The following is a 484,350-nucleotide window of genomic DNA, read 5'->3' on the forward strand; positions in this document are numbered from 1 at the left end:
ACTCACCTAGAGCCAGACATCTTGGAACGCAAAGTTAAGTGGGCCTTAGAAAGCATCACTACAAACAAAGCTAGTGGAGGTGATGGAATTCCAGTTAAGCTATTTCAAATCCTGAAAGATGATGCTGTGAAAGTGCTGCACTCAATATGCCAGCAAATTTGGAAAACTCAGCAGTGACCACAGGACTGGAAAAGGTCAGTTTTCATTCCAATCCCAAAGAAAGGCAATGCCAAAGAATGCTCAAACTACTGCACAATTGCACTCATCTCACATGCTAGTAAAGTATTGCTCAAAATTCTCTAAGCCAGGCTTCAGCAATACGTGAACCATGAACTTCCAGATGTTCAAGCTGATTTTAGAAAAGGCAGAGGAACCAGAGATCAAATTGCCAACATCCGCTGGATCATGGAAAAAGCAAGAGAGTTCCAGAAAAACATCTATTTCTGCTTTATTGACTATGCCAAAGCCTTTGACTGTGTGGATCACGAGAAACTGTGGAAAATTCTGAAAGAGATGGGAATACCAGACCACCTGACCTGCCTCCTGAGAAATCTATATGCAGGTCAAGAAGCAACAGTTAGAACTGGACATGGAGCAACAGACTGGTTTCAAATAGGAAAAGGAGTATGTCAAGGCTGCATATTGTCACCCTGCTTATTTAACTTATATGCAGAGTACATCATGAGAACTGGAAGAAGCACAAGCTGGAATGAAGATTGCCAGGAGAAATATCAATAACCTCAGATATGCAGATGACACCACCCTTATGGCAGAAAGTGAAAGTGAGTGAAGTCGCTTAGTCGTGTCCGACTTTGCGACCCGTAGACTGTAGCCCACCAAGCTCCTCCGTCCATGGGATTCTCCAGGCAAGAATACTGGAGTGGGTTGCCATTTCCTTCTCAAAGTGAAGAGAAACTAAAAAGCCTCTTGATGAGAATGAAAGTGGAGAGTGAAAAAGTTGTCTTAAAGCTCAACATTGAGAAAACGAAGATCATGGCATCTGGTCCCATAACTTCATGGGAAATAGATGGGGAAACAGTGTCAGACTTTATTTGGGGGGGGGGGGCTCCAAAATCACTACAAACAGTGATTGCAGCCATGAAATTAAAAGACTCTTACTCCTTGGAAGGAAAGTTATGACCAACGTAGATAGCATATTAAAAAGCAGAGACATTACTTTGTCAACAAAGGTCCGTCTAGTCAAGGCTGTGGTTTTTCCAGTGGTCATGTATGGATGTGAGAGTTGGACTATAAAGAAAGCTGAGTGCCAAAGAATTGATGCTTTTGAACTGTGGTGTTGGAGAAGACTCTTGAAAGTCCCTTGGACTGCAAGGAGATCCAACCAGTCCATCCTAAAGGAGATCAGTCCTGGGTGTTCATTGGAAGGACGATGCTAAAGCTGAAACTCCAATACTTTGGCCACCTCATGTGAAGAGTTGACTCATTGGAAAAGACTCTGATGCTGGGAGGGATTGGGGGCAGGAGGAGAAGGGGATGACAGAGGATGAGATGGCTGGATGGCATCACCGACTTGATGGACATGAGTTTGGGTAAACTCTGGGAGTTGGTGATGGACAGGGAGGCCTGGTGTGCTGCAATTCATGGGGGTCACAAAGAGTTGGACATAATGAGCGGCTCAACTGAACATTTTAGTCTTCCTTTTTACAGGGCGAGGAATAGGACAGATTATGACACAAATTAAGGGCGACCTGTATTTCTGTTTATGTAAACTGAAAGCATTTCAGACCACCATGAGTAATTAGTGGTGTGTTTCTAAACTGACCAAAATGGTTCCAAATGCCATGTGTCTTACCTTTATACGGAGTCAGAGGGTAAGTAGACCCCAAACAGCACAAGTTCCTGGGAAGAGTTTACAAGCACCTTGCCCATTGTAACAACCCCTATCCGTTACATAATTCAGCCCCCAGTCACAAAACAGCAAAATAAGAGGGCTGTAAGAGTGGTCTCTGGCTGCTTTTACTTAAATGACATTATGGTGTATGGGATTTAAAATAAGTGGTTCACAGCCCAGCAAGGATGCGAATCAGCCTGCTGTCACTTTTCCTGAGAGTCAAGGGAGCAAGGAGTATTCCGACCAAATCAAATAATAAGATGTAAAGTATAACCAATGAATAGTAATGTAGTGAAATAAATATTCTTACTTTTTCATGTTCAGAACAGGAAAATACCAGTATGGAATCCCAAAGACCAAACAGAGCTTATTTTAGAAAATTAACAGTTTAAGTATTTGTTCAAAATAGACCAGCCTAATATCTAGTCTATTTTAAAGCGTTTTCATCCTGGAAGTGTTAAATGTGCTTTTCTCTCTCTGCCAACTCTTCCCTCTTGGAATCTTTACTGGTTTCCTTCTTTTCTTGTTAACCAGTTAAATTGATCATATGACACGCATTAATAAGTTGATAAAAAGATTTTAGGAAAAAATATAGCCACAGCACAAGTTACACTGTGGTTGACTTTGTAAAGTAAGCTAACTCAAGAAAAAGCCAACTGGGATGCTAAGACTCTTAATAGCGCAACCTTGCATTTTACGTCAAGCCCAGTATATTGATAATGACTTTCCATACATTTGATTGTATTTATCTCACCTAGGAGTTTTATACTTATGAAAGTGAAGTTGCTCAGTCATGTCTGACTCTGCGACCCCATGGACTGTAGCCTGCCATGCTCCTCCGTCCATGGATTTTCCAGGAAAGAGTACTGGAGTGGGTTGCCATTTTCTTCTTCAGAGGATCTTCCCAACCCAGGAATCGAACCCAGGTCGCCCTCATTGTAGGCAGACGCTTTACCGTCTGAGCCACCAGGGAAGCTACCTAAGAGGACATCATGTAATATTTAAATAGGCATTTATTCTCAATACCAGAGGTTAGTTATAATAGTTTTGAATTTTATTTGCCTTTAAAATGGAAATGGATGTTAAGAAGTGATCTAGCCCAGGGGTTTTCCTTTCTTCCTCCATCCGTTCCTGCAGTTTGACAAATCGTCTGTTCTTACCGTGCACGTATAACCTATAACAGGAGCTAAGTACCCGAGATGAAGTAATAGAGCTAGGCTGAAAGTCTTGTCTATAGTCTTCCTGTAGTCTTCCCTGCCCCCTACCTTTGCAGGAGCTCTAGAGAAACTCATCAAAACCTTTGGAGTACTACTGAGCACAATTAATCAAATTAACCTAATCCCCATATTTGATAAGAAGAAATGAGACCAGCACTAAATAAGTAACTCATCCAAGATTTCAGAGAAAGTTAAGAAAGAAGCAAAACTATAACCCATGTAATACTAGATGAATTTCTATATATTAAACACTCTCCTATACATCCATTACCTCATTAAAAACACTGTGAATTTATAACATTATCATGTCACTAGGACTACTTCAAGGCCCTTAAATTAAGTTTGCCAATGGTCTCTAAATATTTTTGTTCATGCATCCTTTTCAGTGCAAGATTTTTGAGCATGTACTTCCAATATGTAGTTATTACTGTATAACTTACCTATGTAGTAGCGTGTTATGTAACATACTCAAAAATAGAAATTACAAGAGGATAAGATACCAAATAAATAGGAAAGTTTTCATGCTTTCTTTCACACCAGTGGATCATCTTCTGCATCCCTAGATGTTTAAGTTAGTAGTCACACCGTACTTGGGAAAACACTGTGTCATGCATGTGTCTGTCATGTTTAGAAAATATGCACATCTCCAAATATGCCAGTCATTTTGCACATATGTAGGCTTATCTTCCCATTTGTTCAGAAACATTTAGGAGTTTTCAAAAATAGTAGACTTTTTATTCCAACCATAAGTAAGATAAATAAATCCTTGTTCCAGAAATGTAGTAATTTTGCTGTTCACCTACTACTCTTTTACTATGGATGCATTTGTGGCTGCTTTATAGTCAGCAAAAATGTATAATATTTGGAGAATAACTTTATCAGCTAGAGTAACACCATCTGCTCTCATGGACACCAAAGCACATAAAGGTTCAAATACAATTTTTGTTTCCCATTCAAATAATGGCCTAATGCTTTCCTCCACATGGCCATCCAGAGACTTATTCTGTTATTCCACCATCCCCTAAAGTTATCTATGTCACACTTAAGAAAGTGGAGGAAAAGTAGAGAAGGTTGCATACTCACTTTTCAAAAGTCTTGGACCCATACAGCATATATCACTCAGTTATATACCATCTCCTAAAAGTCAGCCACATGTAACTTGAAGGGAGGAAAAATGCAGCTTAGTTGGGTGCCCAAGAAGAAAAGTGTATCAGCTAGTGTCCACTTAGGAAAACACAGAACATGCTAAATACTCAAACAAGGAATTTAATGAATGTAGTCAATTGTTTGCAAAAGTTTTCAAAGGGATACAGAAGCAAGATGAGATTAGAAAATACTGTAGAACACTATCCCTCAGGACTAGAAGAGAAAAGAATGTTACCAAGGACCCATGACCACTGTGCCATTGAAGCTAATGGTGTTGAAACAACGCTATTTTGCAGGAAATCAGGGGCCCACACTCACTGAAGCTGCAGGAGACCAGGAGCCCAAAGTCGCCCCCTGTTGTCACTGCCACTGCCAAAGTCAGAGCTCCATGAGTGCAAGGCACACTCTGCTGTTGCAACCCCTGAAACCGCCCTGCTTGAGGAGGAACCCAGAGCTGCTGTAAGCTCCATCTCAGAAGCAGGAAACCAAAATGACTTCTCTCATTAGTGATCTCCCACGAATAATGGGAATAGTCTTCCCTCTGGGGTACTCAGCACCATTCTCGCTCTGCTGTACTTAAATACTTACAGGTAACAAAGAAGTAACATCAAGCATCTGCCTAACAGCATGCAACTATTCTATTGAACACGAAGATACCTGCACCATCTCGCTCTCTCCGCCAAGAAGAGAAGACACAAATTCCCATCTATTGGCATATTTTTATCTGAGAGATATTAATTCCAGTTCAGCCAGTTCCTCCTAGATAGCCTGTAACCTACATTTTAATGTAAACAACCACCAATGAAATTCACATTTTCCTAGACAGACCAAGAGAAAAGAGAGAAGATTCAGACAACCACCAACACTTCCCAGGTAGCGCTAGTGATAAAGAATCCACCTGCCAAGACAGGAGACAGAAGACACTTGGGTTTGATCCCTGGGTTGGGAAGATCCCCTGGGGAAGGAAATGGCAACCTACTCCAGTATTCTTACCTGGAGAATTCCATAAACAGAGGAGCCTGATAGGGTCACAAAGAGTTGGACATAGAACATAGCACATAGACCCAACAATACATGTGCTGTGCTTAGTCACTGAGTCGTGTCTGTGCAGTTGTACAATACAACACAGCACAAGGTCAATTAATGGAGGAATGGATAAAGAAAATGTGATGTGTGTATACACACGCACAATGGTATAGTATTCAACCATAAAAAGAATAAAATCTTGCCATTTGCAACAAGAAGGATGGACCTTGAGAACATTATGCTAAATTAAATAAACAGAAAGACAAATAATATGTGATCTCACTTATATATGGAATTTTAAAAAAAAGAAAAACAAGTTCTCATAGTTACAGAAAATAAATTGGAGGTTGCCAGAAACAGTGATTGGAGGGTGGGTATATTGGGTAAAGGAGGTCAAAGGTACATACTTCCGGTTATACAATAAATGTCATGGGGATGTAATGTAGAGCTTAACACAACTATGGTTTAATACCATATTGCAGGCTTCACTGGTGGTCCAGTGGTTAGGAGTGCACCTGCCAGTGCAGAGGACATGAGTTTGATTGCTGGCCTGGGAGACTTCCACATGTCTCAGGGCAACTGGGCCCTTGAGCCACAACTGCTGAAGCGCTCATGCGTCCTAGGTCCCGTGCTCCTCAGCAAGAGGAGCCACCTCAATGAAAAGCCCTCAGACCACAACAGGAGAAAGCCCACATGCAGCAACAAAGACCCAGCGCAGCCAAAAATAACAAGATGCATTTTAAAAACTTTTTAAATATCGTGTTGCTTATTTGAAATTGCTAGGAGAATAGATCTCAAAAGTGCTCATCACAGGAAAACTGTAACTGGGTGGTGACGGATGTTAACTTACTTTGATGATCATTTTGCACCATATGGGCTTTCCAGGTGGTGCTAGTAGTAAAGAACCCGCCTGCCAATACAGGAGAATCAAGAGACCTAGGTTCCATCCCTGGGTCGAGAAGATCCTCTGGAGGAGGGCATGGCAACCCACTCCAGTATTCTTGCCTGGAGAATCCCATGGACAGAGGAGGCTGGAGGACTACAGTCCATAGGGTCACAGAGTCGGACATGACTGAAGCAACTTAGCACACATTACACCATCTACAAATATCAAATCGCTAGGTTATCCATCTGAAACTAATATAATGTTACATGGCAACTAGACTTCAATTTAAAAAATTAGTCTGGGAAATGAGAAGGAGGAAAATAATTGGTTTCATACGTAAGTGTTGCAGACTGAACTATGTCCTCCAAAAAGGTAACCCCTGATACCTGTGAAACAATCTTATTTGAAAAAAAAGAGTGTCCATAGATGTAATCAAGTTAAGATTAGGTCATGCTGGAATAGAGTTGGCCCTGAATCCAATGACTGGTGTCCTTACAAAAGGAAAGAAAAGATGTGGACACATAGATGTATGGGGGAGAAGACCTTGTGTCAAATGCAGAGGGTGAATGCAGTGATGCCCCTGTAAGACAAGAAGGTCAAACGCTGCCAGCCACCAGGAAGAAGCCAGCAAAGATTCTTCCCTACTGCCTTCAAAGAGAGAGCAGAGCCCTGCCAACACCTTGATTTTGGACTTCTAGCCTCCAGAACTGTGAAAGAATAAATTCCTGTTGTTTTAATCTACCAAATGTGTGATACTTTCTTATGGCGTCTCTTGGAAATGAATGCAACAAGCAAGAATGAAAATAAGCATAGCTGTTACTGTCCTCATTTCTGTTACTGGTCACAAGACCATAGTTGATGTTTATAACTCCCCTCTTTCCATTACACAGCTCATATTTCCTTTTCCCTCTGCCAACACGTCAGCTGACTGTAGTCCCATACCTGGCAGGTGCTTCAAGTATTCATTTTTGAGGGACTTTACTCTCAGTCCTTAGTGGGTCATTTTACTGTGATAATTAATTTCATGTGTCAACTTGACTGTTGACAGGGGACCAAGACATCTGATCAAACATTATTATGACTGTCTCTGTGAGGTGTGTCCAGATAAGGCTAACATTTGAATCAGTAGACTGAGTTAAGCAGACTTCCCTCCCTAATGTGAGTGGTTCTCTTTTAAACAATTGAAGACCTAAATAGAACAAGAAGTCTGAATAAGAGGAAACTCCTTTTGCTTTACTACTTTCAGCTGCGACATTGCTTTTTTTCTTCCTGGTCCTTGGACTTAGCTTAAAACATCAACTTCTCTTGGGTTTTGAGTCCGTGGACTTTTAAACTAGACCTGACACATATCATCAGCTTTCCTAGTTCTCAAGCCTTTGGACTCAGACTGAATGCATTAACTGTCCTGAATCTCCAGCTTGCTGACTGAAGATCTCTGGGCTGCTCAGCCTCCATAATCCATGAGCCAATTCCTCATAACCGGTCTCTTTATTATAAATATGTGTATTTTTATTACACATTGTCATATATTAATAATATACTTTATATTTTTGTATATGTTATCTATATGAAGACAAATGTGTGTGTGTGTGTGCGTGTGTGTGTATTCAGTCTCTCAGTCGTGTCAAACTTTGCAATCTCATGGACTGTAGCCCACCAGACTCCCCTGTCCATGGGATTTTCCAGGCAGGAATACTGGAGTGGGTTGCCATTTCCTTCTCCAGGGGATTTTCCCAATCCAGGGATCAAACCTGCGTCTCCTGCATTGACAGGCAGATTCTTTGACCCACCACACCCCTGAGAACTGTGCCATGTGTGTGTATGTGCATGTGTGTGAGTGTTTACATATATATACATCCTATTGGCTCTGTTTCTCTGGAGAGCCCTAATGCCTGTGGTCTACCATTAAATTTTACTAGAATCTATGTGTACTGTTTTGAAATATGCCTCAAAGAATCTCTTGATTCCAAATGCAGTTCTTTCTTAACCGTTTCTGTGGCAAGAATCCCATTTCCACTTGGTAATCAGAACCCATGACTCAGTCAACACAGTAACCCTCTTCTGTGCTTGTCAATTTGTCGTTGTGGTTCAGTGGCTAAGTTGTGTCCGACTCCTTGTAACCCCATGAACTGCAGCACACCAGGTTTCCCTGTCCTTTGCTATCTCTAGGAGTTTGCTCAAACTCATGTCTGTTGAGTTGGTGATGCCATCCAACCATCTCATCCTCTGTCATCCCCTTCTTTTTGTCTTCAGTCTTGAAAAACCCCAAGTGTTCAAGTGTCTGTCTCAACCTTCAGTTCAGTGGAGATATTGTGGTATTCTCTGGTGGAAACATTCCTCACTTGAAAAATAAGTTCTTTCAACCAATAAAACACACAGGTGTAGAAATGGGAATCAAAACAGTTTTTCCAGGATGGTTATGTAATAGTATAAAAATGAGTAAAGCCATGTTGACACCTTGGTTCTTGAACCTATTCAGTATGGGAGTACCATATGCTGGTCACATGTTCAAAGCATATACCTCAGTTTGTATTCTATGGTTAAGCATTTCAATTCAACCATAACTCAGGAGAAAGCAGAAGCTATTTCTCAAAAGGAAAAATATTTATCAACAGAAGAGGACTTAATTTTGAACTAAACCCTCAGAGTTTCGCACTGGGATCCTACCATTAACATTTGACAGAGGATCCATGTTGTATGACAGTCTGTGACAGACACATGACAACACAGGCTTTGCTGGGTCATATGGCCCACATGACAGAGAAGCTTGCCCTGCAGAGTTTTCTCTTGTTTTAGGAACTACTCAAGACTGGCTTATACAAAGCAATATAAAAGTGATATATCTTGTCTAAAAGACAAAAAGGCTCCAGTGTTTCTCCCTCTTTTTTTAGCAGCTAAAGGTACAATTTGCCTTATATTTCAGACAGGATATTCTGATGTGCCCCAGACTACTAGACTCCTGGCAACTTCATTAAAGTGATAAGACGTAAATTTTCCTAGAGATTATCTGCTATCCACTGGTAAGCATGTGTCTTACTAAGGCATCTAGTGTTTTTATCACTTCTGGCCCTCCAAATCAAGTCAATGTAATGACATTATTGGAGTGGACCAGCATGTAAGATGGTGAGACAATCAAGGTCTCTATAAACTAGATTATGGCAGAGAGCAGTAGACATTACGTAGCCTTGAAGAAAGACGTGAAAGGAGTGCAGCTGCTCCTGCTGGATATGAGCAACGTGTGTGCAATGATGCTTGTCAAGTGGTACCAAAAAAAAAGCTGTTTGTAGATCAGCAATAGCTGGAGTTACACAATGGTATGCTCCACTAGAGACTATATCTAAAACAGTAGCTACAATTCAGTCACTACCTGGTTAATTTTGTAATACACAAGAGGCATCTTTCTTTGCAGGCTAAAGAGCAAGTTCAATAGAGGGGTGACAGGAATCACTGTCTCCACCTTTTTTAAGTCTGATGGTGGCACTAATCTCTGCAGTTCCCTTAGGGATGTGATTTGCTTTGAGTTTATCGTTTTGACAAGGAAGGGCAGTTATAGGACTTCTGTTTGGACTTCCTTACTGTTATGTTTCACTCCATAGAGCAGGCGGCCAATATGCATGTTATTCTAGTTGCCAAGCATGTCTGTTCCAACTATGTATTCAGGAACTAGGGAATGAGCTATATAAATGGTTCGCTGACATATTTGTACAATGCACTCTAGACAAGAGTTGATTAACCACATGACCTTCACAAGCTACCGCTCTGATCAGTGGGTCCCAGCATCTTCTTGGGTGCCCACGAGGATGGGCTTACTCATAGCCAGTATATAGGAGTTCGTTAAGGGAACTTTCCCCTTCCTAGTGCCCACTTGATTGGGAAAATGGCTGCTGGTTTTGGGAGAGGGAATGGGAGAGAAAATAGTGGGGAGAATTACAAGATAAATTTTTGGCTGTTCCAGGGCTTTCTCAAGAAGATCCAACTTCCTCTTTATTCAAGAACCTGCAAAATGGCATATATCTGCACACTGGATGCAAAGCCATGGCTTTTCACTGTGATGACTCGTATCTGTGACTAGTAGAGCTAGAGACTCTGATTGTATAAATCTAGAAGTACTTAAGTGAGATTCCCAATCTATGCCTGTAGAAAGGATTCTGGGCCCTCAGTTATGTGGTGTGAAAACCAACCCTTCCTTGCTTTTCTGCTTACAGACATCTTTTTCTGTGAAGACACAAATATCTTTCTTGTTTAAGTTGTTTTTGTAACTTGAAGCTGAAAGCAGCCCTAATTCAAGCTCTTGACTCATAATTAGATACGATACTTTAAAATGTTACTCTTTAGTGACTTTCATTCTCTTCCTTCCTAAAATTATTTTTAAACAATCAAAACAATGTTATATTAGTTGGGATCTTTTCATCTCAAAAGACAGAAAATTCAACTCAAATTGGTTTAACCAAAAGAGGAAATCTCTTAGATCATATTACTGGGAAACACACACACACACACACACACACAAGTTCTAGATTAATATGTGTTTTGACTAAGGAGCTCAAACTACATCTTCAGAATTCAGTTTTTTCTCCAGCTCTCATTTTCTTTCTTCAGTTTTTCTCCAGCTCTCATTTTTCTCCTTTTCTTGACTTCGTCTGTAGTGAAAGTGGCCTCAAGCTCCTGGCTCCATTCATCCTTGCTGCTAGAAGTTCAGCCAGAAAAGAGTTTCCCCACCCCCTGCCAACAGTCTCAGCAAAAGTCTCCTTGTGGGACAATGACTTTATCCTTAAATCAAACGCTGAGGTCATGATCCATCTGGGTGTCACATCACTCATAAGTTAGATGTGGTGTCAGCCCTACCCAAAGCAGTAGAAGCAAGGATGCCAGTGCCAAAGAAAAATGGGATAAATGCTCGAGAAAAAATGTTTTGGAAAATGAATACTAATGACTCTGTTGGAACGTATCATGCCAGTGCTCAAGCTGAAATTGTTTGAATTCTGAAACAGATTTAGGGGAAATCATCTGACATGTTAGATAGGGCCAGCCCTTTGAAGAGAAACAATGTGATAGAATGAAATGAGCACTGAACTCAAGGCACTGATTCAAGCTTACACTGAGGCTATCCACTCTGCGAGCTTCAGCGAATCACCTAACTTCTCTGATTCAGTTACTTCACATGTAAGACAAAAGGGTTAATAATCTTTGTATATAATAGTGCTTTTGATTCTTTTTTAAAAAATATATCCCAACATGCTTAGGTTTGAGAAGCACCTAAGGCTAGTGTCTGAGGAGTCAGCTCAAGCATTTCTGTGGCCAAACTTGGAAACGCATACATATTAGGGACCATAATCCTTGTATAAAGGTTTTATTTATTTATTTACCTTCTGCAGTGCTGTCTTCATTGCTGAATGCAGGCTTTCGGTAGTTGCAGTGAGCGGGCTTCTCATTGATGTGGATTCTCTTGTTGCAGAGCATGGGCTCTAGATTTGCGGGCTTTGGCAGTTGAGGTGTGCGGGCTCAGTACCACAATTGTGGTGCACGGGCTTATTTTTTCCACAGTATGTAGTATCTTCCCGGATCAGGGATTGAACTCATGTCCCCTGTACTGGCAGGTGGATTCTCAGCCACTGGACTACCAGGGAAGATCTAGGGAGCCAAAATCTTTGACCTGTGTGTCAGGACGGGTTGAAGGCACTCTACTTGTGAGTCCCTACACTCACAAGTAGGGACAATATCAGCCCCCACACATCTGTTGCCAGTCAGAATCTGTCTTTGGGGGCGTCTGACATGGTCCAGAGGTTAGGAATCTGCCTTGCAATGCATGGGACACAGGTTTGATCCCTGGTCTTGGAAGATCCCACATGCCTTGGAGCAACTAAATCTGTGAGCAACAGCAAAGACCTAGTGCAGCCAAAAATAATTTAAAATAAATAAATTTAAAAAAGAAAGAATCTGTCTTGGAGAGTTGAGGCACACTTGCATCATTCCCACGTCCCCTCCAATCCCGGTCAACAAATACTACTGCTTTTCCTTTGTCCTCCCAAATTAGGTTCACCAACCATGAGAACCTGAGTAAAGTAACAAGACTCTTGTGAAATCTTAAGATGTGTTTTGTTTTCCCAGAAAGATGAGAGAGCAATCCTTACCTTCCTGTTGGCTTGGGAACATATAAATTTCCGCAGTGTTTTGTGTTCCCATGAACCCTTTGAGTCCTCTCAAGCATTCCATCACAGAAAAAGTTGCCAATCAACAGTGAGTCCAATTATAATTCCAAGTGCTAAACTGTACAAACTTCGTCTTATCTGTTACTTCTCTACCTCCATGATCTGCAATACTTACACGATTTCACTGGAAATATTCTAATAGGGAGATGAAAATTCTAGAGGTGGGTGATGGTGATGGTTGAATAACAATCCAAATGAAGTTAATGCCACCAAAGTGTACAGTTAAAAATGGTTAGAATGAAAAAAATAATTAAAATGATAAATTTTATGCTATGTGCATTTTGACACAATAAAAAGATAATGAAACAAGAATTATAATATGATCAGAAATTCCATGTGTGCATGCTAAGTCACTTCAGTTGTGTCCGACTCTTTGCAACCCAACTGATTCTAGCCTGTCAGGCTCCTCTGTCCATGGGATTCTCTAGGCAAGAATACTGGAGTGGGTTGCCATGCCCTTCTCCATGGGCTCTTCTGACCCAAGTGTGAAATCCACATCTCCCAACGCTCCTGCATTGGCAGGCACATTCTTTACCACTAGCACCAGTTGGGAAGCCACCCAGCTATTTCACCTCTAGATATATACCCAAAGAAATTGAAAGCCTTTACTCAAACAAATATTTGTATAATGTAATTTACAATAGTGAAAATGTGGAAACACTCCAGGTGTTCATCAACAGGTGAATGGACAAACAAGATGTGGTATATACATACAATGAACTATTATTTAGCTGCAAAAACAAGTGATGTTCTGATGCCATAACATGGATGAACCTTGAAGACATTATAATGAGTAAAGTATGCCAGACAGAAAAGGATAAACATTGTATGATCCCATTTATACGAGGCACCTATAATATTCAAGTTAACAGAGATAGCAAGTAGATTAGAAGTCACCAGAGAGGCTGGTGGAAAAGCACTGAGGAGTTACTGCTCAGTGGTTATAGAGTATCTACTCGGGGCAATGAAAACATTTTGGAAATGGAAATGGTGATGATTTCATAATACACGAAATGTGTTTGGTTACATGAAAATGTAATTAATGTCACTGAATTTTACACTTAAAAATGGTTAATTTTTAAGTGACAAGTTAATTTTTAAGTGACGTTTGTTTTATGTATAATACATATATTGGTAACAACACAGCATATGTTCTTACTACATGAATCTATAATTTTTTCAAATTTATGATGTAATAGACTAAAAACTATTGAGTTATACACTCTAAGTTGGTGAATTGTATGGTACATGAATTATACTTCAGTAAAACTGTTTTTGGCTCTCTAGGTAGCTCAGTGGTAAAGAATCTGCCTGTCAATGCAGGAAACTTGAGTTCAGTCCCTGGGTCGGGAAGATTCCCTGGAGAAGGAAATGGCAACCCACTCCAGTGTTCTTGCCTGGAGAATCCCGGGGCTAGGGGGGCCTGGTGGGCTACAGTCCCTGGGGCCACACAGAGTCAGACACGACTGAAGCGACTTAGCCACAGCAGCAACAGTATAAGCCAAATGGACCGAACAGACATCTATAGAATACACCACCCAACAACAAGAGTGCATATTCTTCTCAGCTAAATGTGAAAAGATTCTCCCAAAGAGGTCTACATTAGGCCACAAAACAATCTTGATAAATTTAAAAGATTGAATATCATACAAAGTATTCTATATGACCATGGAATGAAACTAATGGCAGAAGAAAACTTGGAAATTTTGCAAATGTGTGGAAACGGATCACACTCTTAAACAATCTTTGAGTCAAAGAAGAAATCCAAAGAAAGAGTAGAAAATAATTTAAGATGGATGAAAATGAAAATGTGTCAGAATTCACGGGAATGCAGCACAAGCAGTGCTCAGAGAGGAATTTATAGCCGAAAAATGCTCACATCAAAGAAGAAGAAAGATCCCAAATCAATGGCTTCCCTGGTGGCTCAGTCAGAGGATCCTCCTGCAATGCAGGAGACCACCTGCAGCACAGGAGACCTGGTTGGATCCCTAGGTCTGGGAGATCTGGAGAAGGAAATGGCAACCCGCTCCAGTATCCTTGCCTGGAAAATCCCATGGACAGAGGAGTCTGGTGGGCTACAGTCCATGGGGTCGCAAGAGCCTGACACAACTTAGCAACTAAACCATAACCACAACAATACCCCAATTAACTAAGAGAAAGGAGCAAGTTATACCCAAAGCTAGCAGAAGGAAGATAATAAAGATTAGAGCAGAGATAAATGAAATAAAGAATAGAAAAACAAAAGAACCAATAAAACCAGAAGTTAATTTTTTGAAAACAACCAAAGGAACAAACATTTAGCTAGATTAAGAAAAACAAAGAAGATGTAAATTAACTAAAATCAAATTGAAAGTGGGGACCGAACAGAGGCAAAAAGCATTATTGAAATATACTATGACTAACTATGGGCTCCCCTGGTGGCTCAGCTGGTAAAGAATCCACCTGCAATTCGAAAAACCTGGGTTGGATCCTTGGTTTGGGAAGATCCCCTGGAGAAGGGAACGGCTAACGACTCCAGTATTCTGGCCTGGAGAATTCCATGGACTATATAGTCCATGAGGTCTCAAAGAGTCAGACACGACTCAGTGACTTTCACTTTCATGATCAATTATATGCTAACAAATTAGATAGTTAAACAAACTGGACAAACTCCTAGGAAAATACATACTACCAAAACTGACTCAAGAAGAGAAAAATTGGGGGGAGTTCCTGGTGTTCTAATAGTTAGAATTTTGCACTTTCACTGCTGTGGCTAGGGTTTACTCCCTGGTTGGGTAATTGAGATCCCACAAGCCGCCTGGAGCAGCCAAAAAAAAGGAAGAAGAAACAGAAAAATGTGAACTGACTTATAACAAGTAAAAATTGAAACATAAATCAAAAACTTTCTCCCCAAAAGAGCCTAGGGCCAGAAGGCTTCACTGGTGAACTCTACCAAACATTCAAAGAATTAACACCAAACACTTCTCAAACTCCTACAAAAAGTAAAAAAGGAAGAAGCATTCCTAAATTACTCTGTGACCCCTGTTTTACCCTGATACTAAAACTATCACAACAAAGGGCAAGTGAAGACTAATATCCCGTATGAATATGGATGAAAAAAATCTTCAACAAAATAGTAACAAACGTAACCCAGCAGCAGGCTAAGAGGAGTATACATCATGAACAAGTGGAATTTATCCCAGAAGACAAGAGTCGTTTAACTTATGAAAACTATACCACATTACCAGAATGAAGGGGGGAAAAAACACATGAACACATGATCATCTCATTTGATGCTGAAAAAGCATTTGAAAATATCCAGCACCTTTTCATGATGAAAACCTTCAACAAACTAGGAGTAGAAGGGAATTTTCTCACCATGATAAACGTCACTTATGAAAAACTCACTACTAACATTCTACTCAAAGGTCAAGGCTATACTTTTATCTGAGCCTTAAAGTCCTCCTCCAAGTTCACAAGGTTATTCAGAGAATTCCTTTCCTTGCCTCTTTAGAACTCATGAAGACTTGATTCTTACAGGCCACCAGAGGGACTTTCCTGGTGGTCCAGTGCTGAGACTCCATGCTCCCAGTATAGGGGTCTGGGTTCCTTCCCTGGTCTGGGAACTAGATCTCACATGCCTTGACTAAGAGTTTGCATGTCACAACTATGACCTGAAATGGCCAAATAAATAATTTTTTTTTTTTAAGCCAGCAGAGATTCTTCTGACCCTCTTTTAAAAGACTCATCTGATTTACTGTTGTTTTTCAGTTGCTCAGTCGTGTAGGACTCTTTGCGACCCCATGGACTCCAGCATGCCAGGCTTTCCTGTCCTTCACCATGTCCTAGAGCTTGCTCAAACTCATATCTGTCCAACCAGGATAATCTCCGCTTCAATTAACTCAAAGTCAACTGATTACAGACCTTGATTACATCTGCAAAATCACTTCACCTTTGCCATAGAAGGCAACATAATCACAGAAATTACGGGCCATCATATTTACACATGAAGGGAGTTATACAAATCTGTGCATAGGCATACGTCATTTTATCGCACTTTGTTTTATTGAAACTTGCAGATCCTGAGTTCTTACACATTGATGTTTTGTGGCAACCCTGCTTTTTCAGGTGATGGTTAACTGTTTTTTTAGCAATGAAGTATTTCTCAGTTAAAGTATGTACGTTATTTTCTTTAGACATAATGCTATCATTGCACTCAATAAACGACACTATGGTGTAAACAATAACTTTCATATGTACTAGGAAATCAAAAAATTTGTATGACTTGCTTTATTTTGATATTTGTTTTATTGCAGTGATCTATAACCAAATGGGGAGAAGGCAATGGCAACTCACCCCAGTACTCTTGCCTGGAAAATCCCATGGACAGAGGAGCCTGGTAAGCTGCAGTCCATGGGGTCGCACAGAGCCGGATATGACTGAAGCGACTTAGCAGCAGCAGCAGCAGAACCAAATGCAGTGTATCCAAAGTAAACTTGAACATCACGGGGAGGAATCTTGAGAAGAGGGCATCTTAGAATTCTGGCTACCATAGGTTATGATCTTTGATGAAGTAGGAAAAATATCATTACCTTCACTTGTGTTTGGCTATCATTGTCCCCCCTCCTAAGCCCTCAAAGACCATCAATCATACACATGTGAATGTGTATACAGGTAAGTTTGGAGATTTCAACAAAGAAGGTAAGAATATACTATTCTCTTTTCTGTTTTTTAAATTTAACTTAAATGAGTTGCCTTGCTTAAGGACTGATTTTAGCACATCCTTGCAGTGTTTCTCATGACCACACCACACTTGCCTACCATGGGCACATTAACTTGTAAACAATCTATTTGGGAATTAACAGGGCAGGGTGTTTTCACAGATGTCAAAGTGGCCAAAAATATTTCTCTTTCCAACCACATGTGATCAGAAAGCTGCATCTCTGCATAAAGGGTAATTATATTGACATTCTATTAAGATGATTTTGATTTCAACCATTTCTCTTGGAGTCCATACGATAACTTCTCTTTCTTTCTGTTTCTATCTGTCTGTTAGTTGTTCTGTCTTACACAGAATGTATCTTTGGCCTTCCCCTGGGGAAGGAGGAAGAAGAAGCATCAACTCTATGTTCCTCCAGTTGGGTTAGAGCCTGCAAATTAATCTGCTCCATAGGAAGGTATTCTCAAATGATTCTAGTTACCTTGGAGGAAGCAGGCTAATTCATCTCCCTATTGTGGATACTACTTGGCTGCCATATTCTGAATCTAATAAACACAAATTAACCCTGAGGAAGCTTTAACCATCACAATGATAAACAGTACAGGCTGGGCTGTGGACCAGAGACTCATCTGCCCCCTTGACCACTCCCCGAGCTTTCGAAAAGTTCAACTTGCTTCTTGCCTAGGCCTCCACAGGGGGTCCCACAGGGGGATTCCTCCTTTTCAACACAACTTTTTGCCTGTTACTTGAGCCCTTCCTTATTTTAACTCCTTTTCTCATCCTCAAGTCTCTTGCTTCAGTTCCTAGGGTACAGCACATCTCCCAAAAAACTCGATCACTTGGAAGTCAGATTGTTAGTGTTAAGGTTGGACTTGGTTAGTTTTGGGGATTGTTAGTGCTAAAGTTAGTGCTGCAGTCAGTGCAATAAAAATTAAAACTGAGGGATTTAGGGCCAGAGTAGTTTATTAATAATAATTTGGCAACCATCTGCAATTTTTAATAACAATCCATATAGAGTGATATTTTTTTAAAATTGAATGTAACCTAAAATTTTGTGTTTCATTAAATGTGTGTCTTATGATTTGCAGTTCTTGCATTCTCTGTCAACGTAAACCATTTTGTTCTCTGATTTCTGTGGCTGAAATGCCATATAACTGAGGAGGTTAAGGATTTATGTCATTTCTGATTATAGGTAGGATTTTTGCTTTAACCAAAAATTAAAGGGGAAAAAAAAACAAACAAACCAGAAACATCGCTAAGAGATACAAGTTCTCCTAAAACTGCCAGGGAGTCCACATAGAAGAGTTATATTCTGAATTCACCTTTATCTTAATGTAAATACAGAGGGATAGATACAGAAACAACTGTATCTATCTATCTACCTACCTATCTACCTATTACTATAAAACAAGGACCCAGATCTTGGTTTCTAAATACTGTTCCTTAAAAAATAAATAAATAAATACTGTTCCTTAATAAAAAGTACATGGGCACATTATACAAAATTTGTGAAGATGCTTTCCTATTTAAAACTTGTCTTCATTTATGTCTCAATGTTTTAGCCTATCTTACTTTTAGCTATATACCTTTTCCTGTGACTTACTCCTTTACAATTAGCTTCAAATTTAAATACATGTGTATATATATATATATGTATAATACATACATGCTGCTGCTGCTGCTAAGTCACTTCAGTCGTGTCCGACTCTGTGCAACCCCATAGACGGCAGCCCACCAGGCTCCCCTGAACCTGGGATTCTCCAGGCAAGAACGCTGGAGTGGGTTGCCATTTCCTTCTCCAAATCATGAAAATGAAAAGTGAAAGTGAAGTTGCTCAGTTGTGTCTGACTCTTCTCGACCCCACGGACTGCAGCCTACCAGGCTCCTCCGTCCATAGGATTTTCCAGGCAAGAGTACTGGAGTGGGGTGCCATCACCTTTTTTAATGTTTTTTTTTTTTATATTTGGAATTTTTAAGATCAATTTATTAAGTTCAATGATGAAAGCCATCAGAAGAATATTCTCCTGAAAATTATTTTTTTCTTAGAAAAAAGAAAGGAAAATCAACACCCTCTCAGCATAGCCACAGATGCTGTGGCAGTCAAGCCTCTCTGCAGACGGTATGAGTCCATCAGTCGGTCAAGTCACTCTCCGGGTCAGCAGGATTTTAGTCTGGATCATCGTCATCGTCCTCCAGCTCCAAGTCATCCATTTCCTGGAACAAAGACTCATCTACCTCCACGTTGTTTCCAGCATCTTCCAAGAACTGGATATCAGATGTGTCGAGATTATGATCTGTTTCAAATAGTTGTCTCCCGCTTAATTTATTTTTTCCTGCTTGCTCTTCTTCCTTCATCCGTTTCTTTTTAATTTCCAAGAGTTCTGCATCAAACTTGGCCTTCCAATTTAAGAAATTCTCAATTGTAACAGGAGTACCATGGAATAATTGCTTTTCAGCTTCTTCTGCTTCTTTTTCTTTTTGTTTCTTTTCTTCTTCTCTTCTAGTTTTTATTTGATCTACTATTTCATTTAATTTTTCTTGCACAGCTGTCACTAAGGTGAAGATCATCACCATACCAAGGTTTTCTTCTGCCTGTAATGCTAATAATTTTTAAATGTCTGCTACATCATTATCTTCTAGATTTAACTGGGCAAATATTTCATAAAGGGGAGCATCATCTGGGTATTTTTCACTGTATGTAAACTTGAGGGTTATCTGGACAGTTTCATCATTTTCTCCAGCCTCAGATGTCACAGTAATGGTGAAGCTGGGTGGATTTTCTGATAATACTGTGAAGGAGTCAGGGTAGATGGACTCCAGAGCCTCCAGCTCGTTGCGCTGCTCCTCGCAGTAATCTGTCATTGCGGCCCTCACTGCAGCCCATGGATCGCCCAGATACCCAGGCGGCGTGCTGCAGCCTGGACCTTGGCCGCACCGGGAGAGCAGTTTTTTAATGTTTAAAAAGGAAATGTTCAGGGCTTCCCTGGTGGCTCAGTAGTGAAAAATCTGCCTGCCAATGCAGGAGACATAAATTCAATCCCTGGTCCGTGAAGATACCACATGTCCCAGGGAAACTAAGCCAGTGGGCCACAGCTACTGAGCCTGTGCTCTATAGCCCCTCAGCTCCAGCTACTAAAACCTGCATGCCCCAGGGCTGGTGCTCTGCAGCAAGAGAAGCCGCTGCAATAAGAAGCCTGCCCACTTCAACTAGAGAGTAGCCCCATTTGCCATAGCTAGAGAAAAGCCACCCAAGCAATGGAGACCCAGCACAGCCAAAAAAAACTTTTTAAAAAGTAAATATTAATTGTGACAATTTTAAAAAGAGAAGTATAAAGAAAAAAAAATCTCTCTGTGGGTTGCTTAGTTTTAACTATTAATTGAAGTAGCTGAAATCTTTATTTTAAATATTTCTGCAATAAATAATGAGCCACTGATATTTATTAATCTTTGAATGATTTTTAAGACCATTTTATATTCTCTACTTGTGTTCTATTGCCACATAACAAATCACTACAAAATGAGCAGCTTAAAATATGTTTATTTTCTAACGGTTTCCTTGGTCCAAGGGTCCAAGCACAACTTAGCTGAACCCTCTGCTGGGGGTTCTCACAAGGTCGCAGTGAAGATGTTGGTCAGCTGTGTTTTCATATGGAGGTTTAACTGGGGAAGAATCTGCTTTCAAGCTCATTCAGGGTGTTGGTGGAATTCATTTCTCTGGAGGTGTAGCTGATTGTCAGCTAGAGGCTACCCATAAACCCTAGAGACCATCACTAGTTCCCTGTCATGTGGCTCTATGGGTAGTTTATATGGCTGTTGGCTTCCTCAAGGTCATCAGGAGAGCTTTTAGCTCCAGTATGCTAAGCTAGAGGCTTCCCTGGTAGCTCGGCTGGTAAAGAATCCACCTGCAATGCAGGAAACCCTGGTTGGATTCCTGGGTCAGGAAGATCCCCTGGAGAAGAGATAGGCTACCCACTCCAGTATTCTTGGGTTTCCCTGGTGGCTCAGATGGGAAAGAATCCACCTGCAATGTGGGAAACCTAGGTTCAATCCCTGGGTTGGGAAGATCCCCTGAAGGGCATGGCAACCCACCCTAGTATTCTTGCCTGGAGAATCCCCATGGACAGAGGAGCCTGATGGGTTACAGTCCACGAGATCTCAAAGAGTGGGACATGACTGAGCGACTAAGCACAGCACAGTATGCTAAGTTCAGTTCAGTTCAATTGCTCAGTCATGTCCCACTCTTTGCAACCCCATGGACTGCAGCACACCAGGCCTCCCTGTCCATCACCATCTCCTGGATTTTACTCAAACTCATGTCCATCGAGTCAGTGATGCCATCCAACCATCTCATCCTCTGTCGTCCCCTTTTCCTTCTGCCCCCAATCTCTCCCAGCGTCAGAGTCTTTTCCAATGAGTCAGCTCTTTGCATCAGGTGGCCAAAGTATTGGAGTTTCAGCTTCAACATCAGTCCTTCCAATGAAAATTCAGGGCTGATTTCCTTTAGGATGGACTGGTTGGATCTCCTTGCTGTCCAAGGGGCTCTCAAGAGTCTTCTCCAACACCACAGTTCAAAAGTATCAATTCTTCAGTGCTCAGCTTTCTTTATAGTCCAACTCTCACATCCATACATGACTACTGGAAAAACCATAGCCTTGACTAGACGGACCTTTGTTGGCAAAGTAATGTCTCTGCTTTTTAACAGGCTGTCTAGGTTGGTCATAACTTTCCTTCCAAAGAGTAAGCGTCTTTTAATTTCATGGCTGCAGTCACCATCTGAAGTGATTTTGGAGCCCTCCAAATTAAAGTTTGCCACTGTTTCCACTGTTTCTCCATCTATTTGCCATGAAGTGACAGGACCAGATTCCATGATATTTGTTTTCTGAATGTTGAGCTTTAAGCCAACTTTTTCACTCTCCTCTTTCACTTTCATAAAAGAGGCTCTTTAGTTCTTTTTCACTTTCTGCCATAAGGGTGGTGTTATCTGCATATCTGAGGTTATTGATATTTCTCCCTGCAATCTTGATTCAAGCTTGTGCTTCATCCAGCCCAGTGTTTCTCATGATGTACTCTGCATATAAGTTAAATAAGGAGGGTGACAATATGCAGCCTTGACATACTCCTTTTCCTATTTGGAACCAGTCTGTTGTTCCATGTCCAGTTCTAATTGTTGCTTCCTGACCCGCATACAGATTTCTCAAGAGGCAGGTCAGGTGGTCTGGTATTCCCATCTCTTTCAGAATTTTCCACAGTTTATTGTAATCCACACAGTCAAAGGCTTTGGCATAGTCAATAAAGCAGAAGTAGATGTTTTTCTGAAACTCTCTTGCTTTTTCGATGATCCAGTGGATGTTGGCAATTTGATCTCTGGTTCCTCTGCCTTTTCTAAAACCAGCTTGAACATCTGGAAGTTCACGATTCACGTATTGTTGAAGCCTGGCTTGGAGAATTTTGCACATTACTTTGCTAGCATGTGAGATGAGTACAATTGTGCGGTAGTTTGAGCATTCTTTGGCATTACCTTTCTTAGGGAATGCAAAGCTAGAATCATATCATATAATGTAATCACAGGAGTGGTGACATTGCATCACTTTTTTCCTATTCTATCAGATAGAAGTCAGTCACAGGTTGTATCTGCACTCAAGGAGAAAGGACTATACAAAGGCATGGGCACCAGGAAGAAGAGATCACCGGGATTGTGTTGGGGTCTGAGCTCTCATTTCCTTATCTAAATTGGAAAAGAAAGAAAGAAAGTGAAGTCGTTCAGTCATGTCTGATTCTTTGCGACCCCATGGACTATAGCCTACCAGGTTCCTCCATCCGTTGGATTTTCCAGGCAAGAATACTGGAGTGGGTTGCCATTTCCTTCTCCAGATCTAAATTGGAAGTAATAGGGAATTTCCTGGCAGTCCAGAGGTTAGGACTCTCACGCTTTCATCACTGAGGGTCTGGGTTCAATCCATGGTCAGGGAACTAAGATACCACAAACTGGGTGGTGGAGCCACAACGGAAAAAAAAAAAAGGAAGTAATGGTTCTTCTTTTTTTTTTTTTAATTGGAGTATAGTTGCTTTACAATGTTGTGTTAGTCTCAGCAAAGTGAATCAGCTATACATATACATATATCCCATCTTTTTTGGGTTTCCTTCGCATTTAGGTCACCAGAGTTCCCTATACTACACAGTAGGTTCTCATTGTGTGTGTTAGTTGCCATTTCATCCAACCATTTCATCCTCCGTTGCCCCCTTCTCTTTTTGCCTTCACACAGTATCGGTCTTTTCCAATCGGTGGGCTCTTCGTATCAGACAGCCAAAGTATGGGAGTTTCAGTTTCAGCTTCAGCATCAGTCCTTGCGATGAATAGTCAGGGTTGATTTCTTTTAGAATTGACTGGTTTGATCTCCTTGCTGTCCAAGGGACTCTCAAAAGTCTTCGTGCTCGTATGACTATCCCAGTCTCCCAACTCATCCGACTGCCTCCCCTCCCCTCTTGGTGTACATAAATTTGGTCTCTATGCCTGTGCTTCTATTTCTGCTTGGAAGTAATGGCTCTTTTCTTAAGGAAGATTCTGAATGTGCTTCTTACAGGAAATGTTGCAGGGAGGAAGCCAATTTTGACTCCACGTTGGAACTTTCTTTGACTTGCTTTTTGTTGCTTTTGTTTTATAATGATACAGAGTGGTTTGCCTCAGAGAATCCAGACCCTCTGCCTGACTGTTAAGCTAAAGTGCTTTTGTTCAGAACCCTGTTCACCAGTGGATGGCAAGAAAGAAGAAATTAACACACCCCCTACCTGAGGGTTGCCATTCTAGGAGATATTTGCAAGATTAATGGCCTTTTTACTTTGCTTCCTCACCTCCCCTCATCTCTAATATGTAAAAGAACCTGGCATCCAGACCCCAATAAAATGGTTCTTTTGTGGCGCTAGCCTGCCATCTTGTTGGTCTACCGGCACTCCAATTAAAGTCTCTTCCTTGCCTCATGACCTCCTCTTTCGGATTCATCAGCCTATCATGCAAGGAGTGGAGAGTGAGCCTGGACTTAGTGACAGAAACTTGGGCCTCTTCCATTTCAACCATTTTATTTTAGAGGCAAGACACTGGAGGCTCTGAAAGAGTACATGATCTAAGCTTGGTGGATGAGTTCAGAATTGCTTACTTGCAGGAAGCACCTTTTCTGCACACTGGGATGCCAATGAAGAATTTCATATTTTTCACTTCAAACTTAAGCAAAATGACATATACATGTACCTGTTAGTGGGGCAGGGTACAAAGCAGAAACAGGCATTGCAAAGAATGTGGCAAGTAAATTGTCAAGGATGGCAACCATCATGGCAACCACCATATGCCTTTGAGTTTCTGAGTGTGTTCAAGTACAAAAGTCAGTGACTGAAAGAGAATTACTTACGTTCAGGTGGAGGCCAACACATACATCATTCAATTTAGTCATCTTAATAACTCTATAAAAGCAAAAATTACTGTTCTACAGACTGAAAAACACAGGCTCAGTGAAGATAACAATTATTCTGAGTAACGGCAACCATCACGTTCATAGCCAAACAACATAAACTGCTCACTCTTGCCCATTTCCCTATCACTTATTTATACCATTAATTTACAGTTCTGTAAAGTCTGTCATATCTGCACAGCCCTTGCCTTTTTCCCTTTGCACTCTTGGTACATTTTGACGCAAGGAGCTCATAACAACGGATTGTTAAATCTTCTAATCCCTTCAGATGCATGTGAGCAGCTCCTGGCTTTAGTCATGTTGCCATAAATAAGCCTAGCAGGGGCTACTTCACAAATGGTTTCTCCTCTGGACATTAGGTAACTCTCAATTTCCATGTATCAATAAGTTGAAAACGTTAAAGAACCACAAATAAGCTTTTAAAAATGTTGAATCCCAGTTCCTACTTTTGATCTCATTTATCTTCAGGAACCACTTCTCATTTAAGGCATACTCAGCTACTTAAAGGATTCAGGGAGATTTTCAGTACGAGTGCCCTCACCGTTGACTGTTTATAGACTATTGTTTCTCTTTTGATAGTTTTCTTGAGGCAACACAGCTTCCTTGGGGGATGTAGGATTTTTTTCACTACTTAGGGCATTCTCCCAACATGCATGAACTCTCCAAATCTTGTAAGTCCAAGGTATCGTTCCCCGGCACCCTAAACCGGCTAGTTCATTACATATAGGATTAACCAAGACCCTGGCAGAATCGGTCAAGGTCACCGGGGCAGGTGCCAGTCCCCCAGAACCTGAAAGCGTGCTTCCAGGCCCATTTCCATCTTCGCGCTCCCACCCCCACTCCCACCCCTACTCCGGGGGTTCGCTCGGGCTGACTGCGACTTGGTCCGGAGACGCCTCCTCCGCCCTCACGGCGGCCCGGCTTGGCACTCTGGAAGCTCCTCTGGAAGCTTCCTGAGTGGCAGGCGGTGGGGGCGGCCCGGGGGAAACCGGGGCGGAGCCGGCGGCGGCCGAGGGGCCGGGCTACGCCTCCGGGGGCTGATCGACCGCGCCCGCTAGCGGAAGCCGCGCTTAGCCCGGCTGGAGCCGCTCGCGTAGAAGGTCCGAGGCAGCGCCGCGCCCGCTGTCGCCGGCTAGCCGGCCTCCCGCCCCAAGACCCGCTCCCCCGCGGTCCCCGCGCCATGCAGCGCCTAGCCATGGACTTGCGGATGCTCTCCCGGGAGCTCTCGCACTACCTGGAGCATCAAGTCCGGGTGGGTTTCTTCGGTTCAGGCGTGGGCTTCTCCCTGATCCTGGGCTTCAGCGTCGCTTACGCCTGCTACTACCTGAGCAGCATCGCCAAGGTGAGCCGGGGGATGGCGCGGGCGCCTTGGCGCAGGGCCGCGGGCAGCTTTGCCTGGAGTGGTAACGGCAGGCGAAGCCGGAGGTGCCGCTGGCAAGCCAAGCGCGAGTGGCCAGGGCCGTCCGGGGGGCCCCTTTCCCCGGCATCTGATGGATGCCCTCCGAGAGCGCGGGACCCTGCTGACCTCGGCGCGGGTGGCGCTACCCGGTCACCTTTCGCTAACCCGGCGGAGCTGCCCCCGAGATGCTCTCTTAACATTTTTCAGGGTGACTCCCGGGCGTCAACTCTCGCCTTTCCCTAGAGAGGTTTAATAAACCGCTCTTAGGTTGGTTGTGTTTGAAGAACTTGCATTAGGCTTCCAAGAAGGATATTAATCAGACGGGTCTCGCGCGCTGGGGGACTAGTCTGCGCTTGTTACTGGTTTTCGGTCGGCAGAAACTTTGCTCTGTTCTGGGCCCTTCACTGATACTGGCTCTCCCCACAGAAGCCCCAGTTAGTGACGGGGGGTGAGAGTTTCAGCCGCTTTCTTCAGGACCACTGTCCCGTGGTGACAGAAACCTACTACCCGACCGTCTGGTGCTGGGAGAGTCGAGGACAGACGCTGCTGAGACCTTTCATCACTTCCAAGCCCCTGGTGCAGTACAGGAAGTATGTAAATTTCCATTTTTCAGTCATTTCTTCAAAGTCACAGTGTTTTGCATACTTTCAGTGTTTGGTTCATAGAACCTCTGGCTTAGAAAGTGTACAGAAGAGCTAGGAGGGATGAAGGTGGAAGGTACGTGTGCCACACACGCGCAACCGCAGGAAGATATTCACGTGTCACCTTTCATCACTGTGCGGGGGGAGGTGCTCTGGTGTAAACGGTTTATTTCTAAGATGACAGAGGTGCTTGGGACTTATCTTTTCCCAATTTGCCCTGCATCTGGCTCTGAGAACCTAGATTTTTTGATGATGTACATTGAGCTGGTGGTGGGGGTGAGATGGATGCCAGTTAATTTGGACTTTCTGTGATGGACCCCAGTAAAATGCTTATCATATTGATAAGCAAATGGGTTTCAATGATAATGTCCTTAAGGTGTTAAAAGATGTGGTCCAGAATATATCAGTAAGCAGGAGATTTAAATGATGCCTATTATTAATTTTCCTGAGTCATCTATTCCTTTCTGGAATTTCTTTTGTTGCCTGGAACTTGCACTATTTATTTGGGAAAATTCTTCAAGATTGTAGATACTGTGTGAGAAGTACTTGAAACCTTCAAGAAGCCAGTTTTGTAATAGGCGCTATAAGGAGACTGCATTATAGAATGAAGACAGCAAGAGCAGTGACCAGATCAGCAGTTTACTTATTCATCATTTCCCTGTTGAATTATTTGGGTGACCTCAATCAAATAGGGGTTAAATGCTGGGTATTTCAGAGTAATGAGGAAATGATTAAAATAAGTATGTGAAGTAGTTTGAAGTTCATTTTTATATACTACCTTTTACTGATCTTGCTGAAAATACTTATTGTACTAATTTCGTGACATCCATGCAATGGAAGAAAGTGATGTGTGTGTTAGCAGATGCAGAAAAAAGTTAAGATGACTAAATAATGTCAGGTATATATACGGAATTAAGAACTAACACTAAGACATGACTTGCGGGACTTCCTTGGTTGTCCAGAATTTAAGACTCTTGCCCTTCCAATGCAGGGGTTGTGAGTTTGATCGATCCCTGCTCAGGGAACTAAGATCCCACATGTCATGTGGTGTGGCCAAAAAAAAAAAAAAAGTGACTTGAAACACTAAAGGAGTATATCTTTTGTATTATTTCTTTCAGCGAACTTATTAAAACTGCAGATGGAGGACAGATCTCCCTGGACTGGTTTGATAATGATAACAGTAAGCGTTATATGGATGCCAGCACCCGGCCTACTGTCTTATTATTGCCTGGCCTCACTGGAACAAGCAAGGAATCCTATATCCTTCATATGATCCACCTCAGTGAAGAACTAGGATACAGGTACCCATGAATGATTTCTTTTATTTTTCCCTTAATTCATTTTAAATGAGGCTTCACTGTGTCTACGTTTGTTTCTGAAATACTTGTTATTTCTTTCATGGATTAAGTAATCCCCTAAATTATTATTTTTCCCTGCTTCCTCCTTTCCCTCTTTTCAGGAAAATGCATAACTGAATCATTTCACAGAAAATAGCACTTCATCACTGAGTAACAGATTTTGGCCAAACAAATGAATGAAATTAGAATCACCTAGGAATTATAGGATCTAGGCCTGAGAAGCAGTAGGTCACAGTGAAGGGATTGCTGGGAGAACAGTGATTACAAACCCCTAAGAGACCACACAGGGGCCCTCATGTCAGACTTCATATTTGAACCCTGGATCCACTAATCTTCTCTCATCAGATCAGATACCAAGTGGTACAAAATATTCAGAATCAGCTTGTAGGTCATCCTTATTTTTCCAAAGGTGATCTGTGCCATTTCTGTCCACCTGAGTTTGCAGGTGCACAAGGCCAGGGCCTAGTTAATGATGGTGCAGCATTTTTAAGTAATTATTATTCAACTCAGTCACCAGATACTATTTAATTTTTCTGAGCAACTTAGCAACTTTAAGTTTCTGGTTCAGCTCTAAAATTTTAAAGCAGAGTCATGTGAAAGGTACTGCTTTTTTGAGCCTTTGTCTTTTTTCACCAATGGTAATTATGGTTGTGGAATGCTGTGAGTTGCAGTTAAAGTAGAGTTGTTATCTTTTCTTAAACTTCGAAGACTTGTTTGTGTAAAAAACTGATGTTGACTTTATATTAATAAAAACATTTTCATATAAAGAAAAAATGCAAAAAAAGAAGAAAATACCATAATAGCTGATTCAATTTTAATAAGTTGACTCTAATTTTTTTTATATATAAAGCTGATTTTGTTCATGAGGTGACAGTCTCTTGGAAGCTTTAAGATGGTATTCCAGAATTATGGTTCCAGTTAAATTTGTACTCAGAAATAGCAGGAATTTTATTATTATCCCATGTTTAAGCACCATTTAGTTAGTTCTGATTGATTCCAGTTATCTTGCTGAAACTTAGTCATGCTGAAAAAGTACAGGTCATAAAGCCTTTTGTACATATTTAAATTGCTAATTCTATACTTTGCCTGAACTGTCTCCCAAGATTTAGAAAGTGCTTTTAAAAACAGTGACTTTTTAAAAACGGTTTACATCAAAAAAATCTTTGAAGAAAAAAAAAGCTGGGGGGACTTCTCTGGCACCTTAGTGGTTAAAACTTTGCCTTCCAATGCAGGGAGTGGGGTTTGATCCCTAATTGTGATGCTAAGATCCAACATGCCTTTTGGTCAAAAAACCAAAACATAAAAAGAAGTAATATTGTAACAAACTCAATAAAGACATTTTAAAAATGGGCCACATCAAAAAATAATCTTTAAAAAATGAAAACAATGTAATTGTAGGGAGATGGGGAGGAAGAGGAATGGACTGGGAGTTTGGGGTTAATAGATACAAACTATTGCATTTAGAATGGATAAACAACAAGGTCCTACTGTGTAGCACAGGGAACTATATCCAGTCTCCTAAGACTGAGTGACTTCACTTTCACTTTTCACTTTCATGCATTGGAGAAGGAAATGGCAACCCACTCCAGTGTTCTTGCCTGGAGAATCCCAGGGACGGGGGAGCCTGGTGCGCTGCCGTCTATGGGGTCGCACAGAGTCAGACACCACTGAAGTGACTTAGCAACAGCAGCAAGGTAAACCATAATGGGAAGAAAATAAGAATGTATACATGTATGTATAACTATATACATAAATAAACAAAACACAATGTAGTAAAAACTCAAAGACTGAATCTCATCAGCTGTAGAGTTGCCTGTAGGTGTGGCTTTTTCTATCACTTGTGAAAGTTTACAAATTTTATTACCATGGCTACCATTACACTGTGCTTCAAAGCTGTGAAAGTGAAAAAGTGAAGTTGCTCAGTTGTGTCTGACTCTTTGCCACCCCATGGACTGTAGCCTACCAGGCTCTTCCATCCATGGAATTTTCAAGAGTACTGGAGTGGGCTGCCATTTCCTTCTCCAGGGGATCTTCCCAACCCAGGGATCAAACCCGGGTCTCCTGCACTACAGACAGACACTTTAGGAAGGTTCTAGTTTCCTTAAGGGCTAAAATCTCTTCTACTGATTCAGAAATTTTATTTAGACTGTACAATAAAGAAGGCTTTACATTGTGAGGGGAAACAAAGAGTTATGGCCAATTGCCCTTATCACAAGGAGCCTAGAGAGCGACAGGCTAGACCAGTTCACTGTTGGCTGCTTGAAGACACAGCTTATTTGGGTTTCAGGAACTCTAATGCTGATCACACTGGATTGAAGGTAGCAGAATGTATGAATAAGCAATGACCAGTAAACTTTTCAATAGCCTTTGAGCCCAACCTCATTTGTTTTTAACTGCAAGGAATCTCTGACCCTACATTGAAAGGGCTAGCTTTCGTTGTATAACAAATTATCCCCAAACATAGTAGCTAAAAACAGCAGCATTTCTACTCACAATTCTGTGCATCAACAGTTTGGGCTGAGCTCAGTTGGGTGGTTCTTCTGGCCTTGGGTGGAATGATTCATGCATTTGTGGTCAGCAGCCAGGGCAACTCTGGGCTTGGGGATCGGCTGTAGCAATGGTTCATGTCAGTTCCATGTGATCTTTCACCCTCCATCAGGCTCACCAGTGTTCACTGGGTGGCAGAGGGTCCCGAGAGTCCAAAAGTCAGACCTTCCTGGTGGTCCAGTGGTTAAGAATCTGCATGCCAGTGTAGGGGACATGGGTTTAAAGAAGATCCCACGTGCTGTAGGGCAACTAAGCCTGTGCACCACAGCTACTGAGCCCTTGCTCTAGAGCCTGTGCTCTGCAACAAGAGAAGCCACAGCAATGAAAAGCCTGCAAACCACAATGAAGAGTAGCCCCCACTCGCCACAACTAGAGAAAGCCCATGCACAGTAATGAAGACCCACCACAGCCAAAATAAATAAATAAATAAAATTTAAAAAAAATTTTTTAAAGAATCTAAAGTGACAGCTGCAGGTCTTCTTCAGGCCCATTCCCTGGTGGTGGCTCAGACAGTGAGGAATCTGCCTGCAGTGCAGGAGACCCAGGTTCAATCCCTGAATGAGAAAGATCCTCTGCAGAAGGGAATGGTAACCCACTGCAGTATTCTTGTCTGAAGAATTCTATGGACAGAGGAGCCTGGCGGGTGATAGTCCATGGGGTCACAAAGAGTCAGATATGACTGAGCAACCAACACTGTGGTTTAAGCACTCTCACAATATTGTTTCTGCCAGATTGTATTCAAAGCAAGTCATGTGGTCAGCCTTAAGTCAGCAGGTAAGAATTTAGACTCCACCTCCTATTAAGTATGTTTGCAATCTATTGGAGACAGTCAAGTAGTTTCAGTGCTGCTGACATTTAAAAAAAAATGGATCCTGTGCTTTGGTACAAGTCTAAACTGAGTTCTTAGGTTGCAAAACAGATCTAAGTCACTGATGATCCCTTGCATGGGATGAAGCAGATAACAGAGCTTGGGGAAAGGTGTGTGATGTGCGGGAAGTGCATGGGCTTTAAAGCCAGGTCTGGGTTCAAATGTTGGATCTGCCACTTGCTGAGGGACCCTGGGCAACTAATTTTTAGCTTCCCCAATATAGCTTCTCACTTATTACAGAGCTGAAACGAATTAGGTTGTAGCAGGTGGTTTCATGCCTTGAACAAAGTAGATCTGTAGCTATGTTTGTCTTCCTTCGTGAGCTTTCTATTCCCTGAGCAGAGTAGAACAGTTTTTTTTTTAAATAGTTTAAAAAGCAAGTACGAGCAAACCTGCTTCTTGGGAAACATCTAGTTTCCTCATAGGAATGCTTGTACATTATGATAATGTTTCTTATACAGTAGAGTTGCATGAGCACCCCAATATCATCAGGAGGGTGCATGTGCCTTCAAGCCTCAATTACTATCTTACAAAAAGTTCAAGTTTATAGGGAGGGTTGTGCATTCTGTCAGGTCACCAGGGAATCATTGGTGTTTCACTGGTGAGATATGATTTAGAGACAACTTAACTCCTCTCATGTAGACAACTGGGAAACCTAAAAATTTACTGTTACTCTTAAGTAGATGTCTTTTCCTGTACCCCAAAACTAACAAAGAGGCAGAACTTTGCTGTTAAAGTCCAGTAATTCAAAATTAATAATGAAAGGAAACTAAGCTGAGGGTCGTTTAAGGTAATGGTGAGCAAAGGAGGGCAAAGGTAAATGAAACTGAATGGGGAATACTTGGCCTGCCTTCACTGGCAGAGTGCACCATGTACTCGCTGAGTTAACTTGCCTCTGGGAGGAGAAGAGAATTTGCTGAGCCGGACAACTCTAGTCATTCTTCCAAATTGTATCAATTAGAAAAGTCCTTCATCTCCCAGAGAGCAAATAAGGTAAGAAGACCAGGAGGCCAAGAGTGTATTTAGAGAGAAGCCCTCACAGAAACCAGAGTACTGGAGAAAAAATTATTCCCTGTAATAAGTTATACTCATATAATTGATAAAGTAGCTGGAAATCTCATTCATTTCTCTAAGATTTCTTTAAAAAGAAATTCTATTCAATAACACAGCCTAAGAGGTATTATTTTATATACAAGGATAATATCCTGTTTCCTTAAATCTTGTTCCCATTCTCTGAATTAAGTTCTAACACTTTCCCAGTGGCTCAGTGGTAAAGAATCTGCCTGCCAATGCAGGAGACGTAGGACACTCGGGTTCGATCCCTGGGTTGGGAAGAGCCCCAGGAGGAGAAAAGGGCAACCTACTCTAGTATTCTTGCCAGGAAAATCCCATGGACAGAGGAGCCTGGTGGGTTATAGTCCATGGGGTCTCAAAGAGTCAGACATGATTGAAACCAACACTATACTGTATACTACTTCAAGTAAGGTCAGAGAGAAAAATGGTAACTGTAAGAGCATCTTAATCATCTTCTATTGAGACCATTCGTCTATTTTATGCCACCCCCAACTAATATTTAAAAAGAGTGACCTGTCTAGAATTGTGTAATAATCAGTTCATTGACATCTAGGTCAGTTATTAAGTATTTTGGCACAATCAAGTACAGTATCAGAACCTCTGTTCCCAAAGAGCATAAACACAGTCTAGTGGAACTGACAGAGAATATTCAGTAATAAGGAAGAAATTCATTAGAGAGGACCAGGATTGGCTTCAAGTGACAGAAAACTCAAAATGACAGTGACTTAAACAAGATACAGGTTTATTTCTCTCTCATGTGAAAATCTAAGAAGGTGGACTGAGATTCTGTAGCATCAGAAGAGCAAGTTTTAGGACTTCCCTGGTGGGCCAGTGGCTAAGACTCTTCACTCCCAAGGAGGGGGCCCAGGTTCAATCTCTGGCCAGGGAACTAGATCCCATATGCTGCAACCGAGACCTGGCTCAGTCGAATAAATAAATACTTTAAATAAATAAATAAATACTTTTTGAAAAAAAGTAAGTTTCTTTTCTCATGTCGCTTCATAACTCATGGCTGCTTCAGCTCCAGCTGTCACATCTGCATTCCAACCCCCAAAAAGAAGAAAAAAGGGAGACTAGAGAAAGCACCATCTTTTTTTTTAAGGATGCTTTGCAACAAATGTGCTTGTCAGTTTTGCTTTCCTCACATGGGTCTGCTCTTTCTTAGCTGGAAAGGATGTTTGAGAGTAAAATTTTTATTTGGAGCAGCTATGTACCCAGAGGAAACTGGGGGACTCTGTTACTGAGGAAGAAGGGGAGGGTGGATATTGAGAGATCCCTGACAGCCTCCAGCACTGACTGATCAGAGCGTTGCAAGTGCCAGGATTCTGTCCTACCAGGAAGCAAGCGAGACATTTTATGGAGGAAAGAAATAGGTCAGCATGGTTGGATGCAACTGAAAGGGCCAGGAGAATGAGGGTGGATAAAGCACAATTTGAGAAGATGTAGCAGGGACGGAGGAGCCTGGTAGGCTGCCATCTATGGGGTCGCACAGAGTCGGACACGATTGAAGTGACTTAGCAGCAGAAGCAGGGCAGGAGGAAGGAAGCCCAGCTGCTGGGCAAAAAAGGCCTCAGGAGACAAGAGCAAGAGTGAGTCACACATTTGTTTGTTTGGCCAAACGGCTTACAGGAGCCTAGTTCCCTGACAAAGGGATTTAACCTGGGTCCCCTGCAATGGAAGTGTGGAGTCCTAACCCCCACACTGCCAGGGAATTCCTGGGTCACACAGTTAAATTTTGACAGAGAAATGAGGGAAACAGCAGAAGAGGACAAAAGGATCAATTGAGGAATTAGTCAAGATTGCAGGCGTATGTTTCAAAAAATTTCCTTCTTGCCACGCTTAAACAAATACTCCCAGGGGCTTCCCTGGTATCTTAGTTGTGAAGAATCCTCCTGCCAATGCAGGAGACCCAGGTTCGATCCCTGACCCAGGAAGGTCCCACATACTGTGGAACAGCTAAGCCCTTGCACTGCAGCTACTGAAGGCAGTGTGCCCTAGAGCCTGTGTTCAGCAACAAGTGAAACCAGAGCAAGGCAAAGCCCTCACAGTGCAAACAGAGAGTAGCTCCAGCTTACTGCTTCCATGGTGGTAAAGAATCTGACTGAAATGCAGGTGACCTGAGCTCAAAAGCCTGGATCTGGAAGGTCCCCTGGAGAAGGTAATGGCTACCCACTCCAACATTCTTGCCTGGAGAATTTCATGGACAGAGGAGACAGGTGGACCATAGTCCATGGGGTTGCAAAGAGTTGAACACAACTGAACACCTAACACACCAGCTCACTGCAACTTGAGAAAAGCCCCCACAGCAACGAAGACCCAGCACAGCCAAAAAGAAAGAAATTTTTTAAAAAATCAAAAAAGAACATTAAAACAATACAGAAAGCACTGATTTTCGTCTGTGGTTTGACAGGACTGATATCTCCTGTCCTTCATGGCAGAGCCCACTATTGAGAGCAAGGATGTCAGTGTCCATCATTTATCTTTCTGAGATATTTAAAGCGGGCGATGATTTATTTTTTAAATTTTAGGATGATTAATAGATGTATGAAGTTGACAAAGAAGTAAAGGTCAAGTGTATCAAAATGCTTCAGCAAATGTCTTTTCAACATGAAAGTAATGCAGAAATACAAACAATTCCAGTGTCAACCTTTGACCATCAATAACTCTTTTACCTATTGGAAAGAAGAAAATTAGAGATATTTATGCTTCCTAGTTTAAAACTTACATTATTGTAACTCTTAGAGCTATAAATGTTTCAGGAGGAATAAATACACGTCACATGCAGAGAACTCAAAATTTCTTGATAACGCCACACAGTTGCTAATACAGATACATCAACCTAATATCTATGTTGTCTCCTTTTATCACTTTTTGTATTTTCTCTGTCTTTTTAATTTTCTCTCTTTGCTACTGTAGATTATTTTAGCCTAAGAGCTACTCCTTTATTCTCCTTTCCGTTAAAGTGGGAGATGATTTTCAAGAGGTTAAAATTTGACTAATTGTAAATGTTCCTTCACTTTCCAGTTTGGAGTTTGGGCTTGCGCATTTTTCTATGTAGAGGAAGTAGCACCAGTGGAGGCTAGATGGTTAGCTTTCCCTGAAGCATTAAGAGCACAGTGGAGGGCTGTCCGAAGACTCTTCCTGAGGGAGGAAGGAAGAGGAGAATGAACTATCGAAAATCAGGCACAAAAACGAAAGGATGAGCTTTGACTACTAGTCAAAGCTCTGGTTTTTCCAGTAGTCATGTACGAATGTGAGAATTGGACCATAAAGAAGGCTGAATGCCAAAGAACTGATGCTTTCGAACTGTGGTGCTGGCGAAGACTTGAGAGTCCCTTGGACTACAAGGAAATCAAACCAGTCAATCCTAAAGGGAATCAACCCTGATTATTCATTGGAAGAACTGATGCTGAAGCTGAAGCTCCGGTACTTTGGCCACCTGCTGCAGAGAGCCAACTCATTGGAAAATACCCTGATACTGGGAAGGATTTCGGGCAGGAGAAGAGAGTGACGGAGGATGAGATGATTGGATGGCATTACCAACTCAGTGAACCTGAGTTTGCACAAATTCATGGTTTTGAGCTTTTGAGTTTTGAGCAAATTCAAGGAGATGGTGAAGGACAGGGAAGCCTGGCATGCTGCAGTCCATGGGGTCGTAAGAGTTGGACACAGCTTAGTGACTGAACAACAGTCTAAAAGCAGTATCTTAGATAAGACATCATTTTAAATTAACATCAGAATGTTTTTTATCTGAAAGTATGTTTATGATTTGTTGTTAAAATAATTTCATTTTTGAAGTTTTGAGAATGAGTCAGTTAACTTGATTATTCATGAGACTGGCTAGGTGAGATAATGCTAAATGTTAGAAAGCACTGAATGAGGTACTTAGCTTATTTAATGGCATTTCTGGGAAGGGGTATGGTGGATGCCAACAAGTGATCCTGTTCTCTAGGGAACTCGCTGTTAGATGTTCCACTATAAAACGATACCTTAATTAACAACTTTCAGGGACAAAGCTCTTTTTATCAGAGCTGACATGCACTCAAAGGGTACTCTGTGTTCAGAGCACCCATCTTTTTGGAAAAAGAGACTTTAATGTTACTAGCTTAGATAGCATGGGGCAGCATAGTGAGCTGTTTAATTGGATCACCAAGTCAAATCTGCCTGCATTCAGATTCCAGCCTTGTCACATACTACCCGTGTTTCCATGGACGAATTATTCAGTTACTCTGTGCCTCAATTTTCTCATCTGTAAAGACACCTATACTTCATAGGGTTATAAGGATTACATGTAATGTATATGAAGAACCTTGGCCCATGATGAACATTTGTTAAAGCACTAAGCTAGGAAAGTTAAAGAAGTGAATCAGGCCATGGTCTGGTTTAGAAAAGACCCTTGGACTTCCCTGGTGATCAAGTGGTTAAGACTCTGAGCTTCCAATGCAAAGGGCATTGGGGTGGGTTCCATCACTGGTCAGGGAATTAAGATCCCACATGCCTCACATTCTTTTAGTCTGGCCAAGGAGCATCATTCTTTTAGTCTGTTCAGATGGAAATGAGGTACTTACTGCCTTGGCCCTGTTATCAGCTGAGAAACCATCCTAGGAGGGCCCAGAGATAGCAGGGCCAGGCAGTGGGCAGAACAGGGAGAAGGAAGGTGAGACCTGGCTAAGGTGGAGCAGCCATTGGAATCTACGTTGTAGAACACATACATGTCTGACTCAGTTTGGGGAAATAAAGTTGCCAGCAGTGAGCTGTGACGTAGAGTAATTCCTGTTAGTTCATTATTATTATTTATTTTATTTTTTAATAAAATATTATTATTATTATTGATGTAGAACTCTTTTGCTCTTAAATAGGATTTTCTGTAGGTTAGTTCAACTGGGTCTTAAGTTAACAGAAATACCAAAGAGACTCAGCTAGAATTCAAATTAGTAAGATAAAATATGAGAATGTCAGAAAACAACAGAGTAAATGTTAGGGAAAATGGGAGCACTAATGGGGAAAAAAGATTCTGATAAGACATTTTCAGAGATTGTTGAAAGAGAACTCTTGACACTGATGGTATAGTAAGGTTTTCAGCTTCCTCACATCAAAGATAACTGACGTTTTCCCCTTGTGGCACTGGTTTTGAAATATTTAGCCTAATAAATTGCATTTAGTTAAATGTTAACTTGTTGGTCTCTTTTTGTTTTAAATTCATGAGGGCACTTAGAGCTTGTGATCAGCAAGAAATAATTAGAATTGCTATTTTTGTTTACCATAATTCAATTTAGCTTTGTTGAGTGCCTGCCACATAATAGGTGCTCACTCACTCATTCATTTCAGTTGCTCAGTCATGTCCGACTCTTTGCGACCCCATGAATCACAGCACGCCAAGCCTCCCTGTCCATCACCAACTCCCGGAATTCACTCAAACTCATGTCCATCGAGTCGGTGATGCCATCCAACCATCTCATCCTCGGTTGTCCCCTTCTCCTCCTGCTCCCAATCCCTCCCAGCATCAGAGTCTTTTCCAATGAGTCAACTCTTCGTATGAAGTGGCCAAAGTACTGGAGTTTCAGCTTTAGCATCATTCTTTCCAAAGAACACCCAAGGCTGATCTCCTTTAGAATGGACTGGTTGGATCTCCTTGCAGTCCAAGGGACTCTCAAGACTCTTCTCCAACACCACAGTTCAAAAGCATCAATTCTTTGGTGCTCAGCTTTCTTCACAGTCCAACTCTCACATCCATACATGACTACTGGAAAAACCATAGCCTTGAGTAGATGGACCCTTGTTGGCAAAGTAATGTCTCTGCTTTTTAATAGGTGCTATACACAAGTTATTTTATTTAATATGAACTCAACTCCAAGATATATATTACTAACCCCATTTTACCAACCAAAAACACAACTATGGTATTAGTAATTTCACCAGAATTAAACAGTGTGACAGGGTTAAGTTTCCACTGTGCAGCCTTGCTGCAGAAAGATACATGACTTCTGTTCAGTTCAGTTCAGTCACTCAGTGTGTCTGATTCTTTGCGACCCCATGGACTGCAGCTTGCCAGGCTTCCCAGTCCATCACCAGCTGACTTCTGTCAGGCTCTTTGAAATCTTGGTCATTTTTGAAAACTCTCCTTTACTACATTTTCACATCCTTGGATATCTCAGGCTCCCAACTTGGGAACAATTAGCTCCTCAACTCCCATGATTTTTGCTTATAGATTAGATAATATAGACCTGTAATATCACAGGACTCAATTTTATCAGGAAACTGAAGACACAACAGGCAAATAAGTCATGTTTCCTACTCAGAGAATAGATTTTATAGGGAAAGAGTTGAAACAAGAGAATGAGAGAATGAGGCTCATGATTTATGAATTAACTTTCACTGTTCTCCATTACCATGTGATAATCAGGAGCTGGGCATTAATGTGGTCATTAATATATTCTTGTTAATTATGTGTTTGATTTCTGATGCTTCATATTTTAGACGAAAGTATATGAATTATATTTATCCGTCTTGATGTCTTTCTGATCTTAGTGATGTTGGAAATATTCAGGTATTATCATTTTTTAATAAGAATGTATGATGCTATTGGATGTTGTGTTATACAAATGTAAATTGGGTTAAGATAGTTGATTAGGTTATACAAATGTGAATTAGGCTATGGTAGTTGTTAATGTTATTCATATATTTTATATATCTTTACTAATTTTTCTGTCTTGCTGATGTGAGGATGTTAAAATCAACTATGATTATGGATTTTCTATTTCTCCATTTAATTCCATCAATTTTTATGTCATGTATCTGGAACCTCTGTTATCAGTCACATGTACATTTATGATTGTTAATCTTCCTGTGAATGAACTCTTACATCATTATGATATGTCTTTCTTTGTCTCTGGTTATAACATCCATCTGATATTACTGTATCCACTCTGTCCTACTTAGGCTTATCATTTATGTGATATATCTTTTTTTATACTTTAACTTTCAAAGTATCTGTGTTTATTTTCAGTGCATTGCTTGTAGATAGCATATAGTTGGGTCTTGAAGGTATTTATCCAGTCTGACAACATCTACCTTTTAATTAAAGCTTTCAAGTCCAATCACATTTAATGTCTTTATTGATATGCTAGATAATGAGTTTACTGTTTTACTGTTTAATATTTTACTATTTTATGATTTTTGATTCCCTCCTTCCCATGTCACTTTTCTCTCTCTTTTTGAGTCTATGAATTGTGTCTTTTAAAATCAAATTTGTAAAAATTTTGGCCATTATTTCTTTAAATTTTCTGTCCTATTCTCTCCTCTCCTTCTGGCTCCAAAATCACAGGCATGTTTGATCTTTTGATAATGTCCCCCAAATCAATGAAATTTTATTCATTTTTTTCCAATCTTTTTTTTCCCTCTCTCATCTTGAGATTGGAACTGCAATTTGCAAATCCAGTGAATATTTTTTATTTCAGTATTGTATTTTTTTAACCTAGGCTTTCCATTTTTGATAGGTTTTATTGTCCTTCTGATATTTCCTTTAAAAGAAAATTCATTACAAGCTGATTTTCATCTATGTCCTTGAGGATAGTTATAAAAACGGCTTGAAATCCACACCTATTGATTCTAACACCTTGGGCTGTCTCAGCTTCAGTTAACATTGATTATCTTATCTCTTGAGTTGGGCCACATTTTTCTGTTTCTTCACAGTATAGTAATTGTGGATTTTGTTCCCATTGTAGAGACTCTGGATTCTGTTATTTCTAAAGAGTTTCTATACATTTTCTAATGACTGATTTTTGTTCTTCAGGCAGATAATTTGGGTAAATTCTAACTTCAAACTCTGCCCCATCTGCAGCAGACAGCAGCTGAGGTCTCTGTCCAGGTTTTCATCCTTACCTGGACTGCTTGGGGCCCATGTCACAGAAAACTCAGTCAGAGCTGTGCACCCAGTGTTTTTATCGAGAATTTAGGCCTTTGCCTCTGTATCTCTCTCTTTTCTGAGGTTTCCTCCCTCATTTTCTCTTATAGTTGCAGCAGATTCTGTTTTCTGATTTTCAAGCCCATGAGACTGAACATTTTTATTTGACCTTTATCTATTACTGGATAATACCAGCTGGTGCCTCCCCTCGGGCAAAAAGCTGTGAACGAGACTTACCCAATGCCATTTTTTTTCTTCCAAGTGTCAAGTCCCATTTAGTTTCTGCCTGCTTTGGGTGTTCTCCATTGCCTTTATAATTTAGCAAGCATTTAGTTATTATTCTATGGAAGGGCTGGCCTTGCAGGATCTACCATGACATTTCTGGAAGCAGAACTTCCTTGTCATTTTTCCTTAGCCTGGCAATCTGCACCCTAAGCCTATTTTGATCCTAACTTATTTTTTTTTTAATTTTCTTTAGTTTCTGTCATTAGCCTAGTATCATGTTTCAACTAACATGATCTATTTTCTCATCCCTTAGAAACTTTTATACATTCCTACTTAGTGGCTCAGATGGTTAAGAATCTGCCTGTGATGCGGGAGACTTGGTCTTCCTGATCCCTAGGTCGGGAAGATCCCCTAGAGAAGGGAATGGTAACCCACTCCAGTATTCTTGCCTGGAGAATACCATGGACAGAGGAGCCTGGAGGGCTGCAGTCCTTGGGGTCACAAAGAGTTTGACACGACTGAGCAGCTAATACTTTTACTTTTTCTTCCTGAGGCCAGGAACCTTATATTTTTATTTTGTTTTTCTCCTACAAGCACTAACTGAATCTTTAATTCAGTAACTAGTCTGTTCAATAAATTTTTGAATGAATGAGTCATTCCAATATTAATATTCATGTAAAATGCCTAGAAGATGATCTAGCACATAGTAAACACTGATAAATATTATCTGCTGTTATTATCTGAAATCAAAATAGTGATCCCTTAATATTCTTCTCACTCCAGCCTTTGCTGATTATTCTTTTCATTCATAGACTCAAAGACTCGTGGAATCTTAGAACTGAAAAATAAAGTTGTATGATAAAAATTCCTTTGTTCTTGTGGATCACTGGGCTTGAGCAGATTCAAGGCTATCTGACCCATTTCTTTGTAACAGTGGTTCTCAACCAAGTGGTTCTCAATAGCCCTTCTACAAGGAAGTACTTGATCCAAAATGCCCATAGTGCCCAACGTTGAGAAATCCTGCCTTATGGGTAGCTCTCTGCCTCTTAACCTTCTTTAAGAGCTTTCCTAGTTAATGTGGTCTGTTGTCATAGAAAATTCTCAATTCCAGATTTTATTTAGTGTCTCCTCTATTTGTATTTTACCTGTTTTAAGAAGAAAATTTAAATAGTTAAAATGCATAGGAAAAATAAGTTTTACAGAAAAATTTCCCTCATATACATACCCTTTAAAATTACTTGGAGGAAAAAAAAAAATTACTTGGAGGGAACTTCTCTGGTGATCCAGTGGCTAAGATTCCATACTCCCAGTGCAGGGGGCTCGGGTTTGAACCCTGGTCAGGGAACTTGATCCCAGATGCCACATCTAAGGGTTTGAATGGATCTTGCATGTTGCAACTAAGACCTGGTGAAGTCAAATAAATAAAACTTAAAAAATAAATAGATAAATAGTTTGGGAGAAATTGTGAAAATAATTTGGATAGAGCAGTTATAAAGTTAACAGGGGCCTATCAAATGTCTTAGGAAGAGTAGTTGTGTTTCAACTAGTTCTTTTCATTTTGCTAAAGTGTCCCCTGATGATGATGAAGGCAGAAAAGGGGTTAAATGAGAGCAGCTAACTGATTGTCACCAATTGGATGGGAGAAGGGAGCCATGTGGAAGCCTTCAGGCTTCCTGCCTCCAAAGCTGCTCTGTCTTATCCTCCTGTATCTCTTTGCCTCATTCCCAAGGCTAGAGGTAGATCCTGTGGTGAACGCATAGCTTAATCCATAGAAGTACATACAGATGATTGAACAGGGTCAAGAACAAAGGCCTGTGGAGGGGTCAGTACACTTTCTCCTCTAGCAAGAGATATAGGAGCTGTGAGCCGCTGTTCAGAGTTGCCTAAAAGAAAGTGCAGACATCTCTGTTTGCAGTTTGGAAGAAAATCCCAGGTGCGTAGGCTGCTCTCTCCTGAGTGTGCAGATCATCGCTTTCTTTCTCCTCACTAGCTCTGTCCCCTTCTCTCAGGGGATACCTTACCCCGGAAGCCATTTTTTATCCTGAAGTGGTGTTTGCATGCTGAAAGTGGTTCTTTTCTCAATGACAGAAAGCTTCAAGGTCATAATTAAATTTAGCTCCAATTCCTGTGTTACTTAGGTGCTTATGCAATAAATACAAGTGGCTGTCTTGCCATTCTTTTTTAGCAAAGATTAACTGACCGTGCAGCACTTTAACTTTCCTGCTTGTTTTTGTAGTATATTTAAAGTCTTTCTCTGATTAATCAATAAAATTTAATATTTCTAGCCTTTTCTCAAATCAGAGTTCTGAGATTTTAAATAACGTGTTTTCTTTAAGTTCAGTTCAGTTCAGTCACTCAGTCATGTCTGACTCTTTGAGACCCCGTGGACTGCAGCACGCCAGGCTTCCCTTCCATCACCAACTCCTGGAGTTGACTCAAACTCATGTCCATCGAGTCAGTGATGCCATCCAACCTTCTCATCCTCAGTCGTGCCCTTCTCCTCCCACCTTTGATCTTTCCCAGGATCAGAATATTTTCAAATGAGTCAGTTCTTCGCATCATATGGCCAAAGAATTGGAGTTTCAGCTTCAGCATCAGCCCTTCTAATGAATATTCAGGACTAATTTCCTTTAGAATGGACTAGTTGGATCTCCTTGCTGTCCAAGGGACTCTCAAGAGTCTTCTCCAACAACACAGTTCAAAAGCATCAGTTCTTCAGCGCTCAGCCTTCTTCACAGTCCAACTCTCACATCCATACATGACTACTGGAAAAACCATAGCCTTGACTAGACGGACCTTAGTCGGCAAAGTAATGTCTCTGCTTTTCAATATGCTATCTAGGTTGATCATAACTTTTCTTCCAAGGAGTAAGCATCTTTTAATTTCATGGCTGCAGTCACCATCTGCAGTGATTTGGGAGCCCTAAAAAATAGTCTGACACTGTTTCCATTATTTCCCCATCTACTTGCCATGAAGTGATGGGACCAGATGCCATGATCTTCGTTTTCTGAATGTTGAGTTTTAAGCCAACTTTTTCACTCTCCTCTTTCACTTTCATCAAGAGGCAAATCTGAGGTTATTAATATTTCTCCCAGCAATCTTGATTCCAGCTTGTGCTTCATCCAGTCTGGCATTTCTCATGATGTACTCTGCATATAAGTTAAATAAGCAGGGTGACAATATACATCCTTGACGTACTCCTTTTCCGATTTGGAACCAGTGTTGCTTCCTGACCTGCATACAGATTTCTCAAGAGGCAGGTCAGGTGGTCTGATATTCCCATCTCTTTCAGAATTTTCCACAGTTTGTTGTGATCCACACAGTCAAAGGCTTTGGCAGAGTCGATAAAGCAAAAGTAGATATTTTTCTGAAACTGTCTTGCTTTTTTGATGATCCAGCAGATGTTGGCAATTTGATTTCTGGTTCTTCTGCCTTTTCTAAAACCAGCTTGAACATCTAGAAGTTCACGGTTCACACATTGTTGAAGCCTGGCTTGGAGAATTTTGCGCATTACTTTGCTAGCATGTGAGATGAGTGCAATTGTGTGATAGTTTGAGCATTCTTCGGGATTGCCTTTCTTAGGAATTGGAATGAAAACTGACCTTTTCTAGTCCTTTGGCCACTGCTGAGTTTTCCAAATTTGCTGGCATATTGAATGCAGCACTTTCACAGCATCGTCTTTTAGGATTTGAAATAGCTCAACTGAAATTCCATCACCTCCACTAGCTTTGTTTGTAGTGATGCTTCCTAAGGCCCACTTAACTTCGCATTCCAGGATGTCTGGCTCTAGGTGAGTGATCACACTATCGTGATTATCTGGGTCGTGAACATCTTTTTTGTGTAGTTCTTCTATGTATTCTTGCCATCTCTTCTTAATAACTTCTGCTTGTGTTAGGTCCATACCATTTCTGTCCTTTATTGTACCTATCTTTGCATGAAATGTTCCCTTGGTATCTCTAATTTTCTTGAAGAGATCTCTGCTGCTGCTAAGTCTCTTCAGTCACGTCCGACTCTATGCGACCCCATAGACGGCAGCCCATGAGGCTCCCCGGTCCCTGAGATTCTCCAGGCAAGAACACTGGAGTGGGTTGCCATTTCCTTCTTCAATGCATGAAAGTGAAAAGTGAAAGTGAAGTCGCTCAGTCTTGTCCAACTCTTAGCGACCCCATGGACTGCGGCCCACCAGGCTCCTCCATCCATGGGATTGTCCAGGCAAGTGTGCTGTAGTAGGGTGCCATTGCCTTCTTCAAGGAGGTCACTAGAAGCTGTTATAACCCGTCTTTCTCAGTCATCATAGCCAGGGAGCTATTGGTTATAAATAAGTAGTTTGGTAGGTCCATACCATTTCTGTCCTTTATTGAGCCCATCTTTGCATGAAATGTTCCCTTGGTATCTCTAATTTTCTTGAAGAGATCTCTAGTCTTTCCCATTCTGTTGTTTTCCACTATTTCTTTGCAATGTTCACTGAGGAAAGCTTTCTTATCTCTACTTCCTATTCTTTGGAAGTCTGCATTCAAATGGGTATATCTTTCCTTTTCTCCTCTGCCTTTTGCTTCTCTTCGTTTCATAGCTGTTTGTAAGGCCTCCTCAGACAACCATTTTGCCTTTTTGCATTTCTTTTTCTTGGGGATGGTCTTAATCACTGTTTCCTGTACAGTGTCACGAACCTACGTCCATAGTGCTTCAGGTACTCTATCAGATAGAATCCCCTGAATCTATTTGTCAGTTCCTCTGTATAATCATAAGGGATTTGATTTAGGTCATATCTGAATAGTCTAGTGGTTTTCCCTACTGTCTTCAATTTAGGTCTGAATTTGGCAATAAGGAGTTCATGATCTGAGCCACAGTCAGCTTCTGCTCTTGCTTTTGCTGACTGTATAGAGCTTCTCCATCTTTGACTGCAAAGAATATAATCAGTCTGATTTCGATATTGACCATCTGGTGATGTCTGTATGTAGAGTCTTCTCTTGTGTTGTTGGAGGAGGGTATTTGCTATGACCAGTGGATTTTCTTGGCAAAACTCTGTTAGTAGGGCCTTTTAGTAGGGGCTCTTCTTTCAGTAGGGCATAATAAAGCTGTCTATATGACCTTTCAGATGCGAGAAAGAATTCCTTTGCAAAAACATCCTGAAGTAAAATCTAACCCCCTACCCAGTCCATCCAAGTCATGAATATTTATTAGTGAATATTCAGTTCACTGGTGCTAGAACCCATACGGTGATCAACAGTACCTTGAAAGAAGGCAATTAGAGTATATACACAGTTGTTCTGTATATTCTTAATTATAGGCTTTTTGTATTTGTTTCTTCTGTGTTAAATACATCATGAAAACAAAGACAGTAAATGCTTTAAACAGACAAAAGGGATGTAGGGTTAAATTAGAACCTTAAATAATCTTGATTGATTAGTTAAGTAGATAGACAAAAAGAAAATGAATTTTAATTGACATGAATATAGATTCACTAAGCCAAAGAGAACCCATGGAGATACAAGTCAGGATTTTGTGTGAGGATGGCAAAAATACCTATCTGGGGATATGGTTGATGGAAAGTTTTGTCAGTGCAGAATGACTGTGTAAAGGTAGCGTGGTGTTGCAACTACCACTGCTGCTAATTAGCTAATGGTCTTTGTATAGTTACTGTCAGCCGGTGCTACTCTGAAGCCCTTCACTTATGACCACTGACCCAGGACAGGCAAACAGGATTGTAGGACGCAGAGCTATTCTTTCCTCCCCTAGGTCAGCCGAACACCAAGCAGTAGCATAGTGGGGTCCCAGCCTTCCAGCTCAGGCGCCATGTCCCTCGCAGTTCTACCTGCCATGATGTTTTCATTGCAGGTAAAATTCCAGTCTCTCTATTTGCTGAGCTTTGAGGGAACAAGAGCTATTTCTCAGGATAGGAATAGATGCTCATTCCCTAGTGGATCAGATGGTAAAGAATCTGCCTTCAGTGCAGGAGATGTGGGTTCAATCCCTGGGTCAGGAAGATCCCCTGGAAGAGGAACTGGCCTCCTACTCCAGTATTCTTGCCTGGAGAATCCCATGGACAGAGGAGCCTGGTGGGCTACAGTCCATGTGGTCACAAAGAATCAGACACGACTGAGTGACTAACACTTTCATGTTACAAATAGAATAGTTAGAAGACATTTTTTAATTTGAAGCAAAAACATTTAAGTTTGACTTATATTCAGAATTGTTTTACTTATTGGAGGCCTACACATCTACATAGGAAGAAGTTGTAAAGATTTTGCTTTTGGTAGGAAAATTTAATACCACTTTGATATATAGTTTTCTGGTTTGAATCCATATGTTGACTTTAGAGAACTAGAAATGTATTTTAGTGCACTTAATGACATTATCAAGCGTCCTTGTTTCTTTGGAATAGATTACTAAGAACCTTTTAGTGCTCTAATACAGGCCCAAGAAGAGGATTTTAATATTATATTGTTAAGATCATGCATAAAAATAACAAAAATTATTTTCTTGGTTTTTAGATATGTGGTTTTTAACAACAGAGGAGTAGCTGGGGAGAATCTCTTGGTAAGTAAATTTAAAATGACAGCAGCTTAATTTTTAAAGAAATCCAGTTTTATAACAAAAGATACTCTTTTTGATTTAAGATAACTTATTATATCAATAATACAAGTTCATTGTGGAAAAATACGGGTAAGGGGAGAAAAAGGAAACTTGTAAAACCCATAATTATACAACCAGGGGAATCCTCTTAGCCTGTGTCCATCCAGATCTTATATTTAAATTTTTAAATGTTATATATTTCTATTTTTTAAAGTAAGGCTTTATTTTGTAACTTAACTTTTTATACTTACTGTAGGTTAGCATCAACAAATATTTATCAACATCATTTTTAATGAAAAACACATTTTCTTTACAAACTAACTAGTGCCAAAAAAAAATTAACCAACAGAGTAATACTTGATTTACGTAAGAAATTTACTGTTATTGTAAAACAGACTGACTGCATGTTATATGCTTATTTGCCTGCCAAAGTTTACATAGAAGAGATATTATTTTAAATCAGTTTTTTCCCTCTTTTCTAACCCCTAAGCTTTTGCTAGGGTAGAATTTCTTGCATCTCTTGGAAAATCATCACTATCTGGTGTTTTACCTGTGAGTTGGAATGAGAAATATTACACTCACTGAAATTTTCTTGAAGCTTTTCAACTGTTAGTCCCTCACCACTTCAACAGGGCAAAGGCAATTCTATCAGAATAGAGAGAACCATTTTTTTTGAGTCATTGATAGAGAATGATATTAAGACTATAAATAATTGTCATGCTTTAAATAAACATTTATGATGATGTCACTATGTTGGTACATTATGAGAATTTGTGAGGAGAAAAGAGCTCTTGCACTTTGCTTGATAAATCCTGGAGGGGATCAAGATCAACCTGATTGCAAAAGCTAAAGTTATAAAGTGTTTACAGTCTTACTCCAATTCCTTGTGAAGGTGAAGATTCTGCTTTCCTTATTTGGTCCAGCCCTGTAGGAATCTCATAGGTAAGTTTGTAGGTACTCTAAAAGGAAAGATTTTAATGTGTCACTGGCTCTGGACCAAGCAAGTCATTTCTGAACAGCTGTGTGTCCTTCCAGATGCTTAGAGGACACAAAGCTGGGAAAGGCATGGTCTTAGGCTCTCAAGAAAATAACGCGTTGAAAAGTAAAGGCCATTTGGTCCCATAAAATGAGAACAAAGGATCTGTTTGTTCATCAAAGCTGTGTTGTATGCCTATTAAATCAGGTACCTGTACAAGGCCATAGTGAGGAGTGCACACATTATTACACACAGCCCTAGCCCTTTCTTAGGAAACTTGAGTTGCAACAGAGGGTACATATGTTGCAAGAGATATATAAAAATACACATAGTACAGTGCTAATTGTGACCGGAAAAAAGGTGTATTAAGGCTACAGAGATTAGAGGAAAGGAGTAACTAACTCCTGGGGGAGGTGGGAGAACATAACATTGGAGGTGGGTTTGAGCTGGATCTTAAAGGTTATGGTATTGAACCAGCAGAGGGGAGAGAGAAGTTTTCTCAGCATAAAGAACGAGATGGTAAAGAGCGTGGACAGCAAGTCCTTATTCGTGGAGGGATAACGATGGTGATCATTTTCTCTAATGTTTATTGAGTCCTTAGAGTATATCAGTTATGTCTTTTCCTATTGATGTTCAGCAATAGAAACAACCCTGTGATTTAGGTGAGCATAGCCACATGATCCCCATTTTCTAGATGAAGAAAATGAGGCACAAGCAGGCTAAGAATGTGCCCTCACCAAGAAATTCAGAGCCAGGATTCAGACCAGGTAGGCTGACTGTGTGCTTGCGTTCTTGACATTTGTGCTGTACTCCTTCTTATTGCTCAAGAAGTGCTAGGAATTCTCCCAGAAAGGGAGGGCCAGATTTTGAAGAATCATGTGGAGAACCCCAAGGAACCTAGTGTTGAACCGTTGACTCTTTCTGAAGTTTCTTTATTTATGTATAATTGACATATAAAATAACTTAATTATGTTTTAGAAAGAAAACCACAGCAGAAAAGTGATGGAGGGGAAGGAGGCTTGAAGGCTTGGCAATTACTAAAAATCTATTCAGAGTGTGAGGGGCTTCCCTGGTGGCTCAGTGGTAAAGAATCTGCCTGCCAGTGCCAGGAGATGCACGTTCGATCCTTGGGTCGGAAAGATCCCCTGGAGAAGGGAATGGCAACCCACTCCAGTATTCTTGCCTGGGAAATCTCATGGACAGAGGAGCCTGCTGCTGGGCTACAGTCCATAGGGCTGCAAAAGAGTTGGACAGCAAACAGCAAATGTCAAGAACATAAGCAAATAGTCAGCCTACCTGGTCTGAGCAACCAAACAACAACAATCCAGAATGTAAATGTAGAGGTAGGGGGAGAGAACAGAAATGAGGGGTTTTTCTGGGGCAGAAAGAATAGTATTCATTGTACTGTGGGAAGTGGAGAGAAGGGAGTCAACGTCATGTCTAGTTTTGCTGAATTGTAAAAGGCTAATATGGTGAAGGGTAATATTTGCCGAAATAGGAAATGTAGGACAGTTTACAACATTTTGGTGTTATCGAAATACCAAGTTCAGTTTTAGATGTTGGGGATGCTTTGATGTCATCCGGGTGGAAATTTCTCGTAAACACTCAGATGTACTAGACTGGCTGTCAGAAGAGACATACAGGCTGGAGAAAGGCATTATGGATTATGGGTATACAGTGGAACCAGGAGGTCAGGAGTAGATGAGATTGCTTAGGAACTGTTGGTCTAGCAAAGGATAGACTCTTCAAATACAACAAACAGGAAGGAGGAGAGAAAAAGATGAAGAGGAGGGAGCCTGGGAAGACTTCTGCCCTGAGCATTTACATTTAATTGGAAATTTACTTTGAAAGAAGGCAGCAACCCAGTAACTTTGAGCCATAAATTTGCACCTACATGCTCAGTCATGTTTGACTCTGCCTGCCAGGTTCCTCTGTCCCTGGGATTTTCCTGGCAAGAATGCTGGAGTGGGTTGCCATTTCCTCCAGGGGATCTGCCCAACCCAGGGACCAAACCTGAGTCTCCTGCATTGCAGACAGATTCTTTACCTCTGAACCACTGGGAAAGCCCCATAAACTTGCATAGATTTTTTTTTAAGTCTCCACAAGAATACTTCGGGAGATTTTACAAAGGGAGAGTAATTAGACAATTTTTTTTTTTTTACTTGTAAATAACTCACTGAGTTCTAAGCAGGACAACAACAGGATAAGAGAAGCTTGGTCTCTGGCGTCTTTTACAGTGCCTTGGTTAATTCTGATGAACTGATACCCCCAGCAAATATCTGTATCCTAAACACTAATTCGATCTAACTTTAAAAAGAATAGGATATCAAATGACTTAAACATAATGACTAAGATCATGGCATCTGGTCCCATCATTTCATGGCAAATAGAAAGGGAAAAAGTGGAAGCAGTGACAGATTTTATTTTCTTGGGTTCCAAAATCACTGGGGATGGTGACTGCAGGCATGAAATTAAAAGATGCTTGTTCCTTGGAAGAAAAGCTATAACAAGCCTAGACAGCATATTAAAAAGCAGATACATCACTTTGCCGATGAAGTTCATATAGTCAAAGCTATGGTTTTTCCAGTAGTCATGTATGGATGTGAGAGTTGGACCATAAAGAAGGCTGAGCACTGAAGAATTGATGCTTTCAAACTGTGATGCTAAAGAAGACTCTTGAGAGTCCCTTGGACAGTAAGGAGATCAAACCAGTCAATCCTAAAGGAAATCAACCCTGAATTGGAAAGGCTGATGCTGAAACTGAAGCTCCAATACTTTGGCCACCTGATGAGAAGAGCCGACTTATTGGAAAATACCCTGATGCTGGGACAAATTGAAGGCAAGAGGAGAAGGGGGCAACAAAGGATGAGATCATTGGATGGCATCACTGACTCAGTGGACGTGAGTTTGAGCAAATTCTGAGAGATAGTGAAGGACAGGGAAGCCTGCTACAGTCCATGGGATCAAAAAGAGTGGGACATGACTTAGTGACTGAAAAAGAACAAAAAATGAAATATAATTTAATATACATTTGTACTCAAATGGATCAAAAAAAATGAATTGCCAATATTGATTGTTAGAGCTGGCTTTGATACTGAGAGCTCTTGAGAGCCTTTCTTCTTTCTGCCTTAGAGCTATGAACAATGACTGTTTCAGACTAGAGGAACTCTATGAGTATTTATACCTTCCCGGTTCCAGAAAGAACTGAATATAGCCCAGACCAAAGTAAGTAAGACTTTAGGGTAGTCATAGTAAAGAACAAGAGATGAGTTAGCAAAGACCAAACAGGGAGAGGAACTGACTCACTGAAATTAATCCAAGAGAGTTAGTGAAGGTGACATGGAATTTAGGGTAAGCCATTCTCTTAGGGGTGGAAGAAAAGCAAGAGGAAAAGATTTGCTGAAATAAGTCAGTGATATACTTAGAATTTACAGGGGTGGTTATGGCCCCTGCAAAGCAGAATAAGAAAGTAGGAATCTTCCAGCACCATATTGTCCTTATTTCTAATTAGTCTTTGCAGGATTAAGAGAAAGCCAGAAGCCTTGCTTGCTGGGAAATGAGAAGCCTGTACTTTTCCCTCTCTGGGCCTCTGAGCTGTGGAAGACAGAGAATCCCAGTCTTAGTAGACTAATCCTCAGATATCCCTGCAGGCACCCTCAAGGTGGACAGTGCCTTTTCTCGATTTTCTGCAGGTTGGTTTTCAAGGTCAGGAATCCAGGAAGCCAAGTTATACACAAACTTCCTCAGATTAGTGATTACTTTGGGAACTGTCATGTTTCCAGCTTAGTTTTGGAATGATGATTTACCAAGAACTCAGTGAAACCTGAGTCTGTTAAAGGTTACACTCCCTCTCCTTTTATTTATAGGGTTATGCAGATTTCCATGTCTCTAAACCCAACCAGAAAACCCTCTCAGCCACTTTGGAACATATTCTGGGAGTTTCTCAAAAACTGAAAAATTGAGTTGCTGTATGATCCAGCAGTGCCGCTCCTAGGTATATATACAAGAAATGAAAATATTTATTCATACAATAACTTGTACACACATTTATAGCAGCATTATTCATAATAACCAGGCTTCCCAGGTGGCACTAGTAGTAAAGGATCCGTCTGCCAATGCAGGAGATGTCAGAGATGAGGGTTTGATCCCTGGGTCGGGAAGATCTCTTGGAGGAGGAAAGGGCAACCCACTCAGTATTCTTGCCTGGAGAATCCCATGGAGAGAGGCGCCTGGTGGGCTACAGTCCATGGGGTCTCAAAGAGTCAGACACGACTAAGCACACACACACATTCATAATAACCAAAAGAAGGAAGGAAACAGATGTCCATCAACAGACAAATGGATAAATAAAATGTGGTACAGCTAGGTCATGGATTGCTATTCAGCATTAAAAAATGAATAAAGTACTGATACATGCCACAATATGAGAGAGACTTGAGAACATTATGCTAAATGAAAGAAGCCAGATAAAAGATCACATACTATATGATTTCATTTATACAAAATTTTCCAAATAGACAAATCTGTAGGATGGAAAGTAGATTAGTGGCTGCCTTGGGCTGAGGAAGCGGAAGCGACTGCTAATGGTGGAGGGTTTCTTTGGGGAGTGATGAAAATGTTCTAAAATTGTGATGATAGTTGTACAATTCTAAATATACTTAAAAAAGGCGCATCTTAAATGGGTGAAGTGTATGCTAAGTGAACCACACCTCATAAAGTTCTTAAAAAGAAAAGCCTTAGGACTTCCCTGGTGGTCCAGTGGTTAAGACTCTGTTTTCCTATTACAGGGAGCCTGGGTTCCATCTCTGGTCAGGGAACTAGATCCTACGTGCTGCAATTAAGACCTGACATGGCCAAATAAACAAATAAAAATAAATAAATATTTTTTAAAAAGAGAGAAAAGCCTCCTTCAAGTGCTTTCCAGTTCAAGTTAGAGCTGGTTCAGTGGGTTTGGGGGAGGGTCAACAGTGGAGCAGAAGCCAGAAAATACTTTTAAATACTTTGAGTGAAAGTCGTTCAGTCATGTCTGACTCTTTGCAATCTCATGGACTGCAACCTGCCAGGCTCCTCTGTCCATGGGGATTTTCCAGGCAAGAATAGTGGAATGGGTTGCCATGCCCTCCTCCAGGAGATCTTCCCAACCCAGGGATCCAACCCAGGTCTTCCGGGTTGCAGGCTGATTCTATACAGTCTGAGCCACCAGGGAAGCCCAGAAAATGCTTTAAAATCATGCTACTCCAAATGTGGTCTCTGGGCCAACTTCCAGTTTTCAAACTATCAGACACCATCGCTGACAGGATGAGAGAATGTGAGTCAACTTCAGCTCTGAGGTGAGCTGATTGTTTTTTCTCATAGAAACACTCTCTGGGTGAGAGAAGCAGCGCACTGATTTACATTCTGACATCAGCCCCTTATCTCACCCTGGCCTGGCACTTTAAGTAGCTCTGCTTCAGGGATCCTCTAATCAAAAAAAAAAAAAAAAAAAAAAAACACGAAAAAACCCTCATTTAATAAATGAGGACACCTCTGGAGAAGTGGCCTGACAGGCCTGAGGTTGTAAAGCTGATTAATGGTCTTAGGGCAGGAACTCCAACTGTCCAGTGTCTTAACATTTCAGCTCTGGCTTTTGGTCAAGTCAGGCTGAAAAGCTAGAGGTTGAGATAAAGAAGGTTTTCAAAGAGAGGGGATCTTGCCTCAATCTCCGATACTTTGGGTGGTTAATTAAGGCCTCAGATCTAGAGAAATCTGCTCTTGTTCCCTGCTGAGCTTTTCCACCTTGGAAGTTCATGGGGTAGGGCAGGATTTAGGAAATTCACAAGGGATAAAGGACTTGCTAGTCTGAGGGAGGAGGAACATACAGTGCAGGGCTGGCCGGGGCACAGTTCAGACTCTCACCTTCAGGCACCCCCTTTCCCATACCCAGCCATCGTGTGCCACCCACGTTTGCTCTTTCCTAAATGCTTGCCCAGATAGCCTCTTCTGCTACCTATCACAACAACCCCGGAAGGTCATCAGTCAGCTGTGGATATGAGTGTGTTGAATCCTTTAGAATTTTCTTCTAGCACTGATAGGTGCAGTTCAGTAATATCTTATAATATCTCAGTACTATCAATGTTATGAGGTGATATCACTCACTAATATCAACTCTTGGTGGGTGTGCAAAAGATTTTACACTTCTCTATATTTAAACAATTTTCAGTGAACTATCTAGAGGAAAGTTGCTCTATAACACAGGGCGCTCAGCCTGCTGCTCTGTGACAATCTGTTGTTCAGTCTTTTAAGTAGTGCCCTACTCTTTGTGACCCCATGGACTCTAGCATGCCATGGACTGCAGGACTGTGACAACCTAGAGGGGTGGGAAATCCTAAGGACAGAGGAACCCGACACGCTGCAGTCCATGGGGCTGCAAAGAGTCAGGTACGACTTAGCTACTGAACAGCAACTAAGGGGAGTGGGATGTGGGGGTGGGGTGGGAGGAAGGTTCCAGAGGGAGGGGATATATGTACACTCATGGCTGATTCATGTTGTTGTACGGCAGAAACCAGCACAATGTTGTAAAGCAGTTATCATCCAGTTAAAAATAAGTTTAAAAAAGAATTTTAGGAATGATATATCTTTAAGGAATAACAGTTATAATTTTAGAAGTAACAGTGATGTGCTAACCAGCTACCATTTATTGAAGTGTTTCTCTGTGCCGTGTTAGTCAGTCATGTTTGACTCTTTGTGACCCCATGGACTGTAGCTGGCCAGGCTCCTCTGTCCATGGGATTCTCCAGGCAAGAATACTGAAGTGGGTTGCCATTTCCTTCTTCAGGGGTTCTTTCTGATAGAACCCGGGTCTCTTGCATTGCAGGCGAATTCTTGACCGTCTGAGCCGCCAGGGGTTTGCTGTGAGCTGTTTAGCAGTACTTCTCCGTGCGCTGCAGGCAATCCCTGTAGAACTAGATGTTCCTCTTCCCCAGTCACTCTAGGTAGGCTTTGTCATTCTTGTCACTGCAGCCTCCTCCTCTCTTGGCTCAGCTCTCACCCTAGTTCTTTATTCCCTTTGAGCAGTTGCTTCTCAGCCCTGGCTGCACAGTGGGATCCTCTGGAGAACTTCAAAAAATCTCTGATCTCTGAATGCCATCCTCCAAAGATTCTGATTCGTTTGAACTGGGGTGGAGTCCCTGGGTCTGTTTTTGTCCTAATGCCCTCTTTCTGTAGGCCGGGCTGAAAGTCACTGTGAGGTGGTGGGGAGTCCCAGGTTTCTTAAGATCCTGATCTGAGAACTCCTGTCTGTATGGCTGACCTGCTCTAAGCCACTAACAAACTGTGCTCATTTATCGGAGTTGCTTTGCAGCGTGACTACATAAGCATGTGTGATAGCCATCCAGAATGTTAGCAGGAACAGGGCGTACGGGCTATCTTGGCCTCAGAGTTGGCCAGGATATTTCCTGGGGCCCTTTGTTTTGTGGTTGGTTATTTTAAATAATTAACGAATTCTCAGGCATATTTAACTATCTGGTGGTTTTGTATGTCTATCCATGGAGGTGAAATGATTATTCATTACAGAGCTGGTTTTGCTTAGAGATGCACATACATTTGTTTTCTCTGACTCCTTATTTAACAAACTCAGCTTCCAGAAATAGGGTCAGTTTTCCTAAGAATGATTTGGGCAGCTCACTAAGTACTGGACTGGGAGCAGGTTGAGTGAAAAGAAAACAACACAACAAAAACGTGGAGAGCAGTTCAGAAGTGTCAACTAAAAATGATGTACAACTTTAGAGTTATGAGTTAAGTTTTATTTGTGGCAAAATGAGGACTGCAGCCCGGGAAGCTGCATCCCAGATAGCTCTGAGAGACTGCTCCAAAGCGGCTAGTGGGGGAAAGTCAATATATAAGGTTTTGGTGAAGGGGGAGTTCAGTACCATGAAGCACGCGTTTTACAAAAGGTTTTTTGTTAGTCATGAGAGTCTGATGTCACCATGAGGGATTTAGTGCTTCTCTAGATATGAGCAGATGCAAGGACGGAGATCATAAAATCTGTTCCTAAAAACATCCAACTATCTAAAGTCCACCAGATTCCCTGGAGCCCAGAGTGCCTCACTCCCCTGAACTCCCGCAGGGGTTGTTGCAGGTCAACAGCTATAGCAACATGGGGCTCAATCTCCGTAGAGGCAGTTGACAAATGCCTTTGTTGTTCAGTTGTTGGCAATGCCCTTGGTAAGTGCCAATTTGTAGTTGACAGAAGCATAGTTAGTCCTATTATAAATGGATTATCCCTTTTAGGGTAGCCTACATCCACACAAGATTTCACAGAGTTTATTTAAGCATCATCTTATCAAATATTTAAGTACAGACCTTTAAATACTAGTAAGAAGAAGACTGTAAAATGAAATATCTTAAGCTCTTGGTGTTTACCAAGACATTAGAGTAAATGTGAAATGTGAGTGATTTTAAAAAAGATATTTGTGTACCTTTTCCAGTTTTATTTTTTTCTGGATAGAAAACTGAACTCTTTTTATGATCTGGCCTGGTTAAGTGTAGGAAATGCGGCAGGCATTGAAAGGTCCCGGGTTATGGCTTTTTCTTCAGATTAACAAATTAATCTGCTCCCAGAATAGCTAGGGAGAGTCAGGCTATCCGATTAACAGGGTGAATTTTAATTTTTTCTATACTCCCCACATTTTTTAAATGAAATTTGCATTTTATAAAACAAATGACTTTTAAATCAGGACAAGAATATTCTCTTTCAGGATGAGGGGAAATCACTGTGTCTACTTTTTGGAAGTTATGGGTAAATTAGATATCATTCATAGATAAATATAAAATCTATGCTTTATTCTTTTCTGATCTATTATGTATAATTTATAATTAATTTTACTACATTATTCTCATCAAGGCTTTTTTTAAAAACTAACTTCTGACAGTCATGTACACACTGCTTAATTTGAAATGGATAACTAACAAAATCCTATCGTATAACATATGGAACTCTGCTCAGTGTTATGTGCTGGCAAGGATGGGAGGGGGTTTGAAGGAGAATGGTTACCTGTTTATGTATGGCTGAGTCCCTTCCCTGTTCACCTGAAACTATCACAACATTTTTAATCAGCTATATCCCAATATGAAATGTTTTGGTGTTAAAAAAAAATTAACTCTAATAGCCATTTAAGAAATTACTATTGTTTCTCTCTGATCATAGTTGCAGTTGAACAATATGAATAATCTTGGTTTGTAATTATCATCAAATTATTCTGTCTAACTTGTAAAAATACTTGTGTCCAATGTCTGCTTGAAGGTTATCCTTCCTTTAGATTTTTCTGCATTTTTTAAGAATACCTTTCTCATCCTCTTTTTACTATAAAAGGAGTTCATCACTCAATTGAATCCTGCTAGGTCATTCTTCCTTCCTTTAGTGATTAGATGTGGCTTACTTTACCTCTTTTCTGGAAGCATGAAATAAGGCAAGGATGACTGCAATATGATAGTTGCTAGTGGGATTCCCTGGTAGCTCAGATGGTAAAGTGTCTGCCTGCAATGTGGGAGACCCAGGTTCGATCCCCGGGTCGGGAAGATCCCCTGAAGAAGGAAATGGCAACACACTCCAGTACTCTTGCCTAGAAAATTCCATGGATGGAGGAGCCTGGTGGGCTACAGTCCATGGGGTCGCAAGGAGTCAAACACGACTGCGTGACTTCACTCAGCAACTGGGGCTTCCCTGGTGGTTCAGACGGTTAAGAGCCTGCCTGTAATGCAGGAGACCTGGGTTCAATCCCTGGGTTGGGAAGAAGAGAATTAACTAACATGTTTTATCTAAAAAGACATTAATATCATTTATTAACACATATATGTGTAATCTAGAAAGATGGTACTGATGAACCTGTTTGCAGGGCAGTGAAAGAGACAGAGACATAAAGAGCTGACTTGCAGACACAGCAGAGAAAGGAGAGTGAGGCAGATTGAGAGAGTAGCACTGAAAGGCATGCATCATCATATGTAAAATAGATAGCCTGAGGAAATTTGCTGCGTGAAGCTTGGAGCTCAAATCGGATGCTCTGTGGCAACCTAAAGGGTTGGTATGGGGTGGGAGGTGGGAGGGAGGTTCAAAAGGGAGGGGACAAGTGTATATTCATGTTGCTGTATGGCAGAAACCAATATAATATTGTAAAGTAATCATCCTCCAGTTAATTTAAAAGATGCTATAAAATTATATCTTCAAATCTGAATAAAATTTCTGCCAGACCTACCAACTTGATGTATTACCCCCCAAAAATGTCTTCGCTGTGTGTCCTAGATGAATTCTTTCTTTAGTGGGAGTGAAGTCCTATGAAGAAAGCATATGATGTTTCCTGTTGGAGCCCCGTCAAGTAGCGAGAGGTTGTGTGATATCACTACATAGTTTTGCATGTCTGAAGTTACTAGATCATCTCACTTTCCATCCTGTGTATTTCCGTGTAATCTGACAAGTGTTTAATGACTGTTCGAGACGGAGAAGAGCAAGATAGTAAGAGAGAGAACCTCACATACATCACAAGGGCTGGGAGCAGGCTGGCCAGGACAAGTCGGGATAGAATTGGGAAAGGCTGTGAGTTCCTTGGGATAATAGGGGCCAAGTCTGACCTTTGGTCTGACGTTTTTTGAATTAGTTCAAGGCATGATTTCAACAGGCAGAGCTGACCTTGCAGGGCATGTGGCAGAAGTTTACACAGGTTGCAAGGGTACTGAGAGACTTAGCAGACAAGAGAGGGGCAGGGTCCATAGACCAGAATCCATACAGATGGAGGAATAGTGAAACACAGGGCTGGAAAAGTGACTGGGCATATTATGAAGGGCCTTAACAGGGGACTTTGTATTTAATTCAGTCAGCAATGGAAAGCTAATGGAGCATTTTAATCAGAAACTCTGTCCTGATTAGAGCTGGAAATGTTCTCTAGGAAGATTAATCTTGCAGTGAGTGGGATGTGTGATTATGGATGGTTATTAGGAAAGGCTGGGAGTTAACTGTGTCAGAGGGTATCACCTCATGGTCCAAGTGAAAGATACAGAGGCCTGGGAGCTGAGAAGGCTGGTGTCACACCCCTCCCACGACTTTTTCCTCTTGATACGTACCATTCCCACCTAGCCTTCCTGATGGCTTCCCACTGCAGGCACTCGCATCTCCAACGGAGGCGTTGGGGAGGGCCTCCTCTAGCCACAGAAGGCTACTGAGGGCAGACCAGGTGCCAGGGGGTTAATCTCTAGGATGCCTTCCACCAATGGTGAAGTTAACTGGGCGTGCTTAGTCGCTAAATCGTGTCCACCTCTTTGTGACCCCATGGACTGTAGCCCGCCAGGCTCCTCTGCCCATGAGATTTCCCAGGCAAGAATACTGGAGTGGGTTGCCATTTCCTGGTGGATCAATAACCCAGCTCCCTTGCCACTCGGTTGAGATGACTTTCAGCTTTGTTCAACAGTCTCTCTCCCAAAGTGCCCCAATGGGATTGAGTCCCAGTCAGGCACCGCCACAAACTGCTGGCTAACATTCCTGATTGCTTCCTACCCTTCCTGACTCACTCACCACTCCCTTGGTCCCACTTGCTGCTGTATCTTCATATGAACCACTCACCTTTGTCCCAGGGGCCTTCTGAGAGAATCTAACATACCAGGTCTTTACTCGAGTGGAAAGAAGGGCTTGCCTGTGTGTTCTGCAAAGATTCTGGAGAGGAAGAAGCTGGGAAGTGTATTGACTGGGTTAAGGGGAAGGAAGAAGGCAAGGTCACCTACAGTTTTAACTAAGAAAATGCAGACGTCATTCACAGGAAAACGGGAAGTTAGGGGAAGCATTCGGAATTTTCATGAAGAGATAAAAGGGTTTGCTTTGGGGCAGTCTGAGTTTGAAGTACAGATAGTACTTTACTTCTAGAACTTTAGAATTTGCATCTGGAGCTCAGGAAGAAGGAAGAGCCTGGAGATTCAGGTTTAGTTGCAGCCGAAGGCAACAGGAGAAGGGGCGGCAGAGGATGAGATGGTTAGATAGCTTCACCGACTCAGGGCACGTGAGTCTGAGCAAACTCCAGGAGGTGGTGAAAGACAGGGAAGCGTGGCATGCTGCAGTCCATGGAGTCGGAAAGAGCTGGACACTACTGAGTGACTGAACAGCAAGAGGTAGTTGGTGAAGCTGTGAGGGTAAACGGGACCTCCAGGAACTGGGTGTGGACCAGAGAATGAGCAGATGCAGGCCTATGACAGAACTTCCGGAACTGAATTCTCCCTTTTGGGGTGGTAGGAAGAATGACAGGAACTGGCAGGAAATGGAAAGCCCTCAGCCGGAGGAAGACGGGACACAGTCATCACGGGAGCCTAGGGAAGGGCTGGAACCAGGCAGGTGATGCCAGAAAGGCTCTGGGTGTGCTGAGTTTCAGAATGCAGGGAGCTTTGATCTGTTAGGGGAGTGTAATTTCCTCGGTTTTGTCTCATCACAACAAAAATTTGAAGCGATGGACGTTAAAGCCCTTGGCGCATCACATATCTCGGATAGTGTTACAGCACAGTCTTATTTAGATAAAGGAAAATACGTCCTCGAGGCGTGAGGGCATGCGGGCCCAAAAGACGCAAAGAGAAGAGAGCGAGTGAGCATGCACGCGTGGGAGAGAGACCCCCGGCCCTTTGGCTCCTCTTTTTATATGCTTTTTCCTCCCCCCGGGCCTGCCCTATGTAATTGGGCCAGCCAGGAGCGCTGTTTGTTCTACCTGAGGTCCTCGCTCCGGTCCTTGGACCTTGCTTTCTTCTATTTTCACGGGCTTTTCCCTTCCTTGTCTTTCAGCCACCGCCATTCTGGACTCCTTTGTCCTATTCTAACTACCTAACATTCCCCCTCAAGAGATGGGAGGCCCAGTTCTTTGGGAATAGGGGCGTCGAGGTCTTTCTGGCTACTTCCTGCTGAACTGGGATGGCGAGGGGCATTGGGCCTCCCCCCTTTTCTAGTCTCAGGCCTCAGAATCCTTATAGTAGTGTCCAGCTACCGGTCAGTGATATTTTCCGTGGTCAGCGGTAGTTTTATATCTCCTTGTTGAACTGGCACTGCATGTTGTAGCTTGTTGACCTGGGCCGAGACAAAACAGGTTAGACAATTGATAATACATGGAACAATCATAAGCAGCATCAATATGGCATAACAAGGACTAGTAGGGGCATTAGTCAACTCCAAATTCCCATTGCCAGGATGGCTCAAGTGCCTTCTCATTCAGGGATCAGAAGATCTATCTCCTGTCTGTTTTGGAGTACAACCCCTGCCAAGCTGTTGGCTCTTTAGAGCAGTCCTGAGAAATCTTATCCCCAGAAACCAGATGTTGGGGGTGTTCATTAGACTGGCACTCATTTGTAGTCCTGAATAGGCATCTGAGATCCCCCAGGGGCTCACAGGTGTATTTAGTGTCCTCTTCTGTTTTCTTCCATGGCTTGACTCGTGAGTAGTGAATCCAGGAGTCATGTCCTGGTACCTTGACTGCTGTGGGGTAGAAAGTATTACAGGGTAGGGGCCCTTCCATTTGGGCTGGAGTTGAGGCCATCTTTCCAGACTTTAGTTAGGACTTGAGTCCCTGGAGCAATAGTGGTGACTGGTTAGAATCCTTTGGGTCCTGGTTCACATCCCACAAGTGTATATCCTGTTGGAATTGACCAATGGCCATGGTATAAGACTGGAGAGTCTGAGCCTCTGGATCTAGGAAGAGGTCATTGACATAAACAAAAGATCTCCCATATAGCATCTCAAAAAGACCAAGACCAACCTATTCCTTAGGGGCAGTACGGGTGTGGAGGAAAGCTATTGGTATGGAAGCTCCCTTCCATCCCAGGGAAGTCTCCTGGGTTATCTTTTTTATCACTGATTTTAAGAATTGGTTGGCTCTTTCTACTTTTCCTGAAGACTGAGGCCTCTAGGTACAATGGAGATAATAAGTAATGCCCAATGCTTTAGAGACCCCTTGGGTGACTTAGAAGTAAATGATGTCCTATTGTCACTTTGTAATGACCTGGGAAGACCAAATCTCGGAATGATTTCATGGAGCAGATTTTTTTACCACCTCCTCAGCCCTCAGTCTGAGTGGGAAAGCCTTCAATCCATCCTGTGAATGTATCTATCATGACTAATAGGTATTTATACCCTGGAGAAACTGGCATCTGGGTGAAGTCCATCTGCCAGTCCTCTCCTGGGTAGGTCCCACGTCGTCGGACGGGATGGACCAGCTGGGGTCTTTGAGCTCCTTGGGTGTTGTTAAATTGGCAAGTGGGCTAAGAGAAGACCACTTGCCTCATAGTCATTTGGAGGCCTGTTCCTCTGAAGGACCTTTCTAGTAATCTTTGGAGGGTCTTTTCCCCTAAATGCGTAGTGGCATGTAAGTAGTTAACCAACTTCCATTGGAGGTTCCCAGGCAGAAAAAGGAGTCCCTCCTTTTGGAACCACCCCATATGATCTCGAAAGCCCTTACTCTTAGCTTTAAGAGTCTCACCTTCAATATATGAAGGAGTTTCTGGCAAATTAGTCTGTGGAACTAAGGTGGCAACCCCTATTGGTCATTGTTCTGTAATGCTGCTCTCTTAGCTGCCTGATCAGCTGCTTGGTTTCCCCGTGCGACTTCCATGCTCCCTTTTTGGTGTCCATTACGGTGGGAGACTGAAACCTCAGGGGGCAGATGGACTACCTCCAAGTCTAAGGATTTGATCACCATATTTGATTGGGGACTCTCGGGTGGTCAAGTGGCCTCTTTCTTTCCAAATAGCAGCATGTGCATGTAGCACCAGAAAAGGATACTTGGAGCCAGTGTAAATGGCTACTCTTTCTTTCTCCCAGCTCTAAAGCTAGAGTCAGGGCTATGAGCTTAGCTAATTGGGCTGAAGTACCTGGTAGCAAAGTACCTGGTTTAGCCTCTATGGTCTCAAAATTGGAGACTACTGCATATCCGGCTCTTCTTTTTCCATCCAAAACAAAACTGCTTCCATCAGTGTACCAGATTTTCTCAGGATTGGTCAGAGGATCTTCTGACAATCCCTCTTGGGGTTTTGTCCATTGGTCCAAGGTTTCTAGGCAAGAGTGAAAGGGGAGAGAGCCCTCGGAGGTAGGTAGGAGGGTGGCTGGGTTAAGAACCTCACAGGTGGATATAGTGAGGCCTGGATTTTCCATCAGCACTACTTGATATCTGAGGATTCTTTGATCAGTTCAGTGCAGTTCAGTCGCTCAGTTGTGTCCGACTCCTTGAGACCCCATGAATCACAGCACTCCAGGCCTCCCTGTCCATCACCAACTCCCGGAATTCACTCAAAGTCATGTCTATCGAGTCGGTGATGCCATCCAGCCATCTCACCCTCTGTTGTCCCCTTCTCCTCCTGCCCCTAGTCCCTCCCAGCACTGGGTCTTTTCCAATGAGTCAACTCTTCGCATGAGGTGGCCAAAGTATTGGAGTTTCAGCTTCAGCATCAGCCCTTCCAATGAACACTCAGGACTGATCTCCTTTAGGATGGACTGGTTGGATCTCCTTGCAGTCCAAGGGACTCTCAAGAGTCTTCTCCAACACCACACTTCAAAAGCATCAATTCTTCAGCGCTCAGCTTTCTTCACAGTCCAACTCTCACATCCATACATGACCACTGTAAAAAACATAGCCTTGACTAGATGAACTGTTGTTGGCAAAGTGATATCTCTGCTTTTCAATATGCTGTCTAGGTTGGTCATAACTTTCTTTCCAAGGAGTAAGCGTCTTTTAATTTCATGGCTGCAATCACCATCTGCAGTGATTTTGGAGCCCCCCAAAATAAAGTCTGACACTGTTTCCACTGTTTCCCCATCTATCTGTCATAAAGTGATGGGACCAGATGCCAAGATCTTCGTTTTCTGAATGTTGAGCTTTAAGCCAACTTTTTCACTCTCCTCTTTCACTTTCACCAAGAGGCTTTTTAGTTCCTCTTCACTTTCTGCCATAAGGGTGGTGTCATCTGCATATCTGAGGTTATTGATATTTCTCCTGGCAATCTTGATTCCACCTTGTGCTTCTTCCAGCCCAGCGTTTCTCATGATGTACTCTGCATATTAAGTTAAATAAGCAGGGTGACAATACAGCCTTGATGTACTCCTTTTCCTATTTGGAACCAGTCTGTTGTTCCATGTCCAGCTCTAACTGTTGCTTCCTGACCTGCATATAGGTTTCTCAAGAGGTAGGTCAGGTGGTCTGGTATTCCCATCTCTTTCAGAATTTTCCACAGTTTCTTGTGATCCACACAGTCAAAGGCTTTGGCATAATCAATAAAGCAGAAATAGATGTTTTTCTGGAACTCTCTTGCTTTTTTGATGATCCAGCGGATGTCGGCAATTTGATCTCTGGTTCCTCTGCCTTTTCTAAAACCAGCTTGAACATCTGGAAGTTCACGGTTCATGTACTGCTGAAGCCTGGCTTGCAAATGGCCTCTCCCATTTAGGAGTTGTTTCACTTGGTGGCTGATAAAAATAGTTAGTTTGCCCTCAAAAGAGAGTTTTAAAGCATCTTCTATCAGGACTGCAACAGCTGCAAGGTTTCAAAGGCAGGGAGAGATTTCTTCCCAATAAGGGAGGAGGACAGTCAGGGACCACTAGAAACTGGTGGGAAAATATTTGTTCATCCCAGCAACAAATTGCTTAGCTGAATCTTTTTGTAACTGTTTTTTCTGTAGCTCCCAAAATGGTATAGGTTTAGGAGGAGAAGGCTCCAGAGTAGCAGGTTAGGACAGAGTAAGTAGCCCGTGTCAACCAAGAAATTCTCAGGCCTACCTGCCGTATCCAGTTGCACCCTTTGCTCCAGCTCCATGATGGTTATCTGTGACAGACATGCTGGTTGGAGCAGGCCGCTTCAGTCCTGTTGAACCATCCTGAGGGAAGGCTTGGCACTTGACCTTGAGGCTCTTGGGTCCCGAGGGCACAGTGCCGCCAAATGTCCCAGTTGATAGTATTTATAGCAAGCTGTTTTAGGAGACTTGTCATGGTTTGGACACTCTTTGGCCCAGTGCCATCTGTCTACAGATTAGGCATTTGCCTCATGCCTTGTCCTTCAAGGACTTGGGGTTTGCCTTAGGGCTTCCCTAGAAGGCGGCCAGCATCTGGGCATGCCTCGTCTCTTTCCTTTTCCCCTTCTCCTGGGCCTTAGCCCCCTTCTCCTGTTCTCTGTTATAAAAGGTATTGATGGCTGTCTGGACCACCTCATCTAAAGAGGCAGCAGAGGCCTGCTGCTGTAGCTGCTATAACTTTATTCTGATATCTGATGCACATGGGACAGGAATTTGTCCTTTAAAATGACCTGTCCCTCGTAAGAGTCCAAGTCCAGATTGGTAAACTTTTGGAGGGCCTCTTTTAGCCTTTCCAGAAAGGCAATGGTGTTCTTGTTGGGGTCCTGAGTTATTGCTGAGACTGGGCACAGCCCCACAAGTATTTCCATGGGTGGACTTCCTTAGGAGTGAGTCTTTCTGAAGCTTATCCTACCCAGTACTGTTGCAGCCTGAGAGCCAGGCTTCCCCGGGTCAGGGTGCAGATCCCGAGGCAGACCGAGATGTGACGGCCTCCTGGAGATTGAACCCCTAGGCAGGTTGAGGCAGGTCGGCCTCCAGAGAACTGGGTTCCTGGGCAGGTTGAGCCGTGAAGACCTCCTGTGACCCCTGAACTGGCGGATCCCCAAGCAGGTTGAGGCGTGACAACGTTTCGAGGTCCAGATCCCTAAACAGGTCAAGGCAGGTTGACTTCCTGGGACCCCCAGACCGGAGTTGGGCATCCCCAAGGTCTCCAGTGTGACCAGTGCTGGGTAAGATTAAAGGGTTGTAATTTTAACTCATTACCAGTTTGTTCACCACAGGTGGGAATAGATATCATGACGTAAAGCAATCCAAGCCTGTGCCCTGAGACCGGGAACCTGGTGAAGTGGTCATAAGCCTTATCCTCTTACTGCTCTAAGGGATTGTAAGTGACTGATTTCCTCCCCTAGTCCTCCGTAAGAGCAGGTTAGGGTGTCTCCAATGGTAAACATTTCGTTGTCATAGACCCACTTTAGGTAATAACAAAAGTAATGACAAAGGAGTGGGTTGTCTGGCCCTGTTAGGGGCATTAAAATATTTTAATAATTAGGCTGGGTGGAGCGATGTTGCCTACATGGGGCCAGGGTCCTGGTTGTAGGAGTTAATAATTGGCTTAAGAACAAATTGGTAAGAGGCAAAAGACCAGATGTTCCATAAAAGTGGAGTGGAGATTTGATCCGGAGGTATGATTATAACTTTAGGAGAAGGGTGGTAAGGGTTTGGGCCCAAATGGCCTGCAGGGCTAACTCCCAAAGTGGCAAACATTATCCCTGGGAGCCCAGTTGCCTTTGAAGGGATGTCAACTGATGGACTTCTAGCAGGCATGGTGTGCCTGTCGCCCACCCTAGTGGGTTCACTGAGAGATGCTGGTGTTGCACATGTTGTAGGAAACATGGAAGATGAGGCCTGAATATCTAGAGGGACTGGATATTACACAGTATTTCCCTCCCAAGGGCCAGCTATTTTCTGGTTGTCCCTCTAGAAGATTGTAGAGGCAACACTGTGGGCCTGGATGGGGCTCTGGAAAAGAGCATGAAACAGGAGGGAAGGGGGCTGGGCACAACTTTTGAAAGAATGATATAGCACAAGGGCATAACATAAACCAGTTAAACTCAGTTGGGTCCAAGATGACATGTCAAATTAATCTTGTAAGGAAATGGCAATCCACTCTAGCACTCTTGCCTGGAAAATCCCATGGACGGAGGAGCCTGATAGGCTACAGTCCATGGGGTCACAAAGAGTCGAACACGACTGAGCTACTTCACTTTCATTTTCACTTTCAAGCTAAATGTAACCCAATCTGTAAGCTAAATGACACACCCAGAGGTGGCAGAACAGCTCCAAGGCACTGTCAAAAGACAGAAGAGTGAGTGGTTCCCCAGTGGTTGGGATAATCCTTCCACTTATTAGCATATGAGTTCACCCAGCTTGCAAAACCTAGCCAGACTGAATTCCATGGTGGAGGCACTTGCCCTCTGCAATGGCCCACACTCTGCAGACTGTGCTTCTCTCTGAATCCTATCAAATCCACCTCTTACCTATCGGTGTGTCTCTCACTGAATGTTTCAAATGAGACATCAGAGCCTGAGCTTCATTAGGTCCTGAATCCAGGCAACATGGGTTTTGGCCAGGCTCAAGTCCCAGGAGAGAGGAGCTGAAGGACAAGAGGAAAAAGGAGTGGAAAAAAACGTGCCTTCATAGCCTGCCAGAAAATCTGCTGAGTACCTGACCTGTGCTCACAGTTTTCATTGGCTTGATCCTTGACACAAAGAAGATTAAGGACAAAAGAACTCCCATCAGCTTGGGTAACAGCTACTGGGGCTCAGCAGAGAGTGGAGCCTTTAGGACATACTGAGATGTAGCCTCTCCAGAGTCCCTCACTTGTGCCCACTGCCGCTCACCTGTTCGTGGCGGGGTTCAAGAAGACAAGAAACGAGAGATTTTAAAGGAATTAAGATTTCGTTAGGCATATGTCCCTCCAGCCATAGCAGCGAGGACCTCCTACCTTAACCGGAGGTCTTCTGGAATCTGAGACAGCCATGTGCGCTTTCTGCTGAGTTAGTTTTTCGCTGTCCAGGTTTCCAGCACGCTGGGCTTCTTGTCACTTCCCCTGCGCTGGGTTTTCTTCGCGTTCCGCTTCCACCATGGGCGCTTTCGCTGAGTTGGGCTCCTGCTTTGCTTGGCCTCCTCCTCGCGGGGGGCCGCATTGAGGTTGTTTCAGCCAGGTTAAATCCGAGTCATGGCACCATAGATGTTAGGGGAGTGTGTCATTTCCTCGGTTCTGTCTCGTCACAACAAAAATCTGAAGTGATGGACATTAAAGCCCTCGGCGCGTCACAGCTCTCAGACAGTGTTGCAGCTCAGTTTTATTTAGAAAATAAAGGAAAATACATCCTCGAGGTGTGAGGGCATGCCAACCGAAAAGATGCGAAGTGAAGAGAGAGAGCGCGCGCACGGGAAAGAGAGCGTGTGCTCTCGGGAGAGAGACCCCTGGCCCTTTGGCTCCTCTTCTTGTATCTTTCTTCCTCCCCCGGGCCTGCCCTATGTAAACTGGGCTGGCCAGGAGCGCTGTTTGTTCTACCTGAGGTCCTCACTCCGGTCCTCGGACCTTCCTTTGTTCTATTTTCGCAGCCTTTGCCCCTCCTTGTCTTTCAGCCACCGCCATTCTGGACTCCTCTTTCCTATTCTACCTACCTAACATTTCCACACCAGCGTTATTGGTTTCCAACTCAGTGTAATCCATTGGGAGAAAAACATTAAGGGAAAAAGAAGCTCCTATCTCTGAGGGCCCCAGATAATCGATTTGCTTATTAAATATCTCATGGAATCTTAGAGCTTTATGAGAACTAGTTTACTTACTACAGACATAAACCCTGAGCTTTGCTACTTTGTGACTTTTGGCAAATTACTCATTTCAGTATGCTTGCCTGGAGAATTCCATGGACAGAGGAGTTTGGTGGGCTACAGTACAGACCATGGGGTTGCAAAGAGTCAGGCATGAGATTAAACCACCACCACCACCAACTCTGCGTGTATGTTCATGTATCTGTGTGTGTGTGTGCAAGTGTGTATACACTTAACTTCACTTGAAGCCTGCATAACAAGAATATGTGTTGGTAACTGTTGATATTAAGTAATACAGAAATTTTAAAGCTATGCAATGTGAATAAACACAAATACAGTAAAAATGCTAAAGAAGGATATTTTTTTCACCTGAATTCTTGTGACAAATTCTGCAGTCACTATGAATAAGCATGGTAGTAGACATTGGTCTGTTTAGATTTTACATTGAATTTGTGCCCCTCAAGTGCATTTAATCACAAAGTATTTTTGGAAGTATCTCAGCTTCATTGTCTATTAGCTGTTCATGAGTTTACAGGAATTATTTAATCTCTCTAAACTCAATTTTCTATTAATAACTCAGTTTCCTAAATAGGATCTTCCTTGGGGTTTTGTGGACACAAATTTAATTATTCAATAAATGTTAGCCATTGTAAATACTGTGAGGTTAACATTTGTCTTTTGGAGAGTTTTATATTTGCAGATCTCTAAAAGATGGTAGTAGGCAATAGGAGTGTTCTAACCTTGAGTTTAGTTGGAGGGATCAGTGAAAATTGCAGTTTTCTAAGACTACACATTAGTGATTGAATGGTGGGTGACATATAACCTTCCAGTCATATTTTATTGGTATATTACCACCCGGGTTGTACAGATAACTGGTTTTGGCATTTTTTATTACGGCAGTGTTACCAGATTTATCTCTTTGTTGTTAAATTTCTAGTTATTTTATCTCATGCATACTTTATTCACGCACACACTCTCACATGCATTGTACAGACAGGATTGCCCTCTGCTCCCAGATCTCAAATAAAGCATCTGTGAAGCTGTTCTGCTGAAAACAGAGCCCTTATTGATGGGGTTCACATGAAAATCATTAGTTTTAATGCATTATGTATTGAGGCATAATCAGCTTTACATATTTTAACATTTTAAGTGTCTGTTTTCAGTGTAGCGCAGCTGGGGTCATATGGAAGTATTATTGAAAAAGAAAATATCTCATTAATAAAGCAGACTGCATGTTGCTTGATCTAGAGTGAAGGCAATGTCAGAAAAAAAAATCACACTCCTTCACTGGTGGACAGCACTCAGGTTATACCTGAGCAGGAAGGAGTTACGGTTTAGATTTTTTTGTGGATTATTGAAAACCTTTTTTGTTTGCTTGTGTGTTTTTTAAAATAAGAATTACTTTGGGGCTTTCCTAGTGGCTCAGCGGTAAAGAATATGCCTGCCAGTGCAGGAGATAAGGGTTTGATCTGTGGTCCAGGAAGATCCCACATGCCATGAAACAGCTGTGTCCCCACCCCCTCCACCCCCCTACCCCCACCGCCGCGTATGCTCCAACTACTGAAGCCTGCACGCACCTAGAGCCTAGCTAGAGTAGCCCCTGCTCGCCACAACTAGGAAAAAGCCTGCGCAGCAACGAAGACCCAGCACAGCCAAAAATAAAAATAAATAAATAAAATTATGTATTAAAAAAACAATTGCTTTGGCTTTGTCAGGCCTAAGTTGTTGTTGGTTTCCTATAAAAAAGTATCATTCTCCACTTTTTCTTCCTAAATTGACTCATTTGAATAGAGTACTGCATATCTATCTAGTTTAAGGTATTTATATTGGTCTTGTCCCATTTCCCTCCAGGCTTCCTTGCGTGATCAGAGTCTTTTGTTAGTGCCAACTCGGGTAGTACTGACTCTAAATGGCATCAATTTGAACTGCAAGACAGAAAATTGAAAATTATCCTGACTCATATAGTATGTGCAAACAAAGGTCATTTTCTCCTAGTTATGACTTTTTGCTCTTTTTTACATCTCTGTGTTATACAAATGATTCCCCTCCCAATTTTAATTTTTGTGTTTTACCTGTTGTTGCTTGCAGACGCCAAGGACTTACTGTTGTTCTAACACTGAAGACTTGGAGACAGTCATTCACCACGTTCACAGTCTGTACCCTTCTGCTCCATTTCTGGCTGCAGGAGTGTCAATGGGAGGGTAAGATTTTTCCTTTCTAAAATGTCCTTGAGGCAAGTGGTCCTAATGCCTGCCTCTTTCTGATGACCATAAGCTACATGGGCATTTAAAAGCAAATGTTTGGGTTTCTCATATTTCATTGCATGTGGTTGGATGAAAATGTTAGTTGCTCAGTCGTGTCTGACTCTCTGTGACCCCATGGACTGTATGTAGCTCACCAGACTCCTCTGTCCATGGTATTCTCCAGGCAACAATACTGGAGTGGGTTGCCATTCCCTTCTCTAGGGGGATCTTCCCCAGCCAGGGATTGAACCCGGGTCGCCCTCATTACAGGTAGATTCTTTACCATCTGAGCCACCAGGGAAGCCTAGCCTCATTTGTGCTAATTTTTTTTATGTTTGTTTTTTCATGTTTTTGTTGTTGTTGTTGTTGTTGTCGTAGTAAAAGTGAGCTTTAATAAGAAACAAAATTTTTATTATATGGCATTTTGCTATGCTTAGAGGACCTACACCATTGTCCAAAATCAGCAAACACATGGAAACAGAAAATATGTTTTCTTAATTTTATAGTCAATTTATCTGTCAATTTTCAAAATGTCTTGGGAGCATGCTTACTTGAAAATGAACAGCTTTACAAATGATAGGCTCTGAAAGATTGGCTCCAACCGTAGTTTTTTAGATTCTGATAAACATAAAACTAAGAAGGAAAGAATACGTTTCTTACATTAGCATGGAAGGTCGGACTTGACCTACTAAAAAGGAAGAAATCTGAATCAGTACAGAAAACCCAGACAAAATCTGTGAATCATGCTTAAAGGAAAGTATTTTACTTTTTCCTTTGCCCCATAATGAGAACCTTAAAGGACAGGGCGGCAGCTGAACTTTCTTTCCTTAATCATATAAATTCTTGAATTTTTAAAAAGCCAGACTTTATGTAAACAGGCCCTGATTCTTTATTCACAGGCTCCAGGGAAATGCCTATTCTTGTCGAGTTGAAGTCTCAGTGCCTGAAGGCAGAACTTGACCATTAGCCTTTGCAGCTGGTTGAATAATAATGCCTTGTAAATTGTTGAAAGGGAAGTCCCCTTTCTAGTTGCCTAGCACTGTGACATGTTCCCAAGAGGGTTTACCACTCTGGGATGTGGTTTATAGCTTGACACATTTTTTTCCTTATGGAGATGCAGTAGACAAAAGCATCTAAGACCCTTATGCCCAGACTGGGTAATCCCCACGCCTGTTATGCCTGGGGCCAAGCAGCAGTTTGAGCCAGAACTAAGTCTCATCAAGGAATCAACGCTGCTCGAGACCTGGTCACAATTCCAGTCTCCCAATGGGTTCCTAGACTAGCTTTAAAAATGTACAGAAATTTTCAAGTATATATGAGTAGAAAGAGTATAATGATTCCTCATATATATTCATCACCCTAGCTTCAGTGACTGTCAATTCAAGGATAATCTACCCTCCATTCCTTCTTAACTCTGATTACATTAAAATAATTTTCAGACATCATTTATAGAGATTTATGTGTCTCTGCAAGTAGATCGAACCAGTCCATTCTGAAGATCAGCCCTGGGATTTCTTTGGAAGGAATGATGCTAAAGCTGAAACTCCAGTACTTTGGCCACCTCATGTGAACAGCTGACTCATTGGAAAAGACTCTGATGCTGGGAGGGATTGGGGGCAGGAGGAGAAGGGGATGACAGGATGAGATGGCTGGATGGCATCACTGACTCGATGGACGTGAGTCTGAGTGAACTCCGGGAGTTGGTGATGGACAGGGAGGCCTGGCGTGCTGCTATTCATGGGATCACAAAGAGTCGGACATGACTGAGTGACTGAACTGAACTGATGTGTCTCTGACAGGTAGAGTCTCTTAAGAAACAATAACAGCAACCCACCACAGTATATTATTACACCTGAACAAAACTAACAGTAATTCCTAAATGTCATCAAATATTCAATGTCAGTATTTCATTTCACTGTCAATCTGTTGGCTGGTTTTTACAGTTTGTTTGAGGCATGCATGAGCCAGATAAAGTCCACATATGGGACAGATTATGTCTCATAAATCTCTTAATCTGTGAGTTCTTTATCTTTTCTATCTGCTTTTTTTTTTTCTTGGTGAAAAAAGGGAGTCTTTTTCTTATCAAAGAGACACGGCCTTTTTATGGGGTAATATCTTGATGTTATTTTACTCCTGAGTAATAACCAAAAGTGTCCCCACCTACTTGGTCACAGCTATTCTTGGTGCTTCCTGCTCCTACGAGGTTCGTTTCTAGCTCTTTCAATTTGCCCATTACACTGGCCTCACAGAAACCTCTTGACTGCCAGCCAAAGAACTGGGCCACCACAACTAGACACTAGAATGACCCCTTTGCAGGAGAGAAGCATTATCCTTTAACTAGCTTAGGGAGCCATGTAGTATAAAAAAAGGAATGCAGTCATTATGAAGAGTTGTTCTCAAAAGGGAAATCTCCAGCCTGAGGTCTCTGCCCTGGATCAGGAAATCACTGAAGGAGATTCTGACATGATGGAAATGCTGAAGCTCTTGGGTTTTGGCATCTGTCCAGCCTGCAGGTCACTCAGTCTACAGCTGGGATGAATTTCAAAACACAGTGTGGAGCCATTTGTGTCTTTCTGCTGTTAACATTTCCAATAAACCTCATCCAACAACAGCAAAAATACCCCAAAAAACAGCAAACCCTGAAATCTCCATTTTTCATCTAATATCTTATCTCATTCACTCTGTAGTCCATCTGGGTTGGAAAAAAAAAAGTATGAGAGAGAATTTTTACTCATTTCAGAACCTGAGAAATTAGAGAAATAAAGGATGCAAAATAGGAGAAACAGAACTTATACTATTATCCTTTCTCTTAGTTGTCAATGTCAAACTTGGATTTCTGGTGTACTGTGTTAAATTCCATCCTTGTCCCTTTTACCAAAGTAAAACTAGAGTAGAATCTGGAAAAATGATAGAACAAAAGGAAAAGAGGAAAATATGTGAAAGGAGATAGGGACAAACAGCCGGAGGGAGTAGGAAAAGAAAACTAGTGACTTTGGGTTGACTGCTCTACCACAGTTGAGGAAGTCTAACTCCAGACAAGGAAGTCAAGAAACACCTGGAGTAACAGGCAAATTTGGCCTTGGAATACGGAATGAAGCAGGGCAAAGGCTCATAGAGTTTTGCAAGAGAACGCACTGATCATAGCAAACACCCTCTTCCAACAACACAAGACAAGACTCTACACATGGACATCATCAGATGGTCAACACCGAAATCAGATTGATTATATTCTTTGCAGCCAAAGATGGAGAAGTTCTATACAGACAACAAAAACAAGAACAGGAGCTGACTATAGCTCAGATCATGAACTCCTTATTACCAAATTCAGACTCAAATTGAAGAAAGTAGGGAAAACCACTAGACCATTTAGGTATGACCTAAATCAAATCCCTTATGATTATACAGTGGAAGTGAGAAATAGATTTAAGGGACTAGATCTGATAGATAGAGTGCCTGATGAATTATGGATGGAGGTTCACAAAAAAGCAAAATGACTGTCTGGGGAGGCCTTACAAATAACTGTGAAAAGAAGAGAAGCGAAAAGCAAAGGAGAAACGGAAAGACATAGCATCTGAATGCAGAATTCCAAAGAATAGCAAGGAGAGATAAGAAAGCCTTCCTCAGCAATCAATACAAAGAAATAGAGGAAAACAACAGAATGGGAAAGACTAGAGATCTCTTCAAGAAAATCAGAGATACCAAGGGAACATTTCATGCAACGATGGGCTCATTAAAGGACAGAAATGGTATGGACCTAACAGAAGTAGAAGATATTAAGAAGAGGTGGCAAGAATACACAGAAGAACTGTACAAAAAACATCTTCATGACCAAGATAATCACGATGGTGTGATCACTCACCTAGAGCCAGACATCCTGGAATGTGAAGTCAAGTGGGCCTTAGAAAGCATCACTATGAACAAAGCTAGTGGAGGTGATGGAATTCCAGTTGAGCTATTTCAAATCCTGAAAGATGATGCTGTGAAAGTGCTGCACTCAGTATGCCAGCAAATTTGGAAAACTCAGCAGTGGCCACAGGACTGCAAAAGGTCAGTTTTCATTCCAATCCCAAAGAAAGGCAATGCCAAAGAATGCTCAAACTACCACACAATTGTACTCATCTCACATGCTAGCAAAGTAATGCTCAAAATTCTCCAAGCCAGGCTTCAGCAATATGTGAACCATGAACTTCTAGATGTTCAAGCTGGTTTAGAAAAGGCAGAGGAACCAGAGATCAAATTGCCAACATCCACTGGATCATCAAAAAAGCAAGAGAGTTCCAGAAAAACATCTATTTCTGCTTTATTGACTATGCCAAAGCCTTTGACTGTGTGGATCACAAGAAACTGTGGAAAATTCTGAAAGAGATGGGAATACCAGACCACCTGACCTGCCTCTTGAGAAACCTATATGCAGGTCAGGAAGCAACAGTTAGAACTGGACATGAAACAACAGACTGGTTCCAAATAGGAAAAGGAGTACATCAAGGCTGTATATTGTCACCCTGCTCATTTGACTTATATGCAAAGTACATCATGAGGAACGCTGGGCTGGAAGCACAAGGTGGAATCAAGATTGCCGGGAGAAATATCAATAACCTCAGATATGCAGATAACACCATCCTTATGGCAGTAAGTGAAGAGGAACTAAAAAGCCTCTTGAGAGTGAAAGAGGAGAGTGAAAAAGTTGGCTTACAGCTCAACATTCAGAAAACGAATTCATGGCATCTGGTCCCATCACTTCATGGCAGATAAATGGGGAAAGAGTGGAAACAGTGTCAGATTTATTTTGGGGGGCTCCAAAATCACTGCAGATGGTGATTGCAGCCATGAAATTAAAAGACGCTTACTCCTCGGAAGGACTGTTATGACCAACCTAGATAGCATATTGAATAGCAGAGACATTACTTTCAACAAAGGTCCATCTAGTCAAGGCTATGGTTTTCCCAGTGGTCATGTATGGATGTGAGAGTTGGACTATAAAGAAAGCTGAGTGCTGAAGAATTGATGCTTTTGAAGTGTGGTGTTGGAGAAGACTCTTGAGAGTCCCTTGGACTGCAAGGAGATCCAACCAGTCCATCCTAAAGGAGATCAGTCCTGAGTGTTCATTGGAAGGGCTGATGCTGAAGCTGAAACTCCAATACTTTGGCCACCTCATGCGACAAGTTGACTCATTGGAAAAGACCCAGTGCTGGGAGGGATTGGGGGCAGGAGGAGAAGGGGATGACAGAGGATGAGATGGCTGGATGGCTTCACCGTCTCGATGGACATGAGTTTGAATGAACTCTGGGAGTTGGTGATGGATAGGGAGGCCTGGCGTGCTACAATTCATGGGGTCTCAAAGAGTCGGACACGACTGAGCAACTGAACTCAACTCAACTCAACTCAACTGAACTCTAGACAAGGAGCCCTGAGACACTGCTGTAGAGAGCAAGGTGTGCATGTGTGCCAAGTTGCTTCAGTCATGTCCAGCCCTTTGTGACTCCATGGACTGGAGCCTGCCAGGGATTTTTCAGGCAAGAATACTGGAGTGGGTTACCATGCCCTCCTCCAGGGGATCTTCCTGAACCAGGGATCAAATCTGCATCTCTTATGTCTCCTGCATTGGCAGAGCAGTTCTTTATCATTAGTACCTGGGAAGCCCAGGGAGAAGGACGCATAGACAATTGGAATGACCACCCAGACCAATTACTCCGAATCTCCAGGTGAGACCCAGAAATCAGTCAGAGTTTTTAGAACTCCTCAGGTGACTTCAGTGTGCAAACACATTTGAAAACCACTTGTCATCTTTCACCTGTGCCAAGCCGGAAGCCAAATCTGACTGTTTTTGTGCAAGAGCTAAGAATGGTTATGATATTTTTCAATGGTTGGAAAAGAAGGATTATTTCACAACATGTGAAAAGTATATGAAACTCAAATTTCAATGTCTATGTATATTTTATTGAAACACAGCCATGTCCATTCCTTCACGCATGTCTATAGCTGTTTTAAAATACAGTCACAAGGTTAAGTATTGATGGTTGTGACTGAGATTTTAGGGCCACCAGAACCCATTTGCTTTGTGCCCCTTTATAGAAAAAGTTTGCCTGAAACACCCCTCCCATAGTAAATTAAATACTCAGCTAGGGGGCGGGGGGCCAGGGAATTGCAAATTTTTAATAGACCCCAATATAATTTTCAAAAAAGAAAAAGAAAACCACTCTTATGATGGATTTTCCTGATGTTTTACCTCCAAGAAAGATGCACATTTAACTAACAATAGTATGCTTTGTCCCATTCTCAAATTCTCTGTCCATATTTATCCATTCTCAAGATAAGTATGTGAACAGAAGGAAAGAAAGAAGATATTTTCATGGTTTTCCAAGATAAAGGGGTTAGACACACTGGTTTATATGTTTCTTCTCCATAGTTAAAAGTCCACAATTAGAAATAGGATGTCTTGTGATATAGTCAGTTTTGTTTTTCCTCATTTTAGAATGCTGCTTTTAAATTATTTGGGCAAAATTGGACCAAAAACTCCTTTGAAGGCAGCTGCAACTTTTTCAGTTGGTTGGAATACCTTTGCTTGCTCGGAGTCATTGGAGAAACCACTGAACTGGCTGCTTTTTAATTATTATTTGACAACTTGTCTCCAGTCTTCCGTGAATAAGTAAGTCATTTTAAACACCTAGTGTCTCCAGATTTTTTGGAGTGCCACAGTAAAATGTTTTAAAGGACAACACTGCTAATGTGTATATATATTTATTATATGCACTATTATGTTATATACTGTAACAAATTAATCTTTCTATTGTCAATATGTACAAAAATAAAAAGGGTTTATGTATAAGCTAAAAATATAGATAAGAGCTCTGATGTTTTCTTTCTGTACCACGATGTACCTTGTACAACCTCTAGTCTCTCTGCCCCATTTTGAAGATCACCATTTCATCACTGTTCTAAATTATTCTAAAAGAATAAAAACAATAGTACTGAATGTGTTGAATAACTGTGGGCTATTTCCCTGGATTTTCTACTTGTCGCTGATCTTATTAGTACCCAATTCTCCCCTGGGTAGTAACTAATGTGTTAAGTGTTTTCAGAGCTAAATAATGTTTTTTAAAGCTTGTGTTATGAACATAGTTTGTTTTAGAGGCTTAGGAGCATGCCCCTAAAATAAGGATATTCTCAGCCCCCACAATTCTTAACATTACCAAAATATTATCTGTGAATTAGTTTTTTTCTGAAATTGTTTCAGTTCAGTTCAATCGCTGAGTCGTGTCCAACTCTTTGCAACCCCATGAATCCCAGCACTCCAGGCCTCCCTGTCCATCACCAACCCCCGGAGTTCACTCAGACTCTTGTCCATCGAGTCAGTGATGGCATCTAGCAATCTCATCCTCTGTTGTCCCCCTCTGAAATTGTTTAGTTTTCTTCTAACAGGTAAACAGTATGATAACAAAGGACATGGAATGTTTCTGTTTGTTTTTTGATGACTGTTGCTGTGCATTTTAAAGTGGATTGACAACTTTAAATAAAAAGTAAATTTGCACATAACTTAATTGAAAACCATTGTTACCCTGAAAGTTGACATGAGACACTGTCAACTTTTTGGGGAGTTCCCAGGCAGTCTAGTGGTTAAGATTCTGTCTAGTGGCACAGCCCAATTTTTTTTTTTTAAATGAAAGAACAACGTACATACCTTAATTAAAAATTACTTTATTTAAAAAATACTTAACCTATTCTTTTTTTAAATTAAAAAAATATTTAAAGAACAACCTCTTTGTTACATCATGGATGTTGACTATAAAATATTGCTAGAAATACTACAGAATCATATTTTTATTCATGGTCACTGAAATGGAGGACAGTAGCAAGAAAAGTGAAGAGAAAGATTTGGATTAAAATGTGGGTTATACAAGAAAAATGACCAACATTTAAAAATAGGTACACAAAAATATAAATCCTAATTTTCAGTACACCAATTTAAAGAATACAGTAGATCTTCAGTTGATTTACCCAGTTGAAAGCTTCTGGCTTCAGTGGGGGCCTTTTTGGCCAAATTGGCTTCACAGCATCAGTGTGTAGGTACAGTTTGTTATGAAACAACACTTTTGTTTATTATTGCACACTGGTCGCTTCTTCCGTAATTAAGAAAAAAGCACCTTTAAAAAAATGTCTTCAGGTGCTTCATATACTGTATGGTATCACTTATGTGTGGAATCTAAAAAATACAACAAATAGAACAAAAAAGAAGCAGACTTACAGACAGAGAACAAACTAATGGTTACCAGTGGAGAGAGGGATAGAGGGAGGGGCAATACAGGGGTAGGGGATTTTTTAAAAGATGCAGGAGACACAGGAGATGTGGGTTCAATCCCTGGGTCCAGAAGATCCCCTGGAGAGGGAAATGGCAATCCACTCCAGTACTTTTTCCTCAAAAAATCTCATAGGCAGAGGAGCCTGCAGGCTATAGTCCAAAGGGTTGCAAAGAGTTGGGACATAACTGAGCACACACAGTATTATATATAATGAAATCATATGTATGAAACTTGTCAAAATGGTAAAGCCCTAGAGAATTTATAAAGATTCATTCAATAAAAGAAATAATCTTTAAAAAGAGTCTTCAGAACAATTACCAATATATTCCTGCTATGTCTGATTAAGTAAAGATTAATATTTTGTTGTTGTTTATCGTTATTTAGTTGCTAAGCTGTGTCCAATTCTTTGCAACCCCCTGGATTCCTCTGTCCATGGGATTTCCCAGGCAAGAATACTGGAGTGGGTTGCCATGCCCTCCTCCAGGGCATCTTCCCGACCCAGGGATCAAACCCACGTCTCCTGCACTGGCAGGCAGATTGTTTACCACTGAGCCACCAGGGAAGGTCAATAAATATTTTATTGAGTAATAACTTTATGTGCTGTGCTAAATTACTTATTATTAGGTGTGTTTGAGATGGGAATGACCTTAATTTTTTTATTTTTGAAATTTTGTTTGCAGGCACCGGCATATGTTTGTAAAACAAATTGACATGGACCATGTCATGAAGGTAGGAGAGAAACTTTATGTAATATTTTTATTTCCTCTTTTGATTCCAGGAACATATATAGTAGTTTTCTGTTTTTCAGGCTAAATCCATAAGAGAATTTGATAAGCGATTCACTTCTGTCATGTTTGGCTACCGGACAATTGATGACTATTACACTGATGCCAGTCCAAATCGGAGACTGAAGTCAGTAGGGATTCCAGTGTTGTGTCTGAATTCTGTGGATGATGTTTTTTCACCCAGTCATGGTAAATTAACATCTTTGTATACCTTTTGACATGAATCAACTGTTTACAAATAATGTTCTTTGTGGGAAAATACAATAATAAGAACCAAAATGTCACTCATATACTGTTTTCCACTGTGATAAACAGAAAAAAAAATAGCTTGATACTCATAATTTAGTATCTAAATGCTTCAGATCACTTTAAACATTTTCATATATTCTTCTCTAGTCTACTGTGAGAGCCTCAGAACAAATTATGGCTCTCAGTATTTTGCTTGTATTCATTCTTACAACCTCTCTTTCTTATCAAATATGTGTTCTTTGTATAGGCTATGTTACAGTACCTTTACCTCAAGAGTACATTGACATAGTTGGCCTTTTCTTCCTGAGGTTCTTATATAGAAAGCTTTGTAAAGGGGAATATTACTCCCCTTTTAAACTTAGAAGAGAGCTTGAGACTTTATTAATAAGATGTCCTTGGATAACTCAATGAATGTAGCACATTCAGACAATAAAGTCATATCCGAAGGGAAAGAGTTTGTTTTACCCCTGGATACTATATAGAAGAAAATTATGCCCAAGTTAACTTCCTCACTCTCTTAATTCAAGATATATATAATTTTGTAACAAAAATATACATGCCTGTGTTCATACATTAAAGCAATGTAAGATGCCTATCAGTAATCATACCTATCTTAAGGATAGATTTGACCTCTAATTTATTTCTAATGAAACTTCACAAAGCTTCTTATAAAACTTTTTTCTTATTTCTCCCCTAAATAATTTAAAAACATTTCCCCCAAGTCCTTTATTAAAATAAACTATTCTGAGTACAAACACAGCACATATGTATTGCCAAAATTTCATAAAATCCCCCAAATTTTTAAAAAATGTCACTTTACCATCTCTCTACGGGATATCATTGTGTGATTTATGATTAAATCAAAGTAGTTTTAGACAGCTGGAACTCTTGGCCTTTGACCACAAATCAGAAAATTAAACCATGAACTTTTTTTTGGCCACGTTGTGCAGCCTTGTGGGAATTTAGGTCCCCAAACAGCAATTGAACCGGGGCGCTTGGCAGTGAGCACGTGGAGTCTTAACCACTGGACTACCAGGAAATTCCCTGAACTGTGAACTTTAATATCAGTTAAAAATCATGGAGACTGTTTAGCCTGTTTTCATTGGATTAAGGAAGTCTAGTATTTCTCCATCTGTTTTTATATTTCACAGGCTCTTCTTCCACCAACAAAAATTTCCCAGCATTTAACTTGTTTTGACCTTGGTTGAAGTTTAGACTCATTATTTCTTACTCTTTCCCAGGCCACGCTGAATATAGTGGACAATTGTCTGCATTCTGAGAGCACAGGCAGCCAACATCTTTCACATGCCTCCCATGGCCCAGCCTTTTGTTCTGCTGACATGACTGTAACTATCAGTGTGTTAGAAATTCCTGAGTGCATCCAGAATGTGAAAGTGGGGCTCTTAATAATTCCATCAGAGGCAAATGAAGCACTTTAAATCTAAGCCCTTAATGTAAGATGAAAAAGGAAAAGCAAAAATAGTATCAAGTCATTTCATCTGCCCCTCCCCTTAAGTTCTCACATTTGATCCCAAGATAGATGTTCTGTTTTAGGTGTAGCTGGCCGGATAAGGATCTGAGTTCAGGATCCATTTAGGACAAGGACTTGGCTTCCTAGGCCTTGATCTAGGGTCTCTAGGTTTATTCTTCAAAGAATGTAGTGAAAGGTCAGGTTAGAGTATCACCTAAACAGGCAGTTGGGGTCCTGTGGCAGCCCTTTCTTGAACTGGTCTCAGTTGTTCTACAGTAAAATTACCTTCCATTCCATTGAAGGGTGTGGAGTAGGGAGAGCCTAACTATAAATAAAAATTCAGAGAAGAAAACATATAATCACCAATGTTTTACCACCCAAAGATAAACTCTGTTACCGCTGGGGAGTATTTTATGCCATTGTTTTTTTGCTATCTATATATGTTTTTATAAATCGTATCTATAATTTTGGATTCTTAACACAGCCACCAATTGGCCTCAGGAATCTTACTTCATGTAAAGTTAACCAAGTCATACATAGTGAATTTATAACTCTCACAAAGGTAATAAGATTTGTTTTTTTTTCCCTTGGTATAACACCTAAGTGGGAATCTTATAGCATAGTGGAAGTATTTACCATTTCTTGAATTATTTAATTTCTCAAAAGAAGACTAGGCCTGTACTTTTGTTATAACCAATCGATTGATTCTTCCAAAAATGATGATCCAGTATATGAACGTGAACATGAACTGTTAGAAGAATATGGGTGGTTGATATAAATTAGACTTATTTGATTAGCCATACTCATTATGAATATTTAACAGTATTTTGGTTTAAAATGATTAGAAATGATAAAGTTGCACACTTTTCCTAACAACTGTTGATATATATTTTTCTCTCTCCTTCCCCTCTCTTATCCACCCTCCTGCCCAACCATCCCCCATTTTTCATCAAGCTATTCCAATAGAAACTGCTAAGCAAAACCCTAATGTTGCTTTGGTCCTTACTTCTTACGGAGGCCATATTGGTTTTCTGGAGGGAATCTGGCCAAGGCAGTCCACCTACATGGACCGAGTCTTCAAGCAGTTTGTGCAGGCCATGATTGAACACGGACATGAACTCTCAAGCATGTAGTTCTTCAGATGCACTTTGTCTGAACTACCGTATATAAAGGCAGCTCAGCTTAGTGCACAACTCTTGACTACTGTATATAAAGCAAATAAGCCAGCAGGTGGTGAAGAGGTCCAGAATGACGTGCAAAAACTACTTTTTTGGAGAAACAAACAACTTTGTTGCAAGAAATAAAATATAGATTTAGATGGTAATTTAGGTAGATTTTATTTTTACTATGCCTTACCAAGTATGACCTTAAATAAAGTAGTACAAACATGGAATTGCACTTAACCAAATCTATGATGTATGTAAAAAGATTTTAATTCCTCAGGGTTTTAATTTAGGCTAGTATTTTTTTAGATTACTTATTTTAGGTGATTTATCCTACTTCAATAATTGTAATAGGACTTTGGTTATTTGAATGTAAGTTATAAGTTGGCACATTCCTAAGGGTATTTATACCTAATGATAGTAACATGAAAACTGAACATAAAATAGAACGTGCTAAATCTTTTATGTATCTTAACTTTGAAAAGCAAACGCAACAATATTTGACTTTACGTGCTCTTTTACTCTGATAATATTAAATTAAGGCTGACTTATGTTTTATAATGATTATAGTTCACATGATTATTTTTAAATAGTATATGTGCATACATATTTATCATTATATGAAATAAATTCTACCATTTTAAATTGTTTCTTTGTGAGTTTTTATCCACTGAAAAGTAATCCTGAGAATGTAATTTATAATCATTTCATAAGTGTGCTAGTAACAAATATTAAAACTGTTTTGTTTCACTGATTCCAGAATATTGAGCTCCCACCATTTCCATCTGACACTGATTTGGGAATAATGATATTTAATTATCTTCCATCACAAGAAGTCTCCAGGTAAGCAGGGCAGGGCTGATACAGATGTTCATCAGTGTCATCAAAAAAAACAGGCTCTTTCTGATGCCATATCCCTGGCAGTCAGGATAGCTAGTTATCTCCTAGACACAAGATACAAAATGAACTCTAAAATTCATATGTAGGCAAATGACTGTGATACTCAAGCTACCAGACCTTAATGTTGGGCTTCCCAGGTGGCACTAGTGGTAAAGAACCTGCCTGCCAATGCAGGAGACGTAAGAGACACGGGTTCAATCCCTGGGTCAGGAAGTTCTTCTCCTGGAGGAGGGCATGGCAACCCACTCCACTGTTCTTGCCTGGAGAATCCTATGGACAGAGGAGCCTGGTAGGCTTTAGTCCATAGGGTCGCAAAGAGTTGGACACGACTGAAGCGACTTAGCACGCAGACACAGGATGGCAGCTCACACATTACGTTTGTATTCTGAGAAGAAAAAGGCAGAAGGAGTGGGGCCAGACACATTAAAATACAAGAGAGACCATGTTGAGGAATCTATCCTATAGAAAAACCAGCACAGGTATGTAAAGACTGGCTGCAGCTTTGGACATTCAGGATAACCTATTTCGTAAGGGAATGGGCAAATTATGACACATCCACATGGTAGAGCCATCAAAAATAATGAGGTGGCCCTATATGTAATAATTTATAAAGATATTTCTGATAGGTTATTTAATCTAAAACAATTTGATTCATATATATAGGGTCACATTATGAAAAAATGCAAACAAACTTTGTGGCCAGTCCAATATAAACAAAAATAAAATATAGCTCTACATGCATGCGATAGTGTGTTTTTGTGTGTTAATCATAATGAAATGAGCATTTTTAAGTGCTGATGTGGAGGGTCACATTCTCCCCAGTATCTCCACACACTAATATGCTCTGAGAAAGAAAGGCTGTAGTTTATTTCTACATCCCAAGCACTTACCATATTGCCTGGAACAGAGCAGGTCAACAATAGCTGAATAACAGAGGTCTGTATAAGAATGAAAATACTACCGTGTAAGCTAGATCTCTGATTTGAAAAGTTAATTTGAAGTATACTCTGAAATTCTTTCTAGCCATCTTCTCAGTTTCTGCTGGTTATTATCATCATTAAACATTTCTTCAAAGCCTCACAGAACATTGTTTTAGAAATAGGGATACGGAGGATACACTGGCTTTTTCTTTCATTTTTGACACTGTCCTACACTACACATTTTGTTACATCTTGAACCCAGTACTAACACATATATTTTGTTACAGATCCTCCCCAGCTGGTCCCCCAAAAGGCACCTTCTGCCTGGTGTCTTTTGAGCCAGTAGATCAAGACCAAGCATGGTTCAGTCTGCTTCCAAAGAAAAGTTTTAGTCTTTGATCAGAGAGCCAAGAGATGCAGGTTCTGCTCTGATGGAAGGGTACATCTTACATACAGAACAGGAGCTGGGGAGAGGAGAGGTTTTTGCAACCTCATTCCAAATCAGAACATCTGTTAAAGCAGTGTCTGTTTCCCCTGCAGACTTCAGTGCCAAAATGGCAATAAAAAATCTCACTGTTGCTCTGAACCTAAGAAAGTGCTGGTCATGAGGTAAGCACCTGGCTTCTTGGAACTTAATTTGGAGTCCAAATTAAGTTCAATTAAGTCCAAATTTGAGGCCAAACTGCAAGGTCAGGTGATAAAGAATACTTAGGAAATATGCTATTTTAACTACAGTTCTCACTTAAAAGAGTCTTTCAGTCCTAACCTTTTCTACAAACAGGCCAACGTATACAACAGAAGCTGGTGTTTCTTGTCCTAAAATATGTCATATAATCTTGTCCTAACGATATATTGTTGATATCAATATTGATACCTAAAGAGGTAAAAATTGTTGTGTATTTGATTTTATTCTTTTATTTCTAAATATTTATATATGTAGAATATATAGTATTTATATATTTTATTTCTTGAATATTTATATATTCAAGGCCTTGTGATAAAAAAGTTTTCACTTTGTCACATGCATTATCAAGCTGTGAATTCTTCAACCGTGCTGTTTATCTCTACCCTAAAATTAAGAGAAGCTTCTTCCAGTTCTATCCTTCATCCACTTAAATGTGGGAATTACTTTGAAAAATGTAAATGGTGAGAATTTGACAAGACTAATTTACCTCACTGAGTATCTCTTTTAAATAAAGACAGTAATTTGGACCAAGTAAGAAAGACTTCACTGTCAGTTAAGACCATGACTCAGTATTAACTTATTACAGGACAACTGTTTATCTGTGCCCTCTATAGAGGGTTGTCTTCCCCCGGAGTTAGATACTGGTACCCAAATTTTGCAAGCAGTACAATGATCATATCTACACCATCTGTACTTTCAGTTTATTGTGAATTATATTATCAAGCATTCAGTACCAGCTGCATATGAATAGACAGGCTGTCAGAATATTAATAGAGCAGAATGATCACAAAAGAGCATTACTCTTTTAAACTGTCAACTTACTAATTGGTTTCTGCAAATTTTAAACATCTTATCTGCTTTACTCTACCTATGGGCAGATAGCTTCAGATTTTTCCCCTATCTTTCCAGCCTCAAAATGGAACATGCATAGTGCTTAATTCCTGGAATCTGATGGTGGTTTTTTTTCCTTTTAATGCCATATAGAAGTGATCCAGTATGGCCTTTGAAACCTCTAGGTTTTCTTACTAGAATTAAAGGGACTCTGAAAAATATGACAAACAATAAACTATCATATATATTTTCATGATATGTATTCTAGAATATATGAATAGATATTATAGATATATAAATATCAACATACGAAGTAAAAATGCCTAATATTTTCTATATTTACCTAGAGCTCTTTATAATCATTAACCATAGTTCCTACTATTTTGTGTGTGTGTGTAATAAAGTTTTATTAAAGCATAAAGGAGATAGAGAAAGCTTCTGACATAGGCATTAGAAGGGGGCAGAAAGAGTGCCCCCCTGCTAGTCTTCAGCTTGATGTTATATAGTCACTAGCAGTCTGTTAATGAAAGAAAGGAATGTCTTAAAACTCAGAATGGCACCAGGCCCCTCACCCATAAGATGTATTTGGGGATAATCTTGGCACTAAATGGTTCATCTTGGGCCATAAAATGATTAACTTGAATCTTGAAGAAGGGCAGATCACCATACAAATAGTTTCATTTCGTGTCCAACTCTTTGCGACCCCATGGACTATAGCCTATCAGGCTCCTCAGTCCATGAGATTTTCCAGGCAAGAGTATTGGAGTGGGTTGCCGTTTCCTTCTCCACCGACTATTTTTAAGATCATTTCTTGGGAAAAAAGTTTGGGCTTGAATTCAGAGCACATGAGGTTGATTCTTGGCTCTGCTATTAATTCACCATTTGACCTGAAGGAAATCATTTGTCCTGTCCAGACTTTGATTTCATCTAGAAAATGCAGATGGTTAAAAAAATATATATAGATGGAAATATCAATGTTACAGAGTTATTATGAGGATTAAGGAAATATTAATAACATGTGAAAATACCTTATGAACTGTGACAGTGCTATATATAAAGTACTATGTTGCTTTGAAAAGGTGTTTACTATTAGAAACCAAAACCAAATAACATTTTATTACTAATACAGCTTTCTGTATCTAAAACGCATTGGGTTTAGGGTAGGGGAAAAAGTACATGTTGATCTCTGTGGTGATATTAACCTTGATCCCTTGGCTGAGGTGGTGTCAGTCAGGATTCACCACAGAGAAGTTACTAATTTTTCCTTTGTAATTGATTCAAGAGTGGGGTGGGGAAGGGAGGAGGGCCTATTTTGAGACTATGCAAATATCCTATTTGTTTAAATTTCTTTCTACTCATTGGTGGATCTTATCTCGCCTGTAGCAAGGTACGGTTGTGTTCTGGTGGTCTTTTTCTATTTCCCGCATTCCTTCTGTGTTTGTAACTGAAATCCTTACGAAAGAAAATGCTGTCACTTTTCTCCCCCACTGGCCCCGTTTCTTTGTTTAGGTGTTGACATCAGTATAGATTCATGAGTATTGTTCTTTGGCCTGTAATTAAATATCAATACTATCCTCATTTTATTGTTCAATTTGTTTCAGTTTGGGCATTCTGGATGGCTTCTGTGTCCCTTTGATATGCCTTTTTTTTTTTTTTTAAGTGGGTTGGCACCACCAGATGCTCTAGTCTCATCTTTTATTTTCTCTACTCCAGTCCTGGAATCAGTACAGTTCTTCAAGGAGTCCTGATTTCTCTTATTAAAGAATGATACTTAAAAACCAAGATACTGGGACTTCCCTGGCAGTCCAGTGGTTAAGACTTTGCCTTCCAGTGCAGGGGTTGTGGGTTCTATCCCTGGTCAGCAAGCTAAGACCCCACATGCCTCAAACTGCCCCACCGCCAAAAAAAAAAACAACAAAAAAACAAAAAACCCCAAACATAAAACAGAAACAATATTGTAACAAATTCAATAAAGACTTTAAAAATGGTCCATACCAAAAAAAAAAAAAAATCTTAAATGAAAAATAAAAGTCAAGATCTGGATGTAGATATGCTCATTGCTACAGGGATCCCAGTGCTTATAGCCCTTTTCAATGGAGGTAGGAAAAAATTATATGCAAATATAATGCATGCACATGTCTATATTTATCTATCATCTATAAGTAAAGGAGTCCATCCATACTGACACCTCTGACTCCAATTCAGCAACAGAATGAATTCCCATTTCTCATTTGTAATTTCTTTCTCTAAGTTAGAAACCTGGCTCTGATGGTCTATAATATATTTATTTACTGAACAGTACAAATAAAAGTAGACAAAGTCGTTTCAGAATTTCTAACCTACACTCCAGTGAAAAATTTACTTAACTTCACTCAGTGTGGTTATGTGACTCACTTGTAATACACTTAGATTCATTTGTCATGATTTGTATTCTGTCTTTCTTACCACATCCTGATGGATTTTTAAAAATATATGTAATACTCTCTATGATGAACAAGTCCATGAGTTTTAACAAATGCACAGAATTGTATGTCCACTACCCTAGTTCCCTATTCAAACTTCGTATCACCTGCCTAATTCCCCCATGATACGTATTAATAGAAACCCATTCTCTTCATCCCCACAGACTCTGGCAACCACCAACCAGCTAATATTTATTAGCTGTGCTTTCTGAAGGCCAAAGAAAGGAATTAATTTATAGTGACTTTTCTTTTTTTTTGCCACGACACATGGCTTATGGGATCTTAGTTTCTTGACCAGGGTCAAGGCAGTGAAATGCCAAGTCCTAATCATTGGGCCACCTGGGAATTCCCTAAGACTTCACCTTTCAATCACTGAGTCATACTGTTTAAGAAGCTGTGAAAAACATAGCAATGAAAAAGAACAGCATCCATGAAAAATTACTGAGAAAAAATTAAACTTGAAGTAGGTGAACTTCAAACTTCTAGTTTATATGAAGTTCAGGGGTCAAAGGAACATGTTAAGAGACCAAATGGGGGTGCAATTAGTAAAATGAAGAAGTCAGGAAACTTTACAAGTTGCACAGAAAAAAAAAACAAAACAAAATAGGGTAAGAAAACAAATCAACTGCAAAAATGTCATCTATAAAACTTTATATTTTTTTTTGCCACACCATGTAGCTTGTGGGACCTTAGAAACCTGACCAGAGATTGAACCTGTGTCCTTGGCAGTCAAAGTGTGGAGTCCAACCCTAACAGTGATCCTGTGGTTATATTTTTTAAAACTGCCCTTATGTTTCAGGAATATACACTGAAACATTTGTAGATGAAATATCTCACATCTGCTTCAAAATAATCCAGTGGGTCATGGCAGGGGGCAAGGGTGGGGAGATGGGTGGCAGTACAGATGAAACAAGTTTGACCAGAGCTGACAGTTGTTGAAGGTGGGTAGTGACTATAAGGGAGCTCAGTGTACCAGTCTATTCTGCGTACGTTTCAAAGGTCAAACAGAATCAAAGTGGAATACAATTCCACTAGGAAATACTTACTCTACGATGAATATAATCAATTACTATCTACCAAACCACTTCAAAATCCTGCTGAGAGCAGTCAGTACAGCAATACATTGCAAACTGTTAATCAAGTAGAACATTCCTGGTTTTTACAGGTGACTCATTCCTTAAAGCAATGGAGGATACACTGTGACAACCAACTTGCCCAGCTATAAATTCATAGGCTCCTTGTCACAAATATAGACTGGCCAAATTCCATTTTAAACCTCTAATAATGTGTAGAATTGTTACCTTTACAATTCATCCTATCCTTACCAAGTCAACTGAACTAAGCAGGAATAATATTGTAGCACAGGGGCTAAGCGGTCTCTTTCATTAGAAACTGTATCCCACAGGAATGGCATTTGGCAACAGATAATACAAGAAGCAATTTACTATAGTTTGTTCTAAAGTAGTATTTTTTTCTTGCAGAACAGTAAATTCAGGGGAAGACAGTTGCTGGCGCTGGTTAAACAACCTAAGAATGTGAAGGTCTAGGTCTTTAATTCTCTTGGACTTTTCCTCATTGTAAAAAATAGCTGCCTTAGCTCCAGTTATCCCATCTGTGTTCCAGGGAAGAAAGTGGAAGGGATATAGAGTAAAAGACCCAGGACAGATGATTCTGTTTTTTTATCTGAAAGGAACAGCTTTTCCAGAATCCCTGTAAGAGATTTCTATTTACATGTCATTAATCAGAACCAGGCCAAATGGATCCTGATAAGCCCAAATCGAGTGGGAAAATAAAGCTTTTAGAGCTCGACGTATTTCTATTCCCCTGAAAACTGGGCTCTTGTAAGAGTAGAGCATGAATATTGAGTTGGTGACTAACCATGTATGCTACCAAACCCATTTAACCCAAGGTCTTCAAAATTTCAGATTTTTAAAATTTCAAAGATGACCATACCTCATCTCTGGGTTTTGAATAAAACTGAGAAGACAGGTAGGTTCAGATTACCTACTTTATTAGTGGTTAAGACAGATTAAAGAACATAACTTGGGTTGGAAGATAAAAATTAATGCTTTTCTTCCCCCGAAGCACACTTGGAACAAGCTTATGGGAATAAAGAGCACTCTTACTCAGTCCATGGATCACAAATAGAAGAGGAAGTCATAGGCTGGAGGACCTCTTAGAAGATTCCTCTAAGGAATGTCAACAGAACAGTCTTCCTTGGGGAGATAAAACGGCCAGGCCTCTTCTACCCTCAATATCTGATGAAAAGTGTTTGTTGCTCAGTCCTGTCTGGCATTTTATGACCCAATGGACTGTAGCCCACCAGGCTCCTCTGTCTATGGGATCTCCCAGTCAAGAATACTGGAGTGGATTGCCATTTCCTTCTCCAGTGGATCTTTCCAACCCAGGGATCGAACTCTTGCATTGCAAGTGGATTCTTTACTATCTGAGCCACCAGGGAATCCCAGTAGCTAATATTTTATGGACCTAAGCAGGAATATGGAGAGAGGAAGAGATACCCTACCCCTATATGAGAGAGAATATTTAGGTTTTCATTTTCAGGGATACTCCCTGAGAGTTATCATTTTATGAGAACACTGAGTAAAGGTTGGCAGCCTATTATAAAAATATGATTAGGAAATTTAAGCACATTATTTCTTACTGAAAGATAAATCTGAAGTAAATCACAGTATAAGATCCTGGTTTAAATAAATCTGCTTCTCACTGAAGCACAGTATGTTCTAAGCAGAGTATTTGGTTTTTCTAAGTTGGGTGCCAACAAGAACATCTACACATGGACTTTATCAATGTTACCCAAAAGAAGTATAAATAGACACAGAAGATAACTCCCAAAGGGAAAACTACAGCTTAATGAATGGGAGAAACTGGATTAGAGGTGAGGCTGACCAGCAGTAAGGAGTAAATACAAAAGTGAGAAGATGATTAAGACAGTTGTAAAGCCCTGTTCTCATGAGGTTGATTTTATGTGTGAAACTGACTGGGTTATACAGGTGTGGGTATTTGCCTTAACATTGCTCCTGGGTGTGTCTGTGAAGATGTTTCAAATGAGATTAACATTTGAGTTGGTGGACTGAGTAAGGCAGATTGCCCTGTCCAGTTTGGGTGGGCACCGTCCAATCTGTCGAGGGTCTGAACAGAAAAAAGTAGATAAAGACAAGAGTTTGCTCTGTGAACTGGACTGATTGATACGCACTGATCTTCTGCCCTCAGACTGGAACTTCCAACCATCAGTTCCCTCAGTTCTCTGGACTTGGACTTCCACTGTTGATTCCTGGGCTTTGGGCTCAGTTGAGAACTTTCTTGGGTCTCTATCTTGCAGAAGGTTGATCATTTCTGGCTATCTGTCTTTATAATTGTGTGAGCAAATTCATTATAATACATCTCTTTGTATATGTAAATATCTTTTAGTGGTTCTGTTTCTTTAGGGAACACTGATACAGTTTCCCAAGAAAGATGAGTGGTTTTCTTTTACCTACAAATGCATTAAGATTCATATCAGCCAAATCCCTCAGGTGACATTTGCTATTTCCGGTTAGGAAAACCAAAAAGCAACTGTCATAAGCTTTATCTGTGTACAGTTAAGGGGAAAATACCCAATAAAAACAAATGTGAGACCCTGGCTCAAATCTTAAAACTGTAGAATGAAATACACATTCAGATTGTACAAGCTGTAGATCAGTCTGTGATGCAGAGGCTCGTACTGGGCAAAAGCAGCAGCCGAGGGAACATTAACCGGCCCATGGGTCGACACAAAACCGAGGCCACTGTCTTGGAAGTTCTTGTCACTTGCCTTTGTATATTTTATTTTGGCTTCTTTGTTGTTTAGTCACCAAGTTGCGTCTGACTCTTTTCCGACCCCATGGACTCTAGGTAGCCCGTCAGGCTCCTCTGTCCATGGAATTTCCCAGTCAAGAATGCTGAAGTAGGTTGCTGTTTCCTTCTCCAGGGATCGAACCTGGGTCTCCGGCACTGCAGACAGATTCTATACTGTCTGAGCCACCAGTGAAGCTCTTTGTAAACTAAATTTCATATTATATACTAACTTTACTCAAAATACAGGAAATACACAGAACTTTAAAACTTTACTTAGGGGAAAGACTGATTCAGATAAATGGAACACTACCATGGTCCTGCACAGAAAATTTTAAAAAAAATGCAAAATTTCTCTTCCTTCTCAAAAGTACACCTCTTGTTTTATGAATCCACCAAGAACTTTCACATTAAATAAAGGCCAATATTAGACATATTCTTTTGTTGTTTTAATTGGCATGCCTCCAGAAATGTCTGTTGTTGAAGATAGAAAATTCTTCCTCAACATAATAAGCAAAGTCCATTTTAGGTTTTCAGGAATAACATGTTATTAAAGGTTATTCTGATACATTGGCCACCTGATGCAAAGAGCTGACTCATTGGAAAAAGACCCTGATGCTGGGAAAGATTGAGGGCAGGAGAAGGGGATGGCAGAGGATGAGATGGCTGGATGACATCACTGACTCAATGGACATGGGTTTGGGTGGACTCCGGGAGTTGGTGATGGACAGGGAGGCCTGGAGTGCTGTGGTTCATGGGGTCACAAAGAGTTGGACATGACTGAGCAACTGAACTGAACTGATTCTGATATTATGGAAGACCATGTGAATTTTGACTACTGAACACATTATTACATTTCACAATACTAAACCATCCTTGCTTGACCAATCTAGTTGTTGTAAAACAAAACATACTGTAAAATATAATTTCTCTATTAGCTCACTTACAGTTTCCTATATAAACTCATTAATTTCTTTAAACAAACCCCCAAATTTCACAAAATCTTAAGCTTTAAAAGATATCAAATTGGGAATTCCCCAGCAGTCCAGTGGTTAGCGTTCTGTGCTTTCACTGTTGATGGCTTGGGTTTGATCCCTGGTTGGGACATTAAGAGCTCACAAACCAAGTAGTGTGGCCAAAAGGGAAAAAAACCCACCCCAAAACGTAAAAACAGAAGGCAATCCTTTTTGTAATACCGCATGCCTGGTAAAGCCTGCCCTTGAAAACCAAAGGGGACAGGACAAGGAGGAAAGTTCTACAGTCCAACTGGCCAGCTTCACTTCGAACCCAGTTACTTCTAACATCTGGAGATGAGGGTGATGCCTATTGGCTATCCAATAGGAAGAAAACCATCTGTTGTCCCCTTGGTAGCCCAGCCAATCAGAAACTGTAGTTACCCAACCAATGAGAGGCCTCTTTCTGCAAAAGACTGCTTATTACAGCCCCTCCCCAGGCCTCCCTGCCTCCCTCCCCCACGCGGTATCAAAAAAGGCCTGCTTCCTGATTCTCTGGAGTTGCCTGTGCTTGGCCAGTTTGCTGCCAAATTGCAATTCTGGGTATTCTCAAAGTCACTGTGCTGATACAATAACTGGCTATTATTAAAGTTGACAAATTCAATCCAGTACCCACTAGGTTTAGCCTTATATTTAAACTGTGTCCCCAGACTGGTTTCACACTACAAACCTTTAAACACTAAAATTCACAAAATAAGACACAGTTAAGGGACTTCTGAAACTCCAATACTTTGGCCACGTCATGCGAAGAGTTGACTCATTGGAAAAGACTCTGATGCTGGGAGGGACTGGGGGCAGGAGGAGAAGGGGACGACAGAGGATGAGATGGCTGGATGGCATCACCAACTCAATGGACGTGAATTTGAGTGAACTCCGGGAGTTGGTGATGGACAGGGAGGCCTGGCGTGCTGCGATTCATGGGGTCGCAAAGAGTTGGACACGACTGAGAGACTGAACTGAACTGAAGGGACTTCTCAGGTGGTCCAGTGGTTAGGACTCCCCGCTTCCACTGCAGAGGGCACAGTTTTGACTCCCTGGTCGGGAAACTAAGACCCTGCATGTCATGTGGCTCAGCCAAAAAAATTAAAAAATAAAAAGGCACAGTTAAAACATTTTTTTTGTTATTGGCATTTGACTTAAAATGAGCTTCCAGTTTCCAAAACAGACAAGATAATACAAAGTATTATCAGAGTGTTCACAGTTTGCAATTGTGTGTGTGTTTCCCTTTCAGCCTGTTAGTGCGGTGAGGTCAGGAGGCGCATGTTTATTCACAACTTGAGCTTTACTGTTCGTCCCCTCCTTGATGAACACTGGGTCCCTTTGCCTTCTGCTTGCATTCAACTAATAGGCTCAAAAACAGAGGATGGAAAAGCATGAGATGCACACACACACACACACACACACGCCACCCACAAATGCTGTTGCTCTCTCAATTTACCTAACTTCCCAGAAGCAGTAAACTAGCTTTATAAGAAACTATGCACTCAGACGTTGTTCTTTAGGGTTTCCCTGACGGCTCAGTGGTAAAGAACCTGCCTGCCAATGCAGAAGACATGGGTTTGATCCCTGTGTCAGAAAGATTCCCTAGAGAAGGAAATGGCAACCTGGTCCAGTATTCTTGCAGGGAGATCCCAGGGACAGAGAAGCCTGGTGGGCTACAGTCCATGGGGCTGGCACAGGAGGCATATACAACTTGGTGACTAAAACATTTTTCTCTAAATCTAATCTATTAAAACAATTCAATAAATCCTTATTAATGATCAGAAAGAATCCAGTTTTGCTGGCAAATAAGACAGTTACCTTTTTTTCATTCTTAAAGAACTACTTGTAAAAGTATTTGGAACAGGAGCCAATGATAGGTATATTACACATTTACAAGTCTCAACACTGCTTATAACAGATAATCTAGTGAACACTGTTTACAGTTTCAATGCAGAGAATGTAAAACAGAGACTTCCCTGGTGGTCCAGTGGTTAAGACTCTGTGCTTCAAATGCAATGGATATGGGTTTGATCCCTAGTTGGGGAACTAGGATCCCACAAATTGTCTGGCAACCCCCCCCCCAAAAAAAACCCATTAACAATGATGACAAAATCAACAACTCCTGAATTAGAAGATGAGCATCACCTTTTACTAAGAAACATCTCCATGGACCAAAACTCAGGAAAAGGAGAATCAATTTTAGACCTCATTCCACAGGACCTCAGTTTCTGAAGTATCAAAAAGGACTTATTTTACGTGTAGGAAGATTCCACAGAAAGGAATCAAGGTAAAACAAAACACGCCAGTGCATGTGAAATAAAAAGGTATATATTCTACATACATTCATAAAAGAAATATTTTAGTTCAAAAAATTAAAAGCCTGATCTAAGATTGGAATTACTGTAGGACGACCTAGTAGTAATGCTTAGCTCTTACTGTGTTGATATCAAGTATATACACATGAACTTTAAAAACTTAATATGATATAATCAACAGACAAGTGTGTTACATTTACGTTTATTAAAAACTGCTACAAACAAACAAAGCCTGTACAAAAAACTTGCAACATCTACCCCTGTGGAACTTGTAAGCTCCAGCAACATTATCGCTTAGGACTTCACATTCCCCTGCCTTGGCCTCATAGTCTTCCTCTGTCACGTATCCGTCTTCCTGCCCCACCTGCCATAAACAAAACCAGGACAAAAAACATCCCATAATTCTTATCACGCTGAAACAGTAATCGCAAAAGACATTATCACTCAGGGACTCCCTCTTTCTCTGCCTTGGCCACGCCCTCTTCCTTGGCTGCCATAAACGAAACTTGTACGAAAAAACATACCGTAATCCTTACTACTTTCTTGGGAGACATTATCGCCTAGGACCCCCTCTTCCTCTGCCTCTGCCTCGGCCTCGTCCTCTTCCTCGGCCTCGGCCTCTTCCTGCAACTGAGGGAAGAGAAAAACAAAGTAAGGTAAATTCTCTTCTGTGCTGATGTGACCTGGCCACTGCCAACAGCACCTACAGTAAAGAAAACTTTAACTCAGCTTCTCTCAAATGTAACCTCAGAGTCACCTCTTCTGATACTTTATCATACAGAACCAAGAACTGCTGGCCTAATACCTTAATATTTGTTTCATTTGACTTTATTTATTGAGAAATTCATCAAGGTTTAAAATATTTTTTCTTTGTATCATGCCTCAAATTCACCACAAAATGAAACACAAATGATCTGAACTTCACATAAGATGAAAGAGATTTCATACTAATGGAACAGAAACACTATGTGCCAGTTTTGCTACTGAAGAGAATCCAAGTAAGTTAATTCACGTTAAGAAAGTTTAAGATACACTGCATCAAATAACAACCTCATGATTTTTCTGAATCTTAAGTCGTCTGACCCAATCATAATTTAGTACTTTAATACAGTAACAATATCCCTGTTACCTGGTCATCCTAGCTCTGAGCTTCCTATTTTCAGGTATCTATGAATGTTCTTAAAACCCTGACATTTCTACTCATCGTTCAGAGTCTTATCATTCAAAGCAATAGAGTAAATCTAGCACTTCTCTTGAAACAAGGCAGATTAACCACACTTATCTCCCATTCGCTCTGAGGTTCTATTCACGATAGAAAAGAAAGAAAAGTGGCAAATATCCATGGAGCGAGGGCACAGAAAAAATGCAGCAGTTTAAACATCTCAACAAATTTCTAAGTCAGAAAACAGACTGAGAACAACAAATTTTTAGTAAAGGAAGAATAGCCTCAAAAAGACCTAGGACCTTAGAAGCCAAGGGTAAGGTGAGGCAGGAGGCTGAAGACATGGGGGAGAGGCTGACAACCCTTGTTTGGGGCAGCAGACTGGCTAGCCCTCTTCCTATCCTGCAACGCTGATGCCTATTTCCCTGACAGGTAGGCAGGAAAGGAAAGAGAAAATTAACCTAAAGACTTTGAAGCAGAAAGGGTTTGGATTTGAAAACAGTTGCAAAGTGGATGGCAGCAAAAGTCACCAAGCCAGAGGGACGAAGAGAGGGATCAAGTCAGTGTTTTTCGAGCTATGTGGTACAGCCTGAACGGTTTTTGTTTTTTTTTTAACTGAAAGAGAATAGGACAGGAAACTTAAGGGCATCTGCATGTATAAAGACTAAACAGTTCTTTGTGAAACTTTGAATGAATAGGTCATGATGCAAAAAGTGGACTTCTTAGTGTGGGTGGGAGGAAATGTCTCAAAATCATTGTGCTAAGTTCAGTATTAGTCCCTTTCTCCTGTCCTGCTCCTGCGATGCTGGTTGCCAGACATGTCTCCCATGTGACTACAATCTTTTTCTGAGAAAACCAGTTCCAGAAAAGATTTCCACATCCTAAAATTTGAGGTTGCCTCGGTGGAGAAGCAAATTTACTTTGAATCCACCAGCGAAGGAGTCCAGCCTCCCTTCCCAGAAGTTCTCTTTCCAGGGTCCTTCTTAAACCATGGATGGCCAAAGTGCAAGATACTACAGTAACACCTTCAACATAAAGAGCATATTAAGAGGTTAAATAAAAGAGAAACCAGAGAAAACAACACCAAGTTTAGAATAAAAGACAGAGAGAAAAGTAAGAGAAGAGACTCAGTCAGTCAGAAAACTTAATTATTAAGAATTCCAGAAAGAAACAACAGAATAAGCAAAACAGAAGAAATTTATCAAAGGTACACAAGTAAATTTCTTAGCTCTAAAATACAAGAATATCCATACTGAAAGGGCCCACCAAGTACCCAGAACAATGAAATGGACAAAAAGCTAAGTCATTAAGGAATTTCAGAATAGCAGGAATAAAGGGTTCATCCCCAAACGTTCCCAAGTGTGCAGGGAATGGGAACCAGGCCATGCACAAAGGACCAGCAGGTAAGAACAAACAACACTGGTCTTTTGAGTAGCAATACCAGGAACCATAAGAAACAGCAGGTGTATTCATATGACAAGTATAGGCAATTAAAAGCAACCAACCAATCTGTGTTGTTGGCAGATATAAACATATTTTGAATAGTGCATTAGGTTATAAATATGCCATACACAAAAATGTTTATAATCCTTCAAACTTACCAGCTTCCCTTTTCTTAGATTTCACCTTTGGTTCCACATCCACGAGCAGTGTATCCAGAGGTAAGCTGTCTGGCAGAATAAAATACCGAATGTTATTTCCTCGAATACTCAGTGTTTCCAGCTGTACAGGTTCTCTGTTCTTCAGGGTCATTTTCACTGCTTTAAGATGTGTATTCATACTGACGTCTACACCTGGAGGGAAAAAAGAGGGCAATTATTAGCATAAAAAGGAAGGCAACCGATTTATCTATCAGGCCACAGTTGGTACTATATTAGCTCTATGAGCTAATTTATGAGCTCTATGAGCTCATGAGCTCTATGTTTTTATGAGCTCTATGTTCCAGGAATGGTACGCTAAGGCATTCTAGTTTAATCCTCAATGTCCCTATGGTAGATGGTATGATTATCCCTATTGTGAAGACTAAAATATACAGCCAGGATATAAGAAACATAACAGTGGTTGTCAGTGAGGGGAGAGAACTGGATTTTTACTAGATTTTGCTCCCCCAATTTACTAAATTTTTCTTAAGTGCCTACTGTCTGTGAGGCAGATCTTGCACTGTACTACTTTTGTCTTCTTCCACCACTGTATTTTGAATTCGTAAAAAGCAGGAAAAACACTCAGCCTCCTCCACAACATGTAACACAAAGCTCAGAAGTGAAAGTGAAAGTCGCTCAGTCCTGTCTGACTCCGAAACCCCAGGGACTATCCAGTTCATGGAATTCTCCAGGCCAGAATACTGGACTAGGTAGCCTTTCCCTTCTCCAGCAGATCTTCCCAACCCAGGAATCAAACCAGGGTCTCCTGCATCACAGGCGGATTATTTATTAACTGAGCTAGAGCAGACTAAATCATTGTTTAAAATCACAGAATTTTAACAGCAAAATTATACTTCCTTAGATACGATCAGTATGTATCAAAACCTTATACTACATGGACTTCCTTTCACAGCAATTGGTGTTGCAAAGTTCTAGCAAACTCACAAAAATCACCAATTATGTAAATATTTCAGAGAGTAGAATGGGGCCATCTGCTAAGACAGCATTTTCTTTCATCAATTCTTTTAAAAAATCTGCCCTTTGGCGGGTGTGTGTGTGTGCAACATCTACTATCAGTAAAGAATCATAGTGGCTTTAAATATAAAACTACATATCAAACATCTAACATCACTAAAGCAGAGACATCTAAGAAAAAAAGACAAAGAAAATACTCAAAACTGTTATGCTTAGGTAAAATTATGGTTCCTCATCACCCCCTCCCCATTTCCTATGTATGTTTTACCCAAGATAATCAGATATGGAAACCGTATCCTCTATCTTCAAAGACTTTACCATTGAACAGGGGACACAAAATTCTAATAAAAGTACTATGTGTTTTGGAAGATGTAACACTCCAGGGGGCACATACAGGCAAAAGTGGAAAAGGCATAAATCAAGAAAACAGTGGTTACACATAGGATAACCTGAATCCAGTCTGGTATTAGCACAAGAGCTTAAGGGGAGACACATGTAAGAAGGTGCATGTAGTACTCCAGACAAAAGGCATGAGATTTGTACTAAATAAATGTTATTAACCAAACAAAGAATTCTGGCCTTGCAGGTCAAAGAGACAGGGGGGAAAAAAGTGTTATAAACTCAGTCCAACCTCCATACCTGTGATTGTTCCATGGACCTGTGTTCCATTCTTTAATTCAATGGTTACAGTTTCGTGACTCAATTTCATCAAAAATCTATAAAGACATATAAGAATAAACAGCAAGTTTTTACTTTTACTACTCCAAAAACGCGTTTACGAAGTCAAAGTGAAATTTCTAGATGTAGAAAACGTGCTCTGGATGCTGTCTGCACCCATTCCCGTTAACAGTGTGCATTATAATTCCCCTAGTTGTATAGAAAGGGGCCTCAATAACAAGTCACTGAAGAGTCATCCATTCCTCACTTCACCTATTCTGCTCTCCAACTTATGAAACAATGCAGAGGAAATTGAAGAGTTCACAGATTCACAACCACATCTAGGAAAGTGAACAATAATCCTACAGTATGATCTAATATGCAACTCATATTCAAGATTTCTGGCCTATAGTATAGTATGTACTCTGTATACTCTACCACAGCATCCAGCACAACTGTAGGATTCCCACAACTGGAGGATTCCCCATGTCCCCACAGGGAGAATCCACTTGAGGGGTGGGATTAGGAGCTTTATATCTAATCCTGGATTGTAACAAGCACTAAGAGTTGGCAAAAATGTTTCCATGATTAAAGGGAAGTCAGCCTTAAAAATGTAACTTTTTAAGAGGTATAGACAGCCATCAAAAAAGGGGAAACTACTTGATCTTGTATAAAAGCAAGTCTCAAACCTGCTCTCATATAAAGAAAAACCCAAGTGTTAAATCCTTTCCCTTTCCATATTTGCTGTCAAGGAAAAAAGTCTCTCTTAATGAATTGAATCCAAATACATTTTATCCAGTCCAAGGATATTTCTTTGATAAATAATACATGCCATTCTATATTACCTGGTACTGCCTATGCTTGGTAATGAGTATTAACAGTGAGCAAGACTAAGCCCCCAAGGAGTTCAAACTCTAGGAGAAGAAGAGACACATAAAATAATTTTTTAAGGTAACTACATAAATTTCAAGCACTATGGAGATACGCACAGGTTTTTGTTGTTGTTGTTTTTTTATCATGAATATAATGTAGCATGAGTAGGAAGGCATCAGATCTTAGTGGACTTCTAACAAGTCTGAAAGGCTGCTAATATATGCAGCAAGAGAGATAAAAGCAAAGACACAGTAAGAAATAGCACAATGTACACAGAAACTATATGTATTAGTACTGAAATATTAAGTCCAAGAAAATGAGTAGAGAAGAGTTGCCTTTCAGGGGATGCCCCAGCTCTGTTAAAGAGTTCTCCTACGAGAACAACAGAAGGGTTTTCATCAGTGGAGTGAAGCATCACATTAGATGACAAAGTAGGTGTCTTCTGGGGTTGGACACGACTGAAGTGACTTAGCAGCAGCAGCAGCATACACTTTTCAAAATTGGGAAATGATGCTAAATTTCACTGTATGAGACATTTACCTTTTAAGAAGTGAGATTTAAAAACCTGGGTGGGGAAAAAAGGAAGTCTGAACAGCTTAGTGGTGTCATGGAAGTGGCAGGGAGGGTTCATGGAGGGCAGGAGAAAGAAACACTACCATCCAAGCCAGGAACCAAACAAATTAAAATTATTTTCTGATAAATCTTTCACTATCTGAATTCCCTCTGCTTACTGAATTTCAGATACTCAGATAATACTTAAATATTCAGGTAAAATGGGATCCTTCAGTATACCACTGAAATGGCATCCAAAGCCACACTATTAAATTAAAAAAATCAAAGAAAACAGAATAGTGAAAGATACTTATTAGGTACTTAAATCTGCCAAAACCTGGCAATTTATCAAATTATTAGGATCATCAAGAGGAATAAGTCATGGATGACTCCCAGGTTTTTGATCAGGGTGACAGTAAAATAATAATGTCACCAACTGAGATACTGAAAGAAGTCAACCAAATCTGCAAGCCACTTACACAAATAACCATTTTTTCTGGTGCAAAATACATTCTTCAGGTATTAGAAATTTTGTTTCTATAGTCTAAGACACGGAATAGGATTCAGTACATTCATTAAAATTTATAGAAATACTCTGTCACTGTCACACAGACTGTCTTTAAATGAGACAAACTGATTTCAAAGAGTAATACATAAAACTTAACTATAGATTCAGGTTGGCAGGTATTGACTACACACCAGTTATATCTCAATAAAACTGGAAGGAAAACAATGTACAAAAAGTTGACCTTAAATGCACTCTCTAAAATGCCACCCTGAATGAGCATTTTTATATGTTATTTCAAATGTACTAGAAACTATCTACTTGTCTGCCTTCACCACAAAACATAAAACTCCAGGAAGGCAGGGACCCTGCCTGGAAAAAAAAATAAAAAAGAAAATAATCCATTATGAACGTACAGTGTAACAGGTGCCCAAAAACTAGTCGACACTGACAATCCTTGACTGAACAGACAGTAAACTAGCTAAGTTAGTTTATAACTGCCTGCTAAGATAGAAACTTAGTTATCAGAAACCTCTGCTTCTATGTTCCACCTCTCAGTCTCAAGCAAAACCACCAAACCCAATCTATTTGCAGGGAGTACAGAATGAATTACTTCAATCAATAAGCACGTCTTCAGTATGCAAAACTAACCGGCCAAATTTAAACACAGATACAAACCAGAAGAAATCTCGAGTATCTGTGTAATTAGTCAAAAAATACAGCAAACAGATTCTTCCTAAATCAAAAGCTTACTCTACAGGGAATTAATGCAGACTGTATAACTTAGAGTCTAGGGAGTAACAACAAGAGGGGAAAAACACTAAGAAAACAACTTACGAAATCAAAAAAGTCTGACTTTTTTGATTGAAACATTTGGGAATTGGGTTACATTATTTCTTAATAAACCTCTGCTGCATGCTGAGACGAAGCAGAAAAGTAACCCAGACTAGAGCACAAGTTCGACGCCAATCAAAGTCTACCGACTTTCACCCAGAGTTAAGAGCTTGGGAGCCTGGCGCTGCACCTCTAAGGCCTCTATGACTCTAGGTGGGAACACCCGGTCTGGCCTTTATTTCCACCTCTAGGAAGACAGGCAGGACCCCGGCACGAGCCAGTCTGAAGCCCAGGCCCGAGCGCCTGCGGGGGCGCGGGCCAGGCCGGGCTGCAGTGGCGGGCGCCGGAGGCCGTTGGCAGGCCGCGCGCGCACGCGGCTTTCGCGCCTCCTGCATCGGTAGCAGCCCGGCCTCCCGCTCCGGGCCCCGATCGGCCCTCCCGAGGCCCCACTCCGCTCAGTCACCTCCTCACCTCACGAGCTTCATCCTAAAGGCGCCGTCACCCTTTCCGCCCGATAGTACACGAAATCCGACCACCGAGAGCCGAGGTTGGGCGTATGAATGGCCGGAAACACTTACTCTCGGGGATCCGACGTAGAGACCGCGCCGAGCGCAGGGACGCACGGCGGAAACGCTGCGGCCGTGCTTGGGCTTTTCCCTTCCGGCTGCGCGAAGCGCCACGGCGGCCCCTGGCGGTTGGAGGTGTGCCTCGCAACTGCTGAGGGTGTTTAGGGCAGGTTTAGGAGATTTTCAGTATGGAGATTTGAGGAGATTACATCCCCTTAACGGGCAGGGCAGGGCTCCGTGTATTATGCAGCACCAGATTTACTCGTTAATGAAAGTTAGTTCTGGGAGAAGTCCAGAGGATTATGCTAATTCTGTTCCAACAGCAGGAACTTCAACATTGCTTTATGTGCCTGAAGAAAATCACACAATTTAACTGATTATAATATAACTAATGGATACTTTCTCCTTTAGTCCAGGTGATCTCCAAAACTAGAGCTTTAATTTGTATCTCCAGCTTGGACTTCATCCCTGGTCATCAGAATTCCTGAATATTGTGAGGCATTGCTCATCAAACATCAATGTCATCTGGAGGAAATGTTAGAATGAAATTCTGTCAGCATGGGGTCTGAAATTCTGCACTTCTAACAAGCCTTTTTATTTTTTATTTTTATTTATTTTTACTAACAAGCCTTCAGTTGATGAAAATGCCCCTAGTCCATGGATCTCAATTTGAGTAGCAAGACTGTAATGGACTTATGTGTGCTACCTTCTCAACATCTATCCCCCTGTCTTCCCAACAGCTCCTAATAATCTCCTGGTGATCCAATGTGGACCAAATGGCCATCATTTTTGTTTTTATTTTCTAGCTTGAAAATTTTTAAGAATTTTTACTCTCTCATAGTATAAAACCGTCAAGAGTCCTGAAATAAAGTCAGCAAGAATGGAGGAACAAAGAAAAAGCCTTTATTTGCTGCTAGCTAGAGGGTCAGTCTGAAAATGAGACTCCGCTGTCTTCTTGGAGTTAGCTGAGGTTTTTTATGTTACAAATGGCTTCCCTGGTGCTGCAGAGGTTAAAGCATCTGCCTGCAATTCGGGAGACCTGGGTTCGATCCCTGGGACAGGAAGATCCCCTGGAGAAGGAAATGGCAACCCACTCCAGTATTCTTGCCTGGAGAATCCCATGGACAGAGGAGTCTGGTGGCCTACAGTCTATGGGGTCGCAAAGAGTCGGACACGACTTAGCGACTTCACTTTCACTTTGTATGTTACAAGTATTTAGATTGGCCATGAGAAAGAAAAGAATAAGGAAATGAGAATGCAACCAGCGGGGCAATACAGCTGTTCCATTAATTTTTAGAGGCGGATGTCTTAATGATAAGGGCTTCCCTGGTGGCTCAGTGGTAAAAAAGAATTCATCTGTCAATGCAGGAGGCTCTGGTTCCATCCCTGGGTGGGGAAGATCCCCTGGAGAAGGAAATGGCAACCCACTTCAGTATTCTTGCCTGGGAAACCCCATGAACAGTGGAGCCTGGAAGGCTACAGTCTTTGGTTGCAAAAGAGTCAGACATGACTTAGCAACTGAACATTAGCAGCATGCAAACCCCCACCAAATTCACTTATGCAAATCTTCACCAACACTAATTGTCACCAATCTTTTTATGGACAATTTGATAGGGGTAAAATTAGACCAACAGGCTACAGTCCATGGGGTTGCAAAAGAGGTAGACATGACTTAGCAACTAAATAACAATTAATTTGTTATGTATCAAAAATAAATACATATGGTTTTATATGGTGTAACCTTTGTAAGGATTCCCATGTTCCTGATTGTGGCCAACACAAATACAGTGAATAGACAACTGAGAAGCAGAGGCTCTGGAACTTCCCTGGTGATCCAGTCGTTAAGACTCCATGCTCCCATAGCAAGGGTCAGGGAACTAGACCTCCCATGCAGCAGCAAAAAGATCCCACATGCTGTAACGAAGACCCAGCATGGCCAAATAAATATCTTTTTCAAAAAACAAAAGCCAATTTTGGGGGAATGGAAACTTGTAAATATGGTTTGTGTAGGTGTGTATGTCAGAACTTAATTTATTACAGATAAAGTGGTTTACACACAAAAAAAATTCCACCAATTGTCTTGACAATCTAAAGGTGAAGGTAAATGTATTAATGTCAGATATTTTATCAGTAGTAGATAACCAGCTTTAACCAGGTTGGCAGTCTACTCCCTGGCATTAAGGGCACAGACCCTCTGCTTAGTGGAAAATCCATGCCTAAATTAGAGCTCCCCATCCATATCTTGGGTCCTACAACCTCCCAACAATCAGTTGATTATGACTGTTTACTCTTGTATTTACTACTGGGAAAAAAAAATTCCCCGTATAAATGGGTGTGTTTAAACTTGTGTTGACCAAGGGACAAATGACTGTGTCAAGGATTGGGGATGTGGGGGTGAGGGGCGGCAGACAGGTTTTTGCCAATTATCAGAAGATATGGTGGTGGGCCAATGGCTTCACCCACCAAGAGCTCTCATTTTGGTTTTTAAACCATAGCACCTCTCCAGACTAAACTGACAGGCAGCTCTATAAAGTTTTATGGAAGATGATGAAAAAAAAAATCAGGTTTCACCAACTTAAGAGGGCATATTGGGGTGGACTTGGCTTCAAAAATGGAGGGCAGTAAGAACCATGGGGAGAATCCACTTTTGATCACCTCTTCAGATTCTCAAAGGCAAGAGGACTCATTTACCTATCCTCACAGTCCTACAAATAAGCAAAGAGAAGCAGAGAGGGCGTGTTCAAAAGCAGTGTAGAATCAAGAATCCTAGGATCCTGGATTCAATCTTTGGAGGCCTTTGTCTCAACACACGCCGTGACTAAATTTGGTGGAACTTCCTACAATTTCTTGTCAACTCTTGTGCTCTGATGCCCAAGGAGGAAAGTGTGCAAAGAGACGCTGAAGCCCTGCATTTTGGGGAGACGCTGGAGAGCAATGCCGGGAAGGAGGGAGAACGGATCAGTCGCCTCCCCTTTTTTGTACACTGGCTCGTGTGGAAGATGAGAGGTATCTGAACTGGAAGTCGCAGAGAGCAGTACCTGCAACCAACAGAAGAACCGCTGGCGACGGATCTTCAAGACAAACCTCCACCGCTGGGGGCGTGGGTGGCTTTATTCCGAGACGACCGGGGGGAAACAAGGGAAGCGGCTGCCGGTCGGGTACAAGGCGCCCACCCGTGGAGGCGCGCACGCGAGGCCTCCCACCGCGCCTGCGCTGCGGCCGGACGCGGGCTCGCCTCTCCCCGACGCCCCGCCGTCCCGGCCGGGGTGAAAAACGGCGTGACACGCAGCGAGCGTGGCGGCCATCTTCAGCCTCTGGGCACGTCAACGGAGCGGGTTCGGGCAGAAGAAGAGCGTTGCGCAAGCGCGCCCAAGACGGTCCCAGGTAACTCCCATCTGACGGGCGAGGCGTCGCCGTCGTCGCCGGAAGTTTGGCGTTTCTGTGCCGCGGGAGAGGAGGCGGCGGCGGCAGCGGCAGCAGCAGAAGCAGCTGAGTGTCTCCCGATACCCGGATGTGAGGCGGTCTGCTGGCTCGCGTCGGACCCTCGGCCGGGAGCGAAGAAGGTAGGCGAGCGTCCCGCCCGCCCCGCCGCCTCTGTCGTCCTCGTCTGCCTGTGGCCAGCCCCTCCGGAGAGCCGGACGCCTCTGTCCTTTCCCGTCCCACCCTCTGGGTCGCGTCGCCTCACACGCCTTTCCTCCTCCTAGGGTCTCGGCTTCGGGCGCCCCCGGGAGGGAGTGGGCGGTTCCGGGACGCGGTCGCCGGAGGCGGGCAACCAACCTGCGCGGCTCGGCTGCCTGGCCGCCGCATCACCTGCCGCGGCCCGCTGGGAGGTCGGAGGTATTGAGCAGTCGTGGCCAGGGTCTCGCCGGGGCTTCTGGAGCTCCGTGGCGGCGTGCAGCCATTGCGGCGGCCGGGGCGGTGTCGGCCCGCAGGTAGCCGGGCCTCGTCCCGATCTTCTCCCCCGAAGCCGCTGCTCCAGCCCCGGCGGAGCTGCTGTCCTGCGGCTCGCTCTGCTGCCCGCCGCCCACCCGCTGACCCGGCGTGAACCCCGAGGCCTCTGCAGTCTGCGGGCTGGGCTGTGGGGATCCCGGCTTCACGATCCTTAGCCTGGGAGGGGAGCGGTGGCCTGGGTCCAAGGTCAGAGAGGGATTCTGGTTGGACCCGAGGATCTGGGCGCAGGCCAGGCTGCTCTGGAGTAGAAATTGGGTTTGTTGAGGGCCATCGCGAAGTTTGTAGAGAGAGATGCGAGCAGAAGAGAGTTGAGTCCTCGATTTTGATCTCTGTTCACAAGATTATTTTACAACGGGGGTGGTTTTCCTCGGGCAGAATGGGAGAGATAGCTACTCCAAAAACTGGAGAACACTCCCTCTCCCACACCCTCAAGGTTCCCCTCCCCCATCCCCAATTTTTTTTTTTAATTGAAAACCCACCTCATACAGTAAGGCTTCTCTAGTGGCTTAGATGCTAAAGAATGCCTGCAGTGCAGGAGACCCAGGTTCGATACCCGGGTTGGGAAGATCCCCTGGAGAAGGGAATGGCTACCCACTCCAGTATTCTTGCCTGGAGAATCCCATGGACAGAGGAGCCTGGCAGGCTGCAGCCCATGGGGTCGCAGAGTCGGACACGACTGAGTGAGTAACACACGCACAGTATTTTACAGGAGACGGGGCGGGGGAGGAGGGAGTAAGCTTTGAGGTTTGAAAAGTACTGTGAACCTTGTTTTCCGGTAGCCTTTGGATGGCTGAAAAGGGATTCTTTCTGCAGGAAGTAATTGCAGTACAGAGTATTTAGATAGTATTATCAAATGCCGTTTCAGTAAATAGCCTTTGCAGGAACCAACAAAAGAATGCTACTTAGAACAGTAGGATGTGGGTGTACTTTGTTTTTTTCCCACCTCAACATTTTTTTTAAAAGCTGGGTAAAGCACGAGTTCAGTTTAAAATATTTTGAATGCCGTGAATTATGCTATATTCAGCGACTTCTGGTCAGGTCTTTAGTACGCCCGGCACCAGCGGCAGTGGAACTGGGTCTAATTTGAAAAACTTAACCCCCATGGACAGAGGAGCCTGGCGGGCCACGTCCATGGCGTTGCAAAGAGTTGGACACGACTTAGCGACTAATACACTAAAAAATCTCACCGTGGAATTAGATATGAGAGTAGGATGAAAAGTGCTTAATTTGGAAGCTGCAAATTGAGGCCTAGAGCTTGTGCGGAAGTGAGAAAGCTGTAACACAGACACTTCCCCTTTTTAGGCAGAATGCAGTATATGCCCCTAGGTCAGATGTGTTGACTTTGGAAGTACCCGACTTAGAAGAAAACTTGTCCTACTTTATGCACATCTGCTCATCTTACTATTTCTTGGGTAAAGAAAATTCATTGATTACTATTATGATTTTGTAGTGAAAAAGTAATTGTTTTAACATCAGCTTTAAGCAAGATTTTGTGGTAGCCCTTTAAATCAATACATTATGCTTCCAGAAGAACTGGGAAAAGGCCCTAATTAATGAATGTCATTAACCCCTTTTGCTGGGTGGCCCTTTTTAGCTTGGTCATTCATTACAGCACAAAGCTGACTGTAATTATTCTAATAATGAAGGAGACTGGCATTGCACAATGGATTTTTTTTAATAGTTAAAATGTTTATCATGAGATTTGTTACCTGATTTATATTATACTTTGTGAGTAAGTTGAATAACCTCAACTGAAGGTGATCAGAAGTTGAGACGGTAGTTAGAAACTAACTCCAGTGAGATTTTAACCATACTTAATTTGCTTAAGGACTCGTTTACACGCCCCGCCCCCCCCCCGCCCAAGCCCAGACTTTAATGTTTTCCTGTGCATCCTTTTTCCTTGGCACAGTAAAAGTTCTTTGGCTCACTCTCTGCCTAAGTTCTTTCTATCAACTACTGTGGTTACTTTTGACGAATAACATCATTCTGTTGATCTGACCACCCTGTCTTCTTTTTTGCGAGAGCTACATTTTATGCTTAGTTGCATTATAGTACACCTGAAGAAGTCAAGATTTATGTCATCTGCTCTCTTCAGCTTACTTTAAAGATTTATGGCTGTGTATGTGAAATTCACAAGAGATAAAGCTCAGTATATAAATTAAAATGGGGTTTAAGATGTTACTTTTTAAATTTTTATTTTATCAGCCACACCTCATAGTTCGCAGGATCTTCATTGCCTGACCAGGGATTGAACCCTGGTCCTGGCTTTGAAAAGGTAGAATCCTAACTCCTGGACTGCCAAGGAATTCTCTTAAGTGTTACTTTAATATAGTGGTCTCAAGCTTTTTGGTCAGGATCCCTTTACATTTTTCTTTTTTTTCCCCTTTACATTCTTAAAATTATATAGGACTCCAAATAGCTTTTATGTCTGTTATATCTATTGGCAGTTACTATATATTAATTTAAATATATTTAATATATAATAAATAGCTAATAAATAATTACAGGTTAATATAAATAACTTTTTAGAAGTTCTCCCGTACATGTTGTATATGACAACCTTAAGCATAGTCTCTTTTTTTTTTCAAACTTCAAACTTTTTATTTTGTTTTGGGGTATAGCCAATTAACTGTGTTGTGGTAGTTTCAGGTGAACAGCTAAGGGACTCAGCCGTAAATATACATGTATCATCTTTCCCAAACTCCCTCCCATAAATAACTTTAAATGAAAAACTACTATTTCCTCCCTCCCCCCAAAAAAAGATTAGGGAAAAAATAGCAACTGTTTTACATTTTTGTAAATCTCCTTATTGTTTGACCTAATAGAAGACAGCTGGATTCTCCTATCAGTTTCTGCATTCAGTCTTTATGTTGTTCTGTTTGAAGCATAGGGCCAGCTGCACAGGAATGTGTTGGGAGGAGTAATTGAATAACATTTTGAATTAATTGTGATATTCTTTGACTTTACAACAAAACTCAACAAGTGGTAGTTTCTTAACAGTTAGTTGTGGTGTGGAGTCTGAAACAATACCTATATCCTTCTCATACGGTGTTGCATTAATTTCATTGGTCTGTTTGCAGTTTGAATTGATCTTTTACTGGTATATAATTTTAATCTCATGAGCCTTTGAAAGGGTCTCTGGAATCTGCAGGATCCCTGTACCACACTTTGAGAACTACTGCTTTAAGGTAAATAATTTAATAGTTTAGAATTAATGTAATTACTGAAGCTGAAAGGGATAATGGTAGTATGGAAAGAGTTGACAAGTAGTTAAGTGAAATGAGGCATAATTAAGACAAACATTTTCTTTTTCATGCTTTCTTTTCATAAAAAATGTTACATCAGTATATTAATTATTACAGCAAATTATTATAACTAATACTTGATAACTGCTTACGGTTCTAGGAACTGTTCTAAGAACTTGGTATTAGGAAATGAAATGTTCCTGTTGTCATTGTTGCTGTCATATTCATTTTTGGGGGACTTTATTTTCTTGATGTGGGTAGATGGTAGTATAATAAATTGTGGAGAATGGCAATAGTGGAATGACTTGACTGACAACTGAATTTAAGGTGCCTTTAAGACATCAGGATGTATATGTCCAGTTTGTTGTTGGATCTCTGAGTAGCACTAGGGATGGAAATTGTGTTGGGCTATTCGTTTGTATGTTAGTGGTCTACAGGTAGTAATCGAAAGTATGAGTATAAATGAAATGAGTTAATGTGTGTCTTTTGTGGTAAGAAACCAAACCTTGGGGAATACTAATTTGTAAGAGACTGGTGGAGGAAGAGAATTTAAAAAATTAAATTGTCAGTGTCTGTCTTAAGAGTTTTAACTAATGATGTTGAGAATAACGTTGTTTTACTGAATGTCTATTATAAATCTAGTGTAATAAAGAGATTTTTGTCTTTGAATGTTTGGAAAAATTTATTAGGGATAGTACCTTGTATTACTGTATGTTTCTGTTCCATTCTCTGTTAATGGTTTATTGTTGCTTCGGTTGTAACATTTTATAAGTTTTTGGCTAGTGGTAATTCATTTAATTTTATGTTCCTTAACATGTTTTTTTAATTTCTAAGTATTTTGGGGGCATTTTAGAGCGTGAGAAACACTTGGATTACCCTAAATAGGGGATAATAAATGGATTGGCAGGATACACAGAGAAATAAGGAAGAGAAGACTGTATTTGTAGAGCCAGATCTTGTGGAAGGAGAAAACAGGAATCACCAACACTAGGCTTTACAGAAATCAGAAGTTAGTTCAGGACTCAGAAGGTTGCTGAGAAAAGGTGCAGCTCTGGCATTTGGCTTACTTACAAGATAAGCCAAATGTTCATCCAGGGGTGATTTTTGCCTTCCAGGAGACATTCAGTATTGTCTGAGAATATGAATATATTTGATTGTAACAACTGAGGGCAAAGTGCCACTGCTATCTAGTAGGTATAGACCAGGGATGCTAACTGTTAAAACATCCTCCATGCCCACACCCCCATACTCCCTGTCAAAGATTTTTATTTGCTCCAAAATATTAGTAGTGGCAAGATTGGAAACCTTGCATCATAGTGACTGTATTGGCTGCTTTGGTGTCAGGAATCAGCTGGAGAGCATAGGGACAGGAGGTTCAGAATATTAACTACTTATGAACTCCCTGAAGGCCCCCACCTTTGTTTTTTAAAGCAGGTACCTGCGGCCATGGTGAATTTTCAGAAGAGGTTATGAATTTGACAAGCCACCAGTCTCAAACATAGAGTTTCCATATTGCCCAGCAGTTATATTCTTGGGTATATATCCAAAAAACTTGAAAACATATGTTCACATGATAACTCATTCAGGATTATTCATAGCATTGCTCATGATCGCCAAAAGGTAGAAACATCCCATCAAACAGTTTATCTACTGATGGATAGGTAAATAAACTGTGATATACATATACAGTGAAATAGTATCTGCCAGTAAAGAACAAGCTATTACAGATACATGCTGCAAACCTACTGAATGGAGAAGGAAATGGCAACCCACTCCAGTGTTCTTGCCTGGGAAATCCCATGGACAGAGGAGCCTGATGGGCTACAGTCCATGGGGTGATAAAAGAGTTAGACGCGACTTAGCAACTAAACAACTCTACTTGAGCCCTGAAAGTGTTAATGTTAAGTGAAAGAAAGTGAAGTCGCTCAGTCGTGTCCGAGTCTTTGCGACCTATGGACTATAGCCACCAAGCTCCTCCATCCATGGGATTCTCCAGGCAAGAATATTGTAGTGGGTTGCCATTTCCTTCTCCAGGGGATTTTCCTGTCCCAGGGATCGAACCCAGGTCTCCCACATTGCAGGCAGACGCTTTAACCTCTGGGCCACCAGGGAAGCAAAAGAAGCCATCCACAAAAGGCCATGTGTATTGATGATTTCATTTATATAAAACAGCCAGAATAGTGAAATCCATATCCACGGAAAGTGGATTTGTAACTATCAGGAACTGGAATGGGGTTGGGGATAGGGAATGACTGCAGATGGGCTTGGGGTGGTGAAAAGATTCTGGACTTAGTGACAATTATTATACAACTCTGAACATATTAAAATCCACTAAATTGTATAATTAGGTGAATTTTATTGTCCATCTCAAATTATATCTCAGTTAAAAAAATTTTGTTTTTTATTCCTGATCACGCTGCTTGTGGGATCTTAGTTTCCTGACCAGGGATTGAACCTGGGCCCTTGGCAGTGAGAGCTTGGAGTCTTAACCACTGGACTGGCAGAGAATTCCCAATTGTAAAATGATTTTCAAAATATCACTTTAAACTTAAAATATTTTGGGTGATGTAATCTAAATGCTTTAATGATTAGAATTTGAATATATTTTATTATAACATACAATTCAGAAATTGGATGTACTCTTAAATTCTCAGGTACTTTCTAACATGTGTCTTGTAAATTATCTTTCTATATAAGTGTTGTGGATTTTCTGAAGTGATCGTTTTATGTTGTTTGATTATTGTGTTTTGGCCCCAATGTTAATTTTATTAGAATTCTATTAAGAAGCTAGCTTTGGCTTGTGGAGGGATCTTGTCAATTTGTTAACAGGTGAGAGAATGCATTTTTACAAGATTTTATTTAATAGAAAGGGATGTTATTAAGGTATATAATGCTAGGTTAATAATGATTTAACATATAAGGCAAACTAAAGTGAACTAATCCTTAGCATAACTGAACAGGTGAGTGACACAAATACTGTAGATTTGTGTATCAGTTAACCTCTTTGTTCTGTTAGGGCACAACTGCCAGATGTTAAAATATTTAGAAATTGGGAGGGAAAGATGTAAAGTAATTCATAATTTTAAAAATTAAAATTGTTGGTGGTTAAGTAATACAGGACTTTAAATGAGTTTTTTCAAGTAATTGTACCTCAGAGGTGTGTGTGTGTGTGTGTGTGTGCGTGTGCGTGCACAGTTGCTCAATCATGTCCGACTCTTTGCCACCCCACGGACTGTGGCCTGTCAGGCTCCTCTGTCCATGGTATTTTTCAGGCAAGAATACTGGAGTGGGTTGCCATTTCCTACTCCAGGGCATCCTGACCCAAGGATCAAACCTGTGTCTCTCTGCATTTCTTGCATTGGCGGGCAGAGTCTTTAGTACTGTGCCACCTGGGAAGATAAAGCTCTGAGGCTTAATTTTGGGAAAATCTGGGGCTTCCCAGAAAATTTAACTATAATATGTATTAGTCAGTTATTGTATGAGAAACTGCCCTACAACTCAGTGGTTTAAAACTGTGTAAGCAATTGTTGTTGATAATACATCTGTAAGCTGCTGTGGGTTAGGTGATTTATGTTAAAGTGACTTGAGTTATGCTTTGCTGTGGGTGTGGGTGAGCTTGGTGCCTCATTAGGGGTTTGACTCCAGTTTACTGTTTGTGTTTCTTCTGGGGCCTAAGCTGAAGAGGCAGCATCTACCTGCTGAAACTCTTCTTCTGGTAATGGCAGAGGTGGCAAGAGGGCAAGACCAATTGCACAAAGACATTTTAGATCTCTCTATATCTTTTCTGCTGACATCCCATTGGCCAAGTCATCAGATAGCAAAGCTGTAGGGGCAGGGAAGTATGCTCTGTCCACCATGAGGCCAAAGGAAGACATATGGTCAAGCTGAGCCTCTGATGGGAAGGAAAATAATATACTCCTTCCATGGAGGTGGGGTTTGGGGTAGAAGATAGTGATTATTTTCAGAGAAAAACCAAATTTATTATACGGTATAAGAAAATGAGATGCAACCAACCATATTGAACTGCAAGATTTTGTATATCAAGTGAAAAATGGTCACTAAGCTATTGTTAGTCTAGCTTAGTCCAGGTTGTTCTAATAGTTAATAGACAGTTAATAGATGATACTGTTTTTGTATTCTCATGTTTTTTAATAGATTGTTTTACTTTATATATATATATAGAATTCTTTTTTTTTTTTAAGATTAACAGCCAAACACATGGAAATTATTAGAACCATCATTCATTAGAAGCATCATCTATCAACTTGAAGAAAAAAATTATATGTAATTTTCATTTCAATAAGGTAAGTAGCTTATATTGTTATAATTTAGTGCCTTCAGAGATAATTGGTCAGTATGCCAAATACACTTGAATATATTCAAAGAAATGTAACTTTTTTGGACAAGATTATGTGTTCACATGATAAAATGGAGTATATAGTGAGAAGTAAGCATTTTTTTCCCACACTTCTTGCACTTGGTCCCATAGTTCTCTTTCTCAGAAGTCTGCACTGTTACTAGTTTCTTGGGCATCCTTCCAGCCTATTGTGTTCACAGGCAAGCATATGTTTCTATACCTTTCCTTTCTCCCACTGTCTTCCTTTTTTCTTTTTATGACAAGGGGAAGTCCGCCCTGTTATGCACCTTGCTTTATTTGGTTTAACAGTGTTTCTCAGTTGTAGGACCATATGAGTTACTTACAGTTCTATTTTATGGGCAGATTTATTAAAGCATAAGTAGTGACGTGACGTCACTCAGTCATGTCGGACTATTTGCGACCCCATGGACTGTAGCCTACCAGGCTTCTCCGTCCATTGGATTTTCCAGGCAAGGGTACATTAAAGCATAATGTATGTATAAAAAATGGCAGCCTTTTAAAGTGTACAGTTTGGTGGATTTTGACAGATTTGCACATTCTTGGAACTACCATAACAATCACGATAGGATCATTTCCATTACCTCCAAAAGTCTCTCTCTCTCTCTATTCCTACCCCAGGCAGTGACTCATCTATTTTCTGTTACTATAGATAAGTTTTCCTTTTCTAGAATTTCATAAAAGTAAAATACTTTATGTACTCTTCGTGTCTAGCCCTTTTCATTCAGCATCATGATTGTGAAGTTCATTCACGTGATTCAAAGCACTTTGTTCCTTTTGATTGCTGAGTGTTCTGTTGTACTGAAACACCATATTTTTGTTTCCCCATTCACCTGGGCAATAATTGGGATGGCTGTATGGGGATCTTTCTCCCCATCTTGTGGTACTGCCCATTTCTGCTTCTTGAGAGATTCTCTAGTTTAAGTAGAGTTGCGGCTCACTTGGCTTTCCTCAATTTCCAGTTTAGGATCAGGTTTCTTTGAGTTTAGAGGTTATTTGTCCTTCTTTGTAGCTTCTGTACTTTTATTTTTTATCATCTACACTTTTGTTCTTTATCCTTTGGGTTTATGGTTTTGTCTTGCTTCATTTTAATCTGTTGCCTTTTTTTTTTTAGTATTACATGAGAGTAGACATAAATGTTGTGTATTTAAATCTGCCTTTTTACTGTGTGTCACTATTTTTCTGTGAATATAATTATTTATGTGCTCTATTTTTCCTCAAAGTAGGATTTTACTTTACTAGCTTAACCATTGTATGCTTGTATTACGATTTTTTTTTCAATTACAAAGTTTTTCTAAAATGTAAAATTGAAATAGAAAAGCTTACTTCATTGGATGCATGTGCCATAGTTTACTTCAGATTCAAAATATTATACTTAAGTGTTATGTGTAAATGGAGCTCTGAAAACTAATGTTGCTGCTGCTGCTGCTAAGTCGCTTCAGTCGTGTCCGACTCTGTGTGACCCCATAGACAGCAGCCCACCAGGCTCCCCCGTCCCTGGGATTCTCCAGGCAAGAACACTGGAGTGGGTTGTCATTTCTTTCTCCAATGTATGAAAGTGAAAAGTGAAAGGGAAGTCGCTCAGTCGTGTCCAACTCTTATCGACCCCATGGACTGCAGACAAAATTATGGAGTATAGATTAATATATTGATTAATAGATGAGATGTAAATAATTACGTCTTTGTACTTTATAAACATTTCTCAATATTTTACTTTTAGGTGCTGTATAATGTGTTAAAAAGAAATTATAAGGAATGATTTTGTCAAATTCTTATGAGTTATGGTGGCTGAAAGATCACATGTATCTTGTGGGAAAGGAAATGTAAGTAACCTCAAGGAATAGATTATTTTCAGCTATTCTCTGTTTATTTAAGACAGGTTTTTGATATATAAGACTATACTTAGGATACTTTTTTCTATTAGCCTTAAGTATGCTGCCCCTTCAGCTTGGCCCCAGAAGAAACACAAACAGTAAAATGGAGCCAAACCCCTTTTGAGGCACCAGGCCCACCCACACCCACAGCAAAGCCTAACCCACAGCAGCTTACAGCTGTGTAATCAACAACAATTGCTTATACAGTTTTAAAGTGTATTCTAAGTATACACACTCAGTAATTGAAAGAGAGAGTAACATTTTTTGTAAGTTTTGGTTATTTCTTTGTAGTGTTAGCATTGCCAAATGCTTGGATTGTACAAAATTTAATGTTTGTTTTTTATTTTTCCAGAAATGGCAGCACAAAAGGAAATCTATATTAATAGAGTATTTTATTAAACGGACGTGGTTAAATAAGAACTTTAAATCAACAGACTCAGCAAACAAGGAAAGAAACGTGTTAGCTGTAAGACATGTTTCTAATGAATCAAAGTCCAATAACTGTAGACTTCAGAAGAAAAAAATTTTCAAAAACTTTGTCAAAACAGACAGGTCAGTGATAAATAACTTCTCTAGTCATAGGCCTAGGCCTGAAAACGAATTTAATTGAAACATTAACAAAACAGATGAAACTTGAATTAAAATTTTTGTCATAAAAAGTTCTGAAAATATCAGCTTAGATTTAAATTTTCCTCAAATATCTATTGCCTTGTCCAAAGTAAAGCAAATATCATTCAGCCTTCATGCCATAAGGATGACAGAAATCTTAGCAGACTAGTCTTTTGTTGAAAATGTGTATCAGTATCAGTTGATTTTTTTAGACCTGCTCAGTAATAATACTAGACATTCAGCATTTATTATTTACTAGGACAGAAAAATTTCGAAAATACTCAGAAAAGGAGGACCTTACTCAGGAATGATGTCCATTCAGGAGAAATCAAAAGAAAATTCCTCCAGTGTTATTAAAAAGAATGAAGATAAGAATTTAGAAACACAAGTTCAAGGTTCTCAAAAGAATCTAGCCAAAAAATCAGATCCAAAGGAAGCTATAAAATCACTGGTTAAATCTTCCAATGAAAGTAAAGTAAATCAGCCTGAATTAGGAACATGCATGAGCACAAGGTCAGCATCCACTGATAAAAGAGCCAGTAAATCTACTAATAAAAATATGGTGACTGTAAAGGGACATTCACAACAGGAATCTACAAAACAGAAGAAAATATCTCAGAAAAAATCAGTGCACGAAACCCCTAAATCAAATGAACAGCTGAACCGGAGATCACAAAGACTACAACAGCTAACAGAGGTTTCAACAAGGTCTCTGCGTAGTAGAGAAATTCAGGGTCAGGCTCAAGCAGTTAAACAGAGTTTGCCACCAACCAAAAAAGAGCACTGTAGCAATACTCAGAGTAAATCTAATAAAGCTAAAACAAATCAGAAACATGTGAAAAGAAAAGTATTGGAAATAAAGCCTGATTCTAAAGAGGAAGAAAATTCTGTAACTAATGAAGCGATCAATTCCCCCAAAGGAAAAAAGCGCAAAATGGAGCATCAGACGGCTTATACTTCTAGTTCTCAGTGCGTAAAAGGATCTGAAAAGTGTCTGCAGAATGCCAGAAAAGAAGAAACAAAATCTGCTTCTGAGATAAAAAGATCCAAAGTGGCTGCTTCAGTGGTCTCTAAAAAGAACGAGATAAAGAAGTCGGTTCACGCACAAGTGAATACTAGTGCAAAATCCCAAAAAAGTCCACAGCCATCAGTGCCTGAACAAACGGTAGACAATGGGCTGGAGCAAGCAGGAACAAGCAAACGCGGGAGCATTCTCCAGCTCTGTGAAGAAATTGCTGGTGAAATTGAGTCAGATACTGTAGAGGTAAAAAAGGAATCTTCACAAATGGAAAATGTAAAGGAGGAGAAGCCTACAGAAATAAAATTGGAAGAGGCAGAGACTGAAAGACAGATACTTCATCAGAAGGAAACAAATCAGGACGTTCAGTGTAATCGTTTCTTCCCCAGTAGAAAAACAAAGCCTGTGAAATGTATACTAAATGGAATAAACAACTCAACTAAAAAGAACTCCAACTGGACTAAAATTAAACTCTCAAAATTTAACTCTGTGCAGCAAAATAAATTAGACTCTCAATTTTCCCCTAAATTGGGCTTATTACGAACCAGTTTTTCACTACCTGCGTTAGAAACGCATCAGCAAGTGACTCAAAGTACATTTCTAGGGTCAAAACCATATGGTGATAAAAATAAAGCTTGCCAGCAGGAAGAAATGAAAGAAGTTAATTCTGAAGATGTTAAACCTAATGATATTGCAGTTGAAATGAATAAGATCCCCCAAAAGGCTCCTGAAAATTGTCATTTGGGTAATCAGATAAAACCACCTCCTGACCAGCCATTGGATAAGCAGAAGAAAGATGCTTTTGAATCAACACCGGATAAGGTAATCTATTTTCATTATGTATCTGGAGGTGTCTGAGTATTTTCTGATAAGAATTACGTGTTTATAATGTACTTTAGCTTAAGAATTAAGTTGTAAAAGATGGAAGAGTTATTTGGTAAGGAATTAGTGAGAGTTTCATTAACCCAGTCTTGTTTTGAGTAATAGAACTTACTGACTCCTTTAGATGGCTCATATTTACATGAATGCTTGTCATTGTTTCCTTGTTTTCATTTTTATTTTATGTGAATTTGACAAACCTGTCAAATTCTAGCTTTTCATTTTCATTTAACACACTGGTTTGTTTCCTTTTTCTATTAATTATAACCAAAGAAACTGTTGCATAGTGAGTGACTAAAATGTGGAACTTGAAATTGGGCCCAATTCTGATCAAGTTGTTAAAATAACTTCATCTGGCACAAGTCAACTTTTCACCACCTGATAAAACTTGAATATTTCTAGCAGAAATGCCTTTTGCTTTGACTTGTGCAGCCATTTTGAACAGTTGGCAAATAAATGCCTGAAGGATGTAAATAATTCAGTCCTCAGGCTAAGAATAAAATTATAGTGGGCAAAAAGTTTGTAAATGGGAAAGTAAATTGAAAAACAGAATGTAAATAGCTGGAAGAAACTTGATTACCTAAGAAGTAGTTTTGAAACTTTATAAAAGCAGCTGAACCATTTCTTTCCAAATTAAGATGTAGTTAAAATATCAATATATAAAACCAGTAGGCAGAACTTTAGCACTCTATAACACTGATTTTTAAAACTCCACCAATTTTGTTTCAGTTATTTAATTTTATAATGAGAAAGCTGAGAGCGGTAGAAGAATGTGGGTTAGGCCATGTGTTTGGTGGCACAAAGAGATTTGAATTCAGATGTCCTGATTTTCAGTCCTTAATTCTTTCTACAGTGACATACTCTGGATATAAGAAGATCATTTGAGAAAAAAAAATCACTTGAAAGTTTTACAAGTGATTTAAAGTTCTCTTTCAAGGCATTTCGGTCTAGAAGCAAATTTGAGTGAGTAAGGAGACAGAGTTTGTGTCAGAAGCCCCCAAAATAGATCATTGTTTATTCTCATTGATACATGGGTATTTTAATAGTTGTAGAAAAATATACCGCACTTTAGTTATGGTTTCCTCTGTGAAAGCCCTTTTACATTGTTTCCAACTTTTTCACTGATACCAACAGTGTGATCACTGTCATAAAGAGTGGTTAGGAGATGTGGTGTTGAACATATCGTTTCAAGACATATTGAGTGCTTGCTACATTGAAGACACCGTGCTAATAAGGCTATAGATGGTCTGTGTCCCGCCTTTAATGAACTTACATTGTACTAGTCACTTAGAGATTTCTCTTCTTCCCTTAAGTACTAAGATGTTTAGTGAAGCCATCATAATAGCTTTTGTTTAATGAACACTGCTTCTTTATTAAGCAAAGGAGAGCTTCATATTATTGTCACCACATTCTACAGTGTGAGTTTAATTACTATCCACGTATTACAGGTGAGGAGAGTGAGGCTTAGAGATGTAAGTGAAGCTTAGAGATCTGTGTAGCATGTAAGTGATGGAGCCAGGCTTTCAGCTGAGATTGACTAGCTTCAGAATCTAGCTGGATTTATACTTGGGGAAGTAGAAGAGTGTAAAAAAGCAGACTTTACACCATTTGAAAACTTTTTCTGTGGCTGTCTGCAATTTTTCTTCATTACATGGTGTCAGTCTCAAAAATACTGAAAAATGATGATGGTTAGTAAGGCTGAGCATCTGTCTGATAGGCCTTCTGAATTCTTTGGGCTGAATTTAAAGTATTTGGATTTTACGAATTTTATTTAATTTTTTTGTTTTTATTTATTTTTAATTTTTTAAAAAAAATTTTACTTTACAATACTGTATTGGTTTTGCCATGCATTGACATGAATCCGCCACGGGTGTACATAAGTTCCCAATCCTGAACCCCCCTCCCAGATTTTACGAATTTTAAAGCTCAATTATTTTATGATTTTTTTTTTTTAAATACTAGTAATTCTAGCTTCCTAATGGAGATTGATTACTAACATGTCATTATTTTTATTTTTTAATTTTTCTACCTTTTAATGACAAAAATGTTCATATTTCAAAAATGTAATGTTCAAGAATAATGTTATGTGTTCTTTGTAACAGTTACAATACAGATAGATACAGACACACACAAAAGAATTATCTGTTCACCACCACATCTCCATTCCTCTGAGATAGCTAATGTTTGAGTTTGCACTATTTTCCTTTGTTAGTTATTGAGTATCTACTTTGACAGAATTCTGGTTTAGGAGCTCTTAGAGATACAAGGATACATATAATAAGTCTTGCTCCTAAGAGTATTAGGAGATTAAAAAATATATACTTGAAACTATATACTTAAGTATATATGTATACAAAAATATACTTACATATATATATATGCATATGTACTTAAGAGTATGTAGGAGATTAATAAAAAAATAACTAATTCAAAATAGAAAGTGATAAGGGCATGAAAGATGGATGAGGTAATTGGGAAATTTGGGGAAAAGGAATGGAAAACTTGGAGGAGATTTGATGGAAGGGGTTAATATTTAATGACTTGAGTTTATACAGGGATAAGCTGTTATAGATTAGCATTGTTCAGTAGAGATAAAGTGTGAGCCACATAAATTGTTTAAAAATTTCTGCTAGCCACATTTTAAAAAATTGGTAAAGTTAATATATTTTACTTGTCATGTAAAAATAATGGTTCAATGTGTCATGAGTTTTAAAAATTGAGGTGTTTTCTTTCTTTCTTTTTTTTTCGTCTAATACCTCAGAATCTGGTAGGTGATTTATGTCTGCAGTAAATCGCAGGTCAGTCATATCACATTTTAAGTGCCCAATAATGAGCTGTGGCAGTGGCTGTTGTAATGGACAGTGGGACTTAGGTAGATGAAACCCAGAAACAGCATAGAGCCAGCAGATGTGGAGTGTATCTGTGGGAGAGGTAAAGGTTTCAGTCTAGCATGAAGGGGAATAATAAGAGTTGATGCTGAGAGGAAGGGTAGCTTGTAGGGAGATCATAAAGAGACTCATATCTTGTGTGAATTACTCCATATATGATCTTAAATTTTCTTAGTATAGGGCTAAAATTCACTGAAAATATTGTAGTAAGACCCAAAGGTTGATACAAAAGTGAATATTAACATTTTGGATTATGTGTGCTTAGAATTGCAGCCTATGTTTGGAATCTAAGCTTGAAAACAATCCAGTGGAAAATGCCACTACTGTCTCAGCTCTGCTCAGTCAAGGAAAAATTGATACAGGAGAGAATAAATGTCCAGGTAATACTTTGAAAGTATTGTTTAGATTTCACAGTGGTCAGAGATTTTTTTTGTCAGCGTAACAGAAGACTATATCCACTATCAAATAAACCTTCTTTTAACCATTGCTTATGTTTTTCAAATGTGTGATAACCTTTGAAGGGGGAGAATTGTGTCTGTTGATTGGGTTGTGTACAGTACTTAAGGTGATTCTTTGACTCCCTACCAAAACTACTTTGCTTTTAAATCTTTTATTTTGTTTGTGAACTTACTTTCTGGAGAAGTGTTATTTAATGAATTGCTTAAATTAATGATGGCAGTTTATATCTCAAGTATAAATGACTAGTTTACCAGGTTCTTATCTTTAAACCTTAATTACTCAGTTTTCCATCTTAGTAATTGTATCTTTGATTTAAATCAGTTCTTATAGTCTGTTCACTTTTACCATAAAACACTTTATTTTTGTAACCTAATGAATATTTTGAGGGTAATTCCCTGGCAGTCTAGTGGTTAGGACTCAGCGTGTTTTCTGCAGGGGCACGAGTTCCGTCCCTGGTTGGGGAATTAAGATCCCACAAGCTGAATGGCATGGCCAAAAAAATTGGGCAATATAGTCTTTGAACTCTTGAATAGGAATTTGTTCACCTACATCAGATGAAGCACCAGGAGATACAGAAGAGAAATTCCTAAATATTGAGTTCATATAATTGATTGCGTCGCATATGTCATTTAACCTTTTCACTTAGGAGTGCTTAGTTGCTAAGGTGTGTTTGACTCTTGTGACCCTATGGACTGTAACCCACCAGGCTCCTTGTCCATGAAATTTCCCTGACCCACCAGGGACGCCCTTAGTGGGGGAAGGGGAAGTATAATATGAATACCAGAAATGCATTTATTTGTTAGAAAATTAATTGTTATTGCATTATTTGATTGGTAATATGATTAAAGGACTTCCCTGGTGGCTCAGTGGTAAAGAATCTAATCTGCCTGCAGTGCAGGAGATGTGGATTCGATCCCTGGGTTAGGAAGATCCCCTGGAGAAGGAAATAACAACCCACTCCAGTAGTCTTGCCTGGGAAATCCTGTGACAAAGGGGCCTGGCGGGCAACAATCCATGGAGATGAAAGAGTCAGACACTACTTAGCACTTAAACCACCACCAATGTGATTAAAACTCCAGAGACTACAGGTTTTTTTAAGCTAATGTTTTCCTTTATTTCCGTTTAGAGACTAAATAACTATGAAAGCATTATTATGAACAATTATTAAAACATTTAAACAATTTCCTTTGTTGTTCAGTGCTAGTAATTATTGCTGAAACTAGAGACACACTGTTAATCTACTATTAGATCTCTCTGTAGCTCTGTAGAGCTGTTTTGCCTCTTCTCTGCAGAGAAATTCCTAGAAAGGTGACTCTAATTTTAACAAATGGTATTTATTAAAAATAAAGCATTTAGTGCATTGAGGTTGTTTTTCTTCATGATAATTTTTAACTGTTAGGTGGAGGGCTAGTACAAAGCTTAGTACATAACCCATCTTTTTATTAAATCACAGGTTCAGTTCCCAAACAGCACAGTATATTGTGTAATCAGACATCTAAGACGAGTGATAACAGGTAAGGTATTAGATTAATATAAGTATAAATATGAGAGCGTCAGGATTTTATACTTGGAAGTTTTGAGTTTGGGGAGTTTTTTTCCCTTGAAAGGTTGCATTAGTAATCATCAGTGTTTCACACAGATGTGATAGAAATTCTGTTTTTAGTGTACTTCTTATTTCCTGTGTGTACACCTAGTGTTTTGCAGCTTTTAGTGTTTTCTCAGTGTGTTATGGAAGATAGAAAAGATACTTTCCACCTTCTTTCCTCATTCTTTTAAATTCTGTATTAGATTTCATTATGCACATGTTCCATTGTTTATGAAACAGTTCTCTATTGAAACCTTGGTTGTTTCTAGTTTATTTCTGTCAGAAAAAAAGTCCTGCAATAAACACTTATCTTTGTCCACTTATGTGGCTCTATCTAGGATAAATTCATAGCTATAGGATTTAACCTGCCTTGCCAAATTTCCTTGCAAAGTGGTTGAGTCTTACACTCCCAGCAACAATATATGAGAGTGCTCCTTTTGCCCAAAAAGCCTCATGATACATATTAGCAACATGTAAAAGTGTTTCAGTAGATTGAAAGCTTTTTGTTTCTTTACTTTGAAAATAAATTAGTATGACATTTTTGCTTTACTGATTACTGAAAACAGTATTTAGGACAAACTAGTGACTCAAATTGCTGAAACTATGAAACTTAAAACTTATTCATACTATAGTAGGTACTACATTTTTTTGTCTTTATGTTGTAAATAAGATGTTTCTTTGGGTTTCCTTTTGTTTTTTAAAAGGTTATTTCCCCGCCCCCACACCCCTTGAAATTTTGTCACAGTGTTGTATAGAAAATCTTAAGTATTTTTCTACCAGTGATTTGAAATGATATGGATCTATAACATTTAATAGTTGGTTGGTTGGTTGGTTGTTTTTTCAAAGGGAGATACCACCAAATCATTCTTGGCCCAAGTGTAATTCCCATTTGGAGATAACAATTCCAAAAGACTTGAAACTAAAAGAAGCAGAGAAAGCTGATGAAAAACAGTTGATCATAGTAAGTATACAACTTGACCTTTTAGCTAAAATGTATTATACCATCTTATTTATGCACATTGTCAAGGAATAAGTTCATTTTTTTCCCCTACAGAGCCTTTTTGTCACTGTAATTCTTCATTATGGAAATAATTCTTGGTATTATGACAGCTACTCTCTCAGTGATTCCATCCTATAACAATAAAAATTCAAATTTCCTTACTTCTAGTTTTATTTACAACAGATTGATACTTTATTTCACATTATTTTCTTAAATGTGTCATTTGATCCGTACCTTCTTTTAGTAGTTGGTTTAAATTTTAAAATAACATGGAACTTAATAAATACAGATGATTTTAAATATGTATATTTTAGTATATGGTGTAATTGTAAAACTACATTTTACAGGAAGATAAACCAGTAGTTCATTTGAAATAGAAAATAAGTACAATTTGGTGGCAAGGTAGAAAAGAGAGGGAGATAGTTTGACTGATGAAAAATCTAATTTGAATGAGTAAGCACAAAATAAAAAAAATGAAGAAACCCAAAATAATAGGAACATTAATGTAGTTCCAGTTGACACAAGTAATTAGATTTTTTGGTACTGGATAATTGGTTCTAGCTTTAATATGGGGGGATAATTTTGTAAGAATTGTCTAGAAATCTTTTTGAGAAAGATTAGTGAGGGAAAAAGTTGTTTCATCAAATTCAATACTTTTCTGTAGTCAAATCAGTATGATAGTACAACAGGATTAATTAGACAAGTAGAGTCTAAAACTGCACCGTCCAGTGTGGTAGCCACATGTGACTGTTGAGTACTTGAAATGTCACTCACCAGAATTGAGGTATGCTGTAAGTGTAAACACATATGCTGTGTTTCAAAGATGAGTACAAGAAAACATGTAAAGTATCCCACTAAGTTTTACAAATATTTAATGTATGTTGAAATTATAACATTTGGTATATGTCTTGTTAAATATTTATTTTATTGGTTTGCTTCTGCAGAGTTTAATGTGGCTATTAGTAAATTTAAAATTACCTTTGTGGATGACGTTTTTGTTGGATAGTGCTGGTCAAGAGTTGATGGTAATGATGATGTTAATGATCACGATAGCAGCTAATATTTTTCAGTACTTTGTTCCATTTCCTCCACTTATATTAACTAAGTTAAGCCTTAGAAGAAAGTATGAGATAGGTACGTCTATTATTTTCCATTTACCAGTGAGGAAAAGAAACCGAGGTAGATACTTAGTCATTACTAAGAAAACTGCCCGCTTTAAGAGGTTGTTTGTACATCTGTGTTTGTTACTCACAACTAAAGCAATTAAAGAGTGGAAGCAACTAAAGAGTCCACCAGTGGGTGGATGGCTGAACAAAATGTGATGTGTATGTAGACGGTGGAATATTATTCAGCCTTAAAAAGGAAGGGAATTCTGACACATACTATGATTGAACCTTGAGGACATTATCTAAGTGAAATGTCAGTCACAAAATGACAAATACTACGTGATTCTACTTCTATGAAAGGTGCCTAAAAGAATCAAATTCATAGAGATAGAAAGCAGAATGATGGTTTCCAGGAGCTGGGGAGGAAGGAGGATTGGGGAACTGTTGAGTGGGTATAGAGTTTCAGGGATTTTTGTTTTGTTTTGTTTTTTGACCACTCCTCACGGCATGTGGGGTCTTAGTTCACTGACCAGGGATCAAACCTGTGACCCTCGAGGTGGAGGTGTGGAGTCTTAACCAGTGGACCACCAGGGAAGTTCCTAGAGTCTCAGTTTTGCAAAATAAAAGTAATTCTGTGGATTGGTTGCACAACAGTGTGAGTGTACCTGATACTACTGAAATGTACACTTAAAAATGGTTAACATGGTAAATACAATGTTTTGTATCTTAACCATAATTCAAGCAATTTTTTTTAACTCCCTGAATTTTCAGGTAATATTTTGTCAATAGTTCAGTCTTTCAGAATGAGCCTCCCTTCAGTTTTATATGCAATCTTTCATTTACCATTTGATTTCTTTTTGCTCTGTGGCCCTAGCTGTGAGGCACTAGGATATAGTTATCTTCTGGTTTTTGTTTTCAGTAATTAGTTGAAATTTCCCAGTTTCAGAGCAGCAAGAATAAAGGAATTATGCTTTTAAAATTAATATTAAAGTTAGGTCAAATTGCTGTAATTTGTCTTTTTAAATGAGGATAAGTATAGAAAACCTTTTGTAACCAGTTACTATGCTACAGCACAAGTATGAATTACTGGAGTATAGGTGATTATAGTCAGTCTTTCACACTTACTTGATATAAAGAAAATAGAGAATATTTAATTTTACCTTTGCTTAAGAGTTTCTGGTGACATCAAAATACTCTTTTTAATATAACTAGAACAAAACTATTAAAGAGAAAAGACTTAAGACATTATAAAAAAAAGTCTATGAAGCATTTCTTCTAAACTTCAGTGGTAAAATTATCACAGATACAAAATACATACTAGTTCTCATTTATAAGTATTTGCCACTTGAGGCTTTATAACTAAGAGTGTAGTGTTAAAGATACTTTCTCGGTTCTTTTCAGTTGTTATTAAATGGTGTGGAGTGAATGATTACTAAAATGGAAAACAATTCTTAATAAAACTACATACAGATTTTGAAAGTTAGCATCTTCATTTTTGTCATCAACATGGAATGTTGTTTTAAACAGTCCTCACTCTATGTTCACGTTATAACTTTAGAGACTGATATTGTCAAATTATTCTTTCGTGGGGGAAAAAAAAAACCCTCTGTTTGTTTTTTATAAATAGGATGCAGGACAAAAAAGATTTGGAGCAGTTTCCTGTAATGTTTGTGGCATGCTTTACACTGCTTCAAATCCAGAGGATGAAACACAGCATCTGCTCTTCCACAATCAATTTATAAGTGCTGTAAAATACGTGGTAAGTGGAATTCATGACTTCTAAAACGCAGAATCAGATCATTAGAGATGAATTGTCAGATTTAAGTCATTGAAAAAATTTTGTCTTTAGAAAAGAGCACCATATACAAAGCCCTTGTAGTATATATACAGGCTTATTTTTTAAAACAAAGCCAAACATAAAACCCAGCAAATTCATTCTGGCTGGTGTATGTTGTGGGATTTAAAAATTTAACTTAATTTTAAAATTGTTATATTTTTAAAGTGTTATTATACCTCTTCTAACAAGTGATGCTCTTCAACTTGAGTATTTTTTTAAATTTCCTTTGACTTTAATTGTTAACTATTGATAAGTCTGTTTAGTGTTCAGAATAGCTTGACACAACTTTTTTTGGGGGGGTTGATTGTGGTATATATTATACCGAATAGATTGTGTGGGGATTTCCTTTACCTTCTCTTTGCTAACATAAGAGTTTTTCTTATTAAAGTTAAAGAACAATTCTTGATGGCTAAAACCTCAGAATTTGTAGTATACTTAAAAAAAAAAATCCCACAAAGTAAATGTGTTTTAGTATATATATTTTAATGTATGTGCAGTTGAGGCATAAGGGGTATTATTTAATATTTGTTTTTGGAAATAGCAAAATTTTAAATAATTTTGAACCATTTCAGATATCTTGTGAAAATAGTAATTTAATGTAATTGCTGTTTACCCGTATCTGAAATGGAATTTATTTTATACATGTTACCTTCAGTACTGTACACTCACATTAATAAGACCTCCAGGATATCTGAACTGAGATCACCAATTCATTTCACATAGGCACTAGATTTAAAAGGTCTTTATTGGCTTCAGTTAAATTTGTATCCTTATCTTTGGTTGAAGAATTCATATTTGTGGTTTTATTTATTCAATTACTTCTTCCCAAGATAGGTGGGGTTTTCCTTTTTTGGTTCCCTGCTGTGGTGATCCTTTATATTCCTTATTCCATCTGCTCTTCCCCCACACACCCTCCTTCCACTTAACTAAACAAAATATAAGGTGTGTGGACATAGAATATAGCTAGATATTTATTTATCATTTGAAATTTGTCCTTTTCCAATTTGACTCTGTTAATATCCTTACAACTTGAAAAGAAAAATAGGCCTTCAGGTAGCTAAATGATGGAATACTTCTGGGGCAGAAATACTTATTTTACATCCATCAATCTGGTAGAATTGTATTCTGCTCAGGTTACATTATTTGATTCTTGCAGCCAATTTCCAAAAATTATAAAGAAATTTGGTTTAAAAGACTTAGTTCTTTATTTTAAGGGAAGTTCTTAATTTCTGAGACCAATTGTAAGGAAATCAACCAGGAGATAATGTGCTTTGCTCTTCCACAACACCAAAGGAAATTAGTTTATGGAACAAGGTGGAGGCATCACTTCTTAACAAATCCTGACTCTTGCAAGTCCGTAAAGCAGCAGAGCAACTTAAGGAAGACTGATTCCTGCCCCAGACCCCCCTCTCCCCCTTCTTGATGGGACAGAGCTAAAGGTTATTTTATTTACTTTGACATAAACTCAAGAGAAGGAATTGAGTTTAGCAGTTGGCCATCCTTTGCTAACATCAAAGTTAACGTTCTTACCTTTTGTTGTTTCCAAACATAGATATACATAGATTGTAAGGTAGAAACTCCTCCAGAACTTTGTAGCATTCTTTTCTAGTGTATGGAGAGGATAAAAAAGCACACCCATATTAAAGATGTTCTGCTGTGACCACAGCTCTGGATTCTGGGTTGTCACTTATGTGAATCTTTTATTGGGCACCTAGTGTTGTGCTTTTGCATTAAGTACTCGGGTTTGATGAAACATCTAAATTTTTTAAATGCCAGTTTATCTGTCGTGTCTGTTTCTTGGAGAGAAGCACTTAGAACTAAGAAGTCATTTTGTGCTGTGGCTTTTGTTTATATTTTTAATTTTAAATGGGCAGTGTTCAGGGATTGGGAGTAAAGTTCTGTACTGCTTAATACAGAATTAATTTTTTACTGCTTAAAATAGAATAAATTAGAATTAAGTTTTAATTATTTTAATCAAACACTGTCTATAACGTAAGCAGTTTTTCTTGACAGTAGAAATTTTTTCTTATAATTATTTCATGATGATAATCTATGACAGGTAAAAATGTCTGAAGTCTTCTTTTCAAAAGATTAAAATAATGTATAAGTTATATAGTCATGGTAGAAATTGATGCCACAGGACCTACTTTTAGTTGACTAAAATATTTTATCCCTCACGTATTTTCTTTGACTTGGGGTAGGGGAGAAAAGTGACAGTGCTCTCTGTGTATTCCTTCATTGTACTCCATCTGCTTCATTGACCCCATTTGTGGAAGTGTATTTTACGTGACTTACTGGAAACTATTTAGGAAGGAGCCTCTTAAAGCTGCCTAGGGATCCTGGATTCTGGTTTAGACCTAGCTTCCCTTCAGTTTCCCTTCATGAAGTGTTTTCCTAAAGGTGTGAGGAGAAAACAGGAAAAACTCCCCCAAGAGCATTCAGCCTTATTGCCAAGCAGGGAACTATCCAGAATTCAGCTGATTATAAACTTTCAGTAATGCAGAAGAGGAATAATATTTTGGGTTCTTTGCAGAAAAATTCCTGACTTAATTCTTCTTTACCTCTGTCTTTCACTTCACCTCCTTTGAGTTGATTATATGACTGAATGCATTGTGGAGGACCTTACATGCAGGGTATTGGATATGCCCTTGGCCTGCAAATTTAGGAACAAAGCCTGAAAGAAATGAAAAGTTAACAATAAAAGATTTAAACAGCTATTAAAGCAGTGAATCAATATTAACTGTTTAAATTATAGATTAACTTTTCAGTTTAGAAATGATAATTACTTTGGTAGAGCGGTGATCAGAAGATGGGTTGTTTTTCCTGTCTTGGTGACCAGAGAAGCTTTGAAGAAAGGTTGGACCAATCCCTAGTTGGCTGTATAGCTGCACTGTCCAGTTTGGTAACACCAGGCCTCCGAAAATGAGAAATGCAGGTCCTCATTCACACCAGCCAGTGCTCCGTTGTCACGTGTTGCTAGATGCTACATGTCACTGTGGAGGTAGAATATTTGAATTGTCATAAGGAGTTCAGTTAGTGCTGCTACAAGTAGATTTATCAAAACAAATAGCTTTAGAGGAAGAGTAGGGATTGTAGCCTCTATTCAGTTCAAATATTGCAGGGATGAGAGAAGTACACTGGAGGTGATCCTGCCGTCACAGCACACCTACAAAATGAAGTCTTTGAAGCATCTTTAGAATTGAATCCGATTTTTCTAAAGTAAAACTTAAATTCTTGTGTATATTCTTTTATTCCTGACTTATTCAGTGAGTGAAAAAAACCACTATGTCATGGGACTTTTGTTTTTCTGAATACCTTCTGTCAAACTATGAAAGATTAACTTAAACAGGTTGGCTTGCTTTTAGTGGTTAAGTCATTCAAAATGGGAAACCATGAATCTTGAAATACTCTAGTGATAATAAATATAGCTAACAGATTTGAAGGTTAGCTTCAGAAAGCATTGTGCTTAATTATGCTTTAATAGACCAATTATATCATTCATGTCTTGTTAGCTAAACATAAGTGAAAGTCGCTCAGTCGTGTTTTCGACCCCATTGACTAGAGTCACTTGAAATTCTCCAGTCTAGAATACTGTAGTGGGTAGCCTTTCCCTTCTCCAGGGGATCTTCCCATCCCAGGATCAAACCCATGTCTCCCACATTGCAGGTGGATTCTTTACCACAAATTAACATATATAAGATACTAGGTTTTAATTATTTTAATTTCAGCAGTTATATTGTGTGTACAATTAAATTTAGTTCAGAAATAAATTGACCTCAGTCACTTTCAAACTAGTCTCAGATAATCATCTTCAGTGCTTGTGATACTGTGATTTATAAGAACAATATTTATTTAGTTCCTGACTCACAGCTCCCCAAACCTTTGAAATTTCCTAAGAGATGGGATACAATGTGTTTTGTTATGTTAATGAGACCTTTGGAACTAGCCTAAGGATGGGAGCCAGCTACTGAGGGTTGGAACTTTCAGTTCTCACACAGTGATCCTAGGAGGGAATAGGCGCTGGAGATTGAATTCTGTTACCAGTGGCCAATGATTTAATCAGTCCCACCTCCGGTGAAACCTTCAAAAAGCCAGGACGGGGTTCAGAGAGGTTTTGGGTTGGTGAACACATGGAGATTTGGAAAGGTGGTATGCCTGGAGAGAACATGGAAACACATCTTTAACAGTATTGTTAATACAAAATTATTTTTGCACAGTAACCAGGCATGAAGTTAAAACCTTCTGCTTGGGGGTAGTTAAGGTATATTAATACTTTTATTATACCATTTTATAAAAGTAGGAAAAAACAGGAAATACAGATAAGCCAAAAGGAAAAAAATTAAATCACATAAATAACCTTAGTTTATAATTTGGTGTACAGTCTTACGGACTTTTAAAATATTCATAAGTACATGTTTGCTTTTAAAAATCATTTCAACAGAAATCTTTTTATGTATTTCAAGAGTCTGTAATTTGTTTCTCTTATGCAGTTTTTCTGCAATTTTTTATGCTGTGTGCCATGGGTACTGTCAAAAAGAGCATGTGACTGAATTTTGAATGAGCTAATTTTAATTTACTTTTGTTTCTAAAGATTAAAATTTTTTTAAAATGGTATTTGGAGTATGTTTATTTAAACAAATAACAACTGTTAGTCTTGCTGTTGAACTAAAATGTCTGTTTTTCAAATTCCTTTAGTAATTTAAATAAAATTTTAATTGAAGTACACCTTGTAAAGAGAAGTACACAAATAAGGAACGAGTGCACAGCTGAATGGTGTATTTTTGCAAAGTGAGCGCCCACATGACAAGAAGCGCCTCTAGTATCTCAGAAGCCCCTCTGTGCCCCCATTGCAGTCAGTGCTTGTCTCACCCTCAGGTCTAATCACTCTGCCAACTGGATTCATTTTACATTCATTTTTCACTTCTGAATAAATGGTATTTGCGTAAGCCTTGGACCTTTGGCACAGTTTGACAATTGGGTAATTTGAATTTTCCAAAATAAAGTTCAATCCCCATTCCCCCCACCACCACCAAATAGCGAATCCCCATTTATTTTTCACTCAGCTTCACATAGCAATAAACAGGATTTTAAGAGTATAATCACGCCTTTAAATTTTAATTCCTTAATATCAGCTATTCCCTCAGGGTTCAGAATCTCCCCAAATATCTTATAATTTTCTGTACTGTTTGAATTAAGGTCCATGTATTGCACTGGTTGGTATGTCTCTTAAATGTCTTTTAATCTAAAGATTCTCCCTCTAGGTTTTTTTTCCCTTGCCACATTTGTTGCTAGTCTTTTTGAAAAGCTAGTTATTGATTTTATTTCTCAGAGTATTCTTTCATGAGTATTTCCATTCAACCTTTAATGGAAGTGATTAGTAGGAACTTTTATAGTTGGGATATAATTTTAACACACAAATCTTAAATGTTTGATTGATGAATTTTGACAGTTGTATATACATCAATACATTTACCACCCAGTGTATTTTGTTTTCACTTGTAATCTTGTTCAGATAGAAAAAGAGGAAAACCTCTTCCATTCTTGAGACTCTAAAGCCTAGAATAGAACAGCAAAGGGCAAAAAAAAAAAAATCATTGATTGCTGTTAGCAGTGTAAAGCTTTCTGCTTTTTAGCAGCCAGATGGGTGAATTAAGAATGGGATTTGGAAAATACTACTTGCTAGCAGAGGGCTGTGTGTAACATCTTAGAGCTAAAGGTGAAAAGTGTAAAGGCACTGCATTGAAATTTATATCTTTGGAGAAAGCTGTGGCTATTTGGTTATTCCTCTAAATCACATTTACCCTTCAGCAAACACCCTCTGCCTCAGTTTCAAGCAGCAGACAGACTTCATCTCATCTAAATTCTCTAAAGATAGGAGGATCATGTGGTTATTGACTCCAGGAAAGGGTTAACTGCAACTGAGGCATATAAATGTCTTTAGTATCTTGACAGTTTTTAGCCATGTTGGTTCTTTCATCTTTGCCTTGTCCAAGGTTTGAACTTATTTTTGCATGTAACTTTGGGGGCTTTATTAATTGTGTTTTCTTAAAGTAGTGCATTGATTGTAGTTTGACACCACTAGGAAGGTAGAGTGGAAATTACTAAGAGTTTCTGAATAGCTCCTCCTCATCTTAAAGCAGTTCTCTAAACTACTAAGTGATGTGGGTGATGACAGCTATTTTGTCCATAGCCTAGGTCAGGAAACAGAATGGGTTGCAGTGATTTGCCCAAGATTATATTGCTAGCAACTCAAGAAATGGGATTTAAACCCTCGACTTTTAATCCAGAACTCTTAAGGTTTTCTCTTAAATATGCTGTCTTCATGGGTATTAGAAACTGAAGCAGCAATAACTCTGCCCTTTGCAGTTCCTCCTGCTTATACACATACATGAAAAAACAACCATGTTTAAAACATTTTTTGAAATTGTATCAAATCCAATTGTGAAACATTTTCTGTATGAACATGCAAGTCTCAACTTGTTTCAAGAGAAAATTTTGTACAAAAAAGTCAGTAAAGCAAAATAATTTATATAGTGCTGAATATATAAAGCAAAATAATTTATCTAGTGCCAATGGTACAGTATAATGTTGGCCAGTATTGTTATTTTTAAAGACAACAGGAAAGTAACTTATCAAATTATTTTTAGATAATTCAGCCCAGGAAACTATGACTTTGTTATAAGTTGGAGTTAGTTAAATTCTAAATCTTCATTGAAATTGTAGCTTAGTTTTTAAAATGAAAAGTCTCCATTTTCATTTTGTGTAAAATAGATTTATTTTAAATGCTTTTCCCCAAAATAACGTTAATGTAAATTTGTTTTTTAAAGAGGATGATATCTCATGCCTTTTCAAAACATTTACCTATATTCAGGTCTGGATATGATTCAGATTTCATTTCTGATTTGAAAAAAAATGACTTCTGTGACTATTGTTTCTGCTCCTTTTTTCTTTTCAAATTTTGGGAACACATGACCATCCTAATTATAATCATCTGAATTTGCTTTACTTTTGGGTGCTCTATTTTTAAACAAATTCTGGTTTTAAATACTTTAATCCAAACAGTTGTTTATACCAAGTTTGTTATTAGACTTTTTGTCCCCAACCAAGAAACTACCCTTTCCCAAAAGACCATTCTGGATCATTTAGGAAAATCAATCTCCTTTCAGACCTGCTGTAGTGTTTTTTAAAAATATTGTTGCCTTTTTCTTGGTTTCATTGAGCTTTAATACTCTGAAACAAATCTCAGAAAGATGCTGGTTTTCTTTAAGATAAACACATTGCTTCTTGAAAAACCTTTTTATTTCAAGTTGGTTGGGTAAGACAAATGGAACAACTAGTTAAGCTCAGTCCTTCTGTACTTATTTTTAACCTCAAAGCTCCTAGTTTTAACCTCTGGTTCAGTCCCATCTTACTAGATTTAAGTGGCTTTTGTTTTGTTTTTTTTTTCATGCAGGTTCTGCTCATTAATCACCACGAGTGTGGATCTGAAGAAGAGTTTATTACCTCTCTTTTTTTGAGTATGTTTAACTTCAGATACACACAACGTAGCCTCTCCTTCCCTATTAGATTCTTAGAAGGTAGTTATATTTTTATAGTATCCTTCTTGTGACTTTTGATAGTTGTGATCAATAAGAATAAAAACTATTCCTTACATATTGGGCTCCTGCATGCAAATCAGTTCATTTAAAACCTCCTGGAGGTCTTTGGCATGCCAGACATAAAACCACGAGTGTTTGTTTGTGGAGGTAACCATGTTCCAGAGAAATTTAAGACTTGACTTCTCTTATCAGGAAACTGGGAGAGTTATCCTTTAGGTTCTGGGAGTCACTGACTTTAAGGGGCTTGCTTTTGCTGTGTGATTTTCAAAATTAATTTAAAATGGAAAATGATAAATTAGAAATGCTTTTGTGGTCTTAGATCACTGAGTGAATAGTAGAAAGAAATTAGCTTTTAATTGTACCTGTGTGTGCTTAACAAATTAGCTGATTTATCATGTCTTTTTAAACATTGACGAGCATATATACTTTTCCATGTTTGTAATTTTTAGACACATTGATGTATTTTTCTTATTGTACATGAATATGATGTATGAAATGTGATAAATAAATTTTATTCTTTTTTTTAAATATATATCTAGGGTTGGAAAAAAGAAAGAATTCTAGCTGAATATCCTGATGGCAGGATAATAATGGTTCTTCCTGAAGATCCAAAGTATGCCCTGAAAAAGGTAAATTTCCAGTGAAATTTCACACAGAATGAATAATTTCGCAGCTGATTTTAAGAGTACAATGTATTGCTGGCAGAGCACATTTAAACACCCCATTCTGAGAATAAGAAATAAGCATTTAGTCATAACCCAACTGAAAAATGAATGCTTTAACTTTGTAGTGTCTCATTTGTTGTTGATTTTCTAAGTCACGTCTGACTCTTTGCGACCCCATGGACTGCAGCAAACTAGATTTCCTGGTACTTCACTATCTCCTGGAGTTTGCTCAAACTCATCTCCATTGAGTGAGTGATGCCATTCAACCGCTTCATCCTCTGTCCCCCCCTCCTCCTGCTCTCAGTCCTTCCCAGCATCAGGGTCTTTCCAATGAGTCGACTCTTCCCATCAGGTGGCCAAAGTATTGGAGCTTCAGCATCAGTCCTTCCAGTGAATATTCAGAGCTTATTTCCTTTAGGATTGACTGGTTTGATCTCCTTGCTGTCCAAGGGAGTCTTCGAGAGTCTTCACCACCACCACAGTTCGAAAGCATCAATTCTTTGGCACTCAGCCCTCTTTATGGCCCAATTCTCATATCCTCACATGACTACTGTCTAGCATATGTGAAATGAATTTTTAGTGGATTGATTAGTATCTCATATTATCAGTAATTTGAGTAATGATATAGAAGGCATAGTAAGTGCCACATAAGTGATTTTAAGAATCAAAATACAAATCTGAATAATAATTTATAAAACTGAAACTAATAGATGTCATTTTATTCTGAGAGTAAATTTCTAATATCCTTGTTCTTAGTAATCTACAGTTCACTATGTTACTGGTTAGTAACCCATAATAGGTTAAAAATCCTAAGAATTGTGAGTCATTTGCCTTTAGGAACTGAGTCAAGTGTTGCATTGTGGGATTTTTTCTAGGATTAAGAGGACTTGGGTTTTCATCACTGAATAAGGAATGTGTTACATGGTATTCTGCAATTCAGAAGTGTGAATACTTAACCCCTTTAGGTGTCATTTGCATTTTAAACTTAGTGTCACAAATGAATGTTTATTGGACTGAATATTTGCAGATTTTTTTTAATTGGCAAAGGAACTGATGTTTGAGTGCCTATAAAAATCTTGACTTTGAATACCTACAAAAGTTTGAACTTATCGTATTTGACCTTGACAAGAATTCCAGGAGGTAAAGTGGTAGAAGTAGTTTGAGCATTATGGGCTCAAATCCCAGAAATCCCAGCTCTTTGGTTCCCAGTGTCCCATATCTGACATTGGAAAGTTATTTAACCTCTGAATTTTATTTCTTCCATATGCAAAGTGAGAAACTTATCAGCCTGTAAGAGGTGTTGGATTTAAATGAGATAATACTCATAAAGTGCTTTGTATAATATCTGGCCCTATAAACTTTTGATAAGGAATAAACATTTATGCCTTTTCTCTGTGCTCACTTTCACTCCACTGATGAGAGTAAAAATTAAGGCTTTCTAAGAACAATGTGGCCTGCTTGGCTAAGGTTCCAGTGAAGTTCTCTCCAGTGCTCCATTCCGTGATGCTTACCCTGGGAAGCCTTAGTTTCCTTATTACCTATCAGAGGAGCTCTCACTCTTGTTCCCAGACTACTGGGCTTGACATTACTCTCCATTCTTTCTTCCTTTTGCAGATTGGTCCACAGAGCTTGAAAAACATTTAGTGATCAGGATAGTCATTCAGAGGCACTCTTTAGAGGATGTTCTGCTTGGAATAATATGCTCAATTTATTGAACTGAAATAGAGCATATTTTTACATATATAAAATGCTTTTGTTTAAAAAATAATAATTTTTCTTTATTTGGCAGGTTGACGAGATTAGAGAGATGGTTGATAATGATTTAGGTTTCCAGCAGGCTCCACTCATGTGCTATTCCAGAACAAAAACACTTCTGTTTATTTCTAATGACAAAAAGGTAGTTGGTTGTCTAATTGCAGAACATATCCAGTGGGTAAGTGATTTTTAAAGAATGGTTGTATGTAGTTTGGTGTTTAAAGAGTTACAGCAATAACATCATTCTGGTAAATTTTTCAACATTCTGTGTAAGGAAGAGTATGAATGTGAGAACGCCTATGCATAATTTTTTTTTACTACAGTGAAGTTGTCTTGCATGGGAGTTTGTTTAAGTCAGTAAATATAAGATAAAAATTTTACAAATCAAAAGTACTATTAAATTTTGTTTTAGGAAGTTTCCTTGTTGGCTACTAATGAAATGTCTGTCTCAGTCCCCTTCAGCACTGAAATAAATCAAGGGTTGCCAGATTATAGTCCAGAAGGCAAAATCTAGCCTGTTTTTTACAACATTTTATTGTAACATAGCTATGTCGATTTGCTTAAGTATTGTCAGTGGCTGCTTTCACACTGCAGAAATTGAATTAAGTAGTTAGTTGCAAGGGGTCAGTTATGCTGCACCGCCTGAAATACTTATTTCCTGGCCCTTCACGAAAAACTTCCCACCCCTGCATTAGGTTACCACTTCTTTGGTTGAGCTCTGTTGAAGACTTGGCTTGTACTTAAGAGCCAAACATAAACAAATAATAGGATTATAGTAGAATTGGTATATTAATATTGTAAGATGGTCCCAAGTTAGACCAATTTAAGAAAACAGAAGACTTTGGACTTCCTAATCATGCTCACCTTGAGGTAGACCTCCTGTGAATTGTCTTATTTTCAGCTGAGTCTTGCTCATGAATTCAGTGTGCATTGTTTAGTTGATGTTTTTTAGTATATTAATAGTTGCCTGCAAGTATATATGCTTCATCATAAAGTTTTCTAATAAGGTGCAGAGTTGAAACATATATGTGTGATTAATGTCTATAATTAAGCTACATAAAAATTGAATCTGAAAAAAAAATTCAACTTGACATTGTGTAAGTTTATGAATTTTGCTATTTGTAATCACAAATTTGATTTAAATAAATAGGTGACAAGGTAGTTTGGAGATATAAATTTGATATAAAAGGACTGAGTCATAGAAACTTGCCATCCTGTAATTGAGTTAATTTTGCATAGTGCACATCTTTTGGCTTTATTTTTTCCATTGCCCCAGATTTATTCTTTGCTTGATCATTTGTCCACTTGATAGGTCTCTGAGTCTTGATTGACCCACTTTTAAAAGATATCAGCAATGTTGTGCTTGATTTACCAGTGTGTCAAAGTGCTTCCTGTGTGTATCAAATAACTGTTGTGTGTTTAAGGATTGTCCTTAGCAACTCATCCCCCTTAAATTCGATCCAGCTAGCATGATTTATGACTCCTGAGGAGGGTTAATAGTAAGGTACCCACTTGAAGGAAGTATCACTTTTTATGTGGGACATAACTTCAGACAGAATTGATCATTGAAACAAATGAAGTTAATTAGAGGAGGGGAAAAAGATATTTGAAGTCAGATTTGCACAGAGTGATAAGGGTATTTGCAAATTTTATATAGAGTATTCTTAAATTTGTTTGGCAAATGACTAAGCATTCAAAAAAAATTGCAGACATCTATCTGGTTTTTTGACTTTCTTACAGTGTTTTTTTTTGTTTGTTTGGTTGTTTATAATGAATGTTCTTTGATAAATGCACGTGTTGCAGGGTTTTTTGGCCCTGCTGCATGGCTTCTGGCATCTCAGTTCCCTGACCAGGGATTGAATCTGGGCCGTGGGAGTGAAGGCACGGAGTCCTAACCCCTAGACTACCAGGGACCTCGGCACCCTTGTGTGTTTTTTAATTCCTATTCTACCCAGTTCCAAAAATGACTTGTCGCAGTGTTTATATTAGAACATAGCTGTGCAGTACTTGCTTGTTTATTCTTTGTTAACTCTCAGTTGTGTTGTCTGATTGTTTTAACTTTTGTACCTCATTCTGTCAAAAGGCTGGTGGTGTCCCTTTTTGACCACTAGACTGGCAGAAGAGATGTATGTTTTTCAAAGTACTTTTTTTATTTTTAAGAGATAGGAGTGTAGGGAACGGACCTTCCTAAACTTCTGATTCCTCTGCCATCCTGAGTCCCAATTCTGCACAGCTTTGAACCCTGTAACGATGACAGCTATCACAGAAACAGTTGTGACTGCTGAGTTCACCACATGTACTTTCACTGCTAGCCCTAGAACATGGGAGGTGGAGAACATTAACATTCACTTCCTATTATGTGCCAGCCGTGATGGCCAGGTGCTTTGTATTTCCTTATTTAATCTCTCACAAGTCTCTGAAAGAGATGGTGGAGAGTTCCAGTTTATAGGCAAGGAACCCAAAGCTAAATTAAGTAACTTCATCTCGTGGTCGCATAACTAATAAGTGAGAACAGAATGTAGATCCAGGTCTGTTTATTTTCTAAAATGAGAGCAAAAGGCTCTCATGGGAACCAAAGGTTCCTATGGTTTGTTAAGAAGCCAGATGGATGTAGTGATGACCTCACAAAAGGTCAGTATGAGACAATTGCTTAATAATAGTCTCACTTTAAACACCCTGCCCTCTCCCCCCTTCAGGAATGTCTATATGTGTATAACGGACTCACTTTGCTGTATAGCAGAGAGTAGCACAACATTGTAAATCAACTATACTTCAGTTTTTAAAAAATCACCTATGAATTTCCCCTTAATTTTGCTGCATATAGGGCTACAGAGTTATAGAAGAAAAACTTCCAGTTATCAGGTCAGAAGAAGAAAAGGTCAGATTTGAAAGGCAAAAAGCCTGGTGCTGCTCAACATTGCCAGAGCCTGCAATCTGTGGGATCAGCCGCATATGGGTGTTCAGCATGATGCGTCGGAAGAAAATCGCTTCTCGCATGATTGAATGCCTAAGGTAACTTGGATGTAATCCTTCAAATCATTCTCAGTAGTTAGCATTTAAGCAGAGTTTTATATAAAAATTGACATTTAGTTCATCATAAATGTATAACCTTTATTCATTTAAAATTTGCATAAGACTGTCAGTATGTAAGAAGTATGGGAAATTTCTTGGGAGTTTAGCTTTTAGGAAAATTTTTAAGAATAATGTTTGTAAATAATCTAAGTCTCTCAATAGTTTTTCTTGATTTTATTCCTTTTTTCTTTTTTTTAAAGTATGAAAATATGATAACACATTTACAGGAGACTTGGAAAATACAAACAAAGTTATATATATGTTGCTTGATTTTTAATCAAAGGGATAGAGATTCCAAAAATTACATTTTTTTGGTTTTTGTATTTGCATATGAATTTTAGGAACAGCTTGTTAATTTTTGCAGAAAAACTCACTAACTATAGATCAATTTGAGGAGTAATGCCATTTTAGCAATATTAAGTCATCTGATTCATAATCATGGGATGTCTTTCTGTTTAGTAAGGTCTCCTTTAATTTCTTTCAACAGTGCTCTATGGTTCTCATTTTTTAGGTCTTGCATGTCTTTGTTAAATTTAATCCTAAGTATTTACTTAGATTACTGAGTATTTACTATATATTTCAGTGTTGTTTTCTAAATTTCATTTTGAATTGGTCATAGAAATAAAATTAATTTTTTAATATTGATTTTATAATTTGCAAACTTGCTGAACTCGTGTTTTATTAGATCTGTTATTTTGTGAATTCCTTAGAATTTTTGTATATAAAAGAACATGTCATCTGTGAAAAGATAATTTTACTTCTCCCGTTTCAACCTGGTTGCTTTTCACTTCTTTTGCTTGTCTAATGTCTAATTGTCCTTGATAATAGATAGGTGTCAGCAGTATGGCCTTACCCTGTTCCTGATGTCTGAGGAAGTTTTCAGTCTTTTTTTTTTTTTTTTAACTGTTAACTTTGACGTTTTTTGATGCTGTTTATCAGTTCCTTCTATTCAGAGTTGTTGGAGTATTTTTATCATGAAAAGGTGTTGGGTAAATGTTTTTATAACCATTGTTGCTTTTACAAAACAATTATTTTTAAGTTTCTAGAATATACAGCATTATTTACGGGTTTTTTTCCACTTTTAATGGTTAAAAATAATTTAATTTTCTTTTTTCTTCTACCCCCCCCCCTTTTTTTTTTAAACAGGAGTAACTTTATATATGGTTCATACTTGAGTAAAGAGGAAATTGCTTTCTCAGACCCTACTCCTGATGGAAAACTGTTTGCAACACAGTACTGTGGCACTGGTCAGTTTCTGGTATATAATTTTATTAATGGACAAAATAGTACCTAACATAAACTCATGCCTGCGGTATCAGAAGACATCTACTGATGAGAATGGATTGGTTGTTGACTTAAACCAGGAACTAGGGCCATTTTTATTACAATGAACTCAGGACTGGCAACAACCAGAAGGTTGTTCCATTTTCATAAAATTGGAAAAAAAAATGAAGTAATTGCTTATTGTTGTTTTGTTTTTTAAAGAAGATATTTTATTATCTTTTACAGAAATTTATGATTGATGTATTTTATCTATAGTTATTTAGACATGTTTACATGCAGCAGATAATTGTTCATAGTGGACTGAAAACTAATGCAAGGACTATGGTCTCAGTGATAAGTATAATCTGAAGTTCTTAATTGTGGCAATATACCAGTATAGCTTGGTACTGTATTTTTTTAATATTGATCTGCTGATACCAGTTATAGTTTTAAAGATTGTATTTTCACAGAGTGGAAACCAATGTTTTTACATTATTATTCAAGAAGAGTGTGATGTGTTTAGGAATCAAGACTAATTCTTAAAGGGTCTGATACCTACTTTAAGGGAATCATCACAAAAAAAGCAAAGCTCCTTTAGCAAGAGAGAATTTGAAATACTGAGTTTGTTCTTCTGTTTCTCTTTTTCTGCTTCTTGCTGCCATCACAAAGCAGAAGGTGGAAAAGAATTGAAGCTTTTCTCCTTGGAGAACTATGAATGACTCGAATTAGAATGGTGCCCTTTAGTTTATTTATTTTTTCATTCTGGTTTCACTTTTTAAAATAAACGTCAACTTGGCACACTTTGGCTATTCACAATCCCAAAGAGGTTTATAAAAACCTGTGGACTAGTTGCAAGCTAAATATGTTTGAATTGGTATCTGCTTTGTTACTCCTCAGAAATACTACACTGGGTATATGCCCTCATTATTGGACTTCATTTTGATACTTGTCTATCCTTCATAGTGCCCTCTACTTTTAAAGGGTTTATATGTTGAAAAACTGCTGTGGCCTTTTATGACTTGTATATAGTGTAGAATAAAATAATAAAATACTTGATAGTTTTTTCTAAGTGATAAATGTGATAATGATATGTTGTTACTGTGCTTTTTCAGGAAGTCTGTTAGGTTTGCTACCTTGAAATAAGATTAAAACAGTGGGTTTTGAAAAGGTAGTTTTCACCAGTTTGCTGCAGAATCTGTATATCAGTAACATCTCCAAAAGACAAGATCCTAACATGGGAATTTTCTGGTCTTTCAAAGAAATGAAGAGCCATGGCCCAAGAATGAAACACCACTATGATTTAATATAGGTGAATGTTATGAGCTGACATTAAAACCAGCCAAAATTAAGACTTTTAAATTAAGATCGACATATTGTGATATATGATATATATCATTGTGATATACACACACACACACACACACACACATTATCACCCATACATGTGTGATTAATTGAGTGGTGTAAGGCTCTGTACCTGTCAGTAGGGTGGAATGGTAAGGCAGTGTGACTATTTCTTCTCATTCATCATGATGGTCCAACTCTTGACACTGCTTTTCTCTTTGGTCTTGAGACTCTTTTAGTCATCGCTGGTCTCAATGTTTGCCTGACAGGGAACCCATGATTTTTTAAAAACAGGATGGAGACTTCAGGTGTAGCATAGATGTTCTAGTAACTGTTAAACTCAAAATATAGGCCCAGATCCCATAAAAGCAATAGGATTCTCTGGGTAGCCATACTCGGTGGGTTTCAAAGGGACTTGGAAGTAGACAGGCTGTATTTATTGGTTGGTTTAAAGGTTACCATTACTAGGAAGATTGTTTCTTTTCATGTTTATATTAAAGACACAGCCCCTCAAATAAATTTTACAATCTAGCTATTTCTCCAAGAAGAGATTAATAATATTTAACATTTGAGTGTTTGCCGTGTGTCATACCTTGTGTTTGTGCTCTGCTTAATCACTCAGTCGTGTCTGACTCTTTGCAACCCTATGGACTGTAGCCCACCAGGCTCCTCTGTCCATGGGGATTCTGCAGGCAAGAAGAATATTGGAGTGGGTTGCCATGCCTTCCTCCAGGGGATCTTCCAACCCAGGGATTGAACCCAAGTCTCCCATATTGCAGGCAGATTCTTTACCATCTGAGCCACCAGGGAAACCCAAGAATACTGGAGTGAGTAGCCTATCCCTTCTCCAGGGGATCTTCCCGACCCAGGGATCGAACCTGGGTCTCCTGCACTGCAGGCAGATCCTGTACCAGCTGAGCTACCAGGGAAGCCCTAGTGATGCATTATTTAATTACGACAGCCACATAGGTAGAGTTTGGACAAGCTTATAGAAGAGGCTGCAGTCTTTGTGAAAGATACGCAAATTGAACTAAAGCTATGATGTGTAGATGAAAATTAGACAAATGAACTCTGAGAAGTTAAATTGAAGAATTGATGGAGTTGATAACTGACTAGAGAAAGATCATGACAGGGGAATCTGGGTAATTTTGGTTTAGGTAGCAGAGTAGGTGGATTTGGGGCCGAGAAGAGCATACTGGAGAATTAGGTGGGGAAGGATGAGCTTGGTTCTGCTCACAGTTTGAAGGTGGTTGCTGAATCTCCAAGTGGAGATATCTATTTGGTGTAAATAACAGAACATGTAGACCTAGAGTTTGGGGAAAGTTTGAACTAAGCCAATTTATTTAGTTATTTGACGATTTAGAGGAGATCTCCACCCTGGGGTTTATTAGAGGGTAGAGGAGACTATTGAAGAACTTGTGAGGATGCACATGCAAGGGGAGAACCAGGAGAAAGTGGCAGAAACCAAGACTCGGGAACTGTCGACACCGTCACACCGCTGAAGACGGAAGAGTGACGACAGAAGCAGCATTGTGGTCTCTGGAGTTGTGGAGGCGCCAGCGCTACAGTGAGTAAACGCTAGTGGTCACAAACCTCAGCAGATCGATTCTGTAATTGTGAATTATACAGAGGTGCCTGTAAATGTTTTCTCAGCTACCCTTGAATAGTTGGGCTGAATGTCTGGTATATTGACAATATAGGACCCACCAGTATAGACAGACACCCTGCAATCTTATACGTTATGCTCTTGTTTACGTGGACGTACAATGGTTTTATTTCAGTTTGTCAGCATTATAAAAATCAGTATTTTATCAGTTTATAATGTGCAAGAGTGAACTTGATATATCTACTAAAATCATGACTATCATAAGAACAGTAAATACAGTAGACATATACTGATATTTTAATTGTCGCTGACTTTGCATGGCTGCTCAGCTAGGGGATCTTGGTAGGAACACAGCCACATTCCTTCCTGGCTGTAGTTCACTGGCGGTGAAGGTGGCTAAATTGATTTCTGGGGTAGCGACTGCAGACACACATAGGCCTTCTACCTGTTCTCTTGGCTCTTGGGCTTTCTAGCAGATCAAGGGAAGATTCTGTCTCAGAACAGCAAAGAACTGGTAAGAAAACTTGCTGTCGCTTTTCCTAGCTATTCCTATCCCATTCGCCGTCATAATCGCTGAAGTGCAGCTGACCCTGGAACAACTCGGGGGTTGGGGTGCTAACCCCACTCGTAGTCATGAATCAGGTGTAACTTTACAGTCGACTCTTTATATTAGCACTTTGTAGATTCAACCAACCAGGGATTGTGTAGTACTGTAGTAATTTTTTTCTTTTTGAAAAAAATTGTGTATAAGTACACCTGTGAAGCTCAAACCTGTATTGTTGAAGGGTCAACTATAGATTCTTTCCTCAGCTTAATATTTGACAGCTAAGACATAGGAATTTACAGTGTTTCCTTGGTCCCAGGGGTCCTTCCTGCATCTTCAGTTATGATTTTTTTGTTTTTTTTTTCAGGGAAGCCAGGGTTTCATTGTTTTATCAATATTCTCTTAGACCCAGAAGGAGCTATGAGCTTCTTGCCATGACTGAAGACAAGCCTGAGCAATGTGTGTTCTCTGGATATTGTTCAGCTCTACGTAGTTGCATACAACGGTACAGCAGTCAGTTTCACAGCTGGTAGTGTTTCCAAGGCAGCTCATTGGAGTTTGTAGTGGGACACTGGCAGTTTCCTCCTTGCTCCTGAATCTGTCAGCATACTTAAAATAGTTACTGGCCTTCCTGAGGCAACAGCCAGGGACCTCTGACCCTAAAGAATGTTTTTACAGTTCTATATCAAAGGTTATTTTAGCACTGTCAATATAATAGAACTGAAAGGCATTCCCCCCGCCGCCCCCAGAATAATAAGTTAATTCTCCAAAGCTGGTGAAATTAGAGTTTAGAAATAAAATGGAGAGTAACCTCAGGTTATACTACACAGTTCTACCGTCCCAAAGTCTGCCTCTTGGGACATGGAAATGAATACAGTTGCCATCTATAAAAGATCGGGGATGTACCATGGATATTTCTAACATCGCTTTAATCATTTCTAGACCTGTTATTCATGATTATGTGGCACTCTGCAAATGGGCATGGTGTGTAGATACTTTATATGTGTGCATCTTCTTTGGATAAGCTATAGATTTTCAGTCCACAAATACTTACTCAGCACTTTCTTGCACTGTTAAGCCAGAATAGTAGAATCTTAGAGTTATCCAACTTACGACAGGTGGACTTGTGGCCTTTCTCGGACACTGGCAGAACCAGCTCATTCCATTTTTGAACATATCAGAAAATGTAAAGAAAACACACTTTCTTTTTAGAGGGTGAGGGAGAATTTAATACATTCACCAAATTAAATGAAAGGACAAGAATGTACTGTCAACACAACTTAAGACAATTTAGAATCATAAACAAAATGTGAGGTAGACTGACTAGTGAAATTCACCAAATTTTGGTTAAGAAACTTTACAGTAATAAAGTAACACAGGTGACTCCTTTTCTAACAATCACAAGAAGCAATTGCATCAATTACAGCCCAAAAAATTGAATACAGCAATTCTCATTGTAAGTTTACATTCAGTATTAACCTGTGTGAACCCTCACATATGGTAGGGTTTAACAGGTCTATAGGTCAGTTATTCTGCAGGCCAAGTGAACACATTCACACCATGATATTCTAAGGGCTGGCGAGGCTCGAAGTGGAACACACCAGGGGTTGTATTAACCAAATCATGGTGGTCTGTGCTTGTGCAATTTTATCCTTAAAGGAGAATGACCTAACATTCTCTAAGGAATTATACTGATAAGGTGATTTTAAAAGATCCAAGCCTTAGTAAGACAGACACTGGAAAGAATAGGCAGGTCAGTTTAAATTCTCCGTCATCAGGGTGATGGTCTTTTGGCTTTATTCTGGCATTTCTCTTCCAAAGAGTTAAACAGAATTTAAGGGATGATAATCATCTGATTTTTTCAGAGTGTAGCCCTAATAAATATGGAGTCTCCACAGCTCAAATAAGTACTTAAAATTTTTTTCCTTAAACTGAAGCCATAAAGCCAGAAGAAACCCTGAGAGGCCATCTGCCCCAGGAACAGCTGTTTTAGGATTATTTCAAGTATTTTATTTGCCCTATATAGTAAATATTGGAATATTGCACAAACAGTGGGTTTCTTGATATCTGCAGTAGGCCCTTTCAACAAAACAAGTGAAATACATTCATATCTAAATCAGCCTGCTTCATTACGTACCTCTTTGCCAAAAGTTCTGCTGTACTAAAAACAAGTATTTTTAAAGCATATATAAGGCAGGTCCTCTTTAAAGATCAATTAAAAATGGAATTTTTAAAAGGAATTGTTCATTTTGATACATATACAACAAAAATAGCTATTAAAACCAAGAGATATGAAATCATTTTCAGATTAGTACATTCTATCTTTTCACTCTCTGTAAACTCCGTATCACAAACTAGTAAAGCTGGTCAGGTAACACTATTTGTTCTGAGTGAATGCAGGCTTAGCAGGCCCCTCTCAGTAGTTTCAGGCCTTAAACAAGACATCTATTCAAGTAAAAATGGCTGTGTAAAGTGGAGATAAAGTGAAAGTGATATATGGGCTAATAAGAAAAATGTCAAGCCATCAATGAAAATTGAAGTAATCTGGAAGAATCAACTTCTAATAAACTTAGTATGTTTTAGAACATTGTCTAGAAATCTGTTTTTGATTAAAATATGTGGTAAAAGTCTGTATAAACTTATGCCTCCTACTGTTGATGCTGAACAAAGATCCCCTGTTGATTTTTGAGTCAAAAAGACTTAAATGGAATTCTTCTTTACTGCACTCACTCACTCACTCACTCACTGGTAGAATTAAGTAAAACAGCATCTCTCTATGGCTCTGTTTCCCATTTCAGCAGTTTCTGTGGTATTGTCAGTATAAGGCAGCTAATTCAGTGTATCTTTGAAAGGAAACTCCGCTTTAGTCTTTGAAACAAACTAGTTCCACTCCACACAGAAGCTTAGCCTGCCCGACATTTAGCTTTGCTGGTGCCAAATGCTTAATTCCAACCCAATGGAGTGGGTGTGGGGTGACTGCTGAAACCCTCTTAATTGGCTCAACTTTTGAATCAGGTTTTCCTTGTACAAGATTAATCACTGTTCATATTCTCACAGGCATGATGTGCTTAAGAGACTGGAAACATTTTTAAAGAATGGATAAAGCAAAAGAACGTAAGCCAGGAGAAGCTGCATAAATACAACACCTGCTCTCCATTTACTGACGTGTTTGTTCAGTTTAAATAGTAAACTTTCAACTCCTGTGGAAATTTTGCCAAAAGTTTCAATACATACAAGATTATAAATCATAAACTAACACTGCACAGAGAAAGACAAGGCTACTTTTTTTTTAAATACAAATATCTTCTACATTCTATCATTTCAGACCCCTGAGTAATACTGTACCAAAGTACAGATCTGAAGAGAAACTGAGGGCTCAGGCCTCAAATGTTAATCTTCAATTAATTCCACACCAATGGCGTGAGTCTCACATAACACATTCAGGCTCGCTAACGCCAAGAGTCAGTTTTCCCCCTGACAGAGCATAGTAGAAAAAAACAACGCAGTGTCCATGCGGTTTCTCCACAGTATTTCCTCCTCAGGCTCCCGTGGGCAGACCACATCTTGAGTTAATTGCATAACTACCTAGGGTGGAGTTAACCTGAATTTAAGGTCCTGAAACTGGAAGTGAAGGAAAGTGATGCCCCCCAGAGATCTGGGTCAGATTTGGGGGTGGGGGCGTTTCTTTGGAGAACAGACAAATACATGTTGCACTTTGCTCCACAGTGATTGTACTTTAAAGGAAAAAATTAAATCCCCAATAATTATTTCTGCCCCACCCCTTCTAGGCATTCCTCTGCTAGTTTTGGTCTCTTCAAAAGGTCATACGTGACGTCCGGTGAGAAAGTAGAGTGGCTTGTCGTCGCTGCTGTTGGCGGTCTGGAACTCGTCCCGGAGGCGGAACTGCCACTCGTCCTCCAGCTCCAAGCGGACAATTGTTTGGCGCAAGGAGCTTCTGTCTTGGCAGATGACACACAGGGTAGCACCTTCAGGAGAGAGCAGGGATGTGTCTTAGGCTCAGGGGTTGAAAGGACTTAGAGAACCTTTCTTACCTCCCTCTGATTATATCCCCTAAGCGAACACTTTTGAGAACCAACGTATAAAAGTAACCTGTCAGGACTGTTCATTTGATTATTTACTTTGAATAAAGAAACTGATATAAATGCCAAAGTTTGAAAGAGTGTAAAGTGAAGGCCCTCCCAACCACACCCCACCCCTTCTTCTGTGTGTGTGTGTGCGTGTTGCTCAGTCATGTCCAACTCTGCAACCCCATGGACTTTAGCCCAGCAGGCTCCTCTGTCCATGGAATTCTCCAGGCAAGAATATTGGTGTGGACTGCCATTCACTTCTTCAGGGGATATTCCCGATCTAGGGATTGAGCCCAGGTCTCCTGCATTCCAGGCGGATTCTTTACCGCTGAGCCACTAGGGAAGACTTTCTGCTGTGGTAACCAGCATTAAAACCCACATTGTAAGGTTCTGTGAGTCCCGCTAGATCAAGGGCTCTCAACCGTGGCACTGGGGCCACAAGACTATTGTGGGGCTATTTTGTTCTTGTGGTATGTTTAGCAGTGTCCTTGGCTTCTTCCCACTCTCTGCTAGCAGCACCCCACCCTGTGACAACATGAAATGTCTCCAGATATTGCCAAATAGCCCCCAAGATGCTTCCTCCTGTCCCCCCACCCCGACACACACACCTCCAGATGTGTTTTATACACACACTGTTCTCATAAAAATGGCACGCTGTACACAACATACTGAACCTTTTTTCACCAACCTCAGGAGTCGCCTTATCGAGGTTATTTGTGATGCTTAATCTGCAGTTTGTTCTTAAGCAAACCTCTGTATGCTGCATACCTGTTGAAGCAACTTGGGCTTCTCTTCCAGAATCGTAACTCAGTAATTTTTATTGAAATTAGATTTATATGAGAAGCATTTGCATTGCATCATTCCTATGTAAAATTAATAGCAGCGACAACATCTTTAAACCTGGCTATATTTATCCACATTTAGCCTAACTCCCTTAGTGCCCCAGTTTCAAAGAAAGGTGTATCAGCTTACTGGCAAAATGTGTTAAAGTGCTCTTTTATGGTTTTCACCTCTGCATTTTGTCCAGTGGGAACTAACAGCACTCACAAGAAAGATGCTGAATTTGATTTACCTTTGAGAAACTTAAATTTCTTAAGAAGATCAGCACCTACAAAAGAGTCACAGAGGTACAAGAGGAGTCCACCGAAGCACACCGCTTCACAGTTGACGTTGCTGGAGTGGGGTCTGGAGCTGATGTAGCATACGGCCACCTGCAACCATCAAGCACAGAGCACACTAGCATTTCAGAAGCCAGTAAAACCTCTGCGTTGTCAGTTGAATGATCCATGCCTGCCTTTCTAGCTGTCCCTCTCAGGGTCAGGTAACGGAGACATGTTTTATTGGAACTTAAGGGGGCTGCTTATCTGAGCTTTGTACTCCCTTTGTGTGTCATGTTTTAACCTACCTAAAGCTTCTCTTATTTCTCATAATAAAGGGTAGTTATGAGAGAAACTGCCAGATGCAGAACAAGCCCCTCTACCTGAGCGCCCCGGCCCCTCCCCCTTTACCTCTGGTCCAATGTTAAGGTAGCAGTCGATGGCCAGCACGGGGCTCCGAAAGTTTCGGATAGCTTTGGGGAAGAGTTTATAGGAGGCGTGCTGCAGGAACTTCTCCAGGAGGAACTGTGCAGGGGCTGCCAGAAGGGTGTGCTCACTGTCGGGAGCACAGACGTACTGTAGGGGCAGGATAGGCGCCATGCTCTCTGACACCTGGAATCAGAGCCAAGGGAGTGATGGGAAATGTTTGCGTGGGCATTGTGTGACCCCCGCCAGGAGAGCACGCCTGCATCCTGACAGCCCACAGGAAAGGCAGCAGCACCGTCTTGTCATCCTGGGGTTCTGAAATTCTTCCTGTTGGATTTAACGTAATTTATACGCAGCAAGGGCCCGAGCAAATGTTAAAGGAGGCTTCTTTGAAAGTTTGCGCACTTAGCATGTACATTGTAAGGACCAACAGAAACCTTTTTACAGCACTGCTGGACGTGGATGGGTTAAATCCCATCCTGTCAGCACCAGGAAAAAAAGCAAGGAGGTCTTTAAGCTCCACCGGATAGTCCACATGCTGTAAATGACTGTGCATGGCCAGTCAAGTCCATCTTTTCCAACTCCGTGGACTGTAGCCTGCCAGGCTTCTCTGTCCATGGGATTTCCCAGGCAAGAATACTGGAGTGGGTTGCCATTTCCTTCTCCAAGGGATCTTCCCAACCCAGGGATCAAACCCATGTCTCCTGCATTGCAGACAGATTCTTTACTGCTGTGCCTCCTGGGCAGCCCTATAAATGATTAGCTACCAGCAAATCTTATAAACGGAAAAGGGTAGGCCCATAGAATTAACCCTTAACACATTTTGATCTGCCTTACTTTAAAAATAAAACTGGCAAAGGCCATGCAAGCGAGCAATTTGATTTACCTTTCTCTCACCTGTTACATAAAGAATGTAAAAAATGTCAACTTTGCCAGTTTATAGAACACATTTGAAACTAAAGCTTTGATGGAGTTAAGCCTTAAATCTAAAGAAAGGTAATTTGTTGAAATTTCAAAATGTAGGTTTGGTTCTAGATGAGTCCTCAGGGAAACAAGGCTCCAGATTTGACATTAAGAGGGGCCTCCCTTGTGTCACCTCACTTTCCAGTCAAGTGGCATGTACTTAATGCCGATACCAGGAAACAGATAACTGAGGGATCATCTTATTTTCAGCAGGAGACTCAAGCTTGCCAACTTACCATGATCTTTGGTTTAATGATAAAGTCCCTCTGCCCGCCAACTTGCACATGTTTCTTCATGAGACTGAAGTTGTTAAAGCGGCAGATGAGCAGTCCACTGCTGTTGGTTCTCAGGTTAAAGTCAACGTCTTCACAGAAATACCTAAATTAGAACCACAATGGCAGGGTCCGTGGACTGTCACCTCTCAGCTGTGCTACTTACAGAGACAACACCTGTGGCAGATGTTAGGTGACCGCCTCAGAGAGAGCCATCCTTTCCCCCACGTGGGGCTGGCTCCGTGAGCACCGGCTTGTGTTGTAATGCCCTGATGGGGGCACTACAGTCATTAAGGAAGGAGCACTGAGGGGACTGGTCCCAGACCTGGCACAGCCCCTTACTTAGGCACCCCTGAACTGAAACAGGACCATGCACTCTGTATACTCTTTGTGGGACAGGAGTGCAGAGCTGCTCCCAGTGTTAACATCCTGGCTGCAAACAGGATGAAGCATCTGCCAAATTTAAAACAGAAGTGAAATCGCTACAGAATATTGTAAGAGCTGCAGCTCGGGGGTTGACTTAAGAGGGACTTGCGGCCTCTGACATTCTTCCTTGGCCATTTCGGATTTTCTGGGACAAGTGCATAGTTCATTCGGGAGGCAAGGCCAGGGCTAGCTGGCTTTTCCCCACAGGATCCAGATCTCAGGGTCTTGCTAACATCTCAGGAAGTGACTACCTTCCAAGTTCCGAGTGAAAGGTTGTGAACAGGTTTATGGGTCCACACACTGATTTCCACTGATGACACAATTTGGTCCCTGTTTCAGTTCTTGTGGAATAATAAGATGGCTGAAATATGCTTCCTAAGCATTTCACATTGCAGCACTCATGACTGAGTCTGGGTCAGTTTGAACAGTGATGAAGGGGCACTTGGGGGCTTGTGATGCCCCATTCTCTGTCCGTATAAACAGTCTTAGTTTCTCAGAGACAAATAAACACGTTACAGAGGCTGGAGCTGGGCAGAAACAGTAACCGGCAGGATGATGTGCATCCAGGAGCCCAGCTTACCTGTTGAAGTCGTACTGCACGTTCTGAGTCAGATCTATGTTGAGGAGGATGAAGTCGTGCACGTGGCACCTAGAGAACGGGACCTTGAGGCTCCGAGAAGTCAGCCTGCTGCTCCACTTCTGGATGCCCAGGATCGCGTAGTGCACGATTTTCGGTGTCGCCTCCATGTGCTGCAAGACACTCTTCAAGGACACATTCTTACTGGAAACTCCTGTTTCCATGGGCTGGCTATGAAATGCAGAGTTCGTTTACATAAGAGATCACTCAGTATCACTGAAGACATGGTCACGTGGGAAGAGCTGACACTACTGTATGGTATTGATATCTGTAAAGGACACAACTAGCTGGTTGACTTTCTCTTAGTCTGGAGCGGACAAGGATGTCAAGCCTGGTTTCCATGCTGCCTGTCACTGTTGATCTAGAGAAGCTGCCTTCCAGGGGTGAGCGTCCTTGTGTGTGTCCGACTCTTTGCTACCCCATGGACTGGAGCCTGCCAGGCTCCTCTGTCCTGTAATTTTCCAGGCGAGAATACTGGAGTGGGTTGCCATTTCCTCCTCCAGGGGATCTTCACGACCCAGGGATCAAACCTGCACCTCCTGCACTGGCAGGCAGGCTCTTTACCACGGAGCCACTAGGGCAGTCCCCTGGGGTGAGGCTGACCCCTTAAAGGCAGAGAAAGAAATCCGGCTCATTTTCAAGGTGAATAATGAACAGGGAGTTACCAAAGAGAGGCAGCCAGAGGTTAGGAGCACACAGGTACTCTTCCCAGTCCTGGAAATTACAGTATAATAAAGGAATATTTCTTAATGTCCCTGGCTTCAAATCCACCAGGGAAATGAGGACACAGGGTCACACATCTGAGCTGGAAGGGCCTTGAGACCATGTGGCACAGTGTTTCACTGGGGCTGAGGACATCTGGGCTCATTTACTGCATAGGACATCTCCAGGTTTAGCATTTCATGGTCCTCATGGATCCCCTCACCGCTGCGCCAGGAGGAGAACCACGTGTTTTGGCCCAGCCATAATTTTATAGGGGATGGAATTGAGACAGAGATGGAATAACTTTCCTTTTCATCCAGACAGTTAGGAAGAAGAGCTAGGGCTAAAAACCATTCCAATTCAGAAGCCAGTAGTCTTTCTATATAAACCACAGTGTCTTTCAACAGACTCTTACAGCAGACCAAAGCTGCGGTAACACAAACAGTCCAGGAGTTTAATGGCATACCAAGTGTCTAGATTAAAAAATCCCTAAGTCGCCGCAGAAAGTGCTGGTGAGAGTAAGTGGTCTCAGATGGTGGCTCTGCTCTGGGAAGCTGTGCCCCTCGTTTACTTTCCTGTGCCATGATGGCCGAGGAGAGGACCTGCTCGGTGGCATGTCACATTCCTAGAACTGCACAGAACCGCCCCTACCTGGTCTGCTCCTGAACACTGTGAATGTTCCACAGGACACACGAGTCATCCATCACGACGATGAAAGGCCAGACACACTCGCGTTTAACTCCCAGCTCTTCCAGGCGGTTTCTCTCCAGCTCCAGGTTGTGATACGACAGCTCCTTAATGAGGAACCTGGCAGCACCTGGAAGGCAACACAAGGCTGGGATGTTCCCCTCAGGCTTGGCGGAGGCCCCACAGACATGTCACATTCTCTCCATATGCATGAGTGTTCGCCTGGTGACTGTACACATCGGGGTTGACCGGACATCCAGGAAATAATTTAAAATGCAGATTCTGGGAGCCCACCACCAAAGGCTCACACTAGTGGTGTCTGATGAGGGGCCAGAGACCTTTTCACTGGTGACTGGTGAACTGCACTTTGAGGAGTGCTGCTAGAATCCCTGTGCCTAGGCTTCCCCACCTGTAAGAAGGCGATGATAATGTCTACTTCATAGACTGTTGTATGGTGCTCAGGACAGTGCTGCACATGGTGAGTGAGTACTCAGTGTTAGCAATTAAGATGATGACCATCAGGAATTAGCCAGATTTTATGAGTGGGCCACCCTAAAATGAGGCTTCCCTAATGGCTCAGATGGTAAAATATTTCCCTGCAATGCAGGAGACGCGGGTTCAATTCCGGGGTCGGGAAGATCCCCTGGAGAAGAGAATGGCAACCCACTCCAGTATTTTTTTTTTCTTCCACTTCAGTATTCTTGGAGAATCCCATGGACAGAGTAGCCTGGTGGGCTACAGTCCATGGGGGGTCACAAAGAGTCAGACACGACTGAGCGACTAACACAGACCCTAAAATGAAACAAAACACAGAAATAAAGAAGTTCAAAAAACCCCAGTTAAGTCCATGGAGGAACCAGGAAAATAGTTTGTTAAGAGAATTGTGTGTAATACTTTGCATTATAAGGGCCATATATGAAAAAGCCTACAGCTAACATACTCACTAGTGAAAAACTGAAAGCTTTTTCTTTAAGATCAAGAATAAGATAAGGATGCCCAACTTTACCATTTCTATTTAACATAGTACTGAAAATCCTAGCCAGAGAAATTACACACACACACACACGCACGTCACCCGAGTTGGCAAGAAGTAAAATTATCTGTAGACATGACTTATGTGAGGAAAACCTTAACTATTATACACATGCACATGTTAGAATAAATTCAGCAGAGTTGCAGACAAAAAACAACACAAATTAGCTGTGTTTCTATATGATAACAATGAACAATCTAAAAGGGAAATTAAGAAGTGCTTCATTTTCATCAAAAAGAATACTTGGAATACGTGTTTAACCGAGGAGGCTAAAGACCACTGTACTAAAAAGTACAAAATACTGCTGAAAGTGTGTCCAAATAAGTGGAAAGACACGTTCAGGGACTGGAAGGTGCAATACTATTGACAAATCCCACAAGCAACCCACAAATTTAATACAATCCCTATCAAAATATCAGTTTTTCTTTTGTTAGAAAAGTTCATTTTTAAATTCACATGAAACTTCAAAGGACTCTGAATCACCAAAACAATCTTCGAAAAAGAACAGCAAAGCTGGAGGTCTCACACTTGACTGATTACGAAACTAGAGTAATCAAACCAGCGTAGCAGTGGCATAGAGACAGACACAGACCAATGGAATCAGAATACAGAGCCCAGAAACACCCTTGCGTATATGATCAAATGATTTTTGATAGAGGTGCTAAAACCATTCAAATGCAAAACGATGAAGCTGGACCCTCACCTTAATGCTGTATAAAAAAGTCAAAATGACCGAAGAGCTTTTATAAAACTCTTAGAAGAAAATATGGGGGAAAGCTTAATGATACTGGTTTTGGCAATAGTTTGTTGATTTGTTGGCTATGACACTGAAAGCATAGGCAACAAGAGGAAAAATAAATTGGACCACATAAAAATTTTAAACTGTGCAAAGAACACATTCTTCTATGGAATAGGGGAAAATATTTATAAACCTTATCTGATAAGGGGTGAAAATCTAGAATATACAAAGAACTATAAGTCAACAACACAAACCTTACTAAAAAACAGATTCTCTAAAGAAGATACACAAATGGCCAGCAAGCAAATGAAAGTACGGTCAACATCACTAACCATTAGGAAAATGTGAATCAGAAGATACCGTCACATACCCATTAGGTTGGCTACTCACAACAACAGCAAAAATTCCCAAAAAACACAAGTGTTAGTGAAGATGTGTTAAAACTGGAACCATTTTACATTGTTGGTAAGAATGTACAAGCCATTATGAAAAACAGTATATGTCAATTCCTAAAAAAAAGTTAAAAGTGGAATTACTGTGTGATTAAGCAGTTCTACTTTGGGGTATATACCCATAAGAACGGAAAGCAGGGTTTTGAGATTTGTGTTCATGTCCACAGCAGCAGCATTCACAATAGTCGGAAGGTGAGGAGCAGACCAAGGGTCCATTAGTGAGTGAATGGTAATAAAAATGGGGAGTTAACCTTTGATGTTACTGAGTCGGTTTTGCAAGATGGACAAGAGTTCTGGAGACTGGCTGCATAACAACGTGAATGTACTGATGAATGCTGAACCGTACACTTAACACTGGCTAAATTTTGTGCTGTTTTATCAATTAAAAAAAAAAAAAGCTGCTTTATTTGCATATATGTTGGTTTCTCTCCCCAGATGATTACAAAAATGGCAAAACTGGCACTAAATAAATTCACTCAAATCTGGGATGAGCAAGTATTTTCTCCTAAAGGTCAGTTAGGCACAGAAAGGTGTGAGGGTCATGTAAATATAGAGAAAGATTTTAGTTAAGTTTGGGGATATGTGTTTTTGGGGAAGGATAAAGGACCAAAAATATGTGAAATTCTTACCTCATTTGATGTTAAGTGATGGGAAATAAAATTACATTAAAATATAAACCTCTTTGGAAAATATTTTAATCAATATTAAGGCTAAAACTTAAGGTAATGAAAAGGAATGAAATGGAGAACAAGAAAGGAAGAGTCTTAAGGAAAGGGGAGAGAGACCTGGAGAGAAGGGCCACGTGGATCCAGGGCACTACTCGGGTCTTTTCTGCCTTCACTCCAGAAATGGGCTCTAAAGCTCTTCTTGATCCTCACCCCTCCTGAAGCTCTGCCTCCAAGTTCCCACTGAAGCCAACGGGAAGTGAGTGAGATGCAGGGAGTGGGCAGAGGGCAGGGCTCTAGGACACTGGGTCCAGTTGGAGGTCTCCTGCCTTCAGGGGTAAACGAAGCTCTGGACCTCTCTCTCTAGTTCCTCCTCCCGCTCTGTCAGTACACTCGACAGCCAGGTGTCCCCTTGAGAAATCAGCCCACTGACCTTAAACCCCGAGAGGAAAAGCAGGAAAGGCTTCCAGGCACTTTAAAGATGACTGCCATCGGCAGTGATGGTGCTTCCAGTCTCCAGCTGTACAGCACCCCCGAGAACTTGCTGTGTGCCTTTAAGATCAGCGATGACCCCCAGTGATCCCTCCAGACCTGGGTCTGAATTGCTAACCACCCCTTCCTCCTCTGGCCGTCCTCCTCTCTGTGAGGTCCCTGCTGCCAGCTGGTAGCGAGCAATACCTGCAGCCTGTGCTGGCCAGAGTCCCAAGCCCTCCCAGGGTGCTCAGTGTATCAGTGACTTCTTTGGATGCTAGTCCTCAGAAGTTAAAACATTCTGCAAGACTGCAGATGAAGAGAAATGAAAACTCACGTAAAGAGGAGTCAAGGGCTTCCCTAGTGGCTCAGGGGTGCAGAGTCTACCTGCCGACACAGACACGGGTTTGATTCCTGACTGGGGAAGATCCCACATGCGGAGGAGGAACTAAGCCCGTGTGCCGCAACTGCTGAGCCTGTGCTCTAGAAGTGGGGAGCCACAACAACTGAGCCCACGTGCCTCAACCACTGACGTCTACATGCCCTGGAGCCCATGCTCCGCAATGGGAGAGTAGCCACGGCTCACCACAGCTAGAGAAAAGTCTGCAGCAACAAAGAGCCAGCCCAGCCAAATATAATTTTTTTTTGAAGAGTCAAAAGTCCTTTGGTCCACAGAACAAGACACTTTGCAGGGTCATGGGGCCCTCTGGAAGCGTGAGGAATGGAGCTTGGTATTTTTCTTCCTAGCCCTTGCCCTGCGTCCCGCGTGCCCCCTTACCCACGCCTGCGTTATTGAACATGCCGGGAAGCACCAGCATGATGTGGTTGGGCCAGTATTTGCGGTATAGTGGCATCTCATACTCTTTGACCACCAGGAGGTGCAAGTGGCTGATGCCCTCCATAGCATGAAAGAGGTTTAGAAGTCCGTGCTCGTGGCGACCGCTGGAGGGGGTGAAAATAGGGCTCTTGACCACGTTCAGATTCTGCTGAAAGAAAAAAAAAAAAGGGCCAGAGGCCAGAAAGAAAAATTAGAGCCCTTAGATACTAGATGCTTATAAAGCTGGCTCTAGCACCTGAGGCCGGCCGGCCGTGCACCCAGACGCTCTATCACCTACCTTGTCTGAGACCAGTGGCAGCCGCATGCTCTCCAGGTGCTTGCCCTGCTTGCTGAAGACAAAGTGACTCTCTTTGGATTTGGGAATGATGAAGTAGAGCTGCACCTCTTCTCCCAGCATGGAGGACGAGAACGTGAAGGCGTGGAGAGTGGCGTCGGACATCTGCGTTTGCAAAGAGCAAAGGGAGGGCGTGTAAGCTCACAGTTGGCAAGCTTCCAGGCTGCTCCTCTCAAGATGGTTACTGATAGAGGCCAGCTATCCTGGACTTCTACCTCCCGCCAGACCTGGCTGTGCGTGCAGTGTCAGAAAAGGCAAACACTTCATCTTTTAGTGGCTGACACGAGATCCAAGCTTCTCACCCCAAACACCCTTTCTGAGGGTGGTGCAGTGACTGCTGCTGAAAACTATGATTTCTCACCTCCTTAGAACCACTAGTGCTCAGCCCTGCAGAAGTCCAGTATACCTTTGGGAGGTCTTGCTATTCAAACACTCCCAAAGTTGCCCAGTTATGGGGGAAAATGCTCCTCTGCACATGTGTGTGTGCTAAGTTGCTTCAGTCGTCTCCAGCTCTGCTACCCTTTGGACTGTAGCCCACCAGGCTCCTCAGCCCATGGGATTCTCCAGGCAAGAATACTGGAGTGAGTCACCATGCCCTCCTCCAGGGGATCTTCCTGACCAAGGGATCCTCTTCTGAGGGGGTCAGGTCAAATGATATTTTTGCTAAATAAACTATTAAGATTGGCATCATTAAAACAGCCCTGTGGGCCCATCTTTCCCGGCTACACTGGAAGCTGAAGATGTCTGAATGGTCACTTACCCTAGAACTCTGGCTTCCAGAAGACTTTTGACTCATCCAAGCCACATACAAATCTAACCTCTTTTTTAAGTTGCTGGAAAGTTCACACACTCTCTCATAACCCACCTCAGAGAATAATTATATACAGGTCTTTACAATGCAGACAATATTTGGCCTAATGAGAAGAGAGCATCACTAGTCAGCAGGCACGAGAAGAATCCAGGTAGCCTTCCCAAGAGGTTCAACCTAAATATTGTATTTCATAGAAAAATAATATTGTAATACTCCCCTTAAGATCTCCTTCATTCTGCTTCACAAGTATCAGGCAGTACTGTAATCACACAGAAACTAAATAGAAGGTTTTTAATATATTGTCTAAAAAATGAATTTTCTAATGATTTATAGATCAGGGGCTTGTATCATCTATATTCCATAAAGCATTGCGAGCTGATTTCCAACAGTCCACTGAATGTTTTCAGTGACACAGGAAACCATTTGGGGTATGAAAGGTAACTTCTATCAGAAGAGCAGAAAAGCCAGTACATCCTTCTGGGTTCCCTGGGGAAAATGGAGATCAGATCCTCAAGCGTAGCAGCAAGTCTGGGGAGGAAGCGGGGTGCCCACCCAGCACATGCTATAGACAGGAAGAATTGTTCTAGACATTCAGGGCCAAGCGCTAAAGGTCAAGAAGATAGAGTGGGGAAGCAACGTGGAGCTCAGCCTCCACACAGGCGCTGGATACAACCATCACTGGCTGCTTTCCCATCCTCTATGCCTAAAGATGCTCTGGCCAAGGAGGAGTGCAGCGGTGCGGGGTACTTGCTCAGCTTCCGTGTTCTACCTCTCAGTGCTCTCCAGATAAAAGAGCACACGCTGACTCCTCTGTGTGCCTAGTGGGCAAAACCACCCCACGCTGGAGTAAGAGGGAGACTGGGTCTGTGCAGATCACAGCTCACAGGGCACACCCTATGGACTTGCAGATAGTAACACCATCTTCATCAACAACCCGAAGGAGGGAAAGAGACCCTTTTGCCAAACATACTGTAATATCCAGCTTTTTCAGAATCAGACATACCAGTTACTTTCTAGATACAACACATGTAACCATTTGATGAAGTGACTTAAGACACAAATCAGTTTCTTTCTCTCCCCTGCCTATAATCCCAATAAACCCAAAGTCATTTTATCAACTGCTTCATGCATTCTGCTCACAAATGAGTGGCTCCATCTCATGAATAAGCTATCCTTGGAAGTTCCCTGATGACCCGCCTTAAGAATCCGCCTTGCCATGCAGGGGACGTGGGTTCAATTCCAGGTTGGGGAACTAAGATCCCACATCCCTCGGGGCAGCTATAAAGCCCACGGACTGCAACTACTGAAGCCTGCGCTCTCTGGAGCCCATGCACTGCAACTTCAGAGTCTGTTCGCAGCAATGAAAAGATCCTGCATGTGGCAACTAAGACAGGTCCTTACAATGCAGACAATATTTGGCCTAATAAAAAGAGAGCATTTTTAGCCGACACAACTAAATAAATATTTTTTTAAAAACCAAAGAAGCCATCCTTTGTCTAGGGCTTGAAGCTGGGCCCTTCCCTCTCTTGCACACAGAACCCAGGCTGGGTAACAGGCAGGAGCACAGGGGCTGCACCTGGGAGGCAGAGGTGAAGTCCATGTACTGGTGGCACTGCTCACAGTGGTGGAAGGTATTGTAGGCGGCATACTTGGTCAGCATCATGGACATAGTTTCTCGTTTCCGGGGCTCCTCAGCTTTGGGTTCCTTTATCGCTTCTGTGTAAAAAAAGACAAAACACCTTCCCATGCTGTGTGTGAAGCCTCTAAGCCTCGGCAAAAAGTCCCCCACCCCCAGAAGGGCTTTTTCTAGGATTCTGCAGTTTATGCCCTGAGAGGCAGCTCTGAAAATTACAAGGTGACCTTGCTGTTGTTTAGTTGCTAAATCATGTCCAATTTTTGCAAACCCATGGACTGTAGCCCACCAGGCTCCTCTGTCCATGGGATTCTCCAGGCAGGAATACTGGAGTGGGTTGCCATGCCCTCCTCCAGGGGGGTCTTGCTGACCCAGGGATCGAACCCACGTCTTCTACATTGGCAGGTGGATTCTTTACCACTGAGCCACCCAGGAAGCCCAAAAGGTGACATTCATGTGAATAAAACGAGACATGCAAAGCCGTATGACAAGCTGCTCTCAAGGAGTAAACGGCCCCAGGTTTCCTGCCCTCATTTAGGTGAACCCTCGACCTTCAGGCTCCACGTACACTGACCTTGTTTGACCGCTGCCAGCTTTTCAGTATATACCAGGCTCATCGATCTGTACTTGGGGTCGTGCACACTGACGTCAAAGGGCATTTTACTGACGCTCTCGATGTCAGGCCAGGGTTCGCCCTCTGACTGGCTCACTTCACTGCTTTCGCTGCGATCTAGGCCAAGAAGGAAAGTGCACAGAGCAGCCCAATCAGACCGACTGGCTGCCCTCCCTCCCTCTCACCCAAGTGTCAGGGAAACATACAGCCCAGGTAGGTGGACAAAGGCCTTTCTGAGAAATCAGCTCCTGAGTCCGGGGGAGAAGGGTGCAGAGTATCCTTCAGACCTGCTGGGAGGGATGCTGGCCCTCACTGGTTCCCATTAGCTTCTACACATCCAGCCCAGAAACTCCCAAACCTAAGAGATCCAACACCCAACCTCCAGGTGTCCTTAAAATCTTGTTTAACTTTGGATGATCTGAATACTATCACAAGAGTTTTAGTCATGGGGTTTTAAGATGCTGACAGCTGAAAGGATTTCAGGGGCTCAATAAGCAAGATTCACAGTGTCTGTCGCTTATTAGAATCCACTGGAGCTTGTAAAACCCCTGTGCTCAGGACACACGGCCTAGAACCACCTTCCTTCCTTAGGCACTTGTTGTACTTAAAGCTCCTTCAGTGCTTCCAGCATGCGAAAGAGGTTGAGAGCCTGGGGCCTTGGGTTTGAGTCCAGGCTACTGCCCCCGCTGATCTTGTGACTTCACACCTGCAGGCACCTTTATTTCTTAGGGTTCCCTGATTGTTTTAAGAAGTCCAGATGGCATATTGAAAGTGCTAACACCATGTGGCAGGCACATGGTGTGTATCCAATAGGTGATATTTGTTATTAACCATAAAAACTATAAGATCAGCTTAGGACAGTGTAGAGGGTGTGTGTGTGTGTGTTAGTTGCTCAGCTGTGTTCAACTCTTTGCAACCCCATGGACTGTAGCCTGCCAAGCTCCTCTGTCCATGGAATTCTCCAGGCAAGAATACGGGAGTGAGTTGCTATTCCCTTTGTCAGGGGATCTTCCCAACCCAGGGATCGAACCCATGTCTCATTATGTCCAGATATTTTAAACCTCATTATGGCAGATTCTTCACCATCTGAGCCACTGGGGAAGCCCTCAAAAGGAGAAAGAAAGAAAAAACTCCCCTCTGCCAAAAGCCTACAAGCTGGGAGCACAGCTATTACCTTTTAAGCACAACACTGCTTATTTTTACATCCTGGACCTTTTTAAAGTTTAAGTTTTGTTTTAAAATATGCATTGTATTTAAAAGTTAGAGCTTATTCTCGTTTAATAAAAACACATCCCCATGCCTCTCCAGTGCACCGCTGCATTCACTGGCACCAAAATGAGGGTGAAGGAATAAAGCCAAACTAACAGTCCCGCTCATCACAAAGGCCAGGTTTGACTCTCACAGCTGCAGGCCCTGTAGTGGAAATGTGAGATGAAAATTAAAGGCATCGTTCTTCCCAGGAGCCTAGGAGGTGGGGGTCAATGGGATGACGGCCCCTCACTCCTGGTCAGCTTGGCTCTGCCTTTGCACTGTAGCCCTGCCTGCTTTGGGCAGCCCCCGGGGTCTTTCAGTCCCCTCTGGGGTGGCCTGGGGTCTGCTACAGCTCAGCCGGGCACACAGACAAGGAGATGTGGACGGGAAGTCAGGACTGTGTGCGTTTGTCTGGAATCATGCATGTAAACTGCAGAGGATGGAACTTGAATCAAAAGCCACAGGAAGATGATTAAACATGGCTGATTTTACCTAGTCTGGCTCTGAACTAATCTATCCCTTGGGCTGGTCACAGGACAGGTCCAACTGTTTAGGAAAAGCAAGCGAGTGGAGGTCTCCAAGGGCTAATGTGATGGATGATGCAAGGCCTTTTTCTTCTCTGGCTTCATCTTTCAGGGCTTGGGAAGACGGTCTACTCATGACTACTCCTGCCCCCACCCCACCCCCCATTTCCTCCAGCACCACAGTCCCTCTGAGATGCGAAGCCACCCTCCCCCGGCTGCAGGGCTAATGCTGGCTGACCCCTGCTCAGGCCCACGCTCCCGCCCTGCTGGACAGGCTGAGGGGAACCGCCTCCCTCACAAGTGACAGCAGGGTGGCAGGGCCAAGAAGTGGGGCAGGAGGTGCAGGCTGGGGATGGCCTGTCAAGCACCAGCCCCTCCACCCTTCTGCCAATCCCAAGGGGTTGTTGATGGCGCCAGGGTTCTGTCCTGCTCAAGGAAGTTTTCCTTTGGGTAGTAATCCATATACCTTCACTCACAGCCAGCAGGCAAAACATAAGGTTACCCTGATGGAGTATAAATTGTGCCCTGGACCCTTAAGCCATAGAACACCGCAGTCTACTAATTTTAAATCTGAGCAGTGTCACCATCTGAGCCGTGAACGCACCTGACAGGCTTTATAAGATGCCTCTGTGCCCAGCGACTCGGGGGACACAGTGGGGATCAGGGTTCACAGGAGGGGAAGTCACACCCCGACCTAAACGGGCCGCTGCATCTTACAACTCTGTTGGCTCCTGGCCTCTAACTTCTCAATCACCCTGCACTAACTCTCCGGAGGCCACGGACAGCCCCGGGATGTAGTGGTAATAGCGCGCACCGCCACGCCCAGCGCTCACCGGTGTTGATCTCGGCCTCGTCGTACACGTCCACTTCCAAGAGCCGGATGAGCATGCGGAAGAGGAGCCTCAGGAACTGCAGGTAGGAGCCCGTCTTCCCCACCTGGGGCGGGTATCGAATTGTAGGAGGGGAGGGGGAGGAAAAGAGAAAAGAGACGTCACACCTGGGCTCTGAGTGGGGCCTCGACGCCCCCCGACCCGGGACACCTCCAGACCCCGTGCCCCCACGCCCTGCCCCCGACCCCCCAAGCCCAGAACCCCTGCCCCCGCGCCCTACCCCCAACCCCTCAATCCCAGACCCCTGCCCCCGCGCCCTACCCCGACTCCCCCAACCCCAGTCCCCCACCGCAGCCCTCCCTGCCCCTACCTGGGGGGGCCCGCTCAGCAGGAGCCGGCGCGGGTGGCAGGCCCGCGCGCCAGAGGCGGGGTCGGGCGGGTTGCCGTGGTCGGCGTGGTGCGGCCGCGTGGCCGTCCAGCGGCGGTAGTAGAGCGACTGCTCCTCGGGGCCGGCGTGCGCCGGCGGAGGCGGGCGCAGCGGGCTGGCCCAGGCCACGTCGGGGTGCGGCAGCAGGGCCGCGGCCGCCGGCAGCTTGCCGCCCCGCCGCGCGCCCAGAAGGCTGTAGGCCGCCTTGGACAGGATGACCACCGGGGGCAGCGCGGCCTGGGGGGGCCGGCCGGCCCGGCCCGGCGGCCCGGGCCACGGCAGCGCCCCGGGCCCCGATGACGACGGCGACGGCTTGGCGGTGGTGCTGCTGGCCAGCGGGGGCCCCAGCGAGTCGCACTCCTGCTTTAGGAGCTCCCCGGGTCCCGCCGGGCCTGCCGAGAGCCCCTCGTCCAGCCCCGCGCTGGGGACCGGGCTCCGGAAGCTGGGCGTCGGGGGCGGCTTCTGGGACTTGGCGGCGGTGCTGGACGAGCTGACCCCATTCTCCATGATGGAGCCTGAAAGCGGACCCACACGCCGCGCTGTCACCGCCGCCCCTGCCCCGGGGGAAGGCCCGGGGGTCCAGGCGGCGCTCGGGCTTCGGGCCGCCCCTCTTCCCCTGGCGCCCTGCCGCCCCCCTCGCGCCCCCTCTCCCCCTCCCTGGCTGCTGGGTGGGCTCGGAAACGGCCCCTTATTCCCGGTTCCCTCCGGCCGGCCAGGAGAAACCTGGACCCACGTCCTATCCTCCCCACGTCTTCAGGCTGCTGGTAGTCCCGGCGCCCTGGGGCCGACCGCCCAGCCGCCTCCTGCTGCTGCTTTCCATCTGCCCTTGCGTCTTTGTATACCGCGGGATATTAAACTGTCCTCTGGTTACGTCGTTTGGATAAGCCATCCGAATCACTCCAGAACCCTGACCAATACACGCTCCATACCCAAGTCCTGTCCAGCGGCACTCGCCTCCTGGGGTCCAAGGCCCCACCCTCCTGGCTGTGGACAAGCTCCCCAGGGTGCAGCCCCTTCCACAGATGCCCAGACCGGCGTGGGAAAGCAGGGCGTAACCTCCTCCCTCCCTACCCGCCAGGGCCGGAGATCTGCTCCCCTGCAGCCAACTCACCGCAAATGTCCCCCACCCAAACCCTTCCCTGGTGGCTCAGACGGTAAAGAATCCACCTGCAGTGCAGGAGACCTGGGTTCCATCCCTGGGTTGAGAAGATCCCCTGGAGGAGGGCGTGGCAACCCACTCCAGCATTCTTGCCTGGAGAATCCCATGGACAGAGGAGCCTGGAGGGCTACAGTCCATGGGGTCACAGAGTCAGACACGACTGAGCAACGAAGTGGTTTGAAGACAAACCAGAATCGAATTGCAAGACTCTTTCTGCTCAGACTGGTGCCTCCCAGGCATGCGGGCAAATCCCAACCTTGGGAGCTCCTAGGTGAAGGGCCAGTAACCAGAGGCTCGTGACCCCATCACTGCTGCTCAGCTGACTTCTGTGTGATGGTTTTCTTCTGCCTTCAAGGCCCTTGAGTCTTCTGGCCTGCATGCCTTGGGCAATGAGCACCCCCTGAGGGCCCTGAAAGTCAGCTGGAGGCTGGTGGGGTGGTGGGTAGGGTGGTGTGTGTAGGAGGGCATCACCTGGGTCCTCCAAGATTGGGGAGGGGGAACTCCAGACAGCAGAGTTCATGAGAGCAAGGACAGAATCCAGAGTCTGCAGGGCAGCTCTTCAGGCAGAGCGGAGGGAGGGGGCTGATTAAGGAGCCCAGGGAGGAAGTGGACTCTAATCACCCCACCCCACTCCACCTTCCTCCTCTCCCTCACTGATGCTGGTTGGTGTGGAAAAGCTTCTAGGTGTGTTCTTCCCCTTCCTTCTGTTACCCTTTACCATCCTCCCAAACTCCCTCCTTTATTCTGAACTGGTCTACCAGGCAGAGCCGGGGAGCCTGTCGTTGGAGGCTGGGGATACAGCCCTGACCCATGACTGAAGCAGACCTCGGTAAAACAGTTCTCATGCTCTTCCAGGCACAGATACCTGCCTCTTCCATTCGGAAGGGGTGTGTGTGTGTTTGTTTGCGTGTGTGTGTGTCAGTGTCATGAGGTAAGAGAAGGGAAACACAGGGCAGAAGGAACATGAATGGTGGCTCCCTCTGTTGTGGGATTTTCATTTTTCATCTCTTCTCTATACTTCATTACATTCTCCAAGTTCCCTATATTACACTCTATTATAACCTTCACAATCAGAAAAAAAAAAGGAAATAATGCTGTGTGTGTGTGTGTGGGGGGTAAGTTGCTTCAGTTGTGTCCAACTCTTTGGGACCCCATGGACCATAGCCCACAAGCCTCCTCTGTCCATGAGATTCTCCAGGCAAGAATACTGGAGTGGGTTGTCATGCCCTCCTCTAGGGGATCTTCCCTACCCAGGGATTGAACTGACGTCTTGTATGTCTCCTGCACTGAAAGGCGGGTTCTTTACCACTAGCGCTACCTGGGAAGCCCTGGAAATAATGCTGCCAGGCACTGCCATCAGCCACACAGTAACATAATAAGAGGGCAGTTGGTAGGCTGTAGCCTGGTTCATCCAAATCAACCAGTGGTCCCAGAGTAGCCTTCCGTATATAAACACTTGCCATTTAGGTACTTGGGGGAAAAGTCACTCATTCATTCATTCAAACAAACACATACTCAGTGCCAGGTACTAGGTCAATTAGCACAAACCACTTCAAGGTCTGGAAGGAAAAGAAGGCCTTTGTGCAAATATCAGATGCGTAATATCGATGAGATGATTAGGGTACAGAGACTAGGAGATGTGGTGTTAGTGAGGATTCATGAAATTTACTTATTGTATTTAGCCTATTGGTCAGGAAGATCTCCTGGAGCAGGAAATGGCTACCCACTCCAGTATTCTTGCCTGGAGGATCCCTTGGACAGAGGAACCTGGCAGGCTACAGTCCATAGGGTCACAAAGAGTTGGACATGACTGAAGTGACTTAGCATGCAGCATGCAAGCATGCATTTAGCCTATTAGCAAGCTCTTCATTAAGTGCTTCCCAGGCAAATATCTTGTGGCTGCTCATGACTCAAGTTTGTCAACTATGTCTCCCCAGGACTGAGGTCTGGAGGGGATGCCCAGGTCAGCCACCACTACTCTGAAAGCTGGATGGGAGTCAGCAGGTGCCTCTGCCTTCCCTAATTCTACCTCTTCCTCTCTCCTGCCCCAACCCCTGGAGAGAGAAGGTACTGACCTGAAGTTCCTGTGACGGCGCTGCTGTTGCTCTGGGGTCTCTCCAGGTCGATCAGCAGCTCCTCGGTGTCATTCTCACTTGCCACGGCTCGCTCTTGCTCCTTGCCGCTGAGGTCCAGGGCAGCAGTGGGCCCCCGGATCACCTCTTTGGACACGTAGCAGCAGGCCAGCCCCATCTCCTGCTCCAAGGCCGTGCGGGTTAAGTAGCTTGAATCAATTAACCGGAGGTCACAGTACTTTAGAGACCTGCACAAAGTAATGGTGTCTTTGGTGAGGTGTGAAGCGTTTACGTGTGGCTGACAGCGGTCAAAATGGTGAGCTTCGGTGCCAGGTAATCCTCAATGTAAACCTCAGTGCTGCCGCCTCCTAGCTGTTAGGGCCTTGGGACAGTCACTTCACTTTCTCCACACATGGAATAGAGTAACAGTGCCCAGCTGACAGTTATTGCAAGGAATGACTGACACGGCACAGGCAATGTGTTTAGAGCAATGCCCAGTGGGCTGCCCTGGTGGCTCAGACGGTAAAGAACCTGCCCACAATACAGGAGACCTGGGTTTGATCCCTGGGTTGGAAAGACTCCCTGGAGAAGGGAATGGCTACCCACGCCAGTATTCTTGCCTGGAAAATCCCATGGAGAGAGGAACCTGGTGGGTTACAGTCCATGGGGTCACAAAGAGTCAGATATGACTGAGCAATGTTCACTTAACTCACAGCAAGCATTCAGTGAATGCTGTGACTATTCTTGGGCTTCCCAGGTGGCTCAGTAGCAAAGAATCCGCCTGCCAATGCAGAAGACTCGGGTTCAATCCCTGGGTTGGAAAATTCCCCTGGAGAAGGAAATGGCAACCCACTCCTGTATTCTTGCCTGGAGAATCCCATGGACAGAGGAGCCTGGCGGGCTACAGTCCATCAGGGCCCCAAAGAGCTGGACCCAACTGAGCAACTGAACAACAACAATGACTATTCTTGCTATTGCCTTCCAACCCACAGGCCCCAGATCCTTGAGGGAACAGCAGCCTAACAGAGACACTTCATCCAAAAAGCTCCTCATTGGGGGCAATGCTTCTCCTCCCTGCCTCTCTGGCTGCCCAGCTTTCATGCATAAACACTTCTCCTCCGGGGCTTCTCTCTCATTCCCCAAATTGCTAGGCAATCTCTGGAAAGTTGAAAGAATTCAAGAAGGCTAAATTTCTTATATCCCCGAGTAAAACAATTGCCTTCTCACTTGCCAAGTGAAGGAAGTGGCTGAGCATCAGCTAAGTTTTAACCGTCAGCTCAGCCAAGCAACCAATGGAAAATGAGAATTAGTGATTCATATCGTACCTGGGAAAGGTTTCTCCAAGAGGATCTTTGCCAGTTAATATCACAATACAAGGCAGACCTTCTAGGTCCTGGTACGTCCGAGGGACCCATTCTTCCGCTTCATTTCCTCTCCAGGTCTGTAGAAGGGGACCCATACGATAAAATTAAAACCCCTCATTGAGTTTCTACCTTTTTTGTTTCTACAGTCAGATTTTACACACATCTGTGCTTCCAAATGACTTCCAATAAGTGTGTTTGTGTGTGTACATATATTTTAATTGCTACTGAAAAGAATACACCAAGTACTCGTGGGCTTTCATGTTATCTCAATAAGGTAAAACAGGAAATCTTAATGAATATATCATCTATTAGCCATGCACATCAAAGAAATATACAATGTGAAATATCTCACCAATGGCACAAACCTTACAGAAACCCTACTTAAACTACCTGACTCAGTGCTCTTAAGTACAACACTTTCTTTGTATAATGGAAAGACTCTTAGGATTGATTGATTGAAAAAGACCATTTCAGTTGTAAATGACTAATAAAATAATCACAGCAAAACTTATATATACTCACCTCTATACATTAACTGAAATGTACATATACACACATATGTATATCTTTAATGAATGGAACAATCTCAAATGCAGGAATTTATCAAGAGGAAGAAAATCTCAACTTGAAGGATGCTCGAAAGTGAAAAGATCTTACAGATTTTTTTTCTATTTTAGAGCAGAAAGAAAATAAACCATCTCTTAAGTGGATAAGGTGATTTCTACTACTTTTTATGAAGTGTGTAGCATCTAACTGGGCTTTATATCAGCTTTCTAGCAGGAATTATTATAAGAAATGAACTGACATTTCTGATGTTTTGGGGAACAAGAACTATGAAGTGAAGTATTAAGAGATGCATATAATGTTATTTTAAAACAGACTGGAATTTCCTTTGCTAAAACCAACATGGGATAAAAAGAAATATATCAGGCAAGATATGATATGATATAATATAACAGAGTTTGGTTACGGGTTGTTGATGTCTATAAATACCAGTCTTGGAAATAAATATACCCACAATTATTTCAAGTAAAATGCATATAGTTTGTAAAACCGGAAGAGCCCCCAAACCTCAATCTTTTGTCATATATTTTTATGCCAAGGAGAACTCAGTGGATCTACATAACTATTTATAAGTTTGAGAGACTTTCTATGTCTTAGAAAATCAATCTGTCAAAAACATTAAGACATTAGCAGAAAGTTTCTCCCCACCCCCAATTCAGTTTTCCATATATCTTCATGTCAAAGGGAACTAGAACATTACCTAAGTCAAAGCAAATACTTCCACAAATAAGAATCATTTTACTCATAAATCTTCTTGTGGGACTTATGAGATCCCTGAATATACTTAGGTCTCCCCAAATATACTTCATGGTTCTAGCAAGAATGAGGTTGGGTTATAATGATGGAAGAATAGATGTCATGTTTTATAAGGAGAATTATTTTCAAAAAATGATTAAACAGATTCCACTTATACTCTTGAGCAATCAGAGCGAGACAAACCCATTATATAATGTTTTCCTGTCCCGTTGTTACTTATGATGATGGATGGCTGCCGTTCTTCTACTGGTCTATCATGCCCTCAGGGAGCTTTTCCTACAGAAGCAGTTAAGACAACACGAAAGACTGAGAGAGCATTGACTTAGGGGCTCCTATGGGGTTTGAGGTCAAGGAAATCTAATGAAAGCTTCACAGGCCTTCTGGACAGACTAACTTAGATATAAACTTATATCCTTCCAAAGTACTTATTATCACTTAAAAGTTAACCACAATACCTAAAGAACAAGCACAAAAATAAGGCCCCCTAATGGAAAAAGAGGCACTGGATATTACCCAAGGCTAGAGACAAAAGGCATGGACAGGGGAGCCTGGTGGGCTGCCGTCTATGGGGTTGCACAGAGTCAGACACGACTGAAGAGACTTAGCAGCAGCAGCAGCAGCAGAGACAAAAGGGATCCTGGTGCTGTTTCATCAGTGGTAAAGGTTGGTATTAATAATTTAGAAATCAGCAGGTGAAACAGAGCCACCTGCCAAGTGGCAGTCTTACTAGGGATGTGAATGTTTCAAATTTTCACTTCCACACTAGTGGAAAATAGGGACTTCCATGCTGGTCCAGTGGTTAAGATTCTACCTTGCAATGCAGGGGGCCTGGCTTTGATCCCTGGTCAGGGAACTAGATTCCACATGCTACCAACTAAAGATCCCGTGTGCGGAAACAAAGACCCGGTACAGACAAATAAATAAATAAAAATAAATATTTTTAAAAATAAAAAGGTGGAATATAAAAAGGATGGATCGATGTGATTGAGGGATTTTGAACATATGGAAACTCTCTTTTTTTTAAGCCATCCCCCACACATGTGGGATCTTAGTTCCAAGAGGATCAAACCTGCACTCCTGCATTATAGGTCAGAGTCTTAACCACTGGACCACCAAGGAAGTCCCTGGAAATCTCTTCTGTGTAGCTGGTGCTTGGCCACTACTCATGCGAATTGAGGTGTAACTGCTTGAGAAGTAATCACTTGAGATCTCTTCATGGCACACCCCTAGCAACCCCTGGAAGCCCTGCAGGTGATTCTGATGTGCTTGCAGCCAGGCTGCTGCTGCTGCTGCTAAGTCGCTTCAGTCATGTCCGACTCTGTGTGACCCCATAGACGGCAGCCCACCAGGCTCCCCTGTCCCTGGGATTCTCCAGGCAAGAACACTGGAATGGGTTGCCATTTCTTTCTCCAACGCATGAAAGTGAAAAGTAAAAGTGAAAAGTGAAAGTGAAGTCGCTCAGTTGTGTCAGACTGTCAGTGACCCCATGGACTGCAGTCCACCAGGCTCCTCTGTCCATGGGATTTTCCAGGCAAGAGTACTGGAGTGGGGTGCCATTGCCTTCTCCGTTGCAGCCAGGTAGGAACCTCAATTATTGACTGGTTTTCAAACTATGGCCCACAGGCGCAAATTATTGAAGACTGCTGATTTACACTGATTTAGTAATATCTGAACAAACGACCTAAGACGCTCTAAGCAGCTACACACGGTCAGTGCCAACAGAGACCCAGAGTAGACCTTGCAGCCTCATAGCCTTTTAGAACATCTCCCTGCAGTAGGTGTGCGAGACCTCACAGAGCAGTGCTGATTACCTGCCTGTCCAGATTCCTCATCATTAGCATCATTCAAATTGTCTCATAACTAACAAGTTGTATTGTAAGAAGAGTTTCAGGATTCTCATTTCTTACTTATCCCAGGAATACTGCTATATTGTGGTTTATGACTTTAATTCAAAACCGTGAACATTATATCTATATATCCATATGTGAAATGTAAATGTTACAACTTCCACTAAATATAGGAGCTTCTATGTTTAGACAGATTTATTTGTTCCAACTGTGTATCAAGCTAATACAAGACATTTTGTTTGCATTTTGGATTATTTGAGTTAGGTAGTTATACACAATACAAAGGTTTACATTTGTAAAACGCTCTATGAATATGAAATAATAATGCTCAAATTACAGCCCTTAGAGACCAGGCAGTCTAATGCTCATTTTGTAGCTGGTAAACTGCAGCCCAGATGGAAATGTAACTCCTCTAAGACTGCATGCTTTCTTTTTATACAATTTGTGCCAAACTAGGCTTTTCTTCATCCAGGTTAGCTCAGTATTTAGTTTCTGCAAAGTTCAGAAACCATGTTGATCTAACCCAGACATAGAGTACCTTGCTCAGTACCGCACCTATCTGTGTGCAGAATTTCATTAAGTGCTGTCAAAGGGCTGGGACACATTGGATTAGAAGAGTCCCCAGAAAAATCTGAGCGGGCCATGAGGTAGGGACTTAGGTTAGTTGATCAAAGAAGTCTCCCCCGCCCCCACCACACCTGACAGGAGGGGTTCAGAAAAAGCAATGCCTTCCCCGTGCAGAGGGGTGGGGGACTTAGCCATGCACAGGCTTGGAAGAGTCTCAGTTCAGCCCACACTTGGGGCCAAAGCAAGTACAAAGAAACAGCAAACTGTTGGGGAATCCTCATGCAAGAGGGTGGGCAATCGTCCTCTGTGAGCCCTGAAGAGAAAACAGGATACTTTACCGACTCTGGGTGGACAGAAAAGATTCAGTGAATGGATGATACTGAAAGGCGTGCCCCCATGGAGGTCTGAGAGAACAACTTACCTTTTTTTTTTTTTTTTCTGAGAAAATAGGTGGCCGAGGGCTAGATGAATCTCGAACAAGGTCAATAAACAGGGGTGAAATTGGGTCATCGCATTTTTTTTTGCACCTGCAGTCGGAGAGCATGGAAGACCAACGGCATGCATGCACTAGCATGGGGGACCCAGACTGAATGTTAATAAACTAGGAAGGCGGACACATCCCTTAGCTTAGCCTTAATGTTGTCATGAAGATTGTGTGACACTTGTGCCAAACTCTAGCAAACTGCAGGCCTCTGAGCCGCCTGCACGGGGTGGGGGTGGGGGGGGTCCTAGAAATTGGAGCGAAGGTCTGTCCATTGCTAACCTTTAGTCGTGCCACAAAGTGGGCTGCCACGCTGAGTTCAGAGGCGGGGTTCCCCAGGACCACCTCGAAGCGGTACTGGAGCCCCAGCTTGTCGCGCACCTCCTGCAGCCGCTCCTTGGCCAGCATCGCCAGCTGCACGGAGGGCACCCTGAGGATGAGCATGTGTCCGCGCCCGCTGCGGTTCTTCCCCGGGCAGCTGAGGAGGTCATCCATGATGTTGAGGGTCTCTGGTGTGCTGTGGTCACGTAGGGACGCCACGGTGGTCAGAGCCATCAGAGCCTCTGAGTACTGCTGGATGAGCAGGTAGCAGCGAACCACCATGCTGTGCAGCCTGGGGTACCTTCAACAGAACACAGGGGCGCTAGCATGGGGGCCGTGGGGCCCTGGGATCACGAGGGCTGTGCAGTAGGAACAGAGACCCAGCAGGGTGGGCAGGGGACAGTGGTGGGTGGTGGGCTTGAGCTCAAGAATGACCTGGATTTGAGTCTGTTCTTATAAGGTGGATGAACCTAGAGCCTATTATACAGAGTGAAGTCAGAAAGAGAAAAACAGATATCGGATACTGACACATATGTATGGAACCTAGAAAGATGGTACTGATGAACCTATTCGCAGGGCAGCAGTGGAGATGCAGACAGAGAGAACAGACTATGGACGCGGGTCGCGGGGAGGAAAGAGAAGGCGGGACGAATGGAGAGAGAAGCATGGAAGCATATACCCTACCGTTTGTAAAATAGCCAGAGGAAATTTGCTGCATGACTCAGGGAACTCAAACTGAGGTTCGGTAACAACCCAGAGGGGTGGGATGGGATGGCAGGTAGGAGGGAGATTCAAGAGGGAGGGGACATATGTATACCTATGGCTGATTCATGGTGATGTACAGCAGAAACCAAAGCAATATTGTAAAGCAACTATCTCTCAATTAAAAATAAATAAATTTGTTAAAAAAGAATGAACTTGGAGACCTCCTGTAGAGCACAGGGAACTCTGCTCAATGTTATGTGGCAGCCTGGATGGGAGGGGAGTTTGGGGGAGAGTGGATACGTGCCTATGTATGGATCAGTCCCTTCCTTGTTCACCTGAAACTATCACAACATTGTTAATCGGCTATACCCCAACACAAAATTAAAAAGTTTAAAAAGAAGAATGACCTTGAAGCCCACATCACTAGATGGAAAAGCTGAGCTCACAACACCTGCTGGCACAGGTACCTCGAGTTCAAGAGGCTTAGGGACAGTCTAGGGATCCAAGCTTCTCCCAGAGTGGTCTCTGAACCAGCAGCATCCCCACTGGGGATGCTTGTTAGATGTGCCAAACCCTCCTACCCGATGTGCACGGAATCAGAAACAGCCTGGACAAGGTCCCCAGGTGATCTGTACCACATTGTATCTTGAGAAGCACTGGTCCACTCAGACTATCCACAGAGTTGTAAACGATCATCCCTAAATTCTAAGCTCTTGCTGCTGTCCTGGGGTTTGAATGCTTGGTAGCTTATTTCTCTGATACTTAAAATTACAGTTGAGGAAACTGATACACTAATGTAATGTCTGTGAAGTATAAGGAGTAAAAAGAGTAATTATTATGGCTAATTTGAGGTCAGCTCCCTAGTAGCAATAACAATTGTTGTTGTTCAGTCGCTAAGTCCTGTCTGAGTCTTTCCGACCCCAGGGACTGCAACACATCAGGCTTTCCTGTCCTTCACCATCTCCTAGAATTTGCTCAAACTCACGTCCATTGAGTCAGGGCAATAACAGTATCTTCTCATGAAAATGGAGGAAGCTTGGAGCCGGCTGGAGAAATAGCATCCCCTAGTGGTGTGGTCTCCCATCCACCTGGGCGGAAGGAGCCCCGGGAAATAAATAGCAGGGGTGTCCTTGCCTCACCCCAACATTCCCCGCTCACCACCTTCCACTGGACCAACTCAGCTGGGTTTTTTTTTTTTTCTTTTTTTTACAATTACAGAGCAGGCAGAAAATAAACCTCTCATTTACGTGCTATTCCTCATAAGACCCAGCCAGAAGACAGAAGGAATACACATGGGTAAAGAGGACACACTTGCAGACCTGAAGAGGTGCTGGTCAAGAAAGTAGGCCTGGGGAAAGCAAGGCCTGGACCGGAGCTTGGCTGGGCCTCCCGTGGAGCCTGCGGAAGGATGGCAGGTCTATGAACTTTCTTCCTGGATGCTGGCTTGTAGCACAGGCAGCTTCCTAGCAGCTGGGTAGACCAGAGGGGAATTTCACCTTTGTTCCACTTTATAATTCTATTTAAAGTGAAACAGTCATCACCAGCCTTGCACAGGAAAGCCTACGGTCAAATACCAGTTCAGGTCAGCAAATGACTACTATGGTTTTGAAGTACTTAGAGCTGGAAAAGACCATGGATTGATTCCCTGGGTTCTGATTCACTTTCTCATGGAAGGATGCTGATTTAAGGACTGGGGGAAATTCAGCTACTTGCCTAAGGTCATCCAGTCAGTCAGAGACAAGAGTGTGGATTTTATTCAGTTCTTTGACAATGTCTTCTCAAATGGTAAAGATTTAGTAGACTGGGGAAAAGTAAAGAACTCCTTTAGTTCCATCGGTCCTCCTGAACCAATCCATTCAAGTGTTCAATAAATCATAGCTATTATGAGCCTGGGGGACCTGGGCTGGAGGAAGTGAGCACAGATGATGCAAGTTTAAGGCTTACTGGTGTTTTTTTTTTTGTTTTTTTTGTTTTTTTTTTTTTTGCTGCGGCATGTAAGAAAACCAAAGTTAGACCAAAGGGTAACTTTGATATGAAAAGTGAAAGTGTTAGTTGCTCAGTTGAGTTTGACTCTTTGTGACCCCATGGACTGTAGCCCACCAGGCTCCTCTGTCCATGGAATTCTCCAAGCAGGAATACTGGAGTGGGTTGCCAATCCCTTTTCCGGGGGATTTTCCCAACCCAGGGAATGAACTCAGGTCTTCCACAATGCAGGCAGATTCTTTACCATCTGACATGCAGGCTTTTAAATTTTACACTGAAAGAGCTATGAATTTAGAAGTGAATAGTTTTCCCAATTTTGTTTTTGTTTGTATTCAATTGTAATCATAGTTTTTGTAAGGATTACAAAAGTTGTATAGGAGCTGATGGGACTGTCCATTAAAATACAAGTTATAAAACTGCAAGATGTTACTGAAAGAAAAGATAGGTTCCAAGCTGGTAGATAGAACAGGAGGCTGGGGAACCCTTAGAGGGGACACTCATGAGGTGGCTTTAGAAATCTCAGATCACAGGTGCCATGAGGGGATTAACATCTCAGTGTCTGTTAAGTCTTCTCAAACCCAACAGCTGCGAAAGTACAAAATCCCACTGCAAGCCTGTTCCTTTTCCTGACACCACCCAATAACTTGCTGGGTAGGACGTTTCTCCCTGATCATCTTTATTTCTTTTTCTTAGCAACCTTACAGGGCAGCTTTTAAATAGATGGTTTGTGATAAATGAGAGACAGTGTTAAGAACTAGAGCTACTAAAAATGTATCTCATCACATAGTGCCTTGACTGCCCCATCACTGGATGATCAGACAGAATATTGTAGTGGACAGGGAGGAACCTCTGCTAGGTTAAATTCTTTTCTTTTTTTTGGCCATGGCCAGCTTGAGGGATCTCAGTTCCCCGACCACAGATTCAATCATGGTCCTAACCACTGGACTGCTGCAGAATTCCCTATTAGATTAAATTCTTATGCCTCTTTTTTTGAGTCTATAGTTCAAGATCAGAGAGGGGAAATAAAATGAACAAACAAAACAGAAAATCCCTTTGCTCTTCCAGCATTTGACTTGAAATTGAGGAAGAAAAAGGAGACAGAGTCATAAGCCTTTACCCCAAAGTCGGGGACTAGAGGAGGGCCACTTGAAACTGAGCTCAAACAATCTGATTGTTCTTTAGTGTTCTCCAGTCTTTAGTGTTCTCCAGTTTACACTTCCGGAGAAGGCAATGGCACCCCAGTACTCCTGCCTGGAAAATCCCATGGATGGAGGAACCTGGAAGGCTGCAGTCCCTGGGGTCGCTGAGGGTCAGACACAACTGAGCGACTTCACTTTCACTTTTCACTTTCATGCATTGGAGAAGGAAATGGCAACCCACTCCAGTGTTCTTGCCTGGAGAATCCCAGGGATGGGGGAGCCTGGTGGGCTGCTGTCTATGGGGTCACACAGAGTCGGACATGACTGAAGTGACTTAGCAGCAGCAGCAGCAGTTTACACTTCAAGTCTCTCATAGTAAAGTCTCATTTCTTTACTGAGGGTGCTTGCCTGTGGTAGACAGAGGAGAAAAGTGTGGGGTGCATGATGGGGAGGGGGAAGCCAGACCCCAGAGGAACGGCTTCTAATAAGCCAATCCCTCTCTGCCCGAATCATCTCTGGGTGCAGCTGTGAACCTGCCTGGGAGATGATTCAGAGCACGGAAGGTGGTCCTCCTTCCCACTCGGGGTCACCGGATTCCTTCGCTGGTCCTGGATGATGATAGAAAACCCAGCTGAGTGAAAGGTCATCTCAGGACAGGCTATTTTTATTCTGCTCTTGAGTGTCATTTGCATAGCCTGGGCTCCACCAAAACTCCCTGTGACTCTGACAAAAAGGACGTTTGGCGTGTTCAGACAAACAAGAGCAGCTAAAGACAAGGTTGAAGGTCCTTACTTACCTTTCCAAGAGCGTGTTCACCATTTTTTCAAATGTCTCGTCACATCTGAGAAGGGGGCTCGTGATTCCCCACTGCAGAGATTTACTGTACTCGTTCAGGCCGAAGTACAGCTTCTCCTCACAGCTCACATCCTCCTGGTTCAAAACACAGAGCAAAAGCCAGTGAGGGCAGGGCACAAGGTGTCTGATTTTCAGGGTTGGGGAGGAGGGACCTGAAACATGTTATTGCCTGAAAATTAGAAAAAATTTTGAATAAGCAAGTGGGACTATATCAGACTAAAAAGCTTCTGCACAGCAAAGGAAACAAAGTGAAAACGCAACCTACTGGATAGGAGAAAATACTTGCAAACCATTTACCTGATGAGGGGTTAATATCTAGTATCCATAAAGAGCTCGTATAACTCAACAGCAATCCCCCAATCCAGTTAAAAAGTGAGAAGATCTGAACAAAATGCTTTCATTTTTTTTCCTTCTCTTTTTTTTCTTAGCAAAATGATAGGGGCAGCTTGTTACACAGATGGCTTAGAATCACCTGGAGCTAGCAGGGTTTGAAGAACTAGAGCTACTGGGCTCCCCCAGTATCACAAATCATAAGTGACATGATTTACTGAATTCTTGTATCTTTGGGGAAAATGTTCCTCTGCTTAAAATAAAAAAATCTCCGCTCCCAGAGTCCTGCCCTGTCAGTGACCCTGAGCTTAGCACTCCCTGTCTTTGCGCAGCCATCTCTGCTTTCCCTCCAGCCCAACCCTCTGCTCCGTGGACACTATTCCCTGGAAGGTCACCAAGGACTCCTGAGGCCAAACCCTCAGTCCTTGGCCTCGCTGCTCTCTCAGCCATTCTCTTCATTACTTTCTTCCATGATTTTATCTATACCAGCTGCTTCGGTCAGTGATCAGCGTTCCTGAAAAAATATTCCAGATCCTCAGCACAGAGTCCCAGCTCCTACCCCAGCTCTGTGTCTGCCACGGCGCACTTGCCTGGCCTCTGCTCAGTTCACATCTGTGTTGTGTGCCCTCCACACGCAGCTCTACTGCTCTACTATCTTCTCTTTTCCCACTAAAGGCACCACCTTAAAAATATCTCTGCCTTTTCCCTCTTCCTCAAAAAACAAATCCTAGAAAAGTTACCATTTCTTCCATCCTCTTTATTGCCAGCACCTCTATTCTGATTGAGGTACTCGTTCATTCGAACCTGAATTATCAGAGAAGCCGGATGACTCACCCCCACCTTTCTAATCACTTTGACTTGACCTCTTATAGTCAATAAATTGCCCTAAAATGCAGCCTCTTAGTATCCACTAAAGCTGAACTCTGCACTCAGCAATTTCACTCCCAGATACATACCCAACAAAAGTGTATACAGATGTCTACTAAAAGGCATGAGCTAGAATGCTCAAAGCAGCAACTGAAATCAGTGAACAGGGTGAATAAATCAACTGTGGTGAGTCACCCAGCGTAACCTGTATACAACCAAAAGAACGACTGTTTCACGACTCATGTGAAATATAAAAGAATCTCACAATGTTGAGCAAAAGAAGTTATATATCACAGAGCGCCTGCTGCATGTCTGCATCACTTTAGTTCAGTTCAGTTGCTCAGTCGTGTCCGACTCTTTGCAACCCCATGAATGGCAGCAAGCCAGGCCTCCCTGCCCATCACCTCAGTCGTGTCCGATTCTTCGCGACCCCATGGACTGCAGCCTGCTAGGCTTCTCTGTCCATGGGATTCTCCAGGTAGAATGCTGGAGTGGGTTGCCATTTCCTCTTCCAGAGGATCTTCCCAACCTAGGGATCAATCCTGAATCTCTTCCATCTCCTGCACCGGCAGGCGGGTTCTTTACCACTAGCGCCACCTGGAAAGCCCATGTCTATTGCACAGTTCCATTTATATAGCAAACCAAGCCAGAAGAGTGCCTCCTTCTGGCGACAGAGTGCCTGGCCTCTGGAGTAAAGCTCGTGTTCTAGTTTTTCATCTGGGTGCTGGTTCCACGGGTATGTTCAGTTCGTGAAAATTCACAGAGCTGTATATTAACATTGAATAATGGTGGAACTAAAAAATATAAGAATTATGCATATTCTGGGAGTTCCCTGGCGGTCCAGCGGTTAGGAGTCAGCACTTTCACTGCAATGGCCTGGGTTCAATCCTTGATCAGGAAACTAAGATCCTGCAAACTGCGTGCACAGCCAAAAAAGAAAAAAGAGTAGGTTCTGCTATTTCTAATAATACTGCGCCTTTGCTAAAAAATCATTCACCGACGTGTAACAAGCGTAAGCTTTCCCAGCCTTGTCTCAAAGATTCCATATGTATGTTTGCAGGTTTCATTCAATCCCACTAAGTATTTTCTGAACAATGCCTGGTGCTTCCTCCTCTCTGGCCCTGCCCTGATGTCTGCTGTCGGCAGTGTCTGCTCTGTCCTTCCTCTCCTCCAGAGACCACCCCGTGCGCGCTGTCCTCGTCACCATTCCTGATGCTCTCAAATGGGTGGCACTTTCCCTCCTTCAACCCACAGACCACTTTGGCTTTTTGCAATTGTCTTCTTCTACTTTGTTTTTCTTTTCTTTTCTATGTTTGTCATTTTGTTTTTACAAATGAAAATTGTATTTATTTAAGACGTATATATTGGAGAAGGAAATGGCAACCCACTCCAGTATTCTTGTCTGGAGAATCCCGTGGACAGAGGAGCCTAATGGGCTACATACAGTCCATGGGGTTGCAAGAGTCAGACATGACTGAGTGACTAACACACAGGGTGTATAACTTGATTTTTTTCTTTTTTAAAACTATTGAAATATAATGGACATGAACATTACATTAGTTCCAGGTGTACAACATAATAATCTGCTATTTGCTTATGTTGTGAAATTATCACCACAAGTTTAGTTAACATCCACCCATCACCACATATGGTTGTAATTCTTTTTTTCTCGTGGTGAGAACTTTTAAGATCTACTCTCTAAGCAATTTTCAAATGGGCTGTACAGTGTTATGAACTATTGTTATCTTGCTGTACATTATTCATTTTATAACTGGATTTTGGTACCTTTTGACCACCTTCACCCATTTTGTCTGCCCTCCAGCCCCCACCAATTGGCAACCACCAATCTGTTTTCTCTATGTCTCTCTCTCTCTCTCTTTTATAATGTGGACTTTTTTAACGTCTTTATTGAATTTGTTACAGTATTGCTTCTGTTTTCTGTTTTGGTTTTTTGGCCAGGAGGCATTAGCTATCTGACCAGGGATGGAACCCACATGCCCTGCATTGGAAAACAGTCTTAACAACTGAACCACCAGGGAAGTCTCCGAATGAATCATTCAAAAGCACAGAACTAATCCAGGATATCGATGATTATGTCAGATCATGTTACATTTTAGGGGGACAAACTCCACAGATGGATAGTTTTGTATCTGCACGATAACCCAAAGTAGAGCCCACCGAATCAAATTCATAGAGAAGACTATTCACTAGCTTTTGGTGTTGTTATTATTTAGTCACTAAGTTGTGTCTGACTCTTTACGACCTCATGGACTGTAGCCCACCAGGCTCCTCTATCCATGGGATTCTCCAGGCAACAATACTGGAGTGGGTTGCCATTTCCTTCTCCAGGGGATTTTTCCAACCCAGGGATTAAAACCGAGTCTCCTGCATTGGCAGGTGGATTCTTTACCACTGAGTCACCTGGGAAGCCCATTCTTTAGCCTTTAGTGAATACTAATTGTAAGTATATGGAACTTTCAGAAGCTAAAGCATCCGTGAGGCTTCTGATCATGTTTTATGATGCTATTCTGCTCCCGAGGGAACTGAGAACATGAAGGTAGGGGAGAGACTCACTGTGCTGTCCAGCTGCATCCAGTGCACCTCGTTGCTGGTGCTGATTCGGGACTGTTGGGTCTGCAGAGTGTATGGACAGGAGGTGACCTGGAGCACCAGGAGGTTGAAAGCTTCCAGAACCTCTCTGCCGTTAATGACCCTGTCAGCCAATCCATGGCCTGGCTCACCATGTGACAAAGAGCCCGACATGACACTGTGGAGACATTGAAAGTCACATTAACACCTCCTCATTTACGTGACTAGATGCACAATCAGAGAGCAAAATAGAGGTCATGTCTTAGCTCCTATTTTTTTTTCAGTTCTTATTAACTGAGACCAGCAGTGGAAACAATCAGCATTTGATGTAGAAGAGCAGAAACAACCCTCTTTCTTACCCCTTTCAGACAGCTTTCAGGGACATTTTTTTTTTCCTTTTTCAGTTTGTCCATGATACACCTTGAAGTCTAAACTCCATTATCCAAGCCAAGGATATCCAAGTCTGTAGCTTGAGGTGGATTATTTTAGTTTGAAAGCCTCACCAGTGTAAGAGAGCTCTCGATCAAAAAATGATGCTGAGCAATGATCTGTGCCCCTAGAGAGATTCCCCAAACGACAAAGAATCCTTGCTGTGTTAATACACTTTGCTTCCTCCCTTGAGGCTGCTAGACCATGGAGAGGGCTCTTCCTGCCCTCTCCCCATGACCAACACTTTTATATCTTTGTTCCGTTCAATGCGGATGTACCAGGTTTCCATGCAGCCTCAAAAACACATGCGTTTGGGTGTGTGTGTGTGTATATATATATATATATATATAGTCAAAGAAGTAATCTCAATTCCCATGAGAGTTAAACAGAGAGATTCAGTGTGAAACCCTCAGAAGTTTCAAAGATGAGGTATATAAGGTCAGTGAGCTATTTCTGCTCATAGAACACAAGCAGTAACTGAACAGGATGTGGGCAAAATTTCTTTTCTTTACCTTTCCTACCCCCTTCTCACCCCTCTGTCCTTCTCTGCAAATTTAACAAGTTATGCAAGATCTTACTTACACCTGCATGGGGCTCTAGACCAGATTATGGAGTACCAAGCACATTCTAACTTCTGAACAAGTGCTTTTGTAATTCTAACGTCTCTATCACAGATCAAAAAACAAAATCCAGATGCCTAACCTCAGTGTGTCCCAAGGGAAGAAAGTCTGTGATTGCTTGAGGATGCTAAAATTTTCGGACAAACCATGATATGTAATATGTGACAACTATTTTTCCTTAAAAAAAATCTTTTTGCTTTTTCCAATCCATAGCAACAAAGATACCCCCTACCAGATAAGTACTGTGATTTGATCTGATTCCATCACACCACACATACTACCCTATCATCAAAAAGCCCATAAAGAGAATGTTCCCTTGTTTAAACTGGTAAATTGTGGAAGACTCTGAAAATGCTCTCAGATCATGGATGTGGCATCCCTACTGCTGTTAAAGGGAAGAGGGAAGAGAGAAAGGTAAGGAGGAGGAGAAATAGCAGGAGAGGAAGGAAAAGAGGGCCCGGAAAGGGAGGGTAGGAGAAGAACCAAGGAGGAAGAGAGGCTGCAACAGGGAAGCACGTGGACCTTCTGGGAGGCTGCTCACCAGCTCCTCCTTGCTGTTGCCCTTTCCCTGGAGCAGCTGAGTCCCAAGATGCTCTTAAGAGGGAATTTTAACAGGAACTTGAAACTCTGAATTTGAAAATTCGCCCACAGTATAGTTAACATCAATATTAAAGCAGTAAGAAACACTGGGAGAGCAAGGAAAGGGCAGGAATGAGTTACCCATGAGAAGATGAGCTTTCAAATTACCACCTTTTAAATCATTTATTACATAACCATTACTGTTTGAGAAGAAATATTGTATTTGCTCACTCTGAAGCAATCACCTCGTTAGTTCCACATGGGAGTTGTCATGAACTAGCACAAACAGCGTGTACGGGTTCTGTTTCACCCTTCTCATAAAAACTTCAAACTTGGTTTGTATCTCATTGTCTAGACGAACAACATATTTCTCTGCTCTCTGATAGGCTGTTCCATTTTCCTCCAGACCCAAGTCTACAAGGACACCTGCCAAGAAGAAAACAGAGATTATCTTTTTTTACGTACATATCTATGAGATAAACTTAAGTTTAGTGTCAACTGATTTACTGAGTACTAACCATATATGGAGAGATTTACAGGGTGGATAGCTTTCCTTTTCCATATTGCCCACCACTATTTGAGGAGGAAATATCAGCTTTCCTTTTCTTTAGAATACCACACTTGACCTGCCATACCACATACAAATGACACCAGGGACCAATCTGATACATTAAGTAGAAGCTTGAATAATAAGACCTCTGTCCAATCAAATTCTATTTCTATGTGAAGTGCTCTGCTATAGGCCTGCGGGGGGAAAAATGAAGCTTTGGGCTACAGCTCTTGGCCAAATTAATGTAACAGTGCAAGTTTTCCTTACCTCAAATTTAGCAACATAACACATATAAGAAAAAAGGAAAATAAAATGTAATGTCCAAAGATACCACAGGCAGATCATGAGCTTTTTTAAGGTGGTATTTTACTCATTTTATACAGTGCCAATGTTGCACAGTATACAAAGTATGGGAAGACCTCAATGAAAGTGGGATTATGTGCCAAATCAAAAGAATGAACTGAATTACTCATGAAAACTATCTTTTCAAAATGTTAGAAACTGTACAACTTTAATACTGTATCATTATCTCTGTCTATAATAAAATTACTTCTATATACAAACATCTAAAGTAGGTCTAGGTGCAAGAAGCTGTTATAATTAAAACACCAAATCCTCCTTTAAGATGAATAGACAAAGTGGTAATTATGTGAGGGGAAGGACGTATTTACTAACCTTACCATGGTGAACATTTCACAATATATATATGCATTAAAACATCACAATGTATACCTTAAACTTACACAATATGTTCATTATGGCTCAATACAGCTGGGAAAAATACTGCCCCCAAACAAGAGCGCACAGCACTCCGTAGCCCATCCCGAGACACTCAGCCCTCTGAGAGGAGGACCTTGTGACTCAAGCCTATGACCCTCTGGGGAGGAACCAGAAGACTGATCTGGGGTTAGATATGATCTTCCAAACATATTCATTTAACATCCAATATCAGCCACATCCATCAGTCCCAACTGTGTGGGAAAAAGTTTTAAATTAAGAAAGATAAGTGAAATGAAGAGACTTTTACAAATTATGTTGACTTAGTTTCATTCATCAATTTTTTCATATAAAACCAGCTCAATTAACAACGACATGCACTTAGCATCTAGATGCCATAATATTAACAGCTCTAAATGGTATAAAGGAAAGTAAGAAAAATGTTTTACAATATGAAACATTCACTATACTGGAAAAAGTGAACAGAACGGTAATTTCGCTTTCAAACTTTTTTCATTAGTCAAAGATTTTGAAACTTTTTTCTAACTTTTCTCTTTACTCAGAGATTGTTTTCAATTTCCACCCAAATGTAGTCAAATGCTATTGTGACTATTTCCAAAAGCCATCAATCAGATATTTAATTTGGCAGGTAGCCTGATTTCTTGGAAAGTGAACTGTTTATAAAGTGTATTTAACATTCAGTAGAGGTTTCTTCAGCATCTATTATGTATCAGGTACTATGTCAGGTACTGTGCTAGGCTTGGGGATACACAGGAGGGCAGGACAAAGATCTTAATCTCATGGATCTTATGATGGAGAAGACGGATATTTTTGACAAGTATCTGATGAGAGACAAAGCCCTTTGAAGGGAGCAGCTGAGCAGAGGCACAGAGAAAGGACCTACTTAATCTCTGGGGGCTTCTGTTCCTTTTTGTAAAAATGGAGAGAGTAGAGCCAGTCGAAAATTAGCCTGTATTTCCTAAGTTTATCCTTAGGAAATAAGCAGTGCAAGTTAAAAATCTCTAAATATGAAAACGTGATAAATAATTCACAAAAAGGAAAAATATATCTTGTGGATAATTGAGTTGATCACATTTCAAAACAAATGAAATGAAGCCCAATTGTGTATGACTTTTTCACATCAGGTCCATACACGCCCTTAACGGAAAGGTGAAGTTCCACGCATCTCCGAGGTCATTCTCTTACACATAACACGGTGTGTTGGTCTATGTAGCCAGCTGGCTCTGCAGTGGTGTGTCTGGGTGGAAGGAGGCACATCAGATGTACTTGATTGTTTTAGCTCTAACTGGACATTTTTAGTAGATCATCCTTACCTTTAAATTTTGTTTTAGACTTGCTTTTAGTTTTAAGTTTTGTTTCTTTCCTGGTTATGAAAGTGATAGATACTCATCTTGGGAAAACTGGAAAGTATAGAGATATATTAAAAAAGAAGAAAAAAATCATCCATGATTCTTTAACTCGAAATAAGAACTGCAAACATTTTTGTCCATTTCTTCCTGTTTTTTTTTCTTTAATGGATATTCTTCTACCTAGCTCATATTTTGCAATTGTATATCCTGACCTTTTTCACCTATAACTGCAAAGTGAGAAATAAAACCATCCACAACCAGTCTAATGATACAGTATTTATCCTTTCATAGAACCTAGTGGTCTTACACCATGTATATTAAAATGTAAACAGAATATAATTTAATATTCCAGTCTAATTCCTTTCTCCCTTCACAGCTTCTCCTTAGTGAATGTAAAACAAAAATGGGTATTGTCTCTTCCTTCAGAGGGTCTCTTTCAAGAGGTGTTAATGGCACTATTACAAGCATTTTATTTCAACTCAGTAAAAGTTTCTTGTGCAGCTACTATATTTAGAAATAAGTGGAACAATCAATTACTATAAAAACAAAAGAGAAAGAAACAAAACTATCACTCTTTACTACTAATATATTTTGGTAGCAAACACAAAAGCATCCACAGATAAATTAATTAATAAGGATTTAGTTAAGTTGATGGATTCAAAATCAATTTATAAAAATTAGTTGGATTTCTATATACCAAAAGCAAACAGGAAATGTGTTTTTAAAAAACCGTTTTCAATGATGTCAAAAAATACTGCTTAGGAATGAACCTCATAAAAGATATGTAAGACCTTTGCGGAGAAAATGAAACTATTAATGACATTAAAGAAAACTTAAAAAGAACTATATCATAAAATATAGTTAAAATTATTTTTTAAATGTATATGGCAGAGCAAAAAACCAAGAATAGTCAAGACAGCTCTGAAGCAGAAAAGGTGGGAGAGATCTATCTACCCAGAAACCAAGAATTATCAGCTGTATTATTTTATATACAAAATCATTATGTATTTGCCCCATGTTTTGGCATGGGGCAAACCCTGAAAACCGACCCCCATGTGTGTAAAAGCCTGATTTATGATAAAGCTTGCAATGTACATCAGCGGTAAAGAATGGACTCTTTAATAACCAGTACTGAAGAAAAATGAATATCGGCTCTTACCTTACCTGATACTAAAAAAAAAAAGAAATTCGGGTGGATTAAATGTGAAAGAAAAAACTCTAAAACCTTTATGAGACAATGAAGGAGAATAACTGTGTGACCTCACAGAGGATTTCTTAAACACAAAAGGCCAAAGGATAGATAAACTTTAAGATTCATTTAAGTTTATTCATCAAAGATGTTATAAACAAAAATACAAGCCTTCCAAATCTATAACTAGTATTACTAAAAAGGATTAGTAATCAGAATAGAGAAATTCCTCCTATAAATCCAAGAAGGGCAAAAAAACTGGAGCAGGCATTTCCTAGAACAAACCCAAATGGCCAATAAGCATCTGAAAAGATGTTCAATCACATTAATAAAAAGGGAAATACAAATAAAAAGCATATAAAATGGAAGCATATCAAATTAATAAAATTTTAAAAAAACAAGATAATTGTGAGGAAGAAGTAGATGAAAGACAGACTTATGTATGTTAGCATTTCTGCAAAGCAAATTCAAGGATAAACCAGAAACTAAAGAGATTGGTTACCAGTAGGAGAGTGGATGGGAAAGCGGTGTAAAGAAGTGAGAATGAAAATGGGTAAGTATGAGGAGGAAGGGACGCTTCGTACCACCTTTGGCTCTTAGAACCACAGAAAAAAGTTAATCAAGAATAGAATCGGGGATGGGAGAGTGGAGTCAGAAGGGAGAAAAGGCAGGCAACAGGGAATCCAAATGGTAACAAATGAAATCGAACATCACCATCCTGGAAAGGTGAGCATGACAACAGCAAGTCTAAGTTTAAACAAATCAGTGTGGGTTGGGAATTGCACAACTTCTAGAAAAAAAATCAAAGAAGTGAAAAAGTACATTGTAGATAACAAGAACTAGGTTCCCTTGTCAGAGAAAGAAGTCACAAATAAAGACACAAGAAGGACTAAAAGGAACCTTGCTTCACTCTGTATGACAGACCCCAGGTCCATCCACATCTCTACAAATGACCCAACTTTGTGCCCCTTTATGACTGTGTAATATTCCATTGTATATGGGAGGGAGGTCCAAGAGGGAGAGGCTATATATATGTATATATATATAGCTGATTCACTTCTTTGTACAGCTGAAACGAACACAACATTGTAAAGCAATTATACTCCAATAAAAATATAAAAAGCATCTTGCAGTGTTCATATGGAATTGGCAAGATCAGTATATAGATATAGAAATAAAGAGGTATCTGAGTCTATATTCAGGGCTTCCCATGTGGTGCTAGTGGTAAAGAACCTGCCTGTCAATGCAGAAGACCCAAGAGGCGAGGGTTCAATCTCGGTGGGGAAGATCCCCTGGAGAAGGAAATGGCACCCCACTCCAGTATTCTTGCCTAGAAAACCCCACAGACAGAGGAGCCTGGGGGCCATATATATGCCTAGGTTAATATACATACATATATTTTCTACCGCTGTGTGTTGAGCAATTACACACCAGTAACAATAAATACAGTTCCAGTTTCTCTTCATATTACTTGTTATCCTCTCTGTTTTTGCTTATAGCACTCTTAGTGGGTTTCATAAAGTAGTATTCATTGTGGTTTTGATTTTCATTTCTCCAACTGCCTAACGGTGTTGAGTATCTTTCCATGTGCTCATTGGTTATATGGATATCTTCTTTGGATATTTGCCCATTCAGATCCTTTACTCATATCTTAATTAGGCTATTTGTCTTTTCATTATTGAGTTATAACAGGTCTTTAAATAGTTTAAGTCCCTATCACAAATATGATTTGCAAATAATTTCTCCCATTTTGTGGGTTCTCTTCATTTTCTTGATGGCATCCTTTGAAGCACAAATACTGTTAAATTTTTTTAAATTATGTACTTATTTAGGCTGCACCAGGTCTTGGTTGCAGTACTCGGGATTTTCTATCTTGGTTGCTGCATACGGGATCTTTTCTTTTGTTGTAGTTGTTGCACCCTGTGGGATCTTTAGTTGCAACATGAGAACTTAATTGTGGCTTGAAGGATCTAGTTCCCTCACCAGGGATCGAACCCAGGCCCCTGCATTGGGAATGCAGAGTCTTAGCCACTGGACCACCAGAGAGGTCCCCAAATGTTTTTAATTTTGATGGTGAAAGTGAAAGTTGCTCAGTCGTGTCCGACTCTTTGCAAGTCCATGGACTATACAGTCCATGGAATTCTCCAGGCCAGAATACTGGAATGAGTAGCCATTCCCTTCTCCAAGGGATCTTCGCAACCCAGTAATCTAACCGTGTCCAGTCTGTCTGTTTGTTGTTGCTGGTAGCGGCAGTGGCGATGGTGCTCTTGGAGTCTTATCTGAGAAATCATTGTTTGATCCAAAGTGATGAAGATTTACACCCATGTTTTCTTCTAAGAATTTTATTGTTTTAGGTCTTACACTTAGGTCTTTGATCCATTTTATTGCTTTTTGTTTGTGAGGTAAAGGTCCAACTTCATTCTTTTTGCATGTGGATATCCAGTTGCCCCAGCACTATTTGTCAAAAAGATTACTTTCCCCATTGAATGGTCTTGGCCACCTGGTAAAAATTCAGTTGACCATAAATAGGAAGATTTCTTTCTGGACTTTCTCCATTCTACCCATTGACTTATATGTCTATCTTTATGCCAGTACCACAATGTCTAAACACTATAGCTTTGGATTAAGTTTTAACATGGGGTAGTCAGTCTTCCAACTTTGTTCTTCTTTTTAAATATTGTTTTGGGTATTCTGGGTCCCTTGAATTTCCACATGAAATTTAGAATCAGCTGGTTAATTTATGCAAAAAACTCAGCTGGCATTTTGATATGGAATGCATTGAATCTGTAGATCAATTTGGGGAATAATGTCATTCTTAAAAATATTAATGGGACTTCCCTGGTGGTAGAGTAGATAGGAATCATCTGTCAGTGCAGGGGATACAGGTTCAATACCTGGGGGTCTGGAAAGATTCCACATGCTGCAGAGCAACTAAAACCCATGTGCCACAACTACTGAGCCAGCAGGCCCAGAGCCTGTGCTGTGAAACAAGAGAAGCCACTGCAATGAGAGGTGCGTGTATCACACGCAGATTAGCCCTTGCTCACCAAAACTAGAGAAAGCCCAGATGGCAACAAAGACCCCATGCAACCAAAAATAAATAAACAATAAAAAAAATATTAATGTCCTCCAATTCATGAACGTACAATGTCTTCCCACTTATTTAGGTCTTATAAATTTTCTTTCAAGAATATTTTCTGTTTTTAAGAGTATAAGTTTCACACTTGTTTCATCAAATATACTCCTAAGTGTGTTATTCTTTTTGATGCTATAATAAATGGAATTCTTTTTAAATGTCAGTTTTGGATCTCTTGCAATGTTTCTGTGACTTTTTTGTAGTATTTTAAAATTTAAAAAAAAACTTAAAAAGAAGCACAACCATATAAAATATTTGCAACTGAGACACACTGCTGGTGGGAATGTAAAATATAACCAACCACCTTGGGAAAAAAATGTAGTATTATTTTAGTAAGGTTGATAAGTGTACACAATCTATGCCCCAACAATTCTACTCTGAGAAACTGTTTACCTGTGTACCAGCACTGCTTGAAATAAAATAGAAACAACTTAAATGTCCATCAGTAGCAGAAATGAATTTCTTAAAATGTGTGTTATATTCATATAATGGAATACTAAAAAGCAGTAAAATTAGTAAATTACAGCTACACACAACAACAGGATTAATCTCAGGAACATATATTCAGTATAAAAAGGAAATTACAGGCAAATGCACTTAGAGAAAGTATTTAAAGTATACAAAATTAAACAATATACTATTTAGGAGTTTTGTACAGTGGCAAAACTATAAATGAAACAAGGGAATAATAAACACAAAACTCAGCATAATGGTTACCTTTCAAAGAAGATGAATGTTAGCATGGAGAGGGGAACAAGAGTAACATATTTTAATGGGAACATGGTGTGTTCCCTATATTGTGATTTTTAATATCTCTTACAAAATTTATAAATTTGATCTGTTAAATATTTAAAGTTTCTTAAAAGGGGGAAAATAAATATATACCCCTCTTTTAGAAATTTTAAAAAGACATTAATAGGCATACAAAATCTATTTGATGGATATATCATCAAAATACAGTAACTATTTTCCCATCACTTTCTACTTTGACTACTATAGAAAAGTTGAAAGACTAGTGAAGGAATACCTATATACCCTTCAATGAGTTTCACCAGTTGTTAGTATTTTGCTATATTTGCTCTTTCTCTTCATTTTTATCCATTGTTGTTATTCTTGCTGAAAAATTTGGAAGTTAAGTCACATGTAATATTCAACCCTATATACCTCAATGTGTACTTCTTAAGAGCAATGGAATTCTCCTGTATAACTAAAATATCCTTATCATGTCCAAAGAACTGAACTAACATTGATATAATACTCTCTAGTACACAGTTTGGATTTGTACTTTTTAAATGAATTTTAATTGTAGTATAGTCATGGTATCCAGTCTCATCACTTTATGGCAAATAGATGGGGAAACAGTGGCAGACTTTATTTTTCTGGGCTCCAAAATCACTGCAGATGGTGACTGCAGCCATGAAATTAAAAGATGCTTACTCCTTGGAAGGAAAGTTATGACCAACTTAGATAGCATATTAAAAAGCAGAGACATTACTTTGCCAACAAAGGTCTGTCTAGTCAAGGCTATGGTTTTTCAGTTGGACTATAAAGAAAGCTGAGCACTGAAGAACTGTTGCTTTTGAACTGTGGTGTTGGAGAAGACTCTTGAGAGTCTCTGGGACTGAAAGGAGATCCAACCAGTCCATCCTAAAGGAAACCAGTCCTGAATATTCATTGGAAGGACTGATGTTGAAGCTGAATCTCCAATACTTTGGCCACCTGATGCAAAGAGCTGACTCTTTGAAAAGACCCTGATGCTGGGAAAGATTGAAGGTGGGAGGAGAAGGAGATGACAGAGGATGAGATGGTTGGATGGCATCACCGACTCAATGGTGATGAGTCTGAGTGAACTCCGGGAGTTGGTGATGGACAGGGAGGCCTGGTGTGCTGCCATCTATGGGGTCACAAAGAGTCAGACACGACTGAGTGACTGAACTGAACTGAACTGATTTACAATGCTGTGCTAGTTTAGGCGTATAGCAGAGTGAATCAGTTACACATATCCACATATCCACTCTTTTTAGATTCTATTTCCATATAGGTCATCATAGAGTATTATTGAATAGAGTTCCCTGTGCTAACAGTAGGTTCTTATTAGTTATCTATTTTGGATATAGTAGTGTATATGAGTTTCATTAATTGTCCCAGAGCTGTGTTTTTTATTTTTAGGTCTAAGATCCAATCAAGAATTAAGCATTGTACTTGGTTGTCCAGACTATTTATTCTGTATAATTAAAAGAGCCCCGTTTTTTTTTTTTTTTTTCTTTTTGGTCTTTTAAAAAATGCAGGTTAGGTGTTTCGTAGAGTCTCACACACTCTGGATTTTCCTGAGAGTGTTCTTAGATGATTAGATTCAGTTAAACACGTTTGGCAATTATACCTCATGGGTGATGTCATGTACTTCCCTTTGTTCATAAGGTCAATCTGTCCCATAACGGGAGATGCAAAGTTTGATTGCATGGACTCTATGCGATCCTATGGACTATAGCTCACCAGGCTCTTCTGTTCCTGAGATTCTCCAGGCAGGAACACTGGAATGGGCTGTCATGCCCTCCTCCAGCAGATCTTCCTGACCCAGGGATTGAACCCACATCTCTTATGTCTCCTGCATTGGCAAGCGGGTTCTTTACCACTAGCGCCACCTGGATAGCCAGAACTGGAGGTTTAGACAGGGTTAACAGAGGCTTGTTTTGTCTCTGAGATAGTGGGGCAGCTTAAAACTGATGGGATGAGTTCCAGGCGGGAAGGAAATGGAAGGTAGCAATAAGAGAAAAGAATCAATAGTGAGGAGAAGGCAGCATCCAGAGCCAGGTTGGGAGCATCAGACTTCAACAGAGGAGGGCAGCTCTTCACTGACTGGGAAGGGAGGGGAAAGACCAGTGTGTATGCAGTTAGGTTTCCAGATTTAGAAGGAAGTTTATAATCTAAAGTGGAGAGGGAGGAGAGAAACAAGCAGCATGGTCATTTGTTAAGAGAAGGAGGAGGTCAGAAGTGTGAATGAAACTGAGTCTGCAACAGCCAGTCACTGCGGAGGGCGGGAGAAAGAGCCAGCCAAGAAACCAGAAAGAATTTATGAGACATTAATCGGGCTGATTTCTCCCCCTACACTGTGTGTTGCAAAGGAGGCTGTGGTCTGTTGTTGGAGACCTTGGGATTTACAGTTCCAGGATCCGTAGGGTCTGCAATGTGACTAGGAGCAGGTGACCAAGCAGGAGTAAAGGTGATGGTGTTTCGGAAGAAAGCGTGAGAAGAGAAACTAGGAGCTGGTGAGACAGAGACTGTGAGCCAGGTGCCAGCATCGGCTGTATACTAGAGGTGGGCACTGTGCGGCTACTGTTTAGTTGGAAACTGACTGCACAGATGCTGACTTTGGGTACTTGTTCAGTTATACTTAAATGAAGGAGTCTTAGTATTTCTCCACTTCATCTCAGGACAGAATGGTTTCCTTGTATTTTTTTTCCCTGGATCTTATTCCATGCTGCCTTTGTCACTGCCTTTTTTTCTGGCTTACATTTCAGGTAAGGAGATCTAAAGTTGATGATATCAAGAAAGTACCTTTCAGAAAGTGAAAATGCCTTCTCTCTCTCTCTGCCTCCCTCCTACTCTCTACCACTGCCTTAATGCTTCCTTAAGTTCTTTTGGTTGGAATGACCTATCTACATATCAGCAGGTGACTCTGTCTCTCTGGTTATTTTCTGATCAGGCATGCACTGAGCTGTCAAATTTATGTCATTCCCCTGCACATGATGAAATTTCCCGGACTGGATGCTGCCAGACCTGCACTCGGTTGCTGGGGGCTCCCACTAATACCATTCTCAAAGCAGGGAGGAACACTTCCCTGGTGGCACCGTGGATAAGACTCCACCTACTAAGGCAAGGGACACAGGTTCATCTCCTAGTCCGAGAAGATTCCACATGCCGAAGATTCATTCCACATGAAGCTCATGTGCCACAACTACTGAGCCCTCGTGCTGCAACTATTGAAGCCCGGGCTCTGCAACAAGAGAGTAGCGGCCCACTCTTTGCAACTAGAGAAAGCCTGAGTTCAAGGCAGCAAAGACCCAGTGCAGCCAAACTAAATAAATATCCCAAGGACTATTTTTTAAAAAAAAAAGCAGGGAGGAGGAAAATACGGACAGTCACCAACCCTTCCTGTTTTCATCCTATCCATGTTGAGTTGAAAGTGGCTTACAGTTTGATAACCTAATTCTAATTTATAGAATTTGGAACTTTTTGAATTAGAAGAATCACACTACAATATCAGCCTATTTAAAAAATGACACTAAAACAGAAGTACCTCCTATAGTCTAGAAATCCCATGGACTGCTGCACCACTTACAAGTCCTTTTAGGGCAAACATAATCCCCCTGAGGAGGACAAGGCAACCCATTCCAGCATTCTTGCCTGCAGGATTCCCATGGACAGAGGAGCCTGGTGGGCTACAGCCCATAGGGTCACAAAGAGTCGGACACGACTAAAGCAACTTAGCAGAGCACACACAAAGACGATTAACCCATTTCATCTTTTTTTCACCTTCCAATTCTTTTCTTAATGTTTTCTTTCCCTCCCTGCCTCCCTTCCTTAATTAGAAAGGGACTTGAGGTATCAGTGGGTCACCTCGGTGCTGAGTCGGCAGCAGCTTGACGGTTTCTATTTCCACCTTTTTCTTTCAGCCACTCAAGGGCTGCCAAGGAAGTGGCCTTTCTGCAAGTCCTGGCTGCTTCTCCCTGCCTGGTGCTTTTCCTGGCAGGTGGACCCCACAAACACTTCTTTTAGAGAAAGGCAAATGGAACCAGAGAGCGAAGCACTTAGACACTGGCGCTCCCTCTGCCCATCTCTCCCCTTCCTCCCTCCAGCACCATCCTGCCCGTCAAACAGTAGCTGAGCCCCTACTGGTGCCAGGCCCAGGAGAGGCAGAAAGGAGGCACCAGACACACAGAGATGAGAAAAACAGTCCTTGTCCCCAAAGCACTGCTCCCTGGACCTTACACAAATGAAGCTCTCCTTGATTCACAGACCAAAATACAAGGAAACTGAGTCAAATGACTTCTTGAGAATCCTTTCTGTTTTCATAGCAATGACTTTCAAGAATTGTTTTAGTGGAGAATCTCTGCTCTGGAAAATCTCTTTACACCCTAACATGCTCCAGGTCCTTCACATTCTATCAACTGTTACGTGTTTCAAGAATATGAAGGTATTCAAATAAAAAAGTGAATAAATTGTGGTGTTGTTATGATACAGAATATCATATACATTCATTAAAAATGATGTTTACAAGGGACTTCCCCAGTGGCCCAGTGGTTAAGAATCTACCTTGCAATGTGGGGGATGTAGGTTCGATACCTGATCAGGAAACTAGGATCCCAGGAGCCCTCATGCTATCCTCAGGTAAGAGTCTGTGCTCTGCCAGGAAAGATCACCAGTGCTGCAACTAAGACCTAACATAGCCAAAATATATAAATATTTTAAAAAACAAAAAATAAAATAAGAATGATGCTTACAAAAGCTTAATGAGATGGAAAAATAGGCCAACCATAACACCTGACACAGGCAGAGAAGAAAGCCTAGACTATTAGGTATTAAGTCACTGAAAGTGATTATCCTCGAGTGGCAGGATAATAAGTGCTTAAAACTTCCTACTTTTGTTTTTCAAAGTTAAAAAAATAACTTTTTTTCTATAATAAAAATGAGTACAGTTATTTAAAAATATCTAGAAGTGATTGTTTCTGTAGCAAATATTTCAGTATACATGCCAAGGCCAGATGTGAATACTTTTAAAAATGTGCTTTGCCTTGAATTTTCTGAATCTGTCTATAGCACTGATTTTCTTTAATTTTAAGCTACTGTAACTAGTCAAATTCCAGTACCTTTCAGAGGAACCATAATCTCAAAATACTCACTTTGGAAGAATCCAAGGGCATTGAGAAGGGGAAAGGAAGGGCCAATGAAATTTCTCTAGCTGTCAAATGTGCAGGGTTTTATTTAGGGTCTTGCACTGATAAGCTCAGTCGGTAAAGAATCCGCCTGCAAGGCAGGAGACGCCGGTTCGATTCCTGGGTCAGGAAGATCCACTGGAGAAGGGATAGGCTACCCACTCTAGTATTCTAGGACTTCTCAGGTGGCTCAGCTGGTAAAGAATCCTCCTGCAATGCGGGAGACCTGGGTTTGATCCCTGGGTTGGGCAGATCCCCTGGAGAAGAGAAAGGCTACCCACTTCAGGAATCTGGCCTGGAGAATTCCATGGACTGTATATTGCATGGGGGTCGCAAAGAGTCGGACATAACTGAGCGACTTTCACTCACTGATTAAGAAAGGTGAAAGTGCAGGTCATCAAGAGGTTATTTGAGGAAAAGGCTCGGGGTGAGGGAGTCCGACCGCTGGCCAGAGATGACTTCACCTCCTGAAACAGGTGCTCAGATACCCTGGCCGGCGTATGACTGAGCTATTGGATAACAAACTTGGCAAGGCCACAAATGCCACTTGGTACAAGGAAAACACCTATAAGAGAAGGTGCTCCCTCCATGGCAAGGAAGTGGAAAATCCACAAGAAGTAACCAAAATCTGGTTAATGCCTGGTGTGACGAAAGCCCCTCTGCTTCCCTCAATGGAAGTGGGAAGAGAGAAAAATGCAGAATGGCCAGTAGTGGAAGATGCCTAGAACTCACTTCTGCTTCTGGAAGAGCTGAGAGAGAAGGCGTCTGACCATCTCTGGCTAATACACTTACAAGTCAGTATTTCCAACTGACTGTGGTGTAACTTGTCAATCAAAATTTGAGGTTAAAGCAAAGATTGCACTGTTAATCAGGTGCTTGGGTCTCCAGAGGAATGGACAAACCTTTCATGTCTCAGGCATAGCCACTAAGAGGTGTTAAAGAGGGAAAAGGCTATGGTTAGCTGGCTCATCTAGCCCATGGAACTAGCAACGAAGGATTTCACAGAGAGCTGTACTCATCAAAGGGTACTCCTCTGACGAGCCGTCTGGTCTCCCCTGGGAGCTTGCTGGAAGCCAACCCAGTCCTGCTGAAAGGAATGTGCTTTTCTTTTTTAATGATTTTTTTTTATGAGCACCATTTTTTAAAGTCTTCATTGAATTTGTTATAATATTGCTTCTGTTATATGTTTTGGGTTTTTGGCCACAAGGCATATAGGATCTTAGCTCCTGTCGGACCAGGGATCGAACCCACACCCCTTGCATTGGAAGCCAAATTCCTAATCACTGGACCACCAGGGAAGTCCCAGGAATGTGTGTTTTATTAATAACAAGGTCCCCAGGTGCTCTGCATGTACAGTACAGTTTAAGGTGTAGTAAACGACAGGTGCAGAGTATTTCAAGCTCTTCTGAATTTTCCTGCTTCCCACCTGTTTTCAAATATATAGAAAATAAATTTCTTTACTGTGGCAAAAAGATTTATCCTCCACTTAAAAATCTCTGTGAGTGTGTTTATGTGTGTTTGCCATCAGCTAAGGTACTCAGAAGCAACTTGACATTTATAATTTCCTTTTCAAACCTAAAGTTAACAAAAGCAGGCATTTTCCAGCAGTCTCAATTTTCTAAATTCCTTATTGCTTCTTGTAATTCTAGCCAAATGTGATGTTTGAGAGGGATGTTATTTACCACAGAGTAGTTAAATATTTGCTCCTTACCTTTTTACATTTTCTGGAAAAAAAGTTTTTTTTCCTTCTCGGGTTATTCTCTTAGGAGATGACCTTCTCCTAAGGTCATCAGGAGAAATTCTAACTTTGAATTTTTAAAATGAGGTTTCTCATTGCTAACACGGGGAGTGGTATTCTGGTTTCTAGGTTGAAAACGTGCTGGTAGTGTGCTTAGCAGCAGCAGCAGCAGTGTGCTAAATGTATAAAAGTCCTCCTGTGAGAATGTGACTCACTGAGCCATAGAAAGAGCTCAGGTAGCTCAGACCCCACCATCCCAAGCAGGGTTATCTCTGCCCTGAGGGAGTTTCTCTTCATAAATGAGTGACCAGCTTCCAGGCCACTGATGATATCACAGATTTAACAGAATCGGGCAAACATGCACATCAGTTTACCCTTGACCTAGGAGGAATAAGGTCAGAGTACTTTGAGGACATACTTACACATGAATTTGAAGTAATATTTAAAGTACTCCTGTGATATTTAGTACTGTAAACAGAAGGACAGAAGTGCTCTAAACATGCTTGGATTAAGCCAAAAGAAAAAGCAGAGTGAATCTAAGACTGGATCTAGGTAGGGCCCTCCTTGAAAGCTCCATCTTACCTGATTGTCGAATCCGTTGAAGAGTTTGTTGCACCAGGACTTCTGACCTTGGGACAATGATGATGAAGTCCACTTTGCTGAAGTAGCCAAGGTCCAGGCTCTGGCTGCCGCTGTCCGCAATAGCACACACCTGGGACAAGAGTTTTCTGGCAACTGTGAGCTGCGGCTGATAAATCTGGAAGGTCTCATTCCCTAAATCTAAAATGTGAAAAAGTCATAAGAACACGATTAATTCACTTCTGTGATGGCCTCTATGAATCTATACAGGGACAAGTAATACACCCAGTGTAAAGTGATGCTCTGTCATCAAGAACCTTCACTTCCTACCCTCTCTCTCTATTAACTTTTAACAGATCGTCCAGAATTAACAGATTGTTTCCCTGACAACTCAGCTGAAAGGATGTGCTCAAGAGTGAATGTGGCAATTTCACAAATGTATTATTGTAAAATCGATCATCTCACAAAGTATGAGCTCAGCACCCCTCCCTTGCCCAGAAACGAGGCCAACAGACCACATCTTTGCAGCTGGAGCCAGGACTCATCTCTGGAAAGGGAACAAGCTTCCTGGTTTCTTTAGGACTGTCAGCACAGGTCAGGTGCCCAAGCCCAGACCCCGACCAGAGGCAATGCCATAACCATAATCTTGCTGAGTTCTTTTGAGCTTTTCTGGATGGCACTGCAGTAAACACTGTCTCTCCAGCAAGTCAGTTGCAACATGGTTTGAAATTCTCCTCCCCATGACACTAACTTCACCTTTCTTTCCACTTAACTCCACTTTGCCAGTGCGTGTGACCTGGCAGGTCTGGTCAACTGTGATGCTGACGCCTGTACTATCTGAAGAGACCTGATTCATGACACATCCAGCTGGCTGCTCAACAGGTGACATATCAGAAAAACATTGCCCAGATACTTTAAACATGCCAGTAGCTTTTTATTACAAGTTAAAACCAAGCGATCAATCTCTTATACGTGCATGCGTTCACACACACACGAGAGATAGGGTTAGTCAGCTAAACACCTGAGCAGGAAACATTTAATGCTTCTTGAAAGGACTGCTTTTTATCAGGAACACATGTGGAAGTCTGAGCGGCACCCACAAGGGCCCAATTAACCTGTGCTAATAAATGTTTTCTAAAACCAAGCTGCAAAAATAAATAAATAAATAAATAAAATAAAATAAAACCAAGCTGCAACACAGCCCAGGCAAAGACAGTGGTCACATGACCACCAGCCACCATGGAACCCTGACAGTGAGTGGGTCTCCCTACTGGCCGAGAGAACCCACTAGAAAAGCCCCAAACTGAAACTTTCAAGAACAGCCCACATAGTTTTTGACCCACAAAGATAATCAATCAAAATTAAAAAATCCATCTTTGGATAGTTAGACTGTTGTATCTTTCACTTCACAGGTTAGACAGCTGGGGACTAAAAGAGGAGGCATAACTTTGTAGAATTGAACTTAGCAAATTTTGATGTTGGATGACAGCTAAAAATGTGTTTAAGCAGTGTTTCTTTTCTTTTTCATCATTAAAATCTCTATTTATTATGTATTTTAGGCAATGTTTCATAAACAGGTAATCGAGGGTGTGAATGTGGGAAGCTGTAAGTCTTCTGAGAATTTTAAAATTCTAACTTGGTTCACATAATACATTTTAGATCATGCAGATGATTACTTTACTGCCATATAACGTCCAGGAGTCAAAAATCTTTATTGCCTTCAAATTCATTTTTATGCCTGGGGTGACGCCAAGCCACGCTCCTCTTCCTATTGCGGTCATCCTGATGCCTGAAGGATGCATTCCCACCAAGTATTAATAGAAGCCAAAAAGCTGTCAGCAGCTGCTCATACAGATCTGTTTCATATCCATTCCTCTGTTCTTTGTTCTGTCCTTTTTGACACTGTCCCTATCAAACAGGAACTTGAGGTAGGAATCTGAACCTAACGGAATCCAACCTAGAGATCCAACTCCTCACCCTGGTCCCACCGTCCCCCTTGGCATCCTGCAAGTCCACTGTAGGGCACATGATGTGCCAGTGTTTCTGCTCCAGCTTCCAGGAAGCCCTCACTAACCCTGAGACTGTGCTTGCTAAGTCACTTCAGTCATGTCCAACCCTTTGTTGACCCTATGGACCATAGCCCGCCAGGCTCCTTTGTCCATGGATTCTCCAGGGAAGAATAACTGGAATGGGTTGCTGTGTCCTCCTCCAGGAAATCTTCCCAACCCAGGGATCAAACCTGCACCTCTTATGTCTCCTGCATTGGCAGGCAAGTTCTTTACCACTAGCACCATCAGGGAACCTCTGAGATTATGTGTGTTTTACATATTGGAAGGTAAGTACAGGGAGTGGAGAGCCAGGGGCCCAGGCCAGACTTTGTCCAGATTCTTTCAGGCAGTTCTCTAAAGCCCTATGTGAACACCTGGAGCTGGTGGGCCCAGTTGTGGAGCTAAGGAAGGTACACCAAGGACCCCAGAATCTTGTGAGGGAGAAAAAAAGAGAGAGGAGTACTGTTTAAAATAAAATCTTTGACCTAATTCTAGGTGACATTTACTAAGAACAAAGGCATCAGACCCAGGCCACAGGGTAAGGGAGAAGGAAATGGCAACCCACTCCACTATTCTTGTCTGGGAAATCCCATGGACAGAGGAGCCTGGTGGGCTACAGTCCATGGGTCACAAAGAGTCGGACATGACTGAGCAGGCATGCACGCACAGGGTAGGGCGTTTTTAACTTGAGCCAGACCTCTCGAGGAGATAATGAGGAAAGGCCTGTCACAGTCCATGACTGAAAGACAAGACCTCAGAACCCTCAGAATGAGTCAGCTTCTACGTCCGTCCCGAGGATGGGGTTCCCTCCTTTTGGCCTGAGGTGACATTACCCAGGTTCTGCGTGGGGATCATAGCAGCAGCCTCCTGAGGCGACATGTATTCGTTAAGGTCTCCGTTGAAAGGGGTCACCACACTATCTCCTCGTCTCTGTTGCATTTTGTCTAGCAGCTTGTCTAGGTCATCACCTGTTACAAAATGAAGCAGAGATGAGGAAGTCACCAGGAAGGACGTGTTTGTACCAGACGTTGGGCAGCTAGGCTGGGTTTCTGTCGAGATCTGCCGGCCATCCCACTTCTCACATCAGAATTCACACTCAGTCACCCCTGTAACAGAATCCCCATAGCCACAACTATCCTTGTTTGTATCATGCTTACAGGTTGCAGGCTCTCACATACTATTGATAATTCTCTCTCGGCCCCTGTCATAACCCAGAGCAGGCAGGATGGGATCATTGCGTCTCCATTTGACATATTAGAAAACTAGGTCTGGGAAGGCCCGGTGTTGCCCAAGGTCACACAACACAGCAGTGGCTGAGCTGAGGCCTCCCATCCTAGCGCCTGGACCCCTCTGCTGTGTTAGGAGCAAAATGCTTAGCAGAAACCATTCCAAATGAGAGAACGTAAGTCGTCGAGCTTAAGCTCCACTCTCAGCTCATGGACAGGCTAAGATTTAGATCCAGAAAATCATGCAGCTGGGGACCCAGCAGCGTTGCTGAATCTGACAGCCACTCACCTAATGATGTGGTTTTGAAATGCGATGCCAGGAAACTGACCTTTCCCGTGATGAGTTCATAACTAATTTCTTTCAAAAACTCACTTGTGGTGAGCATGCTCTCTGCCAGAGCCCTGGACTGGTGCTGACCTGCAGAACAGAGGGAGAGATGACGGGCCAGTGGACAATGCTCACCGGGACATGATTTATAATAAAACATCCAGAACTGAAAATGCAACCAGAGTCTGTGCCTAGAGGGACTTGGATAAGGAAAGTCTGGTACATCCAAGGTAATGCTGGTGACTCCCCAGCATTTGAAAGGATGATTCCAAAACTCCATCTGAAATGAAGTTTCAGATACAAAGTTAGGTGATTAAGGGAAAAAAACAACATCCCTTATGTGCATGGCAACCCACTCCAGTATTCTTGCCTGGAGAATCCTGTGGACAGAGGAGCCTGGCACACAGGCATGCATGTTTGTAACTGGGAAAACATGCCATGGATGTATTTAAAAACTAACAGAGGGATGTTAAGAACCTTTAAAAAATTGTCTGCATGGCTATTATGAATATCAGTCTTAAAAAATGTTAACTTATGTTGTTTTTTTAACAAATGAAAATTAGAAAAAATGAATGTGTTATACTTTCTGATGAAGCTTGTTGAAAGATACATACATCACAGAGAGATAGGCAGGTGGGTTTCATCAAAGCAAGGAGGCTGGGCCCCTTTGTTAGAAAGATGTGAGAGCCATCCACGGAGAGGAGAAAAGCAAAATTTAGTCCAAATGGCAACTCAGGATGGCATGTGATAGAAAATCAGCACCAGAAACAAAAACACATTTTGTAATGTACCAACTTTCTGAAGCTTTTCTTTACAGTCAGTGTTACAGCATTAAATACCCTCTCTGGTGAAGAGGTGAATATGTGAGTTAAGCTCCTGGCAGATAACGATGAACTGGCTTAGGCCACCTGTGGCAGTGGCTTTCTCACATGCTAGAGTGGTAACATTTCCAAAACCTTTTAAGGACAGAAGCGACATGAGACAAGGGTATCTGTTACCAGGATGTGCTTTGAAATAATGCTCCCACCACCAGCTGACAGGGAAGCCAGCCAAACTACACGCTGTAAAAACTCTGATCTGAGGAGCAAAGGAAAAGTTAAAATTAGGAGGAAGAACCCAAGCTGAGGCCCTTGATCAGAGATTAATTGCATGGATTCCTGAGACACTCAGCAAGTAGTTTTCAAATGGACAGATGATTGAATGAATAGATTTTAAAAATTACTCACCTAATACGACCACGCAAAACTCATTTCCTCTGATTTTCGAAGCACAAATGGTTACCACATAATCCGGTAGTTTTTGATAGTGCCTCATTTCACTGAGAGTCCTCAAAGTTTCTGAAATGCCCTCTGCCAAAGAGTTCTGGGTCACAATCACATGAACCAAGTCTTGAGACACGCTGGCAATTAATCTAGCCAGCCAGGGGAGTTGTCCTGGTGACACTGGTGTGCACTGCACACCCATCTGCAGGGCTTTCTCTCTCAGAGTAAATTCCTGCATAGCTTTCAGCATAATTTGTTCAAATTCTTCCCTGAGAGGTATCTGATCAGGACCTAAATTGAAGAGAATTATAGCTAGAATTTTTTTTTTAGATCACAGCTAGAAAAGAGAGACACGTACATACACACACAAATACACCAGTATGCTGTCTATTCTGACTGGCAAGTAAGCTTTTTTTCCTGTAGTGGCCTTAGGTATGGTGCATCTACTAATCATTTTTGATTGTGAAACTGCCTTCTCTCTTCTCTGTCTGCCTCAGTATATATTTTTACAATGCAGACTTCTGTTCCTGTTACCTTAAAAAAAAAGATGTGCTCAGAGAGTATCAATTCCACTGTATTCCTTGGGAGATGGTCACCTTGGGAGGGTGGTAATTTAAAAAATAATATCAGAAATATTATTATATAATATTGTTGTTGTTGTTGTTGTTCAGTCGCTATGTTGTGTTCGACTCTGCAAACCCATAGATTGCAGCATGCTGAAGGCAGTGTTTTTGTTGACATATGAAACTTGGCATTATGGAAATAGTTAATGACTAATAACGTAAGAAGCTAACCCACTACTATGTATAATCAGCTTCAGGCTTCACACAGTTCTCATTTTATTCATAAATACTTTAGAAAAACATTTGCATATATAGCCTCTGTACCAAATTTTGAGAATACTGTCCACAAAGAAAGTTATTTTTCACTCCCAATTTATATTTAGGCAGTTTCACGCTTTCCCCAGATAAAGAATGCTCTCATCAGTGAGTTATTTCCCAGAGTTCTGGGGTAAAGATGGCCTTTGGCCCTCCTCTCTGGCTGTGGTTATGGCTAAGCTTTCACGGTTGATCCATCCACCCTGGAATTAGGGGGATTTTGTTTCTCTTTAGAAACTCAACCAGGCTTTCGAACAAAATAAGCAAGTCAATGTCTGGCATCCAAGTGACATAAATGAATTCTTACACTTAAGTTTAAGTTGAAACTGGAAGGACTACGTTCACTACTGCTACCCAAAACCCCTTCTTTGGCTGCGCAGAACTGAGCTTTGAAACTCAGGCTTCTAAAACAGATCTAGAACCCCTCGGTGTCTGTGATCTGAGATCAAGCAATTGCCTTGGAATCCAGAGTCAAAAGCCCCTTGCAGAATACAGGGATGAGAGATCTGACTTCTGTATGGGAAGGAGGCACTTGAATGAATCAGAAATCTCTCCTTCCTTTAACAGGGATTTAAGTGGTCTCCCTGACCCTGCCCGTCATCTCTGGGAAAGGAAGAAAGTGAAAGTTTAGTAATGTTTAGGACAATCAAAATTAAATAAAATGTTATAGGTTTTTTCTTTTTAAATATGTTTTAAAAATAAACAATTTTGGATAACCACAAGTACACCTATTGTCTAGCACAGGGAACTCTGCTCAATGTTATGTGACAGCCTGGATGGGAGGGGAGTTTGGATGCATGCATATGTATGGTTGAGTCCCTTTGCTGTCCATCATGTGATTGTGCTGTGAAACTATCACAACATTGTTAACTGGCTATACCCCAATACAAAATAAAAAGTTAACAAAAAAAAACAATTTTAATTTGAAAAAAAAAAAACAACCCAGTTTTTTCCAGGATTGGCTGGAGCCAGAGGGAAGTAAAAGAGTGAAGTCCTCATAGACTTTTCTCTTCTGTATATAGAAAAAGGGCAAAGAATTGGCAATGTTAACACTGGCTTTATGGTTCCATGCCTTCCCCAATCCTTTACTAGGGGAGACCTTTCTTATCACCTGGGAGCCACCAAAGTTTCTGGTCTTCATTTAACTTTACCAAATTAGCACCACGGTTCACGGCCATTAAGTACACACTTAGTAGTGAGCTCAAAGTGCATAGAATTGTATTGACTGTATGAGGAGAAGGGAAGGTGGTCGTCTGTTTAAAGATTTCTCACATCAGAACAAACCACAGCTCAAAAAGCATGTGGCTCTGCCTGCCTCCAGCTTCTCATAGGCCATCTGAAGAAGCTGGTGAACAGCTATGTCATAGGACCCACACCAAACCATGATGGAATTAACATGTTCTATTAGGCAGCATCATTAATCCCAAACACAAAGGCATTCTGGGAAAATAAAATCTCAAACACGTTCATGGCATTCTTGATTACCTTAAAATTCACTTCTAGAGTTTTGATCGAATTACTGTTAGGAATGAAAAATGGAGGAAAAAGTATTAAAGTTTAAATGAAGTAAGAGACTTTTTTTAGAGTAAATTGCCTAGTTTCCAATCACCTCCCATCATTTCTTCATCCTTAGCCTTTACAGCTAAATTGCAGGAGCCTTTTCTCCATTTGATTATGGTCATTTTTCCCCCTTCAAGTACTGATCTCCAGTTACTCAGCCCAGACAGCAGGGCTGAAGGCTTTTCAGCTAGAGCTGCCATAATAGGAAAGAACAAGGGTCCAACCGACTCAAGGTCCTCCAAGACTCTGGATTTGCTGATTTCATAATCTACTTCAAAAGACTTTCAGATTGTGAAATAACTGAGGTTTATTTTTTTTTAAGTGACTGTAGTGGAAGGATCCATTCTTTCTGAAAAATCTTGCTTTTCTTCTTCTCTGTTACATTCAGGTAACTGAACCATCTGAGTATTAGCCCTATCCTCTTAGGAGTCTGGATTTATTTTTTTGGATGTCTATTTATAATCTATACAATATGTGAAACTATTCTTGCTGCCTTCTTTGAAATTTCTGAAGGCCAAAAAAAAAAAAAAAAAAAAAGGACTCCAGAAGAGTTAGTTGAGGAGAACTGACGTCTCAATGTTTAAAATTTACATTAAGAAAAAGAAACAGCTATTTATTTTGGACATCTAGAAACATAATTAATTGGTTGCCAGTAAAATTCTGGATTGAATTGATCCTGAAGGGCAGAGAAGAGTTTTGTCTAATAAAGAGTGTTCTATTTTTTAATAAAAGAGCTTTTAGTAATTTAAGGGAAGATGTTTTGTTTAGACCATGTGGTTCATTTAATTAACTTGGACTTTGACTGCTTAAATTGTTACTGAGATTGAAAAAAATGCTATACTGATATGTTTGGTTTGCTATAATAGCATTACTTCATGTGGTCTTGTCTTACTGATCCTGAATGTATCTTGAAGCTGTTTTTTCATCCTGAAACATGATTGAAAGTCAATATGTATCAATTAAAATTATGATGTCAAATGTCAGACCCAGGAGATTTTTTATAATTTTACCACCTGCTAATAAAAATGATTAGCAAGTCCCAGATTTATCATGAAAGTGGCTCATGAGATACCTGAAGCCTCACAGAATTTCAAAAGCCCACGTCAAGGTAGATCCTATGTCAAGGCATGCCTTTGGGCTCTCCAGGTACTAAGAGGCACAGCCAAGGCTGCAAGCTGATGATCCAAAGGCTGAAGGTGAAGTTTGTGTGTGTGTGTGAGTGTGTAACATTGTTTAGCCCCATGTCTTTCTCATTTAACACCAAAGTACTTTAAAACATTGAAAAAAATTCAAAGAGCACAGATAAAATTTTTAATGTGTAATTTTACACCTCAAACATTTTTCCTAAGTAAATCAGTGGTTTGAAGTCATGGAAAGAGTGTATAATTAGGCTGCATATTAGATGGCCCACTGCAGTTTGCAAAATAAAGGACATTGCAATGTAAATGCTGTGGAGCCACTGCAGTATTGTTGGGGCACATGCATACACCCACTATGGGGCTCAGGAGGAGATATCAAATAGAGGAAGGAAGTGAAGGGTTCATGACCTACGTATCCCTTTACCCTAAAGCCCAGAAGACCTTCCAGGGAGTTCCAAGATACTACCTCAAGGAAAGGAAGTGGTCTGGGACCACATCAAAGGGATGAAGCTAGAGAAGAAAAAAAAGCGTGTAGGGACAGTGGATAAATAAGATAAAAAGGCCAAGTGGAAAATCGGAAAATAACTGTCTAAGGCAATGACTACATTTGCATTCCAGATGGGAGCTGCACTTTCAGAAAGGTGGCTTGGCCTGAGTCCCCAAGGGAGGTACCCATGGCACAGCTCTCAGTCAGTCTGCCATCAATTGCTTTGGAGACCTTAGATCAACATGGGACTGGACACTAGGTGGAGCAATTTATCTCTTCTAGAACCTGAAGAAGTAAAGCAAGGAGTAAGGGAGGCTAGGTCTGAGAAAAGAGGAGAAAAAATGTAGGAAAGAGAAGGAAATGAATAGGAAAGAAATGGAGGAAAGGACGAGGAAAAGTCATAGTGAGTGGGGTTGAAGAAAAAGAATGTTAGAAGCGAAAAAGGAGAAGGAAGAAGTGGATAAAGGTGAGAAAGTGGGTGAGAAAGGAAAAAAGTATGTTACAAAACAGAATAAAAATGGTCACCATCAAATGATTATTGAAAATAACTTACCTAGCCGTACGAGATACTGTATTGTCAGAAGAATCATGTTTTCCACGCTCAGGAGTTGGCTGCCAGTCAACCCTAATTGTTCCAAATCCTTGTTTTCCAACTGTGGAATCTTGTAGCAGTTCACCAGCAGAGGACTGACAACAATGTCACCAACATTTCCATAGAAATAGGGTAAAGTGCCATAGCCTGCCCCAACAGAAGCAGGTCAATAAAGTTCAACATTTCCTCCTGAGGTCCAACCAGGTATATTTGTTCAGCTAGGATCAACGATGCCTACCAAAGTTCCCTGACCTCTGAATGGCTACCAAACAAATTACTCAAATATATCAATCCTAGAGAATTCACTCAAATGCTCTAAATTCTACCCTTTTATTAAATTAGATGAACAAGAAACAAAATACTCAAATTATATTATATAGGGACATGCTAATTAATATCTCTGCCATAGAGGATTGATGAAAGTTTGCAAAAACATCTCTGTATCCTTTGTAAACCTGCAGGAATAAAATATTTTCAGATAAAATTCCTGATCAGATAAGAAGTCAGAGAATAGATAGACTACCATAACATGCTTACTTCACTTCTTGATGTTTTCTTTTAAAAAGTTTAAGCTAAACTCATAGATAAACAGCAATATTCTGCCAGTCACAGGTATTAAAACTTGGAGGGTCTTACTCTTTTTGCTATCTTAGCTATTTTTGTTATGTTCTCTTCCTGAATGTCAATAAAAGTCTCAAATCATCTTAGAAGTAGATAGGACAAAATGTGTTGAAAATACACACTGTGTTGATGGTCTGATGGAGAGAACAGTCCCTCCATGAGTCTTCCTAAAAGACAGACACCAAAGGGTCCTAGTTTTACTTATCCTTCCAAGGCTTAGCTGCATTGTGCATGTAACTCAAATGCTCAGTAAGCACTTCCTGACTATATGGAATTTAAACAACTGGATTTCCCCCAGTGCCTGTAGGTCCAGGGGGCAGCCTGATAAAGAACAGGGCTCAAAGCAAAACCATCCATGTCAGTAGGCTCAAGCCAACTGCAAGAAACAGATAACACCTCACATAGACATACCATAAAGACCCACTGGGCTTAAACACCCTATCTGTTTAATCCTGGGGGTAAAGTCAGCAGTCTTCTTCTGGCCTCGGCTAGCCGCACCTCCCCACCACCACCACCCTCGGCAACGAGGGGACTCTTGATGTGGGTATGAAAGGTACCACCACTTATCGAGAGCTTAGAAAGGCTCTCACTCCTACAGCTTCCCATGGTTGAAATCTGCAGCTCTGGGGCCTCTTGGTCCTCCTGAGAGGGGCCTCTTCGCCAGCTCAGCTTGTTCCTTTTCTCTGCAGCCTGGATCTCTTTGACTGAAATAAGCCCTCCCCAGCTTTGTCCGCTTTCACCCACCCTTCACGTCCCTAGCTGAAAGGTGACTTCTGAGAAGTCGTCTCAGACCCCTCCCAACAGAGTTAAGCTCCCTCTCCTCTGAGCTCTTGGAGTTCTTGGCTGTGAACTCTAGACTCCCCCCCACTAAACAATGCTCTTTGTGGGCAGAAAGACTGCCTTCTTCCTAACTTCTAGTCCCTTGTTTAGTACAGCTTGAAGGAACTGACCAATAAAAGCTGAAAGAATTAATAGAGGCATCAATGAATACATTCATGAATACATGAATAAAGACACATCAAAATGGAGGAGTGCTTCTAGATTCCAGCGGACACAGGCAACTTGGAATTCCTTTCCTTACCTATCAAGATAACTGGTCTAACTCCTGAGTTACTCAGCAGATTTTCAGGAACAATTACAGTTTCCCCTGCAGGAATGGGTCGAGGTTGTAAAATTCCAGTTAATGGGGTCTGTGGAACTGGGGTAGATAAAAGGGACTCTGCAAAAAAAAGTTGTTTGACAAGAAGGATTAGATAGGAAGGCTAAATGAAATACAGTTGAAATCAACACAGTGTGACTACCTTTAATATGCAAGTTTTATAGGTCTAATAGCTGTTTTATTAAAGATATTCATGCTTACTGTATAAAATAAGAAGTGAGTGGAACAAATATATCAAATCATCTGGAGATAGCTACTATTTAACATTTTGGCAGTTTTCCCTTTTAGTTGTTTTCCCATATACAGTATTTTGGATTCTGTTTTGTATTTTATCTCTTCCTGCACTAAATTATCAAGGCATATCTAGTCATTACAGAAAATGTGAAAAGTATAGAAAAATGAGAATAGGGATAAATTCATAATTAGTCAGTATACCTACAGGCAATCACAGTACCATGTTGGCACAGTTCTTTTTGTATGTATCATTTCTACACAGTCTTTAGAATTACTTTTTAATCAACAAATTTTTAAATAACCTTATATCCTAGAATTGGTATGTTTACATTTGTCTGTGTTTTATACAGCAAGGTAGATGGGCATTTGAACATTTTAACTGTAGGCATCAAATGGCCACAGTTGGGTATTATAAGAGGAGACTCAGTTGGATTTCAGGATTCTAGTCACAGACTGAACCACTCAATTCAGAAATAGTAAGTACAGGTCATGTAAGGACCCAGATCACAGGAGAAGACATCTAACACCACTACTCACAGTGCAAGTTTAGTCATGATCTGTGATGGTGGGCTGGTAGCATTATGCCCTCTGTAAAGAATGGTTTATGGATACTATGGGATACAACAAAGCCAGATGGTGACTCAAGATCTTTCATGATGGCACATGTGCTTGTTCAGATGGCAGATACGATGGGGACAAAACATCAGCTGCTAGAATGCTGGACGCAATTGTTGGTAAAGGAAATTTATCTTCAAGGGTTCATGGAAAGAACAAGATTAGGAGATATCTCTGCTAATTTAAGGAAACTTAAAGCCCATCTTCTGTTGAAATCTTACCAGTTCTTGAAAGAGGGCGAACTGTAGGAATAGGTACAACTAAACCAGGTTGGGGGATGAGTGACCCAGGATACCATCCTCGGTGTCGCTTCTTTGGTGGCCCAGAAATGAACATGGTAGCTGAATGCAAAAAGAAAGATGAGGCTTGTCCTTAGTGATGGAAGTAAGGAAAGAAGTCAAAGTAACACAGGACCTTTACCATGATTATACTCAGAAAGTTGAAGTCACTTTTCTAGCGGTAAGGATAAAATTAGAAAAAGTCACATATTTACAATACCATCTAACAACTGCAGGCTGTTTTATGATGTACAGTTTTACCTAAATTATTTCATCTGATTCTATCAACAACTCCATGAAGTTGCAGGACAACTACACTGTTATATCCATTTCATAGACAGTGAATGAAAGGCTCACATTTACTCAGGGTCACATAGCAGAGATGAACTTTGAACCCTGTAATTTGCTCATCAAAGCCCATGACTTTTAAAGATACATCTTATATATTTGCTTCAGTGTTATTTCCTTGGTAGGCCCATTCTTGTAGAATGGGCAGTAGACACACAACTGTAATTGTTCATACCAATCATAAACTTTCAAAATATTGCACGAGAAGCTAAGGAAAAACTGGGACTGCCCTGCCAGACAGTTCATCATTCCAAACTCTTTGGAGTACTTCTTCCATAACTGAGTTGCATTATTTCAAAACTCTAAGATGGGTATTGTACCTTGGTCTCCCGAGGTAAAGCTAGGTCTTGGTGACAACGAATAATTCCCTGGGCGGGCGGGCGTGGAGCTAGACGCACTGCTCTTTCCTCCGTGGCTACTGTTTCCATTAGCAGCATCTGTGGTACAAAAGAGGAGCCACTCAGAACAGAGTCTGGGCGGGACACTGCTTTCTGTGATGCTGCAATTGTACGACAAACCACACACCCTAGGACTCAAAGACATCCCACTGATGGGACAGCTCAGCTGCGCAAAGCCAACTACAACCATCAGAGTAGTACCTTCAGTAACATGAACTATCATCCCAAATAATTTTCTAGGACCCTAAACGATCTTTTTTATTTAGTTAGTTTTTTGGCTGTGAGGCATGTGGGATCTTAGTTCCACAACCACGGATGGAACCCATGCCTCTGCAGTAGAAGTGCAGAGTCTTAACCATTGAACCGCCAGAGAAGTTCCCCCAAGAGATCTTTTAGAATCATTTTCAGTGACATCTTTGGAGATGGTGGGTGGAAATAAAACTTTTAAAAAGACCTTTATCATGGAAATTTTCAAATATATATATAGAGAATAGTATATGAGCTACATTCCTCCCACCCAGCTTCAAGATTTATCAAGGTATGCCCAATCCTGTTTTACTTATACTCCCTATCTCTTCTCCCCCACCCCACATATGCACATATGGGCTCTAGATTATTCTGAAGCAAACTCATTTATCATATCACTTCATCCATAAATACTTTTGTATGTGTTTCTAAAAGGACTCTTAAAACATAACTGTGATATTGCTTTATACTTAAAATTAACAATAATCAATAATTTCTTAATATTAAATATCCCATCAGTATTTGAATTTCCCCCAGTCATCTCCGAAATGGCTTTTTACAATCCTTATTCAAACTGGGGTTCTAAAAATATCCACACATTGAATTTAGTTGCTGCTGCTGCTAAGTCGCTTCAGTCATGTCCGACTCTGTGCAACCCCATAGATGGCAGCCCACCAGGCTCCCTTGCCCCTGGGATTCTCCAGGCAAGAACACTGGAGTGGGTTGCCATTTCCTTTTCCAATGCACGAAAGTGAAAAATGAAAGTGAAGTCGCTCAGTCGTGTCCAACTCTTAGAGACCCCATGGACTGCAGCCTACCGGGCTCCTCCGTACATGGGATTTTCCAGGCAAGAGTACTGGAGTGGGTTGCCATTGCCTTCTCTGGAATTTAGTTGCTCTGTCCCTTAAACCTCTTTTAATCTGTAAGATTCTCCTTTTTGTTTTCTTTTTAATTTTTAGCTTTTCCTTCAAGGCTTTTTACATTAATTTTAATTAGAGTAAAATGTTGTGCTAGTTTCTACTGTTCATCAAAGTGAGTCGGCCATATGTGTACATACATCCTCTCTGTTTTGGATTGCCTTCCCATTTAGGTCAACACAGAGCATTGAGAGGAGCTCCCTATGCTATACAGTAGGTTCTCATTAGTTATCTGTTTTACACACAGTATCAATAGTGCATATATGTTAGTCCCAATCTCCAAATTCCTCCCACTCCCTTGTTTTTTCTTTCTTGCAATTAGTTTGCTGAAAATATAGCAGAATTTCTCATTTTCTGTATTTTGCTGACTGGATATCCATGGTATAATTTGATATCTCCTCTAATTCCTAAACTAATCATCAGATATAGATACTTGCTCAGATTCATTTGATTTTTCTTTTTTTTCTGACAAGAATACCTCCTAAGTCTTGTTGTATACTTCCATTAAGAGAGGCACATAATAGCTAGTTTGTTCGCTTCTTGTGATGCTAAGATTCATCAGTGGGTTTAAGAGTTGTTAGCCTAATCCTCAAGTTATATCAGCCTTTCATACTATAGTTTTAGCAACCATGATGATTACCACCAAGATTCATAATTTCATTAATTTTTCCTTTAGCTGTAAAAACTTGGGATTCAGTTTGTTCCAGTCTATAATCTAACCAGAAGACAGATTCTGTAAGAACAAAAGTGGTCTGGATAAATTATGATGCCTAACTGTTGGAAAGTTGCTAACAATAATAGGTTCTCTTTCTCATTTTTCTTCTACCTCTCTGACCATTTCTTTTTGTTAAACACTGCCATTTTCTAGGGTTCTACCTTTAGCTCACAGCTTGCCTTACTCTACATTTCTCCTTGATTGATATCATTTACTGTGGCATGCTGGTGGGTCAGCTTTACACCATTAGTCCTGCTTTCTCTCTATGACAAATTAAATGACTGTTGAGTGGCTCCATTTGGATGCCTCATCGTTATTCCAAACTCAATACATCCTAAATTGAACTCGTCATCTCCCGGGGAGACTGCTACCCCTGCTGTATTCCCAATGTCAAGTAACAGAACCAACCACTAGCCCAGAAAGATGGAGATCAACCGAGACCCCTTCTTCCACTTCACGCTCCCATTAATCAGTCGAGTCTGCTCATTTCACATCCTGAGTTCTCCAATCTATCTCCTCCTCCCCTACCGATTTTCACCCTGGTCAAAGACCTCATTATTTCTCACCCAGACTACTGAAAGACCTGCAACTTGTATTGTCATCTCTTTTTTGCTGCCCAAATGATCTAGTCAAGTTAAAAGAAGACTATGTCACTCCCCTGTGCCGTAAGTTATAGAGTAAAATTCATGCTTCTGAGTCTGAACTCCTATGACCTTTCCCTTGTCTGAAAGTGTAGCTGCTCAGTCACGACCAACTCTTTGTGACCCTGTGGACTATAGCCTGCCAGGCTCCTCCATCCATGGGATTTTCCAGGCAAGAATACGGGAGTGAGTTGCCATTTCCTTCTCCAGGGGATCTTCCCAACCCAGGGATTGAACCCAGGTATCCCACACTGCAGGCAGACTCTACCGTCTGCACCACAAGGGAAACTTCCCTTGTCTGCATCATGCTTACTTCCTGCTTGTCCTTGAGTTCTATACTGTATGTTTCTAACAAGTCCAACCTGCCATAAGTTTCTGCATATGTCATGTTATACTGCTTCTCTCCTTTTCCTTTCAAGCTTTGCTCCCACTTTCCCCTGAACATGAAATGTCTTTCCCCTGTTCCGCTATACAGTGAACATCTCCTCATAGCTCAAGACTGTGCTCCTCTAAGAACTCATTCTTAATTTCTCCCTAAAAGGCTGTGCTAGATGCCCCTCCTCTAGGAGGTGCTCCCCTTAGGATATTATGTATTTATTGTAACCCTATGGACTGTAGCCCACCAGGCTCCTCTGGCCATGGGATTTTCCAGGCAAGAATACTGGAGTGGGTTGCCAGGCTCTTCTTCAGGGGGTCTTCCAACCAGGGGTCAAATCCATGTCTCATGTCTCCTACATTACAAGTGGGTTCTTTACCAAAGCACCACCCAGGAATTCCACCCTCTATTTACTGCAGTATACTGAAAACATCTCACAGGTCAATCTCCTCTACAAGGTTACAAGCACATTAGAAGTCAGGGATTGAGCATATTTATCTTAGTATCCCCAGTTCCTCATCATAGAAATGTATATTGAACAGAATCAATCTGTTTTGTCTCCCCTGTGTGCCAAATGTCCATTGACTCTTTCGGATCTAACAGAGAAAATGCAAAGCTTTGTATAATAATGTGCTATTGTAGACAGCTCCACTTTTGCCTTCAGCTGGCAAAGAAGGAGCTTCTGTTTTCTTCTACCAGATTGCTAATTAAACTTCTCACAAGTCTTTTGTAGACTATGTATTAACCAAAGAAATATAAGTGAGGAAAACATCACCTGCAGCAAAAGTCTTCCCTACAACCTGCAAAGACAAAGCCAGTGGCTTCACAACATTCTTATTCCGGGTCAGGTCCTGAGCTCCACTTAAATTGATTGCAGAATTAGCTGGACTGAGAACCGGTGAATCTTTAAAATGAAAGAGGTTGTTCAAATTAGAAACTAGTTATATACTCAGGAAGGAAGTTAATTCAACAAGAGTGAGCCGAGAGAGAGTAGACTGTAGAATTACAGTTATCCCTTGATCGATTTTAAGAAAGTCCATTTTGCTATACACCAGTTTTATTTTCTTTTTATGTATTTAACAAACACTCCCTAACAGGTACAATGTGCTGGGTGATAGTCTAAGCACTTTAAATATATCAATTCACCTAATTCCTATATGAACTCAATGAGGCTGTTACTATTACTTTAGATAGTGGTAGCCATTTAACTTGGTCAAAGTCACATGACGTGGCATCGAAGATATGATCATGTGTCATACTAAAAATGTCTCTACAGTTTCCTTCAAAGTCATATTTTTATGAGATATATTTATCTCTATCCAGATAAGTTTATCATTTAAAAAGTATTATGCAAGCTAAGTCATTGTAATGTTGGAAAAACAACTTGCCTTTGAAGAAAACTTGTGTTAATATTTGGAAATAAACTAGAATTTCTACCTATGTAATACCAGGGACATCCAAAAAAGAATCCCAATTTGGATTCACAAAATAATTCAACATGGAAAAATCAAATGCCATTTCAGAGGCAGGCTATGTGAGAGATAAAGACTCCAGCCAATTAGAGTTTTCTGAAATGAATATAACAGACCCCAAGTTCCTGACTCTACGGGCTTCCCCAGTAGCTCAGTGGGTAAAGAAAAAAAAAGTGAAAGTGTTATTCGCTCAGTTGTGTACTCGCTCAGTCATGTCCGACTCTTTGTGACCCCATACACTGTAGCCAGCCAGGCTCCTCTGTCTATGGAATTCTCCAGGCAAGAATACTGGAATGGGTTGCCATTCCCTTTTCCAAGAGATCTTCCTGATCCAGAGGTCAAACCCAAGTCTTTTGCTTGGCAGGTAGATTCTCTACCATCTGAGCCACAAGGGACCTGCATTTCAGTAGACACAGGAGGCATGGGTTTGATCCCTCGGTTGGGAAGATCTCCTAGAGGAGGAAATGTCAACCCACTCCAGTATTCTTGCCTGGAAAATCCCATGGACAGAGGAGCCTGGTGGACTATAGTCCACAGGGTCGCAAAGAGCTGGACACAAGGGAGCAACTAAGTGGGAGTGTGAAGTCCCTGACTACACCAGCAGAACAGTGTAATCAGGTAACATAGGAATGGGTCAGAGGAACTACTAAAACTCTGAGAGTTTAAAAAACAAAGTGTTCTGAAGAGCAGGATTCTGATGATACTACATTAGAAATTATATAAAAAATTAATGCTCATACCACAATGTGATTCCCGATACATCTAACCAGTGCATAAGAACTCAAAAGACTGAAATGGTCCCCTGCTGGCTCAGGAGAGTTCATATTCCTCTCTGCAGGTCAAACTTACACCATGGAGTGATTTTAATGCCTACAGGAAGAACAGAAGCCAGCAACTGCACACACAACATTATAAAGTCTCAGGAAACTGAAGACAGCCCAAGGTTTTCAGGTACTAACAGAGAACCGTAACTACAGGAGTCCCAGGTAACTATGCCATGTCTCTATACAGGTTGGTCATTATGTTTCAGGCCACAAATATATTGTTTGGTGCAAGATTCGTTGTTTCCTAGTTTACACTTAGAATTTTAGCATATTTCTAACAGTCCAGATAAGCATACAGGTGAAATCTGGTTAATAAATTTTAAGTGGTGGTAATTTTTTCAAGTCAGTGAATTCAGATAAGCACAGACCATCAGGTACAAAATGAATGTACAGAAATATGCACAAGAATAAAGAAACTGACTAATAAAAGCTCTTCCTATCACCATATATAGAAATTAACCAGAAATGGATTATAGATCTAAATGTAAGATAAGAGCTAAAACTGTAACACTCTTAGAAGAAAACACAGGAGTAAATCTTCACGGTCTTGGCTGAGGCAGTCATTTTTGAATGTGACACCAAAAGTGCAAGCAACAAAAGAAAAAATAGATGAATTGGACTCCATCAAGATACAATAATGTTGTGCTTCAAGAGACACCATGGAGAGACCATTGAGAGACACCACCAAGAGAACAAAGAGACAACTCAGGCGAAATATTTGCAACTCATATATGGTAAAGGACTTGTATCTAGAATGTATAAAGAATTCTTACAATTCAATAATAGAGAGACAAATAACCCAACTAAAAAATGGGCAAGTTGTTTGGAATAGACATTTCTCCAAAAGAAGATATACAGGTAGCCAATTAGCACATGAAAATATACTCAATATGATTAGTCATTGGAAAAACACAAGTCAAAACCATACTACCAACATACACTAGGATGGCTAAAACAAAGTGAAACACAACACAGCAAAATAATATTAAGTACTGACAAGGATATGGAGAAACTGGGACCTTCACATGTTGCTGGTAGGAATGTAGTATGGTGCAGCCACTTTGGAAAAAATTTCTCAGGGACTTCCCTGGTGGTCCAGTGGCTAAGCCTCCATGCTCCCAAGGGCAGGGGACCTGTGTTCGATCCCTGGTCAGGGAGTTAGATCCCACATGCTGCAACTAAGAGTTCACATGCTGCAACTAAAGATCCTGCATGCCACAACTAAGACCTGATGCAGACAAATAAATGAAAATAAAAATATATACATTAAAAAAAAGAAAACAGTTCCTCAAATGGGTATGCATAGAGCTATGACCCAGCAATTCCACTCCTAGGTATAAAATGAGAGTGAAGTAAAAACATATGCCCATGCAAAAATCTGTACACAAATGTTCATAGCAGCATTATTTACAACAGCCCCAAAGTAGAAAGTCAAGTGGGCCTTAGAAAGCATCACTACGAGCAAAGTTAGTGGAGGTGATGGAATTCCAGTTGAGCTATTTCAAATCCCGAAAGATGATGCTGTGAAAGTGCTGCACTCAATATGCCAGCAAATTTGGAAAACTCAGCAGTGGCCACAGGATTGGAAAAGGTCAGTTTTCATTCCACTCCCAAAGAAAGGCAATGCCAAAGAATGCTCAAACTACCACACAATTGCACTCATCTCACACGCTAGTAAAGTAATGCTCAAAATTCTCCAAGTCAGGCTTCAGAAATACATGAACCGTGAACTTCCAGATGTTCAAGCTGATTTTAGAAAAGGCAGAGGAACCAGAGATCAAATTGCCAACATCCGCTGGATCATCGAAAAAGCAAGAGAGTTCCAGAAAAACATCTATTTCTGCTTTATTGACTATGCCAAAGCCTTTGACTGTGTGAATCACAATAGAATGTGTGAATCACAATAAACAGTGGAAAATTCTGAAAGAGATGGGAATACCAGACCACCTGACCTGCCTCTTGAGAAACCTATATGCAGGTCAGGAAGCAACAGTTAGAATTGGACATGGAACAACAGACTGGTTCCAAATTGGAAAAGGAGTATGTCAAGACTATATATTGTCACCCTGCTTATTTAACTTATATGCAAAGTACATCATGAGAAACACTGGACTGGAAGAAGCACAAGCTGGAATCAAGATTGCCGGGAGAAATATCAATAACCTCAGATGTGCAGATGACACCACCCTTATGGCAGAAAGTGAAGAGGAACTAAAAAGCCTCTTGATGAGAGTGAAAGAGGAGAGTGAAAAAGTTGGCTTAAAGCTCAACATTCAGAAAATGAAGATCATGGCATCTGGTCCCATCACTTCATGGGAAATAGATGGGGAAACAGTGGAAACAGTGGCAGACTATTTTTTTGGGCTCCAAAATCACTGCAGATGGTGACTGTAGCCATGAAATTAAAAGACGCTTACTCCTTGGAAGAAAAGTTATGACCAACCCAGATAGCATATTGAAAAGCAGAGACATTACTTTGCCAACAAATGTCTGTCTAGTCAAGGCTATGGTTTTTCCAGTAGTCATGTATGGATGCAAGAGTTGGACTGTGAAGAAAACTGAGCGCTGAAGAATTGATGCTTTTGAACTGTGGTGTTGGAGAAGATTCTTGAGAGTCCCTTGGACTGCAAGGAGATCTAACCAGTTCATTCCGAAGGAGATCAGCCCTGGGTGTTCTGTGGAAGGAATGATGCTAAAGCTGAAACTCCAGTACTTTGGCCACCTCATGTGAAGAGTTGACTCATTGAAAAAGATCCTGATGCTTGGAGGGATTGGGGGCAGGAGGAGAAGGGGACGACCGAGGATGAGATGGCTGGATGGCATCACTGACTTGATGGACGTGAGTTTGAGTGAACTCTGGGAGTTGGTGATGGACAGGGAGGCCTGGCATGCAGCGATTCATGGGGTCGCAAAGAGTCAGGCACGACTGAGCAACTGAACTGAACTGAACAAAGTAGAAAAACCTAAATATCCATCAACTCATAAATTCATAAATAAAATACGGTATATCCATAAAATGGGGATGTTATTCAGCAGCAAAAAGGAATAAAATACTGATATACACTACAACGTGGATGCATCTTAAAAACATGATGTCAAGTGAAGGGAGGCCAGTCACAAAAGGCCACGTGTGTAGGCATATAGTCAGAAAGCAGTTAGGCATTAGATAAGGTCAGAGTGAACATGAATCATTTTATATTATTCCCTACTCTTTACCATCTTGCCCATGCTTGTATTCTTGAACTTATCAGGTATTGGCATGTTCAGTGTTTAACAGTGGTTTTGATCAACTGGGAGCAGCCCCAATGTCCAAAATTCAATAGCCTTTGTGATCTTACTCAGAGGTGAAGCTGAACTGTAGGCTGTTGTACAGAAACTGGTGCTTACACACTGAGTAAACAGCTGATCACCTGGCCCAATTGTCACTAAGACCCGATTATCTTTACCCGTGAACTTGTAAACATGGGAGCATTTGAACACTTGGAAAAATCCTTGAGCAAGTCACAGCTCTGCTCTCTGTGTTGTAGGATTTTGTAAGATCCTGTTTCGCTCTTCAGGTCATGAGCTCCTTGATGGCATTCCCAGCACAAGGTCTGCCACATCATGGCTAAAGAAACAGAGTGAAAAAAAGCCGCAACAACTTCCTTATCCTCTTTATGCAATAGCTCAATCTGTTAGCCCAAGATCACGGGGCGGGGGGGGGGGGGGGCGGGGAATTTTTTTTTTAAAGGGAGTCATTTAAGTAGCAAGTAGAAAGACTTTGGATTCTGATTTTGTCAATTACTTTTTTTTTTTTTTTTTGCCAAATAATTAACCTTTTCTGAGATTCTGTTTTGTGATTGGCAAAATGATCCTAAAACCTGCCTCACTGTAGCAATTAACATGTTTAGCAAGTACCTAGAACACAGCAGATATTCAAGAAATACTTGTCTTGCTCAGTCTTATTAAGGGGCTTCCAGATGCTTGAGACTTTAAACCTTTACAAGCCCTTTTTTTGCCCTTGGTACCTGTATTAAACTTAGACCGTGTAGATTTCCCTGGTGGTCCAGTGGCTACGACTCTGAAGTCCCAATGCAGGGGGCCCAGGTTCGATCCTTGATCAGGGAACTAGATCCCACATGTCACTGCAACTAAGACTTGTTGCAACCAAATAAATATTTAAACATAGACTACATAATTTGCTTCTTTCCTGGGGATAGTACTCTGAACCTATTTTCACATTCACACTGGCAATTAGAGTAATATTCTTCTAATAAGACACAATATTTTCACTAATGCACGCTGAGGCTGCGTCATTTATATCAGTCATATTTTACTTCTGACTTAATGAGACTAGCACTTAATTAAAACACAATCCTTTGCTCATGTCAGCAGCACATATACTAAAGCTGGAACAATACAGAGAAGGTTAGAATGGCCCCTCTCAAGGATGACACACAAATTTGCGAAGCATTCCATTTTGGAGCTTTTTAATATCTTCAGTGTCTACTTAGCTTCTTGAACATACGAGATATGTTTAATAACTGTTTTGATGTCCTTTTCTGCTAATTCTGACACCTCTGACAGTTCCAGGTTGGTTTTGATGGATTAATGAGTCTCAATATTAATCGTGTTTCTCTGCCTCTTACAATAGGCTTCACAGGTGGCTCAGAGGTAAAGAATTTCACCTGCCAATGCAGGAGGTTCTGGTTCTGGTTTCATCCCTAGGTTGGGAAGATCCTCGAGGAGAAAATGGTAGCCCACTGCAGTATTCTTGCCTGAAGAATCCCATGGACAGAGGAACCTGGCGGGTTACAGTCCATAGGCTCACAAAAAGTTGGACACGTCTGAGCCTGCACACACTCATGGGAATTGTATAAGTTCAATGTGTACAGCATTTGACTTACATACATCATGAAATGATTATCACAAGAAGTTTAATGAACAGTCATCATCTCATATAGATACAAAATAAAAGAAAAAGAAAAAATTTTTCCTTGCGATGAGAACTCTTAGGATTTATTGTTTTGACAACTTTCATATACATTATACAGCACTATTAATTATCTTTATCATATTGTATGTTATATCCCTAGTACTTATTTATCTTATAATTGGAAGTTTGTCTATAAATATTCTTGAGCTTTATTCTGGAATACAGTTGAATTGCATGTGTGCATGCTAAGTCACTTCAGTCATGTCCAACTCTGCAACAGTATGGACTGTAGCCCACCAGACTCCTTTTGTCCATGGGATTCTCCAGGCAAGAATACTAGAGTGATTGGGTAAGATACGTATTCCTACTTTGTTCCCCATCTATAAAAACAGGCAAATGACCTACGCTTGTCATCGGCTCTCCATGACTATCAGGAAGGCAGCCCACTGTTCTTGGCATGACTCCCACTCTAATAAATTCTATTTTTCTTTTTTTTTTTAATTAAAAAAAATTAAAAGAATACTGGAGTGGGTTGCCATGCCCTCCTCCAGACAGTTAAATTGCTTGGAAACAATTTGATCCTTTTGGATTTTGTTTTTCGATATTTTTAGGCTATTTTGTAGTAGTGCTCAATCTAGAATTAAGTATTCTTCATGACTGAGACAAGACTTTCTCAAGTACTCCATCCAATGCCTGATAAATTGTGAGGTTTTCCCACCTAGCTGGTTGGAACAGCCCTTATTCCTGGCCCTGTGTGAATGTTCCCTCCCACTCTTCTGGATGGAACTTTTTACCAGCCTTGATGTTGTTCAGTCACTCAGTCTCATCTGAACTTACACAATACCCATGAGTGTCTGCGGTCATGTACACTCACTACATGCCAACCACTCAACTGAGGATTTTCTAAAGTAATCCTAACAACACTGTGGAGTGGCTGTAGTTCACACTTCTGTTCGGCAGATGAGGAACTAGACTTAGAAAGATTAAGTGTTCTCAGTGTCTGCCACACAGCAATAGATACACATGGAACTTAAACCCGAATGGGCGAATTCCAAAGGGTACATTTGTAGCACCAAAATATTTAAATAAATGAGTGGGGATAAAAGAAGAATTTGCTTTAAATTTTTTAACCCATTTCTCAAAGAACTGGATAGATCTCATGTTGTTCAGTCACCGTCATGTCCAACTCTCTGCTACCTCATGGACTGCAGCACACCAGACGTCCCTGTCCTTCACCATTTCCCGGAGTTTGTTCAAGCTCATGTTCACTGAGTTGGTGATGCCATGCAACCATCTCATCCTCTGTCATCCCCTTCTCCTGCTTTCAATTTTTCCGAGCATCAGAGTCTTTTCCAATGAGTCGGCTCTTTGCATCAGGTAGCCAAAGTATTGGAGATTCAGCTTGAGCATGAGTCTGTCCAGTGAATATTCAGGACTGATTTCCTTTAGGATTGACTGGTTCGATCTCCTTGCAGTCCAAGGGACTCTCAAGAGTCTTCTCCAGCGCCACAGTTCAAAAATATCAATTCTTCGCTTTATGGTCCAACTCTTACAGTCACACATGACTACTAGAGAAACCATAGCTTTGACTATACAGCCTTGAGTAGTTTCCAAATATGCATGCATCAACTGACCCTATACTGAACATTTCAGGGAAGTTTTCGCACGGTGCTGGGGATCTCTCTGTGCGGCTGTCTGCCTTCTGGTACTTGGTCCAGTGAACTTTACCTGCTTTGGTTCCTTCCACTCAATTTAGGGGACCACTGGGCTCCACCACAGTTCCCCCTCTCTGGATCATAGACTGGAAACTGGCAGGTAAGCTGGGGCAATGCTAAGACTCACATTATTTGCTTCCTATTGCTCAGAATCAATGTCGTTTGTTGCCCGAAGGACAGTGTCCTAACAACTGTTTTTCATGCAGTTTTGTCTTTTTTCCTGGTTGTTTCAGGTGGTATGATAAACTTAGTCCCTTTTAATGCATTTTGGCCAAAAGTGGATATAGAATTGATCTTTTCAGATTTTTTTTGGGGGGATGCTTTTTTAAATTGGAGTATAATCGCTTTACAGTGTGTAGATCCTGCAGTATGACAAAGTGAATTAGCTATAATATACACATATCCCCTCCTTCTTGAGCCTCCCTCGCCCCTCCCCAGCCCACCCCTCTAGGTCGTCATAGAGCACCAAGCTGCGCCCCCTGGGCTATACGGCAGCTTTCCATTGGCTGTCTATGTTACACACGGTGGTGTATATATGTCAGTGCTACTCTCTCAGTTCATCCCAGCCTCTCCTTCCCTGTCTGTGTCCACAAGTGTTCTCTACACCTGCGTCTCTATTCCTGCCGTACAAATAGGTTCATTAATACCATTTTCCTAGATTCCATATATATGCATTAGTATATAATATTTGCTTTTCTCTTTCTGACTTACTTCCTGGGCATGATTCATCCACATGGTTTATCCACATCACTACAAATTACCCAATTTTGTTTCTTTTCTCCATGGATTTTTCAACCTTAGTCCTCCCCTCTCATCTTCCCATTCCTCTTGCCTTTTACTCTGTTCTTGAAATTTGAGGTAATTTATGAACATTATAAAGAATTTGAGGTAATATCATCTTTGTATAACCCAGCAACTGCCTAATAAAATTGTCAATAGTGAGCAGAGAAAGTTCAAATTCTGGTTTTGTTACCTTCTAACTAACTGTAACTTAGATGCATATATGTTAGGTTCTGGTCTTTATTCCTACACAGAATGCTGAAGAAAGATCAGTGAAAACCAGATCTTTCTACTGACCTACACATTCGACTTCATCCTGAGAATTTCTAGTGCTTAATTATGAAAAATATAAAGGAAAACTCAGAAATAGAAACAAACATGTTAAAATATCACTTCTTGAAATACCATATGCCATCCCTTATATGTGGAATCTAAAAGGAAATGATACAAATGAACTTACAAAACAGAAAGAGACTCACAGAAAACGAACTTATAGTTACCAAAGGGAAGGGACAGTTAGGGAGTTTGGGAAGGTCATATACACTGCTATATTTTAAATGGATAATAGACAAGGACCTATTGTATAGCACATGGAACTCTATTCAATGTTATGTGCCATCTGGATGGGAACAGGGTTTAGGAGAGAATAGATAAATGTATATGTGTGGCTGAGTCCTTTTGCTGTGCATCTGAAACTATCATAACATTGTGTGTCAATTAATTGGCTATACTCCAGTATTTTTTCCATGCTGTAACAAAAATACCTATAGAGGTTAATATTTTTTAAAAAATAATTTTATTTATTTATTGATGTTTGCCCATGCTGGGTCTTTGTTGCTGCATGGGGCTTTCTCTAGTTGCGGTGAGCAGGGGCTACTCTCTAGTTGTGGTGGGTGGGCTTCTCATTGCAGTGGCTTCTCTTGCTGCAGAGCACAGGCTCTCGGGCACACGGGCTTCAGCGGCTGCGGCACGTGGGCTCAGAAGTTGCGGCTCCAGGCTCTAGAGCACAGGCTCGATAGTTGTAGTGCCTGGGATTAGTTGGTCCATGGCATGTGGGATCTTCCTAGCCAGAGATCAAAACCATGTTTCCTACATTGGCAGGCGGATTTTGTAACACAGCCACCATGGAAGCCCTAATATATATATTTTTTTAACCTTAATAGGATTATTTCGTATGTAGTTGGACAGTGTCCTAATTTTTTTTCACATCTTTGTCCTATGAATATGCTATGATTTCTTTGTTTCTATATTAAAAGAGTGCTTCTTTTCTGTTCATCTTAAGGATAACTGCAATGAATATCTTGAGTGTCCTTTTAGGTTATTTTCTTGGCTAAGGCCTCTAAAGTGAGATTACTAGAGTAGAGGATATAAATATTTTTAATGGTCTTGTTATATATTGCCAAATTGCTTTCTTAAAAGGTCATATTGAGGCTTCCCTGGTGGCTCAGTAGTAAAAAATCCGCCCGCCAATGGAAGAGACACGGGTTTGATCCCTGGGTTGGGAAGATCACACTTGCCTAAGTCCATGCAACACAGCTATTGAGCCTGTGCTCTCGAGCCTGGCAGCTGCAACTGCTGAAAGCCTGTGAGCCCCAGAGCCTGTGCTTCGAAATAAGAGAAGCCACTGAAATGAGAAGCCTGTGCACCACAGCTAGACAGTTATCCCCATTCTCCAAAACAAGAGAAAAGCCCTCTCAGCAACGAAGATGGAGCACAGCCACACAAAAAATTATACATAAAAAAAGAAGTCATATTTCTGTCTACCTCCATCAGCCTGAGATTGTCAGTCTTATATGCTTGCCAGCACTGTATATTATCACTTAAGATGGGATATTGTGGTTAATAGAACTGATGAATGACTTTTCATTGTCATGATTTGCAGTTTCTTTATTTCTACAAAGTGCACCATTCCTCCTTATACTTGCTAAAGAGTTTCATTTTCTCTTTTGTGAGCAGGAGTCTCAAAAGCACTACAGCCCTGTCTCAGAGGAGTTTGGTCGTTGACTTTCTTCACTCTCCCTCCCATTCACTCTTTGGATGTTTATTGAGAAGTATTCCCTCTTTGGATATTTATTGAGCTGCTTCAGGAGGTCAGATATGATGCCAGGCTCTGGGGATAGAATAGGGGAAGAAGGCAAAGATACAATCCCTGCCCAGGGAAAAGCCCATGTGTTCCCGGTATCTAGTTAGTTGTGGGCAGATTTGCCAGCCCAAGGGTTCCACCACATGTGGAAAAAGGAGACTGTGTTTTGGTAAAGGGATAATTTGAATATTCATGAGGAACTAAGCTTAGAAAAACCTGCGAGAGGAACTTTGCTTAGTCTGACCTTAAGGAAGTTTAGTGGCTAACGGACAAATTGAAAGAGGAAAGGTACGCTTAAATGATACAGCTCTTTTGGTCTCTACATTTAAGATACTACAATATCTCCTTAAAGCTTGACACTTCTGCTTGCTGCATTTAGATTCTTCAGTGACCCGGAACTGATTTTTGTGGATAGAGGACAATAGGGGTCCAGTTTCAATTTTTTTCCACATGGGATACCCAACTTCTGAGCATCATTTGTTGAATGGAAAGGTTCTGCTGATCTGCAAGTCACTCTGTTAAGTAGAAAACACCCACATGTCCTAGGAATCTGTTTGGGGACTTTCTAATCTGTTTTGCTGCTCTTTGTCTATCCCTGCACCAACTCCATGCTGTCTTTATTAGGAAAGCTTCATGAGGTTGATATATGATAGGGCCAGTCCTTTCATTTGTTATTGTTCTGACTTCTTTAATACAGAAGCATAATCACTTCTCAGCCTTTTGGCTAAGATTAAGTGTAGTATCTGTCCTTATCAGTTTAATACATAAGCATAAGACAGTAAGGGGTTTACATTACTTTGAGCCATCAGTTGCTCATCTACAGGAAAACCCCATTTCATGGACTGTGCATTCGTCTCCAATAACAGGGCTACCTTCTCCACTAGGCAGAGAAGGCACAGTGCCTCAGGTCCATTAACACTTTTAGGTGTTCATGAGAATGTTTTAATTTCTTTTAAAATTCGAAGAAAAAGATGAACTTTTGGTCAAAGAAAGTGTCTTAACATTTAATGTTAATATATTCATCTTTGGGGCTTCCCAGGTGGCACTAGTGGTAAAGAACCCACCTGCCAATGCAGGAGACATAAGCGTTGCAATTCGATCCCTGGGTCGGGGAGCTTCCCCTGGAGGACGACATGGCAACCCACTGCAGAATTCTTGCCTGAAGAATTCTTGCCTGAAGAATTCCATGGACAGAGGAGCCTGGCGGGCTACAGGCCACAGGGTCGCAAAGAGTCGGATACAACTGAAGTGACTTGACACACACACGGCACTCAGGCATAGTCATCTTTATATTAATACCAATGCAGCCATAAAATAGAACTTTAAATACTTTAGGCCAATGTAGCCAGGGCCTAAGACAGTCATAGATTCATACCAGGTCCTGCCTAATAGCATCTTCTTAAAAATGACACTATCAGTCCCAGGGGCAGACTTAGGTGGCCCATCTCTATCCCAGCTTACAAGCTAATTTTTCCTTCTCATGGTAGAAGAGCATACCATCTTCAGTTGGAAAAAGAGTATGCATGAGCAAATTAACAATCCCACAAATGCTAATTTAAATAAAAATGGAATTTAAAAATATTTATTTCCAGGCATCTGCCAGGTACTAGGGTGTAGAGGGATAAATAAAATGAGCCTACAGTTTCTAGCATATAAAAAAATATAGATGAGGGCTTCTCTGGTGGTCCAGTGGTTAAGATCCACCTTCCAATGCAGAGGACATGGGTTCCATCTCTGGTCCAGGAAGACTCCACATACCGCAGAGCAACTAAGCCCATGCACCACTACTCCCATGCTCCACAACAGGAGAAGCCATTGCGATGAGAAGGCCACACGCCACAGCTAGAGAGCAGCCCCCACTCACCACAACCAGAGAAAGCCCTCTTGCAGTAACAAAGACCCAGTGTAAGCCAAAAATACAGAAATAAAGATTATTTTAAAAAGAATATAGATGGTTAATAAATCACAATAGGGAGAATGGCACACAGTTCAGTTCAGTTTAGTCCCTCAGTAGTTCCAACTCTGTGACCCCATGGACTACGACACGCCAGTCTTCCCTGTCCATCACCAATTCCCAGAGTCTACTCAAACTCATGTCCATCATATCAATGATGCCATCCAACCATCTGATCCTCTGTCATCCCCTTCTCCTCCCTCCTTCAATCTTTCCCAATATCAGGGTCTTTTCCAATGAGTCAGTTCTTTGCAACAGGTGGCCAAAGTACTGGAGTTTCAGCTTCACCATCAGTCCTTCCAATGAACATTCAGGACTGATTTCCTGTAGGATTGACTGGTTGGAACTCCTTGCAGTCCAAGGGACTCTCAAGAGTCTTCCCCAACACCACAGTTCAAAAGCATCAATTCTTCAGCACTCAGCTTTCTTTATAGTCCAACTCTCACATCCATACATGACTACTGGAAAAACCATAGCTTTGACTGAAGTGAAGTGAAGTCGCTTAGACGTGTCCGATTCTTTGCGATTCCATGGACTGTAGCTTACTGGGCTTCATCCATGGGATTTTCCAGGCAAGAATACTGGAGTGGGTTGCCATTTCCTTCTCCAGGGGATCTTCCCAACCCAGGGATCAAACCCGGGTCTCCCGCATTGCAGGCAAATGCTTTACCATCTGAGCCACCAGGGAAGCCCTATAGCTTTGACTAGATGGACCTTTGTTGGCAAAATAATGTCTCTGCTTTTTAATATGCTGTCTAGGTTGCTCATAGCTTTTCCTACAAGGAGCAAGCGTCTTTTAATTTCATGGCTGCAGTCACCATCTGCAGTGATTTGGGAGCCCCCAAAATAAAACCTCTCACTGTTTCCATTGTTTCCCCATCTATCTGCCATGAAGTGATGACACCAGATGCCATGATCTTTGTTTTCTGAATGTTGAGTTTTAAGCCAACTTTTCCACTTTCCTTTCTCCAAGAGACTCTAGTTCTTTGCTTTCTGCCATAAGGGTGGTGTCACCTGCATATCTGAGGTTATTATATTTCTCCTGGCAATCTTGATTCCAGCTTGTGCTTCATCCAACCTGGTATTTCACATGATGTACTTCTCATATAAGTTAAATAAGCAGGGTGACAATATACAGCCTTGACGTACTCCTTTCCCGATTTGAAACCAGTCTGTAGTTTCATGTCCAGTTCTAACTGTTGCTTCTTGACCTGCATACAGATTTTTCAGGAGGCAGGTCAGGTGGTCTGGTATTCCCATCTCTTTCAGAATTTTCCACAGTTTGTTGTGATCCACACAGTCAAAGGCTTTAGCATAGTCAATAAAGCAAAAGTAGATGTTTTTCTGGAATTCTCTTGTTTTTTCAAGGATCCAGCAGATGTTGGCAATTTGATCTCTGGTTCCTCTGCCTTTTCTAAATCCAGCTTGAACATCTGGAAATTCATGGTTCATGTACTGTGGAAGCCTGGCTTGGAGAATTTGGGGCATTACTTTGCTAGTGTGTGAGATGAATCCAATTGTGCAGTAGTTTGAACATTCTTTGGCATTGCCTTTCTTTGGGATTGGAATGAAAACTGACCTTTTCCAGTCCTGTGGTCACTGCTGAGTTTTCCAGATTTGCTGACACTGAGTGCAGCACTTTCACAGCATCATCTTTTAGGATTTGAAATAGCTCACCTGGAATTCCGTCACCTCTACTAGCTTTGTTTGTAGTGATGCTTCCTAAGGCCCACTTGACTTCACATTCCAGGATGTCTGGCTCTAGGTGAGTGATCACACCATCGTGGTTATTGTGGTTTTGGCTCACAAGTACAATAGCAAGGCTGAGTTAATCCTTAGTTGCAAAATAGGTATTGTTATTTTCAGTTTTACAAATGAGAAAATCCAGACACAACTGAGTGGCATCTCCCAAGCCTCAACCAATAAACATTGGGGACAGTATTTGAACACCAGGACTCAGACTCCAAGCCCTGTACAGTTTACTGTTTGGTCAGAAACAGTGCTCATTCTTTAGAAAACACTCAGTAAATTAGACTGGATTCAACCAAGGGAGAAATGTTGCCACTCCAAATGATTTCACCTTTGTCTTTAGAGCAGCTTTTTAATCTCCCTCCCCAGCTTTACTGAGGGATATCTTAACTATCATAAAGCTTACTCAATTCAAGTGGATAGTTCAGTGATTTCTAGTAACTTGACCAAGTGGTGCCACCATCACCATAAACCAGTTTTAGAACATTTTCATCCCCCAACAGGAAACCTCATGCCCACTTTCAGTTAATTTTCATTCCCTCCTTGCCCCAGGCATCCACTAATCTATTTTCTATCTCTTGCAATTTGCCTTTTCTGAACATTTCATATAAATGAAACCATATAATACATGGTCTCTTTTGACTAGTTTCTTTCACTTGGCATAGTGTTTTTGAAGTTCATTCATGATATATGATAGCAGGTATCAGTAGCTTGCTCTTTATTATTGCTGAATGATATTCTATTTTATGGATACACAATGTTGTCTATTTGTTCATGAGTTGATTGACATTTAGCTTGTCTCCAGTTTTCGACTGAATGAACAATGCTGCTATATGAACATTTGTGTGCAAGTTTTTGCAAGAACATGTCCTTATTTCTCCTGGGTAGATGGGGGTAATATTAATATTAATATCTCATTATAGTTTTGATTTGTATTTCCCTAATGATTAATGATGCTGAGCATCTTTCCATGTGATTATTAGCTATTTGTATATGTTCTCTGAAGAAATGTCTGTTCCAAATCTTTTCCCCATGTTTTGACTGGACTGTAATCTTGTTACTGAGTTGTAAGAGTTCTTCATAAATTCTGGATACAAATCCTTTATTAAATATGTGTTTTGCAAGTATCTTTTTCTAGTTTATCACTTATCTTTTCATTTCCTTAATACTGTCTTTTGAAGTGTAAAAGCTTTGAATTTTGAGGAGGTCCATTTTATCAATTTGCCCAGAAATAAATCCTTTTATTTATAATCAATTGATTATTGATAAGTGAAATTCACTGACAAAAAGACAATCTGTTTAACTGGTGATGCTGGAGCAATTGGATATCCACATGTGAACAGGTAAACTTAGATGCTCAACTCACATGACACACAAAAATTAACTCAAAATGACTAATGCAAGAGATAAAACAATAAAACTTTTAGGAAAAAATATGGAAAATTTTGTGTTAGGCAAAGGTTTTTTTCATCTGTTCTTTTTTTCCTCTCCCTCTTTATTTCTGGCTGTACCACACAGCTTCCAGGATCTTATTCTTGAATTCCTGTCCTTATTAAACACAAAACACATACGTGTGTGTGTGTGTGCAGTAAGTGTGTACAATATAGGTAGTAACTATGTAGCCACCTTCAGTCAAAACCATAAAATATTTCACCAGGATTGTTGGCTAAAATTTGAATTATCAATGACACAAATATGTTGAAAAAAAATATTCAAAAGATAAAGCAGCGAGCCAGCCAGAACAGAATGTCCAGAGCTCGGCAGTTGGAATGAAAGACAAAGCTGTGTAAATAGTAAATTAATCCCATCTTCAAATATTTTCCTTATTTGTGTGCTTTAGCAAATATTTTGCTAAAATGTATGCTTACATTTCTGGCTAAGAAATGCTGGTTACAGGCAGTCATTGATTGCAGATTAAGAAGGCAATCTCCTACAGGAGGGTAAATCTCTATCAGCTAAGGAGATGCTACATACGCTTAATGTTTGAAATGAAAATATAGGCTGGTATAAAATTCTTACAGTCTATTACTTTCAAAATACATTGAAAAAAATTATTGTTGAAGACTCCATAAATATTATTTGTCAAGAAGAAAGTTTTAGACACAAAGTTTTACTCTTAAAGGCACCATCTTCTATTAAATTCTCTGGATTGCACCTAAAATTAATAGCTAATTTCATGGTCAAATTACCATTCTCACCTCAAGAAGGGATACACAAGAATATTGACATGGCACTTGGTCACTTGTGTTCACTGTAAGTCAATTGTGAAAACTGAAGGAGCCCTTGCTAAATAAAGCCTGAATCTTGAATTCCTCTATTTGGAGCAATTTTCATTTTCAAAATATATTTCTGCATAATTAAAATGCTAATTAACATTTCACTATTTATTATTAACATTTCAGTATCTTTTCATTATTTTCAGGTACAACTAGTTATACATATTCACCTCTCCCTTATGAAAGGTAACATGTTTTATTGCTTTTATCCCTTATTTGAGTGATTTTTAAATCACTGGAGCCAACAATCAAGTACTGGAACCCTGCCTTATAGCATCTGACAAGGGTCTGGGAATATAATAAACACACGGTAAGTTTCTGTTGGAATGAAGTAAGTATTCACTACTAATGCTGTAGTTTTAAAATAGAATTTCCTTAGACCCAAGTTCTAATGGCAGAAAATATACTGCAGAATCAAATTACTAAAATTGTAGGAGACATCACTGTAACAAAAGCTAATATTTCCGTGCCAAGAGCCAAATGCCAACTTTTTTCTTACTTGAATACCTAATGACATGATGTTCTCTCATTTAGAATAAATGAGAATTTAGAATATTCTCTTCTCTCTTAAATGATAGCCTTTATATAAATCTCTTGGACAGTTTAAAGGCTAGACTTAAAATCCAGGATGAAATGGTTTTTGCTGAGTCCAGATACATAGCAAAAAATGTCCCCAAATAAAGTCATCTTCTTTATCACTGCAACTGTTACTAATATATTCTAATAATCACTTCCACCTTGAAAATAAGTGGAAACCATTTACCAGCTCATCAAAATTTCATATACATTTGGAAGAGAAATGCCAAGTAGTGCAATGAAGAAAGACAGCCTTTTTTCCAATTCGTTGTGGTTGAGTGAACTCTGGCAGAACACATATGCTATGAGGTTTGTGGGTAAAATACTTTCCAAAATACAAGTGGACTGAAAAAAAATTCACTCATACTTTTGAAATACTTTTCTTCTTGCCTAAGATACAACCTAGGCTGGTTCTGAAAATTTTTCTCAAATACTATCTTCAGGGATCTCTTCAGTTACAGCCCTCCAGCCCTTCGGCCACCTAGAAACATTAAGTCCCCCTGGAGTATTATCCTGACCTGAGTGCAGGCCTTCACACTAGAGGAATTCTCAGAAGTTTTAGACTAGTGGCTTATCTGCTCAGTTATCAGATCAGCCATTCTGTTGACCCTGCTCTGATACTGTAACGTGGCTTCAGGTCCTAAGATTTTATCTGGTTATTTGTAACCAAGCTGCAATCTTGTATTACCTGAAACTAGATCCTAGATTCTTCCACTGTGATCTCCAGTCCCGCTTTGGGATTTTAGTTTATAACCAGATTGGTTTGTAATACTCAATATAATGTTCAGCAAGCCTAGTTAGAGCCCTACCCTAGCACCCCAGTCTTCATGAGAAGGTCCTCAATAAATTCCACCTCACAGCTATGACGCAAACTTCTCTCATGGCTGTATTTCTACTCACTATCTCCTGTCAGACTCCTCTAGACACAGGTCCTAAGCTTGAGCTAAATTCTCTACCAACTGTCAGTTCCTGTCTCCTTGCCTTGCCTGGCATTGGCAGTGCTCTTTGGGATTTGGGGTCCTGGTCACCCATAGACTGACCCATCTCAATGCTGAGTTCTAATTCTAATAGTGACTCAAGTAATACCTCTATTAAAAAAAAAAAATCTCTGTTCAAATCAGCCAACTGTAAGTTTAAAATGCCTCAATAAATATACATCTGCTGCTTGAAACTGCGAAAGAAAATAACCCGTTACCTGTCTGAATGAATCCTGATTTGTATCCATTTGTTGTGCCGTTTTCTGGGGTCGCAGTTGATGACACTGAAGAGTTTGGTTTAATGGAGTGGCAAGTGGTAGAGGATTGTCGGCTTCTACATTCTAGGAAGGAATAAAAACCATAGAGAACAATATTCTGTTAAAACAAGTGATGGAGCCACAATCCACAAAATCTCTGAAATAAACTCCTGCTCCTCAAGGGGCAGCCACTTTCTTTAAGAGATCCCCCTTCCCCAGTCCTGACTCCAACAGAACGTCCAAGCTGGTGAACATAATTTGTCTTTCTAGGGCCATGTTTGGAAAAGAAAGATGATTTTGTTCCCTAGAACAGTTTGACTTTTGTTAGGCACAGACTAGTTCCCAGGAGAAAAATTACTCATAACCAATATAGTCATGCTAGTTTTATGGGTAAGACTGAGGTTAAATTATCAATAATTTATAAAAACTTGGTAAGCTTTTAAGCACCAGTTAATCTCTTGCCTGGGACTGATTTCAGTGCAGAATAGTAACCTAGATTTGGAGGCTCCTAGACTCCCTTCAACCTTAATTTATGTTCAGAAACAGAAGCAAAGAAAAATTTGTAAGCAGAGGAGAAAAATGAGAAATTTTCAAATTCTTACTATTCTCAGTTCTTATTAAAGGAAACTGGTAGATATTATTCAAAGTAATTACTGATTGGGCAACACTAAACTTCATTTTAAATGAGCCAATATTAATTGGGCTTTGGTGTAGTATTTTAGTAATACTTTGCACTGATTCAGGTAGATAGCAAATATTGTGACTACCTGTGTGGCTATAACTTCCAAACAATTTATACTATATGTTGCACCATATTAGTATTTAAAGGTAGCAGGTGAAAAAGGAATATAAATGGTTGTAAATGACAAAGCTAATTATAGTGGGTCCTTTAGAGAGCTTCCAAGTTTATTGGAGACATGCAAAAAGTAGGTGCAGTTTTCTGCACTCTTCTATGCTGTGACCTTCCTTGAAGAGCTACTATATTTTGGCCGAAAAGGATATCTCCATGTTAGGTATATTGTATACAAATATGTATTTGACATTATATACATAAATACAATTCCAAAATAGCAATGGCTATAAGTGTGAGGTTCCAGAAGTCACCCAGGATCATTGTGTCACAAACTATTTTAAAAAGGTAATTCTTTACCAGAAAGATGAATTGTCACTGAGCACTAAATAAGAACTTAAAGATACTCTATGCAACCATAAAATAGTCATCACTCTGTATCAACACAAAGTGTCATCACTTTGCCGACAAAGGTCTGTATAGTCAAAGTTATGGTTTTAGTCATGTATGGATGTGAGAGTTGGACTATAAAGGAAGCTGAGCGCCAAAGAACTGATGCTGTTGAACTGTGGTGTTGGAGAAGACTCTTCAGAGTCCCTTGGACAGTAAGGAGATTAAGCCCATCCATTATAAAAGAAATCAGCCCTGAATATTCATTGGAAGGACTGATGCTGAAGCTGAAGCTTCAATACTTTGGCCACCTGATGCAAAGAGCTGACTCACTGGAAAAGACCCTGATGGTGGGAAAGATTGAAGGCAAAAGGAAAATGGGGCGCCAGAAGATGAGATGGTTAAATAGCATCACCGACTCAATAGACATAAATTTGAGCAAACTCTGGGAGATAGTGGAGGACAGGAAAGCCTGCCGTGCTGCAGTCCATGGGATTGCAATGAGTCGGACACGACTGGAGCGACTGAGCAGGCATGCACACTAAATGCCAGAAGAGCTAGGAAGAGTCCATTCCCTCCCCCCGAGAGAGATGTATTCCACACCCCAAGGGATAAATACAATGAGAAATTTAAATAGTTTCTATTAAAAATGAAAAGCAGCAAGTCAAGGGACTTCCCTGGCGGTTCAGTAAAGGTCTGCCTCCACTGCAGAGAGAGCGGGTTACTTCCCTGATTAGGGAACTAAGATCCCACAGGCTACGTGAAGTGGCCAAAAAAAAAAAAAAAAACCAAAAACAAAAAACCGAAGCAAGTCACATAACCTGTCAGGGGTTTTATATTTTGGCATAGTCTTCTGAACTGGAGGTATTTATCTATTCCACACCTGGATTCTGAACCCTGTGTGGGTCACAGGTCACTTGTCAATATCCTAACACTCACATTCTCTTCCCACCCCCAGAAGCTGATGCTACCTTTCCAGCAGATAAGAGGTCCCTTCGACAGTACACCCTGGGAGCTTCTGACTAGGTAGTACTTTAAGTGCTTCTGCTTCTTTGGCTGGGTGGTGAGCTTCAAGTTTATGTGGTTGGAAAATTCCGTGAAATACCGAAATCCTCTTTCTCCACAGCCGATACAGTTTCCAGAAAACCCTGAAATGACGAAAAACAGTTACTGGTGGCCTTGCATGTTGTTATAATACTTAAATTTTATATTCAAAAAGGATAGAAATACTCACTCTTCGGCCTGTTAACTTCCTAATTTCAAGGAAATAATTCAAAGGAAAAAAAATAGGTGCAAAAAATTTAGCAATTATAACAGTGAAAGATGAAATAACTTTAAAATGCTCTAAAGGGATAATGATAAAGGGAATAGAATGGATAATATCATAGGATAGAATTTATATAGCTGACACAAAAATATGAAAAATATTGGACCTAGAGATACCTATTATTTCCTCCTTACAAATTCCCTTCTTTTTTAAAAATTGTATTGGTTTTTGGCTGCGCTGGGTCTCTGTTGCTGCACAGGGTTTTCTCCACTTGTGGCGAGCAGGGGCTACTCTCTAGCTGTGGTGCGCAGGCTCCTCACTGCAGTGGTCTCTCTTGTCGTGGAGCACAGGCTCTGGGCGCACAGGCTTCAGTAGTCGCGGCTCCTGGGCTCTGGAGCACAGGCTCGATAGGATAGCACACAGGCTTAGCCGCTCCACAGCATGTGGGATCTTCCCGGCTCAGGGACGGAACCCATGTCTCCTGCACTAGCAGGTGGATTCTTTACCACTGAGCCACCAGGGAAGCCCCATATTTCCTTCTTAACCTACTGGCCCTGGTTCTCCATCCTACCCACCATGTGGACTTGACTCCATAGCCACAGCTGATTAGACTGTGGACCATTATCTGACCCCATCTTGGACAGTCAGTCTCTCTCCTGGAATTTTGAAATAAATACAAAAAGAATCGGTCAGATGATACCAGACCCTGGATATGTAAAAATCTGAACCCAAGTCAGGGCTATGCCAGCTAGGGTGTGGGAGAGAGCAAACTGGAATCGTGAAGAGGAACTGGTCTCCAGATAGGAGAGTATGAACAGAGATGTATAAACTCAGGGCATTGTTCATGTTCTAGTTTTTATGAGATCCAGTTGTACTTTTTGGCACAAGTTGCCTGAAATTCCCATTTCCTCTCTATTCAAGGAGATCCAACCAGTCCATCCTAAAGGAGATCAGTTCTGGGTGTTCATTGGAAGGACTGATATTGAAACTGAAACTCCAAAACTTTGACTACCTGATGCGAAGAACTGACTCATTTGAAAAGATCCTGATGCTGGGAAAGGTTGAAGGTGGGAGAAGGGGATAACAGAGGATGAGACAGTTGGATGGCATCACTGACTTAATGGACGTAAGTTTGAATAAACTCCGGGAGTTGGTGATGGGCAAGGAGGCCTGGCGTGCTGCAGTCCATGGGGTCACAAAGAGTTGGACACAACTGAGTGACTGAACTGACTGATAAGAAGAGAAGAGAAGGACCACGGGATTCAAGACAGACTATCTTATAATGTCCCAATCTCAGAATGCTGACAATCAATTCAGAACACTTCGAAATGGGCAGTCCAACTTATTATTATTTATTCAATGATTATATGAGCACCTACCTGTATGCCAGGCATTGTGCTAAACACTGGAAAATCAGTGGTGAATGAAAGATAGTCACAACCTCCCTTCCGTTACATAATATTAGTAATTCTACATAATTAGTTTATTACCATCACTTATAGAGATATAAATATTAACATAATTTCATGAATAATTTAAAACTTATTCAGAGATGGATTGCATTCGAGGGCATTTAGCTATTTGTCTAATACCTTGCAGTTGTAGACCAAAAGAATAAAGACGTGAATGGTTGCCTCATTCACCAAATTCCTAAAGTCAACCATCCATCTAACCATTCATCCATCCACGTAGCCACGTATCCATCCACTAATCCATGCATCTATCTACCTGTCCATCCATCCATCCAACAAATATCTGTACGCTGCTATGTGCTGGCACTATTTTGGGTACCAGGTTTTAGCACTGAACAAGGAAGACAAAACCACGGCCTCCATGGGCCCTGCTTTCTGCTGTGATCATTATCCCTTGACGGAAAATTGGCTGACCTATGAGGCAGACGCAACACACTCAAAACACAATAAATATAAGAATCTTCAGCTGAAATAAAAACAGTGTCAAAAATGAGGCTTATCTCAAAGGTCCAAGCCAAGTAGTTCATAAAAAATTAATGCGAGAATTGGAATTAAAAAATTATTGGGATTAGAGTTTACCTCTTTTCCTCTACCTGTTTCCTGAGGTGAAAACCAAAAGAATGTAAGGAGGAAGAAAAGCAATGGATCTGGATAATCTTCAAAGAAGAGAAACTTCCTACTAATGATGAGAATTAGCAATATAAACGAGTAAGAATGCTATAGTCCATTTTTAAAACTCTGTATGGTTTCCGTATTAACTTTGATTCAAGACAGATTTTATCTGCTCAAAGTGCATGCTGTTACTATCACAAAAAAAATAATGTCTCTTTCAGCCAAATTACCTTTCTAGTTTTTCTAGCAATCAGATCTTTCAATTGCATGGCAGATGTGGGGCATATGCACCGCCAAGTGGATCAATTTATTTTAAAATCAATTTCTCCGTAGTCTTTGGAACCTGCATAATCTATATAAAAATTTGGACAAACTGATAGTGGAGTCTACTAGGATTATAGAATATTTTAAGTTTTAAAAAAATTTCCCACTAAATCTTTAAAAATTTATATATATATATATATATATATATATATATATTTTTGCTGTGCCACATGGCTTGTGGGTACTAATTCCCTGACCAGGGATTGAACGTGGGCCCTCAGCAGTGAGTGTGTAGAGCCCTAACCACTGGACTGCCAGGGAATTCCCCCCACTATATTGTAATGTATACTAAAATCATTCATCTTAAGTAAGAAATGTTAGATGAATATTAACTTTTCCACAATAGAGTAATGAACATATCAAAATCTCACAGTGCCTGTCTACGAGAACTTTTACCATTTTGTGTCACTACACTTTCACTTGGAGTAGCGGTTAATAAAAAATTATTAAACAAAGTCCCATGTCTATAAGGTTATTTAATAAATATGATAGAATGGCAGAATAATTACCATTTAAAGAGCAAGTATGTGCCAGGCACTGTGCTATTGGGTACCTTATAAACATCACCCCTTTGATCATTATAACCCTGCAGGGTAGGCATTATTGGTTTCTTTACATATCAATAAATGGGGAATCTGAGTCTTCAAGAAAATAAGTAGCTTGCTCAAGTTCTTAAAGTGCTAAGTAGCAAATCTGGGATTTAAACCCAATTTTAATTCCAAAGCCTTTGGTTTCATATTCCTGATTACAAAGGATTATAAAATCTATTATTCTGATGGTCTTTTCTGTGTCTTTTCCATGACATTCTGAGCGGATCCCTCTAGTCATGAAGAAAAGGCATTGAGTAAAAAGGCATTATAAGAGATTTTTCTGTTTGTAATCAGAACCACATATGCACTGTCCCATTTGATAAAACTTTGATGCTTTTAAAGTGCTAAAAAGGTTTCCAACAACAAAAAGTTGTTCTTCCAGAACCAACTAGGTTCTTAGCTCTGTGATGGAAAAGACCGTGTCTTATCATTCTTGTGCTCACATATCATAGCCTAATGTGATTTTTTGGAAAAAACACTGTTGAATGAATAAATGAACAAAAGAATACTTGGATCTTCTTTGCTACTTTAGTCCAATGTACAAACTTTACAGGAGATCCAACCAGTCCATCCTAAAGATCAGCCCTGGGTGTTCACTGGAAAGACTGATGTTGAAGCTGAAACTCCAATACTTTGGCCACCTGATGCGAAGAGCTGACTCATTTGAAAAGACCCTGATGCTGAGAAAGATTGAGGGCAGGAGGAGAAGGGGACGACAGAGGATGAGATGGTTGGATGGCATCACTGACTCGATGGACATGAGTTTGGGTAAACTCCAGGAGTTGGTGATGGACAGGGAGGCCGGCGTGCTGCGGTTCATAGGGTCACAAAGAGTCGGACACGACTGAGTGACTGAACTGAACTGAACAAACTTTACCATTAGGTGTCTATATTAAACCATCTGTTCAATTTCACTAAAAGAAAAAAATGGATATTAAAAAAAATTAAAGCCCATGAAAATGAAAATTATCACTTCTTTTTCTATGAATCAAGAGCAGGCTTTGAACTGTAGTTTAAGGAAACTATATGTGATATATATATAACATACAAACGAGTTCCATTCCAAGAGTGTATTCATAAGTCCAGCTTATTCAAAAGCCCAACAGAGTTAACCTAGGTACCCAAGTAACACAGCTGGCTATATGGTACTATTCTGTAATAGGTTTATAATACTTTTCACACAAATAATACATGAAAGACAAACACACAAAATAAAACATTTTCAATCCTACGGTACAGTATCTTAAAAAAGTGCAATAGTACTGTATTGATACTGTACTATTGCACTGTATTATATATAATACTGTATGTATTGCCGGCATACAGGGGCTGGCATCCAGTGAACGGGCAAGAAGAGTTACTGACTAGAGGAGGGAGAAGGGGTGGGAGATGGCAGAGCTGAAGGATTGTCAGCAATAGGAGATGGAGGGCAAGCTGCAATTTCACTCACACCTTACATGACTGGACGTGCACATATACATCCACATCTTTGAAAGGCTGCAACTTGAAGGTTTGTATGTAGTGGCCTTAATATATATGTATACATACACACATGTATACACACAGACACATGCACACACAATGGAAGATTACTCAGTCATAAAAAAGAATGGAATTCTGCCATCTATAAAAACATCGATGACCTTAGAGGGTATTATGCTTAGTGAAATAGGTCAGATAGAAGAAAAAAACTGTATGATGTCATTTATCTGTGAATCCAAAAATAATACAAATGAATGAGACAGCAAAACAAAAAGACTCACAGGTATAGACAACTAGCGCTTATCAGTGGATAAAGGGAAGGAGGGGGCGTGATAGGTATAAGGGATTAACAGATACAAACTGCTAATATAAAATAGGTAAGCAACATGGATATATATTTCAGCACAGGGAATTATACCCATTATCCTGTAATAATTTTTAATGGAGTACAATCTATAAAAATACTGAATCACTTGAATCAATGATACTTCATGCCATTCATTTGAAACTAATATTGAAAATGAACTATACTTCAACTTTAAAAATAATAATTAAAAAGTAAATCCACTTTTGTTATTTTCCATGATGTAGAGAAGCTATATTGTGAAAAAAGAGCCAGATTTAAAGTAACACTAGAAAGTAAAAAACTCTGAGATAAAAGTTACACATCAAAAAAAAAAAGTTACACATCTTATATCATAGATATATTCCTATACATCTTGGTTGAATTAATGCTAAATATAAAATGAGAACCACATCAATAAAGTATAATTAGAAATAATGGATGGTACAGAATAGGTATCAATAATTTACAAAGTGGATAATCCACAGTTGAATAATTGAGAGTTGATTTTATATCAGGTCCAGATCAATGACTCTAGAGAGAGTAAATCCTATTTTATTTCACAAAATAATTATTTTTGATAAATTGCATGGCATTCTTTAATGCCTGGTTTTATTATTTTTTTTTCTCTTTCAGAGTTCCCCTATCTTTATTTGTAGAGGTTATCCAATAATTTCTTTAATTACATCGCATACTTCTGAGTCCATTCCCGAGCTATTCTGTTGTACTTTTCTCTATCTGTTTTGTAGATCCGAGCAATCTCAGGCACTAAAGGATCATCTGGATTGGGATCACACAACAGAGAACAGATGGACAAAAGTACTTTTGAAATAGTTAGTGCTGGAGACCACTGCGACCGTAGAATATTAAGACAAATGCTGCCATTACTGTTAATATTTGGATGATAAATTCTTGTTGTAAATGCAACCTTAGGTGGTTTGAAGGGGTAATCTGTTGGGAAATGAATTGTCAAGAAAAATACTCCACCCAGATAGGGACTGTCATTTGGTCCCATTATTGTAGCTTGCCAATGGAACATATCATCTCCAACGGGACCTGCTGAACACTGTGCTGGGGGGTCCCGTGCCAGGTCATTCAATTCCTTGTGGATTCTCTTCAGAGCCATCGTGGGAGGTGGGTGGCGGCGGCCCCGGGCGGGGACGAGGGCAGGGGAGGGACGGGGAAGGGGCGAGGGGGCGCGAGGCCGCCTCGGTGATTGCGGATCGGCCGGAGAAGATGGGGAGTTCGCGAGCGCGGGTCGGGCAGGACGGACTTAGGGCCGGGGCCAACTCGGCTCCTGAGCCTGCCGCAGCGGTCACCGCATCACCCGGCGGCGGCCCCTTTATGCGCTGCCGCCCGAGCCGCCGCCGCCGCCGCCGCCGCCGCCGCCGCCACCGCGGTAGCTGCCTCCTAATGCCTGGTTTTAAAAATCTCTTCGTTAAGATGAATATTTTGAGATTAATAAAAAAAGTGAAAGTTAACTTGTGAGAAGTTACTAAATGGCAGCATATTAAAAAGTAGAGACATTACTTTGCCAACAAAGGTCCATACAGTCAAAGCTGTGCTTTAGTAGTCATGTACAGATGTGAAATTTGGACCATAAAGAAGGCTGATCACCAAGGAATCGATGCTTTTGAACTGTGGTGCTGGAGAATACTCTTGAGAGTCCCTTGGACTGCAAGGAGATCAAACCAGTTGATCCTAATGGAAATCTACCCTGAATATTCATTGGAAAGACTGATGCTCAAGCTGAAGCTCCCATACTTTGGCCATCTGATGCAAAGAGCCAACTTATTAGAAAAGACCCTGATGCTGGGAAAGACTGAAGGAAGGAGGAGAAGAGGATGAGATGGTTGGATGGCATCACTGATTTAATGGACATGAGTTTGAGCAAACTCCAGGAGATGGTCAAGGACAGGGAAGCTTGGCACACTGTAGTCCATGAGGTTGCAAAGAGTTGGACACGACTGAGTGACTCAACAACAACTAAATGAAAAAATGTTTCTTACTTAAACTAAACTATATAATCTGCAGCTAATTCTGTGATTTTTTAAAATTCTATGATAATTTAAAATAAACTTGTATTTTATTTAATTCCTTTATCTCGGAAGGAACTTTGCAGGTATGAAATACTCACCTAAAAGTGCATTTTTCCCATGATCATCTGGCAGGAATCGCTTGTCCACAGCACACACTAGGATGTGTTCAGGAAGGTTGGGAGACTTGGCCCCCACCAGGAGGAATCCTGCTGGGATGTCAATCTGTTCCATACACAGAGATACCAAACGCAGATCTTTTCCTGCTTGACAAAAACCTAGAAACCAATAAAAAAGAGAAAAAGAAAAAGGACACAGTGGAATGTTTAGAGAGGTTGTAACTCCACATCACCCATCTGGAGAGTAGATTTGCCTGTGGGAATCACTATGAAGGACTAAATTTAAAGTTCATATGCAAAGTGAAAGAAAAGGAAGTCTCTCAGTCATGTTCGACTCTTTGCGACCCTATGGACTAGCCTACCAGGCTCCTGCATCCGTGGAATTTTCCAGGCAAGGATACTGGAATGGGTTGCCATTTCCTTCTCCAGGATTGAACCCAGGGATTGAACCCCGGTCTCCTGCATTGTAGGAAGCCGCTTTACCGTCTGAGCCACCAGGGAAGTCTCAAACACACATCTCCCACATGTGCTCTTCTGAGCAGAGCTAAAAAGATGCTCATGCTCAGTTGCTTCAGGGTCCAAATCTTTTCAACCCCATGGTCTGTAGCCCACCAGGTTCCTCTGTTCATGGGATTTCCCAGGAAAGATTACTGGAGTGGGTTGCCATTCCCTCCTCCAGGGGATCTTTCCAATCCAGGGATCTAACCCGTGTCTCCTACATTGCAGGCAGATTCTTTACTCACTGAGCCATCAGGGAAGCCCAAAAACTTACTAAAAGGAGATATTTCCAACTGTTTTAGCCAACACTGATGACTTTATATTTTCTTATCCACAGATTAGGAAATGATAAATATATAAGAAACTGACAAACACACATAATTTTATGTGACTATAATACAGTATTCTTAGTTTCAATGCAAATTCACTTCTCTAAGTCAGATTGATCATAGAACAAATGTTTCCTGTTTCACAGAGGAAGAGACTGAAGCTCAGAGTTTAGTGAATCATAAATGAATGAATTAGAACCAGAACTCCAAACTGTTTAGGTTATTTTCACTAGATGAGACATCATAAGAAACAGCAAAACCTTACATAACTGCTTTGTAACCATGAATTATTACCTTAATTCATTAGTTCATCATTTACTAAAAATGATTTGCAGATTTCCCTGGTGGTCCAGTGGTTAGGAATCTGCCTGCCAATGCAGGGGATGTGGTTTCAATCCCTGGTCTGGCAAGATTCCACATGCCACAGGACAACTAAGCCCACGCATCACAACTACTGAGGCCATGAGCTACAACTACTGAAGCCCACGCATCTAGAGTCTGCTCTCCACAACGAGAGATGCCATTGCAATAAGAAGCCTGCCCAATATAAGGAAGAGCCAGCCCCCTCTCGCTGCACCTAGAGAAAGCTTGCACACAGCAACAAAGACCCAGCAGAGACAAAAATAAAGAAATAAAATTAAAATAAAATGATTTTCAATGTGCTGTCTTTGGCCTGGGGATAGAGCTGAACAGATGTGTCATCCTCTAATAACTCACTTGTAGTCAACTGCAAGGATGTATAAGGAACTGGCAATTACAAGACAATATAACAGAGGACAGCTATGCTCTGCTACAAAGCACCAATCTCCACGTCTTCTGGGAAATGATCCTCCCAACGCTCTAGTTATGGGATTCCCCTGGACAGCTGTGATATTCCAGCCTGAGCTGGTGCTGGCACCTGGTCCAAGCTGGGCCACTGGAACATCCCACCTTTCTAGCCATAGTTGGGCACCTGACAGAAAACTGGACAACAGAGGACGGATGGCTAATTCCCAGACACAACCCTGGGAAGAGCGCCATCATCGCCCAAAGCACAGTGGGCCAGAACCATGCCAGGCTCTCCCAGAATCAATGCATATTATGATGTTAACCAAATGCCAACAAAAATAGAATGCCATCAGTGAGTATATGAGAAATAAATTTTAAAAAAAAAACAACCAAATATGGTATGAAGCTATGCTGCATAGGAATCTACTGTATGGTTTGGATCATTAAACCGTAAAAGCAGACAGGATAAAATTAGAAAAAAGCCAGGAAATCAAAGGCTAGAATGATAAAGACAGTGGGGTTCAACTATTCCAAGCTTGTAGATCCTCTTTCAAAACTAAAAACTTAAATGTAACTTCCAGTGTTCACAATTTGAGAAAAATAATATCAAATGTTATTGTGACTTCTTTAACAATTTGAATGAATTTGTATTTTATTATTCACAATATCATTTGTATTTATTTGAATAATCATTTATATTTGGGGTCATATTATTTATTCAGATTACAAACATTTTTTTTTGCCTATAGATGCATTGAACCCTTTAAAGAATCAGCTGTCTCCACCTCCATTAAGGGACAAAACTCTCAGGTTTGAAAGTTGGGAGTTGATGATATGATATGAAAGGCAGTTAAAATTTATGGAGCACTTAACATAAGCCAGGTGGAGTGTTAAGCACTTCAGAGACTTTCTTATTTACAACAATTCTAGCTAGATATGACTGTATCCCTTTCATATATGGAGAAATTGAGGCTCAGAGAGGTGAGAGTGTTTGTCCAAGCTTACATAATGAGTCCCATAATGTCCAGTGATGTGAGACATGGAAAGTTTGCTATATAAAAACAGGCATAAAATGTATTAGTCAACTTGGAAAAAAAAAAAAAGGCACTAAGAATAGTTATACTCCACAGCCAAAACCATGAGGGGTTAACACAAATGTCTTTACCAAATTCTAAAATCCTAACCCTAGGAGGCTAAAATAGAGACTCCCTGGAGGTCAGGTTAAATTAGAACACTGTTGCTGAAGGCACTGGTTCAGTCCCTGATGGGGGAACTAGGATCCCACATGCTATGCAGCCAAAAAAAAAACTCCTAAAAGGAGCAGTAAATTTCTTAATCAAAGGAATTATTAATTCATATATAGACAGCAAATCTATCCCTAGTAGGTAGCACCATTATTACAACTTTCTCCAAAGGGCAAAACATAAACACCTTCGCAAAGGATGTAGATAATTCTGTGATGAGAGGTTTACGATTACTGATTGATGGAAACAGGAGATTTCTGCTTGAGGAGATTTCTCTGTCACTAAGGAGTAGTACTACAAACTCTGAACTTACAGTCACTCCATATTAGAAAAAATACACGTCAGTACCAATCTGCACCAATCTGCATATTATTAAAAAGCAGAGACATCACTTTGCTGACAAAGGTCTGTATACTCAGAGCTATGGTTTTCCAATAGTCATGTATGGATGTGAGAATTGGATTATAAAGAAGGCTGAATGCCAAAGAATCAATACTTTCAAATTGTGGTGCTGGAAAAGACTTTTGAGAGTCACTTGGACAGCAAGGAGATCAAACCAGCCAATCCTAAAGGAAATCAATCCTGAATATTCATTGGAAAAACTGATGCTGAACCTAAAGCTCCAATACTTTGTCCACCTGATGCAAAGAGCCAACTCATTGGAAAAGACCCTGATGCTGGGAAAGATTGAAGGCAAAAGGAGAAGGGGGTGTCGGAGGACGAGATGATTAGATAGCATCACTGACTCAATGAACATGAATTTGAGCAAATTCCAGGAGATAGTGGAGGACAGGGAAGCCTGGAGTGCTGCAGTCAGAGTTGGACATGACTTAGCGACTGAACAAGAAGACAACTTTTAGAACATCAGAGCTATCTGGAATCTCAAGGTCATCTGATACAGGATTTTCCAAAGGGGAGTTATCAAAGTCCTAGGGATTCATAAAGATTCTCCATGATACTGGAGAACTATACATGAAACTAAAATAGATAACATTACCAATTTCTAAAACCTAATAATTATTCTAATAGTCTACCTTTAAAGTAAAATGTTCTAAGGACATTCTATACTATACATGTAGGGATAGTGGAAATCAGATGAGCGAACTCAGTACTCACTTGATTGAAGCCCATATCAATGTGTGGTTTTGATTATCCCACATTTTAAGATTGATTTTTATTATCAGTCACATGTATTGATATGTTGCTTAATATATACCCATAATAAGCTAGTGGTTAATAATGGGAAGCTTAGGGAACATAGATTGTGTTTGATGGACACAGTCATTTTACAAATGCGCCTAAGTTACTCTTTGCTAGATATGAAAGTTAGAGTCAACCTCATCCTCACTTATCAAATTACATAAAATACACTTCTAGGGCACCAAAAAAAAAAGCAATGTTAAGGTAAAATTTTAGTGATTATAATACAATTCGGGGCTTCCCCAGTAGCTCAGTGGTAAAGAATCCCTCTGCCAATGCAGGAGATATGGGTTCAATCCCTCGGTCGAGAAGATCCCCTGGAGAAGGAAATGGCAACCCACTTCAGTACTCTTGCCTGGGAAATCCCATGGACAGAGGAGCCCAGCAGGCTACAGTCCCTGGGGTTGCAAAGAGTCAGACAAGACTTGGTAACTAAACAATGACAACCATCCAACTTGGCTTTTTGTGTAAGAAGGAAAAGCCTACTTCTTTCAGCAGCATATTATTTGCAGACAAATTCTGCAAAGAGCAGTCTGAAACTCTTTCCTCACGTGGAGCAAAAATTATAAAAATAAATTAGAACACCCTGCTGGCTTAACTGGTAAAGAATCCACCTGCAGTGCAGGAGACCCTGGTTTGATTCCTGGGTCAGGAAGATCCTCTGGAGAAGGGATAGACAGCCCACTCCACTATGCTTGGGCTTCCCTGGTGGCTCAGATGGTAAAGAATCTGCCCACAATGCGGGAGACCTGGGTTCAATCCCTGAGTTGGGAAGATCCCCTGAAGAAGGGAATGGCTACCCACTCCAGTATTCTGGCCTGGAGAATCCCATGGACAGATGAGCCTGGCAGGCTACAGTCTATGGGGTCCCAAAGAGTTGGACATGACTGAGTGAATTTCACTTTTAATCCTAAAATGTAAAAGTTCCAAAGTTTGGGGAATACAAGTGGATCTGGCCTTTTTTTGATGCTGGGAAACATATAAATACACTTGGCTCCCATCCTCTGCCACTCCTCCTACCTGGGGGAAAAAGGGTTAACATTTTATTCTTGAATTTGTCAACAAAATGTGCTTTTCCTTACACAATCAGTTTAAAGTAAATTAAACAGTAATTGCTACATGCTCAGTCATATCCAACTATTTATAAACCCATGGACTATAGCCCACCAGGCTCCTCTGTCCATAGAATTTTCCAGGCAAGGATAGTGGAGCACGATGCCATTTCCTCCTCCAGGGGGATCTTTCCAACCCAGGAATCAAATACACATCTCCTGTGTCTTATGCACTGCAGGCGGATTCTTTACCTGCTGACCCATCAGGAAAGCCCTAAACAGCAACTAAAGGATAAAATGTAGACAATTTTTTCTCATGCGTGAATAATATCAAAGAGTAATTAGTATATTGATCTAAAATAAGTATATTCTACTTAAAATTGATTCTTTATCACATGCCATGCAGTGACAGAATTAGTTTTTAAATTCCTAAGGGGTCCAAAAATTATGTGCTATTATAGGAGATTTGTGAGTCAAAGATTGGGTAACACTAATCTATCCCTATCTCTAGTTTGTAGACAAGGAAACTGGGACCCATAAAGGTTAAGAAAACAATCCAAGGTCAAATTCCCAGGAACCCAAGAAGTTGGGACCCAGGTCTCTTGACTCCAGGTTAGAGAGTTAATGTCACTGTGACCACAGACTAAAGGTTACTCTGACCACAAGAGCGTCCCTGGTCTGACGTAGGACACTCTCCTATGGCTTCTCCATTGCCTATCTTTGCTGAGTCTCATCACCTAGCTTTCTAGGCTGAATCCTTGGGGGCACTTGTCAGAGCAGTCCCTGCCAGCCATGGGCTCTGTCAGCATCCACCTATCTCATACCTACTGAAAGTGAGTGTGTAGCTCAGTCGTGTCCAACTCTTTGGGACACCATGGACTGGTAGCCCACTAGCCTCTTCTCTCCACGGGAATTCTCCAGGTAAGAATACTGGAGTGGGTAGCCATTCCCCTTTCCAGGGAATCTTCCCCACTCAGGGATCAATCCAGGGGTCTCCTGCATTGCAGGCAGATTCTTTACTGTCTGAGCCACCAGGGAAGCCGCAGTGAATCCTCAAAAGTTTTGCAAGTCACAAAGGTGCCCCTTTCTAATGAGCTTTCTCAAAGCAATACATTGCAGCCAAAGGGAGATTAAGGGAGGAAAGTACAATTTTAGTTTGGGGCTAAACAGGAATAGCGGAGAAGGCAATGGCACCCCACTCTAGTACTATTGCCTGGAAAATCCCATGGGCGGAGGAGCCTGGTAGGCTGCAGTCCATGGGGTCGCTAAGAGTCGGACACGACTGAGCAACTTCACTTCCACTTTTCACGTTCATGCATTGGAGAAGGAAATGGCAAGCCGCTCTAGCATTCTTGCCTGGAGAATCCCAGGGACGGTGGAGCCTGGTGGGCTGCTGTCTATGGAGTTGCACAGAGTCAGACACGACTGAAGCGACTTAGCAGCAGCAGCAAACAGGAATAGAGTAGAGAAGACACAGTTTGTGTGCAAAATATCTGAAGAAAGCAGGATTTGCTCTGGAAGAAAGATGATTTTAATGTGATGTCTGTGATATAAGGAAAACTACACAGTCCACTCAAAGTAAGAAGCACTAACAGCTTTCAGCACTTTAGCCTTTAAAGGTTTTCCCATTTATGATATGAGGACACCTAGAGGTGAAAACTTATAATCATTAAACAATGACTGGATTCTAGGAGAAAAATTTTTCTCATAGGAGGAAGCAAACCTCTTCCTTTAATTTTTTTTTTTTTTTCAAAAAGTGCCTGTGGGTTTCCTTGGTGGTCCAGTGGTTAAGAATCTACTTTGCATTGCAGGGGACACCAGTTTGATCCCTGGTCAGGGAAGATCCCACATGCCAAGGGGCAACTAAGCCTATGAGCCACAATCGCTGAGCCCTCGCCCCCTAGAGTCCGTGATCCACAACAAGAGAAGTTACAGCAATGAGAACCCCAGGCACCACAACTAGAGAGTAGCCCTGAGCACCACAATAAAGTCCACGTGAAGCAACAAGGACTCAGCACAGCCAAAACTTTAAAATAATGAATAAAAATGAAAAATAAACAACTGCTTGTTACAGTGAAAAGAGAAATTTTCCTCTTTTGTGTTAAAAAAAAAAAGACTCATAATGATGGCAGCATATAAAAGGGAAACAAGAACGAACTGAAATTGCTACCAAGGGCTAAAACTGGAAAAAGTTAAGCAAGATAATAAAATAGTATTGGATTATAACCCCCAAATAAAATAAATATTCATGAATGAATATAAACAAATGACTGTGTAAATTAATAAATGAGGGAAAAGAGACAAACTTCCACACAGTAGAATTCCAAATAATTTATGTAGCTACTCTGCCCTCAAGGATGTGCAGCCTCACTCCCCATTCCTTAAAAAGCATAGGCTGAGTGTAGGGACTTTCTTTGACAGTATGAAGGGGGAGTGCAGCAGGGATGGGATATTCATGGGGAATGGAGATAACACTATCTCAGCCAGGTGATTAAGGTCAACATCACCACCCATAAATCATCTGAAAGTATGTGCCCTTGATACAGTAAGATGAAAATGATACTTTATCTCTGTGATCATTCTTCACCAAACCCATATGTAACCCCAGTCTCATCAGGAGAAAAACATCAAATTCCAACAGAAGGTCTAGAATACACTTGATCTATAATCTCTGAAACTATCAGGATCATCAAAAACAAAGGAAGTCTGAGGAACTGTCACAGCCAAGAGGAGTCTAAGGAGACACAACAGCTACATCTAATGTATTAATAGTATCCCTGACCGGTTCTATTGATCAAACTAGATAGCAAATTAAAAAGCAGAGACGTTACTTTGCCAACAAAGGCCCATCTAGTCAAAGCTATGGTTTTTCCAGTAGTCATGTATGGATGTGAGAGTTGGCCATAAAGAAAGCTGAGCGCCAAAGAATTGATGGTTTAGAACTGTGGTGTTAGAGAAGACTCTTAAGAGTCCCTTGGACTGCAAGGAGATCCAACCAGTCCATCCTACAGGAAATCAGTCCTGAATGTTCATTAGAAGGACTGATGCTGAAGCTGAAACTCCAATACTTTGGCCACTTGATGTGAAGAACTGACTTATGTGAAAAGACCCTGATGCTGGGAAAGACTGACGGCAGGAGGGAGGAGAAGGAGACAACAGAGGATAAGATGGTTGAATGGCATCACTGACTTGATGGACATGAGTTTGAGTAAATTCCAGGAGTTGGTGATGGACAGGGAGGCCTGGTGTGCTGCAGTCCATGGGGTCGAAATGAGTGGGACACAACTGAGCAACTGAACTAAACTGAAGACCAGTTCTGGATATTCCCTGGCAGCTCAAACAATAAAGAGCCTGCCTATAATACAGGAGAAGGCAATGGCAACCCACTCCAGTACTCTTGCCTGGAAAATTCCATGGACGGAGAAGCCTGGTAGGCTGCAGTCCATGGGGTTGCTGGGAGTTGGACACGACTGAGCGACTTCACTTTCCCTTTTCACTTTCATGCACTGGAGAAGGAAATGGCAACCCACTCCAGTGTTCTTGCCTAGAGAATCCCAGGGACGGGGGAGCCTGGTGGGCTGCTGTCTATGGGGTCACACAGAGTCGGACACGACTGAAGTGACTTAGCAGCTGTAATACAGGAGACCAGGGTTCGATCCCTGGGTTGGGAAGAGCCCCTGGAGAAAGAAATGGCTCCCTAGTCTTTTTGCCTGAAGAATCCCATGGACAGAGGAGCCTTGCAAGCTACGGTCCAGAGGGTTGCAAAGAGTCAGACATGACTGAGCGAACACTTTCAGATGGGTTCTGGAATAGAAAGAGGACAACAGGTAGAAACTAAAGAATCCAAATAAACTATGGACTTTAGTCAGCACTAAAATTACTAATAATGTAACATGTTCACAATAGGGCAAACTGTGGGGACATACAGAAACTCTGTACTGTTTTCTCAATTTTTCTGTAAATCGAGAATGGCATTCTAACATGTATACTATCATGTAAGAATTGAATCGCCAGTCTATGTCTGACGCAGGATACAGCATGCTTGGGGCTAGTGCATGGGGATGACCCACAGAGATGTTTTGGGGAGGGAGGTGGGAGGGGGGTTCATGTTTGGGAACACATGTAAGAATTAAAGATTTTAAAATTAAAAAAATAAAAAACTAAAATGCAAATAAATAAATAAAACTGTCCTTAAAAAAAATTAAGTCTAATAAGGAACAGATCTGTGGTTGCCAAGGAGCAGAGGAGTAACGCTGGGAGCTGGAGTTAGCAGGTGCAAACTAGCATGTAGAGAATGGATAAACAACATCCTACTGTATAGCACAGGAAAGTATATTCAATATCCTGTGATACATCATAATGGAAAAGAATACAAAAAAGAATATGTTTATATGTATAACTGAATCACTTTGCTATACAGCAGAAAGTAACACAACATTGTAAATGAACTAAATTTTTTTTAAGTTCATTTTTTAAATGTCCTACTTTGTCTTTTTGCCTTTCAGTTAATCACCAACACAAGACTATAGGCAATTTAATTAAGAGGAAATAGGTGAGGAAATGAAGGCAAGGGTGAGTCCAGGGAAAGAGTCAGGAAGAAAGAAATCAATCCAAAGCCAGAAAAGATTTCAAAATCAAAGAAAAGTTCCTCAGTTTACTTCATAGTTACTTTGAGAAGACGCTCACAAGAGTCTGGACTGTTTCCTACAAATCTTCATTCTTGGGACTCAAATCAGCTAATTATATACAAAATATATCATCAGGGACCCCCAATTAAGAAAAATATATATTATGCAAAGGGAAATATTTAATTTAGCTTTTTAAAAAAAAGATTGAATATAAGCTCTGTGCATCTGTACAGAAGTAGCTTAAGAATCTACGAAATCTGATTCTATTTCAAGACTTATAGGATCTAAATATCTGGAATAGCAGATAGCTCTATTTCTTCACTATTTGAAATATGTCAGAATATTAATATAATAAATATTGTTGTTCAGTCACTCAGTCGTGTTCAACTCTTTGTGACCCCATGAACTGCAGCACGCCAGGCTTCCCTGTCCTTTGCCATCTCCCAGAGTTTGGTCAAATTCATATCCACTGAGTCGGTGATGCCATCCAACCATCTCGTCCTCATTAAATCTCAATTAAAACGTCAAATAAAATGGAGAAACCTTAATACTCCCCTCTAGGGTAATTTTAAATTTCATCTGGACTAATCTTGAAAAAAAGATAGGATTTTTCTTTTAGAAGGGGATCTGGGGGGAAATACCCTAAGGATGGTCTAAGCCTGATTACTGTACACAAGGAAAAAAAGATACGGAATGGGGCACAAACATAACAACTTCTTGGACACACTTGCCCCTAAATAATTTCATTTTCTAAAAGTAATACTGACATGCTGCCTTAAAACCAAGACTCTTGCAGCAAATGATTTTAATTTTAAAGGAGTCCTAGTACAGAGCACTTCTTTGCAAACCTCATCTGCATTTTCCTTAAGAAAACAGCCAAGGTTTTCACTTCACAGAACCAGGATTTGCATTCTCCAATTACCTCCAACTTGAAGGTTACAGAGTAATCTAAGTGGGGGAGGGGAAAGTTTACTGAAACAGCTGTAAACACAAACTCAAGTAATCAAAGCCGTATTTGGAGGCTTAAAATTTGGTGGCCCTTTACCCCTTTAGACAATCAACTGCTTCCCAGTGGGGTAGAAACCTACCAATAATTTACATAAGAAATTAGCAACCAAAATTTACATCTGAATGGCAAACCCCAGAAGCCCATCAGGTGTTAAGTATCTGCTTATCTAAATTGCCTCTAAAAATAGCTTTACCTTCCTGTGAGTCTTAGGTAAATAGAAGATTTCCCGTGAAGGGAAGCTGGTCTGCTGACACAAACCCAGGTACTATATTGCCCTATTCCACTGTCAATTTCATTAGGAAAATGTCAGGGCTGTTCTGCCTTTGAGTTAAAGGACTCTTAGAACTGCCTTAGAATGAACCACACTGAAAGAGCTGTGGACCGACTATAAACTATCAAGAGTGTGTGCTCAGCCATGTCCGAACTCTACAGCCCATGGACTGTAGCCCACCAGGTACTCTGTCCAGGGAATTTTCCAGTCAAGAATATTGACTGGTTGCCATTTCCTTCTCAAGGGGGTCTTCCCCACCCAGGGGTCAAACCCACGTCTCTTGCGTCTCCTGCATTGGCAGGTGGATTCTTTACCATGACCAGATTATGAACTAATTAGAAATCAGGCTGGGATAGCCAGGAAGCAGGACCATATACCATTAATGGAGGGAAGAGAGTATAAGTTGTTATGTGATCAAAAACATGAAATACTGAAAATGCTTAAGTAGGATTTTCTTTTTTTAAAATGTGGTTAAAAGCCTTTGTAGAAGAGGAGGCTGACACGATAAATAAAATGGGATGATAAAAACATGTTCATTTTAATCTTCTATTGATAACAATATACTGGATGAATGTTCAAAATACATGGAAAAGGTAAATATTAAAACACATGATATCTCTGTTGTTTTAAGAGTGGGACAGAAAGAAGTAGAGACATCACTTTTGAGCAGCATTCTTGCAGGAAGTTCGTGAGGCACTGAAAAAGTCCTGAGCTAGGTCTAGGCTTGTCTTTGCCACATACCATGTCAGAGAAGTCATTCAATGGGGGTGTCTCTCGGTCTCTTGATCTATAAGATGGGGTAATAGTGCTTGTCTTTCTTAATAGACACCTGCTATGAAGTCACAGGAAACGGCAACCCACTCCAGTATTCTTGCCTGGAGAATCCCATGGACAGAGAAGCTTGGTGGGCTACAGTCCATGGGATCGCAAAGAGTCGGACACGACTGTGCGACTTCACTCACTCCTGAAGTCACAGGCAGCAATGGGAGTGAAAGCATGGTCACTCCTCATTCCTTTCTCTAATTACTGGTTTCCAGCCTTAAACAGCCAATCAACGATTAGAAACTAGCCAGACAATATTAAAGGAACTGAAAAATAAAAAAGGAAACCCACCATCTGTAGTGCAAGACCCTTCAGGGGCAGGTTTCTGTGAATAGGGAATTGGTGGGCTATTTGAATCTGACATATCTTCATCATCTTCATCATCTTCCATTTCATTTACTGTGAGGTTGTTAGAAAAATCCAGGCTTCCATTTTGGGTGTATCGGTGTACCAAGTCTTTATCCAGATCCTCCACCTTGGGTTTTACATCTGGGAGAGCAAATAAATCATAGCTAATTTAATAAAAAAGATGCATATGGGGAGATAGCCAAAAGAAAAATTCATAGTTCTGAAAAGATATCTGAGGACAGGAAGACAGGCATTGGCTAACATTTAACCCACATATTTCAGAGATCCCCAGATCTAGAATTCCCACTTCTTTTAAAAGGCATGTAGAAATGTGTGGGATTGAGAAACTTACCTGCAGAGGAGAAAGGATGCTGGTCAGGATCCAGGTACAGCTGGGAAAAAATTGGTCGTGGTACCACACTACTACATCTCAGAGAGGCTTCAATGGAGTTGTGGAGAGCTTCTTCAAATCGAGCAGATTTCAGTTGCCCAGCATATGAATTCCCCATGGTCTATACCACCCCCCCGAAAGAAAAAGAAAAAGGAGAAAGTTGACATTAGTAGAGAGTTATATGTATGCAAGGTACACATAGAGCTGATATAAACTATACCCACATATCCTGTTACAATAGAAACTATATGAACTACACATTTCTTGAGATAACTTATCAGTTTATCTATTCTATCACTTTTGCTTCTTGTCTTCAGAGTCCAAACGGGCTTTCAAAAAGTCCCTTTAAGGGATCATGTGTCTAAGGATCAAACCACAATAAATGCTTTAAGCGAAGTTTCTCCAACTAGTAAATCAAGATTGACCTGTCAATCATGAAGCCCAGCACAGTGACAAGGGGGCCACACCTTCTCCTTAAACTGGTGAGTGGTGGACTGCCATAACCCAAAGGAACACTATCAGTGGTTTCAGAGGAAATATCAAATTACTTCTCTCTCTACTAAGATTTTATTACCCTAGGAGGATTCTTCTCTGAAAAAGAAAAAAAAAAATGAAAGCTTTGTGATAATATATTTAATTGATGAATTCCTAAAAGCAAGATTTGAGCCTTTTAAAATTCAAAGAACTCATTCATGTATTATTAGTATTTATTTGAAAAAAAATGCTGTTTCTTTTGCTTAGTTTGAATCACAGTCTTATTTGGGACCTCAGAAAAGCATGGAATAAGAAGTTTTGATGCAATCGCCTTTACTTATCAATAGTTACAAAAATTTCCATATATCTGAATAATAACTAAATTTATTGGGTGCTAATGCTAATGATTGGTCAAGGACCCCAAGACCTTTTCTGGGTTCTGTGAGGTCGAAAGTCTTTTCAAACTATTATTAGGATATTATTTGCCTTTTTCATTCTCATTCTCTCAAACAGTTACAGTGGAACTTTCTAGAAGCTATTTCATGAGTGACACCACAACAGATTGAAGGCAGAAGCTGACAGACTACACTTTCTACTAACTTTTTTGGGGGGAAATACATTTATTTTCCATGTATAATGGGTTTATTGTTAACTTTTAAAATTATTAAGTATTTTGAAATTTTCTCAGCTTTAATTTCTAATAAATATAATACACATAAACAAAATTCAATTGTTTTTAAGAGTGTAAAGAGGTAATGAGATGAAAAGTCTGCAAAGTGTTGGGCTAGAGAATATACCAGGTACTTCCTAAAAATTATTTTATTTAATCCTCAGTATTCCAGTGGTCATGTATGAATGTGAGAGTTGAGGATGAGATGGCTGGATGGCATCACTGACTCGATGGATGCGAGTCTGAGTGGACTCTGGGAGTTGGTGATGGACAGGGAGGCCTGGCGTGCTGCGATTCATGGGGTCACAAAGAGTCGGACACGACTGAGCAACTGAACTGAACTGAACTGAACTGATTCTGAAGTAAGGCTTCCCAGGTGATGCTTGTGGTAAAGAATCCATCCGAAAATGCAGGAGACGCAAGATATGTGCATTTGATCCCTGGGTTGGGAAGCTTCACTAGAGGAGGAAAGCACAATGCACTCCAGTATTCTTGCCTGGGAAATCCCATGGACAGAGGAGCTTGGTGGGGCTAGAGTTCATGGGATAGCAAAGAGTTGGACATGACTGAGCAATTAAGCACACACATATATATCAAATAATTATACTGTATACCTAAAACTAATGCAATGTTATATATCAACTATATCTCAGTAAAACTGGAAAAAATAAATTACTAGGCTTTTCTTATGATAAGTACATGTGCCAAAGTGTACATATATACTCAAAGTTGTAAGTTGAAGAAAATCAACAAAGCCTCTCAAGTGAAATTTTCCTGAAATACCAAGGGTTTTTTTTTAAGGTTTCAGGAGTAGTATTATGATATTCTTAAAGAATTAAGTTTACAGATTTTAGAATTAAAACATGAAATTTTAATTTTAATTTCATGTTTTCTATCTTCTGTAACAATTTGAAGATAGGATTCAAACAGGAAGTACTAAAATATATTAATCAGGTAATCAAAAACCAAGGTTTTGTTCAAACTTGTAAAACCCTACTGGAACAAGTATAAACATTCAATTTTTCTACAGCAATTTATTTTTTCACCAAAACCACACACAATCAAAACAGAGTGGAGGTTGGTACAGAAATACACCATGTCACTAATATACGCGCCTAAGTCAAAATCCAATGGCCATCTGACCTTTCTTCCTCCCTGAAGGGAGAAAAATATGAGGAACTAGCATGGTTACTCCTGGGATTTCTTACCGCGGAAAACAATAGAATAACTTCAAAGGTGGACCTTTAGCCTTTCTCCAGAGCACTAAATGCCTGAAAATCTTGCCTCTTCTTAATCTATTACCTGCTCAACAAGTTATCTTCCTTTCATCACTGAAAACCTACATTCTCCAAGGGACCTTTTTAGTTGAATAAAGAAGTACTCAACTATACATGGAAGATAACATAATCTTAATCCCTTCAATTTATACATAGTTTAAGGAGTAATATGATAGATATGGCAAATAAATATTGTGCTGGTTAAACTATTAAATCAATATAAACAGGGGTGATCCAGTTTCACCATCATAGAAGATACACAGAATATAGGAGCATAACCCTGCGAAATGATCAGATGAAGACAACAGTAAGTTCTCATGGAACAGCCTTGGGAGAGCAAAAAGAAGGGGCTGACTATTCCAGATGAAAACATAACCAGGCAGTTTTAAAAATGATAATTATAAGGTGAAGAATGACAAAACTGACCCCAAACTTCTTTGGTGCTAAGTGTCAAGTTCTTCATTGACAGTTCAGTTCTACCCAAAGAAGGGCAGAGGTCAAAAGAAGAATTTTTAATGCAATGTATTCTTAATATCTTGGAGAAAAAAATGGGAACCCACTCCAGTATTCTTGTTTAGAAAATCCTATGGACAGAGGAGCTTGGTGGGCTAGAGTTCATGGGGTTGGAAAGACTCAGACACGACTGAGCAAATCTGCATTCTTAATATCATATGCTGTACATAATATTTAGGGTCACTGAAATCACTGGCCTTATCCACCTAGACTACTAAATCTCTTCCTCTGAATCTCAAAGAGCCCCCAGGCATAACATCCCACTGAAAGTGAAGAAATTGTAGTCATTTCAGTTATGTCCGACTCTTTGCGACCCCATGGACTGTAGCCCACCAGGCTCCTCTGTCCATAGAATTCCCCAGGCAAGAATACTAGAGTGGGTAGCCATTCCCTTCTCCAGGGGATCATCCCAACCCAGGGATCCAACATGGGTCTCCCACACTGCAGGCAGATTCTTTACTGAGACATCAGGGAAGCCCAACATCCCACTGAAAGTCAGTGTAAATAAATCTAACTTCAGGTCAGAAAATGGAGAAATACTTTTTAGAATCAGTTGTTAAATGAAATACAAGAAGAACAGACTGTGACTTCCGTACAAAGGCACATATTTTATGTCTCTGGCTGTCACTGGCTGTGAGACTGCACTATATTGCTTTCCCATGTTTCCTTTTACTGTTGTGAAATTACACAGGGAAAACTATATTAATTGTCTTGGCATAGCACCACAGACCTCTGAGATGCGAACAGGCACTCTTGGGGTAATCTCTAAAAAAGATATGGTACCCTATATGAGCTCTTTCAGCACCATAATTAATTGCTGAAAATGCAAGTGGGATCAAGCGCAAACTATCAGGACAGTGTAGTTTGGTGTCTTTCTACTCTTCCTTTACCCCTTCTCTACAGAAGGACAGGGGCTTCCCATGTCCAAAAGTGGTAAAGAATCTGCCTGCCAATTAGGAGACACAGGTTCAGTCCCTGGGTTGGGAAGATCCCCTGGAGAAGGAAATGGCAACCAGGCCAGTATTCTTGCCTGGGAAATCCCATGGACAGAGGAGACTGGCGGGTTACAGTCCATGGGGTGGCAAAGAGTTGGATACGACTGAAGTAACTAAGCATGCATGCACGTCATTATTAGTATCACAGGGAATGGTCATAGTGGTGGTCTTGGTGGTGATGGTAGTAGCAGTAATTGTCATCATTGTCATTGTCAAGAAATCTGAAAGAAAACATTCTTTGTCAAACCACGATAATAACAGTAACATAGGGGAACTTAGTAACCGCCAGGAAAATACAATTACTGCCTCCATTTTTAGGAGAACCAAGGTCTAGAGAAGTTCAGGAACTTGCCCAAGGTCATACTATGAGGAAAAGGCCAAGACAGGAGTGGAATCTAATCAGTTTGTCTATGGCAGCAGACGTCTTAGGTTATCTAATCACGTATGCCATTCTGTAGTTAAAACACCTACAATAATGACCCAATTGGGGAAAATGCATATTATGTAAATGCCTCCTAAATTGTGAAGCCAAGCCAAAATAAATACATAAAAATCAAGGAAAAAGAGCTTTGTTTGCTGATTTTCCCTTGTCTACCCATCTGCTCAGATGCTCATTCATGTCCGACTCTTTGCAACCTTATAGACCATAGCCCACCAGGCTCCTCTGCCCATGGAATCCTTCTGGCAACAATACTGGAGTTGTGTGCCATTTCCTTCTTCCGGGAATCTTCCCAACCCAAGGATCGCACCTGAGTCTCTTACGGCTCTGGCAGGTGGATTTTTTTTTTTTTTTTAACAATAGTGCATCTACATATTCCGGGGCTGCAAAACAAGGCTGAAATGCGAGTTTTAATGTTGAATACTGGACAAACAGTCACAAAGACAAGCAACAATTTAAAAAATTGAAACAAAATAAAAACACCACTTCTCCTCTCAATGAAAAAAACCCAAATCTTACTGTAAATGTTAGATGAAAGATAGATATGAACAGAGAGTAAAGTACTTCACAAAGAATAACAGAATTGCCCTCGGTGTCTTTAGGGGTTTGGTTCTAGGACTCTGGTGGAGACCAGTATCCACGGATGCCTGAGTCCCTTACATAAAAACACTAGTACAGCCTTCTGAACCAATGATCAAGTTTAATATCACTTTTTTAGTATCAAAAGTGAGGCAATGAGACACTGTGGGCCTCCCCATGGGAAACAGCATGAAGCATACAGAAACCACCTAGGACTTATTCCTGCCAAAGCGGGTAAGGAATGTAGTCAAAGTCTAACTTCCATTTATGGGATGAAGGACTAAGTTAAATGAAACCACATGGAAACAAGCAGATTCAGAAAGAGGGACAAGTAGAGCAGCAATCCAATTTCTGAAAGGAGCCAAGGTTATCTAGTTTGTAAGTGATGGAACTAGAATTCAAATGTTTACTCAAAAGCCTGTTTTTTTCCCCTGCTAAACCAAGCTATCTGAAGTAGAAAAAAATTTGAGTGAAAACGATACATTCTGTTTGTGTGTACTTGTTTTTGATTCGAATTTTTTTTTAGGCACAATTCATTGACTGTGTGCCAGGCATAGTACTAAATAGCTTCGAATAACTTATGAGTTGTTACTTATCTTGTTCTCTATAGATGCTGTCACCTACTTTCCAAAGTTTAACAATCACCCACACAGCCAGATAGCATTTATAAAAATCCTACTATTGAAGTAGTTTAGCACACAGGGTCTGGAGTAACATGGTCTTAATTCAAATCCTGCACCCACTACCCTGTATGATACTGGGCAAGTTACTTAATCTCTCATCTGTAAAATGGGGCAATACAATCAGTATCATAGACTTCTGTGAGAATACATAAGATTTTATGTTTTTAGAATAGTGCCTGGCACAAAATAAATGTGCAGAAAATTTTAGAAGTACTGTGTAGTGTTTTCTTCTTTTTGTAAGCTTGGTGCTATGTTGAGTATACTAAGAAAAGTTGAGATGTATCTCCTTGTATATTTTGTGAGGCAGTGTTCTAGTAACAAATGACCACCAATGTAAAAGTTGCAAAAACCGGTATTTGGTGATATATACAATTCACTTATTAAACTTTACAATCATATATACACATCATTATTGCCTCTTACAGCTATCAGATTCTTTGGCTCCATATAAAATATTTTTGTTTAAGGCATTACTGTTTAATGCCTGTTAACACACCCTTGCTCTGTTAAACATATTCACTGATGAGAGAGATACTATGTGATTACTGGACTAAGAAATCAAACATGGTTCTTGCAAGTTCTCAAAGAGTCTATAATTCAAAATTAAAAACAAGCATATAGTTACAGTTATTTTATGCTCTTTTCTCATTTTATGTATTCTTTTAAATTGATATTTGTTGCTCTAGTATCTGACTTTCCCATTATACTGCAACTACTTGGGGCAAAACATTGTATTTACAACCAGAGTTGAATTTAAACAAAAATGAATACATTGAGCTTTTTTGTGTCTTACTCAATTATACAGTAAACAGGTTTGAAGAGATATTATGTCTTGTCAAACACATTCCAAAAAAGGCACAAAATTTATGATGCATTCAAAACAAAAGTGTTCTATTTCATTTTTAGTCATTCTCCTTGCTGAAAATCTTTAGAAAATGCAAACAAATTAAAAGACAAAATTTTGAGCTTCCTTTAATAGTTCTGTACATTTAAACCTGGGTGACTCTCCTTGGGCAGTTTCTGAAGCCAAAATTATTTTAAGTACTGAAATAAAAACCTAGCCCTAGTTACTTTATTCTAAGATTAACTGTTTTTAACCAATATACTTAGGGGTATGTAATATGTCCTGAATTGCGATAGAAATGCTTATTGTTCTATGTGAACTAATTTCATAATGATTATATAAAAGCTGTCATAATTAAAAGATAAGGGATAATGCTATCTTTTCCTTTCTGACAGGGAGTTACATGTTACTACTGGAAATTTTTACTTTCTTCCTCGGAATACCAGAAATTCTTCTGTAAAATAAACACATCTCGTCAAGACCCTCTGGAACTAGTATAATTACCAGAGGCAATTGCTGTGTCAGATCAAAGAAACGAAACAATAACAGGCAACGTGTGACCTCTACCATGTCGCCAGAGACCAATTTTTCAACAGGCAGAAGAGTCAATAATCCAGAACAGAAAACATTAAATAACCAGAAATGCTTCCAAAGTGTGGCTTAGCACATCCATCAAGGCTGCCACATTCAGAGTTCTGAGTCTCTGTGGTTTCTGAGGACAAACTTCTGGGGATTTATCATAACAGTCATTAAAATCTGCATAAAGCACCAGAGGCAAAAACCAATTTCCCAAATGCAGAGTTGAATTTCAAAAGATATTACAATAATTTTCCAAAGGTCATAGGATGCTTTAACCAGTAGAGTGGGAAGAACACAGATGATTCAATAATTTCCATATAACATTCACCTTATTTTTCTTTATTTACCTGCCCCCATTCTGTTTGGAAAGCAGGCAAAGAACGTTAACCAGATAAATATAATTAGTAAGAACACCTTAAAGACTTCTGCAGGTTTTTTGTTTTGTTTTGGTAATACTGGGTCACTAAATCCAAAAATAGGGCTTTGGTCTCCTTTGTAATGTATGTAGTTGACTGATAAGAATCATAAGGGTACAAAGAGGGGTAAAGAAATTCTCATTCATGTAATGATAGAAATACACTTAAAATGCACTTTTAAAAAGCACCACGAATAAAACCGTGCCTTAGTAAAGCAAAATCTGATTGATTTTCTTAGCCGCCACTGCAATGTCTTCTTTCAAAATCAGATGTGAATGAGGGACTGAACACACACGTATCTGAATTGTTTAACTTGCAAACACTCATTCTACTGGTGATTTAGAGACTAATAAAAGAAGGGCTTAGCATAAAGGAAAAAGCACTGGCTATGCAAAGCCACTGTGAACAACATTCAGTTCTTGTATAGACGCATTACTCTTGCTTCCTTCATCTTTCCACTGTCATTTGCCCCATCTTTCCATCTTCTTATCTTATTAACATAGTTAATTCTATTTGTCAGTTTTGCCACAATTTCAGCTACTTAAAACAGCTGTGGGTTTTCTCTAGGCAATTATCAGTCACTACACTTAGGTTTCTAAATTAGTTGTTGAAAGGCACTTTAACCTTGGGAAAATAGACACAGAGCACGCTGCCTCATTAAGCCTTACGTTTATGTGTGTGTGGCTTTAAAACGAAAACTTATTTTAAAGCATTAAAAAATCACACACACAAGTAATTCAAACTTATTGTAAAGTTATCAATGAGCAAGAAAATGCTTAACAAAGCCTATTCTGTACTATCCATCACTTTATCTTTTCCCCTTTACAATATAGATGGCAATACACACACTCTATGTCTATGTACATGTATAGAGTATATAAACTGGGACATCAAAATATTGCCAAATTCCTCTTTTACTACCTGTCTGCCAGGTGGCAACACCTGTGGAAAGTCTCCACAATCATGTAAGTGGTATCTTGAGGCCATGGCAAAGAAAGTTCTTCCCACATGCAGATTTCCACCCCACCACTCCACTCCCGCCTCCTCTTTCTCCATTTCCCTCCAAAGAGAAAATTCTGTATTTCTATTTGCGTTTCTTCTTCTCCCCTCTTGACTCTTACTACCACCACAAAATGTGGTTTTCTCCTTACTACCACAAAATGTACCAGAAGCACAGTCAGGGAGAAACCCCATGCTTAAGGTTATTCATTGGCTGATACCCATTTCTATGAAATACAACTAAATTCAAAACAAAAAAAATTCTGTAATCCAAAAATAAATGATACTTCATGAGCCGTTTATTCCTTTTATGTTAAAATAAACTCAAAGAACTTTCCAGAGTTAACGTTTGGTGTTTTTAAAGGTTTATACTATTCTGCTTTGGGGTCAGTCAAAAGCTTGTTAGAATGATTTTTAAATTAATGTAAACTAATTGCTTACCCACCTCTCCCCGCCCCCAACTCCTGCCACTTTCTGCTCCAAGGAAAAGGTGATATTTCAACAGCGTAAAATTCTTCACTGAGAGACAAACATTAAAATGATAAACATTTTGGAAAGCAAAGTACACTTCAAACCCTAACTGTTCTTTCAGACCTATATTGACTCATAGCCGTTGCCAACATTTGGTAAGGATTATCCTTCCATTAGGCAAAAGCAAGCATTCCTTAGATAAATCAGGAGTTTTTGCCATGAGACTCATAAAACCTTTTCACAACACAAGATTTTCAAGAGAATCCTTGAAGGTTTTAGGAGCCTGCTCCTTTTACTCAGTAACAAAATACACCCCATGGTGTCTCACTGACCCCACTCAGCTGTCCTTTGACCTCTTCAATTGTTGAAGCCTAACTCCAGGGCCCACAGAATTTGCCTCCCATATCAAAAAGGCGAATGAGGCTTCCTCCTAGCACCTGGTGTAACAAAACCCAACCGTGTCTCCCTCTCGCGATCTCCTCCGCTCCCTCTCGGGCCACTTTCCAGATGTCCCAGGCCCAAATGTTAAGCCAATACTAGGTTTCAGGATCTGCGTGGTCACCACGCAGGAACAACAGGAACCGAGCTGAAGTGGCAATGACCCCTCTTGTTCTTTTTGGCCTCAAAAGGATACGACGGGTCATAAAAGAGGAAAAGATCTTTGGCCTCTCTTGGAAATGTCAGGCTATTTAAGTACATTGTAACTTCCAAAAGGAGGGAGCCGGTCTTGGTTATGCCCTGACAGTCAACAGTTACCTAAGCAGTGTCCCTAAATTCTTAATTCTAAGAGGATTTTTTATTTTCTTTGACATAGAAGGGGAAAAGGACAGGATCACCTTTCTCCCCTTCCTTGCATTCAAAGGCTTCCAAAAATAGAAACAGAAAACTTTCATAAAACTTTCAAAACATACATCTCAGGGTATATGATTAAAAACTGTAAATACATGCAGTCACTAGAGGCCGTTTGGTCTTCTCTGCGGAGGCCAATAATCTGATGTCTCTCTTGTTAGACAAGTTGAAAGATAAAACCACAATCAACAAAGAACCAAGAGCTGAATTCTTATTGTCTTAATTTAGGTATGCAGGAAATATAACACAGAGGCTGTTGTAAGAAAAAAGAAAAACCTTAAAGCTGAGAAAGTGTTTTGTTTGGGGTTTTTTTGTTTTTTTTTGGTGGCGAGGATGGGGGAGGGGAGAGGAAAGCAAAGAGGAGAGAAAATAGAAGGAGAGGAGCTCATAGAAATATCTGCTTCATCAGTTTAAGTGCCAAAGACAGAGCTTTATTTAGAGTCTAAAATGTTCCCCTCCCAAATTTGACCATGAAAGATTTGGATGAGGGGACATATTATAATTGTACAATACCTTGGTTTATTTATTAACATTTTTGAACCATGTTCATGATTTAGTTGGGCTGTCAACACTTCAGGGAGCCTGTTGCCTAGATTTTACTTGATTAAAGCTTTTTTGTACCTGCAAAAACAAAAAATAATATATACATAAAGACATGAACTAATTTCCAAATGCATTATATTCCACAATACAGTAACTTAAATATTCACAATTCTACAAATATTGCAACTAGAACATTTATCGGTCTTATACAATTCCATATATATTATAAAGGGCAAATACAATATTCCTCTTTCCCCAAATGATCACTCTTTACATACCTGGAAATAATTCCTTTTTAAGATTTCCCCCTACTAAATGTAATTGGAATAAATCTGTTAAGTCTGCATTTTGGACAGGTGTTACCATAATGCTTAAAGCCCATAGATTATTTTTATTTTTAGGAGAGAAATTGGTGAAAGATAATTTCCTTACTCAAAGGAGTTTGAGTTTTATAATTTCTGGTGCTACACCAAAATTTATCTTCTTAAAGAAGTATCAAAAATTTAAGACATAACCAATGTTGATTAAAATTATTTTTCAACTTTTTGAATTGAACAGTTTAATAATTTCCAACAAACAAAGCCTGAAAGAATAAAGGCAACTACTGTTTCCTATCCTTTTGATTAGTGTATTCCTAGAAGAAATTAAACTAAATAATTATAATTACATATAACTGGTTGAAAATTACAGTGAACATATTCTTCTGCTAAGTAGATTATAGTAAATATACAAGAAAATATAGTCAGAACCAGAAAATGAAATAAGAACTAATTTTCACTGATTTTTATACATAACTTAGAAGTGTTTCTATTTTGTTATTATGTCTAAAGAGAAAATAAAAGAGGATTTTTTAAAGAATATACTGGTTTCAATGCATATTTATGGCACTAAAATATGTAAAGTAATATCAATGTATATTTTCTTTAAAAAAAGCTTTCATTTTATTTTCCTTTTAGGACAACTTGAAAGAGAGAAAAGAACCATTTCAGATTTTGAAATAAAAATATCTTACCTCCCTTACAGTCAGAAGAATGTCTTCAGGCAAAAGCACAGTTAAAAATGCAAGACCTGGATGTTCAATCTCATGCATTTCACACCCACCCGTCCACCCACCTACAAGTAGACATCTTTTTGTGAGTCAAGAGTCTTGCTCCCTCCATCCAAACCTAAGATTACCCCATATGGTCAGCAAGGTCAAACTGCATTACTGCCAATGAAACTATATGACTCCACAAGGACCTTAATGATTAAAAAAAAAAAAAAAAAAAAGGTCAGTAATCCAATTCCAGTGGCTTCAGAGTCTAAAATTGCTAATTTTTGGCCACGTGCTGCACACTTCACCTGCTAGTAATGACATTTTTGTATTTTCTTCTAATTACACTCAAAGCTAAGACCTTTGGCCCCGGGCCACAGACCCCTATTCAGGCTGCACACATTCTCTTAAACGACCTGATCCTTTGTTGTCACTCTTCCTCTTTCATCTATTATTTACACCCATAGAGAAGGAAGATACTCCACCATTTGTATAGCTTAAAGCTTCTAATCATCTTAATTTCTTTGCCTTTCAACCTATGGTTTTTTCATAGACGAATGCCAAAAAGTTTGACAAAATCATTTTTTTTTAACCACATACTTTCCCCTCCTTCCCTTTTCTTACTCTTTGCCAACCTCCTTCCTGTCCCTTCTCTACCACAGAAGGTACTCTTGATCAGCCAGCATTCACAAATTTTGACTTTCACCAACAAAACGAATTTCAAATATAATACAAAATCTCCATCTTGCTCTCACAGAGTGATAACAATTATATTTTTCTCCTCAAAGAGCTGATTAAAGTGGAAGTTTACTTATAATAACTTACTATCTGCTTCAGCCTCCCTAAGGCATGAGCACAGAATTTTCAGAATTCCCCTGCAAAAATGTCAAAGAAGCTTCAAGAAACAGTTAGGATGTTAGTTATATAGCTGAAACTTTTCAAACATTTTATATCTGCAGATGCTCAAATGCTTACAAGAAAGAAAAAAAAAAGAGGAAGGAGAGCATAACAAAAAATACATACAAAGAAAATTTTACCAATAAAAGAATTTGTAAATTACTACCACATCCAAATAGCAAAGTCCTTACATAAAACATTCTATATCATTGTAATTTCCCAACATTTTCCCCACACTTAAAAATATATATATCCAACACATTTTGAAAATCCAAAGCACAGGACTGTTTACCATGTCGAAGATGTCCCCTTCAGATCACAGCAGCCCCCCCGAGACTCTGATTTCCAAGATGTTTATAAAAGGACACACGATCCATCTTTGCTCTCTCTTCCTCTATTGCTCAGCTTACTCTTGATTTCTAGCAGTATTTCCTTGTTGTCTGTCCTCTCTGCAGACCCTGAAACCCCTTGTCTTTTCTTATTTTCACCATTTGCCTCAACCAGCAGTTCACTGGAGACCCATCCATCTTGTAATGCCTAAAGTGACAGATGCTCCCAGGAATGACCACACTGCTGAGTGAACAAAAGATAACATCACCTCTAGGAACTCCAGATAGAAATACAACTGCAACCTTAAGACAGGGTCTGACTTGACAGACACTGGACCATAAACCTCTTCTAAGCGAGAAAGAAAACAATTGCCACACACAAAAAAAAATCTGACACAATCAAAGGCAGAAAAGAGTGATTATTTGTGGATTGCCTTTTCACTCTGCAGCTCACTTTTCCCCCCCTCAACGCTTTTATATTGGGGCAATTCACTTGCCAAGAGGCAAGAGAAGTTCTTGTAGGGGAAAAGCCTTTCCCAGTATCTTCTTTCATTCAACAATATTCAAAGTGAAATTCATTCACAAGTGTGTTTCAGTAAATCTAAGCCTTATGATACAGCATCCTTAAGCCTGACCCACCTCATCTGCATAAAGCAACGTCTAGATTCCAAAATGCTGGCTCAGTGCTACTGCTGTGAAAGGATACACATACTTTGCAAATTAAAAACACATTAGAAATTAAAAAGCAGTGTGACACAATGTCAACAATATGTGTAGCTCATAAAAGAAAGCTCACCATTCATTCATCAGACAACCTCCAACTTGGGTTAAAGAGACTATTAACAAGAGGATTCTGGGAAAGACTACAGCTCTCTTTTTCAACAAAGAAAAGGTCATATTAACATCTCCCAGCAACGAACTAATGATATGGATGCTGTAGATGCAGGGGACTCTGCTTGATACCATCTAGGTTTGGGGAGGGCGGGCAGGCTGCTTTTCATTTTTAAAAGCATTTAAAATCTTCATGCAGCAAAAGGCAAATTTAAATTCTAACATTTAAATTTAATTTTAAATTTCTAACATTAAATAAATACAATGAAGGAAAATTTTAGAACAGAAAAACAAAAACTGACTTGGAGAGCAATTAAGAACATTGTGATCAATGTCAATTATGAAGATTAACAACCCCTTTTTATAATAGATATCAAGCAACACAGAACTCTGCTGCAGCTAAATGCATTATCATTTTCAAGCAGGGTAGATGATACAAATACCTTTGTTAAATCTAAAATCAAGAGCCAAATGCTCGAGAAAAGTCTGTCAGCCTTATTTCTAAGAAGAAATGTCAGCATTTATAATGTCATTTCTTTAATACAAATATTTTAATTTTTTTTTAATTTGCACAAAAATCTTTTAAGTTACACTTCTCTTTGGAGAAACTAATGACTCATTCCTACTTTACTAGAAAAAATAAAATTTAAAAGATATTTTATCTCTTGCATGTAGAGTATTTGTGGGGTAAAAGAAAACTTCTTAAGTTGATAAATCAACATATCTTTTTCTTTAACATTATCTTATGTCTCTTATTTTCTCAAACACTTCAGTGTATCTGTACAAACAACACAAATATTTCACAATGTCAGAATTTTCTGATCCTTATTTTAATACTGGAAAAACATATGTATATAAAATAATTAAATGAACACATACAATTAGGTAGATCAATGGGAAAAAGATTAGGTAATTATAGACTGCTTATCAATATGAAAGGACTTGTTCTAATATGGATGATCTTTAACTAGACAGCTTTGTTTAACACACACTGACCCTAAGTTGTCCCTCTAGAACCCTGATCCAAAAACGTCACCTCATTCAACACTCTCAAATTTTGGCATTAATATGAAGAGAGAGACGTGACCTTGAAATGACAGTTCCATGGCAGAAAGTAAAAAAAGAAGACCCAATTAAAAGACCTACTTTAAGACATAATAGGATCAATACTGCACGCAAGAAAAGTACACCCCCGTGGAAAGTTCTTATTGCCTGATTGATCAAAAACAAAACAAAACTTTTCCTTTTTTCAGGGCCTTTTCCAGATCACAGTCAGTGCCAGAAATCCACACAGGAAAAAAATCCATCAAAATGAAACCCTAAAAGGGTTTACCCTTCACCATCCCATTTGCACTTCAAAACCCTGTAAGGCCTTCAGTTAAACCCCAGGGCTGAACCATTTCAATAATAAGAGAGGTGGCCAGCAGTGATTTATCTCCCATTTGGCCTCTGGACAGAGCTGTAACGTCTAGGAGGCTTCCCTTCCCTGACTCAACCCTCCCCCCTAAGTCTCAACCTTCACTTGTGCAGCTTTGGATCTTCAGTACCTTATAAACAACTCATATGCCCTTTCCAATCAGATGCAAGAACAGTGTGTAACCCTGGGTTTTCTTGGCAATGCTTTCACAAAACGGAATGCTGTTGTAATAATCAGAGCATTGAAAATACCAGGTTAAATTTCAGGTTCTCTTTGCTGTAATAAGTTGAAGAAGAAAGAAACTTCAACTTAAGCCTTTTTCTTCTCACACATGTTGATTGTTGTCAGAACTTCTTAAACTTTTCCCAATTTATACCTTGATATCCATTACATCTTGGGCTACATCAGCCAACTTCCTGTAGTGATGTTCATGTAAATTTAAATCCTTGCATTGTAAAATATCTTGGCAAATCCAAAAATGTGGAGATTTCACAGGTCACAGACTCCTGGGTCAGAAAGACCTTAAGAACAGATAGCAGACCACTATGACTCAACTGATTTATTCTACACTTGTTATCAAATTTGTACTATAACTGACAACACACACATACAATTTTCCTCTGGTAAAATAAATACCAAACAATGTCAACAGTTATTTAAGTTGAAATAAAGGTACCAGAAGTTATCAGATGGGAAACAGTGAAGTTACTCCTTAAACACTCCTTAAACATGGAGAACATTTTGTCACTGGGCATGAATTTCCTATTTCAAAATTATGTTCATATGCTTGCTAATACACAGAAGACGAAAAATATATACACTCTTTTCCCTACCTACTCATTGCTTTCTATTTTCATTTCAGTGACAGGGCTTTGTTCTTCTAATTGATTCTGATAAATTCCGACTGAATGCCACATTAACAACTTGCCCCAAATGAATCCACTATAGTGATTCTGATTTTATAATATGAAAACTTTCACGTTATTCATTAATTTTATAAATTTAGAGACTCTACAGGCAAATATAAATGTATTTCATTTAAACCTAATATCAGTTAAGAGAAGTTTAAAAGAATAAAATTAATTATATGGCCCTGAAAGTTAAAAATACAAGAAATACAAAGTTTTGTTGATTCAAAGAAAAGTTATTCATGTTTCTTGAGCTATTTATCAGTAAAAATATCTAACTATCCTTATACCTCATTAGCAAATAGTTTTCATTTTTAGAGCTCCAAATACCACAAGTTCTAAAAGCAAAAAATAAACCAACTCTTACAGCAGATGACTTTATTGCACGCTACCAGGTCAGTGAATCTCAGATTTGTGTATGAGATCCTGCACATATAAATCAAGAAGAACAGATAACTGAAAAAACCAAAGGGACATGGCTTTTTATATCACTGAAACAAAGTTTGTCACTAATAACAATACTCAGAAAAACAAATTTCTTAACCTACCACATGACATTTAAAAAAAAAAAAGCTTTCCTCAGAGAGTCAGCAAGAGTAATTGATCCACCACAGAGGAAATATTCAATCTTCATTAAATATTTATTCAGTGCAATAGGTTGTTAGGTCTATTTAGACCTCAAAGAAGAAATAGTTCCTGTCTGGTAGGAATCAGGTCTTGGGAGAATTGAATGGAGATGAGCTGACGTTCCTCAAGTAATGACACTATATTTCAAAACAATGATGCTAAAAATTGGAGGTGTGCTATGAAATGGTTGCTGCTACTTTGAAATCGGATACAATGAAAGTGATAGTTCAGGGAGTAGTAATTTTAACAAGGTATGACCAGCTAAGTAAGCAACTTGATTTCCTAGTAACCCAGGACAATACAATTTGGATGTTTAAGATCTGTGGTTCCCAACCCTTCCGCCATAGCCAAGTCGCCTGTCTTTTCTGGGCCTCTTTCCTTATCCATAAAATGAAAGGTAAAGGTAATCCATTTCCAGATTGAAGACACTATGATTACAGCGGGCGAAGGGAAAAGATCCCATTCACAACCGGAACAACATGAAGAACGCACAGGACTCATCTTAATGACAGATCTGTAACAACATCATTTTTTCAATTGCCAAAGGTGAGCTGGATGATATAAGTGAAAATTTACACACAGAGAAATATGCTGCGTTTCTTACAGAGAAAGCTAATGGTAAAAATACTTGTTTCTCAAACAGAATAATAACACAATTCCAATCAAAAGTACAGTAAAATTTGGGTGGAACATTGTGAAAACATTCATAAATTCATAAGGAAGATTATCAGAGAAAAGATGGGGAAAACATCTTTTTGAAAAATGTTACAAGGGGAGGTGAGTCAAAATAAATGTTAAATGAAGAAAGAGCTTTTGTTCATTGTCACTAAATCCAGTGAACATTTTTTTTTTTGGTTCTTGTCTAACATGTCCTGAGTATATTTCTTGAAATTTCCTTTCCTTTTGCTGGGTTTCATCTCACAGCTCTCTGGTTTCCCTCCTTCCCTATGCAGCTCCTTAGTTCTCTTTGCACTCCCATAATACTCCACCCAGCAATGAAATGTGGTAGTTCTGCAGATTCTAGTACGTGGCAGCCATCCTCCAACAGGCCCCATAGTTCCCACCTCCTGTGTAATCCACTCCCACGTCGAATCAGGGCTGACTTACATGACCAGTAAATACGGAACAAGTGACAATGTGTGATTTCCAAGGTCATAAAAGATATTGCAGTTTCTTATATATAAAATAGAAAACTAATAAGACTCTACAGTATAGCACAGGGAATTCTATTAAATACTCTGTAATGGCTTATATGGGAAAAGAATACTAAAAAAAAAAAGAGTGGATATACATATATACGTAACTGATTCACTTCGCTGTACACCTAAAACTAATACAACATTGTAAATCAATTATACTCCAATAAAAAATAAAAAAAAAAACTGGGAAATACTCCAAATCAACTAATCATTTGAATTCTGGAATTGTTGATTCCCTCTACCATGTTTCACGTGGAGTTTACAAAAAAAAAAGATACTGCAGTTTCTTCCCTGACCTCTTGGATCGCTTGCTCTAAGAGAGGGCAACCACTGTGTTGTACAGACACCCAAGCCGCTCTGTAGAGAGGCCCTCATGGGTAGGAGCTGAGGCCTTCTGCCAATAGACAGGATCAACGTCCCTAGCTGCTCTCCTTGCCTCCTCTCTGGCACTCTTCAATCACTACTCTGCATCAAGTGAAATACAATCACCAACTCTTTGCTAAAGACAGTTGAAGTTTTATACTGTTGAGGATAAAACTCAATATTGTAAATATCCCTGCCTACCTCTCCAGTGTTATTTTGCAATGTTCTCTTCCTAAACGCTGGGCTCCAGAAACACTGACCAACTTAGACACTTCTGTTCCTCTGCTGTGAAACCACTCATCCTTTCACTTCTGCCTAGTGAAATTCCCTCATCCTTCTAGATCCCCTCTGAAGCACTGCTTCCCTAATTCCCTCAGCCCTTTGCTGAAACCTCCCAAAGAACCTTTTTCATCTCCTTCTCAACCTTTAATTCACTTTTGAGCTATGTAATCTGTATGATCAATTGTTTCAATGCTTGTCTTTCTTCCTAAATTTTAAACTACATTGAAAGTACGGGCAATATTTTTTGGGTTTTGCCTGTTATTGAAATCACAGCACCTATTGTGGTGCCCTCTGGCACTCAAAAATTCTGCCTGAATAATTTAATAATTTAAAATATAGGACTGGCACAAGAATGAGAAGCTCATTGGTGACAGTCCAAAAAATTTTAATATCTGTAAGCATTATTGTATGATAATTGAGGCATTCTAAAACAATGAATTGTTTTATATATTTACACATGGACATCAACCAGATGGTCAATACCAAAATCACATTGATTATATTCTTTGCAGCCAAAGATGGAAAAGCTCTATAAAGTCAGCAAAAACAAGACCAGGAGCTTACTGTGGCTCCTTATTGCAAAATTCAGACTTAAATTGAAGAAAGTAGGGAAAACCACTAGACCATTCAGGTATGACCTAAATCAAATCCCTTATGATTATACAGTGGAAGTGACAAATAGATTCAAGGGATTAGCTCTGATAGAGTAAAGAACTATGGACAGGGGTTCGTGACACTGTACAGGAGGCAGGGATCAAGACCATCCCCAAGAAAAAGAAATGCAGGCAAAATGCTTGTCTGAGGAGGCCTTACAAATAGCTGAGAAAAGAAGAAAATTGAAACGCAAAGGAGAAAAGGAAAGACATACCCATTCGAATACAGAGTTCCAAAGAATAGCAAGGAGAGATAAGAAAGCCTTCCTCAGTGATCAGTGCAAAGAAATAGAGGAAAACAACAGAATGGGAAACACTAGAGATCTCCTCAAGAAAATTAGAGATACCAAGGGAACATTTCATGCAAAGATGGGCACAATAAATATGGACAGAAATGGTATGGACCTAACGGAAGCAGAAGATATTAAGAAGAGGTAACAAGAATACACAGAAGAACCATACAAAAGAGATGTTCACAACCCAGATAATCACGATGGTGTGATCACTCACCTAGAGCCAGATATCCTGAAGTGCGAAGTGAAGTGGGCCTTAGGAACACTTCACTACAAACAAGCTAGTAGGTGACAGAATTCCAGGTGAGCTATTTCAAATCCTGAAAGATGATGCTGTGAAAGTGCTGCACTCAACATGCCAGCAAATTTGGAAAACTCAGTAGTGGTCACAGGACTGGGAAAGGTCAGTTTTCATTCCAATCCCAAAGAAAGGCAATGCCAAAGAATGCTCAAAGTACCACACAATTGCATTCATTTCACATGCTAGCAAATTGATGCTCAAAATTCTCCAAGCCAGGCTTCAACAGTACATGAACTGTGAACTTCCAGATGTTAAATCTGGATTTAGAAAAGGCAGAGGAACCAGAGATCAAATTGACAACACCCACTGGATCATTGAAAAAGCAAGAGAGTTCCAGAAAAACGTCTACTTCTGATTTATTGACTATGCCAAAGCCTTTGACTGTGTGAATCACAACAAACTGTGGAAAATTCTGAAAGAGATGGGAATACCAGACCACCTGACCTCCCTCTTGAGAAATCCATATGCAGGTCAAGAAGCAACAGTTCGAACTGGACATGGAACAACAGACTGGTTCCAAATTGGGAAAGGAGTACATCAAGGCTGTATATTGTCACCCTGCTTATTTAACTTATATGCAGAGTACATCATGTGAAATGCCAAGCTGGATGAAACACAAGCTGACACCACCCTTATGGCGGAAAGTGAAGAAGAACTGAAAAGCCTCTTGATGAAAGTGAAAGAGAATGAAAAAGTTGGCTTAAAGCTCAACATTCAGAAAACTAAGATCATGGCATCTGGTGTCATCACTTCATGGCAAATAGATGGGGAAACAGTGGAAACAGAGTCAGACTTTATTTGGGGGGCTCCAAAATCACTGCAGATGGTGACTGTAGCCATGAAATTAAAAGACACTTACTCCTTGGAAAAAAGCTATGACCAACCTAGACAGCATATTAAAAAGCAGAGACATTACTTTGTCAACAAGGGTCCATCTAGTCAAAGCTATGGTTTTTCCAGTAGTCATGTATGGATGTGAGAGTTGGACTATAAAGAAAGTTCAGCGCCAAAGAACTGATGCTTTTGAACTATGGTGCTGGAGAAAACTCTTGAGAGTCCCTTAGACTGCAAAGAGTTCCAACAAGTCTATCCTAAAGGAAATCAGTCCTGGATGTTCATTGGAAGGACTGATGCTGAAGCTGAAACTCCAATACTTTGGCCACCTGATGTGAAGAGCTGACTCATTTGAAAAGACCCGGATGCTGGGAAAGAAAGAAAGCAGGAGAAGAAGGGGATGACAGGGTGGGATGGCTGGATGGCATCACTGACTCAATGGACATGAGTTTGAGCGAACTCCGGGAGTTGGTTGTAGACAGGGAGGCCTGGCGTGCTGCAGTCCATGGGATCGCAGAGTCAGACACGACTGAGACACTGACCTAAACTGAACTGAAAACAATAAAGGGAAGGAGCAACTGTTCATTTAATTACTCAAAGTAATTAATTGTTCATTTAATTACTGAAGTAAGGATCAACAATACAAAAAGTAACATCTAACAAACAACTTAGACACTAAAAATAAATGCCAGAGAGACAAAACATTAAATTTAAATATCTATACCTAAATAGATTTCTATGCCCACCCACATCAGACCATATAAAAACTGTAGAAACATAATTAAATATTTTTTACACCGATATTTATCATGTACCAAGATTTATTATGGTGTCATAGTGAGAATTTAGCTTTCTAAGCCTGGAAATCACAAAGGATAAGACTGACAAATTTGACTAATAAACATATACAACTTCCATATATTAATATTTAACAGCTAAAACAAAAAGAAAAACTTTTCCAGCTAGTGAAAAGAGTTAAAGTCTACTATATACATAAGGGAACTAAAAGAGGTAAACTAAAGATAGTGAAGGGCAGGGAAGCCTGGTATGCTGCAGTTCATGGGATTGCAAAAAGTCGGACACGACTTAGAGACCGAACAACAACAGTGTACATGATAAAGTAAAACATTAATACCTCCACTCCTGAGCACAATCTAATATTCCATCCATAGTGAACTGCAGCCTGCCAGGCTTCTCTGTTCATGGGGATTCTCCAGGCAAGAATACTAAAGTGGGTTGCCATGCCTCCCTTCAGGGGATCTTCCCAACCTAGGGATCAAACCCAGGTTTCCTGCAATGCAGGCAGATTTTTTTTTTTTAATCATCTGAGCCACCAGGGAAGCCCAAGAATACTGGAGTGGGTTGCCATTCCCTTCTCCAGGGGACCTTCCTGACCCAGAGATCAAACCCAGGTCTCCTGCATTGCAGGCAGATACTTTACCACTGAACCACTGGGGAAGAAAAGAGTAACTAGAAGGAGATGCTTGCAGGATGAGACTCTTCCCTCATCCTGAAAAGGATGAGGTGATGGATGGTACAGAAGAGAGGAGATGGCCAGTGGACTCAGGTACTAGAAGGTGTAAAGAACAGAGAGAGGAAAAGGATGGAAGCAGCCCTTACGTGGCAGAACCACAAGGCAGGAGCCGGTGTCCTTGCTAACAGCAGTGCTGCTTTATCAGCCTTAGACAATGACTTCTGAACTCTTTTTACACGGGAAAGAAATAAACTACTAACTTGCTATTTAGAGTTTTCCTGTCAATGTAATCCAAACTGACATAGGAAAGGAAAGTGTTGAAAAAATAAGCAAGCATCCCTCAAAAGCATGAAACAGCATAGCATACACAGAAGACAAGGGGGCTTCCCTGCTGCTTCAGTGGTACAGAATCTGCCTGCCCATGCAAGAGACAGAGGAGATGACCTGAAGATCCCCTGAAGAAAGAAATGGCTACCCACTCCAGTATTCTTGCCTGGGAAATCCCATGGACAGAGGAGCCTGATGGGCTACAGTCCATGGGGTCACAAAGGGTCAGACACGACTGTGCGACTGAGTACACATACGCACACACAACCCAGTCTTAGAAAGTCTAATAATTTGCTCAAGCTCACACGGCTAGTTGAAAACTGGTCATGTCAGGAATCAGACATAGATTCATCTTACTTCAGTGTCATGTTTTTGCTTGGCTAGGTTATCTCTCATACAATGGCATGAAATGTATGAAATAGTATGACAGGCAGTACAATGGCTTGGATTATTGCAACCTCTTAACTAGACATTCCTTCAGCATTTGGGAATGTTCTGGCCCAAAGCAGTTTTTCAAAAATGCAAATTGGGGAGGATGGTGGTGTCTTCTCTGACTAAGGGCACTTTGGAAGAAGATGAGGTTTTGAATGGAAGATGGAAGATGATGCTTTCAAGTCTTAGATATACTGATTTTTGAGATGGCTATGAAATATCCAAATGGAGATATCGAGCAGTAATTTGATAAGATGCTTCTGAAGTTTAGGGGGAAGCAGGTTGGAGATAAAGCTCTTGGCATCAATTGTTCTTAGAGGTCAGCTAAAGTCAAGGCAATTACTGAGACTTTTTGGGGACTCCCAAGAGTGAGAAGAGCAGCCTGTTGAGAAAACGGTTGTGGGTACAGACTTGAAAAGAAAGGAGTATTTTGAAATAATTACTTAAGAAGAAGGAGACCAACTCAGTCAAGGACAGTCAAAGATATCACTAAGTTGTACTTATGGTTAGGGATAATGAATTTATAGTGATATCAGTCTGAGTGGTGGGAGGGTTTTCTACTGTATAAATCACTAACTCAATAGTAGGAAAACTTGCTAATATTTCATTATTTTTCCGGTTCCTTTCTTCTCTCCCAATGTGAGTTGCCTGAATTGACCTGGGCACTTAACCTATTATTTAAATCCATCTCCCCTTCAGACTCTAAAATCTTCAAAAAGTCTGTTGAGACTCTGAAAATCTTTTTACAAAAAACATTTTTATTCCCAGCAACTCGCACGGCAATATCTGTATACTTTGTATACTTGTTTTTTTTTTCCCCACTGTGTGATTTTGTTGATTTTTTTTATATTTTATTTTATTTTTTTAATAGTTTTTTATTTTTTAAATTTTAAAATCTTTAATTCTTACATGCGTTCCCAAACATGTGCCCCCCTCCCACCTCCCTCCCCATAACATCTCTCTGGGTCATCCCCATGCACCAGCCCCAAGCATGCTGTATCCTGCGTCAGACATAGACTGGTGATTCAATTTTTACATGATAGTATACATGTTAGAATGCCATTCTCCCAAATCATCCCACCCTCTCCCTCTCCCTCTGAGTCCAAAAGTCCATTATACACATCTGTGTCTTTTTTCCTGTCTTGCATACAGGGTCGTCATTGCCATCTTCCTAAATTCCATATATATGTGTTAGTATACTGTATTGGTATTTTTCTTTCTGGCTTACTTCACTCTGTATAATCGGCTCCAGTTTCATCCATCTCATCAGAACTGATTCAAATGAATTCTTTTTAATGGCTGAGTAATACTCCATTGTGTATATGTACCACAGCTTTCTTATCCATTCATCTGCTGATGGACATCTAGGTTGTTTCCATGTCCTGGCTATTATAAACAGTGCTGCGATGAACATTGGGGTACATGTGTCTCTTTCAATTCTGGTTTCCTCGGTGTGTATGCCCAGCAGTGGGATTGCTGGGTCATAAGGTAGTTCTATTTGCAATTTTTTAAGGAATCTCCACACTGTTCTCCATAGTGGCTGTACTAGTTTGCATTCCCACCAACAGTGTAGGAGGGTTCCCTTTTCTCCACACCCTCTCCAGCATTTATTGCTTGCAGATTTTTGGATCACAGCCATTCTGACTGGTGTGAAGTGGTACCTCATTGTGGTTTTGATTTGCATTTCTCTAATAATGAGTGATGTTGAGCATCTTTTCATGTGTTTGTTAGCCATCCGTATGTCTTCTTTGGAGAAATGTCTATTTAGTTCTTTGGCCCATTTTTTGATTGGGTCGTTTATTTTTCTGGAATTGAGCTGCATAAGTTGCTTGTATATTTTTGACATTAGTTGTTTGTCAGTTGCTTCATTTGCTATTATCTTCTCCCATTCAGAAGGCTGTCTTTTCACCTTGCTTATATTTTCCTTTGTTGTGCAGAAGCTTTTAATTTTAATTAGATCCCATTTGTTTATTTTTGCTTTTATTTCCAGAATTCTGGGAGGTGGATCATAGAGGATCCTGCTGTGATTTATGTCGGAGAGTGTTTTGCCTATGTTCTCCTCTAGGAGTTTTATAGTTTCTGATCTTACATTTAGATCTTTAATCCATTTTGAGTTTATTTTTGTGTGCGGTGTTAGAAAGTGATCTAGTTTCATTCTTTTACAAGTGGTTGACCAGTTTTCCTAGCACCACTTGTTAAAGAGATTGTCTTTACTCCATTGTATATTCTTGCCTCCTTTGTCAAAGATAAGGTGTCCATATGTGTGTGGATTTATCTCTGGGCTTTCTATTTTGTTCCATTGATCTATATGTCTGTCTTTGTGCCAGTACCATACTGTCTTGATGACTGTGGCTTTGTAGTAGAGCCTGAAGTCAGGCAAGTTGATCCCTCCAGTTCCATTCTTCTTTCACAAGATTGCTTTGGCTATTCGAGGTTTTTTGTATTTCCACACAAATCTTGAAATTATTTGTTCTAGTTCTGTGAAAAATGTGGCTGGTAGCTTGATAGGGATTGCATTGAATTTGTAAATTGCTTTGGGTAGTGTACTCATTTTCACTATATTGATTCTTCCGATCCATGAACATGGTATATTTCTCCATCTATTAGTGTCCTCTTTGATTTCTTTCATCAGTGTTTTATAGTTTTCTATATATAGGTCTTTAGTTTCTTTAGGTAGATATATTCCTAAGTATTTTATTCTTTTCGTTCCAATGGTGAATGGAATTGTTTCCTTAATTTCTTTTTCTATTTTCTCATTATTCATGTATAGGAATGCAAGGGATTTCTGTGTGTTGATTTTATATCCTGCAACTTTACTATATTTGTTTTATCTTCTGGTTAGGCTGTCTGTAAGGGCAGGAACTGTTTCACAGTTGCTGTTGTTCAGTCACTAAGTCCTGTCTAACTCTTTGCAACCTCATGGACTGCAGCACATCAGGCTTCCCTGTCCCTCACCATTTCCTGGAGCCTGCTCAAACTCATGTCCATTGAGTCAGTTATGTCATCCAACCATCTCATCTTCTGTCATCCCCTTCTCCTGCCTTCAATCTTTCCCAGCATCAGGGTCTTTTCTAATGAGTCAGCTCTTCACATGAGATGGCCAAAGTATCAGAGCTTCGGCATCAGTCCTTCCAATGAATATTCAGGATTGATTTCCTTTTGGATTGACTGGTTTGATGTCCTTGCTGTCCAAGTCTTCTCCAAGTTGGTGATATTATCTAGCCATCTCATCCTCTGCTGCCCCATTCTCCTTTTGCATTCAGTGTTTCTCAGCATCAGGGTCTTTTCAAATGACTTGGCTCTTTCAATCAGGTGACCACCTGATTAGCACTTCAGCTTCAGCATCAATCCTTCCAATGAATATTCAGAGTTGATTTCCTTTAGGATTGACTGGTTTGCTCTCCTTGCTGTCCAAGAGACTCTTAAGCATCTACACCAGCATCACAATTCTAAAGCACCAATTCTTCAGCGCTCAGCCTTCTGGTCCAACTCTTACATGACTAATGGAAAAACCATAGCTTTGAGTAGATGAACCTTTGTAGGCAAAGTGATGTCTCTGCTTTTTAATATGTTGTCGAGGTTTGTCATAGCTTTGCTTCCAAGGAGCAAGCATCTTTTAATTTCATGGCTGCAGTCACCATCCACAGTGACTTTAGAATCCAAGAAAATAAAATCTGCCACTACTTACACTTTTTCCCTTTCTATTTGCCATGAAGTGATGGGACCAGATGCCATGATCCTAGTTTTTTGAATGTTTTTTGAATGCTGAGTTTCAAGCCAATTTTTTCACTCTCCTCTTTCACCCTCAATTAGAGACTTTAGTTCCTCTTTGCTTTCTGCCATTAGAGTATTATCATTTGCATATCTGAGGTTGTTGATATATTTCTCCCAGCCATCTTGATTCCAGGTTGTGCTTCATCCAGCCCAGCATTTCACATGTAGAAGTTAAATAAACAGTGTGATAATATACAGCCTTGCTGTACTCCTTTTCCAACTTGAACCAGTCCGTTGTTCCATGTCTGGTTCTAACTGCTGCTTCTTGACCTGTATACAGGGTTTCTCAGGAGACAGGGAAGGTGGTCTGGTGTTCCCATCTCTTTAAGAATTTTCTACAGTTTGTGATCCACACAGTCAAAGCTTTTTGCATAGTCAATGAAGCAGATGTTTTTCTGGTATTCCCTTGCTTTCTCCATGATCCAATGAATGTTGTCAAATTGATCTTTGGTAATTCTGCCCTTTCTAAACCCAGCTTGTACATCTGGAAGTTCTTGGTACACATATTGCTGTAGCCTAGCTTAAAGGCTTTTGAGCATAACCTTGCTAGTATGTGAAATGAACAAAATTGTACAGCAGTTTGAACATTCTTGGGCATTGCCCTTCTTTGAGACCGGAATGAAACTGATCTTTTCCAATCCTGTGGCCACTGCTGAGTTTTCCAAATTCGCTGGCATATTGAGTGTAGCACTTTAACAGCATCACCCTTAGGATTTTAAATAGCTCAGCTGGAATCCCATCACCTCCACTAGCTTTGTTTCTAATAATGTTTCCTAAGGCCCACTTGACTTCACACTCCAGGATGTCCAGCTCTAGGTGTGTGACCCCACCATCATGCGTCCTCATGCACAGTATGTTCTTATTAAATATTTGTGAGATTGGATTGACTTTAACCTGTAAAACTCAGTGTAGAAACTAACCAACTATCGAATACTATCAAGCAGTGATTTTTAAGATTCCAGACTTGGAATAAACAGTCTCCTCTCAACCTTTTATTCTGTTTTTCATCAAGAGGTGATTAGGACATCTCCACCCTAGTATGTGCCAGGTTGTGTTTGGAGTTTGGGCGGGCCCTGAGGGCCACTCTTTAGGTTCTGTGACCATGGATGAGTCACCAAGCATTTCTCTGTTTCCTGAATCCTTGAGTGAAACTCAAGTGATTGGACCTGATGATAGCTGGTGTCCCTTCTCATTCTAAACTCCAGAGATCCCATAACCCCCTGGAAGACCTTTAAACCACACCTGAGAACCACCACCTTATAAACAGCAATTAACGCATGACCTCCAGGGCTTCTATGGTGGTCCAGTGGTTAATGCAGGGGACAGGGGTTTGACTCAAGGTCCAGGGGAATCCCAAATGCCACAACAGAGTTCATATGCTGCAACTATTGGAGCCTGTGCTCTACAACAAGAGAAGCCACAGCAATGAGAAACCCAAACACAGCAGTGAGAAGCAGCCTCTGGTTGCAGCAACTAGACCAAGTCCGTGCACAGCAACAAAGACTCAGCACAGCCAAAATAAGAATAAGAATAAGAAATTTTTTAAAATGGACTCCATGTTTCAGTACTAGAAAATGGGCGAATGAAACCCTCTCCCTATAAAACTGGGTTATAATCTACAAAGCACATTACTTTTAAAATTAAGACCCTGATGCATGCGGGCATGCTAAGTCACTTCAGTCACGTCTGACTCTCTGCAACCCTTTGGACTGTAGCCTGCCAGGCTCTTCTGTCCATGGGATTCTCCAGGCAAGAATACTGGACTGCATTGCCATGCCCTCCTCCAGGGGATCTTCCAGACCCAGGGATCGACCCTGCATCTCTTACATCTCCTGTATTGGCAGGAAGGTTCTTTACCACTAGCACCACCTGGGAAGCTCAAAGACACTGATGCTTTATATTTGATTATTGCTTTTATCGCTGGTAAAAACATTTTTCAATGTAGGTTTACCCAAAAACCAAATGAAAGGGCACTTCAGTAGTAAAAAAGAGAAAAAAGCTAGAAGAATATGAGACATCATATTGGATCTCATGTGTGCTTTGGTTAACACTTTCATTTTTTTTAAATTTTCAGATGAGAAATGAAAGGGTGTAAGCGACTCAAGATTGCAGAAGTAGTAAATGGCAAGGCTGGTACTAAAATGCAAGGCTCCCTGTCATATACTCAAAAAAAAAAAAAAAGAATTGGTCAAAATTCCTGAAAGACAAAAACAGATGAAGGTGAAATGCCAGTTGGTTGAGTTTAAACAGAGGCTCCACTTTGTTCTTTGCAGGTTCAAGAATAAACAATTCCAGTGATTAACATGAAGGGCTGCCAGATGAAACATTCTTACTCCTAAACAAAAATATTTGTAATTTTGCACCACAGTTAGTAGATCAATTGTAAAAATTCAAGTAAATGGAAAACAAGGAGAATTAGCAAACCCAGAATACAATTTTCCTTCACTCTTTCAGAAGACAGATTGAAAAAAACAAAAAAATAAAATCCCCGTACCTCCCTTCATTAGCAGCCAGGCTGGTGAGTCCCATTGTAAATCCCACATATAAAGGCTCAGGGCTACCTGCAGAGCCTAGGAGTACCAATCACATTAGTGAAGACACCAGATGACCAAAGGGAGCCGTAAGGGTCTGGGAAGGCAAGTAAACAAAAGGCAGCATTCCAAACGAATGCCATTGCTAGAGCCTGCAGTGTAAAATGCCTGGGTTTAAGAGCCCTAAAGCAGATTAGTTTAAGGCAACAAAAGATTCAAGTGAGCTACAAATAACTCATTTTGACACATTAAGAAATTGTCTTCATTAGATCACCAGGTACTTAAGTGCAATTATTAAAAAAAATAATTCCACCTAAATTGTGTTTCAGGCACTGAGGCCTAGAAGAACAGGGTTCAAAAAAATGGTTCATGACCAAAATTCATGAACCAGACACACGGGCCTTTTCCCTTTGAGTCTTCCTGACATTTTAAAGGCCTATCATGACATTAAAAGTTGTTGTACACATCATTTCGGTTTTACCACTCTATTTAAAGGTGCTACCAACCAGAAAAGCTCAAATCTCTCCAACTGTAAAGTGACTTTTCTTCCACACTGTTACCTCATTTACAAAGAAAATAAGCTACACTTTTGGGGTATGAATGGCCAAAAAGAAAAGTTAGGCCCTGGTGCAGCTTTCTGAACATTTTCTATCACTTTACATGCTTGTTTCACTTTTGTTACAAAGTTTAAACTCAGATACAATTTAGATACTTAAATTTGAAAATGTTGAAGGGAGATTTATTTCCATGTGGGGAAGGCTGAGATTTGTTGCTATTTGTTTTTTATTGGGGAGAGGGACACCTAAGAAATTATGTTATATAAATTTAATAACCTCCAATATTGTTTGCCATTTTGCTCACTAAAGAATCCATTTTGTCAAGACTAATAATACTGATGTAAAATAGAAACAATTACTTATTTAAAGTCCTATGAAAAGACATGGTCTCATATGTGTAAGAGTAGATAAAATGGCCTTCCACTCAACATCTTCAGGTGTTCAGACCATCAGTAAGTCTGAAACTGTACAAATGTATTTAGAGACTCCCTTTCTCACTAGCAGATGAGCAGATGGGCAAATGTGGTTCTGATCATTTAAATAGTCCTAAAATCCTAAGACCAAAATTGAGATGTAATTATGACAACCTTTCCCCCTAAATTTTACTTTTCAAAAATTAATTTCTCATCACTGGTTTAAAATCTAATAACACCCCTCACCAAGAACAAAAACAGTCCGGCTCATACTTTCCCTTAAAAAGGTGCACCCATCGTTTCATCAGGCCCTAATAGGGTCATGAGCAAGGCTACACAAAAACAGAAGGAAATACTTTACAGCTAATGGGCTGATGTTACCTGAGGCAGCGGTCCCCAACCTTTCTGGCACCGGGGATCAGTTTTGTGGGAGACAATTTTTCCATGGACAGGACAGGGGGATGGTTTGGGGATGATTCAAGTATATACATTCATTGTGTACTTTATTTCTATTATTATTACATCAGCTCCATCTCAGATCATCAGGCATTACATTCTGGAGGCTGGGGACCACTGACCTGAGGCTTTTAGGTCAGGTGAAAACTTTTGACTTCATTTGTGTTCAAGCGAAAAAACACTGGAAAAGTCAATGAGTCTGAATTCCAAAAAGCTTTTTGACTTCCCCATCCTTCTAGGTTTATAGCATCATATAATAAAATTATAACAAGGTTTAAAATTCTTATAATATGTATACAAGTAAATAATCAGCCAATCACTCTCGTTTCAGAGAGAAAAGATGTATATATTGAGAGGGACTTGTGGCAGAGCCACGTTCCAAGTTGTTTGTGGATGTTGACCCCTAACTACAAGCTCTCAACTGAAGAAACCCTCATCATTGCTGTGGCCTCTCTGGCCTTCTCAGTTTTGTCGCATAGACAGTGACAGAAAGAAGCCCGGTCACGTCAGTGACAGTGTATTTTCTTGGACAGCTCCTTATTTGCTGGAGAGGCTCCTTCATTTTCTCATCTACTCCTTTCTTCTCTCCTTGACAGTAAAGAGGCAGGACCAAGAGTGGCCTGACCCATGCTGCTTCTAAAGAAATAAAGATAAGAAGTGCAATGAGGGAGAAATCTGACTCAAATCATGCTCTTCTACTCAACATCCATGCGGCCTGAGGCTAGTTATCTGCAAAATGGGAAAAGTCTCTTCTACTTTACAGGGTTAAAACAGAGAAAATAATAACTGTGAAGCACTTGGTATTTATTAGGCATACAACAAACGTTAATACACTTCATATATAAATCTGTAACCACAGGAAGAATAATGCTTCAGAGTTCTTTCATGCATGTATATTATCTCAGTTAATCCTTGTATGATCACCACACTCGTAAAGAGCCAAGTACTCAAATGCATGATCTCTGACTCCAGAGCTACTGTATTTTTTTCTATTGTGCTGCTACATGAGGTGCTGTGCTGATGGAGGCCACATTCCATTCCTTTATGTCAGCCCTTGTGATGGGTTAAGGAGTTTGGGAGAAATCTTAGAAGCAAGCAAAGGAAATTTAAAAATCACAATCAAACAGAGCCAGGCCACTTAGGGTAATTCCAGAGGGATATGCTGCCCTATCAATAAAGTATCTTTGATTGATAAAAAGGCAATGAAAACAAAAGTAAAACCCATTATAATGTCCTGGGTTCCAGATCTTTATAAGAACATGATTATTTTAGGTTGGCCAAAGAAAACTCATGAAATAGACCTATAAAATCTTGCCTCAGTCTCAAGCTGACAGAGGTATCCTACTTGTCATTAGATGTAACCAACAACTAAATTAACCCAAAATTTCTAAATAACACCTCAGAACTATACAGGGAACTTGGATATACTTTATTTCATTTAATCCTCAGAGTAGCATTTTAAGACACATGTTGTATTCATTGCATGAGAATATAGACTCCAGAACTTCTCTGATGATCCAGTGGTTAAGAATCTACCTGCCAATGCCAGGGACACAGATTCAATCCCTGGTCCAGGAAGATCCCACATGCTGTGGGGCAACTAAGCCCGAGCTTCACAATCCTGAGCCCACACTCTAGAGCCCACAGGGCACAACTCCTGAAGCCTGAGTGCCTCAAAGTCCACGCTCTACAGCAAGAGAAGCCACCGCAACGAGAAGCCCGTGCATCACAACTAGAGAGTAGCCCCTACTCACCGCAACTAGAGAAAGCCAGCTTGCAGCAAGGAAGAATATTTTTGGCCAGTGCAGCCAAAATTAAAATGAATTTTAAAAATTCTTTTAAAGAAAAAATTTTAAAAAGAGTACAGATTCCAAAAGATTGAGCAATTTGTTTGAGAAAATCCACAGTGCTGAGATTCAAACCTACATTCTTTAAACCCTATATGCTGTGCTCTTCAAGCTAAGTTACACTATGCTCTCTACAGCAACAGAAGAGAATATGTGAGATGGCCCAAAATGTTAACAAAATTGTTAAATAAAATTCAAGAGAGAACTAACAAATTTTAACTGGTTAAACGTGAGTTTACTTATACAAATTGTGAAAATCCCTATTTAGAGAATTGTGAGGTTAGAATGACATCCATAAGGAATTGCTTTAGATTTTAAAACAACTTAAAAAGCTGTTCCTAGTTTACTTCAGAAGTCAGACTAAAAGAAAATGGGCGTCCTTCACACTACACTGTTTACATTAGGTGTGATGGATTCTACGCCATTTACATTTGACTCTACTTAGCATTTTTTTAAACATCAAATTTTCTAATAAGCTAAATTTAAAACAACCCAGAAAGACAAATTTCCATCCAGGAATATGATCTTCTCTCTCCCTTATAACTTTTCTTTCTATTACCTACCCTGAGAAAATCTGCATTGAGAGGTAATATAAATGGAACTCCTTAATGGACCTGAGGGATATAGACCAATGGCCTAGTTGGAAGGCACAGTGCTCTTTATTCCTGATATAATGTAAAGAGACCAAGAAGAATCCTAGGAAGACAAAGTGGAGAAAAGCGATCGCAGAGATGAATGAAGGCAACCAACAGCCAAGTGAGGTAAAATGAATCAGTCCTGCTGACCTGGGCAGAGAGGCTGGTCAGATGGTGATGGTGGTGGTGGGAGAAAGTGCTGAACTAGAAATCAGGAGTCACAGTGAGGAAGAATAAACGGATGTTGCCATTTGTTTCAGCAACTGCTGCAGCAAGGGCTAGATTCAACCTGAATGTCACAAAACAGAAAGTCTGGTTGGAGTGACTACTGGTTTTTCCTGATGATACCAATGTGGCTACCAAGACGCCCTTTAAGCTCAGAACTCCTTAGATCAGGGCTTTTCACAAAGTCTAGTTTAAGGACTACAACAGAATCACCCGAAGAACACATTTACTGTGTGCATTCCTTATCCTCTCCCTCAGAGATTTACGAGTCATGGGTCTAGGGATGGAATGAGGAATATGAATCCTGAATACCCCAGAGAATGTTGCCAGATTGAGCAAACAGGCAACCCTAAGCCCAGGAAATCAATCCTGAATACTCTTTGGAAGGACTGATGCTGAAGGTGAAACTCCCATACTTTGGCCACCAGATAGGAAGAGCCAACTCATTGGAAAAGACCCTGATGCTGGCAAAGATTGAGGTAAAAAAGAGAAGGGGTGGCAGAGGATCAGATGGTTGCATGGCATCACCGACTCAATGGACATGAGTTTGAGAAAACTCCAGGAGATAGTGAAGGACAGGGAAGCCTAGTGTGCTACAACCCATAGGGTCGCAAAGAAATGGACATGACTTAGTGACTGAACAACAACAACGCCACGTTATTCTATAATATTAGAGTTTGAAAGCCATTTACTTGGATTAAAAAAGAGAGATCAAAAATATGTACGATTGTTAAATGGTATGCTTATTTGTACCAGTTAGCCAAATACATTAAAACAAAAAGTTATAACCTTGCTGCCTGATCTGCGGACTGGATATCAGACTGCTCTGTGACTCAATCTCCTCCTTTGGAAAATGGAAGCAAACCAGTGATGGTGCCGATTAAACCCCTTACCATTCTGTCATCATGCTCAGAGGAGGAGCCTGAGGACAGAAGAGAGTTAGAAAAGGCCATTTTGTCAGGACAACATAAAACTCATCCCAGGGGTGAGCATCAGGTCTGCCCCACGGCCCCGCAAGTTCTTGGATGCCTGTGGCATTTGATCTTTACTGTTTCCTCTCAGGCTGGCCTCAGCAAGGAGTAAAAGCGTTAAAAATAAAAAATTTTAAACATTGTTTATCCATTAGGTTTTTAAATAGAAAACCCCCAAAAAAGTAATCAACTGGAACCCTGACAAAAAAAATAATCCCAGAACATCCTGGGAAATATTGTTCTTATAAGTGTGAGTGAAGTCATTCAGTCCTGTCTGACTCTTTGTGCCCTATGGACTTGTAGCCCACAGACTCCTCTGTCCATGGGATTTCCCAGGCAAGAATACTGGAGTGGGTTGCCATTTCCTATTCCAAATATTAATACCAATTATTAAAGTATTTAATTAGAGAAAGAATGCCAGAAAGAAGGAGAGTTCTCAAAGTGGTCCAGGAGCATAGGAGGGCAGAGGTGCGAGTAGAAAGGCATTTTGGGGGGCTGGGAGAGGCCTGCAAAGATAAATCTTGGACTTCCCTTGTGGTCCAGTGGTTGAGAGTCTGCCTGCCAATGTGGGGGACATGGGTTTGATCCCTGATCCAGGAAGATTCCTCATGCTTCAGCACAACAAAGCCCACGTGCCACAGCTACTGGGCCAATGCTCTAGACCCTGTGCTCTGCAGCAAGAGGAGCCACTGCAATAAGAAGCCCGTGCTCTGCAACCGAAGAGAAGCCCTCGCTTGCCTCAGCTAGAGAAAGCCCACACATAGCAACGAAGAGCCAGTGCAACCCAAAATAAATGAAAACAAAATCTTGAGGCCCTGCAGTCTCCTGATGGTTGGTAAACACCAGTGCGCCTCAGAAATCTTCCACTGCTGCCTGTGACATGTAGGTGTATGCCATAAAGAAAAACAGATTGAAAAACGAGTCGCATTAAGTTAAGCTCATGCACACAAGTAAGTGTAATCAGACTCAACGTAGGGGATACCCAGCAGAACGTGCTGGCTTACTCAAGATTTCTGGCCATATCACCGTCGCAAGGTCCTGTTATTTTACTACCAACAGGTATGTGGGAGGCTGGGTTGAAATCGTCTGATGTCATTCCCAGCGCTGAGGGCTTTGTTTTTTTAGTTTCTATATAATGATGCTCTTGGACAGTGAGAGCACCCAGGGTCTTTCCTTATTAGAGCGACACAAGTCACTTTACAGAAAAGAGACACCTGATTCACATGACCGGGGAGCATGTGAACTTTGAACACTTTGAACAAAAGAGGAAGCTTTGTGCCAGATGTGAAGAAGTGAAGTTTATTTTTCCATTTAGCTTGTTTACTTAAGTAAGAAGGAAGGAGACAGTGGCTGCTTCCCATTCCAAACCTCTCAGGGAATGACATTCTTTTTTTTCTTTTTTTTTTTAAGACTTTTTTTTTTTTTTGCGGGGGCGGGGGTGCTATGGACCATTTTAAAAGTCTTCATTGAATTTGTTAAAATATTGCATCTGTTTCATGCTTTTGCTTTTTGGTCGCAAAGCATGTGGGATCCTAGCTCCCTGACCAGGGTTCCAATGTGCACCATGCATTGGAAGGCAAAGTCTTAACCACTGGACGACCAGGGAAGTCCCCCCTCTTTTTTCTTAATAAATGGACAAACTTGGCTATTGCAGCTTCCAGAGGAGGAAAGGAGACAAGTCACTCATGCTTATATTTCATCTATAGTGAGTTTAACCTTTGAAACCTGCCAGTCAACAGAGGAGACCAAGAGGGGAAGTCGGAGCAGCCTTGCTCATCTAGCATTCTCTGTTTACATGGAAAATTACTTCTTAAGGAAATTATTTTAGGAAATGCAAAGCTCATGATAGAGACTTTATTCAAGATCTCATAATACTCATTTAAACATCTAACAGCTGAGAAACTCTCAAGTCTTAGTCTATTTTTCCTTTTAATCACTGTGTACAAGAGGCACAGTGATAGAGCTTTTACATTTAAAACAAAATATCCAGAGAAAAACTTCTTTCGTCCCTGATTCATCTATATTATTTCGGTCAGGCACACCATGTTTCTAAACTAAAGATCTTGTTGGTATACATGCAAAGACACACACTTTTCCACAAATTGTTGAAACATTCCTCCTAATGCTGAAGGTATTATATGCTACTAATACATGATATAAAATATACCACAAAACAGTCATTAGTATTTTGATCATGTATTCCCAGGTGACGCAGTGGTAAAGAATCCACCTGCCAAAGCAGGAGACACAGGTTCGATCTCTGGGTTGGAAAGGTCCCCTGGAGAAGCAACTGGCAACCCACTCCAGTATTCTTGCCTGGAAAATTCCATGGCCAGAGGATCCTGGAGGGCTACAGCCCATGAGATCACAAAGAGTCAGACATGACTAAGTACGCGTGCGCACGCGCACACACACACACACACACACACACACACACTCATTATCAAAAAAGGCCAGGCTACAAAATATTAAATGACCTTCCACGATTAACTATTTATGTATCCATTTAAAAAAACGTTTACCTCCTCTCCATCCCCCATAGCATCCTCTCACCCCACTTTTTGCAGGAAAAGAAAGAACATCATCACAAAGATTAATGGAGCACCAATAAAGTATTTTAGGTACAAATGACCCACTTTTATGTACTGCCAGAGAAACTCAGCAAGGGTTTAAGAAGAAGAAAACCTGAAGTTCTTTTCCATTGAATTCATGTAGCTGGTGGTGATGAATTGATTGTTCTCTTTTAATGGCAGGGTCAGAAAGACAGAGAGGAAAGAGGAAACATAGCTGGCTATATTTTTTATTAATTAGTAAACTGTTTTTTTTTCTTCAAATGTTCTATGTCACTGAGATGAATTATCTCCAGTTTTAATTAAAGCCCTCTCAAAGGATAACTCATCTTTCTAGAAGAGAGGGCAAGAGGGGCATAACAGAATGATTTTTCTTTCAGGAAGACAAAACATAAAATGTTCTCTCTTTATAAAGGAAAGAGGAAAGGTATTGTATCTACCCCCCTTCCCCAGAGTTTTATTCCTTGGAATTGTTTCTTAAACATATGTGCTAAAGAAAATCATCACTTTACCTTTAAAACTCAAACTGAAAATAGACTGGTAACAAATCAAATATAAGATCCTGCCTGAAAGTCGAGAATCTCAAATTGTGAACTTATATCTATTTATCTAAGTATCACTATCAAGTGTAAATTAAAAGTCACTTACTCAGTCTTGGCTATGAATTCTCACAAAGATCTGAATCTGGTCCTGCTATAATACAATTACTAGTTACTTCCCTGGTGACTCAGTGGTAAAGAATCTGCCTGCCAATGCAGCAGGCGCAGGTTCGATCTCTGGGTAGGGAAGATCCCCTGGAGAAGGAAATGGCAACCCACTCCAGTATTCTTGCCCGGGAAATTGGACAGAGGAGCCTGGCGGGCTACAGTCCATGGGGTTGCAAAAGAGTCAGACATGACTTAGCGGCTAAACACCACCACAACAAACAACAAAACTGACAATTACTAACATCAGCTAATATGTAATGTTCAGTTTAAAGATATTTTTCCCCATGCAATCTAGTAGCCGATTTTTATTTAAAACCTTGGCGGAGCTACCATTTGCTACAATTAGTAAGCAAACATTTATACGTGCACCTGTATGCCTGTGTGTATGTATGTGTACATGTCTGTGTGTGTGTGTCTACACAGTAAGGCCTCCTTCTAGACATCAGACTTCTGGGAATCCTCCACCATCCAGCCTAGAACCAGTCAAGTACCCAGAAATAAGAGAAAAATAAAACTTTACAGCAGTGTAATGAAAGGAATGTAACTGGCTTGTATTATAGGTAGCGGTTACCCTCAGGTGTAAAGCAAAATAGCAGTTTACCAGGCATGTGACACACAGATTCCAAGGAGAAGTGGTAATTTATCTGAAGGGAAGAGACTCCATATCTATGAACAATAGACGGTAAAAATGAAAATATGGCTGCTCAGGCCATTTAGTGTGGAGGCAAACAACTCCACGAGATACTTCAATGGTCACTGAGAAAATCACTGCATTTCAGGGTAGCACACAGTGGGACTTTATAATCAGGACCCTGAGAAAGTGAATGCCCATCCTTTAAGAGTATTTTAAAAGATACCATTAAGGGATATAATTTAGGAAGTTCTTTCACTAAAACTTTTTTTTTTTTTTTTACTTTCAAGGCTTCAGTTATCTGGAAAATAAAGTTAACTGAAACAACTTTTGCATTGTTTTACTTCGTGCAGTGTATTTTGTCTCTAACTTTCAAAGGTTTTTCTGAATACTGATTTGTCATGCTCAGAGAGGTTTCAAGGAAAGGAGATATCTTACACAGTATCATTATTTACATGCAGATTACACACTAGAGTTCATTTTTTAAGGATTCCTTTTCAAATTATAGTATTATTTGCCCTATTAAAAACTACATTTATTAATCTGTTGTACAAGTTTTACATTATACCACAGGGTCTCTTTCTCTGCATTGCTATAAAAAGGTGCCATTCTTAGCTTGTAATAAGTTATCCCTCACACTATTGTTATGTTATTTTAAAATCTGATGCACAAATGGGTATTAAGGCCTCCGAAGAGATCTGCATAAGGAATGGGAGGAAGAGTGGTTTGAAACAAAAAATCTTGTTTCATTAGTTACTTGTTGAGCATCACAATATCGTGGATATAATCCAACAGTTCTGGAATATGCTTAGAAGACAACAGAATAAGAAGATTTTGGAGCAGCTAAAATCTTTAACTCTCTTCCTTTGAAAATCTTCTGTCACAAGTCAGAAGGATAATGTCTCTTTTCACCCAATGAGAAAGCTGTTCTCACACGAGCATAATTAATCTTCTGACACGACGACAAAGAAATTCCTTAAAAGGATTTCTCTGATTTCCTCTCAAGACAGAAGATTGTCTTTATCCATCATCTGTTCTTCCTGATCCCTTCTTTTTGAATATCCCCATCAGCAGAATTGTCCATCAGAAAGGACAGCAGGAGGGAAGTCTCTGCATGATGGATAGGGCTCAATGCTCCGCAGGCCTATTTAAGTGTGAGCATCTATTGTTGCAAACTTACTTTACAGCAGTTAAACAAATATAATAGTCACCAATTCAACCATTGTGCAGCTTAGACTTGACTAAAACTAGTAAGTGAAGTTGGCTAATGACAAGGCACTGAGTTTGAAGCCAGATAAAATTTTGCAGTTAGCCTAATGTCTACTCAGAAAAAAAGAAAATTCTCCAAGTTATGCAATGACATGCATAGATTAGAAAGTGTCATACACTATTCTGTATGTAGATGGCCATTCCCGTCAAAAAATAAGAAAACTCAGGGACTTCCCTGGTGGTCCAGTGGCTGAGACTCTGCTCCCAATGCAGGGGGCATAGGTTCGATCCCTGGTCAGGGAACTAGATCCCACGTGCCACAGCTAAGACCTGGCACAGCCAAATAAGTTATTTAATTTAAAAAATACTTCTAAAAAAAACAAGAAAACTCTGATACTTGTTATCCTAACAGTCACTCGGTACTTCTTACCTGTATCATGGTTATCTGGAAAGAACTCCCTCCAAACTACATGCGCTGTTACCTAAAAACTCAGGTGTGGCAAAGAAAAAAGGGCTACAAACATGCCTCTAAGAATTTCTTTTCAGACTCATCCTAGTAAAGTTGTTTCAAGAAGAGATGTAGGTATGTCTGTGTGTTCTTACTCCCATCTGTGAAAGAAAACCAAAGGCCTTTTGAGGCTCCTTGTGAGCACCTGCTGTAATACTTCCTTGGGAAAATGAATGAACCATTGTCGTCCGGAGCACCACGAGTCAGTTCCAAGGAGAGAAGCAAAGCATTCTGGGCAAAGGAGACCCCACCAAGGACAATGCAGGCCTGGCCCCACTTAGAAAGCAACCTGCAGGAATTGGAAACACGTCTAGAAATCTCACTGAGCTGTAAGAGGACACCCGATATCAAGAGCAGAGGTTACAGCATGCTCTGTGTTCTTTATCGATGCTGCCAAGAAAGGCCACTTAAGCCCAGACACCAGGACACACTGACACCATATGTTCTGTTTGTACCACAATGACCCTGACTACTCAGTTCTGGGTGCACCCTATGAAAATATTTGTTTATCCTTCCAACTCCCAAACAGTGAGGCCAGTCCATAGGCCGGGGCCTGGCTCACTGGTGGTCTCCTGGCACTGTTAGAAGGACACTGTCTAACCCACCGTGGGGCTTCTTCTCCAGCTGAGCTGCCTCCTCCAGAGAAGGAGAGGAACTGATAGCTGATTCAAAGCCAGGACCCACGTGTTCTGCAAAGAGTGGCTTGATTTCAGTTTTTCTTAAATTATAGGTTACATTCAGAACCAGTTATCCTTTTGAAGATCTAAGAAAAATGACTTCTATCCAGGATAACGACTGAGGAAAAACCTTACAGATAAAGACGCTAAGAAATCTGAATAGAGAATATGGCCCAGAGTCTGAATGTAGAGAAGCTGGAAGCCAACAGAGGTAGAGAAAGTCACCCCAAGAGAGGGACAGATGGGGAAGGCAGGCAAGCAGCCCAGAGAGGACTCTGAAAAGTCCCCTCACCAGCTGAAGTCGCTCAGTTGTGTCCGACTCTTTGCGACCCCACAGACTGTAGCCTACCAGGCTCCTCTGTCCATGGGATTTTCCAGGCAATAGTACTGGAATGGATTGCCATTTCCTTCTCCAGGGTATCTTCCCAACTTAGGGCTCGAACCCGGGTCTCCCGCATTATAGACAGACGCTTTACAGTCTGAGCCACCCAGACCTACATATCTCTTAAGGGCCCACATCACCAACAGCTAGCTCCACTGTGCTAGTTAACAGTTCTTTGGTGAACAACTTGTCTTTGCAACAAGATTGTGTGTGTTGGAGTCGGGGGTGGGAGGCAGGGAAGGTAGCCAAGAATCAGTCCCCATCATTTTCATTTGCTAATTATATCATACAGCATCTTCTCAAGATCAACAGACACTAACTGGTTCAAATGGAAGTTAAATACCAGGTCATTAGGTCTGTTCAAGGCCAGGTGTGCAGGACCCAGGAATGGGACAGGTAAATCTTTCCATATACTAGGGGTGAAAAAGCAATGAACTCTTTGAGCTGAAGTCCAAGTTCAAGACAGAGAAAGCAAACTAGCGGTTACCAAAGGGTAGAGGGAAGACGCAGGACCAATTAGGGGTATAGGATTAAGAGACACAAACTACTATGCATAAAATAAATAAGCAACAAGGATATGCTGCACAGCACAGGGAATTATAGCCATTATCTTGTAATAACTTCTAATGTAGTACAATATATATAAACACTGAATCACTATGCTGTTCACTTGAAACTAACATAATATTATAAATTAACTATTACTGTTTCTTAGTTGCTAAGTCATGTCCAGCTCTTTGTGACCCCATGGATTATAGCCCTCCAGGCTCCTCTGTCCACGGGAGGAATACTGGAGCAGGTAAGAATACTGGAGTGGGTTGCCATTTCCATGTCCAAGAGATCTTCTCGATCCAGGGATCGAGCCCAAGTCTTTCACTTGCCAGGTGGCTTCTCTACCAATGAGCCACGCTGGAAGCCCTTAAATTACTAAGAACTATACTTCAATTTTAAAAAGTCCAAGTGCAATAGGAATATCCTCTTCCCTATAATGAACCTTGGAGCCAAATCCTTGACAAGAAGAACCTACCAGTGTATATGGGAGATCTGTGCCTTCCTCTTAATTTTGCCATGAACCTAAAACCGCTCTAAAAAAGTAAAAAAAGTCTTTTTTTTTTTTTAAAAAGCCAAAAATAAAACAAAACCCACCAGTGTTCACAGAACTAAGGGGAAGCCAAACATTTTATTCTTTTGCCTTTCAAACATTTCTTTGTTAAGACAAGGATCAGTTATAGACTAATTATGTTAGAACTGCTTTTAGGTGAAGACATGCATTGACTGGATCTGAGCTTCCCCCCCTTCCAAGGGTGTATACGATTCACTCTCTTAGCTTCAATTAGCTCATCTGTGAAATAGGAATAATAATGATGTCTACACCTTTCAGGGTGTTGTGAGGATTAAACGTAAATCCTGATACTTGGCAAACACTCAACACAAGACAATGGATGATTTGATGTTCTCTATTGCGCTTTTTCTCCCCCCATTCCACACAACTCTCTAAGTAGGCACACCTAGCTCCATTTCTGGAAGTTTATACACACACACACACACACACACACACACACACACGATACAGTGTCCTTTAGTGCCGAGGACGGAGCAGACCCAATAGATGGAGCTAGATGAACACTTTGGAGCTATTGAGAGAAAGGAATGAGGAAATCAGGCAGAAAAAAGCAGAGAAGAACAGAGCAGGCCAGGGTGACATGGAGCTGGCAGCAGACAGTTTTTGAGGACTCTGTCTGAACCTCTGTCTGAACCTCTGAGGCCAGGATGTGCCTCATTCTGCTCATCAGCTCAGCATCACCACCTGGTTTCCTGGTGCTCTCGGCCCTTTTGTCAGGTTGGGGTCTCCCAGGGACACACAAAGCACATTCTGTGCTTGCTTTTATTTCCACTCAAATCAACACATACTTATTTTGTCCTCATAGTTGCCAAGCATTGTGATAGATGCCGAGGATAATCTGTGACTAAAACTGTACCATCGAGAAGTTCATGGATCAGAGGGACTGACATGACGATCACAGACAGGCTAAGAGAACATGTCCAGTGTCCAAGAAGCCTGGAGGGAGGGGGCAGCACTGGGTTAGGACTTCTCAGATGAGCAGCAGTTTATATGACAGAGAAGGGGGTTTTCATGTCAAGAAACTGTGGGTTAAAGAAGTAGGTGTCACTTTGAATGTGTATCTGAGTCATAGAGCATATGAAGGCGAAATGCTGAGAGGTTAGGCTAGAGTGGAGCTAGGTTAAAAAGGCAATTAGGATTTTAAAGAAAAAAATTCTTACAGATATGGGGCATCCTTAAAGATTGTTGGCAAAAGAGTGACATGATCAAACTCATTTTTTCGAAAAGACAATTCATCATAGAACCAGATGAAAAAAAAAAAAAAAAGAACCAGATGGAAGGCCTTGGAATGGGAACAGGAAGAGGAACAATAAAAAATGGAGAGTCTGGGAAGGACAAGATTAGAATGGTCTGGCGGAGGACAGTGAAGGGCTGACAAGGAGTGGAGATGAGACATCATTTACTTAAGACTTAGGTAGGATGCCGAGTTGACGGGATTCAGTGCCTCACTGGACACAGAATATGAGAAGGCGAGGAGAAACATTAGATAGCTGGGAAGTTTCTAATTTGAGCACTTGAGTACATGTCATGCCATCAGAAGTGGTAAAGGAAGTCGCCCTGTTTCTGTGTATGTGAACTTGCAGAATACCACGCCTGAAGGCCTTTTGTTTTTCTTATTTAACATCATGCTACAGATTAATTTATTCATTAATTTTGGTTTTTTTGTGTTTTTACGGGTTCAATGCGGATTCAGGTTTTCTCAGTTAATCTTTAATTGAATGTATTTGACATAACTGCATAAATTTAAGGTATATGATATGTTAATTTGATACTTTTATGTTATGGACTGTCATATGATTGCCTAAAGGCTTTTTGTCTAAAGGTTTATGCCACCAACACCTGGACTCCCCAGGAGAAAATTTAAGAATACATTGAAACTTCAAGAAACTAACATTTTCCAATTTGTCTTTAATAAGGTATTCCTTTACTTCTTCACCCTTTCCAAGGAAATCCAATTACACCCACTAAAATAAATTCTAATTTCAACAGTTGCCCCAGAGATTCAAATTTCAAGGTTTATTTCATAAACTGAAAGGCTTGATGGATTTTGTGGCTAGACCAGTCTTTAAGGATGAAACAGCTACGTGAATAAAGAGCCAAATGGGAAATGAGAAGACATTTGGAGAAAGAGCTGGGAAGTTTTTAAATGCGGAAAACTTGCTAAATGATTTCAGACATTAGAGGTCCAAGTCAAAGAAAACATGGATACTTTTTAGAAGGTATCAGCAGGCTTCAGTTCAGTTCAGTTGCTCAGTCATGTCCGACTCTTTGCGACTCCATGAATCACAGCACACTAGGCCTCCCTGTCCATCACCAACTCCGGGAGTTCACTCAGACTCGTGTCCATCGAGTCAGTGACGCCATCCAGCCATCTCATCCTCTGTTGTCCCCTTCTCCTCCTGCCCCCAATCCCTCCCAGCATCAAAGTCTTTTCCAATGAGTCAATTCTTAGTCTCACATCACTGTTTTATGGGCATCTATATCAGATTAATCAGAGAAAGCAATGGCAACCCACTCCAGTACTCTTGCCTGGAAAATCCCATGGACGGAGGAGCCGGGTAGGCTGCAGTCCATGGGGTCGCTAGGAGTCAGGCACAACTGAGTGACTTCACTTTCACTTTTCACTTTCATGCATTGGAAAAGGAAATGGCAACCCACTCCAGTATTCTTGCCTGGAGAATCCCAGGGATTGGGGAGCCCGGTGGGCTGCCGTCTATGGGGTCACACAGAGTCGTACACGACTGAAGCAATTTAGCAGGAGCAACAATAGCAGCAGCATATCAGATTAATAGATGATTTGTATCCACAATTCACTAACATGTTACAAATGTAAATAAAATGAATGATATTTTAATGAAAAGCAATTTGGTTTACTCTCTACCCTACAGAATTGATGCTTCTGAACTGGGTTGCTAGTGAAGGTTCTTGACAGTCCCTTGGACTGCAAGGAGACCAAACCAGTCTGTCCTAAAGAAAATCAACCCAGAGTATTCATTGGAAAGACTGATGCTGAAGCTGAAGCTCCAATACTTTGGCCACCTGATGCAAAGAATTGACTCATTGGAAGAAACCCTGATGCTGGAAAAGATTGAAAGCAAAAAAGCGGGCGGCAGAGGATGAAGATGGTTAGATAGCATCACTGACTCAATGGACATGAATATGAGCAAACTCTGGGAGACAATGGAAGACAGAGGAGCCTGGTGTGCTGCAGTCCATGGGTCACAGAGTCGGACACAACTTAGCAACTGAACAACAACAACAACAAAGCATGATTACCCAGCATTCATTTTGACAAAAAGAATACAAAATTATTACTGAGAGGGGAGAAAGATTGTGGACTGGATGACTGGAGCTCCAGCACTCAGCTATCTTGGACCATGAGGTGTCTTTAGGAACGGAAGGCATACACAGTAGAGCAAAAGATGGAAAGAGCCTGGGACCATCTCAGGCCTACATTGTTTCCCCTGGGAGTTCCTAATCATAAGAGAGAGATGAATTCTATTTTATTTAAGCCACTATTTCTTAGCTCACTGTCAAACAATTCCAACAGAAACAGTTCCTCTTAACATTTTTCCTACATAGTCTTAGGGTTTGTTTTTTGTTTGTTTAGTTTTTGTATGTGTCTGTGCAATTTCTCTCACAAAGAGTAGGTATCACATTGTACACACTGAGCTTTTTTTGAATCAATTTATGATGTGCTAAAAATAATCTATGACATAATATTTGAAGATTACCATAGAATTCTTCTATATGAATGTGCCATTATTTATATAATGAATTCTCTGTTTGAGGAGATTTAGCAAGTAGTTTTACTTATTAACAGTCTCACTCAATTTATTGTAATTTACTGAGGATCAAAATTTATAAGGCTATATTTTCATAGCAAGTAAGCACAATAAATATTTTCCGTCATATAAGGTTGAGCTGTGTGGCCATTATTTCACTCAATTCAGTTTTTAAGTTGAATTCAAGCATAGAAGAATGGTACAGAGAGAAATCCAGCAGGTATTGAGCTATTTGTCCACCAAAGATGGAGAACAGCAGAGACTGCTGCCAATCTGAATAAATTTATGATAAAATTTTATCAAAAAGCCTCAGAACTAGAAGATTCACCCCCACAAAACACCATCTTTATAAGCTCAGTAGCAACTTCTCTTGCCATGATCTTCATTTTCTGAATGTTGAGCTTTAAGCCAACTTTTTTGCTCTCCTCTTTCACTTTCATCAAGAGGCTTTTTAGTTCCTCTTCACTTTCTGCCATAAGGGTGGTGTCATCTGCACATCTGAGGTTATTGATATTTCTCCCTGCAATCTTGATTCCAGCTTGTGTTTCTTCCAGTCCAGCGTTTCTCATGATGTACTCTGCATAGAAGTTTAATAAGCAGGGTGACAATATACAGCCTTGACGTATTCCTTTTCCAATTTGGAACCAGTCTGTTGTTCCATGTCCAGTTCTAACTGTTGCTTCCTGACCTGCATACAGATTTCTCAAGAGGCAGGTTAGGTGGTCTGGTATTCCCATCTCTTGAAGAATTTTCCACAGTTTATTGTGATCCACACAGTCAAAGGCTTTGGCATAGTCAATAAAGCAGAAGTAGATGTTTTTCTGGAACTCTCTTGCTTTTTCCATGATCCAGCAGATGTTGGCAATTCGATCTCTGGTTCCTCTGCCTTTTATAAAACCAGCTTGAACATCAGGGAGTTCATGGTTCACGTATTGCTCAAGCCTGGCTTGGAGAATTTTGAGCATTACTTTACTAGCATGTGAGATGAGTGCAATTGTGCGGTAGTTTGAGCATTCTTTGGCATTGCCTTTCTTTGGGATTGGAATGAAAACTGACCTTTTCCAGGCCTGTGGCCACTGCTGAGTTTTCCAAATTTGTTGGCATATTGAGTGCAGCACTTTCACAGCATCATCTTTCAGGATTTGAAACAGCTCAACTGGAATTCCATCACCTCCACTAGCTTTGTTCATAATGATGCTTTCTAAGGCCCACGTGACTTCACATTCCAAGATGTCTGGCTCTAGATTAGTGATCACATCATCATGATTATCTGGGTCATGAAGATCTTTTTTGCACAGTTCTTCCATGTATTCTTGTCACCTCTTCTTAATATCTTCTGCTTCTGTTAGGTCCAGACCATTTCTGTCCTTTATCGAGCCCATCTTTGCATGAAATGTTCCCTTGGTATCTCTAATTTTCTTGAAGAGATCTCTAGTCTTTCCCATTCTGTTGTTTTCCTCTATTTCTTTGCATTGATCACTGAAGAAGGCTTTCTTATCTCTTCTTGCTATTCTTTGGAACTCTGCATTCAGATGCTTACATCTTTCCTTTTCTCCTTTGCTTTAAGCCTCTCTTCTTTTCACAGCTATTTGTAAGGCCTCCCCAGACAGCCATTTTGCTTTTTTGCATTTCTTTTCCATGGGGATGGTCTTGATCCCTGTCTCCTGTACAATGTCATGAACCTCATTCCATAGTCCATCAGGCACTCTATCTATCAGAGCTAGGGCCTAAAACCTATTTCTCACTTCCACTGTATAATCATAAGGGATTTGATTTAGGTCATACCTGAATGACTTCCCTGGTGGCTCAGACGGTTAAGTGTCTGTCTACAATGTGGGAGACCTGGGTTCGATCCCTGGGTTGGGAAGATCCCCTGGAGAAGGAAATGGCAATCCACTCCAGTACTATTGTCTGGAAAATCCCATGGACAGAGGAGCCTGGTAGGCTACAGCCCATGGCATTGCAAAGAGTCAGACACGACTGAGCGACTTTACCTTACCTTACCTGAATGGTCTAGCGGTTTTCCCTACTTTCTTCATGGGAAATAGATGGGGAAACAGTAGAAACAGTGTCAGACTTTATTTTGGGGGGCTCCAAAATCACTGCAGATGGTGACTGCAGCCATGAAATTAAAAGACGCTTACTCCTTGGAAAAAAAGTTATGACCAACCTAGATAGTATATTCAAAAGCAGAGACATTGCTTTGCTGACTAAGGTCCGTCTGGTCAAGGCTATGGTTTTTCCTGTGGTCATGTATGGATGTGAGAGTTGGACTGTGAAGAAGGCTGAGCGCCAAAGAATCGAAGCTTTTGAACTGTGGTGTTGGAGAAGACTCTTGAGAGTCCCTTGGACTGTAAGGAGATCCAACCAGTGCATTCTGAAGGAGATCAACCCTGGGATTTCTTTGAAGGAATGATGGTAAAGCTGAAGCTCCAGTACTTTGGCCACCTCATGAGAAGAGTTGACTCACTGGAAAAGACTCTGATGCTGGGAGGGATTGGGGGCAGGAGGAGAAGGGAACGACAGAGGATGAGATGGCTGGATGGCATCACTGACTCGATGGATGTGAATCTGAGTGAACTCCAGGAGATGGTGATGGACAGGGAGGCCTGGTGTGCTGTGATTCATGAGGTCGCAAAAGTTGGACACAACTGAGCGACTGAACTGAACTGAGCAACTTCTCTAGCCTAACTGGGCAGCAATCTGTAAGATTTAGATAGAAATCTGTAAGATTTCTCTACTAATTAGGTGACATCAGGAAACTCAAAAACTATAAAATTATGTCTAAATTTTAGACATAAAATTATGTCTAAACTCCTTTATGTCTAAAGATCAGCAAAACACACCTTTACCAATATTTTTATTTAAAATCATTCTCAGATCCCAGTGAGTGTCCTGAGAGTGATGAAAAGTCAGTCTGTGTACTGAGTCATCAGAATCTACAAACCTACCATGATGCGGTGACAAGTGCTGTTGAGAACTACAACCCTGGAAGCCCCGAGGAGTCCTCATACGTACCAACTAGCTTATGTCTGGTACAGTCTCCTTCTAGAATAAGAAAGTGGACTAATTCCCCTTGGATGTATTTACAAAAGTAAGTGTTGAAACAACAACAAAAAAAATGCCTTCTGCTTGACTTTATACAAAAATCTCCAGTTACCTAAAATTTCTAGTTACTTGTTATCTTAGCATATGAATAGTTGCTATTGTTGTTCCGTCACTAAGTCAGGTCTGACTCTTTGCGACCTCAGGGACTGTAGCACTCCAGGCTCCCCTGTCCTTCACAGCCTCCCAGAGTTTGCTCAGATTCGTGTCTATTGAGTTGGTGATGCCATCCAACCATCTCATTCTCTGCCACCGCCTTGCCCTTTTGCCTTCAATCTTTCCCAGCATCAGGGTCGTTATCCAGTGAGTAGGCTCTTCGCATCAGATGGCCAAAGTACTAGAGCTTCAGCTTCAGCATCATTCCTTCCAGTGAATATTCAGGGTTGAATATTTTGGATTGACTGGTTTGATCTCTTTGAAGTCCAAGGGACTTTCAAGAACCTTCTCTAGTTGTCTAGATTTGTCATAGCATTTCCTCTATGGATAAAGTGAAAGTGAAGTCGCTCAGTCGTGTCTGACTCTTTGCAACCCCATGGACTGTAGCCTACCAGGTTTATCTGTCCACGGAATTTTCCAGGCAAGAGTACTGGAGTGGGTTGCCATTTCCTTCTCCAGGGGATCTTCCCAACCCAGGGATCAAACCCAGGTCTCCCGTAGTGTAGGCAGATGCTTTACCCTCTGAGCCACCAGGGAAGTCCTCCTATGGATAAAGTATCTTAATTTCATGGCTGCAGTCTCCTTCCACAGTGATTTTAGAGCCCAAGAAAATAAAATGTCACTGCTTCCACTTTTCTCCCTTCTATTTGCCATGAAATGATGGGACTGGATGATTATAGGAATAACTTTTCCCTAGAACATTGTAGAAATAGGAATGAATCTGCACTCAACCTCTCACAAACCAAGTTCTCTAACGCAGCTTTTTACTCTTGCCCAGAATGGCTAGGATAATACAGTGCTGTTTCCATTAGGTTCAGTAAACATGAACTGAACAGCTGTGTGCTGAGTGTAGAGTCATTTCATTAAATAGCGTTGGTAAGAAGCATGAAGTATGTACACATCTAAATTTTCCAACAATCCAAATACAGTAACAACTTCTCTCTCTAGGGGTCACTGACCCAAAATTATCAACTACTGGAAACACAATCCAGTGTCTACAAGTCAGCAAACAAGTATATAAACAGACACAACAGATAGTACAAAGTTCACATGCTAAAACCATTTGCACTGCTTCACTTAAGGGGAGCCACTCAGGCACTCACTCAAATTCATTTCCTCTCATTTTAGACCATTGGAGGAAATTTGCTTATATGATTCCTAGCATTTGATAGATTAAAAATGAATAAGATGCCAGGGACAAGGATAATGACAGTAAAACAAAACAAGAGGTAACCCTAAATCCGATACTGACAGTGAAGACAAAAAATAATTTCAAAAGAAGATGAGGAGAACTTAAAATACACAATAATCTGGAGCCATTCAGTTTAGGAGTACATGTTTCTAGTCTGTCGCTTGGCCCAAAACTAAGATGTTGAAAATAATCAAAATAATCAAAAAAGTAAATAATCTATAATAACCTTTTGAAAGAGGACTATAAAATTATTTCTTAAAATTTAAGAATCTCATAAAATAAATTATAAAGGTCCTTTACAACTAAAAAACTCTATACATTCATGATTCTCTGGAAAAATCAGGAATTATTTTCCAATAATGTGGGTTATATACATTTTAAAATATAATACCATGTGTTTTGTTTTTCTCCTTTTCTCACTAATCTGAATAGTGTCTTTTCTTCTGGTATGTCATCTAGTTAGTTGCTTGCAAATTCATAAAACATCACTTATTTCCACTTCTAAGTTATATGGAAACCCACAATGATGATAAATCAAATTGATAATAGTGACCATCTTTATTTTGAATGCTTCTAATATTTCCCCATTAAGCATGAGGCTGGTTTGGGGTTGGACACATGATATCTCATGCAAAGAACAGTGTATATAATGCATTGGATGTATCCATCTCTTGTTATTATTTTAGGAGTTTTCAACCAAGGGCATCCGTTGAATTTACAAAGTACTTTTTCAACATCTGTGGAGAAAATAACATGCTATTTCTTTGAGGCAGAAAAAATTTTGAACAATTCTAGAATTCCTAGAATAAGCCCCACTTGGTAACATTATATCATTCTTTTAGAATGCTTTTGAATTACCTGGCAGGCTACAGTCCACGGCAGGGTGGGGGTCACAAAGAGTCAACACGACTGAAAAACTAACACTTTCACTCTTCAGGAAATATGTTTCCCCAAATCCTCTCCTCCGAATGGTTCTGGATTAGAGTTGGCAGACGTGGAGGACACTGGTGTGAGATTCGGAGGTGGGACTGAGGGAACATTACCGGTGGAAAGTTGCTGCAGTCAGAAACAATGGCAGATGGGTGCCAAAGCGGGTCCTCACTCGTTCTCTCTCTCCTCTCTTCCACATCCAGCTTTTCGTCCTCACTCCTGGCCGGCAGCAGCTCCAGGCCTACCAACACTGGCTGCTGCTCCTCCGAGGCGGCGACACCGAGGCGACAGCTCCCCACAGACCTCTCCCTGAGGCAAGCTCCCACCTCAGAAGCAGACCTAGCTGGGCACACGCTCCTGTTCGTCCACCCACATCAGTATTTCAGGCGACTGGTCAGGGACTCCGTGAGCCTCTGCTCCCCCGTTCAGGCTCTCTTTCCCAGCTCCTTCCACATTTGTTCAATTTCTAATTGCTAAAATAAACCCCTTACTCCATCACATTCTGGAGTAGCTCTATTTCCCTGATTGAACCCTGACTGATACAATGGGGATTCTGTACCTATCATTTCCAGTTTGCATATGTTTAGAGTAAAATATGAAATAATGAGTCCAGAATACTTCTAGATTTTTAGGGCCCCTCCATCAATATCTTTTACAATTTTAACAGGACTTGTTTTTGGAAATTCACCTTTACCAAGTCTGTCCAAACTGTTAACCTACTTTTCACAGAAACAATAACTATCTTTGTTTTTTTAATCTGTATGTTATTCGTTATTTAACATTTAATTAAAACATGCATTTATAGTAACATCTGGCAAATACATGTTTGGGAGCAAACAAATAATTCCCGTAAGGAGAAATGCATGGGCTACCAGATAACAGCCACGATGGTTCAGCTATTGGCGTGCTATCTGTGGGCATCTGGTGAGTGTGTTTTACATACGGAATGAAGAACCCTGGTTATTCCTGTGAGGTGAAAACTGTTTTTCCTATCATCTGAATGTGACACATCCCACAAACTATTTTTGGAATAAATCTCTGTCATGTTTACTTATCATTTACTACCTCTTTATGAAGGCAGAAGACAGAATATGCCCTTTTTGTCTGAGTGTCTGAGTTTCATCCTCATTCAGTTCAGTTCTGCAGTTCAGTCGCTCAGTCGTGTCCGACTCTTTGCGACCCCATGAATTGCAGCACACCAGGGCTCCCTGTCATCCTCATTAGAACTACATTATTCTGAGTTTTTTAAACTTTAGGTATTAGAAAGTAAGACTGATTAGGACTGAGTTTTGACCCATACATGTGGCCTTGTTGAGATCACACTAAGTTCTTTGGAAGAATTTGACCAGATTCTTTAAAGAGGCACATAATTAAAAGAATGTAGAAAGGATAAGATAGGACTTTTAGGTCATTCTGCTGTCTATATTTGGAAGAAAAAAAGTCAAAAACTGTATAACACACTCTAAGTATCACGAAGTTTTTCACCTGAATTTAAGGACTGTTACTGGTTTTTAGTCCTTTTTTTTGTTGTTGTTGTTTTTTGCCACGCCAGGCAGTTCATGGGATTTTAGTTCCCTAACCAAGGATTGAACGCAGGTCCTTGGCAGCAAAGGTGTGGAGTCCCAAGCACTGGACTGCCAAGAAAATTCCATACTTGTATTTAGTCTTAACTTCCTTATTTTGCTGTGACCTGATTAAATCGATCTGATCAAACAGATAAATCTAAAGATTCTCAAAGAATCTTAAGATTCTCTTAATCTTTAAATTCTAAAGGTTAAGTATTATGAATACCTACTACATACCAAGTTCTGAAATGGCTATTTTCGCAGGTGCCCATCTCACTTAACCTTTACACTAACCTGGAGGACATGATTTATTCCTCTTTTCTATATGACGAAGGAGATCAGCAGGGTTGGGGACTTAACCAAAGTTACTCAGATATTAGCATCAAGCCAAAACTGACTCCAGGTCAGTTCAATGGCTTTTTGCTTTAGAGTGGAAAGAATATGACTAAGAGATCACATATCTTAGTCCCACATAATACAATTGTGAAACTTATATTTGTTTTCCAACTACAAAATTACTATGTGATGAATTTGCAATTATTATTTTTAAATGTTATATAACTTGGGATAGGGGAATTTTTTTGACTATTATTAGGAAAGATGAGGCCTATTTCAATAAACTGTCTAGTTGCCAAGCAATGGTAATAACAAGATATATTTAAAAACAATTTTTAATTTTTTTGGCCCTGCCATGTAGCTGTGGGATCTTAGTTCCCCAGCCAGGGATCGAACCTGTAATCATTGCATTGGCAGCTTGGGGACTTGACCACTAGACCACCAGGAAATTCTGGAGATAAATTTTTTTCTCTAAGTTATAGTGATGTAAGTAGAACTTTGTATTTCTATTCTCTTTTTTTCAGCAACTTAATTTCTAGAGACATTGCCTGTTATCTTTCACAAGAGCCCAGTAGCAAGAAGTGTTTGTTACTGCCAGTTAACACAGGAAGAAGCAAACTCAGAAAGTCTCAAGAACATACAAGTACGTGGCCAGGGCAGGAGTAATCATGTCTGAGCTTGGTGTTTGGTCCATTAACGTTGGCTACATCTCTTCAACCACATTCAGAATCAGCCATCACCATTTGGCAGAGACAAAAAAGATCTGGGAGACAAATTTCAGCTATAATCTTGAGTATTCTAAACATAATATTGCACCTTTTCTAATTTTCTGTAATTTGAGCCAGACCTCTCTCTTCCATCAACTTAGGCAATGATTGAAACAAAAGGCAATTGTTCATGTCCTAGTTTTGCTGAAGAACACAAATGGTAAAGGTGGCAGATTTGCTTTTTGCTTGTCACAAATCCATGTTTCCCTGATCTACTACGTAAGCAGGCTATAGCTAGGAACTTACTTTGCAGTAAAAATTAATAGCTACATTCTCTACCCAGCCTCTAAGTGAATTCTGAAGAGATGCATCTGGATAAAAAGAGATATGCCTTTCCATCCAGTTAACAAATATATTCAAGATCATGGAAACTCCAGTCATAGACTCTGGGGAGTTCTAGGTTTAAATCTTCTGGTTTAAGTGATATTAGCATCTATGCATAAACATCATTTATTTGGGTGAAACTCCCACCAGACCCAGAAAAAATGAATTACCAATGATTCCCACCACCTCCAAACATGTTCATCTTAGCTTCACTCTTTGTACTTAGATTTTGTTGGAGACAGTTCTCTAGCTGAACATTCTATGCTTTATATGTTCTCTTTCCCATTGATTGGCAAACATCCCAAGAGAAATCCATCTCAGTTCTGCTCCTAGCTCACAAGTCACGGAAAGGGGGAGAGTTAGTATAGATACAAAAGTAATACTGATGGCTCGCTGCACACGAAGTCCTCTTTATACGTTATTACTTTGACTCCTCACAAACATTTTGTGATCTAGCTATTATTATCACCATTTTGGGCTTCCTAGGTGGTGCAGTAGTAAAGAATCCGCCTGCCAATGCAGGAGACATGGGTTCAATCCCAGGGTTTGGAAGATATCCCTGGAGAAGGAAATGGCAGCGCACTTCAGTATTTTTGCCTGGGAAATCCCAAGAACAGAGGCACCTGGTAGGCTACAGTCCATGGGGTCACAAGAGTCTGATAGGACCAAGCACATATGTACTGGTACTATTGCTGATTCAGTTCATTGTACAGCAGAAACTAACACAACATTGTAAAGCAACTATACCTCAATTTTAAAAAGATAATAAAACTACCAGTAAAAAAAAAAAAGTAAGGAAAGAAATTAGTAGAGAGTATAAGCACCTTTATTGTAGCAACTTAGAGTTTGAACTGCAATAATTGAGCCACCTTGGTGAAAAATCACTGATAGCAGACACAGGAAGAGCAGGCAAACAGGCAAAACAAACAGCCCCTGTGTACCAAGTAATTCCTCCTGCAGAAATTCCTTTGATGTTTCTGCCTCCGCCAGTCAGGGAAAAGAACTGCTCACTTTCTGACATCAGGACGAGCAAGACACTGGTAAACTGTTATTTTACGTAAAAAATTAAAATTCCTATTTACGAGAAAATGCCCATACATGTATAGTGAGGAAAGAGAGAAAGAAAAGAAGCCAGCACTATTGTTTTACTCACCATAAAGATGGGGGGCAATAACAGAGCAATCTAACTTGGGGAAGAAACAAAACCCTGAGCCAAGTATTTCAGAGGATTCTAAGGAATGCAATTTGGATCCAAGTTTCAGGGAAGTATTTTGTGAGTTTTAATGGGCAAAAAAAAAGGAAGAAATTATTTTACAACCCAGATACTGTCTCCCTTTTTGTTGGCACAATTAATTTGTTACAAAATTGCATTAGACCAAACTAGAGGCAAGTTTCTTGAATACTCTGTCGTGCTGGACCATCACTGGTGCTATCCTACATCACTGGGATAAAAGAGAAAAGTGAGTGTCTGTGGATCTGCTCTCCCTTGCCTCTTATTAGCTGGTAAGCCTTGTGTAAGCATCGTCTCAGAGCCCCGTCCTCTGTGAAATGTGGATAAGGTGGTGGTTTAGTTGCTAAGTCATGTCCTACTCTTGCGACCCCACGGACTGTACAGCCCACCAGGCCCCTCTGTCCATGGGATTTACCAGGCAAGAATACTGGAGTGGGTTGCCATTTCCTCCTCCAGGGATTGAATCCGTGTCTCCTGCATTGCAGGCGGATTCGTTATCACTGAGTCACAAGGGAAGCTGGGTCTTCTTGCAGAGGAGGTAAGGTGCCATGAGTCAGCTCATAACCCAGTTATTGCCATGTATTTGGTGCTGAATGAAATATGCTTCTTTTGTTGTCATCGTAATTTACAGTATATAATAAAGCCCCCGAAACAGACTTCCCAGAGTTGGTGGAGTAGACGTTTGTCTCCACTGTTTGCCTCAGCAAGTATCTGCCTGGCTTGCTTTTTTTTTTCAGTCACTAAAATTCTACTAACAGAGATGTCTTCCTTTGGCTATTGAAGTCTTCTCTCCCACTGAAAGTGATCAGCAAAAACGCATATGCTTCCGCATACTTGACATCCTGACATGTTATCGGCTGAGCCCTCTCGGGATTAGGTGGTATCTAGCTGAGCATAATGTCTTTAGGATAAAGTTCTCTTGTTAAGCAACATATGTGCCTGGAGAAGGGAAAGAAATATTTAGCTGGCAGGTACGCAGGTGCCACTTGAGGCATAGTTTATCCTTTTGTCAAAGATTTATCTCCAATGGCTTATTTGTGGAAATATGCTCATTTGCCAAAAGGAATACCCATCTGGAAAACGACAGGCCAGTCCTGCTGGTTCACAGCAATTCAGAACCATCAGAATGACTTGTTCTGACCTGCTTAGAATAAACAAAGCTCTATGCAACTATTAACTACTCGCATTGCCTGACTTCTTATAACTGTGTTATAAAAACACAGTTCTCAGAATATGTCCAAAGTATTGGCCGAGGTCTCTGTTTTGTTGATTTTGCTGCTGTGAGAGAACTCAAAGACAACTAATATTTGCATTACTAATTGGCTTTGGTAAAGTGTCTTGATTATTACATTCTTCTTTCAAGTGCTTCAAGCATCCTTCCACCTAGTCTGTGCTGACCAAGAAAATCAGTTACTGTCCTCTGTCCCTCACCAAGCGTTAGGCCAGTTTGACTTGTTTTCCTCACCTTCTACTACTCCCTCTATGCTCCTTGTAAATGTTACTTCCATATTCACAACTATGGGATTTTGCTCTCTCAACATCGCCCCTTTTTGAGAGTCCTCAAACCCAAAGGACTTATGTCCACCTTAACCTCTACAACAATGTGTCTCTAACAAGATGTCTGCTGTGCAAGACAGTACTTGGGGTGCAGAAAGAAAAAAATTTAACTTTTATTGACATTAAAAATTTTTATTTTGTGTATATATATATGTGTGTGTGTGTATATATGTTTTTTTTTTTTTAACAGAGACTCCTTAGGGCATCTGAGATCCTTTCAGGGCATCTGTAAGGTCAAAACTGTTTTCATAATAACACTACAATGGAATTTATCGTTTACAGTCATTGACTCATGAGTGTACAGTGGAGATTTCCAGCGGCCACATGACACAGATATTGCAACAGATTGAGTGAGGAAGCAGATATGAGAACCCAGTTGCTGCTATTAAGCCAGATATGAAAAGGACTTGAAAAAATGTAAAACAACGAAGTTCTTGTCACTAGATTTTGCCCTGTTTTAGATGAGTCGCTTTTCATTAAAATGATATTCATATTAACATGTAATGAATGATTATTGCCTTATGCAAGTGAAATGGTTTTAAATCCTGGTTTTGAATATCAGTATGGTGAATATCAGTAGATATACAATGATGTGTTGGTGCTGGCTCCTCCTACCTTGCAGAAGAGCAATTCATTGCTTAAAATAGTCCACGGTGAGAGTTTCCACCACAGAAATCGGCAAATGCCACAAACTAAGGCTTTTGTTTTGAAAGACTGCTTTACCAGCACATCACTGGACATGTCATTTAAAAATTCTTTGGGCTCCTCAATGATTTTTAAGAGTGTGAAGACTTCCTAGGCTTCCCCAGTGGTTCTGCTGTAAAGAATCCACCTGGAATGCAGGAGACACAGGGAACACGACTTCCATCCCTGGGTCGGGAAGACTTCCTGGAGGAGGAAAAGGCAACCCACTCCAGTATTCATGCCTGGAGAATTCCATGGACGGAGGAAGCTGGCAGGCTACTGTTTGCGGGGTCGCCAAGAGTCGGACACGACTGAGTGACTGAGCAGGCATGCACCCAGAGTTCCTAAGACCAAAACACTGGGAGCCTCTGCTCCACAGTATTCAACAGTGTTAACAGCTACACCTTGAAATCCTTTTCATGTCCCACCTCCCTTTTCACACTGGGCACAACATACAATCCTCTCTGCTCATCTCATCCTTATTCTTCACTCCTCCCGCTTCCCCTCAAACCCTTTAGAGCACCAGTCATTCTCCTAATTTAGTCTCTGAAACATCCCTCTGCTAAAATATATTGCTTCTCAGAGTGCCACAAAATCACTTAGGGTGCTTATTAAAAATGAATATTTTAGAACAATTGTACTGACCCAAACCTACATCTCTGGAGGGGGTAGTCATCAACTTCTTCATATCCAGGGGTGATTCTTAGTATGACCCTAAGTTTGAGAAACCTCTCACCCTCTCTCCTTCAGGGATCTCACTCATTTCTAGATCCTAAACACTTTGTTTTCTAGCCTCAGCCGCTCTCTTGAGCTCCAGACATAAATGCTCTTGTTACATCTCCATAGATTGTCTTGCCACCACTTCAAGTTCAACATCCCAAGCAAATCTGCCACTCATCCTGCTGTCTTCCCTCGGTCAATGACACCACAGTTATCTCCATGACTCAGATTTGCACTATTGAAACGATGCTACCTTTTACTTCTCCACTGCTCTCATGTCTACCTAGGTCTCCAGGCATCTACATCCCATCTTTGAAGCATTACTTGCTTCTCTCTTGTCCATTTCCAACCTGGTCTTGCCTTTCTTAACTCTCCCCTTCATGATTAAATCACCTTTCTTTTTTGTCAAGAAGTTCAAATTCTCAGTGATTTGAAAGCCATCTTTTAGTGCCCCTAAGACTTCTAATGCCATCTGCTGCCAGGTAAATGATGTATGACACTCTTGGAAAGTTCTTTTTGGAGTTTGTTGTGTAGTCACTCACCATTCACTCCATCAGTGGGTACACTGCATGGTTTTCTGCACAGAAAAACGGATCTGAAGATGGACAGAAGCAAGGCTTTGGTATGGGAGTGAGTCTGAGATCCCACGGCCATGCAGGCAGCGCAGAGACCCTGAGGAGCCGTCCCAAAGAGTTACAACACCGACACTACACACGCACTTGTGGAAAGGACAGACTGGAGTTACCAAGAGAAGGCAGAGTAAAAATGGGAGGAAAAATTACATGGAAGGCCAGTGAGAAGGGGAAAAGGTTGAAAGAAAAAGAGCAGACAAGGTGTGTTGGGTACTCCCTGTTTATCCCTTGATCCACTCTCTTCTCATCACCCTGCTCTGTGCTGGGAGGCACACAGCCACAGAGGTCACCTGTGCTCTGACTTCTGGTTAGGATTAGCCTAGGGGAGATCTGGAGAGAAGGAGAGTATAAGGAAGGAGGAAAGTGAAGTCAGAGTATTTCCCTCCAGCCAGATCACCTGTGGCTGCCTGAGTCCTCTGCTGAAGGCTGCAGCTCCTCCCAGGCAGCCCTGTCCACTGTCCCCCAGTGCTGGGTCCCAGTAGGGTGCCCTTCCTAGCACCTTCTGTCTTGTCCACAGGAAACCAGGACTGCATTCAGTCTCATGGCTTCTATGAAGACATCCCACCCGCCCCCCCCCCCATGATTACAGATTCCTCTAAATTTCCTCTAAGATACCAACCTTTTCTGCCCATCACTTTCATAAGCCGAAGTTTGGACAGGGGACTCCGGATTTGCACTGTCTGGTGCGGCAGTCTTTAGCTACAGTGTGGCTATTAAAATGAAAAATTCAGTTTCATAGTTTCATTAACCATGTGTCAAATGTTCAATAGCCACATATAGTAATAACAACTGTATAGAATATTTCCATCATCACAGAAAGTTCTGTTGGACAGATTAGAATCTAGACTAGGGTTTCTCAACCTTAGAAATACTGACATTTGGAGCCAGAGAAGTCTGTGTTGAGGGGTTCAGAGGGGCTGTCCTTTGTATTATAGGACATTCGGCAGCATCCTTATCCTCCACTCACCAATGGAAGCAGAATTCTTCCAGTTGTGACAACCAAAAATGTCTCCAGATGCTCCCACACTCAGGTTTAGATGAAACCATTCCACTATAGATTGTGTTTTGCTTACCCACAGAGAAGGGCAAGATAAGTTAAAGGAAAAAAATAAAGTGAAGATACACTTGGAGCAGGAGATAAGAGTAAGGAAAGGAGGCAAGAGAGGGGAAGGTTTCCACAAAGTCCTGTGCAGTTTACTATCACTTTTTCGTAACAAGTTCTAGTCCTTCAGTAAAGTGCACTGAATTTTCTTTGGCCGCTCCCCTGGCACTTGGAACACTCAAACAGGGTCATCATAAGGTACCACACCTCCACTGCACACCCTGAAAAGATCAGGGAGAGTTTTGGCTGAAGTGTCGATTGACGATATCTCCCGTTGGGAGCACAAAGGGCAGGGCGGCCAAACATTATCACGTAATGAAATTAAAGACAACCAGGAGGCCTCACTAACTGGACAGGGTCACCCGCACACATCCCTCCCCCTCAACATAGGAAGGCAGTGCTGTGTCCTCCTTGACCCGCCCAATCCTGTGTTAGGATCTTCAGGGTTAGCAGGCATTGAGAGCAGAAAAGTTACTACGGCAGGGGACTCTGGTGGCTACAACTCCACTATGCAAATCAGGTTTCCCCAAAAGTCCTAAGGGACGTCGTAGAGTGAAAACCTTTTTTAAAGACAATGGCCCACATTTAACCAGAGGCCCCTTCTTCTGAAATATACCTACTGGTTTTACCCAATGCTGACACAAAGAAAAGAAGACTTGTGTTCAACCTGAAATCTTCCATCTGCCCAGAAGGGTTTCCTTGACACTCTGAAAGATCTCCATCCAGCAAGACGAAGGCACAAAAGAGGTCCTGTTGTGGGCTCAGGAAACGGTCACGCTTGAGAATCACAGAGGCCACTGGATGGAACTAGGAGGTGGGAACTAAGAGCAGAGCAGGCCAGGGCCAGACATCAGGCACAGCCAGAGAGGCTGGCGATTTCCTGCTTTCTTATCAAGCTCCCAAGGCAGGGACCACAGACGATTCGGAAGGTCTACAGCACCTGGAGCTGGTGTGACTCAGATGGTAAAGAATCTGCCTGCAAGGCAGGAGACCCAGGTTCAATCCCTGGGTCAGAAAGATCCCCTGCAGAAGGAAATGGCTACCCACTCCAATATTCTTGCCTGGAAAATCCCAAGAACAGAGGAGTCTGGCAGACTATAGTCCATGGGGTCGCAAAGAGTCGGATATGACTGAGCGATTAATGCTTTCACAGCACATGGGCTGGAGGGACGCAGAAAGCAGGGTGACACCTACCCTCTCAGTTCAGGGTCACAAAGAGCAATGACAGAGGGTCAGGGCCTGGGCATTAGAGAGGTTTATAGAACTAGGGGAATAACTCAACCAAAGTAAGTCACAGGGTGAAAGTCTTCCGCAGGCTCCAGCCAGGCACCATGTGGTACTAACACTCTAACAATGAATAAATCTAAGCTCATGCCCTCCACGTGCTCACAACCAGCCCCGACGGTCTGACCACGGTGGTGGTGGTGGCTGGTGATGATATATGGAACCTCCTGTTTAATCCTGGCAAATGTGTGAGGCTGGGAAATGGAGCGACTGTCCAGTCCAAGACTGCGAATCATAATTATCCGAACACTAGAATGTTCCCTAAACACACAGTTCAAGATATAAAATGGCAGGGATTAAACAGTGCTCACCTTTGAATTCACCTCAGATCCATACACAATGTCTGGTTTACAGAAGCCAGTCAATAAGCATTGACTGAACACGGAATGAGGTAAAGGAGAGGCTTATCTATCTCACATGATAGATTCCCCCAGAAAGCAGTGACTTTTTCTTTTATTTTGTGCCTGCTCCATAGACTGCTCAGGTGATATCTGAGTAGTGGGTACTTAATCAAGAATAGTTGGGCCTTCCCTGGTGGCCCAGAGGCTAAGTCTCTGTCCTCCCAATGCAAGAGGACCCAGGTTCAATCCCTGGTCAGGGAAATAGATACCACATGCTGCAACTAAGACCCGGCACGGCCAAATAAATGAATAAGTGAAAATAAGTATTTTTGAAAAAGGAAATATAAGAGGATACCATGAACACCTATAAGATAACACACTGGACAACCTAGAAAAATGGACAAATTGTTAGAGTCATACAACCTTCCAAAACTGAATCATGAAGAAATAGAAAATGTGACTAGGCTGATCACTAGTAGAGAGATTGAAATGGTCATCCAAAACCTCCCAAAACACTATGCTGAGGACCAGACAGCTTCCTAGGTGAATTCTTCCCCAAATTAAAAAAAAAAGCTAATAATATCCAAAAAAGAGAACATTTGCATCAGAGAGGATTCCAACAGGAAACAGATGCCACATTTAAGTTAGGCTGGTTTGCAGAGACTTATTTGAAAGGGACTCTTTGCAAATTTCTGGGCGCAGGGTTGGGAATACTGTTGAAATTCAGGGTTGTAGCAGCAGCATTGTTACCAACCCTGGAGAGAAGGGAAGAGAGGAAGGATTGATTGCAGGAACCTGAAAGGAGAAAGTCTGAGAGTGAAGAACCATGACCTTAGGTCGAGGGCCACAGGCAGCGCAAGGCAGCCCTGTAAGCAGGGAGCCTGGAGAATAATTAGCCTGACCTCACTCTCGCGCCCTGGCTCTCCTACGGGGACTCCGCTATTGGTGGAAGGCAAGGGGCACGGGAGTCCTTGGAGAGTCCTCACAGGCAGCCTCCCTGGTACAGAGAAGGAGGGCAGAGAGGGAGACAGCAGGACAGAAGCGGCAAAAGGAAGACTCCCTTAACAACAGGTGATGGCTGTCCCTGAACGGGTGGTGTCTGGAAATGCTTGAGATGCCATAATCAATCTTTCCATGATGTGATGAGAAAGAATTAACTTGAAACTCTTACTCCGTAGTCATGGTCAATAACTGAATGTTAAGACTACCACCCTAATTGAAAAATAGGATTTCATCTAGGCCAAAAGTCAAGTCCCAATTAAGAGAAATGTTACGTTCAAATAAAAGTATGAACCTCAATTCTGTAAGACCTGCAGGTCAGCCACAAATACACCAACTCCAGATCCCTGGCTAGAGGTGAAGGGATGGTGATTCCTGTCAGGAAGACTAGTTACAGGAAATATGTTGCTGCATGCAACTAAAGTTTCTATTGTTAGAGAATATAGCACAACTTAATACTGGGCAGTTGTCAGTGGAAGAGGGAGAAGGCAAGATGACCAAAACTCCTAAGGAAAAAATTACTACCGTGCAGTAGAACACAGATAGTTGAGGACTGGGAAGTTCATGACGAAAGTCAGTGAGAAAAACTCTACCTTGAAGGCTGCTACTTTCCCTAAGAAAGCGGAAAGGAAAATATCCATCAAATGACAGAAAATGACAAAATGCAATATTGGAAAGAAGAGGCTAAGAAGAATTCTTATGTCTCCAGCATTCCAGGCAGATGCTTTAATCTCTGAGCCACCAGGGAAGTCCTATGTGATCTTAGCAATCAATAAAAGAAACAAAACCAAAACATCTTTATCATCTTTTAACTTTGGTGAGTCTGTGGCCTCCAGCCTATTGACATATGCAAACTACAAGCAGGAAAAGAAAAAGATTCATTGGCTTTCTCCTCTTTTATGCCTTAATCATAGGCATACATCCAACTTGTTATACTTGATTTACAAAGATTTACAGTCACAAAATAAATACATTAAGGGCTCATTATTTCCATGTTCATTAATTCCTGAAAAATCATAATACATTCAGAATCTTGATGGTTAAATTAATTGCTGCTTATCACACTCAGTCTGGAATTTGATGTTTTCCTTCTAAAGAGAGACATACGCATGGCTACGACCTGTTCAGTGCAAGCTGTTCTCATCATAATGAGCACTTATCACAATTTCAGACTCTTACCTACAAGGAGTACACCTTGTACTGTTGTTCAAGCATATAAAACTCACAGCAAGTTGCAAATACAAGATATGCACAACTGATAAATGATGACTAGTTTATATGCACAGATACGGCAAGAGAAGACGCCAAATGACTGCAGTTGCCAATCTCATTAGCTTTGCCACAAATTAATAGAATAACCAGAAGAGAAGTATCTATTCCCTTGCCTTGGGGCCACTTAATTACCATGAATATTTGGCAGCAGTATTATCACTAAAATATAATCTATAAGTATGTTTATGGATTCAATAGTTTATAGTCTTCATGGACCTAAATATTCTTATTCACTAATTCAACCACAAATATTAACTGAGCACCTACTGTACACATGAAACAGTGCTGCTAGTACTATAGGGGATACATCAGCAAACAAGGCCAGGCAAGGTTTCTGCCCACATTGAGCTTATTTCAAAGGTAGATGGCAAATTACAATCAGTAGGTAAATAAGTAAATAAGGATTTTACACAGTGACCTTTCATCCAAGAGTAAAATGAAATATGTGATGGGATGAAGAGAAACAGAGAAGGGAGGATTTAGGTGAAATACTTAGGGAAGGTCTCTTTGAGGAGTTGACAGGTAAGGAGTTTATATGTGAGTTGCTTAGTCATGTCTGACTCTTCACAACCCCATAGACTGTAGCCCACCAGGCTCCTTCTGTCCAGGGGATTCTCCAGCGAAGAATACTGGAGTGGGTAGCCATTTCCTTCTCCAGGGGATCTTTATGACCCAGGGACTGAACCCATGTCTCCTGTATTGGCAAGCAGGTTCTTTACCACTAGTGTCCCCTGGGAAGCCCTAAGCAGTTTATAGGTAAGTGTTGAACAACAAGAGTAAGTCAGCACCTGGAGCTACAGAGAAACAGAATTCCAGACAAGAAAGAGCTAAGGTATAAGCCCTGAGGAGGGAATGAGCGGAGAATGCTTGAGTAGGAGGTCAGTCAGTGAGAGGGAAATGACAGGAGATAAGCCAGGTACCAGACCTCGAAGCCCCTTGGAGGGCAGGGAATTCGGATTTTGTTCCAGGAGTAATGGGAGGTTGCCATAGGGTTTGGGGACAGAGAGGATATGATCTCTGTTAAACGGATAATTCTGGCTCTGAATGGAGAACACATTCTAGGAGGGAGAAGATCATTGCAGTCATTCAAGTGAGAAAAGATGCTGGCTGGAACTATGGTAGGAAAATGGACAGACTGGAAACCTATTCTGGAGACAAACCTACTGGCAGATTGAATGGGGATATGCTCAGGGAAGGAGGGCTTCCCAGTGGTAAAATGGTAAAGAACCCACCTATCAATGCAGGAGATATAAGAGACGTGAGTTCAATCCCTGGGTCAGGAAGATCCCCTGGAGCAGGAAATGGCAACCCACTCCAGCATTCTTGCCTGGAGACTCCCATGGACAGAGGAGCCTGGTGGGCTACAGTCCTTGGGGTCACAAAGAGTTAGACACAATTGAAGTGACTTAGTACGTATGCTCAGGAAAAGAAAAACATTAAAAAATAACTCTCAGGTTTTTGACTTAAGCAACCAGGTATTGTCATTAACTGAAAGGGGGAAGAAAAGGAGAAAAGCAGGTATGAGGTAGATGGAGTGGTTATGTAGGGGAGTCAAGAATTGCATTTTATACCTATTACATTTGAGAAACTTATTAGATATCCAACCAGAGGTAAAAAGCAGATAGTGGAACCTGGAGTTCTGGAATCAGACATACTGTTTTTTCATCTAAATGAAAACTATTTTTAGAAAAGTAAACGCAAGAGCAGTGGGGACTGTGTCCCTAAATTTACTCTCACATTCCGAAGTGTTGTAAACACACGGGATGGTGTGAAGTAGTAACTCTAAAACCCCAAACTGAAATATCACTTTTTTTTTTTGTTTGCTTGATGTTCCTACAAAATTCAGCTCAAGTATTCCTCCACCAGAAAAACACAGGACTGCCATCTCCTTGTACCAGAGAATGATCACAGTCAGGAAAACTACAGTACGGGCTGAGTTAATAAAGGTTTGAAATACTGTATGGATTTGGAAGCAGGTATACTGATTTGCTAGCTCCAGCCTGAACAGAAGTGTCCCTCACCAATGATATACAGGCAGAATCAGGCTTGGGAAGGATCTGTCACTGCTGCTGCACCAAAAGAGCAAATTCTATGAGGGGCAACTGACTAAAAGGTGTTAATAATGCCTTTTGCAGGGGTAGGTGGAGTTAGGTCAACAGAATTTCATAGAGACATAAACACCTTCTGACTGGTTTTTCCTTAACACAGTCTCAGCTCTGGATTGATTGGCTTTCTTACTCAACTACACATTCATCCATTCATCTTACTCAATGCATGATTCACCCTGGATTCAGAGAGGGAGAAAAGGGAGGCAAAAAACATTTCAGCTCTTAAAATGGAACTCTTGAAGTCCCAGGAAGAGAGAGAGAGAGAGAGAGAGAGAGAGAGAGTGTGTGTGTGTGTGTGTGTGGGCGCGCGCGCGCGTTCCGCCATCCAACTCTTTGCGACCCAGTAAGTATCACATTATAAATTATATAATAAAACAGGCTCAAATAAAAAGCCAACATGTTGAATTTAACAGACATGCAAATATCAAGAATTTTTACTTGGGCTGATTTCTTTACAGTAAGGTCTAACCCCACAAAACCTCTTTGTAAGATCAATAGGGCAGGAAGTGGCAAAGTCATAATCAGTGACCTTAGGTCTTTTTGAAGTGCAAAGAAGCAGAGTAACAGCCTACAGGGGAAAACTAACATCACACCTTTGAATCAGTGAGTGAAGAAAGATGATCATTAACAGCTAACCTATCCTTTAGGGATGCTTTCAAAACCAATTAGAAAATCTCTGAAAAATATTATATTTATGGTTAAAAGTTTAGCCCTTCTAAGAATTTTTTTCCCCCAGATACATTTCAGAATTAAAAAAAATCTACCAGTAATTTTCCATTTGGGAACTTCTTTTTCTACTTTTAATGTAAGTCTGAGATTATTTGGCGGTTTCTATGCAAGTCTAATAAACGACAGTAACTGCACATGGGGGTAAGACTGCAGTGTATATGCACTTTGAGTTTTATCTTGAAAGTGCCCATGCGAAGACCTAGCCTTTAAGAACTTGTTGCATTCAAAACACTTGGAGACATAGATTGAAAGTGATCATTAAAACCCTCTGAATATGGAACCCACTTCCTTCCAACAAGTATATTGCTGCAATTCAAGCCCGAGACATCCTTTGGGCAGTGAGGTATGTTTCTTCAAATCTTCCAACAAATCCTACTCCACCCCCGGGGTGGGGGTGGGGGAACAAAACTTGCGTATCTTATATCTTAGTCTGCTTATCTTTAGTTTCCACATATTTATATCTACTCAAAGAGGACAGGAGGGAAAAGAGAAGAGAAAGAAGAGAGAAAGAAGAAAGCAAAAGGCCATCCATATTTACTTTAATATGACAGAGTTACGAAATGGTAGGTACTATCAAAAGCATCTGGTCTACCAAGGCATCCATGCTGTTTGCTATTTTTCTTGAAGTTTCCTCCTCTTCTATCTCCCTTCCTCTGTTCTCTACCTTTTAGCCAACTCCTTCCACCCTAGTCTCTACGCCACCAATGGCCACACCATACAGAAGCAGGGCAAAAAGTAAATGATGGGTATGTTTCAACAGTCATAATAAATCAGTATAGCATGATAGAGTTAGCCAGTTAAAAAATCTGGTAATTGGTTTGAGCCAAGTTGAGTAAGTATTTCAAATTAGTGATTCTTCTAATCACAACCAGCAATAAAAGGCTGATAGGATTTATCTAAGACATGTAATCAAATCATGTCCTATAGCTATTTCTAATCTTTCAATAGGAAAAATGACCCTGTTGCCGTTGTGTGTTCAGGCACTCAATCCTGTCCGACTCTTTGTGACCCCATGGGCTGTAGCCCACCAGGCTTCTCTGTTCTTGGGATTCTCCAGGCAAGAATAGTGGAGTGGGCTGCCATTTCCTTCTCCAGGCGGACTTCCTAGCAAATTCATATCTCCCGCATTGCAGGCAGATGTTTTACCACTGCACCACCTGGGAGGCCCCTAAAACGATCACAGGAGACCTAATTAATATTTCAGTTCCACCACTTCTAAGCTTTTTCAAAAAAATTCGCCAATATTTGGGGTTCAAGAGCATGAAAAGAATTTGGGCACCTCAAATGCTTTTAATTCATTGGCCTAAAGCTCTCAACAACAAAGTTCTCCAGGAACAAGGTCCTTGTACATGGATGTTGTTCAGTTGCTAAAAAATTATTGCTGTTTAAGGTAGGACTACAAACTGCTGTTCAGTCGCTCAGTCATGTTCAACTTTTTGCTACTCAACCCTATGGCCTGCAGCATGTCAGGCTTCCCTATCCTTCACTATTTCCCAGCTCAAATGGACATACTCAAATTCATGTCCTTTGAGTCGGTGATGCTATCCAACTATCTCATCCTCTGCTACCCACTTCTCTTGCCTTCAAACTTTCCCAGCATCAGAGACTTTTCCAATGAGTCAGCTCTTCGCATCAGATGTCCAAAGTATTGGAGGTTCAGCTTCAGCATCAGTCCTTCCAATGCATATTCAGGGTTGATTTCCTTTAGAATTGACTGGCTTGATCTCCTTGCAGTCCAAGGAACTCTCAAGAGTCTTCTCCAGCACCACAATTTGAAGGCATCAATTCTTGGGGGGCCGTCCATCTTGGGTGGCCCTGCACGGCATGGCTCATAACGTCACTGAGTTATGCAAGCCCCTTCGCCACGACAAGGCTGTGATCCACGAAGGGGTGTATACATGGATACTATTTGCTAAAAGGAGGAACTGAGCTCCCAGGGAGGGGGGCAATCTGCTAGCAACCAAGACAATCTGTGACAAAAGACTCGCCTCTGAGAGGGAGTTTCTGCACACAAACTTCACTCCTAGGATACCAGCAGCCAAGGATGTGCTTCCTCCTGTTGAGTTCTACAAAGCGAACAAAATGACTTGTCACCCTCACTCCAACAATACACACAGATAAGGGAGGTCCAAATTCCTTTAAGAACCAATGAAATAAATGGCAAATTATCTCAATTACACTAAATGATTCTACGACACTCTGCAAGAACGCTGACATTTTCCTTTGTGAACAGCCTTCTGCCAGATAGCAAACACCCTCCAAATACCAGCCACTGACGGCATCACAAGTAAGGAATTAAACACAGGCTCTACATTCCAAACACTAGAGGACACAAGAGTCAAACTTCCTTTGGGCATATGTTAGGCGTAGCTGGATCTTGGGTAACCCTTATGGTGCCAGAACGGCCTCCCTGAAATTAAGCTGGAGAATAATCCTCTGAGAGGCAGAGTCTGAGAGTCTAACTGTAGGATAGTGTGACTTTATTCAAATAGGAGGCCTTTTTCCTCCCTACTCAAAAATGGTGTGTGTTCTGGAGGGTAGGGAATGGCAGGTATTTCAAGATAATATTTCAAGGAAAGATAAGAAAAGCAAGGAAATAGCATAATAATAGCAAAAATATAGCAGTGAAAAAGTTTTCCAGACTAATTTTGTGTAATGCCTGGCCTGTAGGGGGACATATGCCTTAAAAGATATTTCCATTCTTCCTGCTTATTTTGGGCTGATTTTATAGAACAAAGCAACGTAACTACATCAAAGTATCTGCAGAGATAAAATCTAGGGACTTTTCAAAACCTAATCATGCTTGGAGAAGGGGAGGGGAAGGCGAAGAGGGAACAGAAGTTAGAAGAGGATAGAACAGAGGCAAAACTGGTTTTTGAACCAAAGTAAACAGGAGCATTAAACATTTATGAGTGTTTTCATTCATACGATTTCTTCCTAACTCAGTGAACACTTTGGCTTATGATGGATTGACGCCACAGTGAAACTTGACAACTTCAAAATCAACTTCATGTTTGGGTACCCTTCTTTCAGGTGATGAATAGTGGGAAATCAGTGAAGGAATGCCAGTTGAAGTCAGTCATTTATCATGAACCAAAATGGCTAAGTGCCCCATAAACTGCAATGAGCCATTTCCTATTAGCATCACACAACAGAAGGCAGTGTCATCTGCATTAACAAGTCTTACCACCTCTGCAGGCAGAGAGGCTAATGTTAGGAAATAGGTTATTTTTGTTCTGTTATAAATCCTCATTATTATACCATAAAAAATTCTTTAAGGATATAAACTACTGATTGATACATTAAGGAATTCTTTGAAAAGATCTTCCCCTGCTTAGGTTTTTATGATTATTATATTTTTAAAAATTTAAACTTGGTAAAGTACTTTAACTGTTTTCACTCAACCTCTACCTGGATTTCTCTACATAATAGAAGCTTCTTTTACCATAATGTCAAACATCACAACAGACTACAGTTAAAATAAATTCCTGTTTGCCACAACATTTAGGTAACACTGACACATTTTCAATGTCGTAAGTTTGGCAAATACTAGGTTTCCTAATTCCAAGAAAAGGCATGACCATAGCATGTCATGACTTAAACTAAGACCATTAAAGTGTTAAGTTCAAAACTTTTCCCATGAACACAGTCTAACAGTTTAAACATGTTAGTGGCTCACATCCACATGACTAGTGACACTCTTGCCTACAAACATGGTCAGGAGTTACCTTCCTCCAACAAATGGCATCACTTCTAAACAGAAAGAAAAAAGAAAAAGAAACCCAAATGGCAAGATGAGAAAAGCAACTAGGGAGAATGGGTACCATTTAAAAAGATGAGTAAAACAGGACTGTTTACTAAGACACTACGAATCCATACTTTTTTAAAACCTCCTCTTTTGAAATGAAACACTGAAAGCACAAAATTTTTAACTGCAAATGTACTTTAAAATACATAAAGTATTTTTACTGTCTTTGAAGATTCTTCAGCCTTCCCTCTTCCCCTTCATTCTTTTCTTCAAAAGAAACATCAACTTGGAAAATACAACAAATGTGGAAAACAAAAAAAGATATGGCAAACTACTTTTTATCATTAATACTCAATTATGATGAGCACCCTGAGAACAGTTATTTCAAAAAGTCACAAATTCCCAAGAGGACAAGAGGAATTAGACAAGGTCCACATCCTCAAGATGCTTATAATCTACTGAGGAATATAGGATGTGTGTGTTAGTCACTCAGTTGTGTCTGACCCTTTGTGACCCCATGGACTGTAGCCCACCAGGCTCCTCTGTCCATGGAATTCTCCAAGCAAGAATATTGGAGTGGGTTGCCATTTCCTTTTCCAGGAATATAGGATACCTTCATAAATAAGAAAAATGTTTTAAAAACCCTGCAGCAACATGGATGGGCCTAGAGATTGTCATACTGAGTGAAGTAAGTCAGACAGAGAAAGACAAATGCAAACGATATCACTTATATATGGAATCTCAAAAATGGTACAGATGAACTTATTTACAAAGCAGAAACAGAGTTGTAAATATAAAAAAACAACCTTATGGTTATCATGGGTGAATGGGGGGATAAACTGGGAGACTAAGATTGACATAGACATACTTCTACATATAAAATAGATAACTAATAGGAACCTACAGTGTAGAACAGGGAACTCTACTCAGTACTCTATAACAACCTCTATAGGAAAAGAATCTAAAAGAGTGGATATATTGTACACATATAACTGGTTCACTTTGCTGTTCAGCAGAAGCTAACACAATATTGTAAATCACCTATACTCCAATAAAAAAATTTCTTTAAAACTTTGAGTGAATTATTAAAAAATCAGTATATACCATAATACTTTTAAAATATCAGGACTAAAAAAAAAATACTTGATGACTCATTAAAAAGGATTTTTGGAAATAGAGAAAGAAAATAGACTATGAGCTGGGGTGACTCAGGAAGAATTCATGGAAGAAGACAGCTTAAGCTTGGTGTCGAAGAGTGAGCAAGTTAGTGGACTGATAAGTTCAATATTTTTTCCCAAACAAAATAATCTCTGAAAATATACTGGCTCCCCTAAAAGTGTTGTCCCAACTAGAATACATCATTCTGAGTCTCCACAACAGCCAGCCTTTCATACTTGGACTTTTAACCTCTCCATTTCCTGAAATTCTCCCTTGCTGCCCATTCACCAAATGATGACCATCATTGTTATCCTTTCTCCTTTGAAATCGATAATCACCCTCACGTCAGAAGATCCCACCCACCAAGAACTAGAGGATCCTGCAGAGTTAGGGTTGCCTGTTTATGACCTTATTTATGTCAAGTAGATTTTAATCATCAGAAACTTTCCTGACTCTCTGAGAGGATGCCCTTCAAGGATAAATTAAAAGAAAAGAAAAAGTTATAAGGGGTCTCCAAAAAGATGTCTGTTACGATTTCTTCCAAGCTCTGCCCTTGAGATTTGGAGACAGGTATTTACATGTTATACAGATTCCTAAAGCATGATCAAGCTCTTAACTCTTGGCCTTTCTCAACTTTTGTGGGAATTACTGCAACACGTAGACCATGTCTCCCCAACCCTAGAAAACACCCCTGGCCCAGTGCATTCCATATGCTTTTGCCAGGAAAATCTTTCTAGACTACAAAACACTACACAGGAACCCCTTTGGATAAAAATCCTCCAGGGGATCGTGACTACTGATAGAGTGCAGTCCAGTTCTTTAGCTGGTGCTGCCCTGCCTTCTTCCCCCTCAAGGCACCCAGAGAGAATGCAAGAATATTTATAGAGCACATACAGATAACCAGAGATGTCTTGCAATAAGAAATACAAGCATCCCCAGCGGCTTGAGGGCAAAGTAGTATCACTGCCCTCCTGTAATTCATTCCTAGTCCAGCACAAGAAAATCTGGTTAGGTGATCTGCCCTCTTCAGCCATATCTCTCTTTTCTCCTCTACAGCAGGGAATCTCAAACTGTACTGTGCATACAGGCCACCGGGGATCTTGTGAACATGAAAATTCTGATTCACTAAGTCCGAGATGAGACTTGAAGTTCAGGATTTCTAACAAGCTTCCGGGGGGGACGGCTGGTCCCCCTCGGCTGGTCCGAGGACTGCACTTTGAGTAAAGGAGATGATGGCAGTGGTTCTCAGGTTGTCCACGAAAATCACCTGTGAAGCTTAAAAAAGTCAGCCGCCTAGGTTACAACTCAGACCAACCGGAATCCTGAGGAGAGCTATTTTTAAAACTCCCTAGATAGTTTTATTATTTTTTATTTTATTTATTTATTTATTGGCTGCATCACACAGCATGTGGGACCTCAGTTCCCCAGTCAGGGATGGAACCCGTGTCCTCTGCATTGGAAGCGCTGAGTCTTACTTCCTGGACCACCAGGGAAGTCCCTCCCCAGATGATTTCAATGTGCAGCCAAAGTTGCATTTTCTACTTGAGCCAGACCATTCTCTCACTATTCCCTATTCCTTCTCTGCTCAGCTAAGTTCTACCCTTCTCATAGCGCCTGATGTTAGTCCTCCTCTGGGAAGCTTCTCCAGCCATGGATGACATCGGCCGCACCCCCTCAGACCCTCTAGACTGCCTATCCCGTCCTTGTCCTCTGCCCTGAATCAGCAGCGGTATGTGCAGTGCTCCAAACAGGTGCTGCTGATTACCTGTCTTCACACGCTCAGGCCTGGCAGGAACAAATGTTAGACATACCTTGGTGTGACTTTCAGATGCACTTTTGGGGAAACTCAGCAAATAACAACAAGGGAGTTCTTTCATGTCTGAATTGAAAAACACAGGTACTGTCTCAGTCAGGAAGGAGTATTTTCAGGCCTTGACCGTGCTTGCCAGTTAACCTCAGTTAGGTTCCTCTTGGTTAAGGATAGCAGAGCTTCTATCCAGTCACTAAGATCTGCTCTCAAAAAAGGGTGAAAAGGAAGAAAGAAGCTGGAGCCCAGGGTCATGACCTTTAGGGTAAGATGTGGAGAGGCTCAAATAACAAGCCATTCCCCCCACAGGGAAGCAAGAATTCTCTGGGAATGATGGTCATGGGAGCCCATTCAAATTTGAGAATGAATGCACTGGCTTCTCCAGTTTAACCGACTAATTCCCTAACTGCTCCAATTTAGGATATAAAAGGCTCCTACTGCCATAAATATACAGAAAAAGCAAGGAGTTGTCCATTCAGGTATTCTCAAAACCTGAGTTCACGAAACGCTTAGTTAATGAATAGACGATCTCATAATATCAGTCTCTTTACCAGAAAAACATTTTCAATATGAAACTAGAATTTTTTAAAAACAAAAGGCGTGGACTTCGAGTGGTGGGAACATGTCACAAAAGACAAACCAAGGGAAATCCATCATAATTCCAAACTGAGAAGAATTTGAAATGAGAGACAGAGGGTCACTGATGAAGATATTGATCTCTGAAGTAACAGGCCTGGATTCAAATCCTGACTCTGTCCACTTTGTGTCTGCAGGCAAATTCCTTTACCTTTGTAGGCCTCAGTTTTCTCTCCGTGAAATGGGGATCCTAAGGGCAACTCATGCGTCTGTTTTACATGATAAATGGCGCCGTTTCTCCAACAATGCATATGGTATGCATTGTTTTATTTTAAATACTTTTTTATTTTATTTTAAATACCATAAGTATTTAAAATGTTAAATTTGTTTTTAACCTGTTCAGGAAGGCCTTTACCACAAGAGCTGTGTCACAGAGTATAGTATTGCAGTGATCTACACTTAGACCTTACCAAGCCACCTGAACCCACATACACCCATGTTTCTAATGTTTTGGTGCTTCTGCACTTTGCATTTTACCTGGAATGAACCCTCCCAACTTTCTGCCCTTTGCCTCTGCCAAAATAATTAAAATAATGACTCCTATTATTATTATTTTGTCTCAAAGTCTCACTCCCATGGAATCTCCTCTCCTCTGAGTTCGTTCCCTGTCACCTCCCCATTGGAGGCTGTCTCCTGTGCTCCTTGTTGTTCAGTCGCTAAGTCGTGTTGGGCTCTTTGCAACCCCATGAACTGCAGCATGCCAGGCTTCCCTGTCCTTCACTATCTCCTGGAGTTTGCTCAAACTCTTGTCTATTGAGTTGGTGATGCCATCCAACCATCTCATCCTCTGTCGCCCCCTTCTCTTCCTGCCCTTAATCTTTCCCAGCATCAGGGTCTTAAGTCCTACGCTCCTAGAACATCTCATAGGGACCTATATTGGAGTACATATTACACTCTGAGTTGTGAGCACCTGTGATTCTTTCTCTCATTTGTGAATTTACAGAGCCATGCTGTCCAAAGTGGTCACCACTAGCCTCATGCGCCACTATCAATATTTAAATTAATTAAACATAAATTAAAACTCCCAGTTCCTCAGTCTCATGAGCCACATATCAAGTGTTCGAGAGACACATGCAGCTATGAATACCATACTGGGCCATCATCACAGAATATTCTTTTGAACAGCAATATTCAGGAGCTTCCCTGGTAGTTCAGTGGTAAAGAATCTGCCTGCAATGTGGGACACCCGGGTTCACTCCCTGGGTTGGGAAGATCCCCTGGAGGAGGAAATAGCAACCCACTCTAATATTCTTGTCTAGAGAATTCCATGTACAGAGGAGCCTGACGGGCTACAGTCCATGGGGCAACAAAGAGTCAGACACAACTGAGCGATTAAACAACAACAAATTCATCCTCTTGTGCAGGGATTATGTCTTGTTTATTCCTAGTGCCTCACACTTACTATAATGAGTTTATAAATGCAAGACAATATCAACAAACACAGGCATGTCTATACATACTCTTTCAGCTGAAAGAGGATTAATTATTCATTAATGTTTGAGCCTACAAGAGAAAATATAAATACTTAGCATCACCACAAGGCAGGCAATGAATAAAGGATGTTTAATCATGCTTCCCAGGTGGCGCTAGTGGTAAAGAACCTGCCTGCCAATGCAGGAGACATAAGAGATGTGGGTTCGATCCCTGGGTTGGGAAGATCCCCTGGAGAAGGAAATGGCAACCGATTCTGATATTCTTGCCTGGAGAATTTCATGGACAGAGGAGCCTGGTGGGCTACAGTCCATGGATCACAAAGAACTGGACACAACTGAGCAACTTTCAGGACAGGAATCATGTGAACGAAGTTGGGTAAGAAGTCGAATTCCTTGCCTTCTGTTATAAGTCATAGTTATTCAGCCAGACAACTGTTAAAATTTTATTTTAAGGAAAGTCAGTACAATGGCTGAGTGGTCAGTCCTGTTTGGTGGTTTGGTTGTATCTTGCCTGCCTCATCTGGCCAAGTCCATTTGCTCCTTAATCTCAGCCCCAGTGTTTATCCCTCTCACGTGAAAGCCTGTAAAGCACCTCTGAGATGTCTCCAACAGACTCAGACCAGGTCAACAGAAAGCATTTCCCCGCAGGGCAGAGCAGGCAGCAAGACCATTCCTCTGAATCCTGCTTTCTTCCCAATGATTTCCCCAGCCTCTCTCTGTCCCTCGACCACCCCAAACAAAGATGCTGAGATACCAGTTACTAAACTGCCCTGCTTCATGACACGATACCACCCAGTCCAGTGTTGGTCATCTCTTCCCTTGTCCCTCCAAAAAGCATTCAACCAAGTCCAAATCTGACAAAAAGATCTGTATTTTGCTTGCTGAATGCCCTGAAGTACCCCCACTGTGCTCTCTCCTTGCTGTCTCAAGTTAATAAATTTAACTGTGATTACAGTAGCTTTCCCGCAGTCTTACCCTGTGACCAAATTTCAGGACCCAGCCTATCATGGCATTCATTGTGTGCCACATAATTCTCCAAGAAGAAAGAAACAGAATATTTTTTGCTCATTGATTTGCTGATCAAGAGCCATGTTTGTGGTCTTCCTTGGTGGCTCAGTGGTAAAGAACCTGCCTGTAATGCAGGAGACCCAGGTTCAATCCTTGGGTCAGGAGAAGGAAACAGAAACCCACTCCAGTATTCTTGCCTGGGAAATCCTATGGACAGAGGAGCCTGGTGGGCTACAGTCCACGGGGTCACAAAGAGCTGGACACAACTGGGCGACAGAGCATGCATGCACGCAAGGAAGCCAGACTGGACATATTCAAGTTCTACGCAACGTGAGATCCACTTTCAACTGGAATTACAAATAGGAAGTGGCATTTCCCTCAGAGTTAGCTTAAAACACCCCATCTACTGCCATGCCACGCAAAGCACATTCATCTCACAGAGAAAATAAACAGGCATCTCATCAAGAGACTGCTGAAAAGAAAAGAGGCACAAAACGGCAGCGCTGTAAATGGATAATGTGAATAACCAGCAAAAGCAAAGAATATTCACAGAAAGAACAGCCTGTATAGAAACCAAGCACGTGGACATGGTATTTGGGCCTGCCCTGGAACGAGTACATCAGTAAAACACAAAGACCTTTCTACTCTTCTGTGACTTGGAATTAAGGTTCTCAAGCAAGGGGGCAGACCTCATCCCCACACACAAGCTGGTGACGGGAGACACAGAGAGAGCTCAACCCAATCACGGCAAGGCTTGGTGCCTGGCTATCACCAGCTTCCCAGAGAGGAAGAAACAGAAAACCCATCAACACACTTACAGCTCACACCATAGAATATTCAGAGTAAACTATATAGACCAGTGATACTTACTTCACAAGGATGGCTTCTGTTATCTCTCTAAAATCTTTCAGGCTTTCACGGTCATCGCATAGAGACACCTGCACACGTGGGGTGTGGTGGTGGTTTCAGGGCTCCCAGAAATTCCACAGTCCACCCTCTCATGCCCCAAAGTAGTCTCTACTTCGTTCATTCTCTTTCTTTAAGGTTTGAGGCCCCAGGGAAATGCATGAATTTAGCACTACAAGGAAAGCCCAGGGCACTAGTTATTTCTCCCACTTCACAGTTCACTCCAAGATTGACTGATTCATAAGTTCAGCATGTTGTTTAACACAAAGCCATCATGTTCATAGTATCTTCGGGAAACATGGTTCCTCTCTGCTTCTCTCCATTAGTAGTATAAAAGAATAAAAAAAGAATAAAAATACAAGCTTTATCTGACCCTGCACGCATTCACCCAACACACACTGCATCCCAGGTAGTACCCCAGGTCCTCAGGAACACAAAAGAGAAAAAGCACTTACTCCGTAATGGTGTAATCAACACGTGCTCAGCAGGGAAATGCCCCAGCTGTCCCTTACATGGGCTGACAGTGAGTCAGAGAAGGCTTCACCACAGAGGTAACACGGAGCTGAATGAAGTCAGGCTTTCCTTAGGCAACTGCATCTGTGAGGTCAGGGGCAGCAGGAAGCATTCCAGGCCAGCCAAGGGGACAGTGCGTGCAAAGTCACTGAGATGTGAGAACGCCTGGGTTTCAGGAACAAAGGGGTAAGTTCTCAGTGCAGCTCGGGCACAGCCTGGGCAGGTGGGAGAGGAGATGAAACAGCCAGATTACAACGTGTAATCACCTGGCTGAAGAATATGACAGAATGTTGGCCTAGCAATCATTTTTAGTGAATGATATCTGTGGAATGATAAAGAAAACTCCTTCAGAGAATGACCTGCTTGCCTGGAAAAATATTAGGCAAGCAGTAGGACAAGTATTGCTCGCTATGAAGTTAGGGAGTTTGGGGTGGACATGTACACATTGCTATATTTAAAATGGATAACCAACAAGTACCTATTGTACAGCATAGGGAACTCTGCTCAATGTTATGTTGCAACCCAGATGGGAGGGAAGTCTGGGGGAGAACTGATACATGTACATGTATGTCTTGAGTCCCTTCACTGTTTACCTGAAAATATCATAACATTGTGAATTGGCTATACCTCAGCACAAAATAAAAAGCTTTCTTAAAAATGGAAAAAAATAAAAATAAAATAAATATAAAATAAAAAATAAAAATAAATGAATTGTATCAATCAAAAAAAGAGAAGTTTCTTTACCTCAATAACAGCTACCGATACCATTTATACAGATCTGCTACACCTTGCACACTTTGAGCCTACAAGAAAGGTTCACCATAAATTTGAGATGTCCTGTTTTAAATGAGCTGAGTTTGGGGAGTTTGAAGGGGAAATAATGTCTAAACGATGATTTAGAAAGAGAAATGGAGCCACCTGCCCAGTAGTTAGGGATTAGGTAAGTATTTATATAAGATGTAATTTTTTTTAAGTAATAATATTCACATGAGAGTATTGTGATATCAAGATAAAGCAAACAGTGGTTTTAATACCAAAAGATGGTATTACAAAATACCATTTCTTACAAAATAAGAGTAACTTATCTGAAATATACCCATTTGAATTCAGAGTTCCAAAGACTAGCGAGGAGAGATAAGAAAGCCTTCCTCAGCAATCATTGCAAAGAAATAGAGGAAAACAACAGAATAGGAAAGACTAGAGATCTCTTCAAGAAAATCAGAGATACCAAGGGAACATTTCATGCAAGGATGGGCACAAGAAAGGACAGAAATGGTATGGACACAACAGAAGCAGAAAAGATTAAGAAGAGCTGGCAAGAACACACAGAAGAACTATACAAAAAAGATCTTCATGACACAGATAACCATGATGTGATCGTCCACCTAGAGCCAGACATCCTGGAATTTGAAGTTAAGTGGACCTCAGGAAGCGTCACTAGGAAGAAAGCTAGTGGAGGTGATGGAATTCCAGTTGAGCTATTTCAAATCCTAAAAGATGATGCTGTGAAAGTGCTGCACTCAATGTCAGCAAATCTGGAAAACTCAGCAGTGGCCACAGGACTGGAAAAGGGCAGTTTTCATTCCAATCCCAAAGAAAGGCAATGCCAAAGAATGCTCAAACTACTGCACAATTGCACTCATCTCACACACTAGCAAAGTAATGCTCAAAATTCTCCAAGCCAGGCTTCAATAGTACATGAACCATGAACTTTCAGATGTTCAAGCTGGTTTAGAAAAGGTAGAGGAACCAGGTATCAAATTACCAACATCTGCCGGATCTTTGAAAAAATGAGAGAGTTCCAGAAAAGTATCTATTTTTGCTTTATTGACTATACAAAAGCCTTTGACTGTGGGGATCACAAGAAACTGGAAAATTCTTCAAGAAATAGGAATACCAGACCTCCTGACCTGCCTCCTGAGAAATCTGTATCCAGGTCAAGAAGTAATAGTTAGAAATGGACATGGAACAACAGACTGGCTCCAAATCGGGAAAGGAATATGTCAAGGCTGTATATTGTCACCCTGCTTATTTAACTTATATGCAGAGTACATCATGAGAAATGCTGGACTGGATGAAGCACAAGCTGGAATCAAGATTGCTGGGAGAAATATCAATAACCTCTGATATGCAGATGACACCATACTTATGGCAGAAACCGAAGAAGAACTAAAGAGCCTTTTGATGAAAGTGAAAGAGGAGAGTGAAAAAAGTTGGCTTAAAACTCAATATTCAGAAAATTATGATTATGATATCCGTTCCCATCACTTCATGGCAAATAGATAGGAAACAATGGAAACAGTGACAGACTTTATTTTGAGGGGCTCCAAAATCACTGCAGATGGTGACTGCAGCTATGAAATTAAAAGACACTTGCTCCTTGGAAGAAAAGCTATGACCAACCTAGAGAGCATGTTAAAAAGCAGAGACATTACTTTGCCAACAAAGTCTAGTCAAAGCTATGGTTTTTCTAGTAGTCATGCATGGATGTGAAAGTTGGACTATAAAGAAAGCTGAGTGCTGAAGAATTGATGCTTTCGAACTGTGGTGTTGGAGAAGACTCTTGAGAGTCCCTTGGACGGCAAGGAGATCAAACTAGGCAATCCTAAAGGAAATTAGTCCTGAATATTCATTGGAAGGACTGATGCTGAAGCTGAAACTCCAATACTTTGGCTACCTGTTACAAAGAACTGACTCATTGGAAAAGACCCTGATGCTGCTGGGAAAGATTCAAGGCAGGAGGAGAAAGGAACAACAGAGGAAGAGATGGTTGGACGGCACCACCGACTCAGTGGATATGAGTCTGAAAAAGCTCCGGAAGTTGATGAAGGACAGGGAAGCCTGGTGTGCTGCAGTCCATGGGGTCACAAAGAGTTGGACACGACTAAGCAACTGAACTGAACTGACTGATCTGAAAAATAAAGGCTGAAAACTTACTTTATCCTTGAAATATGGTACAACCACTAGATTTCATGGAAGCCTCCTTACTCTCTTTTTTGGCTACATCTGGAAGCTAATTAAAAAGATCCATTTGGCAGCTGAATGAAGAAGGACGATAGGAAACCAGGTGTTCATGCTGTTATATTTTTTAACAGAAATACTCCAAGGCCAAAGCTCACTTTTGTTGTTGTTGTTGTTTAGCTGCTAAGTCATGTCTGATTCTTTGCGACCCCATGGACTATAGCCAGCCTGGCTTCTCTATCCAAGGGATTTCCCAGGCAAGAATACTGGAGTGGGTTGCCATTTCCTTCTCCAGGGGATCTTTCCAACCCAGGGATTGAACCCGTGGCTCCTGCTCGGAAGGTGGATTCTTTACCACCGAACCACCAGAGAAGCCTAATGTCCATTTTACCCTCTCCATTTCCCAAAAGCCAAACAGCAATAGAGCACTTGTCACAACCACAAAGACAAGGCAGGAGGTCAATAGAAGCTGTTATAACCCGTCTTTCTCAGTCATCATAGCCAGTGAGCTGTTGGTTATAAATAAGTAGTTCGGATGGAGCCCTTTTTTGCATTTGCCCCAAACACTCTGCATCTTCAGCAGGGAAACCTTTTTGCCGTCATAATTCTGAAAGCAATTACTAGCAACTCAGAATGGAACTTGTTGCTATGGTAATGGCATACCACCAGCAACTATCACCCATGGTCAAATATATATATACCATCTAATGAAAAATATGTATACCATCTAATGAATCTGCCTGCAGTTCAGGAGACCCCAATTCGATTCCTGGGTCAGGAAGATCTGCTGAAGAAGGGATAGGCTACCAACTCCAGTATTCTTGGGCTTCGCTTGTGGCTCAGCTGGTAAAGAATCCACCTGCAATGTGTGAGACCTGGGTTCAATCCCTGGGTTGGGAAAATCCCATTGAGAAGGGAAAGGCTACCCACCCAGTATTCTGGCTTGGAGAATTCCATGGTCTGTATAGTCCATGGGGTCGCAAAGAGTTGGACATGACTGATTGACTTTCACTTTCTAGTTTAATTACCTAGATAAAGCAGCAAAAAAAAAAAGAAGGTTATCACAGTGACTGTATTTTTCTCATTCAGATAAACAGACTGTTCCCTATCCTACACAAAATCAAGGGAAAGATTGAATGCAAAGTAAACTGGAATCAACCAGCACAAAATTATTACTTAAGCCAGTGTCAGCAAAATAGTAGTTTACATTCCATACAAACAGGTATGTATATTGAGGATAAGATTAAAAAGCATATTTTACTGAAGCTCCCCTCTGGTGAATCTTCACCATCGTATACTCCAGGGAACCAGAAAGAAAGAGATGACTGTTACCATTTCCTTACAGTAAGTCAGGGTCCCCTCCATGCACTGGGCAACTCCACCTGTAATTCGCAATCTTCATCTTCCCATCCTCAGGCCTCAGAGAGTGAGAAAGAAAGGTGATGACCTTACAAAATTTATGCCACTTCTTTCAATCCCTCAAGAAGTCACCATAAACTAAGTCTGTACAGAATAACAGGGTAACAGATATGCTCAGTGACAAGAGGTGTCATATCTAAAACCAAAGCAAGCTGCTTAAATCAGGGGCTGTCCTCGTATTTCTTGCCAGCCGTGGCCTTGGAAATACAAGGAAGAAGACTGGGAAGAAAGGTTCCAACATCCAGTGCCCCCGGAAAGAAGAAAGCATAACAGGAGATGTGGGCGAGTGTGCCTTGTGTTTCAAAAGTGCGTCTGTCTTCTGGTCTGTCTCAGACTTGCTCTACTCTGCTACCACATGGCCCCTCAACCTCCTCACTACACCAGTTTTAGGACACACACAGTGTACGGGTATGTAGGTGTGTTTTAATGAAAGGGGATAGTTACCATGACTATCATTGCTGTTAAGGTAACTTTCCTCATTTCAACATGGGAATAGTAATATCTACCTCACATGGGTTGCTAAGAGGAATAATTTAAAGGAAATGACTTTATAAGCCGTAAAGCACTGCCTCAAATGTTATTTCTGAGTATAACAGTGCCTTGCAACAGATATGTATTATTTCCTTATTGGCAATGTGTTTTATCAACCTCCCAAAGTATATATCACAAAGTTAAATAAAACATTTCTGTATCCCCTTGCTATCTTTCACTATTAAAAAAGAACTATATGAGAGACTTCCATGGTGGTCCAGTGGCTAAGAATCTACCTTCCAATGGAAGGGACGTGGTTTCAATTCCTGGTCAGGGAACTAAGATTCCACATGCCTCATGGCTAAAGAACCCGAACGTAGACAACAGAAGCAATATTGTAACAGAGTCAATAAAGACTTTAAAAATGGTCCACATCAAAAAAACTTTTCTTTAAAGACAGGTAGAATGTCCCTCAGAGAATGCCAGAAAAATAGAAGAGAGCTGTTTTCCTTAAATATAACTTTCTACATTTCTTTGGAGTTTGAAAAGTATAGGTTATATAAAAGGAGTATTTTTAGCTCAGCTCTCAAAAATCTCCTAGATGTATGCTCAAACTATGAAAACAACAATATTTAATTAATATGAAATACAGCCTTTTCATTGTTATTTACTATTGATAAGGAAGAAATAACCCTGTTGGCATTCTTCAAAGCTGAGCTCACCACCATTCATTAATATGCAGTGCAAACTGGTCAGCTCAGAGGAGTGGTACTTGGTCCAAAATCAGCAACCTGGTTGTAGCCCTGCAGGGGTACAAACACATTCACTGCAGAAATGAGGCGTAAAACTTTGCTCCACAGACAGACACACACCTATTTTCCCCAAGTAGAATAAAATGTTTTTCTGCATAGACTTCTTGTTTATCTAGGGGGAAAAAAAATCCTCATAGTCTGTTTTCATCTGTGTGTGCATTTTAGTTGGTCAGTCATATCCGACTTTTTGCGACCCCATGGATTGTAGCCCACCAGGCTCCCTTGTCCATGGGATTCTCCATGCAAGAATACTGGAGTGGGTAGACAGTCCCTTCTGCAGGGGATCTTCTCTACCCATGCATCAAACCCAGGTTTCCTGAATTGCAGGCAGATTCCTTACCATCTGAGTTTTCAGCTCATACCACCCAAAATGTCTTATGCACAACAAATAAACAAAAAACAAAACAATAACAACAAAGGCAATAATATTACACTGATTTTAAATAACTTAAAATAATTTTTTAATTTATTATATGCAGGTAGGTTTAAATTGATTTTGATATTCTTTTTCTCTTACCACAGCAAGCCTGCTATAATCTTAGCAGGAGGACTCTTCCTCCTCTTCATTAGATTAGCACCTCTACTCAAATGAAAAGATGGTAACTTTAACTCTCATGCTTGGTTTAGAAATATATTCAAGGGTAGTGCTTCTCTTGTTAAAGGTAGGAGTGAGTCCAAAGATATTTGGCTGCCACAGGAAACAAATGTATTGGGTCTGTTTTTTAAATTAAAATTTATTTTTAGTAACATGAAAAAAAAATAGATAACTTCAAAGAAGCACAGGTGACAGGGTTGAAACTGAATGTCTGATAATAATCACAAATTTTCAAGTCATGTATTAGGGAATATGTATTTCAAATAGCAATGAACACTGTACTCCATTTTTAAAACATATTTATTTTATTATCTGGCTGCGCTGGATCTTAGTTGCGGCATGTGGGATCTAGTTCCCTGACCAGGGATTGTACCCAGGCCCTCTGTATTGGGAGTACAGAGTCTTAGCCACTGGACCACCAGGGAAGTCCTTGTATTCCATTTTAATTAAAGAAAACTCCCTCTCCTTCCCCAGGAGTTGCTTTTACTGAGTACCAATAGTGCAGTGGAGTGTGCAGCTCTTTAGAACAACGTGTGCAAGTTCTTGTTCTAAGTTCTGCTGTCAGGAAAAAAAATAGCATCCATGACTAATTATACACTCTAGTCTATTTCTTAAGCAAACAAATAAAAAACTCAAACTCCAAAAATGTTTCACAAAATTAATCTTTTAGAGGGTAAAGTCATTTGGAAAGCCATAGCACTAACGCAATGGCACCCCACTCCATGGAGAATCCCATGGACAGAGGAGCCTTGTAGGCTGCAGTCCATGGGGTCATGAAGAGTTGGACACGACTGAGCGACTTCACTTTCACTTTTCACTTTCATGCATTGGAGAAGGAAATGGCAACCCACTCCAGTATTCTTGCCTGGAGAATCCCAGGGACGGCAGAGCCTGGTGGGCTGCCGGCTATGGGGTCGCACAGAGTCGGTCACGACTGAAGCGACTTAGCAGCAGCAGCAGCAGCAGCACTAACTGGACTTAACATCAGTTCAGTTCAGTTCAGTTGCTCAGGCGTGTCTAACTCTTTGCAGCCCCATGGACTGCAGCACCCCAGATTTCCCTGTCCCTCTCTGTCTCCCAGAGTTTGCTCAAACTCATGTCCACCGAGTCAGTGATGCCATCCAGCCATCTCATCCTCTGTCCTCCCCTTCTCCTCCTGCCCCCAATCCCTCCCAGCATCAGGGTCTTTTCCAATGAATCAGTTCTTCGAATCAGGTGGCCAAAGTATTGGAGCTTCAGCTTCAGCATCAGTCCTTCCAATGAATATTCAGGACTGATTTCCTTTAGGATGGACTGGTTTGATCTCTTCAGCACAGCTTACATTATACTTAACATAGCCTAGATTAAATTCTTTATCCTATGCAATGGAGAGACTAGAGGACTACATGACTAGAACTAGATTTATAGGGCGTCCCTGGTGGCTCAGTGGTAAAGAATCCTCCTGCCAATGCAGGAGACACAGGTTCGATCCCTGGTCCAGAAAGACCCCCCACGCCACGGAGCAACTAAGCCCTTGCACCACAACTACTGAGCCTGTGCTCTGGAGCCTGGGAGCCGCAAATACTGAAGCCCAGGTGCCGTACAGCCTGGGCTCTGCAACAAGAGAAGCCACTGCAGTGAGAAGCACCGCAACTAGAGAGCAGCAAGCTCCACTTGCCACAACTGGAGAAGGCCTTTGCAGCAAAGACCCACCACGGCCACAAATAAATAAAGTAAATTCATAAATAAGAATTAGATTTATAGAATGCCACCTCAAAACTGGAATTGAGAGTCACTGGCCTAGTGTTATCACCCACCCTAGGTTCAATCTACTTCACAGGGATATTTTGCTTCAGCAATGACTATAACCCTCAGCACTGTCTCTCGCTAAACCACTTCATCTCTCCTGTGTGTGTGCTCAGCCACTCAGCTGTGTCGGACTCTTTGAGACCCCATGGATTGTAGCCCACCAGGCTCCTCTTCAGTGGAATTTTCCAGGGAAGAATACTGGAGTGGGTTGCCAGTTCCTACTCCAGTTCATCTCTCCTATTCAAGGCCAAATCTCTAAAAATTTATACAAAAGACAGTTGAAGGACTAAAAAGAGTGGCTAATGCGCTATCTGGTATCCAAGGACACTGATAATCCTCAAGTCCATGGCTGAAATGCTAAGCGAGATTTACCAAAACCTCTCTATAAAGACTCTCATTTAAGAACCTAAGAATCTAGGTTCTGGGTTACACACTCCAACCATCTGACAATCACGCCATTCATCTGACGTGACCTTGGGGCAAGTTACTCAATCTTTTTTAGAGCCTGTTTCCTCATCTGAAAAATGAGGTTAATAGTGCTACTGCACAGGATTCTTGTAAAGATGAAACGAGATAGCCTACGTAAAGAGCTTAGTACTATATTTAGTACATAATGGTACTTAGTAAATAATTCTGCTACTGTTCCGTCTTCACTTCTGCAGCCTCAGGTTTGAGTAGGTATTTATTGTTTGTCTTTTGCTTAAACTCTCATGACTTAGGTCTTGAAAGTCTCACTGTGTTTCATTTTACCACTAAAATCAATCTTAAATATGAAAGCTATTTCCCAAGATACCATTCCAATTATATCACAAACTCCCCCTTCCTTTTCAAATCTTTTCATTCTACAGAAGAAGAAACTCAAAACATCAGCATCTTTTCTTACCCCTGAGCTTTCATTATAGTCAAACAGATCTCCTAATGGACTCCATGGACAGATGATCCAAGCCCCTGTGTGGGCAATCATGACAGCCCACCCTCTAATCCAGTGTTACTCAAAGCGTGGTACAGCAATTTGACTAAGTAGTTTTAGTCTGTTGGATCTAATTTTTTTTAATGGAGGTTATATTTTGTATGTATCGTATATTTTGTATTTTGTTATATTTTTTCATTTTTCTCATTATTTATGCTTGTCACGTTTTACAAAATTATTCGTTTACTTGAATTGAAAAGAAAGAAACTGGTGCTTTACCACACACAGTTTGAGAAGCACTGCTTTAATGCACTGTCCTGTTTGATTAAATGCTATCTTCCAAGGCTCTTAGAGCAAACCTCACCTCCTTTTCCCAATATGGAGGGTTCCAGGTAACCTCACCACTGAAGACAATACTAAGCTCTAAAGAATCCACTCTACCTGAGCGACTCATTGGAAAAGACCCTGAAGCTGGGAAAGACTGAGGGCAGGAGGAGAAGGGAGCAACAGAGGAAGAGATGGTTGGATGGCGTCACCGATTCAATGGACACGAGTTTGAGCAAACTCCAGGAGATAGTGAAGGACAGGGAAGCCTAACCTGCTGCAGTCCATGGGGTCTCAGCAAACACAGTCATCTATTACATACCCGTGTTAGTTGTTTTGCCCACTGGAATCTAGCTAGATGACAACTTACTATGGCAAGGAATTTAATATAGGATTAATCCATTCGGGATCCCTTCTAGACATTCACTCTGTTAATGAGATGATTCAGTTAGAAAAATATTTAAATAAGTGCTCCTACTGCATGAACCCTGAGGACAACGTTATGAGAAAGGTCTAGCTGGTCTTTTTTTTTTATCAGTAGTGTAGAGTCATCAACATTATCTCCTTATCTGTAAGGGGACTTTTACCAGTGCCTTCTACATGAATCATAAACCCCAGTCACCATATACAAAGCCAGTACAGGAAGCTTCTGTTGAAATTATTTGATGATCAAGTACACAAAGATGGCCACCTGTTTAAGTGGATGTCTAAGTTCCTCCTATATTGAGCCAGAAATTTAATAAGCATGTTCAAAGCATTATATGAGGAAGTGATGGTATACCAAGATTAAAAATACACAAAGTCCTGACTCAAGGGGCTTACAACCTCGTTGAGGGATAATATAAGTATGCAAATAACTGTCATACAAAGTGACACCTAGTAGGTGCTGTGTGAGATTTATAAAACTCTGCTTATATAGAAGTTCAAAGAAGATCATCTCACATCTTTTTAAATGGAGGTTATATTTTGTATGTCTTTTTAAATTTCATTTTTCTCATTAGTTATACTTGTCATATTTTACAAAATTATTAGTCTACTTGAACGGAAAAGAAAGAAACTGGTGCTTCACCACACGCAGTTTGAGAAGCTGGGAGGGTCTAGATAGGTTTTATGGTATATGGTACATTTGAGAGAAACTTAAGAGGATGGATAAGGCATCAACAGTTCATAGGATGAGGTGGAGAATGAAGAAATGAGCATGAGATTAGTTTTACACACACATACACACACACACACACACAAACTCATTTGCTTACTGCCCATGAACACCCTCCTCAAAGTCTATGGAAATTGTATTAAAAACTAGTCTGTCATTTGTAAAAGCTGTAAACTGTTAAGGAAATCCATTCTCTCATCACTGGATTATACTGTATTTTATGGTTGTTAACTCAAAAAAGTGAATGTAATAAATCACATTACCAATGTCAGGAAAAGGACAGTGGCTCAAAGAGGTGTTCAGTTTCCATTTATACTACTAGCAAGATTCTTTAGCTATAAGATATTAACAAGGATGTCTTTAAGTTAATCAGAGGTGCAGAAGCCCAGAAGAGAACTTGTATCACCTAGGAATTCTCAAGACACTTGAGGAGGGGACTGAACTGAGGAACAGACCAAGTTGGGTATCAAAGGGAGCAGACTCTTCCGGCAGGCTGGCAAGCATGTGGACATGGGGATCACAATAAAGTAAACACACACAATCTCTACCTGACACTTCATCTCAGCAGACCCCCAGGGTCTCCTTATCTGTTAGCTCCTGCCTGCCTCTAAGTCATGAGCATCCCAGTGACCAAGACCAGGAAATGGAATTTCCTAAGGATTAAAAAGGTATGTTCCAACAGTTGTTTCTTTACTCTCCATTTCCCTGGAGCCTAGAAATGATTATTCTTTTCCATTAAAGTTTTCTTAGTGAAAAATACCCTTTTTGCTACATATCATAAATATTCCTCTTATTTTCTATGTTTTAACCTATCAAACATCTGCCGATGAAGTCGGAAGAACATGGACTTTGGAGAATCAGATAGATGCAAGTTTTCCTGGAGTACAGATCACACCTGAGACCGCAGTAGGGAATGAAGCCATGGATGAAGGATTGGAGAATCAATCCAGATGCAAAAATGCCTGGAGTATAGTTGGTTCTATTATGGATTACTTATACTCGATTATTTATCCAGTGCTTGTTGGGCACATCACATGGATTCTCTCATTTAATCCTCACAACATCTTTAGACAAAAATACACTTACTAAACCCACTTTATATGAGAGGAAACTGAGAGAGAGAAAAACACACTTAATTGCTAACATTTATATGAATGCTAACATCTACGTGAATGTTTACATGAATCTTTCTTCTTTTCTCTCAGGACTAAGGGCAATGAAAACTTCATTGACTGGGAGAGTAAGAAAGGCAGATTCCCAAGATGCCATTTTGGTACCCAAAGCAAACACACAAAACAAGACCTTGATAAGCAAGGTGAAAAGACAGCCTTCAGAATGGGAGAAAATAATAGCAAATGAAGCAACTGACAAACAACTAATCTCAAAAATATACAAGCAACTCCTGCAGCTCAATTCCAGAAAAAGAAACGACCCAATCAACAAATGGGCCAAAGAACTAAATAGAAATTTCTCCAAAGAAGACATACAGATGGCTAACAAACACATGAAAAGATGCTCAACATCACTCATTATCAGAGAAATGCAAATCAAAACCATAATGAGGTACCATTTCACACAAGTCAGAATGGCTGCGATCCAAAAGCCTACAAGCAATACATGCTGGAGAGGGTGTGGAGAAAAGGGAACCCTCTTACACTGCTGGTGGGAATGAAAACTAGTACAGCCACTATGGAGAACAGTGTGGAGATGCCTTAAAAAACTGGAAATAGAACTGCCTTATGACCCAACAATCCCACTGCTGGGCATACACACCAAGGAAACCAGAATAGAAAGAGGCACGTGTACCCCAATGTTCATCGCAGCACTGTTTATAATAGCCAGGACATGGAAGCAACCTAGATGTCCATCAGCAGACAAATGGATAACAAAGCTGTGGTACATATACACAATGGAGTATTACTCAGCCATTAAAAAGAATACATTTGAATTAGTTCTAATGAGGTGGATGAAACTGGAGCCAAATATACAGAGTGAAGTAAGCCAGAAAGAAAAACACCAATACAGTATACTAACACATATATATGGAATTTAAAAGATGGTAACGATAACTCTGTATGCGAGACAGCAAAAGAGACACAGATGTATAGAACAGTCTTTTGGACTCTGTGGGAGAGGGGGAGGGTGAGATGATTTGGGAGAATGGCATTGAAACATGTATAACATCATATAAGAAATGAATTGCCAGTCTAGGTTCAATGCAGGATACAGGATGCTTGGGGCTGGTGCACTGGGATGACCCAGAGAGATGGTATGGGGAGGGAGGTGGTAGCGGGGTTCAGGAAGGGGTACACGTGTACACCCACGGCAGGTTCATGTTGATGTATGGCAAAACCAATACAGCATTGTAAAGTAAAATAAAAATAAATAAATAAAATACAACACAGTAAAAAAAAAAATCAAGACCTTGAGACCTACAAATTCAGTGTAATCTCTATCAAAATTCCAACTGGTTTTTTTTTTTTTGGCATAAATTAACATGCTGATTCTAATATTCACATAGAAATTCAAGGCATCAAAATTTGCCAAAACAATTTTCCAAAAGAGCAAAGTTGGAAGACTCACACTTCCAATTTCAAAACTGCAGTAAGCCAAAAGCTATAGTCATCAAGACTGCGCCGTTGGCATAAAAATAGACATACAAGTCAATGGAATATAACTGCGGATTCAGGAAAAAACCTTATCTTTATGGTCAGTTGATTTAAAAAAATATTTATTTGGCTGCACCAGGTCTTAGTTTCAGTACCTGGGATCTAGTTCCCTGACCAGAGATGGAACCCAGATCCCCTGCATTGGTAGAGCAGAGTCTTAGCCTCTGAACCACCAGGGAAGCCCTCCATGGTCAGCTGATTTTTGATGAGGATGCCTAGATAATTCAATCAGGAGAGAAGAATCTTTTCAACAAATGGTGCTAAAACAGCTACATATCAACATAGAAAGAATGACGCTTGACTTTATACTATACATAAAACTTAACTCAAAATGGATCATAGACCTAAAATGTGGGAGCTGAAACTACAGAACTCTTACAGGAAAACAAGGTGTAAATCTCTGAGACTTGGATTAGGTAACAGTTTCTTAGTCAGGACACCAAAAGCACAATGACAAAACAGGAAACAGACAAACTAGACATCATCAAATTAAAAACTCTTAGGCTTCAAAGGACACTACTAACAAAATGAATGCTACAGCATGAGTGAATCTTGAAAACATAAAATGAAAATATGAAATACCTAAAATAGGCAAATCTATAGTGATAGGAAGTAGATTAGTGATAAGAAGTAGATCAGTAGATTAGTGACTAGGACTCGGGGATTTGGGAGGAAATGGGGGTAATTGCCAATGGGCATGGGTTTCCTTTTGGGGGTTGATAAAAATTTCTAAAATGGATTGTGGTGATGGCTGCACAACTCTGGATATGCTAAAAACCATTGGATTGTACATTTTGAATGAGCGAATTTTATGACGCGAATTATATCTCAATAAAGTTACTAAAAATAATAGGCCCTCGAATCAACTAGAAGGTGAAAGGCTGATAGGCCCCCACACAAAGGGGAAGGAACTGGAGTGCTCCCTGCCCCTCATACTGAGTGTTCCTGGCCACTTAGGGTCTGAAAGGGGAGACAGAGAGGGAGAAAGAAGTAGCTGTCAATGAGGGAGCTAATTTTACAACTTGGACAATCTTTTAAAATTACCCTGTAGAGCGTTGGCGGGTCTTCCCCAGTGGCTCAGCAGTAAAGAATCCACCTGCCAGTGCAGGAGATGCAAGACTTGGGTTCAAGCCCTGGGTTAGGAAGATCCCCTGGAGAAGGGAATGGCAACCCACTCCGGCATTCTTGCCTGGAGAAGCCCCATGGACAGAGGAGCCTGGTGGGCTACAGTGCATGGGGTCACAAAGAGTGGGACACGACTGAGCAACAAAACAATGACCACAAAGTGGGGGTGACAAGGTTTCAGGTGTCATGCCCTGGTTACAGGATAGAGGGCAACGAAGTCAAAGCTGCAGACAGTACACGTTGTCTCTCAGGAGCCAACTTGACCTTGGGCTTCCTGAGCCCCTACCATCTAACTCATTCACTGAGCACAGCATCCTAGACAGGTGGCTGCTTTCTATCTCTATAGACATAATTTATAGTTCAACACAAACTAAAAATAAAAATGAATCACATGTTTATGTATCACCCAGAAAAGTCAGAATGGACTTGTACCAAAATTTTAGAAGTGGTCCATTTATAGATAATTAATTTATAGGTTATTTATAATATATAATATGTTATAAATTAATTTATAATTTATAGATAATTAAACTTTAAAAATACTTTTCTGAAGTTTTAAACCAATCAACATCTATTGATAATTTATAGATAATTAAACTTTTAAAATATTTTTCTGAAGTTTTAAACCAATTAACATCTATTGCCTATAGAGAAGGGTATTGGATTTCCTTTCCTCTTAAAAAAAGATATATAAGGACTTCCCTCGTGGTGCAGTGGATGAGAATCCACCTGCCAATGTAGGGAACACAGGTTCAATCCCTGGTCCAGGAAGATTCCACAAGCTGGGGGCAACTAAGCTCATGTGCCACAATTATTGAGCCCTCTTACCAAGAACCTGTGCTCCACAAGAGAAGCCACATCAGTGAGAAGCCCAGCCACTGCAAGGAAGAGTAGCCCCTGCACATTGCAACTAGAGAATGCCCGTGTGTAGCGACGAAGACCCAGTACATCCAAAAATAAGTAATTCAATAACAATAAATAAAAAGGATATATGAGAATTTCACATAAATGACAGATTATACTTCCATTTCTATCAAAGCTAAAAGCACAGCAAAGGGTTTTTAAAGACATGAAATCATAAGGACCAAAGAGAACAGAAGCAAAAGAAATGCAACAAAAGATTTAAACTGGAAAGCAAACGGACCAGCAAATGACCACACAGAATTGAGAAAGCTGAATTGCATTTTAAGTTTTAGAAACAACCAGTTTACACAGTAAACCACATACCTCCCCTAAAGGTACTGCAAGGTTGGGTTCCAGGTATGAGGATAAAGGTGAGGCTAGAAACAGGAGGATTAACTGAAATTCTTCCTTTGTGGCTCAGCTGGTAAAGAATCTGCCTGCAATGCGGGAGACCTGGGTTCAATCCCCGGGTTGGGAAGATCCCCTGGAGAAGGGAAAGGCTACCCACTCCGGTATTCTGGCCTGGAGAATTCCATGGACAGTCCATAGGGTCACAAAGAGTCGGACACGATTGAGTCACTTTCACTTCACTTCTTTTAAGAATCAGATAAATTGCAGAGCCCTTCCCCAAGTCCAAGCAGGTAACTTTATCTCCTGCATCTGTAGAAAGCTGGACAGCCACAGTTTTCCCGGGAGGAGTGGGGCAGGGGTGAGGGTGGGGGTGGGGTGAGGAGAAAGCCATACCAGTCTGCAAACAGGGGGATCAGATGAGCATTTTATATACTAATAACTGAGTCCACCCACTGCCAAACGGCTTTTCCAGCTCAGCTTCCAAACAAATGGTAACCCATTTTTCAACATCAAGAGAGAAGGTCAGAAGATTTTTCTCTGGAGAAAAATCTAACCAGCCCAAGAGGAAAGTCTTAACATACCAACACTAAGTATTCCTTAGTGAAATGGCCCACAGGTGGCAGGCCTCACCATGAGATCAGAGCTTCTTATCAGCTTTATGGGGCATTGCTCTTAAGTAAGACCAGACAACTAGGATCACCAGACAGATGAGGAATATCTCAGACCCAAAAGATAGGGACTGAAACAAACAAATGAAAAGCAATCTGGAGAAAAAAGAATCTCAAGAGGGAGAAAAAGGTGTTTAAACATGTTTCATTAATATATTCTGAGACAGAAGAGAACACATGTCTAAATCAATAACAGGTAAGTATAAAAATATATTTTACCCCATGAGTTGAAAATGTATGTCCATACAAAAAAATCTGCATATACATGTTTCTGACAGCTTTATTCATAACTGCCAAAACTGGAAACAATCAAGATGTTCTTCAAAGGGTGAACAGATAAACTGTGGTATATCCTTACAGAGGAATATCATTCACTGATAAAAAGAGAAACAAGTCATCAAGCTACAAGACACAGAGGAAATACAAGCGTATATTGTTAAGTAAAAGAAGACAGCTTAAAATGGCTACATATTTATATGATTCCAACTACATTAATATTCAGGAAAAGACAAAACTACAGAGACAGTGTAAAGATCAGTGGTCGCCAGGGGCTTGTGGGGAGGAAGAATGACTAGGTGGAGCACAGGAAACTTTTAGGGCAATGAAACTCTTTCGTATGATACAGTAATGGTAGACACATGACATTAAACCTTTGTTAAAACCCATAGAGGTGTACAATACTAACAGTGAATCCTAATGTAAACTATGAACTTTAGTTTGTAATAAAGTATCGGTGTTCATTCATGAATAACTTTCATTCATCAAACAAATATACTACACTAATGCAAGAGATTAAGAACAGGGGAACTGATGGGGGAGGCAGAACTAGAGTGGGTATCCAGGAGCCCTCTATACTTTCTGCTTCATTTTTCTGTAAACCAAAAATTGCTCTAGAAAACAAAGTTTATAGTTGTATGTGTGTGTGTGTTTGGCTGCCCTGCACAGCAGATGGGATTCTAGTTCCCCAACCAGGGATCAAACCTGTGACCTCTGCATTGGAAGTGCAGAGTCTTACCAGTGGACCACCAGGGAAGTCCCTAAAAAACAAAGTTTATAAACTAAAATAAGGCAAAACAACAATGAAGATGAAGTACTCTTTAAAAGACCTGCTAAATTAGCAATGAAACCGGTACTCTTACACTTCAAGGGGAACTATTATTGGAAGACTCTTCTGGGAAGTCATTATGAAAGTATAACTTTCAACTGAGCAATTTTACTCTTGGAAATCTACCATAAGAAAAAGCACAAAGTATGATGGGGAAAAATCCACAGTACCAAGTAAAAAAATGGATCTCATCTAAATTACCCAATAGGCAAATGGTTAAGTAAATTATGGTATATCATTAGATGATACCAGGTGAAAGTGAAAGTGTTAGTCACTCAGTCGTGTCCGACTCTTTGTGACACCATGGACTGTAGCCCACCAGGCTTCTCTGTCCATGGGATTCTCCAGGCAGGAATACTGGAGTGGGTTGCCATTTCCTCCTCCAGGGGATCTTCCCAAACCAGGTAGTGATTTTATTTTACAAAAATTACAATCATAACTATTTAGTAACATCATAGAAAATTTTTCATGAGAGAAATACTAATTTTAAAAGCAAGATACAAAATTATATATGCAATTATAATTATTAAAAAATTTCTGTAAAATGCTGTGTGAAGTTGGTGAGATTATAGATTCCCTTTTTCCTCTATTTTTCAAACTTTCTAAAATGTTACATTTAATTTAAACAAGGAAACGGTTTGAAGTGATAAGGCAAACTGCATTGTGGGAATTACTTTAATATAATATTGGATTTAGTAATATCTCAATGATACTTTCCTACCCTATGGAAGACTTAAACCTTAAAGGCTTACATTTACAATGAGTTTTTGAGGGAAGAATTAGAGAAACATGGAGTTAGTTGTAGATAATTGACTTTATAGGACATGTGTTCATTGTACAGGAACTATTACTGTTACAAAGTGACTGTCGGGATATTCTAGTGTTCATTAATTTCAAATTTCCAAAAGTCTTGAATTACCTTAAAAAAATCATTAGTCTTGGCACTAAGACAATTTGAATTTACAATACATAACTGATCAATTTCTGGTCTGAGGGTGACATACATATCTTCTTTTTATGACTTCTGACTGCCATTCTATTCATTCAAATCTAAGCTCTTAAGATTATAATTCCTCTACATTATAACACAACATGACTGGTGTTTTCTCCCTTGCCTGTTTTATAGTTGGTGTTACAAATTGCTCAAGGCTTAGTAATCTGACTTAAACATTCTCAGAACACTTGATACTAGAACATTTTAACTTAGAACATCTCACGCTGTGTTCTCAGTGCTGCCAAGAACCAAGAATTCAGGTACTGGCTGAAACTATGCTAAGCGCTAAACGTAAGATCTTCAGTGGTTACTGCTAAACTTCACATTTTGAGGAGAATGCTGCCATAAGCTCTGCAGCCTACACTCTACAAGCCGAAAAGGCGTTGGTACTAAATAAAAAGTCATCTGTCATAGCTACTTAATGAGTTTCAACAGGCCTCATGAGTTTTTATTGTTTTAGCAACAGACCCTAGAAAAAGAGAATGTTTTCTGCACTTCATCATCCAGCCAATTTCCCACCCTCAGTTCATTCCAGAGGACAATCTATTGACTGATTAGTCGTGATTTCTGTCGGGAACACCTGATTCCCAAATAGGTTCCATCCTTTCTTGTTTTCCCTCATCTTCCTTACTTCCACTGTCTCACACGTTTATTGAGCAAATTCGGTGTACTGAATGCAGAGTTACAGAGCTAAAACAGGTTGTCCCTGCTCTTGAGAGGCTCAAGACGGAATTAGGCAGAGACCAGTCAAGGAGCATAATGGCACAGAGGCTCACATGGTGCAACAAGCGATAGGGTGGTACCACGTGGAATGGCATAACGGGGGTAAAAGGGAGTTGAATTTCGTGGGATTCAGTTTGCAATGATCTTAGGACATCCAGGCATGTGGAACTCCTTGTAGGCATTCCTAGTAGGCACTCTGAGGCATCTGAGAAAAAAGGTCCAGAGTAGGGGTAGAAATCTGTGAGTCAGTGGTATAGAGGTAATGAGATTGCCGAGCAGAGAAGAAAGGCTAGCCCGAGGATAGAATTCTACTTAAGGTGGGGGATGAGTAGCAGCATGCAAAGCTGTTGAGGGAAAGGAAAGAAGAAAATCCGAGGAGAGGAGTACCAACAAACAAAGTGAAGGCAGTTGTAAGAATGAGGTCAACTGTGTCATAAACTCAGATGCGTCCAATGAGACAGGGATGGGAGGGGGGGGGGGGCACTTTGCTTGGAGACTTGGCCAGAGCACCCTCATGAGCTTCACAGGAGGTGAACCATATGACACTATGAGCAAGTGGTGACAAGCCAGGAGCATGTGCTCAGAAACGTGGCTGTGAAAGGAATAAAAAGATGTGTGGCCACAGTGGTGAGGGGTGTAGAGTCCAAGGAATCACCATCATCTCTTCTTTCTTTATTTTTCTCTCCTTCCATCCTCCTCTTTGGCTTTATCTCATCTTCCTTTCTCTCTCTCTCTCTCTTTATTCTTTCCTGCTTTCATTTTTTTTATAGGAAGACCAGAGATGAAATAGGTTTAAGCTACAGGCAAGGAAAACAGTTTAGAGGCAAATGTTGGAAATAGAGCAGGAATGGACCTCCCTTGTGGCCCAGTGACTGGGAGTCTTCATGCCAATGCAGGGCACCCAGATTCGATCCCTGGTCTGTGAGGATTCCACTTGTCAGGGGCAGCTGAGCCTGTGCACCACAGCTATTGAGCCTGAGCACTAGAGCTCACATTCTGCAACAAGAGAAGCCGCTGTAATGAGAGGCCCAGGCACCGCAAACAGAGAGTAGCCATCAATCACCACAGCTAGAAAAAAAAAGCCCATGCATAGCAACAAAGACCCAGTGCAGCCAAAAATAAATAATACATTAAAATTTGGAAAAAGAAAAGAAAGCAGGAAGAAGGTATCACAAATGAATTCCTCATCTTAGGAATCAGAAGAGGTTGGGATCCAGTATTTACTGCATGAAGTCTTTTTTTTCTTCCTTTGTGATGTAGAAGCAAGTTCATTTTCAAATAGCTAAGAAGAGAACAAGAATGTTAAAGTGAGAGAAGAAAGTTTAGGTAGGGCAGCTGTGAGATGTACTTGGAGAGGAGCCAACTTGGGGTCATGTAGGAATTCAGAACAGAGTTCCTAGCAGAAGAAAGAGATCACAAATTGTAGTTATATAACCAATTGCTCAGTGGCACCCCACTCCAGTACTCTTGCCTGGAAAATCCCATGGACGGAGGAGCCTGGAAGGCTGCAGTCCATGGGGTCGCGAAGAGTCGGACATGACTGAGCGACTTCCCTTTCACTTTTCACTTTCATGCACTGGAGAAGGAAATGGCAACCCATTCCAGTGTTCTTGCCTGGAGAATCCCAAGGACGGGGGAGCCTGGTGGGCTTCTGTCCATGGGGTCGCACAGAGTCGGACACGACTGAAGCAACTTAGCAGCAGCAGCAGCAGCCAATTGCTCTAGTTGTGTGAATTTCTCCAGAAAAAGTCAACAACCTGGATGCAAGAGGAGAGAAAAGTAGATGGTTGGACGGTCAGGTATTGATAAAACTCAGAGAATGTGTCTTAAAAGTACTGAAGACGCAAGGGTGTGTTTCCCATGGAAGAGATAGGGCTGCAGAGGAAGGTAAGGTTAAGAAAGACAGGTCAACAGGAGGACTGACTCAGCAGGAATAAGTCTATAAAAGAGGACAGATGCCTACAGGCATTCAACCCAGGATGAGTTCAGTATCAAACAGGATGGAGGTGAGGGAGAGATCTCAAGAGCCTAATCAGACCACCTAAAGCCATTTCAAATGGAAGAGACTCTCTCTTGTCTTTCAAGACCACCAGAAGGGGATATTCCTCCACATCAGAGGTCAAGGAACCTTTTCTGTAAAGGACAAGATAGTAAAGACTGCAGCCTTTGATGGCACAATTATTCAACTCTGCCACCGTAGCTTAAAAGCAGCCACGGACAATATACATGTGAATGAGCACGGCTATACTCCAACAAAACTTCATTTTCTAAAACAGATGGTGGACTGCATTCAGTCCAGGACCAGTTTGTTAACCCCTGCCCTAGACTATTTTCTTTGGGGGGATTTGTTCCTTTTTATTGATTGTAAGAATGCTTTATACATGGAGTATTAACACTTTGTCTATTTACATACACTATCTTATTTATAGTTTTCATTTGGGCTATTTGGGGGAAACATAAAAGTTTAAAAAAATACATGTTCATGTAGTCAAATCTATCAATGGTTTCCCTTGTTTTTGACTTTCTAATCAGGATTAGAATGGTCTTCCCTAACCAATGTTACATTTTTCCCCCTATAACTTTTACATGTAGTATGTGTATGTGACAGATTAGAACAGAGACTCTGGAGCCAAGATGCCTTGGTGGTGGTTTCGTCCCTAAGGCGTATCCAACTCTTTGTGACTCCCTGGACCACAGCCCGTCAGGCTTCTCTGTCCATGAGATTTTCCAGGCAAGAATACTGGAGTGGGTTGCCTTTTCCTCCTCCAGCGCATCTTCCCAACCCAGGGATCGAACTCACATCTCCTACACTGCAGGTGGGTTCTTTACCACTGAGCCATAGTGCCTGTAGTCCCATCATTATCTTTCTAAGCATCCATTGCTCTAATTGTAAAACTGCAGAGGGGGACTCGCTCCTAATTTATAGGGCTGTTTCAAAGATTGAATGAGTAAAATCTGTGCAATATAATGAAAAGTGCTTCAATCAGGGCTTGACACATAGTACAAGCTAAATGTTAGCTATTGTTGTTTTGGTATCTTTAATTCATATGAAATTTCTGATTTAAAAAGTGAATCTGAAGTCAAATTCTACTTTCCCCTCCACTTATCTAACTCTATCTAACTACCACATTTTCTCAATCTAACTTCCAAAATGTAACCAATATTTTCAGGGTTTTTCTCTTTCACTCTTGTTACAGGGTGGTATTCTTTTTAGTTTACAAATAAAAATTGTACTTCACTGAATGTATATCCTTGGTATTCATATTTTAGTCTTTGGCTAAAAGGTCAAGCTAAAGGGTTTATTATATGTTGCCATCTAAACAACTAAGTTCTGAGACTTCCCTGCTGGTCCAGTTGTTAAGACTGCACTTCCAATGCAAGCAGTACAAGTTTGATCCCTGGTTGCAGAGCTGAGATCCTGGTGGTGCCTGCCAATGCAGGAGCCACAGGAGATGCAGGTTTGATCCCTGGGCTGGGAAGATCACTTGGAGAAGGGAATGGCAACCCACTCAAGTAGTCTTGCCTGGAGAATTCCATGGACAGAGGAGCCTGGCGGACTACAGTCCATGAGGTCGCAAAGAGTTGGACACAAATGAGCAACTCAGCTTGCTTTCAGCAATCAAAAACCCCAAACAACAGCTAAGTTCTTTTTTCTCTTTTATTGAGTCACATGAGCTAATGTATTAAAGCAAGGGTCCAATGAGGTCCACGAGGTCTGGGCATGTCTAACTCTGGGCCTGTCCCCCTCCAACCTGATAACCCTGGTCTTTTTCAGGTCCTCCCAGCCGCCAACCCCCAAGAACCTTCATGTATTCTCAACTGCACTTTCCCAATTCTCCTCTAGCTTTTTATTTTCATCTCACTTTTTATTTTCATCTCAACACGGACAGTACCTCCTGAGAAACATTCTTAAATCCCCAATAAAAATTATGTGTTCCCTGTTACTCTTTGCCTTTCTGGTGTTCATCCCAATTATAAATCATATAGTTAATTAATTACAGTCTAGTATGTTTATCAATGTCTTGTTTGAGTAAGAACTGACTATTGGTTGAGTTAATGAATAGACAATTTAAATAGTAAGTATTACAAATATTACTGGTGAAATAAAAACATCACCAACTTGCTCTCCACAGATGTGAAATTTAAGGTCACTGAAATGGAAATATGTTTAATCTATTTATGAAAAAATGTTAAGATCTTTTTTTTGGTCGTGCATGTGGCATGCAAGGTCTTCCCTGACCAGGGATTGAACCCAGGCACCCTGCACTGGGAGCTCGGAGTCTTAACCACTGGACTACTAGGGAAGTCCAAAATTTTAAGATCTTTACCTCATAAGCATTTGTATGAGCATAAACCATCACTTGAATGAACTGCTGGCAAATAATTAACATGTAGTCATAGCATCTAGCTGTATACAAATATATATATACAAAGAAAAAAAATATATATATAAGGAAAAACATATCTTTATAAATATTCTATAAATCAACATTTTCATGAATTCAAAACTAGCCTTTTCTCCCTTTAGTCTGCTTTGAAGATTTACTATTGTCAGTACGTCATTCACGCGCATTTATCCGTTTAATCATTCATTCAATTACATGTTCGCTGACTATCTTCTTGGCATTAAGCCCTGGTGACTGAAAGATGAACTGAACCTGGTCTGTTCCTGTGGGAATTTACAGCCAAGTGAGACACATGCTAACTGGCTATCATTGCCAAGGAGCAGCACACACAGGATTAAAAACAGCAGGCTGCCTGCTGACTTGAGAAGTCAGGAAGGCTTTTCAGAAGCGATGTGCTTAGGACTTTGTGTGTTAGCCGCTCAGTCATGTCCGACTCTTTGCGACCCCATGGACTATAGCCCTCCAGGCTCCTCTATCCATTGAATTCTCCAGGCAAGAACACTGGAGTGGGTTGCCATTTCCTTCTCCAGAGTATCTTCTCAACCCAGGGATCAAAACCAGGTCTCCTGCCTGCATTGCAGGCAGATACTTTACCATCTGAGCCACCTGAGACTTTAATTTTCCATATTTTAACTATCCGTAAAGAGGAATGTTTGGTGAAAAGATATTGAAGAAATATCAAAAGATAGTAAATCTCATTTATTTATAACTTCTTGTGAAACAAAAACTTTCACATTTGTAAAGAATGCCTTTATTCATTTGTCAGCTGTCTTCCGTGACAACTAGATTTGAGTTGACTGCAGTGTAGCGGAAGCTGACTAGAGGCTCAGCAAACCCACCTCTCTCCCTGGACACGTGGGAGAACATTTCCTAGTTCTCACGGTAGAACGTGCCTGACATGGTGGCCAAGACAGCTAAGTGTTGTGTGCTTTCCCTGTGCTCTTCTTCCTTCTAGGGCAATCTTGGCGGCTGGAATCAGAAGATGGCAGTTGAATAAGACGGAAGGAGACCGGATCCCTGAGCAAATGTGAAGACCTCACCACGATGGACTGAAGGACCAGCAAGTAATTAATTAAGCCACTGAAAAGTTGAGGATATTTGTTAAAGCAGTCAGCTCATTTGGATGCATCACGACACTATCAGGGTAGTATGTAGTCACTCAGAACTATAAAGAAGACGATGATGACAGCTACTCTTAGTCCCTTGTCTAACACCCACCTCTCTTCTTTGCTAATAGGACTCTGATTCTGTTCAGCATGCTAATAAATACAGCTCCAGCCAAAGGATTTTGACTGCTCTAATGTGCTAAGTCACTTGAGTCGTGTCCAACTCCTTTGAGACTCCACAGACCGTGAGCTGCCAGGCTCCTCTGTCCATAGGATTTTCTAGGCAAGAATACTGGATTGGGTTGCCATTTCTTCCTCCAGGGGACCTTCCTGACCCAGGGATTGAACCTGTGTCTCTTATGTCACCTGCACTGGCAGTGGGTTCTTTACCACTAGCACCACCTGGTCTAAGCTCATCTTGAAAACTCTGTTCCCCACCTTTAGCCTTCCCAGCCGTGAGACATGGCCATGCAGCCTGACCTCAGGGGAGTGGGTTGCAGCAGTTTCTGGGGAAGGTTTTCCTCTCCTGATAAAAGGGGGCCTACATGGATGACATCACTCTCATCCCTTCTTCCTTCTCCTTCACTCACAAAGTGACCCACATTCTGAACTAAGATAATAAAATGTGTTCTGAACTAACAGAGCATGTTTGCCAGTGCCGTAAATCTGTGGGCTGATATGGGATAGCCATGGAAAGAGTGTGTACCCCATCTAAAGGCATTCAAAGATAATTTTTTATTTAAACGCTGACACGACAAAATGAAGGCCTCAATGGACCATGGCCATTCAGATCATGAAATCTGAAACATAAAGGGTTATTCATTTAACACTAACTCTCAATATTTTTGTCATCATTTACTGCTTCCCAGATGGCTCAGTGGTAAAGAATTTGCCTGCCTGCACAGGAGATATGGGTTTGATCCCTGGATCGGGAAGATCCCCTGGAGTAGGAAATGGCAACCCGCTCCAGTATTCTTGCCTGGAGAATCCCATAGTCAGAAGAACCTGGTGCGTACAGTCCATGGGATCACAAAGAGTCGGACATGACTTAGTGACTAAACAACAACAACAACTGAATATATTAATAGCTTATCCTTCACACTTTGTCCATGTGTGACTTTAAATCAGTATAACACACTGGCTAAAAGTTTACGTTTTGCAGTCAGACTACCAGGATTCAGATCCTGGCTCTGACATTTACCATGTGAACTTGAAAGTGTTAGTCACTAATTCGTGTCTGACTCTTTGAGACCCCATGGACTGCAGCCTGCCAAGCTCCTCTGTCCATGGGATTTCCCAGGCAAGAATACTGGAGTGGGTTGCCATGCCCTCCTCCAGGGGATCTTCCCAACCCAGGGATAGAACTCTGGTTACCTTCATTACAAGCGGATTCTTTACTGCCTGAGTCACAGAGAAGGCTTATGTGAACTTAAATGCTACTAAGCTTTGTCCATTTTTTTCATTATTAAAATGGAGATAATAATAACATGCTTCTAAGGATGATGATAAGGATTAAATGACACAGTCATTATCAGGTTCTGAGAAGAGTATTCGGCACATATGCTTAATAAATAAAAGCTTTTATCCTTACTCCCGATTTCATCTACACAGCTTCAAGCAGTGAAATAATCTGTTTTCTGAGAGGGGAGATCTCTGCTTCTTCTGAGTGCAAGTGTGCTTTCTGTTCAGGGCCTCCTGGTGAGTGAACTAAAGAATAATTAAGATTGTGTGACAGCCTTTGGACTGCCTGGGTTTTAAGCAGGGTTAAAATAACATCACAGCTAAGTTGTTTTAAGTCGAGGATTAAAGTCAATGACTAAGAGTCAAGGGCGGGCTGAGGGAGGACAGCGGTGGCTGCACCCTCTCATCCCTGTGAACTCTTCCGCCCTGGACGTGTGGACTCTGGAGCCTCACCCCGACAAGATGATAAAGAGACAAGAGCAAGTAATGGCCACAGATGATAATCCTCCCAGCGGCAGCAAGTCGGGCTCCGCTCCCACCTCTCCATTCACCTCCCCCATACTTCTCCAAAACAGATTATCCACCATTTCAAGGCCACAGCCCACCTCCACATGTTCCTACCTTCATATCTCTGCACGTGCTACTCCCTTCCCTAAAAACTCCACCAGCAAGCAAGAGAGACTCCAGGTCATGAAAATGATTGCAATACAGAGACAACCTCCCAAAAATGTTTAACTTGTATGCCTTTGGACTGCAAGGAGATCAAACCAGTCAATCCCAAAAGAAATCAATCCTGAATATTCACTGGAAGGACTGATGCTGAAGCTGAAGCTCCAATACTTTGACCACCTGATGGGAAGAGCCAACTCATTAGAAAAGGCCCTGATGCTGGGAAAGATTGAAGGCAGGAGGAGAAGGGGATGACAGAGGATGATATGGTTAGATAGCATCACTAACTCAATGGCCATGAGTTTCAGCAAGCTCCAGGAGATGGTGAAGGACAGGAAAGCCTGGTGTGCTGTCGTTCATGGGGCTGCAAAGAGTCGGACACTGAGCAACTGAACAACAATATATGCTCTTATTGTTGTCACTGGAATCAGAACAGGTTGACTGATAAAACTGTTTAATGTGTAATAATAGCCCAGGTTTCTTGGCAGATGAAAGATCCTAAACAAAATTCACATATAAACATGGCTTTCCTTCTGAAACTGAAGGAGGAAATGGCAACCCACTCCAGTATTCTTGCCTGGAGAATTCCATGGACAAAGGAGCCTGGTTGGCTATAGCCCATGGGGTCACAGACAGTCAGACACTACTGAGCAACTAATACACACACACTTCCTTCTGAAAAAGGGCAAGTGGAGTTTTATCTTTGTGTGCATTCATTCAAATATACATATTCAGTATATTTATTGTCACTATACACAGTGAATGTATCCAACAGGAAAACAAAGCAAAACAAAACCACCCCATCAGCCTGTCAAAACCCTATTCACTTCTGAGTCTAGTATTAAGTCCTCCTTTTTCAAGATAGCATCTCTAGTTTCCCTCTCAAATAGTCTCTCTGACTTTTCTGAATTCTTGCTGAACATTCAAATATTTTTTAATACCTACTATGAACTTGGAATTACTCCATGTGCTGAGGGGACATGGTCTTCTTAGTCTCTTGCTTGGCAGGTAGATTCCTTACCACTGAGCCACCTGGGATGCCCCATTACATTGCTGCTGCTGCTGCTGCTGCTGCTGCCAAGTTGCTTCAGTCGTGTCCGACTCTGTGTGACCCCATAGGTGGCAGCCCACCAGGCTCCGGCGTCCCTGAGATTCTCCAGGTGAGAACACTGGTGTGGGTTGCCATTTCCTTCTCCAATGCTACTAGTAAACAATTCGGGGCTTCCCAGATGGCTCAGTGGTAAGAATCTGCCTGCCAATGCAGGAGATGCAGGAGACTCAGGTTCGATCCTGGTTGGGAAGATCCCCTGGAGGAGAAAATGGCAACCCACTCCAGTATTTCTGCTTGGGAAATCCCATGGACAGAGGAGCCTGGCGGGCTACAGTCCGTGGGATCACAAAGAGTTGGACACGACTGAAGGGACAGCACACACACAGTAAACAATTCCTTCCCAGGTAAACTGAGGCGGGCAGATGTGGCATTCAGGGGGCAGCTCTGGGTCTAAAAAGACATTTAGGAACATTGCCATCCACAGCTCTAATTTCTTTCAAGAGCTTTATTTAATCCACTATTTCAAACATGTGCTTTTATCTGAATCTCCCTCATCATATCAACTTTAATCGAAAATTAAGTTTATCACTTCGCTTCCCAAAACACTGACTTCTATCTTCCCTATTTCTGTTAATGGCACCTTTTTCTCCCAGGCAATGGGGCTTGAAGACATGGAGTCATCAGTTGCTCATTCCTTTCCCTTGACTCCAAAATTTAATCAGCAATCACAAATCTCATTTTATTTTTTTATTCTTTCTTTTTTATCACCAACACTAATATTGAAGTCCATTTTACCCTGAGCCCATATTTATGCTATAGGACATACTCACTTTTCTAACACAGCACATTGTGTCACATTGCTGTTCAGAAACTTTCAGTGGGCTCTTGTCACTCCCTAAATGCAGACTGCCCTTCAGAGCCTCGAATGCGCCTGCTCCATAACGTGGTCTCTATTTCCTGTCAACTCCTTATCCACCCCCACCCCCCTCATACTGCCTTACCCAGGGTCCCTGTAATCACTTTCATTGCTCCTCTGGGCCCAACTACTCTGCTTACCTCCTCCTTGTCAATCCAAACTCAATTCTTCAAGGCTTAGATACAGTTCCACCCCCACCAACCAACCAGGCTTCTCCATCCTTCACTTAACTCATAGTACTGATATCATCTACCTGGATCATTTGATAACTATTTGTATATACAGCTCTGTGACATCATTAATTATGTCTTATGGAATTTTTCACACTTACACCAATGGTGTATATATTAGCTATGGCTTGTCTTTTAGTATACTAAATGAAATGTATGCTATTATTACATTATCCTTACACAAGTATGAGTATGCTAAGAAATCTTATTTTTAATTGAAATGTAATTGACCTACGTTATTTTGATTCCAAGCGCACAACACAGGAGGTTGTTGTTATTATTACAAATTGGTCACCTTAAGTCTACTTACCATACAAAATTATTACAATATTACTGAAATATTCCTCATGTTGTACATTTCATCTCTGTCCTTCATTTATTTTGTAGTTGATAGTCTGTACCTCTTAATCTCCCTCACCTATTTCACTCATTTCCTCCTCTCTGGCAACCACCTATTTGTTCTCTGTATCTATGAGTCAGTTTCTGTCTTATTACATTTGTTCATTTGTTTTACTTTTTAGGTTACACATGTAAGTGAAATCATACAGTATTTGTCTTTTTCTGATTTACTTCACCTAGCATAATACCGTCTAGGTCCATCCATGTTGTCAGAGATGGCAAGACTTTGTTCTTTTCATGGCTGTGTGATAGTCCTTTGGGAAAATAGAGAGGAAATATAGATCTATCACAACTTCTTTATCTGTTCATCTACTGATGGATGCTTAGGTTGCATCCATATCTTGTCTATCATAAATAATGTTGCAGTGAATGTAGAGGGGTGCCTACGTATTTTTTCAAGTTAGAGTTTTGGTCTTCTTCAGAAGACTACCCAGAAGTGGACCTACTAGATCATACGGCAGTTCTACTGTTAATTCTTTGATAAACCTCCATACTGTTTTCCATAGTGGCTGCACCAATTTACATTCCACCAACAGTACACAAAGGTTTCCTTTTCTCCGCACCCTTGCCAACACCTGCTATTTGTTGTCTTTTTGATAATAGCCATCCTGACTGGTGTGAGGTGATAATCTGATTGTGGTTGTGGTTAGTGATACTGAGCATGTTTTTTGGTGTCTGTTGGTCATCTATATGTTTTCTTTCGAAAAATGTCTGTTATACTTCTTTTTTGATTCACAGTACTCAGCACCTAGTCGTCACTTAAATATATCATGGAACTTGAGAAAGGGAGCCCTGGAGGTTATCTATTGCCAGAGCCTACTCAGGATAAGAATCTCTTCAACACTCCTCAGAGCCAATCCTCCAGCCTTTCTTGAACACTGGAGTAACAGTTCTTAGATACATCATAAGACAGTCTGTTCCACTGCTGAAGAGCACGATTCAACAGAAAGGTTTTCATCAAACTCTGAAATACAGCTGGTCGGAAGCACAACATACTCAACAGTACATTCAGTATGCTTCCCTATGTGCATGTATCTGCCCAGAATATCTCAGGAAGGATATTCAAGGAGCTGGGGTTATCATTGGACAGAGAATTGGGGTAGCTGGGAGACAGAAGAAGACCTAATTTTCACTATTAGACTCTTTGGTATAATTAAAAGTTAACAAGTAAAATATGATTTAAGTTCTTTCTTGTTGTATACTTAAATCTTTCTCCGTGAAACTTTCATCCTGATCCTATCTCTGATCTCTGGAGCTATCCACCATAACTCAGCTATGCTGATGGATGGATCAACATTTTAATGAACTGTTGCTAAGAATCATGTAAATTGGTACATTCAACGGAGGTTTATTAAAGGCTTCAAAAGTAGAATACGCTCTTACATGAGTTAAAAACTGCTTCCAGCAAGCTTTATAAAAATTTATTTTATTGAAGTATAGTTGATTTACAGTTCAGTTCAGTCATTCAGTGTGTCTGAGTCTTTGCGACCCCATAGACCGCAGCACGCCAGGCCTCACTGTCCAACTCCCGGAGTCTACCCAAACTCATGTCCATCGAGTCAGTGATGCCACCCAACCACCTCATCCTCTGTGGTCCCCTTCTCCTCCTGCTTTCAATCTGTCCCAGAATCAGGGTCTTTTCAAATGATTAAGTTCTTCGCATCAGGTGGCCAAACTATTGGAGTTTCAGCTTCAACATCAGTCCTTCCAATGAACACTCAGGACTGATCTCCTTTAGGATGGACTGGTTGGATCTCCTTGCAGTCCAAGGGACTCTCGAGTCTTCTCCAACACCATAGTTCAAAAGCATCAATTCTTAGGTGCTCAGCTTTCTTTATAGTACAATTCTCACATCCATACATGACTACTGGAAAAACCATAGCTTCGACTAGACAGACCTTTGTTGGCAAAGTAATATGCTGTCTAGGTTGGTCATAACTTTCCTTCTAAAGAGTAAGCATCTTTTAATTTCATGGCTACAGTCACCAATTGCAGTGATTTTGTAGCCCAAAAAATAAAGGCAGCTACTGTTTCCACTGTTTCCCCATCTATTTGCCATGAATTGATTTACAACATTGTGCTAATTTCTGTTGCACAACAAAGTGATTCAGTTATATATATATATACATTTCATATTCTTTTCCATTATAGTTTATTACAGGATATTGAATATAGTACCCCATTCAACATGGTTTAATGTGCTTGTGTGTATTAGTTGCTCAGTGGTGTCCCACTCTTTGCAACCCCATGGACTGTAGCCCACCAGGGTCCTCAGTCCACGGAATTCTCTAGGCAAGAATACTGGAGAAGGTAGCCATTCCCTTCTCTAAGGGATCTTCTCTACCCAGGGATGAAACCCAGGTCTCCTGCAGTGCAGGCAGATTCTTCACCATCTGAGCCAGCAGAGACTTATTTTTTGCAGAATTTCCAAATCAGTTGTCTTAATTGTCTTAAATTTTTTACATAGGCCTTCTATTGTCACCCATATTAGCATAAGAAACTTGTTGCCTAAGGCATTATGATGTTATCTTGTATATTATGTAAGCAACTTTGTGATGTTCTTGACACCTGCAGTGCCCTCTTATTACCTGAAGGCCTAACACATAGTTAGTAGCTCTATTAACAGGCTATATTAACAGCTTTCAGATTTATGCATAATCCCCAAATTTCAAAGTAACCTTGAGAAGAAAGGCCATTTCTAAATATTATGAAAAATTTACAGAATGAATAAAGATTCTTTCAGCATTATGAATAAGCATTTATCTCAGAAATCAAACAACCTGTGTTCTACTCCTGGCTCTTAAGTAAATCTGGGCCCTCTATTTCATCTCCATCAGTATCACAGGTATGAGTATTAGACTATTTTTAAGAGCCTTTCTCTATGGAGCTTTCTGTTTATGACATCTTTGCTGCAGAAGGTACTCAGAAATTATAATACACACAGTTTGGATTTCTAGCTATTCACCTAACGAAAGCACCCCTGGGGGTATAGCAAGGCTTCCTTAAAGCAGGAATCACTACCAACTCTAGACATTCCTCTTGTCAATTATCAGCAGCAAACTTGGACAGAGATTCTGCACAAGTCTGTATTTTCAGACATGACCAATTTCTCCATTTGAATTATAAGATATTGACACCAATGACAGCTGTCATCCTGAAACTCAGGTCATGAGCTTGCAGAGGTATAGTACAGATAGATAGTGATGATGCCAACTAACACCAGCTACAGTGTGGACTGTAGTTAGTAACTGGCTATGAAAATCCCACTAATAAAATTCAGCTCAATTAAATAAGGACTTGTTGAGTGTCTACTAGGCCCAAGGCAATATGACCCTGCTTCCATCCTTTGCCACCCAATACAAAGAGAAGAAATACAAAAGGCCTCTGTGAGTGAAAGGGCTTCTTGAGATGACACTGTTCATCAAGCACATGCTTCCCTCTATCAATTCTATCACGCTGACTAGACTCTAATCTTGCATCTAGAAAGTTCTAGTTCTTATAATCTCAGAACCCACAGAGTCATGAGGCAAAGGAAACACATACGCACACACCCCTGAAGTCCAGACTAGTGATGTGATCCTTTTACAATGGACTCCCCTATCCGCACTTGGGACACCTGCAGATCTCATGTTGCCCTCCCACTGTATCTCAGTTTGGATGGAGAGCCATAATTTCCACATTCCAAGTTTCACCTGTTAGTAACCCCTCCCAGGGGGTTGGGGGAGAGAAAGGAAAGGGGCGAGATCATGTTCACTTTCTCAAACACAGTAGTATTCTGGCATATATATATACACTTATCTTAAATCTCTTTGGTCATTTCTATTATTCCCAGAGGGCAGAAAGCAATAGTAGAAGCAAAAAAAAAAAAAAAATTTCTGCAAATACCTTCCCTTATCACCCTTCATAATTGGAAGAGGTCATAAGGCAACGAAGCATGTGCTTCTTGAAGTTACTCCTGTATCAATAGGTATTTATAGATTCCTCCATCCATGCTGGGATCTGAAGAATCCAAAAGCAGTGAAGATACTGTTCCTACCCTCTGGAGCCTTATGATTGAATGGGGAGGTGCTGCTGCTGCTGCTGCTAAGTCACTTCAGTCGTGTCCAACTCTGTGCAACCCCATAGATGGCAGCCCACCAGGCTCCCCCGTCCCTGGGATTCTCCAGGCAAGAACACTGGAGTGGGTTGCCATTTCCTTCTCCAATGCATGAAAGTGAAAAGTGAAAGGGAAGTCGCTCAGTCATGTCCGACTCTTTGTGACCCCATGGACTGCAGCCTACCAGCAAGAGTACTGGAGTGGGGTGCCATCGCCTTCTCCAAATGGGGAGGTGAGATTTACCCAAATAACCAACTGAGAAGAGCCAAGTGCCAAATCATCTGATACTGACAGTAAAGAAGGAAGCAATGGTACAAACACTATAGGAAACCTAGGGAAGATCCAACACAGCTTCTCCCCATAAGCAGAAATCTTCCATCATCCTTGTCAGGGCCACTGAGCTTCTCACTTAATGGTGGAACTCACATTTCACGAAAGCAGTCCATTTAATTTTTCAAAGCCTCTTACTGCTGAAACATTTTGTCCTACATTGAACCAAAATTCTCACCTATTTTTTAATTCTACACAGTAATGATTTTTCAAAACTTTAGTTTAAGTGCCTTTAGAAGAAATAGTAGGCTAACAAGCCCAATAAATAAAGCAGTTAAACGTGGAACTCTTCTGTTGGGAGCTGCAGGGGCCCCCAGCATGTCCCCTAGGGCCCCCATCTCCTCTACGCAGGGTCCCCTGCAGCCCAAGGCATACCACAGAATGCCTGCGGCTCTGCAGAGCAAACCACTGTTTTAAAGGTAATTAGAGTAAATCTAATTTGAGCTGTGTTTGCCAGCCCTTGAAGACAGCTATCTTGTCTCTAAATCTTCTTGAATTAAACTTGCCCCCCTTTCAAATTATCTATTCTTTTTATATTATTTTCCCCCATAACTTCCTCATCCTGCTCACTCTTCTAAAATGCAGAAACCGTATCTGAACATAGTTCATTAATGACTATGATCAGCTAAGGGTAGGGTCTCTCTCACACTCTGGACAGCAATAGATGCAGACAAGGGCTTAGTGGATGAAGAAGGACCTGATCTGGACCCTGAGAAATGTGGGATTTAGATAGATGAAGAGAAAAGAAGATAAAATTCCAAGCTGGGTGATCAGCATGAACAAAGACACAGAAATTAAAATGAGGGCCTCTAGACACACTTTGAACACTTCTCTTCCAGACCCCTTCAGTTCTTCTTCATTTGGCCAGTTGCCCACACTCTTGTATTTCTCAGAAGAAAATTAAGCCAGATCTCCATGAATTTAGATTTCTATTGTGTTGATATCTGAGTGCCATGATCTAATCCATACTAAAACTAGATCATTTCAGTATTATATTTAGTGCCACAGGGAAAGAGTACTTGATGAAGATATTTAATAAGCCTATAAAAACAAACGGTCATCTTTTCAATGAGTCAATATCTGGATAAGAAGATTCATAAAGGCTATAACACTACTGGGGAACATCCCTGGAGATTCTCAAATCTAAAGCAAACCCAAAGAACATCTTGCCCCTAAGATATTATCTTGTTTATCGCTTATCACACCATATGTAATTCATGCCCCAAATGGTCTCTTGACTATGAAAAAAACAACAGCTTTTTCATATATAGGAGTGCTAATCCACCAAGGCAAAACATCCCATGAAAACAAATATTAAAAGATCAATTTGTGGGGCAAATATTTAATACATTCATCAGCCTACCTTCTCATGTTACTTAATATTCGGCACATCAGTGTTTCATATAATCTGATTTATTATTCAGGAAGTAAATCTTTTTCCCATAAAAATGTATTTGTTAGTGATTATATGAATATTTGCTATTTTTCATTACAGAAATGAAATTTTCACATACACACAGCACTTACAAGACTGAGGAAATTATCTTGTCCTAAATTTTAATGTGTTATGAATCTAAGAGTTTTAAGGCATTGAGAACAAAACTGACGTTACTAGCATTCAGGGAAATTGACTCCAATGTTTTATTTCCATTATTTTTCTCTTTCCCTTCATCTCAAAAGAAGATAATCTGAATTGCTCTAATCTGGAAAACAACAATAAGTGTAGCAAATACTTGACAATGAAGATAGAAAGCCTCTAAAAATCTGTTACCTTAGTAACAGCAAGAATGTGGAAGAATAAGAATACACTGTCAGGACATCATTTCAGATTCCACAGATTTGAGGCCTAAATACAGTCAGCTTTCATTAGCTTTTTGTTTTTCCCAGCAGGTCCTTGGACTTTGAAACAAAACCTGAATGACAGCTATGAGCAATTCCAGCCTGGCTCCTGATTAGCTATGCCAAACAAAACAACTCTCAGCAGTGTAAACTTCCAGGCATCCGCAGCCAAGCCTCTCTGGAGACGAGGAGTCCTCAGTGAGATCTGAAGGAGAGCCAGAGAGGTTGAGGGGTAAAGGGTGAACAGGATGGGGGAGGGGGAGAAAAGGATAAGACCTTCCCCTCTACCTCGAACTAGTTCCATGAACTAGCCTCTGATTAAAATGAAGTAGAGAGAGAATGGCATTGGGAGAATGCCATTCTAACATGTATACTATCATGTGAATTGAATCGCCAGTCTATGTCTGACGCAGGATGCAGCATGCTTGGGGCTGGTGCATGGGGATGACCCAGAAAGATGTTATGGGGAGGTAGGTGGGAGGGGGGTTCATGTTTGGGAATGCATGTAAGAATTAAAGATTTTAAAATTTAAAAAAAATAAAATAAAATAAAATGAAGTAGTAACTAGTCTTGGCAGTATTCTCGTTGTAGCTTTATAATTCCCCCTATTCTATGATTTAACCCATCAGTTCATTAAATCTGAATATTCCCTTCCAATTAACACCCATAACATTCTCATATTCCAAACTACCCACGCTTTTAAACCAAACAAGCAATTCTGAGGCCGTATTGGCATCAAATAGAGCAGGCAGTCGATTAAAGGGATTCTAAAGAGATTCTGAAGAGACCGGAGCAAAACATAAGAAGAGACAGTGCCCCATATGGATGCAAACTAAGACGGTGTGCCATTTGTTGTTATTCACTTTCGCTGCAAGCGGACCTAAAATTAATTACAGCAAATGACAGTGCGTTGTGCTGTGTGGTCCCAGCTGCTCCATAATTACATCCCAGCGGAACTAACTATTAAAAAGCTTTTTTCTTACCATTGATTCTACCTAAAGAACATTCCTTTATCTACACAAAAGCATTACAGATTAGATCTCAAAGATCAGATTTCCTTTTGGTCAGATGCTTGATTTTTAAAGTTATAACTGGTTTCAGAAAAAGTGGTCTGGAGAAAATTCTGTATTGGATTGCTAGATGGCAGTTCAGCTGTAAAGAGAGGAGTCAAACTAAAAGGTTGACTTCACTCTGCCAACAAGCCTCTTAACACTTCAGAAGTTAAAAGTGAGTACTTTTATATTTCTTGGTCACATAGCAAAATGGTAGCACTGACATTTCCTCTTGTCTTCTGGAAAAGTGACATTTAACCACACTCTGATCACTACTGTTTCTGAGATAACCTACAATAGCTGATGGTTGATTTACTTATAATGCTGGGGAACAAAGGACCCTGCTTGTAATCTGTAACCACCTTTTTTTTTTAACAGTCTTGTGATGATTTTGTAGCATGTAAAGTAAGGAAAATAGCTCTAACACCCTAAGATGTGATTTGCAGATATATGGTAACAGATGCCTCAGGAAAGCTTAACCGTTTACATGACCACATCATAAAAGCCCAGCCTGGATTTAGGACATTAAATTTAAATCATCAAAGGTTCAAGTAGAAAATTCAAGTTCAGACATACAGAAGAGAGAATATATAAAGATTCATCAAAAATTACAATCAGGGAGAGAGATTAATTTTGAAAACTAAGAACTAGGAAAGTTTCCCTCTTTGAGATAGGTAGTATGAAACCAGAAAGCTACACTCCCAATTATTTTCTTTGACTTGTCTGCAATCCCACCAATTTATTAAACTTATAGAAAAGAATCTTAAGAATATTTTTGTAATAAATAAAGACAGTTAAGGCTGTCAAAACAACAGAAATCCCCTCAATATGAGTCTATGCTTGAAATCCCAAACCAAACCTGCTGATTCAGCACAAAGTCATCAAACAGAATTCTTATCAGTAAAAGGAACAATCCATTGTCTGGCTGAAACAAAGGGCAATGCACAGGAAATCAGCCAAATCTGGGCCAGATGGTCACAGATTCAAGTTTCATTCTCCCCATCCCCCACCCTGCCGGGCACTACAGAAATCCATTCAGACAGCATCTTTGATTACCAGGTAACATCCCAGGATGTAAGGTATAAACCTCTTATAATGACTATACCACCCCCCACCTTAATACCATCTAATTTACTGAAAGACAAGGTCCTTATAAAAAGTTAAAAGAGGAAGTTACTGTGTAGCAATTGTTGAAAGGAAAATACCTCTGAAAACCCAGTGCCTACATCTTAGGCATGGCATAGAGGTTTACTAGGTGGGATAATTTAAAATATTCACACTGATTTATGCTTATCTATTTTTTTTTTCTTAAACCATGACACAAAATAGAAATGAACCCAGAGAATATACTCTTTTTCTCCAGGTTGACCACTGGGCTATCATCACCTTATGGTTTGTAACCCAGGAAGACTTTTTACCAATAACAAACTACCAACAAAAGGAATCACTGATTCTGATTATAAACCAATATATCTGACTTAATAACACAGAATCTGTAAGTTAGGATACTGCTGTAAATAAACATTTCACACCCCTACTAGGTTTTGAATTCTGAAGATTAACTATTAATTAAAGGAAAACATGCAGAATTAAAAAAGGCATAAATAAAAATTCAAGCCCTCTCAAAATACTCAAAAACATTCCTTTACGTTTCCTAATTGTATAAAAGATATTTAGATTAAACAAAGGTCTTTTCTTTGAAGAGAAACCCATGACTATAGTGGTTTCTTGGAATGTGGTTACATTTATGTGACCTAAGTACATTTTATCAACCAATGAATAGCAATTCCTTTAGTAAACTTTATCATTCTTTTAACAAGGTTATTTTGGAAATGTCAGTGAGTGGTATGCTACAATGCTACTCTTTCAAAATTTACATATAGAAAGGTTAGGGTAGATCAAAGAGTTTTTTTGTCTATTTGTTTGTTGTTTTCTTTTTACACAAGATAATCACAGGCTAGTAATGTCTTCGAAAAATGACTTCAAAATATGCAATCAACAGCAACTCGTCACAAATGGCCTGTTTTATTGTAGGGAAGTAGAAAAAGTTAGCACAAATAACCTCCATTAAGAGAGCATTCATGGTAGCTGACACAAAGCCAAAAAATAGGTATAAAAATGAAGCCAAATAACAGAACTTTAAATCTTGACCTTCTGTCTTAAAGTGAATAATAATAACTAGAAACTTTTTCAAAAACTTGTTCTCAGAAATTGTTCCTGAAAGTTGAGTTAAAATTACAGTATCAGACTAAGTTTTCAGCAGACGTTAGAAATATAGTCTAAATATATGCAGAGCACCATATGTAGATTTGTGTGTTATGCATGTGTGATACGCATGTCAGCGTGCCTCTGCTAACTTCAGTAGTTTTTAACATCTCAGATTTATTTGAAGTGTATTTCTACAACTTGTACTACAAAATAATACTGAAATATTACATCATTTTCAATACTGAAAAATAACATCATACTGAAAATTGTTGAATTATGGCTGTATGTGCTTTTAAAACATATAAATTAATTTTCCTTCAATAGGATTACAAATTAGAAAAACTGCTGAGAAAAATTAATAATCCATTAAGAAACTTTAAAATAAGCTAGTTGAGTATTGTCTATTTAACAAGTTTTATTTTCTTCAGTATAAAATGAGAATTTATTTCACCATTCATGAAAAAAGAAGTAAATGACTATTCAACTAAAATTCTCTACCTTCTGAGCTCATCTTTAGAGTCTCTAAGATAAATTTACATTTAAATGAAACACACACAAAGACAGCTGGTCTATCTATCATAACCATCCCACACACATGAGTGTTTTCAGAGATTTAAATCTCTAGTTCTAAGCAGAGAAAATTGTGACTTACAACTATTTCTAATCAGTCAGTTTTATTCCTACATCACTGCAATGACATGTATATGCTAATGCTTTAACTTAATACAAGAGTTAAGGAGAAAGTATCTCTCAACAGTTCAAAACAGAATTCTACCATCAAAAGTCGACTCTGAACAGACTTCTCATGCACAGAAGTTTCTGGAAAGCTAGCTTCTAAATAGGATAAAAACAAAACCTGTATCAACAACAATAAATACAATGTGTCAGAATTCAGCAGACTAGTAGGCCCTAATATAAAAGAGTAACAGAGTTTAAAGCCAAAATATTAATATGTAAGCAATAAGTTGTAGCTGTTCTTTAAGTTCTTTTTTTTTTTTCTTTCCTTAACATATATCTTCATCTTGTGACCCACAAATCAGGTAGAAAATTTAACTCCATTCAATTCAAAAAAATTATGTTGTCTTTTAAAAAGATAACATATTTATGATAAATATGGCACTGATTAGTCTTATTACTTTTTTATTACTGTACTTAATAAGAAACATGGGCTTCCATGGTGGTTTAGTGGTAAAGAATCTGCCTGCAAATGCAGGAGACATGGGTTCGATCCCTGGGTTGGGAAGATCTTCTGGTGAAGGAAATGGTAACCCACTCCAATATTCTTGCCTGGAAAATCCCATGGACGGAGCAGCCTGACAGGGTATAGTCCATGCAGTTGCAAAGAGTCAGACACGATCTGGCGACTAAATAACAACAATAAGAAACATATATCAAGGGCCAAATTTGAGTGTGTATAGCTTTCACTGATGAAAAATTGGCAAGAAATCAAACTTCTAGAGTGAAGTTTATAAGAAGATATATTTTTAAGAAAATGCTCTTTGATCCCATACTTTAAATGGTTATCATTTCTCAATATAATCTATATGCATTATAGTAAAATAGTAGTTTATTACACAAATGAGTACAAGTTTGTTTTAAACATCGACTGAAGGTCAAAATAAGCTTTTACTCATTTTCTCTTTAAATGACAATTTCTCATACCTAATATTTACAACATAAAGAACCTCTAAAAAGGAACTCATTTACTAAAATTAATATTTGTTCTACCAAAACAAAAGGATACAAATTGAATACTTGATATCCATGAAGTTTTACTAACAAATTTAAGGCTCATACCAGGATTTCCTTAACATCACTAGCACTGTTTCAAATTTTACATTCAATACTTCATGAACAAAGTTAAAAATGTCTTCTAGTTTAAAACATGGACACTAAATTTCCACCAGATATCAGTTCAACTGAATTGTTATTATAATTTTGGTATTTGGCACCAGAATAAATAATATGCTTCTGTATATGTTATATAAATCTTTTACTATATGAGTAATGATTCGAGAAACATGATTTAAATAAAATTAGATCTGAATCTACAAAGCCACAAGCCACAAAACTGTCTTAACTAGATTGTAGGCTTCCCCAAGGTCAGGAATAATTATTTTCCTCTCTTTCTCTCTCTCTAAGGCACCATTCTAATTATAGGGACTTGGTGAAGACTTATTAGCTTGACTTTTATTGTTAATTTCCTGCCCAATGGAGATTTCTGTTAACCCCACTGGACATTAACTTCTTGCTCAGTAGGAAAACTGAAGAGAAAAATTATTTTTAAGGAAATGACAAACATATTTGATGCAGTGATTACTTTTTATCCAAAAGAAAACTGAGAAGCAGTGTGATATTACAATTGCTGCTGCCAATTATTACTTCAGAGCCTTAAGAAAATAAGTACAGGTCAACCACAAACTTTACGGTGGAATTATGGTGTCTGTTTGTAATACGTGAACTTTAGCTTCCCAAGGGTAAACAGCTGCCTGATAATCTCCCATGTAGAGGTATCTAAAGTGCGTGCGTGCTAGGTCCCTTCAGTCGTATCTGACTCTGTGACCCTATGGACTGTAGCCTGCCAGGCTCCTCTGTCCATGGGATTCTCCAGGCAAGAACACTGAAGCGGGATGCCATACCCTCCTCCAGGGGATCTTCCCAATCCAGAGATCCAACCCATGTCTCTTTATGTCTCCTGAACTGGCAGGCAGGTTCTTTACCACTAGCGCCACCTGGAAAGTCCTGGTATCTAAGTAAGTCCATGCTATTTTGATTTTGAAAGCCTTATCAATTTAAAATCAAACGAGCAAAATGAATTGTAATGTTTAAACGGTAGGAAAGATTTGTCCCATGTTTCAGAACACTTTTTCCAGACTTCCAATTCCATGGTTCTCTTCCACTATGCAGCCTTATCCTGGAAACAGATGGCTTTCAATTATTTTTTATTAACTAGGATATTTATTGACAAATTTAAAGTTCATGTTACCTAATTTACATAAGCAAATTTGTAAACAAGTAAATATGATAAACTTAACATACATGAAGGATGCATGCTCATCCTTCATGCATGAGAAATCATTATTTTGTAAAACTCAAAAAGAAGAGAAAATCAAGGGCATCTCCTTTCATTTCTGCCACAGTATTGTTTCAGTTTTATTTTTCCTTATTACTATCCTTTATGTAGAAGATAATGCTACTGATCTAGCTTCTGTAGTGCCTGGGCTCATCGTGGTATTTCCAGTAGAAGTGATAAGCTTATGCTGTTCCATCTACCCTCCCTCTCCCAGCTCCCTTGAAGTCAGTGGCTTAGATCTGAAAGAAGCTTGACCCAGGTGAAGGACAGATTCCACAGCCATAGAAGAAAGCTCACAGGTCCCTACAGAGGTCATGCATTTATTCGTTGACAAATATTTATTGAGGAGAACTAAGTGCTTGTTCTAGGTACAGAGATAGAGGAGTGAACAAAAGGACAAAGCGCTTCCAGTCACGGAGATTTCAAGTTTGGTGAGTAAATCCAAGACCTGACCTCCATTATGCTCCTCAGCAACCAAGATACAGCCTTGGTACAGTCTATTTCTCAAAAATTAGGTACTGAATGGTCGCTTGATGGCCTGAAAGAGTTAATATGCCCTTGAGCACCTATGTATGCCATCTTCAGCAAGAACAGCAATGTTTTCCATAAGATGCACCTTCTGATATCCAGATCTTACCTTCTAGTTGAGTCACAAGACAGGCACCCAAGAATGTGACATAGAAGAAAGAACAAAGATTCTGAATTATCCAACCCTAGATCTGACTTTTCTATGCACTACCTACAGGAGCTTACAGAATTTACTTCAACCTTTCAGAGCCTTAGTTTTCTTAGATATAAAAAGAAGGACAATGATGCATACTTTACAAGGCTGTTGTGAAGATTAGAAAGAATATGTGTGCAATGCCTGATGACGTGTACATTAACTTTTATTAATTTACTGGGTTACATTACTAATTCCTACTATAAATTAAATTATTAAATAGCAGGAAAGGACTAGTCAGAAAAGTATATATGGATCATAAAGACTTTTCTGGTTGTTTTTTATTAATGGTATGTTTTATGCCTATGCATGTTGCTTTTATGCTCAGTCACTTCAGTCATATCTGACTCTTTGTGAACCTTCTTTGAGCCCACCAGGCTCCTCTGTCCTTGGGATTCTCCAGGAAAGAATACTGAAGTGGGTTAGGGGATCTTCTCTTATCCAGAGACTGAACCTGCATCTCTTGCATTGGCAGGTGGGTTCTTTACCCACCAAGCCACCTGGGAAGCCCTATGCATATTCTCTGACATATACACATACTTTCTCTCTGATATTCCAGATACATAACTATGGGATGCATTTCACTGTCCTGCCACATTTCCTGTTTTGGAGGTAGAGTTGAGATAAGGCATACCACTGACTCAAGACTCTTTATGATGGCAAAAAACCGCAAACACTTAGAATATCTGAAATACCGTAACTCAGACACTACACTTCCAGACTCCAAAAGAGCTTTAGCTTTAGAAATACCTGCCAATATCCAACAACTTCTGCACATCTTTTGACCAAAATACTATGAAAATATTTCCCCTAATATTAGATTGCTCCATTTATATGAACAAGGGGCAGAAAGGTGATTTTAACATAGTCTAACTTTTCCAGAAAAGGAAAAACTTGGTAATATTAGTTGTGAGGGCTAAACATTTAATACTAATTGCTATTCCGGCACTAGTAGTAGAGAACCCACCTGCCAATGAAAGAGACGCAGGTTCCATCCCTGGGTTGGGAAGATCCCCTGGAGGAAGGCATGGCAACCCACTCCAGTATTCTTGCCTGGAGAATCCCATGGACAGAGGAGCCTGGCAGGCTACAGTCCATAGGGTCACAGAATCAGATACGACTGTAGTGACTTAGCACACACGCACTTAAATACCTTTACAAGGGAGGTTACGAGATAGTTGTTTACCCTTGGGAAACTAAAGTTCACATATTGCAAATAGACACCCATAATTCCACCGTAAAGTTTGTGTTTGACCTGTACTTATTTTCTTAAGGCTTTGAAGTACTAATTGGCAGCAGCAATTGTAATATCACACTGCTTCTCAGCTTTCGCTTGGCTTCCCTTGGCGGCGCTATGGTAAAGAATCTGCCTGCCAAGCAGGAGATGTGGGTTCGATCCCTGAGTCAGGAAGATCCCCTGGAGGAGGAAAGGGAAACCCACTCCAGCATTCTTGCCTGGAGAATCCCATGGACAGAGGAGCCTGGCGGGCTACAGTCCAGACAAGAGTCGGACATGACTGAGCAGCTTAGCGCGCGTGCACACACACACACACACACACACACGATGAAGTCTGAGGCATGTCATTCAGCAAATCTGATGAGGAAAAAGAACTGAGATTTCTTGAGGGACGATTTTGTATTAGGCATCCTGCTTGGTGCATTGATCCATTATCTCAGAAAGGTGACTGTTTTGGAATCCAACAAATAAATAAATCCAATAAATAAATCAACTGTCTGAACATCAAAAATATATCAGGAGTCTCCAGTGGAAAATAGTTATTTGTTCAATAAAGATCTCATTTCTTGAAAAATAAATTAGGTTAATTTTGTATTATAGGGTGGCTTCCCTGATAGTTCAGTTGGTAAAGAATGTGCCTGCAATGCAGGAGACCCCGGTTCGTTTCCTGGGTCAGGAAAATCTGCTGGAGAAGGGAGAGGTTACCCACTCCAGTATTCTTGGGCTTCCCTTGTGGCTCAGCTGGTAAAGAATCCACCTGCAGTGCAGGAGACGTGGGTTCAATCCCACGTTTGGGAAGATTCCTTGGAGAGGGGAAAGGCTACCCACTCCAGTATTCTGGCCTGGAGAATTCCATGGACTGTATAGGACATGACCTCTCAAAGAGTTGGACACAACTGAGCGACTTTCACTTTCACTTTGTATTCTAAGGTAATGAGCCTACCAGAGAATGCTGCTGTTTGTTTTCATGTCAACCCATAGAATGATACAATCTGTGAAATCATGCACAAAAGAATGTAAGAGAAGCATTCCTTACATTTAGTCTTTATATTAAATGAGATGCTGCTGTTCATGACTCCCATTACTAGTAATATGACTATTACTAATATTAATTATTAGTCTAACTTGATCCTTCACTGGGCTGCAACTTGTAAAGATATGTCTAATATCTCTAATATACCAAGACCTTAACTTCCTGCTCCAACAATTTTCATGTGATTATTAAATCATTAAAATAGAGGAGAATAGTTACCGGGTTCTCTAGATAGGAAGTAAACCCTGATTCATGTGGGTAGTTCAGTTGCAACAAGAAGTTCTCTATCAGCTATTGCTCCAAAGGTTTGATTAGTTTATATTCCACAGGAGAACCAAGAGATCAGAGCATATTTTAAATGGCCATTTTTTAAAAATGCTGCAAACCCAAACTTTTATAGGGAATATCATCATATACTATTTGTTAGAAATCTAAGCAGAAAGTTTTCAGGTTTATTTCTAACAAATGAAATTGAGGAAAAATACTGTAGAAATACTTTTATCATCATCTATCTTCTTTCCCCAATACCACAGACAGTTTTATGACATTTCAAAGAATTGCCAACTAAATACAGACTGTATATGTCAAGTCTGTGGAATGTAATTAATCAGTCAATACTTTGTACTTACTATGTACCCAACACTGTATTAGACATTTTGAAAAATGCCATACAATCTCTTCTCAAAGGGCTTACATTCTCACATTCAGAAAAAAAAAATCTTTCTGAAATAGAGATAATAAATATCTATAATGAAAATCTAAAACTTTGATACATAAACTACAAGTGCTATAAAAGTTTAGAGAAGCAGAAAATTAATAAAAACTCCAATATTTAGGATACTTCCATAAAGGAAATAAACTAAACTAGGCTAAACACTTAGAGCTTGGTATCTACATTTAGACAGCAACTTCAAGTATCCAATAAGTAGTTAATATCCAAAATATACAAAGAACTCATACCACTCAAATTTTTTTAAAAAAAACAACCCAATTAAAAAGTGAACAGAAGACCTACAGATAGGCAACAGTCACATGAAAGATGCTCATCACTAATTATCAGGGAAATGCAAACAAAAACCACAATGAGCTATTCCTCACACTGTTAGAATAGCTACCATCAAAAAAGACCACAAAAAACAAGTGTGGGTGAGGACGTGGAGAAAAGAGAACCTTTGTATAATTCTGGTGGGAATATAAATTGGTGAAGCCACTATGTAAAACAGTACAGAGATTCCTCAAAAAACTAAAAATAGAACTACCATACAGTCCAGCAATTCTACTTCTGGGTATTTTTCTGAAGAACACAAAAGCACTCTTTCTAGAAGATTCATGCACATGTATGCTCACTGCAGTAGTATTTGCATCATCCAAGGTAAGAAGCAACCTAAGTGTCTGTCAATGGAAGAATGGATAAAGAAGACACGGGAGATATATATAGATATAAATATAATGGAATATTATTTGGGCATTAAAAAAACACGAAACTTTGCCTTTTGCAAACATGGAGGGACAAACGGAGAACTATGCTAACCAAAATAAGTCAAACAGAGAAAGACAAATCCTGTGTGATTTCACTTATATTTGAAATATAACAAACAAAACAAATGAACAAACAGAAACAGTCATCCATACAGAGAACAAACAGGAGGGTGCCAGAGGAGAGTGGGGGGAAGAGAGAAGTAAGTGAGGGAGATAAAGAGGTACAAACTTTCAACTGCAAAATAAAGGAACCACAGATATGAAATGTACAGTGTGGGAAATAAAGCCGATAATTATATCCTTTCTTTGTATAGGGACTGATGGTAACAAAACACTGAGGTGGTCATTTTGAAATGTATAGCAATATCGAATCACTATGTTCTATTTACAGGAACTAACATAGTTTGGTCAATTATACTTCAAAAACAAACCAACAAACAAACTCACAGGAAAAGAAACAAATTTATGGCTACCAGAGGTGGGGAGTGAGAGGATCAGGAATTGGACGAGGGCAGTCAAAAGGCACAAACTCGTAGTTATAAGATAAATAAGTACTAAGGACATGATATACAACATAAGAAATATAATTAACATTTCTGTATGTTACAAAAGTTGTTAAGACAATAAACCCTAAGAATTCTGACCACAAGGAAAATAATTTTTTTCTTTAATTCTGTATCTGTATGAGATGATGGCTGTTCATTAAACTTTTTTGGTAATCATATCATGAGGTCAAATCAGTCAAATAAGTTAAATCACTATGATGTACACCTTAAACTATACAGTGCTGTATGCTCAATAAAGCTGGGGAAAAAATACGTATCTCTAGTTGATTCTGATATAAGTGGCCTATAGTTTGGCAAACACTGTTTAAATATGATGTGCAAGACTCTTTAGAGTAGTGTTGTCCGAAAAGAACTTTCTAAAGTGGTGGAAATAGTCTGTAACTATGATGTTCAGTACAATAAGACACTAGCTACATGTGGTCATTCCAGGGCCTTGAAATGTAATTAGTATGCCTGAAGAACTGAATTTTTAATTTACCTGTAATTAATTTTAATTGTTATAGCCACAGCCAGCACTAGGGAATAGGAAGAGACTTTTAAGGGAAAAGTGAGCCAAGCCACAGGTAGGAACGCATATGAGAAAGTCAGGAAAGACAAGTGATCGGCTTGCCTAAAACAGAGGTTTTATATTTGATTATCATGAGGTCAGGTTATAAAAAGCCTTGAAGGGAACTAAGGAAACTGGATTTCATGACACATGCTGCTAGTTGTATAACTGAATCATTTCCTGATCTTTTTCCATATTAAAACGTGTGGGTTATTCATGCTTATCTCAGAGAGGAGACTTTTCCCCAGGCTCTGGAGTGAAACTTCATTATTCGACACCAGTCGTGAGATTTCTGTTTTCCTCATCAGTAACTAGCTGGCACATGTCATTCAGTTGCTAAGTCATGTTTGATGCTTTGTGACCCCGTGGACTGCAGCATGCCAGGTTTCCCTGTCCTTCACTGTCTCCTAGAGTTTGCTCAAACTCATGTCCATTGAATCAGTGAGGCCATCCAACCATCTCATCCTCTGTCGCCTCCTTCTCCTCTTGCCCTCAATCTTTCCCAGCATTGGGTTATTTGGAGAATGGGATTCAATGAGAATCCCATGAACAGTATGAAAAGCTTACACATGAGTATGTGATAAATTCTAACCAATGGGATTTGGGACATCTATGTATGTGGGTAAACTCTTTAGAAAGTATTTAACTTGAAGAAATAGAATCTTTTCCTGACTCCAGTCAGAGCGTTGCAAGGCTTGAATGTGCTGCTGACACCCGGGTACAATGAAAGGACAAGGTGGAAAATAAACAGCTAACAACTAAGGATAGCAGAAAATGACGGAACGAACCCGAGTCCTCGACAATATCATCGAGCACCAAGAAGTGCTCCCTGCACCCTCTCCCCATATATTTTGGAGATATAAGGAATTAATTATTTTTAACTTCTTTAGTTTTTTGTTCTCTTCCATGCATTAGAATGGAATACTAATATTTCGGGGAAATGCTAAGGAAGGCATCTGATCCAGGCTGAAACTGATATGAAACAAATTTCAAGGCTTAGAAATGACAGGCATGAAAAACAGGTCAGAAGAGAGGACCAGAGTCAAGCAGACTAGCATGAAAGTCCTAAAAGTCAAAGTTGCCAAAAGATCTTGGAAATATTAGTGAAATATTATCATTTGTGAAATCATTCATGCATATAGGTAAGTACTTGAGGTAAGGTTGGAAAAGCAGTTCATTTTGTAAGGGTAGTAGGATTGTGATATGTGTCTTTGCTGATTTTTTATACTGTTCTCATTATGTTATTATTTCCACTTAAAATCTCAATGACAATATAATTTGTTTAAATGCTGTATATTCAATACTTTTTTGAAAATGGAAACATTCTTGAAATGTCACTTCTCTATATTAGCTGCAGCTAAAGGCATGAGAAGATTCTGAAGAACAGGACAGTAAACCAGAAAGGATGAAGGAATAGCCAGGTGACCTTGGGAAGTCAAGTAAAACCCTGTTTTCCTCTTAGGATTGATTTCTGGCTCTAAAATCCACAATTTCTGTTTTCAAATTGAAGAAAACTTTTTGGAAAAAAAAGAAAGTCCTACAACTGATCTCAAACTCCAGTTTTCTGGGCTCTATTCTCATCTCTTGCGCTGTGTTGTTGTTGCTATTTGTTGCTGAATTGTGTCTGACTCTTTGTGACTCCATGGACTACGGCCCACCTGGCTCCTCTGTCCATGGGATTTCCCAGGCAAGAATACTGGAGGGGGTTGCCATTTCCTTTTCCAGGGCCTTGTGCCTATGAGTTGAGTCTAAAAGGGAATAAAAGTCAATCTCTCCTCAAATTCTCTAAGCAAATGAGAAACCTTGGAAAATAATTATGCTTTACTATAACTGTTGACAAAAAGTTTCTGCATATATTTTCAGTGAATAACGAAACTGATTTTGGAAATTTTAATGTGAATTAAAGATCTATATTAATATCAGGTAGGTATCAAGTGAAGCTTACTATTATTTTTAACTTGCATTTCCAAATAACTGATAAAGTTAAGCATTTTTCATATTTTTGACCATTTGGAATTGTGCTTCTATGAATGACCTAATCACAGCATTTTTAAACTGTTTTAAAATTATGCTTTAGAAAATATTTTTCTTATCATTTTGTGAAGACTTCCTTATATATCAGATGGTAATTTTTTGTCTGCATATGCAATGATTTTTTTTTCAATCTAACATTTGTCTATGGTATTTGTTTACAGTTCTTTTTTTGCTTTACAAAAATGTTTTAAAATTATACAATAAGATATGCCTGTCATTTAGTATACAACTCTGGCTTCTTGTTTGGTGTAAATAAATATCCTCTGGTGAAGTTAATGGTTGTTTAACTGTGGAATATGTATATCACAGAATAGTATGCAGTCACTGAAATGAATAAACTAGAGCTATGCCATTTGACTTACGGGTATGTCTTGTGTTTCGTTAAACATTAAGAAAAAAGAAATTATATGTATAATTATGATTATATATCTATATAAAGTACAACATTATATATAAGATGTTGAAGATATACAATATATATATATATATGTTTCCATGATCATGGAAAAAGTTAAACAAAATAAAGCGCAGACTAGCCACACTGTGGAAGTGAAAAGGGAGGTTAAAGAGGAAATTTAGACTCCCTGAACCCAGATGGCTCAGTGGTAAAGAATCTGCCTGCCAAATTTAGGAGACACAGGTTTGATCCCTGAGTCAGGAAATTCCCTTGGAAAAGGAAATGGCAACCCACTCCAGTACTCTTGCCTGGGAAATCCCATGGAGAGAGGAGCCTGGTGACCTACAGTTCATGGGGTTGTTCAGACACAAATAAGGGACTATGCACACACAACAATGAATTTCTTAAAAGATGTGACTAGTTTTCTTAAAAAACATATGACCCTATTATGTAAAATTATTTATGTTGGTGAATATATATAAATATGCATGGAAATGTGAAAGAGAATGGTGACCAAAACAGTAACGGTATTTAAGATAGTTAGATTTCAAGAAGAAAGGAAGAGGAACGAGAAAATAAACATGAGGCAGAGAGAAAGAAAGAGAATGGAAAAAAAGAAAATATGATTTTAAACAATCAAATAAATTGAAATTCACCCTTTCAAAAAAAAAAAAAACACTGGATGAGGGGGAGGACAGAACCCTCAAGTGAAAAGGTTCCTCATTCTCTGATGTGGGTAACAATTATGACAATAATTACCATCCCCGAATACTCCAACAGAGGTATACACATAAACTTACTATGCTGCTGCTGTTAAGTCACTTCAGTCACTTACTATAAGCAGTATCAATTTAATCAGTTTTAAAACGCAGGAAGTAAATGAGACACTGTATCAATTACATCTTCTCATTATGATCTCCACAGGCTGTGGTGAGAATTTTAGACACACCTCCTTTCTAGAAGCTAAACTTGCAAAATGATAAATGTGAGGAGTGGTTTTCAGACTTGTGTGTCCATAAAAACCACCTGAGAAGATCGTTAAAACGCACATTCCAGGGTCCCAGCCTAGAAACTCTAATTCCTCAGGGACAAGTTATCCGCATTTAACAAGGACCCCAGGCAAATAAGGCAGGTGTCGACAGATCACACTGAAAAACAGTGAATTTAAGGATGTCTGATCTCATTACAAACTGATTAACCAAAGAGTTGGAGGAGTGGGGTACACTAGGGAGAACAAAGAATTCCGAAGCCAGAGGACCTCGATGGCCGCTCTGATCTGATCCCCCTCACTTCCTCACTTGCCTCTGCTCTTCCTGGCGTGGCCTCCCTGTTACCCCTCCGAGGACCTGAGCCCTGCCAAGAATGCTCTGCCTCCAAATTTCCAAGAGTTCCGTCCCTCCCAGCCTTCAGGTCCTCATTTAGATGTCACTTCTCAGTCACACCCTGGAGAGAATCTCAACTCCCATCTCACTTTCTAAGTCCTCTTTCTGCTTCAGTTTTCCTCCCCAGAGCTTCTCACTACCTAAAAGACAACACATTTTACTGACTTATTTCTTTTGCTTATTGTTTGATTCCCATCAGGACAGGGATGTTTGTTAGTTTTCTTCACTGCCACCTCTGAAGCACCTCAAACAGGGCCTGGATCGAGTTCAAGGAGATCACACTTGGCCAAGATAAAACAAAGCTGGCGAGATCAGTGATAGGAGGTAGATACCGGCAGGAAGTAGAGAGCTTGTTATTACACAGATCCCCGGGCCCTTCGAGAGATTCTGATTCAGGATGTTTGGAATGGAGTCTGAGCCTCTGAATTTCTAACAGGAACCCTAGTGATACTGATGCAGCCTGAAGAATTGTCAAGTGTCTCTGCTTGCTCTTTTGTGAAAGTCAACCAAGTCTAATATGAGAAGAGCTACAGGCTAAAAAGGCAGAGCTTGGTCATAACTACAATCATTTGCTGGAGGAGAAAATTTGTTCCCCTAATCTCTACGTGGGCTTCCCTGGTGGCTCAGACGGTAAAGAATCTGCCTGCAATGCAGGAGACTCAGGTTCTATCCTTGGGTTGGGAAGATCCCCTGGAGAGGGAATGGCAACCCACTCCAGTATTCTTGCCTGGAGAATTCCACGGACAGAGAAGCTTGAGCGACTAACACTTACTTTATTTCTGTGTACCTAAGTTATCCCCCCAAATAAATAAAATGATTCTGCAACAGGAATATTGTCACTAACAATGTATCATGGATATTTGTGTGTGTGTACCCAGTTGCTCAGTCATGTCTGATTCTTTACGACACCATGGTCTGTAGCCTGCCAGGTTCCTCTGTCCATGAAATTTTCCAGGCAAGAATACTAGAGTGGGTTGCCATTTCCTACTCCAGGGCATCTTCCCAACCCAGGGAATGAACCCACGTGTCCTACATTGACACGTGGATTTTTTACCACTGAGCCACCTGCGAAGCTCATGGATGTTTAATACAACACAGTTTTTAGTAAAATATGATGTTCAGTTTGTTTCTAATTTTTTACTCCTATAAATAATGTTTAAGATGATGTTTTTACTACATGCATTTCTCATTATTTCTTTCTAACAAATTCCTAGAAGGGACGTTTCTGACTCAGAGGTTCAACCAGTGCTATCCATAAGAACTTTCTCTGATGAAGAAAAAGTTCCACATCATCACAGTTCAATATTGTAGCCACCCACCACATGCAACTAATGAGCACTTGAAATGTGACTAATGCAAATGAGAAACCAAATCTTTAGTTTTATATAATGTTAATTAATTTAAATTTAAATAGCCACACATAGTGATGGACTGCCACATTGAACAGTACAGGTACAGACATTTAAAATCTTGACACATGATGCCAAACTGCTCTCCAGAAAAGTTGTAATTGTCAATTTATAGTGTATAACAGAAACCATTTCTTTATCCCATCGCCAATGCTAGACATTATTGATCTACTAAATCTTTATAACCTGAAAGTCGAAATATGTCCGTATGGTTTTCATGTGCATTTCTTTATTAATAATGTTGAACAGAGTGCTTTCTTCTGTCATCATAATAATCCAAATGCAAATATTTTCACCCATTTTGGGGGCTTGTTTTCTTGTTTTGGGGGTTGTGGTTTTTTGTTTTTTGTTGTTTTCTTTTTTGCTACACTGGCCAGCATGCAGGATCTTAAGTTCCCTGACCAAGAACTGAACTGGCTGGCACCCCCTGCAGTGGAAGTAGGGAGTCCTAACCACTGGACCATCAGGGAAATCCCCACCCATGTCAATTAATTGAGAAGCTGGAAATTATCTGGCTTCCAGGTTTGTTTTCCTGGGTCCATATGTTTTCTTTAAAATGTATTGTGTGTGTTAGTCGCTCTGTCATGTCCGACTCTCTGTGACCCCATGGACTGTATCTCTCCAGCCTCCTCTGCTCATGGAATTCTTCAGGCAAGAACACTGAAGTGGATTGCCATTCCCTTCTCCAGGGGATCTTCCCGATCCAGGGATCAAACCCGGGTCTCTCGCACTGCGGGCAGATTCTTTACCGTCTGAATTTACTGCCATCATTTAAATTCATATAAAAATATGAATTTTCAGTTCCACTTGAAAAAAAAATCAAATGATCTGGTTAGCAGTGACATACAGGGCTAACATCAGTGCAGCCTTAGAAATCATGCTACCTTTAGTCTTTCTTGCCCACCAGAACTCAGCATACCCTATCATTTTACAGGTGTCCTGCTTCACTCAGGCAAACAACCTGCTCCAAGGCACCTGAGTTTACAATTCCTGCTCTGAATCACATTCAGAGAGGTTAAAAGGTGAATGATAATAGCTAACTTTCATTTCATACTCAGCACGCAAAAGTGATGTTGTATTTCTGGATTATCTTACCACTAACATTTAACAAGAAGAATACTATTCTAGGGATTAATTGACGCTTACTACTCCCAATGTGAGTGCGTCAGTATCAGAAGTGTTGTTAAAATGTAGAACAGGCCCCACCCCCACGATTTGGGTTGGACCCCAAGAATATTCATGTAACCCCATGCTCCCAGCACAGCTCCACACTGGGACAGGGCTTCCTCAAAGACACAGACACTCCTAGATGTGTAGTGGTAATATGTAATTATGACGTGGACACTTCTGGAGGTGTAGTGATAATGTGTAATTACGACGACACAGTGTGAACTCATACACCCTTTTCTTCTAAAACATGGCCGCATTTATTAGTTCATTTTACCTTCACAACAACTCTGTGCAGAAGGTGGATAATTAGAGCAGTCCTTTAATTGTTCATCCCATTTTACAGAAGAAAAGAAAGACACAAGAATTAAGAATCTCCTCTAAACACACAAGAAGTTCAAAAGGCCAAAGCAAGCAGGTTCCCTAACTCCTAACCTTGGTAGTACAGGCAAACACAGCAATCCAGCACACAACCCGAGCTTGTTTTCTATTTTACCATAAAAACAGCACGATGCCCAGGAACAGAGAAGACCATAGGAGATATGGTTCACAGCAACAAACATTTATCCAGTGTCGATTAAGTGTTAATCTGTGTTAATCACGCCTACAGTTTCTACTGTAGGGACTGTTGAAGACACTCATAAAGCACAGAGATAAACTAAAAATAAAATCTGAAACCACAACCTTGAAAAGAGTGAATTCTCTATGTCAGAGGACAAAAGTAAAGGCACTGAAGGGGTGGGTGGTGGGGATAAACACAGAGCCGGGCTGCAGAGAGGCAGCCCTGTGGGGACTTCACATCTGGACTTGGAGGAGCTGCTATCACCAGTCAGTCAAGAATGGGAAGCAAGGAAGAGTACACAATAGGAAGCCCTCCTGGAGCCCAGGAGCACAAAGAGCTGCTGTTATCCACGTTGGGTGTGTGTTTGCCAGAAATATCAGGGCTGCTGGAACTCCAGAACTAACAAGGGCATGCTTTTGTGTAGTCTAAATTACCTTGACTGTATAAGAACTCAAGTCAGAGGATATAACTTCATTATCCACTGGTAGCCAAAAAATAACATGATTAACAATCATGAAACTTTCTCTCTCTGATCTTTTCTCCCCCCATTTTAGGAAGCATTCCTAGCCAAAATCCACCAATTTGGATCACAGTAATGCTAATTAATAAAAACCAGCCCTTCCAGGGAAAAAAGAGAGGATTGCATTTTCACTTAAATGGGATTGACAGAGAACACTATTCATTAATTTTAACAGCCATATTTTTAAGAATAATGGATAAAATCCATCATCAGTTGAGAATACAAGAAAACTACAACTAATCTGAAAGAAACCTGGAAAAGTTGGTTCACTCATTGGTGTTGTAACTGACCGGTCCTATTGGCTTGTCTTACAGTCTTGTTCAAAATGGCTGAGGTGATGAAATTTCCACTTCTCCAAGTAGAAAACTGTAGCAATACTATTGAAAAAAAAATTACCTCTCACCTCACACAAGATCAAAGGAATGCAAATTAAAACAAACGGATACAATTTTACACTGATCAAATTAGTCACAATAACATAAATGTTTAAAATAAGTACACACAAATAAGCACAAATGTATGTAATCCTTCTGGAAAGTAATTTGGAGATTACAAGAAATCAGGAAATTTCCTAATTAAAAAACAGCTAACATTTACATATGTAAACTCTTTTTACATGTATTACTGCTTTTTTATCTTAACCATATTAAGAGCTATTACTACACCTACTTTACAGATTAGGAAGCTCTGAGAAAATAAGTTACTTGCCCAATATTGCTCATAAGGGATAGAGCTGTTTTGGACACAGAACCTTTAATTTTAGACCCCAACTATTTAGAACTACACTGTATTACCTCTCTAGGGAAACAATTCTTTGTTTGTTTGTTTGTTTTAAAGAAGGTCCCATTCATAAGGGTAGCCATTGTATTTTTTAAAAAACAGGAAAATCATGAAACAGAGAAAGAGCTAAGTAAATTATGATACAATAAACTACTTGTAAACAGTAGAAAGTAAATTACAGAAAAATGTTCATAAAAAATCAGAGTAAACATGTGCAATATGAAAGACATTTGTAAAAATACATATTCACATGGTAAGGATGGGAAGGAAGCTGCTCAAAAACAAAAACGATTCCATTTTAGAAGAATTTCATTACTAGTACTTAATCTTCTTTTGTTTTTGTTAGTTTTGTCAATCAAGAGTACTCTCAGCACCCTTACAAATCTAACCTTCTAGTTCATATTCTTATCACCCCAATTGAACAACTCCTAAAACTTCACTGTAATGTATTTATATTACAGATACTCAAACTAAATACATCATATTCTTTGTTGTTGACTCCGAATCTTCAAAGTATGAAATCTCTTTCTTTCACAAGAATGATTTCTGTAACTGCTAATTACAGTGTACTTTTGAAACCCTTAACTGAGATCACATATAGTGACTGAAATCACTTAACTCTTTTTACTGTCATAAATTTGAAATCACTCCCTGCAGCCCTCTAGGAATTTACAGTTGCAGGTGTCTTAGAGATTAGAAAAGTGTCCTACTAAGAACATGATCTCTAAGTGAATATTTATAAAGTCACTAAAATAGGTTGGCCATAAGGATTATTCATATTCTAAATACTTTTGAGAATCGCTAATTAAATTAGGTAAAGTTCCTTTGAAGTAGGTCAATGAACTTTATTTCCACTTTAAGAAGAAAAGTAAGAGTCTGGTAAAAGTAATTTCCCTAAAAATGGCACCATGAGCTGTGAAGAAAATTCACTCTCCTTAGCCATACAAGGTGATACACAGAGGCCCATTCAGGGTTTGACCTTTTTCAGTAGCATAAACAGACATTTTGTGGGAAAATAAAGTAGCTGTTCTCCAATGATATCAATCTCATAAAACCAGGAATGTTGTTTAAACATCTCAACTTTTTCTTTATGAATCTACCATTTAGGATTTTTTTTTTTTTTTGGTCCCTCCACTAATACCTACAATCCAACTGGTTTATCCTTACCCAGTCTTAGGACACCTACAGAACTACCATTTTACCAAAAATCACAGAATTTTGGAGTTAGAAGGAGGCTCAGAAGCCACATGGTTCAATTCCTTTATTTAACTGGGGGAGGAAACAAAAGCATTTCTTAGAAAGTTAATTCATTTAGCTAATTTATGGCAAATCCAAGCCTGGAACTAAGAGATATGACCAAATATCTTAACCTTGGCCTTCATACTATTGAAATTTTTATACTATCTCGTGTCAGCAGGAGTTATTCATATATCCTTTCAATGTCTTGCAGATATGTGCTGCGCTGGATAGAATAGCTATAGTTCTCATTCTCTACTTCATAAAGAGCTCCGAAATGGAAGAAAAATCAAAGATTATAAATAAAAAACCAGGAGAAACTTGTGATGGAGGGAGATAACCATTTAATAGTTCTGCTTTGCACTGAATGCTTGTTCTAAGATTTTTAGCATTCTAACTGTAAGTGCCTTAGGCCAAATGAAAGGGTCTAACATCATCATAAGTGAATAACAAATTAAGATTCATCACCACTGAGAAGCAGTTCAGTCTTACATATCCAGTTCCTTTCATCCTCGATTTCCACAATGTAATTCCATTCTAACAGAAGGTTTATAGAAGGATATACAAAGGAGGAAAGTGATTGCCTCTGGGTGGAGGAAGGACTAGGGCATTAGGAATATGGGTCTCTGAGACAGAGGGCATATTTTACACTGGTGTTTGAAATTTTCATCCTTTGCATATAACTTTCCAATATTCATTAATTAAATCTTTCCCTTGAAACACATGCCTACATGCACGTAATACTATTTTAATAAAACAATTATTTAAATTTTTCTCTATCTGAAATTTTCAGTATTGCGATTTGTAAAACTACATAGAAATATTCCGAAAGGCGGGGGCGGGGGGGACCAACACAGTTCCAAAACTCAAAAGAGAATTCCAGGATTTAAAGTACCCCTCCCCCTCAAAAAAAAGATGTACAGAGGAAGGGAAGGTTTCTAAAAGGGGCGTTTTATTCAAAAAACCTTTTGCGGACAAACTCTTCCCCATCTTTAAATAGCTAGATTTTTTTTTAAAATGGTATTTCAGTGGGATTTCCCACCTCCCGGGCGAGGTGGAGGGAGGACAAATTAAAACGTGGTTTCTGTCTTCTCCACCCGGGCCAGAGGGCCGCGGTGGTGGATAAGGACCTTGCATCAGTCACGCAACCGGAGGAAAGGAACCGATCGAGTAGGTGTTTCTCCGGGCTCCGTCCGGCTCCGCGGGCGAACCCGGCTCTGGACCCGACGTGGACTCGGGCGGACTGATCCGCCCCATGAAGTGAGCCGGCACCGAACGTTCCTTTTTTCCCCGGAGCCCGGAAGACGGACTGAGGAAACTGATGAACTTTTAACAAACCGCCTCCGCATCCCTCGCCTCCCTCCCCATCCCGGCCCTGCACACACCGCTCCGCGCCGTCCGTTCGCGTCAGGTCAGCTGTCAACACAACCCTTTGTGTCTCCGTCGGCACAAGCAGGGTCCCCAGCCCCTCTCAGAGAAATTCGAACGATGGCCGGAGGACGCGCGCGCGCGCGCCCGTGACCGAGTGACATTTCGTGCGGAGCCGAGCCGCCCGGGCACCCCGGGCAAACGCCCGGCCACCGCCGGACGCTCCCAACTTTCCACCCGGGGCTCGGCTCTCTCCATCCTCGCGCGTCACCTCCGCGCCTCCCTACCTGCCGCCCCCGACCCCGCGCCCGGGAGACCCCCCTCGGCGGCCCGCGGGCTCCAGGAGACGCTCCCGAGGGGCGCTCCCCGCCTCCCTCAGCCCTCCGGCACGGGCTCCCTCGCTCCCGCCACAAAGGCGGCAGTGACAGGCCTCTGGCCTTGGGGCGCGGACCGCACGGACTGGGTCTCCTCGTGGGGCTTGAGGCTGGCACGGGCGCCCAGCCTCGCCGTACAAACGCAGCAGCGATCACGACCCGCGCTCCGCCGGGCCAGCCCTCCGGAAAAAGTCAGCCGCGCGCCGGCCTGCGCAGGCAGGGTGTGCACAGCCCGCCAAAGGGCAGCGGCGCGCGCTGGCGCCCTGCTGGCCACCTCTCATCACCACCGCCCCCGCGCCCCGCCGCCTCCCCGCGCCCCGAGTCCCCACAGCCGCTCACCTGGCCCTGGCAGCGCGCGAGGGCCGAGGACCGGGGGTGGCCCTCGCCTGGGTCGGGGCTCGTCTCCCCACCCCCAGCCGGGTGGCGGCGCCGCGCTCCGCTCGCTCGGCCGCGTTCCTCCGAGGAGCTAGCGCCGCCGCTGGCTGGCGTCTGTGTGCGCCGGGCAAGCCGGCCGCGCGCCCAGGTCCCCGGGGCGGAGCGAGGCGGCGGCCGCCGCGGCCGGAGGCGGATTCCTCAGGTGCGGCCCCTCCCGCTTCCCCGGGACCTGGGCGGCGGCGGCGGGGACCCCCGGGCCCCCCCTTCCGCCCCGCCTCTCTGCCGACCGCCCTTCCAGGCGCCCCCCTCCCTGACCCTCGCGGAGTGCAGTGGGGAGTGGGCTCGCGGCCCCCCGCCCCGGGTGAATCCTCTCGCCCGGGGGCTCGCGCCTCCATTCCCAAACTCACACGGCCCCCGGGGGGGGACGTGTATGTCCACTGCGGGGAGTGGAGGGGTCTCCTCGGGAGGAGGACTGTCCCCCACAAACGCCCCCGGGGCGGCTGACGGGCTCAGCCGAGAAGAAAAATTATTTTCTCGCCGATTCCACCTTCATTCATAGAGTGCTTTCGCCTCGCTGCGGGATTGCTTTCTCTGTCCGCTGGACGGCGGCGAAAGGGCCCTAAGCGTGAGCTCGAAGTGGGCGATCGGGGGTCGAAACCCTTCGGCCTTTTGCTTGAAGTGGGGCTGGGGGTGGGGCGGGGACGGGACGCGCACAAACCCCAAGTGACACCCCCCGCTCCGCCCGGGGGCTCCGGCCTGATCTTCCTGGACACCTCCCAAACAAGCACGTTGCCTCCGGCCGGCAGATCTCGGCCGGGCGCCGCCTGCTCGCCCCCAGACCCGAGACTTCCCGGGCCGGGAGGGCTGCTCGACCGACCGCGGGGCCTCGACGGAGCGGCGGGGGCAGAGCTTCTGCAGAAATGCTTGGGCCCCGTGGTGACAGATGTGGCTCTATTCTTCACAGCTGGTGGGTTTTGTGATTAGAGCTGGAGCTCATTTATTTTTAAAACGGTCATTGTGGCCAGAGATGGAACTAGACGCCTTTGCTGGATGGCCCACACTGGAAGAAGCCGCTCCAGGCTGGATGTGATGGGAGAGTCTAGCTAAAAGCTAATCTATTTGAGGTGCCTTTGGGGCCAGCATAGCCCGGGGTAGGTGAGCCGATGGGTGGCTGTGGGGAACGGACCGCGGTGCCAGGCCCCGGGCGTGTTGTTTATCAGTCTTGAGAAAGGTATCATTGTCAGTTCCAGTTTAAAGACAGCTTCGGTTAAAGCAGATCTCATAAGATCTCTAAGTCAGTACGTTTTGTTTGCTCGTCTTGCCTTTTTTTTTTTTTTTTTTAAGAACCGAAATGCATTCCCCTCTCCCGATTTCTCTTTTGGTCCATACAGAGGGAACTGACTGGAAGACAATAACTCAGGGCATAGTTCAGTTGTGGCTTGCAAAAAGTAAGCGATTTGTTTGTGATTTGGATTTATCTTCTCTTCCTCCTTTACTGGAAACACAAGCCCAAGTACCATTTTTTTTAATCGTTTGTTCCATGTGGGAATAAGGAGTAGATATGTTTTTGGCCTTGCTTTACAATTGAATCCTCATTGTCCCGTCTTTTAAAACACATAAGAACACTTTTCTTTGCCATGAGAGTAGGAGCCATGTCTCTCTCAGTCCCGGTCTGTAATGCCACTGTCCTAGATCTTGCACACAATACAGGCTTAGTGAATGAGATCAATGCGGTTTTTAAATAACTACAATACAGAAAGGTGCCGCTGATTAGCAGCATTAAAGCTCAAGGTATCAAAAAGGAATCAAATGTCAGTTCACAAACTCAACCTGAGAACCGGCCATATATGTGGGAAAAGTGGTGAGTAGAAACTTAACATTTCAAGTTCACCTCTGTGCATAAAAACTAAGCTCCTGAGAGGTTAAAACAAGTAACCATCTTTTGAAAAACCCAGTCTGTCACAGGGTTGGTAGAGTTGAGGAGGGGAACACCTTCCATTTTAAAGATAAGGAAACAGGGAACAATGAGCAGCCTTTATGTAAAACCACAGAGCAGTTTTCTCTTAGTTTAGTTCAAGGACCATTTGTTGAGCATCAAACACACTAAACTCTGAAGATGTGAAGGTAAATTTGGCACAGTTGCTCAAGAACCTTAGACCAATATTACAGAACTCTGGTATTCATTCTCCATTCATTCAACAAATATTTATTGAGCACCTACTGTGAGCCAGATGGCGAAGTGAGAACTGGTAATTTATCAGTAAACAAAACAAGTCCCTAACAATGTTAAAAAGTTAGTGATGGCAATCTATCTGTATTCTGGTAGTCTGAAAATGTTTCAGGATCTCCTTCATTAAATAGCACTCCCTTGCTTTGAATTTATTTGTGTATATGTCTTGTCTCCTTTTTGAGGTTTGTGGATTCCTCCTCGTGTCCAATAGACTTCTGTGATTATAAAATATGACAGAATCAGGACTTCTCTGGTGGTTCAGTGGCTAAGACTACACTCCCAATATAGGGGTTCTGGGGTTCTATCCCTGGTCGGGGAACTAGATCCCACATGCCACACCAAAGAGTTTGCATGCCACAACTAAAAATTCCACACACTTCAGTGAAAGATTCCGCATGTTGCAACTAAGACCCAGCACAATCAAATAAATAAATAGATTTAAACAAACAATTGATAATAAAAATATGACAGAGTTAAGGGTGAACCCTTTGGAGTTAAGGTGAACCCTTTGGACCCATGCTTTTGAATCCTGGCTCCAAGGCTTACCTATTATGTAACCTTGACAGTGTTCCCATTTGTAGAATAGCATCATGATAGTACGCACCTGAGGGAGTAGCCGTGCAGATTAAGACAATGCACAGTGCCGAGCTGACTATAAAATGTTAACTCCTATCATCTGTGAATCCCTCCTCTTCTCTGTAACAATGATTCCCAAATGCTTCTGCAGAGATTCACTGCATTAGAACCAAGTTCAGTGAAACACATGACTCATAGCAGTCAGGATCCATAGAAATGACGGACTCCTTCTTTGTGATAATTGGGAAGGTCCTCCATCTGAACGATGGGGGACATTCCATGATTACATCCTGGTTCTGCTCTCAAGAATGAACACCCTTTTGCATTAATTTCTGTGCCCCTTGGCTTACAGTCTCTTCCTTGTTCATTATCCTTTATGCCCACATCTGAAGTGGTCCTTGGGAGGTAAGCCCTCTTTGGAGACAGTTTTCACAACCCATTTCCTGTTGGTACAAGTTTGGGGTCCTGAGAGCTTATTTACAGTTAGTTTTTTACAACTCGATTTATGATTTGGCCACACAATTCCCTCATACACTTAGTAGGCTGTTGGTTGATTTTAGTCACTAAGTTGTGTTCAACTCCTTTGTGACTCCATGGACTGAAGCCCACCAGGCTCCTCTATCCTTGGGATTTCCCAGGAAAGAATACTGGAATGGGTTGCCATTTCCTACACCAGGGGATCTTCCCGGACCAGGGATCAAACCCATGTCTCCTGCATTTGTAGGTGGATTCTTTACCAGTGAGCCACCAGGGAAGCCCACACTTAGTAGACTTCATATTTATTTGCTTCCATTGAGTTCTATGTGCCAATAGTTCCATGTAAAGTTCTTTTCTGGACATTGTTTCTAATAATTGATTTCTTTGCTTCCTCACCCTGATCCTTTCTCTCTGGGTTCATGTTTGAGACTTGGTGACTCAGCATCTTGTGTACCATCATAACCAGTATCTTCCATGAGGAAAGGGGATGCTACTTTGCTACTCAGTGCCAGTTCACTGGCGTCACTACCTAATCCCAGCCTCCACTCTGCCACCATCGTCCTAAGAGGGTCAGACCATTATAGGGAATTGAACAGTGGTCTCTCTAATTCCAGATGGGATGTCAGTTACTGATGCTGAATGGTCTAGATCTCCACTTTTAAATATGAACAAAGTCCTCACTCTCTCATATTTTATAATCACAGAAGTATACTGGACATGATGAGGTATACATAAACCTCAAAAAGGAAGCAAGACATACACACAGATCCACTAGTGATGAAAAGAGGATCCACTATTTGAAAGAAGAGGACCAAATTAGAGCAACTCCCACTCACTAAAATGGAATTAATGCAGGAAATAGAAAACTTTTTTAAAAAAATCCTGTTCAGGTTCTTAACTGAAATTTAAAGAGTGACAAGTGCAAGTAATTGTGAAAATGGAGCATCTAAAAGTTAGAATGTCCTCAGAATTTTTTTAAAAAATAGATGAATGTTTAAGTTGAAAAGATTATGAAAGAAGTTAATAGGAAAATAGATGCTACTGAATACTGAATTAGTGAATTATAAGACTATATAAAAAAGTCCTTCCGAGCATACCAAAAAGATAAACAGAAATTGTGAAGGAAAAGATTTTTTTTAATATTAAAAATATATCCAGGAGATCTAATATTTATATGTTAAAAGTTTTAGAAGCAAAAAAATGGAATAGATATTGTATTTTACAATACTTACTTTGTAGTATATGAATACTACAAGATAGGTAGACTATAAAACATCATTAAAAGAAATTAAGGCTTAAATAAAGGGAAACACAGTGTTGTTGGAGTTTAAGAGTTAATATTTTTATGGTAGCTGCTGCTGCTGCTAAGTCGCTTCAGTCGTGTCCGGCTCTGTGCGACCCCATAGACGGCAGCCCACCAGGCTCCTCTGTCCCTGGGATTCTCCAGGCAAGAACACTGGAGTGGGCTGCCATTTCCTTCTCCAACTGTTATGGTAGCAATACTCCCCAAATTGATCTACAGATTCAGCACAATTCCTGTCAGATTCCAAAATTGTCCCTTTCTTTTTTGAAGGAATTGAAAAGTTGATCCTATAATTTAGGAATTATATGGAAATGCAAGGGATTCAGCCAAAACAATCTTTCTTTTGTCATTTCTTTTATTGTGGAAATACTGTTTAACCATATTTAGCTGTATGGTTCAGTGGCACCAAGTACACAAAATTATCTTAAAAAAAAAACCTTTTTATTTTGTATTAGGGTGTAGCTGATTAACAGACAATGTTGTGATAGTTTCAGAACAGCAAAGGGACTCAGCCATACCCATATACATGTATCCATTCTCGCCCAAACTCCCCTCCCATCCAGGCTGCCACATAACATTGAGCAGAGTTTCATGTGCTATACAGGAGGTCCTTGTTGGCTATCCATTTTAAATATAGCAGTGTGTACATCTCCACCCCAAACTCCCTAACTATCCCTTCCCCCAGTCTTTCCCCCAGCAACCATAAGCTCATTTTCTAAGTCTATAAGTCTAAGTCTGTTTCTGCAAAACAATCTTTTTAAAAAATAAAAATTTCAGACTACAGTTTCCAATTTCAAATCTTACTACAAAGCTATAGTAAGCACGATAGTGTGGTACTGGCATAAAGACATATAGATCAAAAGGATAGAATTAAGAGTCTACAAATAAGCTCATGTATCTATGGTCAATTGATTTTCAACAGGTTGTCAATACAATGGGGTAAGAATAGTTTTTTCAACAAACAGTGCTGGGACAACTGAATATCCACAAGCAAAAGAATGAATTTGGACATCTGCCTTACAGCAGCTATAAAAATTAACTTAAAAGGGATCTTAGATCTAAATGTAAGAGTTGAAACAACAAAATTCTTTTCATAGAGTTCTTCGACATTGGGTTAGATAATGGTTTCTTAATATGACACCAAAAGCACAAGCAACAAGGGAAAAACTAGATACATTGATTCATAAAATTAAAAACTATGTGCATCAAGGGACAGCATCGAGGAAGTGAAAAGACAACCCACAGTATGAGAGAAAATATTTTCAAATCACGTATCTGATACGGACTTGTTATCTAGAATATATAAAGAACTCTTGCAACGCAACAATAAAAAAGACAAATAATCCAATGAAAGATAGACAAAGGATTTGAATAGACATTTCTCCAGAGAAGACGTATAAATGTCCAATAATCATGCAAAAAGATGTGCAGCATAATTAGCTACAGGGAAATAGAAATCAAAACGACAATGATATATCATGTTACATCCACTAGGATGGCTACATTTTCTTTTTAAGTAACAAGATATATAGAATAGACTGTTATTCAGCAAGAAAAGGAACAAAATTCTGACACGTATAACAATGTGGATGAACCTTAAGACATTATGCTAATGGCAATAAACCAATCACAAAAGGACAAATACTGTATACACAAATACAAATACACTTATATGAGATACCTAGAACAGTCAAATTCCTAGAGACAGAAACTAGAATGAATGGTAGTTGGGTAGGGGATGAGGACCCTGAAGCGGGCACGAGATCATGGTGGGTTGTTGTTTAATGGATACAGTTATGTTTAGGGTTAAGGTTAAAGTTTCAGTTTGGGAAAATGAAAAAAATCTTGGGATGGATGGTGGTGATGAATGTACAACAATGTGAATATCCTTAATCCCACTAGAATGTACACTTAAAATGTTTGAAATGGTGACTATGTTATCCATAGTTAACCATAATAATAAAAAAGAGATTTAGAACATTTTTTAAGCTGTAATAACAGAGGTTGGTTAAGCTATAATAACAAATGGAGCCCTTATATATTGCTGATAGGAATGTAAATGGTATAACTCTGTGGTAAACAGTTTGGCAGTTCCTCAAAATAGAGTTATAATATGATCCAATAATTCCATTCGGAGATGTATACCCTAGAGAATTTAAAACATATATTTGCACAGAAACGTGTACATGAATGTTCACAACAGCATTATCCATAGCAGCCAAAAGGTGGATACAATGCAAATGTCCATCAGCCAATGCATGGATAACCAACATGTGTCCTATCCATGCAATGGAACTCTATTCAGCAGTTTTTTAAAAATGAAATACTGATACATGCTCCAAAATGGATGAAACTTGAAGACATGCTAAATGAAATAAGCCAGGCATTAAAGGTCATATATTGTATGATTCCACTGATGTGAAATATCCAAAATAGGCAGGTCCATAGTGATATAGGAGGTAGACTGGTCTTCTCAGGTGACTCAACAGTAAAGAATCCACCTGCCGGTGTAGGAGACATGGGTTTGACATTGGTATATGCATTCTTAGCATTAATAACAAAAAACTAAGTGAGCTAGATTTCCTTAGTGAAAGACAAAAATCTTTGAAACAAGAAAATGTAACTATATTCTCCTTATACATTAGACCCAAAATAAAACAACATGGAAATATTGAAAATAAATGGACGGGCTATTAACGTTACAAGCACATGTAGAGGGGGAAAACAGTAGCAATATAAAATCAAAGTGAAATTCATGATTGGTAAGTATCAAGCAGGACAATAAAACCAATTTACTTGGAAGAGTAGCAGACATTTATTATACACTCACTACATGCCAAGCACTCAACTGAGGATTTCCTAAAGTAATCCTTACAACACTTTGGAGTGACTGTAGCTCACACTTCCGTTCTGCAGATGAGAAACTAGGCTTAGAAAGATTAAGTGTTCTCAGCATGTGCCACACAGCAATAGATGACGTGGAACTCAAACCCTAATGTGCTAATTCCAAAGTGTACATTTGTAGCACCAAAATATTTAAATAAATAACGAGTGGAGCTAAAAGAAGAATTTGTTTAAAAAATTTTAACCCATTTCTCAAAGAACTGGATAGATCTCATAGACCAAAAATAAATAGAAGAGACAATTGAGGGACTTCCCTGGCAGTCCAGTGGTTAAAACTCTGTGCTTCCAACTGCAGGGGGCATGATCACTTATTAGGGAACTCAGATCCCTCGAGCCCATGCAGTGATGATTTGGGTAACGTAAGAAAACACATACCTGGGCTCCCCCAGTGGATCAGCGGTAAAGAATCGCCTGCGATGCAGGAACTGCAGGAGATGAAGATTGGATCCCTGGGTCCGGAAGACCCCCTGGAAGAGGGCTGTGGGATCCCACTCCAGTATTCTTGCCTGGAGAATCCCGTGGACAGAGGGGCCTGGCAGGTCACAGTCCATGGGGTTGCAAAGAGTTGGACACAACTGAGCAACTAATAAGAACGTGAACATCTCAGGCATAGAGTCATAATAAAGGCTATTGAAAACTTCAAGGAATTTCTTCCTTTCCTTTTCTGTTTCTTTCACTGATACAATTTGGGGGTGGGGAGGTATAATTTACATACCACATGACGTTAGTTTTAAGTGTACAACATAACGATTCCATACTTTTATATGTTGTGAAATGATCACCACAGTAAGTCTAGTTAACATCTGCCGGGAATTTCCTGGTTACGACTCCATGGTTAGGACACTGCTAAGGACATGGGTTCAGTCCCTGGTCAGGGAACTAGGATCCCACATGCCATGTGGTTCAGCCAAAAAAAAAAAATTGTCATTATACATATTGACAGAATTTTTTTTCTTGTTAAGAGAACTTTTAAGTTGTACTCTCTTACCAACTTTCAAATATGCAATACAGTGTTATTAACTATAGTCGTCATGCTGTACATTATAGCCACATTGCTTATTTATTTTTTAAACTGGAAATTTGTATCTTTTACCCATTTTATCTATTTTAAAATGGATCCATTTTTTACCCATTTTATCCCTTTACCCATTTCATCTACTGCCTCCCCTCCCGTCCCCTCCATGGAAACCATCAACCCATTCTCTATATTCACAAGCTTGTTCTTTTGTGGATTTTTTGGGGTCTTTTTTGTTTTTTGTTTTGTTTTTGTTGTTGTTTTGTTCTCAGATTACACATATAAATGAGAGATCATTTAATATTTTGTTTTTGTCTGGCATATTCCACTTAGAATAACACCCTCAAGGTACATCCTTGTTGTTGCAAAGGGCAAGATTTCCTTCTTTGGGCTGAATAATATTCCGTTTTATATAGATATAGATCACATTTTCTTTATTCATCTGTCAATGGACATATATTATTTCCATATCTTGGCTCTTGCAAATAATGCTGCAATGAATGTGAAGGTATATATATGTTTTGAAGTTAGTGTTTTCATCTTGTTCAGATAAATACCTAGAAGGGGAATTGTTGGATATATGGTAGTTCTATTTTTAATTTTTTGAGGAACCTCCATATTATTTTCCATACTGGTTGTATCAGTTCATTTTCCCACCATGAGTGCACAGTGGTTCTCTTTTCTCCACATCCATGCCAGCATTTGTTATCTCTTGTCTTTTTGACAACAGCCATTTTGACAGGTGTGAGGTAGTATCTCATTGTGGTTTTGATTTTCATTCCCCTGATTAGTGATGTTGAACCTTTTTTTCATGTACCTGTTGGCAGTCTGTATGTGTTCTTTGAGAAAAAGTTTACTCAGATCTTCTGCCCATTTAAAAATCAAAGTATTCATTTTTTAAAATATTAAATTGAGCTTTTTTCATAGCCTGTGTATGAGGAATTTCTTAACTTTGTCGTTTCTCTATGTTTATTAGATTCTTTAGTGATTAACAGTAAACTCCACAAAACCTAAGGACCAGGTTATTGGCCTTTGGGCATCTGAGGACAAAGGAATTTATGGAAATTCCAAGACACCACAGTCAGTATTGTTAAAGAAAATGACAAAAGAATGCAGGGACAATGACAACATAAAAAGGAAAGACAAGAAGGCTACCCTTGGGGCCTACTCCCCTCCCCCACACAAGAAAAGGAGAAGATAGGGAGCTGCCTGGGCCTAACCAGCAGCCTAGAAGTTTCTCTTGTTTCCCAACACCTGTAACTCCTCTTGTTCAGACAACTGCAGCCATCTTTTCGCCAGTCTCTTATATCTCCTCCCTTTGCTCTTGCGGTTTCTTCAGCCGACGTGCTCATTTACCTCATCTTCGAGTAACAGAGCTGGGACTGTGGGGGATTAAGGCCTCTGGGTTGCAGTGTGTAAGGAAGCACTGCTTTCAGGAGCCAATCCCGCATCTCCACCATCCTGGGAGAGTCTTTCTTAATTCTGCACCCTGGGTGTACACTGAGCACAACAAGGCTACTCTGTCCTCGTGCATGCAGGCTAAGTCCATTCAGTCATGTCTGACTCTTTGCAGCCCTATGGACTGTAGCTTGCCAGGTCCTCTGTCCAAGGGATTCTTTAGGCAAGAAAACTGGAATGGGGTGCCGTGCCCTCCTCCAGGGGATCTTCCTGAACCAGGGATTGAACCCGTGTCTCTTGGGTCTCTCGCGTCTCCTGTATTGGTAGGTGGGTTCCTTACCACTAGCGCCACCTGCGAAGCCCCATAAATGGCCCTACCTGAGACCAGGTCTCCAACCTGACTTCCCGCTGCATCCCTCTTTCTCTCTCCATTCCAGTCACGTGTATTACCCTCCCTGGTGTTCCCCCAGGCCATTCCTGCCTCCTGTCTTTGCCATTTGAGCTACCTAGAAATCTGTTCAGAGAGTAGCACATTTTACTTCTTAATCGTTCTCAGTTCTCTGCTTAAACAGCACATTCGCAGAAGCTATCTAACAGCACCCTCATCACTACTGTACAGTTTATCCCTTCATATTGCTTTGTTTTTCTTCAAGGTGATGATTACAATCTATATGTTATTATTATATATTTGTACATTATATGTCTTCTCCACTAGAATGTGTGCTAATGAGGGAAAGGAATTTTGTCTGTTTTTCTTAGTGCTTTATCTTTAGCACCTAGAACGGTGATTGGCATAGGGTGGGAGCAAAATAAATATTCATTGGATAAACTGATGAATTCTTCTCAGTTTTATAGCTCGTCTTCATGATCGTCTTACCCATTACAAGCCTTTATGGTACCCGTCAAGATTTCTGCTTGTATTTCCAAGGCATCTATCATAGTGCCCTGCATTTCATACAAACTCCGTAAATGTTAAATTGAATTAAATCTACCTCTCTGTAACTTCTCCCTTAACTCTTATCCACCACACATAATTATATAAGATTAAGCTACCTAAAATCTGGATCTGATCATGTTTCTGTACTATTATTGTAAAACCTCCAAGGAATTTTTTTCTGAATTTTTCATGAAACTATTGTTTTGGAAAATCTTCTATTTATGAAATACAGATAGAGTTCATATGTGTAACTTCACCCTCACAATTACCCATAAGACAAACAATACTCTTGTCACTTGACATATGCGGAAACAGAGCCTCAGAGAAGTTTAGAACTTTTCCTAGGCGCAGTTATCTAACAATTGTCTGATCTATTTGATTCCAAGAATGCAGCTGTCACACTACATTTTGCTGTAATTTCTTTGGTATTCAAAGCCTTCCATAATATGATCCTTATCTGTCTTTTCAGTCTTGTTCTTCTTCTTTAGCCAGAAACTAATATTAAACCATAGAAATGTAACCTTCCTATGAGGTCTCATGTAAGCTAGTGGAAAATGGCAACTGAGCAATCTGTCAATAATAGGGACATAATTTAAAAGAAAATACTATTTCACTACAAGGACTGTTTACAAAATTAATATCTATAAGTTTAATTTGAAATACATAAAAAATGGACTGATAGATGGATAGGGCGATATTAATAGATATGTGACCAAACATGTACAGTAAAATGTTAACTATATTTTTGAATATAAGCAATGAGAATATGGTTCTTCATAGTAAAGTGTTTTTGACTTATGCTTCTAAATTTTTATAATAAAATCTTGTGAAAATGTATTAAACAATAAGAAAAAATTTTATAATGAAGTAGTATATTTTAAAACATGAGGAAATTGTATATAAAAAGAAACTCTGTCCCTCCCCCACCAAGAAAACTAATTTACTAAATTATCACTAGTAAATGTGTTCAGAAATTTTGATTTTTCCCTTGTGTACTTTTTAGCATTTTACAAATGTTTAATGAACATGTTATAACATTCAAATTTTAAAAATAAAGCATTTTAAAAAGTAAAAATGCATAGTAAATTGCACCTTACAGTCCTACAATAAAATTAGCAGGATTCATGAGAAAGTATAGGAATCAACAGATAGAAGCAGGTAGATTAAATGGAGAATTGGCCCTAAGACTGCCTCTCTGCTTTGATAAATATTATCTGACTTACTTATAGGGCTTCCAGGTGATGCAGTGGTAAAGAATCCACCTACCAGTGCAAGAGACACGAGAAACTTGGGTTTGATCCCTGGGTTGGAACGATCCCCTAGAGGAGGAAATGGCAACACTCTCCAGTGTTCTTGCTTGGGAAATCCCATGGTCAAAGGAGCCTGGCAGGCTACAGTCCATGGGGGTCGCAAAGAGTCAGACACGACGGAGCAACTGAGCATGCATGCACCAATTATTTACAGATCACTCCCCTCCCTTTACCAAAAGGTATCTGCTATGAAAATACACCTATTTTCTTGTTTTCCTTGATGATCAAAAGGCCATTTTTAGTGGAACTCTTTCACACCCCTCTAGGTCCTACTGCTTAGAGTTAAACCACATCCACATAGGCCTTGACAGCAACCCTTCACTAGAACCCACTCTCTGTGTTAATGGAGGCTTCCCAGTCGTGTGGGGGTGAAGATTTGGTAAATGGATCTGATTTTTGTAAGAATGCATCAGATTCTTATAAGAATGTTCCTGGAATTCTGACTCCCTACTGTTAACATAAATAAATTCTCTACATCAACATGCCAAAATGGAGTTGGGCTTTAGAGCTAAGGTCAAGGGTAGGGTCAGTCAGCAGGGGTCTTACAAAACCTCAGAGGCTGTGACATCTCAGTGTAGGGCGAGTTTTTTTCCTAACATAAAAGTGTTTGCAGATTCTTGAAACCAACAAACAAATGTGACTTCACTTTTTTTTTTTTTTTTGGTCTCTTTGAAAAAAAAGCTCTCTTGCAGTTATCAGATGGCAAACTCAATTAAATAAAGCTCTCTAGGCTTCATTTAATTAAAAGATAACTTTTCTTAGACAGCTATTATTTTAATCAGGTAATTTTCCACCATATATCAAACAGAATCCATTTAATGGGCAAATTTAAACACAAAAAGTTGTCTTAAAGGCAGGATCTTTGGAGAAAACACTAGAGAATCAAGAAACTACAAAATTAATATCAAAAAAATTATTGGGCTTCAATTATATATTTGGCACAATTTCAGTGTTCTAGTACCATACAGATTTACCCATAACTACAATTTGGTTTGGATTACCTGAGGATGAAAGTGAACATGTTCTTCAAGTTTGCAATATATAAAAGTCACATGATTGGCTAATTAGCCCTAGCAAAATAATTATTTCATATAGATCTACAAATATACATTTAGTGTACAAATGAGAACTCATAGCATTTTTTAAGCCAGAAAAGGCATTCTTATTTCTAATTAAGTTTTCAGAACACAGTCCTATGTGACATTTCATGAAAAAACAATATCATTTTAGAAAGAATAGAATAGAAATCCTTTGGCTAACTGATGCAAAGAACCAACTCATTGGAAAAGACCCTGATGCTGGGAAACTTTGAAGACAAAAGGAGAAGAGAGCGGCAGAAAATGAGATGGTTGGATAGCATCACCGGCTCAATGGACATGAATTTGAGCAAACTCCAGCAGATACTGAAGAACAGGGAAGCCTGGCATGCTACAGTTCATGGGGTCGAAAGGAGTCAGACACGACTTAGCAGCTAAACAATAACAAATGGAGGATAAAACATGAACAAGATCCAGTCTCTCAAACTGTTCATTGTCAAGTTGGGGCAAGAAAGATATTCAGCTATTGTGTAGAAGACTGAATGTGAATGACATGTGCTCTAAGAGGTTGGAACAGAAAGCTGTGGGAACCCTAAGGAAAGAGAAGATATGGGCTTTAGAGAGAAACAATTTTTTATAGTCTTTTAGTGTCAGATCTGGAAGGAACTGGGAGAATTTTAGCAGGTAGAGAGATCAGTGTGGTGGAGAGTCCAGGTAAAGGAATTGTGTGAGTTGAAGGCAGACAGGCAGAAAAACTATGTGCTTTTCCAGGAAGGAAAGCATAATCTGATCTGATGGTGTACACAGTGCAAGCAAGGAGTGCTGAGAAATAAGGCTGGGCAGGGAAGTTGAAGACATACCTTTGGATGACCTCAAAAACTCCGTTAAAGCTTTTGGAAAACAATGGGAAATGGTGAACTTTTTGGAGCCGGGTACTGTTATGACCTGACCTGCAATTTAGGAAGATTATCTGGCAGCAATACATGAGTTGATTTGGAAAGAGAGAAAAAGAAGGCAAAGAAATAAGGAGGAATCCCATTTAATAACCCAGAACAGAGATGTTAGGGCCTGAACTTGAACAGGGTTGATGGAAATTGAAAGTTGGGGATAGATAAAAGACATTTCAGAGATAATAGTTAAACTGGCTTTTGTATTATTTGTTTTGGGGGGACTTCCCAGGGGCCTCAGTGGTAAAGAATCCACCTGCCAATGCAGGAGATGGGGGTTTGATCCTTGGGTTGGGAAGAGCCCTGGAGAAGGAAATGGCAACCCATTTCGGTATTTTTGCTTGGGAAATCCCATGGACAGAGAAACCTGGCTGGCAATAGTTCATGGAGTCACAAAAGAGTTGGACACGACTTAGCAACTATTATTTGCTTTTGCTTTTCTTCTGTTGGAAATTCTTGATGGGAACTGTGGCTTTAATTGGCTGATGCAGGGAAACCAGGTGCCAAGTAAATCATGTTGGTTTGTAGCTTATGTATTTTTTTTCAAATCAAGAGTTTTTATTGTCTCTTTAAAATATCACAACTGAGTGCTATCTTGTTTCTGCAGCAGGATCACTGAGATCTTACTCATCAGCCTGCTGAACTGTTCCTTTTTCGGAAACATAGATACCATCCAAAAATTTTCTGATATCTTTGTTTTTAACTGTGGTGGCTTGCTGAATCAAAGCAGCTGAATTTGACACAAGTTCAATGTCATTTCCTTCAAGAATCAACTCATCTTTCTGGGCTTGAGATACTGAACAGGCAACCCCTGGCCTCATTCGAATCCTGCGTATGTATTTTTCACCCCCAAAATTTCAGATTTCCACAAGAGAACCATTCTCCTGAATAACAACGTTGATGGGGAAGTGGGCATACACCAACCTCATTTTGTAACAGAAGCCCAGTGTAACATCCTTGATCATGTTCTGTACGTGACTACAGATTGTGTGAACAGTGGCCAGTTCCTTTCTATTTCCCCACCGTTTGTCAACATGGAGCCTCTTCTTTTTCTTTCCAAGGAGACTGAGTTCTACACTGATGTGATTGAAGTCCCTCCGCAGGGTGCCTCTGGGGCCCTTCACAATAACTGTCCGTCCCTTCAAGTTAATGTCGACATTTTCTGTCGACAGTCTGATTGCTGAGAATGGTCTTCATTCTCGCAGTAGATGCGGCATAGAGTGTAGCTTATGTATTTTTAAAAAGCCAAACTAGTTAATAAACCTTGGAACATCCTGATGTTGGTACAAACATTTGATGTGCTCACATTTTCTAACATTAGAGTTATTTCAGTTAGCTTTTTAAATGTATAGCTACTGTGTTGTTGGGGGCTTCCCTGGTGGCTCAGTGGTAAAGAATCAGCCTGCCAATGCAGAAGACGTGGGTCTGATCCCTGGGTCGGGAAGATCCCCTAGAGAAGGAAAGGGCAACCCACTCCAGTATTCTTGCCTGGGAAATCTCACGCACAGAGGAGCCTGGTGGGCTACAGTCCATGGGGTAGAAAAAAAGTTGGACACAACTTAGCCAATAAACAACAACTATATTGTTAAGGACTTTAAAAAAGAACTTAAGGATGCTTTATGTTTCATCATCTCATCATTCTCATGAGCCAAAATTATTTTTAAATAAATTAAGAGACAACCCCACAATTAACATCACACTCAGTAGTATGATGTTAAAAAATCAGGAATAAGACAAGGATACCCACTCCTAACACTTTTATTCAACATAATATTAGAATTTGTAGCCAGAGAAATTAGGCAAGGAAAAGAAAGAAAAGGCATCCTCATTGAAAAGAAAGAGGTATCACTATTTGCAGATGACTTAATATTACGGAAGTCAATATTACATAGAGAAAACCCTAAAGACTCCATCAAAAAACTGTTAGAACTAGTGAACAAATTCAGTGAAGTTATAGAATACCAAGTGTGTTAGTCTCTCAGGCGTGTCTGACTCTCTGCAACCTCATGGACTGCAGCCCACCAGGCTCCTCTGTCCATGGGATTCTCCAGGCAAGAATATTCAAGTGGGTTGCCATTTCCTTCTGCAGGGGATCTTCCTGACTCAGAGAATCTTCCTGACCCAGAGATCAAACCTCAGTCTCCTGCATTGCAAATTGCAAATATTCTATTCTTTCTAAAATGATTTGTAGAATACCAAATCAATATGCAAAAATCTGTTGCATTTCTACACACTAATGATGAACTATCAGTAAGAGAAATTAAGAAAACAACCCCAGTTACAGTTGCATCAAAATGAATAAAATACCTAGGTGCAAATTTAACCAAGGCAGTGAAAGTCCTCCTAATAATAATAAGGCAGATCTATTATGCCAGTTATGTTATGGCAATAATTATGTTATTGTGTTTGGGGCTTCCCAGTTGCTCAGCGGTAAAGAATCTGCCTGCCAATACAAGAGACACAGGAGACAAAGGTTAGATCCTTCAGCTGGGAAAATCCCCTGGAGGAGGAAATGGCACCCCACTCCAGTATTCTTGCCTGGAAAATCCCATGGATAGGGGAGACTGGCAGGCTACAATCCATGGGGTTGCAATCCAGAACAATTATATTTAACTACTACAGTGGCTGTATATCTAGTCACACTGACTTCAGTGTCCCCCACATTCCCAACCTACCCAATCATTCATAGAATTGTCAGATAAATGTTCCTGTGTAATATTTATTCACCACTCGGATTTATATAGTGGTTCCTTAATGCCTACCCTCTAAAAACTACAAATTTTCTGCTCAGTATTCAAGGCCAACAACACCTGGTCCTGTTCACCTCTGCAGCTTTGCTATAAGTGACCTCTGACCCTAAACCTCCATTCCACTTTGCCTGATCTTCTTATCCTCCACTCTCTACATGCACCGTCTGCAGTTTAGGGTTTTGCCTTCAGGCTCTTCTTACGGAGAATTCCCTCCCTTGATCTTTTTTTCCTTATTCAAATTCCTACCTGTCTTTTAAGGCAAGCTCAGTTTCTGCCTCTCCATTACCTCCTCTCCCTGGAACTTCAAAGGAAGTTGATCTCTGCATTTGCTAAAGTGATAGAGCATTTAAAGTCTGCACCATCTAATTTGACATTTAAATATCTGCTTATTTGCATATGTGCTGGCTACCTCTCCTTTCCAAGCAGATTATCATTTCCTGGAGAACAAGTTAGCTCTGTTATGTACTTATGATTCTCTCCATCTTTACTCTCTGCGCTTTGTGTGTGTGTCTGTGCACATGTGTGTGTCTGTGTGTTAGTCACTCGGTCGGGTCTGAGTCTGCAACCCCACGGACTGTAGATCACCAGGCTTCTCTGTCCATGGCACTCTTCCTGGCAAGAATACTGGAGTGGGTTGCCATCCAGGGGATCTTCCTGATCCAGGGATCAAACCCCAGTCTCCTGGATTATAGGCAGATTCTTTACAATCTGAGCCACCAGGGAAGCCCTGCTCTCTGCGTTAGTCAGAAATGTTCTGGCTGAAAGCAATAGCATCTCGATTCAAATTCTTAAACAAAAAGATTTTTTTTTTTCCTCAGCCTAAATGAAGAAGCTAAGGATACAGCAAGATTTGGAAGCACATTGGATCTTAGGTGCTTAGGTACAACATCATCAGAAGTTAGTCTCCATCTCTTGGCCCTGCCTTCCGCTGAGAGAATGAGCTCAGGCGGTTTTAGCAAAGGTGGCCAGCAACAATAGAAGGTACATCTGACCAGCTTGGTAAACTGGGCAGAAAGAATGCATATTTTTCTCCATTGTTTTAGAAACTACTCAAGGCTGATTCCCATTGGCCTGGAGAAGGCCATATACTCACTCCTGAACCAGTCACAGCAACTCTCACTAATAAGGCGTAGGTCCTGTGATCAAGTCTTGAACAGGAAAGAGGCAGAGAGACAGGGTCGCTCCTTGCTAGCAGACCACGCCCATTGAGAAAGGTACAGGGATGCTGTTCCAAAGGAAAATCCGGACATGGTTACTCACAGAAGTGTTAATGATTCTGGGCAGGAAAAAATAGCCCATGTCTGCATGAGTGTCCCACCTGCTATGTCCTTTAGAACTTTAAAGAGCTTTCAAATGTGATCAACTTTCTGAGCTGTTAAATTGTATTTATTTTTTATGCACTATGGTAAAGATCTGGATGGGCAAAATGTGACGTCCAAGAGAGTGCAGGGTCATCTTTTTATTCTTATGTAAACACTGGAAGTCATGACAAGCATAACTTGTGGTGAAATGCATCACCAAAAGAATTCTCCTTAAGCTTTGCTTCAGGCAGATTTGAAAGGGCTGATTAATGTGCTATAAACCATCCTATTGAAAGCTAGATTTTATTCTTGTTTCTTGTGCCATTAGAGCTTGATGAACTTCAAGAATAAAGACCTTCACATTTTGGAGAATTTGAAATAGAAAACAAATTTAATGATAAGTCATAGTCATTTTGGGGTCCAAAATCACTCCAGATGGTGACCACAGTCATGCAATTAAAAGACACTTACTTCTTGGATGGAAAGCTATGCCAAACCTAAACAGCATATTCTGTCTAGTCAATTTTCCAGTAGTCATGTACAGATGTGAGAGTTGGACTATAAAAAAGGCTGAGCACTGAAGAATTGATGCTTTTGAATTGTGGTGCTGGAGAAGACTCTTAAGAGTCCCTTGGACTACAAGGAGATCAAAACCAGTCAATCCTAAAGGAAATCAACCCCAAATATTCATTGGAAGGACTGATGCTGAAGCTCCAATACTTTGGCCATCTGATGTGAAAGCTGACTCATTAGAAAAGCCCCTGATGTTGGGAAAGATTGAAGGCAAAAGGAGAAGGGGGTGGCAGAGAAAGAGATGGTTGGATGGCATCACTGACTCAATGGACATGAACCTGAGCAATCTCTGGGAGATAGTGAAGGACAGGGGAGCCTGGTGTGCTGCTGTCCACAGGGTCACAAAGAGCTGGACATGACTTAGCAACTGAACTATAAACATAATGACTTAGTTATAATAAGTAACAATTATTTAGCTTTAATGTTTACTCACTATTACAGAAGCAAACACTCTTTTATTTCTATTCTCTTCAGATACTGTTTGCATCCTTGTCCCCACTCCCTCCTCAGGAAATTAGACACAAGTTGAACATTAACTTTGGCGGTTGTCACCATGGGGGAAGTTAGGACATCAATGATGGGGTCAGACTTGGCAGTCTTGAATGGGAAAGTGGATGGGGTTGTACAAGTCAGTCATTAAGTGGGTGAGATGCCAGTTGGTTGAGAATTGCCTGGAGAGAATCTAGAATCAAAAGTTCAGCTTGAGTGAGTCCGTCACGTCAAAAGAAAAATACAGGAAAAAAAGCATCAAGTGGTATTTCACTAGAAGCTGGAAGCTAGAAAAGCATCAAGTGATATTTCACTAGAAGCTGGATGCTAGCTGGAAGCTAGAAGCCAGATGATATGATGATGGTGAACAGAGGGCAACACAACACGCTAGCCACATGTTAATTAAGTGAATAAGCAACTGAAAGTATTTATTAAAACCAATCAACAAATATGGGTAATCTGGCCTGGAGTAGGAATAGAAATGAACGTGATAGCCCCCTCAGAGTAATGAAAAATCCCAGATTATACAGTTCTGTTAAAGAGCTACATGACAGAAAAAAAAAATCTGTGCTAACTTTAGAGTATAAAATAGGAAAAGGAGGAAAATTGGAACTTTGAATCCAGATTGAAATCCAATTTTCTACCACTTAATAGGCATAACCTTGGTAAAGCTTTGCATTCTTTCCAAGCCTTGGTCTCCCTTTTTGTAAAACAGGGAATAATAGTGACAGTATATACCTCATGAATTGTTCTAAGGATTAAATGAGAAAGTACATATGAGATATTTAGCACAATACCTGGAATATAATACGTACTAATTAATTATCAGCCATTATCACTATTCTTTTCATTTCTAAGGTGAGTTCTTTGAAGAAAAGGATGAACCATCAAAATAACTTTGTTTTGTGGAAGCAGGATTAGAAACAAACTGAGTGGATTCAAAGGGTTCAAATTCTTGACTGCATTTCCAAGTATAAAGCCAGATGTTTCTGACTAGACTCTGCAGCAAAGAGATTGCGGTGTCTTGTTCACATTTGTGTCATGTGTGTGTGTACCCAGCATACACTTGTGGAATGAATGGAAGAATGACTCTCAGACACACTCGTGGGGACATATGTCCCCTCAGAAACCATGGAATGATTCTATATGTGTCAGAATTTAATAGGCTACCCATAGTTCAACCCACAGTTTCTAGAAAGGGGCTTCCCTGGTGGCTCAGCAGTAACAAATCTGCCTGCAATGCAGGAGAAATGGGTTTGGGTAGGGAAGATCCCCCGGAGAAGGAAATGGCAACCCACTCCAGTGTTCTTGCCTGAAAAATACCATGGACAGAGGAGCCTGGCATGCTGCAGTCCAAAGGGTTGCAAAGGGTCAGACATGACTGAGCACATACACAATCTCTAGAAGAGGAGCGATCTTGGTAACGGTATCCATTTCCCTAAAGGATTGTTGTATGTGGATGAAACAACATAAGGAACATAACAGAAGGAACCCTAGAAACTGTCATTGTGTTAGCCTCAGTTTTTATGCTGCTGTTGCTTCCAGAATATTGGAACTTTGTGCCAAGATAAGGCAGAATGGGCTATGAGGCTGTGGTCAGATTTAAAGTATGATTCATTTTCAAATTCAAAGTAAATGAGTGTATACTCAAGTCTCCACTACTTAAAGCTACTTTGGGAGCTTTAAGTACCTGGGCTGCTTTACCTTATTGTTGCCTTTGTTGTTCAGCAGTTCTGCAGTGTGCCTTCTCTCCATGTTCGGAGCGCCTGCTGCTGCTGCTGCTGCTGCTGCTGCTAAGTTGCTTCAGTCGTGTCCGACTCTTCGCGACCCCATGGACTGCGGCCTACCAGACTCCTCCGTCCACGGGATTTTCCAAGCAAGAGTACTGGAGTGGATTGCCATTGCCTTCTCTATCGGAGCTCCTACTGGCTGCCATCTGGGACCATGACTTACATGTGCATCAACACTATTTTCAAAGAAAACAGGGACAACAACAAATTTTAACCAATCTACTGTAACATCAAAAAAGATCATATACATTAGGAAAGCAGTATACAAAAACATTTTTTAAAAAGTAAAGTAGCTTTCAACACAGTTAAATGCTGTCTAAATAAAGTTTAACCATGGTTAGTGATTGAAACTGAGCTATAAAGTTCAATAGGTCCCAATGACATAGCTATCACATGATTTTTTGCTGGTGATATGCAGGAGAAATGACATCCTCTTTTAAATGCAGAGCCTATTCTGTAACTACTAAACAAATGTGGGCTTAAAATTATTGGGAAATAAAAGGATAAAAGAGAATATAGGTAAAGACTAATATGATGAAAGAAAAATATATTACAAATAAAGAGACATGAAATTGAAAGAAAGAAGATCGACTAAAAAGAGAATAAAGAAAAATTGAATGGGTTTTTGCTGAACCTGACTTTTGGGTGAGAAATGATGAGATGAAGGGTTTGAGGACAGGCAGGGAGGTTCCTCTAACCTTCCATATCAAAGAGAAACCGAGATTTTAAGCCCAGAGTCTGGAATTCTCTTGGGACTCTATACAGACCAGCATCTGCCACCGTAATTACAAAAGGTGTCATCTGACCAACCTCAGGCTGCAATGTTAGGCTAGTGGTGTGAAACAAAACAAAATTTTACTTTCTTAACATCCTTTAAGCAGGTGTTACTTCCCTTAATAGCACTGCCATGCTTGGTTTGAAGGAAGGAAAACCTACATCATTCAATAGCTCGTTCCAAGTATTATTTTTAAGCCTATGCATTTTCCCCTCTAAAATCCTGACTTCTTAAAGGGTTATAGGTTTATATAGGTTTTTTTTTTCCTTCTTACTTAGATGATGAACAGAGTATTTTTCATTTGAAACACCCAATAGTTATTAAAAGTTCTATAGAGCTTGCCTTTAGAATGCATAATTTATATAATTATAAATTTAAGCTGTCTTATAATCAGGATGAAATTAATTTCCCATTCATTTGTGTGGCATCTAGTTTCCAGGGTGCTAGTTGTTGCTGTTTTTGGTTACGACTGAATTTCACAGCTGATATTGTGAGGAAGAAAAAATATTTGGTGATCAAATCAAAATTTAATTTTAACATTTTCCCTGGGGGTAAAATAAGGGATGAAAAATTAAGTTATACATGTCTTTAATTCTGGTGACAGTTTAAATGAATCATATGTCACTCTTCAGTGAAACTTGCATCTCATATCCAACATTTATTAAATAAATAAAGCAAGCCTTCTAGAGGATAACAGGAATTAAGAGTAACATTTGGCAAATAAAGTAATGAATTAACTATTGCTAGTTACATTTATGTTTATTCTTTTTTTAAAGGTGTTAGCTATAGTCATAAATTGACTTGTATAGCACGTCAGTATAGCACCTCTTTGGGACTTCCCATATGGTCCACTGACTTCACTTGTGATCATCTGTCCTTTCAGACCTTTCAAACCTTTTGTCTATAGCATATCTATCCAAAGTAAACTTTCATAGTTTTCCCTAGCAGTCTGGGCAGAGGACTAACAGTCTTTGAGGTTTGTTAGGCTCTTCGACATCTACAGGATTCTTCCCTACTCCACAATAAAAACTGAGTTCTTTATCAGATTTTGGCTTTATATCAACTCTCATGAACACAGAATGTAGCTAATGGGGAAAGACTTTTTTTAGTACTACAAAGGGTATCTAATCTCTCTGGTTGATTTTGAAAAATACTTTGTATGTCTGTTTCTTTCTTGTATTTTAAAAGAGAATCTGGTAAGTGCTTTCTAAAATTGTCCACTCAACTCAGTTGAATCCTCCACGTTTCATTACATTTTAGACTATCTCATTGAAAGTGATGGAAAATGCCGATGATTCAGAATCTCCCAAATTCTTGAAGGTTGTTAAGTTATTCGTGGTATTATCTACTTGAGGATATTTTGGGGAGAAAGGCATAAAAGAAAGCACAGGGTGGCTAAAAGCAAAGAAATGTGCTTTGGGTTCAGAAAAAACTGGGTTTGAGTCCCTGTGCTGTCACACACTGTCAGCATGACTTTAGGTGGTTGCTTAACATCACTGACCTCCATCTCCTCACCTGAAAGGAGAGTAAAACCTAGCTCATAGGGTTGATGTACAGAGTAAGTAAGTTAACTGAGAAAGCACAGATGTCCAACTTAGCAAATGCCATATAGAACATAGTCCATAAATGGTAACCAATATAATTATTTTTAATATTTATTTTTATGCATTTATTTGGCTGTGCCAGGTCTTAGCTTTGGCACTTGGGATCTTTGGCAATCTTCTCTCTTTGTTTGCCAAACAAAGGATGTGGGATCTAGTTTCCCCGACCAGGAATTCAAACCAGGCCTTGTGCACTGGGCGTGTGGAGTCTTAAGCCACTGGACTGCCAGAGAAGTCCCAGTAACCAACGTTATTAAAAACATATTAAGAGCTTCTCTGATGGCTCAGTGATAAAGAATTTGCCTGCCATTGCAGGGGACACAAGTTCGATCTCTGATCCAGGAGGATCCCACATGCCGTGGAGCTGCTAAGCCCGTGTGCCACAACTGTTGAGCCTGTGCCCTAAAGCCCGTGCTCCACAATGAGAGGAGCCACTTCAATGGGAATCGCATGCACTGTAACGAAAGGGTAGTCCCTGCTCGCTGCAGCTAGGGAAAAGCCCGAGCAGCACCAAAGACCCAGAGCAGCCAAAAAGAAATAAATAAAAATATTTTTCAAAAATACCGAGAAGGAAGAAGTGTCTAGCTGTCCTTTTATAACATGTTTACCATCAACTGGACAGTTTTTCCCCCTTTCTTGTATCCAGTCTTGGAAAAAAAACTTTTGGAGTAAGGATAAAAGCTTTCTATACCTATAAATATATAGTTATATATATATAAATGGCGACCCACTCCAGTATTCTTGCCTAGAGAATCCCAGGGATGGGGGAGCCTGGTGGGCTGCCGTCTATGGGGTCGCACAGAGTCGGACACGACTGAAGCGACTTAGCAGCAGTAGCAGCAGCATACCTATAAATATATAGTTTTACATAAACATTAAAAAAATTAATTTTCATTTGGGAACAAAACACTCTGTGCATTGAAAGTGGTGCCTAAATCTTATTTGCCGATAGCTCTGTGTGTTTAATGTCCCTTCTCTGTGCTAAACAGAGAATGAAGGAAGGTATTGGATCAAAGTACATGGCGCAATGTAACCAGAATCAGGAGACCCTGAGCGACAAAGGAACATTGGAGAGCACAGGAACATGCCATTCCAATAGCCTAAAATATGATTCTTAACCCCTCTCATGTCAGGCAACGAAACACAAGCGTTGTCTAGTTTCAGGCTCAAGGTTGATCTCCTTAACGAAACTAACAATAGGTAGGAAAATTTCATAGATTAGTCAACCCTATGTCGTACGCAGTAAGGATTGTGCGAGACATAACCTCTCTTTGAGAAAAGGAGGAAAATGTCACTCTAACTCGATCACTAAAAATCACCTTGGAACCAGAGGCTTGTCAAATAGATGTGCACAGATAAAATGAATTGCAAAGAGGCTGAACTGCTTGATTAAAATAAGAAGATGAAATTTTCAATTATTTGCAGAAGTTGCATTCACAGTATAATAAAACATTATTATTGTTTTAAATATTTTAAGGTGTTAAATAATATATTTAAATATTTTATTTTAAAATTTAAAAAATTATTATTATTAAATACTTTCTTGATTTTCTTTCCTTTTTCTTTTTTTGGATTGCAGGATCTAAGTTCTCCAACCAGGAATTGAACCCAGGACCTTGGCAGTGAAAACGTATTGTCCTAACCACTGGACCAGCAAGGAATTTCCCACAAAACATTATTGTCACAAGAGAAATGCTTTCAAGACTCAGTTTTGGAATTCCCTGGCAGTATGGTACTGGCACAAAAACAAAACTATAGATCAATGGAACAGGGTAGAAAGTTCAGAGATAAACCCACTCACCTATGGTTACCTAATCTATGAAAAGGAAGCAAAAATATACAATGGGGAAAAGACAGTCTCTTCAGTGTTGGGAAAACTGGGCAGCTATAATGTGAAAAAATGAAATTAGAATATTTTCTCACACCTAAATTCAAAATGGATTAAAGACCTAAATGTAAGGTCTTTAACATATTGTCTGGAAACAATAAAACTCCTAGAAGAAAACAGAGAGAGTCCACTCTTTGACATAAGTCTTAGTAATAGTTTTTTGGATTTGTCCCCTCAGACAAGAAAAACAAATGCAAAAATAAACAAATGAGGCTTTTAATTACACTTAAAAGCTTTTGCAGGATGAAGAAAACCATCAACAAAATGAGAAGACACAATTTTACAATGCAGTATCAGTGGCTGTTCATTTGTTCAAACAAAAGATATGAGTGACATCTAGTGTTCACTGAGACTATCTGCAACTTTTACCACTATTTTCATGCATTCACCCCACCTGCAAAATATTGAATGCAACATAAACACGAATGAGAGGTAGCAAATGAAAAAGGTCACTATGATAATCAGTTCAGTTCAGTTCAGTCACTCAGTCCTGTCTGACTTTTTGTGACCCCATGGACGGCAGCACGCCAGGCTTCCCTGTCCTTCACCAACTCCTGAAGCTTGCTCAAACTCATATCCATTGAGTCGATGATGCCATCCAACCATCTCATCCTCTGTCGTCCCCTTCTCCTCCTGCCTTCAATCTTTCCCAACATCTGGGTCTTATCAAATGAGTCAGTTCTTCGCAACAGGTGGCCAAAGTATTGCAGTTTCAGTTTCAGCATCAGTTCATCCAGTGAATATTCAGGACTGATTCCTTTCGAAAGGACTGGTTGGATCTCCTTGCTGTCCAAGGGACTCTCGAGAGTCTTCTCCAACAACACAGTTCAAAAGCATCAATTCTTTGGCGTTCAGCTTTCTTTATGGTCCTACTCACATCTATACATGACTACTGAAAAAAACCATAGCTTTGACTAGACAGACATTTGTCGGGAAAGTGATGCCTCTGCTTTTTAATATGCTGTCTAGGTTGGTCATAGCTTTTCTTCCAAGGAGCAAGCGTCTTTTAATTTCATGGCTACAGTCACCATCTGCAGTGATTTTGGAACCCCCCAAAACAAAGTCTGTCACTGTTTCCATTGCTTCCCATCTATTTGCCATGAAGTGATGACACCAGATGCCATGATCTTAGTTTTCTGAATGTTGAGTTTTAAGCCAACTTTTTCACTCTCCTCTTTCACTTTCATCAAGAGGCTCTTTAGCTCTTCTTCACTTTCTGCCATAAGGCTAGTGTTCTCTGTGTATCTGAGGTTATAGGTATTTTTCCTGGCAATCTTGATTCCAGCTTGTGCTTCATCCAACCCGGCATTTCACATGATATACTGTGCATATAAGTTAAATAAGCAGAGTGACAATGCACAACCTCGACGCACTCCTTTCCCAATTTGGAACCAGTCTGTTGTTCCATGTCTAGTTCTAACTGTTGCTTCTTGACCTGAATACAGATTTCTCAGAAGGCAGGTCAGGTGGTCTGGTATTCTCTTTTCTTTAAGAATTATCCACAGTTTGTTGTGATTCATATAGTCAAAGGCTTTGGCATAGTCAATAAAGCAGAAGTAGATGTTTTTCTGGAACTCTGTTGCTTTTTTGATGATCCAGCAGATGTTGGCAATTGGATCTCTGGTTCCTCTGCCTTTTCTAAATCCAGCTTGGACATTTGGAAGTTCACTGTTCACACACTGTGAAAGCCTGACTTGGAGAATTTTGAGCATTATTTTGCTAGTGTGTGAGATGACTGCAATTGTGAGGTAGTTTGAACATTGTTTGGCATTGCCTTTCTTTGGGTTTGGAATAAAAACTGACCTTTTCCAGTCCTGTTGCCACTGCTGAGTTTTCCAAATTTGCTGGCATATTGAGTGCAGCACTTTCACAGCATCATCTTTTAGGATTTGAAATAGCTCTACTGGAATTCCATCACCTCCACTAGCTTTGTTCATAGTGATGCTTCCTAAGGCCCACTTGACTTCACATTCCAGGATGTCTGGCTCTAGGTGAGTGATCACACCATCATGGTTATCTGGGTCGTGAGGATCTTTTTTGTATAGTTCTTCTGTGTATTCTTGCCATCTCTTCTTAATATCTTCTGCTTTTGTTAGGTCCATTACATTTCTGTCCTTTATTGTGCCCATCTTTGCAGGAAATGTTCCCTTGGTAGCTCTAATTTTGGTGATGAGATAGCTAGTCTTTCCCATTCTATTGTTTTCCTCTATTTCTTTGCACAATCACTGAGGAAGGCTTTCTTATATCTCTTTGGTCTTTTTTGGAATTTTGCATTCAAATAGATATATCTTTCCTTTTCTCCTTTGCCTTTCACGTCTCTTCTTTTCTCAGCTATTTGTAAAGCCTCCTCAGACAACCATTTTGCCATTTGCATTACTTTTTCTTGGGGATGGTCTTGATCACTGCCTCCTGTACAATGTCACAACCTCTGCCCATAGTTCTTCAGGCACTCTGTCTATCAGATCTAATTCCTTGAATCTGTTTGTCACTTCTACTGTATAATCATAAGGGGTTTGATTTAGGTCTTACCTGAATGGTCTAGTGGTTTTCTTCAATTTAAGTCTGAATTTTGCAATAAGGAATTCATGATCTGAGCCACAGTCAGCTTCTGGTCTTGTTTGTGCTGACTGTATAGAGCTTCTCCATCTTTGGTGCAAAAAAATCTAATCAATCTGATTTCGGTGTTGACCATCTAGGTGATGTCAATGTGTAGAGTCTTCTCTTGTGTTGTTGGAAGAGGGAGTTTGTTATGACCAGTGTGCTCTCTTAGCAAAACTCTACTAGCCTTTGCCCTGCTTCATTCTGTTCTCAAAGGCCAAATTTGCCTGTTACTCCAGGTATCTCTTGACTTCCTACTTTTGCATTCCAGTCCCCATAATGAAAATGACATCTTTTTTGGTTGTTAGTTCTAGCAGGTCTTGTAGGTCTTCACAGAACCATTCAACTGGTTTGATCTCCTTGTTGTCCAAGGGACTCTCAAGAGTCTTCTCCAACACCACAGTTCAAAAGCATCAATTTTTCAGCAGTCAGCCTTCTTTATGGTCCAACTCTCACATCCATACATGACTAGTGGAAAAACCACAGCTTTGACTAGACAGACCTTTGTTGGCAAAGTAATGTCCTTGATGCCAGAGCTAAACACACATCCGTCCTGGAGTCAGGAAGCCTATGGGCCTGCAGGGGAAGATGGGGCATTTGAAGACCGGGCTCCGGTCCCAAGCCAATCACATGGGGCTGCACAAGGGCCTGCCCAGACTGCTGAGCACAGACACATAAAAGCAGCAGCCCCTTTATCTCTGCCCTTCAAATACCATGAGAAGATGCCCCCTGTGGCCTCTCCTAACTGGAAACCTTTGGGGAGGAAATTCTGGGACATATAACCCAGCCCCCACCCTACTGATGTATCACCAACCCACAATCCTCCTTCCTCAGCCTTGAGTTGCTCAGAAGGAGAGATCATGTCTAGCTCAGTACATTACATTTATTCAGCAAATTTGTATTGGGCATCTACTATGTGCCCTGTGCCAAATGCTGGGCACACAGAGCTGACTTGGACCTAAGCCTGATCTGAGGACCAACCAGAGGGAGCATTGTTTTGGTTTCAGAGCTGGATTCCCTGCCTTGACCTTGCTCTGCTCCTTGGAGAGGGTGTGTTGCCTGGATGAGGCACTTCTACATTCTCCATGCAGGGATTCTGTGAGGATTAAGTGAGGTTGTCTGGGGAAGCCTTACAAATAGCTGTGAAAAGAAGAGAAGCGAAAAGCAAAGGAGAAAAAGAAAGATATAAGCATCTGAATGCAGAGTTCCAAAGAATAGCAAGAAGAGATAAGAAAGCCTTCCTCAGTGATCAGTGCAAAGAAATAGAGGAAAACAACAGAATGGGAAAGACTAGAGATCTCTTCAAGAAAATTAGAGATACCAAGGGAACATTTCATGCAAAGATGGGCTCAATAAAGGACTGGAATGGTACGGACCTAACAGAAGCAGAAGATATTAAGAAGAGGTGGCAAGAATACACAGAAGAACTATACAAAAAAGATCTTCATGACCAAGAAAATCACGATGGTGTGATCACTCACCTAGAGCCAGACATCCTGGAATGTGAAGTCAAGTGGGCCTTAGAAAGCATCACTACAAACAAAGCTAGTGGAGGTGATGGAATTCCAGTAGAGCTATTTCAAATCCTAAAAGATGATGCTGTGAAAGTGCTGCACTCAATATGCCAGCAAATTTGGAAAACTCAGCAGTGGCCACAGGACTGGAAAAGGTCAGTTTTCATTCCAATCCCAAAGAAAGGCAATGCCAAAGAATGCTCAAACTACCGCACAACTGCACGCATCTCACACGCTAGTAAAGTAATGCTCAAAATTCTCCAAGCCAGGCTTCAGCAATACGTGAACCGTGAACTTCCAGATGTTCAAGCTGGATTTAGAAAAGGCAGAGGAACCAGAGATCAAATTGCCAATATCCACTGGATCATGGAAAAAGCAAGAGAGTTCCAGAAAAACATCTATTTCTGCTTTATTGACTATGCTAAAGCCTTTGACTGTGTGGCTCACAATAAACAGTGGAAAATTCTTAAAGAGATGGGAATACCAGACCACCTAACCTGCCTCTTGAGAAACCTATATGCAGGTCAGGAAGCAACAGTTAGAACTGGACGTGGAACAATAGACTGATTCCAAATAGGAAAAGGAGTATGTCAAGGCTGTATATTGTCATCCTGCTTGTTTAACTTCTATGCAGAGTACATCATGAGAAACGCTGGGCTGGATGAAGCACAAGCTGGCATCAGGATTGCCGGGAGAAATATCAATAACCTCAGATATGCAGATGACACCACCCTTATGGCAGAAAGTGAACAAGAACTAAAGAGCCTCTTGATGAAAGTGAAAGAGGAGAGTGAAAAAGTTTGCTTAAACATTCTCAATATTCAGAAAACGAAGATCATGACATCTGGGCCCATGACTTCATGGGAAATAGATGGGGAAACAGTGGAAACAGTGTCAGACTCTATTTTGGGGGGTTCTGAGATCACTGCAGATGGTGACTGCAGCCATGAAATTAAAAGACGTTTACTCCTCGGAAGGAAAGTTATGACCAACCTAGATAGCATATTGAAAAGCAGAGACATTACTTTGCCAACAAAGGTCCGTCTAGTTTTTCCTGTGGTCATGGATGGATGTGAGAGTTGGACTGAAGAAAGCTGAGCACTGAAGAATTGATGCTTTTGAACTGTGGTGTTGGAGAAGACTCTTGAGAGTCCCTTGGACTGTAAGGAGATCCAACCAGTCCATTCTGAAGGAGATCAGCCCTGGGATTTCTTTGGAAGGATTGATGCTAAAGCTAAAACTCTAGTACTTTGGCCACCTCATGCGAAGAGTTGACTCATTGGGAAAGACTCTGATGCTGGGAGGGATTGGGGACAGGAGGAGAAGGAGACGACTGAGGATGAGATGGCTGGATGGCATCACTGACTCGATATGAGTCTGAGTGAGTCTGAGTGAACTCCAGGAGCTGGTGATGGACAGAGAGGCCTGGTGTGCTGCGATTCATGGGGTCGCAAAGAGTTGGACACGACTGAGGGACTGAACTGAACTGAACTGAACTGAGCTTGAGCTCTCTTGGAACTGCGTCTGCAGATGGACATTGCTCTGACCTATTAGACACTCTGATTTCTTCAGCATCAGATTGACCTCAGATCCCAATAGCTTGAAGGTGACTGTCAAGGAGCTGGGTTTTGTTTTTTGTTTTATTGTTGTTGCTTAGTTGCTCAGTTGTGTCTGACTCTTTTACGACCCCATGGGCTGTAGCCCACAAGTCTCCTCTGTCTATAGGATTTCCCAGGCAAGACTACTGGAGTGGGTTGCCATTTCCTTCTCCAGGGGATCTTCCTGACCTGGGAATCTAACCTGTGTCTCCTGCATTGGCAGGCAGATTCTTTACTGCTGTGCCACCAGGGAAGTCCCCAATACTTCTTTTCTTCTTTTACCGATTTTTTTTTTAACAAACTTTCTATGGATGTGTATATGTGATAAATTATACATAAGATAAGATTTGCCATCTTTGGGTATACAGTTCAGTGGCATTTAAGTACACTTACATTGCTGTGCATGCATTCGGTTCAGTTCAGTCACTCACTCGTGTCCGACTCTTTGCGACCCCACGAGTTGCAGCACGCCAGGCCTCCCTGTCCATCACCAACTCCCGGAGTTCACTCAGACTCACGTCCATCGAGTCGGTGATGCCATCCAGCCATCTCATCCTCAGTCGTCCCCTTCTCCTCCTGCCCCCAATCCCTCCCAGCATCTGAGTCTTTCCCAATGAGTCAACTCTTCGCATGAGGTGGCCAAAGTACTGGAGCTTCAGCTTTAGCATCATTCCCTCCAAAGCAATCCCAGGGCTGATCTCCTTCAGAATGGACTGGTTGGATCTCCTTGCAGTCCAAGGGACTCTCAAGAGTCTTCTCCAACACCACAGATCAAAAGCATCAATTCTTCGGCGCTCAGCCTTCTTCACAGTCCAACTCTCACATCCATACATGACCACAGGAAAAACCATAGCCTCGACTAGACGGACCTTAGTCAGCAAAGTAATGTCTCTGCTTTTGAATATGCTATCTAGGTTGGTCATAACTTTTCTTCCAAGGAGTAAGTGTCTTTTAATTTCATGGCTGCAGTCACCATCTGCAGTGATTTTGGAGCCCCCAAAAATAAAGTCTGACACTGTTTCCACTGTTTCCCCATCTATTTCCCGTGAAGTCATGGGACCGGATGCCATGATCTTCGTTTTCTGAATGTTGAGCTTTAGGCCAACTTTTTCACTCTCCTCTTTCACTTTCTTTCTTTCTTTCTTTTTTTTTTTTTTCTCCTTCACTTTCATCAAGAGGCTTTTTAGTTCCTCTTCACTTTCTGCCATAAGGGTAGTGTCATCTGCATGTCTGAGGTTATTGATATTTCTCCCAGCAATCTTGATTCCAGCTTGTGTTTCTTCCAGTCCAGCGTTTCTCATGATGTACTCTGCATAGAAGTTAAACAAGTAGGGTGACAATATACAGCCTTGACGTATTCCTTTTCCTATTTGGAACCAGTCTGTTGTTCCATGTCCAGTTCTAACTGTTGCTTCTTGACCTGCATACAGATTTCTCAAGAGGCAAGTCAAGTGGTCTGGTATTCCCGTCTCTCTCATAATTATCCACAGTTTATTGTGATCTACACAGTCAAAGGCTTTGGCATAGTCAATAAAGCAAAAATAGATGTTTTTCGGGAACTCTCTTGCTTTTTCCATGATCCAGCGGATGTTGGCAATTTGATCTCTGGTTCCTCTGCCTTTTCTAAATCCAGCTTGAACATCTGGAAGTTCATGGTTCACGTATTGCTGAAGCCTGGCTTGGAGAATTTTGAGCATTACTTTACTAGCGTGTGAGATGAGTGCAGTTGTGCGGTAGTTTGAGCATTCTTTGGCATTGCCTTTCTTTGGAATTGGTGCATGCATTACCACCATCCATTTCCAGAACTATTTTCATCTTGTGAAACTGAGACTGTATCCTCATGAAACAATTCCCTGCTCCTCCAGCCCCTGGCTGCTACTTTCTGTCTCTATGAATTTGGCGACTTCAGGTCCCTCATGCAGGTGGCATTGGCATCATGCACTATTTTGTGTGTGGGTGTGATTGACTTGTTTTGCTTGGCATGCTGTCCCCCAGTTTCATCCATGGTGCAGCATCCTCAGAATTTCCTTCTTATTTTAGGGCTGAATGGTGTTACATTCAATGTATATATCACGCTGTGTTTATCCATTCACCCCCCGATGGACACTTGCATTGCTTCCCCCTTTAGGTTGTTGTGAATAGTGCTGCTGTGAACTTGAATTACAAATACATATGTGTGTGTGTGTGTGTGTGTCTGTGTCTGTGTCTGTGTATAGATAAGCACATGGGGTTGGAAAAGAGCAGTTCTGAAAAGGAAGGGTTACAAGGCAGACAAAAGTAATAGATGATCACTGCTTTTAATTTTCTTGTTTGCTAGAAAAATGAATAGACTAAACCAAATCTCTACACATTTTTAAACTGGTTTGTACTTTTAATATCCTAAAAGAAAGACTCATGATACTTGCAATTTCTTTTAACATTTTAGATTTTCAAGTTACAAAAATAGTCCAGAAAGTTCCCTTATATCCTTCACCCAGCTTCTGCTAATGTTAACTTAGAAAGTTCAGCAAGACCAGTGGTTTCCTTGAGACCAAGTCAACCAGCAGAGGAGTGCTTGGAACCACTCTCAGTGTTTGGCTGGAGCAGGCCACAGCAAGTGTGGGCTCAGTACAATCACATGATGAATTTCAGAGAACAGCATCTCAAGTCCTCAGTCAGTTGTGCTCCCGAGAGCTGGGAGCCTGGGAGGCAATTCTCATGACCACCATCGTCAGTGAAATTGAAGAAAGAGTATTAGAAATTACACATTCTGAAAAGTGAAGGGAAATAAGATTACAAATAATGAACAGAACCTCTTCAGTCTGTAGGACATTTTAAGTGGTCTAACACAAGTATAATCTGAGTTCCAGAATGAAAAAGGAAATCAAAAGAGACCCAAAAGAGCTGACAAAAAATAGTTGAAATTTTCTCAAATTTGGTGGAAATAATCTACTTACATATCAGAAGTGAAAGTGTTAGTAGCTCAGTTCAGTTCAGTTCAGTTCAGTCGCTCAGTCGTGTCCGACTCTTTGCGACCCCATGAGTCGCAGCACGCCAGGCCTCCCTGTCCATCACCAACTCCCGGAGTTCACTCAGACTCACGTCCATCAAGTCAGTGATGCCATCCAGCCATCTCATCCTCAGTCGTCCCCTTCTCCTCCTGCCCCCAATCCCTCCCAGCATCTGAGTCTTTCCCAATGAGTCAACTCTTCGCATAAGGTGACCAAAGTACTGGAGTTTCAGCTTCAGCATCATTCCTTCCAAAGAAATCCCAGGGCTGATCTCCTTCAGAATGGACTGGTTGGATCTCCTTGCAGTCCAAGGGACTCTCAAGAGTCTTCTCCAACACCACAGTTCAAAAGCATTAATTTTTCGGCACTCAGCCTTCTTCACAGTCCAACTCTCACATCCATACATGACCACAGGAAAAACCATAGCCTCGACTAGACGGACCTTAGTCAGCAAAGTAATGTCTCTGCTTTTGAATATGCTATCTAGGTTGGTCATAACTTTTCTTCCAAGGAGTAGGTGTCTTTTAATTTCATGGCTGCAGTCATCATCTGCAGTGATTTTGGAGCCCCAAAAAATAAAGTCTGACACTGTTTCCACCGTTTCCCCATCTATTTCCCATGAAGTGATGGGACCGGCTGCCATGGTTTTAGTTTTCTGAATGTTGAGCTTTAAGCCAACTTTTTCACTCTCCTCTTTCACTTTCATCAAGAGGCTCTTTAGTTCTTGTTCATTTTCTGCCATAAGGGTGATGTCATCTGCATGTCTGAGGTTATTGATATTTCTCCCAGCAATCTTGATTCCAGCTTGTGCTTCTTCCAGTCCAGTGTTTCTCATGATGTACTCTGCATATGAGTTAAATAAGACAGTATACAGCCTTGACATACTCCTTTTCCTATTTGGAACCAGTCTGTTATTCCATGTCCAGGTCTAACTGTTGCTTCTTGACCTGCATACAGATTTCTCAAGAAGCAAGTCAGGTGGTCTGGTATTCCCATCTCTTTCAGAATTTTCCACAGTTTATTGTGAGTCATGTCCAATTCTTGTCCATGGAATTCTGCTCTGTCCATGGAATTCTCCAGGCAAGAATACGGGAGTGGGTTGCCATTCCCTTCTCCAGGGGATCTTCCTGATCCAGGGCTCTAACCCTGGTCTGCTACATTGCAGGCAGATTATTCACCCTCTGAGAAGAGGGTCAACAATTTCCAAACAAGATAAATACAAGAAAATCACAACCAGACACTTCATAGTTCAACTACCAAAAATAAAAATAAAGAAATTACATTAAAAGCAGTAAAAGGAAAATATTACACATTTGTTATGGTATATGATAGCATTCCATCAAAGGAAATAATATTTCATGAGAAATAGTAAACAGAGACAGTGGACATGTTATCTTTAGAGTGTTTCCAGCATACCCACCAATATGGTGACAAGCTAAGCCACAAAGCAAGTCTCATGAACTTTCAGAAATATTGAAATTTTACAGAGTAATTTCCCTGACCACAGTGGGATTAACAAATAGAAGAGAAGTAAAGTCATCTTTGTTCACAGATGATATGATTATTTATAAGAAATAACAAATGCACAAAAAAGCTAGTAGGTCTAAAACCTTAATTTAAGGTCATAGTATATAAGGTCAACATGCAAAAATCAATTATATTTGTTTACTGTCAAATAATTCAAAAATTAATGTTTAAATACTAAATATAGTAGCATCAAAAATATAAACTATGTAAGAATAGACTTACAAAAATTCTGTAAGACTTCTACACTGAAAAATACAAAACACTAATAAGAGATATTAAAGAAAAACTAAGTAAATAGAGAATTGTATCATGATCATGGATTCTAAGACAGAATATTAAATAAACAACCTTGCAAAAGTGATCTGTAAATTCTACATAATTCCAAACAGAATCCTAACAGATTTTTTCTAGAAATTAACAAACTGATGCTAAAAATTGTATGGAAATGCAAAAGACACAGAATAGAACAAGGCTGGGAGACAAACACTCTTACCATAAGATTGCGTAGAGAGATAGAAATTAGGATGACACATAAGGATGTAATGACTGATAAATAGGTAAAGGGAACTGAAATTGAAAGTTGACCCACAATTGATTTGTGACCTAGGAACCAAGGTAATTTGATGTGAAAAGTAAAGTCTTTTTTAAAACGGTGCTGCCTTAGCCTCGCCAAACTCTAATCTCTGTCTCTTCAATTCATTAAAACCGCCACAATATGCTTGGATTTCTGCTGCCTGCAAACTGCCTCAGGTAACCAGGACAACCATATGACTCACCTTATTGTTTCCTTTGTCTCAGGGATAACGGTCCTAGGCTTTCAGTTGTCTGATGTTGTCCAGTCAATTTTCTAGTTTTCAGTTTTCTGAAATTGAAAACTGAAAAAATTTTCCAGTTTTCTAGTCATGGGGGAAGGTAAGTCTGGACCTTGTTACACCATTATGGCTGAGACAGAGCTGGTGTGCACTTTTAAAAAAAGCTCTCTGCCTGCTCTGTGAAGAATGGGTTGTCATGGAGCAAAAATGGAAGAAATGGAAGCAAAGAGTCTATTCAGGAAGTACTGCAGGTGTGCAAGTGAGAGGCAACAGTGCTCGGTCCCTGGCTCAACAGAGGCAGGGACTGGTTGGCTGCTGAAGGTGCTTTGGAGTTGGAACTGGAAGTAACTGCCAATGGATTGGATTTGAGGCAGAAAGGAACAGACAGATGTTGACGCTAATAGCAGACATCTGGGGCCTGAAAAACGAGCTGCATGCCATTTACTGAGAAGAGAAGGCAGAATATGAGGAGATTCAGGTTTGTTTGGAGGAATGGAGATGGGACAGGGACCAAGGAAGGACTCTGAAACCTCCATTCTTTGGCTAGAAGCATAAAAGAGAAAGCTTATATTCTCCCTATAAGACTGAATCTTCTAATGTGTTTTTCTTAGATTTTTCTTGTATATTATAGTTTTAAGTCTCTTCTCTAGGCCATGAACTCTTTGAAGAGAGCATGACTGTCTTATTCATTCTGCTACCATATACGATGCTCAGAGTGGTCTAATAAATGTGTTAGAGAGAGAGACAGATAAAGTAGGGGATCTGATCAGCTTGGTGTCAGAGGTGAGGAGCTGGGTGTTCTGGGTTGGAGGAGAGAGCATCCCACATCTCTGCAGAAGATCTGAAATCTTCTGCTCTTCTTTTTTGGAAACCAACTGAGCCAAGTAAGGATAAAGAATGTGTCTTAAATCATAAGTACTGCATATGATTTACATAACCTTAGATGGAGATAATCTAGAGAAGATGCCTTGTGATTTTGATATTGCTTGTCTCCATGAAGAATAAAAATCCTTCTTTGAATTGAAAAACACAAGGGCGAAATGGGGAATAGGCTCAAGTATGTGTCTAATAACATGCCAACATATCTAAGTACACTGCTTAAAACCTAGTCTTTCTCAGTTACAGTTTATAACATAACCTCCATAGAACTATTCACGGTCATAGATGGTTTTATTTTTATAGTATTTAACCTCAGTGTTAAAAATGCCAAATCTATGCTGCATTCTGTGGGCATGGTTGGAAGAAGTTAACCCTAAATGGTAGTGAAAGATGTTTTTGAAATTTTCACTATTCAGGTTAAAGTATTGTCTTGAAAAATAGCCACTAAAAGTTTTTAATTCCTTACAGTGTTAGTTTGCACAGTAAATACTTTTTCATATAGGGAGAGTCTGCTGCTGCTGCTGCTGCTGCTGCTGCTGCTAATTCGCTTCAGTCATGTCCAACTCTGTGCGACCCCATAAACGGAAGCCCTCCAGGCTCCCTCGTCCCTGGGATTCTCCAGGCAAGAACACTGGAGTGGGTTGCCATTTCCTTCTCCAATGCATGAAAGTGAAAAGTGAAAGTGAAGTCGCTGAGTCGTGTCCGACTCTTAGCGACCCCATGTAGGCTCCTCCGTCCGTGGGATTTTCTATGTAGCAGTTAAAAGCTGTTACACTAGAGACCCTCTTTGACTTAGTAGCCTTGTGATTTTGAGCAAGGGCGACTTAACCTCAGTCTCAATTTACTCATCTATGAAAGGGGACTAATAGTATCCCTCACACCAGGTTCTTGTAAAGATTAACAATAAATGTAAAGTTCCTCTGAAATAGTTTGTGGTACCTTTTGTTAGCTAAGAAAGAACAAAGAATAATGAAATAAGACCCTGGAGAGGTAAGTTTTGATGTGACATATGAGGTCAGAAAACATGTAAAGTGGGGCTTTCCTGGCAGTCCAGCGGTTGGGACTCCACACTTTCACTGCAGAGGGCACAGGTTTGATCCCTGGATGGGGAACTAAGATCCCATATGCTTCCTGGTATGGCCAAAAAAAGAGAAAGTCGAAGGCGTACAGAGATACCATTGAAAGAAAGAAAAGGCCTTGGCTGAGAATGTTAGTGAATAGATACCATCGTAGGGATTCTAAAGGGCACTGGGGACCCGCTGGAAGGAGAGCTAGGACTTATCACCAATAGAAGGCTGGGAGCTGGTGCTAAGAAAGCCACATGACTCCTTGGCCATCTTAATTCAGACAAATCTAAGTAAATATTTACCCAATCTTATTATGGGAAAAAGACTAACTTTGGAAACAATGAAAGAAATCAAACACACAGGTTAACTATGTTTGCCTTTAGAAAAAAAAAAACAACCTCAACTTCTGTACTTTAAAAATATTTAAAGAATTTTAGGATGAAAGGGAACTTCATAAACAGAAGATATGATCCCATAGAAGGTCTTCCAGGTAAAGTTAGTGGATTATACACAGGCACCTGCTTTTGCTTCTCCTCACAACCCACTAAAATGACAGCAAGGTGATTGTCACAAAGGCATAAACCCACAAGGATGGAGAGAAAAGAGAGAGGAGGCGACAGAAGTAAGATCTTGAAGGGAGGAAACAGATGGGGTAGTAAATGACTTAGAAATCCACCCAAAAACAGGATCTGAAGGCAGCAGTGGGAAAGCTGAAGCCCGCCCCAGTTTACACTACAGAGTGTTCAAGGGGCTTGGGCAGGGGCAGCGTGGGGAAACAGGAAGGGACATGGGGAGAGGCTGAAGACAGGACCATTGCTTTGAGAGTCTGTTAAGTAACTGGCCCCAGGTCTCCTCTCCACTCTGCAGCTGGGCCACTGATGAGACCCAATGAAACCAGGGAGGTTAAAACAGAGGACATCAGGCATGGCTGAAAGCAGGGCATATAGTACTGAACAGAGATTAAGGAAACCTTTATATCTTCATCCTCAGACTCGTTGGCCTTGTCTCCCAGTCAGCAAACCGGAGTCCCATCCTGAATAAAGCAGATCAGAAGTTCCCTTTGAGGAGTTTGACCAGTCTAATAAAACAAAGTGTACTCACCTTCCCAGGTGGCGCTAGTGGTAAAGAACCCGCCTTCCAATGCAGGAGATTTAAGAGACAGGGGTGAGGTGGGGGTGGGTTTCAATCCCTGGATTAGGAAGACCCCCTGGAGGAGGGCATGGCAACCCACTTCAGTATTCTTACCTGGAAAAATTGCACAGACAGAGGTGCCTGGTGGACTATAGTCCAAGGGGTTGCAAAGAGTCAGACACGACAGAGCACTGGGCACTCAATAAAACAGATCTAAACAGACTGACAGAGAAGGTTCTTAACTCTGTGATCGGGCCAGATCGCCCTGTTGTGGAGGCCACATTCAACACGTACTCCCTTCCCCTTCCCCTGTCAGAGCCTGCAAGAAGCTTTTTAATTCCCTACTCCTGAAGATATGAAAAGAGCCAAGAATTACCAGACATCTGAGGGAAGTTCCCAATATGAAAGATAGAAGCCAAGAAATAAACAGAAAAAAAGCAACTTGGAGGATACAAAACTTGCAAGAGAAATAACCACCTTTTTAAAGAAATGATGCCATTAATATCCTGAGAGAGATAAGAAAAGGTATCGCTGCATAAAAGTAGAATAGGATACTGTTTTAAAACAAGGGACAGGTCTCTCAAAGGAAAAATTGTTGAAACTAAAATTTTATAGAAAAAATTAACACGATAAAAATATTGAAAGAAGAAAATTAAGGAAATCTTCCAGAAAACAAGGTAAAAGACAAACAGATGAAAAATAGGAAAAGCAAATAGAAATATTAGAGGCCCAACAAGAAGGTCTAAAACCCTAATAATAGGAGTTCCATAAATATAGAACAAAGGAAATATATAAGAAAGTATTCAGAGAAAAGATTCAATATGATTTCTCAGAACTCAACTATGCGAATCTGCAGGTTAAAAGAGTCCATTGAGAGCACAGCTCAATGGACAAAAATAGGCCTGCTCCAAGGTTCATGTGATGAGTTATTTTGTTGTGTCAACTTGGATGGGTCAGATACCCAAACAGGATATTCTGTAAAACATTATTCTGGGAGTTTCTGTGAGGGTATTTTGGATGAGATTAACATTTAAAGCAGTGGATTTGAAGTAAAGCAGATTGCCTTCCGTAATTGGGGTGGGCCTCATCCAGCTGAAGGCCTTAGTAAATTGAGGCACTGCCTGGCCCACCCGGCAGACTTCTTCAACACTCATGAGGATTCCCCTTGGGCTTTTACTTTCTTCATGCTCTCAGTTCAGTTCTGTTGCTCAGTTGTGTCCAACTCTTTGCAACCCCATGGACTGCAGCACGCCAGGCTTCCCTGTCCTTCACCAACTCCCAGAGCTTGCTCAAACTCATGTCTATTGAGTCGGTGATGCCATGCAACCATTTCATCCTCTGTCATCCCCTTCTCTTCCTGCCCTCAGTCTTTCCCAGGATCGGGGTCTTTTCCAATGAGTCGGCTATTTCCATCAGGTGGCCGAAGTATTGGAGCTTCAGCTTCAGCATCAGTTCTTCCAATGAAGACTCAGGACTGATTTCCTTTAGGATTGACTGGTTTGATCTCCTTGCTGTCCAAGACCCTCAAGAGTCTCCTCCATGGTCTGGCTCCTGGGATATTTTTTGCTCCACCCTTGAGTCCATCAAACTTGAATGAGTCCACTCAATTGTGAAAAGAGTTCAACTCCTTTCCCACAGGACTCTTCAGACCCGTTCAAATGTTGAAATATCTCTGGGTACATGTGTGAGAGTCCTCAAACATCCCACTGAGGGCAAGCATAAGGGAGTTCCCTGGCAGTCCAGTGGCTGGGACTTGGCACGTTCACTGCCGTGGGCCTGGATTTAATCCCTGGTCTGGGAACTAAGATTCTGCAAGCAGAGCAGCCAAAAAAAAAAAAAAGAGGGCAAACATAAGATCCTTGAGGAAGGTGTTTCCTAACATCTTAGGCTAGCCTTTCTCAATTCCAACTCCCTTCAGCCAAGATAACTTAGTATAAAATACAATTATTACATGGCATTTTATACTCCTGGTATCCTAAACTTTGAAACCATTTTATTTTTGTATAATTATAGTCTAAGATAAGTGGTTTTTTACCAATTAAGATGCTAGTGCTTGTACCAAAAGGAAAAAAAAAGGTATGTTCTTTAAAGAGAATCATCAAAATGAAACTGAGGTCCAAAAGCATTAAAATTATCATGATTTTCTGTGAAAAAAAGGTTATTATAATTTTTTTTAAATGGGCCCATTTTGACTGTTTCAAAATACACACAGACCTTTGGTATTTATTACACCAAGGAAGACCTACCCCATCACATGTGGCCTAAGCTGGTGACACATTGATATAATTCTGCTCATGTTCTTTGTACACGTGTTAAACAATCAAAGTGAAAATTCTGCTAGTATCAAAGATAGCCAAGTGAAAAGAGGCAATTATAAGCAGCTGGAACCAGAAAAAAAAGAAAAGTGATATTCACCATCATTTTGCATTCGAGCTTGTTTTTCTGCAAGTACTTTTCTTACATGTGGGTTGCATTACCACTAGATGGCAGTGCAGTGGCATTTTGGTGGTCTTTAAACTGTATGTCTGTCACAACCAGGAAACCGGTTTGAAGACTCCCCTCAGCCTGGCTGAACCTTAGAACTGAGACTCACATTGGCTTTATTCACCCACCCATCCGTCCATCCATCCATCCATCTATCCAACCATCCATTCATCCTACAAATATTCACTGCCTTGAAAAAGAACTCTTGATGGAACTTCCCTGGCAGTCCAGTGGTTAAAACTCTGTGCCTCCACTTCAGGGAGTATGGGTTCACCCCTGGTCCAGGAACTAAGATCCCACAAGCTGTGGCCAAAAATATAGAAATCTCTTCATACAGACACAGTTAAATTTAAAGCACTATTACTAGAACCATGTTTTAAAATAACCGAATAACTGGTTGATTAATTGATTGATTGACAGATTGAAGGAGTCCAGCTAGAAAAGGAACAGATTGAAGTACAGAGTTACTGCACAGTTGGTACAGAGGAATACATCAAAATGTAAGCAGTGGATGTTTTAAAGCACAAGGGGTCAAGCATTAGATTTGACTCAAGGAGGGAGCCTTGAGAGCCATTTCTTGCACTCAGAAACCCCAAATAATTCAACGTCAAAGCTTTGGAACTAGAGGAAGGGAATCATGATCAGAGTCAGGATAAGGTGATGTTGATGAGATTTGGCCACTTTTATTTGTGAACTCAGGCAATTTTATAAAGGTGTCACCCTGTTAATTGCTGACAGAGGCAGTTTGGTACCAAGTTTACCAATTTTTAACTGTTACTATTTTTCTTGCACAGGCTTCCCCTGTGTTTCAGAGGTGAAGAATCTACCTGCAAAGCAGGAGGCACAGGTTCAGTCTTTGGATTGGGAAGATCCCCTGGAGAAGGAAATGGCAACCCACTCCAGTGTTCCCGCCAGGAAAATTCGATGAACAGAGGAGCCTTGTGGGCTATAGTCCTTGTGATCGCAAAAAGGACACGACTGAGCAACTGAACACACACATATTTTTCTTGCACACTATCAAACGGATTCTTTTGCTTACGTATTTGCCACGTATATACTTCATTCCAGTCCTATTTTTACTAGCCTAAACCTCACCTACATCTGGCAGGATATTTCTCTTCTCTACAAAGTCTTACTTTGTGTAACTATTCCAAAACTAACGTGAGAAGTAGGTGAGTCTTCCAATTCAACTTCCATAGTTCAAACTGCCTTTTTCAAACACACCAAAAAGGGAAGCATTTGGTATCTTCTAGTGGTCCAAATTGTGATTTTATTTTGTATTTATTTTGTTCTTTGATATAGAGAGAATAGCATAAATTAGAGAATAGCTTTGCCTGGTGGCTGAGACGGTAACACGTCTGCCTACAATGCGGGAGACCCGGGTTCGATCCCTGGGTCAGGAAGATCCTCTGGAGAAGGAAATGGCAATCCACTCCAGTACTCTTGCCTGGAAAATCCCATGGAGGGAGGAGCGTGGTAGGCCACAGCCCATGGGTCGCAAAAAGTCGGACACGACTGAGCGACTTCACTTTCACTTTTGCCTTCTAAAACAATGGGCTTTAAACTTTCTAAAAGCTGACCTTCAATCAGAAATACATTTTATTACACAGCTATGCCAATCCCTGGCCTTTTCCCTCTCAAATCCGTTTCCTGTTCTTCCTCTTCTGTGTCTCAGGGTTGCTAATCCCAACAGGCTATGTTTCTGAGGCTCCCAGGTTATGTATGTACTTCTGGCTGGGTCCGATCCATGGGCAGCCCTGCTATGACGCTGGAGGGTGGGAGGAATGGAAAAGCAAAGAAGATTCTCTCCATCTTCCCCTGCCTGTAGTGCATCTTTGACAGATGTTCCAGTTCCGGCCAAATCAGCCTCCTGTGACTTCAGCTTCTTCTACATAATCCCAGCTCCAGGGTCTATCAACACCGCCCCCTCCCTGGATCCCTGAGTATTATGGTTTCTGCCACTGCTGATCTCTGAGTTGCCTCACTTTCTTCTGTTTCGCTTCTCATTTTTTTCATCACTTGTGTAACCTGTTTCTTGTATTAAATTCCTTCTATTTTGACAGTGGTTTATATATATATATATATATGTATATATATATATATATATATATAATTTTGTGCTGCGAGGGCTTCTCATTGCAGTGGCTTCTCTTATTGCAGAGCATGGACCCTGGAGCACGTGGGCTTCAGTAGCTGTGGCTCCCAGACTCTAGAGCACAGGCCCAATACTTGTGGTGCTTGGGCTTAGTTGCTCTGGGGCATGTGGGATCTTCCCAGACCAGGGATTGAACCTGGATCTCCTGCATGGGCAGGCGATTCCTCCTCAGGAAAGCCCCTGACAATGGTTTCTGTTTTTCTGATACATTAATTTCCTGAAGCAAATGTTTTGTTAACAGTTTTCCTTCTTTTGACACCTTGTGCATTGGTTCTGATATTTCTTATTGTATCTCATTTTTATAAAATGCCAGCCACAGCCTCAAAACTTAGTCCACAATTCACTGATGGGTTACGTCTCACCAGAGGAGATTTGAAAGTTGCATTTGAGACTGTATTTATTCATTTATTGTTTAAAGGTGGGTTTACTGAATTATAATTTGTGCACAGTAAATTCACCTTTTTAGGTGCACAAAATAAGAATTTTTGACAAATATTTACAGAATATTTGCATCTCCCCTCAAAGTTCCCTGCTCTCTTTTGCAGTTAACTCATCCCTCCCTCCCTAATTCCTATTAACCATTAATGGGTTTTGGTTGGTTCTTCTTTTTTGGGGGGGTTTATTGTTTTATCTTTTCCAGAAAATCATATAAATAGAATTATACAATATGGGATCTTCTGAATCTAGTGTCTTTCAGTTAGTATAATGCTTTTTACACACAGAATTCACATGTGTTCTTTATCTACATTGCTGAGTGATAGTCTATTATCATGTTAAACCTTAAAGACTTTTTTGAGGTCCAAAATGTATATTTTACTTTTGCTCTTTGTTTTGTAAGCTATCAGTCTGAAACTGTACAAAACCTTTCAGAGGTCATAACTGCTCGGCCCAGTGATTGAAGCCATGGAGGTGGCAGCTCGTCACGGAACAACTCAACAATGCCCACATTCAAAGGCAAGAGAGTAAACAGGCTGGACCTTGGAGCTTTACTCTCTGGAGTTGAATTCTGCACCCAACTTTTGCTTCCTCTTGATCTGGAGCAAACTGCTTAACATCCCTTAAGTTATAGTTTCCTCATCTGTAAAATCAGATGATAAGAATGGTACATGTTTCCCTAAATTATTGGCCATCCCTGGTCACTCAGACGGTAAAGAATCCACCTGCAGTGCAGGAGACCTGGGTTTGATCCCTGGGTTGGGGAGATCCTCTGGAGGAGGGCATGGCAACCCACTCCACTATTCTTGCCTGGAGAATCCCCATGGACAGAGGAGCCTAGAGGGCTACAGTCCATGGGGTTGCAAAGACTTGAACATGTCTGACCAACTAAGCACACATTGTGAGGATAAAATGAGATAAAATGTATAAAAATATTTGATACATTGGCCAAAAAATACTCAGTAAATTAGCACATGTGCTATGAAAGCTGGTATGATTGTAGCCAGCCTAAAAGGCCAGGAGGAATAACTTTCTCCAAGACTAAACCAGTCCCTTTAAGCATCTATTGCTCACTTCTGAGTGCCTGGGAGCAGTGTCACTACCAAGCAAGGAGGAGAAAATGCTTGACTCAGTCCATGAGGTCAGGAATACATGTCTGTGAAACCCAAATGTGGGGACTTCTCCTTTACTCTGGCACCTCACATCATTAAGTTAGATGATCAGTTCAGTTTAGTTCAGTCGCTTAGTCGTGTCCGACTCTTTGTGACCCCATGGACTACAGCATGCCAGGCCTCCCTGTCCATCAGCAACTCCCGGGGTTTATTCAAACTCATGTCCACTGAGTCGGTGATGCCATCCAACCATCTCATCTTCAGTCACCCCCTTCTCCTCTCACCTTCAATCTTTCCCAGCATCAGAGTCTTTTCAAATGAGTCAGTTCTTTGCATCAGGGGGCCAAAGAATTGGAACTTCAGCTTCAGCATCAGCCCTTCCAATGAATATTCAGGACTGATTTCCTTTAGGATGGACTGGTTGTATCTCCTTGCAGTCCAAGGGACTCTCAAGAGTCTTCTCCAACACCACAGTTCAAAAGCATCAATTCTTCGGCATTCAGCTTTCTTTATAGTCTAACTCTCACATCCACACATGACTACTGGAAAAACAATAGCCTCGACTAGACGGACTTTGTTGGCACAGTAATATCTCTGCTTTTTTAATGTGCTGGTTAGGTTGGTCATACCTTTTCTTCCAAAGAGCAAGCATCTCTTAATTTCATGGCTACAGTCACCATCTGCAGTGATTTTGGAGCCCCCCCCCCAAATAAAGTCTGTCACTGTTTCCATTGTTTCCCCATCTATTTGCAATGAGATGATACGAGATGCCATGATCTTCGTTTTCTGAATGTTAAGTTTTTTTTTTTTTAATTTTTTTTTTAATTTTTTTTATTTTTAGCTTTTTATTTTTTACATTTTAAAATCTTTAATTCTTACATGCATTCCCAAACATGAACCCCCCTCCCACCTCCCTCCCCATAACATCTTTCTGGGTCATCCCCATGCACCAGCCCCAAGCATGCTGCATCCTGCGTCAGACATAGACTGGCAATTCAATTCTTACATGATAGTATACATGTTAGAATGCCTGAATGTTAAGTTTTAAGCCAACTTTTTCACTCTCCTCTTTCACTTTCATCGAGAGGCTCTTTAGTTCTTCACTTTCTGCTATAAGTGTGGTGTCATCTGCATATCTGAGGTTATTGATATTTCTCCTGGCAATCTTGATTCCAGCTTGTGCCTCATCCAGTCCAGCATTTCGCATGATGTACTCTGTATATAAGTTAAATAAGCAGGGTGACAGTATACAGCATTGATGCACTCCTTTCCCGATTTGGATCCAATCTGTTGTTCCATGTCCAGGTTTAACTGTTGCTTCTTGACCTGCATACAGATTTCTCAAGACGCAGGTCAGGTGGTCTGGTATTCCCATCTCTTTCAGAATTTTCCACAGTTCGTTGTGATCGACACAGTCAAAGGCTTTGGCATAGTCAATAAAGCAGAAATAGATGTTTTTCTGGAACTCTCGCTTTTTCAATGATCCAGCGGGTGTTGGCAATTTGATCTCTGGTTCCTCTGCCTTTTCTAAAACCAGCTTGAACATCTGGAAGTTCACAGTTCACATACTGTTGAAGCCTGTCTTGGATAATTTTGAGCATTACTTTGCTAGCGTGTGAGATGAATGCAATTGTGCAGTAGTTTGAGCATTCTTTGGCATTGCCTTTCTTTGGGTTTGGAATGAAAACTGACCTTTTCCAGTCCTGTGGCCACTGCTGAGTTTTCCAAATGTGCTGGGATCCTGAGTGCAGCACTTTCACAGCACCTTCTTTTAGGATTTGAAATACTGGACTCTAAATCAACAGATATGAGGTCTTTATGATCTCTTCAATTCATATGACTTTGAATCTCTGATGAATGTCTTGAAAAGATGCACGCAGCACGGTGCAATGGGTTTAAAGCCGAACGTGCTTGGATTTAAAGCCAAACACTTTGGTACCAGCTTGCACTTTGCCACTTTTTACTTACGTGACCTTGAGAAAGTTACTTAGCATTTCTGTGCCCCACCTTCATCTGTAAATGAATATGTGACTATTTCCCATAAGTGTTCCTGAATCAATTGTCACTTGCTATGCTTTCAAATTGAACATTTCATTATTATCTTATATAGAAAATACATTTTATTTTTCAAATGTGGCCATTCAGAGTAGAATTATATGAACTCTCTGTGATATGATGACTACATTGATTATTTCTGTGAAAGTATTTGTTATTGCTTCTGTAATAAAGACTGTGTTTAGAAAAAACTGTTCCACCTGACCCCTGAATGCCTGCGCTTTATACTCACCAGGCATGCACATTCTAACAGCCTTTGTGTTGGTATAATGGACCAGCAAATTCTTTTTTCTGCTGGGGATTTGATCATATCCTACAAACAAAGACAGATTGTTTTGAATTAGTGTCTGTTGGCAAGGATGTTCCATTGTTAAATTACTTTATGTGTGAGTTTTGATCAACTTGAGCCTATTTACCTTACAAATTACATTTCTCTACAGAATAAAATTTTTCATTATGAATTAGATAAACTAGCTTATTAATGTATTTCTATTATACTAAACTCAAACAGTGCCTAACCCAATAAGGTTGTAACTTGTGTCAAGAAAGAACAAGCCACAGATTCACACGCAGTTACTGGATATTGCCTTTACTATTTTTCATTTCCACCTGTCAAATAAGTAGTTCATGCAATGCTGGTGTTTCAAAATGTTCTGTTGGACCCTTGTACATAACTACCACCCACATAGATGAGAATACAACTACTAAGTCAAGAAAGACGATGGAAAGGAAAGAAAGGAGATGATGGTGGCTGTGATATCACAAACAGAGTGCAGCTAACCTCGAGGAAATTTAAAGACAAAAATAATTTTAAATCCAGTGGGCTGGAATGTAGGATTCTTGAACTTCTCCAGTTATATACCTTTTCTCAGATTTAAAGAGCAGATCTTCTAATAAAATTTGAGCTGGACTTCATTATGAGTCAAAGCATAGTAAGTAAATTAACTGTTCCTTGTGAGTCTCGGAAGCAATCTTCCACCACGTAGCACTGGTAGCGGCCCCTAAATTATAGATCCTAAGTTTGATCCGTGACTGGTATTAGCATCATGATTTCTAAAATTCTGTTTAAATATTGTTTTAATGTGATGTAGTCAGTCACTTCTACTGTCATGAAATTCACAGACCAAATATCTCAAGTTAGGAATTGTTTGTGGAGATGACTACTAATTATAGTGACTCTTCATTTATTTTGAATTCATCTCTGTTGCCCTTTGATCTTCCTTAACATTCCAACCCTCAGTCTCCTTCTAAATATTATTTTTTTTAGTCTTTACTTTTTCCTCCATACTTTTAAGTTTCTCCTCATTCCTCCTAAATTATAAATTCTCAAACTGAAGGAATTAAAATAGGATTCCTGGTAATATACTCTAACGTTATCTTAATACTTTTATTACATACTCGAGGCTCTGTGAAAAATATGTTTCCTTTCCTTCTAACACAAGCTCATATGCTTTGATTACTAATGCCTGAGCCACCCCTCCCTGGTGATAACATAGCTCAGATCATCTTTCTAGTGTGTTGAGGAGGCTGTCATGTGGAATGGAATCAAAGCCTCAAAGAGAAAATTATATTGACTCGCTTTCCCATACAAGACCCAGAAGGAAATTAAACTGCTTTCATGTGGCTTGTATTCAGAAGCTCTTTGGCATAATATACTATGTTGCCAATATATTTCCCTCTTTTGCATGTGAATACAAATAAAAATCTTCCTGGGAAGATAGGCAAGTTTTGAAACAAACAAAAAAAAGAACAGACTTCCAACTTTTAAACAGTGCATTCACCTTGCTGAATTTTTGTAAGGCCAGAAATAATTTGGCCAAATCTTATTGAGGATGTGTAGAAAAGCAGTCCCCAAAACTTAACACAAAAGCTTTTCATTTAACATAAATGCTTTTCATCTTTCGGATGATGACTTGAGAAATACAGCACCACGCTGAGAAAGATGTCTCATGGCTGAGGTTTTACAAATGTTGTGTTGTGGGAAAGTGGTATAGAAATTTTGCAACACCATTAGAAGGGCTGAAGCTGAAGCTCCAATACTTTGGCCACCCGATGCAAAGAGCCAACTCATTGGAAAAGACCCTGATGTTGGGAAAGATTGAGGATAGGAGGATAAGGGAACGACAGAGGATAAGATGGTTGGATGGTATCACTGACTCAATGGACATGAATTTGAGCAAGCTCCAGGAGATGGTGAAGGACAGGGAAGCTTGGTGTGCTGCAGTCCATGGGGTTGCACTTAGTAATTGAACAACAAGAAGGCATTAAAAAAAAAAAAAAATTAGTGTAACCTAGGCCTGGGGATGAGGAAGGACAGCAAAATCCCAGCCCCAATATCAGATTCACTAAGTTAGGGTAAATAAATTTTGAAAAAGCAAAAAATAAAAATAAAATAAATGTAAGGCGTTATCACTAATGTAAGATTTCAAGATTATTACTAACGCGAATGGGGCTTCCCAGGTGGCGCTAGTGGTAAAGAGCCCTCTTGCCAATGCAGGAGACGTAAGAGATGCGGGTTCTGTCTCTGGGTCTGGAAGATTTCCCCTGGAGGAGGGCATGGCAACCCACTCCAGTATTCTTGCCTGGAGAATCCCATGGACGGAGGAGACTAGTAGGCTACAGTCCATGGAGTCTCGAAGAGTCGGACACGACTGACTTCACTTTCCCTTTTCACTTTCATGCACTGGAGAAGGAAATGGCAACCCACTCCAGTATTCTTGCCTGGAGAATCCCAGGGACAAAGGAGCCTGGTGGGCTGCCGTCTATGGGGTCGCACAGAGTCGGACACGACTGAAGCGACTTGCAGCAGCAGCAGCAGCGGCAGCAAGCGACTTAGCACGCACGCGCTAACGCAACTAGTATAAGAGTGAGGCGTTGGAGGCGCGGCTGCATCAGAAGCAGTGTGGCTGCTCACTGGCAAGAGGTTTCATCTGTCCTCCACGAGAGAATGCTGGTCTTCACAAAAAAACAGCTCCAGGCAGATTTGGGAAGGAGACCGTGTCTACTTGACATCAAGAATCTTCCCCTCCCTCCTACTTATTCATTCCAATAGTCTCTTCCTTTTTGTTCTCAGGAACATATCAGATATTTTCCCAGCGAAATACAAATGGCTAACATGGCTTCATCTGTTTCTTCCCAGAGGTAATTATAGAGATCGGAGCCTAAAGCAAAAGCAGTGTAGTTGAATCACACGTCCCAGGGGCTGGGCAGGTGATGTAAAGAAGCAAAGCATGTAGCAGTTAAGGAAAGCAAGAAGGGGTGACCCAGACCGAGATCACTGGCCTCTGGCAAAGATGGCCTCCAGCTCCCACACTCTTTTGCCAAATGGGTTTGTGGGCTCCAGCCTTCCCAAATCTGACATTTCATTTACAGTTCAGATTTTTGTGGAAACCCCAGTTTAAAAAATTTCAGACTTCTACTGTTTGAGGGCTAAACTGGACACACCTGACAGCTGCATTTATCTGTGGGCTGTTTGTATACGTGGATTGCAGGAAGATGTTCAAACCTTCGAAAGGCTATATGGACCAGTGGAAAGAGATTGGAGTGCCCCACGCCTATTGAAATACCAGCTTTATTTCCCATGGTAAGTGAGAGCAAATTACTTAACATCACTGAGCTTAACTCATTATTTGTAAATTGGGGATAAATCATTCCTGCCTCACAAAAATTATATAACATATAAAAAGCATGCATCAGAGTCTAGCACACAGTAATTATTTCGTATGTGGTCACTGCTACCACCACTGCTTATGTTTAATACAGTGGATTGTGGGCATCCACCAACACATGGGGAAGGTACTCAAAAGGGCTACATTCCCTGGAACCACTCAGACACACCATGAAGGAGGGTCTCCTATCTGTATATAAAATGATTCCTGGCTGTTGAGTTTGGTGTGGATATAGTCTGATCATGGATGTGCCAAAGAAGTCCATGGTTGTAGGTTATTGGATCATTGACATGAGACATCAAAATATACAACTTATATTCGAACAAAGGCAACATTGCTGCTGCTGCTGCTGCTAAGTCACTTCAGTCGTGTCCGACTCTGTGCGACCCCATAGACGGCAGCCCACCAGGCTCCCCTGTCCCTGGGATTCTCCAGGCAAGAACACTGGAGTGGGTTGCCATTTACTTCTCCAATGCATGAAAGTGAAAAGTGAAAGGGAAGTCGCTTAGTCATGTCCAACTCTTAGCGACCCCATGGACTGCAGCCTACCAGGCTCCTCCGTCCATGGGAGTTTCCAGGCAAGAGGACTGGAGTGGGGTGCCATTGCCTTCTCCGGGTGACGTTGCTACATACATTAAAATCAATAAAGGACAATTATTTTAAACGGGTTCTAGCTTTTACTTTTTAAAAAACTGATAGCTTTATATTTTTTTCTCAAAAAATCTATAGTATAATATCTAGATAGATACTTTTGATATCTATAGTATGCAAAATTTGTAGCAAAACTTCATTTACTTAATAATTCTATGGAGTGAGAGAGATGACAAAAAAGATGGCATAAAGGCAAGCTTATGTGAAAGTGAATTATAATATATTTGTAATCTCATAATTTTAAGTCCTAGGCCATAGTGTAAAGTCCTTGTAAATAAATAGGAAAGTTGATTAAGTCCTAATAAGGAAAATATAATTCAAACTAACCGTATTAAAATAGACTAGAATAGTCCCAGTTATCTCATTTCTTTCTCTTTAATTTCAGTCTGGATTCTGCCAAAACTGGAGACCTTTACCATGGATTCTTCCCTTTAAAAAACACAGGGGAGAAATAGACCCAGAAATGCACAGGGTAGAATAAGGCAAAGAATCTGATGTCAGCCATATCTATTCCGCGGGACGGTAAGGGATTGGCAATAAATATGCTGAATCTGGAATCTGAGGACACCAATACAGAGATGTTAGGAGCAAGATTCCTGGTACATGTGGGTCCAATAGGTAGCATTGGTGGTGGTGGTGGTAGTGGTCTGGTTTAGTCGCTGAGTCATGTTTGACTCTTTGCGATCCCATGGACTGTAGCCTGCCAGGCTCCTGTTTCCATGGGAGTTCCCAGGCAAGAATACTGGAGTAGGCTGTCACTTCCTCCTCCAGGGAGCTTCTATGGACCCAGGGCTCCTGCATTACAGGCAGCCTTCTATATTGCAGGCAGATTCTTTACTGACTGAGCCTCTGGGGAAGCTATGTAACATTACTAAGGATTAATCCTTTGGGGTCAATTTCCATGAAACAGGTCTTCAAGTTTTCCTTTATCAACCTGCTTTCAAATGTTCTCTCCAACTTTATTAAGTGACAACATTCTCAAAGTTCTGATAATTCTTTTAATAAGGCCAGTTTGTTTATCCTTGGATGAGGCAAGGAAGAGGGAGAGAAAAAGTGATGTATCGGCAGTTGTTCTAAGATAAAACAGAAAAGAAAGATGACTGTCAAAGAATTTATGACTATGATAATCAAGATTGCTGATTGGTATTCTACATACATTTTAAATGATGTCAGCATACGAGATTCATCTGTTTACTACTTTAGGACAAGCTTTGTTTGTTTTGGTGGTAGCACTATTTCCACCCATTTCAAAGGAATTTGCTTTCAATCATGCCTTATTTTTAGTTTACATAGAACAGTCATATTTTCTTGGTTTTATTTTTTCCCTAAGAATTTCAGTTCAGAGCAATACTATATATTTGAAGTGGTTTTTGTGAATTTCTTTATGTTTATTTTGATATCTGATTGGGACAAGGTGTATCCTTCTGTAGACTTTCTGGTTTCTGGAAATAATGTTTTTCTTTTTCATGCCATAAATCAGATGGTTAAATAGGTCCCCTTACATTTTTTCTTTTAGAGTGAAAATATCTTATGGAAAAAGGGAAGGAAGTCTGAGTGAATATGACAGTAAGTTTTAGAAAACCATTATCCTCTTTTCCCCTCCCCCTTTGCACAGCTAAATAACTTCTGATGCAATGAAAAACACCAATTGGTCATTTTCTCTTAATTTGTCTGCCTCTTCAGACCCTGCTGCCCCATGGCCTCTAATAATAGAACACTGCAAAAAAATGTGTTCAAGGGCAAATAATAATAATAGGTTTTATATTTCTAGTATTTGTGATGGTAGAATATGAAATACAGTAAAGTTGGGCTACCAAGGAAAAGCCAAATTTAGAGATCTAGGAAGCAAGAAATATGCCATAAAGCTCTCAACCAGTTTTTTTTGAGCATTTTTATGTTTGGGAACCCTGCTGACCACTGGTGAAATGACAAAAGTATATAAAATGCAGTCCTTGCTTTTGATGAACTTACATACCAAAATCATCAGTCAGTTCAGTTGCTCAGTCGTGTCTGACTCTGCGACCCCATGGACCACAGCATGCCAGGCCTCCCTGTCCATCACCAACTCCCGGAGTCCACCCAAACTCATGTCCATTGAGTCGGTGACGCAATCCAACTATCTCATCCTCTGTTGTCTCCTCCTCCTGCCTTCAATCTTTCCCAGCACCAGGGTCTTTTCAAATGAGTCAGCTCTTCGCATCAGGTAGCCGAAGTATTGGAGATTCAGCTTCAACATCAGTCCTTCCAATGAACACTCAGGACTGATCTCCTTTAGGATGGACTGGTTTGGATCTCCTTGCAGTCCAGGTCTCTTGAGTCCAAGACCCAAGAGTCTTCTCCAACACCACAGTTCAAAAGCATCAATTCTTCAGCATTCAGCTTTCTTTGTGGTCCAACTCTCACATCCATACATGACTACTGGAAAAAGCCATAGCTTTGACTAGACAGACATTTGTTGGCAAAGTGATGCCTCTGCTTTTTAATATGCTATCTAAGTTGGTCATAGCTTTTCTTCCAAGGAGGAAGCGTCTTTTAATTTCATGGCTACAGTCACCATCTGCAGTGATTTTGGAGCCTCCCCCCAAATAAAGTCAGCCACTGTTTCCCCATCTATTTGCCATGAAGTGATGGGACTGGATGCCGTGATCTTAGTTTTCTGAATGTTGAGTTTAAGCCAATATTTTTACTCTTCTCTTTCATTTTCATCAAGAACCTCTTTAGCTCTTCTTCACTTTCTGCCGTAAGGGTGGTGTCATCTGCATATCTGAGGTTATTGATATTTCTCCTGGCAATCTTGATTCCAGCTTGTGTGTCATCCAGCCCAGCGTTTCTCATGATGTACTATGCATATAAGTTAAATAAGCAGGGTGACAATATACAGCCTTGATGTACTCCTTTTCCTATTTGGAAACAGTCTGTTGTTCCATGTTCAGTTCTAACTGTTGCTTCCTGACCTGCATACAGATTTCTCAGGAGGGAGGTCAGGTGGTCCGGTATTTCCATCTCTCTCAGAATTTTCCACAGTTTATTGTGATCCACACAGTCAAAGGCTTTGGCATAGTCAATAAAGGAAAAATAGATGTTTCTATTTCTATTGGTCTTCCAAAATCATAGCAATACTGAAATCATAGCACAAATTATAAGATATTTGAAGATGACCTCAGGGATATAGGGATGTCTACAGAGTGTGTGTGTGGTCTTTTGGTTGGTTGGTTGTCTTTTGGTTGTTTGTTAATACCTTTATTGAGATATGATGTATATGGGATAAAACAGGCCTACTCAACAGGCACATTTCAATGATACTTAGTAAATTAACACAGTTGTGCAGTCATCACCACAATCCAGTTTTTGAAAATTAGCATCACTCCAAAAAATGTCATTGTGTGCCCATTTGCAAATAAATCTCGCTCTCCCACCCCCTGCCACAGATGCTCATTGGTCTGCTTTATCAGAACAGACTTCAGTCAAGGGCTAAAGCTGACCTCAGTACTGAAGACAGTGACCCTCTGGAGACTTGACCCAGCCACTAGTGGGAACGTGAACCGCTCTTAGCCATGGGTGGATAATCCTCTAGGGCTTTTTCCTTCTACCCCTTTCCTGTGGCTCTTTCCTCAGTCTCATTAGTTCTCTTATCTTCGGCCCTAAATTCAAGAGGGCCTATCCAAATCTCTGACAGCGATGGCCTCTCTCTGTATAGCTCTCTCCTCTGAAGCTTTGCCCCATTAGATTCAATTGCTCTGTCTTCCACTTCTCAGTTTTGGCTCTTCAACCCAAAGACACTACTGGGCTTGATGTGTCTTCCTCCTCCCTGCATTATGGGCTGTTGTTAGGGTGGGGTTAATCACTGGGCTTTCAATTTGTTTGTTCTCTTGTCCCAGGGACTGCTGTCCCGAGCTGCCTGTTGTCCAGTGTCTGGAGACACGCGGTTTTATATATTTTTAACAATTTTCTAGCTCTTTAAAGTGGGAAGGTTAATCTAGTCTCTATTATTCTGAGTAGAAGAACAAGTTTTAGGTTTTTTGTCTGTTTTTAATTAATTATTTATTTTTGGTTGCACTGGATCTTCATTGCTGTGAGTGGGCTTCTTGTTGCGGTGACTTGTCTTGCACGGGCTTAGTTGACCCATGGTATGTGGTCTTCCAGACCAGGATAGAACCTGAGTCCCCTGTGTTAGCAAGTGGATTCTTAACCATTGGACCACCAAAGAAGTCCACAAGTTCTGGTTTTAAGGGTTTTAAAAATTATTCCCATATGCCTTCTACCTATGGCCAGTTTAATATAATAGAATTAATTCTCAATAAGTCAGCAGTGGATTAATCCAGTTCTGAGATTAAACATAGTAAATATACAGAGACATATATACATACTCAGTAGATGTGTGTGTTTATACTTAAAAACCATAAAAATAAGGATGCATCTGTGATAATCTCTTCATATTGTTATGAACTACAATGCTTGCCATGTTATGTCAACTTAGCTGCAATCTATCCCTTCCCAGGCCACATGTAGATAAATGTCATCCTGAATTTCATGTGGAATGGGGGTCAGACGATGACTTTGTTTTTAGATTTTTTAAAAATGAATTTCTTTTGTAACCTCTTGGATGAGACTGCAGATTTGCTTAGTGGAGAAGAGAATGTTAGTAATAGAAGAGTGGAAGCAATGAGCACCACAGCCGGTACCCTGCATGATGTGCTTAATAGTATGCTCTCATCCAGACAACTGTGTTTGGATCCTTGCAATAATTTTAAAAATACTTATTTATTTATTTGGCTGTGCTGGGTCTTAGTTGTAGCATTTAGGGTTTTTAGTTGTGACATATGGGATCTATTAATAGTTCCTTGACCAGGGATCAAACCCACCCCTGCATCGGGAGGGTGGAGTCTTAGCCACTAGACCACCAGGGAAGTTCCTCTTGCCATATTTTTGAATGATATTTACAGACTGATAAATGTATTCTTTTCTCAGGATATTATAGTTCTTAGTGACAGAAATCCCCACCCAAACTAGTTAAACAAAGTCTTGCCTGGCTAGCTAAACTTAAGGTCTCGTTTCAGATGTGGCTGGATGTGTGTGTGCATGCTAAGTTGCTTCAGACTCTTTGCAGCCCTATGGAGTGTAGCCCACCAGGCTCCTCTGTCCATGGGATTCTCCAGGTAAAAATACAGGAGTGGCTGGAAACAGAACTCCAAAAAATGTTATTAGCTTTCCAACTTTCTCTCTCCAACTCAGACTCTGTTTCCTTTATCCTGACTTCATTCTCAGAAGATTCTTCCATCCTAGTTACAAGAGGGTTGCCTGGGGCTGCCTATTTCTACTTCATATTTCAACAAATGCCAAGGAAAGGTCCCCAGATCCACTCTTGATCAGCCGAGGTCACATGTCCACACTGACCACTTTGGCAAAGGAAACGTGATGATGCCCCGACTGGTTTAAGCCAAGATCATATATTTTCCTTAAGAATCTAAGAGGGTAGAGCTGTTCTCAGATCATGTGACCCGAGGCTGGAAATCAGACTGTGGTTAGAAGTTGGGTGAATGATTGCTGGAGAGGCAAGTAATAAATGTGCTCTCTGCACATAAGATGTAATCATAGCCAAATAAATTTACACTAACTCCACTTCAAACTGTATTTTGACTATTACAGCCTCTATTTCTTGCCCCCAACACACATCTAATCCTATTACCCTAAACAGCTGAAGGCTGATTATACGTACATATATTGTGCAAGAGGAGAATAGACAAGGAGACTATATAATCAGACAATGGAAATCTTGAAAGACCTCATAGAAAGGGGAAGACTTTAATATCAAGGGATGGAAGGTGATGGACATTCCAGGAGAAGAGAACAGCACGAGGAAAACAGGCAGGAAAATAGACAACAATAAATAGGTCAATGAAAGTAAGTGTTGGGATCCAGGGTGAGACTATAAAGAGACTAAGGGACGGTCTTGCTGGTTCTTGTGCCCCAGGCTACAGATTTGAGTGACTCTGAATGTGCTTAAGGCCTAGGTCAGCAAATTTTGTCTATAAAGATCCAGATAGCAAATGTTTCAGAGGTCAACGGCAAAAATCATAGATATAAGGCACGAACCTACACAATAAGAAATCAAGTTTGCATAATGAAGTTCAAATTATAATAAAAATAATTATTTTTTGTATACAGGCCTGCCATATGAAATTCTTTGTGGGGGGATCACATTTTACTGCATTGAGGTTCAAAGCGAGCATGCCCTATGGACAAACGCATGAATGCATGCATGTCAGTTGTGTCCGACTCTTTGGAACCTTATGGACTGTAGCCCGGCAGGCTCCTCTGTTCATGAGGATTCTCCAGGCAAGAATACTGAAGTGAGTTGCCACACGCTTATCCAGGGGATCTTCCCGACCCAGAGATCTAACTCAAGTCTCTTATGTCTCCCGCATCTATCGCTAATGCCACCTGGGAAGCCCGAATGCATGAATACACGTGTAAAAACCATTCTTAGTTCACAAACCAGACAAAAACAGGCAGTTGGATGTAACCCACGGGCCATGGCTTGTTGACCTCTGCACTAGGGACTCAGTTCATGCTTTTGAGAAGGGGAGGTTATCTGATCATAATGTTGTTACATCAGCGTGAGACACACTGGAGGCAGTGGCGTAGAGGCAAGAGATAGTGAGGACCTAAATGAGACTGTCTTGGGTTTGGGTGGTCATGTTCAAGTAAGTAGCTGACATGAGAGGTAACAATTTGGGGTCAAGTCAAAATCAGATGGAGCAGCATTAACCACTCAGATCATAAACCCTTATCGTAAGGAATGTCGGCTCCCTTTTCTGTAACCTCCTTGACCTGTGCAGGGCCTCTTATTGGTATTGGGAAAGGAGTCCAGATACCTTCAGGCAAGTCTTGCCCCTGATAGAAGTAGATGTAAGAAAAGATAAAAGAGCCTCCAGAAATAAAACACTGGCAAGATGACTGACTGAGAAAGAAGAAGGCCAACTCTTCGAGTTCTGTTATCAGGGGCTGTAGAGACCCTTTGAAAGAAGAATCACTTCTCTCCTAAACAATTTTGGCACTACAGAGAGTCATCATGTCTTTGGAGCCCATCCTGTTTGGTTATATAAACTTAATTGGGTCAAACTCTCAGTTATACAAATCCTAATTCTCAACAGCTTTTAAGGCCACTTTAGATAGATACTACATCAAGTGAAACTGTTTTCAAAAAAATGGAAATTAGGTGCTATGTTTCATCTTGAACTGGACCCTTATTTACCTAGAGTCCAAGGTGAATGTGCAAGCGTGTTTCAAGAAGCAGCTCTGGGCCACAGAAGTCTGTTTACAGGGAGGACCAGGGATCCTGCTTGGGTAGTCAGTGTTGTGGGAGAGGGGTGGTTCTCAGAAAGGTGGTGTCTGTCAATTCAGTTGTTCTCTAATTTGGTTCCTATAGACTTATCCCCAGTCTTAGAGTACTGGGGAGACAACAACGGAGGGAGGAAAAACTGCGCTGAGAACTGTTTACAATAGCCAAGACATGGAAGCAGCCTAAATATCCATCGACAGAGGAATGGATGAAGATGTGGTGCATATATACAATGGAATACTACTCGGCCATTAAAAATAATGAAATAATGCCACTTGCAGTCCCATGGATGGACCTAGAGAATGTCAAACCGAGTGAAGTAAGTCAGACAGAGAAGGAGAAATACCACATGACACCCCTTATATGTGGAATCTAGAAAGAAATGATACAAATGAACTTACTTACAAAACAGAAAGAAACTCACAGACTTAGAAAACAAACCTATGGTTGCTGGGGGGATGGGATAGTTAGGGACCTTGGGAAGGTCATGTATACACTGCTATATTTAAAATGGATGACCAACAAAGACCTATTGTATAGCACGTGGAACTCTGCCCAATGTCATGTGGCAACCTGGATGGGAGTGGGTTTAGGGGAGAATGAATACATGTATATATATGGCTGAGTCCCTTCCCTGTTCACCTGAAACTACCACAACACTGTTAATTGGCTATACCCCAGTACAAAATGTTTTTGTTGTTTAAAAAAAACAAAACTGCGCTAAGAGATTAAGAACCCTTGGAATTCAACATTTCATCAGTAACAGGAGACTGGCTTTTGGCATAAGTCTCAGTACCCTTGATTCAGGTATTTACTATTTTTGGGTACATGTTGGCAGCAGGGCACCTGCATGTCCCTGAAAGTGAAGAGGCTCCCTATATTTTGTTGCTTAGTACCTGGTCCCAGCCCTGGTTAGCAGTCATAGACAGCAAGATGGCAATTTTGGTGACAACAAGATGCTAGTAAGTGGATGGGGTGTGGTGGTGGGGAGGGGGGGAGTGGTGAGTTGCACAGGAGGCTATTGTGTGCAGTCTGCAAAAAATTCATGAAACGAGAGTCACTCTATGAGCACATAGTGGGCAAATGTCAGGGTGGCCTCAGAATATGATTGTTGCATTACATCCTTCGAGGTATTAACATATGCAGACTTCAGTGTTAATGGAGAGACGTGAATTCCTCTTCCACACATCAAAATGTATTTGGTGCATTTCATTCCTCCTGGAAAACTACAGATAAGTTACAGCGGTGCAACTGTGTTATTTCCCACTAAGTGTTTGCTTTATAATGAAGGAAAACAGGCATATTTCTTAAGGAACAGGTGTAGTGCTAGTGGATAGGAGAATAGCAAACAGCAGGGGCCCACTGCCTTGGCAACAGCTTGGTGTCCTAGCAACAAGCATATTCATTTGCCTGGCCTGCCCTGTGGAGTTCTGTCAACAGAGGTAAAGAGCTCACCCACTAAACTTAAGTGGCAGCCTTTCTGTTCCAGAGTGGAGCTAGGCCAGTAAGTGTAAACTTGGACGTGGAGAAGAAAATGAATCATTCTGCCAAGAAGCCAGTAGTTTGGAAGCTAAGAGGTCAGCAATGTAGGAGTTAAATTGATTCACATTTACTCTTTATCTAGATGTGTTGGATATCTGTTTCTTTATTTGTTCGCTCTCCTAAAGGGAGGATCAAAAATATGGTGGTGGTGGCTAAATTAGCCATGACTATGGCTCTGCCCCTCAGGCTTTCTTTGGGTTAAGAAGTGTGTTATCTTCCCCAAACTTCATTTCACCTGTGCCTCTCTGTTTGAAGCCACAAACACTAGGATAAAGAAGACAGGACAGTGGCAGTAATTTAAATGTGGGAGCTTCCCTTTTCCCACATATTTTCATGGTAATCGTTAAATTCTGTGAGAATGATTGAGAAGATTTTTGATCTGGAAAATGTCCAAAATATTTCATGAGACCCATAGGAAATTTCAAATGATTGGAACTAGCTATGGGATAGGATAAAGGGCAAATTTTCTGAAGCTGAGACCAGGGCGAAAAAAAAAAAATATATATATATATATACACACACACACACATATATATATACACACACACTTTATAATTTCAAAGAGTACATAATAAGGAATTAAATGCTTAAAACTTATATTCCTTTAGAATGGTTTAACTCTTTTATTAGTGGGCGTCATAGTCTAGTAGGTTATATACACGCATACACAAAATGTTTAAAAATCTTTCATAATTAAATCAACAAGAAGCCAAAAAGAAAAAATATCTTTAATAATGAATCTTAGGGAATTCCCTGGCAGTCCAGTGGCTGGAACTCTGTGCTTTCACTACCAAGGGCCCAGGTTCAGTCCTTGGTCAAGGAACTAAAAACCCACAAGCCATGCAGTACAGCAAGGAAAAAAGTTTAAAAAAATGAATCTTAGCTGTTAGTTTCTAAAAAAAATTCAGTCTTTCATTTTGACTCAAAATGATGTCATAAAGTTCTAGTTTTAAAAAAAATAACAGAGTAATGAAAAAAATTATAAAGTTAGTTTAAAAATTCAAGTGGATGCCTGAAAAATGTCTTTGGTAACTGTGGAGATCATTGTTCATAACAAAGAACATGCTGAGTAACTATGCTGGGATCATTATGATAACTTAGGCTTTTCAAATGAATTCTTACACCTTTGAAATGAATTCCTTACATCCAAGCTACTGACTGACCAACCAATTTAGAGATTGAAACTACAAACAGATGGTATTATATTTCAGCTGATTACATGTAATTGATTAGTAAAAGTAAAGTACATAGAGATGAGACTGTTTTTTGGAGTGTGATGTCAAGAAAAAGAAACAAATGATACTGAGTGAAGATACAAGGCAAGTTTCGGCAGAGCATTAGGAGAACCTGGAAATAATCACAGGTAAAGCCAATCATTGCAGCAATGAAATTAAAAGATGCTTACTCCTTGGAAGGAAAGTTATGACCAACCTAGATAGCATATTCAAAAGTAGAGACATTACTTTGCCAACAACGGTCCATCTAGTCAAGGCTATGGTTTTTCCAGTGGTCATGTATGGATGTGAGAGTTGGACTATAAAGAAAGCTGAGTGCTGAAGAATTGATGCTTTTGAACTGTGGTGTTGGAGAAGACTCTTGAGAGTCCCTTGGACTGCAAGGAAATCCAACCTGTCCATCCTAAAGGAGATCAGTCCTGGGTGTTCATTGGAAGAACTGATGTTGAGGCTGAAACTCCAATACTTTGTCCACCTGATGCGAAGAGCTAACTTATTGGAAAAGACCCTGATGCTGGGAAAGATTGAGGGCAGGAGGAGAAGGGGACGACAGAGGATGAGATGGTTGCATGGCATCATAGACTCGAAGAACATAAGTTTGGGTGGACTCCAGGAGTTGGTGATGGACAGGGAGGCCTGGTGTGCTGCAGTTCATGGGGTCTCAAAGAGTAGGACACAACTGAGCGACTGAACTGAACTGAAAGCCAATCATAAAAGGCAGAGAGTCTTGAAGAAGTTAGGGAAAGAAAATCTTTGTTAAATGTGAACCAAGAGAAAGTTACATATGTGTATGTTAACGGTTTAAATAAACACCCAAATTTGTTTTAATTTAAGCAATGCCTTTAATTAAATGTAATTAGCAAACTCAGTCACCTCAGCTTCTATTTTAGTAACATGTTTAAAGGAGGTTATAAATCTCCTAGTAACGATGTAGCTAGCCACAGTTTTTCTTAGGAAAAAAATTTATTTCTCTAGAAGTTTGTTCTAAAAGACAATGTATTTATAGAAAATGAAATGTAACACCAAAGAGGCACTATTTTGCAAAGTATGTGACTGTTGGCTTGAGGTATGCTCATCAAAATGCATTTAGTTTTCCAAAGGAGAATTCTATACAAGGTGTGAAAGTTTAATAAAAGTTTCAAAGTCCTGCTAAAGATTTCCTAAGAGTCCCCATCTCACTTGCTTCCATTTTACTTCTGCTTCTCTGTGGTCACTATGAATGCACAAGAAACAATTTTGCAAGCATTTAAATGGCTGTGAGCCATGTATGAGTCAATTAGATTGCCTATTTTTTAAATCTCTCTAACAGTTTATAAAACAGACTAACCCCTTCTCTCACACTGCATCAGGCCTGGATTCTGCCCTTTTGAGGAAGAACACATTATACCAAAAAAAAAAAAAAAAAAAAACCACGGTGAGATCAGGGCAGAATGTTAGTATCAAACTCTTTTCCTTTCAAAAATGATCTATAAATTCTTGAGATCTCTTTGAAACACATGTGCAATGCTCAGAAAACAGCGATTCTTTGGTAACAGAGCCTCACAGATTCCCAGGCCCTAATCACCCCCCTCAACAACTTATTCTTCTAGATTTGTTTATTTTAGATGGATTAAACCATGTTGCTTATCAAAATTGCAAATAACTTCCCATGAGAAACCCACTTTCCATGAATACAGGTCTCCAAAGATAGACGTTTCAGGGATGTGAAACACAATCTGTTCAATATTACTCTAGGCCAGTATTAAATATAATGAACCAATAAAAAGAGTGGCATGGATAACACAAAAACTATTTGAATTATTTGTATTTCAACAGGAGGCTGAAAAATGTTTTAATTGCCCTCAAGGACAGCAGACTTGCCTTCCTTCCTCTTTTCTTCCTTCCTTTTGCCCTTCATTCCTGGGTGTTGATGCAGCCAATATCAGCATGAGTTTGTATTCTCTCACCCCAAGGTAGATGCTGAGGCTACTAGTGATGAGACGTGGACTAATAGTGTGCTGAAAAAAATTCAACCTGGAATTTCTTCTTCATGGACCTACTTGAGGGACCTTGGTGAGATAACTGGATACTATTTTATCCTACATATACATTCTGTATTCGGCAACACAGCACTTGATGTGAGCCATTTGTTACATTAGAACAGGAATGGACCTCTGCTTGCTCATCATTTAGAGCCCAAGAATCGAGAGGAGCATGGCATACAATACATAGAAACACCATGTGCTCAGACATGTCTGACTCTGTTGTGACACCATGGACTGTAGCCTGCCAGATCCCTTTTGTCTATGGAATTTCCAGGCAAGAAAACTGGAATGAGTTGTCATTGCCTTCCCCAGGGGATCTTCCTGACCCAAGGATCAAATCCATGTCTCTTGCATTGCAGGCAGATTCTTTACTGCTGAGCCCCTGGAGAAGCCCATGGCATACAATAGGCACTCAACTCACTGGAAAAGACCCTGATGCTGGGAAAGATTGGAGGCAGGAGGAGAAGGGGACGACAGAGGATATGATGGTTGGATGGCATCACTGACTTGATAGACATGAGTTTGAGGAAGCTCTGGGAGTTGGTGAGGCACAAGCAAGCCTGGCGTGCTGCAGTCCATGAGGTTGCAAAGAGCTGGACGTGACTGAGTGACTGAACGTGGCTTTGATTTACTCTTTTTGAACATTTCCAAATGCAAATAGAGAGAAAACAGTCATGCTAAAGGTATTTGTCCTTATCCAAACGTACCATGTTCTCTACATCTCCTTGTATTTTGACCCATTGCTTACTCAGTGTAGAATGTTTTTGAATAGCCTTTTACTTACAGATTACTCCAGCTTTCAGATGGAGGGATAACACTTTTGGGGATGCTTTGACAGACTCCTCTGTTTTGTGATGTTTCTTCCTACGCACATAGCTTCTTACACTCACAGTTCTCTTATGGCATTGCGATTGTTTATTGACCTAATAGGATGTCCTCTCCCTAAACTATGAATTCCTTAATAGTGAGGAATATATCTTTTCATCATGGTAGTCCCAATTCTAGCACCGGTCTGTTTTGTTGGAATACATGCAATGTCCATTGAATAAAAGCTGTTTCCTTTCACATCCCAACAGGAAAGTCAGACACCTGATCAAGCAATTTGGTTATAGTTTAATGCATCTTATAGTAGAAATGTGATACAATGAGAGAACAAAGGAGGGGATGGTTACTTTTTCCTAGAGTTTGGGATTAGAATGCATAGAGAAGATAACATTTGACTTGTCCTTGGAACATGACAAGGAGCTCACCAAGTGGATGACCTAGAAGAGAGAACACAATGAGCAAAGGCAAGAAGATTTAAAATTGCACAGTATCAGGGCCTTCCAAGGTGGTCCAGTGGTTGAGTCCCCTCTTCCAATTCAGAGGACATGGATTTGATTCTTGGCCAGAGAACTAAGATCCCTCATGCACTGGGGCCACTAAACCCTTGCATGCAACTACTGAGCCCACAGGCCACAACGAATGATCTCGCATGCCACAGCAAAGATCCTGCATGCTGCAACTAAGACCAGATGCACCCAAATAAATATTTTTTTAAAATTAAAGTATTGCGCATGGGGCTGGAATTTTGCTTCCAGACAAGGTGGAATTGCAAGTAGATTTACCTTCTCATCTGAATCAACTGTAAAACCAGATAAAATATATGAAATGATGTTTTCAAGATCTTATACACAGGTAACAAAGGACAGTGATGGATGCCAAATAGGAAATGAGGAAGATGAGCCCTGTGATTGTCCCAACTTACCTGGAGCTTTCAGGCTATGGTTCAGGGAGAAGGAAGCCAGGCAGGGCTCACTGGCCTGCCTGAGTCAGGGAGATGAAGCTGGGCATCTCAGGAAGCTTCATTTCCTTGAACCTGAAGAGATTCCTTCTGGAATCTTCAGCTGAATGTTGATTAAGATATTCATGTGAAGAAATTACCTGACACTGGAGAAAGAACCACCAAAAGGATGAAAAGGAATAATCCCTGGAGTTAATCCAATGATGAAATGGCTTTGGTTCCCATAGCTGGAATGGAAAATCTTGTCATTCATAGAGATTGAACAGATAGGGTTTGCACCAGACGAAATTAGGCCTGGACTCAAAGTTGTTCTAGTTCCCTCTAACGAAGCTGGAAAGCAGGAACTGTGTAATGGGTTTTTTATTACTGTGTAACACAGACACACAAACGTAGCAATTTAAGGCAACACTAAATTTATCTCACAGTGGTTGTAGGTCAGGAGTCCAGGTACAAACTAGCTGGTTCCTTTACTCAGAGCTCATCAGTTCAGTTCAGTTCAGTTCAGTCGCTCAGTCGTCTCCGACTCTTTGCGACCCCATGAATCGAAGCACCCCAGGCCTCCCTGTCCATCACCAACTCCCGGAGTTCACTCAGATTCACATCCATCAAGTCTATGATGCCATCCAGCCATCTCATCCTCTGTTGCCCCCTTCTCTTCCTGCCCTCAATTCCTCCCAGCATCAGAGTCTTTTCCAGTGAGTCAACTCTTCGCATGAGGTGGCCAAAGTACTGGAGTTTCAGCTTTAGCATCATTCCCTCCAAAGCACACCCAGGGCTGATCTCCTTTAGAATGGACTGGTTGGATCTCCTTGCAGTCCAAGGGACTCTCAAGAGTCTTCTCCAACACCACAGTTCAAAAGCATCAATTCTTCGGCACTCAGCCTTCTTCACAGTCCAACTCTCACATCCATACATGACTACTGGAAAAACCATAGCCTTGACTAGATGGACCTTTGTTGGCAAAGTAATGTCTCTGCTTTTGAATATGCTATCTAGGTTGGTCATAACTTTTCTTCCAAGGAGTAGGTGTCTTTTAATTTCATGGCTGCAGTCACCATCTGCAGTGATTTTGGCACTCATCTCACATGCTAGTAAAGTAATGCTCAAAATTCTCCAAGCCAGGCTTCAGCAATATGTGAACCGTGAACTTCCAGATGTTCAAGCTGGTTTTAGAAAAGGCAGAGGAACCAGAGATCAAATTGCCAACATCCACTGGATCATGGAAAAAGCAAGAGAGTTCCAGAAAAACATCTACTTCTGCTTTATTGACTATGCCAAAGCCTTTGACTGTGTGGATCACAATAAACTGTGGAAAATTCTGAAAGAGATGGGAATACCAGACCACCTGACCCGCCTCTTGAGAAATCTGTATGCAGGTCAGGAAGCAACAGTTAGAACTGGACGTGGAACAACAGACTGGTTCCAAATAGGAAAAGGAGTATGTCAAGGCTGTATACTGTCACCCTGCTTATTTAACTTATATGCAGAGTACATCATGAGAAACACTGGACTGGAAGAAGCACAAACTGGAATCAAGATTGCCGGGAGAAATATCAATAACCTCAGATATGCAGATGACACCACCCTTATGGCAGAAAGTGAAGAGGAACTAAAATGCCTCTTGATGAAGATGAAAGAGGAGAGTGAAAAAGTTGGCTTAAAGCTCAACATTCAGAAAACGAAGATCATGGCCTCCGGTCCCATCACTTCATGGGAAATAGATGGGGAAACAGTGGAAACAGTGTCAGAGCTCATCAGGCTGAAATGAAGTGAGTCTTGGAGTCCTCTTCCAAGGACTGTTGGAAGAGCTGTTGGCAGAATTTACTTTCTTGCAACTATAAAACAGAGATCCCTGTTTTATTTGGATTGTAAAGGGATATAAATAGGAGCACGGTTTCTATACTTTATTTAAACTGATAAATTGTCAACCCAGCAAACTATGATAAGTTCTACATATATAAAATGTCATACTTGAAAAAGTATACAAGGTGATTTATGCAAACAAACCATAGATACATAACAATGGAATTGTAAAATGGTTCAAATAACCCACTGGGAAACAGGAAAAAGAACACAGAGAAGTAAAAAAGAGAGAATGAACATAAAACAAAAACTGGCACATTCAACTCCTAAAATAATAATAGTTACATTAAATGTTACTGGTCTAAAGTACCAGTAAAGACTTACTATAAAGCTAAAATAATCAAGACAGTTTAGTATTGGTGGAAGAATAAAAAAATAGATCAATGGAACAAAAAAAGAGCCCAGAAAAACACTCACATAGTCAACTGATCTTTGACAAAAACCCAAAGGCAATGAGATGGAGCAATGACTGTCTTTTAAACAGATTTTACTGGAACAACTGGATATCTTCATGCAAAAAAATTAATTTGGACAGAGACCTTATACCTTTCATAAAAGTTAACTCAAAATGGGTCACAGATATAAAGTGCAAAATGCAAACTGTAAAATTCCTAGAAGTTAACATAGGAAAAAACCCATAATCTTGAATATGTAAAAATTTTTTAGATATGATGACACCAAAGGCATGATACATAAGTTGGATAAGTTGGATTCATTAAAATTAAGAACTTCTACCCTGAGAAACACAATGTCAACAGAATGAGCAGACATGTCACAGAATGGAAGAAAATATTTGCAAATATTTTTCAAAATATCTGATAAAAAGACTGCTGTCCAAAATATACAAAGAACTCAAAGCTCAACAATAAGAAAATGAACAACCTGACTTTTTAAAAATGGGCAAAAGACCTTAATGGACAACTCACTAAAGAAGATACAAATAATACATACAGATGGCCAAAAGGTACATGAAAAGATACTCAACATTGTTAACAATCAGAAATGGAAATCAAAACCACAAGGAGATATCTCCTCACATCTGTCATCAAAGAGGCTACAAATAATAAACATTGGTGAGGATGTGGAGAAAGGGGAACTTTTTAACCCTGTTCCGGGAATGGAAATTAGTGCAGCCACTATGGAAAACAGTATTGAGTTTCCTCAAAAAGCTAAAATACAAAAATTTGATCCAGCAATTCCATTCCTGGTTATTTCTTCAGATGAAGAAAATGAAAACACAAATTTGAAAAGATACACATACCCTAATGTTCATAACAGCATTATCTATATTTGTCAAGATATGGAAGCGACCTACGTGTGCATCAACAGATGAGTTTACAAAGAAGTGGCATATACACACACACACAAATGGAATACTACTCAGCAATAAAAGTTAAAATTTGACATTTGCGACAATACAGATGGACTTGGAGGTTGTGCTTACTGAAGTAATTCAGACAGAGAAAGGCAAATATTGTATGTTATCACTTATATGTGGGATCTATTGAAAAATAAACAAATGAATATAACAAAATAGTAACAGACTCATAGCACAAATTAGAGGTTACTGGTGGGGAGAGGGAAGGAGGAACAGGAAAGGGTAAGATTATGGTAGGGGATTAAGAGGTACAAACTATGTATATAAAATGATAAGCTACAAAGGTATGTTATATAACACAGGGAATATAGCCAATATTTTATAATAACGCTGAGTGTAATAAAGTCTATGAAAGTTTAAATCACTATGTTGAAAAGCTGAAACTAATGTAATATTATAAATCAACCAAACCTGCTTAAACAATTATGCTGTTTATGTTGGACAATATCCATTAGTGTCATTTGGCAAAGATTTTTGCCAAAATTTGTTTTGTTGCTGAGCAAAATGTATATTATTAATTTTTATGACTAGTTTTACCAGCCTGTTAGCAACAGTATGACTTGTGCCTGTTTTTGCTGTAAAGTCTTCAATGTTGAAGAAGATCTTATTAGTTTTGGTTTAAGTAATATAAATTATCAATTTTATGTTGGAAAATATTATTCAGTTCTGGAAAAACTAAATTGGCTTAATTTTTAGCTTTTGAGGAAAACTGTACTTTTTTAGAACATGAAGCAAATGTATGGAGAAATTCATGTTATTTTTTGACAAAGCTTCATTAGAGAGGATGAGGTAAATGGACTGCCTGTACAATAAAATGCAGCCTTCAGTTATCCATTAAAAAAAAAAAGAAAATGAACAACCTGACTATTAAGAAATGGGCAAAAGACCTTAATGGACAACTCACTAAAGAAGATACAGATGGCAAATAAGCATATGAAAAGATGCTCAATATGTTATGTCATTAAGGAGTTGAAAATTAAAACAATAATGAGATACCATTACCTTCCTCTTATAATAGCCATATATTTTTGAAAACCCTTAAAAATTATATAATTATTTGGTCTCTTATACTAGAGGAAAAAATTTTCCTAGCTTCCTCTTTTAATATAGTGAAAATGGTACAAAGTCATTACTTGTATATTAAGACAGACACACACTCAGAAATACATAGAAACACATGCAAATTAACAGACTATGAGGTCAGAGACCTTGTTCAAAATTTGTTTCTGTCATATACTACCTTCTTGATATGTATAAGTTAATTCATGTTCTGAGGCTCAATGGCTTTATCTATACAATGGAGATATGTCGGAGGGTTATGATAATTTAAAAAGATAATCAAATAAAATTCTATAGAGGTATAAGGTACTTAGTAAGGACTTAATAAACATTGATAACTATTCATTAAAATTATAAATTTTAACTATTATTAGTAAATTCACCCAACACCTTTCTCTGACCTTATATTTCATATAATGTATGAAATTTAAAATTAATAAATCTTACTATCTTAGGAAATAGCTATGTCTGTTTCTTAACCATGAAAAAATACAAAAGGCATTTTTCATTAATTTTTTAATCTTTTAGGATGCTTCAATTTGAAAATCTAGTCATTAGATTTTAATAGAAACTAAATGAAATGAACAATCCACTTACTAATTATTGTGTTTTTATCTTTCACAAATGCTAGTTCTTAGTCATTATGAATGCATTTTCCTTTTCCCAACTGCCTACTTAATGAAAAATACACAAAACTCCAGTTTACTTAGAGTGCAAGCAACTGAGATAATCAGATAATTGAAAATTGTCTATACTTCGTATTTTGAAAGAAAATCCAAATCCAAATTAATTCCAAATAGGCAAGCTGATTTGGATAACTTTTATTTTATTTATTATTATTTTTGGCCACACTGCTCAGCTTGTGGGATCTTCGTTTCATGCCCAGGGATTGAACCCCAGCCCTCAGCAGTGAGAGCGCAGAGTCCTAACTACTGGACCACCAGGGAATTCCACTGGAGAAATGAAAAAAAAAAAAAAAAATTCCAGGTAGCTTCTATGAACAGTCTGGTTCCTATTGATATATGATGTTAAAAAGGATGATGTTGAAGTTCACTAAACATCTTTGAATTATTGGTATAATCTGTGCTAATTAAATTCTTTTAAAATATAATTTATTATGTATTAATTACTTTTGTCAGTCTCACACATTTCAAAAAGCACAAACACTGTGTGCTGCAGAGAGTGTAAAAATATGCTTTGTGTAGACTGAAAGAGCTAGATTACACAATAAGAATATATTCTGACTGACCTTATCTGAAACAAATCTTGAGCTGTAGTGAAGATTGGATATGAATTCTGAGAACTTGAAGACTGGTATTTAGGGGCAAAGTATTTTAGAAATAGCTGAGGAAAGATTTTTAGCTTCTCAAATTTAGTCTTTAAAAGATAAGATGTATCATGTATATTTGTGGGAATATTTTGTATCCTTAAAATACCTTTAAATGAACATGGCTTCACTGAAGATAATGTGGACAGACTGAATCATCTTGTTGAAAATAGAAAGCAGGGGAATTAGTATAAAGGCTAAAGGACTTTTAAAAATAGTTTGCTTGTAGTATAAGTCAAATCATTATGCCTTAAACTTACACAGTGATATATGTCAAGTATATCTCAATAAAACTGAAAGAATGAAAATTGCTAAAATGCCAGCTGCTTTTCTCCATAAAGTAAAAAAGGAATTTGAAAGTATCAACTTTTCCAATTAAATTAAATTCTTTATGTGATAAAACTTATCTGCTAAGTCGCTTCAGTCATGTCCAACTCTGCGTGGCCCCATAGACGGCAGCCTACCAGGCTCCCCCTTCCCTGGGATTCTCCAGGCAAGAACACTGGAGTGGGTTGCCATTTCCTTCTCCAATGCATGAAAGTGAAAAGTGAAAGTGAAGTCGCTCAGTCGTGTCCGACTCTTAGCGACCCCATGGACTACAGCCTTCCAGGCTCCTCCGTCCATGGGATTTTCCAGGCAAGAGTACTGGAGTGGGGTGCCATTAAGGCAATATTAATAACTGACATTTGCTTAGAATTCTACAGCTTATTATTTCTTATTGGTTATCTTTTTGTTTTTCACAACAACTGAGGCAGGCATTATAAAAATCTTCATATTCCAGATGAAAAATCTGAGACGCAGAAAGCATACTCCTCACTTTCATCATTCAACTTTTCTACCAAATCACAGCAAAGATAGTTTTCCCTTTCTTTAGACAGTAAGAACTGTTTTCTGGTTTTTTTTTTTTTAAGTCCCATGATAGGGAAATGACAGTCATAAATAGTAAAGAGAGGTTGCTATTTTCTCCACCATTGAAACAGCAGCTAATGCTGCCTTCTTAGGACTAAAAACAACCTAACAGAACTGCAATATTCTAAGACCCAGAAATAGAGATCAAGTAGATCTTGGCTCCCTCTGGAATTTAGGTTGGCATTTAGGGAGTGGGAGTGTGTACTCAGGCATTAGGGATCACTCTGATGCTCAGTCCCACTGGTGTTTACGAGAACATTAGTTTTGGAGAACACAGGACCAGGAAATGGGCTAGAGGTCCTAAAATGTAAGGGAAAAATCACAAGCAAGTTTTCATACAGGATTTCAAATTTCATTCAGTCCACTGTTTCTACTACCATCAGAGAATCCTTTTTAAAATTTTACTCTTTTGCTAATGTGAGATTATCTTGTTTTTGGAGAGCATATGTTTCAGTCATTACATAGCTCTCAACTTGTTCCATAAGCCAAATAGTTCTGTTTTTAGAAACATATAAACTACTGTAGTTACCAGAGAAAATTAGATTTAGACATGTAAAAAAGTGAAAGCAATGACAGATTTTATTTTCTTGGGCTCCAAAATCACTATGGACAGTGACTGCAGCCATGACATTAAAAGACACTTGCTCTTTGGAAGGAAAGCTATGACCAACCTTGTTGTTGTTCAGTCACTCAGTTGTATCCAACTTTTTGCGACCCCATAGACTGTAGCATGCCAGGCGTCCTTGTCCTTCATCATCTCCCAGAGCTTGCTCAAACTCATGTCCGTTGAGCCAGTGATGCCATCCAACCATCTCATCCACTGTCGTCACCTTTTCCTCCTGCCTTCAATCTTTCCCAGCATCAGGGTCTTTTCCAATGAGTTGGCTCTTTGCATCAGGTGGCTGAAGTATTGGAGCTTCAGCCTCACCATCATGAATATTCAGGACTGACTTACTTTAAAATTGATTGGTTTGATCTCCTTGCAGTTCAAGGGACTCCCAAGAGTCTTCTCCAACATCACATTTCAAAAGCATCAATTCATCAGCACTCAGCTGAAATAAAGATACTGTGCTACTGGGCTCTATACAGTACAGTAAAGTACACAAAAGCACAACCACTTGTGGAGGATACACACGTGACAATATACACCAGACACGTGAACCAACTTGTGTAACTGGACATGCAAATGTATATTTGCATCTTCAAATGTTCTTAACTTGAAAGTTCAAATGTAGGGGACTTAATATGATGTGTATATGATGTGTCATTTTTCCTTAGCTGCTTTTAAGACTTTTTTACATTTCAGTTCAGTTCAGTTCAGTCACTCAGCCATGTCCGACTCTGCGACCCCATGGACTGCAGCATGCCAGGTCTCCCTGTTCTTCGCCAGCTCCCAGAGCTTGCTCAAACTCATGTCCGTTGAGTCAGTGATGCCATCCAACCATCTTGTCCTCTGTCGTCCCCTCCTCCTCCCGCCTTCAATCCTTCCCAGCATCAGGGTCTTTTCAAATGAGTCAGCTCCTCACATCAGGTGACCAAAGTATTGGACTTTCAGCTTCAACATCAGTCCTTCCAATAAACACTCAGGACCAATCTTCTTTAGAATGGACTGGTTGGATCTCCTTGCTGTCCAACGGACTCTCAGGAGTCTTCTCCAACACCAAAGTTCAAACACATCAATTCTTCGGTGTTCAGCTTTCTTTATAGTCCAACTCTCAAATCCATACATGACTACTGGAAAAACCATAGTCTTGACTAGACGGAACTTTGTTGGCAAAGTAATGTCTTTGCATTTTAATATGCTGTTTAGGTTGGTCATAACTTTCCTTCCAAGGAGTAAGTGTCTTTTAATTTCATGGCTGCAGTCACCATCTGCAGTGACTTTGGAGCCTCCCAAAATAAAGTCTGCCACTGTTTCCACTGTTTTGCCATCTATTTGCCATGAAGTGATGGGACCGGATGCCATGATCTTCGTTTTCTGAATGTTGAGCTTTAAGCCAACTTCTTCACTCTCCTATTTCACTTTCATCCAGAGGTTCTTTAGTTCTTCTTCACTTTCTGCCATAAGTGTGGTGTCATCTGCATATCTGAGGTTATTGATATTTCTCCCAGCAATCTTGATTCCAGCTTGTCCTTCATCCAGCCCAGTGTTTCTCATGATATTTAGTTACCAATAGCTTAATTATAACGTGTCTGGGTTGTGGTTTTCTTTGAGTTTATTCTGCTTTATGTTCTGTGAAATTCTTGAATCTTCAAGTTAATGTCTCTCACCAATTTGGAGAAGTTTTCAGCCACTGTTTCTGAACCAGTTTCTTTATAGGACTCTACTGTTACAAACGTTAGACTTGTGATATAATCCCTTGACTCCTCATATTCAGTTTTTTCTAATCTTCTCTTCGTTCTTCAGATTGGAGAATTTCTGTTAATCTGTCTTCGAGTTCATTGACTTGTCATCATCATTCTGTTATTGAGTTCATTAGTAATTTTAAATATCGGAGAATGTATGTTTTAATATAATTTTGTCCTTTTTTAATAATTTATTTTCTTTGCTAAGACCTCCTAGCATTCCATTTATTTTATCTCAGATGTGTTTACCTTTACCTCGTGAAGTCTCAGCGGTAAGAAATCTGTTTGTCAATGCAGGAGACAGCAAGAGATGCAGGTTCAATCCCTGGATCAGGAAGATCCCCTGGTGGAGAAAATGGCAACCCACTTCAGTAGTCTTGCCTGGAAAATTCCACGGACAGAGGAGCCTGGTGGGCTACAATCTATGGAATCACAGAGTAGAACATGACTGAGCATACGCATGCATGAAATTTATTATAGTATCTGCTTTAAAGTCTCATAATTTCAACATATGTGTCCTCTTGGGGTTGGCATCTGGTGATTGTCTTTTCTCTTGAAAACTGGTCATGTTTTCCTGGTCCTTTGCTTATCAAGTAATTTTGGATTACATTCTGGGTTCTTTAACTATTGAATTGTATGGATATGAATCCTGTTAAAATTCTCTAAAGAATGCTGTTCATTATTATTATCTCTATTATTGTTTTAGCGGGTGATTGAACCAGTTAGCTGCAGCCTACAGGTTTTGAAAACCACTCTCTAGACGGCCAGCGAGACATCTGGGTGTGCACCAGCATTGAACCTGCCAGCAGACTCTCCCTGCCCCCAAGGACTCCAGCCCTGCCATGGCAGATTTCCAGCACAACAGCTGCACTAACTTCTTGTGCACCCAAAAGGGAATACTTCTGTTTGCTGAGATTATATTGTGCCTTGTGATTCTGACCCTCTACAGTGCCCCAGCATCAGGCTATATCTCTCTGTCGCTGATTGAATTGATCCTAGCTATCATCTTCTTTATCGTCTACACATGTGACCTGCACACCAAGATACAATTCATTCACTGGCCTTGGACTGATTTCCTCCGATCCCTCATAGCGGCCATCATCTACCTGATCACCTCCATTATTGTACTTGTTGAGAGAGGATATCGCTCCAGAATCATTGCAGGGATACTCGGCCTAATCGCCACGGCCCTTTTTGGCTATGATGCCTCTATTACTTGCCCGATGCGACAATAAAGACACACAGCAACACCTACTGACCCTGCTGATACCCAGTGTCCGTGAGCTGCCTTCATTTCTCTCTGTAATCGGCAAATAAATTAACTCCTTTCCCACCCCACAACACTTTCAGCCAACCCCGAGCCCCTCCGGTATTGAGGTGCAAGTGCCGCTATTCAGAGAATTTATCTTCCAACCTACCCACCAGCCCTCCTGGGTGTGTCTTGGTCCCCTTTCCTTATACAGTATCCAGAAGGAGATGCCAATTCGGTCTGGTCTATGCCCTCACCTAAAGCACAAAATGGGGCTTCCCTGGTGGTTCAGTGGTAAAGAATCTGCCTGCCTATTCAGGAGACAAAGGTTCAATCCCTGGGTCGGGAAGACTCCCTGGAGGAGGAAATGGCAACCCACTCCGGTATTCTTGCCTGGAGAGTCCCACGGACAGAGGAGCCTGGCGGGGTGCAGGCAACAGGGTTGCAAAGAGTCTGAGATAACTGAGCCACAGTGAGGGAGAAGAGTACCTCAGGTTTCATACTTCAGGCCCCAGGCTGTGGCTCACTCCAAATAACTTCCTCAATATGTGTGTGTGTGGAGGGGTGGAGGTGGGGGGCTGGGGCATGTGGTTCTATGTAGGAATAAACAAATAACAGATTGTTAGAACAACAACCAAAAATGCACTTTCTGTGGGCAGTGGCTCTAATCTCAGTTCAGTTTCCTGACCTTGCTGATGGCTGCTTCAACCACATCTCTAAGAGGTTAGCCTGAGATCTGGTTGGTGGTTTAAATCTTAATTCAAGCCCCTAAGCTTTTGATGCTTTGTGTCTGTCTCATGCATATGCAGCTTCCCTGATGGCTCAGATGGTAGAGAACCTGCCTGCAACACAGAGAACAGACTTACGAACACGGGGGATGGGTAGGAAGGAGAGTGTGGAACGAATGGAGAGAGTAGAATGCAAACAGATTACACTAACATTTGTAAAATAGATAGCCAGTGGGAATTTGCTGTATGACTCAGGGAACTCAAGCCAGGGCTCTGTGACAGCCTAGAGGGGTGGGTTGGTGTGGGAGGTGGGAGGGAAGCTCAGAAGGGAGGGGACATGGGTATACCTATGGCTGATCTGCATTAACGTGTGGTAGAAATGAACACAATATTATTATTATCCTTCAATTAAAAATAAATTAAAAAATAAAAAAGAATCTGCCTGCAATGTAGGATACCCGGGTTCGATCCCTGGGTGGGAAAGATCCCCTGGAGAAGGGAATGGCTACCCACTTCAGTATTCTTGCTTGGAGAATCCCCATGGACAGAGGCGCCTGATGGGCTACAGCCCATGGGGCCGCAGAGTCGGATAGGACTGAGGACGTGTGCATATGCAGCCCAAGGGTAAGCAAGAGTCTTGTCTAGTTTCTTATACAATTTTGAGACATCATCTTCTCCAGCTCACTTCTCTCCAAGATTTCTCTTACACTCTCTGCCCCAGAGAGGCCCCTTTCCCAGTCCTTCTGTGCAAAAAGGCAAGAGTTTTAAAGTAACTATCAATACTACCGAACAGTTCTGCACTTAGGGCAAAGTCACAGGAAAAAAGAGGGGAAAAGATGGAAAACTCATTTTCAAATGCATTGCTTCTTCAAATTTTGACTCCACTCTGCGATCCACCTGATTTCATTTACTTTTAAGAGTCCTCAGCTGATTATTTTTGTGTACTTTGTCCAGAGTTTTCATGGTAATCAGCAGAAGAGACGGGCCATAGTCGATACATTCTTAACATGGTCAGAACTGGAAGTCACATCCTGATATTAGATGTAAGAAAACAAATTTTAAGGATGTTTGTAAAGATGTGTAAAATGAACATAAGGAAGAGTAGGGTCTTGGTGATCACACGGTCCAATGGAGCTCCCTCAGTGGTTGGAGTAGGAAGGGGATGAGTGCTAAGTATAGACAACACCAATCAAGTGAATTCTTAAAAATAAAACACCACATCAGAGCTCAAGCATTCTAGTTATGGAGAGACCTCTTGATGCCCTTTCTCATACTCTTCTTTAGTGGGTAGTTTGCACAAACATCCTTTAGTGATGTCGTGTGTGTGTGTGTGTGTGTGTGTGTTAGTTGCTCAGTCATATCTGACTCTTTGTGACCCCAGGGACTGTAACGACCATCCAGCTCCTGGGTCCATAGAATTCTCCAGGCAAAAATACTAGAGTGAGATAGGCATTCCCTTCTCCAGGGGATCTTCCTGACTGAAGGATCGAACCTGGATCTCCTGCATTCGGGCAGCTTCTTTACTGTCTGAACCACTAGGAAGGCCCTTAGTGATGCCTAGGGTAGTGATTTAGAAATTATGCTGCTTAGAGCTTTAGGCATTCCATGGAGCCCTTTCTCTGCCAAAGCAGTGGGGAGAGGGTGGGTGTCCTGGTACTACTATTGGCTTCAGTTATAGCAGCCTACTTTTATCTGCTGTTCTTATTGGATGGTGTTGTAAGATGTCATAACAACTAAGATTTGCACTGGTTGAAAACAAAATAGAGAGCCACGTGTTTACAGTTGAGAGCCTGTCTTGATCATGATCAGTCCAGCAGTAGTATCTGTATGGTGCTTTCCAGTTCTTCTCTGATGCTTGTAAAACAGCTGAGATTTCTAGGTAAGAAGTGTGTGCCAAGTCACTTCAGTGGTGTCCACCTCTTTGTGTCCCTATGGACCATAGCTCACCAGGCTCCTTTGTCTGGGGTTCTCCAGGCAAGAATATAGGAGTGGGTTGCCATGCCCTCCGCCAGGGAATCTTCCCAACCCAGAGATCAGGCAGGTTCTTTACCACTAGTGCCACCTGGGATGCCTAAATATTCATGTAATCATATGAAAAGATGAAAATGCACAATCACTCCTGAAATAAAGAATAAAAGTCAATCATGAATGAGATTGCTGGAAGTATTTCTAGTATTAAATTTTCATTAGTGTCAAACTAAGAAACAGAATTGATACCTGAGGCATACTGCAGGTGGTTTTTTTTTTTTTTTTTTTTGGCCACCATGAGGCTTGCAGGATGTTAGTTCCCTGATCAGACTGAACCTTTATCCTCGGCAGTGAAAGAGTGGAGTCCTAACCACTGGACTGCCAGGGAATTCTCCATAACAGCATGTTTTGAATCTGGAAAGCACAGCTGTGAATTAGGTAGAAGAAACCCTGTCTCATGACTCGCCTTGAGACTGCCCACAGATTGGGAAACACAGCGGTTCACTAATGAGAAATCTAGACATGCATGGCCTTAACTGTGTGGAAACAGGTCTGAATGGTCAGTGTGTCCTTCCTTTCATTCACCGCCCCTCTTATCCAATTCAGTTTCTACAATCCCCAGAACACACTAAGGCTTAGGATGAAGAGGATGGAGACCTTGGGATAGGTAGTCTTCTCAAAGATAAAGAATTTCAGGTGAAGTAATACCTTAATCTTATAGAGTGCTGTGTGTCAACTGTCTCATCAAACTGGGAGGAAAAATTAGGGGAAAATATAATTGATGAATTATGGGAGGAAAAAGAATTTCAGGTAGAGGTTGTCATCGTTCAGTTGCTCAGTCGTGTCCGACTCTTTGTGACCCCATGAATCGCAGCACGCCAGGCCTCCCTGTCCATCACCAACTCCCGGAGTTCACTCAGACTCACGTCTATCCAGTCTGTGATGCCATTCAGCCATCTCATCCTGGGTCGTCCCCTTCTCCTCCTGCCCCCAATCCCTCCCAGCATCAGAGTCTTTTCCAATGAGTCAACTCTTCGCATGAGGTGGCCAAAGTACTGGAGTTTCAGCTTTAGCATCATTCCTTCCAAAGAAATCCCAGGGCTGATCTCCTTCAGAATGGACTGGTTGGATCTCCTTGCAGTCCAAGGGACTCTCAAGAGTCTTCTCCAACACCACAGTTCAAACGCATCAATTCTTCGGCGCTCAGCCTTGTTCACAGTCTTCACTCTCACATCCATACATGACCACAGGAAAAACCATAGCCTTGACTAGACAGACCTTAGTTGGCAAAGTAATGTCTCTGCTTTTGAATATGCTATCTAAGTTGGTCATAACTTTTCAGGTAGAGGTAGTGGAACCCTAAAAACAGTGAAAGTTGAGGGCAGGGGTAAAGCTGTCCTTAAAGAAGAGTAAATACAGTTAAATTTTCTAGGTTAAACATCCTCTTTCTAACAGAGAATCAGGAAGTAATTCCACTTCATTTCAAAAGAACTACACAAAAGAAATGCTTGCTAAGCAGAGAAAAAAAAAAAAAACTAGAATAAGTCCTATGGATATCAAATCACAGAATATTAGAGAAGAGAGGGACTTCCCTGGTCATCCAGTGACTAAGACTCTGCACTGCCAACGTGGAGGGCCCAGGTTCAATCCCTGGTCAGGGAACTAGATCCCACATGCCATGACTAAAAGTTTGTGTGGTGCAGCAACTAGAGATGCCACATGCTGCACGAAAGATCAACTAGCCCGTGTGTTGCAACCAAACAAATAAAAAATGTATATATATTTGTTTTAAAAAGGGGGACTTCCCTAGTGGTTGAAGGGTTAAGACTTCCCCTTCCAATGCTAGGTGGGTAGGTTCAATCCCTGATCAGAGAACCAAGATTCCACATGCCTCAAAGCCAAAACATAAAGCAGAAGCAATATTGTAACAAATTCAATAAAGACTTTAAAAATGGTCCACATAAAAAAATATGTATTAGAAAAGAGAGTCCATCAGTACCTAAGCTAGATAATGAGGGAACTAAATAGCAACACTCTGTCTCTAATTTGTTTTCAAACTCTGGGCCTAGATATTTTTCTCTCAATTCAAAGCTGAGAAAATGGGGGTGAGGGTAGGGGGTGGCAAGTGAGAACTATGCAATAAATTTCTGCAGGATAAGACAAAAAAATCTCCTAAGAACTTTTTTTGACGTCTTCATCCAATACTGATTTATTACAGAAAGAGGAAGACATTTAGAAAGATGAATTTTTAAAAATCTACATTTCCATCAATAGATTTATAAATGAACAAAATGTGGTATTTCCATACAATGCAATACTATTTATCCTTAAAAGGGAAGAAAATTCTTACACGTTATGTGGGTGAACTTGAAGATATTATGTTAAGTGAAATAAGCCAGACACAAAAAAGATAGATTGTGTGATTCCACTTATCTGAGGTACCTGAAATAGTACCTCATTCATAGAATACTATGAATAGTACCAAAGTCATAGAGATGAAAGGTTGCCAGTGGTTGGGGTGCGGGGTGGGGGGCAGTATGGGAAGCTGGTGTTTAGTGGGTACAAGATTTCAGTTTGGGAAGATGGGATGTTCTGGAAATCACATCCTATCTTCTCAAACTGAAGATGGGTGGTGATGGTTCTACTGCAATGTGAGTACAGTTAATACCACTTTTCTGAACACATATATGATGAAAGTGGTAAATTTTATATGTATTTACTACAATTAAAAAATGTTCCCCAAATCTATTTAAAAAGATTAACCTATATTAATGAGCTATTTATGGCGAGCTAATTATGAGAAGGGGGATGAGAAACTTTGGGAATGTTGAAAGTGTTTTAAGTAATTGATCTGGTGGTGTTCACACAGGTGTGTATATTTTAAATTCCACTGAGTTGTACCCTTAAGATTTGTGCATTTTACTAGATCTAAGTTATACCTTTTTTTTTCAAACTGATGTCTATGAAATACAAATAGGGTATCAAAAAGAGAGCAGGCTAAATTGAAATGAAAACATATTGAGGGCAAAAGGAAAAAGAAAGTCTTTAAGGAAACCAAAATTTTTAAATGCAATAACTCAAAATCCATTCTGGAGGTCATATGTAGCAGACATCTCAGGACAGAAGGACAGGACTGCCTGTCATTTGCCTCTATTGCTCTGGCCAAGACATAGAGACCTGAAGTAGATGTAAGATATGATTACTGGTGAGAAAGAAACCCAATCATCATCATTTAGAAATCTATGATATTTTATCAAATCTATGACTTGCTGTTTTCCACATTTTAACCTCTCCAAAACTGAGATATATCTCAGAATTTGTGATTTGTCACAGTTTGTTTTGTCCCCTCTTTGGAGGACATTAAAAGATTTTATAGACCCAATAGTAGTTCAGCAAAATGGCTTAATAAAAGACCACTACATATATCAAATTCAATACTGCTCCTTTATGCCAATAATCATGAAACAATCAGAACATAGGTCCTTTTCAAGACAGCAACCAACATTTTAGAATCCCAGAAATAATCCCAATGAGAAATATGTATTGCCAAGGTGATGTAATCTATAAAATTTTGTCAAGAAACACTTTTACAATTTTTGAATAAATACAGTGGTCATGTATGGATGTGAAAGTTGGACTATGAAGAAAGCTGAGTGCCGAAGAATTGATGCTTTTGAACTGTGGTGTTGGAGAAGACTCTTGAGAGTCCCTTGGACTGCAAGGAGATCCAACCAGTCCATTCTAAAGGAGATCTTTGGGATTTCTTTGGAAGGAATGATGCTAAAGCTGAAACTCCAATACTTTGGCTACCTCATGCGAAGAGTTGACTCATCAAAAAAGACTCTGATGCTGGGAGGGATTGGGGGCAGGAGGAGAAGGGGACGACAGAGGATGAGATGGCTGGATGGCATCACCGACTTGATGGACATGAGTTTGGGTGAACTCCGGGAGGTGGTGTTGGTCAGGGAGGCCTGGCGTGCTGCGATTCATGGGGTCGCAAAGAGTTGGACACGACTGAGCGACTGAACTGAACTGATTTTTGAACTGGAAAATGGAATATCATAAAGTATTCCTTCCAAATTAAGTCATAAAATATTTTCAGTTAAAATAGTAATGTAATGGAATGCAATACAGAATGAGGAGGTACTTGAAGAAATATTCTTCAAATCATATGGAACAATAACTGGTCAAAATAGTTTGGGAAAATATTTTAAAAGAAAAGTAACAAAGAAGGAATAACTTTTCTGGGTTATTAAAATAATCACATTAACTACCATTATATTATTATGTTGGTAGAATTAATATATCTGCAATGAATTACAATAGTTCAAGAATAAATATAGATATTATAATTAATATATGACAATGAGTGTAACATAATCAATAAGGAAAGTTAACTTCATAAATGATGTTGATAGAACTGTTCAGCAATTTGAAAAGATACAAGTTGATTGTCAACTTATTCAATATATTAAAATGAATTTCAGTTGGAATTTTAAAACTATGTAGAAAGCAAGTCATAGCAAGGGTGGGGAAAGGAGACAAAAAAGAATAGAGATAGATATAATCAAACTTTTGGAAGGTGGGAGGAGTCTCTAAGCATAAAAATAATAAAACAAATTCCTTCTAAAAAGTCATTGATAGAGTTCTTTAAAGTATGTATTTTAATTGACAAAAATACATTCACAATGTTTAAATAAACAAAAAATTGGTAAAAATTTTCAATTCTAAAACAAAACTTAGTATCCTTAAGACATACATATATATGTGTACCTACATATATACATTCATATTTATACTCATATAAATCAATAAGAAAAATCCCAAGGCCCAACTGATGAATAGGCACAAATCATAAATTAATTCATAGAAAAAGAAAAACAACTAATTAACAACAAATGGAAAAATATTCAACCTTGTAGTAATGAAAGGTATGCAAATTAATACCACAATGAGCTAAGATGTTAATAATGACATTCAGCGCCCGCGAGGAGGTATTAAAAGGGACATAAATGTCTGTAGCCAGGGACTTCCCTAGTAGTTCAGCGGCTAAGGCTCTATTCTGTGTTAGAAATTCAGGGGACCCAGGGAACTAGATTACATACGCCATGACTAAAGATCCTGCATACAGCAACAGAGTTGCTGCAACTAAGACCTGTGCAGCCAAATAAATAAACAGTAAATATTTAAAAAAATAAAAAAATAAATATAAGTAGCTGGAGTATAAACTTGCATCAGTACTTGAAAAACAATTTGGCAAAATACATCAAAACTGTTTAAAATGCTTTGGCCCACTTCTGAGAATCATTTTGAAGGAAATAATTTTCAATTAAGGAAAAATTGTATAATATAAAATTAAAGAAAATTTTTAAGGGAAAAAAATCCAAAAAAAGAAGGAAAAGAAAAAAAACCTTTTTTTTTGGAAAAGAAAAAACTTTATGCACAAAAAGCTTAATGAAAACTTATGCACAAAAAAATCTTTTTAGTAGCGCTATTTATAGTAATGGTTAAATAAGCTATGATAAATTTCTGGACTGGAATATTATGCAGGTATTAAACCTTATATTTAAGGTAAATATGCTTATACAAATCATTATGTAAACTGAAAAATAACCAGTATATAATAACTGTACATACAGCATATAAAACAAACAAACCTCTGCAAGGAACTAAATAATCACAAAAAAACTTCAAAATTATCAATAGTGATTATAGTTGAGTGGTGGGAATATGGGTGAATTTTGTTCTCTTACTTTTCCATATTTCCCAAAATCTTAAAAATAAGCATGTACTATTTTTATAAGAAGAAAAAAAAATGAGTATTGCTTTTAAAGGCCTAGCATATGCCCTAGGGAACACATGAAGCAGTAATGACAAGAACACATAAACAAGAGCATATGTATTAATTCAACTAGCAGAGCACTAACACTGCCTGCAAATAAAAAGCAAAGTTTATAAAGGGTCATGGTTATTAGGAAAGAATATGCAGGCAGCTCAGATCTTTGCTAGCCCGTGGACTGTAGCCCTGCCAGTCTCCTTCATGGTCCATGGACTTCTCCAGACAAGAATACTGGAGTGGGTTGCCATTTACTTCTACAGGGGATCTTCCTGCCCCAGGGATCAAACCAGAGTCTCTTGTGCCTCCTGCATTGGAGGCAGATTCTTTACCGCTGAGCCGCTGGGGAAGCCCCAAGAAGGAATATGTAGAGTATATAGGGTAATATTTACATGTTGATGGGTAAACGTATAAATCAGTGCCTCTCTTCAAGTTACAGGGATTTTAGAGATGTTATATTTCAACTGGGCTTTGAATGAAAGGGAGGGGGAAAATGGTGAACTCTCAGAAACAGACATTTTTCTGTTTCCACATGGTTGGCATGGAAGTCTTTTTTTTTTTTAATTAATTGGTGGATAATTGCTTTACAATGTTGTGTTGGTTTCTGCCATACAGCAACATGAATCAGTCATAATTATAAATATATAAATATATCCCCACCCTCTTGAGCCTCCCTTCCTCCTTCCATCCCACCCCTCTAGGTCGTCACAGAGTGCCAGGCTTGGCATGGAAGTTGAGACAGAGATGAGTGATAAAAGTTGTCATGAAAAAAAAAAAAGGGGAAGTAGATGTTGAGCAAAGAGCCTGTCACTGCCAAAAAAGGCAATTCACCAATTGAGGGCCCTTAAGAGGAAGAATCAGAGAAGGCAATGGCAACCCACTCCAGTACTCTTGCCTGGAAAATCCCATGGACGGAGGAACCTGGTAGGCTGCAGTCCATGGGGTCGCTAAGAGTCGGACACGACTGAGCGACTTCACTTTCACTTTTCACTTCCATGCATTGGAGAGGGAAATGGCAACCCACTCCAGTGTTCTTGCCTGGAGAATCCCAGGGATGGGGGAGCCTGGTGGGCTGCTGTCTATGGGGTCACACAGAGTTGGACATGCCTGAAGTGACTTAGCAGCAGCAGCAAGCGGAAGAATATAAGTGCCTCAAAAGCAGTGGGCCAGGAAGCTCACAACTGGGACTCAATGGAGAGCTGCTGGGTGGGACGGGAAATGTGGACAGGAGGCTCTTGGAAAAAATGAAAAAGAGAGTTTGTGACCAACCATGTGTATCTGTTATTATCTCCTTGATCTGGCCTTTCCTCTTTCACTAAGGTCATGTATACATCATCTCAGGGGTTCCATAAATACAAACTATTGTGGAACCCACCCTTGGAATGACCTTGCAACATCAGACATTTACATGCTGGAGCTTGTGAGTGTGGTAACAGAAGGGTCCCCAAGATGGCAATAACATAGAGCAGGGAAGTAGCTGTTTTACAGAAATCTTTTTCCTTCTATTTCTCGATTCTGTTTCCAGGGTCAGTGCAAGTATTTTTGCAGTTGAATGGAATAGCAGCTTCTAAGAAATAAAAAACAGATGTTAGAGAAAGGCATTCCAGGGTGAGTCAGGAGAAGCCCTTAAGGGCGCCCTGTGCTCATGGCTGGCTCTACACTTTTCCTTGCTGGAATCCTGATAGATGCCGAATCCCCAACTTTCCTAGGCAGAACCTAGGCTGCCTAGGATGTAACCATGTTACTGCTACTGTTCACATAAAGGATGTAAACATGTACATCGACTACTGTACACCTAGTAGATATAAACATGTCAAATTATATTGACTCCCAAGCTTGAATGTTCTGTAGAAAGAAAAGAAAACCTTGCCTGATCTCAAGAGCATTCCTGAGTAAAGGAACATATTCTTCCTGAATCACGTCACAGATCTACAAAAATGTGTACATATAAACTACTTTGTGGGAAAATATTAATCATATAAATCCAACTTCCTAAAACAGAACTGAATGTAAATTTTCACAACTTTGAGTTTACTAAAGTTGTTCAGAATCAACTGAAGCTCTTCTAGATTAAAAAAAAAAGTAATGCCCTTTCGGAAAGTTACATGAAACATAATAAATATCATACTTTCTTGGAAATGTTAGCTATAGTTTCTATAGGAACTTAGCCACATAACATTCTTAACACATTTGTGGTATGCAATTTTGAAATCACATGCAATTTATGGCACTAAATTACAATTGATATGTAATTTACAGTATGTACCTGAATTTTTGGTACGTTTTTAAGACAGAATAGACCTCACTATGCACTAAATTGAGAAAATATTAAAATACAGGTGAAAATGTGTTTATATGGGAATATGATAGCTTTATAATTTTTTTAAAAATCTGGAAGCATTCTTTAATATGATTAAAAAGCTTTTATATTTCTTTTGTACAAAGCTTTTATTGAAGTAAAGATAATAAACATGAGTTAATTTGTCATTCTTTTGTGTGTGTGCTCACTTGCTCAGTCGTGTCTGACTCTTTGTGACCCCTATGGACTATAGCCCACCAGGCTCCTCTGTCCAAGGGATTTTCCCAGCAAGTACACTGGAGTGGGTTGCCATTTTCTCCTCTAAGGGATCTTCCTGACCCAGGGATTGAACCCACATCTCCTGCATCTCCTGCTCTACAGGTGGATTCCCCACCGGGAAAACTGTGTCATTAATTATAACTTTATTGTGGACCACTTCCTTGTGTCATGGTTAAGATTAAAAAAAAAAGTATAAAAGGTGCACTCAATATATGTTTATATGCACATTCAACTATGAATATTTTTTTTTTGCCTGAAATCCAACTGTTTGGTCATCTCATGCTGAGAAACTATCCCAAAAAGTGGCTCAAAGTAGCAACCATTTTCTTATGTGTTCACGATTCTGATGTGTGGGCAGTGTGTGAAGGGATTAGCTTGTCTCTGTTCCCTGTGGCATCAGCAGGGGCATTACAAATGGCTAGGGACTGCTGGAATGGCTTGATGTGGGTCAGAAGCCTGGAGTCTCTATTCTCTATGGATTCCTCAGTCATCTTCCATCTGATGTCTTCTTGTGGTTAGTTAGCTCGGGTTTCTTCACACCATGGTGATCTCAGTTTAGCTGGTCTTCCCAGAGCACCGAACCGTTAGTTGCCAGGCAAACTCACAAAGTTTAAGCTTGATATTGGCACAGTGCCATTTTTGCTGCACTTTGCTGGTCAAAGCAGGTCACAAGGCCCCAGCCCAGATTCAGTGTGGGAGGGGCCTCCAGGAGGGGGTGAATACTGGGAGACAGGGTTCAATGGGGACCTTCCTTGGAGGTTAATTACTACATCATTGTTTGTGAAAGAAATTCTGTAAACATTAAAAGGAATCTATTTCCTACCAAATAACCAAAAGCAAAGGAATGTTGGACTTAATTGTCTTTCACTATATACAAGTCTACACCCAAATCTTTCTACTTTTTCCATGATCTCTCCCAACTATGCCTCACTCAAATTCTTTTAGCACCGCAGTCTCTTCATTAGGTCCTAGCAAGAGTCTCATCTAAATTAAACATTTCCAGATGTTTGAATACCAAAAACCATAAAAATTAAAATATAACTAACTTGATATATTTGCTTAAGCTGCCAACTTTGTAATTTTTCAATTTCCAAGTGAAAACATGAAAAAAATGGTACCATTTCCTGTTACTCTTTCTTCTTAAAGGAAAGTACATTTAGTTTTGCTTTTTAAGTAGTCAAGAGAATTTGAGATTGAAAGATGGTCTTAAAGTAGATCTGCTTACTTTATGAACAGGCCACCAGGGATGGCCTGGTTCCTGGACCCAGTATTCAAAAACCTCTAGTCAAATCACTGTTACTGAACGCTGTCAAGATCCTTTCTATTCACACCTTGCTCTTTTCATTTCACATTTTTCCCTAGGGACTGAAACTGTATTGGGTGGGCACTAAGTCACTTCAGTCTTGTCTGACTCTTTGTGACCCCATGGACTGTAGCCTGCCAGGCTCCTCTGTCTGTGGGATTCTCCAGGCAAGAATACTGGAGTGGGTTGTCATTTCCTTCTCCAGAGGATCCTCCCAACCCAGGGATGGAACCTGGTTTCTCTTCTGTCCCCTGCATTGACAGGTGGGTTCTTCACCGCTAGTACCACCTGGGAAGCCACCATTTGCAAGCTTTATAATTCCCTTTTTATATGGAATCATTTGTCTGTGTGATGTAAACAATATAACTGGAAGATAATACTAGGGCCTCCCTGGTGGCTCAGTTGGTAAAGAATCAGCCTGTAATATAGGAAATCCAGGTTTGAGCCCTGGGTTGGGAAGATATCCTGGAGAAGAGCATGGTAACCCACTCCAGGAATCTTGCCTAGAGAATCTCATGGAAGAGGAGCCTGGTGGGCTACAGTCCATAGGGTTGCAAAGAGTTAGACATGACTAAAACAACACACACACACAAACATATTGCCTAACAGATGGGAAGCACTCAGTATGTGTTCAGTTCAGTTCAGTTGCTCAGTCGTGTCCGACTCTTTGCCACCCCATGAATTGCAGCACGCCAGGCCTCCCTGTCCATCACCATCTCCCAGAGTTCACTCAGACTCACGTCCATTGAGTCCGTGATGCCATCCAGCCATCTCATCCTGGGTCGTCCCCTTCTCCTCCTGCCCCCAATCCCTCCCAGCATCAGTCTTTTCCAATGAGGCCTAAGTCTATTCTATTACAGGTGAGGATTTCTCTATTAAAAAACAAAAACACTGATACAGAGTATCTATCTTATGGTAAAAGACAACTAGTGTGGGGTTACAATAATCAGATAGCCCTGTCGATCAACGAAATATATAGGCCTCACCTATATTTCTAGTAGTTTGGCCAGATGGACTTTCAGTCCCAGTTACATAGCTACCAGCATTTTTTCATGTGCTCAAGTGGAAAGCAGCATAATGCTAACCGTTCTGAGAAACAACAAAATTC

The 484,350-nt window shown here is 40.6% G+C and overlaps 4 protein-coding genes, 1 non-coding gene and 5 pseudogenes across 14 annotated transcripts; 5 read left to right on the forward strand and 5 right to left on the reverse strand.

Moving 5' to 3' along the window:
- Positions 1–19,004: 19,004 nt before the first annotated feature.
- On the reverse strand, positions 19,005–19,954 carry LOC138428129 (RWD domain-containing protein 1 pseudogene; annotated as a pseudogene).
- Positions 19,955–25,482: 5,528 nt separating this feature from the next.
- ABHD3 (abhydrolase domain containing 3, phospholipase) lies at positions 25,483–83,303 on the forward strand. The gene is made up of 9 exons (XM_069568910.1): positions 25,483–25,837; positions 26,321–26,484; positions 27,654–27,836; positions 47,002–47,047; positions 70,539–70,651; positions 77,166–77,339; positions 79,671–79,719; positions 79,799–79,964; positions 82,450–83,303. Exons 1-9 carry the CDS (start codon positions 25,676–25,678, stop codon positions 82,626–82,628), a joined length of 1,236 nt encoding a protein of 411 aa, XP_069425011.1. The 5' UTR covers positions 25,483–25,675; the 3' UTR covers positions 82,629–83,303.
- Positions 83,304–95,787: 12,484 nt separating this feature from the next.
- Positions 95,788–106,700, reverse strand: SNRPD1 (small nuclear ribonucleoprotein D1 polypeptide). 3 transcript variants are annotated; one of them, XM_070289462.1, is made up of 6 exons: positions 106,400–106,681; positions 103,267–103,711; positions 100,014–100,090; positions 98,361–98,552; positions 96,122–96,227; positions 95,788–95,961 (listed from the first exon to the last, which is right to left on the reverse strand). In XM_070289462.1, exons 2-5 carry the CDS (start codon positions 103,278–103,280, stop codon positions 96,151–96,153), a joined length of 360 nt encoding a protein of 119 aa, XP_070145563.1. In that variant the 5' UTR covers positions 103,281–103,711; positions 106,400–106,681; the 3' UTR covers positions 95,788–95,961; positions 96,122–96,150. The 3 variants fall into 3 exon arrangements, with proteins under 3 accessions (XP_070145563.1, XP_070145565.1, XP_070145564.1); XM_070289464.1 differs by having other exon boundaries at positions 103,374–103,711; positions 106,400–106,573; XM_070289463.1 differs by lacking the exon at positions 103,267–103,711 and having other exon boundaries at positions 106,400–106,700.
- Positions 106,453–150,204, forward strand: ESCO1 (establishment of sister chromatid cohesion N-acetyltransferase 1). 5 transcript variants are annotated; one of them, XR_011252375.1, is made up of 16 exons: positions 106,453–106,924; positions 114,760–114,861; positions 116,653–116,755; positions 117,159–119,255; positions 122,466–122,580; positions 124,113–124,173; positions 125,091–125,205; positions 127,978–128,109; positions 135,641–135,764; positions 136,325–136,414; positions 138,240–138,383; positions 141,030–141,217; positions 142,424–142,524; positions 144,542–144,711; positions 145,276–145,451; positions 149,823–150,204. XR_011252375.1 is itself a non-coding variant. In XM_069568909.1 (13 exons), exons 4-13 carry the CDS (start codon positions 117,723–117,725, stop codon positions 143,257–143,259), a joined length of 2,526 nt encoding a protein of 841 aa, XP_069425010.1. In that variant the 5' UTR covers positions 106,453–106,924; positions 114,760–114,861; positions 116,653–116,755; positions 117,159–117,722; the 3' UTR covers positions 143,260–143,617. The 5 variants fall into 5 exon arrangements, 2 of the variants coding, with proteins under 2 accessions (XP_069425010.1, XP_069425009.1); XR_011252374.1 differs by lacking the exons at positions 144,542–144,711; positions 145,276–145,451; positions 149,823–150,204 and adding an exon at positions 143,213–143,617; XR_011252373.1 differs by lacking the exons at positions 144,542–144,711; positions 145,276–145,451; positions 149,823–150,204 and having other exon boundaries at positions 142,424–143,161.
- GREB1L (GREB1 like retinoic acid receptor coactivator) lies at positions 146,387–394,917 on the reverse strand. 4 transcript variants are annotated; one of them, XM_069568904.1, is made up of 34 exons: positions 394,760–394,917; positions 268,325–268,432; positions 257,985–258,144; positions 257,576–257,773; positions 245,446–245,622; positions 238,190–238,366; positions 236,000–236,122; positions 217,236–217,364; positions 213,488–213,604; positions 212,763–212,882; positions 211,615–211,752; positions 209,874–210,059; positions 205,221–205,547; positions 203,956–204,084; positions 203,274–203,408; positions 200,396–200,593; positions 185,426–185,606; positions 183,538–183,730; positions 179,708–179,841; positions 175,046–175,385; positions 170,510–170,625; positions 169,188–169,432; positions 165,897–166,468; positions 165,530–165,632; positions 162,883–163,038; positions 162,252–162,391; positions 159,808–159,969; positions 159,471–159,675; positions 155,297–155,462; positions 153,887–154,114; positions 152,845–152,986; positions 151,631–151,831; positions 151,195–151,333; positions 146,387–150,020 (listed from the first exon to the last, which is right to left on the reverse strand). In XM_069568904.1, exons 3-34 carry the CDS (start codon positions 258,139–258,141, stop codon positions 149,857–149,859), a joined length of 5,898 nt encoding a protein of 1,965 aa, XP_069425005.1. In that variant the 5' UTR covers positions 258,142–258,144; positions 268,325–268,432; positions 394,760–394,917; the 3' UTR covers positions 146,387–149,856. The 4 variants fall into 4 exon arrangements, with proteins under 4 accessions (XP_069425005.1, XP_069425004.1, XP_069425007.1 ...); XM_069568903.1 differs by having other exon boundaries at positions 159,471–159,678; XM_069568906.1 differs by lacking the exon at positions 217,236–217,364.
- On the forward strand, positions 223,115–223,220 carry LOC138428561 (U6 spliceosomal RNA). Its single transcript, XR_011252501.1, has one exon. It is a non-coding gene; the product is annotated as a U6 spliceosomal RNA (small nuclear RNA).
- On the forward strand, positions 228,954–229,124 carry LOC138428549 (U2 spliceosomal RNA; annotated as a pseudogene).
- Positions 243,930–244,493, reverse strand: LOC138428289 (ubiquitin-conjugating enzyme E2 D2 pseudogene; annotated as a pseudogene).
- Positions 394,918–409,552: 14,635 nt separating the features above from the next.
- LOC138428225 (large ribosomal subunit protein uL6 pseudogene) lies at positions 409,553–410,126 on the reverse strand (annotated as a pseudogene).
- A 60,296-nt stretch (positions 410,127–470,422) lies between these two features.
- LOC138428339 (proteolipid protein 2 pseudogene) lies at positions 470,423–470,815 on the forward strand (annotated as a pseudogene).
- The last annotated feature ends 13,535 nt before the right edge of the window (positions 470,816–484,350 follow it).

Source organism: Ovis canadensis, chromosome 23 (genome assembly GCF_042477335.2).
Source record: "Ovis canadensis isolate MfBH-ARS-UI-01 breed Bighorn chromosome 23, ARS-UI_OviCan_v2, whole genome shotgun sequence".
Taxonomy (NCBI): Eukaryota; Metazoa; Chordata; class Mammalia; order Artiodactyla; family Bovidae; genus Ovis; species Ovis canadensis.

Bases quoted from the DNA above. Each gene is read 5' to 3' on its own strand.
- ABHD3 (XM_069568910.1), top strand. From the start codon at position 25,676: ATGCAGCGCCTAGCCATGGACTTGCGGATGCTCTCCCGGGAGCTCTCG. The intron at 70,652-77,165 runs GTAAGATTTTTC...TCCTCATTTTAG, and splicing joins GCAGGAGTGTCAATGGGAGG to AATGCTGCTTTTAAATTATT. The intron at 79,720-79,798 runs GTAGGAGAGAAA...TCTGTTTTTCAG, and splicing joins ACATGGACCATGTCATGAAG to GCTAAATCCATAAGAGAATT.
- SNRPD1 (XM_070289462.1), bottom strand. The intron at 98,553-100,013 runs GTATGGAGGTTG...TTTTCCCTCCAG, and splicing joins GGTCCATGGAACAATCACAG to GTGTAGACGTCAGTATGAAT. The intron at 96,228-98,360 runs GTAAGTTTGAAG...CTCTTCCCTCAG, and splicing joins ATCTAAGAAAAGGGAAGCTG to TTGCAGGAAGAGGCCGAGGC.
- ESCO1 (XM_069568908.1), top strand. From the start codon at position 117,723: ATGATGTCCATTCAGGAGAAATCAAAAGAAAATTCCTCCAGTGTTATT. The intron at 128,110-136,324 runs GTAAGTGGAATT...ATATATATCTAG, and splicing joins TAAGTGCTGTAAAATACGTG to GGTTGGAAAAAAGAAAGAAT. The intron at 136,415-138,239 runs GTAAATTTCCAG...TTTATTTGGCAG, and splicing joins CAAAGTATGCCCTGAAAAAG to GTTGACGAGATTAGAGAGAT.
- GREB1L (XM_069568903.1), bottom strand. From the start codon at position 258,141: ATGGGGAATTCATATGCTGGGCAACTGAAATCTGCTCGATTTGAAGAA. The intron at 169,433-170,509 runs GTACGATATGAA...TACTTTGTGCAG, and splicing joins CTTGGAGAAACCTTTCCCAG to GTCTCTAAAGTACTGTGACC. The intron at 151,832-152,844 runs GTAAGTTGGCAA...CTCTGATTCCAG, and splicing joins TCATTAAACCAAAGATCATG to GTGTCAGAGAGCATGGCGCC.